The sequence below is a fragment of the Heloderma suspectum genome, chromosome 12, assembly GCF_057233095.1.
Source record: "Heloderma suspectum isolate Gila_16-S chromosome 12, 16-S_ref, whole genome shotgun sequence".
Taxonomy (NCBI): domain Eukaryota; kingdom Metazoa; phylum Chordata; class Lepidosauria; order Squamata; family Helodermatidae; genus Heloderma; species Heloderma suspectum.
This window is the reverse complement of record NC_139469.1, coordinates 19,250,456-19,742,536: the sequence shown is the minus strand read 5'-3', so window position 1 is coordinate 19,742,536 and position 492,081 is coordinate 19,250,456. Positions and strand designations below refer to the sequence as shown.

The following is a 492,081-nucleotide window of genomic DNA, read 5'->3' as shown; positions in this document are numbered from 1 at the left end:
GAGCCAAAGGACAAACCAGGAGGCATGATTGAGGAGGAAGCCCAAAGTCAGAGCCAAAGGACAAACCAGGAGGCATGATTGAGGAGGAAGCCAAAAATCAGGACTGAAAGACAAACCAGGAGGCAAAACTGAGGGGCAAACCAGAAGTCAGGATGCAAGAACAACCAAAGGATACAGGAACATACCAAAGCTCAAGAAGTCCTTGTTGCTCAGGGAAGGCTTAATTGGAACAGGGAGCCCTCTTATACCCCTTCCTCTCCAAGAGTATTAAATAGTCACAATGGATGAGCAGGATCAGTCCAGGGCCTGAGGAACCTCAGCTACCTGAGCAGATACTGCAACCCACAGTTCTGCAGCTTGCCACATGGGGCAGTCACACACAGATTCGAAGACGGTCCATTTGAGCCCTGGCAGCTCCTGGCACTGTACTAGACAGAGAAATTGTGTAACCTAGCACAAGATAGATTCATATCTCCCATGTGCTTCTCCGTCATCTCTGCTGTTGGCCTGGTGCTAGGGATGTACGAAAGTCCCTTACCTGATCCCGTAGCTTGATTCGCGGTGGGGGGGAGGCGCCCCGTCCCTCCCCCCTGAAATTCTGGCTGGGGGGGAGGCGCCCCGTCCCTCCGGCCACAAATCCTCCTGTCCTGCCGGGACGCAAATGATGGCGGCCATAGCCGCCGCTGTTTGCATCCCTGCAGTCAGCCGTGATAGACTACGTAAATGTTTACGTAGCCTATCACGGCTGAGTGAGAAAAAAAAAACGCGCGTATGCAAATGGCGGCGCCCATGGGCGCCGCCATTTGCGTTCCTTATTTTGGCAAGTGTAGTCTACGTAAACATTTACGTAGACTACGGCAAAAATAAGGGGAATGCTATTTGCGTTCCCCTTATTTTCGCCGTAGTCTACGTAAATGTTTACGTAGACTACATGTGCCAAAATAAGGAACACAAATGGCGGTGCCCATGGGCGCCACCATTTGCGTACCCGCGGTTTGTTTGTTTTTTTCACTCAGCCGTGATAGGCTACGTAAACATTTACATAGCCTATCACAGTGTTTTTTGAAAATCTAGCTGTGATAGGCTACGTAAATCTTTACGTAGCCTATCACGTTTGTCGTTGTTTGTTTTTTTTACTTGGAAATGGCGGCGGCAGCAGCCGATCGGAAGACCGGCCGCTGCCGCCACCGGAGCCACCTCCGCCAGGGACATTCACACAAGGTAAGTCCCGTCCCGGGGGGGGCGGGGGGGCAGACCATTTCTCCACCAATTTTGGGGGGCCGAATGCGCTGGCATTCAACCTCCCCGAGATTCGTGGAGAAATTCTCTGACATCCCTACCTGGTACCTTGATAAAGAAGTGATCTGTTTGTCTTTTGAAAGAGGGTGGCTTTTGCACTCAATGGGAAGTGACAGCTTAGCCTGAGTCACACCCACCAAGTACCTTGCCCCTACAAAGCCCCTTTTCCATTAGCCAAAGTCAAAACTGAGAAGTTTGGATGGCTCCATTTCCTTTGCCTGGCATGATGAGCCAACGTGGGATTAATACCGATGCCTCAACTAATCAGAAGTGGCAGAGGCCCTTGTGGTCACACAGCAACTCTTCTCGCTTGTTTATGTGGAGCAAAATCACTCATGCTGAGTGAAGTTAGGAAACAGACCACCCACAGAGACGCTCCAATTATCATCTAAGGAAATGAGCCTTCGATGTTGTGAAGATGATATTTCCATAGTTCCAACAGGGCCCATCATTGTAACTACCTCTTAATGTATGAAAGGATTTTATTTTTATTTTGTTTTTTAGTGCTTGCGCGCACTCTTGAAGTGCTGCACAAAACACAGCGTGCATTTCGACAAAGATGAATAGGCCATCAGGAGAGGGATCATGACCGCTTACCATGTTTCTTCTTCCTCCTGACCATAAATACATCAAAACAAAACAAAACACACCAGCTGAAAATGCGCATTTTCCCCCATGGGCTAAAGCATGAAAATGCGCATGGGGGGATTTGCATATTTGCACAAGTGTGAATTTGCAGAAGTGCAAGCTTGCACAAATTCGGGAAGTTGGAAAAAATCTGATTCTGCCAATGAGCAGATGATGAAACGAAAGGCACCTGCCAATCCACTACCAGCCACGCCTCCCCCTAGGGACCACATGTCTGGCCTTAATGAGACATGGGTCCAACACCAGAACTGCCAGACATGCCTAGGGCTCCTCTACTGAGTTGGGTACCTTAACCGAAGGCTGTTGAACCTCTTTCATCCCAAGAGTCAAGTTCCATTTCAGAGAAACACTCGGTCACATTCTAGGGTGGGCGGGGTCAAAGTCAAAAAGGGGCAGGGCCAACATACCAAAAGAAGAAAAAGAAAGATTCCTCCTGTGCAAGCACTGGGTCATTACTGACCCCTAGAGGGATGCCGCTTACGCTGATGCTTTCATGGCACACTATAGCAGGGTGGTTTGCCATTGCCTTCCCCAGTCATGACTACCTTTCCCCCCAGCAAGCTGGGTACTCATTTTACTGACCTTGGAAGGATGGAAGGCTGAGTCGACCTGAGCCGCCTACCCAAGACTCAGCTTCCGCTGGGATCGAACTCAGGTCATGGGGAGAGTTTCAGTTGCAATACTGCTGCCTACCACTCTGCGCCACACGAGGCTCTGTCAACATACCAAAACCTGCCAGCATATTTTAGCTGCAAGCTCTTAGAGGCAGTAACTGAGCCTTAGAAGAGGCATTTCAATCTTTTAGAGTAGGGAAAAACTATCCAAAAGCTGGGAAACATCCAAACAGTGCTTGGGAGGAAGTGGGTGGGCCAGGGGTAAGGGGTGTGGCCAAATGGGGAACACTGGAGGGCCAGATATGGCCCATGGTCCTGAGGTTGCTCACCCCTGCCCTTGCCCATCAGGTCCCCCTGTACACAAGTGGAGCAGTCAGACATATGTGTACCTGTAGGCCCATCTTTCCCAATCCGGTGCCTTCCAGATGTACTAGAATTCCTATCATCCTCAGCCAATATGGGAAGCATTGAGGACTGGGACCATGGTACATGGAAAGAAGGGATTTCAGCCTTTCCCTCCATGCTGCTGTCTTGGTGACACCTCCACCACCACCACCCCCTTGGAAGATGCTCTTTCCCTTGGGGGATCTACCATCGGTACCTCTGGGAGCCTCCTTCCCAAGCAATAGCATCTTTGGGAGGGATGTGATTTTTATAAGGGCCGTGGCAGGGGAGAAAAGGATGACATCCTTCCTTCCCAGACATCATAATTCCAGTCTGGACCAGGGTGCTCCATAGGGATGTATGGATTTTGTCTGTGTTTCACAGATTGTCAGGTGTGTTTCGTCCCATCGTCCGTCCACTCAGTGGCAGAATCGGATTTTTTCCAATTTCCCGAATTTGTGCAAATTTGCACTTGCGCAAATTTGCACTTGCACAAATCCCCCTACAAATACACATTTTTATGCTTTAGCCTATGGGGAAAATGCATCTTTCCAGCCAGTGCTTTTTTATTTTACATATTTTTCTACAACTAAATTTGCATAAAATTCCAGAAAGTTAAAAAAAAAACCTGTCCACAAGTCCACGGAATCCGTGTGACTCAGGAAAAGCCGGTCCGCTGCAGGATCCATGGGTCAAATCCATAGAAATCCAAATGCATTTGATTCCATTGCAGATTTCTCTGACATCCTAGTGCCCCACAGCTGCTATTTAGGTTTTTAAAACAGTATACAAAATGCATGGGTCGTCTCCTTTAACCTTTTGTTTGGGCTCTTTCCCAAACTGTTGGCTGCATTTTAAAAGTACTCATTCCCTTTATTTTCATTCCCTCTCTTTCCAGTGTTCAAGCTCAAGGTGCCATTGTTTATGTGGCCAAAACAGCCCAATCCACGCACAAGAGGGGAGGTATCAGCAGGTCTGGAGAATCCCCAAATATACAGAAGTACAAAAATTTTAAGTTGGGGAGGGACTCCTGCAAAACTGCCCAATGAGGACTAAGCATGCTCAGTGGTCACAGAATGCTGAGTGGCTGTTGGGGGTAGAACAGAAAAGCAGAGGGCAAGAAGAATGGAGTGGCTGCAATCCTCAACAACAGCGTTCCACACTGCAACATTTTATTGCAGGTTCTCACTTGTCGGTTATTGTGATTGCTTGATGATTGACATATCATAACAGTGCATGGCGCTTTGCAAAATTCAAGAGGGCAGGGCTGGTACAATCTAAATTTTGACACACGAGAGAACAGAGGAAGAGAAAGCAAACGGAAGCAGGAAGAACATGGATGCATTTCAGTTGCCCATACTTGAGCTTAGTTACAGTGGGATATGGGGACGGAATGTGGTGTTTGGCAAACGAGCTCTTTTTGGCAGACATAGAATAATAGAATAGTAGAGTTGGAAGGGAACCATCAAGTTCAACGTATTGAGTCCAACATTTCAATGGAGTGTGAGCAGGAGGTACACCAAGGCTGCAATCTGGTGCACAGCTTGGATGCTTAACGTCCCACTGGTTGCAGTGGGATTTCAACAGCCCGACTTTGTGAGGGGTTGCAGCCAAAGCAAATCGTTCCTCGCCAGCAGGAGCACCTACTCTGGAGAGCCATCTCCCCTTGTCTGCCCTTGACGAAACAGTCCCAGTTTCTTTGAGTTCTGAATGTTAAGCCATTCCTGTGCGACTCTGGGGTGGATGTTTTCGGCAGGCCTTCTCAATCCGTGTGTTCCTTTTGTGTGAGCCATGGAAGGCTTTGTTTCGAGGGACACCGAAGCTGCCAGTGAGCTGCTTTGGATCACGCTGGCACTAAGCTGGCTTTGCCCTTGCTGCTGGAACGCTGGAATGCAATATTAGCGGTATCTCCTTTTAATAGGGGGCAGGATGTTAATTGCTGCCAAACACTCCAGCCACACAGAATACAGGAGGAAGCTCGGAAAGAGGCATGCGCTCAATGAAATGTCATTGCAAAGCCTTCAGGCTGCCTCGTTTACGGATCCTTCCAGAATCGGCAAAGGAAATCCATACAAATACCTAACAACTACCAGTGTATAAGGCACAAGGCTGGCAGGCCTTGAGGTGTGGCACCCGCCGTCTTACCTCCAGTTAGGATGGGCCCTTACACATCTCCAGAAAAGAGGACATGCACCACCAATAAAAAACAGAGGGTGAAAGAGGACACTGTTTTGCATAAAATGTGCATATGCTAATTTATATTTATAGATGCACATTTAGAAATGGGTACTGTGATTTTTGTAGAAATTCAAGAATCTTGGCAGATTGGGGAAGATGGTGTCCAAGTGACCACTATGCCTGCTATTCAGTGTGCTGTCCAGGTGCTTGACTGATGGGCCATTTCAAGCATGCCCTCCCCCCCCCCAATCTCCATTTCTTAGGGTTCTTTATCTTTAAATTAGACTTAGGCTGGTCAGCGCTTTAAAGAGAAGACACCTTCAGATCAAGGACTCTGTAAAGTAGGACACATGGCCACCCTATTTCCTGCGCAGCCGTCAATCTGCCTGTCCTGTAAACCTGGCTGATGGAAGTGCCATGATGCAAGAGCGTAGGGCTGTCATCGGAATCCGGGGGGGGGGTGGAATCCAGCATCCTCACACACACACACACACACACACACACACCCCGCCTCCCAGACCCCATTCGCCAAGCTTACCAGACCAGCTCATTTACGCCAGGAATGTTGGGTAAATGGCCCCTTTACAGCTTCTATTTACACCTTACATTTCCAGAAAACCCCAAGCTGCCTTTTTTACCAAGCCGCGAGCAAAATGGTGGCTCGCTACAGGGATGGGCGGTCCTGTGACACTCACCCGGCACTTGTCAGGCCATCCAGCGACTCACGCAGCGCAGCAAGCGGGGGGGGGGTGATGCCGGTGGGTCAGCAAGCACCCAGCAAGCGCGGATGGAGGCAAGTCTGTCCATCCCTACAAGGTGCCATCTAGGTTGTAGCAATAGCCAGCTGAACCTGTTTTAGGGAACCTATCCAAGGTGCTGAACCTTTTGGGGGGATTGGGTTCAGCACCATGGGTAGCTCCTTTAGAGTTCTGGCTGAAACCCACAGTAGAGTCACAACCCCCCTGACATCGGAGCCACCCGCCTCCACTGCACACACACTATTTGCACACACCATACCATCCACACACACACCATCCATATACCCCATTCTCACACATGCACACACACACCATTTGCACACCTCATTCATAAACACCATCCACACACACATCATCCATTCACCCCAGTCACACACACACACCATTTGCACACACCGTCCATACACCCACAAACCATTCACACACACCCTCACACACACCATCCATACACCCCATTCACACACACACACATTTGCACACACCATTTGCACACACCATCCATTCACCCCATTCACACACATGCCATTTGCTCACCTCACTCGCACACACCCTCCTCACACACACCATCCATACACCCCATTCACACAACATTTGCACACACCGTTTACACACACCATCCATTCACCCCATTCACACACATGCCATTTGCACACCTCACTCGCACACACCCTCCACACACACACCATCCATACACCCCATTCACACACACACATTCGTGCATGCCCACACCATGGCCAGATCTCTCTGTTTTCTCTGTGCACGGAGAGGCATGTACACGGTGTGGCAATAGGGAAAATGACTGTGTCTCTGGTACAACAGGCCGCAATAGCAGTGCTCTCATGAGCACTGGGTAGCCCCCAGTGGGAGGTCCGTGAGCTGCCATTTTAATTGCACACAGTGTACTGCAGCAACAGTATGTCCAAGGCATTCTGGGAAATTTAAATGGTGGCTCTCAGATCCCCAAAGGGGGCCACTTGAGCCTCGTGGGAGTGCTCTGAGGTGAGGCGAGCTCCTGAGGACTCAGCAAGTGCTGTAGGATGCTGCATTTTGACACAGTTTCTGCTTTGCATTCAACTCACTCCAACCCCTAATTTATTTCTTAAATTGGTAGACTAGTCAGAGGTTGAGGATGGTTTCAAGAATCATTATCCCAACACACAGAGGCCCTGAGGGGAGAGAAAAACATAGACGCGACAAGCACTCTTCCGATTTATTTCTAACCCAGGAGCATTTTAGGCATTCCATGTTCTGCCCTCGGAGTTCCAAATATCACATATAAATGCAGAGCAATCAGCAAGGACACCAGCTTCTGATGGACAACAAGCAATAACCAATGACATTTCAATAGGTCTTGGAAAGCAGCATAATGTCACTGTAACAGTTTAAATGTACCGAACATGAGGATGCAAGGCCGCGTCCATTTAGTCCCTAGCTGCTCACGTGCTTATCTTTTAATGGCACTTCCAAACAAATAGTTCTTCTCCATGGTCGGACTCTCAGTTAAGAGAGCCAGTGGTCGATCACCTCTGATGCATAAGAATCCTTAAGAGCCCTGCTGGATCAGACCCAGGGTCCATCTAGTACAGCATTCTGTTCACACAGTGGCCAGCCAGCTGACCACTGGCAAGACACTCTCAGTGGGCCTCCTCAATGGGTGAGTAAGGGGAGACATGATAGAGGTTTACAAAATTATGCACGGTGTGGTGAAAGTGGATGGGGTGACACTTTGCTTCCTCTCTCATAACACTAGAACCTGTGGTCATTTATTGGAGTAAGGGCATTTCCTTCCTGTGCTGGTCACAAGCTGATTGGTGGGAGATTCAGGACAGATAAAAGGAAGGACTTCTTCACAGAGCACAGAGTCAAACTATGCAACTCACTTCTACAAGGTATTTCGTTGGCCATCAATTTGGATGGCTTTAAAAGTTTGTTGTTGTTTATTCGGTCAGTCGCTTCCGACTCTTGGTGACTTCATGGACCAGCCCACGCCAGAGCTTCCTGTCAGCCGTCGCCACCCCCAGCTCCCCCAAGGTCAAGTCCGTCACCTCCAGAATATCATCCATCCACCTTGCCCTTGGTTGGCCCCTCTTCCTTTTGCCTTCCACTTTCCCTAGCATCAGCATCTTCTCCGGGGTGTCCTGTCTTCTCATTATGTGGCCAAAGTACTTCAGTTTTGCCTTTAATATTCCCTCAAGTGAGCAGTCTGGCTTTATTTCCTGGAGTATGGACTGGTTCAATCTTCTTGCAGTCCAAGGCACTCTCAGAATTTTCCTGCAGTACCACAGTTCAAAGGCTTTAAGGGGGTTAGTCAAATTCTTGGAGGAGAAGGTTATCAGTGACTACTAATCCTGATGTCTATACACTACCTGTAGTATCAGAGGCTGTATGCCTGTGTATGCCAGTTGCAGGGGAACATGGGTGGGAGAGTGCTGTTGTACTCATGTCCTGCTGGTGGGTCTCCCGTGGGCAGCTGGTTGGCCACTGTGTGAACAGAATGCTGGACTAGATGGACCTTTGGTCTAATCCACCATGGCTCTTATGTTCTCCCTCCATGGGTCTACATTCCCACTTTCCCCTCCTCTGCACCATCACAGCTGCAAGATGTTTCTTTCTAAATACCTAAACTTATTATTTCTTTCCTATGGAAGCTGAAATGCCCCAGGAGTGTAACAATGCAATCCTACACTTGTCTACTCAGAAGTAAGGCCCCAGTGAGTTCAATGGGGTTTACTCCCAGGTAAGTGTGTATAGGATTACAGCATGAATTCAGTATTGTTATTTTGTCTTTAAAAGCCAGCTGTTCTTGCTGCAGAAAACCTCCTTCAGCCCTTGCATCCTGTCATGTACAGCAATAAAATATTTCTGAGCAATGAAACACTCGGTGTGTTCTTGCGCTTGTCCCCGTCAAGCAGCATGATGTGGCAAGCAGTGCATATTATTCTGCCTCTGGTGATGTGGGAAAGGAGTGCAGTAATTGCTATGAAGCACACCGAGGGCTGATGTCAAGAGTCGGCACGGCTGGGCACTTGCCAAGGGCCCACAGCCTAATAGGGGCCCACTGACAAGAGCCCCCTGGACTCTTGCCATTGAGGGTATCTTTCCCAAGGGCCCGCAAAAACCTGGTGCTGGCACTGTGATCTACCACCTGTGGGCAACAGTCACACTGAAAGCAGCACCCAAGTGTGGGATCTCACACTGCTTCCACCAACATGGCCTCTTCCATGCTTAAACTGGGGGGGTGTCTTGGAACTCCAGGGTCCAAAGGGATCCTGGGGCACCTTGTCCATTTGCCCCCCTGGAGACTGGAAAATACCCTTGAGCCACCTTGCTGTAAGGCTCTCCGCTAGCCATTTGTGGGAACTAATACAAACTGGTCCCCTTCAAATGGGTTAGGCCATCGAAAATAGCTTGTCATTTCTCTCACTCAGGCTGCTGCCTCATGGCGAGATCTCCTCCTTTGTTATGTGGCTGAATTCCTCTTTGACACAAGGAGAACCGGGCATCAAAATTTAATTCCCCCTTTGTGAGCACAATAACCCCTAGCCTCCCTTCGTCTTATCCCGGTCCAATAGATTGCCCTTGTTGACGATCTAATGGACTCCCTCTTTTGTCGCGCTATAATAGCAAAACCGCAGTCAAGAGTAAAATTGCGTTCTGAGGGGAACAAAGACGTGTTTCTGACCTTCTCCCTTGCAGTGCACTACAATATTCTTCTGAGAAGGACTTTTCTAGGTATTTGTTCCAATGCTAGTGAAACAGATGCTGGGAAACCATCCTTTGTTAGACTGACAGCTTGTTAGTAGTCTAGGATGAAGGTTTGATGTTTTGTCGATGGGAGCTGATGACAGGAGATGTCCTGATGGCTGGCAAAGCTTTTCCAGCTCTTATAATCTAATACCCGTCAAAGTTAGAAAAGGGAGCACCTCCCAGCTAGTGGAAGGAAGCACACTTACAGCCATCTCCCCACCACCACCAAGAATGCCCCTGCGGACAATGCTACAGCATCATCTACCATAATTACCATGGGCATTTTAGCCACATTTTCAAACAGAATGGCAGCCTGTGGGCAGTGGCTGTTTAGCTCCAGCCAGCTCATTAAAATATAAGTATACCCCGCAAAAGAAGCACTACACACACACCCAAGAGACAGACCGACAGACAACAGACGGACACAGAATATCCAGGAAGGATATTCTTCCCCTCCGCTTAATGTACTGAAAAAATATTTGGCTGGATACTTCAGCCAAGCTCCCCTCTCTGAACAATACCCTAAAACAATGTAACATCCAGGCCATTCTGGCAAAACAAAATGGTGGCCAGACACCTTACTCATGCTACTGCTACTGCTGCCTCCATCACTAGAGAATGGCTCATTTTTTTATCCCTAGCTCTCAAGGAAAGACTGAAGTCTTACCCCTCCCTCTTGGAATTGCTCAAGTGCAGGAACACATCAGCAGAGGTTACCAATGCAGTTACAAAAGGATGTCTCTCCCCAACATCCTCTCCAATCAGTAGTACATCTATAAGATGAGAGCGTTGGCTATTGGCCAATAAATAAATAAATAAATAAATAAATAAATAGGATAACTGATATTCACACTGGCATTACAAGTATACCCCCTTTCTAAAAAAAAATAAAAAATCCAATGCTTATTGTATTTAATTTATTAAAGGGGCACAGGAGTGCCCTTTTGTTAAGGTGAGTCACCCCCTCCCAAAAGGTTCCACCATTATAAACCCCAAAGTTGTACTGCTTATAAACATGACACTTGTAGAGATATTATCTTGAAACTTGGCATCTACGATCATCTACGTGATGACATCTAGGAGTCTCCTTCGCTATTGGAAATACTTATTGAAGCTGATCAGCTGTGTCAACCTACGATTCATGTTTATAAATATCATCAGTGAATAAATATGACACGAGTGGTTTACAGCAGGAATGAAACAGGGAATTGGAGCGTCCTATTTTGCTTAATCAATGGACTGCTGTTTTGGGGTCTGTGTTGGACATTTCAATGGATCTTCAGTTACACCTTATTCAGTAAAAGCTTTTGTTTTGGGTCTATTGGACGCCACAACGTCTTTTTAATAAAGGCTTGTCAAATTCAGCTAATTGTTGGACGTGTAATGCAGTCAATGCTTCTTTTATTCATATGTTTTTGAAATGCCCAATGGCTGCCTCCTTTTGGGAGGAAGTCAGTGTATGGATAAATTTTGTATTGGAAAGCTCTTTAATATTTACTGATGTAAATGTTCTTTTAAATTACTTACCTGCTTCTTGGAATGTAACACATGGTCAGCGTAAATGGATTTTTCGCGCCCTTTTGGTTGCTAAAAGACTGATACTGTGATATTGGAAGACTAAAAGCTCGCCACCTATAACGCAATGGACTGAAGACTTAACAACGCTAGCAACATTTGAAAGAGTGGTATATAGGTGTAACTTGCAAATGGATTTATATGCGGATATTTGGTCTGCTTTTACTGAAGTTTACATGTAACCTTTCCCCCCCTTTTTTTCCTCGAATATTGTAATGTTAGAAACTGAGGATTTTGAACACGTTGCTGTATTTTTATTTTTATTTCGTTCTTTTTTTTAGGTTTTGTAATGTCTTTAGTTTGTTTTGTTTTGTAAAAATTCACAATAAAAGATTAATTTTTATAAAAAAAAGTGAGTCACCACCTCCCAAAAGGTTCCGCTATTATAAACCCCAAAGTTGTACTGCTTATAAACATGACACCTGTAGAGATATTATCTTGAAACTTGGCATCTATGATCATCTATGTGACGATGCCTACAGTCATGCAAAATTTCAAACCAATCCAGTACAAATTGTCGCAGACACAGGAAGTTATGAAGTGCTGAAAATTGACACCTTTGTACTTCTTAGTCAAGCTGAGACTCGGCATATCATATATTTCTTTCAAATTCTGGGGGAAACTACCAATGTCCTTTATTCAGGCTTGCTGAGGAGGTGTGGCTTTCATTGGTTTGGTAGAATTCTGCGCAGCAGCTAAAACATTATCAAGGTTTTTCTGCCCCATGAAAGCCTATGGCCACAACTGCTGGCAAAGTTATGTCTGGAATGCTTAGTTTCACTATGAAGCTATAATGCTGCTGAGTACTCCAGTGTTTTGAGAGAACTGAGGAGAATTCCCCTGTTCCTGTCACCATTCTCACAGTGGGGAAGGGACAGCAGGAAACTGTCAAGTGAGACAAGAATGAGGCAGAGGGAGTCATTCTGCCAGAGAGATCACTGGTGAAGAGAGGGAGGAAAAGGAAACAGCAATGCTGGAATCCCGTGCAGGCTTACTCAGAAGTAAGCTGTTCGGAACATACAGAGACATATCTATTCATTTGTACACATCTACTCAGTTAATGATGTGTGTGTGTGTGTGTTTTCCAGAATAAATTCCCTTTTTTCAAAGATCCAGGAAATTCAATGATCAAGAAACCTGCCGCTTTAAGACCACAGTTAAAGCTATCTCATGTTGGCTCAAGCCCCACAAAGCCAGGAAATTAGAAGCTTAGGCTGATGACTTAACAGACATGCCCTGTGATCAGTAATGTTGCTGTGAAGTGTCACAAATTGTGGTTGCTTACAAGCAACAAAGAGGCATGGGTCACCTCACAGTTCGTTCCTCTAGCAATACAGTAAGGTTCAGATGCTTCATAAAGCAATACAGGACCAGGACAACGTGGGTCATCTTTGCTGGTCCCAGGAACTCCATCCTCCCCATCTGGGTTTGGGCCTGAAAGACCAAGGGCAAGTGTGGGTGCATGCAGGGGAAGTTGTAAGCAAGCACAACTTGTGACATTGCTCAACATCATGACCGATCACAGGGCACGTCTGTTAAGGTATTCGCCTAAGCTTCCAATTTCATGCCTTTGTGGAGCTTGAGCGGACATGAGATAGCCTCAACTCTGGGTATGTATGCAAAATTAGTTTCAGTTTGGTTTTGATCAAGACTTACCCAGTTTGCACCTTCCAGACCAAACAGAGCCTCGGATGCCATCTGCAAACTCTGTACATTTCCAAACTTGCAGCATGATTCACGGACCCCAAAAATGTGTTCAACAGCCTGTGTACTTTTGAAAAATGTGCACAACTATGCATTAATCAATGGGAGAAGAATGCATACATTTCAAAGATGTCCACAGCTGATGCATAGAAAAATATGCATCGAAATACACATGGATTTTCATGCAAAAAAAAAAAAAAACTAATATGGACTCATCTCAAAATGAGCTTCAAGATGGAATTCAGAGAACTTCAGTGAGCTGATTCACACCTCCTTACTTAACTCTGGTCTTAAACCATCAGGCTTTGGATCATTGAATTGTATTGTATTTGATTTTATTGCTAAAACAAAACTGGAATGAAACCTGTTTCCATACTTCTGTTTTTGAAACCTAGACAGTTTTGTTATCTTGCACCTGGAAGAAAAAGAGGGTGTGAGGAGGAACAATTAGAGACGTTTCAGAGAAGTCATACGTTACGGTAAAACATTCATTTATCTAGACCTTGGATCATAACACAACAACAAAGAAGAAATACAATCATTAAAACCAAACAGTAAAACATTTGGATTTTCTTTTTGCAATCTACCACAAATCTTGCACACAGCAACCACAAAATAAAGGCAAATGTAGATGTTACAGCACCAGTTCTGTGTGTTTAAATTAGGGATGGATGAGAAATTCACTGGATTCACTTTTTAATGCAGACTTAACAAATTTGCCCTTCTTAACCTCAGTGCAAAAGGGAACATGGTTTGCTATCAACATCTATACATTTATGAAGTTTGAGGTTCTTGTTCAGTCGTTCAGTCATGTCCAACTCTTCATGACCCCATGGACCACAGCACACCAGGCCTTCCTGTCCTGCGCTCTCTCCCAGAGTGTGCTCAAGTCCATATTCATTGCATCGGTGATGCTATCTAGCCATCTCATCCTCTGCCATCCCCTTCTCCTTTTGCCTTCAGTCTTTCCCAGCATCAGGGTCTTTTCCAGAGAGTTTTCTCTTCGCATTAGGTGGCCAAAATATTTGAGCTTCAGCTTCAGTATCTGTCCTTCCAATGAGCACTCAGGGTTGATTTCCTTTAGGATGGACTGATTTGACCTCCTTGCAGTCCAGGGGACTCGTAAGAGTCTTCTCCAGCACCACAGTTCGAAAGCATTGATTCTTCGGCACTCAGTTTGCCAAACATAATGTTCAGAAAAATGCATACATACACATTTCAAAAAAAGTGCACACACAGCTGCATAGATTTGAAAAATGCAGACACAAAAATTGTTGGAAATTTGCCAGCTATGCTGGCTGGGGAATGCTGGGAGTTGTAGGACTTTTTCTGTCTAAACCTGCATAGGATTGCGCCCTAACTGATGTAACTGAAGAACATTTTTATGAAGTAATATAGCAATTTTTATTATCAGTCGTATGTCCTTAAATGTGATGCTTTGGAACATTGTTGGCCTAACATCCTTATTTTTGGTTGTGACACTATAATTAAATTAATTTAGAAGTATTCGTGTTATTGAAGTATTTTATTTCCATGTTGCAATATTGCTTGCATTAAATTAAATAACCCATGGGGTGGGAAAAATACAGTTCCTCTAAAGAAGAAAAGTGAGCTCCAGTACTGAGCTCCAAAAAAACACATTCCTTTCTTTTGTCATGTCATCTATTACATCCTCCGCCAACCCCACCCCGTGCTTGAGCTTTTTAAAGGCATTATCCTAAAGTCAGTAGTGTTTGCATTATTCAGATGACTCGCTCTTGGCTGCCAAGAAGCAAGAAGGTTAAAGCGACAAAGCTTAGACATAATCTCTCTATATTTTTCATGCTCTCATCCAATCATCCACCATTAAATGGGGCTTTGTAAGATCAATAACACAGAAACCTTTACTGTTTAAAAGCAAGCTATTTGCCTGGTGCTTCCCTGCCCCTTTTCCGCAGCCCCCACTTCCCTACAGAGCTAAGAAAAAGAGAGAGGAACTGAGATATCTTATTTGAACCATGATGATATACTAATTACTTTAGAGAGCTAGTGGGCAGTACTAAACTGTGTCATTCCATTAGCCTAAATGACACTGCAATAGTGGAAACAAGGTTCTGAACTATGTGCAAGTGAAGAATCCAATGAAAGTTGCATTTACGCTTGCACGGTTTGAAACTGGCAAGGGCACAATATTACCAATGACCCCTTCACATGGCTAGTGCTGTGAATGGTCATTGCTTGGGGATCCAGGCTACAGCTGGGAATCCAGTTTGCTCACACACACCCCACACACACACTCCCCCAGTCAGGGCTGGCATAAAGATAAGCATGGTTGGGCATTTGCCAAGAGCCTGCCACACCCCAGCAGGGGCCCACTGACAAGAGCCTCCTGGATTCGCTCCTCTTCACCATTTACAACCTGCTTCTTGACAACGGCGGTGAGAAGAAGGAGCAGGAGATGCGACGGCCTGCTTGCCCACTGGATCTCTGCCTGCCAAACAAGCAAATGGTGGCAATGATGAGAAAGAGGATGAAAAGCAAGAGAAGCTGGTGACAATGGTGGAGGTTGACCCACGGAGGGAGGGGGCCCATGGAGGGTGTCTTGCCCAAGAGCCCCCTAAAACCTGGAACCTGTCCCCACAGTATCTGAAACCTTCTTCTGAATCTCTCTGCTCCTCCAGGGAAGGGCAGGATGCAGTTCCCAGCACTGTATGGAACAGCAAGCATGAGCAATAACGGCTACCTTTCAGCGGGGGATGAAAGAGCTGTAAAATATTCGAACAGCTCAGTCAGAATGAGGACAAGGCTGATGGAAGCCTGAAAATCAAAGACAAGGCGTGTGCCACATATCCATCCTAATGAGTAACTGAAAACTTATTCTTACCACCAGCTTTCAGTCTAGGAGCCCATTGTTGGCTTCCAGCAAATTAATTGCTCCTTTCCTTGGGTGAACCCATTTAAATACCGATCACCAGTTTTTGCCTTATTTAATTTAGTCAGGGAAGGAGCATAGCTCGGGAGGCAGAGTGCGTGCTTTGCATTCAGAAGGCCCCTGGCATCTCCAGTTTTAGAAAAAGGATCAGGTAGCAAGTGACAGGAAAGACGTTCTCTACGAGAAACCCAGTCGGAATAGAAAATACTGTGTTCAATGGACAAATACTCTGGTCTGGTAGCAAGGCAGTTTCCTATGTGCCTATTCATTATTTTTAAATCGATAAACAGATTACACAAAATGCCCCAGCTAGGCTACAGTTTGAAGCATAATGGTGACTAGGCATGGGAGAACGAGCGACATTCAAGATGGCCAGCATTCATTGTCTGACATCGTCTTGCCACTCGTCTCGTCTGAGTCCCGCTCACTCTGCGCAAATGGGAAAGTTGGGCAAATTGAGCTGCAATCCAATGGGAGATTTTCAGTAGTTTCCCCAGATTTGCACAAATTTCCTAATTTGTGCAACTTTCCTCCATAGAGGAAACCGGGGCTGACTCAATCCACAGAGGAAATTTGCGCAAATTAGGAAATTTGGGCAAATCAAGCTGGGAATCGGGGCCTTCTGCAAGCAAAGCATTCAATGGAGGACCTTCTGCAAGCAAAGCGTTCAACTGGGGACTTACCGCAAGCAAAGGATTCAGTGGGGATCTTCTGCAAGCAAAGCATTCAGTGGGAGACTTTCTGCAAGCAAAGCACAGACTCCACTACTGAGATACAGCCCCTCCCTGGAGCCCAGGGCTGGTGTCAAAGATAGGCATGGTTGGGCACTTGCCAAGGGCCCACAGCCCAATAGGGGCCCACTGACAATAGCCCCCTGGACTTTCTCCTCCTCTTCATCATTGCAGCCTGTTTGTTCACCTATTTGTTCACCCAGACAGTGGTGGCAGTGGTGGTTAAGGGGAGCGGTGGATGCCACTTCCTGCTTGCCCCCTGACTCTCTGCCTGTCAAGCAAGCAAGTGGGAGCAATGATGAGGAAGAGGAGGAGAAAGAGCAGCTGAGGACAATAGCAGTGAGAAGGTCAAGTCACTGGGGGAGGGGGCCCACGGAGGGTGTCTCATCCAAGGGCTCTCAAAAACTGCTCGCACCCTTTTAATGTTGCTGGATAGGTTAAATGACGCTTTAAGGAGACTCGTTCTAGAAACAGAATAGTTCAAAAGATCTGAATCTGTGATTGCCAGTGACACCCTGAAGAACCATCTGGAACAAGCTGCAGAGGTTTTGCTACTCGTTCACGATGCACAAGGAATTGGTGGGGAAATAATACATTTCTCCTGGGGGGCTTGGTAGAGAAAAACAAGCGGGATGAATGATCAAAGGCCATTCTTTCTGCCTTTTTGATCGTGAAGACGGAAGCATGACAACACCATCCTCCAGGTCATTTCCCAGCAAGATCTCCTGTAAAAGGGATTGTCTTCAAGTTCATCCTGTGCAGAAAAGATTGGCCGGGCTATCCAGAGGAACCAAGATGGAGTATGATGGAGCAGACTGAGTGAGGCACACAGGCCACCTGGCCTTCCACTTCATGGTGAGATGTACAGTATTCCTGTTTAAAATATAATCCTTATTTCTAAATTCGCATCTATAATATAAATTAGCATATGCACATTTTATGCAAATCAGTGCCCTCTTTTCTCCTCTTTTTAAAATATAATCCTTATTTCTAAATTCGCATCTATAATATAAATTAGCATATGCACATTTTATGCAAATCAGTGCCCTCTTTTCTCCTCTTTTTATGGTGATGTGTGGCCTAGGTGTGTCACCTAGGCAGGTGAGGGGTGTCCTCTTTGGGGGCAATTCACAAGTGGCCACCTCATTTATTTAAGTATGTATGTATTCCATTTCTATACCACCGAATAGCCAAAGCTCTCTGGGCAGATACAATATAAGAGTTTAAAACTACCGTATAAAACAGAAGTAAAAACCAAAATAAAACCTAGCAGCAGTGCAAGGATTTAAAATATAGTAACAGATTTAAAACAACAGAAACTGGAAGACTAAAATGGCTGGGAAAATAAGAAGGTCTTCATCTGGTGCCAAAAATAGCCCAATATAGGTGCCGGGCAAGCCTCTCTGGGAAGCTCATTCTGCAACCTGGATAAGGATGGTTAGGAAAACTAACCTTTGGTGGCTCACCAGATTTCTGTGGTGTGCCCAATTCAGCTTCCATTTGCTGTGCAGTTTCCCTGAGTTCCGGACACATTTAATGCCCTTTTTTTTTTTGTCTCAGCCATAATTTGCGCAAATAGAGATTTGCACAAATTATGGCCACAAATTGCAGAAATTTGCATAACTTATGGAAATTCTGGCAGCTGGCCTGACTCGTTGCACATGGAGTCTGGCCAGCAGGTGGAAGATGGAATAGAGTCTGGGGGGCGGGGGGAGAGCTGACAAAAACCTCAACCAGATTCCTCTGACAGTCCTAAACCTGTGTGCCACAAGAGAAAAGGCCATCTTCTTAGTAGCCACCCACTTTATTTCTTTCGGTGCGGGCTCCCAAAGAAGGACCACTGAGAATGATCTTAGGGTCCAGGCAGATATATATGGGAGGAAACAATCCTTAGGCTGGGTGCATACAATTATAAAATTGGAAAGGATCTTGGGGGTCATCTAGTCCAGCCACTTGCTCAAGCTTTTGATGTGGATGAGAGTGTGGATCCAAGGGACCACCAGTTGCTGCATATGATAGTTAGACATAGCTGAGCTGGATCAAGAGCAAGGAATTCCCTACACACCTACACACACACATACACATATACTCTGAACACCTGTCCCACTCAGAGATCACCTCAGAGGTGATGTTGTCATTTTCTCAATGGGAAAAATAATAATTTAGACCCAATCTTAGCTTGCCATGTTTGTTTGAATGAACTAAGGAAGACTTAATCCCTGACCACTCCAGCACACAACAGGTACAGTCCATTGTTCTTTTTAATCAATTTATTTTATTTATGAAATTTATTTATTTATTTATTAAAGTTCTTAATTGCCCATCTGGCCGGTCACCTGGCCACTCTGGGTGATGTACAATAATACAACAGTTTAAAACAATAAAATTCCATATTAAAACATCGTATTTCTAAAAATACACTAACCCACCCCAAATGCCTGCCTGAACAACCACATTTTTAATGCGTGGCAAAAGCTCATTAAAGAGGGGGCTTGGCAGAGTTCCCTAGGGAGGGAGTTCCACAGAGTGGGGGCCACCACAAAGAAGGCCCTCTCCCTCGTCCTCACCAGTCTAGCTGTCCTGGCTGATGGGACAGAGCAAAGGCCATCCGAGGCTGATCTTGTTGAGCAGCCTGTCTGGTGTTGCTGGAGGTGCTCCTCAATGAACAGAATTGTACATGTTGGAGCTGCAACAAAATGTTGCCACGTGAAGTGCGGTTGCTCAGGTTTCCAGCCATGCCTTCTTCCAGGTACTCTATCCTATTCTTCCTCCTCCCCCAGCATTCTGTGGCCACCAAGCATGGTCCTCCTGAGGGTTTTCCCTAAAGATTTTCGGTGCTTCCGCAAACCTCGGGGTTCCTCCAGTCCTCCTTCTTGAGTGTTAATGCTGCCGATTTGGCCACAAAAGGAGCTGGACTCAGAGAATGAGTTCACCACTAGGATGTATGATGTTCTGAACAGAAGTCACTTTTGCCTGGTGAAGGTGCGGTGGGCTGATGAATTAATAAGAATATCAGTTGAAAGACCACAGCTGCCAGATGCATGAGAAGCAACCGAAAAGGAATTCACAGCATTTGAGAAATGGATGCATGAGAAGGCTGCCTGTGGCTTCTAGTTTTAGTATGACTATATATCGCCTCTCCTATCATCAGCAACCATCCTCTGTGTAGCAGTTCCCATGGAACATGAGTGGGAGGGTGCTGTGGCACTCATGTCCTGCTTGTGGGCTTCTCGTGGGCATCTGATTGGCCACTGTGGGAACAGAATGCTGGACTAGATAGACCTTTGGTCTGATCCAGCAGGGCTCTTCTGATGTTCTTATTCCCCTAAAGTTGTGCAGAAGTACAAACAGCAACCAAGGAGGATGTCAGGGTGGAAACTGAGCTGATAGAACCCCAGAGCAGTTCTGATTCTGAGGAGGATCAGCAATCTGTGGGAGAGGAGCCAGCTCATCCCTCACAGGCACAGCAGCTGGCAGAGATTCCTCCTGCCAGCATTCCTGAGATAGATAGTGATCCTGGCAGTGAGCGAGTGAGGGAGGGGGGCTTGCTGGATGCTCGACGCAGATGCAGGGAGCGACGAGCGATGGAGGGCGCAGAAAAGAGGCATAGCACCCATTTGGCGCGCAAGCAACAGCCGTGTCCCATGGACCCAAGGGAAAGAGGGAGGATCTCTCCCTAGCCCATAAGTTCAGGGTCTTCAAGTGATTCTCCTTCAAACGGGGACCAACTGCCTACCCGGAGCATAGGCTACTCTGCTGTTCATTGCTTAGTCGCTGGTGATTAGCATCTGAAAGAGTCATTAAGGTGTAAAAGGATTAAAGCCTTGAAAAGAATCCTTTCATCTGTGTCTTGAGTTGGCTATTGGAGTGTACTGAAAGAGGCCGCTAGCGCGCTCCTGACAGAGGACATAAATGTCGCCGACTTTAATTAAAGCATTCAGCTAAGCCTAAAATGTTTGTTTGTTTGTTTGTTTATAACATTTTTAGGCCACCTTTAAGTACAGAACCTTCTCAAGGTGGTGTACAAGATAGAAACACAGTACACGTTCAATAAAATTCAATAAAGACACTATTTAAACAGAGACGACCAATAAAAACTGCAGCCCACAGATTACAGGAAGGCCAGAGAAAACAAGTTGGTCCTCAGAGCTTTCCTGAACACTTGCAAAGAAGAGGTCTGCCAGACACCTGCAAAGAAGAGGCCTGCCAGACATCTGCAAAGAAGAGGCATGCCGAACCCCCAATGGAAGCTGATTCCAGAGGTGCAGTCACCACTGAAAAGGCCTTCTCCCTTGTACTCACCAGCCTAACCACCTAAAGAAATTGTCATGCTTGTTCAAACACTTTTAACTTTTTACTGTGGTGCCATACAGCCTGAATCCCCGTTCTCCAATGGTAGAAGGTCTCACCTCTCTGAAAATTCAACCTGTCCTAATTTCAGTTCCTGGGGGGTGGGGACTGTTGAGGATTCATGTCCTTTGCACATTTCACAAGGACTAGAAAGCTAGTTGACCAATTCCCACAGAGGTCATGTGCCAGAACTGTGGACTCACCTGGGGGGGAGAGGGGGGCGTTGCTCAGTTTGCAGAATTTCCTGTCCCTAAGCAACCACAGTTACAATCATCAGAAAATCATTGGGCACAAAAGTGGAAAGTGGTAAATATCCAAATATAACACTGCCTATCTCCTTCTGAACCCCCAAGCTCTCAAGAGCCTGAGCAATTAAAAAGAAAGAAAGAGAAAAGAAAAAAGAAAAGAAAAGAAAGGGGGAAATCTGTAAAAACTTTTGGATGGGTGTACAGCAATGACAGGGTCACCTAGCCACCCATGGTCTCTCTGAACATCAATAGAGAAGATCAGACAAAGATTAATCTCAAAGGCAAGAGTGGCAGAGATTTTCAACTGATGTAAGGGAAAGCATTTTTGCTGCATTTTTTAGAAGGCATGCAATAGATGTGACAACCCTGGAGAGGGGAAATGCGGCAGAGATGAATAAGTAGGCTGCGCACACGGTAGGATTTGTCACTGGTTCATGAGCTTGAATACAATGTGTCGGCAGTAGCACAGCCGCGAGATGATCCATCCATGCTGCTTCCGAGGAAGACCTGCTATGATCTGCAATGTAACATACTTTATCAGCGCAAGGGTGTCATTCTGTCATTCTGATCTCCTCTCCGTTCTTTCCCCCGACCTTTTTTCTTTTGTTTGCTTTGTTCTTGTTCTTTTTCAACCTCTGATATGCAACCGTCATCAAAATCAAGCAAGGCAGTATATCTTGGATTCAGCAGCCCAGCTCAGAGACACCATAAATCCCGCCACACCAAGCATCCTCATGGATGTAGCAGCGGTGATGAAAAACTACCTCTGGGTAGGTGCCAAACTTGATTTGACACCCCACCTTTCAACCTTTGGGAACAGGGAAAAAAACTACACCAAAGCTGAGAAACCACCAAATGATGGGCGCTTGGGGGAAAGGGAACGGGGGAAGGGGCAGATTGGGACCCCAGATGGGCCCAAATGTGTTGCACTTCGCTTGCAAGGCTGAGGTCCAACACTTCTTCCCTGCTGGAGTTGCTCTCAGATTCACCTGAAGGACCAGTTCATTTGGTCTCAGCAGCTTCCTCCTGTTTCTCCATCTCCAGCCACATCCGAAATAAATTTCTAAGGGTCAACTGAATTCTTCTTGGCACCAGCAGCTCGAGAATTTGCTCATCATTCCATGAATTTTTCCCCTAGGCTCCTTGTCCTATTCAGTGTCACTTCTCATGTGACGTTTTGTACTAAGCTGTGAAAGGGAGGGGGGGGTGTACCTCTGCCTTAGCTGTAAAGCCCTTCCCACAGCTGTATAACAAATCTCTTCCCCATCCAGACACAACACAAAGGGGATGCCAAACCTTTCCCGACTGCTGCATGGTGTATACCTGGAGAGAAAGCTGCAACCAGAGCTAAGTTGACATTTCTCAGAAGACTCTTTGTTTTTTCTGAGAACATTTCCGAGATGGCTTGAAGGAGGAGGAGGCAACTTGGAAGAGTGTTCTCCAAATATTCTCCACCACATTTGTGTGTGTGTGCGCGCGCGTGTATGTGTGTGTGTGTGTGTGTGTGATGGCCACCTTCTCTCTCTCTCTCTCTCTCTCTCTCTCTCACACACACACACACACACACGCACACACACAGAATGACACACGGTCTGGGTCTTGTGCAGGACGTGAAATGGTGGTCAGGCTGCCCAAAGAGCTCCACCACCACCACTTGGGGGAAAAGAAAGAAGCCATGTGAATGCTAATGGTGAGCCCCACCCCACAGAACTAGTGGGGAATTTTTCCTTGCCCTGAAGAAATCCTCCTATTCTCCTACAAATAGGATGGAGAACTTCAAGAAGCTATCTGCACACTCTCACTGCACCGTATATACATTTTTTATTTATGTATTTATTATTACATTTATATCCCACTTCTTTTTCTCCTTGCAAGGAACCGAAGGTCCTCTTCCTCTCCATTTTATCCTCACGACAACCCTGTGAGGTGGGTTAATCTGAGAGTCAGTGACTGGCCCAAAGTCACCCAGTGAGCTTCATGGGCATGTGGGGACTAGAACCTGGATCAGTGGGGACTAGAACCTGGATCTCAGTGGGGACTAGAATCAGTCAGTGGGGACTAGAACCTGGATCAGTGGGGACTAGAACCTGGATCTCAGTGGGGTCTAGACTCAGTCAGTGGGGACTAGAACCTGGATCTCAGTGGGGACTAGAGCCTGGATCAGAGGGGACTAGAACCTGGATCTCAGTGGGGGACTAGAACCTGGATCTCAGGGGGGGACTAGAACCTGGATCTCAGTGGGGACTAGAATCAGTCAGTGGGGACTAGAACCTGGATCAGTGGGGACTAGAACCTGGATCTCAGTGGGGTCTAGACTCAGTCAGTGGGGACTAGAACCTGGATCTCAGTGGGGACTAGAACCTGGATCTCAGTGGGGACTAGAGCCTGGATCAGAGGGGACTAGAACCTGGATCTCAGTGGGGGACTAGAACCTGGATCTCAGGGGGGGACTAGAACCTGGATCTCAGGGGGGGACTAGAACCTGGATCTCAGTGGGGACTAGAATCAGTCAGTGGGGACTAGAACCTGGATCAGTGGGGACTAGAACCTGGATCTCAGTGGGGTCTAGACTCAGTCAGTGGGGACTAGAACCTGGATCTCAGTGGGGACTAGAACCTGGATCAGTGGGGACTAGAACCTGGATCTCAGTGGGGACTAGAGCCTGGATCAGAGGGGACTAGAACCTGGATCTCAGTGGGGACTAGAACCTGGATCTCAGTGGGGTCTAGACTCAGTCAGTGGGGACTAGAACCTGGATCTCAGTGGGGACTAGAACCTGGATCAGTGGGGACTAGAACCTGGATCTCAGTGGGGTCTAGACTCAGTCAGTGGGGACTAGAACCTGGATCTCAGTGGGGACTAGAACCTGGATCTCAGTGGGGACTAGAGCCTGGATCAGAGGGGACTAGAACCTGGATCTCAGTGGGGACTAGAACCAGTCAGTAGGGACTTGAACCTGGATCAGTAGGGACTAGAACCTGGATCTCAGTGGGGGACTAGAACCTGGAGCTTAGTGGTGGACTAGAACTTGGATCTCAGTGGAGACTAGAATCAGTCAGTGGGGACTAGAACCTGGATCAGTGGGGACTAGAACCTGGATCTCAGTGGGGTCTAGACTCAGTCAGTGGGGACTAGAACCTGGATCTCAGTGGGGACTAGAACCTGGATCAGTGGGGACTAGAACCTGGATCTCAGTGGGGACTAGAGCCTGGATCAGAGGGGACTAGAACCTGGATCTCAGTGGGGACTAGAACCTGGATCTCAGTGGGGTCTAGACTCAGTCAGTGGAGACTAGAACCTGGATCTCAGTGGGGACTAGAGCCTGGATTCCAGTGGGGTCTAGACTCAGTCAGTGGGGACTAGAACCTGGATCTCAGTGGGGACTAGAACCTGGATCAGTGGGGACTAGAGCCTGGATCAGAGGGGACTAGAACCTGGATCTCAGTGGGGACTAGAGCCTGGATCAGAGGGGACTAGAACCAGTCAGTGGGGACTTGAACCTGGATCAGTAGGGACTAGAACCTGGATCTCAGTGGGGGACTAGAACCTGGAGCTTAGTGGTGGACTAGAACCTGGATCAGTGGGGACTTGAACCAGTCGGTGGGGACTTGAACCTGGATCAGTGAGGACTAGAACCTGGATCTCAGTGGGGACTAGAAGCTGGATCTCCTGAGTCCCAGTCCAGCACTCAAAGCACTACACCACACAGTCACATGGACCCATCACAGGTGATGAAATAGGCCTATATTTTATCAGGATCCAAGTACACAATTCCTGTATTTGGGGGTTTCAACATTTAAGTTTTATTCTTCTTTCTGTGTTGGCTTCTTTTTTAGCCTTCACTGTCCTTGGGGATCTGACATGGAAAAGGGAGGAAAGGTGCATGGGGGGGGGGACTTTTTCTGAGATATGCCTCCCCGCCCCTCCTTTGCAGAGGAACAGCTCCTTTCAGTATTTCATAATGCAAAACACCACCATCTCTACTGACGATGAAGCCATAATGATCTACAGCTCTCATAAGTAATGAGTAAAAATGCATCTCATCAGTATAGCCTGGGAAAGCATGGCCTATGACTGTTTCTGCTCCCTGATTCATAATGGATGAATTATACTCCCACTCTTCTCAAGGGCAACAGAGAATAATATTGTGCTTGCTGAATTTTTAAGCAAAATATTTAGGTTATTTCTAACATGTGTCTTTTCAACTGAGTTTTCACCTTGGCTCTTGGGTTTGTGTTCCATTTCGCTTGTTTTTTTCTGTTCATGCAGCACAGGCATTCGCTCACTTTGTTTCCCATCTTCTAAGGTACCACGAGAAAGGTTAAGAAGATGGTAGTGGTCGTAACAATGATAATAAGTAGGACTTGCAACAAAGTGTTGCTCCTGTTCAGTGTGCCAGCCATGCCCTCTTCCAAGGGTTTCATTACTACCACCACCACATCCCCACCCCCCACAGGCAGTCCATATTCCATGCCCACTGGACATGCTCAATCCTCATTGGGATTTTTTTGTGGGGTGGGTAGTCTTTTTTGTTGCACTTCTGCAAACTTTGAGGTTCCCCCTCTCCAGGCCTGTAGGCAGGGATGGGCTGGTGAGTCTGCACCCTAAATTTTCTGTGCCCCCTAAATCTTTTTACAAACAAATAAAAACAGTTTATAATTTTGTCTTTAAAAGGCCTGCAAAGCAGAAGGATTATCTCCCTACTCCCCCCCCCAAAAAAATGCTACAGGCCTGCCCCTCCTTCTTGTGTGTGAATCAACTCCCTGTTGTACATGAATAGTGCCATTTTGTCTACATACACAACCACACTTGTAAAATAACTTCACTAGTAGTATAGAAGGATTGCTCTCACCTGATAAAAGGCATAAAAGACCGCAATACCGGATGGAGCGCCTCTCCCAACATGAACATACCCAAACACTACAATTTACACCAGACTTCCTCTGTGTGCCTCCCCTGAGGGAGGCTCAGAAGGTGGCAACAAGGGAGAGGGCCTTCTCAGTGGTAGCCCCCCAGTTGTGGAACAATCTCCCCACTGAAGCCAGCATGGCACCAACACTGTCATCTTTGCAGTGCCAGGTTAAGACTGCCCTCTTCTCCGAGGGATTTAATGGTATATGATGGGGCATTTATGCCAGCTGTCTTTATCTAGTCTAGCATTTTACTGAAATGGCTTAGCTGTTAAAGGCCGCAATCCCATGCATGTTTAGACAGAAGAAAGTCCTACAACTCCCAGCATGGCTGGCTGGGGAATGCTAGGAGTTGTAGGACTTCCTTCTGTCTAAACATGCATAGGATTGCACCCTAAATTGTTTAAAATTTTGTATGTTAATAATGTTGTAATACATTTTATGATCTTGTATTTTATGGTTTGTAATTTCAGTTATTCAGTGATATAGAAATGAAATAGATCATCATTGACTGCAATCCTTTGCACCCTAAAATGGATGCAAGCCCCACTTAGTACAACATGGAACTCATGTCTACAGAAACAGGAAAAAGACTGTTCTGTTAGTCATTAACTGGATAAGTTTGAGTTGATTAATCCATTCCACTGTTACATTTGCATAATTTTGCATAAAGACAACAATTCCGAAGCTGAAGGCACACTTCCTTTGTTTTTGGAGGACTTAGATGTCTGTTGCAGAAGACACTGATACGATTTGCACATAACAACAACCCATTGGTTTAAAAACCACTGCGCTGCTGTGGGACACAGTGAGTGCACTTTTACACAGCGACCTACAATCAGGTCCTGCTGAGCCTGACATCTGAACTCAGACTGCTGGGTTGTTTAGGGGGTAAACATCCCAGTGGTTAACCCACGGTTTGTTGTTGGGTTAACCACTGTTTAGCCCCTAAACAACCCAGAAGTCTGGGTTTAAACATCATGCTCAGCAGAAGCCAATCATGGGTTGCTGAGCCTACTGTGGACTGTAGAGTAAAGCAGAAGAGATAGCATATCCCTGACAACCTATCAGTTTTAAAAACCGATAGGTTGTCATTACATGTGAACAGCCCCACAGTCTTAAATGAGGCATTCTAGGCTGTGCAATAGGGAAGAGGGGAAATACATCTTTTTAAAGATGATGCTTACTAGTAGTCTGCTAAATCCAGCCCCCTATTTTCAGAAACTTTTTCTCTCCCTGCAAAAGAGGCATTTTTTTTCCTGCCTCTTTGGCAAGCAGGGGGGGAATTTCAGAGACTTTTCTGTTTGGAGAGGGGGACAGGGTTTCCACATGCCTTTTTAAAGTGTGGGCGATTCTTGAGGGGTCAGCTTTCTATTTTTATTTTTATTTAAGAAAAAAAACAAAAAAACAGCCCCTGCATTTGCAGGAGCCCAGGACTCTTCTACAACCAGGAGTTCTTCCTGAATGCTTATTGGAGAGGGCGAGGTCACACAGTCTCCTGGGAGTTCAGAAAGAACTGCCAAGCTGGAGAAGGGTCCTGGGGTCCTGCAAATGCAGGGTCTCTTTAAAAAAAAAATAGAAAGAAGATCAATTAAGAATTGCCTACACTTAAAAAGGTAGGTGGAAACCCTGTCCCCCTCCCCAAGGAAAAACGTTTCCGCAATTCTCACTACCCCCAGCCTCTTTCACCAGAGTTTTCATTTTTTCCCCCTCCCCCCCACGAAATGCTGAAAATGGAAGAATCTGTCACGTTCCCTTGGCCCCCTCCTTCCTCTTGCACACACACAAGAAGAGAGGCTTCATTCTCACACCTTTAATTCACTGTCAACAGGTTCATTACAGATGCAAATCCCCGAAGACTCTCAGGCTACAAAGGAATACAGCTGCTTCATTTACGAATGGCAACAGGGGATCCAAGTGGGAGCCACGATGTTGCCAGCAGTTTGAAACAAGAACTTGCTGGCTAGAATAACTTAGGGAGGGAGGCACCTCCCTTCCAGCCGTGCTCCCCTACGTCGACCCTCACGTATCGCCAACCGGGTCGACCATCTGAGCTCCGCCTCTAACTTTTCCCTCTTTGCTCTGTGCCGCAGTCTAGCATCCCTCAGGTCATGCCCCACACTCTCCTCCTCCTCCTGGATTCTCACAGTGGGGGGCGGGGCTTCAGGCCCAGCCATCTGGGTGTTAGCATCATGAGAAGTATACCTATCCATATCTGAACTCGCTCGGGAAGATGCCTCCCCCAGTTCTGGCTGTTCCCCTTCTGAATCTGAACTGTTAGCGATCTCCATACGCTCAGAATCAATCTTGACAGAATCAAAATTTTCAGCACTGCATTAGTGTTTACCAACAGCAGTTGCTAAGTGCTTATATCAAATCTCTCTGGCTAACAGAACTTGTTCTCCCATGGCCCATGGGATTCTGCCCAGTTATGGTACCTTGCCTTCTTATCTGCCATCTCTTCAGAATATACAAGCTGGTGGAGCACTCATACTTGCAATACTTAATATTTTACCAAGAGCAATACTCCAGGGCAGATTTTTGAAAATCCTACTTCAAAGCAGATGGTGTCCATATAAAGTAGGAGTCCCTGAAACTCCAGCACGTGTACTCTTTTATTGTAATTTTTACTCTGATTTGAGATGTCGTATAATTTAGCCTCTTCTGACTGACTTTGTGGGGGCATCCAGATGAAAAATTGGTAATCAATTGTCTTTCGGCTAAGGTCTCGCATATCACTGAACAAGCGGCTAATTTCTTTCTAATTGCCATGCAGAAAGTGCTCAGCGGATCAATTGTATTAGCTAAATTCAGGTATGTGTACCCTGTGTCCTGTTATTTGTGTATTTCTCCTTATATTTTAACCTGAATGGGTCTAAAAGACTGTAATGAAGAGTATTCTATTTGATGTGTATTAAAAAATAATGTAAATGCTCAAGTTAATCAGGGTGCCAAATCAATTGATCTAATCGATGCACCAATTAAACTTTGCTGCCGTAATAATGGTAATTACTTTGAATTATCATAGATTTATGTGTCACGATTTTAGGACTACTTATTCAGAAATCATTCTCACTGAGTTCAGTGGAGGCTATTCCCAGTTAAGTGGGTATAAGATTGCAGCTCAAGTTGTTTCATAGGGCTGCATGTATGTTCACCTGGATTGTATAGTGGGCAGAGGTGAGCCAGCAAGTCAGACCACAGACTCAACTGCATAACTGAAAGAAATTGACCAGTTGCTGGTGGAACAATAGCCAACATAAAATGAAGGCAACAATGCAAACATAATAGTGGAATTAATGAAGAAATGGTTATGTAAAGTTACCCAGTAATTGACTAAAGCAACCAGTGCAGAATAGCTTCCTTCATGCAAGGTGTGGAGAAAGTGGATAGGGAGACATTTTTCTCTCCCTCTCACGTTATTAGAAACCAATGGGGTCATCCCATGAAGCAGATGGGTGGGAGATTCAGGATGGGGAAAAGGAAGGACTTCATCACACAGTGCATAGTTAAACTATGGAACTCACTTCCACAGGATTTAGTGATGGCCACTAATTTGGATGGCTTTAAAAGGGGGTTAAACAAATTCCTGGAGGACAAGGCTATCAATGGCTACTAGTCCTGAGGGCTATGTGCTACCGCCAGTACCAGAGGCAGTCTGCTTATGTACGCTAATTGCTGGGGAACATGGACAGAAGGGTGCTTTTGCACTCGAGTTCTGCTCACAAGTTTCCCACATGCAGCTGGTTGTCCACTGTGTGAACAAATGCTGGACAAGATGGACCCCTGGTCTGACCCAGCACAGATCTTTTTATTTTCTTATTTCATTTCATTTATTCCATTTCTATACCACCCAATAGCCAAAGCTCTCTGAGCAGTTTACAAAGATTAAAAACCTTAAAAGATGCAATAATATAATATACCTAATATAAACAGACAATACACACACATACACACACACACACACACACAAAACATTTTTTAACAATCAACGATAAGAAATCCAGGAACTGAATTTAAAAAACCTTATCATATGCTGCCAAATGCCTGAGAGTAGAGGAAGGTCTTAACCTGGTTCCAAAAAGATATCAATGTTGGCCCCAGGTAGTCCTTGCTGGAGAGATCGTTCCATAACTGCGCGGGGGGGGGGCACCCCCAAGAAGGCCAGGCTTTCCTTGAAGGAGGCACCTTCAACATGTCTTTCTCATCACTGATTACCTTTTATTGTATTTTCAGTTTTTCAATTGGAGATGCCAGGAATTGAATCTGGGACCATCTGCTTGCAAAACACACCCTCTGCCACTGAACTATGGTCCTTGCCCTCAGGGCTGGACCCCTTCTCTTTCCCTGATTTTACCATTCACTAGTCCCAAAAGGGTTTTCAATCAATGTTACTCCATGGTCCCTTCCGAAAGATTCCAATCATCTGCTACTTTTAGGCCACTCCATGAGCTATTTTTTGCCACTGCTGTGGCCTGAGGATAAAGTTCTTTTTCAGTCTCATCTCACCCAGGGGAAAAATGGTGGCAGGGAGAAGAGACAGGAAAGCTATCTAAATCTGTGTGCCGAGATCCTTGTTGTTGTTGTTGTTCAGTCGTGTCCGACTCTTTGTGACCCCATGGACCACAGCACGCCAGGCCTTCCTGTCCTGCGCTCTCTCCCGGAGCGTGCTCAAGTTCATATTCATTGCATCCGTGATGCTATCTAGCCATCTCATCCTCTGCCGTCCCCTTCTCCTTTGGCCTTCAGTCTTTCCCAGCATCAGGGTCTTTTCCAGGGAGTTTTCTCTTTGCATTAGGTGGCCAAAATATTGGAGCTTCAGCTTCATTATCTGTCCTTCCAATGAGCACTCAGGGTTGATTTCCTTTAGGATGGACTGATTTGACCTCCTTGCAGTCCAGGGGACTCGTAAGAGTCTTCTCCAGCACCACAGTTCGAAAGCATCAATTCTTCGGCGCTCAGCCTTCCTTATAGTCCAGCTCTCACAGCCATACATTACTACTGGGAAAACCATAGCTTTGATTAGACGGACCTTTGTCAGCAAGGTGATGTCTCTGCTTCTTACTATGCTGCCTAGGTTTGCCATAGCTTTCCTCCCAAGGAGCAAGCGTCTTTTAATTTCATGGCTACAGTCACCGTCTGCGGTGATCTTGGAGCCCAAGAAAGTAAAATCTGTCACTGCTTCCATTTATTCCCCTTCTATATGCCAGGAAGTGATGGGGCCAGATGCCATGATCTTCGTTTTTTTAATGTTGAGTTTCAAACCAGCTTTTGCACTCTCCTCTTTCACCCTCAACAAGAGGCTCTTGAGATCCTCTTCGCTTTCTGCCATTAGGGTGGTATCGTCTGCATATCGGAGGTTGTTGATAATTCTCCCAGCAATCTTAATTCCGACCTCTGATTCATCCAACCCGGCATTTCTCATGATGTACTCTGCATATAAGTTAAATAAGCAGGGTGACAATATGCAGCCTTGTCGTACTCCTTTCCCAATTTTGAACCAATCGGTTGTTCCATGTCTGGTTCTTACTGTTGCTTCTTGACCCTCGTACAGGTTTCTCAGGAGACAGGTAAGGTGGTCTGGTACTCCCATCTCTTTCAGAATTTGCCACAGTTTGTTGTGATCCACACAATCAAAGGCTTTACCGTAGTCAATGAAGCAGAAATAGACGTTTTTCTGGAATTCTCTTGCTTTCTCCATGATGCAGCGAATGTTGGCGATTTGATCTCTAGTTCCTCTGCCTCTTCGAAACCCAGCTTGTACTTCCGGTAGTTCTCGGTTCGCATACTGCTGAAGCCTAGCTTGTAGGATTTTGAGCATCACCTTGCTGGCATGTGAAATGAGCGCAATTGTGCGGTAGTTTGAACACTCTTTGGCATTGCCCTTCTTTGGAATTGGAATGTAAACTGACCTTTTCCAGTCTTGTGGCCACTGTTGAGTGTTCCAGATTTGTTGGCATATTGAATGCAGCACTTTAACAGCATCATCTTTTAGGATTTTAAATAGCTTGGCTGGAATACTGTCATCTCCGCTAGCTTTGTTGTTACTAATGCTTCCTAAGGCCCACTTGACTTCACTCTCGAGGATGTCCGGCTCAAGTTCAGTGACCGCACTATCATGGCTATCAGGGACATTCAGATCTTTCCTGTATAGTTCTTCTGTGTATTCTTGCCACCTCTTCTTAATCTCATCTGCTTCTGTTAGGTCCCTGCCTTCTTTGTCCTTTATCATGCCTGTCTTTGCACAAAACGTTCCCTTGAGATCTCCAATTTTTTTGAAGAGATCTCTAGTCTTTCCCATTCTGTTGTTTTCCTCGATTTCTTTGCATTGTTCATTTAAGAAGGCCTTCTTGTCTCTCCTTGCTATTCTCTGGAACTCTGCATTCAGTTGGCTATATCTTCCCCTTTCTCCCTTGCTTTTCGCTTCCCTTCTTTCCTCAGCTACTTGTAAAGCCTCATCAGACAGCCACTTGGCTTTCTTGCATTTCTTTTTCTTTGGGATGGATTTCGTTGCTGCCTCCTGAACAATGTTACGGACCTCCGTCCATAGTTCCTCAGGCACTCTGTCTATCAGGTCTAATCCCTGAAATCTATTCCTCACCTCCACTGTATATTCATCAGGGATATGATTTAGGTCATACCTGAATGGTTTAGTGGTTTTCCCGACGTTCTTCAATTTAAGACGAAATTTTGCAAGAAGCAGCTCATGATCTGAGCCACAGTCAGCTCCAGGTCTTGTTTTGACTGACTGTATGGAGCTTCTCCATCTTTGGCTGCAAAGGACATAATCAATCTGATTTCGATATTGACCATCTGGTGATGTCCATGTGTAGAGTCGCCTCTTGTGCTGTTGGAAAAGAGTGTTTGCTATGATCAGCATGTTCTCTTGGCAAAACTCTATTAGCTTTTGTCCTGCTTCATTTTGTACACCAAGGCCATGCCTGCCTGTTATCCCGGTGATTTCTTGACTTCCTCCTTTAGCATTCCAATCCCCTATAGGTCTTCATAGAACCGATCAACCTCAGCTTCTTCGGCCTCAGTGGTTGGGGCATAGACTTGAATTACTGTGATGTTGAATGGTTTGCCTTGGATTCGTACTGAGATCATTCTATCATTTTTAAGATTGTACCCCAGTACTGCTTTTCCCACCCTTTTGTTGACTATGAGTGCTACTCCATTTCTTCTAAGGGATTCTTGCCCACAATAGTAGATATGATGGTCACCTGAATTAAATTCGCCCATGCCTGTCCATTTTAGTTCGCTGATTCCCAAGATGTCGATGTTCAATCTTGCCATCTCATGTTTGACCACCTCCAGCTTACCTTGATTCATTGATCTGACATTCCAGGTTCCTAAACAATATTGTTCTTTACAGCATCGGATTTTCTTTTCACCGCCAGACACATCCACAGCTGAGTGTCCTTTCGGGTTTGGCCCAGCCGCTTCACTCTTTCTGGCGCTACTTGGAAATACCCTCTGCTCTTCCCCAGTAGCATATTGGACACCTTCCGACCTGAGGGGCTCATCTTCCGGCGTCATCTCTTTTAGCCTTGTGATACGTTCCATGGGGTTTTCTTGGCAAGAATACTGGAGTGGGTTGCCATTTCCTTCTCCAGTGGACCACATTTTGTCAGAACTCTCTGCCATGACCTGTCCGTCTTGGGTGGCCCGGCACGGCATAGCTTATGGCTTCACTGAGTTACGCAAGCCCCTTCGCCACAACAAGGCAGTGATCCATGAAGGGGATCTGAACTTAAGACCTAAACTTAAGACCGAGATCCTAATAATGGTAAAGCAAGAGCAGGAGAGGAAGGACAGATCAATGCGCTACTCCAAGCTGCCTTATGACAGAACTAGGCAGAGGAGGTTCTAAACCACCCACATGTAATACATATTTCGTTTGTCTCATGTGTGGTTTTAAACAGGAGGGAAGCCACCCCAAGGTATATAAAAGGAGCCCAAATTTTTTTTACATATTGTGATACATACGTAAATAATACATATTGTGATATATATGTAAATAATACATATAATAACAATAATACATATTGTGTAAAATATGATTCAGACCTGTAATTACATCTAACAAAGAAATGCTCTATCTGCAGCTAGAGAAGTTACATAATGAGAGACAAGGGACTGGCCTTTTCCATTTATAACATCAAAAATACACAACATGGCATCTGACATCCAAAAAAGGTCAGGGACAGTATGCCCTAAAGCTGGACTCACCAAGAAAAGCTTCCATTTGTTCAAGAATGATAGCACATGGCAGAGATTTTAAATTATCCAAGGACTGGTCAGTACATTACAGTTTTGTAGGGGTACACCCAAGGGCCCAAAGAAACATCCAACAGCATTCCAAAATCCACGTTAGTGAATATTTTTATTAAGCCAACCAAAAGATCACAAAAACTGTACAAGCTTTTGAGATCTCCAGATCTCTTCATCAAGGTGAGATGTCAAATACTGTCCAATATTACTTGCCAACATCCAAGACTGTCAACAGCGTAATTGCGTATCAGCTCTTAGGACTGCCGACCACTAAATAGCATTGCACGTCAGCTACCAAATGTGGTCAGATATCAATCAGTAGGTATTGAATATTACAGTCCAAGGTGTCAAATACAGCTGTAAAAATATTCAGTGTTTCTTTGACAAATATTTGAGTATTCAAAGAGTATTTGGAAAATACCCACCATAAAAATTTGCAAAGGACTTGGGGGGGGGGTGTTGAGGGGTTCAAATTAGTTTCAGCTCCAGACATTTCCCATCATGGCAATGGCAATGTTTTCCCCCTAAAGACGTTCAACAATGGAATCAATGGATATCTTCAAGCAGAGTCTGGACTAGGGGTACACAAATCTATCAATTTCAGTTTCTTCCAGATTCTCACTATTACAGTCTTAAGTTCAGTTCATGTTGAACTTTAAGAATTTCTCCAGTCTGAAATTCAGTGCTTCCCAAACATTGAGAATTTCCTTTTTTTTTTAAGTTTGCATGAAAATTCAGAAGCATCTTTGTCCAGATTTCTCCTAATACAGGTAGCTTTGCATGCATTTGTGTCTAAAACGTTCTTTGCAAGCAATTTTCTTAATATAATGCCGTTTTGACTGTTATTTTCCCATTTTTGTATGCATTTTGTTAATTGAAGAACTCCATTGCAAACTTTGGAAAAGTGCAACTTTCAAAGTAGGGATGTACGAAAGTCACTTACCTGTTCGTGGATTATGTTGATGGTGGGGGGGAGGCGTTCCGTCCCTCCCCCCAGAATCTTCACCGGAAGACCAGCTGCCACCACCGCCGAAGCCGCCGCTGGAGCCGCCACCAAAAACCGTGGCGGAATGGCCTGCCATCCCCCCATGCCCCTGCGGATCCCCCCAGGACGAAGCTTACCTGGGGCGGATGTTCCAGGCAGCGGTGGCTCCAGCGGTGCCGCCATTTGCAGTCTGGTCTGTTTTTTTTTACATTGATGTGATAGGCTACATAAAGACTTACGTAGCCTATCACATCTGGATAGGTTAAAAAAAAAAGTGTACGCAAATGGCGCCAGCTACGGCCACCGCCATTTGCGTTCCTTATTTTTCGCCGCCTTAGTCTACGTAAATATTTACGTAGACTATTACAGCGAAAAGAAAGGGGAATGGAAATTGCACCCACTACGCTATTTGCGTTCCCCTTTCTTTTCGCTGTAATAGTCTACGTAAATATTTATGTAGACTAAGACGGCAAAAAATAAGGAACGCAAATGGCGGCGGCCATAGCCGCCATTTGCGTACGCTTATTTTTTTTTTAACCTACCCAGACGTGATAGGCTACGTAAATACTTACTTAGCCTATCACAGCTAAATACAGGGACGCAAATGGCGGCGGCTACAGCTGCCGCCATTTGCGTCCCTGCAGGCTGCCCAGCACCGGATGTCTGGCTGCAGGTGGCTGGAGCAAAGCCGGCCAGGCAGGATTCCGGGGGGGAGGAACGGAGCGCCTCCCACCCATCAAGGATTCCGGGGGGAGGGACGGAGCGCCTCCCCCCCCAGCGGAAACAGAACGGAACGGAAGGTAAGTGTTCCGTCCATCCCTATCTGAACAGCCATGACCATCTAAAAATGAAGTCCCTAAAATGCCTGGAAGTAAAGAAAGGTCTTTGCCTGGCATCAAAAACAATGTAGGCACCAGGTGAGCCTCCTTGAGTATGGAATTCTGTAAACAGAGTGCCACCACTGAGAGTGCCCTCTCTCTTGCAGCCACCTGCCTAGCATCCTTCAATGGGGGGCACCCAGAGGAGGGCCTCTGTAGATGACCTAAAAGTTAAAGCAGGTCCATATGGGAGGAAACGTTCCTTAAGATTCTCTGGTCCCAAACAATTTAGGGCTTGTATGTATATATAGATAACGAAAGACAGTTACCCTATTATATCCTATTGTACACGTTTAACGGAAGCCATTAAATCTCCACCATGCATTGCATTCAGAAAACCACCCAATCTGCATAAATTGTTAGTTAAAGCAGCACTTAAACAACATGTTTGCTACCCAGGATCCCACCCATGTAAATCAGCGCATTGCCTTACCTGCAGTTACCGCCAAGAATCCACTTGGTTTCGGAGCACAGTTACTAACAACACTAATTGCATGGGACAGACAGTAACAGGCAATTCCACTAATGTGATTTATTTAATTTAATGTAAAAAAAAAAAAAAAGGATGGTGTCTGCAATATGTAGGACAAACTACAACAGACCTAAACACAAGATTCGATAACCACAAATCTGTGATTCTTAAAAACATACAAACGCCCTTAGAGCAGTCTGTTGCAAGACATTTTAATTCAGCTGCACATAGCCTTGCAGATTTACAGTTGCTTCCAACTGAACAAACAAACAGAAGACACTGACATGCTTAACGAAAGGAAAACGTCTGGAGCTACAGACTCAGAACTCTTTGAGCAAATGGCCTTAATGTGGAGGACAATTCACAAGCTTTATACCACTCGTACCACTCTGTTGTTTTTCTCCTTTCATTTTATTTTCATTTCCCAGCATTCCAAACTGCCGCTCTTGGTATCCATTTAACATCACAGCAACTGATGAGGGCAGAAGCCGAAACGTTTAGCTCTGAATATATTTTGAAATTAATCTGTCTTTCTTAGGTATTTTACCTTAAGATTGACTTCACCCGTAGTGGATCCGGAGTCTCCTTGTTGCTTTGCTGTTGTGTCACTTTACACCAACCTCCCTCCCTCCGTGTGTGTGTATAATGCACGTATGTATTTTCTTTCAAACCCACATTTCTAAACCCATTTTCTCTCAAAATATGTGCATTTGAATGTATTTTGATACATTTGTTTGAGCCAAAGCCTGCAACAGAGCACCCATGAAGTGCAAGCATTGGGGGATAACTTAGCTTGACTCCCGCACCTTAGTGGAGAAGCTGCAGATCTGTCAGCATGCATCAGAATTCACGAAGACCTAATTCCACCATTATCCCTGGCAAAGAGACCAGCGGCCTTTTGGCCGATCCCACCAGCCTGAGCTCTCTCCATTCCATCATTACAAGGACCTGAAAAAACCCAGTTGGATGACATTTAGCAGAAGCAATGATGGTAGTGAAGTACGATTCTGCTGTCTCCCATCTCTCCATCTAAGTGTGTCGCTAATTTTTAATAAGTGTGCTCCTTGCCAAACTTCAACAATCCACCCTTCATATGTAATCATTTTTATGTGTTTCCCCTTCTTTGCAGTAGTCATATTTGCGGTTGTTAATAAATAGAGATCATTGACTGATGTATTTTTGATACCTGAGAAGGCAAACATTCTTATAGCGTCATTTTTGGTCCAAAATTAAATCATATCCAGTCATTCTATTTATGTCTCTCTTGACTTGTCTCCAAAATACTTGAATCTCTGGGCATGACCACTACAGAAGGGTATAATTAGCTGATTGCAGCACTGATTCATTCTTATTCTTTTATTTTTTCCCCCTTGGCAATTTAATTTTCACAACACGGTCTCCAAATTCATACGCATGCCACAACTTCCACTGAAATGTGCAGCCATATTGTTCAGATGGCAAAGAGGGCCTCCTTGCACTGACTGAAGTCTTAGCAGGCTGCTCATGACAATGGAAAACATCTTCTTTTCTCAGAAAAGCCACCCTTCGAGTGAGCTCAAGATGCAAACCTTTCAAGAGGCATGCCTAATAACGCACTTTCCACAAAGGTGGTGAAATATTGATCTGAGGTAGTTTCATAAGATCGAGGAGGATGCGTTTCCACAGAACACTCCGCTGATCTGTTATTCTTGCAGAAGTGTATCAGAAAACACACCGGGATTCTTCGAGCAGTGCTCAAAAGAACAGAAATATAGATGGACGGTGTGGAACGTACTTTCTTTCTGCTATCATAAACACCACTTCTTTCCCTCAAGGGCCAAGGAAGTGCAAAGCTATGCTGGCATATATATCTTTTTGGTTACTTTTGCTTCTAAGAAACAGGAACACCCAAGTACAATCGACAGTCTTAACAGCCCTATCCTATAAAAGGGCATAAGCAGCCACAATGCAATGTCCAGTCAGGAACACAAGAGGCTGCCTTATCCTGAGTCAGACCATTGGCCCATCTAGCCCAGTATTGTCAACACTGACTGGCAGTGGCTCTCCAGGGTTTCAGGCAGGATTCTTTCCTAGCCCTGCCTGGAGATGCCATGTCATGGCCCCACTGGAGTCCTCCTCACAGGAGGAGGAGCTGGAGTCCCCGGAGACCCAGGGCACCACAGATCAGTGACTGCCCCCAGACCAACAGGAGCCCAGGCCCTCAGGGGTGATGGTTGCAGGTCCATCCCTATCAGAAGGAGGGGATTCTGCCTCTGAGGCAGAGGCAGAACAACCCTCTGGCCCCCACGAGCATTGTCTCCTCAAGCAACAGGTCAGTAGGGCCCCTGTGAGAAGGAGCACTCACTTGCAGAGGACCCCTCAGGAGAAAGTGACTCCTCGGGAGTAGGGCTCTGAACAGGGAACTTTGATTACTGCAGCTGAGCTCTGGGTGGGGCTCAGCAGGCTTTGGGGTTAAAAGCCGTCATTGCAGACCTAGCCAGTGTTGGAACGACATCATTCTTCCAGCTCATGTGCTGTGCACCTTGCCTCCTGGAACTTGCCCTGTGACCGATGCTCCATGTTACTGACCTTTGGGCTCCCTTTCAACTCTGCCTCTGGACTGCATAACGTATCTGACTGGTTGCCTGTGTTTTGACCTCTGCCAGTTATTTGGACCACTCCTGTCTTAAGCCAGAACCCCATTGGACAGAAACACGTATGCTCAAATGTTTGTTGGCTTCATTGCATTGCTTCTGGGTTGGTCCTGCACTCAGAGTCCACTGCAGTCAAGGCAGGACACCAGGGTTTCAGGCAAGATTCTATCCCAGCCCTACCTGGAGATGCTGGGGATCGAACCTGGGACCTTCGGCATGCAAAGCAGGGGCTCTATCACACTGAGCTACAGCCCCTCTCCAGTTGGCCCATGAGGACAGGACACTCTCTTATACCAGGTCAGACTGTTTGTCCATCTAGCCCAGTATTGTCCAGCCTGACTGGTAGCAGCTCTCCAGGGTCTCAGGCAGGGAAGGTTTTCCCCATCACCTTCTATCTGATCCTTTTAACCAGAGATACAGAGAAAGAACCTTTGAACCAGCCACTAAGCTACAACCCCTTCCTAAAACCAGGAACATAGGAAGCTGCTTTCAACCAATCCTGGCTTTGGTCCATCTAGCCGCATCAGGAATGGAGAACCTCTGGCCCATGGAAGCTCTGTATCTTGTCCACAGAGCCTCCTTGGGTTCCTCCAGGCAGCAAGCCTTAGCCTCTAAGCCCTGCCCCCCGGAGAAATCCTCACTGTTATTTCTGATCTCAGATTGGAGATAAGCGTGGGGATGTGGGCATGGGGGACTCAAGATGGCGTTCTTTCCAGCACAGCTCAAGTAGCTTTGTGTGGCCTGCTCACCTCCATGGGGACAATGCTGACATGGAAATCCCCAAGGACTTGGCTGGTGCAGGGAGGAGGAGCAGGGCCAGCCCTACCATTGGGCAGAGTGAAGGAATTGCCTCAGGTGGCAGATGCTGGGGGGTGGCAACAAGGTGTGTTGGAGGAGAGACCTGTGTGCTATGTTGTCTGCTCTGTACCCCCTATGTTAGTTAGCTTGATGTCTCCATGTGCAATGGAGGATGCTGTCCCAACCTCAGTGTTGAAGACAGATTCATCACCGGTTGGCTTTTGTACATGGAATGGGAGGGGGCGCCATCATGTTCTGTGCCTCAGGCAGCAAAATGTCTTGGGCTGGCCCTGAGAGCAGCCACTCCCTCCTAGCACTGGCCGAGCCCTTTCTCCATGCTCCTCTCAGCACAAAAGGCAAAATGGGTGGAGGCGGGGTGGTAATGTCAGTGGACTTGGTCATAGACACCAATGTCATCCAGGGTGTAGAGGACCTGGTAAGGGGGCAGTTCAGTTCCCCACCCATATCTGGTTATGAACACCTGGTGTACACTGTCAAGCAGTGGCTCTCCAGGGTTTTGGACAGAGGTCTTTTCCAGATCTACCTGGAATTGACCCTGGGACCTTCTGCATGCAAAACGTGTGCTCTTCCACTGAACTACAGTCCCTCTGAAAGAGTTAGCCGTGGACAGCCTCCTGTCTGTCCCATCAGCCAGGACAGCTAGGCTGGTGAGGACTAGGGAGAGGGCCTTTTCTGTGGTGGCCCCCACTTTTGTGGAATTCCTTCCCTAGCGGCCTCCACCATGCCCCCTCTTGGATGAGCTTCCACCAGAAGCTCTTCAGGCAGGTGTTTGGGGTGGGTTAGGGTTTTTTGGAGCAGTGTTGTTTTGCTTAGTTGATTATGTACATTTGTTGTATTTTGTGTTGTGTTCTATGCCGCCTAGAGTGACCAGGTAGCCAGCCAGATGGGTGGCTAATCAATCAAATAAATGCATACATGCATCTCCTTTTAACTTCTGTTTGCATAGCGGTGGGTATTTCCTTGGCAGAGAGACAGATGTGAATGGCTTTTAACAGGAGAGCCATCTTCGGCCATAGAAGAGGCCTCCGTAAACATCCGATGAGCAACGTGTTCTTTGATTTGCGGTGCTCATATTTTCTACACAATATCATTTCCCGCAGTCACCTCTTCTTGGATAGCTCTTTCCTCGGTAGCATTATGCACAATCAGCCAGCTTTATGGCTTTCAAAATTGTCTCCTGTGCTTCGCGATCACACTAAAAAGCCTCCGCAGAGCTCGCTGCCGCTTTACAAATGGGAACTTCTGCTCCTTGCCAGCCCCGTCATGCAATGCATGTAAATTGCCTTTGTTGATTTAGGCCCGTAGCTTTGCATGCTCTAATTGGGCAAAGAACAAGTAAACAGCTTTCATTTTCATCAGGACAAATTATTTATTTTACACATTTTATGGTGTTTAAATTTATTTTTCCCTGTAACTCACTCTAACACAAATATAGATATATTGAAGGCTACTTGTGAAGTATAATGTATTGTTGAGCGCTCCCTGGCTCTTCCCAGGTGAAAAGCTGCTGGGTTGGCAAAACCTGGTTTTGGTTTAACTTTGGAAGGAGAGAGTGGCTGGAGACTGAAATGCTTTGCTTTATTTATGAACAAACAAAACATACAAGGCAGAAGATCTGCTACCACAAATCAGATCCCCAGAGAGAGGGACCCTGCACTCTCTGCTCGAGTGATGTAGTGGTAAATGTTGACATGTAGGCACTCCTTATAATAGTCCCCATAGCCACGCCCCCAAGGAAAGTCCAAAATTGCAGGAAACTGTATTGATACATATCAACAAGCCAGTTCTGGGAGTTTTTATCTGCTAGGAGCAGGTCTTTTGTAAAGCTCATGATTGGGTTCACACAACACGCTAACCCACACTCAGTGGTTGAGTGTCAGTTGTTGTTGAACTATGGGTTGTTTGCTGAACCGTGGGTTAGCATGTTGTCTGAACTCAGGACATTTTCTGTAGGGTGGCTTGTTAACCCCACAGTGTGCCTTTTTTTCTTTTTCTTTTTTTAACAAGCCACCTTGAGAAGCCATGGTTTGTTGTTGGGTTGTTCAGGGTGGTTAACAAGCCACCCTGTGGAAAATGTCCTGGGTTCAGAGAACAGGCTAACCCACAGTTCAACAACAACCTATGCTCAACCACTGAGTGTGGGTGAGCATGTTGTGTGAACAGCTCCAATGGGTCTTAATTATCCATTCAAGGCCAAGCCACCCCAAACTACAAGAAATAATATATTGTTTCTGGGGAAATTTATTTCTCCCCAGCTGCTGTGAGGATTGCAGCTACACTCAGAAGGAACAGGGAATTCTGAGTGAGTGGGGTGGCAGATGACACTAGTGTCCCTGCTAATAAAAATGTGCTGGCACTACAGCCCTGTGAGCCTTGCCTCCACTACAACGTATCTAGAGGCAGGGCTCGGCCATGTGCCTGGTGTGAAGTCCAGTCTTCACAATCCCCAAGTCCTGGTTCCACATGCCCAAGCCAGACACCACACTGTACCTTCTGTATCACCAGTGGGGGAGTGGGGCCAGAGCTCTCAAGAACACGGTGCGAGCACTTTTCGGTTAGCAGGAGCAGGATTGGGGCCCCACCCCCCAGCGTCTGAGCAATGTCCCTTTCACGTGAGAAATGTGTGAAGGGGGACTTGTATCACATAACTATGGTGTACAGCTGCCTTCCCCAATCTGGTGCCTTCCAGATATGTTGGACTACAACTCCCAATGATGGGAGCTGTAGTCCAACACATCTGAAAGGTGCCCAACTGAGGAAGGCTGATGTACAGACTTGTCAGTTCACTCTGGGATGAATTTTCAGGAGAAGCAGCCACCAGCTTCCCCGAGGCGTGAAATGAATAGAGAGAAAAAGTGGTTAGCATTGCATTCAGTGTCCGGAACCTAAAATTAGGGATAAAAGTTGTCAAACGAAGAGACAAAGGGCTGTGAAATGAGAGACGCAATAGTGGAGTATTCATTCATTCATTCATTCATTCATTCATACACATACTCCACTTTTCAGTCAACATTGGCAGTTAAAATCCATACAAAGCTGCCATTGATTTCAGTCTATTTGAAAGGGTGGGCAAACATCAGGCTTCCAGGATCTACTTCCAGGAGTTTTTTTTTTTTTTTGTCTAGAACCCTGAGATCCACCAAACAGACCCAAGTGTAAAAGACAAACATTTATAATTGAAACATTCTGAGGCTGGGGATTTCTTTTGAGAACCAGAAATGAACAAACAGCACAGTCTTTCCATGCATTAAAAAAGAAAACAACTACTCCTCAATTACCACCCACATCATCATATTTTTGTTTGTATGCTGCTTTTCCACAAAATTGTGCCCAAAGCAGCTCACAACATAACAAATGAACAACAATAAATAGAATTGGCAAGATAGCAAAACTGCAATAAGTATAACAATATGTTTTAAAATACAATAGAAACAATTACAAGTAACCATAACATTGGCAGATAAATACATAGTGGAAATATCAATCGATATAATATCCAATAAAACAGTACACATAAATTAGACTAATTCAACAACTGAGCACTAAACAGGAGAGAGAATAAAAGCACAATGCAAAAATATGAACAAACATAAATAAGGGCGCAATCCTCTGGCTGCTAGACAACGGCTAGCTGGCCATAGGATTTTTCGGTTTATGGGAACCGACCTCGGGGCCAGCACTCCGAACTCGGTTCCCAGAAAACCGCCTCCCCGCCCCTGCTGCCTCGTAAGAGTTTGTCCCCGTTCTGCACTTTTAAGAGCAGCATAGAGCGGGTGAAAAGGGGGCGCTCCTGGAGGCGGGGATGGGACAGCGGAAGCTCCGGTACTATGCTTCCTATGCACTATCCAGCCTCCCCCCCCCCCCCCGCTTTGAGCTGCTCTGGCTAGGCAGCTGAATTCAGTAGCTGTCTAGCCACTAATGCAGGGCAGCTCAAGCACGGAGAAGATCCCCTCCATGCTCTGCCTGGCCCACATTGGTTAGTCGATTGCCTCCGAGTTTGGAGGAGGCCAACTATCCCCACTGGATTGTGCCCTAAATCTCCATTCCACAGGAGAGTCCTCCAAAATTAGCCTACAAGGTCAGGTTGGCAGTTACATCTCTCACCTGTGGCAGTCTTCCTCTCTCCCAGCTCTCACCTGCATCTCCTGTCATAGTTCCTTCCCTATCTCTCACCTCGAGCATTCTGATGGCACGGTGGTGTCAGGGTTGGATCGGAGCCCATAGAGCCCCAAAGCAGTTCTGATTCTGAGCAAGAGATAGAAACCGTGGGAGAGGAACCTGCGTGCTGTTCAGAGGTGCCGCTGGAGGGAAAGTCCCTCCCTGCTCACATTCCTGAGGGTGGCAGTGACCCTGGCAGGCAGGGGGAGGGACAACTGGAGCTTTGGGACGCTAGGTGCTGGCACAGGGACAAGCGGGAGATGGAGGGCCCTGAGAGGTGGCGCTCAGCCCGCTTGGCGCAACGTCAACAGCTGTGCCCCGATGCCCCATGGGAAAGGGGTGGACTTTCGCCTCCTAGCCCTTAAATTCAGAGGTTTCCTGCCTCTGCCCTCCAAACAGCAATCAACTAATTCAGTAAGGCTAGAAACCTCTGGTAGGCAGCTCTTTTAAGTTTCCCTCATTAGGCTCATGCAATTAGCATCTGTAAGCGTCATTAGGTTGAATGGAAATAATGCCTTGGAAAAGAGCCCTATCTCTGCGTGTTGATTCTGGCTACTTGAGGATTTCAGAAGGCAGCAAGGGTGCTCCCGACAGGTGGCCAGCCAAAGCCCATGGGAAGCCCACAAGCAGGACAGGAGTGCAACAGCACTCTCCCAGTTGGGTTCCACAACAACTGGTGCTCAGAGGTAATCCTCCAACATGTTAAGACCTGAATGGGGAATGACAGCCAGTGTGGTGTAGTGGTTAGAGCAGGGGGTAGACAACCTTTTGGGGCCATGGGCACATTTGGCAATTTGATCAACTGTCCTGGGCACCACCACAAAATGGCTGCCATGGGAGGCATGGCAAAGGGTAACAAGCCCAAATGGCTGAGTACAAGGCAGAGGTGAGGTCTGAACCCCAATATACTAAATGACTCCTTTGAACCCACAGTTTTTAGCACCAACAGAAACCTATTTCACAGCAATCCCTGCTGCCGGTAAGAAAATATTAATTTTTGTTTTTAAGTGGGAGGGGTAGGACACCATGGTGGGCACAAAGAAAGGTGTCCAGGGGCATACTGATGCCCACAGGCAGGCACCGTGTTGCCTTCCCCTGGGTTAGAATGTTGCACTTGGGAGATCCGGGTTCTAGTCCCCACTTGGCTATGAAGCTCACTGGGTGACTTGGGGCCAATCACTGACTTTCACCTACCTCCCAAGGTTGTCGATAAAACAGAGGAGGATCATGAAATTTGGCTCTATAAAACGCATGTTTTAAGACCCTGCATGGATAACCACTTCTAATGGTTGCATCAACTCTCTAGCCTGTGCATACAACTCTCTAGCTTGACTGCAGTTTCTCCTAATCCTTACAAACTGGGAGTACGGCAAATTCCTTTTTTTAAAAAAGTAGGATGGCAACTTTCACATTCCAGATAGGAAGTAACATCAGTAGGTTTTCTATTTGTGCTCGATATTTACATTTTATTGTATTAGTGACTTTGAAGCTGTGGTAATACTGGCATACCTTCGACTTCTTCAGTGGTCATACCTTGTGTGTCAAGGTATACCTACATTCCCTTTTCTTGGTTTGTTTTGAGGAGGAGGATTGCGTCAGCCACCTTGGGCTCCTTGAAAGAGGAAAAAAGGTGGGAGAGGGAGAGGGAGAGGGAGGAGGAGGAGGAGGAGGAGGAGGAGGAGGAGGAGGAGGAGGAGAAGGAGAAGGAGAAACCACCTGCAACCTATTTAACTATTCTAACCATTCCAAAATACAGGAAAGTGTTCATGCTGGACAAGTTTAATGTGTTACCTTCTGCACTTTTGGAGGGTAGCTATCATAGTACCTTATGCCCCCGTGAAGCTGGCATGGTGGAGACTGTGGGCCACAGACTGCTGCATTGTTCCTCCGATCATGCTTTCCAGCATATTTTTCTTATCCCTATTTTACAAGGAATACCTGGGGAGGTCTGACGCGTTCTATACAGATTATCTTTTGGCCAACCAGAAATCTCAGGTAACCTCGAAGGTGGCTAGATTCTGCACCGCCGCAGTGGTCTGTCGGCGTGGGATGATGTTAATCGTTCGATGCTGTTTTGATTTGTTAAAGATTTTACTATTATGTGTGGGTCACGTGTAATTCTTATTTGCATTTTAATGAATTCTGATTGCCTTCGTATTATTGCATTTGTAGTGCTACTTCACTTTGCTGGTCTTGTGACCATAGTGAACTGTTACTTACAACAACAACAACAACAACAACTATCAATGGAGTGGAGGGAGGTCCCTGTTCTCCTGCTGCAGCTGTTGCTACTGCCACAATCCCCTCCCCTACACCTCCTCAGCAGTGTTGTCTCTAGGTTTAGATGGGCCCTTGGGCAAGACACCCTCCATGGGCCCCCTCCCTCAGTGAGTCTACCTTCTCGCTGCCATAGTCACCTGCTGCTTCTCCTCCTCCTCGTTGCACCCACTTGTTTGCTTGCCAGACAAAAGGCAAGTCGACAGCAGCACCTGCTGCCCCCACTCACCACCACCACCACCACCACCGTTGTCTGGGTCAGAGCACGAGGCAAGTGAACAACCAGGTGAAGAGGAGGAGCCAGTCCGGAGGGCTCTTTTGAGTGGGCCCACACCCCAGCAGGTGCCCAACCATGCTGACCCTTGATGCTGGCCCTGCTCCCCAGAAACTCACCTTTGAGCAGGGGAAAGGTATCACTTCTCAGTGGGGCCTCTTTTCACACCAAGGACTGGATTGCAGTTACGAGTCCCCATATCCACAGCAGGAAAAGGATGCTGCGCGTGCCATTCCCGCCAAGGAGAAGGACCCCCAAGAAGCCTTGGGTTGGGGAGGGAGGAGGGGGCAGAGGCTGCTTGCCATCCTTGCCAGATGCAAATTTGTGAGTGTCCCTGATTGAATGCATGTAACTTTCCTATTAAGGGCTGGCCCTACCATTAGGCAGCGTGAAACAACCAGCTCAGGTGGCAGATGCAGGGGGCAGAATTGGGGAACTTAATTCAGTGTTTGTGGTTTCCTGGTCGACAGCTGGTTGGCCACTGTGTGAACAGAACGCTCAACTAGATGGACCCTCGGTCTGATCCAGCACGGCTCTTCTTATGTATGTTAGTGTCTTCCTCTCCCCACCCCCATTTGTTTAAACAATAATCAGCTGTGCACTGAAGTACTTATATATTGTATTTATATACTGCCCTTCATGATCCAATCACAGGGCAGTGTACAAAATTCATTCAAACAAACCATTAAAATAAAATGCAAAGATGACAAACAAACAAACAAAAGATCTACTAAGCAAGGTATTCAAATTAGCAAATGTATGCAAATGTAAACAGATGCATTTTCAATTCTCCAGGTTTGGGATCAGGCTATCCAACACACTTGGAGGTGGGGGGAGCGAAGAGAAACCAAAGAACATTTTAAAAATAAGTCCATGTTCATTGCTTAATTTTATTTTAGAGCCCAATGTGATGGGTTTTGTTTGGAGAGAGAAGGAAGGAGAGACCCTGGCTGACCACTTTGGAACATGACAAATTGAAATGGCAACTTGCCTTCATGTCCATGGATTTACCATCTGCATTGAGTGAGGTCTCCATAATAATAAAGAATCTCAACGTTCTTTTAGAAATGTTAAATGTTCTTTTAAAAAAACATTTTATGGCTTAAAAGAATGAGACAAACAACAAATCCGCAACCCAGTAAAATAAACCTGTCTCTGCCACTTTTGTGAAGCAACTGGAGAGCTTAACAGCTACCCGAATACCTGGCAACCTACCGTGAAGCAAAACAATGCAGGGGGTGGAGTGAGGTGGAATCTGGATGTCTTCAGGCTTTTAAACTCTGCTGCAAGAACCCTGCTGCAATGAGGGTTTCGTTTTGATTTGCACCACTGATAAGAGTACAGTCTGGCCAATCCAAGCATTTCTCAGATGAGATGTGCCCAGGCTTTGCCACCATTTTCTGTTCCAAGTAATGGCGACCTATTGGTGGAAATGCCATCCTAATAAACTGCAGTTGGACACACAGAGAGAAAGCTGCTGCCAGCTCATTTGCTTCTTGAGACATGGCTGTCTTTGAGTTCCAGGAGATTTGGGTCTGGCGCGAATGGATGTCACTTCTTCATCTTCCTTATATCTTGTGGGGGCAGGGAGTGTCCGATAAACTCAAAAGCTGATTGGGTTTATTCCAGAAAGAAATACCAGGTACACATTCTTGTCTATAATAAATAAAAATACATTGTTTTTGTCATACTTGTGTGACAAGCTGCACTGGTGATGTAGACCTTTCGGCAGGGTTGGCCCAAGGCATTTTGCTCCCCACTCCCACAAGTCAAGGTACATAGGACCCAAGTGCCCACTGTTTGGTAGTTTCCATGGCAGATGACACAATGGGCAGGATAGCTAATACTTTGGAAGACAGAAACAAAATTCAAAGTGATCTGGATAGACTGGAGCACTGGGCAGAAAACAACAGAATGACATTTAATAGGGATCAATGCCAAGTTCTGCACCTAGGAAAAAGAAACCAAATGCACAGTTACAAGATGGGGAATATATGGCTCAACCACACTACAAGCGAGAAGGGTCTTGGAATTGTTGTTGATCACAAGCTGAATATGAGCCAACAATGTGATGTGGCTGCAAAAAAGGCAAATGTTCTTTTGGGCTGCATTAATAGAAGCCTAGCTTCCAAATCCCAGGAAGTACTAGTTCTCCTCTACTCAGCACTGGTTAGGCCTCATCTGGAGTACTGTGTCCAGTTCTGGGCACCACATTTTAAGAAGGATGCAGACAAGCTGGGGGGGTTCAGAGGAGGGCAACAAAGATGATCAGTCTGGAAACAAAGCCCTATGAAGAGAGACTGAAAGAACTGGGCATGTTTAGCCTTGAGAAGAGTTGAGGGGAGATAGGATAGCACTCTTCAAGGACTTGAAAGGTTGTCCCAGAGAGGAAGGCCAGGATCTCTTCTCGATCATCCCAGAGAGCAGGACATGGAATAATAGGCTCAAGTTACAGGAAGCCAGATTCTGGCTGAACATCAGGAAAAACTTCCTGACTGTTAGAGCAGTATGACCATGGAACCAATGACCTAGGGAGGTGGTGGGCTCTCCCATACTGGAGGCATTCAAGACGAGGCTGGACAGCCATCTGTCAGGGATGCTCTGACTTGGATTCCTGCATTGAGCAGGTTGGACCCCATGGCCTTGTAGGCCCATTCCAACCCTACTATGATTCCCTGCTTTTGTGACGTTTTCCCCATTTGGACGGGTTGAAATGCCTCTCCTAAGGCTTAGTTACTGGCAGTAAAAGCTTCAAGCTAAAATATGCTGGTATTTTGGGCTTTGGGGCCCTGCCTCTTTCACCTTTGGCCCTGCCCATCTCTAGAATATGGCCCCTGAGAGCTTAAGAACATAAGAAGAGCCCTGCTGGGTCAGACCAAGGGTCCATCTAGTCCAGCATTCTGCTCACACAGTGGCCGACCAGCTATCAACCAGGAACCCACAAGCAGGACACGAGTGCAACAGCACCCTCCCACCTGTGTTCCCCAGCAACTGGTGTACATAGGCTCACTGCCTCTGGTACTGGAGGTAGCACAGAAACATCAGGACAAGTAGCCATTGATAGCCTTTTCCTCCAGGAATTTGTCCAACCTCCTTTTAAAGCCATCCAAATTGGCGGCCATCACTACGTCCTGTGGTAGCGAATTCCATAGTTTGACTATGCGCTGTGTGAAGAAGTCCTTCCTTTGATCTGTCCTGAGTTTCCCACAGATGACCTTCATAGGATGACCCCAGGTTCTAGTATCTTGAGAGAGGAAGAAAAAGGTCTTGGGATGAAAGAGGTTCAACACCCCTGCTGTAAAACGAGTAAAAAGGAGACTCTCATGACATCTCTACTGATGTTTCCAGATCCTTACCTGAGCAGTGGAAAGGTAGCACAAAACATCCAGCAGCCACCCTGAGTTTGGAGACTTTTGCACTCCCAAGTCCCTGTGCTGATTCGATGTTTACCAAGCTTCTGAAGTGTCTCGGGAGAGAGGTGCATTGGCACCTTCCAGTAATAAATCAGAGGAGAAGCTGAAATGCTGTGATTAAACAGTTATTGGATGGATGCTCTCCCAGTGCAGAGATGAAGATGGAAGTATCTGATTTTGTATTTACTGTTTTTGATGGCGTTGTGACGATATACAACTATCATTCATCAGCGCTAGCTCCAGAAACAGAGAGGGGGAATTTTGACAGTGGAAACGCTGCCAAGTATAATAAGAGGGCTATAACTTATCTGGAACATTTTGAACCCAGAAAAGCATAACAAGGCCATATATCAGACATTCACTCTCCCCTAGATGTCTTCATGATAGCAGGAAGTCTCATTTCTTTATAGGTAATATTCCCTTCCCACACACCCACATTTGATTTGTGGGAATATCCGAAGTAAGATATTCAACTTCTACACCAGCACTTTCCTTTTTGTGAGCTTCTGCACCAATATTGATTGAGAGTTTGACAGATGGGCTACAGTGGTCAATGTGACACCAAGTAAATAAACATCATCTCTGGATGGCATCTGTAACTTGCTTGCTGATCGAGCGTCTCCTGCATTATTATTTTTTATGTCCCATCTCCTTTCTGGGCAAGGTCTTTCCTGGACAAAATCTAGCAAATACTTATCTCATCTGGGGACAGGTGATTTCATTTTATTATGTATGTATGTATGTACCACCTAACTGGCAGATGCAGTTTACAATCATTAAAAAAAAAATCCCAAAATAATAAAAACCCCAAAATTAAATACAACAATGAAAATATTACAAAATTAAAATATTAAAATATTAACACACTAGCAGTAAAGTTAACAAGCAGAGCAACTGTCCTGCTATGGCTGGGTCAGGCTCAGCATTAGGGAGAGGTCTGCAAAAGAGCGAAAGAGAGGTCTGAAGAGCAGCCAAGGTCAAAACACAGCTAAGCAGTCAGGTACAATACACAGTCCAAGAAGCAGAGTGAAGCAAGAGTCCAAGGTCAGTAGCACAAAGGTGCAATCACAGAGCAAGGCCAGAGGTACAAAGCCTGGATTTGGTAGACTTTCCAGCAATGGCTAGACTGATACTGCAGGCTTATATGGCCTGAGCTTCCTGAGCCCCACCCAGGGCTTAGCTGCAGTTCATTACAGGCCTTGCTCCCAAGGAGTCCCTTCTTTTTGAGAAGTCCCTCTTTCTATTGAGGCACTTCTCCTTAAAGGAGCCTTACTGGTCTGCCTCTTGAGGCGATGACACCCTCGGGGGCTAGGTGGTTGCCCAGCCTCTCCTCCTCCTCCTCCTGTGGGGATGGAACTATGATCATTTCCCCTGAGGGCCCAGGCTCCCCCAGGTCTCCATCCATGGGTGGCTCTTTGGTGTTTGCCAACTCTGGGAGCTCTAGCTCCTCCTCAAAGGAGGGTTCCTCCAGTGGGGGCATGACATCAACAGATGAAAGTTTAAATGCCTGTTGCAAGAGGAAGGCCATAATCTGGCATCTAAATGTACACAATGAAGACGCCAAGTGGATCTGCCTGGGAAGGGCATTCTGCAGACCGGGGGGCCACTACAGAGAAGGCTCTTTCCCTGGTAGCCACCCATTGCTCCCTTGTGGGAAGCGGTACCTAGAGAAGAGCCCATGGTAGAGCACATGTTTCACCGGCAGGAGGTCCCGGGTTCAGTCCCTGGCATCTCCCATTAAAAAAGATGTAGCAGCAGATAATAGGAAAGTCTATTCTCTGCCCAAGACCATGGAGAGCCAGTGCCAGTCAGAGGAGACAAACGCTGGACTACATGGAGAAAAAGTCTGACCTGGTCAAAGGCGGCTTCCTATGTTCCTATACAAACTCAAGCTTCCCGGCATTTTAGGTCTTATTTATTCCTTTCCCCAGATACAGAAATGACCATGGATGGAATGGGTTCCTGCATGGCGCATGCTTCCAGTGTAATGGATCAAAAGGTGTCAACGGGGCTGGCCCAAGGCATTTTGCTTCTTACAGAGTGACGCCACCTCCAGGACATCCTTTCCTGGCCTTCCTAAGAGTGTATCTCCAGAGATGACCATATCTCATTGGTTCTCCCTGTTCCACATTTCCATCAAGCCCATTACATCTAAGTTCTCCTTTAAAACCAGACACTCCAACTCTTCCATCTTGGCCCAGAGGCTTCTAGCATTAGCCTAGGAACATCTATACATGGTGTGTGTGTGTGTCCCACCCCCGATGTCTCTGGCATCTGCGTCTTCTACTATGGTTCTTAGGCCTCTTTGACTGGCTACTGTGTCTCACTATATGCTCATGGCCTATTCCTTTCCCGTCTCCACTTGGGCAATCAGAAACATTTCAACTTTCAGCCTCTAGGGATGATTCAACTTGAACTGGATGCTTCCTAGCTCCTCTCAGCTTTCCCCCAGGATTCAGCCTCTGGAATGCAGTCCCTGAGAGCTACTCCAAAATGGGATTTGATCCTCAAGCTGTAAGAGGTTCAGCACCCCTACTCTAGCAAGATTGGTCCCAGCAACATGTCCCTACCTCTAGCCAAGAGGAGACATTCTCCCAGATTTGCGAACTGCCAGTCCATGGCATCTCCAGAGAATGTCAAGATCTGGGTACCACTTGCAGGGCTGTGAAAAAATCCATTTGTTTTTGGTGGAGATCATCTGCAGCACCAAGTGTTGTAAAAGTTCGAACTTCCAGGCAGTCTCTTTAATCAACCACACAGCAGCTTTTCAGTTTTAATATCAAGCTTAATGAAGAAAGATCGCTGACTCAGGGGGAAAAACAGGTTGCGCTTCTGCAGCACACACCAGGTACCTTGTCAGCATTGCTATAGCCCAGCATTAAAACCCAATATTAAATGAGGAAATGCAGAATTGGACTCCGTGGCCAACAGCATTTGCCTAGGTCTCAAGCATGATTAAGCAAATGGAAGAGCGACGTGTCTGTGGTCTTGGCTTAATTTTTGTTCCGGTTCTAAAAACACAGCTAGGGTGTAAGTGTCGGTGGGATTTTCAGAAGCTGGACCCAAGGCCTGATCAATTCTCATTCGGTCTCAGGAGCAAAAAAAATTCTTATGTTAATTTATATGTAGAGACGCAAGTAATGACACTGCAACTTGAATTTAAATAGAAATACAGTACCTCACACCAGAGTGGGGAAGGCTGTAAGGAGGTGACTTTTGTGCCCGCTGGCATGTCTGCAGTATCGATGAAGGGAGCAGTCCTATCCAGATGCCCATCAGCCTCCGAACCCAGGCATCCTATGTGGAGCGAAATGAGTGCGGAGGCAAACGTCGCTCTGCATTTTTGATAGATGGGCGTTTTTGCCTGTCTACCTAGGGCTCTGTGGAGGGGGAGGGAAGGAGGGTGGGGACAGCTCATATTCCCGCTTCCCTGGTCCCCTCCCTGCTCACAGAACCACTCCCTTTCCATCCTCTCCAAGGTCACTTTCCTACGCTCGGAGAGGCAGTGGGCGTGGTTCTCTCTGCACCAGCTGCGAGGAGGAGTGGGAGTGGGTGTGTAGTAAAAATGTAACCTAAAAGCCATTGTATGCGTCTTAAGCAGCACGTAGTATTGTAAGAGCTGCGCATGCCTGGAATGAGCAGACAGTAACCCTAAGATAAGGTTGCCAAGCAAACTGCTAGCAACCAATCAAAGTGACACGCTGGCTGAGGAATGCAAGCTGAGGTGATAAAACTGTAGCGCGGGGGTTGCCCAGGGTCGACTCTGCTTTTGAGCGTGAGCTCCTTTGTCGAACTGTTTGCAAACAATAAAATCGAGTTGGACCCAGCCTGAAGTTGACTCTCCTCTTTGGGGCAAATTGGACTAGCCTCCAGGGGGCGAAACTAGCATTTTGTGCAACAGGTGGGGAGTTTGGACTCCAGCCTCAGATCCAGGAATCTGAACTCCCCTTTGGCCCCTCAGAGGCTGTGCTGGGGCCATAGGATTGCTCTCTAAAAGGGGGTTGTGTTTGATGGCTTCCAAGCAAGGAACTCTGGGGATTGTAGTTCTTGGAAGAGTGTGTGCATCTCTAAAAAGGAATTATCAACACCTCCCACAAAAACTACAGATTCCAGGGCTTTTTGGTTGGAAGACACGAGAGTGAAACACGTTCGGAACAACAACACATCTGATTAAGGCAATACCATCTTTCCTGAATCAGTCATGCAATCCAAATGGCACGACAGAGATTTCTTTGAACTGCAAGTTTCAGGTGCAACACCTTTGTAGTGGTGGTGACATTTCAAAAACTTGGAACATTTTGCTGCAAAAGCTGCCAGAGAAATTCACGTTTCAAAGAAGTGATATATTTGAAGAAATGCTGGCAAACTTTAATGCAGGAGTGTTGAAAGTCTTTCAGCCCCACTGAATTCCATTTTGGAGAAGCTCTTGGGGGCCATATTCCAGTGGTGGGTGGGGCCAAAGGCAAAATGGGCAGGGCCGAAACATCAAAAACACCACCTTGTTAGCTTAAAGCTCTTACTGCCATTAAGCCTTAGGAGAGGTATGTCCACCCTTTAGAGTGGGGTGGCAGTGGTAATGGAGACTGCACAAAAGCCAGGAAACCACCAAACTATCAGTGGTTGGGGAAAGGAGTGGAGCTAGATGAAGGGGGCATGGCCATCTGGGGAACCCTGGAGGGCCTGATTTGGCCCCCGGACCGGAGGTTCTACACCCCAGCTACACCCCTGACTGGAGGTTCTACACAGTGTTCTCCTTTCACACATTTGAATTCCAAACCATTCTTTTTATTGTAATAATTATTGGTATCATTTTGGCTCTGCCTTGGGCTTGAAGAAGCTTCCCAGAACTCACCAGCATCTTTTTAGGGTGGTAGGGGGTGGGCTTATCTTTTCAGCACCAGGAGGGACTTAATCTAATAATCATCCCAATAAGCAACCATCTGGACACGGTTGCCCTGCAACCTGCATCACTAGGAACTTTCAATATGGTCTAAGATTGGAGGAGCCTTCTGTTGTCGCAAACATGTGTCAGGGTGGAAACTGAGCCCATAGAGCCCCAGAGCAGTTCTGATTCTGAGGAGGAACAGCAATCCGTGGGAGAAGAGCTCGCTCATGTCGCACAAGCACAGCAGCTGGCAGAGATTCCTCCTGCCAGCATTCCTGGGATAGATAGTGACCCTGGCAGTGAGAGAGCGCTGGAGGGGGGCTTGCTGGATGCTCGGCGCAGACGCAGGGAGCGACGACAGATGGAGGGTGCCGAAACGAGGCGCTCCGCTTGTTTGGCGCTCAAACAACGGTCGCGTACTGAGGACCCAAGGGAAAGAGGGAGGATCTCTCCATAGCCCATAAGTCCAGAGTCTTCCCGCAATTCTCCTTGAAACGGGGACCAACTGCCTTACCTGGAGCTTAGGCTACTCTGCTATCTTGCCCCAGTGCTGTTCCTTGCTTAGTCGCTAGTGATTAGTATCTGTAAGAGTTATGAAGTAATAAAGGAATAAAGGCTTGGAAAGAATCCTCGTCGTCTGTGTCCTGAGTTGGCTACTGGAGGGGGCTGCAAGAGACAGCTAGGGCGCTCCTGACAACATGTTCCTGAGCAGAGATTGGAGGATCCTTTTGCTGTCTGAGATCAGAGGATCCTTGTTATTGCGAACACATTCCCGAGCAGAGATTGGAGGATCCTTTTGTTGTCTGAGATCGGAGAATCCTTTTGTTATCGCAAACACGTTCCCGAGCAGGGACTGGAGGATCCTTTTGTTGTCTGCGATCGGAGGATCTTTTTGTTATCACAAACACATTCCCGAGCAGAGATTGGAGGATCCTTTTGTTGTCTGAGTTCAGAGGGTCCTTTTGTTGTCTGAGATCAGAGGATCCTTGTTATCGCAAACATGTTCCCGAGCAGAGATTGGAGGATCCTTTTGTTGCCTGAGATCGGAGGATCCTTTTATTGTTGCAAACACGTTCCCGAGCAGCAGGTGCCAGAAACAAAGAAATTTCCATCTGTGAATATCACTTGCACAGAAACAGATTACTTTCACCCAGAGTGTGGGAGAGCTGCCGCCACAAATTCATCATGTTTCATCACATCTATTGACACTTCCAGCACCTTTATACACACACATACCAAAATAAATAAATAAATGCTGATCTGCCACCTGTGGATTTTGAGGACATTATACACAAAAGTATGGCTAAATTATACAATCAAGGAACACTACTGATACAGTGTTATCCAGGGCTCACAGGGTCAAAGCGCTGGGACTTTTTGATTAGCAGGGATGATGACTTTCCTGTTCCCTCTGAACTTAGCTGCAATCCTCAACAGTAGCTGGGGGCAAATGGATTTTCCCAGCAACGCTATATTGCTGAGAGCTGCCCCATGCACACATATATAATTCAATCATCAAAAAACCTGCTGGTTTAAAAGACCAGAAGCTAAGGCTATCTCATGTTGGTCCAAACTCCACAAAGGCAGGAAATTGTAAGCTATGGCTGATGCCTTATCTGATGTGCCCCGTGATCAGTCATGATGTTGTGCAATGTCACAAATTGTGCTTGCTTACAACTTACCCTCCATGCACCCACACTTTTCCTGGAAGGGGAGGACGGACTGCCTGGGACCAGCAACGATGCCATCCTACCTCGGCTTAGGGCTTCCAGGGGAGACTAGCTTGAATCTGTGCTGCTAGAAGGGCCAGACCATCTCTGGTGAAGTAAGATCACATCCAACGAGGCAAGGTCTCATCCAATAGGCATGGCACGGCACAGCACAAGATGACAGGGCCTTTGAAAGATCTCTGTGGCAGGTTTGGGCTGGAACTCACTTGAGAAAATTAGTTGTCTCAGCAAAATGCAGAGGCCTTGTCATGCCTTATGAAGGTCCGGACCTTCTGTTAACCCCACCCCTCTGAGGATCTATCTGGTTCTTAAAGGGCCATTGCCCAATTCTCCTACAGCATGAGGAGGACTGTATCGGAAGGGTGCCCTTTGAGTCCAAGAAGTATAGTAAAGCCACGTCCTCTGGCCTGCAAGGACCCAGAGTTGATGATGGGTTACTGGATGAAGCCTCCTCCCCCTCTGAGTCCTTCTCTGAGCCAGAGGGATGATCAAGGCTAGAGAACATGACAGCTAGATGCAAAGGAAGACATGGCACTTCCGTCTTTAGATACTTACATAGAAGGGTGGATTTGGAAGCTGCCTTGTACCAGGTCAAACCATGGGCCCACCTACTCTGACTGGCAATGGCTTCCCAGGGTCTCAGGCTGAGATCATACTGGAGATGCCAAGGGTTGAACCTGCATGCAAAGCAGGTGGCTTACCACTGAGCTATGATCCCTCCCCTTGGTCTGATCCAACAGGGTTCTTCTCAGGTTTTTGCACATGCAGCATATATGTGTAACACACTAATACTGAGTGATCCATTGGTGAACATCTTGAGATCACAAGCGAACTATTATGGCTGAAATGCAATGTAATTCCACGTCTCTTGGTTTCTGACTACTTTTAAATAGCAGTTCTTTATTTTGCAAGCTAACACGTTACATGTGATCACCTGGATTGTTGCCTGCCTGCCTGCCTGCCTGGCAGCCCACCCATCCATCCATCCATCATCCATCCATCCATCCATCCATCCATCCATCCATCTATCTATCTATCTATCTATCTATCTATCTATCTATCTATCTATCTATCATCTGCTTACAGGGATGAAAGAGTAGCTGTGCCGCTCTTTCTAATTATCTCTTTCATCATTCTCTCATACTAGCAAGCCCCGGGCAAATACATTAGCCTTTAGATCTCTTGCTTTTTCTTACAAACTCACCCCCCACCCCCAAATGCCAGTTGTATTTATTGTCTGATGATGTTTATATAGATTGAAAATGAACAATTAACTGAATGTGCCTTAACACAATATGAACATTTTGAAGTAGCATAAGAGAAAGATGCATTTATTTCTTCCAGTGCTTTATCAAGGAAGAAAAGCTTTTAGTAGAGGTTTAAATAGCATCAAGGATATTTCTGGGAGAGATCAGCTGAAGCATTTGCTTGTATCTCACGTCTGGATCCGGGAAGAAGATCCTTCAACAGCTCTTATAGAGTGTGCAGCACTGAAGAGCGCCATCAACTCATTCTGTTAATCTTATATTTAAGGAACAGCAGCTACATCAACGGAGTCAAATTCGACCAGACTCGAGTTACATGCTGTTGCATGTCACAAGTTGCCAACTAAAGCATACAAAATTTATAGGTCCACCAACGCGCGCCCCCACCTATATATCATTAATACACATCGCAGTTGGCCAGGCTAAACTTGGGTAATTGTATATCTCATTTGTCACTGCCAGCAACTGATAAAATCACCCAATGAGGGGTACATCCTTTGGGTGAAAGCAGTTGATCAACACAAGGCTCCAGTCCCAGAAGGGTGCAAAAACATGTCTGAAGCATAACATTCCCACTCAGGACTAGGGATGTGTGAATCAGCAAAACTTGAGCTTGCCGAAGTTCTCCAAATTCCACTTTAAAGCTTGTTCTGACTTGAGTCCATATCAGATTGTAAGCCTTGTTTTTTTTCTTTTCACATGAAAATCCATGCATATTTTATGCATGTTTTCCCAAATGTATGCATCATTTGTGGACATCTTTGAAATGGATGCATTCTTCTCCCATTGATTAAGCATATTTGTGTGCATTTCTCAAAAGCACGTTTTTTTCTTGAGCATTTTTCAAATGCACACATGCTGTCAAATACATTTTAGGGGGTCCATGAATCACACTGCAAGCTCGGAAATGTAGGGACCGCAGATTGCATCTGAATCCGTATTTGTTGCAGAAAGTGTGAACTGGGCAAATCCTCATCAAAAATGAACTGAAACAAATTTCTCATTCATCTCTACTCAGGAGGTGGGAAATCCCCCCCCCCAATTGCCAACAATTAGAACTGTACTTGACTTCAATAGCAATGGTGAACTCTGGGACAGTGCAGGAAACCTGAGAAACAGAGACCACTGAGCAACACAGCTGGGCCTGTAATTGCCAGATCTTAGCCTTCTGAGCCTGCGTGATAGAGAATTGCTGGAAACAAGATTGATAAATCAACAAGAAATGGACACTAAGATTAGTTAAGAGTTATTGGAGGACAGCACCTCTGATGGATCAAGCACCCAGCAGCTGTGGGAAGACTGGATCAAGTTGGCTTGGAAGAAATAAGAACGTAAGAAAAGCCATGCTGGATCAGACCACGGGTCCATCTCACCCAGGATTCTATTCACACCATGGCCAACCAGTTGGCTGTGGAAACCCCATAAGTAGGACATGAGTGCAAGAGCACCCTCCTGGTCGTGTTCCCCAGAAACTGGCATACAGAGGAATACTGCCTCTGATACTGGAGGTAGCATATAGTCATCAGGACTAGTAGCCACTGATAGCCTTCTCCTCCATGGATTTGTCTCATCCCCTTTTAAAGCCATCCATATTGGTGGCCATCACTATGTCTTGTGGTAGCAAATCCCATCGTTTAATTATGTGCTATGTGAAAAAGATCTTCCTTTCATCTGTCCTGTATCTCCTACCAATCAGCTTCATGAGATGACCCCGTTGGCTAGTAGTATTGTGGGAGAGGGAGAAAAATGTCTCTCTATCCACTTTCTCGGTGCCAAAATGTAACCTGGAATAGGAAAGAGTTACCTGGAACAGGAACTAATAAACTGGGATAGGTGGAAACATCAAGACATGGGAAGCTGCTGTATACTGACTCAGTCCATCAAGCTCACTATTGTCTATACCATGTGGGGAATCTGTGGCCTTCCAGATGTTGTTGGGGCTCCAACTCCCATCATGTCAGCACTGTCAATGGTTGATGGGAGTTGTAGTCCAACAAACATTGGGAGGCCCACAGGTTCCCCAACTGTGGTGTGGACAATATTGAGCTAGATGGACTGACCAAATCAGTGACAAGGATTTAACTTAGAGAGCAATCCTATGGTCCCTGGGAGAGCACTCCAGGAACTACAGGAATGCTCAGAAGAACCCTTCCAAGGTCGAAGACAGCACTGTGACCTCGGAAGGGGACATCAGAGATCCGACCCCTCCTACCTCCACCCCCTTGCAGCCGGAGCACAAAAAATGTGCTGGCTTCCTTCTGAGGTTGGAAAATCAACCTCGGAGAGGAGGAAAAGGGGGTATTCTGGTGGGCAGGGAGGGGACCAGAGAGTCAGGATATGAGTTATCCTGAGCCTCTTCTAGCCTCATTCCCTCCCCCTCCGAAGCACCCTCACTAGAGGGGCTGAAAAGCCCATCTAGTGAAAGTCAGGAAAGACAGAGGACAGGGAGGTTAAGATTGCCTCCACCACCTCTTCCGCCCTGCCAGTTTCAGCCCAGCAGGGCACAGGAATCTTAAGAGCCTCTGAATTTGAAGCCTTCTGAGCAGCGAAGGCGCAATCCATAGGATTACACCCTTAGTTCATTTTCCAGAAACCTTCAAAAATATGGTGCACTTGCATTATATTCTTACTGAAGTTGCTGGAAAACATCCCACTGATTTAAATGGACTGGGATGCTACACCTAAAAGCAAACACAACATGCACTTATAAAAGAAACAGAATACAGTAAGATATCTCTTAAACATAAAAAATGTCATTTATTCTCTCAATTGCAAACCAGCATTTAGCCAGATTATAACAAAATTGCCACAGAATATTTTTTTCCAAAAGAAATATTAATACACAGAATTGTCTTAGAAAATTATATATAATTATATAACAGAACATGGGTTAAAATAACACCATTTATTGATGCATATCTGACTACCCTATATACAGATGCTATCTGAGAATTAATACTACATTTCTTATGCTCAAAGCTTAAAACAAAAACAAAATAACTGATTTGCCTCAATTGCTGACCTGGTCCCAGGTATAAAAGTACTAGTTACTTTCAGTATTGGGGATATTACAAAAGGGTAGATAGGTTGCATCTTAGGAGATTTCGGTTTTCTGTCATTACATTCAGAGCCATCTGAATTTACCATTTTCAGTTATTCAATGTTCACTGGAGAAAATGAATGTCAGCAAATTACTACTGAATGACAGATACATATATCCCAGCACCGGAATGCACAGAAGAATTGATTATACACAGACCGAGACATCATGGAAGAAGCAACTTTAGGCAAATACAGATAAGATTTCTCCCTTCATTGTATCAAGAAGAATGTTTCAGTCAATTATTAATAGCAGGACAGAGCAGTAAAAGCAAAAACAGATCATATGAAATGTAGCAATACACTTCCCAAAGGTTCTGTAAAACATAAACTACAGGCCCAGCAATTTCAGGTAGCCTTTAGCACATTAGTTCACATGTGGTCAGCCATAATGTGTGTCATGACCCTGGAGTCCAGGACTGACCCAGACTGATACAGAGGCTCAGCACCAGTGGTGTTGTTGGAGGAAGCCCTGAGCCCGACAGCAGCTGGTACATAGACTGAGCTCAAGATGTCAGGAATCGAGACGCCAGAGACCCGGAGTGGGAGACCATCAAGCCCAGACCAGTGACTGCAGTTCCTGAGCCCAGGTCCAGCAAGGGACCTGCATGCTCATGAGCAAGGGTCTCACAACCCACAGAGCTGGTGCATCAGCCCTGGTAGCACACCCAACATGAGCTCTTCAAGAGACAAAAGAGCGCTGGGCTCCACACCGCAAGCCTGCCCCTTTTAAAAGGGGGTGGAGTAGAGGGATGTTGGAGGAATCCAGTTGGGGAGTGGAGCGCGAGTTTTCATTGGCATGGCCCCCCGGACTTTGGCTTTGGACTTGGTCCGCAACAAGTCAGGCCAGCCAGTGGATATTCCGGGTGTTTTTTTTAATTTGCAGAAATGGACATTTCCATTGCAGGTGCAAGTTGCACAGATGTCAATTTTGGCAATTTTTTTTTTAAATGGGAAAATTTCCTGGATTTGCGGGCGGGACGGGACTGTGGCTCGTCAGGCACACTCGTCAGAACTCTGGCAAGCCCCCCAAAGGGCCAGATTTCCCAGCAATGGACATCCCTAGTGCAGCATGAGAAGGAGTCCTGGATGTCAAGGTATGAAAGGCTTCATTATGTTCCCAGAAGGTGATGGAGCCAGTCACTCAATAGGAGCTTTCGCTGGTGCTGTGCTGTCTGGCCTGCCTTGCTCCACTGGGCCTTGTGGACTCTTCCTCAGGACCAGAACAGGATAACAATGCACTCTACTGTGCTTGACTCACACTTGCCTTTCTGATTTGGTGACACCTGTCACTTAAACTGAAAGACTGGGATCTGGGAAGGAAGCATTGCATGGGTAAGCAGGGATTTCCCAAGGCTGGCTATGAAAGGGGGAAATGAACCCATGAGTTCGTGGAGCATCAGCCAGCAATGGGAGACTCTTCCATACGCTGGGCTCTGATCACAGCCAGTGTGGAGCCTTGCCCAACTTATACTAACATCTTTGCAAACCGCCTAGAGAACTTTGGCTATTGGGAAGTATAGGAATGCAATAAATGGAAAGAAAAACAGGGGCCATAAATTAACTCCTTCTTGGTGCAGGAGTATATACACCACAAAAAAGTTCTAAAGTAGCCTTCTTCAACCTGGTGCCTTCCAGATGGGTTGGACTACAGCTCCCATCACCACAACACGCATGACCATATTTGGAAGGTGCCAAGTTGTGGAAGACTGTTCTAAAGGGTCACACTGTCAGGAAGCAGTGAAAAAAAGGAATAAAAAGAAATACAGCCAAATTGGCACATTTCAGTAAGATGTAACCAAATATCATGGGTTGGATCTAGACTAAGGCACACTTAGAGTAGGCTAGGGATATTGGAGAAATCTTAGGGGGTGAAGGTTGATTAGTTTTTCTAAGCTCACCCCCCCGACTTTGTTTCAGTTCCTCCTGCAGCACCCAACTCAATCTGCAGCAAGGTTTTGTGTATGGGGGTGGTGGTTCTGCAATTCACACAAATTTCTGAGTGATTTGTGCAAATTATGGCCAAATTTGCTCCAATTGCTCAGAAATTTGCGCAAATTGCAGAATCCCCACCACCACCACCACCAAATGCGCAAAACAATTCCTGGAGTTCAGGGAACAGCTCACAGATGCAAAGCCAGTCATACGTGCAGCGGATCTCTGTCAAGCCAAAAAAGAACCGGATTTCCCAGCGATGGACACCCCTAGAGTAGACTCATTGAACTCAATGAGTCATGATTACATCATGGCTAATTTAAGTCCGACTGATTTCAATGGATTTACTCTAGGCATGATTAAGTCTGGAAGATTTAGCCCAATATATATATTCTTTTTCTTTTTGAACTGTTGCACTTTAATATATATTAAAGTAATATTTTAGGCATCACCCATGTTCAGTGCTTGCAAAGCCAAGGATATTATTGAACAGGTACTAAATTAATATTGAGAAAGGTGGAACAGGCCAAAAATAAGGCAATGAGGAAATGGGAAGGAGAAAATAAAGTTAATTCTTCTTTCACATGGAAAGGAGGGACCTTGGATGTGTTCTGAGGGTGACTCACCCAAAGGCCAACAAGAATGAAAGTATTGTATTGCTCAAAAGAACACACTGCTCCTGTCTGATGAACCCAGCGCACCTCTTCAACAGTATTTTAGATGCACTCTTATGATAATTGGAATATTACGTGAGTGGAACAAACAGGTACATTCTGCTCAGTGCAGTGGTGTTAAGCTGCTATAAAGGTAGCCATGGATTGCATGCAATGCTAGTCTTGCTTAAGGGTTGACCCATTGAAGTGAATGGAGCTTAATTTAGGCTAACATTCGATACAACCTCAGGTATGTCTGTTGCAGCCAAGGCAGCAAGAGTGACTCGTCGTACCTTACAGTCTAGCGCATTTATTATGGCACAAGCGTTGATGGACTAAAGTCCCCTTCATTAGATCATCGGAAATGCTGGAACAATTGTGCCATCACCAATGACTGCTCTTGTGAACGGCCACTTCACTGAACTGTCACAGATGGTGCTTGTTGCAGTTCATTGCTGTTTGACACCACCGTTTACATGTTTTTTCTTCTCCCTACATCTTCTCTCTCCTTGCCGCCTGAGAATAACACTTTACACATCTGATGAAGTGGACTTTAATCCAGGGGTGGGCAGAAGGTAGAGCAGGGCCTACTGGAAGATCTCTGGATGATTTGCTGTAGATCAGCAATATACAGGTCATCCCAGTGTATGGCTCATTGGATACAGTAGATGATTGGCTCTGACACATGACGTTGGATTGGCTCTGATGCCCTCCTCTGCGCCCCACCAGTGTGAGACATACATTACAGTGGAGCGTGGGAGAGGGCCTTCTCTGCTGTGGCACCCCGGTTGTGGAATGCCCTCCTCTTGGAGGCCCAAATGGCACAGACATTGGTTTCATTTCGGCGCCAAGTTAAAACATTACTTTTCACCACAGCATTTGAGGGCTAACTGGATTCGCTAAAGTTGCACACTGTTTTGACTGTTTTTATTGTTTTAAATAAAATAAAATAATAAAAATAGAGAAATATTGCACCTGGCTTCACTCTATCCCCATCGTTTCCCATTTTTACCTGACTCTCACTGGTGGAACTCGGGGTCAGGACTGGCATAAAGGGTAGGCATGCTCAGGCACCTGCCAAGAGCCCACACCCCAGCAGGGGCCCACTGACAAAAGCCCCCTGGACTTGCTCCTTCTTTTCACCATTGCAACCAGCTTGCTCACCTGCCTCTTGCTCTGGCCCAGGCAATGGTGGTGGTGGTGGTGGTAAGTAGCAGCAGCAAAAGCCTCTGTGTACTTGCTCCCTGGTTCTCTGCTTCCCAAAGAAGCAAGTGGTAGCAGTGATGTGAAAGAGGATGAGGAGTAACAGCTGGTCATGGTGATGAGAAGGTAGACTCACTGAGGGAGGGGGGCCATGGAGGGTGTCTTGCCCAAGGGCCCTCAAAGACCCGGAGCTGGCACTAGTAAAAAAAAACAAAAAATCCTACAAGCCTGAAGTCTGATCCCATAAGCCTGAAGTCTGCCCATACCTGCTAATCTGTGAAAGCTTATGCCGGAATAAATTGCTTAGCCTTGCAGTTTCCACAAGACTCTTTGATGTTTCTGCTATAAAACAGAGCTTTAAAATTCTGACGTTGTTATAGGGGTGGTAGAAATTTTATGCCTGAGTTGAAATGTTAACAACCAGCCAAAGAGTTGCAAATTCATTTAGAAAAACAACCACCCACCCCCACCCCGCAAACAGATTACTGGAGGGAATGATTTGGTTCTTAATATCGTTCCCCTCTTATAGTCATTCCTCCTCAGTTCCCCCATGTGCTTTGAATATTCAAAGATGGTATTTCGAATATGGAATTGTGTGTAGGGCGAAAGCAGGGATCTCCAGAACAGAATCAGAGGTACCACAGTGGATTTGGAAGGAACGTAATAATGGTGCAACTAGGAGTTGACGGAGAAATCAAACAACTCGGGAACAATGGAACTCTGGCTGGTTGGAACACTTGGGAGTCAGGCTGCCAAATTCCTCCAGGCTCTATAACCATGTCAGGAATTCAGAAAGAATCTCTCTTTTAGAGCAGCTAAGATGTACAAAGCACCGCATGGAACGTTATCTCCCTCCCTCTGTTCAGACACTCACACACACACACCGCCCTTCTTAAAATACTGATTTTCGAAATTTCTGGATCTGGTCTGCCTGCATTTTCAGATCTGAAATACTTTTAAGTTGGCTATCACTTTCGACATCATTCATATGATGTGACAAGGAACTTCTCATTACCAGCTCAGCCGCTGTGGATTCCAAGACCCCATTTATTATTGCTGCACTGAGCCAGTCAACGCTAGTCCTTAATACGTTCCTATTCATTTCATTTGACAGCTAACAACTAAACATCTTTTCCTATACAATGAAGCATTCGTTTCATGATGGCAAATTGAACCTTTGCATACGGGTTTCCTCCGTGAGCCAAATTCAGATTTACTGCCATTGTGCCTTACCTCTCAATGGCTTACCGCATTAAACTCCGTCACCATGTTTTATGACTACCGGTCTCTTTCTCCAATTGAGGCAATTTGTTTATTGCAAACCTCTAGCAATATGCCGTGCAAATAGGGAGAGGCTTGGAAATTATTAATCCTTTTTAACAAGATGTGATATAACAGACATCTTTTGCATTAAGCCTTCTGTATGGTTTCATTATGTTGTCTGAGATAAATCTAAATTTTGGAAGTTTGGCTTAATAACAGTGTTAAGCCTGTATGCAGTGCAATTTGATAGCTCTTTGATGCACAGGGATGTAATAACAGGAGAAAATACACCCATTACAAAAGTGATGAGAAAGGAAGTCCATTTCTAAACAGGCAACTAGACTCTAGCTTTTATTTCTGACCTGTACCTCTTCCCTACCATAAGGAAGGCTGAGCGAAGGAAGATAGATGCTTTTGAACTGTGGTGCTGGAGGAAAATTCTGAGAGTGCCTTGGACTGCAACAAGATCAAACCAGTCCATACTCCAGGAAATAAAGCCAGACTGCTCACTTGAGGGAAGGATATTAGAGGCAAAACTGAAGTACTTTGGCCACATCATGAGAAGACAGGATACCCTGGAGAAGATGCTGATGCTAGGGAAAGTGGAAGGCAAAAGGAAGAGTGGCCGACCAAGGGCAAGATGGATGGATGATATTCCGGAGGTGATGGACTCGACCTTGGGGGAGCTGGGGGTGGCGACGGCCGACAGGAAGCTCTGGCGTCGGCTGGTCCATGAAGTCACAAAGAGTCGGAAGCGACTGACCGAATAAACAACAACAACCTCTTCCCTAACATATACTGCCCCCCCTTAAAAAAAATGCTAAAGAACTCCAAAGGAATCACTGTGCTGTTTTAAGAAAAAAATCTCTGTCTTCAAAATGCAGGTGTGGAAAAGGTATATTGAGAGCAGGCCTCTGAATCTTTGATTCGCATGCAGTCTGACCCTATGCTTGCTTACTTGGACCTAAGTCCCACTGTGCTCAATAGGACTTACTGCCAAGGAAGTGTGCATAGGATTACATACTTTTGGGCAAGAGTGTGGAGATGAGCTTTGCCTAAGGGTGCAATCCTATGCATGTTTATAGAGAGAGAAAAGCCCTACAACTCCCAGCATCTGGAGTTGTAGGACTTTTTTCTGTCTAAGCGTGCATAGGATTGCGCCCTAAGCTTTGCTTACTGCTAATCAGGATGAGCGAGACTGGGAGGCAGAGAGGAAGTCCCTTCCCCTAGCAGTGTCATTTCCTGCAGATGGCCCTACCGTGTTACCAGAGAGGCACTTACCAAAAGTCAAAGACTGCCCCACCCCAGAACCTCCAAAGAACTGACAGGCTATCGTAACTAACATCATTTGACCAGATTTCAAGAAGGTAGCCCACGATCATTCAATTTTGAAATGATCTGATAGAAGGAAAAGGTGGTCCTGGTAAGAATGCAAAACCATTCTTATATGTGCCAGATAAGATCCATTAGAATTGTTCGAGCATCATTTGCAAAACAACAATGGATGCTTCCAACAATTTATCTCCATGTTCCCTAAAGATGTTCCTCATTTGGGCTGCCTCAAATATTTGCAGACCCATCATTACGTTGACAGCACGGCTTCCAGGAGAACAGTAACAGAGAGCTACAAAGACCGAATGAGTTGAGAGAACAAAAGCATCAAGCATCCAGGATTTCCAGATGGCAGCTTGTTCAAGCTTAAACAGCCAGGCCTTTAAACATCAGCAGAGCCTGCCATCTAGTCTTGCATCTTCTTTCCCAACAGCCAACAAAATGCTTCTGGGAAGCCTGCGAACAGGGACCCTGGCATTGGTTGGCAAAAGAGGTGTGCCTTTGTGTGGCTGGCTGGTCATGGCTGCCAAGTCCATATGGAACAGGGACACAAATGCCTAGTCATTATTTCCTAATTAGGCCCTAATGTTTCAGGGACTACTGTGTCCAGTTCTGGGTGCCACATTTACGAAGAACATAGACAAACTGGAGGTTTGCAGAGAAACAGATTTTGGCTAAACGTTAGGATAAAGTTCTGAATGATAAGGGCTGTTTGATAGTGGAACAAATTGCCTCAGGAGGTGGTTGGATTCTCCTTTGCTGGAAGTTTTTAAGCAGAGGCTGGACGGCCATCTCTCAGGGATGTTGCAATTGCATCCTGCATTGCAGATCCTTCATTGAGCAAGGATGTGAAGGACTGGAGGACCTAGAAGGTGGACTAGAGCACCTCTAGGGTCCCTTCTGATTCTAGAAGGAAAAAAGGAACATTATAACTGCAGCATATTACAGTATTTTATTTCACAGAAGGCAATATTTTTCCTGTTCGCTTTGCATCTCAATGTGCCTTCTCTGTGAAAGAACTTTGTTAACATCTAAGAGTGCATTTTTAAAGTTCTGTTGGGCATTCCTCTCCCTTATTCATATTCTGGAAACAACTGCTGAGAGGGGACACTTGGTTCAGCGACAAAATTGTGGCACAGCTCCTACAACTGTCTTAGCTGTTCACATGTCTCAGGTCTCCCTCTTTACAAAGATGTGTGCCTATGCCATGAGCCACAATTTTGATCACTGAGGTCAAATTTCAATTTGGGTGTCTGTGAATTATTTCAGAGTTATTTTGGTTCTGATTTGTTACTGTAAACACAGTTTCAAAGCTCTTTTGGGTCCAGTGTGTTACTGTAAAGTGGCAGAATAAAACAAACATTAAAGATTACCTTTACTTCCAGCCATGAATAGTCGCTTTTTTTTTACAATAACATTGCATTTTGTTTAAGGCTGTTTTACTAAATTTATTTCCTTGCTGTTTGAAAGAACCAAGAAAAGCTATGTACATCCTCTACTGTTTCCCAAAGATAAATGTCCATTCATACCCCTGTGTGAAACCTTCACAGGGCGCATTTCAATGCCAAGAACACACAAAAGTCTTTGTTCCATTCGCATCCTAGGTCCTCAAATGCTGTTCCCACTGAACAGTTCTGATGTGGACTGGTATTTCCATCCGAACAGCACTAGGATTAGTGCTGCAGAGAGAGTACTGCTCTGTGTAATTCAAGCTCTCTAAAGCGACATTTCAGTGTGCTAGAAAGTTTTAATAATACTGCTAGTATTTGGAGTATGGGGGAGGGAAGTGCATCAAATAAGTATTGGTAGACATACATCACTGGAAAAGGAGTTTCAGCTCTGCGGAGGAGGGAGTGCAATTGAGAGTAAGACAGTGGCACAATGAGCACAAAATATACACAACAGGAGAAAACAGAGCTGCCCCGACACAAAGGAAAGATGGACTTTGTAGTTGATCAAACACAGGAGGGTGCCCGATAATGTTTATTAAGGACAAGAGCTAAGGAAGGGGTGGCAACCTAGTGCCTTCCAGAAGTTTTAGACTACAACTCCCAGAATACCAATTGGCCATGTTGGCTGGGGACAATGGGAGTTGTGGTCCATATCATCTGGAGGGGCACCAGGCTTCCAACCCCTGAGCTCAGGTGTCCTTTGCTGCCTACGGTGGTGCAAGGTGTGGGCGTAGTGAACTGCATTCCAGTTAACCCATGTCAGGCTTCACATCCGATGCAACCATAATCTCCCCTGGTTATCCTTCAGCTGTCCTTGCTGCCAGGAAACATTTTGGTGACATGGGATGGGCACTTCCATTAAGCAGTCCTTGACAGTGTCACCTTAGGTGTCTTAGTAGGAAGTGGTGGAGAGCATGGGCCCAGGTGTCTGCTTAGTTTGATGCTGAGGAAATGTCTTTATAACATATCACCAAGAAACCAATCAGGGAAGTGGAGGTAAATAGCTGGAAAGCTATCTGGTCCTCTGTAAAAGTGCCATCCACACCTCATCATTTCCCTTGATTTCATCTGTTGCCATGAGCAAATTAAGAATTTTGGAGCTGCATGCATGTTGTTCGTGAATTTACAGCGTCTCGGATTTGCTTTCCGTGTGCCAGGAGATCTGGGAAGGTCCGAGCAGAAACACGAACCCTTTCTGTCCATGTTTTTACATCGGTGGTAAAAAGGAACTTGGTTGCTCAGTTTGGGAAAAAGAAAGAAGCTGGACAGAAGGTGGGTTAAAAGAAATAGCCCAATCATTCTAACTGTAATTAGTGGTGGTAAATGGCATTCTGATGATCTTGCAAGCCTCGGGACGCTGTGAGGATTCTGAATGCAGAGGGAATCGCATCAAACCCACAGGAGATTTCAGTTTATGAATGAGAGGCTAGAGCATGCCTGTTGACAAACCGAAGAAAATATGAGCCATTTTGTTGTTGCTGTGGGTCCTAGGACAAAAGGCCTCTGATTGTTTTGGAAAATGGCTGCTACTTCAAAAGCGACCTGCTTAATCAAAATAAGGACCCTACTGGAAGACGGGTTCCCCTTCTGGCTCTAAATTCAACACCGTTTGGGACTGTTTTTTCTTCCCACAGGCTTGTGTCATCAACAGCACAGGACAGAACAAAATCAAAAGGCAGCTTAAAGTACATGGTGCTAGTGGTCGTAATTATCCAAAAAGTCAAAGGTCACCACTCTGCGGTTCCAGGGTCCGTGGATCTCTTGGATGGCTCCGAGACAGCTTTGGGAAGCGTATCGTCCCTTGCGGGCGGTTGCTTTTGCCTGAAGATTCTCCCACAGGTTGGAAGTCACTAGAAAACAGGAGGAAAGAACAAGCCGCAAACAAGTTCATGTTAGTATATTGAACAGTATTTTCTCTCTCTCCCTCCACCCCCCGCATATGTGGAAAAATCAGATATTGCAACATAACCGTCTGCATCAATATATACCATTAGCTTAGGGGGTCTGCACTGCTTACGTGGTGAACTAGGGAACCAATGAATTAATTACACAGTGTGTTCTTGCAAATAGAAGTACAATACAATGCAATACACAACTCCATGACCCAAAGTTCGGAGGCGATGTTCTAGAAATCATTGCAAGTGATAGACAATACAGGCATTCTTCTTATTTATGTATTTAGTTGACAAGGAACTGATGGTGTGTTGATGCTAATGATGGACAGATGTATTGATATACAGGAACGCACCCTTGGTAACACACCCCTTTGAGGAGCATCACAGTCTATTGTGGCCCACAAATAGACTGACATCATGAATGAGTTGCTTGCTTATCTGCTACAAACGATTATTGGAAAATGGTGCATACCTAGCAGTCATTCACAGGCTATGGACTCCTCGGAAAACTACAGTACAAAAGGAGTAGGTTGTACTTTTGACTGTTTTTCAGAGGACTCCGCAAGACTATTTATGAGCTGTGCGCACGCGTGCACACGCACACGCACACTCACATGGACATCCTGTCTACTCCTACTGAACTCCCACAAGAACAGGTGGGATGCAATGGAAAATGCAATATTAACCATACAGGGTTTGTTCCAGCTCCGTGCATCACTGTTCTTCTGTCCCAAAGCCCAGAAGAGTTAGACCTGGGGTCTCCAACATGCCCATGTGGACTAATGTGCTTGCAGACATTTTTCTTGGTGCCCGCCAGGCTCCCTGCCCCTCCTGATTTTATTTCTTAAGATTTTTTTTTTTAAATTAAACTGGGAGGCTGGCATGTTGCAAAGGAAAGGGCTGCCTTCCATCACCATCTTTATTTGGGTACAACAGATTGTTTTTAATATATATATATATTTTGGAGCTCAGCCCCCCCCCGCCCCGCCTTTTACTTAGGTTCTTGGGCAAGTCACATTTCTTTACATTTCTTATCAGTTGCCTTCTGGGAAATGAATGGTTTGTGACTGGCCATGCCTACCATGGCAGCAATTTTATGAATGAGAAAACCCCCATGGCATGATGGGCATAATTAGGAGAGGCATTGAAAATGGAACTGCCAAGATCATAATCCCCTTATACAAATCCATAGTGCGTCCACACTTACAATACTGGGTACAGTTGTGGTGACCACACTTAAAAAGAGTCATCGTAGAGTTGGAAAAACTGCAAAAAAAAGACCAGCTGCAAGGGACTGGAGCAACTTCCCAATGAAGAAAGGTTACAACAGCTGGGATTGTTTAGCTTAGAAAAAGGGTGAGCAAGGGGAGACCTGACAGAGGTACACAAAATTATGCATGGTGTGGAGAAAGTGAACAGGGGGATGTTTTTCTCCCTCTCTCATAATACTAGAACCAAGTGGGGTCACCCCATGAAGCTGATTGGTGGGAGATTCAGGACAGAAAGAGGAAGGATTTCTTCACACAGGGCAGAGTTAAACTATGGAATTTGCCACCACAAGATGTAGTGATGGCCACCAATTTGGATGGCTTTAAAAGGAGACTGGACAAATTCATGGAGAATAAGACTATCAAAGGCTACTATTCCTGGTGGCTATACGATACCTTCAGTATTGTGGGCTTCCCGTGGGCAGCTGGTTGGCCACAGTGTGAACAGAATGCTGGACTAGATGGACCCTTGGTCTGATCCAGCAGGGCTCTTCATATGTGAGGGAGAGGCAACAGGCCTCCCCAACCTCAAATAGAGTGATGGGTTAAAGTTCACAGCATCGTGAACATCCACTCACCAAGCTTGAAAGGTCAGGAGCTGCCTTGTGCCAGTTCAGACTTTTTTGCTCACTCTGACAGGCAGAAGCTGTCTAGAGACTCAGCAGGAAAGGACTTTCCTGCCCCCTGCAAATTAAGCCTTTGAACTGGAAATAACGGGGATTGAATGCTGGACCGTCTGCATGCAAAGCACTTGCCCTGCCACTCAGCTCCGGGCCCTTCTCCAGAAGACAAAGTCTTTAAGACCTGCCGCATCACCAATATGAGCACGTCAGGATGATGCACGCTATCAACTGTCATGTGCCACAAGGCGTAACGTCACGCCAAGCGCTGTGGAGTCAGCAGTGCCGGAAGATGCGCCAAGCGCAAATCTTGAGAACGGGGTTGCCAGTTCTCCGATGAGACTCTACCTGCAGCTTAAGCTTCCCATCTCGGCTTCCAAAAGACAAGAAAAAAGAAAAGGAGCTGGCATTTTTTTCAGGGCAGAAATTAATGTTCTGCAGGACAACCTTAATCATGCCGATTTTAACCAGCGCTCACTAAAGTACTGAGCATGGCACATTTTCCTCTCTCAAACAACCTGAGAGCCCATCAACATCAAAGAGAATACAGAAAAGGCACTTCCATCAACAGTACTTTTAAGTTCAAGCCTGCCCCTCCTATGTAATAGCAAGGTTTACAAATTCCCACTTTTATTCCTTTGGTTGCCTTTCAATAAAAATCAGGACTGAAAAATACAACCTCCCTGGCAGCGGCTGAAGGTAAACGGATCTCTGCGTTCAGACTTCCTGGACTCTTGAGGGTCTCCCAGCCCCCCGCCCCCACACACACCCTTTGAAAACACAGCGATACTACCAGTGTGACTCTGCAGGATCCCAGTTAACCATTTTGGGACACAATCCAGCAAACAATGTGCTGTACAGACAGTGTGGTGCAGTGGTTAGAACCCTGGACTAGGGCTTGGGAAGTCCGGGTTCTACTCCCCTCTCGGCCATGAAGCTTACTGGCTGACTTTGGGCCAGCCACTGACTCTACCTCCCAGGGTTGTTGTGAGGATAAAGTGGAGAGGAGGAAGGGGACCATCTACACCGCCTTGGGCTCCTTGGAGACAAAGGCACGATATCAATGTAACAAATAAAACACCTCAGCTGTGAAAATAATTTTGGGGTGTGGGGTGGGTTCCGACATACCAATAAAATGAGCAGACACTGTCCAGCGGAAAGCAAAATGGAACACTCTCTTTAAGGGTCTGAACAAGCAATTTTGCCACCGTTTATTATTTCAGTTTGCTCTTCGTTGTCCCCGTCCTATACTCTCCCATAGGAGTGCAGAACCTCGTTCAGCTGCAGGGCCAAATTTTTATTTATTTATTTATTTATTTATTAAATTTCCATCTGGGAGAAGCTTTCTGGGGCCACATTCCAGTGGTGGGCGGGGCCAAAGGCAAAGGAGGCGGAGCAAAATGCCAGCATACTTTAGCTTAAAGCTCTTGCTGTCAGAACTAAGCCTTCGGAGAAGCATTTCATCCATTAAGAATGTGGAGAAAACCCTGGACTTGGGCCCAAGAGGGCCAGATTTGCCCCCACCCCCCCAGCCGACCTTGAGATTATGCACGCAACATTTCACAGATGAAAACAGGAAGCTACTTGTCAGGGCTGCCTCAAGGTTTGAGGGTTTCTTGGCAATGTGTCCCCTTGTGTTTCCCTCTTATATTTGCACCCCCCACACCCCCAAGATGGGCAGCAGCAGTACTGTGACTTGTATTGGGCAGCTGGGAGCCACCTGCCATTTAAACTTCCCACAATGCTCCTGATGTGGCAGTGGTTCAGGGCATTGTGGGAAATCAAAATGGCGGGTAGCTCCCAGGCCCAGCTGCCTGGTGCAGAAGCCTAGAAGCAGGCATCAGAAGTGAGCCCTGGGTTTGCTGTGCCGGATGCCTGCAATACCCCTATTCCAGGGGTGTGGAACCTCTGGCCTGCAGGCTAAATCCAGCCCTCTGGGATTCCCCAGATGGTCATGTCCTCCATGTCCCGTCCCCCCCGGCCCCAAGGTGGCTTCCCGTCTTTTGCACATTTGCCCATTCTAAAAGGTTGAAAGGCCTCTTCCGAGGCTTAGTTACCAGCAGTAAAAGCTTTATGCTGCAAATATGCTGGCATTTTTGGTAGTTTGGCCCTGCCCTCCCCCCTTTGACCCCACCTTGTTTTGCCTACAGTCTCACCCACCACTGGAATGTGGCCTGTGGGAGCTTCTCCAAAACTGAATTCAGCCCTCGGTGTCAAGGGCTCCTTGGAGGCCTCTCTCAGTCTAATCCAGTAGCCAAGTCCAGACACAGACAAAGGGGTTCTTTTCAAAGCTTTATTCCTCTTTTACAACTTAACAACTCTACTGTTAGCAACTAGATATGAGCAGCAGAATGCCTATGCCCTAAGTTGGAACAGTTGGTCCCCGTTTGAAAGGGAATCACTGGCAGACCCTGAACTTATGGGCGAGGGAGAGTCCCTCCCCTTTTCCCTTGGATCCTCTGGGTGCAACCATTGTTTGCGTGCCAACCGGGCACTACGCCTCCTTTCCGTACCCTCCATTTGGCACTGTTCCCTGCGTCGGCATCGCATGTCCATCAAGTCTGCTTCCCATGCTCTGTCACTCCCAGGACTGCTATCTAAGCTAGGAAAGCCAGTGGGAGGAATCTCTTGTCAGCTGTTGGCCCTGGGAAAGATGAGCGCACTCCTCTCCTAGGAGCAGCTCCTCTTCCTCAGAATCAGAACTACTCTGGGAATCTATGGACTCAGTGTCCACCCTGACACTCGGGCTGAAAGAGGTTCAACATCCCTGGTTTAAGTGGTAGGGAATGAGTTGTGGCGAGCCTTGGGCTGTGCATCCCCCACCTTCCATTGTGTGCAAGAGGAGGAAAGTGAACACTTCATCTTTCACTTTAAGAGTGAATTCTGGGTTTCTTACGAACTCGGAGAACTAGGGTTTGTTCCAACGAAAATTAGTTAAAACCAGCCAGGATCAAAGCATGGTTTCAGATCCTGGTTTTACTAATTTTGGTTAGAACAAACCATATTTCCCATGTTCATATGTAATCTGGAACTGTGGCTTGTTCTTCTCCCCTCCTCTCATGCATGGAGGAGGAGAAGGGAGCACACAAGCACAAAACTAGCCATGGCCTATTCCTGATTGGGTCATAGTTTAGGTGACTATATGAACCAAACCACCATGTGCAAAGAGAAGGAAGCATCCCTACATTGACTAGATGGCTGGGTGACACATTCTCTCTCTTTCCATACTGCATTGTGACTCTCAGGAGCACAGCGCTGGAGGTAGGGAAGAGTCACCAGAATTCATTTATTTACTTATTTAAAACATTTCTATCCCACCCTATATCACTGATCTCAGGGTGGTGTACAGATAAAATCAATTTAAACAGTATAAAACAATAACGGGTCATAATTTAGGTGATGCTTCCACAATGCAGGGAAACTTCCCTCCCTTCCTAGGCTCTGCTGTGAGGCTGCTTAGATGATCAGCTAATGCTTTGAACTCTACACTGCAACTTACAAGTTTGCAAACAACCACAGAAGAAGCAAATTTAAAGGCACACTTGAGGTTTGGTTCCCCCTGCCCCCCGCCTGCCCCAAGTGACGAATTTCTTGCCCGAACACCGTCTCAGAGAATAGCGATAGCATATCGGTAGACAACTACATTTTTTCCCAGAATATCTTTAACCTATAGGACAAGTGCTATCTTGGCTTTTCAGCTGGTGGAAGACAGGCTGTTGCAGAGCAACTGAATACAGCAGGCAGAGGAGAGCGTTCAGCAATGCTTAATAGGGCAGGGTGGGGGTGCTCAGGTAGTGATCTTTGGTGTGTGAATTTATTGGTATTAGAATGGGGAAAATCTGCACCAAACCCGGTAACTACCCAACAATTGGTGGCTGGGGGAAAGGGGAGGAGGTGTGGCCCTTGGTGGAAAAGCCAGCTGGCTAGATTGGGACCGCGGTTTGGCCCCGGGCCTGAGTTTCTGCACCTTTGCTTTAACCCAACTTCGCTCTTTGAAGCCCCGTCGGCACCATTGTCGATGGAAGGCGGAGGCAGCTTTGCACCCCCGAATGGGACTGCATCGTTTGGGCTGGTGTTTAAACTCCATCTTTGCATTAACTATGGAGGCACGGGCCTACTTTTCAGTAGGGATGTACGAAAATCACTTACCTTTCGCGGATTATGCTGATGGTGGGGGGGGAGGCGCTCTGTCCCTCCCCCCGGAATCCTGGATGGGGGGGAGGCGCTCCGTTCCTCCCCCCCCGGAATCCTAGCCGGCCGGCTGTGCTCCGTAGCGATTCTGCGGAGCCACCGGCCGGCTCCGCCAGCAGCCGGACATCCAGCCGCTGGCTAGCAGGGATGCAAATGGCGGCGGCCGTACCCACCGCCGTTTGCGTTCCTGCAGTCAGCCGTGATAGGCTACATAAATGTTTACGTAGCCTATCACGGCTGACTTAAAAAAACCCCAAAACACGCACGTATGCAAATGGCACGTCTTAGTCTATGTAAACATTTACGTAGACTAAGACGGCGAAAATAAGGGGAACGCAAATAGCGTAGCGTCTATGTAAATGTTTATGTAGACTAAGACGTGCCAAAATAAGGAATGCAAATGAGGAACGCAAAATAAGGAACGCATTTGCATACACGCATTGTTGTTGTTGTTTTTTTAAGTCAGCCGTGATAGGCTACGTAAACATTTACGCAGCCTATCATGCTGTTTTTTTAAAACCTAGCCATGATAGGCTACGTAAATCTTTACGTAGCCTATCACTTTTGTTTGTTTAGTTGGTTTTTTAAACCTGGAAATGGCGGCGGCGGCAGCTGGTCGGAAGACTGGCCGCCGCCGCCGCCGCCAAACCGCCGCCAGAGCTGCCGCCGCCAGGAACATCCGCCCAAGGTAAGTCCCGTCCCGGGAGGGGTGGTGGGCTGTTCCGCCACCGATTTCAGGGGGCCAAATGCACTGGCATTCGGCCTCCCCGAGATCCGTGGTGGAACTTTCGTACATCCCTACTTTTCAGGGGCCAGAGGTAATGCACAAGAAATACACAGATGTAATGGAAAGAGGCAGGGGAAAACCGCCATCAGACTTAAGGGTAAAACACAGTGAGAACTCAGCATGCACACAGAAGCCCTTGCATCTCACTTTTTCACATTTCTCCCTGAGCAGTTCTTCAGTGCAGCAGCTCCTCCTTGCTGTTAAACTCATAAAGCAACCTTCACATGGGCCCAGACAGAAGCCGCCTGCCCAAACTTTGGAATAAAGCCAATATTTAAACATTTGGTCCAGGGTGTGTGTGTGTGTGTGTGTGTGTGTAGGATAGAAACGGACTGGCTGTTTCCCACCTGTCCTGCCACACCCCCTGCCCTAGGAGTCTGCATCTGAGAATTACTGCCAGGAGGAATGATGGGGGGAGACAGCCCATGGGCAGTATCTAGGGATGGGTGAATGAGTGTCAGGGTTCCCCTCTTGCCTACTGAATGCTCCAATAGCCAAATCAACACTCAGACAAAAGGGCTGCTTTCCAAGGTTTTAATTCCATTTACCCTAATGAGGCATACAGATGCTAACTGCTAGAGACTCAGAGAACTACAAAGGAACAGCCATCTAGGGGTTCAAAGGGAAAGTACGTCAGTTGATCTCCGTTTGGGAAAAGGGCGGCAATCCTCTGAACTTAAGGGGTGGGAGGGGAAGATCTCCCCCTCTCCCGCGATGCTTCTGGGCACAGCTGTTGACATCGAGCCGATCGGGCTGAGCGCCAAAGCTCGGCCCCTGCGATCTCTCACTTGTGCCTGCGTCTGCACCTCGCATCCAGAAGTTCAGGTTGTCCTTCCCTTTCCACGCCTTGTTCGCTGTCACTCCCAAAGAGAAGGGGGGCTCCCCCTCCAGCTGCGCCTCTGAAGTCTGAGAAAGTTCCTCCCCCACGAGTTGCCTCTCTTCCTCAGAATCAGAGCTGCTTTGGGACTCTATGGGCTCAGATACAACCCTGACATTGAGCAATGTTCGAGATCGCCAGAATTTTCCAAAGATCGTCCCTATATATGATGCCCATTCACGTTTCTGATCGCTGCCTGCTCTGCATGAGTGGGAAATGTGCGCAAATCAGGCAGCGATCGGACAGGAAATTTGCGCAGGCTTCCCCAAATTTGTCCAAATTAGGAAATGTCCTCCATAGATTAAAGCAGGCCCGATTCAGTCTGTGGAGGAAATTTGCGCAAATTGAACTGGGAACAAGACGAATGTGAGCACACGGTCAGCAATTTATGAATATTTTTGGTGTGCTCATGCTCAGAGCGTAGAACAGGCCATGCACACATGTTTTGCGAGCAACAATGAAATTCTCATAAATCCCTAGCAGCAGCCAACGGTGTCACTTTGCCAACTGGAGTAACGCTAGCTGAGCTCTGCTGAATCCTTCTGGTGTGCCAGTGGTTGCACATTACGCTTGTGCCAGCAGATGCACAAGTGATGGCACAAAAGGTTGCACAGCCGCTTGCACAGTCATGCTTGCACAACTGTAACTTTAGCTGGGCTCTCCTCTTGCGCATAGTCTTGTAACCGGCACACACGGGGGGGAGGGGAACAACTGACACTGTGTTGTCTCCCATATTGATTGTCCAAACCCGGTCAGTGTCACTGGAGAATGAGCCTAGAGAATTAAAACATCCCTCAGGTGTTACCCAAACAATATAAACATTACAAAACATAAACAGGTGAACATACAGTGTTTCTTCACAAGGCCCCTTCAGTTTTATACGACAGGGTTCGGCATGACACCTTCCTTCAAAGTGTTAATGCTTTTATCGTACGGTGGAGAAGACTCTTACCAGTCCCCTGGACTGCAAGGAGGTCAAATCAGTCCATCCTAAAGGAAATCAACCCTGAGTGCTCATTGGAAGGACAGATAATGAAGCTGAAGCTCCAATATTTTGGCCACCTAATGCGAAGAGAAAACTCCCTGGAAAAGACCCTGATGCTGGGAAAGACGGAAGGCAAAAGGAGAAGGGGACGGCAGAAGATGAGATGGCTAGATAGCATCACGGATGCAATGAATATGAACTTGAGCACGCTCCGGGAGAGAGCGCAGGACAGGAAGGCCTGGCGTGCTATGGTCCATGGGGTCACGAAGAGTCGGACACGACTGAACGACTGAACAACAACAACAAGAGAGACTGGAATAAATGCCAAAATTATTTGTTTTCAATTAAAGTCTCTCTCTCCAACTAAGAAAAAAAGCAGAGTTAACTAACAATTAGCTTGGCTGTGAATGGCTGAGGGCATCAGTGGCTGAGCATTTAATAAGAACATTTTTAAAAATGTGAGTTGAAAGGGAAAAAAGTATAGAATTCAGTGCTCAGTTAAGCAAGTGTATTATCTTCAGCAAATCCACTGACTGTCCCGAATTTGTGGAAGAAGGAACAAAAACTCAGGAACATAACTTCGTGATCCTTTTTCAAAATGCATTTGCATTGAGGCGACACAAATGTGATTTTTAAAATAGATTGCACCCCTCTGACACTGAGCACGTTGGTACACACTAACTCTGCCCAAAGCAAGTGAAGATTCATATACGACTGAAGTGGGTATACACGAAGCCCCAAGATCAAGAGAGGCATGCCCAAATCTCCATAGGGCTGACAGCCATATCCTTTGCCAGTGCCAAATTTCATAGGAACACAGGAAGTTGTCTTAACCTAGGTCAGTATTATATAATCCCAATGTGCCCATAGATATCTTTTGGCACCCACCAGGCTCCCTGCCCCTCTTGGCTTCAATTTTATTTCTTAAGATGTATTAATGAATGTATTACATATTATTTTTTGTCTTAAGATGCATTCATGAATCATTTTTAACTGGGATGCTGGCATGCCACGAAGCAAAGTGCTGCCCTCCAGCACCATCTTTATTTGGGTTCAAAAGAGTGGCTTTGAGTTTTGGAGCCCAGGCCCCACCTCTGCCTTGTACGTAGCCTCTTGGGAAAGTTACTTTTGTCACCTGTTTGCCTTCAGGGAGATGAGTGTTTTGTGACCAGCCATGCCCACCATGGCAGCCATTTTAAGAATGATCAAGGTCCAGCCCCCAAGGCAGCCATTTTGTGTGAGCACCCACAGACATTCTCTCGAAAATTCCAGATGTGCCCAATGACCAAAAAGGCTGGGGACCCATGATCTAGGCTGATTGACAGCAGCTCTCCAAGGTCTCAAGGGGAGACTGATCCCAGTCTGATTGCTGGAGACTGAACACGAGGCCTTCTGTGAGGACCACTCAGCTATCACCCCACCTCAATAGTTCTGTACTGAGAAGTACACTTGCAAACTGGTCCAGGTATTACAAGGGCATTTGCTCTCTGACTCTGCCAGCAAAGAAGCAAAGACCAAGAGGGAGACAAGAGGAGAATGGAGAAGTTGGCCATTCCTCGGTTTCAGGCTGTGAGCTCTGATTATGTAGCATGGGTTGCAGGGCTCTGCTAGGGATCAGATCTCAAGCAGGGGTCAGGTTGCTCAGGAAGCAGGGCAGAAAAAGATGAGCCCCACAGAAATCACCACATAGTGCTGAAGCTAGAAGCCAGGCAGAATTCTCCATATGTTGCTCCACCAAAGATCAGAGCAAGGCTGAGTCTTAAATAGGAAAGTACTCGCCTCTAGGCTGGTTAGCTCCACCTCTACCTCTACTGAGGCTTTGACTCTTAAAGGGGTCTGGTCTGTTTTAGCAGCCTTAGGCTGAGGCAACGTGGGAGTGGTTGTAGCACGCGTCATGGCCCAAGTCCTCGGAGTCTGAGGATGGTATAATGGAGCCTCCTCTGGATGTAAGGAAGCCGCCCCCTGGGTCCTGGGGAGATAGAAGCCTCATAATGCCTTTCTGTGTCTGAGTCTTCTACAGACTCTGGATCCACTTCTAAGGATGAGAGGTCAGAACCCTCTAAGGATGATGGTTCAGCGTGCTGGAGCATGTCACTTCCTAGCTGGGCTCGGCTGCATGTGCAAGACTTGCTTGCGCTTCTTCCTTCTCCAGCAGTGCAAGAGATCTAAGCAAACACAGGGCTGGATGCGCCCGAACTCGTCTGATCTCAGAAGCTCAGCAGGGTCAGCCCTGGTTCGTACTTGGATGGGAATTCGGGATGTCAGAGAATTCCGCCACGGATCTCGGCGAGGCCAAATGCCAGTGCATTTGCCCCCCCGAAATCCGTGGTGGAACGGAGCCCCCCGCCCCCCCGCCCTGCGAAAGGCGTGCGAAACGGGACACTTACCCGGTGCTGTTCGCACTGCTCTGCGGCTGCCATTCACTTCTTCATCATTATCGCCGTGATAAGCTACGTAAATAATTACGTAGCCTATCACGGCTAACGCAGGGATGCCGTTTGCGTCCCTGCGGAGGCCGTGATAGGCTACATAATTATTTACGTAGCCTATCACGGCAAAAGACAGGGGCGCAAATGGCGTAGTGGCCGCCATTTGCGCCCCTGTCGTTTGCCATAATAGGCTACGTAAATATTTACGTAGCCTATCGCGGCAAAATACAGGGACGCAAATGGCGGCGGCTACGGCGGCCACCATTTGCGTCCCTGTGCAGCCCAGTGGCCTGATGTCCGGCTGCAGGTGGCGCTGGCCAGTGGCTCCCCCCCACCACTAATGTCACCCTTCAAAAAGGTAAGTGACTTTCATACATCCCTAATGGGAATCAGGCTTCCTGCACTGAGCAGGGGGTTGGACTCAATGGTCATTTTTTAAAATCTATTTTTATTTTATTTTCATAAATGAAATAAACACTACTAACAACATAATCAGAATCTTCACTTTCCAACATTACAGTATTCTGAGGAGAAAAAAAAGGGAGGATAGCAAAATAAGGGGGGGGGAAAGAAAAACGATTATATTAAATTTCAATAAGAACAAACCAAATATCCAAATATAAATCCAATTGCAGATTATACCTATACAGCACTCTTCCAAACAGTACAAGTATTATTAAATCTTCAATCTGCTACAATATCATAACCTCAGTCTTATAGCAAAGGAATGGGTGCAAACAATCCATTTCCATTGGCCATATATTACCATTCTGTTAACGCGTATTAATAAACGTTAAAAGGATTAGCCAACAAGAAATAGTAACAACAATAATAATAATAATAATAATAATAATCCCATAATGATAATAAGAAAAAGTTTAAGAAAAAGATAAAATATAAAAAACAAAAGCAAATCATTTGTATATTTTAAGTAATATCATATGAGCAGGGGGTTGGACTCGATGGTCTTGCAGGCCCCTTCCAACCCTAGGATTCCATGATACCCCTCCAGTAATGCTGCTTGCCTGATCTTGGAAGCTAAGCAGGGTCAGCCCTGGTGTGTACTTGGATGGGAGACAGCCTGGGAACAGGCTTCCTGCACTGAGCAGGGGGTTGGACTCGATGGTCTTGCAGGCCCCTTCCAACCCTAGGATTCCATGATTCTATAAAACTTACAAAATCAACCAGGACCGGATCTAGAGGCACTAGAGTGCCTCTAGCATTGCTGGTTTAAAGGTCTGCCCTGTTTCTTTGAACCAAGTCAGGCCCATGAGGCTGCATACAGCGACTAGTACACCATGAACCATTTTGCTCCAGCAATGATGGCAGAGGTGGAGATGTGTCATGGCTCTGCCCTCCTTGGCCCTCAGGAATGGTTCTTGGGACTTTTAAAGAAGGGCTCTTCCACTGAGTTAGGGCCTTCCAACCAAAGGGTTTCCCTTTCCACCAGTCCTGTTATATTAGGGGTGCCGAACCACTCTCAGCCCAACGGGGGCAGGGGCGAGGTGGTGGTGGTGAATTTCAGAGAAGCTCTTTGGGGCCCCATTCCAGTGGCAGGTGTGGCCAAAGGCGACAGGGCCAGCATACCCAAAACACCAGCATATTTTGGCTTACAGCTCTTACAGGCAGTAACTGAGCTTTAGGAGGGGCATTTCGATCTTTTAGGATGGGGGGAAAACCATACCAAAGCTGGGAAACCCCCAAACAATGTGTGATTGGGAGAAAAAGGTGTGGCCAGCTGGGAAACCCAGAAGGCTAGATTGGAATCACTGGGGTTTCACATCTTAATGGGATCTGAGTTTTGTGATTTAGAGCACACATTTGTAATGCTCCTTGCACATGGCATGTTTCCGTATAACTGGCAGTACAGTTGCCCTATCGTGGGATATGGGGAACACCTGCCATTTTCCATTCAGTAGAAGCCTACCCAGCTATATTAGAGACTGCCTCCTTCCATATGTCCCAGTATGGCATAGCAATGTCCTGATGTTTAGGATATCCCTGAGAATTTGGGGAACAGGGTAAGTTTACATTCCAGAACGGGGGGGGGGGGCGGAATAAAAGAAATAAGGCTAGCATTGGGAATTGAATAGGGTCACTCTCAGACAAAAGATCCTGTTTTTCTGAGGCTCTCTTTCTACACCAGTGCCCTCCAGATGGTTTAGACAACAGTTCCCAGCATTCCTGGCCATTAGCCATGCTGGCTGGGGCTAACGGGATTTGAAGTCCAAAACATGTGGAGGGCAGCAGGTTGGAGAAGGCCGTTCTACACCATATTTCGCCTAATAGTGAATCCAGGCCCTTCCTTTCATTCTGTCTTAAAGAAGACCTTACTGAAATTAAGAAATTGTACAATGTATAAACAGACATTGGATTTCCTGCCAGCCAGAATTTTTTTCTCCCCATATGGAAACAGTTACAAGCAGCAGAATAGCATGTTCAGCTGTCAGTGACAGGATCTGCTTCCATGGAAACAAATGTTATATAGGCAAAAATAAGTTAAAAGCTTTAAAATGCATACGTTCTCTTTTTTGCTGTTAAAAGTAAGACCCCATGTTTTCTCTATCAACTCACACTACCTCCATTTTCTCTAGGAAACAGGAGGGGGAAAGCTGTCAACAGATGCATTCAAACCTTCTCTCTTCTCAGTTTCTCCCGCAGGCCGCCTGCTGAGCGGAGAAAGCAATGGCCTGTAAAAAGTCAGCAAACTGGAGGAACTGCTACCAAAAAAAAAAAAAAAATTGTAAAATGTGGTGAGGAAAAAGAAACCCCAGTGTATTCCCCTTCCAGAGTCCCTCTCTCTGACAGATGCAATGATTTCAGTTCTGACGTGAGATCTTGCAGAACACCACATACTGGAACCTCTTTTGCTCAACACCATGGCATTTGGGCAGATTCTGACACAAAATCCAGTCGCTAGTACTAGTGTGGCAGCTTTGATAAAAAGGGCACTGCAATATTCAATGCGTCCTAGAGGGCAATCGAGACAGAACTGAGAAAGATCTCATCCTTAAGCTTAACAGCAAAGGGCACTCGGAAGAAACAGAGGGCCGCATGGGATCAGAGCAGTGTTGAAGGTAGTTTGGGAGATATCTAGGGGAAGTGGAAGGCCCAACTGGATAGCCCTGAGGGCCCATTCAAGAAGGAAGATTGCCTGGATAGTATCATGTTCTGTGATCCCTTGAGGCTCATCAGAGAAGTTAGCAGCAAGGTTAAGGCAGGAAGGCAGATCAAGGCAGGAAGAAAGTGGAACCTTGGATAGCTCTAAGTAGGTCCTGCTGTTGGGGCTCTCTTCTATTAGGGCAATAGGTTGTTGTCTCAGCAGGGAATTGGGGAATTCTGGGGAGCTGGCTGGGGGATTATAGGAGTTCTAGTCCAAAATGTCTGGAGGGCACCAAGTTGAGGAAGGCTGAGAAAGACCCATGGTCTGATTCAGCATGGCTCTTCTTATGTTCTTATAGCAGTTAGGAATAGTATAACTGTGTATTGCTAGACCTCTTTCACTTAAAAAACAATATACAACAATTTAACTGCAAGAACAGAAGACACCAAAGTATCTGGCCAAAGTATCTGGATTAGATACCAAAGGAGATGCCAAAGTATCTGGATTTGCATGCTGACACTGAAAAATTCCTTGATAATTAAGCTGCTGACTCTACATTAGTTATTTGGGCAATAACTTTCTGGCTATGAATGCTTGCTATTATTCAATCTCTAAGCAGCCCAGAAACTTCAATATCTGGAGGTCAGAGATCAGAGCATATGATTCTGCTCTTGCACCATCTGCTTGTTTTTCCCTTTAATGCCCAATGTAGTTTGGGGTCAGGTTATCTTCGTAACCGTCTGCTCCAGTACAAGTCTGCTCTCCAGTTAAGATTGGCACTGAGGTTCTGCAGGTTGCCCCATCCTTTCATGAGATCAGATGGGTAGGTAGAGTGGCCAAATGTTCCACAAGGGCTCCTGCACCTTGAATGTAGAAGAAGAGAGAATTTCAGCAGATGCAGCTTCCCTGTCGAAATGTCCTCTTCTACGCAACAGGGGATGGGAGAGTGCATGAGCCTGGGGAGCGGAGGGAGGAGGCTTGGCTCATTCACATCTCGTTAAACCACAGCTTAATGTGTCATCTGAATAGAGCCATTACTGCCTTGCAATTGTTACATTAGCCTTGTAGGAAGGTAAACATAATTACCCCGTATTTCAGATAGAGGGTAGGGATGAGACGGAAAGAATGCTTTGACTAAGGGCACCTAGCGAGTCAATAGAGGCGAAGTTCAAACCAGAGAACTTCCTGATTTGCGGCTTGTTATTAAGCCGCTACACTACCCCAGCTCCCTCGCAGACCATAAGTGGAATGGAAGAGGGCTACCAGGTTGAGCAGAACAACGGTTCAGAGCTCCTCTTTTCCAGCATCGCTGACCAAGGAAGGCAAGGAAGACCTCCTGCCAGAGCAATCAATTCCTTCCTCCCATCAGGCCATCATTTCAACTCACAAGCATCCTTATTCTTGTCCCGACATTTGTTTTGATTACCAGCCCTGTTTCTTTCTGTTGTACCAAGGTGTCATGGTCTGCCTGAGGTGTATCTGCAAGGCAGCAGTTCAAGGAGACTGCCCTATCCTGCCCCCTGCCCCACTCCATTCTGGGCCTCTCGTACTCCCCCAGTGTGCCTGGGGCTGGCACTTCATGCTGTAAACTCAAGACTCTGGGTTCAGCACTGAAGTGCTTCATAACGGGCGCCTTCAGTGAACTAAGTAAATTAAAAGGTCAGGCATTCCTAGGTAGGGATGGAAGAAGCAACAGTTTTTGAGTTTGCCTAAAATCTCCAAAAAAAAATCACTTAGAGGCTCATTTCAACTCGCTCCTGGTTTTTGGTTTTTCGAACGGGAAAGATGTGCACAAGAAAAGTGCACATTTCTGTGTGTATTTTTCAATCTCCTCCCCGCCGCCCCCAATTGACTAGCATGAAAATGTGTGTGTGTGGGGCGGGGAGAGTGCATTTCAAAGTGGACATTTTTAATGCATTTTTAACGCTATTGCAAATTCGGGAATTTGCGATCATTTCTAAGGAATGCAAATGGATTATAGTGGCATGATTTGTGAACAGAAATGAAATCCTCAAGCATCCCTGCTCCTAAGACAGAGGAAGCTACTTTAGGCCACATCAGACTATTTGACCACTGAGGCCAATGCTGTCTATCCCATCACCTGCAACCTGATAGTTAAGTATCCTGGAGGGGGATACTTAACTGGGAAACAAGTAAAATCCCAAATATGCACAACTGGATTCAAGCTCTAGTGACCTCATTCACCCACGAAAGGTATATCTAGAGCCAGTGTGATGTTGTGGTTGGAGTGTTAGGCTGGGACTTGGAAGATATGGGTTCTAGTCCGCCCTCCACCAAGAAGGGCCAGTCAGTGACCCTCAGCCTAACCTACCTCACAGGGTTGTTGTGAGGATAAAATGGAGAGGAGGAGGATCATGTAAGCAGCCTTGGGCTCCATGGATGAAAAAACTGGGATTTCATATAGTAGTAGTCGTAGTAGTAATACACCTAATTACTAAAAAAAAGTAAATTCCAATCAATATGGGGAAATGTCCTAGAATTTTATGCAGAGTAATGTTATCCACTGCAAATGGCTGGCTCTCCGATCAAAGCCCTAGTTGATCTATGGAACATAAAAATGACTCAGGTGGTTGACACAACTGATCCTGAGCACCCTCTCCAGAACAGAGCTCATAGAGCTCCGTGGCATACTCCAGAGCTGAGAGCAATGAAGCGAAATAGGAGACGGCTTGAGTGCAGATGGAGAAAAGCTCCTAGAGGATGCAGTCAAACACTGCTGAATGCCTATAGTCACGTATATCCAGGAACAGTGAGGGCGGCAAAGAAACGTTATCTTGCTGCCTCTACTGAATCTTCTATATGCCACCCAGCTGAGCTTTTCAGGGTCGTCCAGGGCTTATTGCATGCTGGCCCTAAGGACACTGTGGATCCATCTGAGGCCCGTTGTAAAGCACTTCCAAGATAAAATCTCTTGCCTCCACTGGCACTTAAGACTCTAGTGGTAGAGGAGGTAAATCGAGTGCTTAATTATTTTACTTATAAGCATGAAAACTTTACTCTTTACGTACAGGATGATATGAAGAGGGGAGGGGGAAACCTAAAGAGGAAATGGGGACAGGGCTGGGGGGTGAGGTGGGGGCAAGATGGTGGAAGTGTGTACTGTTCATATTGTATTGAAAAATGAAAAAGAAATCTAATAAACTGTTAATAACCAACAAAACAGAATCCTGGAGGCGAGCAGGGCTGTGTGTCTTTTATTACAAGGATGTAATAAATTATCATTATTATCATTATCCTCATCATCGTTTCATTTATACCCACCCCTTTCCCTCTTGGAAAGAAACCAAGGTGGCTTACATGGCCCTCCTTCTCTCCATTTTATCCTCACAACAATCCTGTGGGGTAGGTCAGGCTGAAAGTCAGTGACTGGCCCAGTGAGCTTCATGGCTGAGTCCCAGCTTGACATTCTAACCACTGTATAGTTGAGCTACACAGTGGGTCTGGTCTTTTTTGTTTTTATGGTACCCTTCCCGTTCTGACTTTTTGTTCACTGGCGTGGACATAGCAGAAAGAGCAGCCTGGGGGGTGACATAAGGGAGAGGGTAAAAGGCAGAGCTTTGGTGGTGATACTCAGCCCGGCATCGTGTGGTCTCTTGAGATGTCTGTTGAGCAGAAGGGATCTATACATTGCACAGGAGTAGGCAACCTGATGCCTGCCAGATGTTTTGGACCACAATTCCCATAATCCCTGACCACTGGCTATGCTGACTGGGGCTTGTGAGAGCTGGAGGCCAAAACTTCTAGCTGGACACCAGATATAGTTGCATGCCAAGTTATCACTGTTTCACGGCAACCACATTTCCCAGCAAAACTATTAAGTCCAAAAGAAGATGGTTTGTCCAAGGCCAACCAAGATATCCAGGGGTTTGTTATCAAAAGACAATGCTCACTGCATTGGTGTTATCTGCTGACCTTATTGGCATAATGGCAGCTGTAGTTAAGTTGCAGAGAAGCATGTCTCTGCACACACTGCTAACAGTTCATTACTCTGAAACGGAGAAGGGAAAGACACAGAACGACATTCTAAAAGAAAAAGTGAGAATTTAGAAAAGTAACACAGAAAGGAGAGGAAAACATGCCCGAAGATAAAACAGACTAAACCTGGGGTGTGGGGGGAGATGGAGAAAGTACCATTAGCTGCTGTTCACAGAGTGGGCGATTCATCCATCCATCCATTTATCCATCCATCTATCTAATGTATTTATTTACAACATGTGTATAATGCTCCGCAGCTAAACAGATTCTGAAGCAGTGAACAAGAAGAGATAAAATGAACAAAAGATAAAGAGAAGATAAAAAGAATGAAATAGGATATTAAAATTATTCTTTAAAAAACAGAGTGCCAATAAAACCGAGGCTGGCTGGCGCCTGCCTGACCTCCAGAGGCAGGGAGTTCCACAGGATAGGAGCCACCACACAGAAGGCTGGACTCCAGTCAGGTCATAGGTCCATGTGGAACCACCCGGTTATAAGAAAACTGGAGTAGCAAGGCAGTCACCTTGCTATTCCGGAGGAAGAGTGAAGGGGTGAGCACCAGCTCCCCAGTTAAAGCTCTAGAGTAGCCTTCCCCAATCTGGCACCCCCCCCCGATGTGTTGGACTACAATACCATCAACCCCAGCTAACATGGCCAGGCAGGAAAGAGCAGCAGGCAAAGGCAACAGCAGGGCCTGCTCCAGTTGGGCTGCCCCAAGCAGGGCCATTCCCTCAGCCCTGCGGAAAATCTACTTGATTTTTTCCTCTTCCCTCCCCATCCCTTTTACCTTGTGTGTCATGTCTTTTTAGAATGCAAGCCTACAGACAGGGACTATCTTGTTTTGATTGGTTGGTTGGTTGGTTGACTGATTGATGTAGGGGCCTTTTTCTGACTGCGGAGTGGGATAAAAAGTCTTTAAACAAAAAATGAACAATCAGAAGGCCCCCAACCACCACATGTGGGACTTTCAGAAAGGCCACAAAGAAGAATAACTAAAAAGACAAGAGAAGGCTCTCCCACATCGAGTTTCATTCCAGATCTTATATAAAAGTGACAGTGGATGTATTTGACAAGGAGGGATTTCAAAAGGCTGGTGCAGCCCACTCTTTACAGCAAGTATCCAGAGACCCCTTGATCTGAGTTTGAAGACAGGCAGATGGAGTGTACCTGCCTTAATTACCTATTTAACTTTTAAACAGTCCATAACCACTGTGTTTGGGTGTTAGAAGAAATAGAAGGAATTCAATGAGACATAAGAACACAACGCAGTTAAAGATGTTTATAGAAGCTTCTTCCCAGAAAGAATTTCTACTCTTAAAAAAAAGGAAGGGAATCATCAAACATGAAAAAGCGAGAGAAAATGTTGTAAATGCTACATTTCACAGTAGATGGAAAGGAGCTCTGCCTCCCGCTCGCACTCCAGGGGCAAAAAAGGAAAATGTTTGACACTTTCACTCCTGCAAATGCATCTCGCTTCACAGAATATCTGGAAAGTTTCAACCGTCTCCTACTCATTCCGCCACAAATGTGTCAAAAACAACTCTGTCACTCATTATTAAGAGCTGGCTTAGGCTCAGCTCTTCCTACCATCCAAATGACCGTCAAGCCGCTAGAAAAAATGCAACTATACTTGCTAGCGGGTGCCTTGGACAAGACAGGTCTCAGTGTGCTAGCTTTCCTATGCCGTCTTAACAGATGAGACAGTCCACTAGTTTGTCTAGCCCAGTACAGTCTACACAAAGGGTGTTGAGCCTCAGGCCTGGGGGCCACATCTGGCTTACCTGGGATACCAATCCAGCTCAGCCCTTCAGGGATCCCTAGATGTCCATACCCCCTTCGTCACAACCACAGGAGCTCCCCAACCTCCTATTATTTGTTGGTTTTCTGGCTTCTGTGCGATTTCTTCCCCTGTCAAAAGGTTGAAATGCATCTCCTACAGTTTAGTTACTGCCAGGAAGAGCTTGAAGCTAAAATATCCCAGTCATTTTGCTATTTTGGCCCCACTTAGGGATGTCAGAGAAGTCTGTCTGGGGGGTGTTCGACAGGTTTTCCTAGGCTCGGCCCCCCGGACTTGGCTTCGGTTCTTTCTGCAGATCATCAGGCACTACAGCAAGTTAGGCCAGTTTGTGGATTTTTTTTTTTATTTGGGGGGGCGGGGGGGGGATTCTGCAATCTGCACAAATTATGGCTGAATTTGTGCAGATTACAGCCAAATTTGCATAATTTGCACAAACTCGGCCGTAATTTGCACTGGGTGTCCAGAAATTTAAGCAAATTGCAGAACCTTCCCCCCAAAATGTGCAAAAGAGTTCCCGGAGCTCAGGGAACAGCCCGCAGCATGGCTTGTAGATGCAAAGTGAGTTGTGCACACAGTGGAACTCTGCTGAGCTAAAAAAGAACCGGATTTCCCAGTGACAGACATCCCTACCGCCACCCCCTTTTCCTTTGTCTGTGTACCTTTTGCCTTTGCCCACATCTGGAATGCACCTCCTGAGAGCAATTCAGGCTGAAAGTGGTTCAACACCCTTGTCTATACTATATTAGTCAGAGTAGATAGGACCAAAGCCTCTGGCAGAAGCCTGTCCTAAAAGTGAAAGTTGAGATCAAAGCATGACTCCGTGAAAGCCAAGTCCTTAAATATAAGATACAGCTGACCTAATTAAGTCTGCACCAACCACCATTACCCTAGGACTTGTTGTTGTTTATTCGGTCAGTCGCTTCCGACTCTTTGTGACTTCATGGACCAGCCCACGCCAGAGCTTCCTGTCGGCCGTCGCCACCCCCAGCTCCCCCAAGGTCGAGTCCGTCACCTCCAGAATATCATCCATCCATCTTGCCCTTGGTCGGCCCCTCTTCCTTTTGCCTTCCACTTTCCCTAGCATCAGCATCTTCTCCAGGGCAAGGAGAAGATGTGGCCAAAGTACTTCAGTTTTGCCTTTAATATCCTTCCCTCAAGTGAGCAGTCTGGCTCTATTTCCTGGAGTATGGACTGGTTTGATCTTCTTGCAGTCCAAGGCACTCTCAGAATTTTCCTCCAGCACCACAGTTCAAAAGCATCTATCTTCGTTCGCTCAGCCTTCCTTATGGTCCAGCTCTCGCAGCCCTTGCAGCGAGAGGACCCTAGGACTAAAATCACCTGTAACAAGGACTTAACAGCAAGCCTTCAGGTCAGAAACATTTTCCCAAATGAGGAAGAGTTCTGTGTCGTTTGAAAGCTTGCAATCTGTATTTCTTCTTCTGTTTTGAAAAAAAGAGAGGCCTTCATTTGTTTTTTTGTTTTTAAGTTTGCACATTTACAAAGTAAATTCACAAATTTACAAAGTAGGAGTAAAATATTTCATAACATCCGTTCTGAATTGGATTTACCGAAACGGAAGAGAAAAATATAATAATATTAGTCATAACAATGTATATGGTTGAAATCCATCTTAAACCTTAGCATTCCACTACATTATGAAGCACCGTCTTCTGATTAACTAATGTTTGCTGCCTCCCCTTTCTAGCCCTCACTAAATAAGTGAATTTAACCACACAATCAACTTCCCAAACTTTCAGATGAAATTCATCAACTGGTGGTGGTGACGGTGGGGTTGATTTCCCCACCACCACTTTTTACATGCTAAAGTTAATAAATGAATCAACATCTCAATGTCCTCTGTGTTCATCACTTTCTTTATTTAACTGAACAAAACTCAGTTAATACGTCCCAAGGGAGCTCATGCCCCGTAATGTTTTTAATATCCACCAAGATCACTTCCAAAATGTCTCAATCTTGGGACAAGACCAAAAAATATGAATAGCTCTCAAACTGTTATTGTGAACGTCGGCTGGTCTTAATCAAGATAGTTCTAAATGACACTGTGATTTTTGCCACAGAGCTTTGCTAATCCAGACTCTGCTCCTGGAGGGCAGGGCCTGTTGTGCACCAGAAAACAGCGGGCACAAGAAAGACTAACATTATAAACGTGCATTATGCTGGCCCATGTGACATGGCCATGCAGGCCACTCAAGTGTCTCTTGTGAAAGCAGCCTTGGGGGCTCATTATGCATTATTGTTCTGCCTAGAAAATGATTATATCCCACCGCCTTCCCCTGCTGTTTTCATATTGCACAGCCGATGCTCTATTTTTCAAAGCTTTCCCCAAGAAAAGCACCAACCTTGTGACAATCTAGGTTAGAACAGGAACTGGCTGCTTATTCCCTGCAGAATCACTGAGGCACCTGTTACAAACTGGGATTCAGGGTGAGCAGCTTGGAGGGGGACCCCATTCTACCCAGTGATTCTCCAGTCACTGTCAGGATTGGGCCCAGACTCTATGCAGAGGCTATGGCAGAGGAACAGTGCAAAGAGCGGGGGTGGGGGGAGGAACCCGAGCCTCAGGAAAACAGAGACAGGGAAGAATCTTCCTAGGTGTAGACCGTTCAGTTGGATCAGAGCCCAACCATAACCTCTCCTTCTGTGGGAACACAGCTACTTGGGGAGGGAGGGGGAGGTGGGTGTGACAGATGCAATGATCAGATGTAGGGTCAAGAGGGAAGAGCAGCATAGGGAAGAGGTGAAGACCCTCCCTGAAAGTGGGACTGAGAAAGACTTCCAGGTTCTGTGTTGCAGACTGGTACCAGATTTCAACAACTTTCTCTCCTGCTGTAGTGCATCCCTCAAAGGGATCTTTAGGTAGGTTATTTAATGCTGTGCCTGTTTAATCAGGGATCTTAGTGTCAGGTTGCTGGAGGATGACAAGGTCTGGAAACTGAACTGCTGCTGGACTGATCGATTGGCATAATAAAGCCTATTTACTTGGAGAGCGACATCTTTGCTTGACTTCAAACAGGCTGGGAGGGCTCGGGACATGAAAGTCATTGACCTAGATCAGGGGTAAATAACCTTAATATTTTGAACTACAGCTCCCATTACCCCCAGCCAGCATGGCCAATGCCAAGGGAGTATGGGAATTCTATTCCAAACCATCTGGACAGCACCAGGTTGTCTACCACTGGCCTGCACATCAGGGAAGCTCTGATTTCTCCACAGTGCATAGCAGGCAGCTTTTGAAACTTGGGATGGGGTAGGTGAGCAACAACACTTCCTGTTTTCAGGATAAAGCCCACGCAGGGTGCTCCAGGAATGCATGGCAAGAGTCCAGGGTAGCTGGCCAGTAGTCAGGACCATGGGCAAGTCTGTGGGCGTGAATGCAAGATAAGCTGAGAAGCACAGGACCTGGGGGAGTATTGCTGGAGCTGAAATAGTCCCACAGCATGGTGGATTTCTCGAACTACACCTCCTCCGAGGAAAGACGCTTGGGCTTAAAAAGGCCTCATTATATTCTGACAATGTATACTCTGGCAGGGCTGGGAAGACCCTTGCTGCCCCTGGATGTAGTGTGGCAGTGGGCTCCTCCTCTTTTAGAGGCTCTGTGGGGGTGGTTATTTTAGAGCCAGGGTCTCCAACATGGTGTCCATGGGCACCAACATGCCTGCTGACACCTCTCTTGGCACCCACCAAACTTCCTGCCCCTGATTTTAATTTTTTTCTTAAGGTGTTTTTTAAAATATTATTTTAACTGGGAGGCTGGCATGCTGCAAAGCAAGGTGCTGCCCTGCAGTGCTACCTTTATCTGGGTTCAAAAGATTAGTTTGGTGTTTGCAGCTCAGGCCCCATCTCTCCCTTGCTCTTAGGTTCTTGGGCAAGTCACTTCTTTTTTAGTCTCACCACTTTGCCTTCTGGGAAATGAGTGTTTCATGACTGCCCGTCCCCACTACGGCAGCTATTTTGTGAACGGGCAAACCACATTCACAGCCATTTTGTGAGAACACTCACAACATTCTCTCGACATTCCAAATGTATCCACCAACCCAAAGAGATTGGGGACCACTGCTATAGAGACTTTCTCTATCCTGTTCTCCATGTGTCCAGAAACGCCCTCCCCAAACAAGTGAAAACAAGTAGGTCCTGACCATGACACAAACAGCAGCTTGCAAAAGGTTTAATGGTGTACTGTCCAAAAGTGGCGGTGGGAGGGGGGGAGAAAAAAGCAAAAACACCATAAAGCAAGTAAAAGCCCTTGGACACGCTTAATAATAAATGTCTGGTTTGGGTCGCCGCAAATATGCTTGCTGGAGATAGAGATAGATATCTATATCTATCTATTTTCTGTTGAGCTTGGCAGATCAGGTTTGTATAGGCTGACGTAAAAACAACAACAAACCAGCAAAAGCAAGAAAAAGAAAACCACATATGCAACAGCTTCCAAGGCACAAATGTAATGTGCATGTGTAGAAAAGGCCTAGTATAGGTTTGAGCAACGTGTATTCAGAGAAGCAAACGCAAGTCTGCCATTTTAATCACAAAGCTTTGGAACGTACGATAATTATTGCACGTGAGCAGCTTGCTAGAGGAAAACAGAGATGATCCAAATGTGCTTGGATCACCTGCCATGTCCTTCAGGTCAAAACCGGTCCGCCGAATAAACAGTAACTAAGATTCCCCCACCACACCCCTGTTCCCCCAGGGGAATCTTACTTACTGTTATGAGGAGTGGACTTCTCTGTGAAAGAACTTGTGAGACTGGTTCTGCTACTGATCACAAATTCCTGGCATGAGCATGTGCTCATTCTTAATGCTTTGTGTTTGTCCAGCCACTCATGCCACTGTTTCATATCATCAACAGAGGCCCTTCTCACCCACCTGCCGCTGAAGGCAGTTAGGCTGGTGAGTACGTGGAAGAAGGTCTGCTCAGTGGTGGTCCCATCAGAACTTTGTCAGGCTCTTTCTTTGCAGATCTTCAAGAAAGCTCTGAAGACCCACCTGCTTTCCCTGCCCTTCCCATAAATCTGGGCTGTTGGGTTTCATTGATAAGTATTGTTTTTATTGATTTTAATTGGCAATCCCTGATTTTATTAATACCTTTTAATGGATTTTTATTTTGTCTACTTTGTGCGGTTTTTATCTTGCATGCCACCTTGAGAAGGTTCCACTCTTAAAGGTGGCCTAGAAATAATTTTAGATACATCAGACCTCTGCTTGGTGGCCCTTGGGGTTCTAGTAAAAAACAAAGTAGATCCCACAACCCTGACATCTGCTCTCTCCTGCCTTAAGACATATTGCAATTGACATATACCTTAAAAATACCTGACCACAGAAGAAATACCAATATCACATTCACATCTTTATGTATATTTTATTACCAGAGAAGATGGAATGTGTGGTGAACTAATATACAGCAAAGAATACAGCAGTCATCAATAGCAAACTGAGCATTAGGTGTTTCATTATCCTGCAGAAATGTGGCCCAGTTTTCAAGCTTGCAAATATCAAATTAGAAATGAGTTCCATGATGTGGTACCTTATTCCTTAGTTGGCTTGCCCGGAACATAAATCAGTGCAAGTGCGATTGCATCTATTTGCTTTCCAAGCACGTCATCTTGGAACAGTTTGACTACTGAGCTCATGAGCTCTGCAGCCCGTAGGGATGTACAGACTATGTAAAATCCACTCTGTCTGTGTTTCGTGGATTGTCAGCTGCCTTTTGTTCCATTGTTCGTTCACAGACGAACGCAAAAAATTTTTTCGTCATGCGGAAAAACACACAAATAATTAAGTATTTATGTAAGTATTTACATAATTTACCTTAGTATGTAATATTTAGCATCCCCCATTCCATTCAATGTTTCCTCAGCAGAAATTTATGTATTTTTGTACGAATTTATATGCGTAAATTTCAGGAAAGTAAAAAAAAAAATGATCCGAAAGTCCATGGACTCTGCACGGCCTGAGGGGGTCACTCCGCAGTGGATTCCACAGGTCAGATTCTTAGAAATCCAAGCTCATTTTAGTCCATCTCAAATTTCTCCAGCATCCCTACCAGCCTGAAGGGTATACAAGGTGACAACCCAAGGCAATGGTCCCAAGCTAATATTGTGTTAATTTATTCCAACTTTGGAGGTAACTATTTAGCCTTGCAGTAACATGTGTGACACTCTGAGGAAACGAAGATGATTGGCAGCTTTCATATACATATCTAGAGAGTTGCTTCAATTCTAACTATGATTCACACAAACTTCTTGAGCAGTGGAGTTTTGGAGGATCGTCACAAATACACGATTGTTGATGTGGCTAGAGGAGAAGTTTTGTGTAACACCAAATAAAAGGTAAGTTTTGAACTAAATATAAATGGAACATTTCTTCAATGAAAGTGTTTCCCGGGGGGGGGGGGGAGGGAATTAACAAAATTGGTTCTTCAGTTGAAATACCAACGGAACCCCTTTTTTTGCTTGTCGCTATTTCAAGCCTTTCGAATAGTTTGAATGAAAAACTTGGCGTTTGAGCTTGTATAGAGGAATTTGCAATAAAGTATTTGATGTGATTTGGAATCAGTGTACTTGAACATTGCTTAACATATTAAACAGCATTTATTAATTTCCAAAGTGCCTGTTATTCTATTGGGACCGTCAGAACTTTTGCTGCGATGAATGCATTTAATGTACTCTGAAGGGCAACGTAACACAAAATGCCACTTCTATTAAAATATATGGCAGAATCGGAAAGGAAAAGGCCACAGATGCTTAGAGTACACAGATTAAAATTATGGAGTGATGGTTTCTGGAATTCTATTGGTGGCTGGGAGCTAACAGCATGCTGCTTTCAATACCAGACACTAACAGCAGCCTGAAGAGTTCCTTAGAAAAGCTAAAATGAAAGAAACAGACCAGGTGTTGTTGTTTCCCTTTTTGCCAAAGGAGGAACAGAATGCCTCTTCACTGGAAGACAGCCACACATCCCTTCCTCTGCATCAAACGTTTATGAAGGCAAATGACATCTCCATCCTAGGAAACCACCCGATAACGCAGGCCCCATTATGTCACTTCCTCACTTGGACAGAATATTCATGTTGCGAATCCAAGCCCTAATCTAGAGTACGACATTTCCGAAATTAGCCCTGTGGTATTTAAGCGTGTGTGCAGAACCATCTTGGTTATGGTTACGAGCCTTGATATGTCTTGGGGATGAAATACTAACACATTCTTTGCCCTTTGCAAGCAGTGCCATGTGGGTAGCTTCTCAGGTCCTGCCAATCTGGCTAAAGGCGAAGGAGGGCTGGCAGACATCTATTTATTTTCTGTGGCCTCTTCACTAGCCTCAAACCTAGTGCCCTCCAGATTTGCTGCACTGCAATTCCCATCATTCCCAGCCAGCCAAGAGGTCCCCAGGGCAACACAGAACATTCAGAACAATTGAGCAAACTTAAAAACCAAACAACAAAATATGCAAAAGTGGAACTCCTCACGCACAATCATTAAAAGCAGAACAAAACAAAAACATCCTTCCTGCCCGCTGAAAAGGCAAGCAACGAAGGAGCAAGCCTAATCTCCTTGGGGAAGGTGTTCCACAATCAGGGTGCTGCCACTGAAAAGGCCCCGTCCCATGCCCTCACTGACTTAGCCTCACTTAGCAGTGGGGCATACAGCACTGCCGGCTAAGCCATCTCCCTTTCATTGGACTCCCATTTTACCTGAGCAGTTCACCAAAGCACCCTTCAAATTCATCAGAGACCTATCTCCAGTCCCAATGGGACAAGGCAGAGAATATCATGTTGTTTTGAACCACAACTCCCAGCACTCCTAAACACTGGCCATGCTAGCAGAGGCTGATGGGAGCTCAAGTCCAAAACATCTGAAGGGCACCAGGTTGGGGAAGGCCGGCCTGAACAATGCTGGCTTGTTAACAAGCTAGGATCATAAATTATAATTAGATTCTAGCTTGCATGAAACAAATCATAGCTTAAACTAACTACAGTTTACCTGAGTTTAGACATAATGAGGAACTGTGCTTAGGTCAGAAGAAGCAGCTTTCAATCTCCTCTTTGCAGGCATACCAGAAGGAGGAGAGCAGAGAGTGCGAGCCCATCACTTACTGCCACTCATGCATGCAATACTAAACCATGGTTTAGCATATCATGTGAAAAGGACCAGAGTCTTAAGGTAAAGCCTGGAAGAAAGCCCATGCCTGTTTCACCTCCCAGGGCTGCAGGAATGCAGCCTTGACAAAGTTTTTTAAAAATAAAAAAGAAAAGAAAAAAAGGTAACAAAACGCTGTGGATGGGTAAGAACTATGCTTCTCAGTGGAGCCAGAATCTCACCAGACTTCTGCTCCAGTATATTTCGCTAGCAAGAGCCATTTATATAGGTATGTGTCATTTATATTCCTTTTGCACTCAAGAATCAGTTCCCAAAAATAATGTATAAAATAGACATTGCAGAGCGTCAACATGACAAAAATTGAGAACTCTGCAATTTAACATAGCCAAACCTGAACGTTTGTCAGGCGTTGCCTACCACATCTCCTTCCACAGTCTGGCAAGCACAACTTCATTCCCAGTGGAATTGCAACGTCCCAAGGCTCTGCTAACAAGAGAATTGTTTAAGGGGAGAGAAACCTTGTATGCCTTTCCTATGACAAAAATGGATCTTGAGATGCTTGGGCTGTTCTGTGGTGTACCCAAGCCAGCTGTGTGGTTGTGTACGCATAAAAATAACAAATTTAAAGCGCTAGGAACTGGTGGAAGGTGAAGCACTTAGCTTATTTTGAACTCCTTCAATTACATTTTCTCATTACACCAAATATATTCCTCAGGCGCAACTCAACCGCTTGTGACTTATTCAGAGGTTTATATAGCAAGAAGTACGGCTGTTCGAGAGGAATGCTCGAGTTCTTTCCCAAAATGGATTACATAATTGCACGTTGACAGATTTGCTTGTGAATCCCAAATTCAAACCACAAGAACACTTGGAAACATCAGGCAGTGGTCTGAAGTCCTACTTCACAGGAACCCAGGAAGCTGCCTTATCCTGAGACAGACCCTTGGTCCATCTAGCTCAATACTGTCAACACTGACTTGCAACCGCTGTCCAGAGTTTCAGGCAGGACTCTTTCCTTGCCCTACCCGGAGATGCCAGGCGTTGCTCTAACACTGAGCTAGGCCCTTCCTAAGATTCCCAGATAGGAACCTTCCCCTGTACTAAGCCATAATATATTAAACAGCTTTAGGGCACAATCTGATGTATGTTTAGACAGAAAATGTCCTACAACTCCCAGCATGGCTGGCTGGGGCATGCTGGGAGTTGTAGGACTTTTTTTGCTGGTTAAGCATGCATAGGACTGTGTCCTGATTGGCCTAGGATGAGGAGTTTTAACCACAGGACAAGCAGGCCCATAGGGACATGGGATGCTGCCTTAATGAGTCAGACCGTTGGTCCATCTAGCCTACTGTTGCTGATATTGACTGGCAGCAGCTCTCCAGGGTTTCAGCCAGTTTTTCCAACCCTACCTGGAGATGCCAGGGACTGAACCTAGGACCTTCTGCCTGCAAAGCCAGTGCTCTACCACTGAACTATAGTCCCTTCAAGTGCACCCAGTGGGATTTACGTGGAAGGGCCCTAGCTCAGTGATAGAACACTTGCTTTGCAAGCAGAAGGTTCGAGGTTTGATTCCTGGCATCTCCAGGTAGGGCTAGGAAAGAATCCTGCCTGAAACTCTGGAGAGCTGCTGCAAGTCAGCATGGGGTGCAGAGGGAGGGGAGGAACCGAAGGAGGAAGAAAAAGCTGAGCCATGAGTAATTGAAGAACCTGGAGGAGGAGACTGGATGGAGAGGTAAGTGATAAGACGGCTGCCTGTTGGAAGGAATGAAGAACACAAAGTGTCCTTATGGAGATGATGGAGGATGTCTGCTTCAATGGGCCCATCCCCAGGGAGGCACAGAACCTCCGGCCTCAAACTGTATGGACTGCAAAGCTATCTGCTGGTTATGGAAATCTGCCACCTAGTGACTGAAGATGGCACTGCAGGCTTCAAACACACAGACATATTTACATTAATTTAAATTAATTAATTAATGCATTTTAAAACCCAAAGAAAACCTGGATGTGCATGCCCCCAGGGACCCCTTAGTATGCATGCCAAGTTTCAGGTGGCTAGTTTTCACTGTCTTGGAACTATGGCGCTGACAGACGCACATCCACTTTTATTATTATTATAGGTGCCTTCCCATTTTTATTTAGTACTGGGCCATAGGCCATTCACATATACAGAACAAGTAAACAAATAAAACATATTAGGGCAGATACAACATCAGGTCAAAATCTAAAATGGTTAAAACTAAAATATATTCACAGAATATTATTTAAAATTCATTTGAATTCATTTAAAATATACTGCTTCCACACTGAAACGAAAAATTATGATCTGAAAGTTAAAATAGCTAAAAAAAACCCATTAAAATAAGGCATCCCCAAAACAGTCAATTCTGTTGTCAGAAATGAAATTTGCACAAATTTTCGATGCTGCCAAAGCAAAGAGAAAGGCCTTTTGAGTTACGTTGGGAAAAGATAGAAAATCTTCTCTGGAACAGTGTTACAGTACAGAGAAGACAAAACAAATCCCAGAAATTTAGACCTTGGTTCAGAGTATAAAGTGCAGGACAGCAAATAATGTGGTAGATCTTCAATCTCTGGAGCCTCACAAATACATAAACGTTGAGCCAGAGGAATTTGAAAATATCTGCCATCAATCATTGCAGCTGGCATAGACTGAACTCAAAGAGCTGTAAAAGCTTGCCTAAGTTTTGGAAAAATAAGCTTTGTCACATAGGCAGCTCTTTGGTGGTCATATTTGTAAAACCTGTACCATTTTGAAAATTTTGAGTTATTAATAGCCCGTCTGTCCACGGAAACACTGTGACCAAAGATTCATTCACAAAGTCTCTTTTGAATTCAGAGTAGAAAATGCATCAGCTGAAGTGAAATAGGACTGTAGTAAATTATAATATCTTGAGCTCCAGAATTTACAATTTAACAGCTGTTCATAACATAATTTAGACAAAATCCTGACAGAAGATTCTTTTAGAGTTCTCCAATAATTAATTAATTAATGTGCATGCAGTGGATACAAGCTCTAATGGAGGGAAGACCGATGTAAGGCAGCGGGAGTTCCAGTAGTCGAAATTACAAGTTTTCTGAGGAATCTATTTTGAGGGCCCTCCAAATTGACCATTCGAGAGTCATCCCAACCCCAAACTGCAGCCCCATATAAAATTTGGGCAATTACCTCACTCTGAAAAATTTTCAGAGCTGGGTCAACTAAACCACTTCCTGCAGTACGATAAAATTTAAGAATGGCTCCAAGGCCATTAAGGCCATTATTTTAGTTGCTTCTGTATGAACTTTCCAAGAAAGATTTTCGGTAAAATGAATGTCAAGGTATTTACATTTCTGGCTCTGATCAATCTGATGGCCATCAATGAACCATCGGAAGTGGGAATGTCTCTTTCCAAACACCATCACCTTTGTTTTAGCATAATTAATATTTAACCTTTCTTGAGTGCAATATTCACTAAGCTTAGACAGCAGCCTACTTAAACCTATATGAGTGATAATAAAACCATACTGTCAGCATATAGGAGAATAGAAGCTTTTCTTGACCCAATTGCAGGAAGAAAAAACCTGGCCCAGAAAATTTTAAAGCTATGTTGTTCGAATATAAATTAAAAAACAGTGGAACCAAGAGACACCATTGTTTAACCCCTCTGTTGGTGGGGACGGGTTCAGTTAATAAACGAGAAACCCCCACTCTTACTCTGGCAGTTAGTTGTATTGGAATAGAGTTCCTTAATAAAAACAACAACAACAAGAGATGTTTATCACTATTAGTGTTGGCCAATTTATGCCACAACTGCTCTCTATCAATGGAGTCAAAGGACGCAGCTAAGTCAACAAAGGCAACATGAAGGTGTTTAGTAGGTCCTGCAATGCCTTGCTGGGCTAAAAAATAAAGAGTCAGGCAATGATCAATAGTACTTTGGCCTTTCCTGAAACCAGCCTGTTCCGAAGAGATAATACCATTAGAAGACTCCCAATCCTCCAGCTTGTTTCATAACATTTTACAATATAGCTTAGAGTCAATGTCCAAAGGACTTAATTGGTTGATAATTATTAGGATTGTGCTTATCACCCTTCTTGTATATTGGGACAACAATACTCTGTTTCCAACTGACTGGGAACATGCCTGTACTGTTAATTTGAGTAAACACTTTGGCTAATATTGGAGCCCACCAGTTGGGAAAATGCTTGTATATTTCTGGGGGTAGCACATTTCATGGGGCCTTGTCCAGAGTTAGGGATGCAATAAGATTCTTTATCTCAGTTACAGTAGCAGGGGGCCAATGAGGTAAATTAGTGACTTCAGGAGCAGTGGGGGAGCTAGTTCCCAGAAGTTTATGGTGGATCCATAAAGTATACTGAAATGAGTATTCACTTTTGATATTTGCCCAACTACTAAAGATCTAATTGCACCCGTACTGAAGGAAACAAACTGGGACTCCTCCTTTTCCATTACAGCCAGGCTAGCTGTTGCCATTGAGATTTAGCATATATCTCCTTTTTTGTTTTAAAACTGCCTTGTAAGATGACCTCAGGGACATTAAATAGTCTGGAGAGATAATCACTTTATTCCTAAATGCCTGGCGAGAGTGATTCATTAATATTTTCCTGGGAACTCTGCATTCTTGGTCAAACCATCCATTGATTACTAATCTGTTAGGACTGAACTGTTTCTTACGAACAAACTTAGGTCTAAGATTTTGGATAATGGTTTGATAAGCATGTAAAGTATCTGAATCAGAGTCCAGGATTCCTTGGTGAGGCAATTTAAAAGCAATGCTTTCCAGTGTCTGAGAAATAGAGGATCCGAGGTTGATTGACCAGTGTATTCTCCGTTGCCCAAAATGAACTCCATCCAAGCCTGACTTATTTATAGTTTTATCCTGGGGAATTCTATCTGTAAGTAAATGTTGAGAGCCTCCTCCATAGTTGGTGCCATCCACTTGTTTAAACAGGCCAACCCCAATTCTTGCCTTAAACAAGTGGTGCCATCCACTTGTTTAAACAGGCCAAACTGCAGAGAAATCTTATATTGGGATAGTGGAACTCCAGAAGGGTCAGGGTTTCAGATAAGCTATTCCAAATGCTATTAGGACCTAAATCTCTGGATAGGGTAGGTGTAAAATAGACATTTATACAGATAAAAAGGTAAAGGTGTCCCCAACCAGTCGTGTCCGACTCTAGGGTGCGGTGCTCATCCCCGTTTCTAAGCCGAAGAGCCAGCGCTGTCCGAAGACGCTTCCGTGGTCATGTGGCCGGCATGACTGAACACCGAGGTGCACGGAACGCTGTTACCTTTCCCGCCGAGGCGGTACCTATTTATCTACTTGCAATTTCTTGCTTTCGAACTGCTAGGTTGGCAGAAGCTGGGACTGAAGACGGGAGCTCACTCCGTCACGCAGCACTCGGGTCTCGAACTGCTGACCTGCCGACCTTCCAGTCTGCAGTTCAGTGTCTTAACCACTAAGCCACCGCGGGTGGCTTAATTAGTGGTTAATACAGATAAAGGAGCCTATATATTTTCCCTTAATGAAAAGGACGTGTTGAGAAATGCTATTCAGTGGTTGTATGTCAGCCTGCAAATCAATTGAAATAAATATACTAAGACCACCATTACCATGACCTTTTACACTAGTTTTTACAGCTGGGACAGAAAATGAATGAAATCCCTGAAGGGATGGTAAATTAGTTTCATGAGCCCACGTTGCCTGTAAATGAAGAATCTTAAATTTTTGTAGATGAATTGCAAAATCTGCATCATAAAACTTGTTTCCCCAGCCCACGATATTCCAAGAAGGTATATGTAATTGTCAGGCTGGTGTATTTATTATAGGTGAGAATAATAAGTTTCAAGATTGAAAAGAAAATATTAGGTTTCATCCTATGCTATAATCAAAACATATTCTCTATGAATTATTTTGTTTATTGTTATAACTTTTCATGCTTGTTTTGATTTTGTATTTTTATACTGGGGTCAGAAGGAGCGTTGTAGGGTTGTCAGGCACTGGGAAATATTTTGGGACAAGGTAAGCCTGTAAAAAACGGGGAAAGCTCCGTTTCTATTCAGTAGTACACAGTTGCTGAACCTGAAGGTTCCACATGGCAATTATGCCTTTCTCTTCCATGAATCTGTCTTAATCCCCTTTTAAGTAATCCATCCTAGTGACCATCAGCACATCATGTGGCAGTCAGTTCCATAAGTTAGTTACGTGCTGTGTGAAGAAGTACTAGCTTTTGTCTGCCCTTAATGTCCTGCCAATCAGTTTCTTTGGATGACCCTATTGGGTTCTAGTATTTAAGAGAGCTGGAGAAAAATGGCTCCATATTCACTTTATTTTAAAATATTTACATACCACTTCCCATTTTAAAAATCCCAGAGCCATTTACAACAAATGATAAGACAAGTTAATGGTTGGGAAAAGCCAAGGTAAACAAGAAATGATTTTAATAAACATCAAAAGCACATGATCATCACTTTTTTTCCACAGCATACATAATTTTATAAACCTCTGCCATATCCCCCTTCTCTAGGCTGCCATGTTTCATTTTCTTTTGCAAAGCAGAAAGGCTAAGGCTGCAGTCCTAAACACACTTACTAAGGAATAAACCCCATTGATAACAATGGTCTCTGCTCTCACGTAAACAGATTTTGTGGTATTACTCTTGGATCTTCACCCACCCATACACTTTATCATAACTTGTAAACAGCTAAGGTCTTGCAAGAGGTAAGGTCTTGTACATCTTGGGGGTAGGGGGTGGGGTTTAAAGCTCATAATGGTGAGCTAATGGTTAACACTTACTGTATTACAGTGACGTCTTGGCAAAACAGCCCTAATCCTTTTAAGAAACTTGCTTTAAACAAACTCTACATTTGACTGTCATGGAGCTGAGCTATACTGCAAAGTTCTTTGTTTGCTGTAACAAGTTACAGAGCAAAAGATCTACGACAGCCGTTTCCAACTTGGAGCCCTCCAGGTATCTTGGATTACAACTCCCAGCGTTCCTGATGATCGGGCATGCTGCCTGTGGCTATAGTCCAAACTATCTGAGGGGCACTAGGTTGCCTACCCTGACTTAGGTTTTTGGGAAACCCAAGTGAAGCTGAAACTGAATGGAAGAAACACAAAATTGGGACACCTTGTTTCAAATCAGAGCTGGCCAGATCTGAGCAAAATAATGGGCCAGTTTGTACGACACGACAGCCCTTACTCTAATACAGACAATGGGTTATGCAATGGTTGTTTAACCCTCAAATAACCCCTGCCACCTAGGCTCGGATGACACAACAAGCTATGGCAATCCCCAACCAGGGCTTGCATATTCACAATGGTAGACGGCACACGCTACAACAACCCTAGGGTTAATTAACCCTGTTGTCCGAACCAGGTCAGTGTAGCTGTCCAAACAGGAGATGAGATAGGTCACCCTGTGGGGTAAGAAATTTTACACATGGAGACCCCTTCCCCTAGTCATGACAAGGCAGAGTCTAGTCCAATGAAGCAGGACAGCGAGGCAAGGTCAGACCTGGGAGAGTCTGTCAGGACCCTGGACAGATCTATGCTGGCTGGAGGTCCTTCAGGAAAAGTTTTTGTCTTAGCAACATGCAGAGGTCTTTTGAGGTTTTAGGAAGGCTGGCTGATCCCAGCCTGCTCTTTGCCCCCAACCCTCGCTGAGGAGCTGTCTGTCTTGTAAGAACCATTGCTTGATTCTGCACCCATTGGCTCCTCCATTATAAGGGTGGCAAGGACTGCATCAGGGGAGGTTCCCTCTGTATCTGAAGAGGGCACCTCTTGTAAAGATGTTTAACACCACATTTTCTGGCCTAGAAAGTCCCGGGCTGGCAGACAATGGTTGACTGGATGATGTGTAGCCACCTTGGGGTACTCCTCTAAACCAGAGGGTGGGGATCAAAGCAAGGGAACTTGGCCCCAGGTTGCAGAAGGCTGTGTTAAGGTGTACGAAGTGCAATCTGCAGATAGGAGAAGTGCTACATAAATAATGTTTGGATAACCATGAACAATTGCAATGCTAAGCCTAGTAGCAAATAAGTTACCAGGAAAGAACTGAGTAGGAATGGTGCTTTGGCTAATGCTCCAAGATTAATCTCTATTCAAAATCAATATTTTTCCCCCTTTTTCTTTTTTTAGTAAAATGTTAGCAGCAGCATTCTGGATATTTTCTTAAGGCACTCTCCTGTGAGATTATTTCTAACTGTGACTTTTTCTTCCCCAAAATAACAGATGCCTTCCAGGTCTGCTGTAACTCTCAAAACTAAATTTGACATCTTCTATGCAATAAGGTAAAGTTGGGAAGTGATGCCAGTTCTCTTGTCTGTTCCATGGTCCCAGCCAGTGTTAAAAATTATTCTTGGCTGATGTTTGTTCAACAATTCCAAATTTAGAAAATGGATTCCAAACATCTCCTCCCCAAAGAGGAATTGCCCATAAGCTTTGCTGCAAACCAGTTTTGTAGAATATTTGTTTGCTTAGTTACTCAGGGCAAAGAAAATGTAAAGTAACAAGGTTATCCAAGGTCCCAGCTAATAAAGTCACTTTGCTATTTTGGAAGGCATTTATAAGAATTAAAATCTCTAAGAACTAATTTACTGTAATAGCAGTCCTGTTCCCCATTTGGTTGACTGTGCTCTGCTTTATTGTTAATTTGAGGGCCTCCCTGAAGTTGTGGGTAGTATTTTCAATATATTTAATTGACTTTGGAGTAACTTCCTAATTAACCCTAAAGGAGAAAGTTTGTTGTGCATGGTTTGTTTTATACTTCAGAATCGTAGCTGAAGAAATGTGTAATCCTCAAGAGAGTGATTCTGGAATATCTTCACTCACGTCAGTGGGAGTCCCCTAAAGCAGAACCAAATGCATGGGCCAGTTTGGCCCTTGCTATTAGATACCTTATTTCAAAACAAATGCATCTATGGAGATGATTTACAGCATTATTTGCTACTATATCCTATATATAAGGCCCCAAAATCAAAATTGGTTATCCTGTGGAAACAACCACTGGTTGTTAAGTTATAAGAATAAGTCATAAGAACGTAAGAAGAGCCTTGCTGGATCAGACCAAGGGTCTAGTCCAGCATTCTGTTCACACAGTGGCCAACCAGCTGCCCACGAATCCGTCTAGGTCAGGGGTACAGAACCTCTTTCAGCTCAAAGGTTGAATTCCATTGGAGAGAAGCTCTCAGGGCCACATTGCAGTGATGGGCAGGGCTGAAGGCAAAACAGGCAGGACCAGAAACCACAAAATATGGGGGGGGGGCAAATTAGAGCTTAAAGCTCTTACTGCCAGGAACTAAGCCTTAGGAGAGGCATTCCAACCTTTTAGAATGGGGAAAAAACTACACCAAAGCCAAGAAACTACCAAACGATTGATGGGGAAGGGGAAGGTGGTGGAGCCAAGGGAAGAGGACAGTGCCCTTTCAGAGGGCCAGATTGGGACCCCCAGAGAGCCAGATTTGACCACTGGATCTGATCTCCATCTGTCATACCATTTAGTATTAACAAAACCCTCCTCCTTACAAATTGAGCTTAACAAAACCCTACATAATTACATCTAGGAGCTTTAGAAGTCTGACAGCTACCACAATCTGGGTCCAATATCTTATTATAGTGAGTATATAAATATGCATCATCAGCTCCCATCCATGCATTAAAATCCCCTGCAGTAATAAATACTATAATAGGATATAATGGTTCCAAAGATTCTATATAATTCTCTAATTTTGCCCAAATAGTATTCACAGTAGATTTTTTTTTTTTTAAGCAGGGCAGTATATAAACATTGACCAGCATGAAACACATTTCTAAGAACGTAACGAGAGCAGCCATTGCATAAGGACTGCATGGAGCAGTTAGAAATGGGATTCTATGGAGCAGTTAGAAATGGGATTCTATGGAGCAGTTAGAAATGGGATTCTATGGCAGCCATTCTGTCAAAGAAGAATGGAAAGGCCAGTGGTGGGCTAGCATGTTTCATCTCTACAAGGATGAAGGCAACTGGGCCTGAGGTTCTGTACCCCTGATCTAGCTCAGTATTGCCTACACCAGCCTTCCCTAGCCTGGTGTCCGCTAGGCTACAACTTTTGGGCTACAACTCCCAGCATTCCTATTAACTCTGCTAGCAGAAGCTAATGGGAGTGTAAGTCCAACACATCTTTGGAATACAGAGCATGTGCTCTATCACTGAGCTATAGCCTCTCATTGTAACCTAGCTGTATTCAGCCCGAACTTTGCCGGGCACATGTTGCTGAATGAGTCTGTGCTGGATCATTTTCTGTAAAGATTGTAAGTTGTTTTTATTTGGGCCATCTTGGATTTATTTGCTGTTGGGATTTTTTTTTCAATATACCACCCCATGGTTGGTAGATTTATGAGAAGTTCACACAGCAAAACCTGAAAGACGTGGGGTAAACAAGAGCATCTTAACCTGGTGCCTCCCTGGGGAGGGAGGTGTTTAAATGGGGTGCCACAGCTGAAAAAAAGGAGCCCCCTGCCTCACGTCCAATGGCAAGGGCATCCAAAGAAGGGTATAAGCACATGAGCTCAGTGCACAGACAGGCTGGTATGGGAGCAAGTATTTTAAGCTCAGGTTTACCTAGGGGTGCCAGAGGGCATGGCTTCAGTCAGATGGGGCAGGCATAATGTATCCAACTCTGATAGCTGCATAAGTGCAGTTGAAGGCTTTGCTGCATCAAACCAAGATCTATTCCCAACCCGTGCAAAGCTGGGTCCATTCAGTAGTTCATTAATTAAAAAACAAAACAAAACAGGAGTCAAAAACAAAAGTAAAGGCTGAAGACCATCAACAGAAGAGGGGCAGTGAAGACATTCAAAGCTAAAGATGATGAATTTATAGGGAATGTATTTATTTATTTGATTTATTAGCTGCCCATCTGGCTGGCTACCCAGCCACTCTAGGCGGCATACAATACAAATAACAACACAAAATACAACAAATTTACATAATCAACTGAACAAAACAACAGAGCTGTAAAAAACTCTAACCCACCCCAAATGCCCAGTTTTTCAAAGCCTGATGGAAGCTCATCAAAGAGGAGGCATGGTGGAGGTCACTAGGGAGGGAATTCCACAGAGTGGGGGCCACCACAGAAAAGGCACTCTCCACCATTCACCACCACCTTGATCCCCTCCCTAAGTCTCTCCCCGCAGCTCAAAATGAGCCAAGATGGGCAAGGATCGAGTAAGGAGGTGGTTGGCCTTAAAGATGAAAGCACCTTGTCCACTTCCTCAGAAGCAAGAAGCTGGAACTGATCCCTGCCACTGGCCGCCCCTCATTCACTAACTGTATCCACAGCACATGGAAAAGCACTCCAGTTGTCACAGAATCACAAACACAACCCCAAAGCCCTGATCCGGTCAATTTCATCTACAATGTGCTTTGCAAACTCATCACAGGAGGCCTTAAAATGTTCCATTGGTTCCAGAACTGGACCTACCAGGTTCCGGACCACTTGGAACAGCCTCCTGGGACAGCACTCTGTGGACATGATAGAGGCAGCATAAAAATTCTTTTTTGCTGCTCTTATTGCCACGTGGTAGGCTGAAGCTACAGCTCTAATCTGTGTCCGATCATCTTCAGAGCAAGATTTCCACCACCAGCGCTCTACCTGTCTCACCTCCTGCTTCAGAGCTCGCAATCATGGGGTGAACCATGGTGCAGTCTGAGCTCTGTTCAGGGGGAGAGGGCGTTTCGGAGCCACCCGGTCTAATGCCCCAGTGACTGCAGCATTCCAGCCATCCACCAGAGTCTTGACCAAGTGGCTATCTGCATGCTTCAAAGACTCCCCAAGCTCAGCCAGGAATCCATTTGGATCCATAAGACGCCTGGGATGGACCATGTTAATGGGTCCTCTGCCCCTGTGGAGGGGTTGCAGAACCAAGAAGTCCAACCACACCAGGTAGTGATCTGACCATGACGGGGTGGTGGTGGATATACCCCCGATTTCCAGATGTCTCCTCACCTCTCCAGAAACAAACACAAGGTCTAACGCATGAGCGGCTACATGGGTGGGCCCAGCTGGAATAGGGTGCAGCTCCCAGGAAATCATGGTCTCCATGAAGTCCTGAGGCACCCCATGAGGATGGCCTCCAAATGTACATTTAAGTCCCCCAGCACCAACAAGTTAGGGGACTGCACACGCACATCAGAGACCACCTCAAGCACCTCAGCCAGGGAGTCAGTCGTGCAGTGGGGTGGGTGGTACACAAGCAGAATCCCCAGACTGCCCTTCGGGCCCAACCTTTAGTACATGCAATCAGCAACCCTAGTCTCATGGAAAGGGAGTGTAGCACCGACCAAGGACTCCTGGTTGATAACAGCCAGTCCTCCGCTGCTGGGCATACGAAAATCCACCCAGGCAAATAGCCACAAGAGTGGGCGCAGTGGCCTTCTCTAGCCAGGTCTCCGTAATACATGCCAGGTCCGCGCCCTCATCCAGGATCACATCATGGATGAGAGATGTTTTATGGGCAACGGACCCCACCCCTAAAATCACAAACACAACCCCAAAGCCCACCACCCACCAACAATTTTTTAAAAGCTACAACCCAGGCCCTCTGCTTCCTTGTGGCTCCCCTGACTGGTATCCTGAATGATGCAGGACATGGAATTGTGGGAAGTGACACCTCCATTTCAGTAGGGGGGAAAGCAGCTGGGCAAAGAGAAAGACAACCCTATGCCTCTCAGCTTTAGCACCCCACTCATCACAGGAAGATGATGATGAAGATGAAGATAATGATAATGGATTGTTAGAATTACAGGATGGATTACAGGATTGATTTATGATTACAGGATTGTTAGGATTGCAGGCTCTAAGGTAACAAAGCACTTTGAGAACTTCAGAAAAGCAGTCTTAAGCTTTTACTGCTGTAAATGCTTTTACTATCACAAATCATTTTTTTTTCACAAAGACACAACAGCAAATTCTAGAAGAAAAGTTAAAGAATATAAACATAGAAATCACCAGTTTATTGTGTAAGGGGGGAAGGAAAGCCCCTATGTGGATGAATATAATATTTAGCACGCACACGCATATACACATTCACTGCAAGCCCTTCCATTCCATCCCAAGATGTAATCAAATCATTTGAGAATTGGAGGGGGGTCTCTGATCACGGCTCTCTCATTTCTGCCATTGGAAATGGATATTCCCTTATTGGCTAGGGATCCCATTCTCTGCTAATAGATTTCGAGAGCCACCTGCTACCATAACAGACCAACGACATGTCAGAAGTGTTCCATTTTAAGACAGAAAGAGAGCATGGCAGTTGTTCGTTGCCAAGGAAACCAGATCACTGCAGAAAGGACCCCAAACTCCAAGTGCTTTACATGTTCTACTTTTCAGAGAAATGTTAACCTGTTCCTAGGCTGCTGAAATAGTTATGGTCATTATGCAGATAATCTTGGGACGTATCATTATCCCAAGCAGTAACAACAACAAAAAACCCACCTCACAACCCTGCTTTTCTACTTGTTGGCAGAGATCAGCCATAGCAGACGCCCACCCCAAAAAAGCCCCGAGGAAGAAGGCCATTAGAAAGCAAATGATGACCTGCATAGCTGCATTAAAATAGTACATAAAAACATAGAATCATAGAATAGTAAGGCTGGAAGGGGCCTATAAGACCATCAAGTCCAACCCCCTGCTCAGTGCTGGAATCCAAGTCAAAGCATCCCTGACAGATGGCTGTCAAGCTTCATCTTGAACGCCTCCAGTGTGGGAGAGCCCACCACCTCTTGTATTGCTCTAACAGTCAGGAAGTTTCTCCTGATGTTCAGCCAGAATCTGGCTTCCTGTAACTTGAGCCCATTCTTCCGTGTCCTGCACTCTGGGATGATGGAGAAGAGATCCTGGCCTTCCTCTCGGTGACAACCTTTCAAGTATTTATTTATTTATTTATTTATTTATTTCATTTCTATACCGCCCAATAGCCGAAGCTCTCTGGGCGGTTCACAGAAACTAAAACCAAACAACACACAATAAAACAATTTAAAATATATAGAACATTAAAACCACAATATAACAATACAACCACAATAAAACCTAGCAGCAGTACAGGAGTTTAAAATACAGATTTAAAACAGCAAAGATAAAAATTTAGAAAGCTAAAATGCCTGGGAAAATAAAAAGGTCTTCACCTGGCGCTGAAAGGAGTACAATGTAGACGCCAGGCGAACCTCACTAGGGAGCTCATTCCAGAGCCGGGGTGCCACAACAGAAAAAGCCCTCCTCCTAGTAGCCACTCGCCTAACTTCCTTTGGCAGGGGCTCACGGAGAAGGGCCGCTGATGATGAAGAGCGCTATCCTATCTCCCCTCAGTCTTCTCTTCTCAAGGCTAAACATGCCCTGTTCTCTCAGTCTCTCCTCGTAGGGCTTTGTTTCCAGTCCCAGGATCATCTTTGTTGCCCTCCTCTGAACCCTCTCCAGGCTTTGTGGGGACTATGCTCTTCAGGCCCCCGTCTTCACAATCGTGGCCTGGCCCCCTGCTAATGTCATCAGGGCTTATAGCTTGTGTGTGTCTGTCTATGTGTCTGTCTCATGGCATCAGTAGATGCTCATCCCTATGCGAGACTTGATCTGCTGATGAAGGCTTTTTGCCATACTGTGTGCAGAAAGAGCATTTGCTAGGCAGTGCACCTTCTTCAGCCAGGCTGTTGTCAAGCAGACCCCCATTTTCTGTGGAGGCCTAAGCCTCTATAACTGATGTCAAAAGGGACTATTTAAAGGAGACCGCTGCGTCTTGTCAGAGAGATTTATAATTTCAATTCTGTTTGTGATTTTAATATAATTTTATTCAATCTCATTTCAATTTTCCCTATTCATTTTTTCACCTGTACTATTCTTAGAGGAGAAGGCTATCAATGATTACTAGTCCTGATGGCTATATGCTGCCTTCAGTATTGGAGGCAGTAGGCCTATGTACACTGTTTGCTGGGGAACATGGAAGGGAGGGTGCTGTTGCACTCATGCTCTGCTTGTGGGTTACATCAGCATCGTTTATTAGGCAACCAAGTACAGGTGATAGCCAAAGAGACCAACAACAGACACCTATCAATACAATACAGGGTATTAACAATAAAAATTATATCACCAGGTTAAAATTCAATATACAGTATACAAATACTCAATGCCTTACAAGAATCATAGAATCGTAGGGTTGGAAGGGGCCTACAAGACTACTGATTCCAACCCCCTGCTCAAGCCTAGTTCCCAGGTGGTCTCCCATTCAAGTACTAACCAGGGCTGACCCTGCTGAGAACAGACAAGATCAGGCACATCCAGCTGCAGAGACCCCTTTTCTTAAGAAAAACATTTATCCTCTTGGGCTGTTTTGAGTTGGGCTGCTTTTACTGCAAATCTAGCTGTGTTAAGCATAACGAACTTGGATGTACTTGACAACAAGTATTTAATTTTATCCATATCAGTAAAGTTAGTGACAGGTGCTAAACATCTCATTAAATATTTATCTCTTGGAACTTTATATAATTTGCAGTGTAACACACAGTGTATTGTTTCCTCAACCACATGACTGCCACAAATGCAGAAACGTTGTTCCCTGGGGATGTTCTTATATCTTCCTCCCGTAAAATTAGTTTTCATTGTCTGGAAGCACAAGGCTATAAAGGCCTTGCAAAGAAAGGGAGACATGATCAGACAAGTATTTCTCTTCCCCATGGTATGTTTTTAGGGAGGGGTAAACTTGTGGGTTTCCCGTGGGCAGCTGGTTGGCCAATGTGTGAACAGAATGCTGGACTAGATGGACCCTTGGACTGATGCAGCATGACTCCTCTTATGTAGGAAAAAGAAACCAAATGCACAGTTACAAGATGGGGGATACGTGGCTCAACAATACTACAAGTGAGAAGGATTTTGGAATTGTTGTAGATCACAAGATGAATATGAGCCAACAATGTGATGTGGCTTCAAAAAAGGCAGATGCTCTTTTGTATTAATGCATTAATAGAAGCATAGCTTCCAAATCCCGGGAAGTACTAGTTCCCCTCTACTTAGCATTGGTTAGGCCTCATCTGGAGTACTGAGTCCAATTCTGGGCACCGCACTTTAAGAAGGATGCAGACAAGCTGCAGAGGGTTCAGAGGAGGGCAACAAAGATGATCAGGGGACTGGAAACAAAGCCCTATGAAGAGAGATGAAAAGAACTGGGCATGTTTAGCTTTGAGAAGAGAAGACTGAGGGGAGATATGATAGCGCTCTTCAAGTCCTTGAAAGGTTGTCACAGAGAGGCCCCTTCTAACCCTACTATTGTATGATTCTATGAATTGTTCTGCTGAATGTATAGATTCTGCTAGTTCTGACTTAGAACAATGGTTCTGACCAAAGTTGTTGGCTTCAGATTGTCTGAGGGCTAATTTTAGTAGTTTTAACGGAAAGGAAAAGTCACCAGTGTGAATGGGGTAAAAAGATTCTCTGCTGAAATTCTGCTTTCTATGAAACGCTTAAAACTAAAGCTCTGTAAGTGGAAGTCCTAGCTGTAACAATCCTGTTATAATCTCTCTCTCTCCCTCTCTCTCCCCCCCCCTCTCTCCACCCCCAGGATCAACAAATGAACAGCCATCATCTGTACTGTGGATAAATTTCTAAACAAAAAATTGCCTTCCGCTGTCTCAGAGCTTTTTGCCAATAGTTGTAAATTCATAAAATGCCACCATGGCATTTTATTTTTTTTTAATTGTCTAATAGGATGCTCAGCAAGTAAAACAGAACTGTACACTCCGGTAAGTCCCCAAATTATTTATTTATTTACTTACTTACTAAATTTCTTAATCGCCCATCTGGCTGGTCATATGGCCACTCTGGATGATGTACAGCAATACAAACAGTTTAAAAACAATAAAATTCTACATTAAAACATCATAGTTCTAAAAATATCCTAACCCACCCCAAATGCCTGCCTGAACAACCACATTTTTAATGTGTGGTGGAAGCTCATTAAAGAGGGGGCATGGCAGAGTTCCCTAGGGAGGGAGTTCCACAGAGTGGGAGCCACCACAGGGAAGGCCCCCTCCCTCATCCTCACCAGCCTAGCTGTCCTGGCTGATGGGACAGAGAGAACGCCATCCAAGGCTGATCTTGTTAAGCAGCCTGTCTGGTGTTGCTAGAGGCGCTCCTTGAGATAGTGCCAACTCTTTACGGTGCTCCCTTCAAATACTTCAGGCACTAAGTTATTCCACCTCATGAGCCTCTGTAAAAAGCAGCTTTGCATACAAAGGAGTCCAGTGGCATTCACTCCATGAGAACAGATTCATAAATGCCTATGATTTATCTATTTGTGAGGATTGCTGAACAATCCTTGGCAATTAACTCTGCCAAGCAATGTCTTATTGCTCTTATTTAGATGCTAATCTCATTTAAGAGCTGCGCCGTCTGAAAGCTAAGCCGATTTCAGCTTTATAGCAAAATTTAATATCAAGTTGGGATTTTATAATACCCCCACAGTCTTACAAAGTGGCAATGTGACACACGTGTTCCGTGGAGTGCCACCAAGAGCACAAAAGACTCGCGCAGTCTGAGACCATCACGGAGCAGACTCAGACTTGGAATCAAGGGCAGGTCCCAGGGAAAACAATTGCACAAAATAAAGGTAAAATAACTTATTTCCATCTTATTTGGGGAGGGGGGTGCGATCCTGGTACATCAGGGGTCCTGAATTACTTTATAAATGTTTTTTAAAAAGCTCTACGAGTTTGTTTCCAAATACATTTCTTGCATTCTTCCCTGTAGGATTTGCCACAAACGAAAACTGATGCAGCACAATGCTGCAGAGGCTGGTGCAGAAAGCATGAATACCTCCACTTTACCTAACATAATTAAGTGCCCCACAGGAAGATGGTCATTGTAACTTCGGTTATCACCACCCAATGTCCTGCAATCAGAACCTCACGATTCCACAATCAGAATGAATTAATACAGGTTTTGCCCTTCTGCAAAAGCTTGAATTATTTTTGCAATTTTGTCTCTAAGAAATCCAGGGGTGGAGGGCAAGATAGGAGTTCTCAACAGTGGCAGCAGTGAGCTTCCTGAAGTCCTGAGGACAGCTGCTGAAGCCTCCTTCAAAAAAGAAAAAAGAAAAATGGCAGAACTCACGCTCAGCTTTGGCCTTGGAACATGTTAGCTGAAAGAATAAGCGGGGAGCACATATGTCTACAAGGTCCCTGAGAAGTCCTACGTGCTCACCTCTTCTCCAAGAGGTGAGAATGTCCAGGACCAGCGCTGCTGGGTTTAGTGGGCACTGAAGACTTTATGATGTCTTGGATCCTGATAAACCCTGCTCCCTGAAGACCAGAGCTGGGCAGACTGTTTGCTTGAGCAGGGCTAACATCAAGGAGTTGAGCATTTCCTTGGAGCCTGAAAAAGCCTGCTGCCTGAAGACCAGTGAGGGAAGGAGTGCTTGGTGGAGAGAGGCTGAGTAATGTCAACACTTTGTGGGCATCTGGGGCTTGAAGAACTGGCACTCTCTACCTCCCCAGGTGAAAGATAGGGAAGGAACTATGAGAGGAGATGCAGGTGAGAGCTGGGAGACAGGGAGGATGCCACAAGTGAGAGATCAGAACTGCCAATCTGAGCTTGTAGGCCAATTGTGCGATGGAGATTTATTTATATTTGTTCATATTTTTGTATTGTGCTTTATGCTCTTTCCTGTTTAGCGCTCAGTTACTGAATTGCTTTAGTTTAGTTGTACTGTTTTATTGGATATTATATATTTCTACTATGCATTCATCTGCAAACACTGTGGTTATTTGTAATGGTTTCTATTGTATTTTTCGAATATTGTTATATTTATTGCTGTTTTATATCTTGCATATCATATTTATTGTTGTTCATTTGTTATGTTGTGAGCCGCTTCGGGCACAATTTTGTGGAAAAGCGGTGTACAAATAAAAGATGATGCTGACTTTGCAATATTTACTTTATTTACAAATATATAAGCCAAGCATGTGAAGGTAAACAACAGGAAGATCCCCAAGGCTTCAACCCCAGGCATTTCAACCTTTTAGAATGGGGAGAAAACTGTATGAAAGCCAGGAAACCACCCAATAATGGGTGGTCAGGGAAAGGGGTGGGGTTAGGAAAAGGGGGTGGGGTCAGAAAAAGGGGGTGGGGTCAGGGGAAAGGGGGAGTGGCCCTCTGGGAAACCTCGGAAGGCTAGATTGGGACCCCAGGCTTGAGGTTCTGTACCTCTGCTTTAACAAGTCTCATCCCGCAAATGGGAACAGTCCATCTGGAACACACAGAACCTAGCTAGGATCAGGGCTGTATGGAAGCTGTGCCTTGTACAGATCTGCTCCAAGACCTCAGCAAGGGAACAGTCAAGTGCCAGCAAGGCTGGCTCACCCACAGGGCAAAGGGGGACAGGAGTGTCAATCCACCCCATCTCACTGGCACAAGCTGGAAATAAAGCCAGACTGCTCACTTGAGGGAAGGATATTAAAGGCAAAACTGAAGTACTTTGGCCACACAGTGAGAAGACAGGACACCCTGGAGAAGATGCTGATGCTAGGGAAAGTGGAAGGCAAAAGGAAGAGGGGCCGACCAAGGGCAAGATGGATGGATGATATTCTGGAGGTGACGGACTCGACCTTGGGGGAGCTGGGGGTGGCGACGGCCGACAGGAAGCTCTGGCGTGGGCTGGTCCATGAAGTCACGAAGAGTCAAAAGTGACTGAACGAATAAACAACATCTTAGACTACAGGCGGTGGTGCAGCTAGGTAATTTTAGAACCTGGACTTAACTGTCTTGGGGGGTGCTGTGGCTTTACAGTGACCCCGTGTATTACTTCAGTTGTGAAGCGAACAAGCTAGCCTTTCTCTTTCTCTCTCCACCCACCATTCCATGCTTTACAACTGCTTCTATACCCTTGATATGCTGTAACAATGACAACAAAACTGTTTGCTAGTCTTGATTTTAAACACACATGCACACCTCTCAGCATGCAAAGTTTTGCATTTTAAACTCACTTAAATCAAAGCAATACAATGGAGTTTGCTTCTGCTGCCCTGATGCCTGCCGGTCATTTGGGGAGAGCTGTGGGGCCCTGGACTTTGGCCCAATGGTCCAAGCCTAGCTGCTATCGGCTGTAAGTCAGCCTTCTGCAAACTGGGGCACTCCAGATGTTTTTGACTTCAACTTCCATCAGCCCCAGCTGGCATGACCTATGGTCAGGAATCCTGGACACTGTTGCCCCAAATATCTGGAGGGTACCAGGTTGGGGAAGGCTGTAGTAGAGCGCCAGTGCAGCGAGAAAGCCAATGTGGTGTAGTGGCTAGAGTGTTGGACTGGGAGTCGGGAGATCCGGGTTCTAGTCCCCACTCAGCCATGGAAGCTCACTGGGTGACTTTGGGCCAGTCCCTCACTCTCAGCCTGACCTACCTCAATGGGTTGTTGTGAGGATACAATGGAGAGGAGGAGGATCATCTAAGCTGCCTTAGGTTCCTTGCAGAAGGAAAAAAGGTGGGATATAAATGTAATAAATAAATAGATGCTACTTATTAGATTGCTTAATTCCAGTTGCTGTCATCTATTAGATGACTTTTGTTACATCCGCTATGCACTACCAGGAAGCAAACTTCACTACAAAAAATGGACTTTTAGAGTGAGTCAAGCACATTCGTTCAGATTGCAGTTGTGCAAATGGCAGCAAAGCTTACTTAAGAGGTGCGGACGCTCCGACAAATGGTTACAAGGCAGATACACCATTGTGCTCATTGACTCTTCACAACCACATGCATTGCCATTGCAGACTCAAGCATATTCAGCATTACAATTTTAACAAGCCCGCTTCTACTCTCAAGTCGTTTCAGAGCATTTGGGATTTTGAATCTCATCATTAGTCAGACATGCCCACAATGGAGAAATCTTGGCATTGTCTCCACTAAATATGATAAACATGGGAAAACAAGCCTCTCTCATTATCCACTGCCCCGGGAAATTCTGGCTACGGCTCTGGGAGGGAGGGAGGCCAAAACAATCAAAACAAAAAGCAGTTCTTTCTGTGACTATTCTGGCAGCTGAGGCAGGAATAACATGACTGTGACTCATGAAACGGATCCAGGTGAATCAAACACACTTGGAATCTTAACCAACATGTGCAACTTGTACAGAATGGAAGGGTCTCGGATGGTGAGTCCACAGAATGAGGCGGTATCTGTCTCAGCTAAAAAGTACTCACCAGGCCACCTAGCACGTTTAGAAAGACAAATCTATGTGAAACCAACATACCAAAAAAGGTAGTTATTTACCTTGGGCAAACAAGTTTCACAATGCCTCAAGCCACTCGTCTGTCTTAATGGGAATGTAAGACATGTGTAGGGACCCTCAGGCTCAGAGGTGAAATCTGACCTTCTGGGAGTCCCCAGTTTGATTTATTTTATTTATTTACTACATTTCTATACTGCCCAATAGCTGAAGCCCTCTGGGTGGTTCAGATAACCATGCGTCCTTCCCCGGCTCCCACCCCTTTCTCCAAAGGCTTACGGGCAGCAAGAGCTTTAAGGTGCAAACCTATGCCTGCTTAGACAGAAAAAAGCCCTACAACTCTGAGCATTGGGGAATGCTGGGAGTTGTAGGGCTTTTTTCTGTCTAAACAGGCATAGGATTGCACTCTTAAGCTGCTATATGCTGGTATTGCTCGTATTTTTTCCTTTTGCCTTCAGTCCCACCACTGCCACCACTACTGGAATGGGATGCCCCAAGAGCTTCTCTGAAATTGAATTCAGTCTCTGAGCAGAAAGGGGTTCCCCAGTCTTGGGTTAGGATCAGAGTTGGAAGGGATCTTGGAGGTCAACTAGTCCAGCCCCTTGCTTAGTGCAGGATCCTGCAGTACAAAGCTTTATGGCTGAGCAGGGATTTGAACTGAGGCTTCCCCACTCCCAGGCACAAACTTCTAAGCACTATACCACACTGACTACCTACCATATCAAGCCCTGATAAAAAAAAGATATGAAATTACCTTCTGTCAAATCAGACAGCCTGTCTCCTCCAAATGGTGGCTGTTTTCCAAGCTTGCAGGGTGAGATCTTTCTGAGACATTTTTAAACTGGAGATATCGAATGACCCTAGGACCTTCTGCATAAAATACACAGTACTTCACCCCTCAGCCAAGGAACCTGCTTGAATTAAAGTCTCAGATTCACAAATACATTTTTTTTAACTTGTTCCCCCCATGGCTCGTGGGATTCTGCCCAGCTATGATACCTCACCTTCTTATCTGACCTCTTAGGAATATATAAGCTCGCAGAGCATTTATACGTGCAAGAGTTAATGTTCTACCAACAGTTGTACTCCAGGGCATATATCTTCAGGGCAAAGCAGATGGCGTCTACGTAAAGCAGCTCTTGACACATGTAGTCTTATACTGTAATTTTTACTCTGATTTGAGATGTCATATAATTTATCCTCTTTTGACTAATTTTCCATTGAGATGAAAGATTGGTAATGCACTGTTTATCCGATAAGGTCCCACATATCACTGAACAGGCTGCTATTTTTTTTTTCCAATCACCATGCGTATAAGAGTTCAACTCACTGGCTGTATGAGCTAAACTGGAGAAACTGTATCTTTGTGTTCTGTTACTTCTGTGTTGTTTCTTAACCTGAATGGGTCTCACAACCTTAATAAATAGATAAGTATTATGTTAAACAATATCGTGGCATAATTTCACATTAATAAGAGTGAAAGCCTATCACAACAGCAGTTTATAATGTTAGGAATAAATTAAAAAACAACCATTCTGAGCCACCCGCCATTTGCTTGAGCAATTAAAAAAGATTCCCCAACAAGACTATTTAATTGGCTCCATTCCAGACTGTACATCCTAATAAACATTGCAACTCAATATCTCCCTCACCCACACCAAATTTGTAAGTAAATATTTTCAAGGTAATATTGACTGTGACAGTTTGGGCTATAAGATCAGTGCCCGAAGAACCATATAAAACTACACTTCTACCAACAGTCCTATCCAAAAGCACTTGGCCCATTGAATTCAAGTATTTAACATTTGGCACCCACACTGCTAAAGAGGTTATTTTTCAGCTTTTAGGATGTAAATCAGAGTCCTCATATATGTAGAAATGCCTACCTCTTCAGTTACAAACACATAGCTCATGAACTGGAGCTAATTGCTCCTAGCTTATTCCTTTTCACAGTTTTGGAAAGGCTCAAGATTCTGTTTACAACAAGGAGCAGAAGGAACTGGCATTCCAATTTTAAGCCTATGAAACTATTTCCAATTATATCTGTCTCTCTATCTATACATACACACTATATGTATCTAAATACCAGCTTTCCTTGCATGGTGAGCAAACAACCTGGTGCCCTTCAGATGTTGTTGGACTACAAAACCCATAATCCCTAACCACTGGCCACCCAAGTCAGAATGTAATATCATCTGGAAGGCCACCAGTTGCCCATTCCTGCATATAGTCCTAAAGCACCAGGCACCATTTTGCAATGCTAATCTGTCCTGTTCTGGTCTTTGGAGAGCACAAACATTTACAGGCTGGCCATAAAGGGAAAAATGTTTTCCATATATTTTATTCCTATAACAACTTAAATATTTTACAAGCAGTAGTACTTGGTTTTTGTTGTTGTTTGTAAAATCTAATCAAAACTGGAGGAGTAAGATACTGAATGCCTCTATCTGTTAAAGTAGACTGATGGGATATAAAGCAACTTGGGGCATATCGCAAAACGTTCAAAATATACTTGTAACTGGCAATGGTTTATTTATAGCATGTGGTACCAAAGCATATTAGGAGGCAATCTTGGATCCTCATCTTCCTTTTGGTACTTGTATATCTCTGGAAAAGAGAGGAATGGCACTGCATCTTGAAATGACCAGCCAAGGTCTAGCTGGAAAGGAGAGGAATAGCTGGAAAGGCGAGGAATAGCGCTGCATCTTGAAATGATCAGCCAAGGTCTAGCTGGAAAAGAGAGGAATAGCACTGCATCTTGAGATGACCATCCAAGGTCTAGCTGGAAAGGAGAGGAATAGCACTGCATCTTGAGATGACCAGCCAAGGTCTAGCTGGAAAGGAGAGGAACAGCACTGCATCTTGAAATGATAGGCCATGTTCAATTTGTGACACAGCACACCTGAGCAGAAGGGCAGGGCAGACCAGGTTAAGACTCTGCTCCATCCTGTCCAAAATTCAGGGGCATCACCATCATCAAGCCTGACTGAAGCTGTCCAGTATTCAGCCATTAGCTAGGTGCAAGTGGAGCCATTGCCTGAAAATGTATTTAGCCAGGTTCAGGTGCTAACTGGAAGACAGGAGATCAATCCAAGGGAAAAAGGAGACATGAAACAATGAAGGACTTGGCCTGGATACCTCTTCAAGGAGAGGACACCTTCAAACAGAGGGCTGTCCTCTGCTAGTTCTCAAAAAGAGAGGATTGTCCTCTGTAAAGTAGACAAACCGGCCAAGTCCGGTTTAAATACAGAGAACCCTAAGAAGCGAGAGCAGGGCAGGGCCCCCGAAATTGCCCATCAACTGTTAGCACCTGGACAGCAGACTGGGCAGACACGCAGGTCACCTAGTCAGTATTCTCCACCATCATGAGATGTACTGTATTTTTATTTAAATTATACTCGTGCTTTCTAAATCCGCACCTGTACCTATAAATTTGCATGTGCAAATCGCTGTCGTCTTCTTCGGTGATGCATTTCCTCTTTGGGGGCAATGTGTAAGTGATCTAAATGTTCAAGCAAGGCCTGATGCCTGGCTAGGGCAGAATTCGGTGGCCAGGCTGTCGAGTGGAATGCGGCGTTTTAAAGAAAATATAGATTTTGAATCTAGCGATTCAAAAGCAGGCAACAGAAGGAGGCAGTCAGAAAAAGAAGAGATGACTAACACAGGACAAAGACCCATGGCGTCACGTGCCCCTGTACATGTTTTTCTATACATGACCTACAGAAAAATATATTGACATTCTTTGCATTTGCAATATCAGATTCTGGATAAAGGGCAGACGGTTCTACAGAAAATATCAGAAACATGATATTTAGACACCCAAGTTAAAAGCTGAGATGTCTAACTTTTGTTTTCAAGTCAAGATTGCTTCTGGCTTGGAAGTGTAAAGGAACACCATTGAGGTTTAAAAGAGAATCAGCAAATTTTTGTTCTTCCACAGAATCAATACGTCAGATGCAGCATGAGATACAGAGAGCTTGCTCATTAAAAAACTCAAAGACATTCATATATATTCATAACTATCTATCTATCTATCTATCTATCTATCTATCTATCTATCTATCTATCTTTAAAACGAAAACCCCCTGGAATCGGATATATGAACATCTTGAAAATTATGGAAATTTCCCTGTCAGAAAAATGACAGGCTGACATACTAAGAAATATGTTTTCAATACAAATCCCCCCACCAACCTTCTCCCCAAGTCAAATTTCTATTTCTACGGAACTCTCGCCTTGAAAAAATATCATATTCTGCAGGCAAATCTCACCTACTCCAATAACATTTGGTGCAGCACAAAATCCAGTTAAGCACAAGTAAACTGTGTGGTTTTCCTCCCTGCTATAATATATTATGTTTAATTGGATCCTGGTGCTGCGAACAGATCCAGATCTGTGGAACCCATAGCCTGTGCCTCTATCAGCTCCAGGTGCGGGGCAAGAGGACCTCAACGGGGTCCCCTCTCTCAATGGGTCTCACTCTTCCTTCCCGCTGTCACTGCTGCCCACTAACTTGCCTTCTCTCTCTGGGCTCCACTGGCACATCTGCCCAGATGGAGCGTTCAATGCAAGTGCAGGATGCTGCCCCATCTCCCCACTGTTGCACTAGTTACTGGTGTGTTTCTGAGCCCAATTCAAAGTGCTGGTTTTGACCTTTAAAGCCTGAAACGGTTTGGGAGCAAGTTATTCGAAGGACCACCTTCACCCATATCAGCCTGCCCACACTTTAAGGTCAGAAAGAGAGGCTCTTCTCCGTTGCTCACCTGTGAGAGCAGTCAGGTGGGTGACCACATGTGAGAGGGCCTTCTCTGCAGTGGCCCCACACCTCTGGAAGAAGTTGCCATCGGAGGTCCTCCATGCTGCATCCTTGGAGGCTTTTAAGAAGGCCTTGAAAACGTATTATTTTACCTAGGACTTCTCTTGATCTTTCATTTATTTATTTATTATTGTATTTACAATATTTGCATACCACTCCCAAAGATTTCGCAGTGGTGAACAGTGGTAGGATAAAATAATAACAACCACGTTAAAATCATTACTCTTTTTAAAAAGAAACAGAGTTCTGATAAACTGAATTCTGATAAAATCACAGCTGGTTACTCAAGGAAGGCTTCCTGAAATAACAATATTTTCAGGAGGGGCCGGAAGCAACACACTGTTGGTGCCCGCCTGACCTCCGAACACAAGGAATTCCATTGGAAGGGGGCCACCACTCTGAAGGCTCTGTGATATGACTGCTGTTGTTGCTGTTATTGCTGTTGTTGCTGCTGCTGGTTTTATTGGTGGCTTTTACTGTTGCTTTTATTGCTACTTTACTGTGTTTATCTTTTTATCGCTTTTAGTATTTTAAATGTTTTTATGTATTTGATCGGTGTAAGCAGCCTTGGGAGGGCTTCTGCCCTGAAAGGTGGCCAAGAAATAATTTAAATAAATGAATAATGATGACATTGTCATTGCTTGCATGCTCAGAGACAGCAAGCGAGCAGGCAGCAACAGCAAGGAGGAGCAGGAGGTTCTGTTGGGGGTGCAGTGGGCCTTGGCATATGCCCAGTGATCCCAGCCCTACAGACAAGCGAATGAAAAATGTTCGAGATCACCAGGATTCACTGAACATCGCCTCCCCACTCATCTTGTGCCCAATTCTCATTTGTGACCGCTGCCCGCTCTGCGCAAACAGGAAACCTGCACAAAGCGAGCAGTGATCCAACGGGAGGGTTGCATAAGTTTCCCCAAATTTGCGCAGATGTCCCCAAATTTATGCAGCTTTCCTAATTTGCATAACTTGTCCTTGATAACTAAAGCAGGGCTGATTCAGTCCACAAAGGAAATTTGTGCAAATCAAACTGAGAATCAGGAGCGAGACGAACATAAGCATGTGTTCGGCAATTGGCGGATATTTTCAGCAGGCATGTGCTCACGCTCAGACCTCTGAACAGGGTACGCTCACATGTTTTGCGAGCAAAGAGAAAATTCTCCTCCATCCAAAGCCAGCCCTGGCCTGTGCTAAACTTCTGGAGCACAATCTGAAACGCCAATGCTCCTCCTGCGAATGCTTGTTGCAGGTAGGAAAAGAAGGGAGGGCCTGGGAAAGAACTCAGCTGTCATTGTTCCATATCCTCCCAACTATCACAGTAGACCCTGATACAATTTGCTACACTAGGTGAAGTCCAGCTGGTGTCAACACTGTCATCTTTCGGCACCAGGTTAAGACTTTCCCCTGTTCCCAGGCATCTGATGGCATACAATGAGCTTTTCAATTTAATTGTTTCATCGGGTCATGGTATTTTATTGTTAATTGTTTTTTGCTGTTTTAAAAAATTTAAATTGGCATACGTTTAAATTTTTGCTGTAAGATGCCTTGAGTCTTTTTTCTGAGAAAGGCGTCTAAGAAATCATCATCATTGCCATCATTATCCCGAGCCTTGGATGCAACAGCAAAGGAGTATGCGCATGTTCCCATCCCTGCGGACATGTAAACGATGTGCAAGTATACAAGCTACGCATCAGGGAAAGTCAAATTTTCTGCTCTGAACAAGTGAGCCACACAGACCAAATTTGCCTCATGATACCTGCTCTGTATAATTTAATCTGTTCTCAGGTTTCCAGCCCTACTATTCTATGATTCTACGATTCCAAAGAAGATGGAATTCTTTTGGCAAATACTAGAGGCAAAAAGTAAGCGTCAATTCCGTACTCAAAAAAAGGAAGAGGCGAAGTCCTTCCTGAGAACTTACCACTCCAGAGTGCAGCTGAGGAACTGCATATTTGAATGTTCGCTTCCATGATGTATTTGTTTGTTTGCTTGTTTGATTTGTACCCTGCCTTTCTACCCACAAAAATGGCACTCAAGGTGGCTTACAGGCACAATTAAAATGGATTAAAACAATAAAATACATTAAAATATGATAAAAATGTAACAATTACAGAATAAAAATAAATTTTAAAAAATAGCATGGCAGGATTCCTTTTGCCCCCACTTAACTTCAAACGCCAAAACATACACAGATGAGAGGCTTCAGTCTGCAGTTTTTAATCCATTACTTCACAGGGTCATACAGATGCAAATTCTCAGTGGCTCTCAGTCTACAAGGATGTGCCTTCAGGAGGTTCGAAAGGTAGTTACGAAAGTTGCCCACCATTTGAACAGGAAGGTGGTCTCACTAGCCTAACTTAAGCGGGGGGGAGGTCTCTCTCTCTCTCATGAGGCTTTGAAGCGCAGCTTCTCACACAAGTCCAATAGGGTAGACCGTCTAAGTTCCGCCCCTGCCTTCTCTCTCTTTGCTCTGCGCCTGCGCCTGGCATCTATTAAATCAGACTCCCCAAACCCTGCCTCCTCCTGTGTGCTATCTCACATGGGGGGGGGGGTGAAGAGCCAGCTGGACCTTTGAAACCTGAGGAGCTGGCCCAGTCATGTCTGGACTAGCCTGGGAAAACACCTCCCCCATGTCTGGGGGTTCTCCTTCAGAATCTGAACTACTATCACACTCCCTGCGCTCAGAAACACCCCTGACACAGCACCCTACCCAACGGACACACATACAGGCCAAAGGCTTTCTTGTATGAAGCAGTCTTTCTCTGCCAGTGGAAAGACAGCCCAGAGGGAGTGAAGTCAGCCTCCTTTGGCAGGGAGTTCCACAGCCTGGGAGCAGCCACCAAAAAGGCTCGCCTTAAGTCCACCAGAAGCTCCTTCAGCCTCCTCCAACTAGCTTCATAGGCCTCCAGATGTTGTTGGACTGCAAGTCACCATTGGCTATGCTGGCTAGAGCTGCAGCCCAACCATGCCTGGAGGATCACAAGTTGCCCACACCTGAATTAGAGCAAAGGGCCTGGAGCCTGGACCTTCTCTTCACCTGCCAAGAACCTGGACAGACTGCCAGAAACACCTCCACAGATCCCTATTACCAGTGGAGGCTGGTGGCTCCAATTTCAATGGGGCTGCAGATCCACTCTGGGTTTCTGCCAGGACTCTAGAGGAGCTATCCAGAGTGCTGAACCCTATCCCCCCAAAATGGGCCCAGCACCTTAGATAGCTCCTTTAGAGCTCTGGCGGGTTCTGACTGAAACCCGGAATGGATCCCCAGCCCCACCGAAACCAGAGCCACCTGCCTCCATTGCATTGACACTGCACTATGTCAGGTTGTTTCCAAAATTACAGATTTTAATAATATGCTGTTTTGAGAGCCAATCCCAGCAAAAAAAAAAAAAAAAAGAATAATAATAGTGGGTTATAAATAAAATTCCAGTAGTAGCAGCAGAGAGAGATGGGAGCAGGACCGTGGCATCCTCTCTGCTGAAAGACCAGCTCAGGTAGTCTCCTCTTCTTACTAAACTGTTTCCAGCCAATTTCCCTGGGTGTCCAGGTGGCAGAAGTTACTATGAGTGACTTTTCACAGCTTAGGTTGATACACTAGTCTTGGCTCTAGTCATCCATGTTTCAATTACCTCCAAACTGGATTACTGTAATGTACTCTGCACAGGGCTGCCTTTGAGGACAGTCTGGAAGCTTCAATTAGTGCAAAAATGCAGTGGCTGGACTTCTACCTGGAGCTCACATGTCAGAATATATAATTCTGATCTTAGGTCAGCTCCATTGGCTTCTTATTTGCTTCTGCTCTAACCTTTAAAACCCTAAACAGCTTAGAACTGGGTTACCAATATGTTCCCAAATAGGTCTTGCCTGGGAATTAAGATGAATTAGAGAGCAATCCTATGGCCACTAAATAGCATCTGGGTGGCCATAGGATAGTTCGGATTCCTGGATCCGAGGTCAGAGTCAGGGCTTCGACTTCGTACCCAGGAGTCCGAGCTCCCCACCCCCTCCCCCTTGCAGCTGGCGTGGAGAGAACCACGCCGGATGCCTATCTGGGGCTGTAAATGTGACTTCAGAGGGAAGGGAATGGGGGTGTTCCTGTGAGCAGGGGAGGGGAGAGGACTTGGGAGGCCAGCTAATGAGGAATCATCTGGTCTCCCCAACCTCCTTCCTTCCTCCTCCCCGATGCCTCAGCTAGACGGACGAAAAAGCCTATCTGTCTAAAATGCAGAACAGGAGGAATACAGAAGCAAAGATTACCGTGCCTCTGCCGTGCCTCTGCACTGGATGGCGGTAAGCCTCCAAATTCAGAAGATCGTGCCCTTAATTGCCTTGCTCTCAGTGCCATCTCAGGAGATCTCAACAAGAGAGCAGGAGACACGGGGCCTTCTCGGTAGTGCGGCTTCTGTGATTCTGGTATGTTCTCCCAATTAAAGGCTCCCTCTTTGCATCCCTTTTGCCAGAAATTGAAGACACTTTTATTTTGATGCCCTTTTAATGTGTGATGCCAATTTTATTGCTGCCAGTTTTAATATGGAACATCTTTTACCCTCTTGCTGTTGGGTTTTTGTTTTTTCATTGAACTTTTTAAAGTAATAATGAACAATAACAAATCCAAATACACCACACGTGAGTCAATTTCACAATTTTGTGAGTGCACAGTCCAAAATTTTCTGTTTCCATATGATAACAGAAAATTTATTTGCTGATTTCCAGTTAGCAGCTATGACCAACCTGGCTGCTGTCCAGGAAAAAAGTTAGGGGCTCTGTATGTCTTATTTATGTATTAGAATCCATATAAAGAGATAGCAGTCCCAGTTTTGCAGAAAGTATTCTATTGTTTTTAAGCGTTTGGTTTACTGTGTACTTTGTTCTTAGAAATGGGTTGTTGTATTTGTACTTTTTATTGATTGCGTTATTTGTTTTGTAGGACTGTGATGTACATCACTCTTGGGACTTTTACTAAAACAATGGGATATAAATAAATACTTATTCTTTTATTAGAATATGATGGATGGTAGTACTGAAAAAGCAGATGTCTACACACCTACCAGATTCTTGGAACACTAGCTATCACCCAAGAAACGACAGCCAGAATAATTTTTCCTCTTCAATTTTGGTCTATAAAATACATACCTGGGCACAAAAACTGTTCAGTTCCGCTTGAAATGAAACAGGACTGGTTTCATAATTCACTCCTCTAAAAAACATCCAACCCTTTGGATTTAATGAATGGTTCTTATTAAAAACACACACTCTGTATTGTAAAGATTTCATAGCAGCCACTGTTAATATTTTTTAAATAACATGAGAAAGAAAAATACTACTATACATATATAACAAAAGCTTTCTATCCTATCGAGAGATACTTACATAAAAAAGGGCATCAGTTGGGTAAGGGTCTCTTTTTTAGGGTTGGCAGTGAATTCTGGCAGAGTCTGGATTACTTTGTTCATAACATTTCTTAAGTAATTCTGTAACTGTTTCCGTCGTTCCTCGACAAACTTTGCATCCTATGGGAGGAGAGAAAGAAGAAACTGAAATTACATGATAGAATTCAATTTGTGTGTCAAGCAAGAAATATAAAATGTAGATATTGATCTTACGCATCCTTGTATTAGAAATAAAAAAATGCTCAAAATAGAACACAACTTTAGCTGTACAGCATAACCCACAATACACCACCATCATGAATAGATCTACAATCCCATAATAACCAATAGAGCAGCAAAGCTCATGGCTGCACTTTTGATATAACCTCAATACTATATTTATTTATTTTATTTATTTATTATTGCATTTATATCCCGCCTTTTTTCCTCTTGCAAGGAACCCAAGGCGGCTTACATTATCCTCCTCCTCTCCATTTTATCCTCACAACAACAACCCTGTGAGGTAGGTTGGCCTGAGAGTGTGTGACTGGCCCAAAGTCACCCAGTGAGCTTCCATGGCCGAGTGGGGACTAGAACCCGGATCTCCCAGCTCCCAGTCCAACACTCTTGCCACTACACCACACTGGCTCTATATATAGCAGTGGCAGAAATATGTCTAGTCTGTATAGGTATCCTTCTCTTAGCAGCTTTGCACTATGTCTCTGTAAGAAAAGGACAGGGAACCTTTTTTAGTCTAAGGATCACATTCCTCCATGGGTAACCTTCTGAGGGCTGCTTACCAGTGATGGGTGGAGGCAAAGTCGGCCCCACACAAAGGTACACCGCAGGACATCCAGTCACAGTACAGTACTGAGTCGCAGACCATCCACACTGCAGCGCCTCCAGCCAAAGGCATGTGTCACTGTGGAGCCTACGGAGGTGCTGTAGCTCAGTGGTAGAGCATATGCTTTGCATGCAGGAGGTCCCAGGTTCAATCCCTGGCATCTCTAGGTAGGGCTAAGAAGGAATCCTGCCTGAAACTCCGGAGAGCTGCTGCCAGTAATGGACTGGATTCAATTGTGTCCCGCTGAGGGCAGCCCTGGCCCACTGGTGGCACACACATGGCACCTACCTCTGGCAGTCGTGACGTTGCACTTCCAGGAGCAAGTACCGAGACTAGCAGAAACACTTGTTTCTGCTCATCTCGGCACTTGCCCCCGGAAACACTGCATCGTGGCCACCAGTGGTGAGGGCCGCGTGCATGCCACTGCCACTGCCACCAGGCCTGGGTCACCCGCAGAAGGCCACCTTTGGATCCAACCCGCTGTGGACAATACTGGGCTAGTGAATCACTGGTTTCACTTGGTAAAGAACAGCTTCCTACATCTAGATCTGACCTCTCTAGATATGGATGCCACCAGCCTCCTGACCCCATTATGTCAGCCTTGCCCAACATCTGGTGCTTTCCAGATGTTCTGGACTACAACTCCTAGCGTTCCAGACCATTGGCCATGCTGGCTGATGCTGATGGGAGCTGCAGTCCACAACATGTGGAGTGCACCAGATTGGGGACATCTGTGTCTTAAGGCCATGACACGCTCCCCTGCTTACACTGGCAGCCTCATTCATTTCAGAAGAGAGAACAGACACGACCGCATTGTTTCCACATTCTCTGTGAGCACATGGAACACTCTAGACTGGGGAAAAGCATACAGTCTAGTGATTCACAAGAACATGGATGATTCAGGAACAGGACCCTTCAGGGAATCACTTTTAATTTCCCTCTTCAAAATCAGTTTAACATCCCACATTAACCATTTTCGTATGATCTCAGACATCCAGCCAAGGATTATATTTACAACTGCTCTAACAGGAGCACAGTCACTTATTTGAGTCACTTCCAATTCAGCTCCTTAAGGTCCCCAGTCAACAACACAGTAGAAACAACAAAACTGGATGGAAGCCCAGAATGGAAAATGCCAAAGAGCTTTGGTAGTCACTTAATGAAGTTTAGCAGTTCGTAATCTTACTATCTACCTGCTACAGCTTTCCTGCAACAACAACAAAAAAATACAGATTTGCCATTTATGCAGTCATTTACCCTGGGGGTGGGGAGACAGGTGAAAAAGAAACATTCAATGGGCACGGACCAGCTCTCCATGCCAGCTGAAAGAAATGACAAAGCCTGCTCATTCAAGAGTAATGTTGTGTAGTGGTGACAGTGTCAAACTCAGATCAGGAAGACCTGGATTCAAGTTGCCACTCAGCCATGAAGCTCACTGGGCAACTTAAAGCCAATCACTGACTCTCAACCTAACCTACCCCACAGGGCCATTGTGTCAGGGTTGTTTCTGAGCGCAGGGAGTGGGATAGCAGTTCAGATTCTGAAGGAGAACTGCCAAACATGGGGGAGGTGTTTTCCCAGGCTAGTCCACACATGACTGGGCTGGCTTCTCAGGTTACAAACGCCTAGCTGGCTGAGGATGAGGGTTCTTCTTCACACACCCCTGTGAGAGACATTGAACAGATGGGGGGGTGGGGTGGAGAGTCTGATCTAATAGACGTCAGGCACAGGCACAGAGAAAAGAGAGAGAAGGCGGGGCGGAACTTAGACAGTCTACCCGATTGGCCTTGCATGAGAAGCTACGCTCAGAAGCCTCGAGAGAGACCTCCCCCGCCCCTGTTACATTAGGCTAGTGAGACCACCTTTCTCTTCAAATGGCAGGCAACTCTCTTCACTTCCTTTTGAATTCCCCTGAAGGCATTCCTTTGTAGACCGAGAGTCACTGAGAATTTGCATCTCGATGACCCTGTGAAGCAATGGATTAAAAGTTGTAGACTGAAGCCTCTCATCTGTGTTTGTCTTCGGCGTTGAAATAAAGTGTAGGCTAAAGGAATCCTGACACATTGTGAGGATAATATGGAGAGGAGGAGGATCAGGTTCCTTGGAGGAAAAGGCAGGATCCAAATGTAGCAAATAAATAAATAAAAGCTGACCTTTGTGCACAGTGCATCAAAATTGGTGTGCGTGTGCGCGTGTGTGCACGCGTGTGTGTGTGTATGCTTTGATTCTGTGGATTCTGAAATAAAGCACACGAGCTGGCTTTGATGCAACACTAAACCATAGTTTAGTATTATGAGAATGAACCTCGTCTCCCCGAAAGCTAGGCATTGAGCACTGCCCTTTTTTCTCCTGGCATGGCTACAAAGAGGAGTTCAGAACCTTTTGCTTCCATTTTAGATTAATGGCAGCAAACCGTGGGTAACCTTAACTATGGTTAGTGGAAATAAGCCAACTTCAAACCGCAGTTTATTCAGAGGGCCAGTTTTCACCAACATAGTTATGATTAACCACAGTTTAAGGTTTGGACAACATGTTAAAGTGATGTTAATCTAAAACAGAAGTTTCTGATCTCCTTCTTGATCTCCTTTTCTGTGGAGAAGGGAGGGTGGACTCTGATTGGGTTGGGAATAGATTGGGACCCTAGCATAGGGGGTGGGGTGGGGCTTTTAAGACCAGATCAGGGGCCCTGCACCTATTCTACAATAACAGGAAAAGGAGATGTGGCTGCTAGACACAGATTTAAAGTAATGTCTGTTTTGACCCTTAGTGTTTTGAAGAACAAAACCTGGCATCTCAGCCCCAAACACTGGAAGACCCCACTCCTAAAGATCAAACCATCAACTGCAACCAAGACCCTGTTTGTGTCAGGTCAGCGACAACCGCATTCTCAGCAAAGTAGAATGAATGAACCTCCAAAGTGGCTTGTGCCGGTCAGTTCCAGCTCCAGGTTTTTGACGGCTCTTGGCCAAGACACCCTGAATAGGCCCCCTCCCTCAGTGCGTCTACCTTCTCACCACCACTGCCATCAGCTGCCATTGCTCCTCACCCTCTTTCTCATCATGAATACCACTTGCTTGCTTGACAGGCAGAGACAGAGAGCCAGGGAGCAAGTTGGCCGTGGCATCTGCTGCTCCTCCTTCTCACCACCATCATTGTCTGGGCCAGAGCGAGAGGCAGGTGAAGAAGCAGGTTGCCATGGTGAGCAGGAGGAGCAACCCCAGGGGGCTCTTCTTAGAGGGCCCTTGCTGGGGTGTTGGCCCTCAGCAGGTGCCCGACCATGCCTACCCTTGACGCCAGCCCTGGGTCTTTCACACCACCAGCTCCCAGATCCTCCTTTAGCTGGAGAGGTCAGGGATTCACCCTGGGACACCTTCTGCATGCAGAGCGTGGGCTTCACCACTCAGCGATGGTCCCTCCCCAGTGCACGTTGTAGATGCAAAGACAATCCATAGGAAACGGGGACATGGCAAGGCAGGGAAGAGAATACGAGGTCCTGGAGAGGGAATGGAAGTGAGGAGGTCAAGGATTAAGATACTGCTTGAACTCATGAGTAAGGAAGAAGCCCAGAGCCCTTTGCTTGCTTGACAGGCAGAGAGCCAGGGGAGCAAGTAGGCAGTGCATCTAATGCTCTTCCTCCTCAACATTACTGTTATCTGGGCCAGAGAGAGAGGCAGGTGAAGAGGTTGCAATGGAGTTGCTCCTCCTCTTGGAGGAGCAACTCCAGGGGACTCTTGTCAGTGAGCCCCTTCTGAGCTATGAGCCCTTGGCAGGTGTCCAACCATGCTTACCCTTGATGCTGGCCCTGCCAGTAGAAACTCCATTCAAGACAGTTGCCATCATCTTTCATTTGCACAGAACTAGGCAGATATAGCTGGTTCTAGAATTGCCAAAATGTCTTTGAGACAGCATCCAAGACATCCTGAACCCAACCATCCCACTGGATTCTCCATTTCAGCTACCCACATTTCGTGACTCCAAGTTCTTCCCTTAGCAGATGAGAAAGGGACAGTTGCAATGGAATGCTTGCATACCCGCACTTCTTAACTAGTGCAAATGATTATGGGATCAAGCGTTTGGTCAAAAGAACGTTTCACTTAATTCAGGGCAAATAAATTCCACCCCGAATCTTTGGGGCTTGGCATAATTGTGATGACTGCTACCTGTTCTCTTTTTCCCATTATAATACTTCATGTGTAAAAAAGAAAGAGAGAACTCAGAACACATTTTACAGCCAGTTGGGTTTATGGCTGTGAATGCAGTTTGAAAGAAACATCAACTTCTCAAGTTTGAAGCCACAAATTGGTAATTATTCTAAAGAGGCCAATATGTACTGGTTGATTGGTAAAATATATTAAAAAAACCACTATCCCCAACAACAACACCACATGCACGCACACACACAATTGTTATTGTCAGCCAAAAAATTCTCCAAGGGGATATGGCCGTTCAGTCAATAGGAAACATTTGTGGACCTACTTAACATTCTTGCAAAAATCACTATTTGGAGATTTTTATCAGCCTTCATCAGAAAGTTAACAGGAAACATGACTGAAAAGATCTCCAGCTGGGAAATCTTTTTTTTTTTCTAATCATTCTTTCGTCTGTAATCTAAGGGGAAAATATATTCAATAAGAATCACAGAATCATAGAATAGTAGGGTTGGAAGGGGCCTACAAGGCCATCGAGTCCAACCCTCTGCTCAATGCAGGAATCCAGGTCAGAGCATCCCTGACAGATGGCTGTCCAGCCTCGTCTTGAATGCCTCCAGTGGGGGAGAGCCCACTACCCCCTAGGTCATTGGTTCCATTGTCGCATTGCTCTAACAGTCAGGAAGTTTTTCCTGATGTTCAGCTGGAATCTGGCTTCCTGTAACCTGAGCTCATTATTCCATGTCCTGCACTCTGGGATGATGGAGAAGAGATGCTGGCCTTCCTCTCTGTGACAACCTTTCAAGTACTTGAAGAGCATTATCCTATCTCCCCTCAGTCTTCTCTTCTCAAGGCTAAACATGCCCAGTTCTTTCAGTCTCTCATCATAGGGCTTTGTTTCCAGTCCCCTGAACATAAGTCCATAAGAAGAGCCCTGCTGGATCATGGGTATTATCCCATTTGTAGTTCCTGTGAAATAAGAACAGACCTGCTGGATCAGACCAAGGGTCCATCTAGTCCAACATTCTGTTCACACAGTGGCCAATCAGCTGTTGACAGGAAATCCACAAGCAGGACATGAGTGCAACAGCACCCTCCCATCCACGTTCCCCAGCAACTGGTGTACATAGGCATACTGCCTCTGATACTGGAGGAATTTGTCTAACCCCCTTTAAAAGCCATCCAAATGGGTGGCCATCGCCACATCTTATGGTAGCGAATTCCACAGTTCGCTGTGTGAGGAAGTCCTTCCTTTTATCTGTCCTGGATCTCTCACCGGTCAGCTTCATGGGATGAACCTAGTTCCAGCATTATGAGGGAGAAAAAGGTCTCCCTATCCACATTCTCCACACCATGCATAATTTTGTAAACTTCTGTTATGTCTCCCCTTACTTCCCTTGTTCCAAGGGTAACCATCACAGCTGTTTTAACCTTCTTTCATATGGGAGTTGCTCCAGCCCCCTTTTCTGCACTTCTTCCAGCTCTACAATGTCTTTTTTTTTTTTTGGTGTGCTGACCAGAACTGTACACAATACTCTAAGTGGGGTCGCACCATTGATTAACGACACTATGATATTGGCAGTTTTATTCTCAATTCCTTTCCTAATTATTCCTAACATGGAGTTTGCCTTTTTTTTACAGCAGCAGCACACTGGGTTGACATTTTCATCAAGCTGTCCACCACTCCCCCAAGATCTCTTTCTTGGTCAATCACTGCTAGCTCAGATCAGGCTATACTTGAACTTGGGGGGGGGGGGTTCTGCTCCAATGTGTACACTTTACACTTTACCACTGTTAAGCTATGATTTGCAAAACATGTGTTGATTGTTTAAGTGAGGAAATGTCCTTGGGGAGCATGTTCCACAGCCAGGAGGCCATCACAAAGAAGTCCGCTTCATTTGCAGACTCGGTTTGAATTTCCTTGCTTTAGGGTTTTGTTTTTTTCTTAGCACAAAGAAGACACAGCTCTGGCCAGTGTCCATAGATGTAAGAGTATGATTGTGTTTTGTTTGTTGAAAGGGACTTTGAGACTGAAATCTGAAAAACATATTTCAGTGTTGAGACTATAACATTTGGATTGATAAACCTTTTTAAAAAATGGGAACCAAAGTTCCACTGACAAATTGAGTTTTTGCAAATTACACTTGGTCTTAAACAAACGTTATTGCCTAACAGATGGCTAACACAGGATGAGATGTTTCATCTAAGATGTTCCCAATATTTTTCCTCCCGCGGGCTACTGATTGTAGTACGGTTTTCAGTGTCAGCCAACAAGCTAAATAGATCATTAATTATTTTGTTTTAATTTTTCCAGAATGGACACCCTGATTATTGGACGCTGCTGAAGTCCAAAAAAGATGCCCTTTCATAAAGTAGTTGTTTGCTGTGCGAGCTGGCAGCACAAGTCACTAAAGGGGCAACCTAATCCCACAAAGACCAAGAGAGCACTTTCATTTATTGTAATGGAAGTTGGATCAGGAGTAAAACACAGCAGGGGCAGTAATTAATGTGGAAACATGACCACCCAATTAAGAAGAGAAAAGGCAATCAAACACGGCTTACCCTGGCTTTAAGTTCCTCAGGTCATCTCTGCTAGCATAATTTAACCAATTGCCTAGTAAATTTACTTATGTACTGCGACTGGGGATCCAAAGAACTGGACAACTATTTCTGCATAGCCAAAGGCATCTTTGGACTTGTTTGGAGGTTCTAGTAGGGGAATGTAGCTATCGTACACCCTTGACTAAAGAATGGTACACTACTTTTGTCTGAGATGCTTGTCCTCTTCTGCTAAGGGCAAAGCTTTGGGAGGGAGGCACGTAAGAGAGGTGACAGAGGAAGGGGACACCTGCGGAACCAGCCAGACCTGCCAAATCAACCCCGGTGATCAATGGGGTAACAGATGTCGAGCCAGATCGCCCTCATATCCAAACTTTGGGTTTGAGTTTCTTGAATAACAGTTGCTGTATGTACGTGTGCAGGTGATTCTCTGAGCATCACCACTTCACCTTCTGGTATATTGTTGTGGCTTGGTGGGAGTGGGGGGGATATGCAAACTGGCATTTGGAAAGCAGACCCCAACTCTGCCTTTTATGTAGTTCCTTGGCCAAGTTACTTCTCTCTGAGCCTCATTAGGTTGCCTTCTGTGAAATGCATGTTGGAGCAGAAAACTGAATTCAAGAGAGTGGCATTTTGGAACTCAGACCCCACCTCTTCCTTGCATATAAGTTCTTGGGCAAGTTACTTTTATTTTATTCTCACCAATTTGCCTTCAGGGAAATGGGTCTTCTGGGACCAGGCACAGCCACCATAGCAGTCATTTTGAATGGGCAAGGTCAGTGTCAGGATGGAACCCAGGCTCCCTGGTTTGGTTTCAGATTCTGAATCAGCTAGAGGCCCAGGTGAGACAGAAAGCTCAGCCTTTGTTGGAGCGGGAGGGAGCACCAGAATTGACAGACCCCAGAGTCCACTGCGGGTCAAGTGGGCGGAGTTGAGGGGAGGTGGGAGATAGCCCACCCGCTTGGCTGCATGTCAGAAGTTGGGTCAAGAGGACCCTCCCTGAAGCCTGTCAGGCATGGCGGGAAACCGTTCGTTTAGTAGGCAAGCAACTGCCTTGCTTTGTTTAGCTAATTAGGCTTTGAGGACAGCCCTTAGCTTTCATACACGCTACAGGTGTGAAGATGTGTTTAAACTGAATAAAGACTTTGTGGATTGCACAGCAAGTCTCTGTTCCCCCACTACTCACTGGGAGGGCTTGGAACCTTGACACTCTCCCACCCATGGCAGCCATTTTCTGAGAATGCTCATGACACTCTGTCGAAATTCCAAATCTATACAGACTGGTCTATACAGACTGGCAGAGGCTCTCCAGGGTTTCAGATAGGGTTTTTTCCCAGCCCTACCTGGAGATGCTGAGGGTTGAACTGGGTACCTTCTGCAGGCAAAGCATGTGCTCTGCCACGGAGCTAAGGCCCTTCATAGCAAACTCCTTTTGAAACAGAGAAGACTTTCCAAAGCGACACAGCATGGGTGGGGAAGGAGGCTTTATTCAAAGAATAAGGAAGGAGCAACATTCCAAAAGTAATTCTATGGATCCTGGCTCCAACCTTTAATACCAGTGCTCATGCCCATCACCTTTATTAGATATAGCAGGGAGGGGGAAAATACTGGTAATTTCCCTTCCACCTTTGGTGATCTTCAAAGCTGTATGAAGGACTAATTCAGCTTTCCCTAATCTGGTGCCCTCCAGATACATTGGGACTACATTTCCCATTGACAGAGACCAATGTGGCTTGTGCAAATTAAATCTTGTGTCTCTTTCTTTCTTTCTTTCTTTCTTTCTTTCATTTCTATACTGCCATTTCTATACTAATATTATATATTATACTATATAAAGTTCTCTGGGCAGCTCACAAAATTTAAAACCACAGAGTGCAACATAAAACAATATAAAATATATATTCTGCTTGCAAAAGAGGAAGTGAGCCAAGAGAAGATACCAAAAACTACAAACACACATTTTTTCAAGAACGCCGAACTACAAGGTGCCTTGAAGAAAAGGGAACTAGGGCGCTGCCTTTGGGAAATTATCATGACCCCAAGTGTGTACTACAGAACAAACCCAGCTTGGGAAGCTGCTGTTTGGACAAGCACTTTACACTCCTGTCCAGGTTTAATTTCCAAGAGATAGTTTTGGATTTGCTGTAGGGCAGCAAGGTTTAAAAGGAGTGGATCAAATCTATCAGAACACTTAAAACATCAACCAGGAATGTGCCACCAGTTAATTGGGCAGCACATTTTCAAAATGCATTCATTCAAGTACTTGTACAAACAAACATAAGATTGTGCCTGTCATCTGCTTTCAGAACTGCTTTATTTCACCACCCCCACTAATGATGCACTCCCCCACTTCAATATATGTAAATAAGCAAATGACCAAGCAAACAGATTTAAGGCTATGCAGTTAAAACATTTCAGTTTCTGCCTTACTCAGCTGCACTGCTGAGTAATAAAACGATTTATTTGTTTTTTTAAATATAGCTGCCTTGAGTGCCCCCCCTTTTTTTTGCAGTCAAGGCAACTATAAATCAAATAAATACATAAATAAGAGATCAGTCCTATGGTCCCTGGGTGGCATCTCAGGGAACATAGGGTTGCTTGGAGTCCCCCTTCCAAGGTCACAGACAGCACTCCAACCTCAGAAGGGGGAGCTGGAGATCCGACCCACCTCCCCTGCCCTCATCACAGAAAGAACTGCACCAGCTACCCTCTGGGGTCAAAAAAGTGGCCTCAGATGAGGAGGAAAGGGGGCGTCCCAGTGGGTGAGGAGAGGAAGAAACTGGAGAAGCCGGGATACGAGTTATCCTGAATCCTCTTCCAGCCTCCTTCCCTCTCCCTCCGAAGCGTCCTCACTAGGTGGGCTCAGCAGGGTGGAGGACTGGGAAGCAAAGATCACCTCCACCACTCCTCCCACCCTGCACTGGATGATTGGATATCTCCGAGTTCAGGGGCTTCCAATCACCGAGGCTGCAATTGACAGGACTGCACCTTAAAAATATTATTTAACAGGGCTTCTCGCACATGCTTAATATGGCTACACCTAGCCTTTTTGCATTTATGGGCCTCTTCATCATGCACACGGGGACACATCTTTTTTCTTTGTTTTTATTACAGACGCTTTTACATTTTACAGAGATACACTACGACATTTTTATTACACACACTTCTGAAGGACTAGTTCAGCATTCCCCAACCTGGCACCTTCCAGATGTGCTGTTCTACCATCATCCCAGCCAGTTTCTGGCTGGAAGGCTCGACTAGTAGCTGCTAGTAACACAGAGAAAGAACATTCATGGCCCTGAAAAGCAGCCACATTACTCTTGGGGGATGCAGGGAGAGCATAGCATCTCTGTGCTCCAGAATATGAATGAAAATGATCCCTTCAGAGGCGGACCTGTGCCTAGGGAGCCTTGACGAATTTGGTTTTTGCGAATTTGGATACAAACTGACCCGATTCACCCATGCTTGAAACAATGTGCAGGTCAGAAGACGGTTATCTTTTCAGATTTCACACTTCTCTGAATTTTGCAGTGAAGTTACTGGCTCAAAAATTTATCAAAGTGTATTTAAGAATGCATATTTTGAGATAAGATAAATGTAGACATTTGTATTTCTGAGAAAAGAGTTCAGAAATTCATATTTAAATATTTACAGAAATGTGAATTTCCATGCTTTTTAAAAATGGCAGACTTAATAGAAACAGGCCACAACTGACTTATGAGGCCGTACCAAAGTGACACGGACTGGTAACAGACTGATTCATCCATCTCTACTTGTGCCCATGGTTGGGGGCATCATGGATTAAAAACTCTGTCTGCAGAAATGGAGAGTGCAATTGTTAATTGACCCTCTGCACCTTTCTGGATAGGCCCTGTTGTGGTGTAGCGGTCACATTTTGAACCACGGACTTCTCACTCGCACATTTAAACACCACATCACACCAGCTCTGGGTATCTTTCTGGATACAAACCTTGAATATTACAGATTTTCAAACTAGGTACACATCCCCACTCTGCCATGGCATGTACCACTGAGTGCCCTTGGGACAGGCACTCTCTCTCAGTCTAACCTACTTTACAGGGTTGTTGTGAGAATAAAATGGGAAGGGGGGACCACATATTCTGCCTTGAGCTCCTTGCAGGAACAACTCTTAGACAAACTTAAGCTTCATTTTTAAAAACTACAACAACACTGGCCATGGAAATTGTGTAGGCTAGCTTACACAACAGCATTAATGCATTTCAGTAGCATTTTGGCAACAAGGATAACTTTAGACACAAACATAGCAGCAATTTCAGATGAAATGAATCCCAGATTTGTCTCCATGGTTCATGATGGAAAACCAGAATATTCAAGATTTATACCCATAGAGATACCCTGAGCTGGTGTCATGTAGTGCTTAAAAGCATTTGTTTGATGTCCTGGTTCAAACCTCACCACAGCCACTGATCCCCCAGGTAGCTTTACACAGCCTGTTGTCATGTTCTCTGGCCTTCATCCCACCCATCCAACCCCCTTTGGCTCAGAGAAGACTACAACATGGGTGAGGCATTATCCAGTGAACTATCATCTGTCACCCCAGGACCTTCCAAGCTAAAAGACATGACTTTACAGGACTCTTCAAATTCAGCAGGAGTCCCCCCCACCACACCCAATGCAGTCCTTACTACCCAAATGTCAGAGGAGACAGTGGCTGCAGAATTAGGCAAAGGCCCTTTAAGTGACAGACGGCTTCTCAGAAGGCTCAGATCAGCCAGCCTTCATAAAGCCTCAGAAGACCTCTGCATATTGCTGAGGTGACAACTCTTCTGGAGGGTGCTCCAGCCACTATAGATCTGTCCAGAGTCCTGATAGAGTCTGCCAGGTCTGAGCTTGCTTTGCTGTCCTGCTTCATGGGATTTGACTCTGCCTCTCCCTTCCGGTAAGTGCAATGGCTTCAGATTGGCTCCTCTGGGAACCTTTTACTCAAGCTAGACAGGACACCCACTCTTTCTCAGTCTCAGCCCCCATTTATATGGTGAACCTTGTCAGGTTATTGTAACGATTCCTGATCTAAATGTGGAATGCTACTGTACAAAAATAAAGGTTCATTATCGCCCTTGCATGCATTTTGTGATTCCTTGTAGTTGCTTAATACATGAACTCTCTTGGGTTCAGAGGCAGCATGTCACTGCTTACCAATTGCTGAGAGGATTAACAATGGAGAGGGCTACTGACCTCATGTCCTGCTTGTGGAGTTCCTGGAGGCATCTGCGTGGCCACTATGGAAAACAGGATGCTGGACTAGATGGACCTATGGTGTGATCCAGCAGGGCTCTTGCTGTGTTCTGAATGGAAGCCAGGGATCACACTGAATATCAGCATGAAACACAGAGAGGTTGCCATTCTTTGGGATCACAACACAGTTTCCAACTCCTGACTTTTCCTAACACTTGTTTTAGGATATACAGAGTTTCTTCCAATATGAGAACATTTCTTGCTCCACTTCACTCCATAGGAACATGTTCAAAATATATGCTAAAAAAAACTCTGATGTGTTAAAAAGATTACCATTAATACTCTTTGGGAAAGAAAAAGGAATCTTCTTCTCCTGGGCTTGATCCAGCGTGAAAGAACAGCTTATCTTGTCCCCGCCCCCCCCAATCATTTGTTGCAGTCACGCACCAAGCTGTTTGAATACTCCACAGCTCATCGAGTCATGCTAGATAACACTCATCCATCTCATTTTAGAGCTTTCACCTTGATCTTGCACCATGCAAGTATGACACCCTTTGTTCACACAGGCACCCACCTTTCTTTTCATGGGCCCAGACCGCTACAGCCTTTCTTGTCAACTAATGCAATCTTACATCTCCCCATTTTATTTTATTCAGCCTATTACTACTACTACAGCTAATGCTACCACCAAGGTTCAGTGGCAGAACTAAAGCAGAAGGTTCCAGGTTCATTCGTCAATGTCTCCAGTTAAAGGATCTACAAAGCAGGGCTGGGAAATACCTCAGCCCAAGACCTGGGAAAGCTTCAGCCAACCAAAGCAGACAATACTGGTCTAGATGGATGGATTGTCCTACTCATTCTAGGATTCCATCATCAGCTTTAGGCAAAAAGGCACAACGTGGGATTGGCTACTAAATCATGAGCAGTTTCAGGACCATGGCCAGCACCACAGGTACCAGCCCAGGGGGTTGAATTGATTTCAGGACCACGGAGAGCAGCCATGCAGTTATAATACTAAGACGTCGCCACAGGTTCACAATGGGCAGAAATTCACCACTGCAAGCCTATGCCTGACCAAGCTACGTCTGTTGGATTTCTGCCTGCACAGAGTTGTTGAAAGATTAGGTGCCTTGTTAGAAAAAAAGGTGGCAACCCTACCAAATATGTGGCTTTGTGGGAGGAAACTGGGTCAAAAGAAAACTGCATGTGTATATAAGATGTGGATATGTGAATCTAAACTGACTAGTGTATAATATATATATTTTTAAAAGCTGTTACAACTCCCTAATGAAGCTAGACTCTCTTTAATGAAAACTCTTGATTTAGGTACAAATGGGAAGATCAGTAGCTTCCTTGTAAGCAGTCAGAGAAATCTATCCATTATTTTTATATTATATTATTTAATTGTTGTGAACCACCCAGAGAGCTTTGGCTACTGGGCAGTATAGAAATGTAACAAACAAATAAATAAGTCAGTCACCCCAGCACTGACTGGGAGCAACTGACAGGGATTTATTGTCAGGTGAGGAGGGTCTTGTGGGAAGCTCCACCACTTTGGATGGTGTATATGGCTGTTCAAGGGTGAGCAGCCCTTTTCTATAGGCATCAGATTCTCCTGGGGGGTGGAGGTTGGAGGACTGAGGAGCCAGCTGGGCACTAGAGGAGTCCAAGGTCTACTCATTGGAGTCAGGGGGAAGTGGCACCTCCTGGGGGATGCGTGGATAGGATATGAAATTCGAGGCAGTGGGCCCCAGTGGGGCTGGTTCTGGTGCCTCCTCAGACTCACTGTCACTGGAGTCTTCTGTCTCCAAGGGCTTCCAGTCCTGGGCCCCAATACCAATGACCTGACTCAGTCTTAAGAAGCTTCAGGTTTTCCTGCGAAATTCTAGCATTCATTGGGCCTGTTTGCACATCATGGCAGCCCATCGTGGGGGCCGTTGTGTCATGCCAGGCACCCACAGGTGCCATTCTTGCACGACACCCACTGGCACCTGGCTTGCAGTGGTTTGTTGAGTTGTGCAAACCTAGAAAGTAGACAAACTGAGCTTTAGAGAGCTTATGACATCCACTCTTGGAAAGAGTAAACTGCCTTAAGTGTCTTGGCAGAAAGGTGCAATACAAACGCAGTAAATAGTTAACTTGCTCTTCTGTAAAAAGGGCAGAATTACACAGGAATACCCCACCCCACGCCTCAAGGTTATTTCAGATTGCCCCTTTGAAAACAGCTTCTCGATTTTCTTGTTCTTGGGTGACCACAAAGAACCTGCTATTCTAAATGTGATCCTCCAAATTGTTTCAGCAAGGCTATAAATACTTCAGTCAATGCTTGCCTTCTTTTCTCTTCGGCTTTGACCTCAAATCATATACTCCTCTCTGGGTGATTTCACAGATCCTTAAAATTACCCATGGCAGCCACACATCAAGCAAACCCTGGTTGCGGTCTGAGTCTGACACAGGAATACAGCAGCAGATGGGTGCATTATTAACCATGGCGTTCCTCTAGTGCACCAGCCCATTCAGTCTGGTGGAGTGCTTCTGCCCTGTGGTTTGGGGGGTGTCAAGAAATGAATACAAGAAATGAACTTAAACCATGTCCCAGTGACATAAAACTATAAATGTGGGCTTTAAAAGTAAACCCAAAGTTTTCATTCCAGTCAAGCTATTTAACCTAGCATCATGTTCTACTTTGGAATTGAGAGGTGAAAACACAGAGACACACACAGGTTCCTGGTTCCAGACTTCGTCTATCTGAGAAATGAAGTCTGAGCAGTCACAGACTATGCCTTTTTGCTCATCATCACACCTCAGTTATGGAATGTCCTCCCTGAAGCAGCCCATCAAAATTCATTCCTGTCACTTAAAACAAACACTGATCTCTCCCAACTTTTTTATTTCCACAAACTTACGTAGGACAATTGTTTGTATCTGAAGGATCAGTTGTATCCATTAGTACTGTCAGGATTGATTCTGAGCGTATGGAGATAGTTAGCAGTTCAGATTCAGGAGGGAAACAGCAGGAATCGGGGGAGGCATCTTCCCCATCTAGTTCAGTTATGGTGGGCGTGCTTCTCAGGAGGCTAGCACCCAGATGGCTGGGCCCGAAGACACCCTCCCCGTGAGAATCCACGGGGGATGGGGGGAGGAGGAGGAGAGCATGGGGCATGACCTGAGGGATACTAGACTGCGGCACAGAGTGAAGCGGGAAAAGTTAGAGGCAGAGCTCAGACGGTCGACCCGGTTTGGCTATGCGTGAGGGTCGATATAGGGGAGCATCACTGGATGGGAGGGATTTCCCTCCCTAAGTTATTCTAGCCAGCAAGTCCCTGTTCAAAGTGCTAGCAACATTGTAGCTCCCATTTGGATTCCCTGCTGTTATTCCTTTGTAGCCTGAGAGTCTTCATGGATTTGCATCTATAATGAACCTGTTGATAGTGAATTAAAGACATGAGACTGAAGCCTCTCTTCTTGTGTGTGTGCATGAGGAAGGTGGGGGCCAAGGGAACATGACAAGTACCTTCCCAAGTCTAAAGATTGGTATCAGAGGCCCTGCTCATTGGTCCACTGGTAAGAGCTCTTAGGCTGCTGAGAACCAGGGAGAGGGTCTTTTCTGTAGTGGCCCCCTGTCTGTGGAATACATTCTCCAGTGAGATATGCATGATCGCCTTGGGTGTTTTTATGGCACTGTGTCTTCATAATGGTTTTAATATGCTGCTATTATGTTAATGTTATTTAATGTTTTTTTAAATTTCTTTACTAGTTTATATTCTTATTACAGCATTATTTTACCAATTGATTTGTAAGCTGCCTTGGGAGAGTAAGTACCCTAAAAGGTGGGATAGAAACCTACTAAATAAAATAAAGAAATAAATGCTTAATCTGCTTCTAGTCTCAGCTTGATATTTGTTTTATAGGATATTCACTTGTTTATTGTACTTTAGGATTATTTGAATTGTTTTATAGATCCACGCATTTTTGTTTAGCCACGTCAGGTTTTCTACATATCAAGGAAAGGTAGAAATGAAAATTCTAGAAGGAATAATTAAAATAACTGGTGGTCTGTTGTTGTTTTTTAACAATGACAGTAGATTTGATCCAAAGTGACTTTTTCATAACTCAAAATGTTAGTTTGGCTATGCACAGTTGACTACACATTCAAGAAATACATGCTTGAAAAGACTTAAAACCATGTATTTTAGGTCATCTTAGGATAAACTGCAACAATATTTTAAAAATCCTTTTAACATCTTTTATTGCTTTTGGCCTGTGACAGTTACAGAAGTTATTTTTCTCAAGCAAACAGGAGATGGAACAATGGATTACATGAAGGTTGCTGAATTCAGACACTCCAGCAACTAAGAAGAAAGCCTTGCTCAGCTAAAGATCTTCCGCCATTATTGTTGAATTTGTATTACAAACAGAATGTGTAGAATCAAATGAAATGAGTTACCTATTGAAAAACTAACCTCGGTCTCTGCTTTTCAGAGTCAGTCTTTTTCCAGAGAAAGGAACCCTCCAAGGTAATCAACTGGAATGCATTCCATCAGAAAAAAAAAATCGACAGAGAACTTTTCTTAAACAACGTTTCTGAATCTTCTATTACTATTTATAATGTACCTATAATCTCATACCCTCTCCTTTTAACATCTATGCTATCATCAGGAGGTTTGGGGTGCAGTGTCATCAATATGCGGATGACACACAGCTCTGCCTCTCGTTTAAATCTTCACCAAGGTTGGCCATAGAATCCCCGTCCAAATGTCTGGAGACGGTGAGTGGCTGGATGGGGAGGAACAAGCTGAAGCTGAGCCCTGACAAGACCGAGGTACTTTTGCTGGCAGACAAGAGGAGGCTGGGGGATGTTGACCTGGTGCTGAATGGGGTATGGCTACCCTTGAAAGACCAGGTCCACAGCCTGGGGGTCATTTTAGACTCCCAGCTGTCCATGGAGGCTCAGGTGCCAGCTGTGAGCTGGACAGCACTGTACCAACTCCATCTGGTACGGTGGCTGCGCCCCTTCCTTCCTGACCATCTGCTCCCATCGGTAGTACATGCCCTGGCCTCCTCTTGTCTAGACTACTGTAATGCACTCTACGTGGGGTTACCCTTAAAGACGGTTCGGAAGCTACAGCTGGTACAGAACATGGTGGCTTCCCTGATTAAAGGCAGCCGCCGGCGTGATCACATCACTCCAGTGCTGAAAGAGTTGCACTGGTTACCCGTTGTTTTCCGGGCCAAATTCAAGATGTTGGTTTTGCCTGTTAAAACGCTATATGGTTCCGGCCCAGCCTATCTTAAGGAGCACCTCCAGCAACACCAGACAGGAGGCTCAACAAGATCAGCCTCGGATGGCCTTCTCTCTGTCCCATCAGCCAGGGCAGCTAGGCTGGTGAGGATGAGGGAGAGGGCCTTCTCTGTGGTGGCCCCCACTCTGTGGAACTCCCTCCCTAGGGAACTCCGCCATGCCCCCTCTTTAATGAGCTTCCACCACACGTTGAAAACTTGGTTGTTTAGGCAGGCATTTGGGGTGGGCTAGGGAAATTTTAGAAAATGATGTTTTAATGTGCAATGTTATTGTTTTTAAACTGTTTGTATTATTATACATCACCCAGAGTGGCTGGGTGACCATCCAGATAGGCAATTAAGAAATTTAATAATTAAATACATACATACATGCATACATACATACATACAGGGAACATCCCTGCTTTCTGGTCCCTAGTAATCACTGTCCCAAGCTTTCGCCCATTTTGCCTTTTGAGGATTCCATTTTAAAAGCACTTGGATTTCCTTTCACTGTGGTAGCAACCTGATGATAAACCAGGAAATTGTGATGGTTAGTTTACCAAGGGTCAAACTAGATGAGATGCTATTCTATTCGCACAGTTACAAATTGCATTAATGGCTTTTTAAAAGTAAATTGCAGGCACAAGCCCCCTATCTGGATTAGGTTGGGACAGGGGGCTTTAACCCTTTGCCCCCACCCTGTGGTCCCAATCTGATCAGGCCCTCTGTACCTGCTATTTGCATTGGATGGGTTGGTGCGCAGGGAGCTCCTATTTTCTCTACGGGAGCAAATGGGAGCTTTTCCCCCCAATGCAGGGGTTCCATTCCAGATTGGGACTGCAGGAGGGGGCAAAGGTTAAAGCCTTCCAATCCCCTTCTAAGGTCCTGATCTGGATCAGGCGCCTGCCCTGTACCTTTTTAAAGGCACACATGCAATAGCTAAATGCGCCCTGACTAGGGACTGATTTGGGTGTCGGTGCCCTGATTCGGGAGCCAAAACACAAAAGGCTACTGTGGAGCAAATGAATACCTCCAGCTGAGGTGTGCTGACTTCTCAACCAGGCCCTGTAGCTGCACTTTTAGCTCTGGCGGGGCTACAGCAATAAGCAGGTGAAGACATTTAACTCCATGCCCCAATTCAACCCATCGACCAAGGCATAGCAAGAAGGCCTGGTTAAAAAGTTGGCAACCCTACATTCAGCAGGCAGCAGTGAACTTTCAACAGTTTGTAACGGTGGAAGGGAGGGGGGGGTGGACCATCTGATCCTTGGGAAAATAAGGGTGTGTAAAATAACATGAGTCTGTCCACCTTTCACCCACAAAATGTTGGAGACTACCTGTATCATCTTGTTGGAAAAAGACACACCAGCAGGACTGGCAGTTGTATGCAGCTACCACAGATGCAGGGCAGGGCTGACCTCTGACCCTGGCCTCCCTTAAGCCCAGGGGTGGGGGACCATTTTCAGCCTGAAGTGGTTCCATGCACACATGTCAGGGGCCATGTACCTGCAGTGGGCAGAGTCACATCACAAAGTGGGAGGGGCTGTCATGGCCTAGCTTCAGCACCGCAGTGGGCCTTGTTGGCGATAGCCAGAATTTGACTGGAAGTAGTTTGGAAGGGTTTGAGCCTATTCAGCCTCTACAGTGTCAGACTCTGTGTGAGCTGATCTCTGTCAGTGTTCTCAGAACAGAGTCAGGGGGGACTCACCCAACTCCCTGTCCGCCTGCCGGTCTGGCCTTGGCTGGCAGGGAGGCTGGAAGCTGTCCATGTGAACCTGACAGAAGTGGGGTAGGGTCTGCAGAAGGGTCACCCAGGCTGAAGCATCAACGCTAGAGGGCTGAACAGAGATGCCCTCTTTGGACAGGAGCCTCGCTGAAAAGCCAAAAGCCCTTGTCAAGTTGTCCAGCGGAGGTGGCTGACAGTCATGCCTTCCCCCTTTAAGTTGATGCAAATGTGAAGAGCCTTTGCTAGGAACATCTTGTCTTCATTGCCCAAAGCTTCTCTTTGGATCCATCATGGTCTGGGCCTCTGGAGACACTCTGCACCTGGACTCTCCTAACTGGGACTCTGGATTGTGAAGGACTTGCCATGAGTACTGAGATGCATTTCATAAACTCTGAACTCTCATTTTGCTGTGGATTGTGTGTCTTTCTTGTTGTCAGCCCAGAATGCTGGCAGGCTGGGTTTGATCCTGATTCTTGGACTTTTCTCCATCTGGACTCATGCAGTGTAGAATGGAACTCTCTGCTTGTGTGGATTTACTCTTGGACTTAATAGGCCTTGCCCAGGTAGCACAGAGATCCTAACGAAGGTTCAAGTTGGATGAAGTCTCTTTGCATGTGGATTTGTTTGGGTCTTTTCTAGATCTTGTGCCTTTGATTGCCTGGGAAGGATGGCCCCAGGAATCATTCCAGTTCCTTGTGATGTTTGTGGAGATTTGTGTCGTTGATTGCCTGGGAAGGATGGCCCCAGGAATCCTGAGCCCCTTCCTGTGTTTTGAGTCTCAGAGATTTCAGTGAGGAAACCTGTTGTGTGGATCTCTGTCACGGTTGTAGTTTTTAGCTTTGGATTGTTCTGGAATTACATAGAGCCTGTAGCTTCTGACCATCAGCTAAATGATTTCTTAAAAGTGTAACCATTGAGTCTTTGCCATGGGATTTCTTGCAGTAAAGAAGACTCGCTGATTTGTGCGTCTGGTGTCAGATTGCCTGAGCGTGTGTGCTTGAGGGATCAGGAAACATGACAGGGGCAACCCAACTACTGGCATGTGGCTAGGGATGTCTGTCACTGGGAAATCCATTTCTCTTTTTTCTCAATGGAGTTTTGTGGTGTACCCAACTCATTTTGGTTTTGTGGGCCAAGCCACAGCTTTTCCCTGAACTCCAGGAACTTTTTGCGCATTTTTATGGCGAGCTGTAATTTGCACCAATAGAGATTGGCATAACTCATGTGAATTTTGGCCGCAATTTGCACAAATAACGGAACTCTGTGCAAAATTCTGCTGTAATTTCCGCAACTTAAAAACTGTGGGAAACCCCCGAACTGGCCCGACTTGAGTCAGGCTCTGCAGCAGAAAGCAGACTGAAGTGGAGGGGGGGGAGAACTAAGGAAAGCTTGTCGAGGTTCACCCCCCAAAACAGATTCCTCCAACATCCCTACATGTGGCTCACAATGTGATTGCCTGCACATATACGCACATAAATTGTTCCTTCCGTACTGCAATCGAGCTTTTTCAAAGCCTCCATTAGTACCAATGGAAGCTTTTGAAAAGCCGGAGTACATCGGGGGAGAGGTTATTTTTGAAGGGGGGCACAGTACTGGGGAGGATCAGACCTTCCCTGTCCAGCAGCCACCCTATGAAAATGCTCTCCAGTTACTGTAATTGGACTTTTTAAAAAGCCTCCATTAACACATGGCAATGGAGGCTTTTTAAAAGTCTTAATGCAGTGTGGGCAGGGGAACAGTGAAACTGTTTTAACCACTGCTCCCATTAACGGGTTACAATGTCCTAGAATGACACTACAGTCTTGTAGTCATTTACAATTCTGCGCATTTGAGCGCACCTCCCATCCCCCAAACAGAAAATGTATGTAAATTAAAGCACAAACTCCAAAATAGCGTATCAGTATTACACTTCATTTCTCTCTGAAATGAAGTTAAGTGTCTCAGAGCAGGCTGAGCATTTATTATTATTATTATTATTATTATTATTATTATTATTATTTTGCTTTATGAGCACAAGGAGATTCTTGGGTAAAGTAACTAAGACAATAAATGTGACAAGATTTTCAAGTGCTCTCCAGTTCTTATTTAAACAGATCTGCAAGTCGTAACTAAACTGCATCCAGAATGACAGGTTTAAAAAATGCCGCCACGCATTATTTGGAACATGCTTTGGGGAAATCATCTGTAAGCTGTATATTTAAAAATTTAGTAGAACCATTTTAATTCCATTAGTTTTAGAGATTTAAGCCAGCGATGCATTTTCCTTCTAAAAGAAATCTTAAGCATTCAGAGTGAGAAATAACCACTACCGTGTAACTGGAATCAATTTGTTTTTCAGTTTACAAATTGCTTTGTAAGCTATGCTATCATGCATCACATAATAACCAAATCAACATGTCTTAACCAAGTAAAATTCCATCTATCCATAATGGGGGCTCTTACGTATGTCTACCACCACATCACCCCACTAAGAATAAGATGAAGTAGAACTGTCCGAGAAATATATCATCCACCCTTAGTCTAATTTTCTCTAGGAAGCCTATTAATTTACCCACTCTATCTTGATAACTAAAGCCAGGCAAGAATATCATACTCAAGGCTTCTGCACTTATCTTTAGAACAAAGGTCTCCCAAGTTTATTTTTCTACACCTAACCTCTCTTTTTTTCTACCCAGTCTGATAACTCTCATCTTGCTGACAATTAATCATAGATGTCTATCTCACTGAATGCAATAAATAGAGCTGTTAATCTTTTCAGCAAAATCATGCTTACTCCCCAAATTCTCCATCATGGAGATACTGTTCTTATCTGTCTGCACACACCTTGCTGCCTCACAACTGAGGGGCCACCTTTGACTATTCTCTCCTCCCTTTTCCATTACACACCCTTCTACTATCCCTGTTCTGTGCATCCTTAACAGGTATTACCCCCCTTTACCTCTCTTTCCCCCAGTCGAATCTCATGCCTTTCATGCGCTGACCCCAATGCCTGAAAAATACCCACTTCTTCATACCTGCTGTGCTCCGCTGCCCCAAGATTGTCTCGAGACCTTCTTCTTGGCTGAGTTAGCAAAACACCTCCTCCCACTCCTGTTCTGCAACCCCATCTCTCAGGCCTGATCCACACATGCAAACTTCAGCAGAGTGACTGCTTGAAATGCAAGCGCATAAATGCTGCCCTGTTTCGCAAGCCATCAGTACAAGGCTGTATCTCATAGAGTCTGGTGATTTTCCACTACACCACAGCAAACTTTTTTTTTTTTTTAAGGTTGTGGTGAAATATATTGTAGAGCTGGAAAAAGTGCAGAAAAGGGCAACTAAAATGATCAAGGGGCTGGAGGAACTCCCCTGTGAGGGAAGGCTGCAACACCTGAGATTGCTTAGCTTGGAAAAAAATGGCAAGTAAGTGGAAACAAGATGGAGGTGTACAAAATTATGCATGGTGTGGAGAATGTGGCGAGGGAGACCTTTTTCTCCCTCTCTCATAATAGTATAACCCAGTGGTGTCATCCCATGAAGCTGACTGGTGGGAGATTCAGGACAGATAAAAGGATTTCTTCACAGAGAGCATAGTTAAACTGTGGAATTTGCTATCATAAGACATAGTGATGGCCACCAATTTGGATGACTTTAAAAGGGGATTGGACAAATTCCTGGAGGAGAAGGCTATCAATGGCTACTAGTCCTGATGGCTATTTGCTACCCGCAGTATCAGAGGCAGTATGCCTATGGACTCCAGTTCCTGGGGAACATGGGTGGTAGGGTGCTGTTGTACTCATATCCTTCTTGTGGGTTTCCCACGGGCAGTTGTTGGCTACTGCGTGTGCAGAATGCTGGACTAGATGGACCCTTGATCTGATCCAGCATGGCACTTCTTATGTCACTGGAACTACAAATGGGGTGATACCCATGGTAGAGCACATGCTTTGCATGCGGAAAGTGCCAGGTTAGCTCCCTGCCGTCTCCAGCTGAAAGGAACTCAGTGTAACTCTGGAAAACTGCTGCCAGTCAGAATACACAATACTAGGAAGGATGGATCAATGGTTTGACTCAACATGTGGAAGCTTCATGTGTTCATAAGCCACCCTGAGAATATTTATTATTTCTAATACTTAATTATTTGCAATACTAGTATACCACTTAATAGCATAAAATCTCTACGTGTTTTTATAGCATTTGGTGTCTAAACAGAGCTAGTGTGTGTGTGTGTGTGTGTGTTTGTGTGTGTATATATATATATATAAAACACAATACAAAAAAATAACATAATAAGCAATTAACAAGTTATAACAAGGAACAGTGAACCAGTAAAGCAGAACAGTTTCACTGTCATAGTCAATTACAAGCCAGAGAAAGCCAGTTTGAACAACTCAGTTTTCAAGAGGCGCTTGAAACTCAGCACAGTTCCTGCCTCTCAAACTGTTGTGGGAGGGTGTTGCAGAAGGTGGGTGTCACTACCGAGAAGACCACTTCTGAGGGACTTTGTACCAAGGGCTCCATCCCCTAGGTTATGTTGACAATTTGACCTCAATTCACTGTTATTTATTTCATTTCATTTCTATATTGCCCAATAGCCGAAGCTCTCTCGGCGGTTCACAAAAATTAAAACCAAACGGCACACAATATAATTTTACCTAGTGCACCACCTAAAATTAATCTCTGGCTTGGCTAATATAAGGACTGTTGCATTTTTCTGCACGTCTGCTCTATGCCAACTCAGGAACCTGTGTGTTTCACCCAACACAAGAGGCAGATCAGAGTTACAGCTGGCCCTGGTGTTTTCAGAAATGGTGGATCAGCCGTTGCCTCACTATCCCAAAATGCATTGCTCAGTGTAATCCAATACCTAAGACACCTACCACTGGACTAATTCATTCAGGCTTCAAATCTCTATTTTGAGACTGGGTCTGCAAACCCATGGCCATCACACCTGGCCAAATGTTTGGACTTTTCTGTTTCTTCCCCCATCCCTTGCTTTTTGTACCACGTAGCCTTGTGGAATTCTGATTGGTCCAAATACAGATATTCCACACTTTTGTGTAATTCTGATTGGTCCTGATACAGATACTGCCCAATTGTGGACCACACCATTGGTTACTGATGCATACTGAGCCTTTGATATCTGACTTCATAGGCAGCCGCTATAAAATTACCTCCGTCTGATGTCCATATCCTTTCATTATGTTTTTTAAAAAAATCTACGTTCAGATGTCCTCAGAAGTAGAATTCCCTTGTTAAAATATTAAATAATAATTCATAATTGTCAATTGTTTCCATTAATGCGAATTAGCTGTGACTTGATAGGATGTGAAATATAAATGGCTATTTAATGTCATTCTTAACAGCCTGCAGGCAATAGATTCAAGTACTCTACACTGATGGGCCAGATCTCCCGTCAGAGGAAATATGGATATGGTTATTTATGCAGATGTGCATTACTTCCCACATAAATTTTGAGATCACCCTGTATAAATGGCATACATTTGGGCAAATGATCAGATACATTAACATGAAAATATTTAATGGGATTTAAATGAGGCATGAATATTAAAGTGTGACGATAATAAATATTTCTCCTGTGTGAAAAAAAGTTATATAGATGAACTCCTTGGGATGCCCAAAGTTGTGCATTTTGCTTGGCCTTCCCTCCAACGACACCTCTCTTTCCCACCTGGCACAGAATGCCTCTGCTAAAGCAACATTCCAAAATCCATATATAGAGTAATACCTTTATTAGACCAACTCAAAGATCACACAAGAAAACATGCAAGCTTTCAAGATCTCCAGATCTATTCATCAGGTGAGATGTTAGAACAATCAGGTTGGCTTGGGAGGCAAGGAGATAGGAGGCTGGGAAAGGCTGATAGGATGTTGTAGTCTATGTACTATGCTTTATTATAATGTTGGATCATGTAATATTGTATGATGTTGTGGTTTGTAATTTTTGTGAATTGTTGTGAACTGCCCAGAGAGCTCCAGCTATTGGGTGGTATAGAAAGGAAATAAAGAATAATTTAAAAATAATAGTCAGGATGTCTGCTTAAGAACTTAAGAAGAGCCCTGCTGGATCAGACCAAGGATCCATGTAGTCCAGCATTCTGTTCACACAGTGGCCAAACAGCTCTCCCTGGGAAACCCACAAGCAGGACACAAGTGCAACAGCACCCTCCTGCCCACAATTGTGCACTGGGGAGGAACAATCGCTGAGTGGTGAAGCCCACGCTCTGCATGCAGAAGGTGTCCCAGAGTGAATCCCTGACCTCTCCAGCCAAAGGAGGATCAGGGAGCTGGTGGTGTGAAAGACCCAGGGCTGGCGTCAAGGGTAGGCATGGTCGGGCACCTGCCGAGGGCCAACACCCCAGCAGAAGCCCTCTAAGAATTGCCCCTGGGGTTGCTCCTCCTGCTCACCATGGCAACCTGCTTCTTCACCTGCCTCTCGCTCTGGCCCAGACAATGGTGGTGGTGAGAAGGAGGAGCAGCAGATGCCACGGCCAACTTGCTCCCTGGCTCTCTGCCTGTCAAGCCAGGAAGTGGACGCAGTGATGAGCAAGAGGATGAGGAGCAACAGCAGCAGGTGACAATGGTGGGGAGAAGGGAGGGGGCCCACTGAGGCTGTCTTACACAAGACCCCTCAGAAACCTAGAGCTGGCTCCCCGCCTGTCAAGCAAGCAAGTGGGAGCAATGAGGAGAAAGAGGAGGAGGAACAAGACCAGCTGGTGACAATGGCGTTGAGAAGGTTGACTCACTGAGGGAGGGGTACTATGGAGGGTGTCTTTCCCAAGGGCCCTCAAAAACCTGGAGCCAGTAATGGAAAGAGCATCTCTGCCTGAGACCCTGGAGAGCTATTGCCAATCAGAGTAGGCAACACTGAACCAGATGGACAAATAGTCTGACATGGCAGAAGGCAGCTTCCGACGTTCCCAATGCATTTCAATTTGTGATCTTACCTCCGTGATGGCTCTGATGTCAGTGGGGAGGGAGGGGGTGAATCTGCTCCAGGTTTCAGTCAGAACCAGTCAGAACGCTAAAGGAGCTATCCAAGGTATGGAAGCACCACTGACATCAGTGCCTCCAGCCTCCACAGCTTGCCTCCGCTCTGGACTATTTGTTTTGCTGTCTGATCAAGGCTCTGCACACAAGACTGCATTTGGAGCGACTCCCAAGTCGGACACAGCTTGATCGTGGCAGCTAAAATGAAGGACTAGGCCTACTCTTTCAAAGATGTTTCCTGGAGAATTATCTTAGCCCTCTGCAATTTTCTCACTCGGGAGGCTACGAGTCAAAGCAAAGTCATCCTCTTTGAAGCTTAAACACTGTACCCTACTTTCAAGCTGAGAGTCAGCTCAAAGAGTGACAGATATCCTGCATATAAGCCAACATTTGTTCTACCATGACCTTATTCTCCTTCTAGAGAATCAGGCAATGGTAGAATTCAGACTATCGTTAGAAGATGAAGATCTGTTGCTGTTTTGACATGTCCTAAATGAAGGGGGACAGTTCTTCAGCCTTAACAAGGCAGAGCTTTCATTTTCTATCTACTAAAACCTATTAACAAAAACCCAATCGTTCATTCACTTCAAATCCTCATAATGTGATGACAGTAACTACCCATGTTCTGCTTAGCTTTATTAGCTACAATATAGCAAAAGACAGGTGATATGTACATCCAGGTTGTATGTTCCAAAATTTAAGGATCTACCACTTGCTATTGCTGGATGCAAAGAGGAGAGAGAAAAGAACCTGTAACATTACAAACACAAAAGCGTCTTCATCTATATTTAGTTATGTTTTAAAAGCACACAGTATGCCAGGCTTCTGGGTAAGCTGAGTTTTACATGAACAACGTAGGGCACAATCTATGCAAGTTTAGGCAGGAAAAAAGACCTACAACTCTGGGGAATGGTGGAAGTCGTAGGACTTTTTTTCTGTCTAAACATGCATAGGATTATTTATTTATTTAATTTCTATACTGCCCAATAGCCGAAGCTCTCTGGGCGGTTCACAAAAAAAGGGATTACACCCTTATATTACTTTTTCTAGAGGGGTTGCCATGTCAGTCTGTTGCAGGAAAAACAACAAAAAACTCTTGTGGGATCTTAAAAACTAACAAATTTATTATAAGTGTTCATGGACCAATCAATTTCAATTTTTTATTGTGGTCACAGACCAGCAAGCTTTCATGGACCATACTTACATACGTGTGCATGTGTGTGTGTGTGTGTGTGTGTGTGTGTGTATACACACACACACACACACACATGCACACAGAGAGAGTTGGGGGAGGGGGAATTGTAAACAGTGAGTCAGAGGGAGATGAAATGCAGAAAACACAGTGATAATTACCTTATTAACAGTGTCCATTTCCAAAACAGTTGTTGGGTGATAACAAAGACACCCTTGAATTGGTGAGCTAATTAGTGTGAAATCAGTGGGAAAAACAATCTGTCCCCATTCAGTCCACAGGACCTAGAGTTGAACGTCTTGATGAACTGTAGTTCAATGTGTAGTACAACTACCTGCATAATTCAACATGGGTTTGAGTTGATTTTGATGGGGATTTACAATTTGACATTACAAGAGTGACACCATCTGTTATAACTAATTAGGGAAGGAGCATAGCTCAGTGGTAGAGCCCATACTTGGTGGTAGGCAGAAGCTCCCCAGATCAATTCATGGTACCTCCAATTAAAAAGGATCGGGTAGCAGATGACAGGGGAGGCCTCTCTGCCTGAGACCATGGACAGCTGCTGTCATCAAAGTAGGCCAGTCAATGGTCAGCTGGCTAGGGGATGATAGAAGCTGTAGTTCTACACATCTGGAGGGCACCAGGTTGGGAAAGACTGGAGTAGATAATATTGGGCAAACAGTCTAACCTGGTATAAGGCTGCTTCCTATGTTTCTATTTACCTGTAAAATTTCTCATAAGAACATAAGAAGAGCCAAGCTGGATCAGACCAAGGGTCCATCTAGTCCAGCATTCTGTTCACACAGTGGCCAACCAGCTGCCCATGGAAAACTCACCAGAAGAACATGAATGAAATAGCACCCGCCCGCCCATATTCCCCAGCAATTGGTGTCCACAGGCTTACTGCCTCTGATACTGAAAGGAGCATACAGCCATCAGGAGTAGTAGCCATTGACAGCCTTCTCCCACAGGAATTTGTCTCACCCCCTTTTAAAGCCATCTAAATGGGTGGCCATCACTACAACTTGTGGTAGCGAATTCCATAGTTTGATAGCCTTCATCTCCAGGAGTCGTCCATCGTCCTTTTAAAAATCATATTTTTCATGAAGATTATACAAATGCACTTTTTAATGGACTGTATGGCAAATGCATTGTGCTATATTAGAAATATTATTATAATATTTATTTATGGAATGAACTCCCTGACAAGGCCTGCCTGGTGCCAACATTGTCATCTTTTCGGTGCCAGGTTGAAACTGCCCTCTTCTCTCAGGCATTTGGCAGCATATAAGGCATATTTTTGATTGTGTTTTAGATATACGTTGCCGTTGTGTGCACTATTTGTTCTATGTCATTTTGTGAATGGTTGTATGCTTTATATAATGTATTTTAAAGTTTTTTTTAATTTTTGGGAATGCCCAGAGAGCTTTGGCTATGGGGTGGTATAGAAATACAATAAATGAAATGAAATAATAATCTGAATGTTTTAATACATGTCACTTTGTTTCTATAATATAATTGATTTTGCATATTGTGGAGTTCCTCTCCCCTGCCCGTAACTTGCTAGTTTTGGTGTAGCGGTGATCTTTGGTCATAAGATCCTTTTTTTTTTTTTAATCACCATAATCAGTGCCCCACCCCTTTCCAGTTTCTCATATTAAATAAAATTTAAGCAAGGTAAAAGTTTCAGCCATTTGTTTCCTTAAGACGGTGCGCACGGGCGCAGGCGCAGGCGCACACACACACACACACGTAATATAACTTCTTTTCCACATTTTTTCCCCCCTGATAAGGCTTTCAATCCCTCTGTGCATGTACTGGAGATCCTTCATGTCACTGGTTTAGCAGAGCAGAGAATAAATAGCATCATGGCTGGTTGCTTCTCCGTTGCTGAGAATTTATAGAGAAATGCACAGGCCAGCATTGCATTGCTTTCCGACCAGCGGTTCTGTCACATGAGACAGTTTGATGGTGCGACATATGGTGTGTCAATACCCACAGAAACTCTCCAATTGTGAAAAAGTGGGACTTATCAGTGCCAATGGTAAACTCATCAGAATCACCAAGACAAAAAGACCCAACATTCAGTCTTTACAAACTGCTACGCCCCTCAGCTATGGATGGAAGAGCAAGAATCGAATCAGAAGCTGGGCTGACAGAATCCAAAGCAAAATGCATGAGGTACTTCTTTAGATGTTATTCAGGAGGCCACGGCACTACTCCTGTATTTTTCACACACTCTTTATATAACAGCACATTTCTTCTTTTCCCCATAATGATGCACCTGTTACTTGAAATCATGCACAGATATCTGAAGGACAAGGGCACCTTGGTAAGAGAAGGTACTACATGGTAAAGTTCACAAGGGCAGCTGTAGATACTCCTTGTTAAGATGTAGTCCGTCCTTCCCCAACGTGGTGCCATTCAATGGTAAGGACTTCAACTCCCTCAGTCCTAATGACTATGGCCAATGTTCAGGAATGCTGGGAGTTGTAGTCCAAAGCATCTAATGGGCACCAGGTTGGAAGAGGAGGCTGATGTAGTCTTTACTGTCCTTTCGCTTTCTCATTACAACCATTGTAAGAAGCTCTCTGCTAGATCAGATCAAAGGCCAATCCAAATCCAGCATCATGTTTCACATAGTGGCCAACCAGATGCCTACGGGAAGCTGTCAAACACAACTTGCGGACAACAGCAGCATCCCACTGCTATTCCACGGCAACCAATAATTCAAAGGCACACTGATCCTGGAAGTAGCATAGCTATCATGACCAGAAGACACCGATATCCTTATCCTCCATCTATTTCCAACCCACATAAGTTAGCAGCCAACTCATGTTCTTATATTTTATTTGTGTATACATTTTACTGCCCGCATTTCATGATGAAATAATCCTAAAGATGAGTACAAAACCAATGATTACTACTTCCTGGGAGCTTTGCCACTGGCTTCAACGGGAGATGGATCACATCCAGAATCATACCAGTGTATCCCAGCAATTTCAAGAATGCAGCTTCTAGAACAGCCTTCCTCACCCCAGTGCCCTCCAGATGTTTTGGACTACAACTCCCAGCATTCCTGACTATTGGCCATGCTGGCTGGGGCTGATGGGAGTTGAAGCCCAGAATATCTGGAGGGTGCCGGGTTGGTGTAGACTGTTCTGGGACATCACTCAGTCTCTTCTGGATAATATGAATGTCCAGCAGACTCTAGTTCTGATCCTGACAGTAACCAAAGTGCAGTTAAAGGAAATCGTGTCCTCTTGTTCAACCAAACTGAAACAGAAGCACTGACAATGTGAAAAAGTAGCAACAAGGATGTCAAGGCTGGGATTATTCTGCCTCCAATGCAACTGTCATCTTTTTAGAGAGTTGGATTTTTAAAACCTTATTTTGCAATGAATTCTGCGTGTCAGTTTGATCTCTTAAAAATCAGGTAGTCAAACAAAGAATAAGCACAGATACATGGTCCTCACTGGTAAATAACTGGAGGGAACTAGTGTAAGTGATCTTCAAATAAGCACCACTAAGAGGGCAATCCTATGGCCCCTAGACAGTGTCAGGGGGGAGCGGCATAGGAGATTTCGGATTCCTGTATCAGAGACAGCGCTCCAATCTCCAGTCCAGGAATCCGCCCTCTCTTCCTCCCTCCTGCAGTTGGCACAGAGAGAACTGCACTGGCTGCCTCTCTGAGGCTGCGAAAGCAACCTCAGAGAGAAGGTAAAGGGGCCATTCCTGTGGGCGGAGAGAAGAGAGGAGGGGACTGGAGTGGCCAGCTTACTCAGTGCCCCCAGGCCTCTCTGGTCTCCTTCCCTCCCCCTTGGCAGCACCCCAGGAAAAAGCCTGTCTAGCTGAAATGCAGAGTGGGAGGTGTGGGGGAGGTGACGATTGCCAGCGCCACGTGTCCCGCTCTACACTGGATGTTCGTAAGCCTCCGAGTTCGGAGGCTTACCAGCATCAATGGCGGATCTCATAGGATTACGCCCTAAATTTAGAAAAGCTCTACTAAAAGTGCAATACATGTGAAAGGATATATCTGAACAGAAAGTAGTAAAGAACATCTACAGAGGTGATGAACACTTTATACATCCTTCATTACCAAAAACGATACCTTTACACCAGGGATGGGCAACTTTAAGGGCTCTGGGAGCCACCATGCACACTTTTATACACCTATATGTTTCTGCTTCACTCATTGCTGCTTCCTTCCTGGAGAGTCAGAAGGTGGAATCCAGCCGGCGTCTGCTGGGGCTTAATGCCCTTCCTTTAATTATTTCTTATTTATAAAAGTGCCTAATATATACTAGGTGCTCTAGTATCTAGCATCTTTCTTCTTCTGCCCCACGCACCCTCAGACTCTCGAGTTGAAAATAAAAAATCTGATGTATTCTTGACCTATTTCTGAATATTGGAGAACAGCCATACAACATACAAATCATATGGGTAATCATGAATTCCTTCGCTCTCCTGTCTTCCTCCTCTTATGAACTTGGAGGAGACGATTCCAGTTCTTAAAAAAATACATTTTTGACTCACCTTTTGGCCCAAATAGGTCCTGCCAAGATGACTTGCAGTTATTTGTTCATTTCCCAAAGATCCAATTAATAGTAAATAAACATCCTGTTTTCCACGTATATATTTCATCTTAAAGAATTCCCAGTGTTTTCATTTACAGTTACCTTGTTGCCAATGGCCTTTTTTGGTGGGAAGTTAAAACTTCTCACTTGGTGGTATTTCGTCTGTAATTTGTGATGCAGGCTTCTGAATTCGGTGTACCTTCGATAAACATTCCATTCGTCATCTTTTATCCTGATATATACCTGCCAGGAGGAGATTGGGAAGGAAATCCATTTTATTCCAAGGCATCACAATCTAGAACATAAAAACATAAGAAGAATCCTACTGAATCAGAATGGTGACCCATCTAAGCCAAGGGCAGAGAACCTCAGGCCCGGGGCGGGGCGGGGGGCAAATCTGAATACCCAGGGGGCCAAAACTAGCCCTCCAGAGTTCCCCAGAAGGCCTCACCCCTTCCTCTGGCATTACTTCCTGTCCCGCAACTACTGATTCTTTGGTGGTTTCCCAGCTTTTGTGCATTCTAAATGGTTGAAATCTCCCTCCTAAATCTTAGTTACTGTCAGGAATGGCTCTGAGCGTGTGGAGATCTCTGGCAGCTCAGATTCAGAATCAGAATGGGAACAGCTAGAACAGAGGGAGGCAGCCTCTTTAGTGAGCCCAGATATGGCAAAACTTTCTTCCCAAGATCTTGACACACAGATGGCTTAGCTTGAATGGCTCCTCCTTTCTTTTACCATGAGAACTTAGGTTTCAGAGGAGGAGAGCGAGAGGCGTGACTTGAGGGATGCTAGGGTCTGTTGCAGAGCTAAGCAGGAAAAGTCAGAGGCAGGGCTCAGGGCTGCTTATGGAAGCCAACAAAGGAGGGAGCCACCCTAAGGGAGAGGCATCCCTGCGAAGCAAGTCTGGTAGAGGAGTTCATGCCCAGCCTACTGGCAACTTTTCTAAATTTTACTTTGTCTCTTCTACTGATATTCGTAGATGTGTGGATTAGCTGTTTCACTGCAGTCTGAGAGTTTCTTAGAATTTGCATTTGTAAAGAAGCAAGATATTATCTAATGAAGTAGTGTAGCTTGAAGCCTTGTTTCCTGGAGTGTGCTGATTGCGAGCGGAGAGGACAAAGGAACATGACAGTTACCAGCAGGAACAGCTTTAAGCTACAATATGCTGGTATTTTTGGCCCAATCACTGTGCCTTCGGCCACACCCACCACTGGAATGTCCTTCCTTTCTCTGAAATTGAATTTGGCCCTTGGTTTGAAAGAGGTTCTGCACCCCAAATCTAGGCAAACACCCCGTTCCCCAAAGCGGTCACCAGCTGCATTTTGAGCCCACAAGCAGGACATAAGGGTCATAGCCACCTCAGTGTTGCTCCTGGCAACTAGCATTGAGAGGAGTATTGCCATCGAACCTAGACGTAGCATATGGCCAAGAAAAACAAGGGCAACAGCTGTAGCAGTGCAGTGTAAGATGTTGTATAGAGAAACACAAGTGCACTGCTATATATAATACAACACTTAATGTACAATAATAGGAAAACAATGCTCCAAACACTGACTATTAAAAAATATACTTCACGTTGGTTGTATCACCATGCACAGACCTACATAATAAAAGGCACTGTGTGAAGAATAAGACACTCCTGTCCATGGGACTGATAGAAATTGGCTGACAATTGCCTTCATAAAAGAAAACCACATCTACAGAGAAAAGGCTCCGTAGCAGTATACAAAAACATCAGATAGCCCAATGACAACCAACACACTGTAAACGAGATCCTCAAAGATGGGAAGAAGCAACAGAAGCACTGCAGGTATCCAGCATTCACCCTGTTCCTTAAAAAAACAAATCTTCTCCTTTTATTATTCCAAATAAAAAGCAATGCTTGAACATGAAATGTTTTTGTCACATCTGGAGGATGAATGACAGCAGATTAAAAGAAGCAAAGATGATTTTTAGTACTGCAATGTTTAATCAAGTAATCAGTTAGATTAGATCAACCCCTTGTGATCAACTAAAAAAGGGCCCCAATTAATAAGGCAACCCATTTACAAATTATAACTTTAAATGTAAGTACTTATAGAAACTGCAGGTGCCAGGAACCATTTTAGAAGCGACATCCCCATTTACTCTCAAACAAGAAGGAATGCCTCTTCTACACAGGAAGGAATGCCTCTTCTACACAGGAAGGAATGCCTCTTCTACACAGGAATGCCTGTAGGGAGGGGCCATAGCTCTGTGACAGAGTAGAGGCAAGCAGAAGGTCCCAAGTTCAATCCCCAGTATCTCCAGGTAGAGCAAGGAAAGAATCCTAACTGAAACCCTGGAGAGCCACTGCCATTCAGTGTTGACAATACTAGGCTAGGTGGACCAATGGTCTGACACAATATAAGGCAGCTTCCAATGTTCTTACAATGATTCCTGCTGCAACATATATATATATACATGTACCATGTGCTTCCCTCCCCCCTTAAAACAATTTTACTTATATGCCAAGTTATGCTGGTTTAATCAATTAAAAACATGAGGAATTCGCTGCCTTACAATTTCTTTAATCAGGTGACAGCCCCAATTATTTTGCTCAGTTATTAAGCAACATGGAGGTGGAAAATGGACAAGCAGAAGAAAGCTTTTCTAGTTTTACAAGAGTTCTTCAGGCTAAAACCATCAGAGTAAGATATTCGGGTTATGGACATGAATCACACAAGGAGCACCCCTCCCCCCAAAAAGACTCTTTATGGCTTCAACATCCTGCAACGTCCTCTTAAGGCACAGAAGGCTCCCTTCAAGATCCCAACACTTGTTTCTGGGCATTTTGTTTTCAGAATTGGCCAACCCTGATGTGACACTCCCAAACCTTAATTGACATGCAAATTTTATCATCTGAATTGGTAACATAAGGCTGATTCTTCCCCTCCTTATCCCTGCCTCCCCTTCCTCTGCTGTTTCCCCTGTGTCAAATTCAAGGTTGTAAGTTCCTTAGGATAGAGACATGTCCTCATGTACTCTATAAAGCATTATGCACACTGATGGCACAATAAGAACATTCCACAGCAGGACTACAGAAGCTGCTTTGTAGTTTACTGGCATACAATTTGAAGGGGTGAGGGTGGGGCTTGAAGAGACTTTTAAAAATATTTCTCTAGACAAGTCAGGAGGAACACTGAGTAAAATTGCTGATCACTTCAGGATTGATGACAGGGTGTAGAATTTACATCAATGCTGGAAGACAGGGTGTGAATTACTCCCATCTGGGAGATTTTTATACACACACACACACACACACACACACGATGTTGGAGAAATCTGCAACAGAACCAACTGAGTTCGGATTTTCATGAATCTGAACCATGGATTCCACAGTGGACTGGCTTTTCCCCTGTCACATGGATTCCGTAGACTTGCGGACCGGTTTTATAACTTTCCCAAATTTTGCGCAAATTTCATCACAGAAAAATACAAAAAATAAAAACAACCAGCCAAAAATGCACATTTCCCCACAGGATAAAGTGTGAAAATGCACATGTTGGGGGAATTTGCACATTTTCACATGTGTGCATTTGCGCAGATGGAAATTGGCGCAAATGCGGAAACAAAAAAATCAGATTCCATCAATGGGCGGATGACGGAACAAAAGGCACCTGACAATCCACGAAACACAAATGGAATTAATTTTACACCATCCGTGCATCCCTAATACACACACACGGTTGGAGGAGCAATGGACATTCTAAAAAGCCTGCTTAACAGCTGCAGCAGTCCTTAACCCATGAACCAGATTCAGCATGAATGAAAGGAGGCCAGTTTTCTACACCGCAGAGGCATATACTGCAGTCATGACAGGGCCAAGAGAAATGAGACGTATCAGGTTATCCCATCTCTCTCCCACCCCAGCAGCATACTGCGCATATGGGCTACTCATGGGCCACCTGCTGCCGATGCCCACACTACCACCCCCCAGGTTCTCCCCCATGCTGCCGCAATTGCGCTGGGAGAGGAGGGCATGTGGGGATAACACTCCTCATGCTCCCTCTTCCCCAACACAAGTGGGGTCCTGACAGCCAGGCCAACAGCTGCATAGCAGGCTGCTGGGAGCGCGATTTAAATGGGGAACAGAACACATGGGAAGCCGTATCCCCATTTATTTCTTTACATTACTATATCGCCCAATAGCCAAAGCTCTCTGGGTGGCTCACAAAGATTAAAAACCTTAAAAATACAATATTATACATAGTATAAAAACCATTTTCATACAGGCATCTAAACAGACAGTGCACCCACACATACCCATAAGCAATTTTAGACGTTCAATAATAAGAACATTCCAGGACCTGATTAAACCCCCACCACATGCTGCCAAATGCCTGAAAGAAGAGGAAGGTCTTAATCTGGCCCTGAAAAGATAATAACATTGGTGCCAGGTAAGCCTCACTGGGGAGATTGTTCCAGAATTGGGGGGACACCAACGAGGAGGCCCTCTCCCTTGTCACCACCTTCCAAGCCTCCCTCGGAGGAGGCACCTGAAGGAGGGCCTCAGATAGTGAGTGTAGTGTATGTTCTCCCCACACAGTCTTCATTTAAAATGTGCTTCCCCCCTGATCTCAGCAGGGCAGGGAGGAGAGATTTAAACCTCCCCACCCCTGGGCTCAGTGTGTGGGGGGAGTGTGTGTATTTGTGAGCATAAGAGAGGGCCACAGGTCGGAGCACTTGCCTTTGGATGCAGAAAGCCCCACATTCAATCCCTCACAGCTCCAGTTTATAGGATCAGGTGTTGATTTGCTGAGAGTGAGAGTGTGAGTGTCAAGTGCCAAACCTCCAGTCATCTTTGTAGTCACACAATGAAGACGATCTCTTAGTAAATAACTTTTATTATGCAAGCCAGAGCCAGATCAGCCCCACTTCAGCTTACAGACGTAATCCGCATACAGCAACACTGAGCTAAGTTATCTCTACTCAGCTTTGCATAATACTAATTAAACTACAAGAAGCTACCTTTGATGAATACGCTATGATTGGAAGTTGCAACAAAAACTGGCACCAGCTGATAGTATAAAACCTGAGTAGCTTTTCCAGTCCTGCCTTCAGGGACAGTCTTCCCCTGGAGACCTCTTTTGAGTGGCCAACCTTTTAGAAAGCCTCACATCCTGAAGTTGCTCCTCCCTCCTCACCCGACGTCTGATGCTTGGGTCCATCACTCCTAACACTTCCCCCACCGTAAGATCTTGCATTCCCATAGACGGAGATGTCTCTGGCTGGCTCTGACCCAACCGATTAGCCGGCATCTGGAAAGACTCCTTTCTGCCACTGTTACCTGGTCCTATCTCCAGCATCCTTGGTAGCTCCAGCACCCCTTCTCCTTCTTCCTCATCTGAACTGAATCTGTTCCCATGACTTCTCAGATTGCTTCTGCAGAGACGTTGGGCCCAATACTTACATATTGGTCACAGTAGACAATATTGAGCTAGATGGACCAGTGGTCTAACCCTGCACGAGGCAGCTTCCTCTGCATATGCAAAGTACGGTTAACCCTCTGGCAAGTGGTGATTTATACACTTTCACTGCTCAGTCTACTGCCTGCTAGAAGAGTCTTTATTAACTTTGATTCAACTTTGAGGGAGAGGGCCTTTTCTGTGGTGGCCCCCACTCTGTGGAACTCCATCCTTAGGAAACTCCATCATGCCCCCTCTTTAATGAACTTCCGTCATGCATTAAAAACGTGGTTGTTCGGGCAGGCATTTGGGGTGGGTTAGGGTATTTTAGGGAATGTTTTTATTGTAGAATTTTATTGTTTTAAACTGTTTTATTGTATGTTGTACATCGCCCAGAGTGGCTGGATGACCAGCCAGATGGGCGATTAATAAATTTAATAATAAATAAATAAATAAAAACTTCATTAAATGCCTGGACATCAGACAAAGTCCTTGGATACCTTGCTGTGTCACCGTCAGTAACAAAACAAAACAAAACAAACCTTCTGTTAGATATTTCTTTAAGGATTCTTCATGAGGATCCTTTTCTCGGTGTGATTACAGACGTCTTTTGTCTGGGTACTGTGCTAGAAGCAGCAGAATGAAAGCATTTTAGCAGTCCCAATTTACTACTGACCCATTAGCACATTATTTTCAAATTGCCTCTCAGGCGGGTTCCTACTCCCTCTATCCCCACCTAGCCAATTCATTTCATTGTGAGCAACCATGGGGCGTCTCTGCCATGAACATGACAAAGGAAAGATAGAACCCCAGGGAATAAGAATCCTTCTATCCAGAATGTACTAGGTCAAGCATTTCTGAATGCAGGAAGCCATTGATCAACTACAGCTACAGAGACTTGAGTCTGCAGGCTGCAAGACAGGTTCAGAGAGTTTACAAATGGGGACCTGGTGATGAAAGTGTTCCTGTTCAGGGCACTTGTCCTGTTGAGGTAGGGATGTAAAATCCGTTCCGTCTGCCTTTCATGGATCGTCAGCTGCCTTTTGTTCTGTTGTCCGGTCATGGGCAGAATCGGCATTTGCACAAATTTGCACTTGTGCAAATCCCCTCCAAATTCTGGAATGTAAAAAAAACCACTCCACAAGTCCATGGAATCCACACAACTCAGGAAAAGACAGTCCGCTGCGGAATCCGCAGGTCGGATTCATAGACATCCAAACTCATTTGATTCGATTGTGGATTTCTCCAACATCCCTATGTTGAGGGCTCCAGCCAGCATGAAACATGAGCCTTTCCCCTTCCCATCCCTCCTGAAACCTTCCCCTCTTGTACTATCTAATGCTAAATAATGCAGAAATGACAAATGAAATAATCAGTTTGAGGCTGATTACCTGGATACTATAACCCAGCCTTACCCAACATAGTGCTCTCCAGATAGATTGGATTGCAACTCCCATAATTCCCAGTATCGGCCATGCTGGCTGGGAATTATGGGAGTAGCAGTCCAACACATTTAGAGGGCACCAGGCTGGGGAAGGCTTCTACAACCTGTTAGCTGCTTAAGGGCACAATCCTATGCATGCTCGGCCAGAATAAAGTCCTACAACTCCCCAGCATACCCCTCCCAGCATGTCCCATTGCAGGCTTTTAGAAAGGCCCTGAAAACTTATTACATTACTCTGGCCTTCCCCTGATAGTGTGCTATCGGATGGGATTGTAGCTAGGGATGTCTGTCGTTGGCAAATTCGGCCCTTTCAGGGCTCAATGGATTCTCGCTGCTCACCCACCCAGCTTGGCTTGCATTTGCAAGCCAAGATGGGGGGAGGCTGAAATCCATGAGCTGGCCTGACTCAATGCAGATCAAGTCATGCCAGCTCGCACAGAAAGGAGCCAAAGGGGGGGGGGGCGAGCTGATGAACGCTCAGCGAGCTCAACTCCCTGGATGGATTCCTCCAACATCTCTACTGGTTGTATGGTGTCGGTTGTATTTTATGCTGGTGACTTAGGGATGTACGGATTCCCCACCATCCATTCCAGTGAGGAATCTGCTGGGGGGGGTCGAGGTGATCCGTTCCTCCCCCCAGCCCAGAATCCTCCAGAGCACCTCCGCTCCGCAAGGATTCTGAGGAGCCGCCCGGCTTGAGGACTGCTTACCTGGACAGCCGGAGCCATTCTCCTCCGCACTGATCACCATTTTTTTTTTAAAAAAAAGACGATCGGCAGGATGTGCCCATAGACTTAAACGCAAATAGAGCTGTGAATCTTGTGTATAAGTGTATGTGTCCATAAGCTTATACGCAAGATCCACAGATCTATTTGCATATATGTCTATGGGCACATCCTGCCGATCTCCATTTAAAAAAAAAAATGGCGATTGGTGCGGAGGAGAACGGCTCCAACTGAGCAAGCAGCCAAGTGCCATCCCGTGTGGAATCCTCGCAGAGCGGAGGTAAGTGGGGCCTATCCGCCACGGATTCCGGAGGCCAGATTCCAAAGAATCCAGCCTCATTTGAATCCGTGGCAGATTTCTCTAACATCCCTAGCTGATGTTTCTTGTTTTTTAGAATGTTTGTTGCTGTTGCTGGGTTGTTTTTTATTACTGTTTTTATTACCTCAACAGTTTTTATTATGCGAGTTCTATTGTTGCATGCCACCATGAGAGGGCTCCTGCCCTGAAAAGTGGCCTCAAAATACTTTAAATGAAACAAATAAAAGCTAAATAAATAAGGAACACAAAAATGAGGGACAGAGTTGATTGACTTTCAGCAAATTATGATTTCAAAATATTCTAAGTGCTCCTAAACTTCTAACTCTCAACAGCTTAAATTCCCCAATTGCTAAAATGCAGCTGTCATAAATCCTGTGCCATTTATTTTGCAGCAAAACTTCCAATGAATGTCTTTCACTACCTCAGGGCATCGAAGTGCCAGTTCTCTTTTGAGGGAAAGGGTTGGTGGCGGAGTGCTGTACTGCTACTGTTGTAAGGTTAACTGTGTGTGTAGATGGGGTGGGTGGGGTGTCTATCTGCATAAATGCATGCAGTGTTTATATTCTAACGCAACCCGGTGCCCTCCAGATGTTTTGGACCAGATGGGACAATTTCCATCAGTCCCAGCCAGTATGGCCAAAGGTCAGGGATTATAGTTGTAAATGAAAACATCTGGAGGGCATCACTACGTGCCCTCTGTTCTAACATATTCTGGATTAACACCAAAACTCTGAAAGGCACTGAACTCAAAATGAATGCCAATTTGCACAACGCTTTTTGAGGAAACTGCCGATGGGGTGGTCACTTTTCCCTACGGATTTTTCATATGCTGGGATGCTCACATGGAAGAACTCCCAGATGGCAAGATTGCATGTTATAAGATCCTCAAAACCGGCAGCAAACCAAAAAGAGGCCATGCCGAAAACAAGAGAGAAGCCAGAAGCAAGGCAAATAAGGTGCAATTGTCTGCCGCAGGTGAATTATTCCGCAGTCGGCTAGCGCAGCCTTCCTCACTCTGGTGCTCTCCAGATACGCTGGACTGCAGCTCCCATAATTCCCAGCCAGAATAGCCATGCTTGCTGGGAGGGCTCGATGTGCCTGATCTTGTCTGATCTCACAAGCTAAGCAGGGTCAGCCCTGGTTTGTACTTGGATGGGAGACCACCTGGAAATCAGGCTTCCTGCACTGAGCAAGGGGTTGGACTCGATGGTCTTGTAGGCCCCTTCCAACCCTAGGATTCCATGATACCTCTCCAGTAATGCTGCTTGCCTGATCTCAGCTGATCTCAGAGGCTAAGCAGGGTCAGCCCTGGTTCATACTTGGATGGGAGACCACCTGGGAATCAGGCTTCCTGCACTGAGCAGGGGGTTGGACTTGATGGTCTTGTAGGCCCCTTCCCACCCTTTATTTATTTATTTATTTATTTATTTATTTATTACATTTATATCCCGCCTTTTTTCCTCCAAGGAACTCAAGGTGGCGTACATAATCCTCCTCTTCCTCCATTTTATCCTCACAACAACAGCCCTGTGAGGTAGGTTGGGCTGAGAGTCTGTGACTGGCCCAAAGTCACCCAGTGAGCTTCCATGGCTGAGTGGGGAGTAGAACCTGGATCTCCCAGCTCCCAGTCCAGCACTCTTGCCACTACACCACACTGGCTCTTTATTTCATTTCTATACTGCCCAGTAGCCGAAGCTCTCTGGGCGGTTCACAAAAATTAACCCTATGATTCTATGATTCTATGAATTATGGGAAACGCAGTCCAATACATCTGGAGAGCACCAAGGTGAGGATGGCTTCACTACATCATTGTTCCCCAACAACCAGTACTCAGAGGCATGTTACCTCTGCCCCTGAGGTAGCATACAGCTATCATAGCTAGAAGCCACTGGTAGCTTTATCTGCCAGGAATCTGTCTCACCCCACTTTTAAAACCATCTGTGTTAGTGGCTGTCACTGCATCTTGTGGCAGCCAATGACACGGATTAAAATGCTTTTATCTGTCCTGCCAATCAATTTCACAGGATGACTCTTCGTCCTAGAAATGTTTTAAATGAATAAATAAAATTATGAGAGAAAGAGAGAGAAAATACCCCCCTCACTCCACATCATGCTACATTTCATAAAGATATAACATTTGTATGTATTTACTAATACATTTGTCTTAGTTGTTCTAGCCTTTCCTCACAGAGAAGGTGCTTCAGCTCTTGAATACCCTGCAATATTTTCCCAGTGAGCCAAATGTTAGAATTACCAAGGCTACAATCCTACGCATGCCTACTCAGATGTTAAGCCGCACAGAGTTCAATGGGACTTGTTTGTTTATTGATTTGATTTGTACGCTGCCTTTCTACCCCCAAAAAATGGCACTGAAGGGGGCTTACAGGCACAATTAAAATGGATTAAAACAATAAAACAATACATTAAGATAAAATAAAAAGCATAACAATTACAGGATAAAAAAATTAAAACAATCCCTATTCTGTCCCTAACACCCACCATCAGACAAATACACTCGAAAATGGAAGAGTGCAGGATGGGTCACCTGGACAGGGGGATAGAATCACAATAGTCCACTGCACTTCCGCCTCCCTGCCCCCCAGGTCTTGCCTGCTGCAACACAGAGAACCCAGGTGGGCAAAGCTCGGAGAGATTCCCCCACTCCCCTCCATCTCATCCAACCAGGTCTCTGTGCTACATGTCAGCACACTCACAGAATCATAGATGTGCCGATAAGACCATTGAGTCCAGCCCCCTGCTCAATGCAGGAAGCCAAGTCAAAGCATCCCTGACAGGTGGCTGTCCAGCTTCATCTTGAATGCCTCCAGTGTGGGAGAGCCCATCACCTCTCTAGGTAATGGGTTCCATAGTCATATTGCTCTAACAGTCAGGAAGTTTTTCCTGATGTTCAGCCGGAATCTGGCGTCCTGTAACTTGAGACCATTATTCCGTGTCCTGTGCTCTGGGATGATCGAGAAGAGATCCTGGCCTTCCTCTCTGTGACAACCTTTCAAGTCCTGGATGACTGTGGTTTTCCCATTCACCAACCTGGCATTCAGCAGCAGAACCTTCAACCCAGGGAGACTGTCCCCAGGGCTACGCAGGCTCTCTGATATGGGAGACAGTCTGGGAGCAACCAACACGCTGTTGCGTTCCCCACTCCATAATGACCCAGTCGCCTCCCGCCACCACTTATCCCAGATAAATGTGTAGAAGTCTACAGCCTTAACACTTGCTATTGGGATAAAGAAGCATTAAATATTTGTACCTGTGGAAGAGAGTAAGGGGGTTAAGAGGGGGTGCCCCAAACTCCCAGTTCCTTGCAGTGTGGGCAGCAGGCAAACAAATTACCCAGTAGGCTACCACCACCCCTTAACATCCAAACCTAGCCTGAGCCAGGGGATACTCAGACCTTTGCAGACACACTTGGGGCACAGAAATAAGGATTGAAGCTGATACCCTCTATTTCATGCCCCAAGCCCAACATTCTAAACAGTACTAAGACCAGTGCAAAAGGCACTGAATTCAGTACTGAAGCTCAAGTGGAATAAAGCACACACAAATCCTGAAACAGATGTGAAGTTTATTAACAATAAGGAAGGGGAGAAGGGATAGAGGAGGTGTACAAATACCAGAGGAGATCAGAGAAAACCGAAAGCAATCAGAGCAACAATGCACAAACCTTCTGAAGCAATGCTGCAGGCAAAAACCAATAAAGTCGTGCCTATCCTATACTTTACCAAAGTTAGGGTCTTCCTATAGAATAGGGCCCAACTCACAGGCCTGAAAACCAGTTAGCAGACGAAGACAGAAGACTAAACCAAAGACCGAACAAAGACAAAGACTGGATTGAAGACCAAATGGAAACAGAGCCCCCCTAGGTTTATACTCCTCCAGGGCCTTGAGATGTGTGAGGTGAGCTTCCATAGCCAATCACTGTCAGGCTGGGTCACCACCTCGGCTTCCAGGAGGGGAGGGGGGAGTGAAAAGCTCTCACTGTAACCCAGTTTAAATCAATGTGTCTAATTTTGGCAGAAATTCAGCTCCAACCTTGAAGGCCTGGAGACTAGAAAACTTTATGATAATACCCACCGGTGGTTTTAACACGGGTGTGCCAGCCCCTCCTCATGTTAACAGCAGCTAAATCTCAAAAGGAAAATGGATTTCTTGACAGGAGCTATGCAGAAAAATGCATTATGCCCTCTCACATTTAATTATATATACTGCAAGACAATCACTCCAAAATGAGGTCCCACTGTACATCCCTCAGATAAGTACAGTTTCAAAATGCTCCTTATCCTTGTTTTTAAAAGAGAAGGCCAGGTAAAACCTTTAGCAGCTTATACAAGAAATGAATAAATATTTCTGCCATCGTTTAAAAATTAAATTACAGTGTATTGGGATCCGTAATTATTTAACAACAGGTTACAGCTTAATATGCAACACTGAACTACATGATTCACAAACACTATGATTTTCTCTGTAGTGGAACACATAAAAAAATAGGATTTGTGTTAAAAATCTGATTAGGAAGAAAAAGGCAACTTGTGCATTACAAAGAACAAGAACATAAAAATGATAACAGGCATATATTCATGTAGAAGAAGTGACTGATAAAAGAGAGGAGTGCTTGAAATTATTTAGTGAAATGTTTCAGCTTCTACCTTCATCAGTAATGAGGATTTTAATATTGCCACTGGGAGCAGAGATGAGAGGCAGTGTGGTGTAATTATTAGAGCAGCCTTTCCCAACCTGATGCATAGCCATGTTGGCTGGAGATGATGGGAGTTGTAGTCCAACACATCTGGAGGGCACCAGGTCGGAGAAGGCTTTGGTTAGAGGGCTGGACTACGAACCAGGTTCCCACTCAGCTCGTGACCTTACTATCTCTCAAGCTAACCTACCTCAAAGGGTTGTTCTGAGGATAAAAAGGGGAAGAGCTATGCACATCACCTTGGGCTCTTTGGAGGAAACATGGGCACAAACATAGTAAATAAAGCAACCATGTTAAGAATGCTGAGGATGGAGATAAACTGCAGAAGTTACAGGTGCCATATAAAGAGTATATAAGTACAAGAGAAGACCTTTTAAAAAGAAGAATGGGAAACACAGGTATAACTTCAGGTTACAGGACATGCAGCCTGTATCTCTAAAAGTCCTCTCTTGCTTCTAATTGTCAGGGATGAGTCCAAGCCACCAGAGATGTCTGACAGCTCCGATTCTGAATCAGAGTTGGAACAGGTGGATCAGACTCCAGGGGAGGAACCTTCCATAGAGCCCCAAGACAGTGGGAAAGATTCCTCCGAAGGCCTTGACAAACAAATGGCCCAGGCTGAGTCACTGCCACCGCCCTCCACCAAGAACTCAAGTTCCCGAGGAGGAGGAGGAAGAGGGGCATGACTTGAGAGACACTAGGGCATGTCACAAAGTGGAAAAGTTAGGGACGGGGCTCAGACGCTCCACCAAGATAGCCACTCTTAGAAGCCAACGTAGGAGGGAGCCACCCTAACAGAGGGGCATCACTGTAAGGCAAGTTTGGCTGCGAGGTTCACAGGCAAACTGTCGGCAACTTCACTACCCTTCAGTTCGTCTTCTCTGATTAGAGATCTCAGATTAGTTGTTTAGGGCCTGAGGCACTCTGAGAGCTTCCTTGATTCTGCATTTGTAGAAAGGACAGTCTTTAGCAAAATAAAGTCGTAATAGCCTGAAGCTTTCACTCTCTGTGGTGTTGACTGCAAAAAGGGAGGATGATCTATTCCAGACACTAGTGTCTCATGACTTGATTTTTATTTCTATTGGAAGTATTTCCAAGTCGAAAAGGTTGAGATGATGGCATCATGCATTCAATTCTGCAGAAAGTAGGACAGATCATTATACAGTGTGTGTGTGTGTGTGTGTGTGTGTGTCGGAGGGAGAGAGGGAGGATGCATTCGCACAATTAGGCTTATTTAAAACAACCCTAAAACACACTGGGTTTGCACAACATGCTAACCCACACTCAGTGGTTGAGTGTGGGTTGTTGTTGAACCATGGGCTGTTTGTTGAACTGTTGTCTGAATCCAGGACATTTTCTGCAGGGTGGCTTGTTAAGCATGCAATGTGGCTTATTTTTCTCAAACAAGCCACCTTGAGAACCCATGGTTTGTCATTGGGTTTGTTCAGGGTGGTTATCAAGCCACATTGCATGGTTAACAAACCACCCTACAGAAAATGTCCTGGGTCCAGACAACATGCCAATCCACAGTTCAACGAACAACCCACAGTTCAACAACAACCCACACCAGCGTGTTGTGTGAACAGCCCCACTGTGAGTGTATAAGAGAATATTGGAGTCAGACTATGGCCCACTTCGCATGCCATGCTAAGCCAGGATACTGAGGGAACCCTGGCTTTTTGTATATGAGCAACATGCTTGTGCATACTGCCTGACTGGTAGAGGAGTTTACTTGGCAACAGTGCCTGAAGTGGAGGGGCTGGGGAGGGGGGAGAGGAAGTGGGGTGGTTGGGCCAATTTCAATTATCACCACCTGAAAAGAAGCGGGATTTTATAGATCTGCCTGAAAAGAATACACTCCACTTCAAGCACTTTTTGACATGCAAATTGGGCCCAGTATTGTCTACCCTGATTGGCAGCAGAGGTCTTTCCTGATCCTATTAATTGGAGAACTGGAGGGACTGAACCGTCTGCAAACGAAGCATGTGCTTTGCTACTGACCTATGGATCCTTCCCACGTGAGCCTGAAACCAGTTCGTAAGCAGAAGTGTGTGTATTTTGCAGGGGGAGCATTTGAAGGGGCCCAAAGTAATCACGGTTTTAAGATTTCCTCCAGAGCCACCACAACAACTAGAAACTTGCATTCCTCATTCCCAGCCCCCAAACAAAAGCCAAGATCCTCAGGACTTTTAACAAATGTTTCAGGCCAATTGTATGATCTTTAAATGCTACAGCTATGCGACTGTCATACCGACGATTTTATAATTGCTAGTTTTCCATGGTACTCCACAGAAAGAAACCAATTTCCTCTGGCGTTAGAGCCAAGTGTTGCAAAGGAGCAAAGATAGCGCCTGGCATTATCGTCGACTTGTGATGCGAAATCTAGGAAGAGGTGGGGGTGGAGCAGGGAGGAAGAACACGGGACTCTAAAGTGAGGACTGCAAGAATGCTTCCCGGGTGCCTTTTGATCTCCCTGTTCCTTTTATCCAGCAAGTATAACAGCAGCTTGGGGAGGGTAACAATGGACCATCCCTCAATTCGGTTTGGAAATGGATCACCAATTACAAGTATTATTTTTTATTCTAATTGTCAGAACACAACTTAGTTCCCCCCCGCCCGCAACAGTTTTAAACTGATTCAGTGTTGGGTGCACTATATTAGATTAACTTAAAATGTGATCTATTGTTTTGTCAAAAAGCTGGATCCAACAGCACCCACAAACTGCAAGCCAGGTCCTTTAAGGGAAGCACAACTCCGTCCAAAGAAGTCTAAATACCACCTCCTAAGCCAGAAGAGCTGCCCACTGATAAGTACCTCTTATCTGGATAGAGCTTTAGTTTATTGGCCTGCATCCAGTCCATAATTAATTACATTGCAATGATGTTGTAGCTCACAAAACACACTCCACTGATAAACTCCTATGAAAACAAGTCATGGTGGACGAGAGGGTCAACCACCTAGACGCTTTCTAAGAATTCACATGATATGTCCCAGGTTTCTCACAAAAATACTATTTTAATGCACCTATCATTAGGATTACACCTTTTCACCTCCTGGCCCTCTCCTATGGCTGCCTGTGACGGCCCTCACAACCTTATCTTCCTCTGGCAGTTTTGCTCCCTTGGGTTTTCAAGGCCTTGTGATTTAACATAGCCTAAGGGGATTTCTAGCTACTCTGGAAAGGAGACCCAATTCCGCAGGTGTGTGTGTGTGCGTGCGCTCACGCGCGCGCACCTATAATCAATTAGCTAAAAATGCCTTCAGGCTATGTTATAAGTGTGTGTCTCTGTGAGAAATTTCTCTCCCTCCATTCCCCTTCTCTCTCTCTCTCTCTCTCATACACGCACACACACGTGTGTGTGTGTGTGTGTGTGTGTGTATGTATCACCAAAATTGAAAGAAATATATTATATGTTGTGCTGCCGACTGGAGTACAAAGGATAAATGTATCTATTTTCAGCATTTTTTAATATGCTGTATCTGTGACAATTTTTATCAGATCGGTTCGAAATGTTGTACATTTATACGCCTCATTAGGTAGATCACAGATCTCAAAGTTCAAGTTATTAGCTCAACAGGTGTCATTTTTATAAGCACTGGCTTATAAAAGGCTCATAAAGTGGATCCTTTCTTTTCTCTTTTTTTCTACAACTCACCTTAACTAAAGGGGCACCTTATTAAAGGGCCACAAGAGTACATGAGAACATATTTGGGTTGTATGGAGTTGTTATTTATTCAGCTAGTTTTTCCAAGGAGTTGTTATTTATTCAGCTAGTTTTTCCAAGGAGTCGTTATTTATTCAGCTAGTTTTTCCAAATATTACAAAATACCAATACACACACACACATTCCTAATTCGATAAATAGCAGAAAGCTACAAATATTTAATGTAGAATATGAAATATAAAGCCACAATAGAAATCACAAACAAACCTCTAGAGATCTGCTCAGTGGTTCTAATCTTACTGGAAATCATCTGTATACAGTTTTAGTGTTTTAATAAGTTTTCTAACTTGCTGGAAACTGTGAAAACAAAATTGGGCATATATTTGAATCTTGTTAGGGCACAATCTGCGTGCTTTTAGTTCTTTCCGGTAAAGTATTCAAAACAGCAATGTAGATCAAGATTTCCAACTGTACCTGAAGCAGCACAGTACATATCAGAGGGAAGAGACAGGGTGTAAAACAACAAGAAGTCTAAGGAAGCAGACATATTCATAAGGAAGCAGATTTTTGCCTGCACAAAATACCACATCTATACAACCTCATGAAGCATGCAGAAACAGAGAATCCCATCTAACAGCAAGAATTTCTTAAGGTTTTGTGCTGATATGGCATGTGGGCTTTAAATGCTATGGGGGTGGATAGTAAAAAGGTACAATAGGGTGGCCCCTTCTGCATTGCCCCCAAAGAGGAAATGCACCCCCAAAGAGGACAATGGAGGACAGCAATTTGTGTATGCAAATTTATAGGTATGTATGAAATTTTTTTGTGGGGGGAAATAACTATGATTTAAATAAAAATACAGTACATCTCAGCATAGTGGAGAACACTGACTACGTGACCTGTGTGCCTGCTCAGTCTGCTGTCCAGGTGCTAACCATTAATGGGCAACTTCAGGGCCACTGCCCTGCTCTCCTTTCTTTGGGTCCTTTGTATTTAAACCGGACTTGGCCTGGACACCTCTTCAAGTAGAGGACACCTTCAAATAGAGGACTGTCCTCTGCCAGCTCTCAAAAAGAGAGGGCTGCTCTCTGCAAAGGAAGATGCTTGGCCACCCTTGGGCACAGGTAAGTTGTGCTGATTGACGTTTGCAACGTGAACACTGCTGGTGAGCACACACCACGCCATTGTCTTGGTGTACCCTGATCAAGCTCATGCACACTACCTGACAGGCGAGCAACGAGAGCTCGCCCTATGTTTTGCTGCCACCTCTGCTGGCCTCTTGAAGGACCAAATTAGATGTGACACCGCTCATGGAATTAGTGATTTGTATTAACAGGTTTGTGTGTGTCTGTCAGGGTTCCCCCTCTGGCCTGGACCCCCCCCCCCCCGAGCAACTTCTTAAGGATCTCTTGCCTCCTTAAAAGTCCCACCTTCTTTCTTTTACCTTCCCCTTTCCAATAAACGGCGGTTTAGGCTGTAGGCGTTGGGTGATTGACATTCTAGACACAGGGTTTAACCGCAACAGGTAAATTAAAGCAAGCAAATCACAACTAAAGGTGTTTATACAATAGAGCTGAGTGATACAAAAGGCATTAAGAGAAAATAAAAGTTGTGAAACTCAGGTTCCTTTACCCTAGCTATACTTAGACATCTACAGGCGGCTGCTTCCTGCTCCCTCTTCAGGCTCTGGTCTCCCTGATTCTCCTCTTACTAGCTCTCTCCCTCTCTTTACATACCCTCCCTCAAAACCGAAAGTACTGTTTCAATGCTGAAGAAATGAAACTTAACTGGGGAAATTAAACTGAAACTTAACTGGGGAAATGAAACTACTTCTCTAGGGATACCCCCTCCCAACAAAAAACTCCAGGCCTCTAGGCCTGACCTTTTTTCCCTTTGCCTCTGTAGGCCTCAAACCTTTACAGTGTCCATCTTAAACAGCAGGCACAACTGGGACCAGAGTGGGATCTTGGCAGGATTTTTAAAAAAACCTTTCCTCCCTGCTGTAATCTTGATCCAGATCTCTCTCTCTCTCTCTCTCTCTCTCTCACACACACACACACACACACACACACACCTGCAACAATTCGTGCAATGGCAGCATCCACACAATGGCACAGAATGTTTACAGACAGAGGGACAGAGTGGGGGAGAGTGATAACCACATGGCAGGGAGAATGGAATGCAGTAGCTGGAAAGGGAGGAAGGTGGAAGAGACTACAGATACTATAAAGGACAGAGAGAGAACCATCTCATCGTATGGACAGATTATTTCCTCAGTCACACTGAGAAGCTGTTTTAAAATGGCCCCAGGGACAGAAGCCCATTGAAGCCCATGGAGAAATTCAAGATTTCTGTAGAGCTGTGACTGGACACCAGTTTTTCCACCCACCCTATCTCCCTCCCCATAAAAAAACCCAAACAGTAGCAGCAAAGAGAAGGGTTCCTACTCTGTCTAACCCAGTTCTTATTTAATATGAAACACTTTAAAATCCCTCTTAATATAAATTGCAAAGCAAGAGCAGTTCATTCTCCACATTGCAGGCTGGAAAGGGTTATGGAGGTGAGAGAGTAACTTATGTCAGTTCTGCAGTGTAAATACTGCAGGTCAGGCTGTGAGTGGTTTACAACAACCCTGCATTTTTGTCCAGTGGGTGTTAGACCCCTACTGCAAGTTGGGGGTTGGGCTGGACCTGAGAGAGCACAAAAGCACTGCTATGTTATTCACTGCTTCTATCCCTACCTTGCAGGTTGGGCTGAAATAGTAGTAGGGAGTAGGTTTGCAGTAGGGAAAAATAATAATAAGCATGGAATGGAGTATCTTGAAAGAAGGGCATAGCTGGCTGGAATACTGAGCAGGACCACTCCACACTGCAACATTTTACTTTTAGGTCCCCACTTCTTTGGTCCTAAGTGGTGCTCTGTACGCTACTGGTACACGATCATGCTACGGGATCATGATTGGTATCTTTGTTTGTAACCTGTAAATCATTTCACATTATTCCATAAGGTTGTCAACATGGTATGTACTACTATACATGCATAACCTGTAATTAGCTGGAGCTGAGACACAGACTTTGAGAAGTGCCCAGCACTGTTTCTGGAGCAATATATATAATAGAATGGAAATGCAGATGCTCCTGTAGTACGCATAAATTATTAGGCTTAAAATGCGGACACTGTGTAATAAGAGTCAACATACTAACAGAGGGTGTTGACTCATTACAGTGGAAAATGTTTATGAACACCTAAAAAAAAGCCCTGACCTTAATTATCCACTGAAACCTACCCCATAATTCATCTTCCAGCTTAATGTGAGAAGTAATCTTATTATTCATAACATTTGATCCAAACTACACATTTAGATTTATTTCGGTTTAACCAAGTGTTTTCATTCTCCAAGAAGTTGTTTGAATGCCTGAAGAAAACAGCTGAAATTCATCAAATCAGAATCACACATTCTTAGCCTGGGAGAACTACAGTAAAGTGTGACTCAGGCTTCCAAAGTCTTACTGAATCTAATCCCTCCTAATACACTTGTGTGAAAGAAGGTGAACGGCAACCAGCGTATGGATATTCATATTAAAAAGACACCGCCTGAAAAGATAGTGTTTTTCTCCTGTTCATTTTTTGCATTGTAACATTTAAGATGGCTGGGCTCGTTGCCCCTGGTGTCAGTTCCACTGGCTTAGATTCCTCTCTCACCTCACAGCAGGCCACAACTGTTCGTACTCTGCCCGAACAGCAGGGCTAGCCAATTCTTAATGAGATCTATATGAAGAGGCCAAAATAAAACAAACAAAACACACACAAGGAACAAAATCTACTAATATCCATTGGGGGGGGGTATAATGGTACTAATCTGATGACAATTTATATGTAAACGGCGGTATTGTGTTTCAAAGAGCAATAAAACATGGCAATGTGGATTAGAGGACCATTTTCAAGTAATAAAGATACACCAATAAAAACTAAATTAATCTTAAAAATTTGGCAGTTCAACCAGCAGGGAGAATTAAAAGCCATTAAAGAGCTCTCTGGTTGCAAAAGAAAAAAAAATCCATCATTTCTGCTAGTGCTTCATCGAAACTGAAAATCCTCACTTCATTTTATGGACTTGGAAGTGTCCTCTTTTCATTTCTCTAATATTTTGGCTCAGTGGTTTCAACCCATTAAGCAAAACTGCGATAAGCTGTAATCCTGCAAGAAAGCCCATAAGGGCTTCATTTTGTTTTAATAAGGCACTATCCAATAATAAGTATGATGTGCACTAGCAGCATTTACTGTAAGCCTTTGGCCTCTGTTCCGAAAACATGCTTGTCCTTACCAGAAGTCCAGAATCCATTTTGCTGCATCTCGGTTGCTAATCTGAAGATTCGTCTTGTACACGTTCACTAATACCCCAGTCCTAAACATGCTTACTTCCAAGTTACAACCAACCAGTTTCAACTATACTTATTTCCAAGAGGCAGCACAGGGGGTCAAAATCCAAGCAATTTAACTAGGTAGGTATGTTCAAAAAAGTCTGAACACTACCAGATTTGGAGCAAAATCCAAAGTCCTCTTTATTTTACACAGAGCCTCAATATTAGCTATTGCACACCATGTGCACCACTGAGAACAGAGCTGAGCGCACAGAATAAGCTCACTGATGCCAACATACTGTAGCCAATCCATAACAGAAACAATTTAAGAAATGGCTGTAGAAGAAATGTGCTCTTTGTTGAACTTTGGGTCCCATAACTCATACAGTTTGTAAAAGAATGGTTTTAAGTTTTAAAGTAAAAGTTAATTGCAATAAGTACTACACAGAATACACCATGCTAGATCCAGGAATGTTGAATTCTGGGTGCATGGTTGCCCCATGTGCTGAACTTCAGACCTCCGGACTGAAGCATCTTCCTCGATACTCTGGACCGATTGGAGCATCTTCCTCCAGACTGAAGACCTCCAGATTGGATCATCTCTATACTGGAGTTGCAGTCTTGGAGCCCTAGGGCACAATCCTACACATGTTTAGACATAAAAGGAGTTCTACAACTCCCAGCATGCCCCAGCCAGCATAGCTGGTTGGGGTATGCTGGGAGCTGTACGACTTTTTTCTGTCTAAACATGCATAGGATTGCGCCCTCAACTGGAGCATCTTAATAGCAGCATCTCTCTCCAGCGATCAGACCTCCGGATTGGAGTATCTTCTGGATGCTCTGGCCTGATTGGAGCATCTTCCTCCAGACTGGGACATCTTCCTCTCATGCTCTGGACTGGCCCACCTAGGCAGACCATTGGGTCCTACTCTGGGCTATAAAAGGCTTCCTGTTTGGTCTGGGATTTTGCCTGAGCAACAAAAGCTCTAGTGTATGGATGCACAACCTTTTCAGTCCCAAGGGCCACATCGGGTGTCTTCTGGGGTGGCTGGAACTGCGTGTGTGTGCACGCACACACAGACAGTCACAGACACCATTAGTCTAGTGTGTTCCTTGACTCTGACTCCTGGCTTAGCCCCTCTGTTACAACTCCCTGGCTGACAGCTGCCCATGGCTTAGTCTTGATACAAAGATAGATGGTTTCACAAAGAGCTTTTGCCATTGATCTTGCTCTATAGCTAAGGGGGTATAAATCATGACTTTGGACAAGGAAAAACAGGAGCTACATGGTTCGCTCCTGCAGCATAGTTTAAGGTTCTTTGGGAATAAACACTTGCATAATTCAAAACCCATCCCATACTCCCAGAGCAATGAAAATCAACAGTTGACATTTCATGAACTGTTATTTCTAGCACATGAGATGGAGGGGGGCAGGGAGGTAGCAGCGTCTCTCCTTTACTAGTTATCTTTACCCTCTCCAAAGGAGGTGCCTGATTTTGAGGGTCCTTGCTACAGAAGGGGGGCAGGGAGATAAGAACATCAGAATCACAGTCATTTGTATGTGTGTGTGGCAGGGGGAGCTCTTTTCCGACCTCAAATATTAGAATGAAAGCAAAGCCTACCCACCCGATTTCTTTTTTGTTTCCCCTCACAAAGTTAATAACCCAACACAATCCAATTAGGATGCTTTTTATGAAAGTGATTGGGAACGCCAAAAATAAATACAACAGAATAGAGACAGAGAAAGGAACCAGATGCATTTTCTGATTCAACCCAAAGAGAACAGATTTGTGATTGCAGCAGAGGAAAACCAAGGTGAATTCTCAAAAGCTCTCTGAAGTAACACCAAGAAGAAGAAAAAACAGATGCAAATTACATTTTGACACAGCTGCAAGGCTGCATTTATGGTCCTTTGAAAATGATCTAGTATATGTGTATATATATATATATATATATATATATATCTGCAGTAATCGTTTCAGAGTAATGAAAAACAAACAGAACAATGGACCGTTTCAGCTGAGATGTGAGAAGCTCTCTCATTACTTCAGCAGAGATATAATATTAATTATAAAGAATGAGCTTTTATCTCAACAAAGCCATGTTTTAACACTAGCATAGAGATCACAAACATTGTAATTTCTGAGGGTTTTTTTCCAAAATCAAAATAATAAAAGATGATTTAAAAAAAAAAGTATTACAGATTTGTAAAACAACACTTGGAACTGTATGCAAAGGAGTGACAAATCCATTATCCAATTAAAGGGGGAAATGCACCAGACATTGGCTTCATTCATACACAGCAGCAAGCCAGATGTCACGTTTCCCCGAATCTGAGCCTAGCAGTTGCAGGTTCAAGGGTCCAAGAGTTCCAAGATGGTCAGCACAAACAGGGATCAGACACAAAGCAAGGTCTCAACAGTCCAGGTCCCAAGACAACACAGAAGACAAGGGGCAGCCAGGAGGAGGGTCAGGGTCAAGTCCACGTCATAGGCAACAAGGTCCCAAGGCAGACAAAGAACAGGCAGAAGGAGAGTCAGAGGTCAATCCAGAAGTACTCACCCCAGGAAGCAATCAAGGAAGTAGTCCAGAGTCAAAGCAAGGGAAGCCGGGTACAGATAGGTCTGGGCAACACTGTTTCCAGCAACTCTCTCAGCCTTCCACTGCTGTTTTTATGCAGAGGCTATCAGAGCCACACCCAAGCCGTCAGTTGTGAGCTTCGAAAAGGAGCGTGCAACATGAAACCCACAATGATTTGGTTCGCACAATCACCATGGGTTAAACAAACCACGGTGGCTTGTTTAAGCCGTGGTGCGTCCCAGGCATCATTTGTCTTCATCCACCTGGGCGCAGCTTTTTATGTCATTTAAACCTGGGCGGCATGGCTTGTTGGGGGGGGGGGACCCTCAAAGAACGCATGGGCTGTTGTGTTATTTGAGGGTTGTTTCCCCCTCCAACAAGCCATGCTTCCTGGGTTCGGATGATATGACAAGAAATACTCGGGTGAGTGATTAGGCAAATGGCACCTAGCATGCACCATGGCTTAAAAGAGCCACCATGGCTTGTTTAACCCACCGTGATCATGCTAACCAGTCTATTATGTCAATTCATGGGGTGGCTATCTATGACCAAATAATATCACAGCCAGGGCTAGCTGAAAGGGCATGGTGGTTCAGTAGAGAATCATATTCTACAACCAAGGAGCGAATACTGTACGCTTAGCTACAGATGCTTTTAAAGCAGCAGTTGAGCATGCTCTTCACTCTCAGAGAATCACACTACAGTAAGGCTCCTGTTTTTATTGAGGACTCTGATCTGCAGAGTGTACTATACAGATTAATCCAATTCTGAAACGTACTCAAAATGTACCTTCCTGTCCTCTGAGTGACAGGTACAACGGGAATCAGTTGTACGCTGATCTCACATTCTCTGAAGAAACTATTCAGCTGCGGTCCAGGCTAGCATTAAATGGAGGTTTTATAGGGTGCTGGTTGGTTCTACTTTTCAAATCCTCCACTTCATTTCTACACATGCTATTTATTAGCTTCTCTTCAGGGTTCCCAATTTCAGGCTTGTGAAAAGGGTCGATACAGACTGATTACAGACTCTGAGAAAAACTGAAATATGATTTGGGGGGGGAGTCAGACATGTGTATCACTAAATCACACAAAATGTTTGCCATTTTTTGGTGGAAAGGCAGGGTATAAATCAAATAAATAAATCCGGAACTCTGGGTTGTTGAGGGAGAAACAACCCAGAGCTATAACCCATGGTTTGTTGTTGGGTTATAACTCTGGGTTGTTTCTCCCCCAACAACCAAGAGTTCTGGGTTCGGATGCCACGGAGAACAACCCAGAGATGGGGCATCCCTGGATTGTTTAGTGCACTAGAAGCAGGCAACCAGTTGAGAGCCAGCATGCTTGCTCACTCCTGAACAAACGATGGTTAACAATTTGTGGGTTATTTCATCATGTGAACGAGGTCATTATGTTTTTAAAACAACATAGTAGCACACATTGAGGCCAATTCCATTCTGAATGGACTTGAAGACAGAGTTGATATTGATCACATATTATTCATTTATTACACAGATTTATACAGCGCTTTCTAATAAAATTATCAAAGCGGTTAACACAATAATAAGAATAAAATAAAATAAAATAATCACAGGTGAACAATAGAACTGGCTGGGTCACACCATTTTAGCAGAGGAACAGGCAGATTCCACTGAAGGTGCGATCTACGAGTGGTGGCCATTTTGTTGTATCCAGGAATACGCAATAAGTTTTCATGAATCATTTTTATTAGATATTTCTCAATCCACTGTCTGCTTTCCATGCCTCCAGTAGAGATAGCTTATGCAAAAAATTATGTTGTTCCTTTTTTAGGAATTCATACTTAAATACAGAGCTGAAAGTCAGAGTGGGCCTGGATGATAGTTAACTGATCCTATTTTTGTCTCTCCAGGCATTCGATAGGGTTGTACTCTCACTCCTCTGTTATTTAATTTATATGTTAATTATGTGGTTAAAAAGCTGCAAGGGAGTTCCTTTTTTTCTTTTTCTTTTCACAGTTAGCCTCACGGACAAGAAATTAACAGTTCTATTATACACGGATGACATATTCTTGCTTCCCCAGAATCAAAGATGCCTTAGGCACCTTTTGCAGAAGTGCAAAATAGATGTTGCTACCCAGTGCGATAGGACTGAAGTACAAGGGCATTAGAGTTGCACCATGCTACAGCTACTGTAATTTTTAAAAAAGCTGTAATTCTGCTACTGCAGAGGTGCTTAAACTTAAATCTTTACAACAGGGGTAGGTAACATACAGCCCTCCAGAGGTTTTGGACTCCCAACTCCCATAAGACCCTGTCAATATGGCCAATGATCAAGGATTGTGGGAGTTCTAGTCCAAGACATCTGGAGGACACCATTTTGCCTTCCTCTGCTTCATAGCCTCCATTTCTTCATTGAATAGTACTGATGGGTCACTATGCTAGAGTAGACCATTGTCTGAGATCTTGTACCTGTGGTTCTAGGACAGCATTGATGCCAGGAGTCGGCAACATCAGGCACATGCCAAGGCCCACATCTAGTAAAGGGTCCACTGCCAATCCCTGGATCTTCCTGATCTTGCTGTTCCTCCTCCTTGCTACTGTCACCTGTTAATACTCTCCAAGCTCTTATCTCTTTGGAATGTGGTGCCACATGGGTCCAGAGGGAGAGGCAAGTGACTGGGCCACAGCAGTGAGAAGATGGGCCCACTTAGGAAGGGGGGGGGCATGAAAGCATCTTACCCAAACCTTCCCCCCACCCAAATTCAGCACTAGCAGAAGATTTACCACAGTATCTTCTTGAATGCCTTACGTATAATTCAATAAAGGAGATAAATATATATTTGTTTTCTGAAAAACTGGATCGTTGACCAAAAAAACCCTATTTTTTAGTTGCTAAGGTCTGAATTAGACTTGACTTTATAACAAATGATGCTGTGCATTACTGTAGTGTATTAATATAGGAGAGGAGGGGGGAAGCAAGATCATTCCACCAGCTCTTCATTTCTTCCTCTTCCTTACCCATCCCTTTCTCCTTGTATGTCATGTCCTTTTAGATTGTAAGGCTCTGGGCAGGAAGCATCTTGTTTAACTGACTGTTTGTAAGAAGCCCAGGAGCCTTTTTGGTTGAGGAGCAGGATAAAAATATTTTAAATAAAGAAACACAATAATATATAGTGATATTTAGCTCACTTTCTCAAGATTAGGGTGAAGTAATCCTATGGAATATGATGCTATTTGCTGCAACTGGCAAATGTGACTTGTTTCTGTAACTAGAAAACATATTGTGAAGGTTTATGGCTCCAATGTGCAAACAGCAGGGAGTTCCATCACTGGGAAATCCAGCCCTTTTTGGGCTCACTGGAATTCCACAATGCCCTCGGCTTGCATTTGCGAGCTGAGCCGCAGGTTTTTTCCCAAAATCTGGGAATTTTTTTTTTTTTTTAATTTAAGTAGCAATTTGTGTAAATTTTGGCTGTAAATTGCATAATTCGCACAAATTTCAGATGTAAACTGCATGATTTGCACAAATTTCAGCTGAGATTTGCAGCCAAAATTTGTGCAAACTATGCAATTTACAGCCGCAATTATTTATTTATTTATTTATTATATTTATATCCCACCTTTCTTCCATCATGGAACTCAAGGTGGCTACATGCGGTTCCCAGGTGTTCTCCCCTCCAAGCACTGACCAGACCCAGACCTGCTTAGCTTCACCAAGGTGGCTGCCTGATGTGCTTTCGGACCATGTCTCCATTCGTCCAGCAAGGGTGGGGAAAGGTTGGTAGAGATGGGTTGGTAGAGATGGAATGGAGTGCAGACAGAGACTGGGTTTCCACAACATGCTAACCCACACTCGGTGGTTGAGTGTGGGTTGTTGTTCAACCGTGGGTTAGTGTGTTGTCTGAACCAGGGCATTTTCAGCAGGGTGGCTTGTTGACCATGCAGTGTGGCTTCTTTTTTCCTCGCACAAGCCACCTTGAGAACCCATTGTTTGTTGTTGGGTTTGTCCTGCTGAAAATGTCCTGGATCCAAACACACTAACTCACAGTTCAAGAAACAATTCATAGTTCAGCAACAACCCACAACCAACCAGTGAGTATGGGTTAGCATGTTGTGTGAAGAGCCCCATTGGCTCATAAGGCCTCTATCCACCTCTAAGCCTCGTTGGAGCAAATTGCTCACTCAGAACAATCCACAGCCCTGCAACCCCCATCCTGCCTGACATCAGAAACCCATCCAACCCACTATCCAGCCTCTTCAATCCCTCAGCAAACCTCTCCCCTACAATAGACCTGGAGCACCCCATGGGGTCCTGTGGCAGGGATGCCTTACCTGAGCTCTCCAGGAATCCCTTCAACCCCATCTGACCCCCAATCATGGCTCCAGTCTCTCCTCCCTCTGCCCAAAGCTCACCAAAGCACCAGTGGTGACGGACCAGGTGGGATGCTCAGAACCATCATTGGAGTGCCCACCTGGCTGTCAAAAGACCCATTCACCCAGGGTATACTCATGAGTAAGGGTCTCCCATGAGGAGGAAGACCCAGCTGCAACTGGTGCATTGAGGCCAGCTTGCATATAAACTCTCAATCTTCCCCAGACCCTTCCTGGGTTCACAGATCCCATAGAGTTATTTTGCTCAAGCTACAGGCTCAGGATACCTTCCTGTCTTGCTTCTTAGGTTCCAGATCCTGACAGATCAGAACAATGTCAGTGTCTTGTGAACAACACGTTTCTAATGCTTCTTGGTTTCCTGCAGCCAAACATGTGAATTAGCCCATACCGATCAGATAAACTTACACACAGATCAAAGTTATTCTCTTTCCATCAATCGCATCCTGGGCTGTAAAGAAAATAGTAAAGATTTATACCATACTAATGTAAGCTCTCCCCATAGCAATTACTGTGTAAACTCACATCCCTCAAGTAATCTTTCAGAGAGGCTTTATATTCCCAATAATTTATCAATGCTTGATATGCCAACAGCTGCCCACTGCAGGGGACTATTAAATTTACTGTGGAGTCTGTGAACGACATTTGTGGAGGAGGCAAAACCTGACTAAGAAGCAAATGAGAATATAAACAGAGATACGTCCGCAAGAATCATTTTGTCGCGGCCAGAACATAAATAGGCTGCTGGTAACGATCACCATCTAGAGGTTAGATGTAAATGAAACTTTTAAGTATTTCTTCAAGAACTTTCACATGGAGTTTTGATACATTGCAGATAAGCTAACACAAACACAAATTCCTGTATGGCTTGGTCCGAAATACCCTTGGACTCCTGAGGATGAAATGGAATGCAGAGTTAGAAACTAAGCTGAAGCGCTCCCATGAGAAAGCAGCTTTCGAATCTGTGAAGCCATCTAAACAACAGACCTCAAGCTGTGATTCATATAGCAAAAGATATTCTATGGGGAGCACTGGACACCAGAACGATTCAAACACCTGGTCATTCCACAGGATGAGAAGTGCTGGAGGTGTAACAGTCCATAGGCTAATCTACTGCATATATTACGGTGTTATGGAGTTAGGGATCTGCGAATCGGCAAAACCAGAGCTCGCCGAAGTTCTTTGAATTCCATCTCAAAGCTTGTTCCGATTCGAGATTCGAGTCCGTATCAGACTGTGAGCTTTGTTTTTCCTTTCTTTTCACATGAAAATCCATGCTCATTTTCATGCATATTTTCCCAAATGTATGGATCAATTATGCACATCTTTGAAATGTACACATTCTTCTCCTGTTCATTAAAGCTCATTTGTGTGGATTTTCCAAAAGTACGCTTTTTCATGAACATTTTTCATATATACGTATGCTGTCAAATGCAGTTTTGTTTTTGTTTTTTGGCCTGCCTATCGCATGCTCAGAAACATTCAGACTTTGACCACAGATTGCATCCAAGTCCATGCTCTGTCCGGAAGGTGCAAACTGGGTGAATCCTGATCAAAAATGAACTGAAACAAATTTCTCATACATCCCCAAGTTGTCCAACAGTGATGCCTTTCTGACTTAAGGACTTTAACCAGGATCAATGTGGTCCTGGAAACCTCACTCACTGTAAAAGATGCCTGTACCATACAGGAAGTGTATTGAGTGCCTGGTAAGCCGATGACACCCATGATTTTCTAGAAGGATCCTACTGGGCCAATACAAATTAAGGAGTCCTTCAACCTAGATACAAAATTCTAACTGTCAGTGTGAATCATCCAAATCTATGTCAAGGGCAAAATATCAGGATATGTTGTTTGCCTCACAAATAGAGGCCAGAAATCCAGCTCAGAGCAAGCCAAGACACACATGGAGCAAATACTGGCCAGTGGAAGTGAACAGTTTTCTGGAATATCTCAAAATGGAACTTGAAATCCAAGAGCAAACCAAAATGGAGGAGCGTGGGACTTCCCCTTCACACACTTCAACGGTTTTCTTGGGGGGAAGGTGTCTCGAGTTGCTGCCAGAAATGTGTAGGGTGCTTTGTTTTTCTGGCAACAACTAGAGAATTGATGGATTTTATTTATTTATTTATTCATTTCATTTCTATACTGCCCAATAGCCGAAGCTCTCTGGGCGGTTCACAAAAATTAAAACCAAACAACGCACAATAAAACAATTGAAAATATATAGAACATTAAAACCACAATATAACAATACAACCACAATAAAACCTAGCAGCAGTACAGGAGTTTAAAATACAGATTTAAAACAGCAAAGATAAAAATTTAGACAGCTAAAATGCCTGGGAAAATAAAAAGGTCTTCACCTGGCGCCGAAAGGAGTACAATGTAGGCGCCAGGCGAACCTCACTAGGGAGCTCATTCCAGAGCCGGGGTGCCACAACAGAAAAAGCCCTCCTCCTAGTAGCCACCCGCCTCACTTCCTTTGGCAGGGGCTCACGGAGAAGGGCCGCTGATGATGAGTCCAGTCACAGCACTGAGGGGTGGAGGGGCAGACCTTGGCCATGGCAAGTGCCTGAGGAGACTGAATGCTGCCACCAGCCCATAAGCTCTGCTTTTCTAAACCTTCAAAACCATTTCCATGTCGTTTATTTCAGTAGCTAAGAAATCTGCAACTCACAGACCCATCCGACAAAAGGAAGAAGGAGAAGCGTTTCCCTTTTTTCCGTGACCCTAGGATGCCAGCTTGGCGAGTCTCACATACTTAACATGATTTTGCATAGCAGAAAGGAGATAATTGCAATGCGATGTAATATGCCGGCACATATGTTTTGCCTACTTAAATACCAACAAAATAAAAAAGATTGCCAAAAAATAAAATAAAGTAACCAACACATGGATGTTGGGGGAGACTTGAATTTTCCATACATTATTATCATGACTGTGTAGGGTGCTTTGCAGAGCAGAGAGAGAGAGCCCTGCTGTATCCATTCTACATGAATGAATTTGGAGGTGGGTTTTTCCACTGTGGCATAGCCTCCAGGGTCCTAAATCAAAGTTTCGATAAAATTACTTTCACCTTTTAATAGCAAGGGATTCCAAAATAATATTATTATCTTGGCATAGCTTTGCCTATACACCCTGGGACTAGCCTCTTCATTTCCCTTGTACAACTGCTATAGTCTGTATTTCTATTAATTTTGCATAGGAACAGGAAAAGCTTTATTTTATATTATTTCTTTACTTACTTACTTACTTACTTATTTATTTATTTATAGCATTTGTATCCTGCCCTATATCATTAAGATCTCAGGGCAGCATACAGATAAAATCAATTTGAACAGTATAAAACAATAAATAATTTAAACAGCTAAAACATTAAGCCATTAAACAAGCTAATACAAATTAAAATCTAAAAAAATTAAACTGTTAAAACAGTGGACAACTTTAAGGAATGCATTTAGCCCTCAAAGGCTTTGGTAAAAAGCCATGTTTTTACTTGGCACCAAAATGAGGCCAATATCTGAGCCAGTTGGGCCTCCAAGGGGAGGGCAATCCACAACCAATGCACCATCCGTCCTTTTTGCATACGTGATTTTGGTCTTTACGCAGATGTTTGTTTCTGATCTTTTCATAAAGATGGATTTCATAGGACTTTTAAAGATTTTATCCAATGGGTGGTCTCTATAAATCTACACTGTGGTTTGGCATAAGGGGTAAAGTTAAGGAGTGATGCTTGCACTGTTCCCCTGCTTACTTACCCGTTTCTTTTGAAAGGCACATTATCATTGTATAGTTTCACGGGTCATCAGCCACTGTGCCGTTTTTTCCCTATTACAAAAGGGTGAAGTGCCTCTCTGGAAGTCTAGTTACTAGCAATAAAAGCTTTACACTAAAACTCACTGGTGTTTTCGGCCCCACCCCACTTGCCTTTGGCTCCGCCCACCAGTAGAATGCAGCCCCCGAAAGCTTCTCTGAAAAGGAGTAAGATCCTCAGGCTGAAAGAGGTTCAGCGCCCCTGCTGCGGTGCACCAGGTCCGATGGGCAATGAAAAGGACTTGAGAATGAGCGTGCGCAAATGGATGAACTGCTCTGGATTCTGGGAGCAATAATTCAGCACTCTTTCACTACGTCAGAAACAGACCTCCCATGAGCGTAGAAAGGCTTTCCACTAGCAGAAGGGCACCTTTGGATGCAAGGCTTAGAGCAGGGGTGGGAAACTTGTCACCCTCTAGATGTTTTGGCCTACAGCTCCCATCAGCCCTAGCCAGTATAGCCAATAGTAAGGGATTATGGGAGTTGCAGGCCAAAACATCTGGATGGGCCTGAGTTGCCCACCTAACGTCAAGCCTCTCGAAGAGCTAGTGTGGTGTACTGGCTAGAACATTGGACTGAGGGCCAAACCACACATGACATCCAGTGTGACATTGCATTTAATGTGCATAGCCTTCCTTTTTCCCCCCTAAGTGCAAACAGTATCAGCACAGAGTGGGATGGAGGGGGGAATTCAAGCCATTCCTCCCCTGGTGCCAATGGGCGATTTCTTCCCAATGCAAATTCCAGCTTCAGAGGAGGTGATTTTCCTCCTGACCGAAGCAGGGAAGGAAACAGCACTTTCCCATCCTCCAATGAAATACATTTTGCTAGGGGAGGAGAATCAGGACAATGCAGAAAATGTAACTTCCCTTGGCTCTTGTGGACTCCCACTGCATCAGGACTGTTCCTTAGATTTGCACAGTTGAACATTACAGGCACAAAACGGTGCATATTTAGACAGGAAACAGTCCTACAACTCCCAGCATGCCCCAGCCAGCAATGCTGTCTGGGGCATGCTGGGAGTTGTAGGACTGTTTTTCTGTCTAAACGTGCATAGGATTGGACCCTAATAGGTTTCAAGTCTTTGAAAGTGAATTTTAAATCAGGTATTTCATTTAGTTACCAATTTATATTACATTTGTATCATGCACCTCTGTCGAAGAACTCAGGCTGGCATACAGGGTTCTTGTGAGTCTCCACCAGCCCCCAACCTCCCCACCCATTTTATCCTCACAACAATCTTGTGAGCCACTGGCCTAAGGACACCCAGTGAGCTTCATAGCAGAATAAGATTTTGAATCCTTGTCTGTGTCCGACACCTCAGCAGTCAGACGGAAGCAGGCCTGAATTGCACATCAGTTTCCTCTCCAGGCCTCATCCCCTGCAGGGCAAAGCTATTTAGTGTTGTGTTAGCTTGCGTTAGAGATCTTAGCATTAGGTAGTCCAAAGATGATCTGGTCTGTAATCTGAATTGCTGATAGACTGATTACTTTACATAATAAAGCCTATTTACTTAGAGATTGTTTGAGTACACATACATCAGAAGGGCTCAAGGCTTGGGGGTTGGACTCGATGGCCTTGTAGGCCCCTTCCAACCCTACTATTCTATGATTCTATGACAGTGAATGGGAAAGAACCTGGTGGGCCAGATGGCAAATCCCTGTAGGCCCAATCTGACCTGTATGTTCACCCTCTCTGATCTAACCACTACACCACATGGTCTCTCACGCTTGTACCATTTTGTAACTGCCCCCCCTCGCCCTTTTAGGAAGAGGTGACTTATCTAGATGACATAACTGTTCAATTATTAATACATTGGTGTCATTTCAAGGTAGGAATGGGAAGAACTTTGTAACTCTTGCTAAAGAAAAAGTTTTTTTTTTAACGGTGAGAGTTCAGAAAACTGATTATGGTGCAAACTGCCTAGTTCTGTAGATTTTTTTTAGTGCTACCTAGTTAAGGCCATCCTTATGTAATCTTGCTGGGCTTTCACTGCCTCACAATTTTAGTGCAGCCAAAATTATTGTTATTTGTTCTGCCCAAACAGAATTATCATGTTTAGCTCACTGCATAGGGATCCAATTTGATTAGAAACTCAGAAATGAATGGGAAGTATTCTGTGTGTGAAAATCCTGGACTCTGCTCACCTCTGATTTACATAAGTGTAATTGTTCACTGAGAAGAGCCTAAAAATAAAGTCCCTGCCGTAAAACGTGGGAGGAGAAAGAACCACATTCCGTCCAAATTGCTCCCTGGTGTTTTCCAAGAGGAGTGCTGTATTAATAGTACTACCTAAGGAATTTGTAAAATAAAAAGCCAATGTAGTTCTTGAGAATCTATCATGTTAGATATGGAAACCCTTCTTAAAACAAACACGAGCTTAGCAGATGGTGAAAAGGGGAGGATCTCCAAGAAAAGCTATACTTCCAAAACATTCACTAGTTCAAGAAAATAGTGTAAAATTCCTGACCAGCAGAATGCATTTCATAATGCTCGTACAGTAAAACTGTGACATAACAGGAGTTTTTTTTTTAAATGCCTTATTTATTATTTGGAAATTAGAGAAACAGAGGGATTACCATCCCATGGAGATTTAAACACTGAGGACAACTGAAATACGCTAAGTAGTTTTGACAAAACAGTCATGTGAATTGACTTCAAAATTATGCTGGGAGCGACTTTTGCCTCAGCCCCTTGCGGCTTTTACAGTGAAATTTGGAATGTTAAAAAGGGCACAGCACCAAAAACACACAGCACTTTCCAGTGCTACGATGGCCTTGTAGGCCCCTTCCAACCCTACTATTCTATGATTCTATGATTCAGTCATATCACAAGAAAGGAAAAAGATTCACAGTGTTTGCCCCTTATTCAAGCCACCAATCCTCAGTTTATAACATTGGAGAAAAAAATTAAATTAAACACAATTTCTCCCTCTTATAAGCTATAGGAAATAAAGCAGTACCATTCAGATGTTGATGCAAAATCTGAGGCATCTTCCTCCTCTCACAGTCACTGTGCACAATCACAATCCAACTCTGTTATTCCAGTAGCACGAATGACGTTGTGCTGGCGGAAACGGGGTTCTGAACTATGCGCAAGAAGCCAACTGAAGTTACAGTTGTGCAAGCATAGCTGCGCAAGCAGCTGTGCATTATGCTTGTGCAACCCGTTGTGCAACACATTCCGCATAACTCTTGTGCAACCCATTTCACAATCCATTGCCCCTAACTCTTGTGCAACGGGTTGTCCAACTGGCTGTGCAACCGGCTGTGCGACTGCTTGCACAAGCGTAACGGGCAACCACTTGCACAACAGAAAGATTCTGCCAGCACTCCTTGAGTTTGTGGAATGACCCCGTTGGATACTGCCCACTGTTTGCTACTGCCATTTTTCAGAGGGTCTTGCAGAAACACAGACACTGATCAGATGCCACATGCCTCTGAATACCAGTCTCTGGGGAATACCGGGGGAGGGACCAGCGGCCCCGACGTCCTGCTCGTGGGCTTTACAGAAACATCCCGCTGGATATTGTTGTGGGAAACAGGATGCCGGGCTAGTTGGCCCACTGGTCTGATCCAACAGGGCTCTTCTTCCACTCCTTGCGTGGAGGGCTCTACAAATCTTGGCTGGCCTTGGCAGCCAGCCACATATTGTGTGCTCACCGCTGAACCTGGGATCTTATCTGCAATTATGGTATTGTGTTACCTCCAGGATCAGAACCAGCATGCCCCTGGGAAACATGTGACACAGGGGTCCAGAACCTCTTTCAGTCTGAGGCTCGAATTCCATATCAGAGACAGTCTCGGGGACCACGTTCCAGTGGTGGGTGGGGGCAAAAGCAAAAGGGTGGGGCCAAAAATACCAGCATGATGTATTGGCCCCAGGAGCGTAGCCAAGTCATTTGTAGTGTTAGAGGGGCCTAGAGATCCATAATGCTTGCGTAAGTTAATTATTGATGCAATTCCCACGCTAGTAAGCCTCTGAGCATGTGCGGATGAGTCAAAAGGCTGACGACAGCCTTCTCAGCGCATTCCTTACTAATGAGTAGAAAGCCTTATCAAGCACTCTGCCTGAGAAGAGAAGTTTGTTTACAGGGGGCTGTGCTTGAGCACCAAACGCTTCTAGCCTATGCTGGGAATGAATGCTAGGGGCGCTTGCTAGTGTCGTGCTGCCTCATTGCTGACATGTAGAGTATAAGACCCATTGTACCCCATGGCTCGGGGTTCAGAGAAGCTGTCTGATCCGACCACTGGGTACGCCTGTGTGCTGTAAGTTACCCAATAAAGTACTCCTTGTAAGCAAAGCTTTGAGTCTGATTTATCACTATCTTGGCACCTCTAACCTAAGAGTTCAACGCCCACGGCCGGGGCGACACGCTTGGTGCAGCGGGCAGGGTGCCAAAAATACTGCTATGTTCAGATTCAGAGGAAAGAAGAATGAGGGGGTCAGCGTGTTGAACCAACTCCTGGGCTGGCCACAGGAGGGGCTGTGGGGTCCAGCTGCAAAGCAGTTGGTGGTCCTGAGCGGCCCGGTTGCATGGCCAGAGGTCGAGGAGGACTGCACCCCACTGGGTCTGGAAGCTGCATTAGAATCTGTGCAGCTGGAGTGTTCAGCTAAAGAGAAGCAGCGCGCAGGACCTCTAGCATGGTTATTGCTGACGGCTTTAGGAGCTGTCGGGCAGAAGGAGTTAGAATGGAGAGAGGAAACAGCAGAACAGCGCAAGGACGAGCTGAGAAAAGAGCAAGATCTGAGGCTGTTGATTAGAGAAATGTTGCAGGACAGCCTGGCCTCTAATGAGGCGTGGGAGCGAGAAGCCGAGGAAGTAGCCGTTAGACCGATACCCCGAGCTCAGAAGGATTGCCCTCGGCGTTCCGAAGGGTGCAACCTCATCACCTCGCCTGATCCGGATGAGGTTCCTAAGAAGTGGAAACTGAAAACGTAGGCCCAGAAGATGAAGACACGGAACGGAACAAAGGTGAAGAATCAATGTGCCCAGAGCACGGTCTAGACCCCTCTTAGAGTGGGAAGCGCGCCAGAGGACGGTCCCAGGGTAGAATGAAGCAGAGAGACCACGTTGAAGTCCTCTGTCAAGAGAACCGTGTTTAGCTTTGAACTGTGTTAGAATTGCATAGAGCCTGTAGCTTCTGACCATCAGCTATATGACTTTTGAAGAGTGTAACCATTAAGCTTTTGCCACGGGATTCCCTGCAGTGAAGAAATCTCACTGATTTGAGTGTCCAGTGTTGGACTGCTTGAGCGTGTGTGCTGAAGAGATCAAGAAAATGCTATTACCATGCTCCTGGAAGCTGCAAGAAACTGTGTAAGCTGGGAGACCCAACCTTATTGAAAAGAAAAGAAGATATTGGCATAGCTGTCCTCAAAAAACTGTGAGATCTGTGTAACCGGCGGGCTGATGCTGTCAGTGATGTTACAAGTGGAAACTAAGACTGTTTTCCTGTTTGAGACCTCAGCAGAAAAAGCTGACCTGAGTCATTTGTTGCCCCTGACAAGGCAAAGAATTCGGTTGCCCTGTATTTCATCATGTCTTGTTTCGAACTTGGGATTTACAAATACAAACTGTGAAGTTTTACTTTCAAGCCCTGCAAATTACCCCGCCGCCACCTCCCAAAAAAGATGGATGGCTGCATAAAGAATGCAAGTATAAAGCGAGCCCCGTCTCCAGCATCCTGAGTTTCTGGCATTTTATTTCTGGGTGCCAGGTTGAGGGAGAAGAGGAGAAAAAAGGTGTGTGTGTGTGTGTGTGTGTGTGTGTCATGTTGTAAATCCCTGGCTTGCCTGTCCAGTGATAGACAGCCCCAAGAGTTTTTGCTGTTAAGAGCTGTGCAGTTTAAAACTGCCCTGTGGGGAGCATAGCCGATCTCTCCTTTTTCCCTTGCAAAAGAGGTGGTTTTGTTGTTTTTAATGTGTTTGAAATAGCTTAGAATTGAGATTTCCAACTAGACCCAGTGAAAGCTCAGAAGCACTGGCAATGTTTTGGCAAGCTCCCTAGCTTGGACAGTCACTTCCCCTCAGCAATCTCTGAGCAACCAAGCTGAGAAAGTGTGGGGGGGAGAAGAGTAAGTTTTTAGAATAAAGAAAGTGTTATGAGAGCAAAAATAATGTCAAAGCCCAACTTCAGTAATGCAGTAAGGCCTTGTAAGTTATAGCCATTATTTGATTAGAAGTAGCCTAGAAGAGTTGAAGCCTATTCAGTTTTTAGAATGTCAGAGCGGAGCTAGGGGGAGTCACCCAACTCCCTAACCGCCCCTAGTTTAGCCTAGAGAGGGAGAGGGAGGCTAAAAGATGTCTAGTGAGAACCTGACAGAAGTAGAGTAAGGGAAGCAAAAGCCGAGTGTAGTCAAACGCTTACCCTGGATTTTAGGAAAGCTGATTTTAATAAACTCAGAACAGTGATCAGTAAGGTCCCATGGCAAGTGACGCTAACGAGAAAAGGAGTCCAAGATGGGTGGGAGCTTTTAAAAAAGGAAATTCTCAAGGCACATTTACAAACAATTCCAACAAGAAGGTGGAAGACAACAGAAGAAGCCAATGTGGCTTCACAAAAAGCTTAGAGATTACCTGAAAATAAAAAAGGACACATATAGGAAGTGGAAAGAAGGCCAAGCAACAAAGAGTACAGGCAGGTAACACAGAATTGCAGGGATGGCGTCAGGAAGGCTAAAGCTGAGAATGAGCTGAGATTAGCGAGGGATGCTAAAAACAACAAAAAGGCTTTCTTCAGCTACATGCATAGTAAAAGGCAGAGGAAAGAAATGGTTATTAGCTCAGCTATTAAATAAGGATGGCAAAACGATAACAGATGACAAAGAAAAGGCAGAGGTGCTCAATTCCTACTTTGGCTCAGTCTTCTCCCAAAAGAGGGTCTATGACCCCCCTGGCAAAGGCGAAGTACAGGCTGAAGGGGCAGGATTGCAGCTTGAGATCGATAGGCATATGGTCAAGGAACACCTAATTACTTTGAGTTCAAATCGCCAGGGCCAAATGAACTGCATCCGAGAGTACATCCGAGAGTGCATCCGAGATAAAGGAACTGGCAGAAGAACTCTCAGAACCGCTGTCTATTCTCTTTGAGAAATCATGGAGGACGGGGGAAGTGCCAGATGACTGGAGGAGGGCTAATGTTGTCCCTATCTTCAAAAAGGGTAAAAAGGAGGAACCTGGGAACTACAGACTACTCAGTCTGACATCAATCCCTGGGAAAATTCTGGAGCAGATGATAAAGCAATCCATCTGGAAGCACCTTGAAAACAATGCAGTGATTACTCGAAGCCAACATGGATTTGTCAAGAACAAATCCTGCCAGATGAATCTAATCTCATTTTTTGATCAAGTAACCTCCCCTGTGGACCGTGGGAATGCTGTAGACATCATATACCTCGATTTCAGCAAAGCTTTCGACAAAGTGCCCCATGATATCCTGATGAGCAAACTAGCTCAAAGTGGGCTAGATGAAACAACGATCCGGTGGATCCACAGTTGGCTACAGAATCGGACTCAAAGAGTGCTTATCAATGGGACCTTCTCAAACTGGGGAGAGGTAATGAGTGGGGTACCACAGGGCTCAGCCCTGGGCCCAGTGCTCTTCAACATTTTTATTAATAACTTGGAGGAGGAGGTGCAGGGAATGCTGATCAAATTTGCAGATGACACAAAATTGGGTGGGATAGCTAATACTTTGGAAGACAGAAACAAAATTCAAAGTGATCTTGATAGACTGGAGCGCTGGGCAGAAAACAACAGAATGATATTTAATAGGGATACATGCCAAGTTCTGCACCTAGGAAAAAGAAACCAAATGCACAGTTACAAGATGGGGGATACGTGGCTCAACAACACTACAAGCGAGAAGGATCTTGGAATTGTTGTCGATTACAAGCTGAATATGAGCCAACAATGTGATGTGGCTGCAAAAAAGGCAAATGCTATTTTGGGCTGCATTCATAGAAGCATAGCTTCCAAATCCCGGGAAGTACTAGTTCCCCTCTACTCAGCACTGGTTAGGCCTCATCTGGAGTACTGCGTCCAGTTCTGGGCACCACACTTTAAGAAGGATGAAGACAAACTGGACAGGGTTCAGAGGAGGGCAACAAAGATGATCAGGGGACTGGAAACAAAGCCCTATGAAGAGAGACGGGAAGAACTGGGCATGTTTAGCCTTGAGAAGAGAAGACTGAGGGGAGATATGATAGCGCTCGTCAGGTACTTGAAAGGTTGTCACAGAGAGGAAGGCCAGGATCTCTTCTCGATCATCCCAGAGCACAGGACACGGAATAATGGGCTCAAGTTACAGGAAGTCAGATTCCAGCTGAACATCAGGAAAAACCTCCTGACTGTTAGAGCAATACGACAATGGAACCAATTACCTAGGGAGGTGGTGGGCTCTCCCACACTGGAGGCGTTCAAGACGAGGCTGGACAGCCATCTGTCAGGGATGCTCTGACTTGGATTCCTGCATTGAGCAGGGGGTTGGACTCCATGGTCTTGTAGGCCCCTTCCAACCCTACTATTCTATGATTCTATGATTTAGAGAAACGTTGCCCAAGTTGAAGCATCATGGCTAGAGAGCTGAGCCATGCTGCTCTGTTTAGCCAGAAGCCTTGCTAAAAGGCTAAAAGCCCTTGTCTGTCGAGGGATCTGGAAGGGGTGTACAGCCACACCTTCCCCTTTTGAGCTGATGTAGAGGTGGAGAGCCTTTGCTGGAAACATCCCATCTTCATTGCCCCCAGTCTCTTTTGTTTGGATCCATCATCATCTAGGCTTTTGAGAGACACTCTGCACATGGACTGGAACTTTGAACGGTTAAAGACTTGCCATGGGAAGTACTGTGAGGCTTTTCATAGTCTTGAACTCTCATTGCTGTGGATTGTGTGTCTATGTGCTTGTAGTCAGCTCAGTGTACGGCAGGCTGAGTTTGATCTGTGACTTTTGGACTTCCCTCTGCCAGAACTCATGCAGCGCGGAGTTGCTGATGCAAAAATGGTGGCCTAGAACTCTTTGTGTGTGTGAGCATGCCCTTCTCTTGATCTTGATGGGCCCTGATCATGCAGCTGGAGGAGCAATACTATCGTGGAATCTGCTCCATCATGCCTCACCATGCAATAAGTGTTTTCCCGTCCAATGTTAAATTTCAGTGAGTTGTGTGCATTTTATGATTTGTTAAATACTATGTGATATTTGCAAACGTTTTTACTGTTAGTTGCAACTCCAAATGATACTGAGTGTGGTTCCCAATAGTTTACAGGGGCAAAGACAGAGAGAAGGGAAAAGCAGAGGACAAAAGGAAAGAAAACGAGGGGGTGCCAGACCCCCCCGGAAAAGCATGGCTGTGGTTGCCCCCAGGGTAAATTAGAAGCAGCTGATTATGCCTGGAGCTTATTACCTGGGGGTGGAGTAGCCACAATAATGTAAGAGTTCTGAGGTAAGCTATGTTAGCTTAAAGTTCTTCCTGTCGGTAACTAGTCCTTAGGAGAGGCATTGCAACCTCTTTGAATGGGCAAGAACTGCACGAAAGTTGGGAATCCACCAAATGATGGGTGGTTGGGTGAACGGGGTGTGGCCAGGGAAGGGGTTGCGGCCCTCTGGAGAACCTCATAGAGCCATATTAAAACCCCTGGTGGCTGGATTTGGCCCCCAGGCCTGAGGTTCTGCACCCCTGATGTAACATAAGAAGGCTATTGCTTGTGGGCTTCTTCTCACCAGCATCTGATTGACCACTGTAGGAAACAAGGATGCTGAACTAGACAGATAGACCTTTGGCCTAATCCAGCGCTGCTTATGTTCTCATGTGCTAATATGGTGAGCTTTGGCGGCACTCCATGTACTCCCAATGCCAAGCTCAACTGTGAGCGCAAGCCTCCAACCTCCTCCCCAGCCCCTCCCCAAAGATCCCACTACTTCCCAACCCTCTCTGCAGCCAGCACAAGACCAGGGAGAGCCCACCCACTCCCACTCCACTTCTTCAGGCTGCAGCGAATGGCAAGGGCTCTCAAGAGTGTATTTCCTAATGGCAAACTCCAGATCCTGCAGATTATTTCTAACCACCTTTAACGAAAACATTCATGCGAACAAGTAAAAGAAATCAAATTAAAGCGGTATTCAGGGGGCAATCTCATCAGGATGGCTGTAAGGCTCCGAACCTGGAGACTTACAGCCATCCAATGCAGAGTGGGAGGAGGTGGTCTTCACCTCTGTGTTCCTCTTGCTCTGTATTTTGCTAGACGGGCTTTTTTGCCCATCTAGCTGGGGCGCATCGGAGCAAGAAGGGAGGAGGCTGGGGAGGCCTGGGGATACATCATAAGCCAGCCTCCCCAGTCCCTGCCCCGCCCTGCCCACTGGCACACCCCTTTTCCCTCCTCTCTGAGGTCACCTTCGTGTCAGAGGCAGCCAGCGCAGTTCTCTCCATGCCAGCTGTGAGAGGGAGGGGAGCTCTGATTCCTGGCTCCAAGGTTGGAGCACTGTCTCCGACCTCGGATCCAGGAATACAAACTATCCTATGGCCCCCAGACTCTGTCTAGGGGCCACAGGATTGTGCCTTCTGAGCTACAAAAAAAAGCAGCAGGTAAAAAATCTCCAGCTAATTTTCAGGGGGTGGGGTGGGGCAGGTAGCAGGGTGGGGAGAGGGAGCGTCTTCACTTGTTTTTGAAGAGAGTTCAGTGAAAAACACACAGAGAATTCTATGAGAAGCACATCAGAGACATTAAAGTAGCACTATTTACTTAGTGACTGACACATGACTAAGGATAGACAAATCTGTCTGCTTCGATTTCTAAAGCTTTCTTTTTTTTTAAGCACTAGTTAATTCCATCCCATTTCTGCATCAGTTTGCAAATTTACTGGTAAAACATCCGCTAAAAAATTGGTTCGCATTTTCATACACATTTCTCCTAATGTATCTAGTATGCAGTTTCTCCTAACATGTGCCTTTTTGCAAACAGGTTTCCCTAACGTAGGCATAGCTGTATGCACTTTCTGATCAGTGAACGGCATCGCAAAAATGGGAGAAATGTGAAAACAGAAAGATAATTGCATTCTGGTTTGCTCATTAGCTCAGGAAGTGCAAATTAGGTTGGTTCATATTAAAACACAAAGCAAACACGTTTCTCCCCCATCTCTACATAGGACTGTAATATACATAAGCAAAAGACATTACAACAATCCCAGGTTTAAGCTGGCCTCCCCACAACCCAACCCAACCCAAGCCCCCCCCCCCCCTTTAAATTGCAAAAGTTACCTGGTAAACATGAAATGCATTAGCTGCTTTTCCACGGAGAAAGACGGAGGGAATCCAGACATTTATGAGAGCTCGATTTGATCTGAATAAAAGGAGGCATATTTAAAACACAGAGCTCTCTGCATGGACACAAATACAAAGAAATAATCCAGAAAGAAGACCCCACTGGTAGGCTGGACTAGTTGCCAAACTGCCAAAAGGGGATACTTGGGATAACGTTCCCAACAAAGTATATGGGATTTATCTTGCAGGAGAGGGAATGTGCACTCAGATCAAAAATACCACTGTGTGACGAACTTACATTTCAAAATCCGACAAGCTCTGGTCTTCAGATGTTTGGCTCAGATCTCCAGGAACCTGCCATTGAAAGGAAATGGGGGAAATACATTTACACAATGGCTTCTTTTTCCTTATTTATTTATCATCATCATTTATAGCCCACCCTTTTTTTCCTCTTGCAAGGAACCCAAGGCGACTTATATGACCTCTTCCTCTTCATTTCATCCTCACAACAACCCTGTGAGGTAGGTGAGGCTGAGAGTCAGTGACTGGCCCTAAGTCACCCAGTGAGCTCCATGGCTGAATGGGGACTTGAATCTGGGTCTCCCAAGTCCCAGTCAAACACTACACCACACTGGCTCAATTGCTTATCAAAATTGACTTAAAGAGCATGTGCAGCTTGACCCAAACTAACCCACTGGACATCCCCCAAAATTGACTTCTAAAACCAATCAGCAGGGACCAGTACCGGAGCAGAAGTAATGCTTGCGCAATTCCATATTTTTATGGTGATGTTCTTGTATTATTTCAAAGTTTTTAAAGTGAAGAGCAGCGGGATCCCCAATGAAGTTTCAAAATCATTACTATGATCCATAATCAATTGGATAACTAATTGTGAATAGCAAATGCTACCATTAGAGTGAAATCATACAAGCTTTAAGGGAATCGACACTGGTCAGGCCCATAAATGCCTTTTAAAAGTATGTGGTACACGTGAGATTTTGGTCAGGATTCAAACTCATCATTCTTTGATGAGCTTCCACCGGGCTTTAAAAACCCGGCTGTTCAGGCGGGCATTTGGGGTGGGTCAGGGTTTCTTAGAGCAGTGTTGCAGTGTTGTTTTGTTATGTTGTTTTGTTCAGTTGATTATGTAAATTTGTTATTAGTATTGTATGCCACGTAGAGTGTCTGGGTAGCCGGCCAGATGGGTGGCTAATAAATCTAATAATAAACAAACAAACAAACAAACTCAGTGTTTCTCCCATATTTCCACTCTATTTGTGCCTTCTAAAAGTAACCCTACCATCTTGAGAATTATTTTTATGAGTTGACTATCCCTTTTCCTAAGGCATTTTCGGCACTGAAATGTCAGACTTTACCTGCCTGATATTTCAAGAGCTGATAGCACAAGTCTTGTTAGAACAGTGTCAGGTAGAACAGTGCCAGTGCTACTATTTACTTCGCTGTTCCTTATATTGGGGGGGGGGGGACCCACACATTTATTTTGAACCTGATGAGGGTGATTGTCCAATGCTGATCAGCAAAAGCTAAAATTATATTCTTATAGACCCAGTGGCCGGATTTGCAGGGGCTGCTCAAAAACCCCGAGGATGGTCTTTGTTGTGAGGTTCATCTGGTGAACTGTAGAAATGTTAAATTATTAGTTTGTATAGATCTCAAGGAAATGTATATTGGTTTTAGCGCTGTGAGGCTTTGGATGTGTGTGTTCCTTCCAGGCCACATTCCTTTTGAAACGTGGAGGAATGTTCAAAGCAGACAGGGACGTGGCAGGCACATCTGGTGTTTAAAGAAAAAGGCCCAGTTGTAACCATCTCGGCCCTGATTTGATATCCAGGTTTGTAAGCAGTGCTTAAACCAGTTTCCTGAATCAGACAGCACAGGAAACTGTGGTTTAACAAATCACAATATCGTCCAAAAGCCAGATACGTGAGGTAAAGGGAAGAGCAAGGACCACCAATAGCCATTCTGGCAGGCGTCAGCAGAGGAAGTTGAGATGAGAAGCGGGGCCAGTTCCACCAGCCCTGCTGAAAAACCACTTGCTTTCCCCCCTTCTTCCCTCCTCATCCCTTTTTCCTTTTGTGTCATGTACTTTTAGTCTGTAAGCCTGGGGGAAGGGGCTGTCTACTGATTATGAACAAGCCTTTCCAGGAGCCTTTCTGGCTACGGAGCAGGATAAAAATGCTTCGCTTAATTAACATGGGAGCAGATGAGGAGTTGTTCTTGAGATCATTACATTTGAACTACGCTAAAGAGTTGAATATTCCACTGGGCACATTAAGGAAGGAATCCTATGGCCCCTAGACAGAATCTGGAGGGACATATAATAGTTTGTTTTCCTAGATCAAAGGTCTGAGACAGTGCTTTGACCTCAGAGCCAGAAATCTGAGCTCCCTGCCCCCTCCCCCTCACAGGCGATGCAGAGAGAACCACGTTGGCTTCCTCTCCGAGCTTGCAAAAGTGACCTCAGAGAGGAGGGAAAGGAGGCGTGCTGGTGAGCAGGGAGGGGAGAGGCCTGGGGAGGCCCGCTTCCGCCATTTCCCCAGACCTCCCCAGCCTCCTTCCCTCCCGCTCCGCAGAGCCCGAGCTAGATGGGCAAAACTAATTGCCTCCACCGCTCCTCCCACTCTGCACTGGATGGCTGAAAAACCCCTGAGTTCGGAGTCTTACACCCAACCTGATAGGATTGCACCCTAAGGTACTTCACTGGATTATCCACGTTGCTGCACACCCAAGTTCTGAATTAATTTTCAAATGAATTCCAGAAAGCAACCTTTCTGAGATGAAGATCACTTCAGAAGGCAACACAAAGCGTCTTTTTAAAAAGGGGGGGGGATACACGAGCCAACATCAAGGGCTGCACCGACAAATATATTTAATGAGAGGGAAAAAGACCAAAGTCTTAAGGAAATGCATGTTTTCTTGATCTAAGAAGATTTACACAAGAGCTCAGTAAGAAAACGCCACGCATGCCCATATCCCCATGAGGCTCACAGAACAGTGGGACGTTTGAAATGAGCATTTGAGTCCACAAATAAGCAACATGAGAGAAAGCTCAACACAAGATTCAAGAGTTGGGTTAGCGACAAAGTCAGTTTTCAGTCTCAACATTAAACCAGCAAGGAGGTAAAATCTTAAGCATTTCCTTCACATATGATGTCTCAGCATGACTGGTTTTGCTGCTGAAAGGGAGGGCGAGATACATAAAATGTGATGTTCAGAACCCCGCCACCCCAAAAAAACCTAATCAAAGGATTAGGTGAGAAATTCTTGAGGGAGGGGAGAAAATACTGAAAGATAACACTAGCAACCTGAGTTTTCAACAACATAAGCCCATGGGCCCTTGGAACAAAACTACGTTTAGGGCACAATCTGATGCATGCTTAGATAGAAAAAAGTCCTACAACTCCTACCATGGGAGTTTCTGGTCTAAACATGTATAGGAATCATTACTTTTTCATGTGTGTGCGCCCAGGAAGGGGGGTGGGTTGTGCAGTGCTCAAAATAGCAGGCAAGTCCCGGAAAGTCCCAATGATCTGCTCAGTTGGAAGTTGTTACTCATATCAACTTTGTTTTAGGAAAATCCTTGATACCTGCAGATGCTCATATGGTTTTAAATTATATCCTGCGATGTGAGGACTGAAGATGGACAACAGAAGTGGATTCTGAAAACCCCTATAGTCACAAAGGGACTTACACTGCAAGGTTGGAAGAATACGCATCCACCACCTATCATTCAGTGGTCTGAGGATCTTACTGCTCTCTCTAACATTTGAACATGTGTCCTGTTGCCGTCAATTTCATTTGGTTACCTGTTGTCTTTCGTTATTTCTTTTTGGTTGGTTGGTTTTGTTATATTTATATATATTATGCATGATGAGACTGCAGTTGTTGGATAACAGGAACAACTCTGCATGCTTCCAGACACTAGGGGGCAATAGAGAATGCGTTGCATCAGCAGCTGCTTGACTCATTCATCACCCTTGTTGTCCTGTAGCTTGATCCGTTCCTTGTTCCTGTTCCATCCGCTTCATCATCCTTCTTCCTTATCTGTCTTTGCAACAAGCACCATGTGCTCTCTTCAGAGAGAAAGCAAGTAACCATATCTCATGCCTTCGCTCACTTACATTCACGCACCCAGCCTTAGGGGGTGGTTGTAGTTAAACAGTGTTAGCCTTCTCTGACAATGTGTATAAAAGCTCTAATAAAGTAAGTTGTTTTCAACTTCTTTTAAACTGGTTCTAGCCTGGGTTTGTTGCCTCCAACACTAAATGCTGTGTTGCCATGCTTTCTCTATATAAAGCAACCCTGCTGTAAGCCACACCAGACTTTCCAACAGTAGTGTGGTGTTGTAATGGCTAGAGCATGGGTGGACAACCTGAAGGGTTATCCTGGGCAGGGAAGGAAAAGGCTGAGAATTTTTCCTGACTTCCCTCACCTCACCCCTGCCTGGACCATTTTTCTTGACTTTTTTCTTTAACCTCAGCCCAGTTACCAGTAGTGTGCTTGCTCCCACCAGCTTTTCCCCGCTCAGTACATCACAGATGCAGAGTAGCCACATTCGGGAGAAGGACGTCAGCTCTCAGCTTCTCCTCTCCCAAACCAACAGCCCTCACTTCCCCTTATAAGGCCATGGTTGGAGAATAAAGTACAGAAGATCTCATGGCACCACCATTTCCCATATGATCCTGCTCACTCTAAAATCTTAAGAAGGCCTTCTCTAGCTGCCTCTGTTGTCTGCAGTCAGGTGACCAAAGCTGGGACCTTTTTGGTGTTGGCACCCAGTTATGGAATGCTCTATGGGCACCAACTTTGTTCATCTGTAGTCATCAAACTTGTTTATTCAGATCAAACTAGATCATTCTCCCAAAACTTTTAATGGGCAATGTATGTATTGCTGCCTTAGCAGGGTGTGTGTGTGTGTGTGTTTAAATATTTTTACTCCTGTTGTTTCTACTGTTTTATACTTTAATTTTAGGGCTTTAACTTTTGTTGCTAGTCACCACAGAAGTGTATGGATCTTTTAAGTAGGGATGCTGGAGAAATCCACAACAGAACCAAATGAGTTCGGATTTGTATGATTCCAACCCATGGATTCTGAAGTGGACCAGCTCCTCCCCTGTCGGGCAGATTCCATGGAATAGTGTACTACCTTTCCCAAATTTTGCACAAATTTTGTCAGAGAAAATATGCAAAAACTAAAAAACTTGTCCAAAAATGCACATTCCCCCGATAGGCTAAAGCATGAAAATACACATTTGGGGGGAATTTGTGCATTTGGGGGGAATTCACGCATTCCTGCACGTGTGAATTTGTGCAAATTCACATTTGCACAAATGCAAATTTATGCAAATTTGGAAACTTAAAAAATGTGGTCCTGTCAATGGGTGGGCAGCGAAACAAAAGGTGCCTGACAATCCATGAAACACAGGCAGAAGGGATTTTACACAATCCATACATCCCTACTTTTAAAACAACTAAATAACTAAATATTCTGCTAGGATCAAACATCTAATTAGCTCCTATGACAAATTCCAGCCACAGTAACCCAACAAGTAAGCACCACATTCTGTTTTATAGCATATGTGAGTAGGTTTAATTATCTTCCCAATTTTTAAAAGACGAATTATATACAATAATTTTTTTAATGTACCAACAACATATTTAGCATACACAATGCTCTTCAGAGCAAGAACTGCACAGTCACATTTTGGGTATCAGTAACTCTAGTACCAGCTGACCTTTAAATCTGTGTCCTTTAAAATGCAGTATCTTGTGCTGTAATTATGCCCCCATTATCTCAGCCATCAAGCTTGCTGATTATTTTACTTAGAGGAGTTTCAGGTTAGAGAGCTGAAGGAATTATTCATGAAGCATCTAACCTTTGGAGGAGACATTTAGATCATTGTGACTGGTGCTAATGCAGTTGGTAAGAGTGCAATCATCCTTAGTGTATTGTCAGTGGTAGGCAGAAGGTAAATGGGGATCTGCCGGTAGATCTCTGGGTGATTTACAGGAGATTGCCAAGGTTTTGCCAAGGCTTTCCCAATTCCCAGCTGTTCTCCATCTAAATCAAGCTGCTGAAATGGAGAAAGCGTGGGAGTAACCAGGAGCGGACATTTATATCAAACGACTATGAGCTCAGTTCCAGTACTGAAAACAAATTCCTAGGCTCAAAATATGAATCCTGTTTTTAATTCTAATTGTATGTCTTTTGCACCTGACTCTGGTTGGTGAATCTTGTGGTTCTAGTAATTATCATCATCGTCATCATCACCATTATTAATTGGATTTCTTAGTCACCTTTCTCTTTAAAAAAGACACAAGGCGACTTTCATGATGATTAAAATATATAAAATTTAAAACAGCTAAAAGCAATTTCCATTAAAATACCATGATCCCATAAACAACGAGAAAGTTAGTCAGAACCAAACAATTCAACTGATGCATTAAAAAGCCCACCATATGCCATCAAACGCCTGGGAATAGAGAAAAGTCTTAACCTGGTGCCAAAAAGATGACAATGTTGGTTCCAGGCGGGCCTTGCTAGGAGGGACATTCCACAATTAGGGGGCCACCACCAAAAAGGTTTTTAAAAAAAAAACAAACACGTAGATCTGACAAGCCTGAGGTCTACCCACTCCTGGTCCAATTTATGGACCTAACCTGGCCCTCCACTGATGCTCTGGGATGTGAGGGAAGGGAACAGTGGAAGAGATGCATGATTGTAAGCTGCCTTGAGTGCCATTTATCTTGGTAGAAATGTGGGTTACAAATCAAATCAATAAACAGATGTAGTGCGGTGTGGATACTATTGTGGATTTTACATACACCATTCTTATTTCCCTTCTCTTTATGCACAAAAAAAGCATCACAGCTGCGTCACTGACAGCACACATAATTTCAACACTTAGCAGAACAAAGTGCAGAAAAACATACAATTTCCAAGGCTATTTTTCTGTTTAAACTTAGCTTGAATTTTAACACGTTAAAAAAAAATAACAGCCTACCCCTACCACACAAATTGGCTTTTAAGAGCCAGCAAGACACAAATAAGCTCTCTCCTTAAATGCCAATAAAAACAACATGCAGCCTTTCTATTCGAACATAGATGACCTCCCATTTCAAACAGCAGGGAAAATGTAGCCTTCAGCATTTCTCAGATGAAAACAGGGATATGCCAGTGCACTTAGAACACCCTTATTCAAATTTCGGCACTTTCCTTAAAAAAAAATTGCCATTTACAGACAGATTACAAATTCTCATCTCGGAATTATATATGTTGGGGCAATGAGAGTTGAACAGCTAATATGTGTCGCAACTGGCCACCGTGCACATTCACCAAGGCTCATGGAGATTGTGCACATCATCTGTGCATGAAGAAAGTACTGTGCACATTCCTGGTCAATATAAATACCCTCCAAGCCCAGGGATAGGTGTATATCTCAACAAGCTTTTTTACATTTTCTGACCATTGTGCTTAATCTCCAGCAGTCCTTGGGGAATGTGCATACAGCAACTGCATTTTGTACATAACCTGAGAATGTGCCTGATCTTTAAAACACACTGGAGAATGTGCAGACATTGGCAGAACAGTGTACACACCGCCCAGTCAATATGCACATTCTCTGGTCAATATGTATAGCCTCCCAAAAACATGCCCCATGGTTTCTATCTCTAGTTGCTGCATTCTTTTCAAGGCTCCAGGACTGGATGTAGGCCCATCAGAAATCTTTCCAGAACCACAGGCTATATGCATAGTCTCCAAAGTGATGTCAGAGAATGTGAATCCATCTTCCAGTCAATATGAGAACATTGCTAAAAGTCCACAAACATCAATTTCAAAGCACAGTATTGTCATTCATGCACATTCTCCACTGCATCTTGGATATTATGCATACAAAACCTTGTCAAGATCTGCACATTCCCCAAGGCCTTTTAGAGAGTCTGTACACTGACCAGGAAAAATGCACAATTGCATACTGTGTGCATTTTTCCTGGTCAGTGCGTACTCTTGCGTACTGGTGAATGTACACAATGTCTGGTTGTTATTAGCCATTCCACTCAGATTTCCCCTAACTGATACATATATTATAGATTAAATATTATTCTGCAGAGCCTTTGAATAGTAAGGATAATTAGAGGACTTATATTTTCTTAGCTGACCTCTTCATTATGACAAAGTTGGGATTTGACTGCTTTTTTACTTGATATCCATTGTTACATCATTTTTTAAAAAAAAACTTCCTTTCCTTTAATGCATGTTGAGTTTTTTGGTTTGTTTAGTTATTTAATTAGTAATCCTATATCAGGGTAACATAAAATAAAAGGAAAATAAAATGCAAAAATCCAAATACATGAAATCAGAATTTAAAAAGCAGCACAGTAAAACAATCAATTTAAAAACAGCAGTGACAAAAACATAGCAAGTCTCAAACAGCATTTTTTTTTCTTTTTTAACTCAAGAGTTTAAACAAATGCTTTAAAAAGACATAATGGAAACAAAAATGTAGAGATATTGTTTAAAAAGCTTGTGAGAATAAAATGGTATTTGCTTGGCACCTTAAAGATAGTAAGGTAGGTGCCAGGCAGACTTCTCTGCGGATGACATTCCATAACTAGGGGCTGGCGGGGGGGGGGGGAGAGATTTTTACGATTTTCGAAGGGCATCCCCAATCCTCTCCAGAAGGCAAAACAGGAACAGTGTTTCACCGGGGAGGTGACAAAAAATAGCAACTGTTCTTGGTAAACAAAGACAATTGGAGGTATGAGTACAGCCCAGAAGAGTTCTGGATGTTTAAAGAATATGTTTTACAAGATTTTGAGACAAGGTGGGTGGGTGGGTTGGGGAGGGTTTGTCATCCAAATGTTAGACTACAACCCCTGTTAGCCAACCTGGATTGAGATGATGATAGTGTCATCGTTCAACACATCTGGAGAGCATTAGGTTAGGAAACAGTGAACAATGGTCTGGAAAAAGACTTATGACATGGAAAAAGATACTGTTGCCGGACTTTAAGATGGAGACCTCTCTCTCTCTCTCTCTCTCTCTGAGTCTCAAAAACAGGCAGTGGCTGGGAGAGATATCATGGACGCACGTTAATTGATTGAATAGCAGTATAATTTTAGAAGGCAAAAAAGAAAAGAAAGAATAAATGCATTCTTCATGGAGCTACACCCAGAAATTTACCGGAACCAATGCCAGCAGACTTTTACACACGAGCGCTCTCTTTTGAAGTTCATTTGAATGTATATCCGATATTCTAATTCCAATTCAATTATTTCAAGTGCTGTCGCTTATGTAGCCAAACGTGGTAATAGCCACGCACAAGAAGGAGGTATCTGCAGACACAGGGTACGCCCAGCTTTGCAGAAATACAATACAAATCTTTAGGGGGGAACTAAGGTGGGGGGGAACAGCTCAGTGAGGACTGAGAGAGCTCACTGCCCATGGAATGCTGACTAACTGTTGGAGGAGGGGACCTGATTTTCCCCCCTCTTCCCTCCCCATCCATTTTTCCTTATCTGTCGTGTCTTTTTAGACTGCAAGCCTGTGGGCAGTGACTGTCTTTTTTGATGAGTGATTAAGTGAAGGCCACCAATTTGGATGGCTTTAAAAGGAGGTTAGACAAATTCCTGGAGGAGAAGGCTATCAATAGCTACTGGTCTCGATGGCCATGTGCTACCTCCAGTACCAGAGGCAGTGGGCCTGTGTACACCAGTTGCTGGGGAACATGGGTGGGAGGGTGCTGTTGCACTTGTGTCCTGCTTGTGGGTTCCTGGTCGACAGTTGGTTGGCCACTGTGTGAATGGAATGCTGGATTGGATGGACCCTCGGTCTGATCCAGCAGGGCTCTTCTTATGTTCTTATGTTATTGTAAGCCACTCCAAGATACTTGGGGGGGGGGGGCTGAGAGGCAGGATATACGTAATTAAATAAAATATATAAAACCGGCAGTGGGGGTGGGGGGAATCGATTGGAGTGGCTGGAAAAGGAGGAGGGAGGAAGCAACACAGATATAAAAGTGCCTGCCCTTTCATCTACTCAATTGCCAGCCGGTGCCCACCTTTTCACTCCGCTTGAGATTTCTTTATATGTATATAACCATCAGACCATCGCAAACATTTAACAAAAGATGCTAGATATCAATACAAAGGTAACATATTTACATAAAGTTAACTCTATCCAAGTTCATATAGAATAAACGTGAAATTCTGGATCTTTGGTTAATGTAAGTAAAATTTACACAACCTATATCAGATTATATAAACTCGCTCATGAACTTAGAAGTTTGAATCTCCATCACAAGGCACAGCATCCTCCTTTAAGAATTGTTTCCCTAGCACCAATTACAGTAGATATAAAGCATGAAGTCTTTGGAGTTAGATATCTATCTTACCCATAAATAAGATAGATTACAGTCTCACACACAGACCTCCCCGAGTATCTCTCTAAGTGTCTGACCCAAATATTGTTCCCTCAGCACATTATACAAAGACAATATACAATAACATGTGCAAGATATTACTCCTGTTTTAAGCCAGAAAGACAGCTATGCTGAGAATAGGGCCTGTTCCTGTGTCTTCCCTCTAACACAGCTGAAGGCATCAGATTTAACTGAACTTTAATTAAGGCCATAGTATCTCCAAGTCCCTGCAAACCCTTTAAATAGCAAGGTAGAACAAAAGGAGTGTAAGGAAAATTCTTATACAATGATGCTGTTTTAGTAACTGATATAGTAACTGATTGCTCTGTTCATCTGTAAGGGGACATCAGTCACTTTCTGCCTCAGAAAACTTTTGGCGAGTTCCATCCCCCCCCCCCACACACAGATTCTCTCTCTCTCTCTAGGAAAGCCTAATTTCACCACAAAAAATGAAACAAACCCCTTCCAAGAATGATTGTTCATTTCCTGATAGGCTATCCTAAGAGGACCCAAAGGCTCCCTAAAGATAATGTTTACCAAGTAGTTTAACATCATTTTATATGCAACTGTTTATATTGTTATTTCTGTAGAACTACATAAATCAGTGCAGCTCTACATAAATCAGAAAGGACTGAGGCAAGACTGCTAGGAATGAGCATTTTTTTAAAAAAATCAAACTATCTCTGTGTGGATCTGCTTTGAAGAGTAAGATATATACAGTTCATTCGCTCTGGTCAGCCTCCTATGTGAAAAGGGAGAGCTTTGAAGGCTCGCCAGACCAACACACACACACACTTTTTTGTTGCGGCCCACATATCTCTATGCATGTATTATTTTAAAGATTTCTACCTCACACCTTTTATCTAAATGCTCCCCAAAGCAGCTTCCAATGAAAGTGGTTCACATGTTCAGGACATCATCCTACATTTCAAGCCTCAAATCTCAGCTGAAACCCTGCACATTTTCCAAAAGAGGCCCAGGAAAGATGCAAAAGCAGAGATATCTGAAGCACAGCCTTTTGAACACTATGCCTTGCTTTGCTCATCGTAGGTTTTTCTTAGTTTACTTATGCTGACTGTGTACTTGTGTAATTGAAAAAGTAAGTTTAGTTTTTCCTTATGCTTGTTTTTATAGTACTACTACTTCATTTTTAGTTGTAGCAAACCATCTTAGGCAAAATGTTGCGAAAGGGGAGGACGGATTTGAACAACATCTGCAACAGGGACCACTCCAATAATCTGCAACAGATGCAATCAGACATTAAATTCATCCATTGAAAAACTAACATCCCATTTCCCATTATTGTACCTCAATTTCACCCCTATAGGGGAACATTTATAAGTAGCAGCAATCACAAAGGAACTACAGGGAGATATAACTCATGGTAACATTTCCACTGCACATATAGACTCACTTTCAGCGTACCTTCCTTGAGTTTAAAGGAGAAGTCATTTGCAAGCATTCGTTAAGCTAATCTGCAATGTGATTTCTAGAGGTACACGTTCTGTTCTCCATAGCACAGCAACATAGATGGTGATGGAAAGGAGACAAAATCATATTGACCAAAATTTCTACTTTAAAAGATACACTGATGCAGCTGAACAGTGCCAAGTGACGGTCTACTGATCAACACCCTTTTGCTATAAGATTAAATAAATATGGATTCACTAAAACATAAATAAATCTAAATAAGATTATAAATATTTATCAATAAGATTATAAATAAACATTTCCCTTCTTTTTGTTGTTTCTGTTTATTGCTGTATTTGCAATAAAAATTAAAATCAAATTAAAATCAATTTTTTTTAGAAGGGATCATAGAATCATAGAATAGTAGGGTTGGAAGGGGCCTACAAGACCATGGAGTCCAACCCCCTGCTCAATGCAGGAATCCAAGTCAGAGCATCCCCAACAGATGGCTGTCCAGCCTCATTTTGAAGGCCTCCAGTGTGGGAGAGTCCACCACCTCCCTATGTCATTGGTTCCATTGTTGTATTGCTCTAACAGTCAGGAAGTTTTTCCTGATGTTCAGCCGGAATCTGGCTTCCTGTAACTTGAGCCCATGATTCCATGTCCTGGATCAAATACAATTACAATGCCAAAAAGGGGGGGGGGGGCACAAGAAAAAGAGGCAGGGGAAAAAATCTTAAAGGAAAAAGGGAGTGATGGTTAACAAGAGGAAGATCAAATTCAGCTTTATGCCTAGACAGGGAAAGTAGTTCCATATAATGCTACCACTGAAGGGAACCAAAAAGGAAGTTGGAAGGAACCAAGCAGGAAGTTGGTAACCATGCCCCATTGGTCATGCCCCCTGGATTTTGGGGTGGATCACAGTGCCACGGGTTTTTTGTTCCAAAGGCTGCTCTGCACAACTGCACAACCCATATGTGGGACTGCAGAGAGACCACAAAGGAGAACCTCACAGCTCTTGCACTTAGCCACCCCACTGTAAAAACGACACTGTAGAGCCACCTTCCCCCACCTGGTTCCCTCTGACCATGGCTGGCTGGGAAATGCTGGGAGTTGTAGTACAACACATTTGGAGGGAGCCAGGCTGAGGAAGGCTGATCTAGGGGATGACTAATTAGAAGCTATTAAATGGCAAATTATTCACAAAAGGAATACATGCCACCCACAACTTTAGAAATACTCCCTGTCTTTTATTCACCAGCAGAGAAAGGGTATCTTGTGAACACTTCAGATCATCCACTATGATCCAGGAATTCAAAGGCAGTCCTGAACTCAAAGGCATTTTCTTTCCTTTCCAGTCGATCTTAAAAACAGGAAGTCCGCCCAGAAAAAGTTAACAAAGAGAGATATGTGGAAGGTGAGGAAACAACTATGAAAATACATCGGGGGTGGGGGGGATCACTGCCTTTTTCATATGCATTGGCTCTGAGGAGAACATACACAGCATCATAACTGAGCAACAATAGGGACTGTTTCCAAAATTTACAGGTCAAGCACAATCTGGAAGCTGAAACAGGTTTTTAAATATCTTCTTGTTTCACTTTGTGATGCATTTAAAGAAAAAGAAAAAATGGGTCACATTTTATATTCCTCCCCCTTCAAACTGTGAATATTTTAAAGTTGCTGTACTGACGTATAGTGCTTATTATTCAGCATCTCTCCAAAGCTGGAGGTTTTAAAAAATACGTTTGAAGTTACGGTTGTTTGATGGCTACAGGGAATAAAATTATTAAATGCATTCTTTCAGGTGCAGACTTTGGGCATTTATCATCTGATGCTTTAAAGACATTTTGAAACTAAAAACTGAATAATAGGGAGGGGTCATAGCTCAGTGATACAAGCATATGCTTTTGGTGCATAAAGACTGGCGTCTCCACATCAACCATCTAGGAGAAACAGAAGCCCAAGGACTCCTTGGACATGTGAAACCGGTTCCATAGTTCTTTGAAGCCCAGCAAAGCCGGTTCATATTATGGAAGCACAAAGACAGCCTTCATCAATCTGGTGACCTCCAGATGTCTTGAACTAGAACTCCCAACATACCCAGCCAGTGCCAGCCTTGCTGGCTGAGGATGGTGGGAACTGAAGCACAACACATATGGAAGGCTCTAAGTGGTTGAAGGCTGCACCAAAAGGAGGCAGCAGACAAAAACAGCACCAGACACCTCCTCTTGTTCCAGCTGAACTGTCCTTTCTTCCCACCCACAGCCATCTCCCACCAACTGCCCTGCGGGAAGGATGAATCCTGATGACAGGTTTGACACTGTTTGTTGCAGTTTTATTAATGTATTTCGATGTCACTTCCCAGCTGCCTTGGAAGGAATTTATATCCTGAAAAGCGGGATATAAATAATTATAACCAATAAATAGGTATAAGATTCTCTACCATTTCTTGCCAACCTGCAATTAATGATTATACAGACGATTCCTAACACTCTGTTAAGCAAAAGATGAAATTTGGTGAATTTGCCTCATTTGTGCCTTAGGACACAATTTGGATTTTCTGACTGCAGTCTCTGTTCCCCCACCCGGCCATAGTAAAGAAACGGTGTTTCACAAACAAGACCGTAGGCAAAACTAAAATAACCAGGATAAGCCGAGTCTGATGTTCTGCCTTCCACTAGACTAGGACTAAATTAAACGGAGAGGTATTCTGCTTACAAATTGAGACATATGATGTCCCGTTATGCTTATCTTGCCCTTAAGATTTCATTCTGAAGTTTATAGTTAGCAGTACCTCAATTATACCCTTGTCCGTGCCACTGTACTTGTGAGACACGTAATAAATAATTCCACCACCTAATTATTTTATATTGTTCCATTAGAACAGGCGTCTATTGCAAAGGACACAGTCCCCTTGTGTTCCTTAATAATTTTATAATTATCTCTTTCCCACCAATCCAATTTGCCTCTCCAGGACAACCCTGACTAAATTTACACTCATTTCCCGTACCAAACATCTAGACATCCATTTGCAGGCCAAAACATTCCATTGCTTAACACTGCTTGCTCCATCAGAGATCATATTTGCAGATAATTGTGCATGATGATAATCTCCACAATATATACAACCACCCATACACATTTCATTAGTTTATTTATTTACACAATTTATATACTGCTCTGTATTCAATAAAATATCTGAGCCGCGAACAACATGATGATGATAGAAATTTGAAATTAAAATCTTTTCAATCAGATTCTGCCAATAAAACCATAGCTGGTTAGTCAGGGAAGGTTTGTTGAAATGTCTTCAGCAGGCACCAAAAATGAGACAATGTTGGTCCCTGCCTGACATCAAAAGGCAGGGAGTACCATAGAGAGGGAGTCAACACACTGAAGACTCTACTCCTAATAGATTACAAACAGACGGCAGGTCCATGCAGAACCACAAGGAGTTACTCATCATTGCCATGTCCCTCTAATATGAACATCTGCTCGATAAAACTATGACTCTCAAGAGTGTGAGAAGGCCCCTACTAAAGATGCCTTGGCAGGTGCTAAAGGAAGCAGAAGCAATGACCAAATTCTAGTTGACTGGGGCCAGGGTATGGAAGCTGACGATGCTGTGAGCAAAACGCAATCTGATGGAGCATGCTACAGACATATGCAGTCCTGCTCTTTTCCTTCTGACTCACAGACTACTTGACCATGAGCACCACCAACCAAAATGCCCATTTTCACTTTATTAACTTTGCGGGTGTTAGGCAGGGGCATAGTGGATTGATTGTGTGCTGGTCTTGGACACAAAAAACCCAGGTCCAAACCATACTTTGACGTGAAACTCCCTGTGTTGCCATGGACAAGGAAGGACAGACCACCTTGAGGCTCTAAGTTTGTTACTGAAATTGTTGGGTGGGGGGTTAAATTACACACTGCCCTGGTTCACACGGAACGACAATCCAGGTTTACACTGGCCCAGTTCACATGGAACGACAACCCAGGTTTCTTTTAAACCTTGGTTATTGCAAACATGGCAGCTGCACGCTGCCTGATTACCCTTGCTGCAAGCAGGAGTGCCTAAACAACCCAGTGTTTCACTCTGGGTTCCAACTCTGGCTTCTCCCCCAACAAGCCAGAGTTCATGGTACGCGTGTCACACTAAACCACAGATGCCCTGACCCCTTACATCATCCCCCTTTTTTTCCATGCTAGAAGGAGGCACAGAACTATGCCTCCTCCCAGCATGGAGAAAGGGCCCCAGGCCACTCCACGTCCCTGCTGCTATCTCCAACCTGAGACAGCAGTGTGTGGGGGGGTACCTTCTGAGGGGATTCCTCCAGGGGGCAGGAATTGGAGCCTAAGCCCTACCCCCTGAAGGAACCCCAAGAGGCTGTATGGGTTGGATTGGGCCACCCCATGGGCCAGACTAGGTGCATGGGTGGAGGTTCTGCACTCCTGGGCTAAACAATCTAGGGACAGAGCCCCCCGCCCCAGGTTGTTTAGCTGCTCCCACTTGCAGCATTCACAGGGTTTGGGAGGGAAAAACCAGGGTTATTGTGATGTGTGAATGGGGCCACTGTAGGAGATTAAGGAGTACATCTTTGGGTACAAAAGGCATTTGTCTTATAGATGGTACAGAACAGAACAGCTCAATATATTTCACTGCATACTCACAAGATGAACACCAGCAAATATATCTGTATTCTCCAGTGGACAGATACACAGAAATCCTAGAAAGAGGACGCTGTCTGTGGTTCTCAAAGCCTCCTACATTGGCATGTCTCATTTCTATTTTCATTTTTCTTTCCCACCTTCCCCTTCTCTGCCCTTGCTATTTGAGAAACTTGGGAACTGACAGCAAACAATCATTTCACCCACTGCTTATACAACATGCATTCACAAATTAGCAAAGACCCATTGTATCTTTAACCTGCCCTAGCCACTCTCTGAAAAGAAGAAAAAAGGCCAATAGCTAAAAGAAATGCCATGTTTGTTTCTCCAAAAGCCTTTAAATTTGTGCATCTGAGCATTTAAACATTTGCGTGGGATCCTGACAAAATGCACACAATTCACTCCATGTGCTCAAGGAGGCTCTGGGCTGGTGTTTCTTAAACAGCACCCTCCTCATAGTGCTTAGCAAACCGTTTTTAGAATGGTGAGGGCACAGGAAGCCAACTGAGAACAGGCCCCTCCAGCAGCCCTGCAGAGTCCCAGGCAGAGGTCTTCAATATCACCTGCTCCCTAATTCCTTCAACTGCAGCTGCCAAGAAACATGGGACTTCCTTCATGCAAAGCATGTGCTCAACCACAGAGCTGTAGTCCCTCCATAGCTATGGACTTTCAAAAGCAGTTTGCCATATGGCTTGCGGGCGGGGATGTAGTCTGCCAAAGCTGTTGGGCAGATCTAAAAGTCACTCTTTGGATTCCAGCCCTTGGATATAAATACAAACTTACTTTTCATTTCATTTATTACGTTTTTTATACCACCCAATAGCCAAAGCTCTCTGGGCAGGTAACAAAAGACTAAAACCTTAAAAATACAATATTGTCTATATTATAAAAGCCATTTACATACAAACATATAAACACACTATATATATATACACACACACACACACACAAACAAACAATTTCAACAATCAACACTAAGAAGTCCCAGGACCCAATTAAAAATCTCATCAGAGAATCACAGAATAGTAGGGTTGGAAGGGGCCTATAAGACCATCGAGTCCAACCCCCTGCTCAATGCAGGAATCCAAGTCAGAGCATCCCTGACAGGTGGCTGTCCAGCCTCATCTTGAAGGCCTCCAGTGTGGGAGAGCCCACCACCTCCCTGGGGAATTGGTTCCACTGTTGTATTGCTTTAACAGTCAGGAAGTTTTCCTTGATGTTCAGCCAGAATCTGGCTTCCTGGAACTTGAGCCCATTATTCCGTGTCCTGAACTCTGGGATGATTGAGAAGAGATCCTGGCCTTTCTCTCTGTGACAACCTTTCAAGTACTTGAAGAGTGCTATCCCACCTCCCCTCAGTCTTGTCTTCTCAAGGCTAAACATGCCCAGCTCTTTCAGTCTCTCTTCATAGGGCTTTGTTTCCAGTCCCCTGATCATCTTCGCTGCCCTCCTCTGAACCCTCCCCAGTTTGTCTGCATCCTTCTTGAAGTGTGGCGCCCAGAACTGGACACAGTACTCCAGATGAGGCCTAACCAGTGCTGAGTAGAGGGGAACTAGTACTTCACAGGATTTGGAAGCTACGCTTCTATTGATGCAACCCAAAATAGCTTTTGCCTTTTTTGCAGCCATATCATATGCTGCCAAATGCCTGAGAGTAGAGAAAGGTATTAACCTGGCACCAAAAAGATGACAGTGTTGGTGCCAGGTTGGCCTCACTGGGGAGACTGTTCATAATCAGGGGGGCTACCACTAAGAAGGCCCTCTCACTTGTTGCCACCTTCTGAACCTCCCTTGGAGGAGGCACCTGGAGGAGGGCCTTAAGATGATGAGCACAGTATATGGATAGCTGAAAGGCCCTCCATCAGGTTTTGTAGTCCCAAGCCATGTAAGGCTTTACAGGTCAAAACCACCACCTTGAATCGTAATGCAGGGGTGACCAACTTCCAGAGGTCTCCTCTCCCTTCCCCCCGGAACATACCAGGGGTTGCACCCCTGGTGAAATTGCTGCTGCCGAATTTGCCACTTCTGGGAGCGCCGTTTTGCTCGCAGTCAAGGGGAATGCTCTCCACGCACCTGTGATTTTGGCCGCTGCGGCTGCAATTCCAGGGGCATAAAAATGGCTCCAGGGCTGCATGCAGCCTGTGGATCCTGTGTGGCCCACCCTTGTCAGAATGGGTTAAATAAAAATGCAGTTCAGAAGAAAGCCTATTGAAACAGAAGAAAAGGCAGCTGCACAGATTGGTAGCATTCCCAATGTGTTCCGGAAAAATTTCTTTATCAAGGGAAGCTTTCTTGTATTCCTTTAGTGCCTCTGTACTGTGTATTTGACACAGTGTATTTTCGTGTAAGCAAGCAAATTCCCAAGAGCTTTTTTCTTTTCTTTTTTCTGGAGGGATTTCATTGAATATGTATTTTGGTAAGATTTTGCTCCAGTAAACCAGTCACAACTGATTTTTGAGCAAAGGCAAGGAGATGATTCCACATGTGTCTAGAGAGCTCCCCTATCAGCAGGTGTCAGATCATCCTGTGTCTGGGTCATCACTAACTTGGTAATATCATCTCATCATTATCGTCTGGCCAACCAGTATGGCAGACTTCCCACAACTGGAGGGCACCAGGCTGGGGAAAGCTGCACTAAACAGTTTTTTCTAGGTTGCACTGAGGAGTTCTTTGCTTTATTACCTGAAACTTGGTTTTTATCTGTCTTGTTTTAAGACACCATAACGGTACAAATCAGCTGACCAGTTTTGGAATCATCCAAAAGAAAGCCATGGACAACAGCTCAGTTCAGATGATCTGCCAAACCATGGCTTGGAGGATAAGAGACAAGCCGCAAGCTCACATGCTCTCTGCTGTCCCCCACATAACATCTGGCTTCATTTTTAGTGGGATGCTTGCCACAGCTTGCCAATTTGGATGTCAGTGCAAGCTATGAGATAGGGCCTTCTTTGTGGTGGCACCCCAACTTTGGAATACTTCCCTTCAATAGGTACACTGGCTGGCACCAACCCTGCTATCATTTCATCACCAGGCTAAGACCTATTTGTATAAAAACATGATAGATAGATAGATAGATAGATAGATAGATAGATAGATAGATAGATAGAACGAACATCAGTTAACATCAAGGGGGCACAGAGGAAGGCCTCCAAAATAGGAGAGACAGCTTCATACAGGAAGAACTGGGTTCGGAGATACCTTGGGTCCCAGGCCATTTAGGACTTTAAGAGGTGAAGGCCAGCACCTTGAATTGAGTCCAAAACCTAGTGAAAATTGGTAGTAAACTAGTGAATCTGACCAAGGATAGATGTTCTGATCTCCTGTTCTGATCTCCTGATCCCTGCGTAAAACCCTAGCAGCCACTTTTAGGACTGGCACAAGAGTTTGTTATCTGCTCTGGGATTTTTGTTTATGAAGGACGGGATATAAATGGAAATAATTAATAAATAAATGAACTATGATTCGAGCTAAACTGCAAGCTAAAAGTGAAGCCGCATGTGCACAGAAGGAGGAGGGAACACACAAGCTCACAGCTCTTTTCTGAATTTCCAGACCATAGGCTAGGAGATGGTGTTAACTTCTTGCTCTTAAGGGTACACCATTTTAATCAATCAACCAACCGTTTTAATGAGTTTATTGTTGCCATCATCTTGCTCTGAATTTCCAGGGTGATGTATTGGAAGGACCTTCCCAGCTCTTCAGTGTGAAAAACAGAACAATTTAAATATCAGTATTTTAAAATAAACACACACAAACCTACCGGTCCTCTCAGGTCAATGAGCTCCTGTCTCATCTGAGTCACAAGAGCCTCTTTAGCCATCAAGGCACGGTGTAGCCTTTCACTGAATTCTATCAGCTCCCCGTGCATTTCCGCGACCTAAAAAGAACACAGCCAACAGCCTGGGTTGAAGAATATAAGCATCTAGACAAATAAAAAGCAAAATTTAAAAAATGCTGCTTCGTTTCTACATTTATAACAAAAGGAAACAATGTAAGTGGGCAATCTACTGTGAAATTTGAAAATATGTACCCTCTCCATATGACATCTGGAATACCTTTGGCTTGCTTCACATGTTTCAAGGGTGTCCACGTTAAAGCAACAACTAGTTACTCTCCAGGATCCAATGCAGATGATCACTCTGGGATATCCTCACATGGCTTCCCTGAACATGAGTCACCCTCCCCACACCCCACTGCAAGGAAAACATGTAGAATGTATTCTTGAACACATAAAGCGATAGTGTGTGCCCCCCCACTCTCTCTCTCTCTCTCTCTCTCTCTCTCTCTTTCTGTCACACACATGGGCACACACAGGCACACAGACAGGCACAGTATTTAAAGTAATAAGCACCTTACCTAACAAAAGCAGGATTAAACCTAAACTCCATATGAGAAATTGAGGCCCTCCAAAATGCCTAAAGAGCTAACAAAATATATACTCATCTGGCATTGTAGATAGCAATAGTTATAATTTCTGTGCTTTTAAAATATATCAATCGGGGAAAGGTCTGAGGATGTCAGTCTTAAAGGCTAGTAACACTCCCTTCTGGGTCCCATGTTTTGGACAGTTCTCAGAATTAGGGGATGGCAGAGGAATCCACAATGGAATCAAATGAGTTTGGATTTCTATGAATCCAACGAGTGGATTCCACAGCGGATTGGCTTTTCCCGAGTCTCCCAGATTCTGCAGACTTGTGGACCTTTTTCTTTCTTTTCTTTTCTTTTTCTTAACTTTCCAGAATGTTATGTACATTGAGGGCGCAATCCTATGGGGATAGGTGGCCACCTCTGAACCCGGAGGCCACCGCCTATCCAATGCAGGGCAGGAGAAGCACGGAGGGGATTGTTCTCTCCTGCCCTGCATTTGCGGCTAGATGGCCGATTTAGGCTGTCTAGCCGTGGGAAGGTGGAGTGAGGGAGGAGGCTGCTGGAGAACACATAGGATGTGTCATACTGGCATTTCCACCTTCCCCACCCGGAACACCCCCCCAGAATGCCCCATTTTGGCCGCTCCATGCTCCTCTTCTGAGTAGGGAGCATGGGGCAGCGGGGAAGCAGGGAGAGGTTGGTTCCTGGAAAACCACATATCCTATGGCCGTCTAGCTGCTGACTAGCGGCCATAGGATTGCTGCCCCTGGTCACAGGAAAATATGCAAAATACAAAAACACTGGCTGAAAATGCACATTTCCCCCATAGGCTAAAGCATTTTAAAAATTTCTTTTAATCAGTTTTGTATTGTGAGTTCTAACAAAACAAACAAAAATAACAAAACCAAAACAAAATACAAATATAGCAACATATTCTAAAATCCCCAGTTTCAAATATTACAATATTCTAGGGAGAAAAAAATGAGAGAAAGAATAGGTTACACATAAACTTTAGTAAACACAGATCAGATATCCAAATATAAGTCCCACTGCAAGTTATGTCTATATACCATTCTTTCAAATGTTCCTAATGTTGTTAAGTCTTCAATCTATTGCATTATATAGGCGGTCTGCTTTTATCCTTCCAGTATCATAGTATCAGTCTTTTAGCAACCAAAAGGGCGTGAAAGATCCATTTCCGCTTACCATGTGTTAGCCATAGGCTAAAGCATAAAAATGTGCATTTTGGGGAGATTTGCATATTTGGGGGGGGGGGTTGCACATTTTCATAAGTGTGAATTTGCACAAATTCGGGAAATTGGGAAAAAACCTAATTCTGCCAATGAGCGGAGAATGGAATGAAAGGTGCCTGACAATCTCCCAAATGCAGACAGAATGGATTTTACAAAATCCGTAGATCCCTATTCAGAATTCATACATAAGGTATTTTCAAAGGCTGAATGTCAATTCCAAGAATGCTTGCTTATCAAGAACTAAGACACCACAGCATTGCCTTAATGGAATTCATGTGTTTAATTCTACAGGCCATGTTTGTATGTCACAGCAAGCCATGAATCCTGGCTTTTTAAACTATGATGTACATGAGCAGCATGACTGTGCATGCAGCCTGTTGACTCCTCACTTTGCGCGAGCAGGTAAACAAACCAAGAAGCCACAATTAAGCAGAGTCTGAATCCAGGACAATAGCTCCAAAACAAGCCAGAATTGGAAGCCAGCTTCAAGCCAGGAGTTGAAGTTGGCTTACAAATTCTGGCTTATTTAGAATTAGTTAATAACAGTCCCTAGCTTAGATATAACAGGAAGCTATTCTTAACTATGGCTTCCTGGTTTGTTTACCCACATTTGCAAAGTGGGAGCAAACAGTTATGTGCACCTGCATGCTGCCTGTGCACATCATGGCTTGGTAAGCCAGGATTCATGGCTTTTTGTGAGATATGAACACAGCCATTGTGTTCCCTAATTTCCAACTTTTTTTTTTACTGTCTTCCTTTGTATTTGCATTATGCGTTTCTGCTCTATTTAATTGCATTAAAGGGGCTCACTTCACAGCCTCATTTGATTTAATTAAAGACTTCCCAGTTAATTACTCTATGCTAGCTTGTTTGGATAAGATCAAACATAGTATGCCTTCCACGGTAACAATTAAAAGCATTATGTATTCACATCCTAGTTGTTCCCTGACGGGAAAATGGTGCCACTTTGAACCTATAGAAGCAGCTAGTAGTATATTCAATCAATATAAAATTATATGTAGAAACATTATTATTAATCAGACAACATATGGTTACACCTGCTTGGCCAAAAGGAATGCCAACATTTACTGAGAATTCAAAAACTGAATCATGCACATTTACAGTGAACTCCCAATTCATCTACACACTGATTTAAATATTAGAAGATTTGAGGGCAATCTTTATGTCAGAATTCTTTTGCACTCTAGGTGACGTAGAGCCTTCCTGACCTCACTTTAACTTTTATGGCCCAGAAAGCACCATAGGTCTTGTCACAATATCGCTAGTATATCATAGTGGTTGATTATGTGTACCTCAGGCAGGATTTTGTGAAATGTCCCATAAACTAAATGAAATGCCCCTTACAGCACCAGACCCCTACCACCAGACAGTTTAAAACAACGTCTGAACCAGTACTATCAGGGTGCAATCCTAGGCATGTTTAGGCAGGAAAAAGTCCTACAACTCCCAGCATGCATGGCTGGCTGTGGAATACTGGGAGTTGTAGGACATTTTTCTGTCTAAAAATGCATAGGATGGCACCCTAAATAAAATCTCACAGGCTGACTAAACTATGTCCTTTTCCACAAAATTTCTCAATACTTTAAAATGGGGAGAAAGTCTACCTATCAGCAAGGGGGCTGTGCATTCCATTTATAGTCCACCTCCCTCCTTTAACCCCACACTTCTTCCATTAAGAGTGGGATAGCTCTCCAACCATTTTGCTGAACGGCCACCATTTATATAACATTATGTTTATGGAAAAACCCAAGGTGTCATTTATTTTGCAAAATGGTGGCTCACTGAGGGGCCAGGCGGCTGCTAGGGGCTCGCGGACTGTGCAGCGGTGTGGCAAACAGGGTCTGGCAGTCCGAGAGGGGGGCGGAGTCCGGTAGACCCCCCCCCCATGCGCTTGGCCTCCCAGACCCTGTTTGCCGACATCCCTAGTTTTGGACTTCAACCTTATCAGGAATGCTGGGAGATGTAGTCCGAAACATCTGGAGGGCACCAGATTGGGGATGGCTGCAGGAGAGTGCTGGACTAGTAGGGCCTGGCTTCAAATCCCTACTCAAGCATGAAGCTCTTTGGGCCAGTTGCTTTCTCTCTCAGAAAAACCAATTTAGGGCGTAATCCTATGGGGATAGGTGGCCACCTCCAAACTTGGAGGCGACCGCCTATCCAATGCAGGGCAGGAGAAGCACAGAGGGGATTGTTCCCTCCGTGCTTTTCCTGCCCTGCATTTGCAGCTAGACAGCCGATTTTGGGAAGGCGGAGTGGGGAAGAGGCTGCTGGATGACACATAGGATGTGTCATACCAGCATTTCTGCCTTCCCTGCCCCGGAACACTCCCTGGAACTCCCCATTTTGGCCACTCTGCACTCCTCTTCTGAGTCAGGCAGCATGTAAGGGGGGAAGGACCGTTCTCTGGAAACCAACCTTGGAACGCAGCCTCCGCGGTTGGTTCCTGGAAAACCACATATCCTATGGCCATCTAGCCGCTGACTAGCAGCCATAGGATTGCTCCCTCCTTGAATTTTTATTTAAAGTATCTTTTTATCCTGCTCCACAGCCAAAAAAAGGCTCCTGGAGTGGCTTACAATCAATCAGCAAAAAAGACAGTCCCTGCCCACAGGTTTACAATAAAAAAAGACATGACACACAAGGAAGAAGGGATAGGGAGGTAAGAGGGGGGGAAATGTGCATCCCTTCATCTTGTCTCAGTGTCATTGCCCTTTCCCTAAAAGCTTCAAAGGGTGAAGCAGATTACCAGGATAAATGGGAGAGGGAAGGAAGATAATATTCACAGCAAAGGGATGATACACAGGCTCAGTCATATGGGAAAGAGCCATTGATTAGTGGTAGAGCGCATGCTTTATATACAGAGGGTCCCAGGTTCAATCCTTGGAATCTCTAGTGAATAGAATCAGGTAGCAGGTATTGGGAAAGATTCTTTGCTGCCTGACACCCTAGAGAGCTGCTACCAGTCAGAATATATAATACTGGACTACATGGACAAATAGTCTGACTTAGCATGAGGCAGCTTCCAAGGGGAGAGACTGTAGCTCAGTGATAGAGCACATGCTTTGCATGAAAACATTACCAGGTTGAATCTTTGGCATCACCAGTTAAAAAGGATCAGGTAACAAATATTGGGAGCAATCTCTCTGCCAGAGCCCCTGGAGAGCTGCTACCAGTCAGAGCAGGCAATACTGGCCTAGATAACCCAATAGGCAGCTTGCTATGTCGGGGAGGGAGCTCCACTGAGTAGCACCAGGCATGAGAAGGCCCCAGGCCCAATCCCTGGCACCTCCAGTTAAAAACAAACAAACGATGGAGCTGCAGGTAATGGGAAAGACTCTGCCCAAGCCGCTGAAAGTACTGGGCTCGATGGATCAATGGTCTCCTCACTTGGCATGAAGCAGTTTCACATGTTCAACCCACACTGCCCCATCTTCGAGGGCCTGCCTTCATCAAGAATATGCCTTTCCTGCCATGGCTCTGTCACCAACTGTGCTACGAACGATTTGGGTTGACATTCTGCACTCCATCAAAATGCGAGAAATATTCCTGTGGTTTTTCATCGCTCCCGTTATTTCTGTTTACATTTGCAAGAGTAGACTTGTTCGGAAGGATCACAAGACTTCAGAACAGGGTGAGACCCGTTCACATCACTCATTTCTGTTGGATGAACACTTTTATTTCATTTCAGTATATCATCTGTATCTTCCCAAATTCCTGCTGCCCTAAGAAGTACTTCTAGAACTTCCACTACTGCAGGGGTGCGCATGTTGTGGCCCTCCAGGTGTTTTGACCTACAATACCCATCGACTCTTAGCCTGCATAGCCAATGGTGAGGGATGATGGGAGTTATAGTCCAAAACATCTATCCCCTCCTCCACCACAATATGCCAAATGATCCAATAAAATCTAATTACAGAGATAAGGTTTCATTGTTTTTGCACCAGCCAAAGGGACATGAAGGGGGATAGAATTTTCTCTCACCCCAAAGGTGGGATAAATCTACTGCACAAATCTCTCTGGCGTTTCTGATTTCAAATCAAAGCAATCTAGATTCCCGAAGCTGTGTCAGGAACCTACATGTCTGAAGGAAATATGAACATCCTTTTAAAAGAATGCATTTTGATCAAGCAATCTTAAAACCCCATTAACACTTGATGGAAGCCACATGCTCAGCAGGGATCCTCAATAATCCGACGTATTTAATGTCTATTAAACTCCGAGGACTAACGACACCTGATTAAAGTATTATTCAAACAGGACGCATTTGGCTTCACAGCTGATAGCCACAAAAGCGAGATAGGAACATAGGAAGACTGAGACTGAGTCAGACCTTTGGTCCATCTAGTCCAGTCTTGTTGACACTTACTGGGAGTGGCTCTCCCAGATTTCAGGAAGGATTCTTTCCTAACCCTACCTGGAGATACCAGGTTTGAAGCTGGGACCTTGTGCATGCAAAGCAGGTGCTCTACCACTGAGCTATGGCCCCTCCCTTGATATTTCTATGGTGCAACAAGTTAGTTCTGCAAGATATTTTAATTTTTATAAACTAAACTTCCAAAGCAATTTCACTGAGTAAGTCGTATAACATGACCATTTACTCGTGCAATGAAAATATGCATGCGTGCACACGTTTGACTTTCATGCTGGTGACCACGTGTGTTTATTGTTTAGCAATTGCACCATCAAGTGGTGGCTTTTACATATTGAAGTCATTGCCTTTGCCCAACTTGGACATCAAGGCAAATATGATTAGAGGAGAAGGAGTATGGAACTGGCACTAGAGAGGGGAAGAGGCTATGAGAAAAAGACTGGTTGCTTACTCGTAATTTGGCTCTTTGAGTGGCCATCTGAACAGTCACACGTATGAGTTCTGTGCCTGCACAGAGTTCAGTTTGGGAAGTGTTTAAAGCCAGGCTAGTGCTCTGACAGGTACCCTGCCCCCATGCACATGCTCAAGGGGGCGTGGTTGCCACGAAGGATAGAGAAAGTTGCAATGGATTCAAATGAGTTTGGATTTTTATGAATCTGACCCACAGGTTCTGCAGCAGACCAGCTTTTTCTGAGTTGCGCAGACTGGTGTTTTACTTTCTAGAATTGTACTCAAATTCAGTTGTACAAAAATACAAAAGCTGCTGGAAAATACACTAATATAAACACTTAAAAAAAAAAAAAACCACATACACTCACACACAATGTTTTATACATTTCTGATCTCTCTTCAGCCTCTGCTCTGTAGCAATCTTTTGTGCGCGTGTACGCTCTGCTCACTGATTGTACGCTGAGCTGCGAAAAATATGCAAAATGTTACGTGGCAGGGAAAGCACTGTAAATTGTGGTGGACTTTTTTGCGGACTTTTCTGAAGAGGGGGAACAATCCGAATCTGTCAGTGAGCAGGTGATGGAGCAAAAGATGTCTGACAATCCACAAAACACAGACAGAACAGATTTAACAAAATCAATACATCCCTAGTTGCTGGCTTCCTGCTCAGTTCCGTTTCCGACTGCCACCGCAGCTATATAAATGGAGAAAGCACAGGAACAACAGCACTCACAGTGGGTACGAGGCTGGGTTGCGCAATGGCACAGATGACCACATGAAGGACCACAGTTACAGGGAAGCCACCCATCTTTCGCCGTCACAGCCTGGGTGCTGGAAAGGATGGTTAACACCAAAACCGGTACCTAAACAGATTGTCCTGATACAGCAGCAGCTGTCAGCATAGACGTGGACTCTAATGTGCAATTACCTCCACCCTGGAAGCCAGTGCTGTGGCGGAGTGAGAGACCTTCAACAGCATGGCCATAAGGAGGGCGAGAAGTGGAGCCAGGGCTGAATGAAGCTTCAAAGACCTTGACCAGCCTTCCTCAACCTAGTGCCCTCCAGATGTTTTGGACCACAACTCCCAACGGCCTATGCCAGGATAGCCACTAGTCGGGGATAAGGGGAGTTGTAGCCCAAAACATCTGGAAGGCACCAAGTTGGGGAAGCCTGGCCTAGATGCTGGTGAGTAAAAGCCAAGGAATGCTTACAGGAATCCGTGAAATGGCTCTCTCCAAGGAAGAGGAGACACAAATCAGGGCTGTCCATCAATGGAAACTTAATTGACAGAACTGTTGTTGTTGTTGTTGTTCAGTCGTTCAGTCGTGTCCGACTCTTCGTGACCCCATAGACCACAGCACGCCAGGCCTTCCTGTCCTGCGCTCTCTCCCGGAGCGTGCTCAAGTTCATATTCATTGCATCGGTGATGCTATGTAGCCATCTCATCCTCTGCCGTCCCCTTCTCCTTTTGCCTTCAGTCTTTCCCAGCATCAGGGTCTTTTCCAGGGAGTTTTCGCGTTAGGTGGCCAAAATATTTCAGCTTCAGCTTCAGTATCTGTCCTTCCAATGAGCACTCAGGGTTGATTTCCTGGAGGATGGACTGATTTGACCTCCTTGCAGTCCAGGGGACGCGTAAGAGTCTTCTCCAGCACCACAGTTCGAAAGCATCAATTCTTCGGCGCTCAGCCTTCCTTATAGTCCAGCTCTCACAGCCATACGTTGCTACTGGGAAAACCATAGCTTGGATTAGACAGAACTACCCTGACCCAGAAACTCCTTGTACATGTACAGTCCAAAGAGACGTAAGAAGCTGCCTTATGCTGAGTCAGACCATTGGCCCGTCTAGCCCAGCACTGTCCACATTCTCTGGCAACAGCTCTGCAGGGTTTCAGACCAGAGTTTTCCTGCCGCACCTGGAGATGCTGGGGACTGACCCTGGGACCTTCTACATGCAACACAGGTGCTCTGCCCACCAAGCTAGGACCCTGCCAGAGCTATGGCTTGATGTCATAGGCTTTGATAACCAAACTGATGGAGAACACATGTCTCGCCCATGAATTTGCCTGTCAATGGCTCTTAGCCATGATACCAAAATGGAGCTTCCAATATCAGAGCCAGTATCTCTCTGAAAACCTGTTGCTGACTGTGTAGATGGACCTTTTGTCTGATCAAGCAGGGCACGTCTTACATTCAGTATATTAGCTGTGACACATCGAGATGCATTTCACTCCCATAACAGAAATAAGCAAGAACCTCTTGAAACTCCTGTAAGTTTAATTATGTAGCCTGAGCTATAGGAGGGGAAGAAGCTGCTATTAGGGGGGGGAAATCCAACCACCGCAACCGTCACCCACATGACAAAGTGGCAAGAACCTAAATGCCCACTAGTCACTTGGGCTTAATTGCATACTTGTCTGGGCCAAGTCCAATGCTTTCAAGATTCAGTGGACATTAATCTGAATACTGCATCAATGCAGAAATAAATAATGAATCATAGATAATGGATGTGCATACACAAGCTTTTTAAAAACAAAAAATGCGTGAAGGTAACAAAAAGCAAAATTCGGTAAGATGGACAATTTATGCAAGGGGTGTGCGTGTGTGTGTGTGTGCGTGTGAGTGAGTGAGAGAGACACACACAGACACACAGATACACAGACAGAGACAGAGAGAGCGCACGTGCAAATGCCTATACATTATATAGATACAGACACTTCATTACATAATTAAAAGAGCAATCTTATGGCCCTTAGACAGTGCCAGTGGGCTGGATTAGGCCTGTGGGCCAGAGGTTCCGCATCCCTTCTCTACTATAACTAAGACTAAGGATGTGTAACTGAACTGAATGTATGTTCTTCCCATTGACTCCTGCTTCCATTCCCCACCCCTTTACTCAGTTGCCCCCAGTGTTAGGTTGTAAACTCCCCAGGGCAAGGATGTCTCCTCATCTAAAGCGCCATGCACATAGCTGGCACCATATTAAAAATAATAACCAAGAACTACATGAAACACCACAACCTGAGTAGTGGAAGTCCTCCTCCACTGTGTTTCTGGCTTCTGAATACTTCTTTCCGGCATTGCCCACACCCTTTAAAGCTGCCTTTCCCAACCAGGTGGCCCCAGATGTTGCTGGACTACAACCCCCATCATCCATGACCATTCAGCATGCTGCCTGGGATGATGGGAATTGTCGTATGTCGTTGTTGTCCTCATCACCATCTGGCATCCCAGGCTGAAAATGGCTGCCTTAAAACCTATTTTCATAGGCTTAAAAAAATGCAACTTCAAAATAAGAAAGGAAAAAGTCCAGATGCTAACACTTCTATTCCTACCGTCAGATTCCACACTGATCTGGAATGAACATGCAATCCACATGCAATCCACATGACACGAAGTACAGAAGGGATGTGGGGAAAGAGAAAAACAAAACAAAAGGAGTGTCATTCTATTAATCGGAGCACCTAGAACATAGTAATGATTGTGAGGATTCAACACAGAAATCAAACATAATAACATCATGCAGAGTCACTGCAAATATCTTATAAAAGTTAGGCTTCTCATGTGACAAATAAGGCGCAGCTCAGGAACAGGAGTTGCCGCCAGAGGAAGACAATCAGAAGTGGAACACACGTATTGCGTCTGAATTTCTGAGGCTGAGTGCAAATCATAAATGTTTAGGTTACCTTCCTATTTTTACTTCCTCGTATAAGCAGAAATAGCAATGGCAGAGGATCTAAATTTGCCTGACATGTTGTACAACTTAATTTACCTGATTTCATGCTATTGTAGTAATTATCACTCACAAGCAGCCAAAGGAGTTATCCTAACTCTGGTTAAAATTCCTTCCTCTATAATTACTGAAAATTCCCTGCTGGCATCCATTTTCCCCCCCAACCATCAATAAACTCTCTTCACATACTTTCAACTACTAATTTGCTCCCTGCCTGTTTCCTTTACCTGTACATTAAAAAAAAAAAGATAACACAATGAATAATCCAATTAAGGGTTGTTTTTTAAAGGAGAAAGATTATCTGAATTACACATTAAAAGCATATAGGATTTTTATTCTTATGCCTACATACGCAGACAAAAGTGGGATCTCCTTATTTTGAAATATCTAGATAAATTAATAGATAGAATCAATAAGCTAACAACAGTGACTGCTTCAAGCATGAAAAAAACCCACAATACAGATACCAATTTCAGTTCAGCAAAGGGCAGTTTATGACCTCCATCTAGAGTAAAAGACCCTGTATTTTTGTATTTATTTATTACATTCCTATACTGCCCAATAGCTACAGCTTTCTAGGGGGTTCTGTAAGTTTGCAGAAAAGGGGAGTTGCCATAGCTCAATAGCAGAGCACAGGCTTTCTATGAAGAAGGACTCAAGTTCGATCCCAGTTTAAAAAACAAAAACCTTCAACTAGCAGGGTTGGGATCTTGAAGAGCAGCTACCAATCTACGGGTAAGCAGAAGACAGATCTCCAGATGTTTTAGACATCAAATCCCAGAAGACCCCGCCTGCATGGCCAATGGTCAAGAATCCTGGAACCTGAACTCCAAAACATCTGGAGACCTACTTTCTGCCCACCCCTGGTTAAAGAACATACTAGGCCATAAGACCAATTGTCTGAATACAAGGGAATTTCATATATTCTTTAGGGTGTGGGTCCAAAACTCAGTGGAAGGTCACATGTGTGCAAAACGTGTCATGCCCCCAGGTTCCATCCCTGGCCAGTTAGAAGGGCCTTGGGTAGCTGTTGCTGGGAAAAATGGTATCCCCAAGAGGCATCAATGGCTACTAGTCCTGGTGGCTATATACTACCTCCAGTATCAGAGGCAGTATGCCTATGTACACCAGTTGCTGGGGACCATGGGCAGGAGGGTGCTGTTGCACTCATGTCCTGCTTGTGGGTATCCCATGGGCAGCTGGTTGGCCACTGTGTGAACAGAATGCTGGGTCAGATGGACCCTTGGTCTGATCTAGCATGGCGTTTATGTCCTTATGTTATGCATACTCAATTGGTACATTCCATTCTGCCAAGTCTACCAACTCATTCTGCATCAAGCTAAAGTTTCTCTTTAATAAAAATTAAATAAAATGAAGTTAAGCTTAGTTATATATTTTCTGAACAAAATGTATTAGCACATTTGGCTAATGACTCAGTCTTTTAATACAAAGTTTATAATACAGCTAGGAAGATAATGGCTCAGTAATATATATTAAAAAAAATTACATTAAGTAATGAAAAGATGGTAAGAAGATGATTCATAGATCCCATCAGCAAGCAAGCCATATCTAACTCAATAATTTGACTTGAGGGTCCTGGGAGCTGAAAACAAAGATATGATGTTAAAATGTTTTCCAGAGCTGGACAATGTGTAGTTGGAACCCCAAGGCTTGGAGCTTCTTGTATAAACAAAATAAAAGTTCTTAACGTTTAAGACAGGAGAGAGAGTTCTGAAAACAGGGTGACAAAGATGAGAAAGGAAATGGAAAGCAACCTTGGAATTCCAGTGCACAGCACCAGAAGTTTGAGTAGATTGCACTTCTTGCAGAGTGTGCAAAGCACACACATCTTGCCCACATCAAGATGCAACACCTCCACATCCAACAAAATCTCAGTGAAAGGAAGATGTACTAGACTTCAGTCTGCATATTACATGGGGGCAGGGCAGGGAACCCACTTTGGACTGTCTGGAGCCTGGCCAGAAAACACCCTTGATTCAGATTCATGGCTTTTTCCCCAGTACTCACAACTTGTAAATTTGCATATCAAGGTCTGCTTAGCTGTAACTCATATCCACTGTATTTCTACATTATTTACTTTCTTTTCTTGCTATCCCACCTTTCTGCCAAAAAGGAAAAAATGGTGCACAGGTGGTTAACAATAATATCCAGATTAAAAACAAACCCTTAATTAAAACATAACGTTAAAAAACTAATAAATGAAAGCAAAACATAAAAACCTAATACATTAGAAACACAACCATAAACGTAAGAAATAGCTCCCACAAATTAAAACCCTCTTTAGAAACAGACCAGCTCATATGACACAGGTCTGCCTGAATAAAAACACCATTGTCTACCGGCACAAGGACGACAAGAACAGGGGCTAACCTAGCTTCCCTCAGCAGGAAGTTCTAGAGCTTGGAAGCAGCCATGTGATAAAGACCAGGGTGGATTAGGAGGTAAAGTGAGAAGACGAGGATGGATGAGCAGGCAGGGAGGCAGGCCAGTAACGCAATGGATGGGTCCATATGAAGGGTCTTCCTTTATATAGGCAGTGAGCAGACCAGAGAGAACTTCCTTCCGGCTTTGCTCCTCCCCTCAAGCCATAACCTCATTGGTCGAGGGGAATACGAGGTAGAACATGCAGAGACAAGGGTAAAGCCAGCCGCTATCAGCCAGCAGATCCAAGCACAGGGCTTCCTTCCACCCCTATCCCCAAGGCAGATGACTGTTCCCGCTGGGCTTGTTTGGTTTTATATTGCACTGAGTGTATGATTCTTAATATATCCAGTCACGTTTCTAAATGTTGTGAGCTGCTTTGAGAGCACCAATCAAAAAGTAGGATACAGAGTAAAATCAATAAAAGCACCGCAGTCTTGATACAACTCAGAGATGATCCTGATCACAGCTGTATTGAGGGTAAGGGTGCTGAACCTCAGGCCTGCGGGCCACATGTGGCCCACGCAAGGTCCCAATCTAGGCCTCCGGGTTTCTCCAGATGGCCATGCCCCTTCCGCCTAGCCCCATCCCCTTTCCCCCGACTGCTGATCTCTTGGTGGTTTCTCAGCTTATGCACAGTGTTTTTCCCCAGTTCTTAAAGGCTGAAACATCTCTCCTAAGGCTTTGCCAGAACCTGACTTCAAGCCACAGTAAAACCTTTTATTGCAGTAATTCCAGTAATTAGCTATAAGCCTTTATAGTCCCAATAAAGATCTACAGTTAACAGATTACATTGCAGTTCCTTGATAAGAATCAGTTCATAAGCATCACAGCAAAAGACTCAGTCAGCCCTGGGTTCAGCACACAGAATAAATCCAAATAAGTTCACAGTTCCAGTGAAACCAGGAAGCTTTCTAGGTTCACACAGCGCAATGGAATTTGCTACCACAAAATGTGGTGATAGCCACCCATGTGGATGGCCTTAAAAGGTGGTTAGGGAAATTCCTGGAGGAGAAGGCTATCAATGGCTACTAGTCCTGATGGCTGTATGCTAGCTCCAGTATCAGAGGCAGTATGCCTGTGTACACCAGTTGCTGAGAAACATGGGCGGGAGGGTGCTGTTGCACTTGTGTCCTGCTTGTGAGTTCCCGGTCAACAGCTGACTGGCCACTGTGTGAACAGAATGCAGGACTAGATGGACCCTTGCTCTGATCCAGCATAGCTCTTATGTTCTTAGATTACAAAGGTGTTGCTTCCAGCAAAGTCTATTGCTGGCTGCTCTAGTTTAAATACAGGGGAGTGGCCTCTAAAGATCATTGTCAGACATTCAATCCTTGCAGGGAAACCTGGCTCTCAGGCAGTTGCTGCATCTCACCAAAGGAGATACCCCCCAAACTCCCTCTCCTACAGAGGCCTCCTGCTGCTGCCTTGTTCCCATGGAAAACATTCCTAGTAAAGAAGCCAGGGCCTCCATCAAGGTCAGGTCTCCCAGCTGTAGAAGATAGGCCATATCAGCAACCTGTGTCTCACCAACTCCCGGATCGTTAAGTCAGTAAGAGACCTGGTAGAACTGCTTTCGAATGTGGTGCTGGAGAAGACTCTTACGAGTCCCCTGGACTGCAAGGAGGTCAAATCAGTCCATCCTAAAGGAAATCAACCCTGAGTGCTCATTGGAAGGACAGATCCTGAAGCTGAAGCTCAAATATTTTGGCCACCTAATGCGAAGAGAAAACTCTCTGGAAAAGACCCTGATGCTGGGAAAGACTGAAGGCAAAAGGAGAAGGGGACGGCAGAGGATGAGATGGCTAGATAGCATCACCGATACAATGAATATGGACTTGAGCACGCTCCGGGAGAGAGTGCAGGACAGGAAGGCCTGGCGTGCTATGGTCCATGGGGTCACGAAGAGTCGGACACGACTGAACGACTGAACAACAACAAAAAGAACTGAACACTCTGGTACCTGGCTTCCCATGGCTGGGCCTCATTGTACAGCTTCTCCATCTGACCCAGAATCAGGGTCATGGGCTACAGCTCCCCCTGGACTAGGGCAAGGTCTCACAGGCTTAGTTACTGGTAGTAAGAGGTTTAGGCTAAAATATGCTTGGTGTTTTTTAACCTTCGGCCCCACCCACCACAGAGATGCAGGCACCAACAGCTTCTCTGAAACCGAATTCATCCCTCAGGCTGAAAGAGGCTCAACACCCCTCCTTTAGGGGGATTCCAATGACCCTGCCCATAAGCTGGAAGAACAGGGGAGGGAGGCTAGCTCTGTGCCTGCCCTATGTGCATCCATCATCTGCATGTAAAGAAGGCATCAGAAGCGGCTCTACATGGGTACCACATAGAGGAGTGCAGAACCTCTTCCAGCCTGAGGGCTGAACCCTGTTTCAAAGACGCTTTCGGGGGCCGTATTTCAGTGGTGGGTTGGGCCAAACTCCAAAGGAGCTGGGAAACCACCAGACTATTGGTGGTTGAGAGAAAGGGGGTGGGGCCAGCATAAGGGTGAGTTGCTGTCTGGGGAGCCCTGAAGAGCCAGTCTGGGGCCCACAGGAAGGCCTGAGGTTCTGCACCCCTGACACAGAGCATGTGAGGAGGTACTATGGACCAATCAGGATCCCCCATCATGTGGATGAGCTCCACACACACAAAAGGTAAAATCCAACGTTAACTCCTATTTATACTAGATCCACTGAAACAAATGGGTCTCAGTTAGTCATGACTAACTTAAGTCCCATTTATTTTAATTGGTCTACTCTAAGTAGGACTTTAGTTGGATTTTACCCATAGATCCCAAACTGAAGCTTTTGGGATGTGGGTGCTGGGTATCTTGGGGAGGGGGCTAGCCACTGCGGCTCTGTCTCATCAGAAACACCCTCTTGTCACATCTGTTTCAGCCCCAAGCAAATCACACTTTGTGGGATCAGTGGAGTGCCGAACAAGGAGAGATGTTTAAGGAGGACGGGAGCATGGCCTTCTCTGCTCTTCCATATTTCTTGTCACAGCTGTTAGTGAAGCAGAACTGTCTGCTTTGCCCTGAAGTCATGGTTGTTACCATATGCATATATAACACAAGCAGGGTTATAATACAGAAGTGGGGGAAACACTGCAAAGCAGCCAAAACAAATCAACAAAACAAAACCATTTTTAAAGAAGACAACCTGCTAAAACTGGCCTCGGTCTTTGTATCTATTTCATTCCATGCATTTCTTATCTTCCTTTCAGGACTCTCTCTGATTTAAGTGGGATCTTTCTGCTAGCAAACAGTTTGTGAAGGAAAGTTCAGAAAAATAAGGACAATATGAAAGAGCACCTTTCTTCACCTACTTCCCAAAGAATGATTTTGAAAATGTAGATATGGCTAGAACTTGGAGGGAAAGGAAAGGAAAGAAAAATCATACATCGTGGGTGAATTTCACCTAGCTCAAAACAAAACAAAACCATGTTGACTTCTCTTTTTTTGTTTTCTTGGGCTGCAAGAAAACAACATCACTACAAAAGGACAATCTTATTCGGCTCTACACTTGTCAGTTTCTGACAGCTGTGTTCAGGACACAAAATCATCATTTTTATATGAGATACGGAGGGGGCATACAGTGTGGGCAAAATTTCAAAGTTAAGCATGTTGACAACCCATTGATTTAACTGGGAGAGTTAAGCACATGCTGGAATCTATCAAAACTGGTTGTCCTAAGTCTAAATGTATGGAATATAATTGCCCCAAGATGCAGTGAGGGCTGTTGGCTATGATCTCAATCCAGCCCTCTGTCATATTTCCCTTGGGCCCCCTCTTTCCTTATGTACTCACACACACAAATAGAGAGGCTCCAGTCTCAGGCCTTTAATTCATTATCAACAGGTTCATTATAGATGCAAATTCTCAGACTCTCAGGCTACAAAGGAATGCCTCCAAGGGATTCAAATGGGAACACCAACCTTGCCTGCAGTTTGAAGGCAGGCTTGCTGGCTAGACTCACTTTATTTTTTATTTATTTTTATTTATTAAATGTATTAATCGCCCATCTGGCTGGTCACCCAGCCACTCTGGGCGATGTACAAGCATATAATAAAACAGTTTAAAACAATAACATTCTACAATAAAAACATTTTCTAAAATACGCTAACCCACCCCAAATGCCTGCCTGAACAACCACGTTTTTAATGCACGGCGGAAGCTCATTAAAGAGGGGGCATGGCGGAGTTCCCTAGGGAGGGAGTTCCACAGAGTGGAATTAGGGAGGGATGCCCCACCCTTCCAGGGATGCTTCCCTACGTCGCCTCTCACGCATCACTAACCAGGTCGACCCTCTGAGCTCCGCCCCTGACACTTCCCGCTTAGCTCTGTGCTGCAGTCTAGCATCTCTTAGGTCACAGCCCCCACTCTCCTCCTTCTCCTCCTCATCCCAGCTTCTCACAGAGGGGGATGGGGGTGAGGGGCTTCAGGCCCGACCATCTGGGAGTTAGTAACCCGAGAAGCACGCCTGCCCATATCTGAACTGGCTTGGGAAAATGCATCCCCTAGTTCTGGCTGTTCCTCTTCTGAATCTGAGCTGCTAACTATCTCCCTGCGCTCAGAATCAGCCCTGACACCCTCTGGGATTTCCCAGAAGGTCATGCCTACTTTCTCTGGCCCTGCCCCCTGCCCCTACCTGACAATTGCTTGGTAGTTTCTCAGCTTTTACCCAGTTTTGTCTTCATTCTAAAAGGTTGAAATGCCTCTCTTGAGGGTTACATATTGGCAGAAAGAGCTTTAAGCTAAAATATGGTGGTGTTGCTGGCGTTTTGGCCACACACCCTTTTGTCTTTGGCCCCGCCCACCCCTGGGAACCCCCTCGGCCCCAGAGCTAAATTAGGCCCTAGGACTGAAAGAGGTTGAAAACCCTGGCTTGGATGGTTTTAAAGGGGGATTAGAGGAGAAGTCTATCAACATGACAGATAAATAGAACACCCAGATTAAGAGGCAGCATGCGCCCGAATTACCAGTGCACACTGGTAATTGGGGGTGGCGGGCAAGGCACCACAGACGGAAAGGGCTATCGCCTGTATTTCCTGTTTGTGGGCTTTCCAGGAGCATCCACTGTGCTGGATTACATGGATCTTTGATTTGATCCATCAAAGGCTTTCTTCTTATTCCACTGAAACCAACAAGGCTTAACAGTACTCAGCGTTGGGCGGATGTGCCCTATATACTGTATTCTGTATAAAGGAGAACAGGATCCCCAAACACACACACATCATTTGCAGAATATGTGAATGAGCCCTAAGTGATGTTTTTCTAGGGGTACTGCTGGACTGTTTCTGGTGCTCTTCGTTAGCTGCCTTAGCATAGTAGGAAAAGGAAGAACAAGGACTTGGGGGGGAGTTGAAGGGCTGCGGATTGTTTACCATGTAACCACCTCTACCACTGTGGACCCTGCCACGCCCAACCCTGCAGGATACCATCCCAATCAATGGAAGATCAGCAGAGACTGCATGTGGCATTGTTACTTAGTCTCCAAGCATCTGGTACGCTGGATTGAAGCACCAGAGACCCGGAGGGAAAATGTCTGTGTAGACATTCCCCAATATTCTTCTCTAAAAGTATCACTGTTTTATAAAACCTGGCAGATAGGCGTCTATATAGCTTTGTCTCCCCAGGCAGGGAGAAATCTCCTGGTAGCTGCTCCAGTTAGGCTGCCTTGCCTCTCTATTCTACAAAGAGAGTATTCTTTTAATGAAAAGTGTGTTCTTTTGCGCAAGGAGGATATCAACTAGGCACACAGCAGAATCACCTCAGTACAGCATCAGAATAGTGAATAATTCCAAAGAAGTTAATGACATCTGCTTCATGCTAGAACACCAGTCAATACGCCATAATTTTAGGCTGTAAAATGTGTGTGTGTGTGTTACACAAACACACGCAGAGAGAGAGAAAGAGAGAGAGAGAGATGAAAGATAGACTAACAACAGAGTATACAAAAAAAATTAAGTTAAACATTTCAGTTTCTACCCTCATCAGTTGCTCTGCTGTTAACTGAGTATCAGGAGCGGCAGTTTGGAATGCCTGGAGATGAACATTGCTTAGAAGAAAAAAAACAGAGGTACGATTGGTATAATGCCTACGAATTGTGCTCCAGATTAAGGCCATTGGGACTAAAAGTTCTCAGTCTATATATCCAGGAAGTTTCCGTTTTGTCCAGCATATCACTGTCTTCTGTTTGTTCTCTTGGAAGCAACTGTAAATCCAAGAGACTATGTGCAGGAGAGCTTAAATGTCTTGCAACAGGCTGCTCCAGTTTTTTGGTAAGAAACGTAGATTTGTGGTTACGGAAGCTTGTTCTTAGGTCTGTTGTAGTTTTCCCTATACACTGCATATGCATTCTTTTTACATTCAATTAAATAAACCACATTAGTAGAGGTGCATGTTAAGGATTGCCCAATGCAATAAGTTTTGTTAGTAACCGTGCTCCTGAAAGATGTGGTTTCTTGGAGGTAACTGCAGGTAATGCAACACATTGATTTACAATGGTATGATCCTGGGTTGCAAGTGGCTTGTTTAAGTACAGCCTTTACTAACAATTTACACAGATTAGGTGGTTTTCTGAATGCAATGTGTGGTGTAGAATTAATGGCTTCCATTAAGCAAGCACAACTGGATAATAGGGTAACTATCTTTAATTATTTTGTGGTAATTAGGGGCAGCAGGATGGTAATGCACAACATATACATACACACAAACACACATGTATATACAAACACACATATGTGCACCATACACAGACATATGTGTATATGTGTGCACACATGTGTGGATACACATACATATATACATATGTATATATGAACCGCCCAGAGAGTTTTGGCTATTGGGTGGTATAGAAATGTTATATATTATACACACACACACTTTATATATACACTGAATTAATAAACAAAATCTAAATACCCCACAGGTGTCTATATTCTGTTATCAGTTTGGAAGGATACCCATTCAGTCTGGAGAAGAGCACCTGGAAACTATTTTTGAAATTATCTTGATTCAAAATAACAGACTATTTAAGGCTTCTTCGGAATTTTTCTCTGATCAGTATGACTAACACATTTAAACACACACACACACACACACACACACACACTTCTTATGTACCAAGAAACAGTCCTACAAGGGGAAGTGAGGATGGGGCCATTGGTCATCACACTTTGCATGAAGGAAGTCCCAGATTCGATTGCTGGCATCACCACTTGAAAGAATCAGGTAGCTGATGATGAAAAGACCCTTCCTCCGCCATACACCATCAGCCGCTGCCAGCCAGAATAGAAAATACTAGAGCAGATGGACAAAAAGTCTGATCTGATCTAAGGCAGCTTCCTATGTTCCTAACTGTCCCTGGAGATGAAGTACAGGAGCACGGTTCAAGGTTGTTTTAAGACCTTGTTATTTTAGTTCCAGCAGCATGATCTGTGGTTTCATCTATGGTATCGGCTGGTTGTTTTCTCAGCTCTTGTGCTTTGTACATTCTTATGTTGTTGGCATTGTGTATGTGGAGGGTGGGTTTTGTTGTTGTTTTGTTGTTTTCCTGGGTTGGATTTTTAAGATTTACTGTTAGAATTTTTACTGTATTGTTATGTTTTAATTTTGCACAACGCCTATAAAACTTGTTTACAAAGCATCCGAGAAGTACAAAACAATGAATAAAACTGTTGCGCAGGTTCATGAGTACAGGATTTCAGATGGCGCACCATAAAGGCAGTTCGCTCACCACAGAGCCGATGATGTGTTGGAAATCCACAAGGTGCCACAAGTTTAGCACACACCTTACATCAAGCTGCAGATCTTCTTTTGGCCCAAGGGCCAAATTCCATTTTGAAGAAACTCTTGGGGGCTGCATTCCAGTGGCGAGTGGGACTGAAGGCAAAAGGGGGCGGGGCCCAAAGTATCAAACAATATTAGCATATTTTAGTTTAAAGCTCTTGCTGCTAGTAATGAAGCCTCAGGAGAGGCGTTTCGATCTCTTAGAATGGGGAAACAACTGCACAAAAACCGGGAAGCCCCCAAACAGTCAAGGCTTGGGGCAAAGGGGGTGAGGACAGGGGAAAAGACTGTGGTCTTCTGGGCAACCCCAAAAGGCCAGGTCGGAGTCCCAAGCAGGCCACATTTGGCCCCCAGGTCCAAAGTTCTGCACCCCTGCCTTATGGGATTGCCACCAACAGAGCGCACAACAAAAGAAGAATGCCCCTCTCAGCCTGGAATGAGACTGGTCCTACAACTACAGGGCTGTCAAGTGCCAACTGCCAGGCATGTTTGCAGTCCAACAAAGGAGACGGTCTCTTAGTAGATGGCCTTTATTATGCAAAGCAGTCAGATCAACAGTGCTTCAGGTTACAGACTTCCTCAGCCTCCAGCAGCCTAGATCTAACTAGCCCTGCATAACACTACTTAGGCTACTCGAGGATCCCTTTGATGGATGCACTATTGCTATGAAAGTTGCAATAGACACTCAGTATGGAACCTGAGTGGTTTTTCTAGTCCTGCCCTCAGGGAGGGTCTTCCCCTAGGGCCTCGTTTGATAGGCCAACCTTGTAGAACGCCTTACTTCCCAACGATGCTCCTCCCTCTTGCCCCAACGTCTGATTCTGGATTCTGTCACTCCTAATTCCTCCCTCCCTGTAAGATCTTGTATCACCACAGATGGAGAAGTTTCTGTTTGGCTTTGAACTAACTGATTAATCGGCATCAGGACAGATTCCTCTCTTCCCCTGTCTCCCTGCTCTAACTCCTGAAACCTCTTAACTCCCCCACCACTTCACCCTCTCATGCTCTCTCAAGGTGCTTCTGCAAAGGCGGCAGCTGGTGACTCCAGTTCCAGAGCGGTGATGATTCCATTCTGGGGTTTTGTTACCACCAGCCAAATCTCTACAGGTGCTATCCAAGGTGCTGATCTTATCCCCAAAATGGGTTCCACAATTTGGATAGCACCTTTAGAGTTTGGGCTGGCTGTAACTAAAACCCTGAACGGAATCACCACCCTTCCAGAACTGGAATCACCAGCTGAGATTGTGCAGAGATACTGAGCCTAATCCTTAGACAGCACTCTGAGTGCCAATGGAGCTTACCCATATCTACAGGATAGGTTGTAAAGCAACAAAACATATTGCCTTGCCAACATCATGCCGAAGCACATAAGCTCATTCATCATATTTTTATGTGGGGGAAGAACTAGTTTCAGAAGTTCACCAATCCCGACAACGATAACAGAATGAACTTTTAAAAAAATCTCACCTCTTAATTTAAGGGAATGAACATCCTTCTTCACCCTTAAATGGTCCTCCATATCCCTACTCCAACACTACTTCAGATATAGTACAGAACAGTGATGTCTTTTTTATTCAGGGAGCCACCATTCTTCAATTTAAAAAGGCAAATCCATAAAAGAACCCCCCCAGAGTGACATCTGGAGGACAAAACACTGCAGCAGCTGGTGGATCCTGGCAGAAACAGTGTTGGCCATCATCATCAGCATGAGCATCCAGGCAAGAGAAACTGACACAGAGCTGCTTGAGAGAATCATGTTCCAGAGCTGTGCGTGTCTCTGCCAAGATTGCACCAGAAGTTGGCTCCTGCTTAGAAACCACCAGGGGAAGAAGCAAACTGTGCCAGTAATGGGAATCTGCTTAACAAAATGCAAGAGCTCCCATTTAGTGCCAAATGGCTTTCTACAACTTTCTTTTTTAAAAAAGGGACAAGACATGCTCTGTGGAGTTACTTGCAGCAATAAAATTAGCATTCGACACCAAAGAAGATACACCATTCAGCTGAAAAATGTCTTCCAGCTATATATGTCAGGGAGAAGTAGCAAGAACTGAAGAGAAAAATGTGTTTGGAGAACTGAAGCCTCATTTGGAATCTTGACCAACTTGTTCCTCAAGAGCTGGACAGATGACTACACGAGACCTCTTCCTCTATAATCAGTGGGCAAGCCAAAATGTGTATCCCAGCATGGTCCCTTGAGGCTCACTGGGGAAGGTGGTAGCAATATCAAGAAAGGACCTTGGACAGTTCCAAGTGGATCCTACTGGCAGGTCCTCTCTTCTATTAGGACAATAAGAGGATGTTGTCTCAGCAGGTAGTTAAAGCCAATGGAAGCCTTATATAGGCTAAGACCTCTAGTAGGGTCAGCTCCACTTCCCCTGGAGGAACTGGCTGGGCTTTTAAAGGGCCCTCACCTGATTTTGAAGCCTGAGACTTCTGTGAGACTGGGGAGATGGATGTTTTGCCAGGGACTGAGCCAGAGGATGACAGGGTGGTGGCTGGGAGGGCCCTGAATAAGGCACTGACTGTCCTACTTCTGTGCATCATCCTCATCATGATCCTTTACTTCACATTAGAAGGCCAGGGGTCATGACAATGTGGGTAGCCAGCTGAATCTGAGGGAAAGCCCAAAGCATGCAGACGCACAAAGCAGGACAAGATTCAGGGAAAGGCAATGACACAGCAGAGCAAATGAAAAGGAAGAGATTCAAGCAGGTTAGAAGCAAAGTCAAAGAGCTCTAAGGAGACTGTTGACCAGCAGCCTCTTTCTGCATCCTTTTTATACGGCCTGCTGGGAGGCTGGAGCCTCAAAAAGCAAGGAAGATTCAAGTGCCCTCAGGTGGGCCTGCTTTCCACAGTTGAATCTGAGGAGCAACAATTTCTGACTTCCTACCATTGGTAACACACACTCACACCCTGCCCAACCTCTCTCTGCCCAATTTAAGTCCCAGTTGCCATGCTCCTGATGAAACACTGGGGGGAAATGGTCACTACAGTCAACAAATATGGTGATACCTGTGGGTATCCACAGATACGAACAGGCATCAGAGTGTTTACTGGTATAGCACCAATTTAAGCCCTAACTGCCATGCTTCCTTACAATGAAACGGGGGGGGGGGACACCAGAGTCAACAAATATGGTAGCATGTATGGGTACTCATGGATACCCCATAGGCATTAGAATCCATGGATACTCACAGGCATCAGAATGTTTAGTAGATGTAGTCTCATAAGGAAACATGGCTGCCAGGACACAGAGTGGAATTTATGTAGGGCACTCAAGGCTCTGATGCAGAAGGATGAGACTGGCCTGCTCAACCATGAAGAACATTGCTTTTCAATTATCAAGTACAAAAAGATGAGGTGTTTGGGGTGGGAGGGGGGAATCAAGGTACTTTTCAATTTAATCTGAGCACTGCCTTTGTGAAGGGTATTAGAGCCAGCCTTATGTCCCTGGTTTAAAAGGCAATGGTAGTTCATTGTATATTAAATAGTACAAGTGGCCAACGTGGCACAGAAAGACCTTTTGAACCGAAAGAGTTCTAAGAGAGAGAGGGAGAGAATTACTCATCCCCACTGATAAGCACCAGCCAAACAGAACATCCTGAAGGACACAGCTAAAGACTCGCTCCTTCTGAATGGGTTTTAGTCATTAGCAGATGTTCAGGCAGTGGAGGCTGGTGGCTCCGATGTCACTGGAATGGAGAATCCGCTCTGGGTTTCAATCAGAACGAGCCAGAACTCGGACAGAGCTATCCAAGCACCTTGGATAGCTCCGTCAGAGTTCTGACTGGTCCTGACTGAAATCTGGAGCGGATTCATCGCCCCACTGACATTGGAGCCACCTCCCTCCACTGTGTTCAGGTAAAATACAAAGATCACAAGTTAGGGTGGGTGAGGATCAGAACTTAATGATTTTGGAAATGTGACCCAACTAAACCAAGCCTTAACACAGCCTTCCCCAACCTGATTGCCCTCCAGATGTGTTGGAGTGCAACTCCCGTGATTCCAAGCAAGCATGGGGGTGCTTTCTGAGAACGGTGGGAGTTGCAGGTGGGCAGGCTGGGGAAGGTTGCATTAGAATTTCTACAATTCTAGGCCTCCAGGCCCATAGTGAATACAGCAAAGCTCTCAGGAAGAGGCAACATTAACCACAGTGATAGCTGGGACCCCTCTGGTGCCTCTTGTTGATCACGTAATACTGAGGCACATATGAAGGTGTCCCAAGATAATCCAGTATTATACTTTTTATTTAGATATAAATGTATATCCCGCCCTTCTAGCGCCAACGTGCCACTCAGCTCAGCTCACAACTTAAAGCTGTAATACAATATAAAGCCACATATTCCATTTTTAAAAAATTAGGGCTGTGCACCGCTTCGGTCCAAGACCCAAAGCCCGAATTGAAGCAGGCTGCTTCAGGTCACTCTGAGCCCCTTCCAAGGCGAAGCGGAGGGGGCACAAAGCGACCCGGAGTGGGTCGGGGGCTCTCCAAAGTGCTCGGTGAGCTTTGGCACCCCCAGCCCACCTGTGCCGGTGCTTCCAGGTCCTTCCCTGAGCTGCCTATCTCTGCTGCTGCCACCTCCTCCGCCACCTCCTCCACCACCTCCTCCATCACTGCCGCCATCATCACTGTTGCTGCTGCCACTGCCGCCTTCTCCGCCGCCGCTGCCTTCTCCACTATCAGCTCCAGGCCTCAGGAGCTGGCGGTGGTGGTGGTGGCGGAGAAGGTGGTGGTGGCAAGGAGAAGGCAGCAGTGGAGGTGGCAGCAGTGGTGGAGGAGGTGGCAGCGACAGAGAAGGCAGCGGTGACAGAGCCAGTGGCGGCAGCAACAGCGATGACAGCGGAGGAGGAAGAGGAGAAGGTTGCGCAGGAGGCGGAGGAGGTAGCAGCAACGGAAGATGTCAGGATTCCTTTTACCCACACTGAACTTCAAACGCCGAATCAAACACAGGCAAGAGGCTTCAATCTACGGCTTTTAATCTATTACCACAAAGAGTCACACAGATGCAAATTCTCAGTGACTCTCAGTCTGCAAGGAAATGCCTTCAGGGGGTTCAAAAGGTAACTATGAAAGTTGCCCACCATTTGAAAGAAAGGCGGGCTCAGCAGCCTAACTTAAGGGGTGGGGGGAGCTCTCTCTCTCTCCAGTTGCTGGGGAACATAGGCGGGAGGGTGCTGTTGCACTCATGTCCTGCTTGTGGGTTCCTGGTCGACAGCTGGCTGGCCACTGTGTGAACAGGATGCTGGACTAGATGGACCTTTGGTCTGATCCAGCATAGCTCTTCTTATGTTCTAGGGGGAGGGAGAGGAAATTGCATAGTTCCAAGGAACAAAAGAAAGAGTTAAGGAATCAAAGGAGGCTTCCTGAACCTCCACTCACATCCCATGTTATCACCCTCTTGAGTAATTTGAGGCAATCTTGCACTCTTAGAATGGATTAAGGTTAGAAAGCATATATATTTTAGGCTGAAGTTCAAATTCAGGCCTTTTTCCTGAACTCATAAGAACTTAAGAAATGATAAGGGGAGATCTATAGTTACAGCTAACTAGGGATGCCAGAGAAATCCGCAAAGGAATCAAATGAGTTCAGGTTTCTATGAATCTGACACACAGATTCCACAGCAGATCAGTTTTTCCCAAGTTGCATGGATTTGACTGACTTGCAGACAGTTTTTTAAAAATAATAATGTTTGGAATTTTATGCAAATTTAGACATAGAAAAATACATATAATAAAAAGCACCGGCCGAAATGGCGCATTTCTCCCATAGGCTAAAGCCTGAAAACGCACATTTTGCACATTGGGGGGATTTGCGCATGGGGCAGGATTTGTGCATTTTCACAAGTGCAAATTTGTGCAAATTCAGGAAATTGGAAAAAATCAAATTCCACAAATGTGTGGAAGACAGAAGGAAAGGCACCTGACAATCTGCAAAATGCAGATGGAACAGATTTTACAAAACCCATTTATCGCGACAGCAAACCGCTGGAGTGAATCCACATGCGAGGGGGAGGAAGGAGGGAGCAATATCTGGAAGCGTGATGCTCGATTGAACCAGCGTATGTGTTGTATGTTGCAAAATGCAAGTTACAGATTCCTGTTAGTGTTCATTATTGGCATTATGATTTCCTTTCTTCCACAGACAGCTGGTGTTTGCTTGAACTTGACTTCTTAGGGAAACATGATGCTATTGATTGCCTACTGAATTCCAATACACACACACCAAATTTCCTGATGTAATTATACGGTATTGGAAGTTCCACCCTTGAAATGATTTATGCAAAACTCCTGATTGGATCAGAATAATTTATTGGCCTTCCCTATATCATTATGATTAACACACTTCACAACGATTTTATCTATTGTTCGGTGTGCCACCATGCTTCAGCCGTGACAGCTGTGGATCAGATATTTTTGTGCTGTTAATTATAAAGTGTTCTGCAATAACATATATAGAATTGGAGAGCTGCGGGGGGAGGACCCAGGAAATATAAACATTTCGAGCTGCGTGCAGCTGAAAGGGCCGTCTAATCTCAGTGAATACAAATGCCTATTGCCTAGCCTCTTCTCAGTAAGACCCCAAAACCATCATATTTTTTTCCCCATGAAAATATATGGCTGGAGCCTAAAGGCACTGAATTTCTGGAATTCTGAAGACATAACCAGATACCTTTAAGAAGTTGCAGGCCCTGAAGTGATAGTGTGGCATTGCAAAACCTCCAGCCCACGGGCCACCTCCTTGGCGCCTTCAGGGGGTGGGGCTTGGCCTCCATGCCCCACCCCCTGGAGGAACTCCTGCTGCATTCTCCAATCAGAGATAAAGCGTCACACACACTCCTCAAAGCCACATACTCAGCAGGTATTGCTCCTTCCAGTGCTGACGGAGTCCCTTTCTCCAAGCCTCCCCCAGGACAGAGGGGGCGGGGCAATTATGTTGGAGGGCATGGCCATGCCCACTGATCTCATCCAGCCCACAGAGGTCCTGCTGGGGGGCTGGGAATTTGCCTCCCCCAACACTAATATAGTTCTGCATCCCTGCTGTAGCGTTTATAAGAACGTCCACAAACAATTTAAGACAAAAAGGAAGTCAGTGTGCCAAAGAGGGAAGAAAGAGAAGCAATGTTCCTCGGTACATCTTCGCCACCAGATGCATAAATTGCCTTTCTGGCATAGAGCACGGCCCCTGCGACCCTACCTGGGCAGAGATCGCCTGGCCTCAATTATACATACCCCAGGAACCTTCAGAATAGACTACTGTAACATGCTAAATGTAGGGCGGCCTTTGAAGACGTTGAGGAAGCTGCAACTAGTTGAAAATACGCTTGTGAAGCTGTTGACTGCGACTGGCATTAGGATCACACTACGCTACCCCTGTGCTTTGCTAATGGCACTAGCTCCAAGCTCATTTCAGGGCTCAGTTCAAAGTACTGGTTCTGGCCTTTAAAGCCCTCTATTGCTTGGGGACAGGGTATATGAAACACTGCTGGTTCCCACATGTACCTGCCCATACACTAAGAACCCTATGTAGTGCTCTTCTTGGTGGTGGCACCCCAAGTGTGAAATGCTTTCCTCAAGGCAGCTGCCCTGAAACCTACCTTGACGTCATTTCGGCACCAGGTATATTATCATAATCATCATATTATTATTATCATCAATATTTCTATACTGCCCCATTGCCAAAGCTCTCTGGGTGGTTTACAAAGATTAAAAACCATTAAAATACATTATACAAAGTGTAAAGCCATTTACATAAAAACATATAAACAGACAGCGCACACAGAGACAACATATATCTAAAAACCATTTTAAACTATCAACCATAAGACAAATTCAGCTACAAAGCTTTTTCTTTTCCCAGGCTTTTAAAATTATCATTATCATCTTCATTATCATCATTTTTATACCAGCTGAAGCTCTCTGGGAGGTTTACAAAGATTAAAACCTTAAAAATACAATATGAAGCATAGCATAAAAACCATTTATATACAAAAACTATTAAAAACAATCAACAGTAAAAATCCCAGGACCAGTTAAAACCTTATCATATACTCTCAAATGCCTAGGAGTAAAGTCTTAATCTGGTACCGAAAAAATGACTATGTTGGTTCCAGGTGGACCTCACTGTTATTCTAATTAGCCATTCTGGGAACTTGCTGAAGCGTGAGATACAAATCCCTAAAATAAAAACAAAGCAAACAACTGTGTCGGAGGAAAAACTCCAAGGTAGCATGGAATCCAACCAACACGATTTCTATTCAAACCTTCCAATTTTTTGCATTAAAAGGCGGCTGAACTGCACCAGGTTAACCTATTACACTGTAACAACATCTTACAGCACAATCCTATACATGTGTGCTCAATAGTAAGTACCATTTACTTCGTTGGAACTTACCCCCAAGTAAGTGGGTACAGGACTGCATCCTCATATTCTTTAGTTTCGCTTTGAAAGGCCACGCATGAAGAAGAGATTTGTGAAAGTGAGAAAGGTCGCTTCTAACATGTTGAACACCCGTTGACCCAGCAAAAGACATCCCCCCACTTGGCAGTCAGGACAGGAAAACAGGATCTAGAGCAATTTCTCACATTACCCTCTGATCCTCACGGGATTACTCCCAACAGCTCCTCCTATGCCTGCGTTATCTCTTTGCACTATGTAAAAACATGCTTCCTGACAGCCCCCATGACTGTTAACACACCAGAATCAAATTGGCAGTTTACAGGTTTCTGGAGAGAGCAAACCCTTCACTTGATACAAGAACACAGATCTGGGAATGAATTGCGGAAGAACTCTCAATTGGCGGGCGGGGGGGGGGCTTGTAAATTAGAAAGGCCTCTAATTATACATTCTGGAGTCAGAAAGTAATTGCTTGCTTACTTGACAAAAATCTACATACTTGACATACATGACAAAAATCTATGCTTTGGAGACCCTGGGGAAGAGACTACAGAGAAATTATGTACTGTGATGCTGATAATCTTGGCTATAACTAGGGATGGGCGAACACCCCACCCCCACCCCCAACATCCAGTCTGGGGGTGGGGTCCACCATGGGGAAATCTAGGTCACTTGGGGCCCAGTAAATTTTTCTGGAGCCCTACCGCGGCTGCCAGAGTTCACGGAGTGGCTCTCCAGCTTTTGGAAAGACATGATAGGCTAATGGCAGCGGCCATTTGCCTATTGCAGGAAAATTACAACTGTAAATGATGTATTTTATGCCATTTGTGGCCGTAAAGCATCCACTTTTATGTAAATTGCAGCCTTTTACAGCTGTATTTAAATAAAAGCAAGTCCGATGCCAAATACAGGGGCAGCAGGGAACTCCCCTGTCCCACTGGAACCAGTGCCTACAGAACAAGCCATGACCCCTTTAACTCCAGGAAATTTCTCAGAGGGGGTGGTGCTTGAAACACCCACCTTATTGCAGGACAATTTAAGCTCATAGTGGCTCCTAATTGTTGCTGAAGCAACATCTCTACTTTTTGCTGTTTTTTGTCTTGATTCCAGTATCCATGTGTAACATGGATTCCTGTATCCATTGAAGCTGGACAGCCACTTGTCAGGGATGCTTTGACTTAGATTCCTGCTCTGATCAGGGGGTTGGACTCAATAGTCTTACAGGCCCCTTCCAAACCTACTATTATATGATTGTATGATTTTATCACTAACCCCACAGTGAGCTGACCATGGTCTTGACCTTTTGCAACCTATCCTGGATATAGGCCAGTATACCCTTGCATGCCCCAACCTGGAACAAGATAGGTTGTTGTTGTTTTTAATTGATACTGTTCCATCAGTATTACACAGGCAACATAGACAGAGCTCTGTTCCTAATGACGGTACAATCTTAATAGATCATGAGAAAACGGAGGGAGGGAGGGAAGAAAGAGACAAACAGACAACAGTGGGAAGAATGTGTTTGTGAGCATGCAATGAAGCCCCAAGCCTAGCTCAGTATATAGAGTGGTTTACTAAGTACAAGACAACATAGCAAACATTAGCATAAAGTAGCAGGGGAAAGACCACTTCTTTACACTGTCGCTGCTCTCAAGGAGTTGTAAACAGATATTAAAAGTGATGACAAAATTCAACACTTGGATTAGTCTGTCTCTCTCTCTCTCACACACACACACACACACACACACACATCCCTCTGTAGATATTTTCTCAAGTGCTTCAGACAAGCAGAATTTGAGGAGGGCTGAACAATTTGTCAAACATTTCAAGTGCCAAATTGAACCTTTCTTCTGACAGAAGTTGAGCCCCATCCATCCATAAATATTCATAACCAAACTCCAATGTATGCCTGCATGAATACAGTTAAAAGCAAACTCTGGGTCTGTATGACTAGCATCTTAAAAGCTTCCATAGGGCAGGCATTCCACCAGCAAAGAAAATGATAAGGGCTCAGACCCTAACTTTCCTTCCTGTTCACCCCACTAATTTCAGCTATGTGGAATAATCCTGTCATTCCATTTCTCATCTTTGATCATTGCCCTTTATGGTTGTTAAGTCTATTGCTTGAGACTCAAGCTGTCAAGGATGGGTTTGCAGAATGCTTGAAGAGTGAAAGATAAAAGACAGGTAATGCAGGCATAGTCGACCTTATCGCCTCACCTGTCCACCAAAAAGAGAACTTCTAATCAGCTCTTGATAAGTGGGCATGCACCATTTTCTCAGGTGCTAGGACCTCCCAGTGGAGCCACTGAAGTTTGAGAAAAGGAAAACGGCGGCCCCTCTGGAAGTGGCCATCTTAGGAAGACCATTTCCCATCACTTCAGGGTCAGGTCAGTCCTGACTGTACCTGGCCACTGTTCTGTGCAAGCCCTGTTAAGATCTTGAGCTGAAGTGGTCATTGTGATGAGACTGTTCCTAGCCATTGGCCATGTTGGCTGGGGGTGATAGGAGTTGGGGCAGTCCAACTGGAGGGCACCAGGCTGGAGAAGGCTACCCTACTGAAACTAAGCCTGTAACCAAGCTTGAAAGAATGGCACATTCTTCCTGTTTACCCTTACCTCCTCCACCACCACCATCCATCCTCAGTTTCCCCCATGTCAATTTTTAGATCGGGGTGAGCAATCTTCAGGTTTGTGGGATCAACATTTTTTTGTTGTTGTTATTGGAACCCACAGATCCACAAACATTTGCCTGGTGCACAACACACTGAATTAAAAAATTCTGAGCACAGGGATTTGTTTGGAGTACCAGGTCTCAATGGAACGTGCAGTCCTTCCATACAAAAATCCACTATGGTTCCACCACCACCACCACTACCACCATACTGCTCAGTTTTCATTTCACCAGTATAATTTCAGGCAGCAAGGGAGAGTAATTTTATTACTTGATATTGTTAAATAGTTGCCCATCTACTACAAATCTCCCAAAAACGTATCAGAAGACCCGAATCTAATTTTTGCCTACCCCATTTTAGATTGTAAGCTTCTTGGGACAGAGACTTGTCCTCCTGTACTTGGCAAAGCACCATGCAGATTGATGGCACTATATTAATAACAGACAACAATCCATCATAGCAGCCTGTGTCTTCCACTCAATAGAATGGAACCCTCTTTCTGGTTCCTACCACTACTAAAAAGTCACCCCAGGTTAAAAGGACACGGGACCAGCATGATTCAATGCATAAAATCTTTTGGAATCTCTCCTTCTCAACTCTGTTCTTTGAACCAAAAGAGAAGGGACCACATGGTTCCACCAGACTAGCTGGCTTCTGGCAGCCTACTCACAGTATGTCTCAGGGACATCTCAAGGATCAGCTCTGATTAAATGTATGCTTTAAAGCTCATGAACTTTCAACGTTTATACCATAAATAAAAGCACATCATGAATAGGGGCCTAAATGGTACACAACTGAAAAACGCAAGCAAAGCTGTATTCTGTTCTCTAATTAAGAGCGCTTTTACAGAATCACCCAATGTGTCAATGCCACCTCCCCGCTCCTCGGTTCCATTTCAGGAAATGATCATTACTAGCCAGAAGGAGATAATGCAAATAATAACAGTCCCTTTGGATATTGACACCTAAGCACAGACATTGTCTAGTAAACTGCAAACATCACATCCAACACAGCTGCTTTTCATTTTCTCTGTTAACTAAGCTCCGTCTGCCCACAATTCACTCAGGACAACCAATGCAAAGCTCTGGGTTACCATGAAAGTAAGTCCACCCGCAAACTAAAGAGGCTTTTATTTCCTCATCACCTTCTCCTTTGTAGGGTCTATTTTAAGCTTTTTTTGAAATGCGGGATGTAGAGGTACGGCTGTTTGACCACCCTCCACACCCACCTTGGACAAAGGTTTCCCTGTAAAAGGCTGAGCAGCGCTGGAGAGAGCAGGTTGCCTCATCTTGGCCACCACCAATACAGCCAAGGTCAGTTTAGGTCTCCACATCGGGCTTTCCTTTCCCAATAAGGTTGCTCCTTCTCGTTTGTCCTCCTTTCTGCAGAATGACCAGTGCTTGTTATATACCATGATGGGCAAGCCACAGCAGTTAACAACGCCTCTGGGACTAACCCTAGCTTGCAAGATCCATTCTGCACCACTCTTGCTGTAGCAGAAAAGGTTCACCTCCTGTCCAGGAACAGAGTTGGATGATGCTTCGTTTGCGAGTTTGTTGCAACCAAGCACTTGGAAAAGCCAGACCTGTCCCATGCCTGTTGATAATATGTATTCCAGATGTGCAAGGTACGTATCTGTCCAGATACGTACAAGGCATCATCTAGAAACCAAGGGTTTCTAGAAACCACAACTTCCAGGGATGACCCCCCCAGGGGGCCAAAATCATCAGCGTGCCACGGAAATTCAGTGCCAAAGCACTACAGAGTGCTGCAAGGGTTACATTTAAGTTTGTTTCCAAGCTAAAGGTAACCTTCTTGGTGCTCTTTAGTGGTTACAGAATGCCCAAAGGGCCAAGTTGAGCTTGCAAACAAGCTAAAAGTTGGCCATGCGGGGGCCGCACGTTGCCCACCCCTGATAAATACTAACAGCACACTCATTCTCAGGGTGAGAATCCTCACGCCACCAAAACAGCACCATCCAGGCACAAGAGGGAGGTATCGGCAGGGTTGGGTGAACCCCAAGGTTTGCAAAGTACTGAAAACTTCAGGAGAAAAAGAAAAGGAGGGGGCAAAACAGCCCAATGAGAACTGAGCCTCTTCAGCAACCACAGAACATTGAAAACACCTCAGAGATGGGTTGGAAAACTAAGGGGGGAGCAAAATTGAATGGAGTACCCTGGAAGAAGGCCTGGCTGGCACTCTGAACAGGAGCACTCCACACGGCAGTGTTTGCTGTAGGCTTCACTTCTCCAGACTGGCCCACAAACTCCTCACGTATTTGCAGCGGGGACAGAGGGATTCCCTCTGGAGCAGGGCTGGGCAGCTTGTGGCCCTCCAGACATTTTGGCCTACAACTCCCATCAGCCCTAGCCAGCATAGCCAATGGTGAGGGATCATGGGAGTTGCAGGCCAAAACATCTGGAGGGCCACAAGTTGCCCATCCCTGCTCTGGAGGAATCAAAACCACCTCCATCACATTCCTCCCGTTTGTCGCGTAACTTAGGGTGTGCTTTCAGTTCTGTCAAAAAGATTAGGTTTAAGACACTTGCCAGCTTCCTCCAGTGTCAGGGCTGTCCTAGCTATTCCAGTTCATAACCACAACACGTTCTTGCTCTTCCCCTCCTCCCACGTCTGTCCCACACTCTCCACCATTATCATGATTAACATTAGATAATGTGAACACACAAAAGCAAGATTACAGTATATGAACAAATACATTTTTTTCAGTCATTTACCCGTGACTGGTGTACATACATGAAATGATTTGACTGCTCATAAATATTCACAGCATTTCCAAAGATCCTGACTCTTTATAATATTTGATTTAACAAGCAAACATGCAAATTTCTCCCAAAGCAACTTATAAACAAAAATATTTGTTTACATTATCCGGACCTGTCTGCATTGTCAACATTGCCATAATTCTTGCTCACCAAGGTTTGGGAATTAAATCTGGGCTCCTGTCAAAACAATCACTCCCGGGATGCTATTGTTTATCCTCACTGATCCATCCAGGATGTTTAACAGTTGTGGGGGGTCCACAGTAGCTGCCTGGCTTGTTTCTAGCATTTTATCCCAAAACTGTTAGACATCACCTTACAATGCCACCAAATTGTGCATAAAACCAGCATACTGGGATATGACAAAGCCAAGCCCTTGAGTGTCTCTGAAATACTTCCCAGTTATAAATTATTATTATTTATTTGATTTATTAGCTGCCCATCTGGACGGCTACCCAGCCACTCTAGGTGGCATACAATACTAATAACTAATTCACATAATCAACCAAACAAAAAAAAACCCAACCCCCCCCCAAACCCCCCAACACTGCTCTAAAAAACCCTAACCCATCCCCAAATGCTGTCCCGAACAGACAGGTTTTTAAAGCCTGGCGGAAGCTCATCAAAGAGGGAGGATGGAGGTCACTAGGAAGGGAATTCCACAGAGTCAGGGCCACCACTGAAAAGGCCCTCTCCCTAGTCTTCACCAGCCAGGGCAGTGGTCTCCAAAGTGGGGTGCGTGTGCCCCAGGGGATGCGCAAGACAATCCAATGGCAGGCATGAGCCGCCTGATCATTGAGCAGCCTCCCGCTGCCCTGATGAGCTGCCATTGTGTGCAATGATGGCGGTGGCTGTGGCAGCAGGATGGGACGGGAGCCAAGAGGGAAGCTCCATGGCATTTCTCTCTCAGCTCCAGTCCTATCCTGCCTCTGCTACGGCCACCAAGAGCAATTGTGCCAGTCTCTACCAGGCACAGCAGAGGAAGGTGCAGTTACCTGCTCGGCCGTTGCACCAGAGCAGCTGCCATCCTGCCAAAGGAGAGCAAATTTGTTCCAAATTTGCCAACCTTTTCTGTGATGACAAGAGGCTATCAGTAGTATGCTACCTAGCAGTTATTTCTGAAAAAATAAACACAGTTAATCTGTGCCTTGGAGGTAAAGATGATGTTTTAACAATGAGTGAGGAAGTAAGTGCTTTTTGAAAGAAACTCATGCTGTGGAGAGAGTATTTTGAAAATGGATGTTTGGAAATGGTCCCATCAGTATGCAATTTTATTGCCGAAAACGATGTGTGTAACCTATAAAATCTCTCCTATCTGCACACTTTAAAAACCTGGAAATGGAATTTTCTAACCTGTTTAAAAATCTTCCAAATGAAGACTTCCAGTGGATTTTGAACCCATTTGTTAAAAATATAAAAATGCAACACCTTCCGATTAGTTTGCAAGAACAACTGATCGACATCAGGGAAGATGGGAGTTTGCTAGCTGAATTTGAACAAAAACCTTTGTATAACTGGTGGATGGATTGGAAAAAAAAGTATAACAATTTAGTAAGCACAGCCAACGACGCACTTCTTCCATTTTGACCTATGTATCTTTGAGAGGTATCTTTTCAGCTATGACAGCCATTAAAACCGAGTATCGAAATAAACTGAACTTCGAGCCAGACCTCTGAACTGCTGTAGCACAAAGTGTTAAACCACGATTTTCAAAAATAATGAAGCATCTTCGATCACATTGCTCTCACTAAAAATATTATTTTAGTTTTTTAGTGAGAGCAAAAAGGGTTTTTATACCGTTAATAAATACAATATATTATTTTTAAAATATTGTTTATTTCATCTTTATCACATCCTTGTTTAATTTCTATTTTTGTGTATATTTTATAATGTACATAATATATTAATACAGTAGTACATATCTATCATTTATAAAGAAATGTACATATATTGGGGGTGCGTGCTCAAAATGTGTTTACTGATAGGGGTGCATGATCAAAAAAGTTTGGAGACCACTGACTTAGGGTGCATTCTTAGGCATGTTTAGACAGAAAAACGTTATACAACTCCCAGCACTGCCCAGCCAGCTTAGGTGGCTGGGGAACACTTGGAGTTGTAGGACTTCTATCTGTCTAAACACACACAGGAATGCACCTTTAGTGACTAACTTAAGGCCCACTGATTTCATTGGGTCTACTCTAAATATGACCAAGTCTGGATCCAACCCAGTAAATCTGATATTTTCACCTACCGAAGATCAAATGTAAACAAGAACTTAAAAACCTTGTATGCCTCCATGTCTAATGTCATAACTGTTTTGCAAAAAACAAACAAAAACCACACACTAAAGTTTCTCTCTTTTGTATATTACAAAACAAAAAGTTTAAGAGCAGCTTTTTGAATCTTAGCAATATTTGGAGGGGAAGGAATTTCAGAAGCTAAATCTAGAAAACATAATCAATCATTTCTAAAATAGTTAAATCTTGACCTTCAAAATAAGGTAGCATTAAAGGGCTATTACACATTAGGACAAGATTGTAAGATTTCTTTCAGTTTCCACAGAAAAGGTATTATTCTAACTCTTTACTTTTTTATAGAGTAAAACATTCTTACCTCAATCAGCTTTCTTTCATAAGAGTTTGCTAGTTCTTCATTATTTTCTACTTGTTTTTGCTCAGGAACGGTAAATTCACTCTCCGCATTCCAAAGATTTGGCAAAACTGAAAAAAAATGCACAGGACTGACTTAAAACAGAGATTCATTTGGCTAGAAACCAAGTTCTTCCAATACAATTCTTTAAAAATCCACCCTACAATCTTTACATCAGAGAACACAATGCAAAACTGTAATACTGAATTCAATGTCAATATTTTTTTTAAATCCTTCCTAGTGTTTTCTAGCATTATCCAACAAAGAGATGAGGAACCTGTAGCCCTCCAGATGTTCTTGGATTACACTTCCCATAATTTCTGACCATTGCTCATGCTGGCTGGGGCTGATGGGAGTTGGAGTCAGCACTCAGAGAAGAGGCTGCATTTCCAAGGCTTTAATTCCATTTACCATAATGAGGCATACGGATGCAAATTGCTAGAGATTCACAGATAGAGATGGCGGAGAATTCTGCCACGGACCCCAATGAGGCCAGATTCTAAAGAATTCTAACCTGGAGATTACCAGAGCATAGATACTGAAACCAGGTTATTCTAAAGAATCTGGCCTCATTAGGGTCAGTGGCAGAATTCTCTGGAGTCTGTGGAGAATTCTCTGGAGTCCCTGGAGTCCTCCGGAGTCCTCCCTCCGGACCCATGAGGAGCCAGATCCTCCTCGCGGTGACTCCGCAGAGCCGCCGGCCGGCTCCGCAGCACCAGCGATACAGCCGCCATTGGCATGCCATGTCACTGGCTGAGGCTGACTCCGGACACAAATGGCGTCCACTACGCCATTTGCTGCCGTAAAGCTCTTAGATTAAGCTAAATGCAGCCATAAATGGGTGCATTTAACTTCAACTAAGGGCTTTACGGCTGCATATGGCATCTGCTACGCCATTTGCATCTGTGGTTTTTCACGCGATAGGCTAGCCTATTCACTATCACTCACAGGGATGTGTGAAGGGAGGGCCTCTCCATCCAGCTGTGCCTCTGAAGCCTGGGAAAGTTCCTCCCCCACGTGTTGCAGCTCTTCCTCAGAATCTGAACTGCTCCGGCACGCTATATGCTCAGAGGCAACCCTGACACACAGGTTCCCTGTCTCTGATTCAACCTTGCTCAGTCCTTGGCTCTTCTGAAAAACAGTACATCCAAGGTACCTACAGGTGGTTTTCCTGAATGTCTTATCCCTGTCCAGAGGTGTCTCGAAACAGCCTCCACCTTCGCAACTGCCATCCGGAAAAAAGAGCAAGCTTTCTCGATCTCGGAAATAGCAATCTCCCTCTCCAAGGTGGAACAAGAGCCCAGGAAGCTTTTTACTTTCTGAAAATTCCCAAGATGTCAAAGGCATCTGTGTGGATACCAAAGAACATATCCTGGGTGACCCACATGTACGCATCCTCAGGGGTGCAACATCAGAAGAGCCCTGCTGGATCAGACCCAGGGTCCATCTAGTCCAGCATTCTGCTCACACAGTGGCCAACCAGCTGCCCACGGGAAACCCACACGCAGGACAGGAGTGCAACAGCACCCTCCCGCCCATGCTCCCCAGCTACTGGTGAAGTATGCATCAGAGCATAGTCTGAAGGCACAGGATGAAGTAACCTTGCTGAAACTAAGCAGACATGGGTCTGGCTCAGTGCTGGGACTGCGAATTCTATGCATACCACCTAAAGTTCTGTAAAAGAAGGGTGGCATATAAATAATAATCATCAGCTTCATTCTCATCCATTATTCTTTATTAATTACAGAAGTTTTAAATCTTTAATGACAGAAGTTTTAAATCTTCAATGAGCTTCCGCCGTGCATTAAAAACGTGGTTGTTCAGGCAAGCATTTGGGGTGGGTTAGGGTATTTCAGAAAATGTTTTTATTGTAGAATTTTATTGTTTTAAACTGTTTTATTATATGCTGTACATCGCCCAGAGGGGCTGGGTGACCAGCCAGATGGGCGATTAATAAATTTAATAAATAAATAAATAAATGCCCTAACCCTGGTGCCAGCTTGTCTGGCTGAAAGGGGGGGCTATTGCGGGCAGGTGGGGTGAGAGGACGTAGGGGCCCCTCATTGGTGCACCCCAGTGGCACCACCATGCAAGGAGGGGCAGGCTGAGTTGCCTTAAATTCAGCCCCCCTCCCAATCTCAGCTCTCTGGCTCAACGCAGCTAGAGAGATCCTCCTGGAAGTGATGAGGGACACCTGCCTGCTGGAGACCTCTTCATCGTTCCCAGCCACTTGGACTCGGCGCGCAGCCAGCGCACCCGATCTGTTGCGCTTCTCTTCCCGCCAGCGCTTGCCGCGGCTCCAGGGTCGCCGGCGCTGGCTATGCCTCTGGGGGTGCCGGCGCTCGCGGCGGTGGCGCACGCGCCCCCCGCCTCTCTGCTCACCGGTGGGTGCGGCTCCTGTCGGCGGGCGCTTGCGCACACCCCCTCCTCGCCCCTCGGATCGCCGATGGCCGTGGCGGGCGGTCCTGCTGTTCAGCGGCAGCGGCGGCGCTCACTGCTGCAGGGCGGCGGCGATCCCAGCGGCCGACGCAGCACCTTCCTCATTCGCCGTTTGCTTGGCAGCCCACAGCTCCCCGGAGCGTATCTTTGCCCAGGGCTGCGTGGGCTCACTCCGCCGGGTATTCGCGCCCCGGCTGGCGCTCTCTCTTCAACACCCGGCCAGGCCTTCACTCCACCGTCTAGGGAGATTCTCTCCCAGGCCGCTCGGCCTCCGCTTTGAACCTCTGGCCCACAGATCCCTTGAGGGCTGGAGGTGCTGCCTCTGTTGGCCCAGGGGCCCAGTAGAGTAGCCCTCACGGGGATCTCCTGCAGTGGGTTCAGGCCCTTGCCAGGTTTACTTCTCTAGGGCTGACCTGTGTAGTGGTTTGAGTGTTGCGCTGGGACCAGGGATCCTGGTCCCTGCGTCTTCATTTCCTACTGCTGTGCCAAGCTCATCTGGTGGCGAGCGCCAACCCCTAACTCACCTCTGCTACATCATGCCCCCCAAGAAGGGACAGGGTGGAAAGAAAGGGAAGGGTAGGGCCCCGCCTCCCCTCTCCAAGAGGCCGCTACCAAGGCCCAATTCCGAGTCTGAGGAGGAAGCAGACCCAGTACTGGCATCAATTCTTGCTCGCCTGGAAGCTGCTGAGCATTCCTTGGGGATCCCTCCCCCTCCCCCGGCCAGGCCTAAGAAAACTATGGCGGTCCAACCCAAAGGAACGCGACAGCAGACCCAACGCTCGCTACTACTTTCTATTTCAGCTCGTCTGGACGCCGTTGAAGCTTCCACCTCCTCTTCGCCGGCTCTTCTTGATAGCACACCGCCCCCAGAGGAGCTCCTCCCTTCCCCAGCCTCCTCTTCCCCGAGGACACAAGCAACAACATCCGGTTTTCTGGTCGGGGATCAGAACACGGCCACACTGGGTTCAGGTGAGACTGCCTTGGCACCTCAATTCACCTGGCCGGGCATGGGGCATGTCAACTCCTGGGGTTGGATGCCTTGGTTTACCCCTCAGGGCTGGCCATTCCCCCCTCTCCCACTACCTCCAGTCACTCCAGCCCCCGCAGCCGGTACTCCTCAGCCCATCGCTCCGGTCTCAATTCCCAGTTCAACTGCACAAGTAACCAACCCCCCTATTTCAGTGGGGCTTGGCGCCTCATCCCTCTTGCTGGCGTCTGCAGGAGACGCCTCCCTTACACCCATGCCACCACTCCAGTCCCAGCCACTTAACTTTGTTTGTGCCAGCGTTTGGCAGGGACCCGCCGGATCGGTTCAGGACCCCTTGCCCCCCCGCCACCCCCTCTACCAGGGGTTTTCATGTGCTAACCTTGGAAGGGGAGCCATGCCCAAGGGTGCTACTTCTTCCCCTACTGGCTTCCACCTTTCTGGAAGCTTTTCCACCTTCTTCCCCTTATTGACCGTTGCCACCAGGGAAAAGATTTTGCGGGGAGAATTTATAGATGTCTTCTCCCTGCTCTTTCGGGAGCCCGAGGCCAATGACAAGGATAAGAACCACGATAAGGAACCTGACTGGAGTAAGGGTCGTAAGGTGCCATGCACCTGGGCAAACTGGTTACCAGGTTTCTTAATTTATGCTGGCATCCTCCATCAGAGATTCCCTGAGAGGGGTTGAGTCCTCACCAAGTATATGGACAATATCCAGAGCTTACACTGAATATGAAGGGACCGCATGGCTGGCCTATGATGAGGCCTTCTGCCGGAGAGCCGCCATTGACCCTTCCATGCACTGGGATCTGAAGGACCAGGACCTTTGGCTCCAATTTATGACCCCTTCCAGGCCAGGCTTCGGCAACAGATCCAACAGCGGCCACATTCTCGCCAAGCTATTGCCCGCAATGGCCTCTAGGCCTATTGCGGGTCCAGGGGTTCAACACCGCTGGCTGTGCTGGGAGTTCAGCTCCAAGTGTTCCTGCTCCCGAAACCCATGCCGCTTCCATCATGAATGCTCCCTTTGCGGCGGTCAGCACTCCTGCACCTCCTGCCCAAGGGCCAGAGGTTGGAGGGGTCCCCCAAAGGAAGGCCATGGCAGCAGAAAACAGGGCAGTGGGCATCAACCCCCTCCCAAAGGGCCCCAGCCCAGTTAAGATCCTTCCTCTCCTTCAACTTTTAGGGCGTTACCTGAACCAGAGGGACGCGATCTACTTGGAACGCAGCTTCACAGTGGGTTTTAGGATTCCCTTCAAGGGTCCGTGTAGGCTGTGTTTGACTGGTAATCACTGATCTGTCCTTGTCATGCAGCGCTTGATTCAAGATAAAATCAACAAGGAAGTTCTTGCAGGACGAGTCATCAGCCCCTTTTCCACGCCCCCAATACCCAACCTTCGGATATCCCCTTTGGGAATAGTCCCCAAGAAATCTCCCGGAGAGTTCAGGTTAATTCATGACCTCTCCTTCCCCAAGGGCCGGTCTGTTAATGATGAGATCCTGAATTATCTATGTTCTGTGCGTTACACCTCCTTTGATAAGGCGGTGGCCATGATACGGGACCTTGGCCGTAGGGCATTGATGGGCAAGTATGATATCAAATCCGCCTTTTGCATTTTGCCTATCAATCCCGTGGACTTTGATTTGCTGGGATTCTGCTTCCAGGACAAATTTTACATCGACCGCACCCTCCCCATGGGATGCTCCATCTCTTGTGCCATGTTCGAGATGTTCAGTACCTTTCAGTACGTAAGGGATAGGACAGGCTCTGGAAACGTGATTCATTATTTAGATGACTTCCTGTTTGCTGGACCTGGGGGCGGCAGTCAATGCTCTGACTTAATCAGTGCATCCGTATCCCTTTCCTCGGACCTAGGCATCCCTTTGGCACACGAGAAGACAGAGGGCCCATCTGTTACTTTGACATTCTTAGGGATCGAACGGGATACCCTCACACAATGTTCTTGCCTCCCTCAGGACAAACTGCTGGTCCTTAGGGGTAAGCTCCAGACCATCCTGCAACTTCGTAAAGTCTCCCTCAGAGTTCTGCAAGAAGTAGTGGGGCATCTGAACTTCGCTTGTAGGGTGGTGGCCCCCGGCCGCGCCTTCCTGTGACAGCTCTGCTGGGCAATGCGGGGTCTTCAACTCCTGCACCATCGCACCAGAGTCACCTCTGCCATGCGCATGGACCTGCAGGTATGGCTTAAATTCCTGAGGGATTTTAATGGCGTCTCCTTCTGGAGGCATGAATTGCTTCTTCGCGCCACCCTGCAGATTCATTCGGAAGCCGGTGGCACCTTCGGTTTCAGTCTAATATGGCAGGAGTGGTGGTGCCTTGGCCAATGGCCAGAAAGCTGGGCTGCCGCCAGTATTTGTCAGGACCTCACCTTCCTGGAATTCTTCCCCGTTTACGTGGCAGTGCACATTTGAGCCGACCTGATGGCCAATTCCGTCGCCCCCTTTTGGTGCGACAACATGGCCGTGGTGCATGTCATTAATACATTGTCCTCCAGAAACCAGAGGGTCATGGTTTTGGTTAGAGCATTTACCCTCCAAAGCCTACGCCACAACATTTGGTTCTGCGCCCGCCATGTACCGGGTCTGGGGAACCCAACTGGCGATGCTTTGTCACGAAACTAGATCGACAGGTTCCGTGTATTAGCCCCGTGGGCACGTCCGCTACCAGACCCCATGCCAGCCGGATTATGGGAGATTGGCGTTCTCAAGTCGAACACGCTATCCTGAATTCTATAGCCCCCAGCACTAGAGCCGCCTACGAGAGAGCAGGTAGGGAGTTTCACGCCTTCAGGAGCAGACTTCAGTTACAGGACTCTTGGCCCTTACCTGTGGACCACTTGTTACAATTCTGCGTACATCTGCGTAACAAGGGGCTATATGCTAGGACCATTACTGGGAGGCTTGCTGCTTTGGCCTTCTGGGCCAAAGTGCGAGGAGTTGAGGACTCCACCTCGGATTTCCGAGGTAGGTGGGCGGTTCAAGGTTGGGCTCAGATGTCAACTGCCCCGCCAGATTCCAGGCGCCCCTTGTCTCCGGTTATCCTTCTAGGGCTTCGGGGACTGTGGCCCTCCATTTGTTCTTCTCCATACGAAGCCTCCCTATTCCATGCTGCAGCTTTAACAGCCTTCTTTGGGGCCCTTAGGATTTTGGAACTGGTCTGGGCTTCCAAATCTGACCCAGCCGAGAGGGTCTTAAGGTACTCCAATGTGCAGATCCATCCCAACCTGATCCACCTCCGTATTTGACGGTCAAAGACTGATCAGTCTGGCAAGGGAGCGTTGGTGGCCCTCAGCCGGGCCCAGGCTGAGGAGTTATGCCCAGTCAGGGCCATGCAGGTTTTTCTGGGACACCGCGGGGCGAGTGAGGGTCCCCTATTCTGCCATAATGACGGTTCACCACTGACAAAGTTCCAATTCTGGGCAGTCACTAAGTTGGCCTTACCCATTCTGGGTTTGGGTCAATATCGTTTTGGGACCCACTCTTACCGCATTGGGGCGGCCTCTACAGCAGCTGCCGTAGGTTTTTCATCCAAGCACGTGATGGCTGTAGGGAGATGGCGCTCCAGGGCTTTCCGGTCCTACGTTCGCGATTTGCCTGATACTTCATAATGCTTTTCTTCCCCTTCCCCAATGTTTTATTCCTTAGATGGGATTCAACCTACGCCAGTATGGGTGCTGATTTGTGGGCACAGTATGGTGTTTTGGGCTGCTCGCAGAGCTTCTACGTCAGCCTTCGGAACCCGGCTGCAGTTTCCCCAACAGGTGGCGATACAGTGGCTTGGCCGGCAGGGTATGCAATGGGACTCACTCCTTCCCACCCTGTTTCATCAAGGTTTGGTCAGTTTCCCTCCACAGGTCCTGGTGCTGCACCTGGGAGGGAACAACCTGGACTGCAAGCTGGGAAAGGGCTTGGTCGAGCAGGCGTTGGTCGATTTGCAGATGATCCGACATTGTTGGCCGGGGGTGACCATATTGTGGTCCTCGATGCTCCCGAGAATCAAGTGGAGGGCGCAGAGTAATGCTGCCATGAAACAGACTCGGCGGAAGGTGAACAGAGAACTGGCACGGGGGCTGTCAGAACATGGCGATGGGTGCATCACCCACCAGGGAATTCTGTGGACAAGGAGGGAGCTTTACAGGCAGGACGGTGTCCACCTATCAGACGTAGGGAATGACATATTTTTGTCCGATCTGCAAAGGGGCCTGCGGGAAGTTCTTCTGCGCAGGTGGGGGGAGTTTCACAAGCAATAGGCTTGTGACTCCTGTGGCGGCTAGGATGGGCAAAACCTGAAAGAGATTAGGGATGGTGTGCATGCAGAGGCACCTTATGGTGACAGGTGACGCCTGAGGCCCCCCGAACGGGTTGTGTGGCTCGGCGGGGGGATAAGGGTTGCCTGGGAGACCAACCCTCCTCACTCACCCAGGTGTTGTGCAGCACCGAGTTGGGGGTGACACAGGAAGGTCTACCTCCCCTAGAAGGGGCAGTCCAGAGGGATGGCGAGATCACCGCCACCCCTCAGGCTGGGTGTGTTTTCGCCCAAGAAGTGCCAGCTAGCCGCTGACACAGTTAAATGCCCATCCTAGTTACCCCTTTGCAGGTATTTCAATAAATGTGGCCCAATTTTCATCCCAAGCTTGTTGTCTGCGTCTTCTTTAACCCATCTCCGTTTGCAATTTACAAACTGTTCCATGTCAAAAGATACTGGAGCAGTGTACAACAAATTAACACAAAATTCAAAATGTTACAGCAAAAGCAAAGAGATCAATAAAACAGCGGCTGGAATTTACTCATCATTCATAGATCACAGAATCATAGAATAGTAGGGCTGGAAGAGCCCTACAAGACCATCGAGTCCAACCCCCTGCTTAGTGCAGGAATCCAAGTCAGAGCATCCCTGACAGGTGGCTGTCCAGCCTCATCTTGGATGCCTCCAGTGTGGGAGAGCCCACTACCACCCTAGGTAATTGGTTCCATTGACGACATGCTTGCCTGTGGAAAAAAAGCCTTCAGCAAAAGCCGAAAACCAAGTAGTATGGGCGAGTGTCTGATCTCAGTTGGAAGGGCATTCCATAGGGTAGGAGGTAAAGGTCCTCTTGTGGCAGTTTCCAAGTAGGTCTCTGACCCATGGGAGACGACCAGGAGTATCTCTCCAGAAGTCCTCAGCGATCTATTAATTGCTTATCCAAACATCACAAGCATTCACACAACCATAGTAACTCTAAGCCTCATTGGTACTATAACACCCTGTTTACCTGGGAGACAGACTGTGATTTTATTTGTCTCCAGGCAATCATTGGCTTCCCATTGATTCCTGCAAATTATACTGCCACTTGGAACCCTTGAGCTTCCCACACATACCTGGCCACACAGTAACAGTAAAAACACTTGCTGTTTATCCTATTAAAAGAAGGTAACTCAGGTGGTGGTGGGGGGGACACCTAGGAAATCTTATCAAACCTCTTTTAAGCTTTCCTCAAAATTCTGACATACTTATCACTTTATGAAAACTCTGGAAGCAAGTCCTTCACCAAGACTTGGCAATGCACTGGTGAAGTTGTAGAAATTGCATGTAAATCTGAGTGACCTAATCTTCCTTCACTTCTAAGGGACAAGAATGCATATTTGCCTAGTTTGGACATGGATAACCTGGTTTTATGCTCTGGTAATCTCCAGGTTGGATTACTGCAATGCACTCTATGTGGGGCTGCCCTTGAAGACTGTTCAGAAGCTGCATAAGACCAATTCTGGCCCACTTGCATTGGCCGCCTTGATGCTTCCAGGCCCTATTCAAGGTGCTGGTTTTAACGTATAAAGCCTCACACGGCTCAGGACCGCAATACCTGACGGAATGCCTCTCTGGACATGAACCTACCCGGACACTACAATCAACATCTGGGGCCTTCCTCCGAGTGCCTCCTCCAAGGGAGGCTCGGAAAGTAGCAACAAAGGAGAGGGCCTTCTCTGTGGTGGCCCCCCAACTGAGCTCCTCACTGAGGCCTGCCTGGTGCCAACACTGTCATCTTTTCAGTGCCAGGTTAAGACTGTCCTCTACACCCAGGCATTTGATGGCATATGATAGGCACTTAATGGAACTTATGTCGGCTTGCCTTGAACAGGTCTGTTACTGAAACTGTGTACTGAAATTGGTTTCAGCTATTTGTTTTAAATGTTGTATCTTAAAAAATTAGACCACATTTTATTATAATGTTGTATTATAATGTGTATAATGTTGTAGCTTTTGTATTTATTTTTTATGAATTGTTGTGAATCACCCAGACAGCCTCAGCAATTGGGCAGTATAGAAATGAATTATTATTAATAATAATAGTTTCCATGCCCTACCACGGGGCTTAAAAATGTGTGGCCCTCCAGATGTTGTTGGACTGCAACTCTCATCAGCCTTAGGCTGCATATCCAATGGAGAGGGCATATGGGAGCTGGAGTCCGATAACATCCCAGAGGGCCACACATTCCCCGTCCCTCCCTACTGCAGCTAAAGCTGGATTCATGCCGACCCTGACTCACAGACTAAACATCCCCAGCAACTATACCGATGGCAGAGAAGTCCCAATATCCTGGAAAGTCTCTCCCAGCCCTGTTCTCAAAGAAGCCAGAAGGCTGACATATATGGCAATACTAAATAGTAGATTTTGCAGAGAGAGGGGAGAGAGATACTTTCTAATCTACACTTGAAGAATAGAGTTGAAGATGTCTAATAGCAACAGAGTAAAACCATACTTAATAAAAAAAAAACAGTAGAAGACATTTTTGCTATTATTTAACACATGCACACACAAAATGTCTGAACAAAGAGCAAGTACCTTAAGCCAAATGTTCAGTATTTGCCAAGAAACACAGCAAATACCCAAATTGCTTACAAGCCTCACAAGCCAATGAGGTCTGTGGGGGGGATCAAAGCCCCTGAATGGAGCTTTTGATCAGAACACTTCGTTTGGCCCAATAAAGCAAAGCATTAAAGTCTCCTGCTGAGCTCAGAACAACAGGGAATTCCTAATCACACAGGCTTTCTATTCCTAGTACTCACAGTAATAAAATCACATTTTCTGCACAATTCCCCAAAGCCTCATATTATACACGACCAAACATCACCAGCTTTGGGCTCCATCGCTGTTCACAATAAAGGGTTCCAATGTTTGAGCACATGACTGGAAACAAAGACCTGCATCTGAACTGGGAGTTTTTCAAAAAGTATTACTATCATCATCGCCATCACCACCACCATGGCTTATGCCTTCTATAGCACCATCCATGTACATGGCCATTTGCAGAGGACAAGACTTCAAATCTCTTGTACCGAGAAAATGACAATCCAGCACAGAGGAGATGGGAGAAAATGGTGGGAGATGGAAGCAGCGCCATACCGCTGTTCTCTACCGGGGGGTGGAAGGGGGAATGTATCAGATTTGTCTAAACCCATGAACATTCAATGGGAATTTTATCACTTCTTTACAGGATTGTACCCTGCTCTTCGGCCAAAAACAGGCTTCCAGAGTGGCTTCCCAAGGTGAATAATGGAACAGTCCCTGCCCCCAGGCTTACAACCAAAAAGACAGTACACAAAAGGGAAAGGGTTTGGGAGGGAAGAGGAAAAAAGCAAAAGAAAGGCACCAGTTCTTGGTTTTAAAGTTCTTATCGGTGTACTTTCTGGCAGAGAAGGGCGAAACAAGCTCTCTGCAGCTGCTCTTTCTCCGGTTGATGCATGGAGCCAGGTTGGCCTCCCCCTTGCTATGAGGCTCTTGTCACCATGCTTTTTCTTCCTGGCAGGCAGAGAGTGCAGCCTCCCAGTCGCCCTTGGCTCTCTGGCCAATGGGAGGGGCCATAGCTCAGTGTGACAGAGCACATGCTTTGGCATGCAGAAGGTCCCAGGTGCGAACCCCGGCTTCTCCAGGTTGGGCGAGGAAAGAATCCTGCCTGAAACTCTGGACAGCTGCTGCCAGTCAGTGTCAACAATACCGGGCTAGATGGGCCAAGGGTCTGACTCGGTATAAGGCAGCTTTCGATGTTCCTATGATTAGGCCAGAGTCTGCAATCTCAGGGAACTGTCAGCTGGAGCTGTCTGCTCCTTCTGGCAGAGAGGGGTGAGGCGAGCTCTCTGCAGACGCTCCCTCTCTGGCTGACGCAAATGGCCAGGCTAGGGGTGTACGAACCCCACTCACCTGAATCTGCTGGGAGGTCCGCGGGGGGGGGGGGAGGCGACCCGTCCCTCCCCCCGGAATCCTCCCTCCCGACTCTGCTCTGCGGCAAGTCCGTGGAGCCGCCGGCTGGATCCGTCCACTGCCAGTCTGCGGATGCAAATGGCATCGGGTGTAGCGGACGCCATTTGCGTCCTTGCTCTTTGCCGTGATAGGTTACGTAAATCTTTATGGAGCCTATCGTGGCAAAGAGCAGGGACGCAAATGGCATAGCGGGTGCCATTTGCGTCTCTGTCCCTTTGCGCGATAGGCTACGTAAAGATTTATGGAGCCTGTCACAGCAAAGAGCAGGGACGCAAATGGCTTCCGCTACGCCAGATGCCATTTGCTTCCGCTGGAAGGCAGCAGACGACCCGGACCCGGCCTATGGCAGGTAGGATCCAGCTGGCGCGAACTTCGCGGGATGGCGGAGGTGAGGGGTCTGTTCCGCCACGGACTCCGGGGGGGTAGGTTCTTTCGAATCCGGCCTCAGTGGAGTCCGTGGAGGAATTCTCCACCATCCCGAGGCCAGGCTGGTTTCTCCCTGGCTGTGATGTTCTTCCTAGGAGGCCCTGGGTGCTGCCTCCCAGTGGGCCTTGGTTCTCCTGCCGATGGATGGCTCAATAGTCCTCATTTGCACTGCAGACGGCCTACCCAGCCAAAGGGATCAGCAGTTTTGACCTGGCAGTTTTGATCCCGCAAATGACAGGATCCAAAACAACATCCATCGGCCATACAGCATGGAGGAAAGGGCGTTTATTCTCAGTTTATTAAAAACAAATAAATTAATTAAAATACACAAACCTGACCAAATTATAAACCTTCCTCTAAACGCTGGTGCTCATCCAACAGCTCAAGGTAAGAAGCACTTTTTAGATGGCGGTAAAGCGGATCTGACAAGCAATTAGACAGCTGGAGGAACCAGGTGGTGTGCCAGCCCCGCAGCTCGGGCAGTTGCACTAGTCATGGAATTAGCTCGCGCTCAGCTCAAGGCGCTCCGCATCCTGCTGCCGACAGCCATCTCAGCTCAGATTTGCATTACCCCAGCAACCCAAGAAATAAGCAATCAGAGCCAATTAGGAATTACCTGTGCTTGTTGACACCGCTCAGTTGCCGCTCGTAACAATTAGCTGGAAATGGGTCCAGTCCAGCATTTTCTCCTGCCTTCGTAACTGGCCTAATAGGCACATCATTGGAGGCTAATACAGTGAGAACGGTGAGCGGAGGCACATGGAGACTCAGGGAAGGCTGGTGGCTCCGGTTTCAGTAGGGTGTTTTAGTTACAACCAGCCAGAAGTCTAAAGGAGCTATCCCAGGTGCTGAACCCTATCCCCAAAATGGGTCCAGCACCTTGCATAGCTCCTTTAGACTTCTGGCTATTTGTAATTAAAACCCAGAACGGAATCTCTGCCCACCGAAACTGGAGCCACCAGCTTCCCATGTAGATACTCCTGACTATCCCTGGGCAACTGAATGCTACATCAGGGCAACCAGCTTTCCTGTTTTTAACAAGCATTAAAGAAGAATCTATAGCTCGGTGGTAGAAATGCCTGGTTTGCATGTCAAAGTCCCAAGTTTGATTCTCATTGTGAAGGATCTGCCGGGACTAACCCCAACCTCCCTGCGAGGGAGGACCACTCAGGACCTGATCTCAGTCCTCCTTCCCAAAAAAGAGGACTGGCTAAACCCGGCCTTCCAGTCCCCCAAAATACCCAGTAGCCACCCTCTTAAGTCAAGAAGCACTGAAATTAGCACTGAGGCTATGCAGAGAGATCTCACCAACTAAAAGTTGGATAAAGGTTTATTAAGATAAAGGGGTAGAGGGAAAGGGAAGAATGGAATTAGCAAGTTACATAAGAGGATACATAGCCAAATCACTTAACCATATACAGAGAGCTTCATGAACGCACACCAAGCAAAATAATAAATCTACCTGGCCTATCCTTACATCCCTAAGTATGGATCTCCCAAGATAGCAACCAGTCGTCTGCAGGTCCAGGATCACCAGGATGAAGAGAGACCCCTTGCCTCGACCTCAGCCCTCTTTTAAAGCCCAGCCCTGGCCACTCAGGGCAGATTTTCCTTCAGCCAATCACTGGCTCAGTCCCTGGGTGGACCACCCTTGCCTCCATCTCCAGCTGTTATCACTTCCCAACTAGCAGGGACTGCGCCTGGCCTCAAGCAAAGGGGCCAAGGAGCCTCTAGGTAACACGCAATCCCAGGTGGTTACATCCGACATGAACAGCCTGACCTAATCTTATGGTGGAAAACAGGCCATCATTCTTGACACGCATAATCTCCAAAGAAAGAATCTCAGGTTGCAGGATTGGGAAAGACCCTTTGCCCGAGACCCACAGCCAGTCAGGATAGACAAAGCTGGGTTCAATGGATCAAAAGTCTATATCGCTATAAGGAAACTTCATCTGTTCATCAGTCCTTGTGGAGAGGAGTTGCCTATATCGCACATTCAAAATCAATCTAAAATTTTGTACCAATCAGACCAAAGCCAGTGCCAAGGAGAAATGGAGTTTGCGCTATGAACCCAGCAATCCTAGGCATGTTTTATTCAGAGGTAAGTCCCACTATGTTGAAAAAGAACTTATTCCTCGATAAGTATTGAAAGGGTTGCAGCTGAAAATCAGCAAGTTTAAAGGAGTGTGTTTTATTTTGCAGCTGCTAGTCATGGGGAGGGGTAAGGAACATTGTAAGCACTGATGTTCAATTTCCTGAACATTTATTCTTTGCTCAGCCCCCCTCTAGCTTCAGCCAAGCGTCGCCCATAGAATCCCAAGCTTCTTTTTGCAATCACAATAGGCCTACATCCACAATGAAGGCGATATATATATGTGTGTGTGTGTGTGTGTGTGCGTGTGTGTGTGTATATATGTATGTATATATGTGTATGTATATGTATATGTGTGTGTGTGTGTGTGTGTGTGTGTATATATATATATATATATATATATATATATGTATATGTGCAATGGTATGACAAGTTTTCAAATGTTTGCACATGTTTCTGGACCAGGTAGCTATAAAATCAATTTGAGTAGCTGTACCGTGGAATTATTTCTGTAGCTTTCATTTTCAAAGCTGGCAGATGTCACTGTACGTCAATATTTGATAACTCAAGAACAACCAGGGGTTGAAAGCTCATTTTGGTGGCAAAAACAGGCATTGGGAGTCATGTCCACCAAAAAACGGTCCCCATTTTATGTGGTGATTGGGTCACTGGGCTGCTTTGGGCCAGTCACTGACTCTCAGCCTAATCTACCATACAGGGTTGTTGTGAGAATAAAATGGAGGATATGTAAGCCACCTTGGGTTCCTTGGAGGAAAAAAGGTGGGATATAGATGTAATAAAAATAAATAACACATCTCTAGATAAATGCAAATAGATCTGTGCTCATTGTTGACGTTCTGCTGGGACACAGCTTTTATGTGTGCGTAAAGCGTGAGCCATTGTGAACCTCTAGCATATGCATGTTCTTATACTGTATGTTTCACACCCACCCGTAACCATTAATTTGTCTGGAAAAGGTGAAAGACGCTTGGATGGCTGCAAAACACTGTGGGATTCTTCCCATCTGTAGTCCAACGAATTCAATCTAGTCTAATGGCCCAGGAGCGCAAGTGACACTCATGATGGCAAGCAATGATCTTTGGATGCATATCCTGTGATGGAACTGGAAGATCAGCAAGAGATGTGTTCAAGTTTCAACATGCAGCAAACCTCAGCTCATCAAGAGTGTTGACTTTCTCAAGCGCTGTCCACACACTGCTGAAATGTATTCAGTCATTTTCAAAGGTCTCTTTCTGATAAGGTGATCTCTCGCTCCAAATTGGACCTGCAACATTTTAGCTCATACACTTAGGATATGAGTTTGGTTCCAAGCCTGTTCAAAATCATCATTTCCAGTGAAAATGTGAGCTTTTACCAAAAAAGAAACACAGTCCCAGTTTGATGGACTTGATATAAAGCTGATGCAAAGGGACAAGGCCTATTTGTACCCCAGTTCCAATCGAAACCTATAGTTCTGTTTGTTAGGCATTTGACGATGAGGGCTGCTGAACACTCAGGCACTCCTGAAACACCAACTGGGAAGTAATTTTACTCGTATTCAGGGGGATGTCCAAATTAACATATTTAATAGTGCTGTTCCGAATCCTGCCCCCTATTTGCAGGAACCTTTTCTCTCCCTGTGAAAGAGGCAGTTCTTTCTGCCTCTTTTGCGGGAAGGGGGAGAATTTTGGAGAATTTCCTCCTTGAGGAGGGGGACAGGGTTTCCACATACCTTTTTAAGTGTAGTCAATTCTTGAGGGGGTCTTCTTTCTATTTTTGATTTTTTTTTAAACACTCCCTGCACTTGCAGCAGCCCAGGACTCTTGTCCAGCCAGGAGTTCTTCCTGAATGCCTACTGGAGAGGGCAAGGTCACATGGTCTCCTGGGAGTTCAGAAAGAACTCCTGGACTGGAGAAGAGTCCCGGGCTCCTGCAAGTTTTTAATTAAAAAAAAAAAAAACAGAAAGGAGACCGCACAAGAGTTGCATACACTCAAAAAAGTATGTGGAAACCCTGTCCCCCTCCCCGAGGAGAAAATTCTCCAAAATTCTCACCTCCCCCAGCCTCTCTTCCCAGAGTTTTCGTTTTGCCCCCAACCCCACGAAATACCAAAAATGGAAGAATCAAAATGTTCGGCCTAGCACTAATATTTAATATCAGACTGTGAAACCTTAAACATACCCATGCATCCCCTTTGGTCACTACATGGCTTAGACACCCCTACATTTCTCCACATTAACTGTTGAATGCCATTAGATGAAAGCCTATATGCAAAGGGGAAAGGTAGGCAAAGTAGGAGTTTTATTTGAATAAGGAAGAAATTCTAGTCAGCTGGACGAACACAGAAAAGAAAAGAAAAACGACACACACAAAAATTACATTGCTGTCCAAAAGCTGCCAAAGAAGCAATTCCCCCCATAAATAAAACAAAAAGGATAAAATGCATAAGATCTGCTGGCCAATGGCAACTCACACAGACCAGCTGTGCTAATGCAGCAGCTGGAGAGGTCTCTACGAGGAAGGAAATCAAAAACTCCTAAGGCAATCTGGTAGACCACTGATAAAATGACTGGCAACAAAAAGGGAAAAACACAAATACCACATTGTACATTTTGATAAACCACTTTGTCTCAATGTTACAGAATTCTATACCAATTTTTTAAAGGAATAAGACACACAGGCTGTACCTATCAACCTCCCAAATCCAGCCATTAGCAATCAATTTGCTGCTTTAAAAAATTAATTATCTCCTTAGATTTACGCGCAGAGCCATGGGTTTTCCCCCAATTCCGGGGACTTTTCTGGTGTGTGTGTGTTTTTATGAAATTTGTGCAAATTGCAGCTGAAATTTGTGCAAATTATGCAAATTCTAGCTGTACTTTGCACAATTAGTGCAAATTACGCAGATTCGCACACACTGCACCCATAATTTGCTCACCTTTAAAAATACAGAAAATCTGCTAGCTGGCTGAACTCGCAGCAGGCCAAGCTGGGCCAGTTAGTGGAAGGCTGAACAAAGTCTGGGGGTCTGAGCCAATGAAAGCCTGTTGAGCTTCAGTCCACCCTGGACCGATTCCTCCAACATCCCTACACTACACAGGCCACATGGATGCACGAGCTGCCTTGTTCCTGCCTACATAGATGGCTCTTCCTTTCCATCTGCACCCAACTTCTGTTGTTATTTTGACTTCCACAGGGAAACAATTACAACTGTCCTTTTAACAAAAGGAAAAAGTAATATCAAAAGGCAACAATATTCAACTAACATCACTGTCAATACATCTGTCATTGACAATTGCATCTTCCACCATACTGATTGCCCTTGAACATATTTACATCTTGAAGACATTTTGATGATGGCTATTGGGATATCTCCCCAGCATGCTAGCTTTCTAAGCAAACAGAAATTTATTTTTAGATAGAAGGACCATTTAGTCATGTGAGCCCCCATCTGCATTCTGATAGGATATTGCCCAGTAACTGGTTCACTACTTCAATCAGATGTAGCAGACTTACATCTGGATAGTTTTGGACCTTAATAACAAAACCCTTGTTGATACCCGCAGCAATGAAATTTCACCGAGGTATCCAGGAGCTTGGGCCCTCAGTTTCTCAAACAGAAATGACATCAAGGATTGGTATTCTATTTGACCAATCAGTGAGCTGTCCCCAGCTGGAGAAACGGGATCTCTGATCTTGAAAAGAGAGAGTAATTTCTCTTTCCAGCAAAAGAACAACAACAAAATTGCTACAAAACCCCTTTCCTTTGACAGCCGCCCCCAACCCAGTGCTCTTGAGTTGTGCTGGACTACAACTCCTATCATCCTGATGGGAACTGCAATCCATCATACTTGGGGGGGACCAGGCTGGGGAAGGCTGCCTTATGACATAAAAAAACAGGTACCAATTATCTGATTTATTCTGAGGCATTCTCTGCAACCACAATAAATTCTAAAATGCACAATGTTCTGTTTAAACAGGACTTTCCTTTGGATAATGCAAGGGGGTAAAGAAGATTATTCACCACTAACATATTAATTATGATGGAGTAGGGCAGCAAGTGAAAATCTCTTTGAAACAGTTCTACTATCCCTGATGAATACAGCTTTTGTCAGAATATCAAGAAGATTGTACCTGGCAAACTTCCAAGTTTAAGACATAGAATTCCATTGCCCCATCTGTCTGTACCCAAGTTATATTTTCTTTTTAAAAAGCAGAAACCCTATTGATCTTGGATTTAAGAACAACTAAATTAAATACACAAGAAGAGATTTCAGACATCGAGAATCTAATCTAGAACAACAACAAAGGAAAGAAAATTAGCAGGTCAATTTTGCTTTATTCCATTGTTCCTTGTCATTTGCAACAACAACCCAAAAAGAAAGGTTACATGACAAAGCACTCCAATCATCTGGAATATCGGCATAAATTAAGGGCGAGGTGACCCTGAAATCTCCCATGTTATATAATTACCCTGTTTTCTTGGACTCAATCACTTTTACACAGCTGATAGCGGTGGCCCAAATAGAACATGTTCTTTAGCCCTACGTTACACAGAAAATTTTGAAAGGTAAGAAAACTGAAGTTGGCAATGTTTTGTCCTTGATTGCTGCTGGTTCTGAGTGCTTCAGAGCAGGGGTGCAGGGAGAGAGGACAGTGACGGAAGAAGTTCAGCCTCTCAGTCACCTCCAATGTCTATCGGTCCTAATAACAAAGGCAGCAGTAGGTGAACACAAAACCTATCAATTCTAGCTAATAGCCATTGTCATCACTATCAGCCAAATATTCATCTAGTTCATGCTTAATCCAATCAGGTTGTGCCTTTACCACATTCCGTTGAAACAATTTCAGACTCTCAGCGATCAAATGGGTCCTTCATGGACAAGAGGTTGCCAGTCAACCATTTCAAAAACACTGAGCAGTAATTTCACTGGGTACCCTCTAGATCTACCTTCCTCAATCTGGCACCCTCCAGACAGCTCTCAGCATTCCTCACACTGTCTAGACAACTCCCAGCATTCCTGACAACTCCCAGCATACCACTGGGCCACTATGAAACAGGAAGGCTGCTCTAAATGCAGAACTATAGGAACAAAACATGTAGCAGTACTTTCCCCAACACACTTTATAGGCCTCTCTTTTACATTTTTCCTTGGCCTTCCACTTTCTAAAACCGAAACAGTTCTTAGAAGGTTATTTATTTATTTATTTCATTTCTATATCACCCAATAGCCGAAGCTCTCTGGGCGGTTCACAAAAATTAAAACCAAACAACACACAATAAAACAATTGAAAATATATAGAACATTAAAACCACAATATAACAATACAATCACAATAAAACCTAGCAGCAGTGCAGGAGTTTAAAATACAGATTTAAAACAGCAAAGATAAAAATTTAGAAAGCTAAAATGCTAAAATGCCTGGGAAAATAAAAAGGTCTTCACCTGACGCCGAAAGGAATACAATGTAGGTGCCAGGCGAACCTCACTAGGGAGCTCATTCCAGAGCCGGGGTGCCACAGCAGAAAAAGCCCTCCTCCTAGTAGCCACCCGCCTCACTTCCTTTGGCAGGGGCTCATGGAGAAGGGCCGCTGATGATGACCTTACGGTCCGGGCAGGCACATATGGGAGGAGGTGATCCTTCAGGTAACCTGGCCCCAAGCCGTTAAGGGCTTTGAATGTTAACACCAGCACTTTGAATCGGGCCCGGAAATGGACTGGCAGCCAGTGCAGCTGGAAAAGTACTGGCGTAATATAAGCTCGCAGGCCAGTCCCTGTTAACAATCTTGCTGCCCTATTTTGGACCAGCTGAAGTTTCTGGACCGTTTTCAAAGGCAGCCCCACGTATAACGCATTGCAGTAATCCAGACGAGAAGTTATCAGAGCATGGATAACTGTAGCTTGGCTATCTCTGTCCAGATAAGGGCGTAGTTGGTATACCAGCCTAAGCTGATAAAAAGTGCTCCGTGCCACTGAGTTCACCTGTGCCTCAAGTGACAGTTCTGGATCCAAGAGCACCCCCAAACTACAAACCTGATCCTTTAGGGGGAGTGCAACCCCCTCCAGAACAGGTTGAATATCACCTAGCCGGGCAGACGAACCACCCACTAACAGTATCTCCGTCTTGTCTGGATTGAGTTTCAGTTTACTGGTCCTCATCCAGTCCATTACCGTGCCCAGGCACTGATTCAGAACAGCCACTGCCTCACCTGGTTTTGATGAGAAAGAAAGGTAGAGCTGGGTGTCATCTGCATATTGATGGCACCTCAGCCCACACCTCTGGATAACCTCCCCCAGCGGTTTCATGTAGATGTTAAATGGCATGGGGGATAAAATAGAGCCCTGTGGAACCCCATGGCACAATTGCCATGGCACAGAGCAATAATCCCCCAGCACCACCTTCTGGAATCGGCCATCCAAGTAGGAGCGGAACCACTGTAGTACAGTGCCTTCAACTCCCAACCCAGACAACCTATCCAGAAGGATACCATGGTCAATGGTATCGAAAGCCGCTGAGAGGTCCAGGAGAATCAACAGGGTCGCACTCCCCCTGTCCCTCTCCTGGCAGAGGTCATCCCACAGGGCGACCAAGGCAGTTTCCATTCCAAAACCAGGCCTGAAGCCCGATTGAAATGGATCTAGATAATCCGTTTCATTCAAGAGTGCCTGGAGCTGTCCTACAACCACCCGCTCAAGCACCTTGCCCAGGAAGGGGATGTTGGCCACTGGCCTATAATTGTTAACATCCTCTGGGTCCAGGTTAGGCTTTTTCAGGAGTGGTGTAATTACTGCCTCTTTTAAAGCTGCAGGCACCACTCTCTCTCTCAAGGAGGAATTTACAACCTCCTGGACCCAGGTTAACACATGGGGATCACTCTGCACAGTCCAAAAATGAAAAGATCAACAATCCTTCCGAAATGAAAGCTTTCTATGAATGTGGTTGACTGGACTGAGGCAACCATTACTGTTCACACAACTACATGCCTACAGAACACTATTAATTTGTTGAGTCTCTCTTTTTATAAAGCCATCTAATACCTGCATGACACCTCCTCTCTTACCTCCCTCAAATCCCTCCTAAAGACTCACCTTCTCTATGAAGCCTTTGGCACAATGCCCTAGTTGCCATCCTTTACTGAGGCCTGGTTCACACATGACAACCCAGAGTGTGGGTTGCCATTAAATCATGGGTTGTTGTTGAATTGTGGGCTGTCATTATGTGCGAGACCTCCACTATGGTTTAACTATGGGTTGTTAACCACGAACAACGCAGGAAAGAACCCGTGGTTTGTTGTTGGGTTGTAAACTCTGGGCTGTTCATGGTTAACAACCCATAGTTAAACCATAGTGCAGGGTTTGTATGTAATGAAAACCCATGATTCAATAAGAACCCATGATTCAATGACAACCCATACTCAACCCATACTCATTACATTTGAACCTGGTCTGTAACCCAAGCGTATAACTAGGCCTAAGCACATGCAACTGAAACAACTGCATCTTGCTTCCCTGTTTACCTCTTCTCTTCCCTTCCTCTGTTGTTTGCCTGTGTCAAATTTTGGATGGTAAGCCCTATGGGGCAGGGGGATGGTCCTTTCCTCTTGTACTCCATATGGCATCATTGCACACCAATGGTGTCAAACAAATAAGAATATTTATTGCAACTACTTGTACCCAACTTTTAAAAAAGATTTTTTTTGCAAGGCACCTTACAAAATAAAACAGAACCACAGTAAAAGTGTATAGATAGATACTTCCACAAGGGTTACTTATAAAAAGCCTTGCAGAATTTTTTTTTTTAAAAAAAAGTGTTCAGAGGCCATCTAAGATAGGAAGGGAGAAGCTCTTGGTGGAGCTCCCAGGGAATGGAACGCACTTCTGAAGCCACCAACAAAAAGGCCCTGTGCCTGATTCCCGCCAATCTGATCTTCGCTAATGATAAGCCAGAGAGCAGCGCCTCCGATACTAATCTTCGGGCCCAGACAGGTTCATATGAGGTGCATGTAGACCTTCAGATACACTTTAAAGTCCTAAACAGTCTAGGACCAGATTACCAGCAGCACTTAAAACTGAGCCTGGAAAAACAAACAGCCAATGTAATTGGTGCAGGAGCAGTTTGGTAGGAGCGGGCTATCTATTGGGCTGTATTGGGGATGGGACCATAGCTCAGTGGTAGAGCACTTGCTTTGCATGCAGAAGGTCGCAGGTTTTATCCCTGGCATCTCCAGGCAGGGCTAAGAAAGAATCCTGCCTGAAACCCTGGAGAGCCACTGCCAGCCAGTGTCGACAATACTGGGCTAGATGGGCCAATGGTCTGACTCGGTATAAGGCAGCTTCCTATGCTGCTATGCTGTTTCTATGTTCCTGTCTTCCTCCTATCAGCATGCCGGCAGCCACGTTTTGAACCAAACTACCTGCAGCCCTGCATAGAGAGTAGAACAGTGGCCCATCTGGATGCGACCAGTATACGGGTAACTGAAGCTAAGCCCTCCTTGTTTAAAGAGGCCATCAAAAGAGAGCTTCGGCTATTGGGCGGTACAGAAAAGTAACAAATAAATAAATAAATAAATAAAAATTCTGCATGCAAAATACATGCTCCGCTATCAAGCTATGGCCTCTCTATAAGATAGGCAGTGAATCAGCTGAATCTTGTAAAATGTACTCCTAGCCACCTGGATATCCATGGGTAATGAAAGGTTATCTATATTAGAAGACCATACTTAGAGTAAAGGAAATAATTAACAGTGGTATAGGAAGCGGATGGGTATACATTGCTGGTGCTACTTGTGCAGGTTTTTGGGACAGTGCTAAATTTAAACTAGAAGCCTGCAGAGTCCACAAGATCCACTTCAAACCACACTTCAGCAATTCGGAAAACAGCCCAATTTGGTTCAGACCACTTTGAAGGCTGCCCAATTGAACTCGGGTTCAAATCAGAACCTCGCTTCAGAAAATGTGAAGCTTTGGGCCTTCCTATTCCTTCATCAACAGCTACAACCTTTTTGTATTTGGCAAAACTGGGTGAAATTTGCAGGCACAGTAGCCCCTACTGAACCTTGTAAGATCTCAGAAAAATAGGTATGGGGTGGTGGTGGCTGTTTTGTATAAGTAACCCTGACATTTCCATTTTTTTCCCCTGAGGGAACTGCTAACTTTTTTATTTCCTGGCAGAAGTGGATGAAATTTGCAAGCACAGTAGCCCCTTCTGAGGGGATGAAGCCTTCCAGGTTTCAGACCAATAGTTACAGGCTTTACAGTTTGGAGTTTTTAAAAACGAATTTGCTTGCCCCCTATGGGGATTTTTTTTGCTTAGACAATCAACATATCTACATAAAGTACTGCCCCCCTCAAAATTAAATGCTGGAATTTACCAACAGAGTAGTCTGTATAACAGGATTAGGTAACCTGGTACCCCCCAGATGTTTTCAGCTATAACTCCCATAATCCCTGACCATTAGCCATGCTATCTGGGGCTTATGGGCATCATTGCCCAAAATATTTGAAGGGCACCAGTTTGCCTAACCCTACCATATAGGATTATCAGCAGTTATCTCTGGGGCATATAGTCAAGTTATATACCATAGCCTATAATATGACTGAGGGAGCAAGAGAATTTTTACAACACTGTCTACATCATATGGAAACAAAGTGCATATATTATATCTTATGGGACTCCCTTTCAGCTGAGGCTTCCAGAAGGTTTTCTGTTTCTTTCGATGTTACAAAACCTAGCAACCATAATTTTGGCTTGGCTAACAACGCCATCCAAAAATAGTGGACCCTTGTTTAACACTTAGCAGCAGTGGGGGGGGGGGAAGCAATGCAGATTTGTAGTAATAAGCCATTCCCTTACATAAAGCAGCATCAAAAACACAACATCCATTGAATCATATGTATTATAAAAGCTATGCCGCTCAGATTTATTCTTAGTGTCGGTGATGGAAATTTAACCCACAGCTGATGAAAGGCAACCAGAAGGCGCGGCGCGAAACCATTCATTTTTAGAAGCTTTGCTATCACTCTACCACCACCCCCTTTTTTCTTCTATAAAACCTGACCAACCCACTCCGTTTCTATTCTTATCACTCCTTAATTTACATAATTGTAACACAGCAGAATATAGCCAGCCAAGGTTCTCTCTCTCTACCCCCACCCCACCCCCTATAATTGCACTAGTCACAAAAACTGTCAGTATCTAATGAAGGATAAATTTCCCATATTATAAGCCGCTTTAAAAGATCATTTCCAAGAATAATTTTTAATACAAATCAGTATATTGAAAACAATCAAATGCACATGCCTGAAAACATCTCTTTAATAAAGAACTTCGTCAAAGTCATGCAGGTACAGGAGAATCAAGCCATTTGGGTGAGCGGTGGGCAGCCTTCAGGTTTGTAGGTTCTACTTTGGGCTGTGTTTTTTTTTTTACAAGACTCCCAAGATCCACCAAACAGAGCTTGACTCAAAATACATACACACAGAATTAGAGAGCAACCCTACGATCCTTAGGCGAGCCTCTGCGGGACTGTAAGACAGCTCAGAAGGGGGAATGGAAGATCCAACCCCAGACCCCTCCCCCTTGCAGCCAGCGCAGAGAGAACCGTGCTGGCTCCCTCTCTAGGTTGGAAAAGTGACCTCAGAAGAGGAGGAGGAAAAGAACCATTCTGGTGGGCGACCGGAGAAGCCAGGATACGAGTTATCCTGAGCCTCCTCCAGCCCCCTTCCTTCCCCCTCCTATGTGTACTTGCTAGATGGGCTGAAAAGTCCATCTAGCGAAAATCAGGAGTGCTGGAGGACAGGGAGGTGAACATTGCCTCCGCCGCTCCTCCCGTCTCGCCAGCTTCAACCCAGCATGGCATAGGAAACTTGGAAGCCTCTGAGTTCAGGGGCTTCCAAGCAGTGAGGGTAAATCGAAAGGATTATGCCCTCAAGGGATTCTGAGCCCAGGAATTTGCTTTGAGTACCAGAACTGAATGAAGCTCACAGTCCTTCCATACAGAAATCCACTCCTGGTTACCCAAAACGTTTTTTCATTTTAGAAGTATAATTTAGGCATTATACTGTTGCTGCTATTGTTAAACATTTGGGAGTTAAACACTGTAGCCTATCTACTGCAAATTATCCAGAGATTTACCAAGAGATCCAGATCTACCTTCTGACCACCACTGATTTAGGCCAGAGGTTCCCAAAATGTTGTCTGTGTGCTCCAGTCAGGTGACATAACAGCCAAGAATCTCTGTACTTGGCCCTGCTAAAGCTGACAAATACTACACCTGACTTCACAGAACTTTGCACAGAAACGCAGGTGTTAGAAAGGAAAGACTATGGTCATTAAAATCCCAGTTCTGTGCTTCGATTTGTACCACCAAAAAAAAGTTTGACATGTACCTATCATAAATAAATTCCAGTTTTCAAATGCTTAGGGTTGGCAGAGAATTTCTCCCCGAAACTTCGGGGGGCCAAGAGCCAACGTGTTCGGCCCCCCGAACAAGTTTCGGGGAGAAATTCTCCGCACCCCCCCACACCCCCGCACCCCCCCCCCGGGACGGGACTTACCTTTGGCGAATGTCCCTCCCGGCGGCGGGTCCGGCCGGCGCTTCGGCGGGTGTTCGCCCGGGGCGGGAGTGGCAGCCGGTCGTTCGACCGGCTGCCGCCGCCGCCATTCCAATCAAAGAAAAAAAAACAAAAACGCCCCCGTGATAGGCTACATGACGATTAACGTAGCCTATCACGGCTAGATTTGCAAAGTCAGCCGTGATAGGCTACGTCAATCGTCACGTAGCCTATCACGGGTGACTTAAAAAAAAAAAAGCGCGTACGGATAATGGCGGCCCCCATAGGGAGCCGCCATTCCCGTTCCTTATTTGGTCGCTGTAGTCTACGTAAAGATCTACGTAGACTACAGCGACCAAATAAGGAACGCGAATGGCGGCTCCCTATGGGGGCCGCCATTAGCGTACGCGCTTTTTTTTTTTTTAAGTCACCCGTGATAGGCTACGTGACGATTAACGTAGCCTATCACGGCTGACTTTGCAGATCTAGCCGTGATAGGCTACGTTAATCGTCACGTAGCCTATCACGGGGGCGTTTTTTTTTTTAAACTTCTTAGTTCACAGCCGGGCGAGGCGAGGCGCGTCCTCCCCAGCCTGAATTTCGGCCGGGCAAGGCGGGAAGCCTCCCCCCCCTGGCCTGAACTTCGTGGGGGGAGCAGCGAAGCGCCTCCCCCCCACCGCGAACAAGCTTCGAGGACAGGTAAGTGACTTTCGTCCATCCCTAGTGAGAACTGCTGACTTTTGGATCACCATCTTCATGCCTAACCAAGAAAACAAAATTCACATGTGTTGGGCCATTGACATGTTGGTTGCCATGGTGTCCATGAAGTCCTGATCCATACCAGATTGGGCAGCTCTGGCATGAATGTTGAGTCAATCAGGACAACCATCCTGGGAGTCCTCAGAACCAAGTCCAAGACACTTAGGTCACCTTCCAAGGCCCTCCTTCAGTGTCTCCGCCAAATGACGTGAGGCAGGTGGCTAGAAGAGAGAAGGTGTTCTCAGTTGTGGTGTCCCGTTTATGGAATACCCGCTCCAAGGAAGCTCACCTGGGACCGACACTGTTATCTTTTCAGCAATAACAAGGGCATTTCTTCTCTCCCAGGCATTTTAGATTTTTATTACTTGGATTTTATTTTCCGAGGCCTTTTACATTTTCCGTATTACTTATTGTTGCTGTTTTTTAACCTGTTCTATTGCCAGAACTGGCCTGAAGGCTTTTTCATAGGGGGTGGCATATACATATCATAAATAAATCACTAAAATGAAAATTTAACCATCAAGCTATAATACCTGCATTAAGAAACACAGAGCTATATTGATTTGAATTGTTTTACAAACAGGAATTAAGCTCTTTAATTCCCCCAGGAGCTCAGAAAAAGCCTCAAAATATAAGGGCTCAAGCTGTGAAAACCAATAGAAAATTACTGCTACAGTTTAAGCACTAGGAGAGTACTAAAAGGTTTTTTTACAGCCTGTGAAGAGATTTAATTTTCTCCAATGAAAAATGTCAGTTTTTAAATAATTACTATATTTCCCTTTTCAGTCAGTCATTAGACATACCAAAGAATCCAGACCTCAGTTCCACCTAATTTACTTCTAGAATAAAAATAAACCTAGGGAACGGGGAAGGATTTCTTTTCATTCAAATGGAATGTATGTGGGGGATGTTCTGGAAGAGGAAAAAATTTAAACTGCTAATATGGATGGCATTCGTGGAATCAAATAATAAACACATCTGCTTTCACATTATACACTTTATATGCTTTCCCTCACCCTCTCCATACCACATAAGGACATCCTTCCCCAACCTGGCATCCTCCAGATGTTTTGGAATACAACTCCAAAACAGCATGGCCGTTGTGGCTACATAAGACTCAGCACTCAGAGTATGAGTTTGCTATTAGTGTACAGGATGGTGTCTCCAAAACGTGAAATTCTGGCCAGTGGGCACAAGGAGACTCTCCCCTTCAGTAACCTCCAGTCAAAGCACACCTGCCCCACAAAAAAGATCAAACAGGGCCAGCATCAGGGTTGGCACGATGGGGCACTTACCGAGGGCCCACTCCCCAGGAGATGTCCTCTGACAACAGCCCACTGGACATGCTCCTCCTCTTCACTGGTGCAACTTGCTTGTTCACCTGCCTTTCACTCCTGCCCAGACAATGGTGGTGTCGAAAAGGAGGAGTAGGAGATGCCGCTGCAAACTTGCCCGATGACTTTCTGCCTGGCAAGCCAGCCAGTGGTAGCTATGGTTTATTTATTTCATGTCCAGATCAAACTTTGCTCTGCCAAAATGTAGCCACCGCCACAGCTTTGTCATTAGCTTGCTGTAGATCGTCAACATTACAAGAATCCGGCAGTAATCGACACACCATCAGATGCGCTGGGTCTTGGATTTCTCCACATTCACATAATGTATTGTCATCAGCCAGCAGCCCCCACTTAAATAAATTTGTCTTACACCTTGGTACCCCTATCCTCATCCTGTTCATTGTCCTCCAAACTATGTAAGGGAGAGTATTTCCAGCGGCCACTTCTTCCTTCGTTAAAATACTCAAGTCGGTAACCTCATTCCTCCATTTACTTATTCGATTCTGTTCTTTGGTCCCCTCTAGGATATTAGTTCTTGACATAAAGCTCTTTCTAGATCTAAGTCGACGAATTGGGGGAATATATCCGCTCAAAGGGTGATGAGAATCAGTCTCTTGCTTAGTTCTTTTGGTATCTGCTTCTACTTCCCTTCTAATCTTAGGTGGGGCAATGCCAACAAGAGAATATAGTTTAGTAACAGGCATTGGTTTGAGACATCCCGTCACTATGCACATTGCCTCATTCGCAGCAATATCTACTTGCTTCGCATGTGCCAATGCGTTCCATACTGGTGCCACATATTCAGCAGTAGAGACACTCAAGGCCATAACTGATGCTCGTAATGTAGCTGGCTGGGCTCCCCATGTAGCTATGGCGTGAAAGAGGATGATGAGCAAGAGCACCTGATGACAATGGCAATGAGAAGGTAGAGTCACTGAAGGAGGGGTCCCATGGAGGGTGTCTTGCCCAAGGGCCCTGTAAAGCCCCAGGCCTGAACCAAGCTATTAGTCGTTTTAGAGGGTTTACCAGGATGAGTCAAAGTTCGATAGCGTGGCCTAAGTGCATTCCATACTAACGAGCTGGAGTATCTTACCAGGATGTGCCTGGGAAGTGAAGCTTGTTTGCCTTAAAGCTGCAAGTGTCTGTGCTGGGAAAGTTCTGATTGTTTCCCTTCTGACCAAGCACTGTTAGCCTATGCTGGGAAAGTTGTAGATGAATGCTAAATAACACTTGCTGTTGTCATGCTGCCTCACTGCTAACATGTATGGTTTAAAACCCATCTTACCCCATGGCTCTGGGTTCAGAGAAGCTGTCTGATTCAACCATTGGGTATGCCTGTGTGCTGTAACTACTCAATAATGCTCCTTGTAAGCAAGCCTGGATCTGGCTTATCATTATCTCGGCATCTCCAAACCTTAGCAGCCCACGGCCGGGGCATACAGGCCATCAAAGACCTGGAGCCAGCACTGCTGTCAACAAACACCACATAATGCCAAATGGCCACTAACCAACCATCCGGACAAGTACCTTGTCAGGCTTCATTTCTCACATTTTCCTAAGACCAAGTACTTACAAACATAGACACTTTTCATATCCATCTACAATAGGGGTGCACAAGCTTCCCCCCCGCCCACACACACACACATACAGCCCAGCTGCAGAGAAAAGTGGGTGGGGTCCTGCTGGCTTCTACGGATGCATAGGGAGCAGCCAAGAGGCGTAGGTGTCAGGGGGCCCTAGCCGGCCTCTTTCAGTCTACTCCAGTAGCCAACTCCAGACACAGACAAAGGATTCTTTTCAAGGCTTTATTCCTTTTACAACTAAATAACTCTATCACCAGCGACTAAGCTATGAACAGCAGAGTAACCTATGCCCCGGGTTGGAAACAGTTGGCCCCGTTTGAACAAGAATCACTTGCAGACCCTGAACTTATGGGCTAGGGAGAGTCCCTCCTCCATTCCCTTGGGTCCTCTGGACGCGACCGTTGCTTGCGCACCAAACAGGCGCTACGCCTCCTTTCCGCACCCTCCATAGCTCGTCGCTCTTTGTGTCTGCGTCGAGCATCCAGCCAGCCCTCCTCCCGCGCTCTTACACTCCCAGGACTGCTATCTATATCTGGAACGCCAGCAGGAGGAATCTCTGCCAGCTGCAGGGCCTGGGAGGGAAGAGCGCGCTCCTCTCCCACGGACGGCTGTTCCTCCTCAGAATCAGAACTGCTCTGAGGTTCTATGGGCTCAGTGTCCACCCTGACAGTAGGCTGTGTAGCCCTGCTCTACAAAGGTGTGCAACAGGCCAGGCTCGAAGCCCTGAACCAGAAGATGGCAACTCAGAAGAAGCCATGAGACGGCCACCTTACATGCATCTGCACAGAAACAACCACTTAATCTTCATGTGTATTGTAAAGCTGCCTTGGGGGCCACTACAGCCAAAAGGTGGTTTATAAAATAGAGACATGGCTGTTTATTAAAATAATTTACACCCCACCTTTCTACAGAAAAAGAACTGTACTCAAAGTAGCTCACAATTTTAAAGTACAACCAACAAAACAACATACAAACCTGCCTGTAAGTTATGATCATCAGGGGCCCTGGACACAGCCTTTTCAGCAGCTACACTCCCAGTTGTTGAAGCCCCTCCCAAGGGAGGTGAGGGTGACGCCCCCAATACTGTTTCAGATGAGGAATAAAGACCATTTTGGTCTGTCAGGCTTCTGATGCTGCTGGGAGTTGCTTTCTCTCACTCTCTCATTTTAATTGTAGCTTTCTGATTTTATTTAATTTATGGAGACGCGCCTGTATTAATCTGTAACGAGAAGTTTTCAAGGGCATTTCTATTGCTGATTGCTCCAGGCACCTGCTAGGTGGAAGGTGCAATTCAGTGTATGAGATTCAGTTAAATTAATAAATTAAAACAAAGAGTAAATTATGAGGACAACAACAATTTTTAAAGAGAGAGAGAGAAAGGCAGTATTTAACAGTAGATAAGGATTACTGCTGAAAGGCAAACACCGATGCGGCCAGGCAGGCTGCTCCAAAGAAAGGCCACCATGGGGACTCCCCCCCCAACCTCCACTCATTGTACCCACACGGCAAGGGGACACAAAGGCAAGCTTCCAAAGTAGGAGACACAGATTCATACAGGAACTACTGGGTTTGGAGGTACCTTAGGTCCCAGGCTGTTTCAGGCTTTAAGAAGTCAAGGCCAGCACCTTGAATCAAACCAAAAACCTAGTGAAAACTGACAGCAAACCCATGAAGTTGATCAAGGATTGAAATAATGTGTTCCAATCTCTCGGCCCCAACCTAAACCCCTAGCAGCCACTTTTAGGACTGGTGCAAGAGTTGTGTGCTCAGAAATCCACTCATGCAATGGGGCTTCTCTGCTCCTTCCTTCCCACTGTGGTCCCCACACATCCTCCAAAAGGAGTCTCCTGGGAGGGGATACTCAGGAAAGGCAGGGGGTGTTCCAGGAAGAGCTACAGCGGTAGGAGGGAATCAGGAAGAGCAGTGCAGCGGCATGCTGCGCAAGCTGAACAGCACCTGCTGGAGAGGATTTTCGGGGGGTGCAGTGATGGGGGGAGAACTCACGTAACAGGGGGAGCAATTCTATGGCCTCTAGACAGCATCGGGGGGGGAGGGGAGATAGGATACTTCAGATACCCAGATCCAAGGTCAGAGACAGCACGCTAACCTTGGAGCCAGGAATATGCACTCCCCGCCCCCACCCCCTCCCAACTGGCAAGAGGAAACCATGCCAGATACCTCTCTGAGCTTGCAAAAGCAAGCTCAGACAGTGGGTAAAAGAGGGGCGTTTTTGTGGGAGGGGTCCAGAGAGTCCGGGTTACAATGTAGCCCAAGGCCTCGCCAGCCTCCTTCCCTCCCCCTCCGCAGCATCCCAGCTAGAGGGGGGGAAAAGCCCATCTAGCTGAAATGCAGAGCGGGAGGTGCAGCGGAGGCAACGATTGCCTCTGCCATGCCTTCCGCTCTGCACTGGATGCCCGTAGGCCTCTGAGTCCAGAGGCTTACGAGCATCAAGGGTGCAACGGAAAGGATTGTGCCCTAAATAAACAAACACTATTGCCCACTAGTCATTAGTCCAAAATTGATAATACACAAGGCAGTATCATAGAATCATAGAATACTAGGGTTGGAAGGGGCCCCTAAGACCATCGAGTCCAACCCCCTGCTCAATGCAGGAATCCAAGTCAAAGCATCCCTGACAGGTGGCTATCCAGCCTCGTCTTGAAGGCCTCCAGTGTGGGAGAGCCCACCACCTCCCTAGGTCATCAGTCCCATTGTCGTATTGCTCTAACAGTCAGGACGTTTTTCCTGATGTTCAGCCGGAATCTGGCTACTTGAGCCCATTATTCTGTGTCCTGCATTCTGGGATGATCGAGAAGAGATCCTGGCCTCCCTCTCTGTGACAACCTTTCAAGGACTTGAAGAGCGCTATCCTATCTCCCCTCAGTCTTCCCTTCTCAAGGCTAAACATACCAAGTTCTTTCAGTCTCTCCTCACAGGGCTTTGTTTCCAGTCCCCTGATCATCTTCGTTGCCCTCCTCTGTAACATCTCCAGTTTGTCTGCATCCTTCTTAAAGTGTGGTGCCCAGAACTGGGCACAGTACTCAAGTTGAGGCCGAACCAATGCTGAGTAGAGGGGAACCAGTACTTCAAATGATTTGGAAGCTATACTTCTATTAATGCAGCCCAAAATAGCATTTGCCTTTTTTGCAGCCACATCACATTCTTGGCTCATATTCAGCTTGTGATCGACAACAATTCCAAGATCCTTCTTGCTTGTAGTATTGCTGAGCCAAGTATTGCCCATCTTATATCTGTGCATTTGGTTTCTTTTTCCTAGGTGCAGAACTTGGCATTTATCCCTATTAAATTTCATTCTGTTGCTACACTGTTGATGTAGTGCTACCATAAGCAACCTCCAGTGCAATGCCAATGGCATACACTGACATAGCCAATTTTCCAAGGAAACCCAACACACCAGCTTGAGCTACTGGCGTAGCACCACAGGTCACTTACACTAGTGCTACATCAATGGCGTAAGTGGAGCAGTAGTGTGGGATACTGCCCAGAGTTACAACTTTGTAAAACGTGTATAGTTTCCAAGAGATCACAACACAGTGTTTAAAAAGAAAAGGAGGCGGGTAAAGGGGGAATGGGGTTTTAAAAAATATCACTCGTCAGCTTGGCGGTAGAAATAGCACCCACTTTAAAGGCAGAAGGAGGACTTATTGTCATCCGTCGGAGGAAGGGCCTTGGTTCCTGCATAGATCAAAAAGAAACAGCCACCACAATTGCCGTATAAATAATAAAGAGACAAAAGCAGGCTGCCTTATCACCTGTGCGCCACACAAATAAGACTGGCAAGCATACGCCGTCAACTGCTCTTTTGTGAAGACATACTGAAAAATACTAGGATGGTAATAGGCTCCCCCATCATCTGAAATTACTGAATAAAAATGTTCTGTGCTGACCAAAGGGGAGTATCTATTTTTCAAGACTGCATTTTGGCAGTGACTCATTAGCAATACATTTTGTACCAGCAAACAAGAAACTCTGTCAATAACGTCTTGAGGCATGCTGGGTGTCTTCAGTGGCTATTTTACACTCACCTTCTGCAGTCTGACCTTCTCTTTTCAGCATCTGGACAGCTCCTACATATTTCTTTAGCTGTACTTTTAGCACCTCGTTCTCTCTGCAAGTACAAAGAACAGTAAAAAATAATATTGCTTTTTTCTTTAAAAAAAGAAGAAGCAGGGGGACATACAGATATGTGCTCTGGAGCAAGTTATAAGGTAAATCATAAAACATTGGCATCTGATACTTGGCACGCTGGAGCTACTGTTAGGATAAAATTCTGATTTGTTTGATTAGATGCTGCAGGTAAGAAGCATGTGTGCAAATGAACATATGAATCCGCTTTATGCCAAGTCAGGCTGTTGGGCCATTCCAACCAGAAGTGGCCCCAGACAAAGAAGTCTTTTTCAGCCTTGCTACCGGAGATTTATTTAATCGGACAGGCCAAGGATTCGACCTGGGGCCTCCTGCATGCAAGGGATGTGCTCTACAGTCCCTAACATGGTGTAATGAGAAACACAATACAATCGTCACAACCCAGAAACTCCCTGTGCTTGTACAAAGGGACACAAGAAGCTCCCTTATAAAGCGTCACGCCTTTGGCCTATTGAACTCAGCGTTGCCTACACCAGCCTCCTCCAACCTGGCACCTTCCAGATGTGTAGAATGACAACTGCCATCATCCCCAACAAACAACAGCCATGCTGGCTAGGTATGAGGGTACTTGGTGCTGTAGGCTAAAGCCTACAGCCATACCACCCTGAACACGCCCAACCTCGTCTGATCTCAGAAGCTAAGCAGGGTCGGGCCTAGTTAGTACTTGGATGGGAGACCACCTGGAAATACCAGGTGCTGTAGGCTCAGCCTACAGTAGCTGAGGTCGAACACTTTTGGAGGATGGCAGGTTGGGAAAGACTAGCCTACACCACCCTACCTGGTGCCTCCAGATGTTTTGGACTACAGTTCACATCAGTCCCAACAGAAATACCCGTGCTGGCTAGGTGTGATGGTAGCTGCAGTCCAACTCTTTTTTGGAGGGTGGCAGGTTGGGAAAGATTGGGCTTCTCCGACCTAGTGCCTCCAGATGTTTTGGACTACAATTCACATCGGTTCGAGCCAGCACGTCTAATGGACAGGAATACTGGGAGCCACAGTCCAGCATATCTGGACGGCACCGGAATGGAGGAGGCTGACTTAAATGAGGGCTTTATTTTATCTGATTACTGAACTTAAGTATTGAAGTTCATTTTTGTATGTCGCTATGCATGCAATTGCAGATGGATGGAGTATACATAACATCATCATAATACCTTGTTAGGTATCTTCTATTCATCTGCAATCGCACAAATAGCAGCATACAAAAACAAGCATGAATACATATCATAAACAGGGTGAGACATATCCTGCAATTCTGAACAGTGTGTGCAGATTTCAGGACTAAACGCAGCCCTGTTTGATCGAAATGAAGGCTCATCTAGTCCAGCATCCTGTTTCCCCCAGGTTGGGGAAGATTGCCCTACACCAGCCTTCCCCTACCTGGTGCCTCCAGATGTTTTGGCCTACAATTCACATCAGCCCCAACCAGCAACACCCATGCTGGCTAGGTATGATGGAAGTTGTAGTCCAACACTTTGAGGGTGCTATTTGAGAACTTACAAGCAGCCCTGTTTGAGCAAAATGAAGGCTCATCTAGTCCAGCATCCTGTTTCCCCCAATGGTCAACAAGATGTGTCCAGGCAACCCGCAAACAAGATAAGCCTGTCCCACAGTTGCTCCCCCACGAATGGTATTTTAAGGTCTTTGGGAGAGGCCCTTCTTTCGGTACCAAGGCACATTTGGTGGCGACATGAGACAGGGTCTTCTTAGTGGCTGTTCCCAGGCTCTGGAACTCCCTTGCCAAGGGAGGCTAGCTTGGTTCCCTCTCTTGTTCTCTGCTGCCCTTCCACCAGCAGGCAAAAATATTTTTATTCAAGCAGGCTGTTTGCATGTGCGCAGGTCTGTTGGGTTGGGTGCTGTTTTTATTCTGTTACTGTTGTGCTTTTCATTGTGCTTTTAATGCATTTGTTTTATTATTGTTTTAACCTAGTTTGTATTGATCTATGACTGTAAGCTGCCTTGAGTACCATTTTCTTGGTAGAAACGTGGGGTACAGATCAAATAAATACATATTTAGTAGCCTACTGCCACTAAACCAAGACTTCCCACATAGTCCTCATGGCTAATGATCATTAAAAGCAGTTGCACTATTAATCCCAACATATTCCTTTAAAAAAAATGTTTCTACGCTGCATGAATGTAGATGTCATTATCTGACTTGATCCCCAGACCCTCTCTGGCTCAGAGGAAGAGTCCAAGTTAGAAGAGGTACTATCCACTGAGTCATGGTCTGTTACCCCGGAACCTTCCAAGGCCAAAGAGTGTGGATTTAACAGGCTCAGAGCCCACACACGCATGCACACACACTGCAGTGAAGTCCTCACAACCTCCATGCTGGAGGAGCCACTGGTTGCAGAATCAAGCAATGGACCCTTAAAAGACAGACAGCTCCTCAGAGGGGGTGAGGTTAAGAGCAGGCCAAGATCAGCCAGCCTTCAAGAAGTCTCAGAAGACCTCTGCATGCTGCTGAGACAACAACTCTTCCTGAGTAAGCTCCCACCAGCATAGATCTGTCCAAGGTCCTGATGAACCGTACCTGGTCTGACCTTGCCTTACCATCCTGAATAGCTGGATTTGACTCTGCCGCGCCTTTCTAGGAAGTGCAACTGCTTCAGATCAGCTCTTCTGGTCAAGAGCCGAGCAAAACAGGGCAGCAAGCTTGAAAACAGGCTGATGAAAAATCCCAGGATCCAGAGGGGGCCCCAAGCAGAAATTCCAGTCCCCTCCCTTCCCTTCCCCATGACTAGCTATAGCAAGCACAATATGCAAATACATGCACATTCAAATGAAATGCATAATTTTAATGAGCTTAAGCTAGACTTATTTTAGCATATGAAATGTTATTTTTTTAAACTTCTGTTTGCTTCTGTGAACTGCAACTGTTGAGCTTCTGGACCATCCACAGGACAGAGGTTCCACACTGAATGGCTCCTGCCAAACAGACTAGACATATGACCTACGGACATCGGGCTGGATTCAGATTTAGTCACAGCTAGAGTAGACTCATTGAAATCGGTGGGACTTGAGTTAAAGAGGACCAACCTAAGTCCAATTGATTTCAATGGGTATACTTCAAGCATGAATTAAATCTGGAACCAACCAATCTGGTACATCCACAGTGGTGTTTACGAACATCCAAAGAATGAGCCACTTTGACTTGCAGTTCCATTTGCAAGGCTGAGTTAGCTCTTCTACAAACAGATGCTAATAAAATCAAGCAGGCCTTTTCCCTGGTGCTCAACTTGGGGAATGATTACTATATAAAAGTGACATTAGAAAGCAGGCTAAAGAAGGGTCTCCTAAGAATTTATTGGGAAATAGGTTGGCCACTATATTTTCTTTAATAATTACAAAGCTGTCAAGACAGATTTCTGGCCAATGCAAGTGAGTTTAATTCAGCCCCTTCCAGAACTTTGCAAATTCCTATGTGGCCAGAGAAGTGTACATTGCATAACTATGAAATTTTAATGACGCTCCCAAAGGCAATTTGTGCAGTTTATTACTCTTATTTCCCGCATTTGTAGAACCGAAACACCAAGCTTCAGAGCTGAGCTTTAGAATGAGACCAACCATGCCAGGATTAGCACTTGATACAAACGAGAGTCAAACAATTCAACTTGCTCACAAAGTTGTAGATGTTTAAAAGACAGACCAACAAGGGTGAGGGGAGATTCACAACTTTATTTTTGCTTAATTGTAATTCTGAAAAACTCAATAAAATGAAGCTTTAACTTGCTGATGAAAAAATATGTTTACATTTTAATTGCTTTTATTGTTATGTGTGTTTTATAATGATTGTATGTCACTTACCGTGGTAGCAGGGACTGTGTGTGTATGTCTGTATATATAGACATACACACACACACACACACACACAAGCAAATGGACCTGGCTTTGCATGGGTTGGAATTGCCTTTAGGTTGATACAAAGAAGCCTTCAAGCAAACTTACACAGTTGTCACAACTGGACCCATTGTGCCCGCCCCACCTCAGTGAAGGCATGCCTGCTAGAACTCCTAGGCATGGCCTTAATTTTGTGCAAATTTCACCAGCTTTAGATAGAGCTTCCCCAAAGCAGGGGTGGGGGGAGGCCTGTAACTTGGCCTACTAATCTTTCCTATGCTTGTTTTTTTTTTTCATATTCTAACATGTTTTTTTTTTCTTTCTTTAAATACTTGGGGCTTTTTTAACATCTAAAAACATGAAAAACACTGATGTTGTATGGTTAAAATCTGCTCGCTTCAGTGCTGAGTCATGTTGCGGAGGATGGTTGAAATAGATCAAATGGTGTAGAAACAGTATATCTTAAAAAAAAAAATTACTTGGCATCTTTTTGGTTCAAGGTGGCGATCAAACTTTTCACTATGTCTAAAACCACCCCAGAGGTAAAACAAATCCTAAAAGTTTCATCACAATCGGATATACGGCTTTTGAGTCCATCGAGGACGTACAAACACTTAGTTTTATTTATATAGAAGATACCCGTGTGTGTGTGTGTGTGCGCGTATGTGTGTGCACACTCACACCATAGTTGTTGCTACCACAGTAAGCAACATGCAATCATTATAAAATGCATACAACGTCTATGAGATCCAGTGTGGTGTAGTGATTAGAGTGATGGACAGGGATTCAGGCAATCCGGATTCTAGTCCCCACTTGGCCATGAAGCCCACTGGGTGACTTTGGGCCAGTCCATGACTCAGTCTAACCTACCTCACAGGTAGGATAAAATGGAGAGGAGGATAAAATTGAAAGGAGGACCATGTAAGCTGCCTTTGAATCCTTGCAAGATGAAAAAAGGCAGGATATAAATGTGATGAATACATTACACACACACTTTCAAGTGTTGTTTTATATCACCACAAAATGTCTACGAATTTGAAGTCAATGCATGCATCATGTTGGTTTCACATTTTCAAATTCATAGGACTCTATCTGTATGAAAAGTGCAATCTGCAGCTCAATAGCTCCTGGCTCTTTCTGTCCCAGCAACTGCTGTGATCTGGAAACCTCCAAAGAAGCAACCTGGAGTTTACAGAATTTGATGCAGCTGGGATCGGTGGAGGCGCCAGCTTATGTTATACTGTTCTAGTGTAAAAACAAAGAAGTACATGTGGGCCAGCTTTGATTCCTATGAATAATTATATTGTTCTTGTTCACAACAAGCTTAAGAAACATCCTACCAAATCACGAAGAGTCATTCGAGTAAATAAACCATAGGAAATTCAAAATCTATTACAGGAGTTTAAAATATGGAAAGATGTGCATATTTGGAAGAGTACATAGAACTGCAGCAACAAAAATAGTGGGGGGGGGACCCCATAACAGGAAAGATGAAAGAGGCAAGGCCAGTGAGATGCAATTATAATCTAAGCAGTGGTTCCCAAGGTGGTTTCGACTGTCATACACAAGCAGAGGTCAGATTTATTTGATGCTCAGCTGGGCAACTGATAGGCCAAACCTTGCATTTATGCACTAGCCTGATGGCCACAGAGGACCTAGGACTGCATGCAGGTGAGCGAACAGGCTGGCAAGTGGAAGTGGGTGGGAGTGCTGAGCCCCCTGAGAAACCAAGTGGATTGCTAGAGTGGGAAAACCCCTGCACCAGCCTAGAAATGCATCTCTCTGTCCCTCTTCTGCCAACCCCTACCAGGCTAGTAAAAATATTTTGCAAGGTAGTCAAAACTCTAGGGTTATTTATGAGGCTGTGATGTGATGAGGTAACTTCTGGAAAGGATCTAGAGGTCACGATATCAACAGAATTGTGCCAAAGTTACGGAATCACATTTCAAGAAGGAGAACTGCAATGAAATTGCAGGGGGGGAATTTAAGCTGTTAGCAGTGGTATCCTATTCCACAGAAATCGTAATTCATTTACAATTTAACAGCTCATGATGTTTGGTTGATCTCAAACAGACTTCCTGCATATTTCAAAGTGTGTGTGTGTGGGGGGGGAAACAAGAGGTTCTGGAATGCTGATGTATCAGACGCCAAACAAATTACTAGAGATAAAAACACCAGAGAGAGAGAGAGAGAGAGAGAGAGAAAACTAACAATAATTATTTAGAAATAGACTTTGCATTCCACCTTTCTCAACAAGTAGCTTCAAGGCTGTTTACAAGAATGGTAAAAATATTACAATTTAAAAAAAATTACAGTATCAAAACAGCATCACCAGAACCAGCATATAAAAAACAAACCATCAGTAACAGGATACCATTTAAAAGCAAAAGCAATTTAAAAGCAGGGAAGATCTAGCACTTAAAAGAGAACAAAGGCAGGGCAAAGGAAACTTGCACAGAGACACACGAGAGAGAAAGAGACAGAGAGTGAATGAATTGTATAATTAGGACAACATCAAAGTTCTTTGTTCAACTGCTACAAAGATGACCATACCTTATTCTTTGGGGTGAGGTGCGGTGGGGGCGACCAATTATTGCGCTCCCTGGCTATCAGTGCTTTTATTGAATCTGCATGTGTCTGTCATGTCAAAGGTAACCTATTTTCTACAAGCTCATGTATCAGAGGTAGGATAATTCTTTTATACAGAAGTGGCCACATTTATTAATTTGTGGAAAAATGAAGTTCCAGGATGTCCTCATGCCCTCTGACTTCTTATTTATTTAGGGATTTGTATCCTGCCCTTCAAGGGAAAAAAATGGACCTTCTACTAGAGGAAGAAAACTGCTGAATCCAGTCCAACAATCTAATAATGGTCAGAGCAATCCAAAGGGGACAGTGGAGGGAGAAAAAATACGGACGGTATCCAATTAACCCTCCTGCTGATGGAACAGGGAGGGGGTAATTCCCAGTGGGCCCTTTCGGGCAGATTTTGGAGGCACGGGGGCGGGGGAGATCTGCTCATGCAAAGTTGGATTTCACCCTATATTTGTAATGTAATGTTTTAAAATGCCAACTTACAGGTGTCTCCATGTTTATATAAAATATTAAAATGTGTCTTCACTAAACTGGGGAGGGATTACAGGTAAGCGCTGAAATGCATGGTTTGCAAGTATTTTAATTAACATTACATAATATAGTTAATATTTATTTATCCTAATATAATTATTTAGCACCCTAAATGCAAAACAAAATGTTTTAATGTATTTCAGGCACATACATTTACTGCCAGGTTTGAAAAGGTAACTTTTTATTCACACAAACAATTTTTCAATTATTACTCAGTGGAAAATAATATTTCCATTACAGCATATGACAACAAAGAGCTCACCATTGTCAACTTGAAGACTGCCAGAACTAAGAACCACAGAAACCAAGTACAACTATGAATTCATTTTAAAATCAGGCCATAAGAAGTTAGACTGACCACCTTTCATTATTCCTTTGTAACTTTGGTGCACATCAGCTATTAATTATGTATGAGATGAACACACATGTAACAAAAGATCTAATTCTCTCCTTCTGTAATTGGCTTGAGAGCTTGAAAAAGTGAAGACATTTCACAAATCCGAGTTCAAACATGCCAGAAGCTTTTAATTAAAATACATTTGCAGCCGTATAATTACAAAATTACAAAGGCAAACGATGGGCCAGTTCAGATGTTAATGATCCTGGCTTGGCAAGCCATGGCTTAGCTAGCTAGGAATGAGCATCAGACCCACCCAGTCCTCCCCTGCCCTGGCGGTTGCACAACAGCGGTGGCACTGTGATCATGGTTAAACTAGAGCTCTCCATTACATCCAAATGGGGGACACTGGCTTACTGTCAATCTACTAACCATGATCTTTAAACCATGGTTTGATACTGATTTAAGGTCCTGATTAGTAAACCAGCATTGAGCCAGCGCTCAATCTACCATCCACCCCTGTTCTGTTGGGTGTTCAGTAACTCCAAGCGCTCTTATAGCCAGATATATAGCCCTTGCCTGACCCCTTTCCCCAGGGGAATCAGGAATCCCCCTTTGCTTTAATCTCACTGTGTCATTAAAGGCTGGGCACAATTGGCTTAAGGGCCCAACAAAAGCTATCCTCGCCGGGAGTAAGTGCCCAGCAGAGCCCCATCAAGTTGGATGTCTTCCTAAGTCTGTTCCTATGCTCTGGTACTTCCTGTGACCCAGCGGGGACTCCTACACAGTTTCCAAACAAACCCAGGTGCCAAAACTTGCTTATGGCAATCATGTTTAGGGAAGCTGCCCAGCCATAACCTGGAAGGTCAAGGTTGTGGAGTAACTCTGGCCTGACTGAGCAAGAACTCAATTTGTCCCCTTTATATGTTCTTGTCCTCCCCACAGCACATGTGGTTGTCGGTGGGACAGGGAAGGACACATATAACTGTGTGCAATGTGAAGATGTCCTTCCTTTAATAGATCCTGAATCTCCCGCCATTTGGTTTCATGGAACGACTCCAGGTACAAGTGTAACGGGAGAGGGAGGGTATTATCGGACAGTATTATTATAGTATTATGGGACAGGGAGTCCCCTACCAGGACTCCTGTCGAGCTTCATCAGTCCTCCTATGAGCCTCAGCCAGGAGCTGGACAAGAAAGTCTGTTCCAGTTATTTTGCTGGGGAAAAGATCATTCTGACCGACTTGGGACTCAAAACAGAATCAACATAAGGGACTACTTTGTTTATATACTGCAGCAGCTGATATGCAGCACAGCACATTGCTTGAACGAAAGTGGAGAAAATCTAACCTGATGCTCAAGTCTCTCTCTGTTACTTGAGATTTTGCAGCAAAGCCTTAGATACATTTGCTGCTGCATCAAAGCTGACAGCTGACCTATTTGTATTAACATTGAGCGATATCACATACTTTCTGGGAATGGTGAAAGCGCTCCTATGTTGTGCAGTAACACAGAAAGACTCCCGTAGAAATGACTACAGATGGAGTTACTATTGGAGATATAAATCAGCAGAGGTGAATGGCGACAGGTTTTTGGAACCAGTTTCAAGGTCAAAAACAGCAAAGGTTGCAACAGAGAATGGTGGTGCATCAACAGCACTACGGCAACTGGGGGTGGGGGGGAGCAAGATTTGTTTGCAGGAACACTGGTGTAGCAAATGTATTAAGTCGCTTACCGATCATATCAGACATAATTCTCCATCCCTACTTGGCTTCTCCACAGAAAAACTACAGAGTCCACCTGCAGTATATCAGCTTTCCCCGACCTGGTGCCCCCCTCCCAGATGTTTTGGACTTCAAATCCCATAATATTTTATTGGGTACTTCATTTATTAATATCGTAAGCCGCTCTGCATGGTTCCCATCAGCTCCAGCCAGCATGACCAGTGGTCAGGAATGCTGAGAGCTATAGTCCAAAGCATATGGAGGGCACCAAGTCGAAGAAGGTTGATACAAATGGTAAAGGAAGGCTTAGCAGCTTCCTATGGCAGGAATGGGGAACTGTGGCCCTCTAGATATTGCTGGACTAAACTCCAATCATCCCTGTCTATTGGCCAGCCAGGTTGGACTGATGGAATCTGCAGTCCAACATCTGGTGGGTCACAGGTTCACTAACCCTGCTCTATTACTGTTCCAACTTTTATTCAGAAGACTTTGCTAATAGCACCCAACTGGTAACCTAGTCAAGAAAACCATCTATAGGATAGTGCATATATGCTCTCCTGGCCTGACTTCCCTAATGTGTTTTTTGTGCACATGCACTGTTTTTGAAAGCCTACGCAAGACTTGGAAGGAAACTGTCAGAAAGCCAAACTGGACAAGATGGGTCCCCCACCTACCCCCACCCAAAAAAGCCTCCCTGACAGTAAGCCTAACTTCCACTTTACACACACACACACACACACACACACACACACATCCATCCATCCATCCAGGGGTAGCGAATTCCATAGTTTAACTATGAGTGGTGTGAAGAAGTTCTTCCTTTTATCTGCCCTGAATCTCCCACCAGTCAGCTTCATGGGATGCCCGTGGGTTATAGCATTATGAGAGAGGGAGAAAAATGTCTCCCTATGCACTTCCTTCACACCAGACGTACTTCAGTATAGCTCTATCATGTCTCTGCTCACTCACTTTTTTTTCCTAAGTTGAACAGTCCTAGGCATGGTAACCTTTCCTCATAGGGGAGTTGCTCCAGCCCCTGATCATTTTAGTTGCCCTTTTCTGCAGTTTTTTCAGCTCTATGATATCCTTTTTTATGTGCAGCGACCAGAACTGTAGTCAATGTAGAGCTGTTTGCAGTTCCTTCCTTTTGCAAAAGAGTCACTAGCATTCTTTGGGTGCTACCACTATTGTGTGAGGTGCTTTCCAGTCATACTAAAATTTTGAATAGGAAACAAAAGCAAAGACTGGGCCCCGAAGGATATAGAGGGGGGAGCTCTAAGAATCCTTAAGAATCTAAAAAATTGCTCAACACAAGAGGTGAACACAGCTGGAAGACAGCAGTGGCTGAGCCCAATCTCATATAGGCTGCATTCACACATAATGCTAAGCCATTGTTTACGTTAACCATGGTTTGTTGCTTTAGCCATGAATTATCTTGCAGGCAAGCAAGCTTGTCTTCCCTATATCTGGTTTGCTACTCTCCCACCTGTTTAGCTAACTTTCAGAATGGTTTTGTTTTCAGGCTGCTCTTCCTGGGTGCCTCCGTTTCAGGGTGGACAGCGGCACAAACAAGTCAGGGATAAGCCACATTTCTGGGCATCGTGACAACCCATGGTTTAAACAAACCAGACTTCATAAGCCATGATTTATGAAGTCTGGTTTGACAACCATGATTTAATTTTGTGGTTTACAGCTGATTAACAAAACATGGTTTCCTTGCACGGATGGGTTCAGACACAACAAGCCAGACTTCAACAAACCATGGTTTAGTGTTATATGCTAACCAGGTCATTTATTTATTTGCTAGCCACAGATGGGCAACATAACTGTCCCCCGAAGTCTTGGGTGGAAGAACACCTCCAAGGCAGCGTCTATTACCAGGCTTCCTTGGAGGCAATCTTCTACCAGAACTGGGCAAGCCACACAATCCATTTCTCTACCTCGCCAAGGCCTGGATCTTCACTGTATAGCGTTCTTCCTGTTCTGAAACCTTCTTCTTCAGGTTGTCGATTTCTTGACGTAGTCCCGCAGAATGCTCCATCTCTCCGTCGAGGAGGTTCCGTAGTGAACTGAGAAAAAGAGGGTGCGGCATCGGTGAGACAGCACTGAACATTCATACATCACATCTGTCAAGACAGGTCAGTTCCAGTACACCACGAAGGGAATCGGAGTCCTGGTGAGTTGTATGCATCTCTGGTTTGGCACATGGCTAGGCATGTCTGACTTGCTTACGTTCTTTTCAGTGCAACTGCAATAGGGATGTAACAACGGATAGCAGCTCAGGCTGCAACATTTTAGATTAAGGTGGGAAATCACTTTCAGCCCAAGAGCCAAATTGGGAGCTGCATGCCAGCAGGGGGCAGATATGCTACTACCAGCATGCATCCCTCCCATTTTTTCACACACACACACTCACCCTTCCCAACCCGACCTCCTCAGCTGATGGGGGCCATTTTCCACGCCCCACTGGCAAAAGAGGAGCCTTCTCCCCTTCCCCAAGAGAGGGGAAAAGGCTTATCTCCTATCTGCTGCTTACCTGTTCTGCTCTTCCAGTTCATGCTTTCTGTTCATCATCGCCACAATGGCTTGCCGAAGTTCAGCTGAGGAAGAGAAGGACAGCAGGTAAGTACATCTATTATTCTTTTTGATTAACCATTATACATCCAATGTAGATAAGCTCTGAAATGCATGCCACAGAAGAACAGCTTGTTGTGACGTGGTTCTGTTTGATTGATTGATTTGTTTTTTCATATTTTAACATTTTGATGAACCTATGAACTATGGCCACCCTCCCCCTGTAGACCAAAAGACTTCCCAAAGTATTAAAGACAAGGGACTAAAGAATTTTCTCAATGGATGGCCAATGTCAAGTATTTGTGTTATAATTCCCCAATGAACAACCAGGCCGCCAGAGAAAATGGACTGTCTGAAAGTACCATTATTAAATCTCAGAATATTTTACTTCCAAATAGCTGCATTTGACAGGTTTATATGTGGAAACCTGGACTACAGAAAGAGAAGAATGTGCGCTGAGGAACAGACACGTTCAATGAGTCGCAACACCTCTCCGGGGCAAGTTATTAATTTAAAAACACTCTCAACGGCTAGTCAAGGCTTAGATAAGGACAGTTTGCAATCACCTCTTGAGAATGAGCTGTAAAGTGAAATCATCTGTCAGCATATATCCAGAGATAGTCTGGCCTAGGAACTATTCTCAGAAAGCTTTTGAGAATAGCATAAAAGCTCAGCACTGGAAATGGCTTTGATTTCTCTGCAAATTTAAAACTCACAGATTCCACCCCGCCCTGATGCGTTAACAGTAGAGATTGGAAATGTAACCACCTATGGGTGGCAGCGTATCAAAGCCTTGCTTCGGTCCCCTACCGCCCCCATCTCTCTTCAACAGCCTTGACAATAATGGGGACAGTGCTTTTGTATACAGATGTTGTCATAGTTTGCATATAGCAGGGGTACAGAACTTCAGGCCTGCTTAGGTTTCCTAGATGACCATACCCCCTTCCCCTGGCCTCACCCCCTTTCTCCTGGCTTATTTGGTGGCTTCTCAGCCCCTGTGAAGTATTGTTCCCCCATCATCAAAGGTTGAAATGCCTCTCCTAAGACTTACTTACTGACAGCAAGAGCTAAGCTAAAATATGCTGGTATTTTGGCTCTGCCCCTTTTGCCTCTGTCCCCACCACCACCAGAATGCCGCCCCAGAGAGTTCTCCGAAGTGGAATTTGTGGTCTTCCAGCTAAATGAGGTTCTGCATGCCTTGTGTACAGATTGCTATGGATTTTAGTTTAATATTTAATCCTGCTTTATTGTAGAAAGACAGAAGAAAGAAAGAAAGAAAGAAAGAAAGAAAGAAAGAAAGAAAGAAAGAGCGAGCAGCTTGCAATGAAAAATATCCAACCACGGGAGCAGCTTGCAATAAAAAAAATCCAAACAGGGGAGCAGCTTGCAATGAAAAATATCTGAACAAGGGAGCAGCTTGCAATGAAAAATATCTGAACAAATATCCATAAAATATCCAAACAAGGAAAAGGCTATCAATGGCTACTAGTCCTGATGGGTACATGCTACCTCCAGTATCAGAGGTAGTGAGCCTATGTACACCAGTTGCTGGGGAACATGGGTGGGAGAGTGCTGTTGTACTCATGCCCTGCTTGTGGGTTCCTGGTCGACAGCTGGTTGGCCACTGTGTGAACAGAATGCTGGACTAGATGGACCCTTGGTCTGATCCAGCAGGGCTCTTCTTATGTTCTTAAGTTTTAAAAACACAAAACCCAACAACACCTAGATGAAAGCAGTTAAAATGTTAACAGGCAGCACACAGCAGTACAAAGTTAAGGAATCCTGCGGCTTTTACATCGCTTTTCCTAGCAGTTCAAAGTGGCTCACCACAGTAAAAAAATTAAATAAAATACACACAACTATAAAATAAGCAGCAATAAAACCACGATAGGTTAAACAGATGTAGGAAGGAAAGACTGGTTCAGCCAAAACAGCTTTTGAAAGTGGCGTGTTTTACAAATTTTTTGGAAGTTGAATAAACAAGTAGCTTTTTTAAGTTAAGCATACAAACCTGCTGAAGATGCTCTGAAGCATCAAACATCCATTCAGCTGTTAACTGGTATCATTTTGTTTTACTTCCATTGGGTTCGTTGTTTAATCTCTTACATCAAAAACAGTAGGGCTTAAAAGTGATCAGCTTTGGATGGATTGTGCACTGTACAACCTCTCAGTTATAAACACTGTGTTTGTGGGAAATGTTATTTTAATTCTGTCGATATTGTAGTATTATCAGGGATGCAATGCTAGTCCTACTTAGAGTAGACCACTGAAATGCAGTAAGGTTAGATTTGCATTGGATACAACTCAATACACTTTAAAATGATGTACATCCCCCTAAGTACCTGCTAAAAAACATTACTGCTAGAAAAGGATTTGTAAAACTAAACGTCAAGGTAACAGATGTGAGTCTACCTAAATTCACTCAAAATTATTGATATTCAGTACATTGGGTCATCCTTGTGCAGGGAAATAATCTTGGGGACTGTGGAGAAACCAACTAAAATGTAGGCCACATTGTATTATTACTTGAAATGGAGCCAGCTCTAGATTTCTGAGGGCCCTTCGGCAAGAAACCCTCGATGGGCCCCCGAACTCAGGGAGTCTATCTTGTCACCACCATTGTCACCAGCTGCTATTGCTTCTCATCCTCTTGCTCATCAATGCTGCCGCTTGTTTGCTTGACAGGCAGAGAGGCAGTGAACAAGTAGGCAGAAGTGGAGAAAACTCCTAGTGGATGCAATCGAACCCTGGTGCATGCCTATGGCCAGGTATATTCAAAGGCAGTGAGAGCGGCAAGGAAAAATATTTCGCTGCCTCTATTCAATTGTCCATAATCCGCCCAGCGGAGCTTTTTAGAGTTGTCTGGGGCCTTTTACATTCTAGCCCTAAGGACACTATAGAACCATCTGAGGCCTTCTGTAATGCACTGGCTAGGCACTTCCAGAATAAAATCTCTTGCATCCACCGGGACTTACACTCCAGTATTACTACAGGTGAATCTGGTGAGGTATCCAGAGCACAGTCTTGTCCAGTTTTCTTGGATGAGTTTCAGTTGGCTTGAGGACGTGGACAAGGTGCTTGGACAGGTTCGTGCAACCACTTCCATATTGGATCCTTGCCCTTCCTGGCTAATAAAAACTAGCAGGGAGGGAACAGCCAGCTGGGCTAGGGAGGTGATTAATGCCTCCTTGCGAGAGGGCGTGGTCCCAGGCCACCTCAAACAGGCAGTGGTGAGACCACTCCTGAAGAAATCTTCCCTAGACCCGGAAAGCCTTAATAATTATAGGTCGGTTGCAAATGTTGCCAACCAGCTCCATGCACTTTTGGATGAGACCGATCATCTGGATCCATTTCAATAGGGGTTCAGGCCAGGTTTTGGCACAGAAACAGCATTGGTCGCCCTATATGATGATGTATGTCGCGGGAAAGACGGGGGAATGTGACCCTGTTGATTCTCCTTGATCTCTCGGTGGCTTTCGATACCAACAACCATGGTATCCTTCTGGGATAGCTCTCTGAGCTGGGAGTGGGACGCACTGCATTACAATGGTTTTGCTCCTACTTGGAGGGTCAGCTCCAGAAGGTGGTGCTTGGGGAACACTGCTCAGCCCCATGGATTCTCCAATATGGGGTTTCACAGGGGTCAGTTTTGTCCCCCATGCTGTTCAACATCTACATGAAACCGGTGAATGCGGTCATCCGGAGTTTTGGAGTGCATTGTCATCAGTATGCTGATGAACCGCAGCTCTATTTCTCCTATTCATCTTCTTCAGATGAGGCTGATAATAATAATAATCTGCTGCTGTTCCTTCTTGCTGCCAGCATTATCTGGGCCAGAAGGAGTGATCAAGCAGGTTGCAACAGTGAAGAAGAGGAGCAACTCCAGGGGGCCCCTGTCAGGGGGCCCTTGCTGGAGCGCAGGCCCTTGCCAGGTGCTTGGCCATGCCTACCCTTGATGCTAGCCCTGACTTTAAACGTTATTTATAAAAACATCTTTTTTTTACAGTATTGTACTCAAAGTGTAGTGTTGGAAGGGGAAGCTTCAGAAGCAGAATATATTTAAGAAGCCCTGTATTGCTCTTCCCTAGATTTGACACTTCATTCTCACCCTTTGGACCTCATCCACATATTACAGCAAAGGACACGTCCCTGTAGTTCCACGATGAGTTGACTACATCTCAGAAGGACATTATCTGTGTCCAAAAACATAGCAATAAAGTACATACTTGGCAGCATGCTCCGCTCTTGGTTTCTTCTATGCCAGTACAGAGTATTTGGAGTGGGGATCATTTGTCCCATGCACCTTATACACCTGGTTGGGTGGTGATGTTGGCTGCCATGTTTTCTTAGAATAGTGCACACTTAGGACTACAGGAAGCTGCCTTATACCAGGTCAAACTACCTGTCCATCTAGACCAGTATTGTCTACTTCTACTATTGTTACCCTACCCAATGTGATGCCCTCCAGATGTTTTGTATTATAATACCCAGCATTCCTGACCGTTGGCCATACTGTCTGGGACTGATAGGAGTTGGAAGTCCAAAACATCTGGAGGGCACCATGTTGGGGAAGGCTGATCCACATGGACTGGCTGCTGCTCTTACCCAGCAGAGGTCTTAACCATCACGTGCTACCCAATCTTTTACAACTGGAGATCCCAAGGAATGAACCTGGGACCTTCTATATGCAAAGCATTGTATTTATTTACTCACTTGAGGAGGGATGTACAGATTTTGTAAAATCTGTTCCATCTGCATTTTGTGGGTTCCATCATCTGCTCATTGGTGGAATCTGAGTTTTTCCAATTTTCCAAATTTGAACTTGCAAAAATGCACGAGTTGCCCCCCAAATGCACAAATCCCACCACCAAATGCACAAATGCCCCCCAAATGCGCATGTTCATGCTTTAGCCCATGGGGAAATGCGCATTTTCAACCTTTTTTATTTTGTGTATTTTTCTACAACTAAATTTGTGTACAGTTCCGGAAGCAGGGGGGAGCCCACAAGTCCATGGAATCCATGAGACTCGGAAAAAGCCAGTCCACTGCAGAATCCGTAGGTCATATTTATAGAAATCTGAACTCATTTGATTCCATTGTGGATTTCTCCAACATCCCTACCTTTGAGGGATTTATACCCCACCCTTCAAGAAAATTCCTAGGGTGGTTTACAAAGTTCAAAAGCACAACAAAATAAATTTAAACATACAAATTAAAAATATGCAAAGATAAACTAAATAGTGTCTGCTCTAGTGCTGAGCCATAGGGTCTCATTCTATACTTTTTTGTTAAATCGACTGTAACAATCAGTCCAATTTATAGAGTAAGAAAACCACAAACAAAAAGTTTTTTTAAAAAAGGAAAACAATCCTTGCTAGCTCTCAACCCTACTGGTTAAACTGGGTGGGTTTTTTTAAAAAAACACCTGCAAATAAACATTAAATCAACTAACCAATGCGCTAAATCAATACAACCAGATTTACGGATGTATAGATTTTTAAGTTGTTCAGTGCTGCTAAGGCCAGGAGAGCTGTTATGCTTTTCGAGAGTTAAGGTTCTCAGAGATGCTTTAACAAAACCACATCCAAACGTGAAGGGAAGAGGTGCTTTCAGACTTGACAGGGAAACAAATGAGTAGAACAAAGTTTCTTTCAGCCCACATATGTTGTTAACTGCTGCCTTCCAAAACATCGCTGTCGAAAACCACTTGTCACTGTGGGTCTCGTGGCTTTTATTATCACACTGCACTTCATATTTTACACCTGCTACATGTTTATAGAACTGCGTTGCTAGGCAACAAGCTGGGAGCTTCACTGTTCAGAAGCCGTTCCCTAGTAATAGAAGGGCAGAAAGCCAGGCATTAAAAAAGAAAACGATCATTTGCAAAAACCTTAGCATCACACTGTCCACCCTACAGAACTCCATTAGCACACTCTTAAGCTCTAACAATAGCTACTCCTTAAAGAATGATGGAAACGTCCTATTCGAACATTAGTAACAATGGAAGTGCTGTCGCTCAGTGGAGGAACAGCTGCTTTGCAGGCAGAAGGTCCCAGGTTCACTCCCCAACATCTCCAGGTAGGGCTGCACAAGACTCCTCTCCAGAACCCTGGACAGCTGCTGCCGGTCAATGATGGGCAACTGGAGCCCTCTTGATGTTGCTGGAATGCAACTCCCACCATCCTTTACTACTAGCTATGCTAGGACTGATGGAAGGTGCAGTCCAACACCATCTGGAGGGCCTCTAGTTGCCCACCCCTGAGGTAGACAATACCCGGCTAAACAGACCAATGATCTCACATGGTATAAGGCAGCTCCTGATGTTTCTCTGGATACTTGATTTGACATTCATGTTTTTAATACCAATCCACTTTTCTGGAACATTTCGTTTGTTTAAATATGGATGCCCAGCCATTTCCACAGCAAAAAGGTGCCCAATGCAGCTCACAACAAAACACAGATGGGCAAACAAAGTCAAACATAGTCTAGGGCCGCCTTTGGGTTGATGGAACAGGCTGCAAAAGCCTCCGTTGTCTCTCCCAGACTGCCTGGCTCTTGTGGACAGAGCTGAAGATAGGGCCCTGTGACTGGAGACCTCCATCTCACAAGCATCAGTCCTGTAGGATTATGCTCCTATGGGGATAGGCAGCCGCCTCTGAACTTGGAGGCGACCGCCTATTCAATGCAGGGCAGCAGAAGCACGGAGGGGATCGTTCCCTCCACGCTTCTCCTGCCTGGCATTTGCACCTAGACAGCCGATTTCGACTGTCTAGCCGTGGGAAGGTGGAGTGGGGGAGGAGGCTGCCAGACGACACGTAGGATGTGTGGTACTGGCATTTCCGCCTTCCCCACCCTGGAACGCCCCACTCTGTGCTCCCCTTCTGAGCGCAGAACACAAGGCCATTCCACATTGCCTGCAAGGCAGCACGGAAGGGCGGGGAGGTCGGTTCTCCAGGAACCGCCCTCGGAGTGCAGGCTCCAAGGTCAGTTCCCGGAAAACCACATATCCTATAGCCATCTAGTCACTGACTAGTGGCCATAGGATTGCTCCCATAATTGGTTAGATTAGTTGACATAAAAGGAGTTTCAATTAACTAAAACATCCCTGATTTTTCAGGCAGCAGACTTAAAAAAAGACCTATTACAGGCAGTATCCATTCTGCTAGCACAATGATACTATGCCAGTAGAAACTAAGTCCCAAACCAGGCTCAACGGGAGAATCCAACTAAACCTGTTGCACAAGCATTTGTGCAAATGAAAGATTCAGCAGAGCTCTGCTCATATTATTTGAATTTGAGGAATGTATCAGATTGTAGTCCTAATAAAAACCAATAAAATAAGTACAAGTACAAGAAATTAGAAAGAACTGCATAGTCAGCTCAGCACTACCCAAAGCTCTTGGGAAAGGAACAGCTTCTGCCTATCAACAAAGAAAGAGGAAGGAAGGGGCCAACCAAGACACACTTGGGAAGGAATTCTATACCAGGAGGTGACCAGTGAAAAGGTGAGGTTGCTGGAGATTATTAATCTAGCCTCAGCGGAGACAAAACATGGAACAGGACCTCAGAGTATAAGGGCAGCTGGTCAATAGGTAACCTAGTGGTTCTCAACCTTGTGTCCCCATATGTTGTTGAAAAACAACTAGAGGTACTCAAGGATTTTGTTTGGTACACTTTTTTAAGTAAACAGACCTAATTCACACTAGCCAGATCAATAAACGAATGAGAATGCAGTTCTCCTTCTGTTTTCACACTTCTCCAAATTTTGCAATACAGTTCCTGGCTTAAAAATCATGCCAAAATGCACTCAAAACTGTGTATTTTAGGTAGGGATGAGGCAGAAATTCATTCAGTTCGCACTGTAATTTGAAATTACTTAATCGTGCGCTTTCATATCAAGTTATCCTTCAACATTTGCACTTCTCCGAATTTTGCAATGGAGTTTTCCAATCAAAAGATGCATACAAAAATGTGTTTATTAGGGAAAACAACATTCAAAGTGCATTACGTTAAGGAAAATAGTTTACAAAAAGTGTGCCTATTACACAAAAACTGTGTACAAAAATGCTTATATTTGAAGAAATGTGCACAAAAAATGGGTATAAACCTTCAGGCAAACATTTTTTTAATGAAAGTTCTCAACCTGTGGAGCAAGCCGAACTTAATGATTGAAAACATGTTCAATGCATTTTTAGGACAGATGTGAAGCATCTGTCCAGAGAATGCTGGTTATGGGTGGATTAAAATAAAATAAATAAGATAAACCAACGTGGACCACAAATAGACTAATCTGATCATGTTTAACAAGTCCCATTGATTTCAGTAAGTCTGCTCTTAAGTATGACTGTATCTGTATCCAACCCAATGATTTACATATTATGGGTGACCAGGTAGAAGCCCAGTTACTAAACTGAACTAAAGACTGGGGGGGGGGGGTGAAATTAGTTTGGTTTGCATTTTAATATGAACTGACCTAATTCACACTTTCCAAACTAATATGGGAACCAAAATGCAAGTATCCTCCAGCTTTTTGCACATTTCCCAACTGCACTTTTGCAAATTCCAAATTTCCGACTTGTAGCCATGCAGTTCCCCAATTGAAAAATCCATATAATATATACTTCAGGGGAAATTGCATACAAAAAGTCATATATTAGGGGAAAGTGCTTGCAAAAAATGAGCATATTTGGGAAAACTGCATATAAAAATATGTATTAAAAATATTATAAACATTTGCAAACTGATGCAGAAATGAACTTGTTTCCTTTTTTCCAAGCACGTTACAGAAAGCAAAACAGATGGATTTGTCCATCCCAAGGCTAAATCAGCTCTGAATTTTCATTTATGTGCTCACTCTCACTCTCTCTCTATATATATATACCAGGTGGCCCAAAAGTAGGTATACAGTTGTTTAGAATGTTGATGGGAGGGGGAGAGAATGTGTGAGTAGAAGATGTGTGGGCGGAGTCAGAATGACAGTTGGGAATAGTGAGTGACAGGGAGTGACAGTTAAATCAGTTAAGTGTAGAGAGTGAGGGGAGCGAACAGGCATAACTGTGTGTATTGGGCAGATGAAAATCCTCATTTGACTATCACATCTCAACTGAACCAGCCAGGCGTCACAGTGTGGGGTGCACTGTCCAGCGAAGGTGTTGTAGGACCCGTTTTCTTCGACACGACTGTGGATAGTAACAATTACCTAAACATGTTACATGACATGGTAGTGCCACAACTCAGAACCAGGGCTAACTTCGCCGAACTGCTCTTCCAACAAGATGGGGCACCTCCTCATTATGCTTTTGCAGTAAGGAACTACCTTGACAACACTTTCCCACAAAATTGGATCGGACGACGTGGCAGCATTGAATGGCCGCCACGTTCACCTGACTTAACAGCAATGGACTTCTTTTGGGGGTGCGTAGTAAAGAATAAGGTTTTTGAGAGGACTCCCCAGACAGTGGACGAATTAAAAGAATTCATCTCAGAAGTATTTATGGACATTGATGCAGGCCGGAATTTGTGTCGTACTGTGTGTCACAGTGTTCTGGACAGGTTCGAGGAATGTTGCAGCATTGATGGAATACATTTCGAGCACTTATGAGATTAAACAGTGTTAAACAAATGTAAATTTAATAAACCACGTAATAAAATGCAAATAAACTGTACTGTATACCTACTTTTGGGCCGCTCTGTATATATATGGGGGTGGGGTAAGGTGGGGTGGGGGGTTCTTTTCTTACAGAAGGTATATGAGCAGTTCTTACACCAGCTTTCCATGATATCCTATCTACACAAAAGCAAGGCCATATCATGAATTTACCTTCAGGACTATGTTTAAATCAGCTTTCAGCACAGCTGAAAATGAGGTTAAGTAACCCCCACTAAAATACACAAAATCATCTACTATAAAAAGTTTAATCAATTGACCAACAGCAGCACACGCAGCCCGTGAATACAAAACCAAGTGCTCCCCCTACTGATGGCCAACATTTTAGCATACCGCACTAGCCCTTTCTAGACCAGAAAGGCTTGTGGCGTTTATAATGCTCACTGGGAAGGATCTTCACTCCCACAGATTTGATCATTGATATGCTGCCAGTGGGTGGTGTGTTTTTTTTCCTTAAGTATTTTGACAAAGCAAGCTCTGCACTCCAGATATTACAGCTTTCTGTCAAGCCATAAAATCTAACTTCAGCACATACAGAAATGTAGTAAAGATACAGAAGATGCAGATTTGAACCTTTTCTATTTAGATCTTGACCTATCTTGAATGCTCACAGCAGATTAAATTTAAGATGAAATATGGAAAGCACAACTCAAAGACATTAACAAAACAGACTACGGGTGTGACCCTATGCATGTTTAAACAGAAATAACTCCTACAACTCCCAGCATCCCTCCAGCCATCAATGCTGGCTGGGGCATGTTGGGAGTTGCTGGCATTTTTTTCTTTCTAAACATGCATAGGATTGTACCCTAAATGTTGTAAGAACCTAAAATCCCAAATGATCTTGCCATCACCTAAAACACGAGTTTAGTCCCAGCCACCAACAACCAGATTAAATAGGTGAGGTTTTATGATGCTTTCTGAAAAATATTTTTCTGTGAAGAAGCCACCAAAGAACAACATTTGGTGCCTAGATGCTACAGTAATGTCAAGACAGTACTCCCAGGGTATCCTGGAGATTATGATGGATATACAATAGTGATGCTGAAACTCTTTCAGTCCAAGAGCCAAATTCCAATTTGGAGATGCTCTCAAGGGGGGGGGGATTCCAGTGGTGGGCGGGATTCCAGTGGTGGGCAGGACCAAGGGCAAAATGGGGTAGGGCCAAAGGCGAAAGGAGTGGAGCCAATAATACTAGCATATTTTAGGTTAAAGTTCATACTGCCAGTCACTAAGCCTTTGGAGCATCATTTCATCCTTTTAGAATGCGGCGGGAGTGCAAAAAAGCCACGTAACTACCAAATCATCAGTTGCTGGGTAAAAGCGGGTGGGGCAGGGGAAGGGAGCATGGCCATCTGAAGAACTCCGGAGTGCTGGATTGAGACCCTAGGCAGGCCACTTTTGGACCCCGGGCCTGAGATTCTGCACCCTTGATATACAAAATGTCAAAGTATATTGGCCTGAACTCATTAACAGTGCTGTAATGGAGCCCGGGCTCAAAGGACGCAGCCCCGGCACTTTCTGATTAGCAAGGGCTCTGACATCATCTGCCACCTGCTCAAAATTCACTGTTCCCTCTGAGCTTAGCTCTAATCCTCACAATAGCTAGGGGGAATGAACTTTCCCAGCAAAAATATTTTGTTCCCTGTTTGTAATGCAAAGTATTTTGGGGTAGTTAAGTCTGGAATGGGCAATTGAGACCCATTAACTTCACAAAAGACCTGCTCCTGGTGGAGATTAAAACTGCTGGAACCGGTTTGTTGATATGGATCAACACAGCTACCTGCATTTTTGGCCTCTCCTTGGGGGCAGGGGGGGGTGACTATGGGGACTGATATGATAGGTGCCTGCACTTCAAAATTTACCACTACACCACTGTTCATTAATTACGTCATTATCTATAGCCATATCTAACTCAGACTGAAGGGAATTTGGTCAGCTAAAGCAAGAGATTGTTGCTCAACAGGCAACCTATTATGGACTACAATGGAATAAGTTAAGGCTGTCTCTCTCATTCTCATACACATACACCAATTTACTACCTCTTTGCCTATTGTCCACATGTACAGTTATCCAAGAACATAAGAAGAGCCCTGCTGGATCAGGCCAAGGGTCCATCTAGTGCAACATTCTGTTCACACAGCGGTCAACCAGCTGCTCACAGGACATGAGAGCAACACCACCCTCTCGCCCATGTTCTCCAGCAATTGGTGTACATAGGCATACTGCCTCTGATATTGGAGGCAGCATATAGCCATCAGGACTAGTACTCATTGATAGCCTTCTCCTCCAGGAATTTGTCAAAACACATAGCAACTTGGACTGGGGTACTAAAAGCCACAACATGTACACAATATGGATGATAGCTTCTGGGAAGATGGCTTCATTCCCACTCATAAGGGTAGAAAAGGTCAACCACTTTGAGTATACAAGGCTGGCTGAAATGCATTAACACATTACACAACCAAGGCTGCAGTCCTTTACACACATACCTCAGAATAAGCCCAACTGAATACAGTGGAGCTTAGTACTAAGTAAATATGGAAAGGATAGCACGGCACAAGTATTACAAGTTAAATGGTTTTGACAGAGGAAGGACTTTGGCTGACACTCTCGCCATATATCTACATTTGCACTCAGAATTGGTGTTCTTGTACTGCACAGTTACTGATCACGATCTCAGATTTATAATGTTATGAATGGTGTAGAGAGGAGGAGATTCTCTCCTCTTTCCATAATACTAGAGCCCATGGTTACCTAATGAAACTCATCGGTAGCAGGCTCTGGACAGGTTTAAGGAATCGTTACCTCACAACACTCATAATTCACTTATAGAGTTCTCTCCCACATGGAGAGAGACCACGCCTCAGTGCTAGAACACAGGCTTTGCATGCAGGATGTCCCAGGTTCAATCCCTGGCTTGTCCAGGTAGAGCTAGGAAGAAATTCTGCCTGAAGCCATCTGTGGAGAGCCTCTGCCAGTCAGTGTCAACAATACTGGTCTAGATGGACCAAGGGTCTGACTCAGCATAAAGGGAACTTCCTGTGTTCTCTAGACAGGCAAATAGTCTGACCTGGTTTAAGGCAGCTTCCTATGTGTTGATGGCCACTAGCTATTAAGGCTAAATTTAACAATGGCTATAGGCCGGGATGGCTAGATCAAAACTTCAAAAGTTCGCAAGCACTATCCCTCTGGATACCAGGTTCTGATGTCACAACCAGCAAGACCCTTATGCCTTGTTCTTACACGCTTCCAAGACACATCTGACTGGCCACTGATGGCTACACCAGGTTGGGCTACATAGATCTTTGGTCTGATCTAGCAAGATTCTTCCCAGGTTGTTGTTTTGTTTTTGTTGTTTTTGCTTCCTGCTCTTTGGGTTTTGTTTCCTTAATGCTCAACTTTCCGTCTTTGTCAAACTACATATTATAGACAGAGCTCCTGAAATATGAACTACTCCATTAATATGAACCAGCCCATTATAAATGGGATAGGCATCATTGTCAACTTTGGCTGAAGAACTGGCACTTATCCTGACAAAGCATTTTTATGAATCAAACCTAAAAAAAAAAAACAGCTTAAGAGACTGGCTCAACAGATACTTACCAATTGTCATTGATTCCGGCACATTGGCTGATGGCAGTAGATCATTTAAAGCATTCTCTGGGACAGGGTGGCTAACTTCTACCCTGCTTTTTATTTAAGAAAAAAAAAGTGAAATGTTGTTGGCAAAGGGGCTACAAAGAACATTCGACTTACAAAATCATCACTGGGCACAATTCACTTCAACGCTATAAGCTCAGAGGGATATATATTATTATAATGCATTCCAGTTGCACAAAAGCACATTGGTGGTATTATTTATCCATTATACAGCACCTTATTATTCAAATCCAAACCCCAATGTCAAAGCGCCTGGATGGCTACAGCAATGGCAGAGTGCCCGCAATCTGACTGCAGATCGATTGGGGTTGTGGATTGGATTGAGCTAAGTATGTACGGCACGCGCAGTAAATCCTGTGGAATGCTATTATTATTCCTATTGTACAAATGGATTGCTGCACATGAGAGACCGACCCCAAATAACAAAAGAAATCCAATCCAGGAATACAAAGCAGGTCGAATACAACAAGTAACTGGAAACAAGCCAAATGTTTTCTCTTTAAGAATAAACCACAGTTCTACGTTACATCTGAACCTGGGGAACTGTGGCTTGTCCTAACCAAGGCTAGTTAACATACCAGGATCAAATGCTGCTTTCCGATCCTGGATTGTTTTAACAAACTTTGATTAGAACAAGCCATAGTCCTCAGAGTTTGAACAAAGTGCAGAAGTGCAGTTTATCCTTAAAGTGAAAGTAGAAGCTATCACTCCCCTCCTCTCACACACCGAGACAATGAGGAGGTGCATGCAAACGTGAAGCTCACTTCAGCTAGTTTCTGATGATACAGAACGATGGCTCAGGGCAGGGGTACAGAACTGTTTTAGGGTGGGGGACCGAATCACCCCCACTGGGCCCTCTCTGAGTGGGATGGTGTCACTGGGCATGGCCACGTCCACTGACATCACACACGGGCATTTTTCCTTTGTCTATGTTGGGCGAGGCATGGATTTCCATACTTCTCCCAGCACAGAGAAAGGGATTCAGGTGGTGCTGGGAGGAGCAGCCACTCCTGATGCTGCCCGGGTTCCTGGCTTTCCCAGCATGTGCAGTCCCTATGGGGGCACTGCGCAAAAGGAGTCAGCCAATGCCGGGAAGAGCAGCCCACTCCTTCAGCACCAGCAGTCCCTGGCTTTGGGCAATGCATGCCATGCAAAAGGACTCAGACAGCACCAGGAAGAGTGGCCGCTCCTCCCAGTGCCGGCGGAGTCCCTGGGTTTGCATGATGCACCCAGCACAAAGCCACTTGGCCCCGACCCCTGGAGAAATCAACACCCTGCGGGCACGATGTGGAATCTCCATGGGTCAGAGGTCTGCATCGCTGATTTAGGTGGTCGTCTGAACCAAGACACAGTCCTGGTTGGTTTACAAATAGACACAGAATAGGCTTTACACCCTTGGGTGATTTTAACAATGTTTATTTTCCAACTCTTAAAATTCATAGCTCATACGTAAAGGCACAGCATGCTGTTCCTTTCCAACTCCCAGGCTCACGCACTCCCCCGCTCCCATTTCCTTCATCGCTGATTGGTTTGTGCAAACCTGGAAACCACAATTTGGACACAATTCCCGACTCTAGCGTGCAGGCGAACTATGGTTTGTGCAAACCATCTTTTGCCCAGCTCAGTGCAACAGCCAACAAAGGTACGTGCAAACAAATGAAGAATGGACTCTGAGCAGGCAAGCCTGAAGCTCAGGTACAGTCAAGCCACAGTTTGCTGGTAAATGAGAACCAAGCTTTAAGCAGGCCGGGGGTGGGGGGAGTCAAAGTTATGTGGATTTGTTTTAAGAATTAGACAGTTACTTAGCTATGTACCTGTAATGCGGTTCGGCATTTCTCCGAGCCACTTCCACTGAAAAATCTGCACTTTCATGCACATCACCGTTCTCCAGATTATCTAAAATGGCACAGACATGAATTTGTTAAAAGAACTCTGGCGTAACATGGTTCCAGGACTACAACGTATCTGTCTTTTTTTTCAGGCACTGTTCTACATTCCTTTTTGTCTGCAGCCTTGTTAACTTCCACTCTCAGAACTCAACTGTGCGAGGCAATCCCTCCAGGATGATAATTTCGAGGTAGAGTGCAACGATACACTAAATTAAATATTATAATCAAGGGAGCCAGCCAATCTGGAGGTTGGTACCTGCTGATTACTGAACATCTTTATTTAAGACTGACAGCCTTCTTGCTAAGAAGCAGACATCTAAGGATCGCACACCTGCAGTGGAATCAAAAGGCAGCCCCACTGAGTTCAATGAGACTGACTCCCAGGTAACTGAGTAGAGGACTGCAGCGTTAGAGTAACATTACCAGTCTGCCCACGTCTTAAGGCAAGGGTGCAGAATCTCTTTCAGCCCCAAGTTCCATTTCACAGAATCTCTCAGGGACCATGTTCCAGAGGTGGGTAAGACCAAAGGCAAAGGAGGCAGAGCCAAAATAGCAAAAATGCCAGCATATTTTAGCGTAAAGTTCTTCCTGCCAGTAACTAAGCCTTAGGAGAGGCATTTCAACCTTTCCAAATGGGCAGAAAATTGCACAAAAGCCTGGAAACCACCAAACAACCAGCAGTTAGGTGAAAGGATGTAGGGCCTGGGGAAGGGGTGTGGCCTTCTGGGGAATCTCAAAGGGCTGGATTTAGCCCCTGACCTGAGTTTCTGCACCCCTGTCTTCAGGTCTTCTGCTGCCTTATCAGTCATGCACTATGCTCACAAAGGAGAGGGCTTTCTCTGTGGCGGCTCTCTGGCTGTGGAATGCCCTCCAAAGAGATGGCTGTCAGGAGCGCCCCAGCTGCCTCTTACAGTCCCCTCCAATAGCCAACTCAAGACACAGATGAAAAGGATTCTTTCCAAGCCTTTATTCCTTTTACAACTTAATGACTCTTTCAGATGCTAATCACTAGCAACTAAGCAAGGAACTGCACTGGGGTAGTTAGCAGAGTATCCTAAGCTCCAGGTAAGGCGGTTGGTCCCCGTTTGAAGGAGAAGAGCGGGAAGACTCTGAACTTATGGGCTATGGAGAGGTCCTCCCTCTTACACTTGGGTCCTCGGGACATGACCGTTGTTTGAGCGCCAAACGAGCGGAGCGCCTCCTCTCAGCATTCTCCATCTGTTGCCGCTCCCTGTGTCTGTGCCGAGCATCCAGCAAGACCCCCTCCTCCGCTCTCTCACTGCCAGGGTCACTATCTCTCCCAGGAATGCTGGCAGGAGGAATCTCTGCCAGCTGCTGTGCCTGTGAGAGATGAGCGAGCTCCTCTCCCACGGGTTGTTGCTCTTCCTCAGAATCAGAACTGCTCTGGAGCTCTATGGGCTAAGTTTCCACCCTGACAATGCCCTCCAAAGAGATCTGCCGCTCTCCTAAGTTATAATCTTTTCAGGGCCATCTTAAGACATCTTAACCCAGGCATTTTCATTCATATAATTTCTCATTCATATCTGTCTTTGTAATTGAATTTTGTAAAATAAATTGATGTGAAGGTGATGCGATGCGCATAAAACATCACCCCAAACCACAATAAAACCACCAGCAATGGCGCATCCAGGTTATACGTTTTAGCAGAAAAAATTATAAACAGGTTTTACAATGTGAAACATTTTCGGCATACAGCAGCTACAGTATGCATTGCAGGAAGTTTCACATTGGGATTGTTCACACAACACACTAACCCACACTCAGTGGTTGAGTATGGGTTGTTTCTTGATGTCAGTTACTGTGGTGTCTGAACCCAGGACATTTTCTGCAGGGTGGCTTGTTCAGCCACCCTGAACAACCCAACAACAAACCATTGATTCTTAAGGTGGCTTATTCAAGAAAAATAAGCCACATTGCATGATTATCAAGCCACCCTGCAGAAAATGTCTTGGGCTCAGACAACATGCTAACCTATGATTCAACAAACAACCCACTGTTCAACAACACCCCACACTCAACCGCTAAGTGTGGGTTAGTGTGTTGTGTGAACCCAGTCACTGTAAAATCTGTTTATAAATATTAAAAGAAAAATTTGATAAACTGGATGCGCAACTGCTGGTCGTTTATGGTGGCCTGGACTGTAATATTCATTAAAGCTGCTGAACATCAGAAAAAGAACTGGAACAGAATTATCCTTTTAAAAACATTTCTACATTCTGCATTCAAAACAATAGAATTCGGGAAACAGAACAGATAATGGAAATGAGATATATTATTATTTGAAATACAACAGGCATTGTACCATCCTTTTAACGCTGCCTAAGTGTTACTTAAGTTTTTATCTAGTTTGTACTTAAATCAACCGTGAGTGGTATGCCATTGTCAGTACCATTTTATGGGTAATTTACAAGTAATTTAATTTAATATAATTTCATCCAAATTAAAAATAAGGAACTACAACAACACTTTCCAACATGGAATGCTGCACCAGATCATAACTATAACTATGTCTGTGACACATAAGGCATAAAGAAAGAGAAAGCCAGAGCCAGAAATGCAAGGCGGGGAAAGAATGAGAACCTAAATGCAAAATGGATGATTAACAGCATGGTGTTATGTAACAACATGGGGGGGGGGCACCACAATTTTGTTCTGTTCCACTCCATTTGGGCATTCCATGGGACAAGATTGTTTAGCCAGGCATTTCCAGAGGCTGTGTGCATCGGTCTTCTTTCAATCTCTAAGGAACTCGTGCCATTTATCACTGTTCCTCTTGCTTCTCCATTCTGATGTTTGTGTGAAAAGAATACTGAAGTGACAAATGCTAAGAACGCATCCTTGAGGCTATCCCTTATGTACTCAAGGAGAAGGAAGGTGTCTGGACACTTGAGTGGCTCTAGCTTGCATTGTTAGCCCCAGTGTCAGGAGCACCCTAGCAGCCTCTTTCAGTTCACTTCAATAGCCAACTCAAGACACAGATGAAAGGATTCTTTTCAAGGCTTTAATCCTTTTATAACTTAATGACTCTTTCACATGCTAACTACCAGCGACTAAGCAAGGAACAGCAGAGTAGCCTATGCTCCGAGTAGGCAGTTGATCCCTATTTGAAGGAGAATCACTTGAAGACCCTGAACTTATGGGCTAGGGAGAGATCCTCCCTCTTTCCCTTGGGTCCACGGGAGGTGGCCGTTGCTTGCGCACCAAACGGGCGCTACGCCTCCTTTCCGCGCCCTCCATCGCTCGTCACTCCCTGCATCTGCATCGAGCGTCTAGCAAGCCCCCCTCCCACACTCTCTCACTGCTAGGATCACTATCTATCTCAGGAATCTCTGCCAGCTGCTGTGCCTGTGAGGGATGAGCTGGCTCCTCTCCCACGGATTGCTGATCCTTCTCAGAATCAGAACTGCTCTGGGGTTCTATCAGCTCAGTTTCTACCCTGACAACCAGAGAGTTCTGCTACTCTAGCTAAATATTCTTTTAAGGCTTTCACAACAAAGTCCTCACTTCTAGTACTCCAGTCGTTGGTTGCTGGGGGGGTTTAATCTCAAAATGAATTGCATGACCACATTAAGTCTTTTCAGCCTTTGACCTCAATGGAAAGGTATGTATGCATTTGGCATTTGAAAATTACTTGGATTGAAAAAGAGAGGCTTTGATCGATGATACGCAGCAAGTCTATTTCTATTTCTACCTTGATCAGGAGGTCACTCAGTGCAGAGTGGTTGACCTTTGCCACCTTTTTATCCATACTGTCAGAGGAAGAGAGAGAAAAGCGGGGACTACAGTGCCCCCCTACCCCCAAAAAAACCTAAATTGCCACATAAGCACCAGCAAGAGACAGAACAGCACTGGAAACCTGTTTCTGAACCTGATTTCTTTATATGTGATTCATAAATTACAATACAGCTGTCAATCTTTATGCTAGGTACTTCTCTCCTTAATAAGGAACTGTTTGGGAGGGGGGTGTTTTCGGCTTACCTAGGATACTTCTATCATATTTTGGGGGATACCAGTTGTTTACACAGACCTCACTTATTTGTATTTCTTCTGTATTAATAGCCTAGCCACTGTGATCCATGCACTGGTAACCTCCCAATTAAACTACTGTTATGGGTTCTATGTGGGGCTGCCCTTGGGCCTGTTTCAGAAAGTGCAGCGGGTGCAGAATGCAGCAGCCAGGATGCTCAGCAGAGCACCAAGCTATACAGATATTACACCTGTGTTAAAAGAACTGCACTGGCTGCCTATTAGCTACCAAGCCACGTTCAAGGTCCTGTAATTGACATACAAAGTCCTAAATCACTCGGGACTAGGATTCCTAGCTGATCGCCTTCCCCTAAATACACCCAGGCGACCCTGAGATCTTCAAAGGAGGCCTCCTTAGTCATTCCACAACCAATACAATATCTCCAGGTAATCACACATAAGTGGGCCTTCTCGGTAGTGGCACCCACCCTCTGGAACACTCCCCAATGCATGTTTCAAGAGGCTTGCGATGTGTAGAGAGCTTTAAAACACCTCTTGAAAACATCTTTGTTTTCACAGGCTTTCCCTGACCTCTAAAGGGCTATGACACTGCCCTGTTTTCTTGTTGTCTTTGCTGTAATGTTTAATTATTCATTATTTGATTTCATTTTTATATTGTAGTATATGTGCATTTTACTGTGAGCCACTTAGAGATTTCATTATATTAAGCAGTATAGAAGCATAATCAATCAGATTCCTTTTTTTTTTTTAAAAAAAAGAAGAGCACTGGTGGCTTGTCCCAAAAAATGCAACCACTGGGCAGCCTATGACACCACTGGCTTATTACTGTACAAGCTCTCTTTGGCAACAGCTTGCTTTGCGAGGTGCACGAGTGATAAAAGGAAATGGATTCTCCCCACTCTTCCAAACAGGGTTTAAATGCACGGGTGGGCAGATTGTCCCCCTCCCCAAATGTTTTGGCCTACAACTCCCATCAGCCCTAGCCAGCATAGCCAATGGTGAGGGACCATGGGAGTTGTAGGCCAAAACATCTGGACGGCCATAAGTTGCCCACCCCTGGTTTAGAGGGCACTGTCACTTCTAAATCTCAAGAAGAACTCAACATTGAGGAAGCAATGTTCAATGTTGAACATCCCAGTTTGAATCATCTAATTTTAAAAAACATATACCACATCATAAGAATATTATCGTATCATGCCCTTTAACAATGGAAAAACTCCAACCTTTTACCAGCTCAGCCATGTAATCAAGGCTAGAACCATGTTAATCAATCAAAAGCTAACTACCCCTTATCTTAAAAAAATACCCCTTCTAACAGAAATATTGAACAAGTACAAGAGACTACCATTAGGCCTTGTTACACAAGGAAGTAATGGAATGTTCATGATGCAACAGTACAGGCGTTTGATCCTGTTGTTGGTTTTTAAAAACTAACGGAGTTACAATGGGGGATATGTGGCTCAACAACAATACAAGCGAGAAGGGTCTTGGAATTGTTGTAGATCATAAGTTGAATATAAGCCAACAATGTCATGTGGCTGCAAAAAAGGCAAATGCTATTTTGGGCTGCATTAATAGAAGCATAGCTTCCAAATCCCGGGAAGTACTAGTTCCCCTCTACTCAGCACTGGTTAGGCCTCATCTGGAGTACTGTGTCCAGTTCTGGGCACCACACTTTAAGAAGGATGCAGACAAACTGGAGAGGGTTCAGAGGAGGGCAACAAAGATGATCAGGGGACTGGAAACAAAGCCCTATGAAGAGAGACTGAAAGAACTGGGCATGTTTAGCCTTGAGAAGAGAAGACTGAGGGGAGATAGGATAGTCTCGCTCCAAAGACCATCAGACAGCTAGAGCTGTATCTTTAGCCTATCACGTGGCGGACAGGAATATTATGCTGCCTCTATCGCGTCCGCAGAGTGCTGTCCCAGGAGGCTGTTCCAAGTGGTCTGGAGCCTGGTCAGTCCAGTGGCTCCGGAACTGCTGGAGCATTCTAAGGCCTCCTGTGAGGCCTTGGCAAGGCAGTTTGCAGATAAAATTGATTGGATTAGGAGTGTTATTCCGTGCGCTGTGGATACAGTTAGTGAGCAAGAGGCGGTCTGTGGCAACCCGGTTTTGCGGGATCAGTTCCAGCTTCTTCCTTCTGATGAAGTGGGCAAGGTGCTTTCATCTGTAAGGCCGACCACTTGCTTACTTGATCCTTGCCCTTCTTGGCTCATTATGGGCTGCAGAGAGAGATTGGGTGAGGGGATCAGGGCGGTGGTGAACACCTCCCTTGAGGAGGGAGTGATGCCATCAGTCCTCGAGGAGGCAGTGATAAGACCACTCTTAAAGAAGCCCTCCTTGGATCCCTAAGTTCCGAACAACTTTTGCCCAGTCTCAAATCTGCCATTTTGGGGCAAGGTGATTGAGCGGGTGATGGCGATGCAGTTGAAGGCACACTTGGAAGAAGCCGATTATCTAGATCCATTTCAGTCGGGCTTCAGGCCTGGGCATGGGACAGAAATGGTCTTGGTCGCCTTGGTGGATGATATGAGGAGGGCTCTGGATAGGGGTGAATGCTCCTTCCTTGTTCTCCTCGACCTCTCAGCGGCTTTTGATACCATTGACCACGGTATCCTCCTGGACCACCTGGAGGGGTTCGGAATTGGAGACACCATATTGCAGTGGTTCCAGTCCTTCCTCTCCGGCAGGTACCAGAGGGCAGCACTGGGAGAGGAGCTGTCGGACCCGTGGCCGCTCACATGTGGGGTGCCACAGGGTTCCATCCTCTCCCCAATGCTATTTAACAGCTATGTGAAGCCACTGGGGGCTATCATCAGGAGGTTTGGGGTGCGGTGTCATCAATATGCAGATGACACGCAGCTCTTCCTCTCGTTCAAATCTTCACCAAGGTTGGCCGTAGAATCTCTGTCCAAATGTCTGGAGACGGTGAGTGGTTGGATGGGGAGGAATAAGCTGAAGCTGAGCCCTGACAAGACCGAGGTACTTTTGCTGGCAGACAAGAGGAGGTTGGGGGATGTTGACCTGGTGTTGACCTGGTGGTATGGCTACCCTTGAAAGACCAGGTCCACAGCCTGTGGGTCATTTTGGACTCCCAGCTGTCCATGGAGGCTCAGGTGTCAGCTGTGACCCGGACAGTGCTGTATCAACTCCATCTGATACGGCGGCTGGGCCCTTACCTTCCCGACCATCTGCTCCCATCAGTAGTACATGCCCTGGTCTCCTCTCGTTTAGACTACTGTAATGAGCTCTGCGTGGGGTTACCCTTGAAGATGGTATGGAAGCTGCAGCTGGCACAGAACGCGGTGGGTTGCCTGATTAAAGGCAGCCACCGGTGAGATCCCATCACTCCAGTTTGGGCACTGGTTACCAGTTGTTTTCCGGGCCAAATTCAAGGTGTTGGTTTTGACCTTTAAAACCCTGTATGGTTCTGGCCCAGCCTATCTTAAGGAGCACCAACACCAGACAGGCTGCTTAACAAGATCAGCCTCGGATGGCCTTCTCTCCGTCCCATCAGCCAGGACAGCTAGACTGGTGGGGATGAGGGAGAGGGCCTTCTATGTGGTGGCCTCCACTCTGTGGAACTCCCTCCCTAGGGAACTCCACCATGCCCCCTCTTTAATGAGTTTCCGCCGCGCATTAAAAATGTGGTTATTCATGCAGATATTTGGGGTGGGTTAGGGTATTTTTAGAAATATGGTGTTTTTACTGTAGAATTTTATTGTTTTAAACTGTTTTTTTATACATTTTGTACATTGCCCAGAGTGGCTAGGTGACCGGCCAGATGGGCGATTAATAAATTTAATTAATTAATTAATTAATTGTGCTCTTCAAGTACTTGAAAGGTTGTGACAGACAGGAAGGCCAGCATCTCTTCTTGATCATCCCAGAATGCAGGACACAGAATAATGGGCTCAAGTTACAGGGAGCCAGATTCCGGCTGAACAACAGGAGAAACTGCCTGATTGTTAGAGCAATTCGACAATGGAACCAATTCCCCAGGGAGGAATTCACTGGAGGAATTCAAGATGAGGCTGGACAGCCATCTGTCAGGGATGCTCTGACTTGGATTCCTGCATTGAGCAGGGAGTTGGACTCAATGGTCTTGTAGGCCCCTTCCAACCCTACTATTCTATGAGAACCACAATTGCCCATATTTGTGTATAAGTGGACTCTGCGCTTTAGTCAAAAGTGAAAGGGGAAATTTTTACTCTCCACCTTTCTCTGGCTCTTACAGGCAAGCAGAAAGCTGTTAGAACTCATTTAACACTTACCCAGTGCTCAGCTCTACCTTTTCAGTACTTACATAAATTTCAAGGGACCCCTCTGCACTGCGTGAATTCTTTTATTTCTAAAAACAGTTAAGCCAAGAAGTAAGAGTATTCACTACTTCATATATATTCGACTGCAGAAGGTCTTCCACGGAGGAAACGTGTTATGCCCAAATCAGGGGAAAAACTTTATCTCCCAGCACTGAATTAAGAGGTTGCTATCAGACTGGGTATAGGCAAAGCTACAGAATTAAATTCTTGGACATACCTCAAAACCTCTTTTGGGGTGGTGGAAGATGTTTGCATTTCCCTGAAGCTCTGGCTTTCATGTTCCACCCACAAACAAAGAAGGGAACAGCAGCCCCATAAATGCATCAAGTTACTTGACATTCCATCAAAAAAAATTTGTGATCTTTTGGGCATGGATCAAAGGCACACGATACAACAACCTAACTGACACTATGTATGCATCTGCCTCACTGCCCAAGTGGAAGATTGCCCAGGAACTCTGATGTAATGCACCTTGATGTACTTTATGGAAGAAGGGTTGAAGACAAATTAAATTATGTCTCTCTCTTTCCAATGCAAACATGCAGAAAATTCACCTGCCAACACAAGTACTTTCCTGCACACATTGAAACACCAGTTTTAAAAGTAATGTAACATCTTGCTTTATCATCAACATATCCCATTGGAAGCTTAGGCAGATTCTATTCTATAGACTTAGAATCAGATTTGGAAAGGGCTATTTAGGCCATCACACCCAATCCCCTACACAATGGACAAATCCAGTTTAAAGCATCCTGACAGGTGGCTGTCCAGTCACCACCTCCCTAGGCAGTTGGCATGTAATGGTGGCAATTCGTGGGTTAATTCATTAACCCACAATTTGCCACGGCATGTACCAGGTGTGTTCTGCAACTGTTTTAAATATTCAACCCCCAATTGGGCCGATCAGGGGTTGCTATGTAACATCAGAACCCAGACACTATAGGTTAAACAATCCACAGTTAACCTACAATAAGTAGTTAGGTTAACTGTAGGTTGTTTAGCCCACAATTAACCTATAGAGTCTGGGTTCAGACGTGACATGGAACGCACCCAGCATGCATCGCGACAGAGCATGGCTTAATTAATTAACCCACGATTTGCCACCATTACATGAGAACAGCCCTCGTGTCTGACTGCTCTGACGGTCAGGAAGTCTTTCCTGATGTCCAACCAAAGTCAACTCCTCCTCCATGCATTTTGAGTCCCCATATCGGGATTCCTTGTACTTCCAACACACTCAGCCACAAAAGATATTTGGTGACATCAATAACAACTCACCCGTCTGTGAGAAAGAGCCTATAGCACTGACAGGGAATAACTCATCAGAATCATCGTTCAGGACTTGCAAAGGACTCAAAGTGCAAACCAGTGAATTGCTCATCACCCCCTCGGATGGCCTAATTAACAATTAAAAAAAAGATGTGCATCAGATGAGACTTAAGGAAATGTGTTCAAAGTAGTTCACAATACACAAAATGGAAACAGCAGAAGGAATAAATAAAAGAGTGTCAACAACGACAAGTGTTCCAGTAACAGTGTATCAGCCTTCCTCCATTCCCAAGCAAAGGGGCGGGGCCTGAAAAAGGCATTCAGGGGAACGTGTGGCCTTCCAGATGTTGCTGGACTGCAACTCACATCAGCTCTAGCCAGCATATCCAATGATGATAGGAGTTGCGATTCAACAATATCTGGAGGGCCACATCTTCCTCATCACTGATATAAGGGCTCAATTAGCGCCCAACTTTTGTCAGAACAAACTGTCTCTTCCTGGGACCCATCCCTGACTGCTCTTGCTTTCCACTTCTTGACCTTCGAGTAGATACTCGCCCTCTGCCCGCCAGTGCCCCTGCTCTGGAGATCTGCTCCAGACCACAGCCTGAACCCACTTCCTCCAGACTTCGCCATGGGCACATCCCCACCAGAGCTGGTCAATGCCTAACCATACACAGAGGCTCCGCACCATTGTATTGGGTTAAAGCAGCACTATGGCAGTTCCACACCTACCGCACACACCCACCTTAAAAAGGGCTATGGGCAAAAAGCTACGTGCTTGCAAATGGAAAAACCAGATGTGGCCAAGCCAGCGCCATGCTTACCAGCTGTCCACATAGCACAGGTGAGGCACATAAGAAATTGCCTTACACTGAATGAGACCATCGTCCATCTAGCCCAGTAGCGTTGACACCGACCAGCAGCAGATCTCCAGGTTTTCAGGCATGAGTTCTTCCTGCCCTACCTGGAGATGCCGGGGATGAAACCCGAGACCTTCTGCACACAAACCAGGTGCTGTGCCACTGAGCAGCGGCCCCTCCTGTGGCTCAGCAGTTCCTTTCCTAGACTCAAGTCAAGAGGTTTGGCAGGGAGAGTATGACGCGAATGGCCGTAGGAAGAGTAGCAAAAGAGCAGAGAATGATTGCCCTCAAAATAAGTATTTGCATGGCTGAGCAATGCACACCTATTTATTTTTGTTGTTGTTTTCTTGGGTTTGTTTTAAAGCTTCAGAACATTCATGACCGCTTTGACCAAAGAGAGGGTCGGCCATCTTTCCCAGATTTCTTGCAAAAAAAAGATCCCCAAAGATGAAAGCCATTTGCGACAACCCTGTCCCTTACCCACTTCAGTTTGCCTATTAATTAGCTCAAGAAAGATAACAATGTTCTTTTCTCGACACTTTCCAGAATAATACTCACTTTCCAAAAGATTCCGTGTATTCCACCATGCTGTGGCTTCCTAACATTTTGCCATAAGCCTCATCGTTTTCATCAACATCTTCATCATCTATACTTTTAACATCCAACTTTTGGAAGCAGCAGTCTCCATTTAGGTAAGTGGAATCACTCTTCAGCAAAGGCACACTCTGGTCCCCATTCAGTTTAGCTGGCAGGCCTACAGAGGGAGATGCTAAATACCCTGAAGATCTGTCAGAGTTTTCTTCTGAGCTTTCAGCTGCAACTGTTGCCCTTAAGACATCCCTCAAGTTTTGTTCATCCTCCTCGTCATCAAACGAAATAATATTTGTGACTTTCTTCTTCTTCTTCATTCTATCTTTCCTGCATTTTAAATCTGGGGAATAGAGAGGAGCAAAAAGGGAAGATTTCAACACAGAGAGCCTATACATATAAACATCATTTTGCTAGGCCAAAAGTTGTAGTCCAAAACACCTGGAGAGCATCTGGTTAGGGAAGACTACTCTAAAGTGTTGCCTGTTGCAAACTATTCATGCATTACCTAAAAACAAAGTCTTATTTTTGCTGGTATGTTACATTTACAAATATTTAATCATTAATCAACGATCAGGCAACTAAAATAATTTAATCGATCAATGACCCTACTTGCAACCATATGCTTCAGAAGGCTAAAGAAGAGTGTTCTAAAGATGTATGACATGTAAACATGTAGAAGAATAAATATACACATCTGTGTCACACCTCCAAGGGCTGGCCCTGGAGTTTTGTCTTGCAGGGGGTGGGTTTCCCCAAAGAAAGCTACACGTATTACAGTTTAGGCAACACAGTTTTAAATATGAATGTAACTCTCCAAAAAAAACACAAGACGTGGCCCACAGAAGCGCTGGCAAATATGGGCAAAGAAATACTGAATGGAGGCACCTGATCCCAATTTGATCTAAACTTATTTGGTTGCTATTTATAGATGAATGCAAGATTTCTGAAAGCAGATCTTTGCTCACATTACGTTGCAGGCCAGTGTAAGACATGTGATCTGCACTAGGCTTCTGAAACAAATCTCAAGTGGAAGGATCAAGGTATCCTCCAGTTTTACTGTCCTGAAAAAGGACCCAAGATTCTTTTAAAATATGGATTCGCACAGCTGTAAAGCTAAAGCCAGCATGGTTAGAGTGTTGGACTGGGACTCGGGAGACCTGGGTTCTAGTCCCCACTCGGCCATGAAGCTCACTGGGTTACTTTCTGACAGTCACTGACTCTCAGCCTATCTGACTTTACAGGGTTGTTGTGAGGATAAAATGGAGAGGAGGAGGATCATAAATGTCACCTTGGGCTCCTTGGAGGAAAGGCAGGATGTAGATGTAATAAATACATTTTTAAAAATCTTAAAAATTAACTGTTTTACTCTCATCACACTCCAGCCAGCCCACCAAACAGCTGTTTGGTGGGCTGGGGAGAGCATGACTCACGTTACAATTCAGATTTGCAAACAGTTTTCGCTTCATCTTTGGTAAGCAGGTTGCAATCACAGAGGACTATTAAAAATGTTTATCTGTCCGTTTCAAAAAGTATTTTGGCCCCACATCATAGGACCTGTCCATTTCTAGGGAAAAAAACATCAACCTAGTACAAGTCACAGGCCCAGTTCAGACATCACATTAAAATATGCATGATATGCATATATATTCATATCAAATAAGCATGATATGGTAAGATATGTAAGCAAATATGCATGGAGGTCCAATGCAGAACCGTCTATTATTGGATGGAAGCAAAAGATACAGGATCTCACTCTTATGGGGGGGAAATCACAGAACAACTCAAGTTCCAAAGTGGTAAAGTAATAACAGACAATTTTTATGGGACTTGGCAGTCATTGATTGAAACAGCGATTATGAATACAGCCTCCCTACATCTGTCAGCTTTCCGTGGTCAACTTTGGAGAGACCTTTTAGGCTGAAATAGCTTGGAACGCATTACACAACATGAACTGGACAACATGTTCCCCCCTGTTAGATCATTCACTACAGAACCAATAATCAAATGAAGTATGCTGAGATTACTGGTGTCTGATGTGTTTACCTGCTTACTGTTCATTTATATATGCACGTGTGATGAGAACAACCCTGGCAAGACTCAGGCTCATGCTCTCTCTCCTCCCCTCTACTCCTTCGACACAGCCACCAGTTATCCAGAAGCTTCCACAATAGCTTGTCATGCCATCTGAACCAACAAACATGTTCATGTTAACTGTGGTTTGTTTCAAAGAAGCCAACTTGAAACCATGATTTCATTGGCAAACAAGCACCATTTCAAGCTGGCTTGTTTCAAACAAATCATAGTTAACATTAGCCACAGTTTGGACAACATGGCATGCTGTGCTCAAGCAAAAAGTGGAAGCAAAAGCTTCTGGGCTCCTTTTCAAAGCCATGATGAAGGTGGGGGAGCGTGCAAGCCCCAAGGGAGCTTGTTCTCATCACTCTAAATGATGGTTTAACATGACATGAGAATGTAGCCTTGGTCTCTATTTTGGGCAGAAGCAACAAGTAAAAACTGGCCTGTAACAAGTTTATTTGAATGCGGTATCTCCTTGAAAGGGCAAGTATGTCTATTAGCTTCAACGCAGAGGGAAATAACCATGTCTAAGGAAGAGGTCCTGCTTAGGAGACAAGATAGCTTTATGAGCAAAAGCTTCTCCATCTACGCAAGTCTCTTCTCCTCGAAACACAGGCTACACTTTTCAGTCCTAGCATCTTAGAAGCACTTACCACCACTAACGCTCTTTGATAAAATCGGCAACGGGTCAGCATCTTGATCAGATTTGATTAAAATGGAAACAGGAGAGGATGCCGTGATCTCCCTGAGCAGGCTGCTCACACCCTGGGTAGATTCCTTCAATAAGGAGGTGACGTTCTGTGTAGATTCCTTGAGAAGGTCTGAGACCGTGGGTGGGCACTTGCTTTGCCCATTTAAATCCTTGTTATCAATGTTGATTGCAAAAAGAATGGAGTTCAGCCCTTTAGATAAAGCAAACCAAAAAAAAATCAAGATTTAGCATACCTGAGACAAATTTACAAAAATGACACAAATGCACATAGAAATATAGAAAGCTACCCTACCAGGTCAGACTGCTTCTAGCTCAGTACTGTCTGATCCAAGGGAGGGCAGACTTTAGGCTTACAGGATCTAATGTTTTTTACTAGCATTGACCTGAGATTGACCAACCACAGCCAAATGCAAAACAGTAGCTCAGCCGGGCAGACATATGCGAGGTATTAAGTAACAGGATGATCCTGAGCACGTGCTCAGACCAGGAATTTGTGAGCAATACCAGAATCAAGTTCGCAAGTCTTTTCACACACACATCCACACCTGTTTTTCCCCAAGTGCTCTTTTCAGCATCCTAATCTAGGGAGAAAAGGGGTTTTAGCTTTGCTATTGGTAGACGATCGGGAGTCAGAAACCCTTGACACTGAATTGCAGAACTCCCGAAGATCTACCAGTACATCCTGATCTACTTTCTGACCACCACTGTCTACTCTGACTGGCAGCTGCAGTCCATGATCACAGGCAGATAATATCTCTCTTCACCTGCTTCCTAATTGTTCTAACTGGAGATGCCAGGGATTGAACCTGGAATCTTCTGCCAACAAACCATGTGCTCTGCCACTGCGCAACAGTCCCTCCCCAAAACACTGCTGATTCAAAGTTTTGCATATACTTCGGCGAGGTACCAAGAATATTCTGCATAACTGCTACCACTTAAAAAGTTACCCATCACTGGAAAACACTGGCTGATGCTTACCAGCCGCCATTGTGGGAATCATGCTGGAGCGTTCTTCATCCATCATAAAGGACCAGTCTTCATAGAAGACACTAGATGTCAAAGGTAGAACAAAAGGTAAACAAATCCACACATACAAAAGAGCTGGGTCCTTGCTAACTCTCTGTCAGATGGGGATATCGGAATTGTTAACCTACTTCCAACACAGAAATAAAGCTGAAATTTGGTGCATGTGTAATCCATCACATCAGGATTATTTAAACGGGTGAAAGCGAGACATTTTTACCTCTCCTCTCCATGGCTCAGCACTATGTGCAAAAGTTGGAACAACTCTAAACGAAGCCTCAGACTCACACACTCCCCATCCCTTCTCCTCCTCCTGGGCAGCTTCAAGACAGAATTTGCAGGCATTCATTTATTTTCACTTCCCCCTAATCTTGTCTTATTGCGTCATACGAACCAGAGATTGTGTTTTGTTTATTATTGTTTTCATCACCTATTTACGCACTGCTTTTCGAATAAAATTTCCCATAAAATTTCAGAACTAAAAGAAGCCAGTTTGAAACCAGCTTGTTTTGGAACTGACCAGTGTTTGTGATAAACCAGGATCTCTGCTTCCTATGACATGACAAGATCAGGGGGAAAAGAAATTCAACACTGGCAAAGTCCTTCTCTCAAAGTCAGACAAGACTGGAAAACATCCAAAACCACATGGGGAAAAAAGGAGAAAGAAAGTCCCGGGATGTAAAAAATAAAGTTTTATTCCTTGGAGTACCATAACACATTTCAGACCTGTACCAAATATGAAGAATGCCTAGAAATATATGGTACAGGGCTGAAACATGTTGGGCTATTCAGAGGAATAAAAGTTAATGTTTTATATCCTGGAACTTTGCCTCTCCTTTTCACTGTGGAAGTCCCTCTCCCAGCCATACTAGAGGAGAGAGCAGGGAGCGTATATGAGCCTGAAATTATTCTCTGGCTCATTCCAGCTCATGCTCATAGGACTAAACTATTGCTACTCAGTTCCATTAAAGCAGGGTTATCAAACCTCAGGTTTGTGGGCCAAATCTGGCCCTCTGGGAGACAACACCTACTCCGTACCAAATGCCAATTATTCGGTGGATTCTTAGCTTTTGCATGTTTTTCTCCATTCTAAAAGGCTGAAACGCCTCCCTTAAGGCTGAGTCCTGGCAGTAACAGCTTTAAGATGAAACATGCTGGTATCTTGGCTCTTTTGGCTTCACCCGTTTTGCCTTTGGCCTCATCCATCACTGGAATGCAGCCTCCCAAGAGCTTCCCCAAAACTAAATTCGGCCCTCAGGCTGAAAGAGATTCGACAGCCCTGCATTAAAGCTCCCATAAAGGCTGCTGATCAAGTGCCCTTCTCTCCTCTGCAAGCCTAAGAGCTGTGTTATCAATGCAGTCTAGCAAAGAAAACAAGGCCGTTGAACCTCAAACCGACAGGATGAATCAGTCCCTCATCCCATTCCCACGCATTACTATTCTGCTTCTTCTGATCCCAGGCCACTCACTCTCTATAAGCCATGTCAACCAGGACAGTGACTGATGGCTTATGGGCAGACTGTGACCCAAGACAGCTTTCCAGGGGATGGTACGTTATGATGACGGAGACTCAGAAGCAAGCCAGACCAACAACTGCTGGTTTGGATTCTGTCAAGGGCATTTCCTTAGGCCCACTTCAGCAAATGCTGCTTTAAGCAAGAAGGTCAAGTTCTGCAGAAAATAGGTGAAGGGAGAAAAGGCTATTTTCGTTTTAGTCCATGCAAGCTTTTCATGCACAGGAAAGGGAGCTGTCTTTTACGCATGCTCCATTCCATATCTACAAGGAGGAGATGGGAGACCGGAAGAGGGACGGTTGAGATGCATCTATCTCGGTCTAATTAACCAACAAACCATAGTTTATTAGAAGAAGCCTTGTGACTGCATACACTGCCATCTTCACCCCTCCCCTCCCCTCCCCTCCCAGCAGCAGGCAAATTGATTGAAGCCTGGAAGGATCCAACTCTGGTTTTACTTTGGCAATTGGGCAGTATAGAAATGAAATAAATAAATAAATATTTTGCGTCTTTTATGTTGATTAAACCAGTTTCCTGGCCCAAACACCATAGGAAACCATGGCTTAAATGAAGTACTGAAGCCAGGCCTGCAAGGGGAGGGCTGAGGACAGAGCCCGCCAATACACTTAGGAGAATATGGACGATTGTGCCGGCCATGTGCATATGAGATGGTATGCAAAAAAACAAACCCAAACCATTCAAAACAATGGATACACAGTGGATTTGCCCAAGGCCATCCACTGCATATGTGTGTAAGCATTTTGGGGCGCAGCCCCCAGGCCATCTTAAAAAATGGTAATGAGTCCCCAGAGCATAAAAGGTTCCCCATCTGGCAATGCGACAGACATCAGCTTGGAAAACACAGATTGAAATCCCCAATCAGCTACACAAGGACTACAAAGTGCCTTGTATATTTGAAGTGCCCTATCAGCCCAGGCTTCCCCCAACTGGATGACCTCCAGATGTGTTGGACTATGGGAGTTGTACTCCAAAACATCTGGTGGGCCACCAGGCTGGGGAAAGGCTATATTAGCCTTTAATAATGGTCTCACCGCCTCAGTTCCCCATTAGTAAAAGAGAAGCCACATCCTAACTCACAGAGTGTTTGTGAGGACTAACAAGAAATCAGTATGTAGCTGGTGCATTATGAATTCTTTAGTTTTTAAAAGAAAAATCAAAAGCGCTTCAGCTATAACCAACGCTGTAGTACAATTGTCTAGAAGCCTAAAAGATTGAAATGATAGCTTTGCTATTTAAAACCAGAAATGAGTAATTAATCAGTTTCAGTTCACCTCTAATGCATAGTTCACACCATAATTAGACACTTTAGTCTGTTATTGCAGCTTCAGCAGTCTCATCAGGTGGCCTCCGCCAATGCAAATTTACCCATCAGGAAAGCATTAAAACGGAAGTTACCTAAGCCGATTTTTATCCGCAAGCAGCATATGGAAGTATCTCTCCAAGGAATGCTCATTTAGTGCACAGCGCAGCCAGGCACGACTTCTGCCAACGTCCGTCGCGATATTCCTCAGGGCGTAGAAACGTTGCAACTCATGTTTATTAAGAACTTCTTTCACATAGTACCAGAACACAGGCTCTGAAAAATATATATGCGTGTGTGTGTGTGTGTGTGTGTGCGCGCACACGCACACAAGCATACTTGAGATTTCCTAATTCTGATTCGACACAATTCCAAGAAGTTGGATAGAGAAATGCTACCACTATCAACTGCCTCCCCATGCTCGGGCCTGGTTGAAACAGAGCGGGGCCACTCCAACCACACAATACACACATGCCCGGACCCTAAAATCATCTTCAGCTGTCCTTCTCTGCGAGCCCCTGCCAAAGGAATTGAGGCGGGTGGCTACTAAGAGGGCCTTTTCTGCTGCAGCATCCCGGTGGTGGAATGAGCTTCCCAGAGAGGTTCGCCTGGCACCTACATTGTGCTCGTTTTGGCGCCAGGTGAAGACCTTTTTATTCTCCCAAGCATTTTAGTTTTTCAGTTTGTTTTATATCTGGCATTGTATTTTAAATTTTGCACTGCTGCTAGCTTCTTTTCTGTCATTTTTTAAAATTTTATACTGTAGTTCTAAACTTTCAAACTTTTTTTATTGTATGTTATTGTCTTGCATCTTATGGTTTTATTTGTTGTGAACTGCCCAAAGAGCTTCGGCTTTTGGGCAGCATAAAAATGTAATAGATAAATAAATAAAGAGGAAGCAAAGGCCTTGAGTGCTTCCCCCCACCCCCACGCCTGTCCTTTCCCCTGCCACACCCAGCTGCAGAAGGGACTTCCTGATGTCTTCTTTAAACCACGGTTTCCCGTGACATCCACACTGGGAAACCTGGCTTAAGGGCTCCCTACAACCCAGGACTGAAAATCAGGATCAGACCCTGGTTTGTAGTGAGCCCTGAAACAAAGGGTAGGGGACCTATGGCCCTCCAGCTGTTGTTGGACTACAACTCCCATCATCCATTACCATTGGCCATGCTGGCTGGGGCTGATGGGATTTGGTCCAACATCTGGAGGGCCACACACATCTGCCTTCAACCAGAGTTGCCCAATTCAGACATCACAGCAACAGGAAACTGTGGTTTAAGAAACCAGGATGTCCCCTCTACAGCTGGGCAAACTGGGGGGAAGGAGAGAAAGCAGCACTCAGTTCACTGCTTGTTCACACTCCAACAAACTACAGGGAGGGGAGGGTTGGAGTGGCCCCATTTCATCTGAATCAGGCTTTATAGCACCTATGACAATTCCCCCTTAATATTATCTGTACACATCCCTGATCCTAATGATATAGGGCGGGATATAAATGTTTTAAATAAACAAAATAAATACATTATGATTTAAAGTTACACTTTTTTAATCTCCATACCCTCCATCCAGATCATCCAAGCTACTATCTACAGATTCTGTTTTTTAAGAAATGCTGATTTAAGACTTTGAAAAGAGTTTTCCAGCTGGTTGAAGGTGGAACTTCACATTATATCTTCTTGTATGGAAATGGCGTTAAAGCTACTCACAAACTATCCCTGCAGAATTCAATTTCTAATGTCAATTCTAATAATTTACTCATTAAATTATTAAATCATTCTGCAGGCTGGTAACTTTTTCTGCAGGCTAGTAACTTTCTGCAGGCTAGTAACTTTGACTCATTACAGTATTAAATCACTCTGCAGGCTGGTAACTTTCTGCAGGCTGGTAAGTTTGACTCATTACATTATTAAATCATTCTGCAGGCTGGTCACTTTTTTCCGCAGGCTGGTCACTTTGACTCATTAAATTATTAAGGGAGCAATCCTATGGCCTCTAGTCAGCAGCTAGACAGCCATAGGATACATGGGTTTCCAGGAACCGACCTCAGAGCCCGCGCTCCAAGGTCGGTTCCCGGAGAACCGACCTTCCCCCCCATTCCACGCTCTCTCGCAGGCAGCGCAGAACGGCCCTGCACTCTGCACTTGGAAGAGGAGCACGGAGCAGCCAAAACAGGGTGTTCCGGGGGGTGTTCCGGGGTGGGGAAGGCAGAAATGGCAATATGACACATCCTATGTGTCGTCCAGCAGCCTCCTCCTCCACTCGGCCTTCCCGCAGCTAGACAGCCAAACAGCTGTCTAGCCACAAATGCAGGGCAGGAGAAGCACAGAGGGAACGATCCCCTCTGTGCTTCTCCTGCCCTGCATTGGATAGGCGGTTGCCTCAGAGTTTGGAGGCAGCCGCCTATCCCCGTAGGATTGCGCCTTAAATTATTCTGCAGGCTGGTAACTTTTGTGGGCTTATTTAGAAGGCTGGGTTCAAACCAGTTTGTGAAACTTGTATCCCCTCCCTGACTGCCTAATGAGCCATATTTATTGATTCCCTAGATTTTCAAGCCCTTGACCTTCTAGGCATTTTTTTTTTAATACAGCTCAAGAGAGTCCACAGCAAGGGATCACCCTCTCACGTCCCTCGGAGAAGACTGCCTGAAACATTCCATGCTTCTTTGTCTCTGCACATTATCGTAAGCATTTGTCAAGTCAACCAGTAGAACCTCAGAGGCTTCAATCCCAATGCTGACAAATCCCTTAAGGCACAATCCTACACACGTTCAGACAGGAAAAAAAGGTTTACAATTCCCAGCATGCCATGCTTGGAGTTCTGGCCTTTTTTCTGTCTAAATATGCATAGGATTGCACCCTTAGTGCATTAAAATATAGACAGTCCTACACAAGAAGATTCTGCGGAACAGAAGGGCTGCTTCTATGGGTTAGCACCTTACTGTCAGCCAACCCCAGAAGTCCATATACAGTTCCTTCTGCCCTTTCCCTCCGAAGGGAAGAACCTGGAACCAAGACCTGGAACCAGAACTGTGTCATCAACCACCAGAGGTCTAAAGAGAATGCTCACACATGCACACACACACACACTCTACCTCTAACGATATATTACATTAGTTTCGATTTTAAATGTAAGACACTTTGCGAGTCAAATGTAAAAGCAGAGTGACAGGGAACCCGTATCTCTCCAGATATTATTGGACCATAACTCCCATCATCCCTAACTATTGGCCAACCTGAGTGATGGGAGTCCAACAACATTGGGAAGTTATGGAGTCCCAACTGCTGGTTTACATCAAGCAGCTCATATTTATTTATTTATATTTTAAGTATTTATAGGCTGCCTTTAGGGCCAAGCCCTTTCAAGGCTTGGCCCTAAAAATTAAGGAAATTGGCTTGGTCCTTAAAATTAAGGAAAAAAGCCAACGCAAAGATTGCCACATAAAGGGGAAAAAAAACCAAATCCATATTTGGGCAATGCCTTTATTAGGCTAACTAAACGTCACAAAATAAGTGTGCTTGCACATTATTTTGTGACCTTTCGCTGGCTTAATAAAGCCCAATTATGGATTTTGGAATGAAAAAAGAACATCGCAATTCCAATAAAATACAACCGTATTAAGACAGCAGTTAAAATATTCCCAAGGATCATAACAATGCATTTCCCCCAAAAGAGAGACACACACAATATAATAGGTCTTTCTGTTGTCAGCTGTTTACACACACAACAGACCATTGAAACATTTTCTGAAAAAGAAGCGTGTGGCATATTGGAAGCCTAAATTACCCATTTCAGTTTTACTGGAGAAGCCTGCGGCCTGTTTGATTGCTGCTGCAGTTAAGGCTAGTCCCCGGGTCTTCTTCAAACCATGCTGGAGCACAGATTCAAACTGAGCACAGAGGCACGTAACTCTGTAAAACAATAGGAATTCAATGAGAAAAGCTGTGGGAAAAGTAGAAATGAAGTAGGAAAGAGAGAAGAGACCAGGAGCTAGATGGTCGGTGTTGAGTTGTGTCGACTTCCCCATTTAGCATGGAAACCTATTTCCCCAAACGCTGCACTCAAACATAAAACTGCTGTCCCTGCTGCTCACCCCCACGGGCAAGGTTGGGAAAGGCTTTCCATCCATTTTACTCTGGGAAATTGGAAAGACTGGGAAATCAGAGTTTTTTAACATCATCCTCTTTTTCTGAAAATGCACAGAACTGAGGGAAAAACCTAAGACAGAGACCAAATCACAGATGCAGTCAAACTCAGGTTACAAGCCAAGCCCGATACAAGGGAGATGCCATTTCTCCCACCCAGCTCTGCCAATTAAGGCGGGACTGAGGGTGAACTCACCACTGGTTAATGCCCTAGTTAATCTGTGGAATGCACTGCCTCAAGATGAACATCGACTTGGATGGCTTTAAAAGGAAGTTAGACGAATTCATGGAGGACAGCCATTTCCGATGGCTACTAGTGATGATGGTTATATGTTATCCGCAGTATCAGAGGCAGTATTCCTCTGAACACCAGTTGCTGGAGAACACGAGTGGACATGCTATTGCACTCATGCCCAGCTTGTGGACTTCCCACAGGCATCTGGTTGACCACTGTGGAAAACAGGATGCTGGACTAGTTTAGACTTTGTGAACATATTCCCTATGTCCCAATAATCAAGGCAGGCAAAAGAAAAACAACACAGCAAAAAGGAGCATTTCTCACCCACCCACTGACAACATACTTCCCTGCAAGGCACAAAACTGGCCAGAAATTCAGAAACTTCCTTATTCTTTTTTTTCTTTTCATTTTGTTAACAGGCAGAGTCAAAACAAGTTTAGTAAGCAATATTTCAGAAGCTATTTGTTTTAGGCATAGCAAGAAAATATCAGACCAGAGTAACCACTTAGGCCAGCCTTCCCCAAGATCTGGTGCCCTCCAGATGTTCTGGACTACAACTCCTAGCATTCCTGACCACTGGCCATGCTGGCTGGGTCTAATGGGCGGTTTTTTTATTTATTACATTTATATCCTGCCTTTTTTCCTCCAAGGAGCCCAAGGCGGCTCACAGAGTCCTCCTCCTCTCCATTTTATCCTCACAACAACCCTGTGAGGTAGGTTAGGCTGAGAGTCTGTGACTGGCCCAAAGTCACCCAGTGAGTTTCATGCCCAACTGGGGACTAGAACCTGGATCTTCTGAGCCCCAGTCCAACACTCTAACCACTACACCACACTGGCAACTAGAGTTGTTGTCCAGAACTTCCGGTAGGCACCAAGCTGGGGAAGGCTGACTGAAGTAATCCAAGCAGAACAGAAGCATTAAGAGGAACTTCAAAAAAATTTACACAGTAATTCACTCAATCAGAAAAAAAGTTCCCTAAAGAACTTGCATCGCAAATACAATTCAATGCACACAAGAAATCCCCTTGTAAACATCAAAAATAGTTCTAGGAAGCATGACAACATTTCACCAATTAAAAGAGAAGAGACACTTTTCAGTTTTGCCTTCCTCAAAGTAGGCTAGCCACATTCTGAAAAAGTCAGAAATACCTTCGAGAGAAATAACCACTTCCTAATCATAGTAACCTCCAAGCGAGCTAAACCAATCATGAAGCGCATCAAACAAACCCTGTGTAGCCATCAATGTGCAGGAGTGAGCAAGCATGCTGGCTCCCAACTGCCTGAACCTACTGAGCTTAACAACCCAGGACACTCTGTCCCGGCCTGTTGTCCATGACTTCCAAACACAGAATTATGGGTTGCTGCAGGAGGAAAAATCTACGCTTACAACCCAAGAACAAACCACTGTTCCCACCACCCACGATACACAATTCCGGGTTCATACATCATGGAAAACAACCCAGGGACTGAGCATTCTTGGGCTATTTAGCTCAGCGAGAATGAGAGGGCAGCCAGGAGCCAGCATGCTCTCACTTCATTCATAACAACACCCGGTTTAACAAACTGTGGGTTCTTGCAATGTGCAAATCGAGCCACTTGTTTTCTAAGAAAAAGATGTGTGTCTGAAAGAATTCTTAAGGCGCAAACCTATGATTTACACCCTCGATGCTAGTAAGCCTCCAAACCTGGAGGCTTACGAGCATCCAGTGCAGAGAGGGAGGAGCGTCAGAGGTGACTGTTGCCTCTGACGCTCCTCCCGCTGTGCATTTTCACTAGATGAGCTTTTTTTGCCCATCTAGCAGGGGCGTTGTGGGGGGGGGATAGGCTGCAGAGGCTTCAGGATAGCTCATACCCCAACCTCTGCAGCCTCCTCCCCTTCCCACCCACTGGAATGCCCCCATTACCCCCTCTCCGAGGCTGAGTTGCTGAACTTGGAGAGGCAGCTGGCATGGTTCTTTCTGCACCTGCTATAAGAGGGAGGGGGAGACCGAGTGCAGATTCCCAGATCCAAGATCAGAGCGCTATCTCCAACCTCGGATCCAAGAATCTGAAGTATCGTACAGCCCATCAGAAACGCCGTCTAAGAGCCGTTTGCTCCATCCGAAATGTGTTTTGCTTACATTGTATTTTTGTATATGTTCTATGCTCTCATACAATTCCTCATCAATAAATATTGTCTTTATAAAGACTGTGTCTCGAGGCTTTGATTTAATTATTATTATTATTTTTTGGTCAACTACAAATACCTGCTAGGCCCACAGCAACCGTTCAGCTGTGATTCCTTCATAGGAGAGTCTGCATCAACTAGTTCATTTATAACTTAGTGTTATCTAAAGACCAGGGGTATGAAACCCTCTCCTGATATGCACACTGCCATGAACTATAGCTCAATGCTAGAGCACATGCTTTGCATGCAGAAGGTCCCAGTTTCAATCCTTGGGATCCCCAGTTAAAAAGTAGTTGCAGAGGTTGTGAACTCCTCATTCTACCTTGTATTCGCCACATACACAACACTCAAACAACCCCCTTCTCCCACCCCAGATCAGCCCAAATGCATCTACCAGGTAAAATTAAGCAGTGCCAGCTATGGGCTTTTGAGGGCTGTTGAGCAAGACATCCTCAATGGGCCCCCTCACTCACTTGAGTCTGCCTTATCGCCGCCATTATCACCAGCTGCTACTGGTCCTCCGCCTCTTTCTCATCATGGCTACCACGTGCTTGCTGGACAGGCAGAGAGCCTGAGAGCAAGCAAGCAACAGCATCTGCTGCTGCTTCTTCTCACCACCACCATTGTCTGGGCCAGAGCAAAAGGCAGGTGAGCAAACACGTTGCAATGGCGAAGAGGAGCAGAAAGTCCAGGGGGCTCTTGTCAGTGGGCCCCTGCTGGGGTGTGGGCCCGAGGCAAGTGCCCGACCACATTGCACATTTCATGGAAAAAAAACAACAACAACCACAAACGTTGGTTTAATATTGCATCAGATTTACCTGCTATCCGAATCTGAAGCAATCTCTTTCCTTCCTCCGAATCTGATCTGGCACTGTAAAAAGAAGTAGGGAGGTTAAGACCAATAAAGCAGCTTGAAGATGTGTAATATCTTGATACTCAACAGGAAAAAAAAGTTACTTACCATGCACCTTTAGTTTAAATACCAAAGATGGGAAAAAACGAAACAACTCAAGGTGCAATCCTATACAGGTTCAGACAGAAAAAAGTCGTACAACTCCCAGCATGTCCCAGACAATCCTAAACCTGCACAGGATTGCGCCCTAAGTTGGAAAACCAAGGTTAGCTGCCATCCATCCTGATTTACAGGTGTCCACATGTGTTGGCTTGGCTTATCAGCCACCCATTATTTGTTGTTGCCACTGACCTCACCCCACCCCCAAATCCTCTGCACGTGCCTACGAGCACTGGAGCAGGGGGTTGGCACTGGAGTGAGGGACAAAGAAAAGAAAGGATGCCAGAGGATTCAGGAGAGGGGAGGGATCAGTCTCTCACTTTCTAGGGACCACTCATGAACATGCCCGAGTGTTCAGATCACCCTCTGAAGACCTGCTCTAGGTCCCTCCGTCAGCTGAAGTGAGGCAGCAAAGAGGGGAGACAGGGGTCTTCTCTGTTGCTGTGGCACCCCATCTTTGGAATCCCCCCCCAAGCAAGGTTCATCTAGCACCATCTTGGATTTCCTTTCAGCCTCTGGTGAACATCTAAGTTAACTGCCCAGGGCTTTTAACTGTTTTATGTAGCTTTATGCTGGCTTTTCATTGTATTGCTCTACTTCCTGTTTACTGTGATCAATTCTGCCATTTTTATTCATTATTAATACATATTTATAAACCGCCTATATCTACTGATTTCAAAGCAGTGTACACAAATCATAAAAACATGAACGTATAAAACCGATACAGGGAATATATTGTATCTACATATGCATAAAATGGCAGGATAAATCGCACAGGGAAGGCTTGCATGAACGACTGTGTTTTCAACATGCACCTAAAGATAAAAAGTGTTGGTGTATGTCCACTAAGATTATTCGACGTAATGGGTGCCGCTATACTAAATGCCCTGTTCTGAACAACTGCAGAGAAGACCTCAGCTTTATGTGGCATTTATTTATTCATTCATTCATTCATTCGTTCATTCATCCATCCATTTTATTTCTATACCTCCCAATAGCCAAAGCTGTCTGGGCGGTTCACAAAAATTAAAACCAAAGAGCACAAAATAAAACAATATAAAATATATTAAACACTAAAACCAAAGTATAAAACCTATACAATACACAAATATACAACCAGAATAAAACCTAGCAGCAGTGCAGGGATTTAAAATACAGATTTAAAACAGCAAAGCTAAAAGTCTAGAAAGCTAAAATGCCTTGGAAAATAAAAAGGTCTTCACCTGGCACTGGAAGGAATACAGTGTAGGTGCCAGGCGAACCTCACTAGGGAGCTCATTCCACAGCCGGGGTAGAAAAAGCCCTCCTCCTAGTAGCCACCCGCCTCACTTCCTTTGGCAGGGGTTCACAGAGAAGGGCCGCTGAGGATGATCTTAAGGTCTGGGCAGGCACATGGGAGGAGGCGATCCTTCAGATAACCTGGCCCCAAGCTGTGTAGGGCTTTGAATGTTAATACCAGCACTATGAATCGGGCCTGGAAATGGACTGGTAGCCAGTGCAGCTGGAAAAGTACTGGCATAATATGAGCTCGTTGGCTAGTCCCTTAAGGCGGGGCTGCCAGAGGCTGCTCAGGAAGGAGCTTGTGGGGAAGAGGACTAGGAGAGTCTCATTGTTTTAAACGATGCTTTTTATTGCATTGCCTAATTTTGCATGCTGTCCCAAGAGCATCCACTTAAGCACAGTCAATAAGTGCTCTAAATAAATAAAACTAAAATAAAATTGCATTTTAGGAAGAAATTATTTTAGGCAGAAACTGTACGAGTCTTTCACCTTGCTTCTGCACAGCCTCCTCCACTCCCAAACCTCCCAATGAGATGAGATACCAACCCTTCCCCAGCCTTAAGTTGTCTGCAACTAATGTATAACCCAGAAGAGAGACAGTTAGTGCCGGCGTTTTCGAAAGCAGAAATTTGTGGAGCCCTACAAAATTTACTTGTCTTAGCCAAACCTACTCCTGCTCGAACATAAATCAGACAATGTTTTTGCTAAAGTATCTACAAATAATTACGTACAGATCTTTGCTGCTCACCTGTCCTCAGCCCAGAGAAGGATGTGGCCATTATCACATTGCAAAATGAAGAACCAATACAATATCTAACATACAAAACATGCCCCTAATTAAAAGAGTTCCAATTACGAATAGTAAGGTTTCCTATACGGAGGCTTCTTTTTCTCCTTCGAGCTCCAGTTTCTTACCTGTTTAACTGCATCCAGTAATCTCTCCAGCAGAAACTGTCTTTTGGCAACATTGTTCTGCAGCCCTAGGAATCAAGGATGCACAAATTACTATGTATTAAATATATTTCTCAGTCATGGGAAGGAAATTACTTTTCACACACACAGTTCATCTCAAGAAGCATGTCTAAGTTCCACTGAAGCCAACAGAATTGTTTTCATAGAGGTGAGCAGCGAAATAACTACAACACTTCATAAATTTGAGAAAAATAGCATAGAAAGAAAGAAGTTGTACATAATGACCATTACCAATCAAGGATTCATTCAGAAACTCAGATTTCTATAGATACACATCACTCCCCCTAATGGCAAACCCAACATCCCTGTGCCAACAGAAATAGTGCCAAAATGGGACTACTGAGAAACAAAATAGAGGTATTGCCACGTTCGAGGAAATCCCAATGTTTGCAGAAGCACAAAAAAATTTAAAAGGCCACCAAAAGGGAGGCAAGCCCCCAAAGAAAAACAGCCCAATGAGGACGGAGAATGCTCAGTAGACACCAAAAAACATGGAACATTAAGTGTCAGTTGGTAAAGAAAAAAATGAAAAACAAGAGGGCAGGGAGAATGAATTGACTTGCTTGAGCACCTTAACAGCTTATGCTATCCCATAGGAAGGCAACACTCGCTGGCTGGAACCCTGAACAGAACCCTCCTATTAGGGAGTGAAGATTTACTGCAACATTTTGTTGGATGGGGTAGGCAACCTGGTGCCCTCCTGATGTTTTGAATTACAACTCCCACAATCCCCAACCATTGGCCATGCTGGCTGAGGCCAATGGGAGCTGTAGTCCAAAACATCTGCTGGGCACCAGGTTGTCTACCCTTCCTTTAAGAATCCACACCAGTAGGAAAAGGCTAACTCCCTCAGAAAGGAAGTGACAAAAAGTCTGCTGAGTTGACTAGCTCGTCTTAGTACCTAGGGATGCTGGATTAGTACCTAGGGATGCTGGAGAAATTCAAGACGGATTAAAATGAGCTCGGATTTCTAAGAATCCAACCTGCGGAATCTAATGGGGAGCGCTCCCCTCAGGCCGTACGGAGTCCGTGGACTTTCAGATCATTTTTTTTACTTTCCTGAAATGTATGCATATAAATCCATAGAAAAATACATAGGTTTCTGCTGAGGAAATGTTGAATGGAATGGGGGACAATACACTAAATGTTACATACCGAGGTACATTATGTAAATAATTACGTAAATACTTAAGTAATTATTTACACAATTATTTCTGTATTTTTCCGCATGACGGAAAACAATATTCACATCCAGCTGTGGGCGGATGATGGAATGAAAGGCGTCTGACAATCCGTGAAACACAGACGGAGAGGATTTTACACAGTCCATATCCCAAAGTGTTGAGTAGCTACCCCAACCAGGGGCTACTCAACACTCTGGGTTGGATCCAGGTTTACGTTGGATCAACTGCACTGATGTAAGTGGGCTTCCCAATCTCCTTCCCACAGTAGCCCCTCCAGCCCACCGAAAATGCTATGCAGAGAGGGAGGAGCCCCCAAAATTGGGTGGAGGGACCTTCTACGAGCAGAGCCCTTTCTCTCAAGGAAGGCAAATCTTTGATCCAACCCTTTGGGTCTAATACTACTAAACTAAACTTATATTTATTTATTTTTTATGCCATTGTATTTTACGTTCACCACTTTGTATCTAAATTTGAATAAGAAATAAATAAAACAGACCAACAGTGTTTCATCCTGTACTTGATTCCTAGGCTACAGCTATTACGTTTTCCCCTAGCAGGCTGCAGGCAGGTGGGATTCGGTTCTAGGGAAAGGTCCCATCTAGGCAACTGGAGAAGAACCAAATGTTATCCTCAAACCCTCCCCATCCCCATGAGGGTTGAATAAAGCTGAGGTCTTCTCCTTGAAACTTTCCACTGACAAACCAGTATAGTCCAGAGACTCCCCAGCCTTCTGGCTCTCTGATAGGACAGTGATTTAGCTTCACCTTTACACATGCATGCTGGCCTCTTCAAAGGAACAGTGGCTTTGCTTCATTGTCCCAGTGTGCTTTGATGTGCCCTGTGATCTACTGCATGGGCAAAAGCCACTGCTAAACTAAGCGGCAAAGTGCATACAGAATTATCCGTTCAAGGTTGTTCACTGGAATTGTGCAATGTCCTCTAACAGCAACATCAGTTTTTCCCCTTTTTGTTGTTTCTTTAATATTGAGTCTGAGGCAGAGTTCTGTGAAATTCAACACCAGCTGACAGTTCTGCAATTGGCGGGGGGGGGGGGGCTAATGAAGGGATTAGAGAAAAAAACCCAGATGGGAACATGTATTCTGAGATCCATTTCGGCTGCCTGCATTCTTTGTCAAAAAGCAATCAAAGCCAATACATGGTATGATACTTTCCTTTGCAAGCACGGATATTTGTAAGAAGCAAGAGGTGCAGAAAAGGGTATCATAAGACTAGGACTAGGAAACCTGGCTCCTTCGTGATGTTTAGGACTACAACTAGCATACCTGCCCACCACAATGGCAAGGGATTATGGGGGTTGTAGTCCCAAACATCTGGAGAACATAAGAAGAGCCATGCTGAATCAGACCAAGGGTCCATCTAGTCCAGTATTCGGTTCACACAGTGGCTAACCAGCTGCCCACAGAAAATCCACAACTAGGACACACGTGCAACAGCGCCCTCCCACCCATGTTCCCCAGCAACTGGTGTACACAGGCCCACTGCCTCTGGTACTGGAGGTAGCACATGGCCATCAGGACTAGTAGCGTTCGATAGCCTTCTCCTCCAGGATTTTGTCTAACCCCCTTTTTAAGCCATCCAAAGTGGTGGCCATCACTACAGACTGTGGTAGTGAGTTCCATAGTTTAACTCTGTGCTGTGTGAAGACGTCCTTCCTTTTATCTGTCCTGGATCTCCCACCAATCAGCTTCACGGTGTGATCCCATTGGGTTTATTGTGCAATGGTTTATGGTGTTTGATGGAATTTGCTCCTACGTGAGTGTAGGATTGAACACAAATAACGTATGCTGCTTTCAACACCTTTTCCTGAAGAATATAGAAGATAAACCATATTTTCAGATGCTTCCGCTGAAGATCTGCAGAGTTGTAAAGTTTGATGGTGTGTGTGGGAAAGGATTCAAGACACAAATCAAGAGCATACAGAAGCCCATAATAAACTACTGGTTGTGATTCAATGTCTTCTGAAAGTCAGATGTTAACCACTGGGTTTTAATAATCAAACCCAGAAAAATCTTCCCTTCGCTTAAGTATTCTGGACTGAGAGAAACATTTCTCTTAACACAATAAATAACCTTAAAGTTATCATGTGTTTATGTTGTGAATAATTTGGGGATTTTTTTTTTTTAGAAAAATGATATAGACTTCTCTGAAGCCAATAAACAAGAGAAGCCCTGCTAGATCCAACCAAAGGCCTGTCTGGTCCAACATCCTGTTTCCCACGGTGGCCAATCAGATGCCTCTTGAGAAGCCCACAAGTAGCACATGGGAGCAACCGTCATGTTCCAAGGTTGTTCCCCAGCAAACTGGGATTCAGTGGCACAGTGCCTTGGATCCTGGAGGTAGGACTTTCATGTGTATCATAGCTATACATTCCCAACAGGTAACATTAATCAGCTACAGCCCTTTGTGACCCATTCCATGCATGCAAAACGTCTTGGGTTAAATCCCCAGTATTTCCAAGTAGAGCTAGGAGAAACATCTGTCCGACAACCAGGAAAACTGCTACAAGTAAGTGTAGATAAAATTGAGCTACATGGAGCAATAATCTAACTCAGTGCAAGGCAGCTTTCTTAAAAGACGCTTGCTCCTTGGGAGGAAAGCTATGGCAAACTTAGACAGCATAGTAAGAAGCAGAGACATCACCTTGCCCACAAAGGTCTGTCTAATCAAAGCTATGGTTTTCCCAGTAGTAACATATGGCTGTGAGAGCTGGACTATAAGGAAGGCGGAGCGCCGAAGAATTGATGCTTTCGAACTGTGGTGTTGGAGGAGACTCTTACGAGTCCCCTGGACTGCAAGGAGGTCAAATCAGTCCATCCTAAAGGAAATCAACCCTGACTGCTCATTGGAAGGACAGATACTGAAGCTGAAGCTGAAATATTTTGGCCACCTAATGCGAAGAGAAAACTCTCTGGAAAAGACCCTGATGCTGGGAAAGACTGAAGGCAAAAGGAGAAGGGGACGGCAGAGGATGAGATGGCTAGATAGCATCACCAATGCAATGAATATGAACTTGAGCACACTCCGGGAGAGAGCGCAGGACAGGAAGGCCTGGCATGCTATGGTCCATGGGGTCACGAAGAGTCGGACACGACTGAACGACTGAACAACAACAACAACAACAACATCAAGGACTACATTAAACATAAACACAGACACACATTACTGTTCATGATATTCTCCAGCATCATAGAATCATAGAATATTAGGGTTTGAAGGGGCCTATAAGACCATCGAGTCAAACCCCCTGCTCAATGCAGGAATCCAAGTCAAACCATCCCTGACAGATGGCTGTCCAGCTTCATCTTGAATGCCTCCAGTGTGGGAGAGCCCACCACCTCCCTGGGTAATGGGTTCCACTGTGGTATTGCTCTAACAGTCAGGATGTTTTTCCTGATGTTCAGCCAGAATCTGGTTTCCTGTAACTTGAGCCCATGATGGGGTGTCCTGCACTCTGGGATGATCGAAAAGAGAGCCTGGCCTTCCTCTCTGTGACAACTTTTCAAGTACCTGAAGAGCGCTATCATCAGTCAACTTTGCTGCAAATTCCCACGCTCTGCATGCATAACTGGAATTCAATTAGTCAGCAAAAATCAAAAACACTCTGCCACAATCACAATGTTCCCAAGACATACAGGCTCTAAACCTGGACTCATAGTCCAAAGTGATCTCCGTATGACTTAAACGTATTCTTTAGCAAAGCATCCAGAAAGGGGAAGGGAAGCCAAAGGATCAAAGAGATCATCTGTGACTGCCAAACTCTTGCTTCGCTAAGCCCATCACTTCCCATCGTTACCAAGCAGCATCCGGATTGCTGCACATTTTATTTTTCGGTTCCAAGGAAGCCTCAACAACTCAGAGGAGGGATTCAGTGGTGCCCCATTCCACAAGGCTCAACCCAAAGCTGGGCTGTCGGCAAACATTAAACACCTGTGTGAATGAAAATTTGTAACTCAATGATGCAAGTCAGTTATTCTTACTCACATCATTGGCCAATGCTCCAGAATAGGCAATTGGCGGATTACGGCCTTAGGAGCCCTAATGGGGTTCAGGGGGTACCGCTGCTTTGTCGAAGCCTCTATATATTTGTTTTGTACATTTGTTGCACCTTTCCATCCAGCAGACCCTGCAGGGCAATAACAAAGTCAATATACAACATAACAAAACCATTTGTAATAAAACCAGCAATCAAAGCAATAGTTAAGACACAGAACTTAAAAAGGATTCTCCTGGCACCAAAAAGATGGCAGAACAGAAGCAATGCCAGCCTCCCTAGAGAGAGTTCCACAAATAAGGAGCCACTGCTGAAGAGGCCATGTCCTTGGTTACCACCATCTCACCTCAGATAGCAGGACACTTGGAAGACAGCTCTCCCCCAATGACCTCAGCATACAGGCAGGTTGATATAGGAACAGATGATCCTTCGGGTACCTAGGTCCCAAACCCTATACAGTTGTAAAGGTAAGCACCAGCTATTTATATTGTGCATGGAAACAGATCAAAAGCCAGGTCAGTTCCTTAAGCACTAGCAGAATACATAACAATAGGGTCCATGACAGGTTGTGTTGGAAGAATCAGGAAAGCTTAGTAGAGGGGGGCAAAACCATCTGGGAGCATGAGTCCTCTCCTGCAGGCATTCCCTTGCATCAGGGGTTCTCTTGCATCAGAGGGTAGCCTCCTGATGAGTAACAGCCTACTCATCAGCAAGAGCCTACTCAACAGCAAGGCAAGGGAGGCAGGAAGGAGAGGAGCTGCATATAGATAACAGAGGAAAGAGCTCTGTGGCTGTCTCCAGCCAGGAAGAGAAACAGGAGGTACACAGGAGAAAGAACAGGGGTTGAGTGCCCCCTTTCCCTCTGGACAAGGCCAAAGCGGGCTAGCTGAAGACTTGCCCTCCCCTCCTTCAGACACTATTCTGAGCTCATCAACTGTGTCAATCCTCTTTATGCTCACTAGCTGAGTTCGCTGTAAAAGGGAGTTATGGCAAGGACTATTAAGGCAACCAACGTAACAAAAAATTAAGTAATGTCCTTGATTTCATAGAATCATAGAATAGTAGGGTTGGAAGGGACCTGTAAGACCCCTTAATCACTTCACTGGCAGGAAGGAAGAAATTCAACCTACACATGCAAAAATCAATACAAATTAACATGCTCAAATGTCTCTGATTGGGGGGGCTGGGTGAAGGTTAGGGCTATGCTGCACATGGTTTTTTTCCACTGCCTCTTGTTATGATATGGATGTTATTGTTTTATCGTACACCGCCTGTGAATCCGATTTGAGGAAGAGGTTATCCAATGCATTTCAGTCGAATTTAATTAAGTCATGAAGGCTGCCAAAATAAAAGACAAGGCTAAGGGCGCAAGTCCCCTGGACTGCAAGCAGGTCAAATCAGTCCATCCTAAAGGAAATCAACCCTGACTGCTCATTGGAAGGACAGATAATGAAGCTGAAGCCCCAATATTTTGGCCACCTAATGCGAAGAGAAAACTCACTGGAAAAGACCCTGATGCTGGGAAAGACTGAAGGCAAAAGGAAAAGAGGACGGCAGAGGATGAGATGGCTAGATAGCATCACGGATGCAATGAATATGAACTTGAGCATGCTCCGGGAGAGAGCGCAGGACAGGAAGGCCTGGCGTGCTATGGTCCATGGGGTCACGAAGAGTCGGACACGACTGAACGACTGAACAACAAGGGCGCAATCCTATGCATGTCTAGACAGAAAAAAGTCCTACAACTCCCAGCGTCCCCCAGCCAGCTGGGAGTTGTAGGACTCTTTTCTGCCTAAACATGCATAGGATTGCGCCCTGAACGACATTCCATGAAATGTCACTATTTCTGCTGTGTGCTTCCTGGCAGTATAAGCTACTTACACATTGCAAGCTGAGTTGCATTATGAATTAACTGGGGTGTTTACATATTGCAAGCACATTAGAAAAGATTATATCCACATGTTAAATTTAATACAGAAAAGCAGGTGTAATGGCTATCATAAAGCCTAGAAAAATCCCAGGCACTTGCTTACTCAAGTGTCTGGGAATTATAATTTTTCTCACACCCAATTCTTATGCATTTGGTGGCTGCATTGTCACAGATCCACATCCATTCCAAACAAATGCACGATTCAATTCAATCCTATGTATGTTTACTCAGAAGAGAGAATTCCATACTATTCTGAGATAAGGGTAAATAGGACTGCTGCTTTAGCTGTTAATAATTTGCATGGTTAATAAAAGCTTATGAGAACCAAAATAAGCATGCAAATACAGCTTTCAACCTATGGAAACTTTCTTTGTTACATCAGAATAAATTTGTGGTTTCTATTCATGGTACTTCTGCTAATGTCTTTTCTCTCTATTTTTTTTTATCCCACCCTTCTTCCAAAGAACTGAAGGCAGAATACATAGTTCCGCCTCTACACCCCATTTTATCACAACAACGCTGTGAAGTAAGTTAGTTTGAAAGATGGCAAGTAGCTTAAGGGAACAATCCTATGGCCGCCAGACAGAGGCTAGATGGCCATAGGATATCTGGTTTTCTGGGAACTGACCTCGGAGCCCGTGATCCGAGGTTGGTTCCCAGAGAACCAACCTCTCCCCACTTCCACACTGCCTCCAAGGCAGTGCAGAACAGCCCCGTCCTCCACACTCACAAGAGGAGCACGGAGCAGCTGAAAGGGGGCGTGGCTGGGGGCATTCCGGGGCGGGGTGGGCGGAAATGCCTGTACAACACATCCAGTGTGTCGTATAGCAGCCTCCTCCCCTGCTCAGCCCTCCCGTGGCTAGACAGCCACAATCGGCTGTCTAGCCAAAAATGCAGGGCAGGAAAAGCGCGGAGGGAACGATCCCCTCCGTGCTTGGCCTGCCCTGCTTTGGATAGGCAGTTGCCTCCGAGTTCGGAGGTTGCCGCCTATCTGAATAGGACTGTGCCCTAAGAGAGCTCCAAGGCCAAGTGAGGATTTAAACCCAACACTCCAACCACTACACCACACTGCTTCACAAAGTACAACAGATTTGTTTGTTAGATTGTAATTTCTCCCTAACTCTGTGATTTTATGCTGCATTTGCATATTTTATCTATTCGTATTTTATATTGCTGTCTCACATTTTATGTATTTTAATTATGTATCTGAATATGTTAGCTGCCCTGAGAGCTAACCGAAGCTCATTGGAGTTGCATTTCTGGCTGTTCTTAGTTATTGTATTTAAGTGGATTTTATTGATTTTGTGCTCTATTCAGTATTTATATACATTGTCCTGAGAGCTTTGGCTATAGGGCAACTCACAAGTTCATTTAAAAAAACTATGCCAAGATAAAACCAAAATACATTATCCTATTCTTCCCCCCCTCCCCGCAGCACCAACCTCCAACGTAATTCTATTCTTTGTTCTGAGCACTATTTTACTTCTCCCCCTTAGTGCAGAGCAGTAATAGGAGACCTACACATGCCTCCCGTATCTCTATCAAGTCTCTCCCCTACACTCAGATGAGTAATACGAGCTGGGAGTTATGCATTTAGGGGGACTTCTAAGTTATATCAGCATTAGCTGCAGTAATTACCCCTACATGATCACAAGCTGGAGTGGTGCTGGGTCTAACAGACCCAGTTTGGGGTGCTTCCCACCTCTGATTACATGGTCTAGGACAATCCAGGTCTTACATTGTCAAGGAAGTCACTAGTATTCACACACACCCAGCCAGTCACTAGTATTCACACACGCTTTACTATGGTTTTAAAGCAAGCAACGTTGTTGTTTTTAAAGACAGCATAAGACAACACATCAAGATACAATGCAAAACAAAAAGTTACATAAACACAATAAAATAAAAAAAAACAGCAGTTAACTCCCAAGTCTTTTTTTGGTAAATCTTTTTTACCAAAGAGATGAATCCAACATTTAATATATCACACCACACAAAAACACATACACAAAAGAAAATTGAAATAGATGTAATTAGCTTAATTATAAGTTATTATCAAATGGTCGATGATCAAAATGTCTATACAGTACCTGGGTGGCTTTGCAATGTATGGACCTGGGCTAGCTACACAACTACAAACCAGAACAAAACTCCATACTTAAATTAAACTCACTAATCTTTGATAGGTCAGTTCCTCCATAAAAATTATGTCTCGGCAATTTTACTGACAAGTAACCATTTCCAGTTATTCATTTCACCATCACAGACTAGCTTAACTTGGCCACAAGGGGATGACAAAGTCCAATAGTCCAGCTATGATGGCGGAGGGTCAGAGGAAAAGGATAACTTGGCTTTGAGAGATGGGCCAAGACCCATAGCAGACCTATCAGTGGGATGTGGGTAGGTGGGTGGGACACAAGTGAATTAGCCACAGATCAGATCAGCAAAGACTTAACATGAATCTCGTTTTCAATTCCATACTGTATGGTGTTATTATTTATTACATTTCTAAACTGCCCAATAGCCAGAGCTCTCTGGGCGGTTTACAAAGATTAAAAACATTTAAAAATACAATATACAGAGATTACAAACCATTTACATAAAAAAACACATGAACAGACAATATACACAAAAGAACCATATATCTAAAATATCAAACAATCTCAAAACAAAAAACCATAACCATAAGACATTCCAGGATTGATTAAACACTTATCATATACTGCCGAATGCCTGGGAGAAAAGAAAGGTTTTAACCTGGTGCCGAAAAGATAACAATGTTGGCGCCAGGCAGGCCTCGTCGGGGAGATCGGACAATTGGGGGGCCACTACCAAAAAGGCCCTCTCCCTTGTTGCCATCTTCCGAGCTTCCCTCAGTGTAGGCAGCCAGAGGAGGGCCTTAGATGTGGAGCATAGCATAGGGGTAGGTTCATGTCAGGAGAGGCTCTCCGTCAGGTATTGTGGTCCCAAGCCATGTAAGGCTTAATAAGTTAAAACCAACACCTTGAATTGGGCTCTGAAACATACAGGCAGACAGTGCAAGTGGGCCAGAGTTGGTCTTATATGTTTGGACCTTCTGGTCCCCATTAGCAATCTGGCCGCCGCATTTTGCACGAGCTGCAGTTTCTGAACCATCTTCAAAGGCAGCCCCACATACAGTGCATTGCAGTGATCTACCTTGGAGATTACAGAGAATAGACCACTGAAACCAGGTTATCCCTGCCCAAATAGGGACACCAACAGAAGTTGGTAGAAGGCACTCCATGCCACTGAGGCCACCTGAGCCTCAAGTGACAAACACGGCTCAAGGAGAACCCCAAAGCTACGAACCTGCTCCTTCAGGGGGAGTGCAACCCCATCCAGAACAGGTTGAGCACCCTCCATGCAGTCAGAAGAACCACCCACCAGCAGCATCTCAGTGTTGTCTGGATTGAGTTTCAGTTTATTAGCCCTCATTCAGCCCACTGTCACAGCCAGGCACTGATTTAACACATCCACAGCCTCACCTGAAGAAGATGCAAAGGAGAAATATTGCTGCATGTCATCAGCATACTGATGACAACGCACCCCCAAACTCCGGATGACCGCACTCAATGGTTTCATGTAGATGTTAAATAGCATGGGGGACAGAACTGACCCCTGTGGCACTCCATACTGGAGAATCCATGGGGCTGAGCAATATTCCCCAAGCACACCTTCTGGAGCCAACCATCCAAGTAGGAGCGAAACCACTGCAATGCAGTGCCTCCCACTCCGGGCTCAGACAATCATCCCAGAAGGATACCAAGGTTGATGGCATCGAAAGCCACTGAGAGATCAAGGAGAATCAACAAGGTCACACTCCCCCTGTCTCTCTCCCGACATAGGTCATCATACAGGGCGACCAAGGCTGGTGTTGAAAATGAGATCCAGGTTAAGTCATTGCTACAGCATATGTATTGAAAGGCTAACAAAGTGGGACACCCCTCCAAGCATGTGCAAAATGGCCAGCCGCCATGTTACCCATAAAGATTTAGCAAAGGGCTAGGGTGCTCCTGAGCACATGAAGAGACAGCTGAGCTCTGTAACAGGGTGGGAAACCTGTGGCCCTCCAGATGTTGCTGAGATGCAATTCCCATCAACCGTAGAGCCAACAGTGAGGGGAAACAGGAGTTGCAGTCCAACAGCATCTGGAAGAACACATCTTCCCCATCCCTGCTCTATCACCTATGAAGGGCTAACAAAAAGGGCAGCACTGAGCACATGCAGAGTGCCCCATGCCAAAGAGCTGAGCCCTATTACCCATGAAGACTGAGCAAAGGGCTAGGGTGCTCCTGTTCAGTGCCAAACGGCTGAGCTCTGTAACAACGGTGGGGAAGGTGTGCCCCCCCCCCGATGTCGTTGGGCTGCAATTCCCATCAGCCCTAGGTAACATAGCCAATAGCGAGGGGTGATGAGAACTGCAGTCCAACAACATTTGGAGGGCGCTACGTGGGCCCATTCTGGGGCAGGAATGTGGAACAACAACGACAAAAGCAGGGAACCGCTGAGCACGGGCAGAGCGCCGAAGAGCTGAACCCTATAACCCATGGCGGTTTTAACAGAGGGACAGGGTGCCCCTGAGCATATGAAGAGTGCCCAGTGCCTACAGAGTCCTATAGCCTACGAAAGGCTAACAGACGCGCAAAAAGCAGGGCACGGCTGGCCCCACGCAGGGCGGCCCGTGCCACGGAGCGGAGCCCTCCAGCCCGTGAAAGGTAAGGAAGGGGCAGGGGGCCTCTGAGCACGTGCAGATCCCCAGCCCCGCTCGCTCGCTCGCTCGCTCTGTGCCCGGAGCGCCTCTCCTCCGGAACACGCCGGGTTCAGGGGGGAAACGAGGGGCTTCCAGGGGCGCTGGAGCCCCGGCACCTCTTCCGGGGGAGGAGGAGGCAGCGCGGGGCCGCCACTCACCGCTCATGGCGCTTCCCGGCCCTCCGCGGCAGGCGACGGCCCGAGCCCCGCGCGAGTCCGGCCGCGCCCCGCCGGCCCCGAGTCAAAGCGCCGCGGGCTCCGCCGAACACCCCATCCCGGAAGCGGCCCGCCGCCCCGGAAGCAAAACACGCCGAACCCGGAAGTCTCTCTCAGAGTCGGGGGCGCGCGCCGGGCGGCGGGGGGAGGTCGCAAGCGCGTCGCCCCCGCCCGCCCTGCCGCCGCCTTTCCCCGCCGCAGCGGCGTGGGGGCCTGCTCCGCCTCCCCGGCCTCGCCCCGCCGTCCTTTCCTTCAGGCGCCTTCGTCCACAACAGCCCTCTCCCCGACCTGGCGCCCTCCGGATGCTGGTGGACTGCGCCTCCCAGCATCGCTGACCGTGGGCCCAGCTGGCCGGGGCTGATGGGAGTTGGAGCCCGACGTTATGGGCAAGACACGGGTTCTCCCCCGAACCGCCTTTCGCAAAGGCAGCGATGAGGGGCTAAGACCGCCTTCTCCCCACTTGGTGCCCTCCGGATGTTGATGGACTACAGCTCCCAGCATCCCTAGCCGTGGGCCCAGCTGGCTAGGGCTGGTGGGAGTTGGAGCCCGACGTTATGGGCAAGACACGGGTTCTCCCCCGAACCGCCTTTCGCAAAGGCAGCGATGAGGGGCTAAGACCGCCTTCTCCCCACTTGGTGCCCTCCGGATGTTGATGGACTACAGCTCCCAGCATCCCTAGCCGTGGGCCCAGCTGGCTAGGGCTGGTGGGAGTTGGAGCCCGACGTTATGGGCAAGACACGGGTTCTCCCCCGAACCGCCTTTCGCAAAGGCAGCGATGAGGGGCTAAGACCGCCTTCTCCCCACTTGGTGCCCTCCGGATGTTGATGGACTACAGGTCCCAGCATCCCTAGCCGTGGGCCCAGCTGGCTGGGGCTGGTGGGAGTTAGAGCCCGACGTTATGGGCAAGACACGGGTTCTCCCCCGAACCGCCTTCCACAAAAGCAGCGATGAGGGGCTAAGACCACCTTCTCCCGAACTTGGTGCCCTCCGGATGTTGATAGACTACAGCTCCCAGCATCCCTAGCCATGGGCCCAGCTGGCTGGGGCTGATGGGACTTAGAGCCCAACATTATGGAGAAGACCCAGGTTCTTCTGACTCATAACGACACAGATGAGTGGCGAAGACAGCCTTCTCCCCAACCTGGCACCCTGCAGATGTGTTGGACTACAGCTCCCAGCATTCCTAACCATTGTGCTTGCTGGATCGGGCTGATGGGAGTTAAAGCCCCAAACAGCTAGACAGTATCAAGTTTGGGAAAGCTGTTGGTTGTTAAGGGTGACTCTAGTGGCTAAAAATTTGGTGCTCCAGGCGTGGAAAGTGAAACACCCACCCAGGGTTGAAGCGTGGTGTGAGGCCATGTCATCTTTGGCCTCCCATGAATTAATGTTGCTTAAACACCTGATGAAAGTGGACAGAGGCCTCCTGATTTGGCAGCCATATGTGGAACTGTTTGATTAACCACTCGCATCAAGTTATTTTCCCCTTTTGCTTCCCTTTGAATATTATTTTGTCTATCTGGTGGTTTGGTTTGGTTTTTCCTGAGTTGGTCCCGAGGTGGGATCACTCAGGTGGTGGGTGTTATTGCAGGGGAGAGTTGGTAGGGAAAAAGGACTGTAAGAAAAAGAAACTGAAATTCATGCAACAATGTCCAGGATATGAGAACATTATTCATGTTTAATCAGTACAAAGACATGGACTAGCGGACGCTGTTGATTTCTTGATATATTGTTCTTTAGTGATATGAAACTAAAAACTAATAAAGAATTATTTTTTAAAAAAAAGTTTGGGAAGACTGGTTCAGAGGGTGCAGAACCTACGGCCCTCCAGCTGTTGCTGAACTACAACTCCCATATTCCCTGTCCATTGGCCAAGCTGACTGATGGGAATTGTAGTCCAAAAGATCTGATGGACACCAGGTTGGGGAAGACTGTTCTAGGTTCTCCATATATGCAAACAGTGACTGTTGAGCCTATTGGCTGCAATCTAGGAGACAACAACTCTTAAACTAGAACAAGGTTGGAGAAGGTGTTGCCCTCTAGATGTTGTTGGACTGCACCTCCCATCAGCTATATCCACCATAGCCAATAGTGAAGGATGATGGGAGTTGCAGTCAAACAACATCTGAGGAGCCATGCTTTCCCCATCCCTGAACTAGAGCCAGATGACTCCCTGAGTTCTTCAGTGTTTGAATCTGTTTCCAGTAAGTATTGCAGGGGTGCAGAACCTTAGGCCTTGGGGCGAAACCTGGATTGCCTAGGATCCCAATCCAGCCCTCTGGGGTTACCCAGATGTCCACTCCCCCTTTCCCCTGAGCACCAATTGTTTGGTGGCTTCCCAATTTTTTTGCAGACATTTCCCATTCTAAAAGGTTGAGCTTACTGATAGTAAGCTTAGTTACTATCAGTAAGACTTTTAAGCTAAAATATACGAGTATTTGTTTGTATTATGGCCCTGCCCCTTTTGCCTTTAGCCATGCCCACCCCTGGAATATGGTCCTCAAAAGCTCAAAAATGGAATTCGCCCCTCAGGCTAAAAGAGGTTCTGCACCTCTGGAGTGTTGCTTATGTACATAAAGGAGGACACCAGAATGGTTCAACATGTTGGGTAACATCCAGTCACCATAACCACCCCATAACTATCTGTTGAAGCTCACCACTTCAACAGAGCCATCGCCCCTGGGAGGGGATCATATCATGGGGTGGGGGATTGTGGGATTTAATTGACATTTCTGCACCCCATCCAGCAATCCTGAGCCCATCTCAAGCTTTCCGCAGCCTCCATTTTATCTCCCTCCTGCACAAGATTACCCCTTTACCCCCAATCATTTTCTCAATTTAAGTTGACCCCACTCAAAGCTACTATATTTTGATACCCATCTGGTGCCTATGTCTTCCACCATGGGGCGAATGGCTTCAGGAAGGGAGATTTAACTTGGAAAATGATGTAAAGGGAAATCACTAGCTACATGCTACCTCCAGTATCACAGACAGTATACCTATGTACACCAGTTGCTGGGGAACATGGGAGGGAGGGTGCTGTTGCACTCATGTCCTGCTTGTGGGTTTCCCATGGGCAGCTGGTTGGCCACTGTGTGAACAGAATGCTGGACCAGATGGACCCTTGGTCTGATCCATCAGGGCTCTTCTTATGTTAACGGCTAAAGAATTTTTCCACAGCACCATGGAACCAAACTGACCTCTCTCCCCGCCCCCATTATGGCTATTATTGGGGCAGGAGGGGGGGGGATCACACATGCTCCTCATCACGTATCTCCCAAGTCATGCCTGGTTTAGCCCCAAGGAGAAAGCTACATTTCTGACTGCTCCAGTTCATGGGATAATTCATAATTTAGTGGATGGCAAATTGCTATGTAAAGTTCCATGCAATCGCAAAAGCTTTCTAGTCTTCTGTATTTTTTCATGTAGTCTTTGTATTACCATATTACCAAATCCCGATAAAGTTATATTCTCTATTATTTTAATCTTTCACCTACAAACTGCAAAGAGTTGGTGATCAAAACAGAAATAATTGGAGGCATTCTGCATCTGAAATGGTATAGCAGAACTCACGGACCACAATTAAACCTCTCTGGAAAATATGGTTCTTAAGTCAAGTTCTTTCTCTGTGATCATCTAGCGTAGCTAAGTACAGGGATCTTATAGAGAGGAATTAGTTATGGCACCACAGATTGTCATGTCTACTAAAAGCCCCAAATCAAATTGTTTTCACACACACATACAACAAATCTGCCTGCCTTTGACAATATTATGGACTCAAGAGTGACACCCAGTGACAACACTGCAAAAAATCTGTTTTCTAAACAAACTTTTATACGCCACATATAGAAAGTAAAATCCAATAATAATAATAATAATAATATAGCAAAGTATCAGCAGCTTCTTGCTTTGGGTTTTAAGTAAAAAAAAATTTTCCCAGTAAAAGCCAATGTAGAAGTGATACTTTCTTCCCCCACCCCTCATGTTGAGATCTGATGGACATGGCATTTACGATTTCTCTTTTATAACAGGGGTGAGCAGACTATAGGCTTGCAGGGTCTGCTTCATTTTTTTCTAGTACCCCAAGTTCTACCAACCAGAGTCAGGTGCAAAAGACATACATTTGAATTAAAGAATTCTGAGCCCGGGAATTTGTTTTGAATACCAGAACTAAGAGAGCAATCCTATGGCCCCTAGACAGAGTCGGGGGGGGGGGGTTTGCTCACTGGATAGTTTGGATTCCTGGATCCGAGGTCGGGGACAGTGTTCTGACCTCAGACCCAGGAGCCCAAGCTCCCCTCCCCCTCACAGCTAGCATGGAGAGAACCATGCGGTCTGCCTCTCCGAATTTGCAAGGGCAACCTCGGAGGGAAGGGAAATGGGGCATGCTGGTGGGAGGGGAGGCCTTACCCCAGTCCTCCCCAGACTCCATCCCTCCCCCTCTCCATAACCTCAGGTAGATGGGCAAAAGGGGGAGTGGGAGGCATGGCGCAGACACAGATCACCTCCGCTGCACCTCCCGCTCTGCACTGGACACTCATAAGCCTCTGAGTTCTGAGGCTTACAAGTATCAAGGGTGGATCTGATCAGATTACACCCTAAACTTAGCTTGCAGTCCTTCCATGGAGAAATCCACCTTTGACCTCCTCTCCACTACCTGTCTTAATTTCAGCTTAATTTCAGCCCCCCCGGGGGGGGGAGGATTTGTCGCCCCCACTGTTAAAACACTTGGGGAGTCAGAAATCCTTGTCAATCTACTTCAAAACACCCAGAGGTCTACCAGTATCCGGATCTACCATCTGTGACTTATAAAACAGAAGTCTTAAGTATTATGGGAGCACTACAGCAGTACTCTTCAACTTTTGGACCCAACCTTAACCTCCTCAACTACAACGTCTTATTGCAGTTTTCCACAACTTGGTGCCTCTCAGGGAAATGGAGTGGACAGACACCCACCCCCGCCTCCTTCCAGGAGCTTTATGTATCTATGTATGTATTTATTTACAGCATTTTAACCCCCCACTTCAGCCAAAAAAGGCTCCTAGAGTGATTTACGCCGATTAATAACAAGAGAGTCCCTGCCCTCAGGCTTACAATCTAAAAGACATGACACAAAAGGAAAAGGGATTGGGAGGGAGGAGGGAAAAAAGCAACGCTCAGACACTAATTCCATAGTCGTGCACCATGGCAGGGGCTGAGCCTAGGGTTGCCAGCGGGCGTGGCTTCACTCACGGCCAGGCGGGCATACGGTGTCCAACTCTGGCAGCTGCTCAGGTTTGCTTGAAGGCTTCACTGGATTATATTCGCCAATAGAAAATAATGCAGCGATGCCCTGCAGGCAGCTAGCCAATACTTCATCAGATAAGAGACGGAAAGACGAGATGCTCCAATGAACCTGAGGCAAGAACAGCGATGGAAGCTGGCGGATGTTGCGAAGCATTGAGCCAATGGTTTGGTTTCACGTACGGGAAGTTTTGTTCCGATAATTGTCAGAGTACAAGGCTGTGTGAAAACCCCTTGTGCGCTACAATCAGGCAACATGCTGAACCAGGTGACAGAACATGCAACTGCCAGGACTCCTCCTCAAGCAAAGCATATTGCCAAACCATGTGTAACGCAGGAGTCAAATGACATGTCTTTCCACTTTTCCCTTCTATTTAAAAAAACAAAACAAAAAAGAAGATAAGTAGAGCAGACTAGAAGACTGATTTAAGCAATGGTGCTGTAGGAAAAATGATCTAAATGATGTACAGATGCCCACGGAAACCCACAGGAAAGACACAAGCGCAACAGCACCCTGCCGCCCATGTTCTCCAGCAATTGGTGTACATAGGCTTACTGCCTCTGATACTGGAGGTAGCATATAGCCATCTGGACTAGTAGTCATTGATAGCTTTCTCCTCCAGGAATTTGCCTAGCCCCCTTTTAAAGCCATTCAAAGTGGTGGCCATCACTACATCTTGTGGAACTGAATTCCATAGTTTAACTATATGCTGTGTGAAGAAGTCCTTTCTCTTATCTGTCCTGAATCTCCCACCAATCTGCTTCATGAGATGACCCCGAGTTCTAGTATTATGAAAGAATAATCTTCCAGCATTGGGAAGTCAGGTGCTGCTAAAACATGAACAGCGTTGCTGGCTAATTATAAAAGCTTTCAGGCCTGTTGACTTGCCCTCTGTCTGGCCACAGTTCTCCATCCTTTTGAAAACAAGCCAAGAAAAGTAACATCCACAGTGGCCAATAAGCTGAATTAGAATAATGCAAAAAATAAAAGCTTGAAGTTAATTTTGTTTATTTCATACATTTCTATCCCAACGTCAACCCTCAAAGTGTTCCTAGAACAGCTCACAAATCAAGAAAATGAAAAACAACCAATAAAGCCTACAGTAAATAATTACAGAATCATAGAATCATAGAATAGTAAGGTTGGAAGGGGTCTACAAGGCCATTGAGTCCAACCCCCTGCTCAGTGCAGGAATCCAAATCAGAGCATCCCTGACAGATGGCTCTCCAGCCTCGTCTTGAATGCCTCCACTTTGGGAGAGCCCACCACCTCCCTAGGGAATTGGTTCCATGGTCGTATTGCTCTAACAGTCAGGAAGTTTTTCCTGATGTTCACCGGGAATCTGGCTTCCTGTAACTTGAGCCCATTATTCCATGTCCTGCACTCTGGGATGATCAAGAAGAGATCCTGGCCTTCCTCTCTGTGACAACCTTTCAAGTACTTGAAGAGTGCTGTCATATCTCCCTTCAGTCTTCTCTTCTCAAGGCTAAACATGCCCAGTTCTTTCAGTCTCTCTTCACAGGGCTTTGTTTCCAGTCCTCTGATCATTATAAAACAGCAGAACAATAATAAGCAGATAGAGCTAGGTAAGATTGAAAGCCATTTGTTTAAAATGCATCTTAAAAGCCTGGTCAAATAATAAGGTTTTCCTCCGGCACCAAAAAGAGCCAGTGTGGTTGTAGAAACAGTCTTGCGGTACCTTAAAATCTAACAAATTTATTATGGTATAAACTCTAGTCCACAAAAGCTTATGCCACAATAAATTGGTTAGCCTTTAAGGTGCCACAAGGCTCTTTGGTTTTTTGGCCACAACACAGACTAACACAGCTAACTTTCTCAAAGTTGTTCGTGTGGTGTAATGGCTAGGCTGCTTGGACTCCCCAGTCAGCTATGAAACTCATTGACAGTGCAATTCTATGTGTGTTGACTCAGCAGTAAGCCGTATTCAGTGCGGCTTACTCCCAGGTAAGTGTGCACAGGATTGCAGGTCAGTCTCTAACTCTTGGTCGAACATACCTCACAGATTTGTTGTGATGATAAAAGTTGGGGGCACCACATATGCACCTCTAAGGAAAGGCAGGATAGAGAGTAATAAATCTATAATATTAAAAGCGGATGTATGTCTGTCCATCTGTCTGCCCTTCAGTGCCATCGTGCCAAGACTATGAAACACCTGAAACTTAGACGTCTGAAACTTGGCATGCATACTAAGGGGACCTTAAGGGTGCGCACTGCCGGGTTGTGTGTGTGTTTTTTTAATACTTTAATTAATTTTATTCAACTTAAGGCATAATCCTATGCATGTTTAGACAGAAAAAAGGCCGACAACTCCCAGCATGCCCCAGACGGCATGTGTAGCCCTTTTTTATGTCTAAACATGCATAGAATTGCACCCTTAAATGTGTCTGTGTGGTTGAAGCCTGCAGTAACATCTTCATCCACTAGGGGCACACTTCCCTAACCAGCATCTAGCTTTGCAGTCCATGCAGTTGGAAGCCAGGGGCGATTAGCAGGCCAAGGGGCAGAATTATACACCTGCCCACTCTCCCTGCTGTGGGGCAGCCTCCCCTCTGGGGAATGGACAGACCCCTCTCTCAGGGGTGCAGCACAGCAGCAGCTGTACCTAGGGGTGCCAGAGGACATGGCTTCACTCAAGCAGGGCAGGCACAATATGTCCAGCTCTGACAGTTGCATACATTCACTTAAAGGCTTCGCTGTATCAAACAAAGGGCTATTCCAACCTGTGCCACGCCAAGTCCATTTCCTAGCAAATAATAAGCAAAGTTGACACCAGGTATGCCTTTGGGGGTGGGAGGCAGGGTGCATTCCAAAGCCACCACTAAGAAGTCCCTATTTTGCATCTCTTGTCCTCTGGCAGGGGACCTGAAGTAAGCCACATTTATTACAATGGGACTTTCTTCTGAGTAAACATACTTAAAATGTCATTGTCATCGAGCTTTGTGGTGGAGTGGGGATTTGAACCTGTGGGAATTGGAGCAAGGGATGCATGGATTTTGTCAAATCTGTTCCATCTGCATTTCCATCATCCACTCATTGATGGAATTGAATTTTTCCCCATTTCCCAAATGTGTGCCAATTCACACTTGGGAAATGCTCAAATCCCCCCCACCCCTAATGTGTACTTGCATGCTTTAGCCTATGGGGGGAATATACATTTTTCACTCCCCCTTTTTTTTTACAGGATTTTCTACAACTAAATTTGCATAAAATTCTGGAAAGTAAAACAACTGGTCTGCAAGTCTACAGAATCCGTGCAACTCAGGAAAAGCCGGTCCACTGTGGGATTTGCAGGTCAGATTTGTAGAAATCTGAACTCATTTGATTCCTTTATAGATTTCTCTGAAATCCCTAAGTGGAGCCAGGGGTCACAGGAACGCAGCACTGGCACTTTTTTATTAGCAAGGACATCTTCTGCCACCCTCCTCAGAATTCCCTGTTCCCTCCGAGCTTCACTCCAGTCCTCCCAGTAGCTGAGAGGAAACGAATTTTCCTAATAATATATATTCTTCCTCATTGTAATGCGAAGTCTTTTATGGTGTCTTGGTTTTGAATGGACAATTAAGACCCATTAGCTTTAGGAAAAGACCCTGATGCTGGGAAAGATTGAAGGCAAAAGGAGAAGGGGACGGCAGAGGATGCGATGGCTAGATAGCATCACAGATGCAATGAACATGAACTTGAGCACACTCCGGGAGAGAGCGCAGGACAGGAAGGCCTGGCGTGCTGTGGTCCATGGGGTCACGAAGAGTCGGACACGACTGAACGACTGAAAAACAACAAAAGCTTTAGGAAAGACCTGCTCCTGGTAGAGATGAAAACGGCTAGAACTGGTTTGTTGATATGTATCAGCAGCACAGCTGCCTGCATGTTTGGACTGTCCTGGGGGGGCCGTGGTTAAGGGGCATGAGGATCATGATGAGTGCCTGCGCTCCAAAATGTACTACACCACTGCCTGGGTCTCCACAGCCCTAGCCACTAATGCGCCCTCATCGTAGCAACGCGCGACGTCTGGACAGATTCCTTCGGGAGCAAGCAGTCGTTTTTAGCCTGGCTCTTGAACTTTATAAAAGCGTGGCGTGGTGGCTACAGCGCTGGGCTGGGACGGCGCAGTTCAAGTCCCCGCTCCGCCGTGCGGCTCAAAGACGCTTGCTCCTTGGGAGGAAAGCTATGGCAAACCTAGACAGCATAGTAAGAAGCAGAGACATCACCTTGCTGACAAAGGTCCGTCTAATCAAAGCTATGGTTTTCCCAGTAGTAATGTATGGCTGTGAGAGCTGGACTATAAGGAAGGCTGAGCGCCGAAGAATTGATGCTTTCGAACTGTGGTGCTGGAGAAGACTCTTACGAGTCCCCTGGACTGCAAGGAGGTCAAATCAGTCCATCCTAAAGGAAATCAACCCTGAGTGCTCATTGGAAGGACAGATCCTGAAGCTGAAGCTCAAATATTTTGGCCACCTAATGCGAAGAGAAAACTCCCTGGAAAAGACCCTGATGCTGGGAAAGACTGAAGGCAAAAGGAGAAGGGGACGGCAGAGGATGAGATGGCTAGATAGCATCACCGATGCGATGAATATGAACTTGAGCACACTCCGGGAGAGAGCGCAGGACAGGAAGGCCTGGCGTGCTGTGGTCCTTGGAGTCACGAAGAGTTGGACACGACTGAACAACTTAACAACAATGTATGGCTGTGAGAGCTGGACTATAAGGAAGGATGAGCGCCGAAGAATTGATGCTTTCGAACTGTGGTGCTGGAGAAGACTCTCCCGAGTCCCCTGGACTGCAAGGAGGTCAAATCAGTCAATCCTAGAGGATGAGATGGCTGGATCGCATCACCGATGCGATGAACATGAACTTGAGCACACTCCGGGAGAGAGCGCAGGACAGGAAGGCCTGGCGTGCTGTGGTCCATGGGGTCACGAAGAGTCGGACACGACTGAACGACTAAACAACGACTTGACGCTTAGCCTAACCTACCTCACAGGGCTGTTGTGAGGCTAAAATGGAGCGCATGAGGATCGCGTCAGGCTGCATCGGGTTCCCTGCACGAGGAAACAAGGTGGGGTATAAATGTGATTAATGCATTAATCTCTCACGGCCCGGGCGGGGGGGAGGGGGAAGGAAAGTTGGAAACTGTTTTTGTTGCAAGGTGCGTTATCAGCCACGTGCTATCAGGCGCCATCTGTCAGCCTCTTCGCAGCCACGGGGAGGGGAATCGAGCCTGTATGACTTTACTTCTCCCCTCCTTGGCAAGAGCGCTGACCTGTCCTTTCACGCGGATAAAGCGCCCTTCCCTCTCTCCCGACACGCCTCGACGGGACCGCGTCCCCAGCCTTCTTGGCCGCAGAACTACATTTCCCATCTCCCGCAAGAGCAAGTGCGGGGTCCCGACTACCGCGTTGTCGCGCGCGGCCCGCTGGGGCTTGTAGTTCCCCTCGCGACCAGCGCAAAGGGAAGTCCCCTGCCCGGGTGGGGGGGGGAACGAGGAACGGCTGCGCAATGGCCGCCGGGAGTTGTTGTTTCTGCCCGAATCACACCGGGCGGGGGAAGAGAGCAGGAGGGGGAGAGAGTCGCGTTTCCCGTGTTGCCTGTCAGCGAGCCAGCGCTCGGGCGCGTGCCCTGTCGGGACTTGTAGTCCCCGCCTTCGAGGCGGCCCGCGCCGCGCAAGGGCACGCCGGCGGGCGGAGGACTACGAAGATGGAGGCCGGCTGCTGAGTCTGCGGGACAGGGACGAGGCGTACGGCAGCTCGGGGAGGCCATACTGCGTCGGGGCGGTGGGGCACACGCGGAGCGGTCGGGCCAGCGCTGAGCCGGGGTCGCCGCCGCTGGTGCGTCCCGCCACGCCGCTGCCCGCCCTCTCGCTGCGCCCCTCTCTGCCTCCCGGGACGTCGGGGGCCGCTTCGGGAAGCGCAGAGGCTTGCGCGGGGCGGGCGCACAAAATGGAGGCGAACGGCAGCGGGAGCAGCAGCGACTCGGCTCCCGACTGCTGGGACCAGGCGGACGTCGAGTCGGGCAGCGGCCCTGCCGGCTCCGGCCCCGCCGCCGCCGCCGCCGAGGACGCGCCGAGCTCGGCCCAGCTCGACGCCGACGAGCAGCTGCTGGGCGCGGCCTTCAGCCGGCACCTCAACGTCAACGCGAAGCCCTTCGTGCCCAATGTCCACGCCGCCGAGTTCGTGCCGGCCTTCCTGAGGGGGGGCCCGGCGCCCGCGCCCGCGCCGGGCCTGCCGCCGCCGCCTTCGCCGCCGCCGCCGGGCCTGCCGCCCCCGACGCAGCCACACGGTAGCCGCGGGCGGAGGAGGGAAGGGGAGGCGGGCGGCGGCGGCGGCGACTGCTGCGGCTGAGGGGAGAGGAGGAGGGGAGGGGAGGGCTGGGCTTGGGGGGGGTCGCCAGAGGGGATTTGTGTGGGGGCTTGGGGGGACTGAGGGGCGCAAGGGGACTGGGGTGGGGGGGCTTCCCAGTCCTGGGGTCCGAGAAAGGAGAGGCCTCACAGGGCCCTTGGGCTGGACAGCTTTAGGGGCGCGGGGCCTTACAGCGCAATCCCGTGTGTGCCTACTCGGAACTTAGTCTCGTGTAGGCCCGGGCAAGTTTATGCAGGATTGCGGCCTTATCCAGGACGGGGCGGGGGAGTTCTCGCAGAAAGGCGCTTTTTTGTGTTAAGCCTGGCATTGCTCATCTTAGTCATTATTTAAGTTTTAAATATGGTAGGAGATAACGCGGAGCTCCTCCAAAACGTTAATGGCAGCATATGTATTATGCCTCCTCTTCCCCTCCCCCCCCCCGACGCAGTTTATACTCTCAACAATCCCTCAAGGTAGGTTAGAGTAACTGTAGCAACAAGGTGGTTTTCATGACTTGAGTGGTCTTCTGTGCCCGCCCTCTCCACCAGTCGGATTGAGTCTGATGATCAAACCCAGCCTGGCGCCCTCCAGATGTGTTGGACTACAACTCCCACTGTCCCCAGCCAGCACGATGGGAGTGGCCGCATAACGCATCTGGATGGAGGAAGGCCGATCTCAACCCCTCTGCCACACTTGTTGGGATGGGGAGTGGTGGAGAATTTCAGTAGCTGCCCACATCAAGGGTCTACAGGTGGTGGAGTTTGAACGTTTGAGTTTGGGATGGAGAGGCAGTCTTTGGTTTGGGGGCAGTGGGTTGGGGGGGTAATTCAGAGAGAGAGGTTGGGGCAGGGAGACTTGACTATGGTTTGAGAGGAAGGGAAGGAAAGGCCGGTCAGGCTGCATGAGTATTGTTCCCAGGAGACGTTTCGGAGAGAAGGGCTTGTTGTGTGTTCGGGAGAAGAATAGGAAATGGAGTTCAGCCAAGAAATGGGGACTTTGGGGAAACTGGGATCAGTAAGAGAGGGGTCATGCGTTCTGTAGGTGCTTCTAAAAGTAGACTTAAATGTTTGCTATGGAGTGCTCTGGAGCCATGTGAGCAGGGTTGGGGCAGGCGGAGATGAGTGACTCAGGGCACCTCGATGGCTGTGATGCAAGGTGGCTTGGCTGAGAGACGTCATTTGCTTACGCTGGCAGAGGAGGGGAAAAAGTATTTCCTGGTGGTTGAGGAGTTCCTGTGAGAAGACTTGCCGGGTGTTTTTCTGTTTCTAAGCCACCTCTTAAAATATATTTATCTTACTTATTTTGTTACCTTTTTATCTTGTGCGTCTTCCAAGAAACTTGAGGGGAGTGTGTGTGGTTCTTCCCTCCCTCATTCCACCCTCAAAGATCCTGAGAGGTAAGTGAGGCTGAGAAGTAGCAGCTGGCCCAAAGTCACCCATTGAGCTGAATGGGGATTTGAGCATGTATCTCCCCAGTTCAGCACACTGCCACCAACTCCACTCTGGTTTTCTTCCAAGTTACATGTAGGCCTTCACAGGTGGCGTGAAGAACGAGCCAGTGCAGAAAAGTAAGAGGAGGAAGTAAAAGTTGGAGGAAGAGGAGAGATGTAGTAGAGGCTCTAACCATCTGCATGCATTTTTGAATAGAGAGATTTTTAAATGATTGACTGCATTTCAAAGGTGGCTCTCGTTGTGTGGTGAGTGGGCAGAAAGTCAGACTGGCAGAAGCATCTTCAGAATGTTTGTAGAATGTGTTTTGACATCAAGAGGTTCTTGAGTATTCCCAGAGGTGTCTATTGTGTTTGTTTAATCCATAAGCATTACCCACTTGGTAGTAAAAGCCCTAGTAAAATAGAGTTGCTGGGTTTCCAATGTTACACTTGGACACCTTTTTGGCTTGGTGTTGCTTGCCATTTGATTTAACTTAGAATAATTAGTATTAGATTTATGTTGCCATTTATTATAGGTGTTCTCTTCTTACTTACACTTCAAATGCCAGAGAATATTCTTGCTTTTTTCTGCCATAATATTGGGATCCCCACCCCCGCCCTTAACTTGAAGCTTAGTTTCCTGCAGTGGGTGCTTGAGGCAGTGGTACTGTTTGCACATAATGGCAGGATTAATTAAACCGCAATTTGTGGAGAAGCAACTTGTAACTTGCGGCAACAACCTACGAAACGCTCCATTCTTAGGTTGTTAGTGTGACATCTGGACCCAGAAACATTGGGTTATTCATGGGTTAAACAACCCAAAGTTAACCTAAGAACAAACAATCCACGATTTGCTGCTATTACATGTCAATCAGGTCAGTGACTGGGTTGCAGAGGGGAGGATAGGTGTCTGCTTCAAGGTCATGAGGTGAATTCTGAACAATGATACAAAATGCTTTAAGAGTATTAGAACTGTGAGTGGTAAGACTTGCTGTTTCTTAGGACCTGGTTCAGATTTGCAAGGCTGCCTTAGGGCAAATTATCCTTTTTTAAATTTCCCTCGTTGGTTGAATTTATATCCCACCCTTCCTTTAGAAAGCTCAGAAGAGCTTATATGAGGTTCTCAGACTCCCATGTAGCCATGGATCAGTGTGAGACTTGCTTATGGTTTACTGTGCCCTCTGATCTTAAATGTGTTCGTTTTATGCTAGCATGAGCTAGCCTTAGATTTTTGATGTATGGGCTACATAAATCTATACCAAATCATGAGCACATATCTGAGCATGCTGGCTAAAGTATTTGAAGTGGGATCCTCAACAAACATACAAGTAAATTCTGTGCATCTCTTACTCAGAAATAAAAGAATTCAAGTGACATAATCCCAAATAAATCAGGGTTTGTAAATAGCCCCTCTTTTGTTGACTATGGCAAGTAAGAGTAACAGTTGCTTTCAGGCAAGGAAGGCTTTGTTCACTGGAAGAGAGTCAGATCTTTTTCTTTTTTTCATTTCAGGTTGTCAATGTTGTGGAAGTGACTGACAGTTTCTGTGTGAGGCTAGTAAAAAGATTTTGGGATTAGTAACTTCTTGTCAGGGCTGAAGTAAGAATACATAGGGTGAAGCCTTAGGTTGCAAATAAGTCTTGCTTTTGACTAGTTTGTAAATTGGAAGCTTTTTTCAACTGCAGAAATTTATCCATCAAAAAATATGTGTTACCTACCTTGAAAATGTTGTGGTTGCAGAGTGCTATGACCTCAGCATTGCAGGCTTAACACCTGTATTACTCTGCATCATATATAAAAATGTTTGGTGTCACTGCCTGGTTTGCTGTTGTGTGGGTTTCCATAATTGTTTGGACACTTTCGCAATAGATAGCTGAAACTTGATATATGTGTATGTGGTACAAGACATGTTGATTACAAGGAATATCTGAAAAAGAACACTTTCCATGAAGTCTGCTTCATTATCAGCCAGTGGACAGAAGCCAAGCTCCTTCTCTTACAGAATGCAGGGGTGTGGGACCTCACGCATAACGTTTCATAGATTGGGAGAGGGGTTTGTAGCAGTAGGCATACGATACCATATGTGACAGAATGGGGAGGTACTGGAATTTTCCCTTTCAACTTTAACAACCGTTGGGGTGGAGGAAGGGCCCCTGGAAGCAGGGAATGTATCTGGATGCAGAATGCAAGCTATATTTGCTCTTTTGAATTGCATATATACACTCATGGCTGCTAATCGGTGTTAACAGATAACTAAGACAGCTTCAGTTATCCCATATCAATATTGTAGCATATTTTATATCAAATCGAATACTTTAATACCTTAAAACTTAGTAATTTGAAGCCATATGAATCACCTTAAATGCCTTTGAGCCTGTCAGATTCCCCAATATCTCTGTCTTCACTTAATTATCACAGTTCTTGAATCTTAGTCTCGTACATGGCTCTGCTTTTCTGCATGCTTCTATTTCTTAATGCCATTCGCCTCAATCTTTCCCAGTGCAGGAGAGCAATTGTTGGAGCTTGCCTTTTACCTGGAACAATTGATAAATTATCCCAGAGTAAATGACCTCAAGGACCTGCCCCTTCTGCATTCCAGGCATAGTACCAGCTGGGAGAAATGGCTTGGGAATAATTTAACTTCAGTAAATAGCTCTAGTGCAAAGAATGGTTCTTAAAATATGAAGTGGGTCTCCCTAGGCAGACACAGCCAATTGTCAGAAGAAGCCTTTGCTCCCTTTAAATACTCACTGAATGGCTATTTGGCAGGAGCATCAGCCCACTCCCAGTCAGTAATACAGTATTGAATGTGGGTGATGCAACTGCACAAGAGTTTGAGGCATTATGGATTTGACAGTGCAGTATGCCATTGTGAGAACTTTTCTAAAAAGAACTGCTTTGAGTCTCTCAGGGTCCTCAAAGCTTTGGGCTACTTATTTTTCACATGTATCTCTTGTATTCCTGCCCTTTCTCTAAACGTAAGGCAACATCCATGGGTTTTGGCCAGACTTAAACCTGTCTAACATGGGTGAAGCGTCGGGCTCCTTCTGTGGGCCTGTGACTGTATCCCTGCCCTTTCCTTTTAAACTGTATGACTGCCCCCCAAACATCCACTCAGCTACTTTCATTCCAAGAAAGGTGTGTTTGTCTCAGCTGGGGAGGTGCAAACTATTTTATTTTTAGGCTTAGAAAGCCTTACTTGACTAAGGCTGAATGCCCTATGTAGTATGTTGCTGAGTTTGCACTCTGCTAACTCTGTCAGCTGTGTCATCTTTGCTGATAATTTAGTTCTTTATTCTGAAGTCTGTAGGGTGTTGGTGAATGATGATTCAGAAATCCACTGTGTTCAGCCTCTCTGCCCTGAGGAGCTTTCAGTCTAAATACGCACAACAATGGTTGTGGGGGAGGTGCTGAATTGCATGACAGGTGTAAAAGAAGGGAATGTCTTGAAAGTTTTGATGTGTGGATTTTTGAAGATAGGGATTTTGTTAAGAGAAGCTGCTTGATATAAAACCAGGGCAAGTTAGGAAGGAGAAGGTAACAAATACAGGCTGGATGAGAGCCAACAAGCTGAGACTCAGTCCAGACAAGACAGAGGTACTGGTATTGAGTGGTCTGTCTGCCCAGGTAAGTGGTGGTTAACCTGTTCTAGAGGGGATGGAACTCCTCTTAAAGGATTGAGTTTCTAGTCTGTATGTGCTCATTGATCCATCTTTGTCACTAGCGATACAAGTAGCTTCCATGGCCTGAAGTTTAATATGCTTTTAGGTGTTTAAATTTATTGTTTTATACTGTTTAAATTGACGTTATCTGTATGGTGCCCTGAGATCTTAATGATATAGGGCGGGATAGAAATGTTTTAATAAATAAATAAAGTTTGTTTTAACACCATAGGCTGGTACACACTATAATCCTAGCTGGACAGAGATAGCCTTGCTTCAGTTATTAATGCCCTGGTTATGCCCTGTTTGGAGTACTGCAGTGCATTGTCTGTGGGGATGCCTTTTGAAAATGGTCCAGAAACTTCGGTTCAGAATACGGTTGCAGTACGGCTAGCTGGGATTGGGTGACATTTTATTTTATTTAAAAATGGCACGCAGGTCTCATTTTTCTTGGTAGAAAGGTAGCCTTTTCACTCACAGCCCTCCAATTCATCCTAAATACAGTAAATTCTCCCGGACTTACAGTAGGTGAGTTATCTATATTAGCATTGGGAAGTTGCTGTGACTTAGCTGCAGACTTTATCGACAGGAAGGTACTTCTTTACAGGCTGGGGGTAAAGGCAAACTGTGGGAGTGCCAATTGGGGTCTCTTCATAGGATTTTGTTTCTGCTGTAAGTGCAGCAGATACACTCTGAAGTTCTTCAAAGTGCCTCCCCATGGTGCTGTGAGGACAGAACCTTTTGACACAAAATGACTGGTGATTCATCCTTGGCTTGGATGGAGATCTGTTCATGGGTTTATCATCCTACCTTACTTGCATTCATAGCTCCTCTGAACAGGAAGACTGGATGTAGGAAGGAATTCCTGCTCAACCTGTGCTACTGACATTATTGCTTTCGAACAAGGCAGCGTGTCTCCCTTTTTTCCACCTCACTCCCATATGTCTTTGGGCAATTAAATACTCAGTGTTCTGTCCTTGTCTTCTCCTGAACCTGACTGAATGATTCATTTTAATTATTGCTTATTTATTTTGCTGTGTATTCAGAGAGAAGATAAAAGGGTTGTGACAACTGCAGGCAAGTTAATTTGTTTAGTGTGAAACTTTTGCTAGTGAATGTTAGAAATAAATCTTTGAAGAACTGCAACGATCTAGCAAAATACACTAGAATGCATGTTACACCAATATTTTGGAGAATGGATTCTCAACACTTTGTATACAGTAAATAGGCTCCATTTGAACAGGAACCTAGCTTCAGCATCTGTATTCATATCTGAAATGAGCGAGCTTGTGGCAAGTCCCTTTCCATCCTCCCTGAATAATGGCAAGCAAGCCCCATTCATCTGAGATTAAGGGGAAAGTTTTCAGGTCCAAGGGCATGAATATCAGACAGTTGTAAACTGTAGGTTCTGTTATGTTTTAAGAACTGAAAGTAAAGCAGTATAGTACAGGAAAGTCTATTTAGAAGCAAGGATAGCATGTGGTCTAAAATCTCTTACTACTCCTTTGTTTCCCAGGTTTGCTTTTCTGGTTTTGTTAATGCTGGGATCGAAACAGGACTGGAGAAATCTGATGCTAGCAAGTTGGGTTTTGTTCTAACCGTTTCACACAGATGGTTCTAAGGAACTGGAACATTTTCTAGCCCTGGTTCTAAGGTCTTTTATTACAGGCTTTTTGTAAAACAATAATTTCAAAAAATTGCTTAGTCACTGAAAATGTTCCATGGCTGGGCTGTCCAAACATAGTTGCTATTTAAATTTTTTAAGGCCAGTCTGCTTTGTCAAGTTCATCACCTCCTTTACTTGACACACAAAGCTAATGTGGCTTGGTCCTCTTTGAACTTCTCAGGAACCAATCTGGACTGTCAGGTTCTCACTTGAGCCATAATCGTTGCCCCAGATTATTTTCTTCGTTGTTTTTTTAATTAAGCATAATAAATGTTGGGAAACCATTTCCAAAAGACGTTTGAAGTAATATAATTAAGGAGTTTGAACTACAAATGCCATGTTAAAGGTTTGGAATACAGGTTTCAGAGTACATGTATAATCCATATGAATCTGTTTAATGCCCACTGCAGGGGCAACACATCGGTGTATGTGATGCCTTGTAGAGCACACGTCTTCCCCAAGGGGTTCGCAATCTGTTATTCCATACAAGGAATACAGGGGAGGGGGAAAATGGAGGTAAACAGGCACAGAATGTGCATCTATTTCAGTTACTGGTACTCAGGCTTAGGTAGGTGCAGGGGTAGGCAACAGGATACAGTCCCCCCAAAATATGGAAGGCAATTCTCATCATTTTTTATTTATTTCATTTCTATACCGCCCAATATCCCTATTCAGCATGGTCAATAGTAAATGATGCTCTGACTTGGATTCCTGCATTGAGCAGGCGGTTGGACTCGATGGCCTTGTAGGCCCCTTCCAACTCTACTATTCTATGATTCTATGATTCTATAAGGGAATATGGGATTTGTAGTCTAAAACATCTGTAGGGCACTGGGTTGCCCCCTGAAGTAGGAATGGGGGCACAGTTGGCTTCCTGTTCTTAAATGAGAAGGGAAACCACATAGCCTTACAAATAAGTCCACAAAGTTACTAGCCCACAATTGTGTGTTAGCTGCCTCCCTATGCTTGTTAGTCCTTTATTTAGAATATTTGTAGCCTACTTTTTCATTGTTGGAGCATTCTCAAAGTAGGCAATAATATGATGCATTGATTGTCTGAAATGGGGGCGGGGAAAATGAGCCAACTGTTCTACACTTTACTAAAGCTTCTCAGCCTGATTGCTGATACTTACTTGCCTAGGGCAACCAAGTAAGTGGTTCTTTACAAGCCTGCTAGGGTGTTACCCAATGCATGTGCCAAAATTTCCCATTTATTATTATTTATTTAGGACTTCTCCATTCTTTTTACAAGTTTAGGTCTCTATTGCAGTCATCAAAGTTAGAGGAGCCTGTACAACAATCATAAGTATGTGGATGGTTGAGAGTATTCTCCATGGGAATATTTAGGGCAAGGAGTTTGCCAGTATGTTAATGGACACTTTTCCACCTTTCACCAATATAATGGTAACTTTTATTATTTATATAATGGTAACTGCTCTTCCGGCTGTGAGAGCTGGACTATAAGGAAGGCTGAGCGCCGAAGAATCGATGCTTTCGAACTGTGGTGCTGGAGAAGACTCTTACGAGTCCCCTGGACTGCAAGGAGGTCAAATCAGTCCATCCTAAAGGAAACCAACCCTGAGTGCTCATTGGAAGGACAGATACTGAAGCTGAAGCTCAAATATTTTGGCCACCTAATGCGAAGAGAAAAGTCACTGGGAAAGACCCTGATGCTGGGAAAGATTGAGGGCAAAAGGAGAAGGGGACGGCAGAGGATGAGATGGCTAGATAGCATCACTGATGCAATGAATATGGACTTGAGCACACTCCGGGAGAGAGCGCAGGACAGGAAGGCCTGGCGTGCTATGGTCCATGGGGTCACGAAGAGTCGGACACAACTGAACAACAACAACTGCTCTTCCACAAGGATTTGTGCTGAAAGGTGGCTCACAACGCATACAAATAAATGTAACAAAAAGCAATATAACCATTTCAATAAACAATAAAAATGCAGATAAAATAGTGCAGCATACAAAAATGTCCTGCACTGGACAAATAAAATCAAATTTTCAAAGGCTTGGGGAAAAAAACTAGACTTCAATCTGGAGCCAAGCCAATGTAACACTTGACACTAGGCAAATCTCCCTGGATGGAGAATTCTGGAGGGGCATCACCATCAGAAAGACCCTCTTCCTGGTCATCACCCACCTCACCTCTGGTGAGAAGAGGACAAGGGCCTCTGAAGAAGATCTTGACACATGAGCAAGTTCAAGTGAGAGAAGGCATCCTTAAGACAGGTAGGCAACCTGGTGCCCTGCAGATATTTTGGACTGCAACTCCCATCAGCCTCAGCCAACATGGCCAGTAGTCAGGGATTATGGGAACTGTAGTCTCAGGCATCTGGAAGGTGCACCTGGTTGGCTACCTGTGCCTTAAGATAACAAGATTTGAAGGCTTTTTGTTACCGTTCTGGGCCCAAGGCTTGAGTTCTACAAATGGTACTATATTTTCTAGTGTTACAGCTCTATAAACAGTCATATACACATGTGGTCAGTCAGGTCAGTCTCTAAAGCAGAAGGATTGGGAAAAGGGATTTAATGCATACTGGGGCAGACGCGGGGGATGGGTGCCGAAATCTATCCCTCTTCATGCTTCTTTCTCCCAAGCCATTTCATAGCTGGCTTTTGTGTGCGACTTAAAGACTAGAAGAAGCCTCTCTAGGGCTGGAGTGAAGGACACATGGCTCTACCAACCCATGTGCACTTTAAGTCTCTGTCTCTCTCTCTGTCTCTCTCTCTCTCCATGAATTCAGCATGATGCAAGTAGGATCATGCAGCTGGCTCCTTTGGTAACTTTCCAAGCAGATAAGAGTTCTTTTCTTAAAATTTTAGGAATGGGGAAAACCTCAAGTACCCCTCTCAGAAATCTGGTATAATTGTCTTAAGAACTTTTGTGTGGATAGTGCTTCAAAATCTAGTGTCGTTCCATAATTGAGGATTTAAAATTCCGTCCCAGCTCGGAATCATTTAAAGTCAAAGTGTGCGAACTGTTGTCATGTTCAAATGCTTTGACACATTTTTCTGCTCTTAAAGCTTGTCAGTAGTCATGATTCGTACATGCCAAAATCCACTCGGAAGAACTTGAAGCACTTTTATCCTTAACTGCTGTGCTTCAGCTAAGCTTCTTGTGGTCTACCCCAGCCTCTGAATTTCAGCTTTTACATGCTCAAATAAGATTTTAATCTCTTATCTGGTTTAATTTTCTCATTCTTTTGCTCCCTTTAAAAAAATCTCCCCTAGTTGCGCAAGAATAGCAAATGACATGTGTGTAAATATAGGTCTGGATCCAAAGAAATGTGCAACTAGTTTAATGTGCCCAAGGGGACTTTGAGCTTGAGTTTCTTGAGCAGCAGTCCCATATGCCACGTGGCAAACCACCCGTGAAAACAAGTAGACTCTGAAAAGCAGGTCGGGATTGAGCATCTGCTCTTTAAGGAAAATGTCAAAATCCACTGGGCATGTTCAGTCACTTGTTTGTGCCTAAACTAGTTCTTTGGCTGCCAACCATAGTTCTTGGATTAGTTTATTCACTAGCTTTTGCAGAAACTACAGGGGATTGCAACATTTGCAAGTTCAGTTTCCATTTGTGTTGATCCTCTAGTATTAATCCCTCACGTTTTTCCCATCTTACTTTAAGGCACTGGATCTCTGAAGGGATTTATGGCCATACACCACACTGAGTAAAATGAGAGAAAAGCAAGCTGAGTTTAGGCTTTTCTCTGCTGGAGAGTATCTGTTGGCAAGGAATCTGCAAAGACTAATAAAGATAAAGGGTGGGCTGACAAGCAGATTACCCAGATGTTTAGAACAACAAGGGCTTTACTGGAGTCCTCATAGAGTCGCCATAATACTAAAGTTCAGTATCTTGCCTATTGCTTTGGTTTGTATTAATAGAAATCAAGAGGCCACACAGTAACTTGATTTTTAAATAATACAAAAATACCAATAATTGTCTTGGGGAGGGAGGACCTATGAGAGTAAGGTAGGAAGCTTCCTTCCTTTCTTACGTGGAACACATTGCAAATTTATTGAATTTTGGGGGAGAACAGAAAATTCCAGGGCCACCACTAAACGATAGTTCTTCAGAAGCGCATAATTCTAGTGAGCTGACCCTTACCATAACTGTACTTCAGGTGAACTATTCCTTCAATGCTCCAATTGGATTTATTCTTCGTATACTGAATTTTGCACGCTCTGTATTTGCAGCAGTACTTCTATATTTCATTGCTCTTTTGTTCACTCCTCAGCTTGCATGTAATCAGAGGACATTGACTTGCATGTAGTTTTTTGTTATTAACAGCTATATTGCGGTTTTAACAAAACAAATTGTGAAGAACCCCCCCCCCAAGAAATTATATACATAAAAATGCCTTGCATGTAGTTTGAACTCTTCTGTACCTGCATGCATTGATCAAAAAGCGAGTTACCTACGCACAACTCACTGCAGCTGATTTTAAAAAGTGAAGTTCATACTCCAACAAACAGAGCATAATTCAGTGGTATCTCTGTCCTCTCTCCCGCCCCCAGTCCCCATCCACTTGATCAAGTCCTAATGCTACATGCTTTTTAAAATGGGGGGTAGAGTCTAATGCACCTCTGGAAATGAGTGAAGGACTTCACTAGAGTGAAGTTCAGGGGTGAACAACTGGTGGCCCTCCAGATACCTACAACTCCCATTATCCTTCACCATTGGCTATGCTGGCTAGGGTTGGTGGGAGTTGTAGGCCAAAATGTGGTGCACCATAAGTTGCCCGCTCCTGAATTAGTGGGTTGTCATATACACCTAAACTTGTCACAGCTGATGTAACTTACGAGAATAGGAGGTTTGCCACCTATTGGCTGGAGCTAAAGGCCTGTGTTTTTTGTTGCGTTTTTGTTTGTTTTAATATTTATGATACAACTAGCAAAAAACACACAAAAAAGATACCATCAAATGGACAGTAGAGTTACCAACTATACACACACAATACTTCTAAGAAATGGACAGCGCTCCCTGTATAAAGTTCATACCCCTTCTCTTCTCAGCCTTCCATAAAAGGGTTATGTATAGATGAAAATCATTGCCAATACACCGCATCTTTCCATAGATGCTGAAGGCCTGTGTTCTCAGATGAGTCTTCCAGTCACTTGGGGCCATAAAGGCTCCAAATCAGTAGCTCTAAATATTAGAATTACTAAAAAGGTGCTGTTATGCACTGAGAAACTAAATAAAATTCCTAGTAACTTGGCTGATGGCAATGTTGGGTATGAATGGATGTTATCTCCGCCTTCTCTTACACATGGTGCAAAAACAAAAATCGGGATGCTAACACAGGGTTACTTCCATTTAGCATGGCCTAGGCTTGTTCCCATCACAATAAATCTATGGCAAAACATTCAGTTACGTAAGGATGATGCTGATTCAGTCATGGTTCATGCCAAAAAGAATGACTGGTACTACTTGGAACTGGAAACTAGGGAAAGCAGGTTGAGCCTCAGTGATGAATGCCATAGTTACATCCAGACTGGACTTCAGTAATGCACTATATGTGGGATTGCCTTAGCAAACCACTCAAAACATTGAGCTGGTACAGAACGTGGCTGCTTACAACTTTGGGGGGGCTAGATAGTTGGGTCATATTACACCAGTTCTGTACTAGTTGCTGGTGTTATTTCTGGTACCAGTTCAAAGTGCTGGTTTTGACCTTTAGAGCCCTAAACAGTGTGGGTCTAGGTTTTTTGAAAGACTGCCTACTCACTGGCCTGCCACAAAGGATGATGGGCACTAGAGATAGAACAGGACCTTCTCACTGGTGGCTCCTACCCTATGGATTTCCATCCCAAGAAAGAGATGACTAGCTCAATCTGTGACTGCTTTTAAGAGGGATTTAGAATCTGTCTCTCTGGGTTTTCACTGAAGAGCTTTTATTACATTTGCTGCTCTTAGGTATTTGAAATTTTATTGTAACTTGCTAATTTTACAGTTGGTTCAATTTATGGTACTTGTGTGATTTGTGATATTCACTTGTACGGTTTTTATATTGTAAGTTGCCATGGGAAAACCATGGTCTTGAAAGGTAGCTAAGAAATACCTTAAATTTTAAAAAAATTAATTGCTTCAGAAGGTGAAGTGAGGCTTTGGAAAAATTCTTACATCTGGAAATTGGATAATCTCCATCCAGGAACATGAGAGAGAACTAGAAATTGGTGAAATGACAAATGGCTTTTAGCTCATTCATACTTTGCCTAGAGAACAGCTGAATATATTAAGTAGGTATACAAACAGGCCAGGTAGTATGTGATCAATATAATTTCAGTAGGAACTGAAGGAAATTAAGGGGGGGAAGTACAGTATCAAACAAAATGTTTCTGTCAGTATGGGAATAGCCAAAAAGACGGGGCTTGCTTTAAACAGTAAGAAGGAAATGTGACTTCCTGAAGGAAGAACAGGACACATGGATGCAGCTCACACATAAAGGCAACTCTTGAGTTGTTGGAGCCGTGTGGGAGCCAGCATACTGCCTCCTGCCAGCTTGCCACTACCACTATGCATCCAGTTTAGAAAACAACCCAGGAACCCTACCCTTTGCTAAACTGGATGCAATGCAGAAGCAGCCAGGGCTCCTGTGCAGCCCTGGCCATCCCTGGTTTGGTTAATTAACCTGTGGCTGGTCCTTATGTGCAAGCAGGTCATCCAGTCAGCTGTAGTATATTTAAATTTCTGGAAACTGTTGTCACAGGGGAAATAGCCATTGATTTGCAAAGCATGGACATAAATATATGCACCGTGGAATGGCTGGATAAGCTCCTAGCTGTAAAAAGGCAAATCTCTGGAAAGGGAAGTGGGACAGACAGTGGAGTTCCCTTGGGCAGGTTGGCCTTTTGCAACTTATTCAGTATTCAGTATCTCTTTACTAATATTAATCTTAGGTTCAGGCTTTTGGTGGTGGCAGGAAGAAAATTCTTGGATTGAACAGGGCTGCAGGACTTGCTAGGTGACCTCATAGGCTTGGATCACAAATATAAGATGAAACTTGTTACTGCTGAAGGGAGCAGTATTCTTCATGAGCTGGAAACGACAGAAGCCGCAGAAAAGAAATTATGCACAGCCTTTCATAATACAGAGGGAGTACTCGCAAATGGGAAAGCCTCATCTGGAATATGGAGTGCAGGTAGATCATAGACATCCAGAGAGAATTAATTCAATAACTGTCAGCTGGAAGACTACGTAAATTGTCATCGTTCCTCTGACTAGTCTTGGAAGTTTGAAAGAGCAGAATCTCTGAAAGCATTACTTGCTGGGTCAGACCAAAAATGCATCTAGCCCGGTTGCTGGAAAACAGAATGCTGTTTGATGGTTCTTGATGATCACAATAACGGCATGGAGGTGATGGTTTCCCTCTGTTTATTCCCAGCATCTGGTACTCTGATGTATGTTACATCCGAACGTGAAGGTTCATGTAGTTATCTTGGCTAATAGCTGTGAAGATCTATTCACTATGCATTTGTGGTTAATTTTTGTTGTCTAGCCTTGCAAAAGAGAGCCTAAACTGGAAATAGCCATATTCTGCAATCACAACAGCCGTACTTGCCGGAGGAGGATGGCAGTTGTAGTCCAACACTTCTAGAAGGCACTGGGTCAGAGAAGGCTGGCTAAACGTTTGGAGCACCTGTCCTCAGTGCCAGCATTCTGCATAGCAGCTGTACACTCTGCCCGGTGTCGTCTGGCATTTCTAATTACTTCCCTGGAGAGGGTGTTGCTCTCTCTGCTGTTATATCTTCTCCCAGTGTTCTGCTCTGCCTGACCTGCATTCACCCCTTCCTGTATGCTTGGGATATTGGCCTTCTGCCAGCATGGCCTGTTCTGATCTATTCTGTTGGAACCTTCAGTGCAAGCAGAACTAAAGTGGCTCAGTCTGATTCCTGTAGTAGTATGAGCAAACTGTAAAGTTTACTTTGCCAAATCCACTGGTGCATTGTAGCCCAGTAAACTGAAGTGTTGCCAGCTGCTAGACAAGGCATACAAACACATCTAATTGTTGCTTGCCACCAAAAAGCAGGTTTGGGTTACAAAAAGTCGGTAAATGTATGCTATTCTTAACCAGTCTTTGCCAAGCCGGGTGAGGTTGTGTTTTAAGGAATTTGCTTATGACACGAGTGTGTTCGTTGTTGCTGAATCTGTGCCTCTGGTGCTTGGTGATCTCTTGCTGCGTTGTCATTTTTCTCTTTTCTTTGTTTTTGTTTTGACACTTAATTCCCCAGATGTGAATGTTCTGAATCAGTTAGGCCTTGCCAGCTTCAGTTAATGCAGAATTGTTAACTCTGGTCAATTTAAAAGCTTTAAAATGAAATTTTAGGGTTGGAAAAACATCTCAAATTGCTATTTGGTACAATCACATTTTAAGAGTCTGGGAAACAAAGCATCAGATCTTTACTTCACAAGCCTCTCCTGGAACATTTCTAGGGGAAAGTGCTCCTCGCATCAAAGCACTACAGTAGTTAACACTCACTATCAAAACACCTTTATTCTGCTTCAAATAGGGCTTTTAGAATCACAACCTCTAGAGTGGTGACAGTGGGCAAATGGGATAGGTTTTTATTGCCACATTGCAAGCAAGATTACTTTTTGAAAGTGGCAAATTAGCCTGCAAAGAAAAGAACTTGGAACAGGCCTTTTTAGCATGTGGCACTAAACCATGGTTTAGCATTACATGCATAAGCAGTGAGACTTGGGTTTGTGCATTCTCCCCTCCCAGCACTTTCATGAGGAGAATATCGGAAGCTTTTACTTTAAATTAACCAGAGCTCCACATTACGCCTAACTTTGGAACTCTGATTAGTTTAAACCATGGTTTCGTCAAGCAAGCCGGGATTGAACCATAGCTTATGTTCATGGCTTACTGATGGTTGAATAACCAGAGTTCCCTGAGTTTGGATGTAACAGAGAACTCTAGTTTGTTTAAAAGTGGATGATTCCCCCATGGCTGCATTCAAGGAAAAGAGAAGAGAGGGAGCACACAAGCCCAAGGTTTGCTACTGCTCATGCATGTATCACAAACTGTAACTTAGCATTACATATGAAACAGGGTAGCATGTACCAAAAGACTGACCAGGCAATTGCATGTCTAGACAAAAGTCTTCAAAAATATGCGTAAACCCTTATGCATGCTCTTAATACTTGCAATATTTAGTTTGAGGAATAGGGTGGTGCAAGCAGTGAAGAAAGACTGTTGTAGAATTATTATACTTCACTTTTACTTCAGATATACTGGCTATTCTTGTTCTTGAACTTGCATTAAAGTTATATCTGATACTTATTTCAACATTGAATCTCTTATCTGTTTAAGGAGCATCAGCAGAATCTTCGCAAGAGGAACATCCATCATCTTGTGAAGGTAATGTGTGTTTCTTCTGGAAAATCTAAAGGAGAGCTAATATGATTAGGAAACATTGTTAAACCTCTGACAAAATCATCGTGCTCTAAAGGCATATATTATCTGGGGCATCTGAGTTAATATTACATATTTAACATACTTGGTTCTGTTTGTCTAGGGTCAAATGCTGCAGTCAGTATGGAAATCTCGGAACCAGTTGGTAAGAGATTATGTAATATAGCTAGAAATGCTTTTTGATAGTGCTTGACTTGCTTAATTGAAGAGCTTCCTAATCGAGTCTCTGCTGTTTTATTGTATCAGAACATAGTGCAGGAGCTTCAGTGTGAAAATCTTTATTTGGGGTCAAATGGATTACTGTATTTATATCTTGTAATTGTTCTAGAACAGGGGTGGGTAGAAAGTAGATTTGGATGTCCTGGCAGATGTCTGGGTGATTTGCAGTTGATCAGCGAGAGTTTCTGACTCCCAGTAATTTAACAATAGCAACAATGGAAAGCTTTTTTTTACACTCTAGGCTGCTGAAAGCAAGAATGCTTTGGGGGGGTTGAGACCAGAAGTGGATTTTTGTGTGAAAGGATGGTGGTCTTAGTTCTCATAGTGAAAACAAATTCCTGGGGTGAGGATGTTCTTACAGGAGTCCAGTTCCTTAATTCTGAGTGGGTGATATCTAATGTATTAGCTCCATGATTGGAAGGAGCTTCCATTCACATAATTCACTTCTGTGAGTGCATCACTCCTTCCTTGAATGAAACAAAAACACTGGGCACCTTCAAGAGTCATGTACGTCCTCTCAAGCCCCTCTTTTGCCCTGGCTCTGGTTGGACCCTGGGTTTTAGAAGAATACAAAGTCGATCCCATAAACCGAAAGCCTGGCCATCTCTGTTCTAGAAAATACCCAGTAAAAGTCTAAGTCATGCTTCATATTACCAAATCTCATACTTCAAGTAGTGGGACCAGTATTCACAGGTAGTTTTAAGCTAAGCACGCTAAACGCTTCAAACACAAGGGGGAGAGAGAGAGTGTGAGAGCAAGAGCACAAGCATTCAGTTGCTTGCACAAGAAGTTTGAGCCATGAACTAAGGTCCACGCTTTCCCCTTCTAAAACTGTATGATCTTAAGGTTGCCTTCTCTATTCCTTTTGCTGCAAGTCAAAATTCTACTAACTGGGTTCGCACGATGAACAAGCAGTTAACAAGCCACAGTGGCTTGTTCAGTGTTCTGCGCATGCTGGTCACATGCCGGGGGGATTTGCATAATTACTGTTTGTAGCACGGCTTGTTGTGTCGTGCGAACCCAGCTAGGGTGGCTTGTTGCTATGGGTAACAAACCACCTACAACAGCCGTCGGTCCTGGGTGGCTTGTTACCCACAGCAATAAGCCACCCTGCTCAGGTTTGCACGACAAGCTGTGTTGCCAGGGGTAATTATGCAAATCCTGCCAGCATGTGACCGGCACACGCAGCATAGTTAATAAGCCATCATGGCTTGTTAACTGCCTGCTGATCATGTGAACCAGCTCCCTGTGGCCAGGTTCAGATGATCAGTGGGGAAAAGAAGCTATGGTGGCTTCTTTCCCCCGCCCTGCACATGCTACTCACACGCCTGCCATTTCCCTAGTTACCCTCACCACAGCACAGGTTGCTCTGTCTGCCAAACCTAGCGAGGTACACAGCAGGGGTAGCTTCCAAACCACCCCGCAACCAGTAGCTTGTAGGGAAATCCACCCCCACTGTACACCTTGCTGGGTTCGGACAACACAGCAACCTGCGAGGGCAGTTAGGGGAATGGCAAGCATGTGAGCGGCAGGCACAGGGCGGGGAAAAGAAGCCACGGTGGCTTCTTTACCTCCGCTGATCATATCCAATCTGTATTAAAGTAATCTGCTAAGCCTTATAAATTGTAGCGTGCTTTGAAAATGTCACACAGTATGCAGCATAGATATTACAAGCTTTTCAGTTTTTAAATAATAAAGGATCAGCCAACAGAACAATGCCAAAACCCCCCCAGAAACCTGGAACTTGTAAGACGTAAATTTAAGTGCTTAGACATAACCCACTTGACTTTGAAGTGCTACTAACCTTTTGTCTTAGGAGAAAACAAATAAAAGCTTTCCCTATGTTCATATAAACTCTTTGTTAAATTCCAGTAGAAAACGGAGAAACAGAAATGTCCCCTGAAGAATCATGGGACCACAAAGAAGAAGCCATTGAACCCGAATTAGCAAGTGGACCTTCTGGAGATGCAGGACCGATTGAGGAAGGTACCCAGGAAATGATGGAGGAAGAGGAGGAGATACCAAAACCTAAATCCATGATAGCACCCCCGGGTGCTCCCAAAAAAGAACATGTTAACGTAGTATTCATTGGGCACGTAGGTAAGTGGCAAGGAAGTGCAGGAATGGTGGATGCACAGTAACACGCTCTGTACCCCAATCTTCTCATGGGAGTTATCTTTCTTGCTTCCAAACTACACCTCTGGATTCTACACTTTCTGATCTAATTTGCTAGATAAGATGAATTACAGATGTGCCATGCATACAGATTGGCAAAAGTTTAAGTATATGATCAAATTTGTTAACTTTGCTAATATAAATTATATTAATCATTACTTATTATCTGCCTCTCCTTCAGTGAGCTCGAGATAACATAGAACAAATGTCCACTAGAACAAATAGGTTGAGTTGAGAGTGACTAACCCAAGATCACCCAGTAAGCTTTGTCTGAGTGGGAATTTGGAAAATAGGAGGCTGCTTCATACCAGTTTGAGACTCTTTGTCCTTCTAGTCTAGTATTGTCTTCTCTGACTGGCAGCAGATCACCAGTATTTTAAGCAGAGGTCTTCCCCGTCACCTGCGATGTGATCTTTTTTTTATTTGGAGATGCCACTGGGCTGTAGTTCTTCCCCCAGCTCTTTTCTCAGAACAGGACTAGAACCACCAATATGCTGAGTGGCTCTAATTGATTACGAACCCAACCATAATTTATACCTGGTTTCTTGTGTTCTAGTCCAGCACAGCCCCCTTCCCCAAACTGCCTCTAGAATTATACTGCCCATAAGAGATGTTGCACATAATTGAAGCACGTCAGTTGCAGTTCTTCATCATGCTGATGAACCAGAAACAAATTAGTTAGTTAATGCAAAATGCAAGGGTATGTGTAGAACCGCCCTTCAGAATTCTTGTTTGCTCATGTGAGTGCGAAGTGACTTGTGAGCTCTTGTTGCTTGACTTGGTCTTTTTTGTGTTCCATCTCCATTGTCTCCTGGCAGGGTAGGTACCTCGTGAAAGGGATGCTAACGTCTAGTATTGATGCTGCAAATGTGGAAGAATAAAGTAGCACGCAAAGGAGATAGAGCCACAACTTACTTGATATGCTTCCAGAATCATTTGCGCACTTAGGGTTGCTTCACATGTTCACTGCATCTCCTTATGATGAAATTCAACACATTGATAAATGCTTGTCTAGGAGCTGTAACTGGCCAAGGCTCCCAGGGATGTGTTTACCATGTTCTATGGTCATGGCATCTTCTCTTTAACTTTATGGTGGTCACCACAAGAACATGCAGGGGAATGCTGTGGACATCTTCTCCATATAACGTGAAGCAGTATTTACAGAGTAGTCAAAAGTTTTGGGAGAGCTCTGCTTCCCTAATCAAAAGTTTGATAGCCCTAATGATAGATTCTTGAAACAATACAGCTTTTCCACAAAGCTTTAAAAGGCAAAATAAATTTGCATCTAGATTGGTCTAAATCAACAGTATTTGATCAGGGTGTGGTGGGGAATCAATGAAGTGTGGCTTACCAAATTCAAAGCTGTACTTGGAAATTATTTTTACTGTAATATCTGTAAATCAAACATCAGTAGCATATACTTCGTATTGTTTAAATGTTAAGGAAAAATGAAGCCACTGAAAACTGAAGATACAAATTTACAAATTTTAGCACACGCAAAGAGCTGTGCATCAGATATTTCCTAGATGTAATCATCGGACTGAAATCAGTTATACGTTTGAGAATGTCCTATTTAATTGGTATTACATCCGTTCCGTGAATATGTTCACGTAGAATGAATTCTGGCTTACAGTGGATGGGACTGGTTTGTATAGCACTTCATCTCAACTGCGGAATCCTGGCTCGTTCCTCTCATCACAAGCCAGAATTGCAAATCAAGATTTTGTTCTTTGTTTATAATTCTTGTCTTGTTTTGAAGTGGTAAACCAGGAGCCCTGGTTCAGGCGAAACACTGTAGAAACCAATCTAGTTTGTTCGGTGATTGTGCTAGTGCCAAGGAGCAAAGCAGAAGTGAACAGGCTGCTTGCGCCAACATGCAGCTCATTCATGGTAAGCCAAAATATTTGGGGATTCTAGCTCATTGTTCCATGCGAATGCAGCCATTATGCTAATTCATTGTATGGAAAAAAATTTCCATGGAAAATTATAGCAATGGAATTTTTTTCAAATCTTTTTATGGAAAACTTTTCTTCCCACATTACTGACCATGCTGAGAGTAAACTGGACAAAAGAACATCATGATGAGGAAATCCAATGCAACAAAATGGGTTAAGTTGTTGCTTCAGTCATGAAGAGCTAATGTGAAAATCTATTTTTATTAAAACTTGTTCTCTCTAAATCTTCTTGTTAGATGCTGGCAAATCAACAATTGGAGGTCAGATAATGTAAGCAACTTATTTTTTCCCCAAATGGTTAATATTAATGCTTTTCAAGTTGAGCACTCTTATCTATAAAAATACTTGACTGCTTTAGAGCGCAATCCTATGCATGTTTAGACAGAAAAAAGTCCTACATCTCGCAGCATTCCCCAACCAGGGAATTCTAGGATTTTTTCTGTCTAAATCTGCATACGTACGTCAGCATAGACATACCTTTAACGAAGCATTAGCCTGAATCTTTACCACTGTGTGTCTGCATAATTGTGTGTGCCTTACCTTTCCATATGAACAGGTGCAATTGCTATGAAAGTATCATTTTGTTGACACCATGAGATATTATCTTCTTTACCACAATTTTTCTTCATTTTGTGAAAGAGCGTTTTGTAAAATGGTAGGCATATTTAATTCCTGGGGGGTTTTCCCCCTAAGCATCATACTAAATGCCACTTCTGGAGGTAAATGTTTAATCTCTTCAAAACCTGCTTTGCATGCAGTACTGTGGCCCAGCTTTCCCCAGCATAGTGCCCTCAAGATGGTTTGGGCTACAGCTCCCATTAGCCCCAGCCAGCATAGCTAATGTTCAGGAGTGATGGGAGTTGTAATCAAAGCATCTGGAGGGCATTACCCTGGGGAAGGCTGCTCTCATCTAACTACTTTCTCTGGGGCAGCTGCTTTATATGGAGCTGTCTATCACTGACACAATGGATCCTATAGATTGGGCTGCTCTTATTGCATTTTAATCCGCTTTGCTCTCCTCCACACACACAAAACGACCCTAACCTACTAAATCTGTTTTCTTCATTTTAACTAATGTTTAAATCTCTTTCCAGGTACTTGACAGGCATGGTTGACAAACGAACACTCGAAAAATATGAAAGAGAAGCTAAAGAAAAAAACAGAGAAACCTGGTATGAACCCTGCATGTTAGGAGGAGCATGTTTTGAACTATATCTGGGTTATTTCTGTTCTTATTTTCCCAGTTGGGGCTTGTATGCCCCGGCTGTCAGCTGCTAAAGTTTGGAGGTGCCGAGATAGTGATAAGCCAGACCCAGGTTTGCTTACAAGGAGCCTTTATTGAGTACTTACAGCACACAGGCGTACCCAGTGGTTGGATCAGACAGATTCTCTGAACCCAGAGCCAAGGGATACAGTGGGTTTTATACCATACATGTCAGCAGTGAGGCAGCATGACAGCAGCAAGCGTTAATTAGCATTCATTCCCAGCATAGATTAACAGTACTTGTTTAAAAGGCAAACAATCAGAACTTTCCCAGCACAGCCACCTGTAACTCGGTATAAACATAGCCTCACGTCTCAGGCACATCCTAGGCCCTGATAAGATACCAGCCTTCATTAGCATGGAATGTGCTGAGGCCACGCTATCGACCTTTGACTCATCTCACATGCTCAGAGGCCCACTAGCAAGGAAATTGCACCAATAATGAACCAAAGCAAAGCATTATGGATCTCTAGGCCCCTCTAAAACTACAGGTGACTTGGTTACAGGCCTGGGGCCAATACAGTGCTGCAACCCACCCCTTGCCCTCATTGGTCATAAAATCAGTGCTATCAATTTAGACAGAACTGATGACTGAGAGGAGTGCAGGGCTTGGGTTCAAGGGCAGTGGGGCTCAGTGAGCCCAGCAACAGGCAGGCAGCCTGTTGCTGCATTGAGGGATCTCAGAACTGGAGCCAAGACCCTCACACACAACCATTATAACTGGATTCAGGGAGAAATCTCCCCAACCCTAGTAGCTGCTTTCATGTGCTGGGGAGGGTGCAGGGGATCTGCCTGCAGAATTGTTATGTGATAATTATGCTTTATTTCTGTGCTGCCTTTCGGCCAAAAGGCCCCCAAACAGGCTCACAAAAATATAGAGATACAAACAATACACTAAATACAAGTTCAAAGCAGAAATATCACAACTGCTGTTTAAAACTAAAACAACTAAAAACCCTGCAGCTCAAACACATCTCCTACATAACCAAAGCAAAAACGCCAGAGTAGAGCTGGAATAATTCCATTCCTTCATATAGGTTTGAAGGCATGTAGTCCACATTCTGACTCTTAGATTTCTGTAGCAGATTTATGTGACATCAAGGAACACCATCCAGGTGGTGGACATATAGGAAGGATTGGAAAAATAAGATGGTATCATATGAGAAGTCTGGAATTACATTCTTGGAACAGGAGGTGTTGGGTAGCAAAACCCCAATGCCTAACCTTGGCTCTCCAGATATTGAGCTGTGATTCATATCAACCCTGGCTGGCACCAAAAGTAGGCATGGTTGAGCACCTGCCAAGGCTCCACACCCCAACAGGGGCTCGCTAACAAGACACCCCCCACCCGGAGTTGCTCCTCTTCGTCGTTATTCAGCTACCTCTTGTCCTGGCCCAGACAACAGATGCCACTGTCTATTTGCTCACTGCCTCTCTGCCTGTCAGGCAAGCAAGCGGCAGCAACGATGAGAAAGAGGATGAGGAGCAAGAGCGGGTGGTGGCAATGGCAGTGAGAAGGCAGACTCGCTGAGGGAGGGGCCCGTGGAGGTTGTCTTGCCCAAGGGCCCTCAAAGACCTGGAGCTGGCTCTGCATTGTGTTGATGGGCAGACACTCTGACACGCTCCTGGGAGAATTATAAAGGCTCCCCTGAGACTGGGTGGGGGGTGAGGAGGACAGTCAGCGGAGGGACAGAAACAGTGGCAGCAAGAGAGCCAGAACACCCCCACACACACACTGTCTGCCAAAGGGAGCCCCAGTGTTGAGCAACACAGCTGAGACTGGAGAGCTGGAGAAATGGCCAGTGTGGAGGCAAGTTTTTGGCACTTTTCTGAAGCAAGGAATAGACAGGGACTTGGGTGCTTGGAGACCAGAGGCTGATCTCGGAGAGTTCCATCTGAGGTGTGGCGGGAACCAGGTGATGCTATAGGGCAAATACATGTTTCATTTCACTCTCTGAGTTCTAGGAATTCTCCAGACTTTATGTATACTCAGGTATGTTGCTTGCTTTTGGAGCTTCAGTACATAGGGGAGCTTCACCTGCGATGTGGCAGGTAGTGGACAATTGGGGGATCAACTTGAGTCTCCACAGTTAGCTTCCCTCTTTTTTAGTGTTGTATCACAAAGTAGAAGGCACCACATTTTCTAGACACATAGATGTACTTCCAGTTGCATGCTAGAACACTGAACGAAGTACAGTCAGCTGCTGTGCAGACATGCTTACCTAATTTTTAGAGGTATTCGAGCATGGACTTACCAGAATTATTCAGTCCCCAAAGAGCTAGTGTAATCTTGCTTTATATTTGTGTGTGTTTTATGTAGGTACCTTTCCTGGGCCTTAGACACAAACCAGGAAGAACGGGACAAAGGTAAAACCGTGGAAGTGGGCCGTGCTTATTTTGAAACAGAGAAGAAACATTTCACAATTTTAGATGCTCCGGGTCATAAGAGCTTTGTCCCAAATATGATTGGTGGTGCTTCTCAAGCTGATCTAGCTGTTTTGGTAAGAGGTCACTTGGTCCCTCTTGTGTTTTAAGGCATTCTTTCCAAATGTGTTACCTGCTGATCTACTATATAGTGCAGGGGTGCAGGTCTGGGGGGCCAAACCCAACCCTCCTGAGGCCCCAATCCATTCCTGCCGAGTTTCCCGGATGGCTGTGCCCCTATTCCCCCGACCACTGATCGTTTGGTGGTTTCCTGGCTTTTGTGCAGTTTTTTTCATAAAAGGTTGAAATGCCTCCCCTAAGGCTTAGTTACTGGCAGTAAGAACTTCAAGCTACAATAGGTATTTTGCCCTGCCCCTTTTGCTTTTGGCCCCACCCATCACTGGAATGCAGATAACTTCTCCAAAATGGAATTCAGCCCTCTAGCTGAAAAACATTTAACACCCCTGGTATAAGTGCTATGTCCTGAGTGACCATTGCAATACAGGTCTTGTAGTAAATATACACAGTAACCTGTTTTAGTACATCTTTTACTTCATGTGTACATGTTAAGGAAATGGGTGTTTGACAGGTAGCAGCTATGTCCATAAAAGTGGTAGTCTTGAGATTGCCCAAATAGCCGATGTATAGAAGTTCAGCCGTTCTGATCATAGGCCACATTACAAGGCCTACAAACTTAGAGTCCTCTGGCAGCTGTTAACTTTTCACTGCGGAAAAAGAAGGGATTGTGTTATAGCCTAAAACTTGAAACACTCTCTGACTCTATTTCCCTTCCATCTAGGTTATCTCTGCAAGAAAAGGAGAATTTGAAACTGGTTTTGAGAAAGGCGGGCAAACAAGGGAGCATGCCATGTTAGCAAAAACAGCAGGTGTAAAACATTTAATAGTACTTATCAATAAAATGGATGATCCAACTGTGAACTGGAGCACTGAAAGGTGAGTACATCTTTGCAATTATCACTATTACCACTACTAATAATATTTTAGCAAGTGAAAGTAGCTACATTCTGGTTTTCAGTGTGTTCGATGTCTTTTGCATTAAGAATGGTGTTGGTCTCATTCAACTGAGGTGTGTTCCATTATGAGAACTTCTAGAGAACAGATGCAGTCGGTGCACTGCTGTCAGTAAGCTGTAGGGGAGATATAATGTTGGCATTGAAGTACAAAATCACTCCCATTACATACACACTGCCAATAGATTGACCAAGACATAGGCTGCAGAAGTGAAGAATTGTTTTCCCTCCATGTAGCTGCCTGTATGTAAAATGTCCAAGCCTCTGTTGTAGGTCTCATTTCATTTGATCCTTGTCTGGATGAGCAGCAGCACTGCTCATATCCTACCAAAACTGAGATCCATCTGTTCTGTGCTAGTAAATGTCGAATGAATCTGATAGCTTAGCTTAAGCATCTGGCGTGCTGCCCCACAAAAAACAACAACCGCCTTTTGTATGCCCTCATAGCAAGTGGTTAGAACTGTAGCAAATCAGGGCTTTCCTGCAGTGACCCCTAGAATTTGGAACAACCTGCCTGTAGATGCGGGGAGGAGCCCGTCTCTGGCTGTTTTCTGTAGGAGCTGTAAGAAAGTTTCCTGCAGGCATTTGGTTGATTTAGTAGTTTTCAGGTTGTTCATCATTCTTGTCTTATGTGTGTTTTTCTTGCTTGTTTATTGTATCCTTTCTCAAATGTTGAAGGAGCCATAGCTTGGTGGCCCCATGATCCTTGTAACTGGAGATGCCAGGGACTGAACAAAAACATTGCTAGACATCAAACATCTCCCTGCACGAAGAAAGCTTGTATGTTGGGACTGCCCGAGTCATCTGTGTGCATTCTGATGTAGTACAATTGCATAGAGGCCTGCACATTCCTCACCCCTACCCTTGCAAGTTCCTCTGAACCTAGTTGTCTAAGAACTGTGCCCTATAAGGCCTTCCTTCTGTGAGCTACACCAGGGCCTATGATTACTGGTGAATAAATGGCTCAATTTATGAACATAAGTAAATCTTATAAGGCCCTGCCATTTCAGAAAGACGTCTGAAATAGGTGTTATGCTGGGACTTGATTCAAACTCTGACTTCACCTCCATTCCATCAAGGATACATTACAACATGAAACATGTTGAGGAACTGATACCAGCAGGTGTTGCACAATGCCTGGTCCACCCCCACATCTTTGACATGGTGGTTCAGAGACCATTCAAAACTTTGTAAGATTTTTCTTCTGTTTGGTGAATCTTCTCAGGTATGAAGAATGTAAAGAGAAACTGGTGCCATTCTTGAAGAAAGTTGGCTTCAATCCCAAAAAAGATATTCACTTCATGCCCTGCTCGGGACTGACTGGAGCAAACCTCAAGGAGCAATCGGACTTCTGTCCTTGGTATATGTATGTATCTTATTTTATTTAATGTATATCCTGCTTTTCTGTAGGGAACTATATCCAAAGTGGCTAACAAAAAATAGAAGGGATATCATAAAACATAAACTCCAGTAAAATCACATTTAAATAGGCATGATTAAAAAATACCCATTACAAGCTCATAGCAGCGCAGAATAAAACTGCAAGCTCAATGTAGCCGCAGTCACTAACCATTAAAGGCATGCCTGAAAAATTGTTTCAGGTACTGCTTAAACATGTAAGAGAGGCAGCCTGATGGATCTCACTTGATGCCTCTCCCAGCACCCCTTGCCTCAAATTTTGATCTCCAAAGTAGAGAGAAAACTTTGGGTCTTACACTTTCAGCCTGGGCCCAGGCAGCAGTTATAAGGAAGTGGGGGAGATCAGACCCAAGGAAGGAAGGTCAGTGGCCTGCAGAAGAAGGGTGTGGTGGGGCAGACACTATCCTTTTGGACTTCAGCATCAGGCAGTACAGGCCAAGATCTTAATGGCTGTCTAAGACATTGGAGGGGGCGGGGAGCGCTATTAAAGAAAAGTAATCATCCCTTTACTGATGTATACACCAGGTGAGTGGCTACTGCAAATAGACCTTCTGTAAATCTTTCCTATTACAAATCTGATTAGCTGAAGATCTGTCCACATTAATGTTAAGCACCGCTAATATGTTTGTACTGTTGAAACACGAATGAAGCCGCATTTTCCGCTGGACACGTGTCTCTTTTCTGTTGTGCCTAGTAGATTATAAGGGTCAGGCAAGGACTGTCTTTAAAATCTTTGTGGAGTGCTTAGGAAAGTTTAGATAAATGGTGATGAGAGAGAGAAAAAGAGCTTTTGAACCAGTGGAATTTAGTGTTGTATCCAACATAACTCCAGCAGAAGTACAAAAGGAGGCATTGTTCCTCTAGTGGATGTGTGTTCCACTACTGGTTGTGCAAGTGGTGGAGGAATTACTAGCGCAAGCAAACACCAAGGGTAACGAAGTTGTAATGAGTTGTGAAGGCACTTTCGCAATTGCTTGCACAAATGGAATCATAGTATTACATGTGACACTCGCATGAGGATGAAAATTGCATTTCCACAAGTAATCGAATTTTGCACTAGCGGAATGACGCTTGGATACAATCTTTTGCTTACACCATGGCTTTAAAAGTTGGTAGAAATACAGGTAATTCCACAGATATGAAGCAGGTATACTTGTCTCATAAAGGACGTTACTTAATCAGATGTTAGCTGTATCTAGGCAGCCTTACAGATGGATAGTTTATCTTAAACCAGACAAAGACTTGTTTAAGATAAAATACCGTAGACCCTGATGACAGTTTTTTCCCCCCTTTTCTCTCTTTCAGTGGGCTACCATTTATTCCATATCTGGATAACTTGCCAAACTTCAACAGATCAGTTGATGGACCAATCAGGCTGCCAATTGTCGATAAATATAAGGTACACAGATACCAGCTACCTTGAAAATATAATACAATTGCTCTAGCTGGCCAATTTTTCACTTAAGATTGTGCGTTGAGTACCTTATGGCTGCTCTCCTTCAAAAAAAATCTCAGACAATCCAAAGTCTGCTATTAGACTAAAATGTACAAAATATGAACTGTGCTTCTATGATCTACATAACCTGAACTGTTTCGGTGGCTGATGTGATTGTTGGAGTTAAGCATTTCCAAGCATTTCCCAGCAGTCACTGGAATGAAAGCCAAGGTTTGCAAGTTGCAGATAATGTGCTTGTGTAGCAGACTTGCAAAGTGGGAGGTGTATATTTTATTATTTATTTACAATATTTATATACATCTAAGCAGATTCTGGAGCCATGAACAATGAAAGATAAAATTAATAAAACACCTTATTTAAAAGTTTTAAAAACAGAATACCAATAAAAACTGGTATATACATATACATGCACACAAATTCCTTAGATAAGGTCAAAAGGTTGAGATGAACCAGAATATATGTGGCATGATGCAGCCAAAGTTAAGCGCTTAAACTCCCTTTCACTTGAATGGAAGGGAGAATTAAGTAAAATTCATTTGAACGGAATATATAAGCATGGCCTACAACTAAGTTGGTAGCAGAACTTATCATTTATTTATTGTATTGTATTGTATTGTATTGTATTGTATTGTATTGTATTTATTTATTTATTTATTACAGTTATATCCTGCCTTTTTTCCTCCTTAAGGAACCCAATAAGGAATTTAAGCCATAAATGCTTCTGAAAAATGCTTATCTTCGAACTGTCTTTGTGAGGTGGGGAGGTTCACGGTTGAGGGCCAGCCCCACCTCCCACCCCACCCCAAGAATACTTCTCTGCATGCCTAACATGGTGCACAGCTGATGGCATTAAGGGCAATGCCCTCATATGATCTGAAATAGTGACACATATTAGTTAGATTTATATCCCACCTTTTCCTCCTTGGAGCCCAATGTAGTGGATCCTCCTCTCCATTTTATCCTTACAACAACCTTGTCAGGTAGGTTAGGCTGAGAGTCCATGATTGGAGTGGGGACTAGAACCTGGATCTCCCAAGCCCTATCCAACACTCTGACCATTTCACCACAAGTAGAGGTAAACCACAGTACTTTACCTCTTGGCTAGAATATATCTATCTCGGAGCAAAGTTGCTTCCTGCTTTGATTAGGAATCACTTGGCATAGCAACGCATGTTATTTCTTGTAAAGTAAAGCAGGTGCTATTATTATAAGGTGATGCTTTTTTAACCTGTGTGTTTTTTCCCATGTGAAGGATATGGGCACGGTGGTTCTGGGAAAGCTGGAATCGGGCTCTATTTGCAAAGGACAGCAGCTTGTGATGATGCCAAACAAGGTATGGCACCCTTTCCTCTTCAGAAGCTTGAATTCCTAGGGTTAAGCCTGCTGTCAAGGGCTCCTTGGAGGGCTCTCTCAGTCTAATCCAGTAGCCAAGTCCAGACGCAGACAAAGGGATTCTTTTCAAAGCTTTATTCTTCTTTTACAACTTACAACTCTACAGGTAGCAACTAGATCTGAGCAGCAGCATCCCTATGTCCTAAGTTGGAACAGTTGGTCCCCGTTTGAAAAGCAATTATTGGCAGACCCCTGAATATAAGGACTAGGGAGAATCCCTCCCCTTTTCCCTTGGATCCTCTGGGCGCAACCGTTCTTTGAGCGCCAACCGGGTGCTACGCCTCCTTTCCGCGCCCTCCATTTGGCGCCGCTCTCTGTGTCTGCGCCGCTCATCCACCCAGTCTGCTATCTGTGCTGGGTCACTCCCTGGACTGCTTTCTAATCTAGGAATGTTGGTGGGAGGAATCTCTGTCAGCTGCGGGCCCTGGGAAAAAGGGGCGTGCTCCTCTCCCAGGAGCGACTGCTCTTCCTCCGAATCAGAACTGCTCTGGGATTCTATGGGCTCAGTGTCCACCCTGACACCTGCGAAACAATGCTTGGTTAGAAATCACCATTCCCCTGTGAGGTTACTTTTATGCTCCTGAAAAGGCTTAGCATGCTTAGGCACTAATATATAGAAGTATGCACATGATCAGCCTAGTTTTAGTTAGAGGAACTCTTGAGGCTTGTGCTGCTGCTTTTTAATAGCAACTACCGAGGTGCCAGTCATGATGGGCAGGGATTCCGGGGGGGCGGGGTCCGTTGCAGCAGGCGTGAGCAGAAGGCACAGGTTTTGCTACCAGGCAATTATGCCCCCACATCCCAAGCTTACTCATTTTCTTCCTCCAATACAAGTGGATGGCAGCTGTCAATTTAACAGCAGAAAGTAAATAGTTGCTCTTAGGGACATAGAGGCAAAACCTTTACTCTTTGAACACCAATTCCTTGTGGGAAGGAGGCTTACATTCCTCCTCCTCCAACAAATTACACCTGGATTGCTTTGTCTCCTAGACCATAACGGGGTTTTGAGAGCTAAGCCTGCCCTTTCATCTGTGTACTCCCTGGGTTGTATACCTTGGTCCCACCAGAATACAGCAAGGAGATGGAAACCAGTTCCTGGCTTCCATAAGAACGTGAGAAGAGCTGTGCTGGATTAGACTAGCATCTATGTGTCTTGAACAGTGTGGAAGATAAGGGAGCCAACTTGTGTATGCAAGAGAGCACTTTTTCTGAATATTGGTTTTGTTCAGACTTGCAAGCTTAATGAACACTTCTGCCAGCCTGCTAAAATGCCCATCTGATCCATGCTTACCCAGAAGCCTTTGTTAGCTGAGATGTTTTGTGGCAAACCTGCAGATCCTGCTTCTGGTTCTTTGTTCCTGTCTTTCATGTGCTATCTCTTCCAGACTGTGCTCCTGCTCCCACACTTGATATCTTCTCATTGGTTCTGCATCCCCCTTCTCCAGTCTATCAGACCTGCTCATCCAGTGCTTCACGCCCCTTGACACTTGCTCCACCATCTGTAAACTTAGCTAGCCTTGAGGGTTGGGACTTCAGTCTTGCAGCAGCTCTAAGCAGCCACTTCTCTCTGGGCCCTGGCACCACAACGAGCTTGTTTAGGGATGTGCTGTGGGCGTGGGTCTGCTTTCTACAGCACAAGGCTGAGCTTGGCAAGCGATCCCTAGGCCACCCTTGAAATCATATGTTGGATTTCAGATGCAGGAAACCAGCATAATCATGGGAGTTAAACATTTTGTGGGAAAAGGAGACCTTGGAGAACCTGTCATGTTTTGATGGCCCACTTAAGCCTGTGATTTGCAGAACCCAGAGCTGGGCTCACCTGACTTCTGAAGGATTTAAAAAACAAAGTTTCATCTTGCTGCCTTCCTTGAAAAGTTCTAGCTCTTGTTTTGTGTGTGTGCTGAATTTCAGCTCAAAAATATGTGCTAGGTAACTTGATATACTTCAAATTCTCCACTTTAAAAAGGCTGCTTACAGAGGGCAGAGAATGAGTCATCAAAACCTCCACATTCCTCTTGTCTTAAAGCAGAACATTCCACAACCACTTCCTTTCATGGAAATGTTCCAGAAAGTCAGGGTTGAGATCTCATGCCACAGTGTAAAATTCATACCTTGTCATACTGAATTTTGTGTGTGTTGTACCAAAACCTTAAAAGCCCAGTTTGATCTGTCTTGCATGTTTTATAGGAAAGGAGTGTGGACCCGATTCATTATAAAAACAACAACAACAATGGAAAGTAAAAAGCATATTTTAAAAGCTTTCCTGTCAAAACAGATGTGTCTCAGAAATTTTATTCCGAAGCAAGTTACCTTGTTTCACAGCCCTATCTGGGTTCCATGTCAGTGCTCAAATGTTAGTGGGTGTGATCAGGTTACAGAAGGCATAAATAACCAGCATTCAGTTTTCCCTGCCTAGTGCCATCTTCAGGCACTAGTCTTCAAAGATTGAATAAGGAACTCTTCCTCTTTCCTGTTCAAAATATACATTTTGTGTGCGTTAGGCCGCAATGAGGGTGTTTTCCTATGCTTTTATACTTGTTTCCCAAAGGACAAAGTTGATAGTGAATGCGCTGGAGAGAGGCTCAGGGAAGTTCAGCCTCTGATATGAGAGATTAATTTTGTCATTCAAGACCTTCAGTGGGACATTTTGGTGATGTCCTGGCTGTTGAGCGAAAGTGACCAGGAATGTCTGCTGCAGAAAGTGTGTGGAATAGGCTTGCACACACTTTGATGGTTAGTGGTTCCTCCGAAGGGGACTTTTGTTAAAACTTCTGAAACTTGATAGGATTTTTAAAAGATAAAACATTGAGCCATAGAGCAATAAAATACATGCTGTATCATAAAAAGGAAACTTAAAGCAAGCACTTTCCTACAAACTCAGTATATACACTTTTTAAAAAGGAGATTAGGTACACAGGAAAAATGTTTACATTCATAAACATCCACGTCCGTAAATTCTTTTTATTAATATCAATAAATGAACACGATTGAACAGAAAAGCTATTAGGGTTTGATTCCTTTGAAAGATGCATATGGAATGGAAATGGTTCTGCCTCATCATATGCCCCAAAGTACCAAGAAGAGATAGGATGAGGGGAGGATTTCCACATACAGAGTGTTCTTTATGAATTGGGGGGGGGGGGTGTTCTATGTGTAATAGAACACACAGTTCTACTACTTAGCCAGAAGGGCAGAAACGTTGATAATGGACAGTACTGTTACTTCATGACACCTTGCGTTGTTGGCCTCCTAAAACAGAGGAGGAAGCCTGGCATGTATAAAATACGTTACCAGACCTTTGCATGCATCTGAATGTCAAATATTTTACAACATATGCAGTATGTGAACATTCTATGTCTTAAAAAAAACCAAAACTGATCTTTCTTTAAGCACAATGTGGAAGTCCTTGGAATCCTCTCTGATGATGTAGAAACTGAATCTGTAGCTCCAGGCGAAAATCTGAAGATCCGGCTGAAAGGAATCGAAGAGGAAGAGATCCTCCCAGGGTTTATACTCTGTGATCTGAATAATCTGTGTCATTCAGGACGCACTTTTGATGCTCAGGTATGCTTCTTGAAAAAATATTTGATCTCAGATGGATGAAATTGAGTTGGCCTATAACACTTTGGCCAGTGGGACTTAGTTCAGAGATGTACACCTTAGGGCTCTATCAACAATTAACTCTTGTCCAAGAAACAATGTCCTCACTTCCATACTGGGTCAAATAAACTCTTGTTAATACCAAATTTGAAAATCTTCACCATATTAAGGAAAATCCTATTTCTTGCAGGTCAGTTAATCATCCCACATATGGTTGTACTGAAGTAATTTCTTCCTCTAGAGAGTGTGTTGAGGAAATTACTAACGGATTCTCTTTCACAGGATGAAGTCTTATTAAATTGTTATTGATTGCAGATAGTGATAATTGAGCACAAATCCATCATCTGTCCTGGTTACAATGCGGTGCTACATATTCATACCTGTATTGAAGAAGTTGAGATCACAGTGAGTACTAATAATCTCTCTTGTCAATGGGGAGCAATAAATATCCAATTGTACCAAACTTTTTGAGTGAGGTGGCTGTTGATTGTACAAGTGCCCTTCTTTGCCTAGTGTTACTGAATACTGCATTGAATAATCACCATTATCATTAGATAGACATGGTTCGTACATAACAACAACCCATGGTTTAACACCATGGGTTGTCATGTATGAGCTAGAGAAAGCAGACGCACTGCCTCCTACACACCCGCCACTTCCTCTTGCCAACAGCAACCAATGATGGATGGCCTTGTTTGTAGGTTGTTAGCGTGATGTCCAAACCTGGATGCTTTGGGAGGTCAGTGGGTTAAACAAGCCACAGTTAACCCATGAGTCATTCTTAGGTTAACTGTGGTCTGCTTAACCCATGAATAACCCAGATACGTAGTTCGCACGCAACAATAACCCCTGGTTTAAACAACCCATGAGTTGTGCACAAGCAGGAGAGCGCAGGTGCACTACCTCCCGCACACCTGCCACTTTCATTTTTAAACAACAACCTACAATGGGCTCATTTGTAGGTTGTTCATGTGACATCCACACCTGGACACTTTGGATTGTTTACTCCATGAATACACCACAAAGTGTCCAGGTTCGAACAGAGCGTTCATAGGTCGCTTACAGAAACTGGAAGTGGCTTCCAGTGCACAGCCCCACAAATCATGGGTTAATTAACCCACAGTTTGCTGCCAGATGTTGCTGTTATATGCAAACATGCCCAAGTGTCCAGGTTTGAACATCATGCTAACAATCTATGACCAAGCCAATCATAGGTTGCTATTGGAAACTGGAAGCAGTGCACATGGGACCCTTGTCCCTGCAGGTCATGAGTTAACTAGCCCATGATTGACCACCAAACGCCACCATTAAGTGCGAACTCAGTGTAATCCTGTAACGGTCTACACTTAATAAAAGTATCTTGACTTCAATATCCAGTTACATTAATTTGCCTCAGAAAAAGCTAAAAAAATAGTCTTTTACCAGCTAGAATATTGAAAGTTAACACGTTGAAGTTAAATGAAGCAACATAGGGTAAAACTACTTTTGAATGAGGAGTAGAGTTCTTCCTGTATTTTTGTTGGGGTGGCTAGCTTCTTTGAGTGAGCCGAATAACAAATTCAGCAGTTATGGCTTCTCCCGTTTAACACAGGACGAGTTCTTCCTTCCAATCCTTAAAGGCAACAGGTCTTCTTTTGGTGACCCAAACAGCATTTTATCATTTTTTCTCTTTCTTCTGCAGGCCTTAATCTGTCTGGTAGACAAAAAATCAGGAGAGAAAAGCAAAACACGGCCTCGTTTTGTCAAACAAGATCAAGTATGCATTGCCCGTTTAAGGACAGCAGGAACGATCTGCCTTGAGACATTCAAAGATTTCCCTCAAATGGGTCGCTTTACCTTAAGAGACGAGGGTAAGTGGATTTGAAAAGTTACCCATTGAAATTTTCCTGAATGAAATACAGGCACCTTACACCTAGCATTCCAAATGCAGGGATTTATTCTTGCATTAGGTACCCCTGGAGTGACTCATCACAAACTCTTTACAGAACTGCAGAATTAGAAGGGTCCTGAGAACTAGCCCTTTTCTCAGATCCATTTGCTCACCGCCTCTTGGTAGGTCATCCAATGGCTTGAACCGGAGAGAGCCACATTTTTGTAAGGAGTGGAAGCATAAAGTGTGGCCACCTAGAAAATGAAGGCGTCTGTTTTACTCCATGAGAAAAATAAATCCAAAATCTACTGTTAGGCAATACCTTTATTAGGACTAACCAAAATGTCACAAAATAGTGAGCAACCTTTGGGTTCTCCAGAACTCTTCATCAGGCTGGATGTTAAAATGCTGAGGAGGGCAAACATGGCATGATGTTCAAGCAGACTTCAGCTCTTCAACATCATGCCAGTTCCCCCCACCTTTGTTTAACAGTTTGCCTTATGAAGAGTTCTGGAGATACTGAAAGCTCGCTCACCGCTTCGTGACATTTTGGTTGTTTCTAATAAAGGTATCACCTGACCACGGAAAGCATCCACTTAGCTTTCCCCCCATTTGGGGGAATTTGCTCGAGGAGGAGGAATGGGGAAACGATCTGCAAGAGCTCTCCATCCAGAGCATCATCGTTTTAGGCATCAGTGGGCCCACTTCCAGAGTTACCTTCGTAGTATCTTTCCTTCCCATGCCATGAAGTTTGTGTCACAAGTTGGGGGCAGGTGATGTCAGAGGAGTCTGCAATAGAACACCTTCCCACACCAAGCATTGCTTCAGGTTCCAGGAGAAAACTGCTTCAGCTTTCTCCCACATGAGCCAGGGCTTCCAGCCTTGCCTTACCTGTGCAGGAAATGGGCCGTTCTGCAAAGGTATCTTTGGAAGAGGCCTTTGATTATCAAGCGACTCCTGTAATTGCCATGTGATGAACAGAATTCTCTACATCAAGGTAGCCCCTGAGCAAGTCTTGGACCCTGAGCAAGTGGAGAGCACAGCTGTGGAGCAGCTCCCCATAAAGCTCCAACTTAGCCTTCCCTCTCCACCATGCGGCTTATATGCGCTGTAAGCCGGCAGGCTGTTTGCTTTAAACTATAAAGTTCAATTGTGTTGGCGCATCCAGCAGTCAGCCATTCCCTGTGACCCCAACATCTGGCTTTGTTCCTGCTTCTGAGAACAGCCTTAGGTCCTGGGCAGATTGTTGGATGTGCTGATGCAAAATGTAAACAGGCCTTAAACAGGTTTAAAGTGAACAGTGTTCCTGGCCTCGTAAGTGTGCAGCAGCCGTAAAGGTTAAGTGGAACCATAAGGTCTGCTCTGCAACCTTGTCTCCAGTTGTGCCAGGTTGCTGACTGAGTTGGGATTTAAATGTGAGCCTTGGAAGCCTCTTAAGTCACCAGGCGACCAGTACCAGATATGAACCATGACGCATAGTGTGATTAGTGCTGAACAGGGAAGGGAGGAAGGAGTGCATGAACCTGTGAAAACGTCTCCTGAACCCCCTCAGTTGCCCATCCTTCATTCATCCCATGTTTGGAAGGACCGTTTGAAGTGAGCCAATATTCCCAAACATGTGGAAGCTCCAATAATTTCTTGGTATTTTTATTCAGATTTGGACACCCACTCACCCACCCCCATTCCAGTGCTTTAGCTGTATTGGCTTTGCTGATTTTGGTCCTGGAAGGCATCAAATATACAATTTCAAACTGAGTGTCAGATACTAAATACCACTGCATGTCAGCTGTCAAATAACATTTGATTTCATCGTACATTTAGAAAGTATCCAGAGAATATTTTCTAAAGAATACTTTAGAAAGTATCCAGAGAACCATTATTGCCATAGGAGAATTTGGGGGGAGCAAATCGACTTCAGCTCTAGCCAGTGATGTGGGTTTTCTGGAAAATTTTGAATTGGAAATTTTTCCAGTGCAATTTAGGCTAATTTGCATAGGAAGAATTTCAGTTTGCAATGGAAAATGTTCCGATGCCCTAGAGGAGGTGTGGGCAACTTGTGGCCCTCCAGAAGTTTTTGTCTGCAGCTCCCATCATCCCTCACCATTGGCTATGCTGGCTACAGCTGATGGAAGCCAAAGCTTTGGGAGGGCCGCAAGTTGCCCACCCCTGCCCTAGAGAGATCTAATTTACCACGTTTATTTTAGTTGAATTTAGTAAACGAAACTAAAAATTTTTTTTAAAGTACCCCATGTTAATTTTTTGTCCCGATACGCCACAAATATTTGACTTGAAATATTTGAGGAGAAAAATTAAAGCATACTCAGTATGATTTAAATCTTAAATGATGTAGAAGCTTTTAGGGCACAATCCTGTAGCCGCTAGTCAGCGGCTAGACAGCCATAGGATAGGTCTGTTCTCAGGGAACTGACCTCGAAGCCCGCACTCCGGGGTCGGTTCCCGGGGAAGAGGAGTGTGGAGCAGTGAAAACAGCGTGTCCCTGGGGGCGGGGCAGGCGGGCGTGCCTTTCCGACACTTCCTATGCGTTACCCGGCATCCCCCCCCCCCCCCCCCCGCGGCTAGACAGCCAGAATCGGGTATCTAGCCACGAATGCAGGGTGAAGATCCCCTCCGTGCTGCTCCTGCCCTGCATTGGATAGGCCGTCACCTCCGAGTTCAGTGGCCTCCTATCCTGATGGGGTTGCGCCATTACTGGTGTTCTTGTAAAAAAAAAAGGCGCTAGCATATACTTACTTACTTCCCTTACATTGTTTAAAGTGGGAGGGGGGGCAAAGGCACTGAAAACCGTTGACACACTAAATTAATTTTAGCCGCCCGAAGAAATATGTATGCTATGCTGACAACTGCTTGCCAATTTCAACAGAGTTCAGCTCTCTTCCGCCGAAGTTGCTGGGGCACCTTCAGTTTCACTGTCGCTCTTTATTCGTTCCATTCCACTCTGAAACATACATGTATTTCATTGACATATATGTATTCTCTCACATACTTGCTAAGGATAATGACCTGAAAAACATTGAAACTGGCAAGCTTGCCTAATACTGTATTTGCAATTGGCATACATTCATTTTTATTAATGAACTTATGAAATGGAACGTTTTCTGCAAAAAAAAAAAAGCACTGGAAATGTTTACAGAAAAATTTCTGCCCCGCACGACTGGCTCTTAACACAGAACCTCTAGGACAAAGGGCAATTAGAAGCCCTCTGTCTGTTTCTTTTGTTAAGAGCAAAACTTTTCTACAGTTTGTCAAGGGAGCCATCAACAAGAACATGGGGCCACTCTGCAAAAACAAGGCTGTGGAATAAGGTTGCACTGTGTGAAATCTGTGTGATGGCTGCTTTCCTTGTAGTTCATTTATTTGATTCGTATACCACCCACCTGGCAAATGCCCTCAGGCGGTTTACAGTTATAAAACCAAACAACAGCAACAAAATCTAAAATGCAAGAATACAAGTATCCAAACAATACAGTACTAAGCACTAAAAAACGCAGTTCTTATACATACCAATATGTATAAGATACCAATACATCGGCAAACATTTAAGGGACTGTGAGTTTATTTCCTAACAGTCATTTCTTTCTTTTGCATAGGTAAAACCATTGCAATTGGAAAAGTTCTGAAATTGGTTCCAGAGAAGGACTAAGTGTTGTTTTTGACAAGCCTGCACAAATTCTGTGAGGATTAAAAAAAAAGGACTCTGCAAAAGCCTACTTCACATCACCTTCTTATTTTCCTCCCATTGATAACCTTCTCCCTATATTTTGCAAAGATGAAATTTCACAGCAAAGGTCCACATTCTGTCAGCTTTCTCATATTGAGAGCTCTGCTATGCCACTGTTGAATCCCCCCCCCCAAGTTTTTTTCCCCCTCCTCCTAAATTCTGCTCCCTTGGAAAGATTTGGCAATAGCTTTGTAAGTGATGTGGACACAATTGCCTAGAATTATGAAAAATCTATAGGATTTATGTTTAATTCCCCCTTCCCAGCACATTGAAACATTTTTCAAGGCAGATCATTCGGAGCGTGCGAGAGTGCGTGCACATGTTACAAAGACAATTACCATGTTAATAAACTATTCAATTTGAAATCTTTTTTGGTATCTTAATTGCTTTTGAATAATGTTTTTATCCAGATATAACACCTGTTGCATTAGCTTTTAACTTGCCAAGTAATCTGAATGTTCAGTTACTTTGGCTTTTCTAAAACCAAACTCTTCCCTTTGCCGACTCCTCAACCATGTTTTAAATGAAGCAATTAGACAATTGACAAAATTTGTACTAAAGAAACTTTCTTTTGCCCTTTCCTTATGGTGGTTTAAAAAATAATCTTACATATGTCATGCAAGTATGGTACTATTTAATTAGTGTTGCATCATTATATATATATATATATATATATATATGCCTGAACAATTATATTAAGTTAACTTTGTATATGCAAAGTTTAACTTAACATAATTGTTTAGGCACAAGGGTGATCTAGATCTTCCTACTGTGTCTTGGAGTACATCATCAAATTCTTCCTGGCAGAAAATGCTAGCCAATAAAATTAGTAGGACTGTTACATGACAACTCTGGCAATAATGCTGGTACATGATGTTCAGTCTGAAAACTGAGCTCAAGTATCAGTTTATGATAAACCGTTACTCAGTTCATTCTGTCTTTAATTTGGAAGACTGGAGAATCTTTTGGGGGGGAGGCATTGAGAGAGAGGGAGAGGGAGGGAGAGAGAGAAATTTAAATTGAGCCAAGTAGGCTGTGGATGAGTGGTAGGTATTCACTGTTCAACTGGCAGCAACTGGATGTTGGCCCACTCAGTGAGTATCACTTATTTAATCCTAAAAGTTTGCTCATTAAAACTGAGAATAGAATTAAGCACAGTGTATAAATTTCTTCAGATCAACGCAATTTGAACTAGAGGAAAGCAGAAGTGAATAACAGGACTTAAGGTTGGCAGTTCAAAGGAACAAGGTAGTCAACGCACACTTGGCTGTAGTTGGGATTTATACCATTGCTATAAAAAGGAAGGGGAAAGTCAAAAGGGAGGTGCAACGATACTCCAAAGTGTTTAATGGCAATCTTTTTGATGGGGTTCGTAGAGAAGGCTCAGTTCAGAGATGATTCAAAAAGCTTCTCCAATTGAATCCTTTGCAATTGTATGTTGAATGAGTAATGTTCCCTTTTCACCCAAAGTCTACAGTCATGTGACTGTCTCATCTCAGACCATTCTAAATTTAAAACATTTGGCCCTTTTTCTTTTTCTTTTTGGTTTCTTTGTAACTGTGGAACTCCCATCCATTTCATGTAAGGCTACATTGTATGGACGAAGCAAAGTTTATTGTCCTTCAGTTTCATATGACTACACTTGTAGCTACCGTAATGCATGAAAATTTAAATAAATTTTATTATGTCTGCAAATTTCTGGGCTTTTATTCTTCTGGGAATCTGAAAGCTTTAAGTCACAGCAACTTTTTAAACAATGCTAAAGAATTCAGATGTTTAATTTTAAATTAATGTAAACTGGAGAAAAAGAGACTTCCAAAGAATAGTCTAAGATTAGCTAACCATTTCAGGTGTTAGGTTGTGCTGTTTTTATGCTTCTTAGATTACTCCACTTGTTACCGAGATGATCACTGCTGAACAGTGTTTAAAAAAGCGGTGGATGGAAGCTCATTTTCTTCCTGATGTAGTAGGTCAAAATTCTTGGAGGCAAAGGACTCCAACTAAAGATGCTAATAGTAGTTCAATAGAATCCTTCCCACTTAGGCAAATGATGTTCTGAGGAATTGCAGAATTTCAAAAAAGAAAGTCTGCTTAAGTCAGCACATCAGGCAATGGCATATGGAAGAAAATTCCAGCTTTCTTGTAAAAGTATATATCACAGAAGTACATTCACTTATGGAATTCACTTAAAGTTGCAATATTGAATGCGCTTATTCCAGAGTAAATCCAAATGAACTGAAAGGGATGTTATTCATGAGAAATGAAGATTATGGATTTCTTGATTTGTATTATCACTGTGTGCAGAACCTCAGGTCATATGTGCCAACTTGAACTCTACGAGTACGTGTTGCTCTGCTTCATTATACGAAATGAGGCCTTGGTAATTGCAGTGTAAATCAACTTCTAGGATAACTTACTGTATTTTATAGTACAATACTAAGTCTCTTATGGTCAGCAATTCACTTGTAACATGTTATACCCTGTTGTGTTCATAGTTCCTGTTGATGAAATAACAGCCATTTCTCCTCTTAAGACAGATAGTAGTCGATGCCAGGTAGTTCCTTGGCTGCTCTTGCAAGGTGGTTTCCCCAGTTACTTCAGTGGTGGAGGAAGTAGCTTTATGCATGCATGCTGCCATACCCATTGAATGGAGAAGTCCTCACTAGCAGGGGACCTTCCTGTGGGCATCAAATGAGAAATCGCTGGATCAAGTTGCATCCCTCAAGAGCCACGCCATTCTAAGAACATCAGAAGAGCCCTGCTGGATCAGACCAGGGGTCCATCAAGACCAGCATTCTGTTCACACAGTGGCCAGCCAGCTGCCCACGGGAAGCCCACAAGCAAGACATGAGCGCAACACCACCCTCCCATCCACGTTCCCCAGCAACTGGTGTACATAGGCATACTGCCTCGGGATACTGGAGGTAGCACATAGCCATCAGGACTAGTAGCCCTTGATAGCCTTCTCCTCCAGGAATTTGTCTAACCCCCTTTTAAAGCCATCCAAATGGGTGGCCAGCACCACATCTTGTGGTAGCGAATTTCATAGCTGAACTATGTGCTGTGTGAATAAGTCCTTTTATCTGTCCTGAATCTCCCACCCGTCAGCTTCATGGGATGACCCCAGGTTCTAGTATTATGAGAGAGGGAGATATATGTCTCCCTATCCACATTCTTCACACCTTCCATAATTTTGTATACCTCTATAATGGCGGAACAATTAATGCTAGTGAAGACGTGTGTAGTAAATGGTGGAGGTTGTATGATTTTGACTTTCTATAATACATAGAAAAAATGGGAAAATGTATTTTCATTTCAGAAAATGAAAGTATAATCAAATGGAATACAATCTCTTGCTTAGTCTATTAAAGCAAAATTGTTCCAACCCTTTTCATGAAAGATGTTGTCATTAATTTTTATGGGTGGTTCTATTCTTAGATGTTTTGTTCTTCAAACAATGTCTGTTCTATGTATATGTTTTACATTGTTGGTTGTCAACAACACCTCCCTTTTTTGTTTTTGGCAATACAATCTCTTGATTTACAGGTTTAATCCTTTTACACACAAGTAGTTGGAGCAATTTATGCTGTACTTTGTGGTTTTAATTCTTGTGAACCACCCACCCAGAGAGCTTTGGCTATTGGGTGGTATAGAAATGAAATGAAATTAATTTTGCTTCAATACTGCTTAGTACGAGTTTGTAGTCCGTTTTATCATTTTCTGATTATCCCATTCTTTATGTGTGTTATATATAGTGCCCACGTTGGACCTACCAATAAATCGTCTTTCAGCATGTGGAGTTTCTGACCTGTTTGTGGTGCCATCCTGTTTTTGTCATCCGTTTCCTCTCCGAGAAGGACAAATTCCATTTTAGACCCTACAGATTCAATTCCTTCCACTCCAAACGTGAGAAGTGTCCCTGACTTATGAATGAGAGAGGGATTTGCAGTTGTGGTGCAACTGTATTTTTCCACAAATCGTTCTTAAAACATCTTCCCTGTTTGCTGTGCTCTGTTCTTTGGAAAAATTATTCTTTTGGAAATAGAAACTTATGGAGAAACCTTGGGAACTTGAGATTAGAAAGCGGTGGGCTAAGTTAACAGACATGGCTTAAAACTCATCTGGAACTGTGCTGATCTTAAATGACTAGAGTGTGCCCTTGAGTTTTGAAAGCTCTGGTAACATACATAGGGATTAAATGCAAATCTTGAATGTGCCACACACGTTGCCTGTTCTATCACTTGAAAAATGTGCCATTTTTAAGAGTAAACCCAGAAAAGAAATTAACCTAGCATTCTGGTTGGTTTCTTTAATAGGCCAGTGCCAATCTCAGGTAGCTACCAGCAACTGTTTTTAGGGCTATTGCCTGATTTTAAAAAACACACCTTGGTTGACTAATCAAATGAGGTTTAATCTGTTTTAAATGTGTATGTGATGGAAAGTATAGCTTTGAAAGGGGGGCAGTGCGGAAATACGTTCTTTGCATTTTATATTTTGCAGCAGGTGTCATCCGAGAAGAGCCATTCCATCCCATGTGAACATGAAGGAGGAATGCCACGTCTTGGATGGTGAAAGATGGACAGATTATTTCAAAACCATGGTAGCGCCAGTTCCCTCCTTATGTGGCTTCATGGTAATTCAGAATGCTTGTGATAGTAGCCATATGTTGCTGTCCTCCCTATAGATCTTAAACAGCTTCTTGCCTCATGCCCTGTAAATGTTTTTGCCCTATGTTCTATTTATTCTGGATTTGTTCAGAAAGGGCTCTGCTAGAAGGTTCACCGCAAAATTGGCTTGATGAATCAACACTGTTGATTGACACCTTAATGACTTGTAATATATTCATCATGACAGTGTAGACATCGGGGGCTCTCCTGCCCCTGTTTGACTTGTCGTCTGTAAGACAATCAACTAAATAGCGCTACAGTATTGTGGATGCCCTAGAAACCTGCAGCCAAATGCTAGTGGCTTGTTTTGAATCTCTGGCCCTCATCTCACCATACTGCAGCTCACTAGAGAGAACCTCTTTCTGTTCTGAAGATGGTTCATCTTCCTGCTTCCTTATGCCTGCTGGTTGGCTGCCCTCCACGTCCTTCCTCTCCCTAGGCCCTGTCTTCTTTCAGCTGACTTTCACTTCTCTTTGAAAAGTTGGAATGTGTTTGAATATTCTGTGACACCACAGCACCTGAGGTGGGGGAGGGAATAGCAGTGCCGGCTCCAGGTTTCTCACCACCATTGTCTCCAACTGCTCTTGCCCCTCACCCTGTTTCTCATCGTTGCCATCACTTGCTTGCTTGACAGGCAGAGAGCCAGGGAGCAAACAGATACGGCTGGGTTCTGACATAGGCCATGCTGGGTAAGAAGCCTGAGCTGCCCATGATGGGCTAGCTGGTCATGGGGGAGATGTTTTTCCTGCCTGTGATAGGTTGATTCACCCCATTAAGCCACCCTCAGAGCCCACGCTCTGCAGCAAGGGTTATTTTAGCTATGGTGGGTTAGTGTGTTGTCTGCCGCGCCAGCGTGCGTTACAGAGATCGCCTACAAAGCTGCTTGCCAAGGGTGGCCAAAAACACTGCCACCGCTCTACTCCTCTCAAGTGATCTCTCTATTCCTGCCACAAAGGACGCTGGGATACCTGAACAGAAGAGGAGGGTGGAATAAAATACTCTGTGTTGCTTGTTTGACGGGAGCACAGTAGGATGTTTGCATAACCACCTACCCAGTGTAGCTCGCCACCCACCATGCGTTCGTGTGACGTGTGAACAGCGCCAGCGACATCTGCTTCTTGCCACTGCCACTGAGCCAGAGCATGAGGCAGGTTAACAAGCAGGTTGCAAGGGAGAGGAGGAAGAGCAACTCTGGGGGCTCTTGTCAGTGGGCCCCTGCTGCAGTGTGGGCCCTAAGCAGGTACCCAACCATGCCTACCCTTAATGTTGGCCCTGGGCAAGAGTATCAGCTTGTAAGTAGGTGTTGACCATTTTTTTTATATTATACTAACCCTTCTACATGTAAATTAGACACTTGCCAGACTTTTTAATGGAGCCAGATCTGTTGAAAGTAGCTGCCCAAGCAAAGCACAGGCGGGAGTAGTTCATGGGCCTTGTTTGGGGCAGGCGCTTGCTGTTACGCCAGCAGAGACCTCAGGACCCCTTCATCTCTAGCCACTGAACACCTGCTAGCTGTACACATCAGTAAGAATTTTCCCAGCTCCTGGCTCTCGGCTATAAATATTCATAATGGGGCTGGATTCTCTTGGCGCTCTGTTGCTTCCTCCTCAGGCGTCCACCACAAGACAAGCTGGCCCAAGTGACAGCTGTACCAAACCTAAGCCCTTGTTACCCAGTAAGGCTGGTTCAGGGAGAGCTTGCAATACAGCTGGGGCGCCCAATGTACCTGCAGACATCTCCCAGGGTGCCCAGTGGCCATCTGCCTCGCCTAGCTGGCACGTACAGGTGGGGAAAGAGGAACCTTCAGGTGCCCCGGCCCCAAACCATGAAGGATGTTAGATGCTCTGGGTCCCAGGCAGATGCCTTTTCCCAGCCCTGGTAGGCGGCTACATCTAAAAACTTTAACCAGAGAGGCAGAGATTGAACGTGAGAACTGTTGTTGTTCAGTCGTGTCCGACTCTTCGTGACCCCATGGACCATAGCAAGCCAGGCCTTCCTGTCCTCCGCTCTCTCCCAGAGTGTGCTCAAGTTCATGTTCATTGCATTGGGGATGCTATCTAGCCATCTCATCCTTTGCCATCCCCTTCTCCTTTTGCCTTCAATCTTTCCCAGCATCAGGGTTTTCCAGTGACTTTTCGCATTAGGTGGCCAAAATATTTGAGCTTCAGCTTCAGGATCTGTCCTTCCAATGAGCAGTCAGGGTTGATTTCCTTTAGGATTGACTGATTTGAGCGCCTTGCAGTCCAGGGGACTCGTAAGAGTCTTCTCCAGCACCACAGTTCGAAAGCATCGATTCTTCGGCACTCAGCCTTCCTTATAGTCCAGCTCTCACAGCCATACGTTACTAGAACGTGAGAACTAGAGCCTGATTAACACGTCTATGATTCTTGCTTTGTTCAAAGAGAACCTGCCACCACTATTTCCTGTTCTCCAACTAGCTGCCTCCAGGGGAAGCTGTAAACAGGTAACGTAGTAGAAAAATAGTGTGTTTTTAGGACGATCCTGCAGGTGTCAGAAATGTCCTTGCCTTTTGCAAGGAGAAAAAGCGACTTTTCTTTCTGGAATGAATTTAAAGATTCTGACTTGAACCAAGTAATGATACATTTGGGGATGGGGGAGGTGATGTAGATACGTTGCACGTTTAAATGTTTAAAAAGTAAAGGGTGACAGTCATAAGGAATATAGTATATATAAAAGGAATATAATATATAATACATATAGAAGGAGCGTACAAATTTCCTTGGGGTAGTGGGAGAGATACTACTTGCCAGATCACAGACACACTAAGGCTGCAATCCTGCGCTCACTTACATGGGAGTAAACCAGTGCAGACTGGTGGGGCTCCTATGTCAGTGGGTGGTGAATCCACTGACATAGGAGCCACCAGCCTCCGCTGGAGTAAGCCCATTGAACTTTCTGGGAGTTACTTCCCAGTAGACACGGATGGGATTGCACGGTAAGGCTGCAATCCCATATCCCGTGGAATTAGCCTCACTGAACTCAGTGCGCAGGCATGCTGCAAAATTCCGGGCTTCCCCGTTGATTTCGATGGGCAGCTCTCCCTGCCCCCCCCGGAGCGCAAACGGGGCGCCCAAAGTAAACTCGGAAGTGGAGCCCATGGGCGAGAGTCTATCGTTCCTCGCTCGATAAGCTCCCAGTTCCACCATAGAGACGAAGACGCCGCTTGGCGCCCGTAGAGACGCGGAGCTTCACGGCAGTCCAGCCGTATCACTCTGCCAGGTTTATCTCTGTGGGAACCCACCCGCTCCTTTCACGCGCGAGGCCGGGAGGCGCTTCCGGCGGCGTCATCGAACTGCGACGCGCCCAGGTTGCAGGCCCACGTGGAGGGCTAGCATGGATCCGACTGCGGTGGAGCTCCCGCTGGATTGTGGGCAGGTGAGGAGAGAGCGGGCCATTTGGGGGGGGGGGCTGCTCTAGGGAAGGGGTGCAGCTGGGCGTGAGCCGGGGGCTCCCTGCTCAGAGGCAGGGCAGCGGACACCGCGGCTGTTCGTGGTTGGCCGGGTGGCCAAAGGCCCGTTCGGCTTTTCCCTTCGGTCCTGTGCTTCTCGCGCTTTGTGTTGCACTCGCTGGGATGGAAGCAGATTTGGAGTGCTCTGTTTTTGTCTTGAGAGAGAGAGAGAGAGAGAGAGAGAGACAGAGGTGTAATGGTTAGACTAGGAAGGCCCGGGTTCTAATTCCCCTTCAGCCGTGAACCTGAGTGGGTGGCCTTGGGCGTGGCCTACCTCACAGGGTTGTTGTGAAGATAAAAAGTAGGGAAGGGAGAACAACGCGTGCCAAACTAAGTTCCTTGGAGGGAAGGCTAAAAGTGAAACTAGTGTATTGTAACTTTACTAGGGACCATCCCTACTTTGTGATACTTCTGATAAAACACTGCTCCTGTTTTGCTTTAGGGGGATACTTAAAAACAAAAAACACGTTTATTAGTGTGCAATAGAATTTTACTCTGTTCTGCCCCTCTCTAGAGGTACAGTGTGACTTTAATACATCCATTCAAATGGACCCCAAATCCCAATGTGTTGCTTCCTTTCCATCTGCTCCCCCCCTCCATACACACACATCCAGATCATAAGTAGTACAAATGTTTTTCACAACTGAATGAAACAAATATAACAGTTGAGAAAGATGTAAAGGACTGCCTAGAATAACAGCTAGTTTATAATAAGTACAACCAGATGCAGTGCAAGAAGAAGCCTATTATTAACTATTCCCAAGGTGTTTAAAAAGGAACAACACCCTGTTACAGTCGATTAACACGTGGTGCTTCAAAAGCCAGTTCAGGACACAATGCTTTAGAAAAAAGAAAAGAAAAGATGGATATTAAAAACAAGAGCCTTGCGGCACCTTAAAGACTTAACAAATTTGTTATGGCATTCATTTCCGTTGACTAGGATCCAGTTGACCATTGTTATCCCAAGTTGGCAGTTCCAGCAAGACTCTGCTGTTCTTGCCCCAACAGACTAACACAGCTACTCCTCTGGATTATCATTATTATCAATCTCCTGAAGTTTTCTAGGCACTGTATAAGGATTACGTAAATGACACAGCCCCTGTTTGAAAGGCTTTCAGTCTAACAGGCAAGATACAAAAGGGAAAAGGCATAGGGGGGGAAGAGAAAAACAAGCACACACAGACATGAATTCTTCATAGTTATAATAATATTTCATGGCCAGGTAGAATGGCTGCTAAGGAGACAATTCTGGGGCAGGAAGTTAGTCCAAATGGCAGTTAGTGTGAGCTGAGCTGATCGAGTGGGGCCCTACTGTCTCTTCCTAAGCCAGGTGGAAGAGCTGCTAACAGAGGGCAGTTCTGAGAGAGGAAGTGCCTTTAGCAATGGGCTGGTTCGCACATCACAACTACCCCCGCTTTTTTTTAAATTGTGGGCTGTCGTGAACATGAGAGCCTGCTAGTGCATGCCCCTGATTGCTCTTGCTGCAAGAGTGACTGATGCTTTGATGTCCTTGATGCTCTGTCCCTGAGTTGTTTAGCATTGTGCCTGAACCTGAACCTCTGGCTTGTCACTCCCCTGATGTTTGTTTGTTTCTGTATTGCCCAATAGCAGAAGCTGTCTTGGCAGTTCACAAAAATTAAAACCACAGAGTGCAGCATAAAACAATATAAAATATGAAAGCGTAAAACCACAATGTAACAGTACAACCAGAATAAAACCTAGCAGCAATGCAGAGCTTTGAAATACAGATTTAAAACACCAAAGCTAAAAGATTAGGATGCTAAAATGTTAAAATACTGGGACAATAAAAAGGTCTTCACCTGGTGCTGGAAGGAGTACAATGTAGGCGCCAGGTGGAGCTCTCTAGGGAGCTCCTTCCACAGGTGGGGTGCCACAGCAGAAAAGGCCCTCTTCCTGGCAGCCAGTCACCTCACTTCCTTTGGCAGGGACTCCGAGGGAAGGACCCCTGATGATGATCTTAAGGTCTGGGCAGGCACATATGGGACGAGGTGATCCTTCAGATCACCTGGCCCCAAGCTGTGTAGGGCTTTGAATGTTAATACCAGCACTTTGAATCGGGCCCGGAAATGGACTGGCAGCCAGTGCAGCTGGAGAAGTACTGGCATAATGTGAGCTCGTTGGCCAATCCCTGTTAGTAATCTTGCCACCCTATTTTGGGTATGACAGAGAAAGAGTCATGGTTTGTTCTAGGGTTTTTTCTCTAGCAATTTGAGAGAGAGAGACAAGCCGTGGTAAAATCTGAAGAGCAGGCGCTTATCATGACAGTCCCTAGAAGAGTCCAAAATTTCAGGCAGTTGTGTTGATCCATATCCACAAAATAGTTCTAGCAGTTTTCGTCTGCACCAGGACCAGGTCTTTCATAAAGCTAATGGGTCTTGATAGTCCATTCAAGATCAGGCCACCCCCAAATACTTTGGATTACAACAGGGAACAATATATTGTTGCCGAGAAATTAATTTCTACACAGCTACTGTGAGCATTGCTGCTAAGCTCAGAGGGAACAAGGAAGTCTAAGGGGGTGGCAGATGAAATCAGCATCCCTGCTAATAAAAAAAGTGCAGCACTGCGTCCCTGTGAGCCCTGGCTCCACTACAGCACTGAAGACAAGCCAAAGTTCCAGGTTTGGACACAATGCTAAACAACCCAGGGCCAGAGCATCCCTGGGTTATTTAGCTGCTCCTGCTTGCAGTGGGAGCGATCAGGCAATGTACACCAATACAGGGTGCATCACAAATTGTAAGTTGTGATGTGCAAGCAGGGCCAGCGTATAATAGTGAAGGGGGCGTGGATCTTTGGTGTGGCAAGTACACATGAATGACCTTATTTTCGTCTGGCAAATGTTGGAGGGTGTGAGATAATAGCCTTATTCAGGACATTTTAAAATCGTGTAGGTTGGAAGGATTGTGTTCTTACCTGCCTGCTCAGTTCTTGGCGTACTTGGCAGTTACTTGGCATAACAACAGGACATGGAGGTTTAAGTTGGCAGTCTGAATGCAAGTGTTTGGCTTCGCTGTGGGCTGTGGGAAACCAAGGTTCAAAATATCTGCGAGGCTCTTGAGTTCATCAACCATGCTTGGGCAAGTGACTTTTTTCTCAACCCAACCTAGCTCCAAGGGTTGTCATTAGTCCAAAAAGCACTGAGGTTTTTGGAGAATTAAAAAGCTGGTCACAACAATAATCTTCCTCTGCCTTTCGCTCTTTCAGATTAAAAAGGCGATCCAAGCCCTGCTCGCGTACAATGCACAAAAGCAAAAAAATGCTGAGAAACTGCTGTTGAATGAGGACCAGAATGTCTTCTTGATGATCACCGTCTGGAAAATCCCTCCCCGTGAGCAGGTCATCAAAATGTAAGGTTGTGGACGCGACGCTTTAGTTTTGCTTTCCTGCTGCGATATCTTTTGCTTCAGCAGTGTTCACAACTGAACGTAAAACTGTCACGCTCTGGAAACGACCTGAAATACACATTTCCAGTATGAATGCTGTTAATGGTCCAGAAGGCTGAGAAATATTTAGGACTGCAGTACAGCAACTTGTTTGCAGGCACAAGTCAAGGGGTTTTGTATAAAGCAGGAATGCAGAACGTCAAGCCCAGGGCCCAGTCCAGCCCTTTGGAGGTCCCCAGAAGGCCACACCCCATTTCCCCTAACCACCGAACACGGGGTGGTGTCTCTGCTTTTGTGCAGTTTCCCCCCATTCTCAAAGGCTGAAATGCCTCTCCTAAGGCTGAGTTACTGGCAACAAGAGGTTGAAGCTCAAATATGCTGGTGTTTTGGCCCTTCCCCTTTGGCTTTTGTCCCCATCCCTTTTGCCTTCAGTCCCGCCCACCACTGGAGCGTGGCCTCCGCCAGCCTGTTCAAAGTGGAATTCTGCCCTTGGGCTGGAAGAGGTTCTGCACCCTTGATTTATGGCCAGGTTGGTGTGAGTAAAGCTTTTCCGTGTGTGTGTGTGTGTGTGTGTGTGTGTTGTGCAGTACTAGTGGAAGTAGAGATGTGAAGGTATGGAGAAAAAATGGGCTGGGGAGGGCAGGGGAGACCAGAAAAAAATCAGGAAAAATGATTTTTCTGGTTTTTTTATAGTTTTTTTTTTTTAATTTGGGGGTGGGGAAAACCATTTTTCTGATTTTCTCCTGGGTTTCCCCCCATTTCTTCAGTTTTTGTCCCCAAGCCTTCACTTCTCTAAGTGGAAGTGATGTGTAGTGAGAACTGGCCAACTCTCCCCCCCCCCCCCCCGCACCCCATCCCCAATGCAGTGTCTAGGTACTTACTTGTTTGGGGGCGACTTGGAGGACTGGTCCAACACAGAGGTGGCATAGGCTTCAGAAACATCATAGGTTCTTCCGCCAGTTGTTTGAGGTTAGCTCCACTACAGAAAAGCTTCCCGCGCCCTCTCAAAAACCTGCCATCCTCTCTGTTCTAGAACACTGCCTCACGGTATTCTGCCCGCAACATCCGAGGTTTGCCTCTTCACAAAGGATGAGCCCAGTTTAACAGCTGAACAGACGGAGAACTTGTATAAGAAGCTCCTGACCCAACATGGGGTCACAAGCATCACTGAGGTATGGAGGACATCTGGCTTTCATCAAGTGCGAAGCCTTCCTCCCAAGTATAGTGCGAGGAGGAACAAGGCTGTGGGGAAATAATCTTCCCCTCCTTCTTGAAGCCAACTACGAAAAAGTTCATCTGGGACCGTAAGGCTTTATCTTTATTAGAAGGTTACAGGGGAAAGATGGACTAACTGGCCCAGTTTTGGGTCACAGGCCGCCAGTTCTCTGCTGTCACTGTGGATTTTGCAGGGAGGAAAATCTTGTGCGATCTTTACTCGTTTGTCTCACAACATTCCTGTGAGATGCCATTTAATCCGTCATGGACGTATGTTTAGGAGCTTTGTGCAGGCATGTATGGTTTCCTTTATATCGGGAAATCGAACATTTTTGTGACCCGGCCAGAGAACTGCAGCTATTGGGCAGCATAGAAATGAAATTAATAAATAAAAATAAAATAAACATACCAAACTGGATTTGGTGCCAGGGATGGTGGCAGGGGGCGGGACCCCTTCCAGTTTGTAGGTGCTGCCAGCTTCAAAATGTTGGACAACGAGCTCTGTTTTAGGGCTGGAAAATACTTTGGAGCCCCAAGTTTGGCATCCAGATTGTGTGGCTGATTTGGTGACTAGGGGTTTTCTAAAATTTCTTAACATATTTTAGATATCCCCATCACCCAAAAAGGCAACCTGTTACAATAACCTTGAGGATGCAGTAGTAAAGAGTGACGATGCTCACTCTGTGTTCTGTCTTTGAAGGTCATCTCCTACAAAACGCTCAAAAAAGAATACAAGCCTTTTGAAGCCAAGCGTCGCCTCCTGGGGCGATTTTCTCTCTTTCTCTCCGATGACCGTGTTCGAAGGCTTCTGCCATCGCACCTGGGGAAGCACTTCTATAGGAGTAAAAAGTAAGCATCCTCCTCAGCTTGTCCGTGCCCATTTGTACCAGGTTCCTTTAAGGAAGCTTGAACATTCTGTTCTGAAATCTCATCTTTCTCTTTAATGTAAGGGCTCCTCTGTCAGTGAACTTGAAAGCAAAGGATCTGGCTAAGGAAATAAACAAGCTCATCCAAGGAACAATTCTTCCAGTCACCAGCAAGGGCTGTTGCTAGTAAGTATTCTGCCTTATACACAGTCGTCATATTTCTTTGCTCACTTGCTTTGCTAGCTAGCCAGCCAAAGGCATCCCACCTTTAGAATGCCCTTGTGTAGAGAGGCTGGCTTGGCACCTATCCTCAGTATCATTTCAGCCAAAGGAAGATGACGCTTTTGTTTTCTCAGGTCTTTTAAGTCTGTTCCAGCTTTTAATTAATTTTTTTATGTCTGCCACTCGTTTTATGTCTGGGGAGATGCATCGCACGAACAAGTGCTACTGGCATTGCACTAGAGGCTGTTTGCATTAGCACAACGCAATTCACATTAGCAGTAGTGTCATGTTGGATACCACCTTTGGTCTGATCTAGCCAGGCTGTTTTGGTCTTGAGCCACGATAGCTAAATAAAAACTCCACGTTTAGAGACGGCATCCCTTGAAATGCCAGTTGATGGGTCTCCTGCTCTAAACTGAGGCCTGGCTCTTTGCTAAGCAAATACAGGGGTGTATGCAATAGAGTAGTCAGGCAAATGGACAAGCACAGTTTTACCAGACACACAGAGTGGGGTTTCCAGAGCGAGGAGCAGCCAAGGTCAAAGGCAGGAGTCCAGTCAAGTAAAACCACAGTCCAAAGGAAGGCAGAAGTCCAGGGGTCAGTGGCACAGAGGGCCAAACACACAGCAAGGTCAGGGTGAAAACAGGATACAGAGATTAGAGCTGAAAGTCAGAGGGTGTTTCCAGCAGCTCTCAAGTTACAAGTAAGAGCTGCTGTGGCTAGAGCTACTAGAGCCCCACCCAGTGCTCAGCTGCATCATGTGAGAGGCTTATCAGATGTCCTCCTCATGAGGAGAGCCTGCCTCATGAGTAGTCCTCTTCAGTAAGCGACCACTCCTTCACCTGGCCCCTGTCCTGTCATGGGTCTTAAGGTGCCAGCGTTCCGGGGGGTGGGGGTGGCCCAACATTCCCCCCTGACTTTCCAGGAGGCAGATCCAAAGGCATCACCCCTGAGCACCCTGGACCGTTTTGAGTAGTGCCAGGGTCTTCTGAGGGACCAGCTGCTCTGACGGTTCTGGCTCTTTCTCTGTCTCAAAAATGTATCATCCTTTCCCTTGGCAGTCAACACCACAATAGACAAAGCTTCAGGCTAATATGGCTTTATTTTGCTAGAGACTAGCCTCTCTACAAACGCAGGTTCAAGGAAACTCTCAGACTGCCCCAGGCCCTAAACAACTAATCAACAGTCTCCAAGCAGAGGAGATGAACCAGAGGTTAGAGAAGTTGCTGGCAGTTTTGGTATGAATCTCACGGTCCAGCTAGCTTCGCAGTGAAGCCCCTCCCTTAGGGTGGCTCCCTCCTATGTTGGCTTCTAAGAGTGGCTATCCGGGCGGAGCATCTGAGCCCCGCCCCAACTTTTCCTGCTTAGCTTTGCGACGCGCCCTAGTGTCTCTCGAATCACACCCCTCCTCCTCCTCAGAAACTTTAGTTCACACGGTGGAGGGAGGGGGCAGGGACTGAGCCTGGGCCATCTGTTTATCAAGGCCTTTGGAGGAACCTTTCCCAGCATCTAGGTGCTCTAGGGAGGGTCCCTCCCCCATGCTTTGATCTAACAGTTCTAACTCTGACTCAGAATCAGAGCTGTCAGACATCTGAAAGGGCTGGAACTCATCCCTGACACTCTGAAGATAACTCCAGTGGCAGCATGATACCTGGGACCATGACCGTGGGGGGTGAACAGAGGAAGAGGACTGTTGCCCTCATGTCCTGCTTGTGGGCTTTCTAAAGGCATCTGGTTGGCCACCGTGGGAAATTTGGTCCAGTCCAACAGGGTTTTTATGATCTTAAACAAACAGCATAGCTGACAGCTTAAGAATTGCTGTTTAGCAAGGTAGACACTGTACATCTTTCCTTTTCTTTTCAGTACAGTACGCATCGGTCACACCGGCATGGAAGCCTGGAAGATATCGCAAAACGTTGCTGCTGCTGCTAAGGTGATGGCTGCCAAAGCTCCACAGGTAATGATGCTTGGCCAGCCGGCAGGATTAAGGCAGCTCCACTGCATACTTATCCAGGAATAAATCCCACTCACCGTGGGATTTACTTCCAAGTAAATATCTATGGGTTTAGACTGCATGGCTTAAAAAGCTATATGGTACATGTCTGCTTTCTGTTATTTACCTTCTTTTCCTAATTGCGGCAGATTTGGAAAAGTGTTAAAATTCTTCACCTCAAAACGGACAAATCGGTTGCCCTTCCCATCTTCACCTGCAGTAATCCCAGAACGGATGATGTTCAGGAACAGAGAAATGCTGAAGTCAAACAGGTAAGAAAAGCGCATTAGATGAGATGGATAGCCTGCCTGATGCATACTGGGCGCCTTCAACAAGGTGGTCCCTGCTGGCTGGTTATTTAACCTTAGCTATGTCGGATTTTGCTATTTAAGGGCGCAGTCCTATCGGGATGCCTGTCAGCCTCCAAACTTGGAGGCTGACAGGAATCCTATACAGAGCAGGAGGACTGCAGAGGCGATCTTTGCCCCTGCGCTCCTCCCACTCTGCATTTCTGCTAGAAGGGCTTTTTCGCCCATCTAGCTGGTGCTCAGCAGACCAGCGGGGAAGGAGGCTGGGGAGGCCGGAGGATTCTTAAGCCAGCCTCCCCAGTCCCCTTCCTGCCCACAGAACCACTGCCTTTCCCTCCTCTTCGAGGTTCCTTTTGCGACCTCAGAAAGGCAGCCAGAGCAGTTCACTCCATGCTGGCTGCAACGGGGGCGGGGAGCTTGGACTCCTGGGTCCGAGGTTGGAGCACCATCTCCAACCTTAGATTCAGGAATCCAAAAAATCCTGTTTGTTCCCCTCCCCCACTCGATGCTCTCTAGGAGCCATGGGATTGCTCCTTCCATTGTATGCAGAAATAGCAATTGTTCACACTGACATTTATATCTGAAATCTGCATAAGCAGCCCTGTAGCTCTTTCCTGCCGCTTTTCAGCACTTCGGGCGTTACTACTTCTTAATCTTATAGGTCTGTTTTTTGATTGATTGATGGATGGATGGATTGCATTTATATCCCGCCTTGTTTCCTCTTGCAAGGAACCCAAGGCGGCTTACATTATCCTCCTCTCCGTTTTATCCTCACAACAGCCCTGTGAGGTAGGTTGGGCTGAGAGTCTGTGACTGGCCCAAAGTCACCCAGTGAGCTTCCATGGCCAAGTGGGGACTAGAACCCGGATCTCCCGGTTCCTAGTCTGTCACTCTCACCACTACACTACACTTGCTCTCTCTTATTCATTTTATCTTCATTTTACCTTATTATCAAATAGAAAAATCAACAGCGTTTCTCTACCATTGTCAACTACAACCAATAACAACCACCCAGAGTTACGGCTAATGGGTTGTATAGAAATGTAATAATAATAAATACAATACAAAGAAATTTAGGCAATATCTAGACTCTTAAGAGCCAGTGTGGTATCAGAATAGGACTGGGGAAACCCAGGTTCAAATCCCCACTCAGAACCGGGAGACCACCAAATGAGATGCGGGGGGAGGGGGTAAGACCATCTGGGAACCCCAAAGGCCTGGATTGGGACCTCAGGCAGACTGGTATTTGCCCACTACCCTCAGGTTCTGCACCCCTGCTATATGGCATGTTTTTGCACCCATTCGTTCAATGACCAAACCAGTAGGACAACGGTATTTAGTGGCAATTGAAAACTTTGCCACCCCTACCACGTATCAAGCCTATTTGCAGCATTGAGAATGGGTGTGCTTGAGCGCTGTATGCGTGCAAGATGTTTTTGCATGAAGCGATGCATTCCTATTTGTCTGTAGATCAAGTGGTCTTTTGACGAAGGCATTGGTTTCTTAAACCCTTTTTTGAAAATACCTTCTTTATGGACGTTAAAATGCAGAAAAAGAAAGGAAAGAAAAGAACTAAACAGAACACTTCAGGTAAAACCAAAACGACCTTGAAAGCTGGTAATGTCCCTGCTTCTGGAATGCAAAAGGAGGAGGTGGTGGAAACCCCTGCTGTTGTTGAGCTGGATGAGGAGGACAACGGAGAAATTCCACAACTGATTCCGATTGAAATTTCACCCGGTGTGAAAAGCAAGAAGGTAAATTACTCTTAACATTTGCTATGTTGGAATTGGAGCTTTAATTTGACTGAAGATTCTATTCCACGGGGTATTGCTAGCTCTGTGGATGATTTGCAGTTTGGGGGCAAGGATTTTTGACTCCTAATTGTTGAACAAAATGGCAACACCCCCCCCCCCCATTCTTCAGTTGTACTGCTGAAATGTCTAATTATAAAAGCATAAAATAAATCTGTATTTTAACTCTCTGCATCGCTGCTAGGTTTTATTCTGACTGTACTGTTACACTGTGGTTTTAAGCTTTCATGTTTAATATTGTTTTATGCTGCGTTTTGTGGTTTTAATGTTTGTGAACTGCCCAGAGAGCTTTCGCTATTGGGCAGTAGAGAAATGGAAGGAAGGAAGGAAGGAAGGAAGGAAGGAAGGAAGGAAGGAAGGAATCATGAAGAAGGTCTGCCCAACGTTGTTCTGCCCCAGGGGTGGGGAAGTGGTCTCCGGTTGGAGGCTGGAAGGCACCCACCCAGACGTCTGTGGGCTGAATGTTGTCAGGGAGCATCGCCCTGTCCCCTGACATCTTTTGGCCCCGAGCTGACATGCCAGGTGGATCATCCACTTGCTGCATAGGCTGGAAACCTGGCTTCACTGCATGTGGCCCACTGGGGAAAGCTCATGCACAGCAGACTCCCCCCCGCCCCAGTTCCCAGACAAAGCAGGATCGGATGAAAGAGGTTGTGATTATAATCTGCAAGTGACAGAACGTGTTTATGGGAAGGCAACCAGTTGCCAGTTGGACATGTAAAGTAAGAGGTTTCTGAGGGCAGTGGGGGGGGCGGCTTTGTGAGGTGTTGAAGGGGAGAGGGACATTATCTGATTCAGTTGGTGAAGAAAGCCCATGGGAGTAATGGGCACTTTCACGGGCATTTTGTGCCAGTTGGAATTGTGAGCTGCTAGTTTTTATTTTGAAGACTTAGAGGTGATGCAGGTGGCCACCAAGGAGAGGGCCTTTTCAGTGATGGCCCCTCAGTTGTGGAATAATTTTCCCGTAGAGGAACCTGCCACCTACGTTGAAGACCTTGTTATTTTCCGAGGCTTTTTAGTCTTTCAGGGTTGGTTTGTTTTTAAAATGTTACTGTGTTTTAGGATCCATGCGCTGCTGCTGGCTTTTATTTTGGGGTTTTACTCTTTTATTCTGTAACCTTTAAATGTTTTTAGACTATGTTTTAGTGTGCTATTGTTTTTTTTTAATGGTTTTAAGTCTTTGCTTTGTGAACCACCCAGAGAGCTTCAGGTATTAGGTAGTATAGAAATGTAGTAAAATTGTCCTGTTTGCAAGACAAAATATATATATATATATATATATATATATATATATGGGAGTAATGATGAGTAGTGACCTCAATGTTGCAACCTGTGTCTGATCTTACATTTACGGTCTTGCAAACAGGACCATTTTACTAGCTCAGCCACTACTCAGATCAATCAGTCAAATCTATTTATTACATTTCTAAACCTCCCAATAGTCGAAGCTATTTTCTTGGCTCCTGAAGGATGTCTTTAAGAACATAAGAGTCATGCACCAAGGGTCCGCCTCATCCAGCATTCTGTTCACACAGTGGCCAACCAGCTGCCTGCAGGAAACCCAGTAGCAGGACATAAGTGCAATAGCATCCTCTGATTTGTGTGTCCCAAGAAACTGGTGTACTCGAGGTAGCATATAGCCATCAGGACTAATAGCCACTGATAGCCTTCTCCAGAAATTTCCCTAACCCCCTTTTAAAGCCATCCAGATTGGTGGCCATCACTGCATCTTGTGGTAGCAAATTCCATAGTTTAACTATGCATTATGCGAAGAGGTCCCTCCTTTTATCTGTCTGGCATCTCCCACCAATCAGCTTCATGAGATGACCCCATTGGGTTCTAATATTATGAGAGCGGGAGAAAAAGATCTCCCTATCCACATTCTCACATTGTCAGAGCAATACGGCAATGGAACCAATTACCTGGGGAGGTGGTGGGCTCTCCCACACTGGAGGCCTTCAAGACGAGGCTGGACAGCCATTTGTCAGGGATGCTCTGACTTGGATTCCTGCATTGAGCAGGGGGTTGGACTCGATGGCCTTGTAGGCCCCTTCCAACCCTACTATTCTATGATTCTATGATTCTCCACACCAGCCATAATTTTGTACACCTCTATCATGTCTCCCCTCACTCACCTTTTCTTAAGCTAATCAGTCCTAGACGTTGTAACCTTTATTCTCTTGCTTTTCGCTCTTTGATATAGGTGGTGGAGCCTAGTCCTGGCAAAGAGATTGAGACAGGCACAAAAGGCTCAGTGGCTCTCCTTGGCAAGAGGAAGACCTCCCCGTGTCTGGAGACTCCTGTAACACAACCGGCAACGCCTGGAGATGGACCAAGCCAGCAGATGCCAACACCACTCGGACAAGACAAGAAGTCCAAGATCCCAAAGCAAGGAGTCTTGAAAAAGGAGAAGGCGAAGACCCCCCAGAAGCCAGGTCCAAAGTCTTCCATGACCCCTGAAAAGAAAAAGGCTGTACAGTCTGCCAAGAAAGCTCTGAAAACCCCAAAACGAGAACTCCGGAAAATGAAAGCACCCCAGTCGGCGTGAATCACACATTCAGTTGCATTTTTTTAACATAACAACCGATTGAGTTTTAGTGGAGACGGCACCGTCTTAATTAACTATTGGCTCCCTGTAGCCACCCTTTCTTGGCTGACTGTAATGGTTTTGTTTCTGACCTCTAGGAACAGGGCTGAAATACTTCCCTACTTTATTCAAATCTATAAAGTCACACTTTACTTTCCAGTGTCTTTTCTGTCTGTATTGAGTTACCTATTTTTTTATATTAATAGAACAACTTACAGTGATAGATAATATAACATAAAAATTAAAAACCATGGAGCAGTTTCTTCCCCTCAGTCTCTTAGGCAACGGGTCCATTCTAAAATTATTCCGAATACCTTCCTTAGGCAATAGCCAATGCGCTAATCATATTGCGGTAGCGCAACATCATTTACATTTGCAAGGTAAAGAGGATTAAGCAATGATTTGCTACTGAAATTTGGTGGCAAACTACACTGCCAAAACTTGGTGGCAAATCCCTGCTTTTTCCCTTTGCCGAGCGAGCACGAAGGACATGCTAGTGTTGGTTTATGCTAGCACAGAAGTGGGCGACCTTTTTGGGCTATGGGCACACTTGGCAATGGGCTAAACTGACTTCAGCACCGCCACAAAATGGATGCCATGGAAGTAGGGCTGTACGGATTGTGCACAATCCGTTCCCTCTGTGTTTCGTATATTGTCAGGCACCTTTTGTGCCATTGTCCACCCATCGACGGAATCGGATTTTTTTTTGTTTCTGAATTTGCACAATTTTGAGTGAGCAAAAATGCAAAAATTCCCCCAAATGGGCATTTTCATGCTTTAGCCTAGGGGGGAAATGCGCAATTTTTGGCCGGGGGGTTTCCATGACTGAATTTGCGCAAAATCCCCAAAGGTTAGAAAATCAGTCTGCAAGTCTGCAGAATCTGCCTGCCAGGAAGAGCCAGTCCGCTGTGGAATCCATGGGCCAGATTCATGAAAATCTGAACTCCTTTGGTTCCATTGTGGATTTCTCTAACATCCCTACATGGGAGGTGTGGAAAAGGACAAGTAACCTGCCCCAAAGACTCTCCCTCTACAAGGCAGAGGTGGGGTCTGAGCTAAACAACTCCTTTGAACCCACAGTTTCCAGCACCAAGAGAAACCCATTTCAGAGCCATCCCAGCTGCTGGTAAGGAAATGTGTAAATTAAAAAAAAAGAAAAAGTGGGAGGGGTAGGGCACCTTGGTGAATGCCCAGGAGGGTGTCTGGGGCCACATTGGTGCCCACGGACACCAGGCTGTGCACCCCTGCACTAGCTCAATGACATTGGCACCAGCCTTGGATACTGACCCTGGTCAGCTAATTCTTTTGCCTATTTTAAAAAAAATCAGCCCAACTGCTGATGCTTGTATGGTTGCACCTATGACAACAGTGAAAGGAGTTACAAATTACAGCCTGTGGCATCAACACAATACCTCTTATCCATCTCTGTAACTTGTAGGCTGGGAAGGCATCCTAGTAAGCTGCCTTATCCTGAGTCAGACCCTTGGTCCATCTAGCCCAGTATTGTCGGCACTGACTGGCAACTGCTCCCCAGAGTTTGAGGCAGGAATTTTTCCAGCCCTACCTGGAGATGCCGGGGATCGAACCTTTGCATGCAAAGCAGTTGCTCTACCAATGAGCTACGGCCCCTCCTAAGATTCCCAGATGGGGCCCATAATATTTTAAACAGTTTTAGGGCACAATACTATGTATGTTTAGACGGGGGCATGCTGGGAGTTGGAGGACTTTTTTGCTGTCTAAACATGCATAGGACTGTGTCCTGATTGGACTTAAGAGCTTTAACCATAGTACAAGCAGGAACCCAGGAAGCTGCCTTATCCTGAGTCAGGCCCTTGGTCCATCTAGCCCAGTACTGTCGGCACTGACTGGCAGCAGTTCTGCAGGGGTTCGGGTAGGATTCTTTTCTGTTCCTGGAGAAGCCATGGATTGAACCTGGGACCTCCAGTACCAGAGGCAGTGGCCTTGTGTACACCAGTTGCTGGGGGACATAGGTGGGAGGGTGCTGTTGCGCTCATGCCCTGCTTGAGCGTTCCCGGGCGACAACTGGTTGACCACCATGTGAACAAAACGCTGGGCTAGATGGACCCTTGGTCTGATCCAGCATGGCTCTTCCTATGTTCTTATGACCTTCTGCATGCAAAGGAGGTGCTCTGGTTACTGAGCCACAGCCCTGTTGGATTCATTAGAGACACATTGCCACTATACATGTGTCTCAAGGTTCAGAAGCAGTTTGCTTTTGAGTATTAGTTGCTGGGAAGAAAGAATAAGACAGGGCTTATTGCATTCATGTCCTGCTTGTGGGCTTCCCAGAGGTATCCAGGTGGCCACTGTGGGGAAATAGGATGCTGAAGTAAAGATGGTGATTGCAATTTCCAGTTTTTATAAGTATATGTATTAAAAATAAAATATTGGAGAGCCAGCATGGTCAGTGTCAGGCTATGACCTCATTCGCACGACATCCCAGCTTCCCATGGCTTACTTTACCCATGGGGGTTGTTGCATTGCACTATTTTTGCATGGTGCCCACAGGAACCTGGCTTGCCACAGCTTATGTGAGATGCACCCAGGCAGTAGCAGTTGTTTGAGGGTTAGACAACTCTCAACCCATGGCTTGTTGTAGGGTTATTTGAGGGTTGTCTAACCCTTGAACAACCCCTGCCGCCTGGGTTCACATCACGCAAGCCGGACGCCTGCAGGCACCATGCAAAAATAGTGCCCACGGGTGCCTGGCACAATGCAAGAACCCCTGCGGGTAAATTAAGCCATGGTTGGCTGTCATGTCGTATGAACCAGGTCTAAGACTGTAGAGACTGTTGTTCAAATCTCCACTCGCCCATGAAGCACACTGGGTGACCTTGGGCCAGTCTCTCTCAGTCTATCCTACCTCACAGGGTTGTTGTGAGAGTAAAAGTGGAGGGCACAGGGTGGGGAGGACCCAAGGATATGGCTGTGACCTTGGAGGTAGGGGAGGATGAAAAAATGTAACCAATAAAAAATAATGTTAATGACCTGCCAGACCTAATAGGGGCACTTTTTTAGTCAACCAAAAGGTTCGATTACATTCATTAAGGCTGCAATCCTATACCCATTTACTTGGGAGTAGGCCCCATTGAATTCAGTGGGGCTTACGTCTGAGGAGACATAGGATTGTGATGTACATGTTGCAACCGTAAGTAAAAACAAAACCCAAAACAATGGCAGCAAGTATCTTGTTTTTCATTTTAGAAGAAAAATTATCTGTTTAGGAGTTTCTCTTTCACTGTTCAAGTTTCAGTTTGCCCTGACCTTTATACTCAAGAGAAATAAAAATATGACTCCCCCCACCTTGATTCTATCACACCTTTTGCTTGAAGAAATACTGGTAATAGCAAGGGGTTTTGTTTTTAATCTGCATTTCTCCTCAAACCCAGTATATTCCTCTCTTGAGTTTTCCACTTTTGGAACTTGATAATCACACAGAATATACCTTGGAGCTTGATTTGCAACTATTTAAGGTTAAGTACTGACTTTCCTGCGATAAACATCTTATCCAAAATCTAAGTACGTAGCTGTGCTGTAGCTAGACTCAAAATTATGCTATTAGTAACTTTTAGTCATGGGTTCATCTGGGCCGTGTCAACTTCTGTTTATAGAAATCCTGGATTTGATGTTAATCCTAATATTTATGCAATAAAACTGGAAAATCTCCCTTACTGATAAGACCACCTCGGCGCCAACTTAACATCTCTTTGAGGGAGTTAAATATCTCCCAGCCTTGACCTCAGCCGAGGGCAGACTTCCCCAACCTGACACCCTCCAGATGAGTTGGACTGAAACTCCCATCATCCACAGGCCATGCTGGGTGTGGACAATGGGATTTGCAGTCCAACACATCTGGAGGGTGTTAGGTTGTGGAAGTATGCCCTACGGAGTGCTAACTCATTACAAAGCTTTTAGTATACCTCCACCTGGTCTCAAATTGATCTACCGCCACTGCAACCTCTACCAATTCCCAGGGAAACAATGCTTGCCTTGGTCTCTGCAATGTGAACTTCTCTGCCTCTTCCCTGAATGTCTCTCCAGCATTGTTTCTATACTTGCCTCGGTTGGCTCACTGTTCAACCCTACCGTCCTGCCCCCGTCCACTTCTGGAACGCCATAATTTTCAGGTGGAGTAACAACAGCAGCAAGCTCAGTCGTTTCCCCCACCACATAACTTCTCACCAAGAAAACCTTTTGTGTTTACAAAAGTGTTGCCAAGATTGTTTGATATTGTACATATAGTTCTAGCATCAAATATTTTAGAATTGGTTGGAATAGGACTTGCAATCTCCTCTGAATGCATTTGGCATGGTTTTTACACAAACACTCAGATGCCCTGTGTGTGCTAGCGCCAATGCTTTTTACAAAGTCAAGGTCAGATGTAAACTATTAGTTCAAGGTCATCAAAGAAAATCGGTTACAAGATCTGTATCAGAACCAATTTAGTAATTTTGGAAGCAATGCAAACTTTCTTACCTGTATGTGTTGGCTGAATTGGCTTTCCCCCCATCTACGTTCACCTGTTATTAATGGCTCTCTTTTCCAGGAACACAACAAGTAAAATAAACTCATGTCTGGTCTAAGTGCAGAACATTTATCATCTATTTGGCTCTTTTAAAATAGAATCCAGTTTAGTTATTACAAGAAACTACTATTATAACCTACTTACTGTCCCCTGCTCCAAGAGATAATACTAACATAACACTAGTCCTCTAGGTAAGCAAAGAACATGTCTTGGTAGATGGATAGCAATGCATTTGGCTAGATCGTTCCTGCATTTTTTTCAGCTCTATGGTATCGTACCTGTGATGAGGCAATTGGAGCTGAACAATACATTTCAAGCATGGCATGCAAATCTCCATGGAAGTCTTTGTTTTTATTTATTTTTATTTCTATACCACCCAATAGCTGAAGCTGTCTGGGTGGTTCACAAAAAAAACACATCACGATTGTTGTTGTTCAGTCGTGTCCGACTCTTCGTGACCCCATGGACCATAGCACGCCAGGCCTTCATGTCCTCTGCTCCCTCCCGGAGTGTGCTCAAGTCCATATTCATTGCATCAGTGATGCTATCTAGCCATCTCATCCTCTGCCGTCCCCTTCTCCTTTTGCCTTCAGTCTTTCCCAGCATCAGGGTCTTTTCCAGTGACTTTTCTCATAAGTGGCCAAAATATCTGAGCTTCAGCTTCAATATCTGTCCTTCCAATGATCAGTCAGGGTTGATTTCCTTTAGGATTGACTGATTTGACCTTGCAGTCCAGGGGACTCGTAAGAGTCTTCTCCTGCACCACAGTTCAAAAGCATCGATTCTTCGGTGCTCAGCCTTCCTTATAGTCCAGCTCTCACAGCCATACGTTGTTGCTGGGAAAACCATAGCTTTGATTATACGAATCTTTGTCGACAAGGTGATGTCTCTGCTTCTTACTATGCTGTCTAGGTTTGCCATAGCTTTCCTCCCAAGGAGCAAGTGTCTTTTAATTTCATGGCTACAGTCACCATCTGCGGTGATCTTGGAGCCCAAGAAAATAAAATCTGTCACTGCTTCCATTTCTTCCCCTTCTATACGCCAGGAAGTGATGGGGCCAGATGCCATGATTTTAGTTTTTTTAATGTTGAGTTTCAAACCAGCTTTTGCACTCTCCACTTTCACCCTCAACAAGAGGCTCTTTAGATCCACTTTCTGCCATTAGGGTGCCTTGTATCACGATACAAGATAATAAAAACATAATATAGAATCTCTAACATACAAAACTGAAAACAATTTAAATAGCTAAAATATTTAGGGCACAGTCCTATGGGTTGCGCCCTGGGTACCTGTAAGCCCCCAAACTTGGAGGCTTATGAGTATCCTATGCAGAGAGGGAGGTGCCTGGCACCTCCCATGCTGCATTTTAACTGGACAGGCAATTTCACCTGTCTAGAGGGGTCTTGAGACTTTCAGCAAAAGTTCCAGTCCTCCACATCTGGGATTCAATCCAGATTTATGCTGGATGAACTCGGTGGTGGAAGTACACTTCCCTGACCTCTCCTTCCCACGGCACTTGCTCCAGCCCCCTGAAAATGATACACAGAGCCAGGAGCCCTTGCTGAATCGGTCAACCTGTGGTGAGGGCAGGGGCAATCTTCACAAACGGGACCCTTACTCTCATGGAAGGCAGATCCTGGACCCAACCCCTGGACAAGACTTTATTGCCTTTCTGCCAAAGCACTCTGAGCAGTTTACAATTTGAAAGCGAGACAATGCACAATGGAGCGGGGGAAAGGAAAATAGTCATAAGATCTGCAAGGACTAGAACAGGGGGGGCAGAATCTCAGGCCTGGAGGCCCAATTTGGTTCTCTGGGATTCTCCAGAGGGCCACACCTTCTTCCTATGGCTCCAGTCCCTTTCACTCGACCACTGATCATTTGAGGGTTTCCCAGCTTCTGTGCAATTTCCCCCCATTCTAACTGAGGCTAACATGCCGAAGGCTGAGTTACCTGCACGACGCGCTTTAAGCCAAAACAGGCTGGTATTTATTTTGTCTTTTGGCCCTGCCCTTTTGTCTTTGTCCACATCCCCTTTAGCCCCGCCCACCACCGGTATGTGGCCCCTGAGAGCTTCTTAGAAATGGAATTTGGCACTCAGGCTGAAAGAGGTTCAGCACCCCGACTTAGAATCTGCACATTAACACTGAGGATAACCATGGTGGGCCATTAGACAAAATTCAAAAGCGTTGTGTTGCCATATGTTAGGACCAACTGAGAGCCAAAGGAGACATGATTATAATTGCATGACTGCAATTCATGTGTCTAGTCTTTCAGTAGAAGCTGTGTAGCGGGAGAAATCAGGATTTAGACTGCTGGCAGGGGGACAGTGCTGTAGCTTAGCTATACCTGTTGAAATTTCCTCTTTCACACAACTAGAAAAAGTGGTCCTCTTTTGCATCTGGCTGCCTTAAGTCCTAGTCAGAGTCTTGCAGTGACGGCTGTTGCTTATATTTCATTGTTACTTCACCCTTCCTTCAAGCCCCTGCGGGCTGCATATGAGCCTTCCCCCTCCCACTTCCTTCTCATGCCCCCTGTGAGGCAAATTAAGTTAAAATAAATTGATGGTCACCCAGTGAGGTTCATGGCTGAGTGGGAAGTGGAACCTGGGTCTCCCCAGGTCTCATCTGAAACTACCTGCTATACCACAGTGGTTCTCACTCTGTTCTGGTAGTTCTTGAACCTCATCAAGTCCGGCATCAAGGGTAGGCGAGACTGAGCACCTGCCAAGGGCCCAGACCCCAGCAGGGACCAGCTAACAAGAGCCCCCTGCAGTTGTTCCTACTCCTTACAGGTGCATCCTGCTTGTTCGCCTGCCTCTTGCTCTGGCCCAGACAACGGTGGTGGTGAGGAGGAGGAGCAGGAGATGCTGCTACGTGCTTGCTCACTGGCTGTCTTGCCTGCCAAGCAAGGAAGTGGTAGCCATGATGAGAAAGAGGATGAAGAGCAAGAGCACCTGGTGACAATGGTGGTCAAGCAGTAACTTACTGAGAGTGGGTCTATTGAGGTGTCTTACCCAAGGGCCCTCAAAAAAACTGGAGCCAGCACTGATCCTCATTTCTCTACCATCATATGTATCATACATTCCAATGTCCCTAATCACCAGGGACAATCACAGGGTTTTTTTTAAGGATGTCCTAAAAATCACTGACCCTATTCTTGCCATTGATTGATTGCATTTATATCTTTCCACCATGGAGCTCAACGTGGTGTAAATGGTTCCCTTTCCCCAATTTTGTCCTCATAACAAGCCTGTGAGGTAGGTTAGGTTGAGAGGTGGTGGATGGCCCAAGGTCACCCTGTAGGCTTTGCGGCTGAGATTTGGACCTGGGTCTCCCCTGTCTCTGGGTCCAACACTCTAACCCAGGGCTGGGGAGCTTTTGAGCCTTCAGTCATTGTTGGATTAAAACTTTCACCATCCCTGATCGTTGGCCATAGTGGTGAGGTGACTTGTAATCCAACAACATCTGGAGGACTACAGCCCTCCTCTAACAACTACACTGCATTGTTTAAATGTTAATGTGAGTTGTTGGAGGTGACCTTTTTCAGGAGAGCTCTAGAACAGGGGGTGTTGAGCCTCAGGCCTGCAAGCCAAATCTGGCCCTCCCTAGAGAGCCACGCCCCTGACCACTGATCATTTGGTGATTTCCCACCTTTGGCATAGTTCCTCCACCCCACCCCCCATTCTAAGGGTGCAATCCTATGGGGATAGGCGGCTGACTTTGAACTCCAAGGCAACCGCCTATCCAGTGCAGGACAGGAGAAGCACGGAGGGGATCGTTCCCTTCTGGGCTTTTCCTGCCCCGCATTTGCAGCTAGACAGCCGATTTCGGCAAAGGCTACTGGATGACACATAGGATGTTCTGTACCAGCATTTCTGCCTTTCCCGACCCGGAATGCCCTGTTTTGGCCACTCCGTACTCTTCTTCTGAGCGCGGAGCACAAGGCCATTCCGTGCTGCCTGCGAGACAGCGCAGAAGGTAGGGAAGGTCAGTTGTCCGGGAAACGACCATGGAGCGCAGGCTCCGAGGTCGGTTGCCAGAAAACCACATATCCTATGGGCGTCTAGCTGCTCACTAGTGGCCATAGGATTGCTCCCCCCAAGGCTGAAATGCCTCTCCTAAGGCTTAGTTCCTGGCAGTAAGAGCTTTCAGCTAAAATATGCTGGCATTTTTGACCCCACCCATTTTGCTTCATCCCCGCCCACTAGTGGAAAGCAGCCCCCGAGAGCTTCCCTGAAATGGAATTCGGTGCTCAGGCTGAAAGAGGCTCAACACCTCTGCTCTAGAAGTCAAATCTCTTTGTGGGAAAGAGACCCATCTTGTCTCTACTCCGCATCCATATAAATGTGTGTGCATGAATGCTAAAATGCAATGCAGTGCACAGCCTCCCATTTCACACATTTGCCATTTCTGAGATATATTATTAACCGTTGATAACCTATTTTAGGACAATTCTGCTCCCCCCACCCCAACCAAAAAGAACAATCACCCTCTTGGTATTTAAAGTAAGTGGAAGGCAGGCTGTTGCAGAGTAAATTAATGAGAGGGAGTCTTAGCTTCATCAATCTGTAATAGGAGAGGGCTCGGGTTCTTGCAAGAAGCCAGACTTGGGGGGTGGGAGTACAGATGTATTTCCCACCCCCTTCTTGAAATCTCCTCTTTCACAGTCTGTAACCAGCTCAGATTACTGAATTTCGGTGCGTGTGCAGAACCTGTTTAAACAAAACATCCAATCCTGGGCGTTTAACAGTAATAGCAAAACAAGCCCATGTCATTCATATATATGAATCTGTGCTAAAGCAAAGGGACTTTTCTGCACACTCCCACAGACGTGGATGGAAGATAACCATCCATATGGCTGAAATGTTACAGCTTTGCGAGGGACGCTAATGGACATACATTCCATTTTTAGGGTAATTCCACCAGACTGGCTCCTACTGGGGAAAGAATAGCTCTGAAGAAATTATAAATATCCGGTACGTTTTTGCCACTATAATTTATGTGCTCTTTATTTGAGGCTGCAATCCCAAGCGCACTTATTTGGGAGTAAGGCCTGTTGAACTCGATGGGATTTACACCTGAGTAAACAGGTAAAAGTCTTGGTTTTAATTTAATTTTTTAAAAACCTTGCTTGAGTACCTTTTTAGTTTTAAAAATAAAATTGCACCTCTCATTTTCTGTTTCTCAACAGAAGTATATACTTCTTTCCCCTTTCAGTGTTGGTTTATCACAGCTTAGTCAAGAGTAGAAGTTTTTCTTCAATTGAAGCATTACACAAAACGCCTTGAAAAAATGATGTAGTGCTTATTGACTTTTCTTTGCGACTTACCAAACTTTCTAAAAGAAGAAATCCTTCCAGTTTTTACCTCTGGGTCTGCTGTCATGCTTGCCATGCAGCCTAATCCTGTTTGTGTTCACTTGGAATCAAGTCCCACCGATTTCGATAGGACTTACTCTTGTGTAAATGTGCATAAGACTGCAGCATCAGAAAGCAACAGTGCAACTGCTGCAATTAAGAAATTCGCGATATGGTTTTGAGAAACCTACTTGAAAGTTTTGAGATGGTGACTCCTGTGCACACTATCCTGTTTTCCAGAAAATAGATCTCTTCTGTGTTTCTGCATAAAAGCTAGAGAGACAGAGGAGAGGGCTTTTTCTCTTGCACTGCTCTGACTGTCCTCAGGATCCCATGCAAGGGGGCAGTGCCCGCTCCAGATTCTTGAGGGCCCTTGGGCAAGTCACCCGCAGGGACCCTCCTCCCCCAGCGAGTCTACCTTCTCATGCCATGGCAATGAGCTGCCCTTGCTCCTCATCCTCTTTCCCGTCATGGCTACCACTTGCTTGCTGGACAGGCAGAGTCTGTGAGCAAGTAGGCAGTGGCATCTACTGCTGCTCCTTCTCATCACCACCATTGGCAGGGCCAGAGCAAGAGGCAGGTAAACAACCAGGTTGCAATGGTGGACAGGAGGAACAACTCCAGGTGGCTCTTGTCAGTGGGACTCTGCTGGGGTGTGGGCCCTCAGCAGGTGCCCAACCATGCCCGCCCTTGGTGCCAGCCCTGCAAGGGGCTAGGACGGGCATTAGAACAGAAAGCCCCTTCCTGGTGCAGAAGCTGGAAAAATGTCCAGATGCAGCAGTGCTGGGATGTCTCTGTTCTGGAATCGCAGCTGCTGCCAAGCAGCTGTGTTGTGCCTCCTGCTCTGATGGCAGCATCTTTTGCACCTAATCCTGCAGCAGTTCACAGGATTAGGCTGTCAGATTCTATTTCTTCCAGGCTCAGGCAAATGGTGAAATCTCTCTGCCAGGTTTTCTGCCTGTTTACCTTATTTTATTGATTTATAGGACCTCAAGCATTTTTCCTTATGTAATCTTGCCAAATGGAAGTGTGTGTATTTGTAATGTCCTTATGCTTTGCAAATGAACCCAGCCGTGCTTTTACAAAAAAAAATATGGCTGGCATCCCATACACATTTACACGGGAGTAAACACAGTATTTGTTCTCAAGGAAACACACCATAGGGCAAAATCCTGCCTGATCCTAGCTGAAATGAAGTCTTTTCAATATGACTGATCCTTGGTCTGATCCATCATTCAGTTCTTTAAAATATTGATGTTCTCTTAATCAATTTGGTTAACCGTTTGTTGTTTCACCCTCTTTTAAAGTTTAATAGGATCTACAGGTAATATTGCAGGACACCCATGTCACACTACCATGCTATCAGAGATAAACTCCTGCTGCAAAACTTTCCTTATCATTTCTACTGATAATGGGAATTTACCTAGAGTGTTTGTTTGGCGTTGGATTTATTTTCATACTAGAATGAACTTTCTTTGTTATTGTTTTTTTTAATCACCTTTAGATTATTTTCCCTGAGGTTTTTTTTCTCTATTTTCCAGCCCTAGTGCTTAACCCCTCACTATTGGCTGTCTGAGAAGATGCTGAAAGTGGTTCTTAAACCACAAAAGAAATACAAATGCTGAGGCCCAGAACATTCTGTAACATTTTTATGGGTGTATTTACACATCTGTTCATAAGTTAGATATCATTATGTATTCTAGTCTCCCCGTGTACACACAGTGTTGAATGCTAAAGCAAGCATTCAACTGAATGTTGTTTTCCCCTACAATATGTCTTACTGATTAGAGATAGAAATTATTAATTTTAGAGAGTGGAAAAAACAATTTACTCATATGCTTTTTTTTTTTAGCCATTCAATACTTGTAAAACCAGACTCACCAACACATCTCTGAAATGTCTAGCTGCTTCCCAACAAGTGATTAGGACTGGTATTTTTATTCTCATTTTCCTTGGATTTGGTAAGGAAAAAACTGTTTTCACTCTCTTGTCCTAACATCTTAAAGCACTGCTACTGTGTAGTAAAGTTACTGCAGTCCTAAGCACACTTACTAGGGAGTAATAGGGGCCATACCTCAGAGGTAGAGCATATGCTTTGTATGCAGAAAGTCCCACATTGGATCTCCAGGTACGCCAGGTTGAACTCCTGCCTGAAACCTTGGAGAGCCATTGCCAGTCAGTGCCAACAGTACTGGGATAGATGAACCAAAGGTCTGATTCAGTACAAAGCAACTTCCTATGTTCTTATATTCCTAAGACCCATTGGATTCTGTGTGACATTTCTAAGTAGGCATGCTTAAGATTGCACCACCTAGGAAATAAATGTGGCTGTTAAATATAAAAAGATTATGTGCCTTCCACTTTCACCAGCGGTGAGTAGTTCCAAGGGTAGTGCTACAAAGTTTGGTTTTCTTTGCATATGAGAGTGCACTGGTGGTTTCCCAGGTGTTGTGCATTTTTCCCCATTCTAAGAGGTTGAAATGCCTCTCCTAAGGCTGAGTTACTGGCAGGAAGAGCTTTCCACTACAATATGCTGGTATATTTTGTGGATTTCCCCCTTTGCCATCAGCCCCATTTACCACTGGAATGCCGGCTGTGACAACTTCTCTGAAATTGAATTTGTGTTGAAAGAAGTTCCCCACTCCTGAGATAACGTAATGCTGGTTTAAATCGTATTTTCTTGCTAAACGTTTCAGCGTATACTGACGTTTCTTGGTTGTATGTGTGCTTCCTGTAATGCATTGGAGGCCAATATTATGCATGTTGTTTATGCAGAAGTAAATCCCTCTGATTTCAGTGGAACTTATTCCCAAGTAAGTGTGCATGGGAATGTAGCCTCAATACTGTTAGAAAGCCAGTTTTGTAATATTACTAATTTTTTTTGTTAGTATTTCAAAATCTCATTACAAATATGCATTAATGAGTGTAATACCCAGCTTCATGCTGAGCTGTCAAGTCTTGTCGCAACTACATTTTGTAGGATGCAGATTATGAATGGAAGCCTTATACCTGTTCAGTTGTGTAAAAAGTGTCCCGTGTGTGGATATCCAAAAAGAGGAAGCACATGAAAGTGCTAGCCATTCACAGATTTATTATTACATCTATATCCTGCCTTTATTTCCTCTTGCAAGGAACCCAAGGCAGCATACGTGATCCTCCTCCTCTCCATTTTATTCTCACAACCCTGTGGGGTAGGTTAGGCTGAAAGTCAATCACCTGGTTTGCACATCACAATAAGCCATGCTGAAAACAAGCCATGGTAGGTTGGGTAATCATTCGCTAAGCCATGCTGCTGCAGATGATCACGTGCTCACTGGTTTGCTGTGGTTTGCTTCCCCTTTCGTCCTCCTGCCCACTCCCAGCATGTGTCCCAGGGGCCTTTGCAGCACAACTCCTCTACACTCCTGCTGTGAATCTCCCACCACCACCACCCCATTTCTTGCTTTGCGAAGCACCTGCATTGACATATATATGCCGTATCTTCAGAGGAGGGGGAGGGCTTTTTAAGACGAGGTGACTTAGGATTTTCTTTCTTTCTAACACTTTTTTTTAAAGCCTCCTTGGCTGTTCCTTGCAGCCCCTTCCCCTTCCTAGCACAGCTATGCTTGTGTGATTGACTTATCTCTGGGTAAGCATGTCTGGTCTCAATTTGGGACCGTGGCGATTCAGGAGGGGGGATTTAAGCTTTCTCCTCTCCTGTTTTCATGCCAAAATCCAATGGTTTTTGGATTTTTTTGGTTTTTTAACCATTCCCAATGGGGAATGGTTAAAAAAGGGGAAAAAATGAAGTTTCCTTCTTTTAACCCCCCCTCCCCCTGATGGTGGTGGGGAATTTCAGCTCCCAGTGTGTCTGTGTCAACATGTGAACATTGGGGAACAGAGCCAATGGGGCACGTAGCCCCACTCATGTGTCGTTTGGATAGTGCTCTTGGTATTCTTGCCGATTACATCACACTACTTATGTGTGTTATTTCTGGGTGCTCTTTTCTTTCAGAAACATCCTGAATTGTGGCATGTCTGTGATAAAGCCAATCCTCATCCAAGAGGTGCCTCTCGTTGATGTTTCAAACGCCCCTTCAGGCACAAGAAATGAGGCCATTCTAATCAGAGAACGGAGTAAATGGGCATATTACAATAAGCCTGTTACACTCATTGTCATTGGAGTCCTCCTGTTTCTTGGTGGAATCGGCCTGTCTGCATTGTACTTTGCACAAACTGGAGATGTTCCTTCTGCCCTGGGACCTGTCTGTCTTTCTATTGGACTTATGTTCTTTGTCACCGGAATGGTGTGGCTCCCCATTGTTAAGCAGGCTCTAAGATATGATGGACGTTTATCAAAAAGCACTTCAGACTCCAGTGCCTAGGTGATCTGTACTTTAAGTGATATCCTATTTGGAAGTTTTTCTATTATATATTCCGTTATATAGACTTTGATGTTGCATGTTCCAAAATGTTGTCTTCTTCTCCCTTTGTGTAATAGTATGTTTAGATTCTCAAGTTGCTTTTGTTAGTTTAGTCCTGGTACAGTCAGGAAAACTAAATGAAGACTACTGGTACAAATTATACTTTCAATGCAACCCTGTGCATGTTTACTCAGATATTAAGTCCCTAGAAGTTCAGTAGGACTTACTAGAGAGCAAGTGTGAAATTATTACAGATTTCAGACTCTGTTGTTATTGTTTCTTCATGCTCAGCAATGTATTTTTCTCCCCCTGCCTTTTCTGCTTAAAACACAGCCTGAAAAAAAAAAAAAAAAAGAGTTCTGGTGAGCCAGAAAACCTGTTCACGACTTTGACTTTTTAGCTGAATCTCATAAAGGTATTAAGTTACTTGTGTTTAGGTTTTTCTCAAATGGAGCAACATTCCTATCTTGCTTTTTTGTGTGTCTGACGTTGCACCTGTAGCAGATTTAAACAGCCACCACTTTTTCCAGTAAGAAGTTTTACCTGCTCGATATCAGCATGTGCTACTTTAATTCCTGCAACAAATCTCCAGATCTCTTCATCAGGAAAGATGTTATAAAGATCAGGTTGGCACCAGCCTGCCTTTTTTAACGTCTTTCCTGAGGATGAGATCTGGAGAGCTCCAAAGCTTGCACACTTCTGCGAACTTTGGGTTGTCCTAGGTAAAGTTATTATACTATATATGATTTTGGAATTTTTCTTGACCAATTCAGCTGCCTTTGTTTTCTATATACAATAAATATGTTAGTCTTTAAGATGCCCCAAGACTCTTTGATCTTTTTTATTGGATTAGCAAAATACAGCTACCCACCCCCCACATCCCCATTGATGAAAGCCCTTTTTGGATATTTCTGACTTAAAAAGGGATTTAACTACACTTTGTTAGACTACTCTGGAGTCCACGTGGGAATTAAGTAGAATTATGCTACCGTGCAGGCCAGATAAAAACAACTTTTGTTGGGTGAAGCATTTAATGGCTGCCTTTTAACAACAATAGCTGGGAATTAAGCAGAATAACTGCAGTTTTCACATAAAACATGATGTTACTTCAGCGTAAGCACCCCCAGGAGGTGTATGTAGGATATCAGCTCTGCAGCCTGTTCCCATCCACGTTTATTCAGAAGTACCGCCCCCCCCTTCAATGGGACTTATTCCCAAGGAAGTGTGGGTAGGATTTTAACTTTTGAAGACACAATCGTATACTGCAATCTGGCTTTACATGTGTCTCTTCAGGAGTTAGGAGAACCCCCCCCCCCCACAAAGGTGGAAACCATCAGTTACTTGGTTAGCTTGATTTGGAGCCAATGCGGTCCAGTGGACAATACTGGAGTCTTGAACTGCAATCATATGCACATTTATTTGGAAGTCCCGTGGAACTTTAGTGGGATGTACTCTCAAGACTCCATAGAATCACAATGTACAGCTGGGAGACTTGGATTGAAATCCTGCATTCAGCCATCAAGGTTAAAGAATGATACGAACAATATATTACAAGAGGACTAAATCAGAGAAATTCAATGCAATTTGACTGCTTTTCTCTCCAGTTGTTCTGAAACCGAACACTAATCTTTGACGAGAATCTCACCCCTATGCTAAAACTTCCCTCCTTCCCAAATTCTTTTCTCCTCTAATTTAATATTCCTGTTATGTTAAACTTTTTTTTTTTTATCTTCTTGGTTGTAATTCAGCGGAGAATGTCAGTTGCGCTGGGGAATCAGGAGAGGCAGGCTCTGAGTCAAGAGATGTCAAAACTTGTGATCCTTTGACACTGAAGTATCTTGCTGAACCCCCGCCAAATTCAATAAGGCATTAATAACAGCCCAGTGGTGCAGCTAGGGCTGAACCTTAGGGCCAACATTCAGCCCTCCCCCCACCCCAAATAACCACCCAGACTGCTGATGGGGGCAGGGCCCAACAAGTGTCAGCAGCTGGGCAAGCATAGCATAGGGATCCTGGGCTCACCAGGCTGACACCAGTAGCTGCAGCGCCCTTTTCTTCTTTCTTCTAAACATATTATATTCAGCTGGGCATGTCTATGGTTACACCTAACCAGGTCGTTATTTTTATTTTAAATATACACTACTTTAAAATGCAAATTGACACATGTTCTAAGTATTTGTTTTTTTTTAATCAGGGTTGGAAAAAACAGGTTTTTTGTTTGCTCTAACATATCAGACATGTAGAAGCAGTTGTAAAGCATGGAATGGTGGCAGGGGGAGAAATGTTAGTTGTTTGCTTCACAACTGAAGTGATGCACATCACCATCTAAAGGGGCCCTGTAAGACCACTGAGTCCAGAGTCCAAAAATACTTAGCTGCACCACTGACAGCCATGAAGCTTACCTGCCAGTCACTTCTATCTCTCAACCTAAACTACCACACAGGGTTTTGTGAGAATAAGGGAGGGTGTGTATGAGATGGCAGCACTGTCACTTTTTTCTGAATTATACTACATTTTCCTAATACAGTTATTAACTGATTAATAACAAGCTATGAAGCTTACTGGACAGTCACTATTCTTGTTCAGCCTAACTTACCTCACAGAGTGGTTTTCAAGATAAAATGGAGAGTGGGGAGGACAAAATCAGAAGAGGGAAAATCATGAAGTCTCCACCCCTGAGCTCCTTGGAGGAAGACAAAGTGTAAGCATAATATAACTAAACAAGACGGTGTGAGTATGATATTGCCACCTTGGGTACTCTTAAGTTCCCTGGAGGAAGAGCAGAATCCATTTATTTACTTAATTTATGTATTAAGTTTTTCCATTTATATACCGCCCAACTGGCAGGTGCCCTCAGGGAGGTTTACACACCTAAAATGGTGTAACATTGTATTTTTATTTATTTATTTATTTGCTTTATACTCCAGCTTTCTACCCCAAAAAATGGCACTCAAGGCAGCTTACAAAAACAATTTAAAATAAATTAAGACAATAAAATATGTTAAAATACAATTTTTAAAAAGTAGAACTGGTGACAGAAGAAATGGCATGCCCTCTCAAGCAGTCCAAGTTCCTTGGGGAGGGGAGAGAGAAAAGAATAAGTAGTAGTGGTAGTAAAAACTGTGTATGATGGATAGCCAATAGTGAGGGGAGTTGTAGGCCAAAACATCTGGAGGGCCACAAGTTGCCCACCCCGACATAGTGTGTTGCAGTACTACCAGTATGTATTATGGTAGTAGTATGATGGTTCTCCCTCAAAGTAGTAGTGGGTACGATATTTCCCCCTCAAAGACTGGAAAGAAACAGCAGGGAAGTGCTTTCCCTGTCTTTTTCAAAGACAGTGAGGTGACACCTGCTCAAGAGGGGTCACTTCAGGTACAGGTGATACTTACTCTTGGGTTGCAGCCATCACCTGCTTGAGGCATTGGTAGGGGGGGCGATGTCTCTCCAGTAGTAGTATGTATTGTACTAGTATAATGTTTCACCTTCAAAGACTGTAAGGAAAGAGCAGGGAAGTGCTTTCCCCGTCTCTCTCGGGGGCTGCAAGGTGGCACCTGCTAGAGAGGCATACCTTCAGGTACAGGTAATACCACCTCCTCCTCCTCCTGAGGCTCAGGCATCACCTGGGGGGGGTGAGGGGGCCTCTCTGTACTAGTGGTATGTATCGTAGTACTAGCATGTTTCCCTCTCAAAGCAGTAGTACCTATGATGCTTCCTCTCGAAGACTGCAAGGAAGGAGCAGGGAAGAGCTTCCCCGTCTCTCCCAGGGGCTGCAAAGTGGCACCTGCTAGAGAGGTGTCCCGTCAGGTACAGGTGATACCTCCTCCTCCTGAGGCGCAGGCATCACCTGGGGGGGGCGTGAGGGGGCATCTCTCTACTAGTAGTATGTACTGTAGTACTAGCCTGTTCCCCCTCAAAGCAGTAGGACCTATGATGCTTCCCCCTCGAAGACTGCAAGGAAAGCGCAGGGAAGAGCTTTCCCGTCTCTCCCAGAGGCAGCGAGGTGGCGCCTGCTAGAGAGGCGACCCTGCAGGTAGAGGTGATACCACTACCTCCTCTTCCTCCTGAGGTATAGGCATCACCTGGGGGGGGCATGAGGGGGCATCTCTCTACTAGTAGTACGTATTGTAGTACTAGCGTGTTTCCCCCTCAAAGCAGTAGTACCTATGATGCTTCCCCCTCGAAGACTGCAAGGAAAGCGCAGGGAAGAGCTTTCCCACCCCTCCCAGGGGCTGCGGGGTGGCACCTGCTAGATAGGCTTCCCTTCAGGTACAGGTGATACCACTACCTCCTCCTCCTCCTGAGACTCAGGCATCACCTGGTGGGGGGGCATGAGGGGGCATCTCTCTACTAGTAGTTTGTATTGTAGTAATAGTATGTTTCCCCCTCAAAGCAGAAGTACCTATGATACTTCCCCCTCAAAGACTGCTAGGAAAGAGCAGGGAAGTGCTTTCCCGTCTCTCTCAGGGGCTGCGAACTGGCACCTGCTAGAGAGGCGTCCCTTCAAGTACAGGTGATACCAACTCCTCCTCCACCTCCTCCTGAGGTATAGACATCACCTGGTGGGGGGGGCGTGAGGCGTTTCTCTACTGGAAGTATATATTGTACGTTTCTCTGCTGATGGTATAAATTTCTGTACTGATAGTATATATTGGAGAAGTACTAGCATGTTTCCCCCTCAAAGCAGTAGTACCTATGATGCTTCCCCCTCGAAGACTGCAAGGAAAGCGCAGGGAAGAGCTTTCCCGTCTCTCCCAGGGGCTGTGGGGTGGCACCTGCTAGAGAGGCGTCCCGTCAGGTACAGGTGATACCACCTCCTCCTCCTCCTGAGGCTCAGGCATCACCTGGGGGGGGCATGAGGGGGCCTCTCTCTACTAGTAGTATGTACTGTAGTACTAGCCTGTTTCCCCCTCAAAGCAGTAGTAGCTATGATGCTTCCCTCTCGAAGACTGCAAGGAAAGCGCAGGGAAGAGCTTTCCCGCCTCTCCCAGGGGCTGCGGGGTGGCACCTGCTAGAGAGGCGTCCCGTCAGGTACAGGTGATACCACCTCCTTCTCCACCTCCTCCTGAGGTATAGGCATCACCTGGGGGGGGCATGAGGGGGCATCTCTCTGCTACTACTATGTACTGTAGTACTAGCCTGTTTCCCCCTCAAAGCAGTAGTACCTATGATACTTCCCCCTCGAAGACTGCAAGGAAAGTGCGGGGAAGAGCTTTTCAGTTTCTCCCAGGGGCTGCGGGGTGGCACCTGCTAGAGAGGCGTCCCTTCAGGTACAGGTGATACCACCTCCTCCTCCTTCTCCTGCTGAGGTATAGGCATCACCTGGTGGGGGGGGGGGCGTGAGGCGTTTCTCTACTGGAAGTATATATTGTACGTTTCTCCTGATGGTATAAATTTCTGTACTGATAGTATATACTGTAGAAGTACTAGCATGTTTCCCCCTCAAAGCAGTAGTACCTATGATGCTTCCCCCTCGAAGACTGCAAGGAAAGCGCAGGGAAGAGCTTTCCCGTCTCTCCCAGAGGCAGCGAGGTGGCGCCTGCTAGAGAGGCGACCCTGCAGGTAGAGGTGATACCACTACCTCCTCTTCCTCCTGAGGTATAGGCATCACCTGGGGGGGGCATGAGGGGGCATCTCTCTACTAGTAGTACGTATTGTAGTACTAGCGTGTTTCCCCCTCAAAGCAGTAGTACCTATGATGCTTCCCCCTTGAAGACTGCAAGGAAAGCGAAGGGAAGAGCTTTCCTGTCTCTCCCAGGGGCTGCGAGGTGGCACCTGCTAGAGAGGCGTCCCTTCAGGTACCGGTGATACCTCCTCCTCCTCCTCCTGAGGCGCAGGCATCACCTGGGGGGGGCGTGAGGGGGCATCTCTCTACTAGTAGTATGTACTGTAGTACTAGCCTGTTTCCCCCTCAAAGCAGTAGTACCTATGATGCTTCCCCCTCGAAGACTGCAAGGAAAGTGCAGGGAAGAGCTTTCCTGTCACTCCCAGGGGCTGCGAGGTGGCACCTGCTAGAGAGGCGTCCCTTCAGGTACAGGTGATACTACCTCCTACTCCTCCTGAGGTATAGGCATCACCTGGTGGGGGGGGGCGTTTCTCTACTGGTAGAATATATTGTACGTTTCTCTGCTGACAGTATATATTTCTCTACTTATAGTATATATTGGAGAAGTACTAGTATGTTTCCCCCTCAAAGTAGTAGCTATGATGCTTCCCCCTCAAAGACTGCAAGGAAACCGCAGGGAAGAGCTTTCCCGTCTATCCCAGGGGCTGCGAGGTGGCGCCTGCTAGAGAGGCGGCCCTTCAGGTACAGGTGATACCACCTCCTACTCCTCCTGAGGTATAGGCATCACCTGGTGGGGGGGGGGGCATGAGGCGTTTCTCTACTGGTACTATATATTGTACGTTTCTCTGCTGATAGTATAAATTTCTGTACTGTTAGTATATATTGGAGAAGTACTAGCATGTTTCCCCCTCAAAGCAGTAGTACCTATGATGCTTCCCCCTTGAAGACTGCAAGGAAAGCGCAGGGAAGAGCTTTCCCGCCTCTCCCAGGGGCTGCGGGGTGGCACCTGCTAGAGAGGCGTCCCATCAGGTACAGGTGATACCACCTCCTCCTCCTCCTGAGGCGCAGGCATCACCTGGGGGGGGCGTGAGGGGGCATCTCTCTGCTAGTACTATGTACTGTAGTACTAGCCTGTTTCCCCCTCAAAGCAGTAGTACCTATGATGCTTCCCCCTCGAAGACTGCAAGGAAAGTGCAGGGAAGAGCTTTCCGGTTTCTCCCAGGGGCTGCGGGGTGGCACCTGATAGAGAGCCGTCCCTTCAGGTACAGGTGATACCACCTCCTTCTCCACCTCCTGCTGAGGTATAGGCATCACCTGGCGGGGGGGGGGGGCGTGAGGCGTTTCTCTACTGGAAGTATATATTGTACGTTTCTCTGCTGATGGTATAAATTTCTGTACTGATAGTATATATTGTAGAAGTACTAGCATGTTTCCCCCTCAAAGCAGTAGTACCTATGATGCTTCCCCCTCGAAGACTGCAAGGAAACCGCAGGGAAGAGCTTTCCCGTCTCTCCCAGAGGCAGCGAGGTGGCGCCTGCTAGAGAGGCGACCCTTCAGGTACAGGTGATACAACTACCTCCTCTTCCTCCTGAGGTATAGGCATCACCTGGGGGGGGGCATGAGGGGGCATCTCTCTACTAGTAGTACGTATTGTAGTACTAGCGTGTTTCCCCCTCAAAGCAGTAGTACCTATGATGCTTCCCCCTTGAAGACTGCAAGGAAAGCGAAGGGAAGAGCTTTCCTGTCTCTCCCAGGGGCTGCGAGGTGGCACGTGCTAGAGAGGCGTCCCTTCAGGTACCGGTGATACCTCCTCCTCCTCCTCCTGAGGTGCAGGCATCACCTGGGGGGGGGGCGTGAGGGGGCATCTCTCTACTAGTAGTATGTACTGTAGTACTAGCCTGTTTCCCCCTCAAAGCAGTAGTACCTATGATGCTTCCCCCTCGAAGACTGCAAGGAAAGCGCAGGGAAGAGATTTCCCATCTCTCCCAGGGGCTGCGAGGTGGCACCTGCTAGAGAGGCGTCCCTTCAGGTACAGGTAATACCACCTCCTCCTCCTCCTGAGGCTCAGGCATCACCTGGTGGGGGGGCATGAGGGGGCATCTCTCTAGTAGTAGTTTGTATTGTAGTAATAGTACGTTTCCCCCTCAAAGCAGTAGTACCTATGATGCTTCCCCCTCAAAGACTGCTAGGAAAGAGCAGGGAAGTGCTTTCCCATCATTTCTCCCAGGGGCTGCGGGGTGGCACCTGCTAGAGAGGCGTCCCGTCAGGCACAGGTGATACCATCTCCTCAAATACCTGCTAGAGAGACGTCCCGTCAGGCACAGGTGATACCATCTCCTCAAATACCTGCTAGAGAGGCGTCCCGTCAGGCACAGGTGATACCATCTCCTCAAATACCTGCTAGGGAGGCGTCCCGTCAGGCACAGGTGATACCATCTCCTCAAATACCTGCTAGGGAGGCGTCCCGTCAGGCACAGGTGATACCATCTCCTCAAATACCTGCTAGGGAGGCGTCCCGTCAGGCACAGGTGATACCATCTCCTCAAATACCTGCTAGGGAGGCGTCCCGTCAGGCACAGGTGATACCATCTCCTCAAATACCTGCTAGGGAGGCGTCCCGTCAGGCACAGGTGATACCATCTCCTCAAATACCTGCTAGGGAGGCGTCCCGTCAGGCACAGGTGATACCATCTCCTCAAATACCTGCTAGGGAGGCGTCCCGTCAGGCACAGGTGATACCATCTCCTCAAATACCTGCTAGGGAGGCGTCCCGTCAGGCACAGGTGATACCATCTCCTCAAATACCTGCTAGGGAGGCGTCCCGTCAGGCACAGGTGATACCATCTCCTCAAATACCTGCTAGGGAGGCGTCCCGTCAGGCACAGGTGATACCATCTCCTCAAATACCTGCTAGGGAGGCGTCCCGTCAGGCACAGGTGATACCATCTCCTCAAATACCTGCTAGGGAGGCGTCCCGTCAGGCACAGGTGATACCATCTCCTCAAATACCTGCTAGGGAGGCGTCCCGTCAGGCACAGGTGATACCATCTCCTCAAATACCTGCTAGGGAGGCGTCCCGTCAGGCACAGGTGATACCTCCTCCTCCTCCTCCTGAGGCGCAGGCATCACCGGGGGGGGGGGCGTGAGGAGGGGGGGGTTCTCGACTCCCTCCCTCCGCTCCTTCCCTGCTGCTGCCCATCCCGGCCGGGGCGGCCGCTGCGGGGAGCGGGGCGCCGCCTCAGGCGCGCGTCCTCCGGGCCTCAGGGGTTGAGGGGCGCGCCCTCCCCGCCAGCCGCCGCGGCGGTGCCGGGCGCCGGCTTCCCCCGCGCCGCCGCCGCCCTCGCCCCATGGACGCGCCCGCGGGCCCCGGCGGGCTGGGCCGGTGCCAGGGCTCGTTGTACCTGGCGCTGCTCTTCGACGCGGCGGGCCTGGCCGTCCTGCTGGCGGGCGTCTTCGTCGACGTCTCCTTCGCGGACTTGCTCATCTACGGCGGCGGCGTGGGCATCTTCCTCAGCCTGCTGTGGTGGGTCCTGTGGTACGTGGGCAACCTGGAGGTGCCGCCGGCCGAGCTGCAGGACGACGTGGGCCTCGGGCCGGCGCCCAAGGCGGCAGGCCCGCGCCGGGGGCTGTCGCGCCTCGTCCGCTCGCTCAGCCGCCGCTTCTCGGACACGCTCGCCGCCCTCCCGCGCCCGCCGTGCCCCGCGCGGCCCCGCGCCCAATTCGCCCGCTCGCCCGCGGCGGCGACGACGACCCCCGACGCGCTGGAGCCCGCCTGAAGGGCGCCGTCGGGGTGGGAGGTGGGTGCTGTCGCTGGAGGAAGCCTCCGCGGAGTTCATGGCGGGCTCATCGTGCTTTGTGGCTCTTCCCCTCGGCGGAGCTCAAACAGGCCCACGGGCCTCTCTCCTCGCCCCCCTCCTCTCTCTCGCTTTCACAACAGCCCTGTGGGGTGGGCTGTGTAACAGCTGAGAAAGAGAGGGTTTGTGTGGCGGGACAGGCCCGAGGGCGCCTCATGAGAGCTTCGTGGCAGAGTTGTGGATTTGGGGTAGTATCTACTTAGTATCTACTTAAGCTAGTCCCACTTAAAGTAGATCCATCGGCATGAATGGGACTTAGGTTAGCCACAACCAGCTGAAGCCCCATTCATTTCAGTGGGACTACTCTACGTAAGACTAACACTGGGCACTATCCCTGGTCGACTCAGGTAGGCTTGCAACACAAAGCCGCGCTACACACCACACCGGGCTCTCGAATTTCAAATCCGAATTCTCTCTGGCAGAGGAAAGGCCAGCTGCAGACAGATCCCACACTCACATTTGGCCTGCTGGGCAACAACCCTGTGAGGTAAGTTAGCTAATCCATTTAAGGCATAATCGTAGGCGAGTTTAGACAGGAAAAGTTCTACAGCTCCCAGACGGGGAAAGAAGAAATAACTTTTTTTCTGTCCAGACGTGCATAGGATTGCACCCTTAATAAATGTATTTAAAAAAAAACCATAACGTATTTCCAGGTCACCTTTCAGGATTCCTCCCAAGACGACAGACAGCAATAAAATCAAAACTGAAGTACTTTGGCCACATAATGAGAAGACAGGATACCCTGGAGAAGATGCTGATGCTAGGGAAAGTGGAAGGCAAAAGGGAGAGGGCCCGACCAAGAGCAAGATGGATGGATGATATTCTCGAGGTGACGGGCTCGACCTTGGGGGAGCTGGGGGTGGCGACGGCCGACAGGAATTTCTGGCGTGGGGTGGTCCATGAAGTCACGAAGAGTCAGAAGCGACAGAACGAATAAACAACAAAAAACATGTGGTAGTAAAAATGGCAAGCATTCCAAAAATCAAGCAACACCAGCATAAGACAAAAGGAAAGGAAAGTTTCCTCCTGTGCAAGCACCGAGTCATTGCTGACTCCTAGAGGGATGCTGCTTTCACTGCGTTTTCATGGCAGACTGTAGTGGGGTGGTTTGTCATTGCCTTCCCCAGTCGTGACCACCTTTCCCCCAGCAAGCTGGGTACTCATTTTACTGACCTCGGGAGGATTGAAGGCTGAGTCGACCTGAGCCAGCTACCCAGGAGGACCCAGCTTCCACTGGGATCGAACTCAAGACAAAACCTACAACAAAATTGCAGCTACAGACCAAAACAGTTTGATAAAATATAATCGGGGAAGGCCAGAGTAAACAAGTAAGTCTTCAAGGCCTCATAAAAACAAAATTTCTAGGCATTTTACTGTCTAAAACATACTATATTTTTAATAAACATAATGCAAATAAAATTGCAATAAAAACAATATAAAACTAATAAATGCCCCAAAGCACCTGATGAGTGCTTCACGGCTGACTGGGGATTTAAAGGTAGGTCTCCCTAGTCCTAATATGAAAACAGATCTCTTCGACATCTGTTTTCAGAGCTTTTTACAAATATAATGACTTTAAAGTACATTGGTGGAAACAATATGCAGTCAACTAGATGGTACCAGAGATCTCACCCCTATCTTTTCTAACTAAAACAAAAACAAGGAAAAGAGGATAATGAAATGGAGGGGGTGGGTTTGTGGTGGAGGAGAGAATAGGAAAGAAAAAAAGATGCAGTAGCTGCAGCAGAAAAAAGTTTGGGGCACAGAGGGAGCAAAGTATATTGGGGAGGGGGGTGAGTTTTGTCCCATACATTAAAATATATGTTAAGCCAAACGTTTCGGCTTCCACCCTCATCAGTAGCCATGCTGGGAGTTGTAGAACTTCTTTCTGTCTAAACATGCATAGGATTGTGCAGTAAATTAAAACAATAAAAATATTGTCATAATAAAACCACAATAAAAGCAGGCAGTTTAAAACAAGCAGCCAAGTTCAAAAACAGAGCAGCAATTTGAAGGCTAAAATTAAACGCTGAAATAAAAACATCTTCAGCTACCCCCTGAAGATTAATAGAGAAGGGTCCTGGCACATCTTTACATGGGAGGTTGTTTTACAATAATTTCACCACTGAAAAAGCTTGGTCTTGGATACATGCCTGTCTGACTCTCATAAAGATGGGACTGAGAGATTTACAAAGCAAGAATGAGGACTTGAGATCTCTTTAACTCTCTGAAGTAACGTCTGATCTATGCTGAGTGATCCTGAGCATGCTTGAGTATAAGGATTGCTTTGCAGAATCAAACCATGATTTGCCTACTCCAGCACTCTTTGCCAGGCCCCTGTAAGCAGTTGCAAACGGGTCCACTTACAGACCATGCTCTGCCTTATGTTATAAACCAACTGCATGTAGACCAAACTAGATGTCCCGATAGCATGGACTCCCCATGTGTGAGCTGCTGCTTACATGTAGGGGTTCCTCTTCAGATCTCTGTGCTCAATGCGCAAACATCAGGGACAGCCCCACTTCATGCTCTGTGTATGAACTCCTTTCACTCTAATGCATGAAGAGGACTATTGAGTTGGGGGTGGGGGTAGTGAGAGTAGCAGCAAATGGACAAGGCTCCCAAAGGGAGTCCAAAGTAGAAAGATTCATCCCTGCCCAAAGCAGAATTTAAAATGGTGCTGCCGTACTCCTTTTCATCCAACCAGCCAGAAGGCTGCAACAAGAAAGGCAAAACCTGTGTTTTGAAATGTTAATGCTTGTAGTTTAAGGTGGTACTCCTAATACTACTACTAAGCCTTATTCTAGTACTTGACTTTTATACATGACTTTACCTGCTTACTTTGACCACATGGCTATAGTACTTGGTGGAGTATCATACAATTCACGGAGATTACTCACCTATCTTTAAGATAAGTAATAATTCAAAGTCCACTATGAACATGAAATGAACTTCTCTGATTTATGATTTCTCTCAAGGTGTATTTTAAGTGAAGTGGGGTGGGTTTTCCCTCTTTCAGATACAAATTGCTTGATCTAAAAGGAAAAGGAATGCTCTTGTCACGTTTGCTTTCCAGTTCTAAGATAAATTCTTCTTATTTTGTCATCTCCTGTGCACCAGGAAGACCAGTAAATTTATCTCCATGTGTCAGATCATAAGACTTGGAACTCTTTGAGGCAGTGGTTCTAAGGGCAGTTATTCTGCGATCTTTAAACCACTGGATTTATTGATCTGGAATGTAGTACTATCAATACGCTGCTACATTCAGCAATGGTAGCCCTGAATTGATACTGGAGTTTCATATGGCTAGGGACTGAATGAGGGTTAATAAACTGAAACTGAATCTAGATTTTATTTATTTACTTAGATAAGGTTAAAATGTTAATGGCATACAGGGATAGGGGCATGCAGTTGAGAAGGTCTCCCTGTTCTAGGATGGTATTGTGCTTTCCTTGAAGGGTTAGGTTTGCTGTTTGGAAGTATTTCTTGAACTTGATGTGGATAACTTGGGTATGGCTTTTTACCAGCCTTGTTTGGAGGGCAGCGGCTGTGCCACCGTTATCCATTCCTTGGTAACATCTAGGGTCAGTGACATGCTCTTCACGAGACTACTTTTGAAAATAACTTGGAAACTGCTGTTGAAGGCAGAATGCACCTGCTTGGCTTTTAGTAAGTACAGGGCATAGCTTCCCCAACTGGCGCTAACTCCTGCCAGCACCAGCCAGCATGGCCATTGGTCAGGAATGTTGGAAGTTGTAGTTCAAGACATCTGGAAGCATCTAAATGGGAAAGCAAGTATCAGTGGTTTTTCAATTGCAGGAATGGCCACTGGCCATGCTGGATGGGGATGATGGGAGTTGCAGTCCAACACATCTACAACCCAAGAACAGGGTGTTCCTGGGTTATCAATTGCAAGTGGAAACCATGAGTGCCCAGGAGGCAGCGTGCTTGTTGCTTCGCTTGTCCCTGGCAATGTTCCACCCAGGAATTGCAGTGTGATGTGCAAACCGACCCTTTGAATGGGTTTGGACAGACATGCTGAAAGAGCAGTGACCATGGAAGGGTTGGCGTTCAAGAATACCTTCACTAAGTTTCAGTACTACGTGCTAAGATATACAAAAGTTAAGCGGAACAGTAATAATTTATAAAGAAATGCCGATAGTAATAACGTTGCTTTCCTGAATCGTATTTAATGTACCTTGAAGGCCATCTGGAGCATATTTGGCCGATTCCATAAAGATGATTTTCTAGGTGGGAAATAACTTTCTATTTTTTTAAAAAAAAGATGTTACTTTTAGTTATTTGTTTTTCTTTCCAGAATTTGTTGAAGGCTGGTACTACTAACTATGTGACTTATAATGGAAAAGAAATGTGAACATCATCTTAGTCATCTGATCCTGGGGAAATTCCAAAGAAATGACTGTTTTCTTCACTGAAAAATCTCTAACTCCCTGGAATCTGCACTGTGTAATGGAGCCACATCTCTGTTAAATACGTATGCTTTATATTTATGCTGGAAACTGAACTACTCACATCTTAAATGACATTAAAGGATTTATATTCAGTTATTCAGATTAAAAATAACTTCTGGATAACAGAATTTACATTTTAAAAAACTTCTCCATGGTGATACCCATGATGATCCTTAAAATGGGGGCATAAATCCTGCAAACAGTTAATATACACAAATGATTAAAGCTAAATGTGGAAGTATTCACAGGACTAAGATCTTGGCACCTTGAAGCCAAAGTCTAGAAGTCCTTAAAAGTGCCTTGAGTATATCGCAATATGCCTTATTTAGATGAATCTTCTTAAGATACTTGTGTGAAGGAATTTTACACATGACTGTTGAAGTTGAAACATGGTTGGCTCCAGGCTAATTTAGTTGAACTTGGATCCCATTGAAGTCAATTGGACTTAAGTTAATTAATGACCACCTTGTCCCATTGATTTCAATATGTTTAATGAACAGAGTTTGGATCCAACACAGTTTTGTGGATTTTTATATTGTATAACATCGTTTGCTGAACGTCCACTTTTTCAAGTACTCAGATTTCCTTCAACTTTTTTTTTAGCTTGGAATTAGAAATGTTGCAGCTTAGAGGAAGATAAAATGCACTTGATTCTATTACAGTGTGCAATAGGTGGAACTCTGTCATTGATTTTGGTCTACAGCTCCCATCTTCTCCAGCCAGCATGTAGTCTAACACGTTTGGAGGGCACCAGGTTGGGAGAGGCTGTTCTAGAAATACATGCTCTTCACTTTCTAAAGAATACTGGTATTATAAAGAGAAGTGAATGGCTTACTCCTCGTACCTACCTCACTAAATAAACTTTGCCAATGGGACTTAGCCCTGCCACTGGCACACCGATGGTTTATAAGACTCTTGATTTCCTCTTTGATTCCTCCTGAATGCTATGCTTTCGATTACATTGACTGAGGGAAGAAACTAACAAAGATTCTGGAGTGGTTGAAAAGAACCTCAGCCACTTCTTTGACTAATCTCAAGCTTAAAAGAGAGAATGGAAGCAATATATGTAAACACTGTATGTAAACATACAAACATTTTAAACAATTCATTTTAATTCTATGTATTTATCTTTTGCAACTGGCTTCAGTTGGTGGATCTTGAGTTTTTAGTAAAAAAACAAAAACAAAAACCCAAAATAAATCTTGCAAACTTGAGGTCTGCCCACCCTTGTAGTAGATTACAGCTCCTCAGTCCCCCCCCCCCCCATGTAGGGTTTGTTAAAAGCACGTATGGATCAAACCAAGTGAGAATGTTGCTGGATATAGTTGAAGTGGTTGAAAAACTTCTCACACATTGGCAGAGCAATCTGCTGCATGTTTATATGGAAGTAATTCCGTTGTGTTCAGTGGTGCTGACTCCCAAACAAGTGTGCACAGGATTGCAGCCTGGGTGTCCTGTAACTAGATGCTGGAAAGGAATTAATTGGTTTCATCTACTCCATGCACATGCAACTTTGCTATGCCAAAATACTTGCTTTTTTGAATCACTTTTCTCTATGAGAACCAATTAATACTCATCATTTGTATAGCACTTTCAAGCCTTCAAAGTGCTTCATATGCATTGTCTTGTTGTAATCCTTGGATGGCTTACACTGTAAGCCTTTCAACAACCCTTGGTAAGTCAGTATCATTATCTCCCATATTTTATTTATTTATTAAATTTATTAATCGCCCATCTGGCTGGTCACCCAGACACTCTGGGCGATGTAGAGTGTACAATAGAACAGTTTAAAACAATAAAATTCTACAGTAGAAACACCATATTTCTAAAATACCCTAACCCACCCCAAATGCCTGCCTGAACAACCACGTTTTTAATGCGCGGCGGAAGCTCCTTAAAGAAGGGGCATGGCGGAGTTCCCTAAGGAGGGAGTTCCACAGAGTGGGGGCCACCACAGAGAAGGTCCTCTCCCTCGTCCCCACCAGTCTAGCTGTCCTGGCTGATCTTGTTAAGCAGGCGGTCTGGTGTTGCGGGAGGCGCTCCTTAAGATAGCTGGGCTGGAACCATATTGCAGATGGAGAAACAGGCTGAGAGAGTGTGGTTTGCCTAAGACCACCTTATGAGTGCATGACATTGAGATTCAAACTGGGGACTTGCTGATTTGCAGTTCAGTTTCTTACTGGTCAATCCCATACGTGTCTACTTAGAAGTAAATTCCATTAAGTTCAATGGGGCTTTCTCCCAGTAAGTGGACACAGGATTGTGGAAGGAGGCACTCTGTCCTCAAATATCTTGTCTTCCAGACAAATTTACAAAGCCATATTTTGCACAAGTTACACTTCAACCCTAGGCATGTCTACTCAAAAGTAAGTACCATTGCGTTCAATGGGACTTACTCCCAGGTAAGTGCGGATAGGATTGCAGCCTTTAAAAAGCAGCATGGGATAGGTTTCCGTGGAACCCACTTCACCCGATACAGGGAGTATGATCCTCAGTTGTCAGGCGTGCGCGCACGTATGTAATCACGGACGTAAAGGGGGAAGGTAAAGGTTGGCGCTACCTGGCAATGGAATACAGAAAACACACTTCTAGTCTTTGAATGTATAAAAATAAAACTTGACAGTTTGCAACAGCAGCAGCAGTAGTAATTGGTGAAAACACAACCGTCTTGGCATTGCTGAGTAAATTAACAGCTGAAGCGAGGCAGGAAACCTGGATTAACCCCCACTCCATGTTCCATTGGGAACCGGGAGTGTCTAGTCGGTTACATTGAATGCACGAACCTTTTCCCCTTTGCGGAGGGCGGAAGTTCCTTTTTACTTCCGGGGCGGCGGGCGCCGTTTGGCCGGTGCGTTCTGGAGCGAGCTGCGCGGTTGGGGAACCTCGCTTCGCGCGTGAGGAGCATGGCCGGGGAAGAGGCGGCGGCTGTGGGTGCAGGAGGCCAGCAGGGAGCGCGGCCGCGCGCGCTGGAGGGCAGGCGGAGACCTTAAAGCGGGGCACAGTTCGTGGGAAGGCCCAGCTGAGAGAGAAGGTGGGAGCTGCGAGGAAGGCAGCGAAGGAGGGTGGGCTGGCTGCGGGTCGACAAGCGTCTGCGCTTTATTACATTCGTATCTGGCCTCGCGTGCCAAGAGACTCAAGATGGCATATATGCCCCCCTTTTATCCTCACAGCAACCCTGTAAGGTAGGCTAGGCTGAGAGGAGCACTGCGGCCTTCCAGGTGGCCCGAGGTTGGCCGGCGAGTTTCATGTCAGAGTGGGGATTTCTGCAGCTTTTTGTATTGTTGTAGTAGTTTTAAAACTGTTTTTAATAGTGTATTTTGAATATACTTGTTTTGTGATTATAGCTGGCCTTGGCTTAAACGTGTTTTGATGTATTTAAATGCGACGTTTAATACCGGTGTGTGAACTGTTTGGAAATTCGTTTAAGTATTAAGCAGTATATAAATATTATTAGAAAATAAATAAGTATTAATAACATAAATGTGAACTGAGGTCCTAGTCCGACACTCTAGTTGCTGCACTGCGCTGGTTCATGTAGGGAGAAAGGGCATAGTCCTCTGTGGCAGAGCGCTTGTACCGGTAGGATGGCTAGGAAAAGGTCTTTTGCTTCTCAGGCCCTGAGAAGCTGCTGCTAGCTAAAAATGACCGAAGTGTGGCACTTAAAAGACGGACCCATTTATTATGATGGAAGTTTTTGTAGACTCATGTCTCTTTCCATCAGGTTTATTGTCTGCGGGGTTGGGGGAGTGTTATTCTGGAATCCAGAAGACTGCATCTCAGTGATGGGTGTTCAGAACCCTGTGTGGGTGGATTTCAACAACAAAACATACACTTCTGGATACTTTCACCAGCAGGGGTTGTTAGATTTATTTTGGGAAAACAAATTTGAGTGAGCCAGCATTTCAGTTGTTAAAAACAAACAACTTGTAGGATGGATATAGTTTTTAGTGAAAGCAAACCCTATAGTTTTTAGTGAAAGCAAACCCTATAGTTTTTAGTGAAAGCAAACCCTATAGTTTTTAGTGAAAGCAAACCCTATAGTTTTTAGTGAAAGCAAACCCTATAGTTTTTAGTGAAAGCAAACCCTATAGTTTCTAGTGAAAGCAAATTTAATGAAACGGAAAACGTTCAAATAGGGGATGGTGCGTAAAGTGAAGTTATACTGGGTTTTCATATAAGAGAGCAAAAACCAATGGGTCTATATAGCTTTAAAGTGCTTATTTATAGGCTGTGTTCACATACAGCAGTAAGCCAGGATTGTGGTGAATCATGGCTTATCATAAACAAGCTGTGGGTTGGTGTTGGTGCTGGCAGAGGCTTGGCTACTTTAGCTGCACAAACAGCTAAAGTAAGCAGAAAACAAAATGTGACATTTGTTGCTCCCAAATGAGCCAGAATTCTTAAGAAGATAAAAGCCCTGCTGGATCAGACCAAGGGTCCATCTCGTCCAGCATTCCATTCACACAGTGGCCAACCAGCAGCCCACAGGAAACCCACAAGCAGGACATGAGTGCAACAGCACCCTCCTGCCCATGTTCCCCAGCAACTGGTGTACCACAGGCATACTACGTCTGATACTGGAAGTAGCGTAGAGGCATCAGGACTAGTAGCCATTGGTAGATTTATCCTCCATGATTATATCTAAACCCTTTGAAGCCATCTACATTTGTGGCCATCACTACATCTTGTGGTAGCAAATTCCATCATTTAACTATGTGCTGTGTGAAGAAGTACTTTCTTTTATCTGTCCTGAATTAAGCCAAGAACAAACCCCGGTTTATGATCCTGGCTTGTAAAGGGCTAAGCAAACCAGGGATCCCAAGGTTTGATGTCATAGTAAGCTTTAATTTCCTGGTTTGTTTAGCCGCTCGTCCGAGTAGGAGGAGCTAAGTGGGAGCACATGGGATGTGTTCATTCATGGTAAGCCAGGATTCGCCACCATTGAGAATTAATTGCAGCTAGTGTGTTCAGTCTTATACTTTCATTTGTTTAGAATTTCTGACATGCTGGCTGCAGATGAGTTTTTAAGTTCGCCACCAAGGAAAACAGTCAGATTTGGTGGGACGTTGGCTGAGATTCTGCAGAAATACCAAAAGGTAACATCAATATGTTCTGGTGTTTTTTAAGAGAGGAAAGCATAAACCATATTGGTCATATTTCTTAGCTGTATTCAAAGGGCATAATTTTTAATCTAACTGAAGTGAAAAAGGGATAAATCTGAGATAGTTTTTGGGAAGCTTATTCGAGTTATGACATGTGTCGCAAAACAATTTTTGCAGCACATGAAGAAATTAGCACAAGAAGCTAGAAATTAGGTTTCTCTAAAGATTGCTCCTCCATTTTGAGGTAGTAATACTTCTGTTTGTATTGTCTGTATAGATATTTCTAGTGGTGATAGAATAAGCTAATGATGTGAAGCTATATGACTTGTCAGGATACAATTTATTGCTTTTCTGCCTTAGGGTGAGACAACTGACTTCGTTTTGTTGAAGCATCAGCTGTTGGATCCAGACATAAAAGTAAGGTGTTTTCCATCGTAGATTCAGAACTTTACAGTGGCTTATTACATTTAAGAATAAAACACATGAGTTGTATTCATTTTGAATTTTGTGTACTGTGAACAAATATAACTAATAATTAGTGGTGGATCTAAACATTATCTGACCATAGCTCGGAATATGAATCCAGGCAGGTTCATAGTGCTCATCTCAATACCAAACAGTGAAATGTGGAAACTTGGTAGCCCTTCTGACAGCTTTTTATTTTTTTAAATGCCCCATTTCGTAAATTTTGGGACATCTTACGCATTCAACTATTAAAGCACAATTGGTTCTGTTTTAAGGATGACCAGATTATTAACTGGCTGCATGAATTCCGGTCTTCTGTAACGCAATTGACCAAAGAGTTTGAAGAACTCATCAGCATCTTGTTGGTAAGAATGTGCTGGTTGTATTGGGTGTTCTAGTGGGTTTTAATTTAGTCTGCACGGCACATGTTCTAACTTATACTTAACAATGCAGAAGGTGCCATGGCTGAGAAGAAGCCAAGCGGTGGTGGAAGAGTACTTGGCTTTCCTGAGTAACTTAATGTCTGCACAGACAATCTACCTTAGGCCATGTCTTGCAATGATTGTCTCCCACTTCATACCACGTGAGTTTTTCCTCCCCTTCCATTTACAGTTTGTGCAGTTTGTTGACCAGTGCAGTTTGTTGACCAGGATTTGTGCAGTTTGTTGACCTGTGCAGTTTGTTGACCAGGATTTAATTGTGAACCTTGCTTGCAATGTTTATTTTTTATATTGCTGATCTGGATAGTTGAAAAATTATTTATATAATTATTTAAACTCAAAGGCTATGTTTGCACATCATGCTAAAGCAAGGTTTAGTGCAACGTGCATGAGCAGAAAGCAGCCAAGTGAGCCTTGTACTCACCTGCTATCCTCTCCCTTCACCTCCTACGTGGCCAGGAGGACAACCTGGCAAGCCTTTACTTTTCGCTTCCTTTAAATGTGGCTTATCATGTCGTCCAAAGTGGAGATCATGGTTTATGGTTTGTGTCAACAAGCCATCTTCAGAACACATGGCTGGAAGTTGGTTTGTATTGAAACTGATCATAGTTATTGTTAAACCACAATCCCTGGTCTAGATGACATGACAGGCCATGTTCTGGGGATACTGAAAGTAAAAGCTTCTAGAGTTCCTCTCCAGGCTGCACAGGAGGAGCAGGGAGTCTGTGACCCCAAGACTCACTGCAGCTCTTTCCTGCATGTGAATGCTGTGCTAAACCATTGTTTAATGTGACATGTGAACACAGCTGAAGTGTTGTCATTTATGTGTAAGTTAACCTAAATAAAAGACAACTGGAATGTTTTTTTAAATGTTATGTTCAATGTATTAAAATCCAGCAGCCAATGATTGCTAAAATGTATTGACTTAAAATCATGTATATCCTCCCTTTCAGTGCTTAGAAGGGTTCCCAAGATGTGTGATTGTAAAACAGATAAAAATATCTTGGGCCCATTCAGACAATACTTGCCCTGGAATCTCAATGAACACATCAAGCATATCAGAACTAATAAATATTGAGATTATTTGAACAAGGGATCTTCCTGGCTCTACAGTCCAAACCCTGCTTCATAGTGGGATTAAAGTGATCCTATGTTCAAATAAATATGGTACCTCCTGGTTCATGCATTATGTTCTGTGCATGTGTGTGGGGGTCAGAAAAGGCTTTGTATCAACCCAGGATTCCGTCTAATCCTGGCATGTGTAGAGGTTGTGGGGAGGGGTGTCATTTGAACAACCAACAAGTGCTTTAGCCATAACTGGCTGCTGGATTTTAACTGGATAGTGAGCACATTCCACTTGTCTTTAATTCTGAAAATTATACAGAAACCTGTTTATAATGTTTATACCCCAACTCTAGACCTATGTATTGAGGTTCTGGGGAGAGAGAGAAAGAGATCAATGAAATGAGCATCTGGTGGAAAATGAGGGCATGATGCTATGCATGTTTAGACTCAAAAAAGTGCTACAAATCAATGCTAGGAATTTTAAGACTTTTTTCTGTCGAAACATGCATAGGATTGCATCCTTAGTCACCTTTTAAAATTGGTCTTTGCTTATAAGAGTCAAAACACATTGAGAACATTAACTGAAAAGGAGACTAGAATCATATGGAATGTGGGATAAAATTTACCGCATGTTAATATATATTTTATAGATAAGAATATTTGTAATACTGGAATATTTTATAATTTGTAATTTGATAGCTTAGGCTTTTAGGTGGCATTATAATTTTGTTGTTTATTTGGCAATATACCACATAATACAATAATCCCATTTCTACCTAGCTCGAATAATCATACAAGAGAATGATGTGGACATCTCTGACTCAGATGATGATGAAAGTGAGTAGCAAAACTATTTGTTTTTTATGCATATTGCTTCCATTTTAATACAGTAGTGCTTCTGTTGCAGTAGCTCATAACTGTTTAGGACTGTGAGGGTAAGGTTGAAATATAGCGCTCTCGAACTTTAGTGATTTCTCATTGACTGAAAGCTGAAGGCTGCATACGGTTATCAAGCCATTGATAGACATAGCTACCAATTTGTCTTCTTCCCCTTTAAAGCCATCTGTGCTAGTGGCCATCACCATTCAAGTACATTAGATGTAAAGATTAAACAATGTCATCGCAGTAAAACTATATACCTTAAGAAATTAGAGGAGTGCACCAGTGAAATTTAAAATATAATAAATTTTCTGGGCTAATGTACATGCTTGCTGATTTTCAATTCTTGCAGATGTTCCTGAGGGCTTCAACACCTGCCACAGAGCATTGCAAACAATTGTAAAATACGTCCCTTTGTAAGTACATAATATTTTATTAGATATGTCTCCTAAGTTAATGCTTATCCCTTTCTACCTACTGACAAATTCAAACTAACTGAAATGCACTGGGGACAACCAGGCTTCCTACACATATACTTCAAGGAACAAGGCTATGTAAAATGGCCATATTTTGTCATTCAAAAGATTCTGCAGTACGAATTGGTCCAAATCCGTCCAATAGCCCTAAAATTACCTTTTCCTAGATTGCCCCCCTGTGTTGCCAATTGTAGACTTGTTGTGTTGAGACACTCAAAAGCTTGTATTTTTCTAATCTCAAAGAAGTATGGAGCAGTATCCAGTATTGCTGCTGTGCTCCCAGTGTTTCTGTTGCATTAGCAGGACACACACTGCTTGTGCAACAGGAACTACTGCTTCCAACAGAAGTCCCGGAAACAAGCAGAAACACTCATTTCCAGAATGAGATGGGTCAGTGTGGCTTCCTTCTGAAAGCTCCACTGACCTGCCCCATTCTGGACAAGCGTTTTGCTAGTTTCCTGTTGCACTAGTGGTGGGTCTTGCTCGTGTGTGGCAAGTATTGGATACTACCCTAAGCCCTTGCCTACTATTTAGAGTGCTACTGAATCATCACACTAATCATTTCCCTGTACTTTCAATTATATTGTTTGAAAAAGTGCAGTGGCACTGTTGTGGCGGAGTACGATATGAACCATTAGGGTGTGGAATAAAAAGAAAGTGTTTACTCTGGATTAACTGTGTGTATGGTCTCTCTTCTCTTAGGACAGATATAATGCTCTGCCTTAAGTTTCTGTGGAGCCTTTTATGAGCACGAAGCTATGCATGTGTGTGCTTTGCGGTGTGTTTCTGGTTACTTTAGATAACCTAAATGTGACATTTGTAGTTCCTTTCAGATTTTGGCACCAACCTTGGCTCAGACTTTGGCACCAACCAAAAAAAAGACCTAGAACTCCCAGTAGCCAGCCAGCCATACTGGCATGGGCATGCTGGGAATCGTAGGAGTTTTTCCTCTCTCTCTAAACATGCATAGGACTGTGCCTTAAATCAACCCTAAAATACCTCCTATTTCCAATGTTCAGACAGGAGTGCCCGAACATGTAGCCAAAACGGCACCACCCACCCTCAGAAGGGAGATATTAGCAGGCTTGGGGGAAAACCAAGGTTTGCAGAAGTACAAAGAAATCTGCTGGTGAATGCAAAAATCCTAGGGGAGACCCCCAAGGCCAAAACAGCCCAGTGATGACTGAGCATGCTCAATGGATACAGAATGAAGACTGTGTTGGGGGGGGCGGGGAGAAAACCATGGGGGATGGAATTGAGTGGCTGGAATTGTGAAGAGGGAGCACTCCACACCATGGCAGTTGTTTACTGATCCTGCGTATCTGTCTAATTCTTATCCCGCCTTTCTTCCAAGGGACTCAGGCTGATGTTTCTTTATGCTCCCTGCAACCCTGAGAGATTGTGACTGTCCCACGGTCACCCTGTAAGCTTTCTGGCTGAGCAGGAATTTGAACCTGGGTCCCACCCACCCCCCATCCATAATTTAGCACTCTAATCATTATGCCACACAGGCTCCCCACACTGATTGAGACCCTTTCTCTAATTCGGCTTCCATTGACTTTCTTTTCTTTCTTTTACCTATTACACCATCTGAAATTAACTCCAGCTTTGTCAGTATAAAAACTGTTCAGTTTTTGTTTGCTTCCATTTGCCACCTAAAAAGTAACCTGCATGTTTTGCTTAGGATGAAGACTGTGTCTCTGAGTAACAACTGGGTTTATATGTTTTCAGAAATGGATGATCAGTCATTGTTTGTGTTGGATGTGACCTGAAAACATCTCTGTACTGATAAGAGTGTAAAGGGAATGTCAGCAGCCTCCTTCAATTTCCATCTTAAGACTGTAACCAAATGCAGACTCCATGGCTTGAACACCAGCCACATTTCTCTTCCCTCATACCTTTTGTTTTGTTTACCATCTTGCCTGATGAAGACTTTTGGAGAACTTGAAAGCTTTCACAGTTTTTTATGAACTTTTAATTGGCTTAATAGAGGTATTCTGGTGATAGGGATTTTGGAAATTTTCTTTTTGATTTTTTCATAGTATTTTACCTTAACATAATTAGGGAGATATTTAACTTAAGAAACTGATATTCTTAAGTTCCCCTTCCCTAATTATTTCCCATCAAATTTGGATGGGAAGCATTATTGGGAAGACACTTTTGTATGTCTTTTATATACCTTCCACTATTAAAATCCTTCCTGTTGGCTTTCCTCAGTCTTCATTGTCCAAAAGGGCTCCAGGAAATTTGTTCAGTGTTCGCAGTTGTTATAAAACCTATGTTTTCTGCATTGCAGGACACCACAATTTCTCATGCCAGTGCTCGTCGAAAAATTTCCCTTCATAAGTAAATCAGAAAGAACTCTGGTAAGCGATCAGCATTTTTAAAACCGGATTTTCCCTCTCTGCATTTGGCAGTGGTGTTATTCTTAATGAATTCTTTGGAAGACCCCCTGAAATTAAATTAGCAGACATTATGCAGCTGCATTGCTGTGGGCTCTGGCACAAAATGGGTATAGATAGTAATTGTTACAATGAAGGAAACTGTCTATTCCTTCAGGCCATTAATGACTGTGTAGGCTTTTAATTAAGTTTTAGAATCTAAGTGTTGGATTCATGAAACTGGCATGTTACCACTGAGGCATGGGCCCCGTTCAGATGATTTCTGAATGCTCACTTTCAGATACCGGTGCTTGGGTAGGGGAACCAAAAAGGAGAGGGAAGGTGTTGGGTTCAATCCTTGGTAGATCCAGTTAAAAAGGATTAGATAGCACAAGATGGGGAAGACTCCTTCTGCCTGAGACCCTGGAGAGGCACTGCCAGGCAGAGCATACAGTACTGTGCTGGATGGATAAATAGCCTGACCTGGAATAAAGCAGCTTCCTGTATTCCTAACCAGCTCGAAGGGGAGCACAAGTTGTAATCACGGAATCATAAAGTAGTAGGGTTGGAAGGGGCCTACAAGACCATAGAGTCCAGCCCCCTGCTCAATGCAGGAATCCAAGTCAAAGCATCCATGACAGGTGGCTGTCCAGCCTCATCTTGAAGGTCTCCAGTGTGGGAGAGCCCACCACCTCCCTAGGGAATTGGTTCTGTTGTCGTATTGCTCTAACAGTCAGGACATTTTTCCTGATGTTCAGCCGGAATCTGGCTACCTGTAACTTGAGCCCATTATTCCGTGCCCTGCATTCTAGGATGATCGAGAAGAGTCCTGGCCTTCCTCTCTGTGACAACCTTTCAAGTACCTGAAGAGCACTGTCATCTCTCCCCTCAGTCTTCTCAAGGCTAAACATGCCCATTTCTTTCAGTCTCTCCTCATAGGATTCTTTGTAATTATGGTGTTGTATTGGTTATAATTGGTTCTAATGTTTTTGTTAATGTTATATAAATGTTTTAGCAATTATTGTGTATTTTAATTGTATTTTAACGTCTTTAATTTTCTTGTAAACTGCTTAGAGATGTTTTTAAATATAGTCAGTTGTATATAAATCTGTTAAATAAGTTCAAAAAGTTTAAGAGAGCGATCATGTAGTCCCTGGGCGCACACACCAGAGACCATAGGATTGTTCAGATTCCCCCTTTCGAGGTCGGAGGCAGCACTCCAACCTCAGAAGGGGGAGTCGGACATCCGACCCTCCGACCCCACCCCCTCGCAGCTGGCATGGAAAGAACTGCATCAGCTGCTCTCTGAGGTTGGAAAAATGACCTCAGAGAAGGAGGAAAGGGGGTGTTCCAGTGGGCACGGGGGAAGGACACGGGAGTGGCCAGATATGAGTTATCCTGAGCCTTTTTCAGCCTCCTTCCCTCCCCCTCTGACTTGCCATCTCTAGACAGGAAAAAAGCCTGTCTAGTGAGAAATGCAAGGCAGGAGGATGGGGAAGCAAAGATTGCCTCCTCCCGCCCTGCACTGGATGATCGGGAGCCTCTGAGTTCAGGGGCTTCCAGTCACCGAGGGTGCAATCGATAGGACTGTGCTCTGAGAGGTTTATGAAGCTGCTTTAAACTGAGTCAAGCCATTGGTCTGTATAGCTCAGTGCTATGTATCCCAGGTATGGGCAACCTTCTGCTGCATGTGGTGGTGGGCAGGAGATCAGGGGCTGCATGCTGGTAGTGGCTGCAGCTACGGGTTCATTCTCTCTCTCCCTCCCCCACTCTCTTTCACACACACACGTGTGCACGTCCCACCACTCACTACTGTCTCTCACACCCAGTCACATTCATACATGCTTCCCCGACGATTGATTGATTGATTGATTGATTGCATTTCTATACCACCCAACAGCCGAACTTCTCTGGGCAGTTCACAACGGTTGTGTACATGCTCTTCCCACAGTTGCGCACACGTTCTCTGTCTGTCTGTCTCTGTCTGTCTCTCTCTCTCCATGGGGGGATCTTCATCAGGATCGTAAACCTCTTCCCTGAGCAGGGAAGGTTTTCCTTTCCTTGCTACAAGAGGTGGCTGCTCTAGTCTGGTTTCTCAAATGATAGCATTATTGATAGTGAAACCATGAAGTATGGAGAGCTAGAGTGTCTTTTGCCAGTCTAGCCAACTGTATTCCAAGGTTTCTTTCCCAGTGTTATCCTTGAGAGAAAAAATCAAGGAGTTAAGCAGGTTAGAGTGGCAAAAGATGTTCTAGCCCTCCACGCTTTGCGAGTGTTAACTTTGGGCCAAATTAAACGTTCTCCAATGTTCCTCAAATTGGATTATTTACTTCAGTGCAAGAGCGCACAGGCCGGATTCAAATTGGGTTTGTGGCGCTTTGGGAGGGTTTAAAAAAAAATTTCCTCTCCCCTTGTCGTCCTGAAATTCCATCCCCCCCCCCCCCACACACACACACACCATGGAGTGCTTAAAAAAATAGAAAAAAATGTCTCCATTGGAATCAATGAAGACTTTTTTCTCTATTTTTAACCCCCACCCCTGGAGGGGGAGTGGAATTTGGGCAAAAACAGGAGAGGGGAATTAGGGCTGTGCTGTGCTGGAGGTGCTAGGGATTGGACCTGTGACCTTCTGCATGTGAAGCATGTGTTTCACTGCTGAGACATGGTGCCTCAAAGAAACACTGTCTTGTAAGCTAGAATATCCCTGCTGTTGTGCCCAAGCAGTATGAGAGAGACTGTGAAAAATAAAGGCCTTTCTTAAGAAATTCCAATCTATTATTGGTTGAATATATACATTGAAGGGGCTTAATACTGCAGAACTTAAATTTTCAGTGTACTTCCAAATATGAAGTGATTGGTTCTTTTTCTTTAATTTACATTTTTTTTAAATGGGAAAATTCCATTACAGCAATGTTACGTACATAACCTGCTACGGATTAGTGGATACATCCCAACACTGAGACATGACATTTTGGAACTGGTTATCGAAAGGCTATTAAAGATGGATGTAAGTATAGAATGTGGTAAATTGCAGTTTCATAAAATGGCTGTTTCACTTTTTAGCATGACCTTTAAGTAAAAGAAATAGTCCGTGCAGAGTCTAAAATGGGTGGGCACCTGGACCAAATACATCCCCTGGCCTCTAGTGCGGTCCCCGCTGCTATGATGCTGAAATTTGGTGATGCAGCAGCAAAAAAAATACTACCAAATATTTGGTGGCAAACTGCAACGGAGGCTTAAAAAGGACAAATTTAACTTGAAAAAAAACTAAATTTATCCCTTTTAAGCCTCTTTTGCAAACCACTGATTTATTTTATTTTTAATTGCTGCTGCATTGCCAACTTGCAGTGGCAATGGCAGGAGTGCAAGAGGAGGGGGTTTGGAGGGTAGAAAGTGGCCCCTGGACCCCCCGATGTTGCCCACCCCTGGTCTAAATCTTCCCTGTATAAAGTGTTATTGGTTTGAACAAATAGATGAGATAGTTGTATCAAACTGCTACAATATCCTTATAACAGGTGAGCGCCCCCAGAAAAGATATTGAAGCGGCTGAAGTTGAGATTGAGGAGACAACCGAGGAAGGTCTCTTCGACATGGTATGTTTGCTTGTTAAGCAATGTCGTTGATACAAAGTAGTGTATTTTTAAGAAATATAAACTTTAAGTGTAGAACAGTTTTAAGATTATGGGAAGGAATATTTGTTAGCTTTGTGCCTGGAATTATAGCTGGATGCTCTATTTCTGTGTGTGTGTGTGTGTGTGTGTGTGTGCGTGTGAAACTGCTACATAAGCGTTGCACTTTATTTTAATAGGATGAAGATGGAGAAAAGCCAGAGAAGCATGACATGATGGCTCATCCTATCGCAGAACGCCTGGACATCCTGATGATCGTATTGTTCTCATATGTTAAGGATATCTGCCATGTTAATGGTAATGAATATAAGCACTAATCTGCTATAGAAGCTTTCTGACATAATCTGTAGAACTCCCTGCTAAGGGAGTTTGGTAGATAGAACTGGAGGAAGGGTTAAGCCTAAAGTGGGGAGGGAGAGAGACAAAGCTGTTTGGAAATGTTTCTGGGGAAGTGATGACGATTATCATCATCACCATCATCTCTATACCACCAAATAACCGAGGTGCTCTGGACAGTTCACAAAAATTGCAAACCACAAATATGTTAGCCATGTGATGTTTGATTCATACAGAGGTAGGCAACCTGGTGCCTTCCAGATGTTTTAGACAGCAAGCCCCATAAGCCCCAGCCAGCATGGTCAGTGGTTAGAGATTGTGGGAGTTGTAGGCCAGAACATCTGGAGGCCCACAAGTTACCCATCTGTGAGGTAAACTAACCAGGAAAAGGAGAGCTTCTTGCAGCATCCAAACCTGAGATCCTGGTTCGTTGCTCCTGAACAAGCCCGGATCATAAGCCAGCAATAAATGAGAATGCAAGGAGTGAATGGGCTGCTCGTTCAGAGTCTGGCTTGTTCAGTATCTGATACATGTTTGATCAAGCCATAATTCACGGCTTAAAGTGATGTGCAAATGTGGCCACAAGGTTGGATTCAGACCTGCTGTTCTGTGAACCAAAGCGCTTCCATTTGTGGAAGTGACTTGGATCCAGCAGAGGCTCCCACTGGAAGAAGCGGGGAGAGAGGTGGTTTCATTTCCCCCCACCCCCACCCCTCGTAGTCCCCAGCACCACCTCCCATGCTGTTCTGGAGGGTTCCCCAACACCCCAGACCAGGTTTTTAGGTGGCTACAGGGAGAACCGGCAGAAGTTTATTCTCCTATCTTCTGCCCACTGAAGCATTCAGTTTGCAGAATTCCGCTTTGCATAACTCTGCGATTAATCCATTAATCCACGGGAAGGAGCATCCCTCACCATCAGCTCTGCTGGCTAGGGCTGATGAGAGTTGTAGGCCAAACGTCTGGTGGGCCACAAGTTCCCCATCCCTGGTTTACCATGTGAAGGGGAGGAGGGGGAACGCGCTGCGTGTCCCAGCAGGCTGCATGTTCACTTTTCAGTTTATTCAGCTTTAAAGTGGCATACGCACATAGGCATTTGGGCTTTGGAACTTTTGGAAGTCTTTAGGCTTTGGAACTTGTGCCACTCTGGTGTATACTAAAAATACCATCAGAACTCATATTGGCTCTAGAGCAGTCCATCTGGCCCAGGTTTTCGGTTCCGTGTGTATCAGAGGAAGTTGTCAGGGTGGAAACCAATAGAACCCCAGACCAGTTCTGATTCTGAGGAGGAACAGCAATCCGTGGGAGAGGAGCGTGCTCATCTCTCACAGTCACAGCAGCTGGCAGAGATTCCTCCTGCCAGCATTCCTGAGATAGATAGTGACCCTGGCAGTGAGAGAGCGCTGGAGGGGGGCTTGCTGGATGCTTGACGCCGATGCCAGGAGCGACGACAGCTGGAGGGTACGGAAAGGAGGCGTAGCGCCCGTTTGACGTGCAAACAACGGTCGCGTCCTGAGGACCCAAGGGAAAGAGGGAGGAACTCTCCTTAGCCCATAAGTTCAGGGTCTTCCCGTAATTCTCCTTCAAACGGGGACCAACTGCCTAACCTGGAGCATAGGCTACTCTGCTGTTCCTTGCTTAGTTGCTGGTGATTAGCATCTGAAAGAGTCATTAAGTTGTAAAAGGATTAAAACCTTGAAAAGAATCCTTGTGTCTATGTCTTGAGTTAGCTATTGGAGTAGACTGAAAGAGGCCACCAGGGCGCTCTTGACAGAAGTGCCCAATACAGAGTAATGCAATGTCCTCCTATTGGTTGATTCATGGTGTAAAAGATGGTGTGTCTTCTATCACCTACAGTACCCTCTCTTGAGTGTATTAGCAGAATAGTGAGGAAATAGATTGGAAAATTTTAATTAATGGTTAATATTTAAAAATATATATATGCATGTTCTGTCTCTTAGCACAATACCATGGTAACAAACATTTTTGTTCCTAGGGAAGCTTGATATTGGCAAAACCAAGGACTTGTATCGAGATCTGGTGGCTATATTTGATAAGCTGATTTTACCAACGCATGGCTCGTGTCATGTGCAGTATGTCATGTTCTACCTCTGTAGCTTGAAATTGGTGCGTAGACTCAAAACTTTTTATCATGTTTTCCTCTGTCTACTTACTGGGCCCTTCTGGCCAAGGAGTACACTAGTATGTTTCCTGTCCGCCCACTTGTATGTTTCTTCTTTGAATCATAGAATCATAAAATAGTAGGGTTGGAAGGGGCCTACAAGACCCTGCTTAATGCAGGAATCCAAGTCAGAGCATCCCCAACAGATGGCTGTCCAGCCTCATCTTGAATGTCTCCAGTGTGGGAGAGCCCATCACCTCCCTAAGTAATTCGTTCCATTGTCGTATTGCTCTAACAGTCAGGAAGTTTTTCCTGATGTTCAGTGGGAATCTGGCTTCCTGTAACTTGAGCCCATTATTCCGTGTCCTGCACTCTGGGATGATGCAGAAGAGATCCTGGCCTTCCTCTCTGTGACAACCTTTCAAGTACTTGAAGAGCGCTATCATATCAAAAACAATTAAATTAAAAACTCTACAGTGTAAGAAATAAGATGCACCCAACCAATTAAAAACACCTTCAGCTGCAGACCAGTTCATATGCCAAAGACCTGACTGTATGAAAACATAAGAACATGAAAAGAGCCCTGCTGGGTCAGACTGAGGGTCCATCTCATGCTCTGCTCTGTTCACACAGTGGCCAGCCAGCTGCCCACGGGAAACCCACAAGCAGGACATGAGTGCAACAGCATCCACCCACCTATGATCAGCAGCAAATGATGTCCATAGGCATACTGTCTTTGATACTGGAGGTAGCATATAGCCATCAGGATTAGTAGCTGTTGATAGCCTCCTCCTCCAGGAATTTGTCTAACCCCGTTTTAAAGCTATCCAAATGGGTGGCCATCATTATGACTTTGCCTGCTGGCAGAAGGACAACAGAGAGACGGCCAACCTAGCCTTCCTCGGCAGGGACTTCCAGAGCCTGGGAGTGGCCCCCAAGAAGGCCTGTAGCAGCTCTGAATTGCTAGTGTCACTGTGAAGGTGAAGGGTGGAGAGAGCATTGTCTGCCCAATACTGATTTTATTTTTATCCTGCCCATTTGTCCAAGGAACTCAAGAATGGCATGCCTGTTCCTTTTCCTCACCACCACCTATTTTACCCTCACAACAACCCTGCAAGGTAGGCTAAGCTAAGAGTGACTGGCCCAAACCCTGTGAGATTGGTAGCTAGTAGGGATTTGAACCTGGGACATACCAGCCATAGGCCAACACTCTAGCTACTTCACCACATTGGCTCTGAGGTGATTCTGTGATGGAAGTACCCTTTGAACCAGAATCCCTCAGGTCCAGGTTATTTTATTTCATTTGTTTTGTTTCTGTACTGCCCAGTAGCCAAAACTCTCTAGGCGGTTCACACAAATTACAAAGCATAATAAAAAAGTTAACATACAAAATTGTAAAAACCATTAAAAAAGCTAAAAACAGTTGCAATGAAAAACCACAACCTGATAAAGCAACTGATATTAAAATCCCATCATGGGCCATCAAATGCAAGACAGTAGCACTCTCTTCTGGTTCTGATGCATGAGAGTTTATTACTGTAAGAAAATACCTCTAAATTTTTCAGATGAGGGGTGGCGATCAGGGTTTATTAAGATCTCTGGAAGTACTTCTGGAGGAAGGGTGATTTTGTTGTACATATTCAAAATATTGATGGCCAGTTAAAATTCTGGGATCCTTTTTTGCGTATTGCTGTGGCCCGTTTTCTCCCACCAAAAATCTGAAGCGGTATAGCCTATTTGATACCATCACTGAAAAGCTCCAACCTGGGAAGGGTTTCCACCTTCCATCCTCCCCTTTTAATGAACAACATGATGGTTCTCTGAGTAGATTTTGATGACTACATATAACAAAGCATGCTCACTGGCTACCTAAAAGTTGTAAGGTCTTTGAGGGATGCTACTCCCAACATATATAGGTATGTTGATAACTACAGTAAATATTCTGACTGTGAAAGCGGAGTGTTTCTCTAACAAGCGATTGGTGCCAGCAAGCGATGTCTCTGGATGTCGTCGCCCCAGCATTAATATGTCGCAATTTCACAGGGAATTGCGGAAGCCTTTGTGGAGCATCTTTGGAAAAAGCTTCAGAATCCAAATACTCCTGCAGTGATCAGGCAGGCTACTGGTAGCTACATCGGCAGCTTTTTGGCACGGGCAAAGTTTATTCCAGTTGTGTAAGTAGCCCACCAATGTCCTTTAATTTATATGAACAGCACAGCTACTGATGAAGGCAGAAGCCGAAACGTTTAGCTTAAATATATTTTTGAATACTCCGTTGTTAGTCTTCTCTCTCTCTCTCTCTCTCTCTCTCTCTCTCTGTGTGTGTGTGTGTGTGCGCGCGCGCGCTATGTAAGGCTGGAAATGTAGACTTGGGAGTTACAGCAGAGGAAATAATAGAACACTTTAATATCAAAGGACTTGCTTGTCCTGGACTGCTCAAATGCTTGTCCCGAAGTTCCTTGTTTGGGAGGGAATTGGGGCCCACTAAACCATTCAGCAAGGTGGGCAACGTCTGGGATTGGGGGGGAGGGGTTGTGTCGTTACACCCTCCACTGCCGAAACTGCTGAGAAGAATGTAGACTCTGTCACACCCCGTACAAAGGGTTACATTCCACTCAATCATGGAATGGTTCCGTTGGGTATTTTATTTTATTTATTTATTTGTGATATTTATATACCGCTAAATATAATTGAATCCCTCAGCAGTTCACATGTAAATATTAAAGTCACATTTAAAATGCAATATTAAAAACACAATATTGAAAACAATTACAATAAAAGCAATATGAGGAGCAGTAAGGTGGAGTGGCATGATTAATTCAGTTACAGCTCAAGGAAAGCCTGGGTGAACAGTTGCATTTTCAGGAGGTGTTTAAAAGGACCGCCTTCACCCATATCAGCCTGCCTGCACTTTAAGATGAGAAAGAGAGGCCCTTCTCATTTGCCCACCCGTGAGAGCAGTCAGGTGGGTGACCACACGTGAGAGGGCCTTCTCTGCAGTGGCCCCACACCTTTGGAACAAGTTGCCATCGGAGGTCCGCCATGCTGTTGTTGCTGGTTTTATTTTTGGCTTTTATTTTATTGTTTTTATCTTTTATCACTTTTAATATTTTAACTGTTTAATGTATTTTATTTATGTATAAAACAGTTAACAGTTTTATTTTAACTGTTTAATGTATTTAACTGTTTAATGTATTTTATTTAGTGTAAGCCACCTTGCGGGGGGGGGGGGGGTTCTACCCTGAAAGGTGGCCAAGAAATGTTTTAAATAAATAAATGCCACAATTTCTGCCTCCCGAACTGCACCGGGGAGCTTTTTCCAGAGGGTGGGCACCACCACCAAGAAGGCCAACTGTTGAAGTATTGCATGGCAACATTCCGTTAATTTCGGGATCACCAGCAAGTCTTCCTTAGATGATCTTACAGGTCACCTGGGTATGTATAAGGGAAGGTGGTCTGCTAGTATCTGCCCTTATTAGGTTTCCTGTCCCATTGCAGTACAGTGAAAGCCTGTCTCGACCTGCTTGTCAGCTGGTTGCACCTGTACATTGATAACCAGGACAAGGGCACAAAAGCTTTTTGCGACATCGCTCTTCATGGCCCCTTCTATGCTGCCTGCCAGGCTGTGTTCTATGTGGTCATCTTTCGCCACAAGCAGATCTTGGATGGCAGCCTAAAGAAAGGTGAGTGTGATAACCATGTTCAAGAAGAATATGTTGCTGGAACTTACCTGGGTAGTGGTTTAATTCCTGCATGCCTTTGTGGGGAAATGTTGGAACCAGTCCATGCCTGGAAGCAGCTGTGTGGGCAGGTATTTGAAACAGACCTATATGCAGACTTTTCTCCGTAGTAAGTCACTGACGTGAAGCTGCTCCCAGCACTGTTCTGGTGACTTCTCACTCTGGGCCAATTTATTTGACATGGCAACTTATCGTGGGTTAATTAACCCACAATTAGCCCTGGCATATGTGGGGTGTGTGTGGCCAGCCTTTTGAATATGCAACCTCTGATCAGGGCGATTGGGGGTTGCAGCATGTCGTGTGTACCTGGCCATCGTGGCTTAATGGAGGGTTAAGCGACCTACATTTAACCCAACTACTAATCGAGGGTTAAGTGTGGGTTGTTTAACCCTGGATTAATCCACGATGGCCAGGTTTGCATGACATGCTGCAACCCCCGATTGTCCCGATCAGATGTTACATATTCAACATGGCGGCTGCATGCACTGGGGCCAATCATGGATTAATTAACCAACGACAATCCGCCATGTCATGCGAACTGGGTCTGTGCTGCCCAAATCCTTGGGTGTTTTGCGGTGTATGCTGGCAGGGAATTGGCAGAGGGCTGAGGAGGTGTGGTGCAGTGTTAGAGCACATGCTTAGCATGTAGAAGGATCCAGGCTCATAGCATCAGGGGAACAGCAGTCTTGAGCCAGATCGCTGGGGGAGGGGAATGAGTGTGTGCCTTTGTACGAGCCTTGTGTGTCGGGGCCCCACCCACCACCAGCCCCATTCACTGCTGAGGGTTTTGCAGAGGCCAGTGAGAGTCCTGGCCCCCAAAAGCTTGCCCGCCCCGGTGTAGACAACACTTGGCTAGATGTCCCAATGGCCTGGTTCAGCAGAAGACAGCTTCCTATATTCCTGGCCTCTCCAGTTGAAAGGCATCAGGCTGACACAGCTGGGAGAGATTTCAGCTCAAGCATTTGGAGGGCTGCTGCTGGTAGAAAATGTGAGTCTGGATAGACAGGTGGTCTGACTCGCTATAGGTCCGGCTCATTATAGGACAGCCTTCCTTGTTCCTATAAACGCGACACATTTTCTTTCCAGGAAGCCGCCCTTGACCCGGCTTCCTTGCTGCACATGCACGTCCCCTAATATCAAACCCTTTGTCTTGTGTAACATCCAAAGCAGCCCTAAGTCTCATTTGTATTGTGATAACTCAAAAAAGTGCACCATTTAGGATGAGGAAGCCCCCATCTAAACACTGAATGTCTGTTCGTCGCTTTGTCTTGAAGGCCTAGCGTTCCTGCAGAACTTAAACTTTGAGCGCATTGTTATGTGTCAGTTGAACCCCCTGAACGTTTGTTTGCCTTCCATTGTGGATTATTTCGCTGCCCTGACCAGGTAGGTGTCTTTATTTTCTCCCTTGAATAGTTGCACACAGTAACTAACGTTAATAGATTGTAGAAAAATAGACGTGTATACTGAAGCTGAAGCTCAAATATTTTGGCCACCTAATGCGAAGAGAAAACTCCCTGGAAAAGACCCTGATGCTGGGAAAGACTGAAGGCAAAAGGAGAAGGGGACAGCAGAGGATGAGATGGCTAGTTAGCATCACCGATGCAATGAATATGGACTTGAGCACACTCCGGGAGAGAGTGGAGGACAGGAAGGCCTGGCGTGCCATGGTCCATGGGGTCACGAAGAGTCGGACACGACTTAACGACTGAACAACAACAACAAATGTATATGTCTGCATTTCAGGTTTCTGCTGCATATCCTTTCAGGTGTTCAGGAGGGGCTCTGTTCAGTGAATGCAGGTAGGGTAGGGGTAGTGGGATTGCGGCGGCAGACTCCACTCCTTCAGCCTTACACGCGTGCATCACATGGCTGCAGTGTATTCATGCCTGCACACAGATAGACACATTGTCAAGGAAAAGGGAAGGAGGATCCCAGCTTCCAGGACCGGCCCCAACCTCCTTGCGGGGGAGGACCACCTAGGACCCAATCCCGGGACCCCCCTCCCAAAAACCGGACTGGCCAAATCCAGCCTTTCAGTCCCCCAAAATACCCAGTAGCCACCCTCTTAAGCCAAGAGGCACTGAAATTAGCACTGAGGTTATGCAGAGAGATCACACAAACTAAAGGCTGGATTAAGGTTTATTAAGATCAATAATAATAAAGCTTTTCCGCTTTGCTTCTCCCTGCGATGCACTTGTACCAGATGTTGATGGAATGTTTTGATTTTGCGTTTATCTCTTTCTTCTGTTTTCTCTCCCTAAAAGATGAACTTCAGTTGGCTTTTCTCACTTTCTTCCAGGAAGTACCAGATTGCCTTCTGTGACACCATCATCGAGAGAAACAGGAGAGAGGTTTTGCCAGTTGTGAGAAGCAGCTGCGGGGGCGACTCCATAGAGACCTGCACGAACTCCCTGGACAGTTTTTTCCCTTTTGATCCTTACAGTCTCAAAAGGTACCGATTTGCAGAAATCAGATGTGTTTGTCCCTTATGGGAGAGTGGGCAGCAGGGCTTCTCACCCAGGCAGCTAGACACCCTTGAAAGTTAATTCATGCATTCAAATAACGCCTTGCCTTCTTCCAGGATGCTCCTTTGCATTCTCCCTCCCCCTCAGTTTACCAGCCCCCCTCCCACCCGCCCTCACTCCCAACAGTCAGTCGGCCAGCATTTTGTGCCCACTGAGTCTAGTTGGGCAGTTTTGGTGGTTTCCCCCTTGGGGTTTGTTTCTAAACAGGTTTTTTTATGGTACTCCTGCAAACCTCTGTTAATACCTCCCTCTTGTTCATGAGTGGTGCCATTTTGGTTTCATAAGGACTGGCACAGAAGCATAGACTAGTAGGGTTGGAAGGGTCCTACAAGACCATCTAGTCCAGCCCCCTGCTCAGTGAAGGAATCCAAGTCAAAGCATCCCTGACAGGTGGCTATCCAGCTTCATCTTGAAGGCCTCCAGTGTGGGAGAGCCCACCACCTCCCTAGGTAATTAGTTCCATTGTCGTATTGCTCTAACAGGAAGTTTTTCCTGATGTTCAGCTGGAATCTGGCTTCCTGTAACTTGAGCCCATTATTCCGTGTCCTGCACTCTCAGATGATCGAGAAGAGATCCTGGCCTTCTTCTCTGTGCCAACTTTTCAAGTACCTGAAGAGCACTATCATATCTCCCCTCAGTCTTCTCAAGGCTAAACATGCCCAGTTCTTTCCGTCTCTCTTCATAGAGCTTTATTTCCAGTCCCCCAATCATCTTGGTTGCCCTCCTCTAAACCTTTTCCAGCTTGTTTGCATCCTTCTTAAAGTGTGATGCCCAGAACTTGGAGAAGTTGCTTTAATGTTGGAATGTTTTCTGTAAATTTCTGCTTACTATCAAACTCTTTTTAGGAGAGAGGAGGTCATTCTAGAAAACACTGATAAGCAGGTATATCTCTCTCTTTGCTTATTCTGCCCTTCCTCTTATATCATATTGCAACGTCCTTTACAGATCAAAGAACATAATTAACCCTCTGTATCAGTTTTGGGAAGAGCACAATATCGAGGACCTAAGAGAGGCTACAGATGTTGCCAATGAGGTGAGCAATATCATTTAAACAACACCCGGACCGCCTCAGGTTCTGGTGCAACTTCCCTACCTGCCTTTAACAATATTTGCTCCTCCTGGTGTAAAATCCTCTACATAGCGGAGATAAAAAAAAACATAGTAATTTAAATGTTTACCATTTTCCTATTTTTAAAAAGATATTTTAACAGTTGCATTTGTTTGTGCAGTGCAAAGGGGAAGAGGAAGATGACTTTTTGAAAGGTGAAACTCCTCAAAACGATGGCATGATTGGTATGATGCCAGGTTCCTTCGACTCCGCTCTCCAGAGTCCAGAAATGTGCATAGGGTCACCACCAGTACCGTCTCTGCAGCTCTGACCTCCCAGGATCAGCTGGACGAAGACTTCGGGCAATTGTCGTTTGTATAAAGAGAATTTGGGGAGGGGGTGTCCTAAACTACTAACTTCACACTAAAAGAGTGTGAGTGAGTGAGTGAGTGTGTGTGTGTGTGTGTGTGTGTGTGAGAGAGAAAGAGAGAGAGAGAGAGAGGTGGATTGTGGCTCTGTCTTACAGGGGTATTTTGATTTTTTTTTTTATTACCATACCTGGAAGAAGCTGTAGGGAGAAGAACTGCTAGCATTTAGCGTTATTTCCTTTTTGTTTCTGCATCTTGATTTGGAATGGCTCATCTTATGTATTAAATATATCAAGACTGTGATACAGAGAACTGTGCTAGTTCTACTTCTCCGCCCTTTTTACTCCCTCTTTCTTGGTGCAAAAACTGAATTTCAAAAGCCATGTACTCTTCAGTGCATAGAGCTGCTGCTTGATTTAAAACAAAACCACAATAGCTTGTCTGTACTCGACCTTGTGTGGACCACAAGGAGCTATTTTGAGTGTGATCTGCATCGTTTTTCCTTAGTCCGAACACAGCATGGAGGTTCAAAAGCTGTTGAAACAGCTTAGGCGCTCTGTGTTAACAGCTTTCAGTGGGAAATGTGAATTTTGGTGTAGCCAGCGTCCAATTGTATCACTGGACCATTGTCATTCTCATGCTATGGGTGATCCCTGTTGACTCCTGGCTGTTGACTTAAAGTCCTGTTGACTTAAAGCTAACTTTAAGCTACAGCACCGTGTAGGACTTACGCCAAAGCTGAATCCAAAATTTGACAAGTATGGGAAGTTGTTGCAGTTACCAAGAGTGCTAGCTTATGGGAGAGAGCCTGGCAAGAAGTTGCAGCAAGACTTTGCCCCCCCAACCCCACTAACTGGCCTTGAAATGCTGTCCTTTTGGGAGCCATTTCCAGCACGGTGTCCGTATCCCTCCGAAGCACAGTTGTGGTGTGAAGTGTGTGGGTGGGTATTACTTACCTGTGACAAATGGACGTCGCCCTGGCTCCACACCTCTTCTCAAACATCATTTGACTATCGCCTCACATTCACACTTAGGAATACGTTGTTGAAGAGTTCGTGTATGGCAGCTTGGACTACAGCTCTCGTAATCCCTGACCATTGGCCATGCTGGTTGAGGCTAATGGGAGTTGTCATGCAAAATATCTGCAGGGCACGAGGTTGCCTATCTTTGCCTTAGACTATCTTCAGTGAGTTGGTATACCCCATCTCCTTAGTTATTACCCATTTCCCCCTCAAATTTTATAATTTGTAATTCAACTTAATTTTAATAAAGACATTCAACTTAAGTTTAATGGTTTGACTTTGTTCTTATCAACAAAGTCAGACAGTGAGCAGGCAGAAAGCTTCATTTCCATAACAATTAACAATCAGACTTAACGGCAAAGTCAAACGGTAAGCAGGTAAGCAAGCAGAGGCTCGTGTGTGTGTGTGTGAGTGAATGAATGAATGAACACCTCTGCCTGCTCACTGTTTGACTTTGTCGTTAAGTTTAATTGTTAGGTTTTGATTTATATAAATAAATATAAGGCCACCTCTCCAGTGGCTAAAATCCTTTGTATATTAGCAGGCTGTGCCCCATACTAGAGAAATATTTCATCTCTTCATCGTTCCCCAGGTGTACAGCAGCTAGCAGAGCTTTTTAGTTTCAGCGCGTAGCAGCTCAGCTGTATGCTACTCAGTTCCCATCTCAAGGCCCATTAATTAATTGCACTCAAAAGTGTTCCTGTGCCACACACAGCCTCAGTGATGCCAAGAGGACCATTCAGGCCCACAGTTCAGGGAACTGTGGTCTAGATTCTTATCCCATTAGTGCTCATAGAAGGTGAGGACTACCAAGATAATAACATGAATTACTGAACAGCAGCTGCTCTTGTCTTTGGCAAGGGTAATCAGTCTTTAGCTGCTGTATCCATCTTTTCATCATTGCACTCATCCTCCAGTAACGGTGGGCCCAAATGCTTCCCAGGAGTAACATCAAGGCGGACCAACCTGGCCCATCTATCAACCAGAGTAGGAGCAGTTGCAGGGAAGGCACCCCCCTCTCCCTGCCAGGAAGAACACTTGACATCAACTGACTGAGATTATAGCCATAAGGGGGAAATGCTCTGGTCCCATCCATTGGCCAAAGGAACAAGAGCCACCAATTTCTATTCAAGCAGGAACAGTAGCAAGGGCAGATAAGCCTAGCCCCAAGTGCATTTAAATGCCCGCTTATAGCTCACCACTTTGTTTTGCCCTTGAAAAACTGATTGTCTTCCTTTTCCTTCCACTCCCCTTTCTTCATGTGTATTGTCTATTTAAATTCTAAGTCTGATGGCAGCCCCCCCCCCCCTCTTGCTGTGAGTTGCTTTGGGAGGTGATTTTCTGAAAAGTGAGAAAAAATGCAGCAAATATGTATAAATTGAGTTGCTCAGGCTTTGAACAGGGAAAAACAGCTCTTGAAACATCTTTGGCATGAACCCCCAAGGCTACATTCCTGCAGACACTTAGGAAGCAAGGCCCCTTGAACATAGCTGAACTCCAGTTAATCGTCTTCACCTTCTACTCCATCAAAGTCATCATGGGGGTGGGGAAGCAGTAGTTCTGTTTGGCCTACGTTGGGAGTAAATCGGCTGCCACGTTTCGCGGGCGTGTGGCCAGTGACAACTGTTCAAGATGCTTTCAATAGTGAGGCGTGATGGAAAAAGCTGGTTCAAGAATCTCGGGCCTGTGGAAATGTATATATCCAGAGAGGAGAGATGCACTTGATGTCGATCGATTCCTTCACCTGCATGGTAAGCCGCCTTGCGAGGGCTTCTACCCTGAAAGGCGGCCAAGAAATATTTTAAATAAATAATAAATAGCACATTATTTCTCGGGCAGAGCAGGAAGGAAAAAATCCCGAAACACGAGTTCAGAGCCATGTCCACACTGAAATCTGAGGTGAGCTCGAAGCCCCACATGTTCAAAGACTCTCCCTTTGCCACAACTGTCTGGAATGTCCAAGCAAGAGAGGTTAAGGGGCTGAGCAGTCACCAATATAACAAGAACTGAGAGTTGGCAGGGGTGAAGTTGGCACTTCTGAGTGGCGGCACCAGCGGGGCATGCCACTTCAAGTGCCAATGAAGCCCAAGTTTATTGTGAGAGCCTTATTTTGAGAGAAGAAGGATCAGCAACAAGAAATCCCAAGGAGGGGAGGGGATGTATTATTTCTACACTGCCTTCCTGTGTTTCCTCAAGAAATCTAAATGTAATCCTTTGGGTTGCGTGGAGCCCTTTGGGAACAGACACTGACATGGAGTATGTGCAGCTTGAAGTGTTACTGCCATCTATGATTAAAGGGCTATACCTCGGGGTTATCCCTACAAGTTAAGCTTTTTTCATGCCATGGAACTAGCCATGAACACCTGCCGTCCCCATTACTGCAGCTCAAACAGCTGTTCAGTGCATAGCTACAGGGCTGGTTCAAATGCTCCATTCATGCGTGCACACGATATGGTACGCCATGGGACTTATTTCTGAGTAAACATGCATTGGACTACACTACCTGGCAGAGCGCCTCTCCTGACAGTAACCTACCCATATACTACACTCAGCATCTAAGGCCCTCCTCTGGCTGCCTACACTGAGGGAAGTTCAGAGGACAGTGACAAGGGAGAGGGGCTTTTTTGGTGGTGGCCCCCAAATTATGGAATGATCTCCCCAATGAGGCCTTCCTGGTGCCAACATTGCTATCTTTTCGGAGCCAGGTTAAGACCTTTCTCCCAGGTATTCGACAGTATATGATAAGTGTTTAATTGATCCTGGAATGTCTTATGGCTATGGTTGCTTGCTTTTGAGATTGTGTGTTTGAAGTTGTTTTAGATACATGTTTTGTGTATATTGTTTGCTCATGTGTTTTTTATGTAAATGGTTTCTAGTCTCTGTATACTGTATTTTTAATGTTTTTAATCTTTGTAAACCGCCCAGAGAGCTCCAGCTATTGGGCGGTATAGATATGTTAATAATAATAGGACTATACTCTCCCACCATTTTACAGTTGAAAAGGAGGACATCTTCAAATTCTGATATGAAGGATTGTGTAGCAGCCTCTTCTCCACTGTGACATCTTGCTTATACTCTTTGACTTCTGATTGCTCCATTTACTCTGAAACACTCCGCGTTCTGCCTATTTAACTGCCAAGAGGATGACTGTCTTTTTTCCCCCCTACCCAGCATATTACCCTAAATCCCTCTCCACAAAGATCTTAAAATAGGTTCGCAGTTTAAAAACATACTCGAGCCACTGCAGTGTGTGAAACAGTAGGCTGCCCATGCTGCATGGTGCCTTACTCGCTTTCACGCACGTACACTGATTAAGATGTGCCCTTACGGGCGAGATGCATCTGGTCCCCCATTTAACTGCTGGCGATCCCCCAGAGGACAACCTGTGGCCCTCGGCTGAGTTTCAAAAGCCCTCTGCAAGCTATCACTTCAAACCTCTGGCATGAGCCATCTGTCCAGGCTCTCCAAATAGCTTGTAAGATGGGGGTGGGGAGAGCGAGACAGGGGCAGCAGCGAGAGAGAGACAGAAAAGGGGGTGTGAGAAAGAAAAGGGTGGCAGCGAGAGAGATAAAAGGGGGCGGCAGCGGGAGAGAGAGAAAAGGATGGCAGTGAGAGATAAAAGAGGGTGGCAGTGAGTGAGCGAGAAGGGGGTGGCAGCGAGAGAGAGACAGAAAAGGGGGTGGCAGCGAGAACAAGAAGGGGGTGGCAGCGAGAGCGACAGAAAAGGGTGTGAGAAAGAAGAGGGTGGCAGTAAGAGAGAGAGAGAGATGAAAGGGGGTGGCAGCGAGAGAGCAAGAAGGGGGTGGCAGCAAGACAGAGACAGAAAAGGGGGTGTGAGAAAGAAAAGGGTGGCAGCGAGAGAGAGAGAGAGAGAAAAGGGGCGGCAGCGGGAGAGAGAGAAAAGGGTGGCAGCGAGAGATAAAAGAGGGTGGCAGCGAGTGAGCGAGAAGGGGGTGGCAGCGAGAGACAGAAAAGGGGTGGCAGTGAGAACAAGAAGGGGGTGGCAGCGAGAGCGACAGAAAAGGGTGTGAGAAGAGGGTGGCAGTGAGAGAGAGATGAAAGGGGGTGGCAGCGAGAGAGCAAGAAGGGGGTGGCAGCAAGACAGGGACAGAAAAG

At 45.2% G+C, this 492,081-nt stretch overlaps 4 protein-coding genes and 2 pseudogenes across 20 annotated transcripts; 5 read left to right on the top strand and 1 right to left on the bottom strand.

The window, feature by feature from the left end:
* Positions 1-58,587: 58,587 nt before the first annotated feature.
* SNX29 (sorting nexin 29) lies at positions 58,588-363,345 on the bottom strand. 15 transcript variants are annotated; one of them, XM_084818640.1, is made up of 23 exons: positions 363,209-363,345; positions 351,097-351,161; positions 348,707-348,759; positions 345,125-345,249; positions 341,437-341,617; positions 339,976-340,177; positions 338,462-338,532; positions 337,425-337,673; positions 334,663-335,035; positions 333,251-333,369; positions 323,567-323,648; positions 321,696-321,781; positions 308,385-308,448; positions 307,789-307,917; positions 296,698-296,780; positions 263,189-263,295; positions 226,062-226,178; positions 206,074-206,129; positions 205,773-205,854; positions 163,208-163,348; positions 130,568-130,707; positions 70,788-70,906; positions 58,588-68,511 (listed from the first exon to the last, which is right to left on the bottom strand). In XM_084818640.1, exons 6-23 carry the CDS (start codon positions 339,987-339,989, stop codon positions 68,483-68,485), a joined length of 2,061 nt encoding a protein of 686 aa, XP_084674766.1. In that variant the 5' UTR covers positions 339,990-340,177; positions 341,437-341,617; positions 345,125-345,249; positions 348,707-348,759; positions 351,097-351,161; positions 363,209-363,345; the 3' UTR covers positions 58,588-68,482. The 15 variants fall into 15 exon arrangements, 14 of the variants coding, with proteins under 14 accessions (XP_084674766.1, XP_084674754.1, XP_084674756.1 ...); XM_084818626.1 differs by lacking the exon at positions 339,976-340,177 and having other exon boundaries at positions 58,592-68,511; XM_084818627.1 differs by lacking the exon at positions 339,976-340,177 and having other exon boundaries at positions 58,592-68,511; positions 321,696-321,778.
* On the top strand, positions 297,405-297,523 carry LOC146336651 (5S ribosomal RNA; annotated as a pseudogene).
* Positions 363,346-374,327: 10,982 nt separating the features above from the next.
* Positions 374,328-417,421, top strand: GSPT1 (G1 to S phase transition 1). Its single transcript, XM_084818621.1, has 15 exons — positions 374,328-374,843; positions 390,984-391,031; positions 391,189-391,230; positions 393,177-393,404; positions 395,671-395,704; positions 396,529-396,606; positions 399,019-399,199; positions 399,922-400,076; positions 401,379-401,519; positions 402,878-402,971; positions 404,281-404,361; positions 407,811-407,984; positions 408,336-408,425; positions 409,702-409,870; positions 413,499-417,421. The coding sequence occupies exons 1-15, from the start codon at positions 374,504-374,506 to the stop codon at positions 413,549-413,551; spliced, it is 1,908 nt and encodes a 635-aa protein (XP_084674747.1). The 5' UTR covers positions 374,328-374,503; the 3' UTR covers positions 413,552-417,421.
* A 4,192-nt stretch (positions 417,422-421,613) lies between these two features.
* Positions 421,614-435,316, top strand: RSL1D1 (ribosomal L1 domain containing 1). Its single transcript, XM_084818625.1, has 9 exons — positions 421,614-421,692; positions 424,991-425,133; positions 426,203-426,341; positions 427,085-427,233; positions 427,335-427,436; positions 429,336-429,429; positions 429,615-429,737; positions 431,324-431,527; positions 433,788-435,316. Exons 1-9 carry the CDS (start codon positions 421,651-421,653, stop codon positions 434,130-434,132), a joined length of 1,341 nt encoding a protein of 446 aa, XP_084674751.1. The 5' UTR covers positions 421,614-421,650; the 3' UTR covers positions 434,133-435,316.
* Positions 435,317-457,219: 21,903 nt separating this feature from the next.
* LOC146336647 (transmembrane protein 238 pseudogene) lies at positions 457,220-463,583 on the top strand (annotated as a pseudogene). Its single transcript, XR_014785562.1, has 2 exons — positions 457,220-457,841; positions 462,217-463,583. The product of XR_014785562.1 is annotated as a transmembrane protein 238 pseudogene (transcript).
* A 1,605-nt stretch (positions 463,584-465,188) lies between these two features.
* RRN3 (RNA polymerase I transcription factor RRN3) lies at positions 465,189-488,226 on the top strand. Of its 2 annotated transcripts, none has more exons than XM_084818624.1 (18): positions 465,189-465,218; positions 467,364-467,466; positions 467,833-467,889; positions 468,213-468,302; positions 468,391-468,520; positions 470,223-470,279; positions 470,674-470,737; positions 473,094-473,163; positions 476,087-476,185; positions 476,694-476,771; positions 476,987-477,104; positions 479,137-479,267; positions 481,306-481,436; positions 482,761-482,945; positions 484,277-484,385; positions 485,302-485,454; positions 486,473-486,560; positions 486,757-488,226. In XM_084818624.1, exons 2-18 carry the CDS (start codon positions 467,374-467,376, stop codon positions 486,904-486,906), a joined length of 1,803 nt encoding a protein of 600 aa, XP_084674750.1. In that variant the 5' UTR covers positions 465,189-465,218; positions 467,364-467,373; the 3' UTR covers positions 486,907-488,226. The 2 variants fall into 2 exon arrangements, with proteins under 2 accessions (XP_084674750.1, XP_084674748.1); XM_084818622.1 differs by having other exon boundaries at positions 465,189-465,401.
* Positions 488,227-492,081: the final 3,855 nt, after the last annotated feature.

Bases quoted from the DNA above. Each gene is read 5' to 3' on its own strand.
- SNX29 (XM_084818626.1), bottom strand. The intron at 335,036-337,424 runs GTAAGTGCTTCT...TCTATTCCCCAG, and splicing joins ATCAAAGAGCGTTAGTGGTG to ATTTAAAATGCAGGAAAGAT. The intron at 296,781-307,788 runs GTAGAGAAATGG...TTGTACTTGCAG, and splicing joins AAGATCCAGGCCTTGGCGAG to AGAGAACGAGGTGCTAAAAG.
- GSPT1 (XM_084818621.1), top strand. From the start codon at position 374,504: ATGGAGGCGAACGGCAGCGGGAGCAGCAGCGACTCGGCTCCCGACTGC. The intron at 391,231-393,176 runs GTAAGAGATTAT...GTTAAATTCCAG, and splicing joins GGAAATCTCGGAACCAGTTG to TAGAAAACGGAGAAACAGAA. The intron at 408,426-409,701 runs GTGAGTACTAAT...TTTCTTCTGCAG, and splicing joins TTGAAGAAGTTGAGATCACA to GCCTTAATCTGTCTGGTAGA.
- RSL1D1 (XM_084818625.1), top strand. From the start codon at position 421,651: ATGGATCCGACTGCGGTGGAGCTCCCGCTGGATTGTGGGCAG. The intron at 426,342-427,084 runs GTATGGAGGACA...CTGTCTTTGAAG, and splicing joins GGGTCACAAGCATCACTGAG to GTCATCTCCTACAAAACGCT. The intron at 429,738-431,323 runs GTAAGAAAAGCG...GTTAAAATGCAG, and splicing joins GAAATGCTGAAGTCAAACAG to AAAAAGAAAGGAAAGAAAAG.
- RRN3 (XM_084818624.1), top strand. From the start codon at position 467,374: ATGCTGGCTGCAGATGAGTTTTTAAGTTCGCCACCAAGGAAAACAGTC. The intron at 467,467-467,832 runs GTAACATCAATA...TTTCTGCCTTAG, and splicing joins TTCTGCAGAAATACCAAAAG to GGTGAGACAACTGACTTCGT. The intron at 482,946-484,276 runs GTGAGTGTGATA...TTTGTCTTGAAG, and splicing joins GGATGGCAGCCTAAAGAAAG to GCCTAGCGTTCCTGCAGAAC.